Source organism: Engystomops pustulosus, chromosome 7, assembly GCF_040894005.1.
Source record: "Engystomops pustulosus chromosome 7, aEngPut4.maternal, whole genome shotgun sequence".
NCBI classification, from domain to species: Eukaryota; Metazoa; Chordata; class Amphibia; order Anura; family Leptodactylidae; genus Engystomops; species Engystomops pustulosus.
The window spans coordinates 65912210-66488925 of record NC_092417.1 but is presented as its reverse complement, the minus strand read 5'-3'; the positions used below and the strand labels follow the sequence as shown (position 1 = coordinate 66488925).

Sequence of the window (576716 nt, the reverse complement as noted above, 5' to 3'; positions counted from 1 at the left end):
CCTTTTGCTCCCTTTACCCGAGAAATTCTGTGAACATACACTATGATGAAGAGATAAAATGGGCAGGTGAATTTTTTTTAACTTTACTTGGTGGTGGATTAAAATGAGGTGTCTCATATTTGAAAAATACATCATAAACAGGTAATTCATGGTATTGCAGCTCAGCACTCCATCGCTTTTTATGGAAGAAAGAAGCTATGCCAAATGCCAGACAAAACCTGGAAAGGAGAACATGTTTTACATGGGACTGTTTGTTGGAGGGAAGAGATGTTTTTGCGTTGAGGGCACTAGATGATGATGTACATGGAGGCAATCAGCATATGGCAGGTCACACTGATATGGGGGGGGGGATTTTTCATGGGCTGGTGCATGGTATAATTTGTGACATATCCAGTATGGACAATGTTTTGGTGAGGCACTATCTCGGTGTTGTTGAGGTAATGTGCAGTGATGGCAGTTACACACATCATTAATATGGTAGCAAAGCAAGACTGTCTGTGAGATCATGACTGGGAGATGAGCATGGGGGGGGGGGGTTAACTGAGAATTGAGGGTTCATTGCAGTTGTAGTATCCTGTAGCAGCCATCTTAATGATAACTCCACCTACTTTAGAAAGCCCATACAATTTTGTGAATTATAAAAATAAACTTTTTAAGCTCCATTTTGAGAGAAATAATATTGAGTTTTGTTTTGATTCCTTTATTTATAGGTTTTTGTATCAGACGTTCATATTCCCAGAATAACCCTTTAACCTGCTGTAAACACTTGTGAAAAATTTAAGATTAAAATTATAGAAGGCATAAAAATGAGCATATACCAAGTGTGCAGAGATAATACCAGGGTATCACTAGTATAATAGATGGGAATTTCAAAAATAGATATATAACGGACCAGTATGGAGCCAGGGCAAGTCTAAATGAAGGCTATATTTATACTCAATTCAAAAATGTCAAAAAACATTTCCCTAAAATAGAACATATCTCATGCATATAAGACCATAAATGTTCACCTTTGTATATACAAATACAATTAAAAAAATGTATATATGTCCAAAGATTTATGCATGCAATGGGGCATATTTATCAGGACCTCTGCGCACCGCCACTGGCGCAGAGGCCCTGAAATAATCGCAAATGCTAGCTTATTGCTAGCTTTTGCGATTATTTTCCCCAATCCGCCACCTTCACGCCAGTGGGGCGTGAAGGGGGGGTGCGGCCGGCCGAGCGGGGGGCGCGGCCAGCCGGGAGTGGGCCGGCGCGGGGCGTTACTGTCCCCGCGCCTGCGCACTCGCTGCTGCCGGCGACTTTTCATACGCGAAAAGTCGCCGGTTGCGTTTTTTTCTACGCCAGGCAGGGCGAATTTGCAGCGGCACGAGCGCCAGCGTATGATAAATATCCCCCAATATGTCTATTAGGTTGGAATGTCCAAACTATGATTTCCGGCACGTTTGATACATTCAAATGTACGCCCAGGTTTGTAAATCCAACCAACTATGCAACTATGATGCTTGTAATTGTGTCCAGATAAATATGTATTTACTCCCCACGTCTCTCCAGCAACTCCTCGTGAGTCTCCGGCATACCAAAGTTTGAGTAAGGAGTTCTGGCAATGGAGTTCAAAGCGCTGTTGGATCATGCGCAGTTTGACATATCCGGCGCACTACAAGAGCTACAATGGTTTGTTACGCTGGATGGATTTTATGTGTTAGCAGTTTAGATAGTATTCCATCAACCACGACAAGATTTCTATCCTTTAGTTTCTTGTGTCAAAATGTGATTTGACTGGCTGGTCTTAAAGTTGTAATATAAGCAATAATTGGTAATCAGTCAGTCATCAAACGCGTTTCAGAAGTATCTCACTTCCTTCCTCAGTGATAATGCTTATATGTCTGGATTTGGCTTCCTTTTATAGTGCAGTTACAAAGTCTCAAGAAATGAACTGGATGATATATTTCTACTTCATTTTACGTTTTGGTGGAGATGCAAAGTCTCAAAAACCAGACTGGATGATACTCATGTATCGTAATTCAACTTCCTCTTTATCCAAGGGGATATAGGATCTCTAAGGCGCTTAAAAAACATAAAATACAAATTGTAAGAAACATAAAATACAAAAATATACACAAATTAAAATAATAAACTAAAATTTTAAATTAATATAAAAAGGGTATATTTAATTTCAATATAAATATATATAGTACCTTGTTGAGTTCTCAATTTAGTGAGTGTGTGGCTGCAAATATCAATGGGTGCTGGATACAGCCTGACACCATTGTAGTCACAAACACACAAGACCAGATGGAGAAACTAATTCATTAAAAAATGTTCATACTTTATAAAAAAAAACAAATATTTCTAATTCATCATTTAGTTTCGTACCAAGGATTCGAATTTGTTTATTTTTTTAGATTCAGCCCTCTGAGACATCTGAGCTATAAATTCACCCCTCTCTTATTTTGTACTGTGGTCTGAATTGCGGTAAATATTAGCTGTTTAGGGTTCTAATTATGAGCTATTTTAGAATGATTTGACTAGTTTGGAGTAGTAAGCCCTTTTTTATATTACAAATGTGCTCACCCATATGAATTTTTAATGGTCTATTGGTTCGGCCAATGTGCTGTTTTTGGTATGGACACTGTATAATATAAATCACTCCTTTACTCTCTACTTTGTAGTGAAACCTGCACAATGGCCACATCTAAAAAAAACCTCTGAGACTTAACCATGTTTCACCCACTTTTCTGTTTTTTAATGTGTTTTTACTGTAGGAACAATTTTTAATCTCAATTCGGATCCTTAGGATAGACAATTGGTGGTCATGTTTGAATGATAGAATTTTATCCTCTTTCAAAAAATCCCAATATTTATAAATAATTTTCTTCACTTTCTTTGCTCTACTAGCTAACTAAAATATCTGACATCATTCCAACACAACCACCCATCGTGTATACCAAGATTAAGTAACCTAAAAAAACCTTCAGGTGATGAGCCACAACTACAAATTAGTAAAGAAGTTGGTGAGGTCAAAGAAACTGCCCAAGGAGCTCAGAGACAGAATTGTTTCAAGGCGCAGATCTGGCCAAGGTTACAAAAGAGTTTCTGAAGTACTCAAGGTTCCGAAGATCCCTGAGTCCTTAAATGCAAAACGTTTAAGAAGACCACAACCCTTTTTCGACCTTGCCATCCTGCCAAACCAAGAAATCATGGGAGAAGAGACATGGTGAGAGAGGAAGAAGAAGACAGTAAAGATGATCACTGTGGCTGAGCTCCCGAGATGCAGTAGAGAGATGGGAAAAAGTTGTACAAAAGTCAACCATCACTGCAGCCCTCTACCAGTCAGGGCTTTATGGCAGATTGTACGGGAGCCTTTCCCTAGTGCAAGACATATGAGTGCCCGCACAAAGTTTGCAAAAACACACGAAAGGACTCCCAGACTATGAGAAATAAGATTTTCTGGTCTGATAAGACAAAGATTGTACTGCTTGGTGTTAATTCTAAGCAGTATGTGCGGAGATAACTAGGCACTGCTCCAGCACCTGCCAAATACAATCCCGACAGTGAAACATGGTGGTGGCAGTATGATGCTCTGGGGGTGTTTTTTAGTTGCAGAGTATTACTGGTTGCAATTGAAGGAAAGATGAATGCGGCCAAGTCCAAATATATCCTGAATTAAAACTTCTTCCAGAGTGCTCTGGACCTCAAGCTAGGCAGAAGGTTCACCTTTCAACAAGACAATGACCTCAAGCACACAGTTAAAATAAGAGGCTTCAGAACAACTTGGTGACCATTCTTGACTGGCAAGTCAGAGCCCTGACCTAAACCCAAATGAGCATCTCTAGAGAGGTTTCAAAATGTCTGTCTACCAATGTTCACCATTCAACCTGATGGAATGAAAGAGAATCAGCAAGGAAGAATGGTACAGGATCCCCAATTCCAGGTGTAAAAAACTTGTTTCATCATTCCCAAGAAGCTTCATGACTGTGCTAGCTCAAAAGCTGTTTCTACTTACTACTGAGCAAAGGGTCTGAATTAGAGATGAGCGAGCACTAAAATGCTCGGGTGCTCGTTATTCGAGACGAACTTTTCCCGATGCTCAAATGCTCTTCTCGAATAACGAGCCCCATTGAAGTCAATGGGAGACTCAAGCATTTTTCAAGTGGACCAAGGCTCTGCACAGGGAAGCTTGGCCAAACACCTGGGAACCTCAGAAAAGGATGGAAACACCACAGAAATGGACAGAAAACAGCAGGGGCAGCATGCATGGATGCCTCTGAGGCTGCTTAATCGTACCATTATGCCAAAATTATGGGCAACAGCATGGCCATGACCGAATGAGGCTAGATAGCATCTAAAACATGCAATAATTGACCCTGACACTATAGGGGACGGCATGCAGAGGCAGCAGCGGCAGGCTAGAGAGTGTCATGGCGACATACCCTAAATGAGTGGCAGAGAGGAACCAAAGGAGGTGAGCAAGAAGCACTGAAATGATTTCCTATGTGAATAAAAGGTTGACGGTATATTTAGTCGATAACACAGCATGGTGGCGACATAGTGACCAAGTTCCATAACGTATCTGGTGAAACACCGAAAAATGAGTCTGACACAGCTCGTTTGATAAGGGGACGACATGTGGAGGCAGCCATGGAGACGACTTCCATGATTAAGAGCGACAGCATGGGGCAGGGCCGCATCTGCCATGAGGCGAGATGAAAATCTCGCCTCGGGCGGCAGAATGCGTACCTCTTCAAAAGCGGCATTTTGCCGCTCCAATGCGGACGATTCGGGCGCCCAATCAATTAAATGTGGCCATATATATATTAGGGGGCGATTACTCCTGTAACGGGGGGGGGGGGGGGGGAGGGTTGTAGTGGTACTAGTAGATCTTCTAGTAGATATGCTTATATGAGGCCAGATTCCTTTTTTTTTTTTTACTGGGGAGTCTGTGTACATTTATAAAGGGCCAGATCCAATTTTTCCTGGGGGGGGGGGGTGTATATATTTATATGGGGGGCCAGATTCTGTTTATTGTGGGGGGGGGCTGTATATATTTATATGAGGGGTCAGATTCCGTTTATTCTGGGGGGGCTGTATATATTTATATGGGGGGCCAGATTCCGTTTATTCTAGGGGGCTGTATATATTTATATGGGAGGCCAGATTCCGTTTGTTTTGGGGGGTCTGTATATATTTATATGAGGGGCCAAATTCTTATTACACTGGGGGGGCTGTATATATTTATATTGGGGGCCAGATGCTGTTTATTCTGGGGGGGGGGCTGTATATATTTATATGGGGGGCCGTATTCTGTTTATTCTGGGGGGGGGGCTGTATATATTTATATGGGGGGGCCATATTCTATTTATTCTGGGGGAGGGCTGCATATATTTATATGGGGGACCGTATTCTGTTTATTCTGGGGGGCTGTATATATTTATATGGGGGACCATACTCTGTTTATTCTGGGGGGGCTATATATATATTTATATGGGGCCGGATACTGTTTATACTGGAGGAGGGCCTATAAAAATAAAATATATATATATTCATTAGGGGGTGCTATATATTTACATTAATCAGGGTAGCACTCTATATAAATTCACATGTAACATAATATCAGGGTGGGATATATTAGTTAGGATACCATACTTAAGATTACTTTGCATCATGTAAACCAAATGTTAGGGGTCTGTATTAATAAATTGGGGGTGTTGTATATTGATTGGTGCTGTGCATGCTATAATTCCAGTAGACTAATATATATATAATAAGGAAGGGATGTTTTATATGTGGGGAGAGTGCGGTCAGTTGTGTTGTGAGGGGTATATACTTCATACTGTAAGTGACTGTGGTATTTTTAGGGACCCCGGGTGGAGATGCTGCACGGAGCTGAAGATATCCGGCTGTGAATTCACCTGTGATACGTCATGGATTGGAGAACCCGGAATAAAGTCCTCCTGATGGAAGAGATTGTCATCTATAAGGTACTAGATGTCACTAATGCCTCCCAGATCCTGTAGTCAGTCAGAGTGTCAGTGGGCTGCCTGTGGGGATGCTACTTGTTAGTAAAGTTTTCAGCATTTACTGAACAAGGAGCCGGGGGGGGGGGGGGGCAGCATTTTAATATTCGCCTCAGGCAGCAAATATGCTAGAATCGGCCCTGGTATGGGGCATCCATATTGCGCTGCTATGATTGTAACTTCAGGTCTCCAGCATGGCGGCGACAGATGGGCCGAGTTCCACTATGTATCTGGTGATACGGGGATGATGTGCTGCATATCCTCTCGTGCTCCAGCGTCTGGGGTATAGAGAGTTGAAAGTTGAGCATGGAGACATTGGTGGATGCTGTGGAGGATCGTGGAGGCAAAATGGACAGGAAACAGCAGGGGCAGCATGTATGGATGCCTCTGAGGCTGCCTAATCTTGGGATGGAGCTGGCGGTCCGCTGCCAGGCGAGCTTTTGCCTGTCCAAGCCCCTGTCTCTTTGCTCCTCCCCACCCAAAATGGGCCTGGGGGCCAGAAGCGTTTACTTTGAAAAAATTATAATTTTCAAAGCAGGCGGGGTCGTTTGAATATTTCACCTAGGAATAATGGAATAGCATAGTGGTTCTATTTTTAATTGTTTTTTCGGAAATGGTTCCATGATTAAGAGCGACAGTATGGGGCATCCATATTGCGCTGCTATGATTGCAACTTCAGGTCTCCAGCATGGCGGTGACAGATGGGCCAAGTTCCACTATGTATCTGGTGAAACACCTGAAAATTCTGCCTGACACAGCTCGTTTGATAAGGGGACGATGTATGGAGGCAGTGAAGTAGTAGTAGATTAAAGGTGCTGCAGTTAAAACTATGTTAGTTGGATCTTGGGATGGAGCTGGCGGTCCGCTGCCAGGCGAGCTTTCGCCTGTCCAAGCAGCACTTCTAAGAACCTTTTGTATAAAATCAAGTGTAGTAGTGTTCTTATAAGTTTGGCGGGTGAGGGGAATGTAAACAGATGCGCAAGAAGCGCTGAAATAATATCGGTAAATGATAAAAGTTTGCCAGTATATCTTGTGGATAACACAGCAGGGTGGCGACAAAGTTAACAAGTTTGATGTGGAAGCCATGAAAACAACCCAAAATTCTGCCTGACACAGCTCGTTTGCTAAGGGTACGATGTATGGAGAACGTGTGGAGGCAGCTAAAAAGACGACGTGTGGAGGCTGCTATGGAGACAATTTAATTTGGATAGTGCCTGTATGTGGCAGTCCAAAAAAGTTTTCCAACCAGAGGAGCAGGTAGGTGGTCCTCCAAAAAAATTAAATAGATTGAGTGCCTATATGTGGCACTCCCAAAAATTGTTTAAAACAGAGGACCGGGTAGGTGGCCCTCCAGAAAAATTAAATACATAGAGTACTATAGCTAGAGCCAGTTGGCCCTGGCAAAAAATAGCCAGTTTCCTCTGCTTTAGTGTACAAAGAGGAGGAGAAGGAGGACAATAAGGAGGAGGAGTGCATACATTATTTAGGTTGAGCTTCCTTCACCTGGTGGAGAATGGAAATCCTGGCTTTATTCATCTTGATAAGCGTCAGCCTGTCAGCGCTGTCAGTCGACAGGTGTGTATGCTTATCGGTGATGATGCCACCAGCTGCACTGAAAACCCGCTTGGACAACACACTAGCGGCAGGGAAGGCAAGAACCTCCGAGGCGTACAGCGCCAGTTCGTGCCACATGTCCAGCTTTGAAACCCAGTAGTTGTAGGGAGCTGTGTGATCATTTAGGACGATGGTATGGTCAGCTACGTACTCCCTCACCATCTTTCTGTAAAGATCAGCCCTACTCTGCCGAGACTGGGGACAGGTGACAGTGTCTTGCTGGGGTGACATAAAACTGGCAAAGGCCTTGTAAAGCGAACCCCTGCCAGTGCTGGACAAGCTGCCTGCTCGCCTACTCTCCCTCGCTACTTGTCCCGCAGAAGTACGCCCTCTGCCGCTAGCGCTGTCAGAAGGGAAATACTGTTTCAGCTTGTGCAACAGGGCCTGCTGGTATTCATGCATTCTCACACTCCTTTCATCTCCAGTGATGAGAGTGGAAAGATTTTGCTTGTACCGTGGGTCCAGGAGAGTGAATACCCAGTAATCGGTGCTGGAATAAATTCTTTGAACGCGAGGGTCACGGGATAGGCAGCCTAGCATGAAATCTGCTATATGCTCCAGAGTACCAACGCGCAAGAATTCACTCCCCTCACTGGCCTGACTCTCCATTTCCTCCTCCTCCAACTCCTCTTCTTCTGCCCATACACGCTGAACAGTGAAGGACTGAACAATGGTCCCCTCTTCTGTCTCGCCAACATTCTCCTCCTCTTCCTCCTCATCCTCCTCCACCTCCTCCGATATGCGCTGAGAAACAGACCTGAGGGTGCTTTGGCTATCATCAAGGGAATCTTTTTCCCCCGTCTCTTGTGACGAGCGCAAAGCTTCCGACTTCATGCTGACCAGAGAGTTTTTCAACAGGCCAAGCAGCAGGATGTTGAGGCTGATGATGGCGGCATCGCCACTGACCATCTGTGTTGACTCCTCAAAGTTACTCAGCACCTGACAGATATCAGACATCCACGTCCACTCCTCATTGTAGACTTGAGGAAGCTGACTGACCTGACTACCAGTTCTGGTGGAAGTTGACATTTGGCAGTCTACAATCGCTCTGCGCTGCTGGTAAACTCTGGATAAAATGGTTAATGTTGAATTCCACCTTGTGGGCACATCGCACAACAGTCGGTGAGCGGGCAGTTGGAGGCGGCGCTGCGCTGCCCTGAGAGTGGCAGCATCTGTGCTGGACTTCCTGAAATGCGCACAGATGCGGCGCACCTTCGTGAGCAAATCAGACAGATTGGGGTATGTCTTGAGGAACCGCTGAACTATGAGATTTAACACATGGGCCAGGCATGGCTCATGTGTCAGTCTGATACATCAAACAGTATGTGGGGGTGGCCGTAGGGCAAAACACACCACCTCCCTTCCTTGAGATATACACCCCTATCAGATGTGATTAAATAATCAAATACCAATAGATGGTTATCAAAATTCAATAAACTTTATTAGTATGTCAAAAAAGCTTCCCGTAGGGATAAAATATGGGAACACAAAGACAACAAACAGATTAACATACAATGCACAAAACCCGGATAATGGTAAGTTAAGAACTAAGTTAAGGCACTCCCCCAGAAGAAGCCTTGAAGGCGAAACACGTGTCGGGGTCCCTGCACATCACTGCGGTCTGTATACACTTTACATTAGTGGTTTATCCATTGATTCCCATATCCTTTTGTTCCCTGGTGGCTCCTCAGACCAATGAGGTATATAGGTATGCAATTGTATTAGGAGATTTTGCACTGTATGCAATTTGTTAGGACGGATAAGGTCCTTGCTAACAGTAGCTATGTATCATGAGCGATAATACCACTTCTTAACTTACCATTATCCGGGTTTTGTGCATTGTATGTTAATCTGTTTGTTGTCTTTGTGTTCCCATATTTTTGACATACTAATAAAGTTTATTGAATTTTGACAACCATCTATTGGTATCTCATGTGTCAGTCTGCCAAGTTGCAGAGCCGCCACCAGGTTATGGCCGTTGTCACACACAACCATGCCTGGCTTCAGGTTCAGCGGAGCCAGCCACAGATCAGTCTGCGCCGTGATGCCTTGTAATAGCTCTTGGGCGGTGTTCCTTTTATCGCCTAGGCTCAGCAGTTTGAGCACCACCTGCTGTCGCTTAGCAATGGCACTGCTGCTGTGCCTAGAGCTACCGACTGATGGCGCCATGCCCACGGATGGTAATTCGGAGGAGGAGGTGGAGGAGGAGGTGGAGGAGGGGTGGGAGGAGGAAGAGGCATAGTAGGCCTGAGAGACCTGGACCGAGGTAGGCCCCGCAATCCTCGGCATCGGCAGTATATGACCAGCCGCAGGGTCAGACTCGGTCCCAGCCTCCACCAAGTTAAGCCAATGTGCCGTCAGCGATATATAGTGGCCCTGCCCCGCAGCACTCATCCACGTGTCCGTGGTCAGGTGGACCTTGTCAGAAACGGCGTTGGTCAGGGCACGGATGATGTTGTCTGACACGTGCTTGTGCAGGGCTGGGACGGCACATCGGGAAAAGTAGTGGCGGCTGGGGACCGAATACCGAGGAGCGGCCGCCGCCATGAGGTTGCGAAAGGCCTCGGTTTCTACCAGCCTATAGGGCAGCATCTCCAGGCTTAGTAATCTCGAGATGTGGATGTTGACGGCTTGGGCGTGTGGGTGGGTTGCACTATACTTCCTTTTGTGCTCCAGCGTCTGGGGTATGGAGAGCTGAACGCTGGTGGATGCTGTGGAGGATCGTGGAGGCGAAGATGGGGTTTTTGCATGGGAGGTGTTTGGGCCGGGGTCCTGGGCAGGGGGCTGACACAGGGGAAGGAGCAGTGGTGTGCCCGGCCGGAGGTGAACGGGCTTGGTGCCATTGAGTGGGGTGTTTAGCATTCATATGCCTGCGCATACTGGTGGTAGTTAAGCTAGTAGTGATGGAAAACCTGCTGATACTGGTTTGGCACAGGTTGCACACCACAGTCCGTCAGTCATCCGGTGTTTCTTTAAAGAACCTCTAGACTTCTGAAAATCTAGCCCTCGCCACGGGAGCTTGACTACGTGAAACATTTGGCGCTGATGCACCAGCTCTGGCCCTGCCTCTCCGTCTGGCCCCACCACTGCCTCTTCCAACCTGTTCTCCTCGAGGACTCGCCTCCATCTCAGAAGCACTGTGTTCACCTGGCCTATCAACCCAGCTTGGGTCTGTCACCTCATCATCCTCCGATCCCTCAGTCTGCTCCCCCCTCGGACTTCCTGCCCTGACAACAACTTCACCACTGTCTGACAACCGTGTCTCCTCGTCGTCCGACACCTCTTTACACACTTCTTCCACTACGTCAATAATGTCATCATCACCCACAGACTGCGACCGGTGGAAAACCTTGGCATCGGAAAAGAGCTCAGCAGCAACCGGACAAGTGGTTTGTGATTCTGGGAAGGGTCCAGAAAACAGTTCCTCAAAGTATGCCGGTTCAAATGCCAAATTTTGGTGGGAGGGGGCAGACTGGGGGGAAGGAGGCTGAGGTGGAGGAGCTGGAGGAGGAGCTGGAGGAGTGCTGATTTCGGTTACATGGGTGGACTGCATGGAAGACTGACTGGTAAACAAATGGCTAGAAGCATTGTCCGCAATCCACGGCATCACCTCTTCGCACTGTTCTGGCCTCAACAGTGTTCTACCACGAGTCGCAGTAACTTGAGACATGAACCTAGGGAGTGTAGCTTTGCGGCGTTCCCCTGCTCCCATATCAGCAGGTGGTGTCTCACCCCGCCCAGGACCACGGCCTCTGACCCCTGCAGTAGTTGGACGCCCACGTCCACGCCCTCATCCTCTACCCCTAGCCCTCGGGTTAAACATTTTCAAAAGTAAAGTGTAAACTGTAAATTTTTTTAGTTTTTTTGTGCTTTTTTTTTTTTAAACAAAACAATGCTATCCTATTGCTATGGCTAGTTTCTAACCTAAACTGACAGCACACAACTGGATTTTGTGCTGTGCCTGGTGACTTTGAGTTATAAAAAAAAATAAACGTAAAAAAAAATAAATCAGCAGACTGTGCCTAATTCAAATCAAACCCCTAATAAATTGTCCCACTTCAGTGTTTGAGGTAGTGTGTGTTTCACTAAGAGCTAAACACAACGGTTGCAAGTCTCCCTGCAAATTCCTCACAATATGGTACTAGCTGCACTACTAGTGCCAGCAAGCCCAGCCACAAGCAAACAAAAAAAAATAAAATATAACGCTATTGTAGGCCTAAGTAAGCCGTTTGGGTTCTCCTATGGCTATTTTCTAGCCTACACTGAAAGCACACTGCTATGCTAGATGACTTTGAGTTATAAAAGTAAATAAACGTAAAAAAAAAAAAAAAATCAGCAGACTGTGCCTAATTCAAATCAAACCCCTAATAAATTGTCCCACTTCGGTGTTTGAGGTGGCTAGGTGTGTCACTAAGAGCTAAACACAACGGTCGCAAGTCTCCCTGCAAATTCCTCACAATATGGTACTAGCTGCACTACTAGTGCCAGCAAGCCCAGCCACAAGCAAACAAAAAAAAAATACAACGCTATTGTAGCCCTAACAAGGGCTGTTGGGTTCTTGTAGACTCACTACTGTCTAGCAGTAAGCTAATAGAACACCCTAACGCTATCCCTGCAGCAGCAGCAGCTCTCTCCCTAACAGCATCCAGACAGAGAATGATCCGAGCAGCGCAGGCAGGGGCTAGTCTATTCCAGGGTCACCTGATCAGGCCAGCCAACCACTGCTATCGACGTGTAAGGGTACCACGTCATGCTGGGTGGAGCGCAGAGTCTCCTGGCTTGTGATTGGCTCTGTTTCTGGCCGCCAAAAATCAAAACGGGGGGAGATGCCATTTTCTCGAGCTGGCGAAATACTCGTCCGAGCAACGAGCAGTTTCGAGTACGCTAATGCTCGAACGAGCATCAAGCTCGGACGAGTGTGTTCGCTCATCTCTAGTCTGAATACTTATCGCCATGTGATATTTCAGTTTTTTCTTGTTTGATAAATGAGCATAAATATCAGCATTTTTTTCTGTCAAGATGGGTGGAGAGTGTATATTAATGAGCAAAAAATTTTTTGACCTTGCCAATTGGCTGCAATGATGAAAAATGAGAAGGGGTCTGAATACTTCTGAAATCTAAGTTTGCTGTTGAGCTACATTTATGGGAAGCTCTGACACAGAATGTGAATCCCCCCTCATATGAGGGATGTGGCCTGGCTGGCATTTCATGGGAAAATGTTTGTTAGAGCAAACCTCAAGGGCAGAAATGTGCCAGATAGATCCTGTCCTAGGGAAGAGTGCCTGCATACCCTGGAGACCATGCAAAACCATCTGCTGGGGTGTCATTTCATTGTATCAGTGCGGGAGGCTGTGTCCCAGTCCTTACATCTACCACATCTAGTGGGGCGCACAATGGCTATATGGACATTTCCAACCAAAATTTAAAAGATACAGCAAGAGATACAGCATCTACCATCTGTGGTATACCCACTGCTGCCTGGTCAGAAGTCCTGACCCTGAATAAAGTAACATGTAACATCATCGATAATCTGAGGAGCCTCTATAGAGAAGACATGAAATCCAACCACAGTAATATCAATATGTCAGCAATTGTGAGATATCTGTTATATTATTTTTGTAAAATTCATTTCTGCTTGAATTCTTTATTTTATGATTTTATAGTGAATATATTGTAATATTTTTTAAATAAAAGATCATTATAGTAGTTACATTTTTATACACAAGGGGCACTGTTATAGTAGATATAGTCTTATACATAGGGGGCTTTAGTATAGTAATGATATTCTTTTAGATAATATTATAGTTGTTATATTCTTGTACAAAGGGGGCAGTATTATAGTAGTTATATTTTTGAACATAGGGAGCAGTAGTATAATAATTATATTCTTGTACATATGAAGCACTATTATAGTAGTTATATTCTTGTACATATGAGATAGTATTATAGTAGTTATAAACTTGGACATGGGGGCAGTATTATAGTAGTTATAGTCTTGTACATAGGGGGCAGTATTAAAGTAGTTATAATCTTGTACATAGGGGGCAGTATTATAGTAGTTATATTCTTGTACATAGGGGCAGTATCATAGTAGTTATAAACTTGGACATGGGGACAGTATTATAGTAGTTATATTATTGAACATAGGAGGCAGCATTATACTAGTTATATTCTTGTACATAGGAGGAAGTATTATAGTAGTTATATTCTTGTACATAGGGGGCAGTGTTATAGTAGTTATATTCTTGTACCTAGGGGGCAGTATGATAGTAGATATATTCTTGTACATAGGGGGCAGTGTTATAGTAGTTATATACTTGAACATATGGGCAGTATTATAGTAGTTATATTCTTGTACATAGGAGGAAGTAGTATTATAGTAGTTATATTCTTGTACATATGGGGCTGTATTACAATAGTTATATTTTTATACATAGGAGGAAGTATATATTCTTGTCTGGACAAAGGGGGAGCTACAGTAATAATGGAAAAAAAAGGTTCTATGAGTAAGAGTTGTACTGTATTCAGGGTAGGGAATCCACATACATAAAATGTAAAGAGGACCCCGTAGATTTGTTTTTTGATCATTTAGGGAAATTATCCAAAGATGGTGTTGACTTCAAATCAGATTACACCATTTTTTTATTCATAAGTCGGTCTTTCCACCACCCTTTCAAGTCAAATTTATATATGTCATAGTGGGAGGAGGTTGTGGTCTCTGCCAACCCCTTCATGTCTGTCCTGTTGTGGTATGGCAGATTCATAGATGACATCCTCATAATATGGAAAGAACCCAAGGAAAGAAGAGATTTGTTCAGAAAATATATTACTATCAATTATTGTACCGTATATACTCGTGTATAAGCCGAGTTTTTCAGCACAAAAATGTGCTGAAAAACGTCCCCTTGGCTTATACACGAGTAAAAAATAATTAAAAATAGACTAAAATAATAATAAACTTATATACTCAACCTCCGGTGGCCCTGATGTGCAGCGCTGCTCCCTCGATGTCATCGCGGCTCCTCTTCTGGCTTCAGCGCCTGTCTTCTGCCTTCTTTAACATCGTGCTGGGCGCCGCCATGTTCTTCTCCCGGGCGGCGCCTAGTATGACGTCAGCAGCGGCGCGTCATACTAGGCATCGCCCGGGAGAGAACAATGGCGGCGCGATGACATAGGGGGAGCAGCGCTGCGCATTGGGGCCACCGGAGGGTGAGTATATAAGTTTTTTTTTAAATTATTCTGGGCTGACTGTATACTACTGGGGGCACGCTGTATACTACTGGGGGCACGCTGTATACTACTGGGGGCACGCTGTATACCACTGGGGGCAGGCTGTATACTACTGGGGGCAGGCTGGGGCAGGCTGTATACTACTGGGGGCAGGCTGTATATTATAGGGGGCTGGCTGTATACTGGGGGGGTCTGTGACCAATGCATTTCCCACCCTCGGCTTATAGTCGAGTCAATATGTTTTCCCAGTTTTTGGTGGTAAAATTAGGGGTCTGGTGGTAAAATTAGGGCTATAGAGGGCTTATACTCGGGACGGCTTATACTCGAGTATATACAGTAATTTACTGGAGAATCTGCCAAATATAAGATTTCAATTTTGTACCTGTTATTAACAGGTGTTCCTCATTCAGGTTCTGTACACACTGAGACTTACATTAAACCTCAGGCAGTGAATTTGGTTTTGTAGGCCACTAGTTGCCATCCAAAACACACAAATCATTCTAGTCCTATAGGAGAAATGTGAAGCAGGATTCAATTTACAATATGATAAACCTACTAAGGATGTACAACAACATGGCTATAAAAATTGGTGCATAAAATAGAAAGAAAGCATATTGGTAATGCAACTAGCGATACACTTATGTCCGTCTGCGAACATCAGACAGAGGAGTTCTACTGTTATTAAGCAATATTCTCTATGAGTTACAATAGCTATATATAATATATATATTCTCACATATACTGTAGGGCACAGCATTGTAAATGTAATATCCTTTGACAAGAGTTGTACATTGCTGTACATTATTTGAGCCCAAAATGAGGGCAAGATCTTATAGCGGATCAAAAAGATTTTAGTACTATGTTTTCTCTAATTCCTTATGGTGCTTCCTGTAGTGCCAATATTTTGGTAAGACAAGAAACATACAGTGAGGCACATAATAATTGTGTTCATTTGCATCGAATGTATTCAGTTATTTTGCTCCATTTACATGAAATTCCCAGTTTGCCTTTAGTTAGAAATCTGCAGGATGCAAGTTGTATTTTTTCTCTTTTCGGAGCTGCAGCTGCAGAAAATGTCATCAGCACATTAGAGATCCTCTCGCTTCTTCACATGATATGAATTTGGCAAGCAGTTCCTCTCAGTTAATGAAAGGCTTAGAAATTTGGACGAAATGGCAGAACAATTGGTCTCTAAAAAAATACAATTAGAAAAAGCTCCTCTTTATAAATGCTGTGGCTGAGCCATTGTGTGAAAGATTTCAGGCCAAATAAACAGTCATTAACTTCTTAACATTTCAGCTTGTGGTGAAACTTAGTGATAACATAAAAGCATCAGAGTAGAAAAACAAGGGAAATGGGTAGCTGTAGTTATTCTGTTGTCACTATTACTTTCATTGTATTTTATGGAATAGGCATTTTCATGTCTGAGCTGATCACCACCCATGGGCCATCATCTGGGTTGCCATGACAGGCAAGAACCTCTCCGTGGTTTTCAGGCCTGGTATGTTAAGACCCTTATAACACATATATACCATGACTGATCATTTCACTTTTTCTACTAGGGTGTTTATGCAAGAAACTAATAAAACAGTTAAAAAACAACAACTAAAATGTCAACTCAACTCAACCTTCATTATGCATATAATAAATTAATTCATAAACATCCCTGCATCTTACAATGCCCAGTCTATTAAATTATACAAACAATTATGGTATCCCATTATGGCAAACATGGCAATGGAAAAACATATATTTTTTGCCAAATTGAATAAATATGAATCATAAGGATTAGCAGATCACAGATATGCTATCACAAGCTCGTCCTGCCAAATATGACACCTAATAAAGAATATAAAAATGTAAAAAATTTTATTTTAAAAAATATTCAATATATATATATATCTAAGATCACACTGACCAAAACGGTAAAAAAACATATGAAAATGATTTTTTGTCAATTTTATTGAATTTTTTTGTAAGAAACAAACAAAATAAACTATTTTTGGCTTTTGGAAGGCGGGGAGTATAACATGGAAATGCAGAAACAGGAAAAGGGATGCAGCGTTACAGGGTTAACCCCTACCCGTCGATGCCCTTTTTAGTTTTAGCATTTTCATTTTTCTTTCCCCTCCTTCAAAAATCTATTTTACCTTTTTTATTTTTCCATGTACAGAGCTGTGTTATGGCTTATTTTCTGCGTAACAAATTACATTTCAAAATGGTGGTATTTAATATTCCATGCCGTGTACTGGGAAGCAGGAAAAAAATTTAAAATACAGTGAAATTGGTGTAAAAACGCATTTCACTGTACACCGCAAATAACAGGTCTTCTTTATTCTTTGGGTCGGTAGGTGATGGGGATACCAAATTTAAAACTTGACATCTTCTGATTTTGACATCTTCTGGTACTAATAACTTTCTTATACTTTGGTATACAGAGCTTTTGGAGGTTTCATTTTATCAACTTTTGATGACGTTTACAATGTTAGCATTTTTACGACTGTATGACCTTTTGATCACTTTTTATAGAATTTTTAATATTTTTTAAAATGGCAAAAAAAGTGCGTTATTTTTCTGTTACGGGGTTAAACGGAGTGAAAAACGGTTATTATATTTTGATAGATCGGGCATTTTTGGACGTGTCGATACCTAATGTGTTTATGATTTTTACTGTTTATTTATATTTATATCAGTTCTAGGGAAAGGGGGGTGATTTGAATTTTTTTCTTCGGTGTTTTTTTATTTTTGAAACTTATTTTTTATTTTTATGTTTAGTTTTTTTCAGACACCCTAGGGTACCTTAACCCTAGGTTGTCTGGTCGATCCTATCATATACTGCCATATTATAGTACAGCAGTATATTGGGATTTTCCACCTCATTTATTACAATGTGCTGATAGACCAGAGGGGTTTTGTCGCCCCCCCAGATCAAGATCAGACCAGTCAATAGCATCGATTTTACTTACAACATCAGTAATACCGATCACCATGTCTGTAGACACGGTGATCGGGCAAGGTGGCGGCTTTCCAGCTTCCCCAATCAGGTCTGCCAGAGTTCACCATTTTCTGCCTGGTGCATGTAAGTGCATGTCTTGCAACACAATTTAAATGTTAAATCCCACGCTCAGTCCGGATCAGTCAGATCGTCCGACGGCACGCCCCCCAATTTCTGTCGCATGAAAGCCGGTGCCGATGCACCAAAATCCGATCGCGTGCAACACAATGCCCTTCTAAATCCCAGTCCCGGCGGTGTGATCCCCGAAAAGATCACTTGCGACACAATTTTAAAAGTAAAATCCCACGCGTTGTCAGAATCCGTGGGATCGTTCATCGGCCCGCTCCCAGAATTTATGTCACGTGAAAGCTAGCGTGATTGCAACACAATCCAATCGTGTGCAACGCAATCTCCATCGCGATCTCTGTAAATGCGAGTGACCTTAGAAAAAGCCCCAATGTCCACACTGTTTTTTGTAGAAGAGTTTACCTTTGTTTTTTATGCCTCTCAATTATTTCTAAACTTTTAACTGACTAAAAACCAAATGGTGACTATGTGGCATCATGCAGTATGCATGGTTCATGAAGTATTGCAGGGCTACTGAAAGAGCAATAAATGCGGTACCAGTGAAAAGGGTTGTAGCTAGAGATGAGCGAACATACTCGTCCGAGCTTGATGCTCGTTCGAGCATTAGCGTACTCGAAACTGCTCGTTGCTCGGACGAATACTTCGCCCGCTCGAGAAAATGGCAGCTCCCGCCGTTTTGCTTTTTGGCGGCCAGAAACAGAGCCAATCACAAGCCAGGAGACTCTGCACTCCACCCAGCATGACGTGGTACCCTTACACGTCGATAGCAGTGGTTGGCTGGCCAGATCAGGTGACCCTGGGATAGACTAGCCGCTGCCCGCGCTGCTCGGATCATTCTGTGTCTGGATGCCGCTAGGGAGAGAGCTGCTGCTGGTCAGGGAAAGCGTTAGGGTGTTCTATTAGAATAGTGTTAGGCAGGAGTGATTCAACAAGAACCCAACAGCCCTTCTTAGGGCTACAATAACGTTATACTTTTTTTTTTTTTGTTTGCTTGTGGCTGGGCTTGCTGGCACTAGTAGTGCAGCTAGTACCATATTGTGAGGAATTTGCAGGGGGACTTGCTACCGTTGTGTTTAGCTCTTAGTGACAAACATATCCACCTCAAACACCAAAGTGGGAAAATTTATTAGGGGTTTGATTTCAATTAGGCACAGTCTGCCATTTCCTTTTTATTTTACGTTTATTTTTTCATAACTCAGCGTCATCTCATCAGTGTGCTTTCATACTTGGTTAGAAAATAGCCAAAGGAGAATCCAAACGGCTTACTTACGCCTACAATAGCGTTATATATATTTTATTTCTGGTTGATCTGCTGGTGGCTGTCCTTGCTGCAGTGCATATACTAGCCAATTGTGAGGAATTTGGAGTGAGACTTGCGACCGCTGTGTTTAGCGCTTAGTGACGCACATATCCATCGCAAAGACCGAAGTGGGATAATTTATTAGGGGTTGGATTTCAATTAGGCACAGTCTGCCATTTCCTTTTTATTTTACGTTTATTTTTTCATAACTCAGCGTCATCTCATCAGTGTGCTTTCATACTTGGTTAGAAAATAGCCAAAGGAGAATCCAAATGGCTTACTTACGCCTACAATAGCGTTATATATATTTAATTTCTGGTTGATCTGCTGGTGGCTGTCCTTGCTGCAGTGCATATACTAGCCAATTGTGAGGAATTTGGAGTGAGACTTGCGACCGCTGTGTTTAGCGCTTATTGACGCACATATCCATCGCAAAGACCGAAGTGGGATAATTTATTAGGGGTTGGATTTCAATTAGGCACAGTCTGCCATTTCCTTTTTATTTTACGTTTATTTTTTCATATCTCAGCGTCATCTCATCAGTGTGCTTTTATACTTGGTTAGAAAATAGCCAAAGGAGAATCCAAACGGCTTACTTACGCCTACAATAGTGTTATATATATTTTATTTCTGGTTGATCTGCTGGTGGCTGTCCTTGCTGCAGTGCATATACTAGCCAATTGTGAGGAATTTGGAGTGAGACTTGCGACCGCTGTGTTTAGCGCTTAGTGACGCACATATCCATCGCAAAGACCGAAGTGGGATAATTTATTAGGGGTTGGATTTCAATTAGGCACAGTCTGCCATTTCCTTTTTATTTTACGTTTATTTTTTCATAACTCAGCGTCATCTCATCAGTGTGCTTTCATACTTGGTTAGAAAATAGCCAAAGGAGAATCCAAATGGCTTACTTACGCCTACAATAGCGTTATATATATTTAATTTCTGGTTGATCTGCTGGTGGCTGTCCTTGCTGCAGTGCATATACTAGCCAATTGTGAGGAATTTGGAGTGAGACTTGCGACCGCTGTGTTTAGCGCTTATTGACGCACATATCCATCGCAAAGACCGAAGTGGGATAATTTATTAGGGGTTGGATTTCAATTAGGCACAGTCTGCCATTTCCTTTTTATTTTACGTTTATTTTTTCATATCTCAGCGTCATCTCATCAGTGTGCTTTTATACTTGGTTAGAAAATAGCCAAAGGAGAATCCAAACGGCTTACTTACGCCTACAATAGTGTTATATATATTTTATTTCTGGTTGATCTGCTGGTGGCTGTCCTTGCTGCAGTGCATATACTAGCCAATTGTGAGGAATTTGGAGTGAGACTTGCGACCGCTGTGTTTAGCGCTTAGTGACGCACATATCCATTGCAAAGACCGAAGTGGGAAAATTTATTAGGGGTTGGATTTCAATTAGGCACAGTCTGCCATTTCCTTTTTATTTTACGTTTATTTTTTCATAACTCAGCATCATCTCATCTGGCATAGCATTGTGCTTTCAAATAGCCATAGCAATAGGATAGCATTGTTTGGTTTTAAAAACTAAAAAACACAAAAAAAAACTAAAAAACACAAAAAAACACAAAAAAAAGTTAAAAAAAAGTTAAAAAAAAAATGAAAGTTATATAACTTTCATTTTCAAAATGTTTAACCCGAGGGCTAGGGGTAGAGGATGAGGAAGAGGGCGGGGAAGTGGGCGTCCATCTACTGCAGGGGTCAGAGGCCGTGGTCCTGGGTGGGGTGAGACACCACCTGCTGATGAGGGAGCAGGGGAACGCCGCAGAGCTACACTCCCTAGGTTCATCATGTCTCAAGTTACTGGGACTCGTGGTAGAGCACTGTTGAGGCCAGAACAGTGCGAACAGGTGATGTCGTGGATTGCCGACAATGCTTCGAGCAATTTGTCCACCAGTCAGTCTTCCACGCAGTCCACCCATGTCACCGAAATCGGCACTCCTCCAGCTCCTGCACCTCAGCCTCCTCCCCCCCAGTCTGCCCCCTCCCAGGAAAATTTGGCATTTGAACCGGCATACTCTGAGGAACTGTTTTCTGGACCCTTCCACAGTCACAAACCACTTGTCCGGTTGCTGCTGAGCAATTTTCCGATGCCCAGGTTTTCCACCAGTCGCAGTCTGTGGGTGATGATGACCTTCTTGACGTAGTGGAAGAAGTGTGTAAAGAGGTGTCCGACGATGAGGAGACACGGTTGTCAGACAGTGGTGAAGTTGTTGTCAGGGCAGGAAGTCCGAGGGGGGAGCAGACTGGAGGCTGGGACCGAGTCTGACCCTGGGGCTGGTCATATACTGCCGACGCCGAGGATTGCGGGGCCTACCTCGGTCCAGGTCTCAAAGGCCTACTATGCCTCCTCCTCCTCCCACCCCTCCTCCACCTCCTCCTCCGAACTACCATCCGTGGGCATGGCGCCATCAGTCGCTAGCTCTAGGCACAGCAGCAGTGCCGTCGCTAAGCGACAGCAGGCGGTGCTCAAACTGCTGAGCCTAGCCGATAAAAGGCACACCGCCCAAGAGCTATTACAGGGCATTCCACATCAAACTTGTTAACTTTGTCGCCACTCTGCTGTGTAATCCCCAAAATATACTGGCAAACTTTTATCATTTACCGATATTATTTCAGCACTTCTTGCGCATCTGTTTACATTCCCCTCACCCGCCATATCCCAAACTTATAAGAACGCTACTACACTTGATCTTATACAAAAGGTTCTTAGAAGTGCTGTTTGGGGAGTAGCCTAGAGACAGGGGCTTGGATTGGCGAAAGCTCGCCTGGCAGCGGAGTGCCAGCTCCATGCCAAGATCCAACTAACATAGTTTTAACTGCAGCACCTTTAATCTACTACTAGTTCACTGCCTCCATACATGGTCCCCTTATCAAACGAGCTGTGTCAGGCAGAATTTTGGGTTGTTTTCATGGCTTCCACATCAAACTTGTTAACTTTGTCGCCACCCTGCTGTGTAATCCCCAAAATATACTGGCAAACTTTTATCATGTACCGATATTATTTGAGCGCTTCTTGCTCACCTCCTTTGGTTCCTCTCTGCCACCCATTGGTTTGAAGCCTGAGTCCATTTAGGGTATGTCGCCATGACACTCTCTAGCCTGCTGCCGCTGCCTCTGCATGCCGTCCCCTATAGTGTCAGGGTCAATTATTGGATGTTTTAGATGCTATCAAGCTTCATTCTGTCACTCTGTCATGGCCATGCTGTTGCCCATAATTTTGGCATAATGGTGCGATTAACCCCTTAAGGACGGAGGGTTTTTCGCCTGATTTCTCGCTCTCCAATTTCAAAAATCCATAACTTTTTCATTTTTCCGTGTACAGACCTGCGTGAGGGCTTATTTTGTGCGTAACAAATTTTACTTTCCCGTAATGTTATTTATTTTAACATTTCGTGTACTGCGAAGCTGAAAAAAAATTCCAAACGTGGAAAAATTGAAAAAAACCGCACGTGCGTCATGTTCTTGTGGGCTCAGTTTTTACGACTTTCACTCTTCGCTTCAAATTACACCTCTACTTTATTCTTTGGTTTGGTGCGATCGCGGTGATACCAAATTTATACAGGCTTTATTGTGTTTTAATACATTTTCAAAAATAAAACGAATGTGTACAAAAAAGAAAAAAAAATTTTTGCCATCTTCTGACGCTAATAACTTTTTCATACTTTGGCGCACGGAGATGTGTGAGGGGTCATTTTTTGCGAAATGAAGCGAAGTTTTCATTGCTCCAATTTTGAGGTCTGTGCGACATTTTGATCATTTTTTATTTCATTTTTTATGTTATGTAAAAAGGTGTAAAAGTCGCATTTCGGACATTTGGGCGCCATTTCCCGCCTCGGAGGTCACCGCCGCCCATAACCGTTTTTATATTTTGATAGATCGGACATTTTGGGACGCGGCGTCACCTAATATGTTTGTGATTTTTACAGTTTATTATGTTTTATATCAGTTCTAGGGAAAGGGGGGTGATTTGAATTTTTAATATTTTATTAATTTTTTTTATTTTTTAAACTTTTTTTTTCTTTTTTTTTTCACTATCTTTTAGACCATATAGGCTACATTAACCCTAGATGGTCAGATCGCTGCTACCATATACTGCAATACTTCTGTATTGCAATATATGGCATTTTTGCAGCACATTCATTACAATGAGCCACTGGCCTTTTCGCCTGGCTTTTAAACGCCGCAGGCGACTTTGCCGGCGGCAAAGAAGGTGTTAATAGCCGCGATCGGTGCAAGCACCGACCGCGGTTATTAGCGGTGGGGGTTTTGTGCAAAATGCAAAAACCCCCACCTTTGTATGAAGAGGACTCAGCCCGTGAGCCCTCTTCATACACCCCTTATACCTCTGCGCCGTAGAGCTACGGCGCAGAGCGTTAAGGGGTTAAGCAGCCTCAGAGGCATCCATGCATGCTGCCCCTGCTGTTTCCTGTCCATTTCCGTGGTGTTTCCATCCTTTTCTGAGGTTCCCAGGTGTTTGGCCAAGCTTCCCTGTGCAGAGCCTTGGTCCCCTTGAAAAATGCTCGAGTCTCCCATTGACTTCAATGGGGCTCGTTATTCGAGACGAGCACTCGAGCATCGGGAAAAGTTCGTCTCGAATAACGAGTACCCGAGCATTTTAGTGCTCGCTCATCTCTAGTTGTAGCCAAAAATTAGGCTACATGCACTATGGTGCCCTGGTGGGTGAGATCTCTTCAATGAACACATCACATCCCATCCAAGTGAATATCTCCCATAGCATTTTATTGCAGTGACTCATAGCAGAGGTAAGGAATTGTGCTATAAGATGTCACACAACAGCATACATGAAGTAAGTCAAAACGAATGTTGCTATATAACACTACTAGTCTTTTAAAACACATTATAATGAGAATGCTTAATCAATTTTTACATATATTTTCACTTTTTCTATGCCTGCACCCCACACACACCTAGGGGCTTATTTACTAAGGGTACTGGGGCAGCCTTTTCATCGGGTTTTCCAACGTTTTCGGGGATCCACCACTGGAATAGGCATTTAGAAGGGGATTGTGTTGCAAGAGATCGGATTTTGGCGCATCAGCATTGGCTTTCATGCGACAGAAATCGGGGGCGGGCCGTGGATGATCCGACTGATTCGGACAGAGCACAGGTAATTGTAAATTACACAATTTACAGGTAAGAGTAAATTGTGCTGCAAGCCATGCACTTACATACACCGGGAAGAAGAAGGTGAACTCTGGCGGACCTGAGCGGGGAAGCGACACATGGAGGATATCGGGCGCACAATCTTCTTGAATCGCGGCAGAGTTCATTGGACGTTGGACACTCCGAACGTGCAGGGACGGGTAAATGTGCCCCATAATGTATGACTCAGGGAACAATAACAGCAGCTACCTGCCATTTTAAAAGATTTATCCGAAGTGAATCAGAAAGGATTGGGATATCGAATCTATGAATATACGAATAGATTCCCTTATCACTGTAGGGAACCCTCAGGTAATTTAGCTTATTGCTTGGAGCAACATGTACCGGCACCATTGTTTTATTTTGCAAAAAGGAGCAGATTTATAAAACTGTCAAAGAGAATAACTAGTGACAGTAGGGAAAGTGACAGAGTTTATGGTTGAAATCAATGCCTTTAAAGGAAAGCTGTCAGGAATCTAATTTTTAGTTGGTGACAGGTTCCAATTGCCTATGTATCATAGTATCATAGTATCATAGTATATAATGAGGAAAAAAAGGATAGATCGGCACTCACTGGGTCCGTTAAAATTCTTCAGCAATGTTATTCATCCGTGATAAGGACAAAACACATGACGGCAGATACAAAGATAAGGTGCTGTACACAGATTACATCTTACGCGTTTCAGACCATTAGGTCCTTAGTCATAGAATTGATGCATTTCAAAAAGCAATGCAAATGTATTGCTAAAAATTACAATTATTGATTTTTTTTACTTTTGCCCTATAGAGTAGTATGGTACTGTACTGTAATATAGAACAGGCACTAGCTGGCAGCAGTAAGACAATATTTTTGGGATAAAGTAGCAAGGTTTCAGTCAAATGTATATGACAGCAGTGAATTTCAGTCAGACATTACTACAGAAAGTTTTGTACTACAATGTCTCTTGATGTTGGCCGACTGTTCCTGTCCATATCATGAAGTGAACTTGCATTGCTGAGCAGCCTCCAATATTTCCTCATGGTAACCCTCCCCCTTCTAAAAAACGATCAATATTCTAAATGGACTATCCTATTGTAGGGCTGCCTCCTAAATTTCTTCCCTCTCCCTCTATTAACACTTAGATTTGTTAAGAGCAGTTTAAGGAGATACACATACTTCTTAAAAGGAACGTATATAGACTTATGGAGTCTTATTCATCTGTAAACTTACAATATTTGATATTGGGCCGAAACAGCCCATTGATTATTACACTTTTAAACCTTTACTTACCATGCCATTGCTTTAGCTAAAAAATATTTTTGGGAATGATATATATTTTGGATTGTGTAGAGTACATTTGTTTCCACTGAGGATCAGCTCTCACTGTTGGGAGGGGATGGGGAATTATCATAGTTGCCAATTAAGCTACTTGTTTACAGTAAATGACTCCAATTTGCTTCATGATTTGAGTGATCAGGATGTACTTTAGCCAATTTTCAAATCTGAAATGTTTCCTTATTTTACATCAACATTCTCTAGGATAAAAAGCTATGAGTGGGAAGAGAATAAACAGAGGGATATGTGTTCCTATAGGTGTCTCAATGCGTGAGTGACGGCCATAATAAATGATGACACATGTTATATCTGGTTGTAGCGTAGGAAGGAGTTTCATCTGAATCAGTCAACACCTTCCTTAATTATTATGACAAATCTTAGTAATTACTAGGCAGGAATGTGTCATGATTCTGGGTAGAGGCCTCAGAGGTAAAAGCGATTTTATATCACATTTATTGTGATTGAAAAAAAAACACAATTTAGACCCATCGGTATTAGTAATTAGTAATTGGCTGAGATCATTGCTCCCTGCGACGTCTTAGTGAGTGACAAGATTGCTGCAAAAATGGCAGTGCGCATGCGCCGACGGCAATAACATGTTGCTTTACCAATGGATGTTACAGGTGGGTGCTACCAGTGGGTTGTGAACCGAACCTGGACTTATGACTGAAGTGCATTAGAGTTTGGGTCCGCTCATCACTAATTAGAAGTCTAAAGGTTACATTTCTAGCTTAACATGTTACGTGTGGACTTCAACATACAAATCAATTTATCAGCTCATCTCCACGGTGCTCAAATTAAAAACAAGAAGTCTTTTGGTTCCAATGAGAGTGCTAATAAAATCCGGAAATCCTTCCGAGAAAATAAAGTTTTAACTTTATTATATCAGCAAATAGTGGTTTTTAAATAAAAACAAGTTTTGCTTGATGATCATCAATGTCCTTAGTCATAGCTAAGTCTGCTATTTGCTGATTCTTATATGTGAATCACAGAAAAAAGCTACAACTAACAACTACAAGAAGATGCACATATTTCACTGGTTTCGGGCCACCCACTGTAAGGGTCCCTAGCATATTTAAGGCCAGGACCATAGGAGGCTGCCCAAGCGATCAGGCAGCCGAGTTTAGGGTCCCCCGCTGCAGGAAGGTGTAGGCAGCTGCAGTATTTATAGCTTCTTCTTATCTCATACACAATGATCGAGTGCTGTGCAGAGAAAAGATGCAATGGCTGGCCCACTGCCTCCATGCATCGTGATTAAACGATTACGTGATTAAACATGGGATTGCCTGAATGAGAGGCTGGCTATGTCTGGACCCAGCAATGCCAAGTATTAATGTCATTGTAGAGCCACATCTTTTCCATGTAACTGGGAATGCAACGCAACCCCAGTTACAGTTGAAAAATAAATAGTAAAAATAAAGTAAGAATAGAATAAATTACGAAAAATTACATAAAAAATGTATCCCCAAAATTTCACCTATGTCACAAATGCCCCCCAAAGAGCTACCCAAAAAGACAGGATACTGGTGGAACATTGTAAAATATTATGTACAAAATCCCTAATACTACTACTGTAGACTGGCAGTATAAAATGGAGACTAGGGCCTTAAAATGGTAAAAAAGTAGCCTTTTAAAAAAGAATATGTAAAAGACCTAAATGTTTAAATCACCCCCCTTTATCTAGAACTGATCAAAAAACAAACAGTAAATAAAATAAACATATTAGGTATCAACATAACTCTAAATTGCTGAACCAACAATATAGAAAACTATTATAGCATCCCATTTTCATTTTGAAATAAAGCATGATCAAAAGGTCACACAGTCAATGTTAAAGTCATCAGATCCCCCATAAAGTTACATCTCACACAGCTCCTTCACTACTGCCATTCTCAAACCAAGATTGCCCATCATTGTCAGATCTCTATTTGTATAGGGGCCAATGGTGCCATCCTAATCACACCTGCATAGTTCATCCCTTCCTTCACTAGGCTGTGACCTCTGTAAAAGCACAAAGTTGGGGCCTAAGATGTGAGGAGTGAGTAACACAGACAAGTGACATGTTGTGACATTACACTTATATTGTAATGCAAATGCTTAGAAAAGGCAAAGAGACATTTTTGCACTGCATATGTGATGGGCTTCTGCAACCTGTCTTTATTGAAAATGAGGTCCCTGGTGACATGTTCCCTTTAAGGTAATACAAATGTTACATTTTCATGTATAAAAGCTTGTTTCCATATATATGTAAAAAATGGCTCTTTCTTGACCCACATTTTATATCTGGTATAAGAGGTGCTGTGTCTCTGTGTGTAAAGTTATAAGCCCCTCCACATATTATTAACAGGAAATAACCAAATATGTGAAATAATCAAAATAGCTAGATAGAAGTAGCTCTCCAGTTCTTCAAAAACACATGGATTCTGGTGCAAGGAAGAAAACCGGGTGTGGCAAACAAGTGTAGATTCTCCAGCATCTACAAATCCACTTAAAAAAGAAACAAAAAATTTGTCACTCTATACATAAAATCTTCAGCTAATGAAAAACAACAAATCAGACATGAAACACAAGGTATGTGTTTCAGGCCCCTCCCACATTAGTCATGTGACTGATAGTCAGCGGAGTAGATAACATATACAGTGATACAAGGACAAATGAAACATACAATAGAAAGCAAACATATATAAAATATATGAATATCCACGGGATAGGGCCTAACTTGCTGATCAGTGGGGGTCTCAGTGCTGAGACCCCCACAGATCATGAAAACGAGTGACGGAGCATGACGGTTGTGCTACATTGATCTCAATGGAGCTGAGGGCAATCTCCATCAGCTCCATAGAGGTTATTCGAGCAGAACGGTCATGCGCGGCCATCTGCTCCATTAGTCTGACGGAGCAACAAGAGGTCTGACGGAGATACGTGGGACCCTATCGGACCCCTCCTTTTCATGATCTGTGGGGGTCTCAGCAATGAAATCCTCACTGATCAGCAAGTTCGGCCCTATCCTGGGATAGGCCCTAACTTTTGTTCATGGGAAAACCCCTTTAAGACAATTTAGAATCTTCTAGAGCAGGCTTTTCCAGTGTTCAGGACACATACACAATCTTAATTGAGATGTTATCATTGAATAGCTTAACCAGATCATTTTAGTTGTTCTACCAAATGAAACAAACACAGAACATTCGCCATTGTTTACTTCCAGTGTGAAAGCATCAAATATTTATGACATATTAGCAGCAAAACCAGCCAGTTGTATATTGAAGGTTAAAAGCCTGAGCTGTTGCCAATAATTTATACATGATGTGGCTTGGTTTCAACTTACTGTGCTGCTTAAATTAGCATAGTGTATTAGCATTAGCTGCCTCTGGTTGTAAGTCGCTGTATAATCTTGTGGTCTTGTTTTAGCCATTGTGGTTTAGATGTGATAAGTGATACATATTGGAAGTCTAAATGCTACATTATATCATGTAAATAGTCAGCCAAATTAACCCTTAAAAACTAAATATATTTTAATAAACTGTCATTAAAAAGCACTGCCCCTATCTGTCCTCTACATGCCTGTAAACTTAAATAATCAGGTCCTAAATCTGTATGCAAATGAACTGAGAGAGGTTCAATGAGAATTTTTCTTATTTAGCAGTCCAGCTTATTTATGAGTGTCAGGCATATAAACACCTTCCAGTACTTGACTGACAATGATGTCACACTCCTGGTGCTGCTGTCTCTATGTGCTTCCTTGTTCTGGATGCCATGCCCCTCCACCCTGTGTGTGTGAGAGAGTCAACTGTTCCAGGATGCAGCCATGTGTATGGGAGGAGAGAATATGTCAGGTACATTTGTAGCTGGTGTCAGGTACTTGTGCAACTGTGTCTCTCACATGTGTATAGGAGAAGAAAACATGTCAGGTACTTGTGTAGCTGATGTCTGTGTCTCTTACATGTGTATAGGAAAAGAGAGCATGTCAGGTACATGTGTAGCTGATTTCTGTGTATCTTACATGTTTATAGGAGAACATGTCAGGTACTTTTGTAGCTGATTTCTGTGTCTCTCACATGTGTATAGCAGAACATGTCAGGTACTTGTGTAGCTGATGTCTGTGTCTCTCACATGTGTATAGGAGAACATGTCAGGAACTTGTGTAGCTGATGTCTGTGTCTCTTACATGTGTATAGGAGAACATGTCAGGTACTTGTCTAGCTCATGTCTATGTCTCACATGTGTATAGCAGAACATGTCAGGTACTTGTGTAGCTGATGTCTGTGTCTCTCACATGTGTATAGCAGAGCATGTCAGGTACCATTGTAGCTGATGTCTGTGTCTCTTACATGTGTATAGGAGAACATGTCAGGTACTTGTCTAGCTCATGTCTGTGTCTCACATGTGTATAGCAGAACATGTCAGGTACTTGTGCAGCTGATGTCTGTGTCTCTCACATGTGTATAGCAGAGCATGTCAGGTACCTGTGTAGCTGATGTCTGTGTCTCTTACATGTGTATAGGAGAACATGTCAGGTACTTGTCTAGCTTATGTCTGTGTCTCACATGTGTATAGCAGAACATGTCAGGCACTTGTGTAGCTGATGTCTGTGTCTCTCACATGTGTATAGCAGAGCATGTCAGGTACTTGTGTAGCTGATGTCTGTGTATCGCACATGTGTATAACAGAACTTGTCAGGTACATGTGTCACTGATGTGTGTGTATCACACATGTGTATAGCCAAACATGTCAGGTAGTTTATGTGTGATACACAGACATCAGCTGCACGTGTATAGCAGAACATGTCAGGTACATGTGTAGCTGATGTCTGTGAATCACCAGTATGTGTAGTGTGGGAGGAAACCGGAGGAAAACCCATGCAAAGACAGAGAGAACATACTCTGCAGATGTTGACTTGTACCCAGGACCCCATGGCTTCAAGGCTGTAGTGCTAACCACTGATCCATTGTTTATGCTAGTATGTTTATTTTAATAGCTTGCAATTAAAGAAATGCATGTAAATGGCAGATTAATTAAATTAATTACAAATACACAGGTGGGAATACACCTTTACACTTTTTCTGATATGTTAAGTGCTGTCAACTAATGCATTGTCTAAGAAAACCCCACACATAGAAGCCATAGGAAAAAACTACAAGTTGCCGCACGTCAAGAATATTTGATTAGGGTGTCAATGAGAACATTACAAAAGAAGCATTAAAAATAAGAAATATAACTAATTTAAAGGAAATCTACCATCAAAATCAAGCAGGCATGATGAACTAGGGACACTTACTCATAGATCCAGGTATCGTGACTCTGGCAACCCAATAGTATTTGTTATCCATGGTCTTCTTACTTCTAAAATCAACTTTTAAAATGATTCTAGTAATAATAAGGAGCGTGTTACCAGAGTCCCTCTGTGCTGTAGCTCCACAGGCTGCAGCACTTCTCTCTGCCACTGTATGACATTACAACAGGTGGAGAAGGGAAGTGCTATGGGAGCAGGGGGAGCAGAGACATGCTCCTGCTCAGTGTAACAGCCTGTTAAACCACAGCACAGGGAGGCTCTGGTAAGGTCCCCAGAGCCATTTTGGCACATTAGCATAATCTGGGTTAAAGTTGAAGCTGATGTTAAGTTGAATTTAGAAGGAAGTAGGTCATGTATAACAAGAATAAGAATATTAACATTAAAAGATTACGGTGCCTGCATTTATGATGATGGTAGATTTCCTTTAGACACTGCTATGCCTCTCCATGAGGTGAGTCGGGTATTGCATGTCAGACTAATTCCCTTTATTTCAAAATAAGCTGCTATCCAAATGAAATGCCATGGGTCGAGCTGTCGCTGTAATATATATATAGCATAAATTCTAGGCAAAATTAGACTGCTACTAAAAAACTCACATTTGATTAAAGCAACTTAGAGATATTGTGCCATAATAGATACATATGCTGTGGATAGGGGAATGCAACTGATGGATCTGGGTGCGCAGGATATCAGGAAACTCTTAGAATTCCCATACACTGAATAGAGAATAGTGCATGCGCATGCTCAACCACTTATGCTAATGGAACAGATTATAGGACTTGTCTTGGAGTTCTCATAGAAGAAGAGGAGCTCGGGCTGAGCATGTGCACATGTGCTCCATGTGGTAAATGGGAATTAGGGGGAATTTTAACTTTCAGTTTCTCATTCTTTCGATCCCAGGACGCCACAGCTTTTGGACACCCTTTGATTAATCACTCCCAATCCTGTGGAAAAGTAAATGTCTATTCCAGAACAACCCCTTTAAGATGATAGGTTAGCAATTTTCCTCTTTCGCATATATTCGTAATTCAAGATATTATACATGCTTTATACATGCTATCTTATTTGACTTGCACTCCATAAGGAACATTGGGGCACATTTACCTAGAAAGTCGGAAACTGCAATGAAAGTGCTATTTCCGTGTATAATGATGTGTACAGCGATTCACTAAGATCGTGCGCCAGAAATCATGAATCTGTCGCTTCTCCGCCCTGGTCTGTCAGAGTTCACCATCTTTTCTGTGGTGCATCTTTAACATAGGGCGTGCGACACAATTTGCTAGTTAAATACAGCGCTCAGTCTGAATCAGTCGGACCGCCTGATGGAACCACCCTAATTTGTGTCACGTGGAGGCTACCGTCTGTGCCACAAAAAAGTTGCTTGCAATGCATAGCGGCGCAGACATTTCTTGAATACCTGTGCAAAACGTTTTAGCCTAGAAGAAGGTGCACTGTCTGATATAAGTGCGCAGCGCAAGCCTTAGTAAATGTGCCCCATTGTCTCTTTTATGACCAATCTGTTATTGTTCCCCCTCTGAGCTATTTGATGAGCACAATAGCACCCAATAATTTAGTAAATTTAGTAAAATAAAAAGCTTAAGTTAAGGAGATGTATTGTCTTTACAATGCTTTCTGTACTTCTAGACAGTATTTCAGTTATATACAATGGCGATTTACAAACTGAAGAGTATTAAATCATGGGGATGACTCCACTTTAAAATTCATAGGTAAAATTCTTTTTAGTTTCCCATAGTTTCCTAAATCAGAGACTTTGTTTTTTCACAGTAAAATGGCTTCTAAACAAATGCCTTGACTATAAACCTGTCAGGAATTTTTCTATCTTTAGTTTTAGAAGTAAATATAAGTCTGTATCAGTCTCCATTTCTCACTGGTTGGAGATGTCTGGATATATTTTGATATATTGTGACAATGCTGACAATAAACCATAAGGGACGTCAGATGCCGTTAGTTGTACAATCTGTAGGGGCGGGGTTAATGGCAAGCACTATATCCTTCTTTTTTTTAACAAATTGATGTACCGTATATACTCGTGTATAAGCCGAGTTTTTCAGCACAAAAAATGTGCTGAAAAACGTCCCCTCGGCTTATACACGAGTGTATTACCCAAAAAAATTACCCACTTAAAAAAATAAAATTAAATACTCACCCTCTGATGTCAGCGCGGCTCCCCGATGTCGGCGCGACTTACCGATGTCCCCGATGTCAGCGCGTCCCGTCTTCTTTCTTCTCCGCGGCTCCTCTTCTTTCTTCTTTCTTCTATCATCGACGCGGCCATGTTTTCTTCATGGCCGCGCATACTATGACGTCAGCAGCGGCCGCGTCATAGTATGCGCCTGCTAGAAGAAAGCATGGGCGCGAGAAGAGTGAAGAGGAGCCGCGGAGAAGAAAGAAGACGGGAAGCGCTGACATCGGGGACATCGGTAAGCCGCGCCGACATCGGGGAGCCGCGCTGACATCGGAGGGTGAGTATTTAAGTTTATTTTTTTAAGGGCCGTGGGGGCAGGCTGTATACTACTAGGGGCAGGCTGTATACTACTAGGGACAGGCTGTATACTACTAGGGACAGGCTGTATACTACTAGGGGCAGGCTGTATACCACTGGGGGCTGCTGTATACCACTGGGGGCTGCTGTATACCACTGGGGGCTGCTGTATACTACTGGGGGCTGCTGTATACTACTGGGGGGCTGCTGTATACTACTGGAGGGCTGCTGTATATTACTAGGGGCTGCTGTATACTACTGGGGGGCTGCTGTATACTACTAAGGGCTTGCTGTATACTACTAAGGGCTTGCTGTATACTACAGGGGGGCTGCTGTATACTACAGGGGGGCTGCTGTATACTACTAGGGGCTGCTGTATACTACTAGGGGCTGCTGTATACTACTAGGGGCTGCTGTATACTACTAGGGGCTTGCTGTATACTACTAGGGGCTGCTGTATACTACTAGGGGCTTGCTGTATACTACTAGGGGCTTGCTGTATACTACTAGGGGCTTGCTGTATACCACTAGGGGCTTGCTGTATACTACTAGGGGCTGCTGTATACTACTAGGGGCTTGCTGTATACTACTAGGGGCTTGCTGTATACTACAGGGGGGCTGCTGTATACTACTGGGGGCTGCTGTATACTACTGGGGGCTGCTGTATACTACTAGGGGCTGCTGTATACTACTAGGGGCTGCTGTATTCTTCTGGGGGCTGGCAGGCTGTATACTACTGGGGGGGTTTGACCAATGCATTTCCCACCCTCGGCTTATACTCGAGTCAGTAGTTTTTCCCAGTTTTTGGTGGTAAAATTAGGGGTCTCGGCTTATACTCGGGTCGGCTTATACTCGAGTATATACGGTAATTATTTTCTGTCCCCCTCCCCCCTCTGTTATTTTGTTTTTATGTATATTTTGTAAACACGGGTATTTTTTTTTAAATTTTATTTCTTGAAAGTATCACATAACGTAATCCTGTACATGCATTGAGGAGGTTGAGAGTTAATTAACATAAAACAAAATGCTTTCAGCAAAAGTAAAAATATATATTATTCCACAATAAAAAACTGAAATTGATCTCAATGGACTAAACAGGTTCAATATTACACAAGATTCCTGAGTCACCAAATTGACCAATAATGAAAAAAAAAATCTAAAAAACTTTATCTCACAACATCTGACAATCACTTATCTAATGTATCTTAACTTATTTATTATTATTTATCTGACAATCGATTATGGACCTAGTCTGCTTATCTATTTCATCCAGTCCTGAGTGACCAAGCTGCAGGTGCTTTTGTAGAACATTCTTTCTCTCTACAATCCCTTAAATAAAGTTTACTGTTGTTTAAAAAAAATAATTCTTAACAAATCTACCTACTTATAGGGTAATATGAATAAATAGCAGGTAAAATAGAAATTGTTTGCCTTTAAATCTAGAGCTTCTGCTCTGGCGCATTATGAAAGCCTTAATCCTTAATCCTCTTGATGTTTCGTGTGCCTTGCTGTATCGGCAACCAAATTTACTCCAGCTGCTATCTGGCCTAATTTTCCGCCAAAAGAAACATGCGGACATGAGCATTCGCATGGTCTAAGTAGTCCACAAGCGCTCGGTAGAAATGCTCTGTGCTGGGCCATTCTGCCGATGACCATGCCCCAGACAGGCCCCCGCTATGTCCACTTGGCGTGAAGGGTAAAGAAATCACAATAACTGGTGTTTTGCAAGTGATTGCAATTGTTTTAGGGGTCCTAAAAATGTCCCCCAATGACTTATGTTGCATGTCCTATGTTAAGGGGTCACCAAAAAAAAGTGGAACGCTCTGTGGGGCAGTCAGTGGTTGCCAGATTCATGAAGAACATGAGCTACAAATCTTGAATCTGGAGCCCTCTGCAATATACACAGGCAAACAGCACGTCATTTTTTTAGTAAATTGCCCCAATATCTTCCAGGATTAGTACACAGTGGCCCACATTATCAATAATAGTGCAAACTGACTATATCCAGTTTGCCTGTGAAGTGCGCAGGGTGTGCCACATTCCATGAAATTAATCTGTCACTTCTCCGACAGAGTGCACCAAATTTTTTTGGTGCACCTTTAACATAGGGGGTGCAACACACTTTCTAACACTTCTGTCAGAAATTTGTGTTTGCGCCACAAATGAGTCACGTGGGACACATATGTGGGCTGGACACTTCTTAAATACCTGTTCAAGCAGTTTGCACATAAAAGAGCATGCAAGCTCTGACAGAAAACTGGCGCAGGAGCTTTATTAAATATGGCTCAGTGATTCCACCAACAGAATAGTGAGTTAAGCTCTGGAGTATAACTAGCAATGTTACTCAAGATCAGCAAAAAGTAAAATATAAGTGAAAAACGACATTTTGAAGAACCGTATTAAATATTTCTAGGTCATCAGTTAGCCAGAAACCTATGATCTATTTTTACAATCCTTTTTGTCTTCTACAAAACAACTTCTTTTTAGTATAACATTTTCTTCTACAGTGACAGTTTTGACCTACAATTTGCTCCACTAAGTATATAGAGATCAATTTGACAAGATGAAATCTGGGAGATTTGAGATTGAAAACTTGACGTGAACATCAATGCAATGAAAATATTGTTGTGTTCACATTAGAATCCAGTACAAAGTGTTCTTTTCACAAACCATGTGTAAAGGAATGTAGCCCAGTGTAAAGAACATAACAGAGCTAAATAAAGTAGATATTCAAAGAAGACCCACTCCTCCCTGTACTTGCACCCGAAATAAAGATACCGATTGCACAGTAATGGTGAGTGACGCTTATTTTTTCTTCTTTGAATATCTACTGGACTATTTACCACACTAGCTGAGCACCACCTATAGTGCTATTTGAAGAGGATTATATCAACGGAGTCTATCTGTAGTGAATACTATTGCCCCGCGATTGGCCTGTGATTGCCATCGCCATAATCTGGATTATGCCGAGCGCTATTTCTCTTTTTATGTTGGAGCTAAATAAAGTCGTGACAAATTTCTAATTTTCAATATATTTTTTATATTGGTCATTTTCTTGATGGGGCTGTTCTGTTATTATTAGTAAGTACTCTACAACTTCTACAATGAGTTGTAATTCACTATTCAGCCAATGTGAATTTCACAGATCAGAAGAGTAATACTTGTATAGTTAATTTCACAGTTTTTGATTGATTATTTTCTAAATATATAATGTACTTTATTTAAATAGAACCTGGTCATTCCTGCTGTCTTATCTGTATGCCATATCTGATGAAGCTGATTATGAAGACGTTGGATATCTGATTATAAAGCATGGTACATTTTGGCAGGGCAGCTATGGCAGACAATGGGGCACATTTACTTACCCGGTCCGGTCGCGATCCCCGAGATGCGTTGTCCGACCTGGATGAAGTCCTACGCTATTCACTAAGATTGTGTACCGGATATTCTGCATGTTTTGCTTCCCCGCTGAGGTCCACTGGAGTTCACCTTCTTCTTCCTGGTGTCTATCTTGCAACACAATTTGAATTTTAAATCCTGCGCTTAGTCCGAATCAGTTGGGTTGTCCAATGGCCACGCCCCCGATTTGTGTCGCATGAAAGTCGGCGCAATTGTGCCAAAATCCGATCTATATATTATAGAATATAAATTTTTTTAAGCCAGAAGAAATTAGACTGACAATGTGTAGCAGGAATGAGAAGGCAACCTCCCTCCCTAGGCCTGCTAAATAAATTTTGGCTGAATAAACTTTTATATCATTGATTACCTACTATTCGGAGCTAAAATTTTGGATATTTTTCCTGATCTAACATTACCATCCGCATGCCGGACCGACATTTATCTCCGTGACTCCGGAGGAAAATGTCCCATCCTCCCATCCACTGCATCTCAAGGTGAGCTGTGGTCTATTTTGTGAGTTTTTCTTACTTTTACTATATTTATTCTAGCTGCCATATTTAGAATTGGCAGCATATTTTCATTACTATTGAACAACTTTCAGCATTTGGATCACCATTAAACGCTAAATTGCAAATTATGGATCTGCATATGAGCTCAACTTTACCTTCCAAATGTCTTTAAATAAAAATAAAAATCAGTAACTTCTTAAAAGTGGAATAAATGAAAACTTAATCTCATCTCATAATGATATAATGAATATTTGCTATGCCTTCTGGTAAAAAAGGCTGGTAATTAAGTGGTTAAAGAAATATTTCGGGTGGGCTCTTTGCAATGTGACCTAAGTTGTACTGTGATCCCTAAAATCCTCATTTTAGAAAACAACTAAACAGCTTCAAGGTTTAATGTCCAGGTAACTTTTTCATCAATTGTGCAGCATCTTCTTCCATTTATGATGATTCTTATTTTAATTAAGAATGTTGATCCATTGTTTCTGTAATTTAGATCAATTTACTTATATTTCCAACCTGTCAAAAGAAATTAGTAATCCATTAATGAATTTTAAGCTGCTATTAGTTACTGTTAAAGAGATTTCAGAGCTGAAAATCTAGATAGAATAAATAGGTCCTAAATTTCGGACCAGCAAAGGCACAAAACCCAGAATCCTCACAATTCTACTGCTCTCAGCATAATAAAATAAAACAGGTAGTAGTCAGCTTGTCACCAGTGCAATGGTGAGACCAGATTATGACAAATCAACTCCCACTCACCCTAAGGTGCTAAGGAGCTAAGGTTTCATGGCTTGGTTCAGCTGATGGGGGTGCTGGTTATTGGATCTCTATCAATCTGATATAGAGGACTCACAGTATGCTTATGATAGGTCTCCAATATTTTTATCCTAAAAACCCCTTTAAGGCAATCTACCACCCGGATGAAGGATTGTAAACCAAGCATACTGACATACTGGTGTCCACTCTGGCAGGATGCGCTGTTCTTTTGGCTTCTCATGCCCTTATTTTATTTTAAAAAAGGGCTTTTAAAATTATGCAAATGAGCCTGAGGGGTTCCGTAGGTGGTAATGGAACCCGGAGTCCCACAGGCTTATTTGCATAATTTTTAAAGCCTTTTTTCTGAAAAATAATGGGATAGAAAGCTTAACCCCTTCTTGGCATGTGACGTAATAGTACGTCATTTGTCGGGTGCGGGTGCATGGAGAGGGCTCTTTGCTGCATATTGAAGCAAACACTGACCAGTAACACTTGCTAGCACTGGTCGGCTTAAAAAAAAATGACGGCGCATCATCGCCATGACATGACAGCCATGACAACCTCGGGTTTTCGGAAGAGCTGAGGCTGTCTCATTTTAACTCATTGATTACAATGTGCGATTAGTTGTAGTATGGCAGTATATGGTATGATCAAAATATAATAATGTTTTTTTACCCCTCTTACAGAAAATAGCACCCAAATAGCCTTTTTTGCCATTTTGAAAAATATAAAAAAGTCAATAAAAAGTGATCAAAATGTTGTACAGTCCTAATAATGGTAGCATTGAAAACACCATCAAAAGTCGCAAAAATTTACACCACCCTCCGTACACCAAAGTACCAGCCAGAAGATGGCAAAATAATATTTATTTTTTTTTTGTACAGGAGGTTTTAATTCTTGTAAATGCATGAAAAAATTATAAAACCTATACACATTTGGTATAACGTGATCATAACTTGATCATACCGACCCAAATAATAAAGTAGACATTTGGGAATCACACTGAAAACAGTAAAATCAAACCCCACTAGAAAATGGTGCAAATGCGTTTTTTTCCACCAATTTTACTGCATTTGGAATTTTATTCCATCACTACCATCATACCATCACTATGAGCCTTCACACAGCTCTGTACATGGAAAAATAAAAAAGTTATAGATATTTGAAGGTGGGGAGTGAAAAATTAAAATGCAAAAACGAAAAAGGGCGGGAAGGGGTTAAAGAAGAGCAGATCCTGCCAAAAGGAAGCACACATCATTATGCCAGTGTGCTTGATTTACAATCATTCTTCCTGGTGGTAAATGTCCTTTAAGGCTTTTTGTTTGACAGTTATAACAGATCTCAAAACTCTGATCCCGCTTACTGTGGGATCATTATTAGGTGGGATTTATATTAGGTTCATATAAATGTGCAATAACTAGGATTGAGCGCACCTGAATGTTTAGGTCTGTGCCAAACATTGTGGGTTCAGGTCCCTGAAACAGGACTTCAGCCAGATGTTCAGTTTCTGTTTTCAAACTAAACCATTGTTCAGAGATCAAATAAAATTGGCTAACCCTAACCTGACCAGGACTGCTCATCACTTACTGCAACCTCTAAAATACTTCAATGAAATATGTCATCTGACACATTCAATTCAAAAAATTAAAGATAATTATTTACCTTTTAGAAACATATACACCTGGTTTTGAGACTAACACAGCACAGTGTACAGAGCAGTGAAGGAGACATATTCTGTCTCAGAATCTCAACAGCCTTTAAGGGTCTTAAAAGAATTGTGAAAAGTACATCCTGTAATAGATCTTGTCAAATAAAGGCATAAAAATTTGAAACACAAAAAGCGTAAAATATTGCCTATAAGTTCATATTGATTCAATTTAAAAAGAGTTTTATGAGTTTGGACAGAAGTATATTGGAAGTATAGAGTGTAAAATTAAAGTCTATAAACCTGCTTTATTGAGCAGAGAAAGTTAACCTCAAGCCACCTCCAGGCAGGAGTTCTGAAGGTACATCCAACTGACTGATAAGCGCAATCTTAACACACTTTTACCAATTAGGTTACAAAAATGTTGTAAGATAATTCCTTTGTTGTCACATATCAGTAGAAGGTGACCTGGTAAGATATAAGAATTATAAATAGCCAAATGACAACAAGGTTTTGATGAGATTGCTTATCTTTTAGGGAATGTCCAAGACATGGCCAACATCTTGGAAGCCACCATATTGCATCAAGAACAATTATTCAACACAGTAATGTTTCCATAGATACTGATGTGGGTTCATAATGATTGGGTCCAGCACATTCAGCTTTGTGTTCAGCACCATGGACAACACATCAAATAACTGTGTATCACCATAACATTCCTGGTTATTGTTGTAACTTCATGCATTGATCATTTTTACACAGCAAAACATTGAAAATCAGATTGCTGCATTTGATATGTGAAACTATTCTGGTTGTCAATGATAGGCTACATGAACACCTTCCCATTTGAAATATATGTCTTTGATGCTTCTGTTATTTTTCATTTAATTTCTGAAATAAAATTGTTTCCTGCGACATTGTGAAACGAAGCAACTATATCTGTGGGACTGCACGTACCTATTAAAACATGACAATGGAGCTGCACAGTTTTCGAACTGTCAATCAAAAGTCCATTTAATCAAAATAAAAAAATTGGAGCTCAACATCAGATATTATAGGTATTTTTCAAGGGATGTTCAGATCCAAAATGAAGATATTAAATGTCCCAAAGAGAATATGGTTCATTTAGGCTTCAGAAAATGCTGGGCAGTTATTCCTTCTCCTTATTACCACACTCATAGCATCCAACATGTGCTCACTACAGGAATAATACAAGGACATAGCATAACCAGTCAAGATCTTAATCTTTTTTATTGTAGTGAATATAATCATACATGCGTCCTGATGGTCCCCACTAGAACAATGGACTCCATTGGTGTCAATTCTATGTAGTGAACATGCAGTATCTTGTATGCTATCCTTGCAAAACCAAGAACACTACTATGTAGGAAATGTGAACATTACATTTTCTAGAAGTCCAGATTCTGAATCTGAGTAATTTTCAAGACTGATGGGCAGCATGGTGGCTCAGTGGTTAGCACTACAGCCTTGAAGCAAGGGGGTTCTGGCTTCAAGCCCCATCCGGCTCAACACCTGCAAAGAGTTTGTATGTTCTCTCCGTGTTTGTTTGGGTTTCTTGGTAGGTTGATTAGATTGTGAGGGCCATTGGGGACAGGGACTTATTTGGCAAGCTCTGTGCAGAGCTGCGTAATCTGTGCACTATATCAATAAAGGAATTATTATCATCATCATCATTATTATTATTATTATTAATAAGACTGTACGCCATGATGGTATGGAGCAGAGTTGGCTGGTCCTTGAGATGGTTTTGGCAATAGAGGTTCAGAATGAGGGGGCAGCTGGTTGAATAATAGAGTGAATAATTGTAGAGAATAGGGTAGGGTAGAGTGAATAATTGTAGAGAATAGGGTAGGGTAGAGTGAATAATTGTAAAGAATAGTGCTACTGCAGTAAGACAATGGGGCTTATTTACTAAGGGCTCTGGATTGCACTTTTGTCGGACTGTGTGCCGTTTTCGGGATTTGCACAGCTTTGACAGGTATTTAACAGGTGTCTGCACTGGAATTGTGTCGCTGGCTTTCATGTGACAGAAATTGGGGACGGGCTGTCAGACAATCCTACTGATTCGGACTGAGCGGGGGATTTAAGTTTCAAATTGAGTTGCAAGACAATGCACTTACATGCACCAAGAAAAAGAAGGTGAACTCCGGTGGACCTGAGCGGGGAAGTAACACGGGAAGTAATGCAGGATATCGGGCGCACCATCTTAGTGAATCGCAGCACAGTGCATTCTGGTCGGACAATGCACTTTCGGTGAACTCCACGGACCGGGTAAGTAAATGTGCCTCAATTCCTCTAGCAATCAGGGGAATGTCTGCTCCAATAAGACGAGAAATGGAAGTATAGAAGGTCACACAGATAGTAGGAGATTTTATTATCAGAGGAATCGGTGGACAATCTGTTACAAAGAAATCAGATTGACCAATTACTGGGAGGGGCTGATGCGAATCTGGTAGTCATCATCCACATTGGCATCAATGACAGAATTTGGAATGTCTAGAATATTGATTTCATAGTAAGGACCTAGGAAATTTAATCTGACCTACTGCACGTAACATGTGCCACACCAAAAGGCAACATGAGATACAAGTGGAAAGTATACAAGTGGCTCAAATATTGGTACTGAAAGTAGGGGTCATCAATTACTGGCTCTACAGTAGGGATGACCTTTGGGGGCAGGGCAGCTGCACATGTACAAAGTGTAGATAGGGAACTTGGAACATTTATGGGAAAAAGGGAAGGAAGAGGGAGGTGGGATAAGATCAGCTGTTAAGAATCAAAGGAATAGGGGTACGGAAAACCGTATTAAAGTACTTTTATACTAATGCCAGAAGCCTCACTAAGAACATGGAGGAACTGAAACTCCTAATGTTGGAGGGAAATATGATATTTTGGGACAATAGGACATGTCTGGACAATAGCTATCACACAGAAAGAAAAAAGATAGTGGTCAACTGCTCACCTTCATCCCAACTCGTGCTCGAGGAGTACATCCGGACCCAGATGATTGCACATACGCAGAAGAAAAGAAGGAAGTTCACTCCGGCACCGAGGAATGTTGAATTCCAATTTCTTTTATTCACAAAATTCCAATATTACATGATAAAAACATCCATTGTAGCAACACCTTATATCTTTTGTGGGACAGGCCTACGCATTTCGGATGTGATGTACACCCTTAGTCATGGCACAAAATATAATGTCCATGAGTGCCCCCATTAATATAATGCCCAGCAGAGTGCCCCTATCAATATAATGCCCAGCAAAGTGCCCCCATTAATAGAATGTCCAGTAGAGTGGCACCATTAGTATAATGTCCAGCATAGTGCCCCCATTAATAAAACCTACAGTAGAGTGCCCCATTAATAAAATTTCTAGCAGAGAGCCCCCTTAAAAAAAACCGTAGTACTCACCCTACAAACCATCCAAACCATGACATCAGCAGGAGGCGACACTGCCTCTTCATATTTTTTGCATAAACTTGCATCTGCCTGCTCGGCCGGGAACCCAAAGAGGTTCTATAGGGAGAACAGGACTCTGAAGGTCAGCAATGGAGGATGAGTGCTAACTTTATTTTTTATATACCTTAATATAAGTGGCACTTTTTTGCCACAAAAATTGTGTTGAAAATCTCAGCTTTTTGCTGGTGGCTTGGATGTGGTTAGGGATGTAAGTGCTAGCACTCCACACCTACCTACCAATAAGAAAATGCTGAAAACCTTTACATGAACTGATGACAATAACCCCACACTCTGGGGTCCCGGCACCCCATAGACTAGTCACATTGGCTCACTAACCCTACGTCTCACATTAGAAGTTTAGTCATTGAATACAATAATTATCTGACACCAGCAGAAGTAGGATCTGATACCTCACAGGTGACATGTTTTCTCCTTCACGTTCAGAATCCTCATAAAATCTGGCTGCAGAATTTTCCAGCAGATGTGTTGAGCTCGGTGCAGGACATCCCCCTCACTGCACCACTATAGTTACAGTTACTTAGAGTATAATGTCACCTGTGTACACTGTGCCCCTAAAAAATATAAAAACATAAATGAGAAAACCACTCTGTGCCCCCCTTATATATCAAAAATTACATTGTAACCCCAAAATGAATTACTATACTCTACTACAATCCCTGAATAAATAATGCTTTACCGTTAAAAATTATATGTGGGGACCTCAATTAATCACATAACATATGATTTGCCTATAAACTATTTTACTCATGGTCCTCTTTAATGAATTAATTTACCTATTTAATACAGCTTTCAAGTATTTTTATACTTTTTTTTATTTTTATACACTGTTGGCTAATCAATTATTTTATACAAAATATAAAAATAACTTTTTATCCCATATCCTTATTATTATTATACTTATAATCCCCTCCAAATTATTAATGTGCATATAACACCCCTTCAGTTAAACATTTATACAAGTTGCCTCCTATTTATTAATTTACACATAGTTCCCTTATAAACAATGTTGCTGTGTGCTGTTCAAGCCAGGAGAGAACAAACCAGGAGCATAACATAGTCATGGAGGTGGGAGCTGAATGCCAAACTCAGGCTCAGCACCCACCCCCCATTGTGATCGACGTCTTGGACGCTAATTTTATTGCGCGATGGGAACAAATACATTTACAGCGAGCTTTGGATTTAATGCGCCTTATTTTGAAATGCAATAAACAGGAATAACAAAACCATCACTCGAGAACTATGCAAAACAAAAACCAAATTGCGCACTAGAAATTCAGACCAGCACAATCAGAATTTATTAAAGAAATTAGAAAAAAAGTTAGTTTACAAATTGAGATTAAAGAAAACAAACATGACAAATTCTTGAGAAACAAGATGGACTTTGAAACAAGTCATATTTTTAATTGGCATAATAATAAAAGAAACACACAAAGAAGGATAAGAAAGATAAAGAAAAGAATGTCCGATTTCCTCACAACAGAATCTGATTCCAGTGGTTCGGATGATACTGGAGCACATACAATTACTCCCGGTGATTCCCTTTCTTCTGTAAAGTGAGAAGTTCGCCCTTTAGGAAAAAAATCAGGAGAGGACGCGGGCAGAGAAAACCCAAGAAAGAACATGAAAAGAAAACAAGTTTCCTGGTGGAGATGAATCCTGATCTCCCTCCTATCTACAATTTGGTTAACCTTACCCCTTTGAACCTGGAAAATGACTGTATATCTCTACTATTGAAAGGACTTAACCCTTTCAGGACCTGGCCCTTTTTTGTTTTTTCATTTTCATTTTTTACTCCCCATGATCAAAAATCCATAACTTTTTTATTTTTCCATGTACAGAGCTGTGTGACGGCTTATTTTCTGCGTAACAAATTGCACTTCATAGAGATGGTATTGAATATTCCATGCCGTGTACTAGGAAGCGGGAAAAAAATTCCAAATGCAGTGAAATTGGTAAAAAAACGCATTTGTGCCGCCTTCTTGTGGGCTTGGATGTTACGGATTTCACTGTGCGCCCCAAATGACATGTCTACTTTATTCTTTGGGTCGGTACGATTACGGGGATACCAAATTTGTATAGGTTTTATAATGTTTTCATACATTTAAAAAAATTAAAACCTCCTGTACAAAAAATTTTTTGGGGATTTTGCCATCTTCTGGCGCTAATAACTTTTTTATACTTTGGTGTACTGAGCTGTGAGTGGTGTCGTTTTTTGCGGATTTTGATGACGTTTACAATGTTATCAATTTTAGGACTGTACGACCTTGTGATCACTTTTTATAGAATTTTTTAATTTTTTTAAATGACAAAAAAAGTGCCATTTTCGAATTTGGGCGCGATTTTCCGTTACGGGATTAAACACAGTGAAAAACCGTTATCATATTTTGATAGATCGGGCATTTTCGGACGCGGCGATACCTAATGTGTTTATGATTTTTACTGTTTATTTATATTTATATCAGTTCTAGGGAAAGGGGGGTGATTTGAGTTTTTAGGGTTTTTTATTATAATTTTTTTTCTTTTAACTTTTTTTTATTTTTATTTTTAGTACTTTTCAGACTCCCTAGGGTACTTTAACCCTAGGGGGTCTGCACGATCCTATCATATACTGCCATACTACAGTATGGCAGTATATGGGGATTTTACTCCTCATACATTACAATGTGCTGATAGCACATTGTAATGCATGGGTTAACCAGAAGTAGCCTCGGGTCTTCGCGAGACCCGAGGTTACCATGGCGACGGATCGCCGCTCCCCGATGACGTCACGGGGAGCGGCGATCCTCGAAAAGATGGCGGCGCCCACGCGCCGCCATGCTTTTGAAGCCGCCGGCAGCATTGCCGGCGGCGATCGAGGTGAAAACACCCGCGATCGGTGCTAGCACCGATCGCGGGTGTTACCGGTAAGCCTTTGCTGCAATATGCAGCAAAGACTTACCGGCTATGGAGAGGGCTCAGCGCGTGAGCCCTCTCCATGCACCCGCGGCCGACCCGTGACGTGCTATTACGTCACGGGTCGTGAAAGGGTTAAAGGAAAGCTACTACTTAAAAGTGGTAGTTCTAAGACACAGATACATGGCACATGCTCAGGGTGAGCTAGTGCCGTAGCATATTTTCATTAGTATAATAAATAGTGATGAGCGAGTATACTCGTCCGAGCTTGATGCTCGGTCGAGTATTAGCATACTCGGACCGGCTCGTTGCTCGGACGAGTATTTGCCCTGCTCGATAACGAGCATTTAATTAAAAAAAAAGAAGTGAAGAACAGTAAAAAAATACAATTAAAACATTTAATTTAATCGTTTAATTGAAGAAAACAGTGAAAGAACACAGTGCAGAATAGATTGCAGATGTTCGGGAACATCTGCGATCTGTTCCGGAGACACGCGTGCAGAACGGTGTTCTCCGCAATAGTACTTGAAGAACAATATGTGTGAGGAACACATTACAGATGTTTGGCAACATCTGCAAGTTGTTCTCTACACATATTGTTCTTCAAATACTATTGCGGAGAACACCGTTCTGCACGCGTGTCTCCGGAGCAGATCGCAGATGTCCCGGAGACACGCGTGCAGAACGGTGTTCTCCGCAATAGTATTTGAAGAACAATATGTGTGAAGAACAACTTGCAGATGTTTCCAAACATCTGCAAGTTGTTCTTCACACATATTGTTCTTCAAATACTATTGCGGAGAACACCGTTCTGCGCGCGTGTCTCCGGAACAGATCGCAGATGTTCCCGAACATCTGCAATCTGTTCTGCACTGTGTTATTTCACTATGCTCGTTTAGTTTGTAATTTTACTGAAAAATGCTCGGGTCTCCCATTGATTTCAATGGGGCTCGTTACTCGAAACGAGCACCCGAGCATCTGGAAATGTTCGGCTCGAGTAACGAGCACCCGAGCATTTTAGTGCTCGCTCATCTCTAATAATAAACCCCCTATCGCCGATTTATAAGTTATATTAAAATTTGTCTCCGCGCACCACAGTAGGGCACAGCGGCGGATTCTGAAGTGTCGGAGAGCCGTGCCCTACTGCGGTGCGCCGAGACAAATTTTAATATAACTTATACATTGCCGATATGGGGTTTATTGTACCTGTGTATTGTACATGTATCTGTGTCTTAGAACTAAGTGGTAGGTTTCCTTTAACTTTAGCATAACTGAACAATTTAATATAGTGGACCTTGAAGTACATGTGAGATTCCTAGTATCCTGGGACCTCTAGGGTTTAGCCCGTTATCTGGCTTGAACACTTTTTATCTAGATTGCATTAATTTGCTGAATGAATGTTCTAACTAGAGATGAGCGAGCACTAAAATGCTCGGGTACTCGTTATTCGAGACGAACTTTTCCCGATGCTCGAGCGCTCGTCTCGAATAACGAGCCCCATTGAAGTCAATGGGAGACTCGAGCATTTTTCAAGGGGACCAAGGCTCTGCACAGGGAAGCTTGGCCAAACACCTGGGAACCTCAGAAAAGGATGGAAACACCACGGAAATGGACAGGAAACAGCAGGGGCAGCATGCATGGATGCCTCTGAGGCTGCTTAATCGCACCATTATGCCAAAACTATGGGCAACAGCATGGCCATGACAGAGTGACAGAATGAAGCTAGATAGCATCTAAAACATCCAATAATTGACCCTGACACTATAGGGGACGGCATGCAGAGGCAGCGGCAGCAGGCTAGAGAGTGTCATGGCGACATACCCTAAAAAGGACTCAGGCTTCAAACCAATGGGTGGCAGAGAGGAACCAAAGGAGGTGAGCAAGAAGCGCTCAAATAATATCGGTACATGATAAAAGTTTGCCAGTATATTTTGTGGATTACACAGCAGGGTGGCGACAAAGTTAACATGGAAGCCATGAAAACAACCCAAAATTCTGCCTGACACAGCTCGTTTGATAAGGGGACCATGTATGGAGGCAGTGAACTAGTAGTAGATTAAAGGTGCTGCAGTTAAAACTATGTTAGTTGGATCTTGGCATGGAGCTGGCGCTCCGCTGCCAGGCGAGCTTTCGCCAATCCAAGCCCCTGTCTCTAGGCTACTCCCCAAACAGCACTTCTAAGAACCTTTTGTATAAGATCAAGTGTAGTAGCGTTCTTATAAGTTTAGGATATGGCGGGTGAGGGGAATGTAAACAGATGCGCAAGAAGCGCTGAAATAATATCGGTAAATGATAAAAGTTTGCCAGTATTTTTTGTGGATTACACAGCAGGGTGGCGACAAAGTTAACAAGTTTGTTGTGGAAGCCATGAAAACAACCCAAAATTCTGCCTGACACAGCTCGTTTGATAAGGGGACCATGTATGCTTACAGTTCATGCCAGTCGCTGCACTGGCTGCCAGTCTCCATTCGAATAGTTTAAAATAATAACCCTCATCCATAAAGCTCTGTATAATGCTGCACCCCCCTACCTCTCCTCTCTTATCTCAGTCTATCGCCCAACCCGTGCTCTTAGATCCGCCAGTGATCTTAGATTAACCTCTACCCTAGTGCGGACCTCCCACTCGCGTCTCCAAGACTTCTCTAGAGCTGCACCAATTCTATGGAATGCTCTGCCCTGGACTATCAGACTAATACCTAACCTCCAAAGTTTCAAACGTGCTCTTAAAACCCATTTCTTTAGGCAAGCCTATAACACTCATTAACTGCATGAAGTTTTAACTCTTCTACTAACCCGTCCTGTGTCGTCCTCCCATCTGTTATCCAGCAACCAACAGGCACCAGACTTCTCTACAGTCCCATTCACCCTGGACCTGGTATATAAGATGACGGCTGAGTGGTTCAAGCGACAGAAATTCCATTTTTTATATTTTGTTCTATTCCCTAAGAAGAATGGCTTGACCATTAAATATTCTTTTACCTCGTGTTACCCCATCATCTTCATAAACCGTAAGCTCTGGCGAGCAGGGACCTCACTCCTGTTGTTCCATACAAATGTTGTGCTCTGTTACATTACATTTGTATTTGTTTCCTATGATTTGTAAAGCGCTACGGAATATGATGGCGCTATATAAATAAAGATTATTATTATTATTATTATGGAGGCAGTGAACTAGTAGTAGATTAAAGGTGCTGCAGTTAAAACTATGTTAGTTGGATCTTGGGATGGAGCTGGCGCTCCGCAGCCAGGCGAGCTTTCGCCAATCCAAGCCCCTGTCTCTAGGCTACTCCCCAAACAGCACTTCTAAGAACCTTTTGTATAAGATCAAGTGTAGTAGCGTTCTTATAAGTTTGGGATATGGCGGGTGAGGGGAATGTAAACAGATGCGCAAGAAGCGCTGAAATAATATTGGTAAATGATAAAAGTTTATTAGTATATTTTGTGGATAACACAGCTGGGTGGCGACAAAGTTAACAACTTTGATGTGGAATCCATGAAAACAACCCAAATTTCTGCCTGACACACCTCGTTTGATAAAGGGACGATGTATGGAGGCAGCTATATGGACGACTTTTGGAGGTAGCAATGGAGACAACGTGTGGAGGCTGCTATGGAGACAATTTAAATTGGATAGTGCCTGTATGTGGCAGTCCCAAAAATTTTTCAAACCAGAGGAGCAGGTAGGTGGCCCTCCAGAAAAATTGAATAGATTGAGTGCCTGTATGTGGCAGTCCCAAAAAGTTTTCAAACCAGAGGAGCAGGTAGGTGGCCCTCCAGAAAAATAGAATAGATTGAGTGCCTGTATGTGGCAGTCCCAAAAAGTTTTCAAACCAGAGGAGCAGGTAGGTGGCCCTCCAGAAAAATGGAATCGATTGAGTGCCTGTATGTGGCAGTCCCAAAAAGTTTTCAAACCAGAGGAGCAGGTAGGTGGCCCTCCAGAAAAATAGAATAGATTGAGTGCCTGTATGTGGCACTCCCAAAAATTGTTTAAAACAGAGGACCGGGTCGGTGGCCCTCCAGAAAAATTGAATAGATTGAGTGCCTGTATGTGGCACTCCCAAAAATTGTTTAAAACAGAGGACCGGGTCGGTGGCCCTCCAGAAAAATTAAATGCATAAAGTACTATAGCAAGAGCCAGTGGGCCCTGTCAAAAAATAGAAAGCAAGAGAAAGGGGAGGGGAAATGAATAAGGATTCAAATACAATTAAATGATGAAAAAAAGTGCAAATGTTTATTGGTTACAATGTATTTGATAAAAACATATGTGGAACAATAAAAGGAACACTGGCTACAGGAGACAGAAGATCATATGGACCAGGCACTATGGAATACAGAAAGTAGATACTGCAGAGTAAGGGGCATGCAAAAGAACATACTGAATATAGAGCGTTATAGAAATAGGTATGCCTGACAAGTTAGCAGTGGTAGGGTGGAATTGGCATATGCATCATCAAATGGCTAAACTAGTCGTTAGTCCTTAGCAATTAGCATAGCTAGAAAGTGCCAAAATCTGTATCCATAATTACCTGGTCGCCTGTCAAAAAATAGCCAGTTTCCTCTGCTTTACTGTACAAAGAGGAGGAGAAGGAGGAAAATGAGGAGGAGTGGATCAATTATTCAGGTTGAGCTTCCTTCACCTGGTGGAGATTGGAAATTATGAGAAATCCAGGCTTTATTCATCTTAATAAGCGTCAGCCTGTCAGCGCTGTCAGTCGACAGGCGTGTACGCTTATCGGTGATGATGTCACCAGCTGCACTGAAAACCCGCTCGGACAAGACGCTAGCGGCAGGGCAGGCAAGAACCTCCAAGGCGTACAGCGCCAGTTCGTGCCACATGTCCAGCTTTGAAACCCAGTAGTTGTAGGGAGCTGTGTGATCATTTAGGACGATGGTATGGTCAGCTACGTACTCCCTCACCATCTTTCTGTAAAGATCAGCCCTACTCTGCCGAGACTGGGGACAGGTGACAGTGTCTTGCTGGGGTGACATAAAGCTGGCAAAAGCCTTGTAAAGCGTACCCTTGCCAGTGCTGGACAAGCTGCCTGCTCGCCTACTCTCCCTCGCTACTTGTCCCGCAGAACTACGCACTCTGCCGCTAGCGCTGTCAGAAGGGAAATACTGTTTCAGCTTGTGCACCAGGGCCTGCTGGTATTCATGCATTCTCACACTCCTTTCCTCTGCAGGGATGAGAGTGGAAAGATTTTGCTTGTACCGTGGGTCCAGGAGAGTGAACACCCAGTAATCGGTGCTGGAATAAATTCTTTGAACGCGAGGGTCACGGGATAGGCAGCCTAGCATGAAATCTGCCATATGCGCCAGAGTACCAACGCGTAAGAATTCACTCCCCTCACTGGCCTGACTGTCCATTTCCTCCTCCTCCAACTCCTCCAACTCCTCTTCTTCTGCCCATACACGCTGAACAGTAAAGGACTCAACAATGGTCCCCTCTTGTGTCTCGCCAACATTCTCCTCCTCTTCCTCCTCATCCTCCTCCACCTCCACCTCCTCCGATATGCGCTGAGAAACAGACCTAAGGGTGCTTTGGCTATCAACAAGGGAATCTTCTTCCCCCGTCTCTTGTGACGAGCGCAAAGCTTCCGACTTCATGCTGATCAGAGAGTTTTTCAACAGGCCAAGCAGCGGGATGGTGAGGCTGATGATGGCGGCATCGCCACTGACCATCTGTGTTGACTCCTCAAAGTTACTCAGCACCTGACAGATATCAGACATCCACGTCCACTCCTCATTGTAGACTTGAGGAAGCTAACTGACCTGACTACCAGTTCTGGTGGAAGTTGACATCTGGCAGTCCACAATGGCTCGGCGCTGCTGGTAAACTCTGGATAACATGGTCAGTGTTGAATTCCACCTCGTGGGCACGTCGCACAACAGTCGGTGAGCGGGCAGTTGGAGGCGGCGCTGCGCTGCCCTGAGAGTGGCAGCATCTGTGCTGGACTTCCTGAAATGCGCACAGATGCGGCGCACCTTCGTGAGCAAATCTGACAGATTGGGGTATGTCTTGAGGAAACGCTGAACTATCAGATTTAACACATGGGCCAGGCATGGCACATGTGTCAGTCTGCCGAGTTGCAGAGCCGCCACCAGGTTACGGCTGTTGTCACACACAACCATGCCTGGCTTCAGGTTCAGCGGTGCCAGCCACAGATCAGTCTGCGCCGTGATGCCCTGTAATAGCTCTTGGGCGGTGTGTCTTTTATCGCCTAGGCTCAGCAGTTTGAGCACCGCCTGCTGTCGCTTAGCGACGGCACTGCTGCTGTGCCTAGAGCTACCGACTGATGGCGCCGTGCCCACGGATGGTAGTTCGGAGGAGGAGGTGGAGGAGGGGTGGGAGGAGGAGGAGGCATAGTAGGCCTGAAACACCTGGACCGAGGTAGGCCCCGCAATCCTCGGCGTCGGCAGTATATGACCAGACCCAGGGTCAGACTCGGTCCCAGCCTCCCCCAAGTTAACCCAATGTGCCGTCAGCGATATATAGTGGCCCTGCCCGGCAGCACTCGTCCACGTGTCCGTGGTCAGGTGGACCTTGTCAGAAACGGCGTTGGTCAGGGCACGGGTGATGTTGTCTGACACGTGCTGGTGCAGGGCTTGGACGGCACACCGGGAAAAGTAGTGGCGGCTGGGGACCGAATACCGAGGGGCGGCCGCCGCCATGAGGTTGCGAAAGGCCTCGGTCTCTACTAGCCTATAGGGCAGCATCTCCAGGCTAAGCAATCTGGAGATGTGGACATTAAGGGCTTGGGCGTGCGGGTGGGTTGCACTATATTTGCGTTTCCGCTCCAGCGTCTGGGGTATGGAGAGCTGAACGCTGGTGGATGCTGTGGAGGATCGTGGAGGCGACGATGGGGTTTTTGTGGCAGGGTCCTGGGCAGGGGGCTGACTATCAGCTGACACAGGGGAAGGAGCAGTGGTGTGCACGGCCGGAGGTGAACGGGCTTGTTGCCACTGAGTGGGGTGTTTAGCATTCATATGCCTGCGCATACTGGTGGTAGTTAAGCTAGTAGTGGTGGAACCCCTGCTGATCCTGGTTTGGCAAATGTTGCACACCACAGTCCGTCGGTCATCCGGTGTTTCCTTAAAGAACCTCCAGACTTCTGAAAATCTACCCCTCGCCGCAAGAGCCCTCGCCACGGGAGCTTCACTAGTTGACACATTTGGCGCTGATGCACCAGCTCTGGCCCTGCCTCTCCGTCTGGCCCCACCACTGCCTCTTCCAACCTGTTCTGGTCGAGGACTCTCCTCCGTCTCAGAAGCACTGTGTTCACCCGGCCTATCAACCCAGCTTGGGTCTGTCACCTCATCATCCTCCGATCCCTCAGTCTGCTCCCCCCTCGGACTTCCTGCCCTGACAACAACTTCCCCACTGTCTGACAACCGTGTCTCCTCATCGTCGGACACCTCTTTACACACTTCCACTACGTCAAGAAGGTCATCATCACCCACAGACTGTGACTGGTGGAAAACCTGGGCATCGGAAAATTGCTCAGCAGCAACCGGACAAGTGGTTTGTGACTGTGGGAAGGGTCCAGAAAACAGTTCCTCAGAGTATGCCGGTTCAAATGCCAAATTTTCCTGGGAGGGGGCAGACTGGGGGGGAGGAGGCTGAGGTGCAGGAGCTGGAGGAGTGGCGATTTCGGTGACATGGGTGGACTGCGTGGAAGACTGACTGGTGGCGGACAAATTGCTCGAAGCATTGTCGGCAATCCACGACATCACCTGTTCGCACTGTTCTGGCCTCAACAGTGCTCTACCACGAGTCCCAGTAACTTCAGACATGAACCTAGGGAGTGTAGTTCTGCGGCGTTCCCCTGCTCCCTCATAAGCAGGTGGTGTCTCACCCCGGCCAGGACCACGGCCTCTGACCCCTTCAGTAGTTGGACGCCCACGTCCCCGCCCTCGTCCTCTACCCCTAGCCCTCGGGTTAAACATTTTTAAAATGAGAGTTATAACTTTAATTTTTTTTTAACTTTTTTTTGTGTTTTTTGTTTTTTTTTGTGTTTTTGAGTTTTTGAAACCAAACGATGCTATTCTATTGCTATGGCTATTTTCTAGCCAAGTATGAAAGCACACTACTATGCCAGATGAGATGACGCAGAGTTATGAAACAAAATAAACGTAAAATAAAAAAGGAAAAATGGCAGACTGTGCCTAATTGAAATCCAACCCCTACTAAATTTTCCCACTTCGGTCTTTGCAATGGATATGTGCGTCACTAAGCGCAAAACACACCGGTCGCAAGTCTCACTACAAATTGCTCACAATTTGCTAGTAGATGCACTGCAGCAAGTACAGCCACCAGCAGATCAACCAGAAATCAAATATATATAACGCTACTGTAGGCGTAAGTAAGCCGTTTAGATTCTCCTATGGCTATTTTCTAGCCAAGTATGAAAGCACACTACTATGCCAGATGAGATGACGCAGAGTTATGAAACAAAATAAACGTAAAATAAAAAAGGAAAAATGGCAGACTGTGCCTAATTGAAATCCAACCCCTACTAAATTTTCCCACTTCGGTCTTTGCAATGGATATGTGCGTCACTAAGCGCAAAATACAGCGGTCGCAAGTCTCACTACAAATTGCTCACAATTGGCTAGTAGATGCACTGCAGCAAGTACAGCCACCAGCAGATCAACCAGAAATCAAATATATATAACGCTACTGTAGGCGTAAGTAAGCTGTTTGGATTCTCCTATGGCTATTTTCTAGCCAAGTATGAAAGCACACTACTATGCCAGATGAGATGACACTGAGTTATTAAAAAAATAAACGTAAAATAAAAAGTAAATGGCAGACTGTGCCTAATTGAAATCAAACCCCTAATAAATTTTCCCACTTTGGTGTTTGAGGTGGATATGTGTGTCACTAAGAGCTAAACACAACGGTAGCAAGTCCCCCTGCAAATTCCTCACAATATGGTACTAGCTGCAAATAAAAAAAAAAAAGTAGAACGTTATTGTAGCCCTAAGAAGGGCTGTTGGGTTCTTGGAGAATCACTCCTGCCTAACAGTAATCTAATAGAACACCCTAACGCTTTCCCTGACCAGCAGCAGCTCTCTCCCTAGCGGCATCCAGACACAGAATGATCCGAGCAGCGCGGGCAGCGGCTAGTCTATCCCAGGGTCACCTGATCTGGCCAGCCAACCACTGCTATCGACGTGTAAGGGTACCACGTCATGCTGGGTGGAGTGCAGAGTCTCCTGGCTTGTGATTGGCTCTGTTTCTGGCCGCCAAAAAGCAAAACGGCGGGAGCTGCCATTTTCTCGAGCGGGCGAAGTATTCGTCCGAGCAACGAGCAGTTTCGAGTACGCTAATGCTCGACCGAGCATCAAGCTCGGACGAGCATGTTCGCTCATCTCTAGTTCTAACCCATTTTCTCAACAGGTACATCCAGTCCAAGGAGAGAGTAACCCTAAGGATATTGTGAAAATTGAGGTCTTAAAAAAAGGAGTGCCCTCCTCGTATTGTCCCCCCTTGTCGGCTGGCAGTCGCCTCAACATATTCTGGAAAAAAGTCTTGGATGACACAAAGGGGGTCATCTACTCCTTTGATCCGAGTAATCTCAGCAGAGGTGAGAAAAAAGCTTTAGAATAGTTTAAACTCCAGAGGGAGGGATGTCGTGGTGATGCCTGCCGACAAGGGGGGTAACATAGTTCTCCTCACACGTGATTATTATGTTATGGAGGTAGAATGACAGTTGCTAGACAGCAATACCTATGAGAAATTAAGTACTGATCCCACAATGGGGTACAGTACATGCTTCCATACTCTCCTGCGAAAATATGTGGAATTTGGGGTTTTTTCCTCTCAGTTGGCAGAAAAATTGTTTCCTCCTTCTCCTAAAAGATACCTAAGAAGTTGGAGAGCGCCCCCTGGACGCCCAATTGTGTCCGGAGTGGGCTCTCTAACAGAACCTGTTTCACAATATCTTGATTGTCTTCTGCACCCACTATTGTCTGATATACCTGTTTTTTTCCTTGGACCTTGAAGATAAAAGGATATTTCCGTTTTATAGATGACATGTTTAATGTATAGGCCGGAACAGAACCTGAGTTCAATTCTTTTGTCCCCTATCTAAATGAGAACAACGGAATGAATATGAGATTCACTTCTAGATATGGAGGGAAAGAATTAGAATTTTTAGATGTATTAGCAAAAGAAAGAGATGGGAAAATTATTACAGAGGGCTATAGGAAACCATCAGCCACTAATGCCCTATTGCATTACAATAGCTTTAATAATGATAGTGACCTGAGAAGTAGATTCACAAAACACAGCGACAATTAGTTGGGTAATAGCATCCCCAAAGGAAATTTCCATTGTGGACATTGCTCCTTTTGTCAATCAATTCTTTCCTGCAGGAATTTAAGAATAGGAGGGACAAGTCTAGTGGGGAATAATTTTATAAATTGTAAAACGAAATTTGTTGTGTACATTATCCTGTGCACGTGCGGGTGCTTTTATATCGGCAAAACAATACAACCCTTGTACATTGGTTTCAGGTAACATTGCAACTCCAAAAGAATGGGCAACGGCTCCGCGAGATTAATCCAGCATATGAGGGAGGTCTATGGTGTGGATACAAGTTACATGAAGTTTGCAGGAGTTGAAATAGTAAAATTCCCTAGTTCAGAGGGTGACTGCAAAAATTAAAATGTGAATCCAAATGGATACTAAAAACGGTTGCATTAGGTCCAGTGGGATTAAATGATAGAATTGAATTTAGCACATTCTTGTCGTGGTATACCTTTTTCTCTCCCTATTTTCCATAGTTTTGAAGTTTTAGAATAGTTTTTATCATTACATATGAATGAATAATGTACTTTACTAACATTGGTGTTCCTCTGTAGTTTCGCCATGTCTTGTAAACTTTATATCTAAACTTTACATGTGTTGTTGACCAGTCCTTGGTGCGTTCTAGGATACGGTCAATTAATTTTCTTACCTTTGTAGCCTACATCATGAAGACTGGGAGGAGTAAATGAGACTTACCCCCTCTCTGATGGTAGGCACGCTGAATCTGAAGAAGTGCAAGCTGCGCAAAAATGTCCATAGTTCACTGGTTTCTGTCATATTTTTGCTCCCTGTGTGGCATGAATAAAAGATATCCATAGTTACTGGTGAGTGCACAAGTCTTCTTTTCCTTGTAATAACATTTATATATTGTATTACCTCTTTGCATTTTACAAACCAGGCAACCTCAAGAATTTTCAGTACTGCCCCCCCCATGAATTTTACACACTGAGCACCATGTTAAATGTTATACACTGGTCCCCCTTATGAATTATATACATTGGGCCCCCCCATGAATTATATACATTGGGCTCCCTCTGTAATTATATACACTAAGGCCCCTTATGAATTATACACACTGGTCCCCCATATGCATTATATAAATTGAGCACCCTCATACATTATACACACCAAGCCGCATTATGAATTATATACAATAAGGTCCCTTATGAATTATACACACTGGTCCCTCATATGAGTTATATACACTGGCCCCCCTCATGAATTATACACACTGGGCCCTTTCATTGATTAGATGCACTGAGTCCCCTCATGAATTATATACACTGAGCCCGTAATGAATTCTATACACTAAACCCCCTTATGAATTTTATATCCTGAGTCCCCTCATTATATACCCTGCCTCTCCTCATGAATTTTACACAGGGTCCCCGTTATACCAATTGCCCACCATAAATTGTACATACTAGGCCCCCTCATTATCTACATTGCCCTCCCATGAATTGTACACACTGCCCACCATGAATTTTAGATAGGGCCCACTCATTATACACACTGCTCCCCCATGAATTTTACATTGGGCCCTATCATTATACACACTGCTCCCACATGAATTCTACATAGGACCTTCTAATTATACACACTGCCCCCCCCCTGGAATTGTACACACTAGCCCCCCTCATTATATACATTGCCCCACATGAATTGTACACACTGCCCTCCCCCTCCCCCCATGAATTTTACTTAGGGCCCTTCATTATACTCACTGCCCGCCATGAATTTTAGATAGGGCCCACTCATTATACACACTGCTCCCCCATGAATTTTACATTGGGCCCTATCATTATACCCACTGACCCCACTCCCCCATGATTTTTACATAGGTTCCTCCCTCTCTCTGTTGCTGAAAGACTTAAAGAATCATGTACATAGCTCATTTCGTTTCTGCTGCCCCTGGTGCTGCCGGATGGGAAGGGATGAGTAGCTGCTAGAGATGAGCGAGCACTAAAATGCTCGGGTACTCGTTATTCGAGACGAACTTTTCCCGATGCTTGAGTGCTCGTCTCGAATAACGAACCCCATTGAAGTCAATGGGAGACTCAAGCATTTTTCAAGGGGACCAAGGCTCTGCACAGGGAAGCTTGGTTAAACACCTGGGAACCTCAGAAAAGGATGGAAACACCACGGAAATGGACAGGAAACAGCAGGGGCAGCATGCATGGATGCCTCTGAGGCTGCTTAATCGCACCATTATGCCAAAATTATGGGCAACAGCATGGCATGACCGAGTGACCGAATGAGGCTAGATAGCATCTAAAACATCCAATAATTGACCCTGACACTATAGGGGACGGCATGCAGAGGCAGTGGCAGCAGTGGCAGGCTAGAGAGTGTCATGGTGACATACCCTAAATGGAATCAGGTTTCACCAAAGGAGGTGAAATGATTTCCTATGTGAACAAAAGGTTGACGGTATATTTAGTCGATAACACAGCATGGTGGCGACATAGTGACCAAGTTCCATAACGTATCTGGTGAAACACCCGAAAAATGAGCCTGACACAGCTCTTTTGATAAGGGGACGACATGTGGAGGCAGCCATGGAGACGACTTCCATAAGAGCGACAGTATGGGGCATTCATATTGCGCTGCTATGATTGCAACTTCAGGTCTCCAGCATGGCGGCGACAGATGGGCCGAGTTCCACTATGTATCTGGTGAAACACCTGAAAATTCTGCCTGACACAGCTCATTTGATAAGGGGATGATGTGCTGCATATCCTCTCGTGCTCCAGCGTCTGGGGTATAGAGAGTTGAAATGAGACATTGGTGGACGCTGTGGAGGATTGTGGAGGCAAAATGGACAGGAAACAGCAGGGGCAGCATGCATGGATGCCTCTGAGGCTGCCTAATCTTGGGATGGAGCTGGCAGTCCACTGCCAGGCGAGCTTTCGCCTGTCCAAGCCCCTGTCTCTCGGCTCCTCCCCACCCAAAATGGGCCTGGGGGCCAGAAGCGTTTACTTTGAAAAAATTATAATTTTCAAAGCAGGCGGGGTCGTTTGAATATTTCACCTAGGAATAATGGAATAGCATAGTGGTTCTATTTTTAATTGTTTTTACGGAAATGGTTCCATGATTAAGAGCGACAGTATGGGTCATCCATATTGCGCTGCTATGATTGCAACTTCAGGTCTCCAGCATGGCGGCGACAGATGGGCCGCGTTCCACTATGTATCTGGTGAAACACCTGAAAATTCTGCCTGACACAGCTCGTTTGATAAGGGGACGATGTATTGAGGCAGTGAACTAGTAGTAGATTAAAGGTGCTGCAGTTAAAACTATGTTAGTTGGATCTTGGGATGGAGCTGGCGCTCCGCTGCCAGGCGAGCTTTCACCTATCCAAGCCCCTGTCTCTCGGCTACTCCCCAAACAGCACTTCTAAGAACCTTTTGTATAAGATCAAGTGTAGTAGCGTTCTTATAAGTTTGGGATATGGCGGGTGAGGGGAATGTAAACAGATGCGCAAGAAGCGCTGAAATAATATTGGTAAATGATAAAAGTTTGCCATTTTATTTTGTGGATTACACAGCAGGGTGGCGACAAAGTTAACAAGTTTGATGTGGAATCCATGAAAACAACCCAAAATTCTGCCTGACACAGTTCTTTTGATAAGGAGACCATGTATGGAGGCAGCTATATGGACAACTTTTGGAGGCAGCTATGGCGATGATGTGTGGAGGTAGCAATGGAGACAACGTGTGGAGCCAGCTAAAAAGACGACATGTGGAGGCTGCTATGGAGACAATTTAATTTGGATAGTGCCTGTATGTGGCAGTCCAAAAAAGTTTTCAAACCAGAGGACCAGGTAGGTGGTCCTCCAGAAAAATTAAATAAATTGAGTGCCTGTATGTGGCAGTCCAAAAAAGTTTTCAAACCAGAGGAGCAGGTAGGTGGTCCTCCAGAAAAATCAAATAGATTGAGTGCCTGTATGTGGCACTCCCAAAAATTGCTTAAAACAGAGGACCGGGTAGGTGGCCCTCCAGAAAAATTAAATACATAGAGTACTATAGCTAGAGCCAGTTGGCCCTGGCAAAAAATAGCCAGTTTCCTCTGCTTTAGTGTACAAAGAGGAGGAGAAGGAGGACAATGAGGAGGAGGAGTGCATACATTATTCAGGTTGAGCTTCTTTCACCTGGTGGAGAATGAAAATCCGGAGAAATCCAGGCTTTATTCATCTTGATAAGCATCAGCCTGTCAGCGCTGTCAGTCGACAGGCGTGTACACTTATCGGTGATGATGCCACCAGCTGCACTGAAAACCCGCTCGGACAACACGCTAGCGGCAGGGCAGGCAAGAACCTCCAAGGCGTACAGCGCCAGTTCGTGCCACATGTCCAGCTTTGAAACCCAGTAGTTGTAGTTGCTGGACAAGCTGCTTGCTCGCCTACTCTCCCTCGCTACTTGTCCCGCAGAAGTACGCCCTCTGCCGCTAGCGCTGTCAGAAGGGAAATACTGTTTCGGCTTGTGCACCAGGGCCTGCTAGTATTCATGCATTCTCACACTCCTTTCCTCTCCAGGGATGAGAGTGGAAAGATTTTGCTTGTACAGTGGGTCCAGAAGAGTGAATACCCAGTAATCGGTGCTGGAATAAATTCTTTGAACGCGAGGGTCACGGGATAGGCAGCCTAGCATGAAATCTGCCATATGCGCCAGAGTCCCAACGCGCAAGAATTCACTTCCCTCACTGGCCTGACTGCCCATTTTCTCCTCCTCCAACTCCTCCAACTCCTCTTCTTCTGCCCATACACGCTGAACAGTGAAGGACTGAACAATGGTCCCCTCTTCTGTCTCGCAAACATTCTCCTCCTCTTCCTCCTCATCCTCCTCCACCTCCTCCGATATGAGCTGAGAAACAGACCTAAGGGTGCTTTGGCTATCAACAAGGGAATCTTCTTCCCCCGTCTCTTGTGACGAGCGCAAAGCTACCGACTTCATGCTGACCAGAGAGTTTTTCAACAGGCCAAGCAGCGGGATGGTGAGGCTGATGATGGCGGCATCGCCACTGACCATCTGTGTTGACTCCTCAAAGTTACTCAGCACCTGACAGATATCAGACATCCACGTCCACTCCTCATGAGATTTATGAGATTTAACACATGGGCCAGGCATGGCACATGTGTCAGTCTGCCGAGTTACAGAGCCGCCACCAGGTTACGGCCGTTGTCACACACAACCATGCCTGGCTTCAGGTTCAGCGGTGCCAGCCACAGATTGTTCTGCGCCGTGATGCCCTATAATAGCTCTTGGGCGGTGTGCCTTTTATCGCCTAGGCTCAGCAGTTTGAGCACCGCCTGCTGTCGCTTAGCGACGGCACTGCTGCTGTGCCTAGAGCTACCGACTGATGGCGCCATGCCCACGGATGGTAATTCGGAGGAGGAGGAGGTGGAGGAGAGGTGGGAGGAGGAGGAGGCATAGTAGGCCTTTGAGACCTGGACCGAGGTAGGCCCCGCAATCCTCGGCGTCGGCAGTATATGACCAGCCCCAGGGTCAGACTCGGTCCCAGCCTCCACCAAGTTAACCCAATGTGCCGTCAGCGATATATAGTGGCCCTGCCCGGCTGCACTCGTTCACGTGTCCGTGGTCAGGTGGACCTTGTCAAAAACAGCGTTAGTCAGGGCACGGATGATGTTCTCTGACACGTGCTTGTGCAGGGCTGGGACGGCACATCGGGAAAAGTAGTGGCGGATGGGGACCGAATACCGAGGGGCGGCCGCCGCCATGAGGTTTCGAATGGCCTCGGTCTCTACCAGCCTATAGGGCAGCATCTCCAGGCTAAGCAACTTGGAGATGTGGACGTTGAGGGCTTGGGCGTGCGGGTGGGTTGCACTATATTTGCGTTTCCGCTCCAGCGTCTGGGGTATGGAGAGCTGAACGCTGGTGGATGCTGTGGAGGATCGTGGAGGCGAAGATGGGGTTTTCGCACGGGAGGTGTTTGGCCCGTGGTCCTGGGCCGGGGGCTGACTAGCAGATGACACAGGGGAAGGAGCAGTGGTGTGCCCGGCCGGAGGTGAACGGGCTTGGTGCCATTGAGTGGGGTGTTTAGCATTCATATGCCTGCATAGTTAAGCTAGTAGTGGTGGAACCCCTGCTGATCCTGGTTTGGCAAAGGTTGCACACCACAGTCCGTCGGTCATCCGGTGTTTCTTTAAAGAACCTCCAGACTTCTGAAAATCTAGCCCTCGCCACGGGAGCTTGACTACGGGCAACATTTGGCGCTGATGCACCAGCTCTGGCCCTGCCTCTCCGTCTGGCCCCACCACTGCCTCTTCCAACCTGTTCTGCTATAGGACTCTCCTCCGTCTCAGAAGCACTGTGTTCACCCGGCCTATCAACCCAGCTTGGGTCTGTCATCTCATCATCCTCCGATCCCTCAGTCTGCTCCCCCCTCGGACTTCCTGCCCTGACAACAACTTCACCACTGTCTGACAACCGTGTCTCCTCATCTTCCGACACCTCTTTACACACTTCTTCCACTACGTCAATAATGTCATTATCACCCACAGACTGCGACTGGTGGAAAACCTGGGCATCGGAAAATTGCTCAGCAGCAACCGGACAAGTGGTTTGTGACTGTGGGAAGGGTTCAGAAAACAGTTCCTCAGAGTATGCCGGTTCAAATGCCAAATTTTGGTGGGAGGGGGCAGACTGGGGGGAAGGAGGCTGAGGTGGAGGAGCTGGAGGAGTGCTGATTTCGGTGACATGGGTGGACTGCGTGGCAGACTGACTGGTGGACAAATGGCAAGAAGCATTGTCCGCAATCCACAACATCCCCTCTTCGCACTGTTCTGGCCTCAACAGTGCTCTACCACGAGTCCCAGTAACTTGAGACATGATGAACCTAGGGAGTGTAGCTCTGCGGCGTTCCCCTGCTCCCTCATCAGCAGGTGGTGTCTCACCCCGCCCAGGACCACGGCCTCTGACCCCTGCAGTAGTTGGACGCCCACGTCCACGCCCTCGTCCTTTTCCCCGTAGCCCTCGGGTTAAACATTTTCAAAATTAAAGTGTAAACTTCAATTTTTTTTTTGTGTGTTTTTTGTGCTTTTTTTTTTAAACAAAATGATGCTATCCTATTGCTATGGCTAGTTTCTAACCTACACTGACAGCACACAACTGGATTTTGTGCTGTGCCAGATGACTTTGAGTTATAAAAGAAATAAACGTAAAAAATAAATAAATCAGCAGACTGTGCCTAATTCAAATCAAACCCCTAATAAATTGTCCCACTTCGGTGTTTGAGGTGGATATGTGTGTCACTAAGAGGTAAACACAACGGTCGCAAGTCTCCCAGCAAATTCCTCACAATATGGTCCTAACTGCACTACTAATGCCAGCAAGCCCAGCCACAAGCAAACCAAAAAAAAAGGAAAATATAAAGCTATTGTAGGCCTAAATAAGCCGTTGGGGTTCTCCTATGGCTATTTTCTAGCCCACACTCAAAGCACACTGCTTTGGCAGATTACTGTGAGTTCTAAAAAGAAATAAACGTAAAAAAAAATAAATCAGCAGACTCTGCCTAATTCAAATCAAACCCCTAATAAATTGTCCCACTTCGGTGTTTGAGGTGGATATGTGTGTCACTAAGAGCTAAACACAAGTCTCCCTGCAAATTACTCACAATATGGTACTAGCTGCACTACTAATGCCAGCAAGCCCAGCCACAAGCAAACCAAAAAAACAGGAAAATATAACTCTATTGTAGGCCTAAATAAGCCGTTGGGGTTCTCCTATGGCTATTTTCTAGCCCACACTCAAAGCACACTGCTTTGGCAGATTACTGTGAGTTCTAAAAAGAAATAAACGTAAAAAAAAATAAATCAGCAGACTCTGCCTAATTCAAATCAAACCCCTAATAAATTGTCCCACTTCGGTGTTTGAGGTGGATATGTGTGTCACTAAGAGCTAAACACAAGTCTCCCTGCAAATTACTTACAATATGGTACTAGCTGCACTACTAATAGCAGCAAACCCAGCCACAAGCAAACCAAAAAAAAAGGAAAATATAACGTTATTGTAGGCCTAAATAAGCCGTTGGGGTTCTCCTATGGCTATTTTCTAGCCCACACTCAAAGCACACTGCTTTGGCAGATTACTGTGAGTTCTAAAAAGAAATAAACGTAAAAAAAAATAAATCAGCAGACTCGGCGTAATTCAAATCAAACCCCTAATAAATTGTCCCACTTCGGTGTTTGAGGTGGATATGTGTGTCACTAAGAGCTAAACACAAGTCTCCCTGCAAATTACTCACAATATGGTACTAGCTGCACTACTAATGACAGCAAGCCCAGCCACAGGCAAACCAAAAAAAGTAAAATAAAACGTTATTGTAGCCCTAAGAAGGGCTGTTGGGTTCTTGTAGAATCACTCCTGCCTAACACTATTCTAATAGAACACCCTAACGCTTTCCCTGACCAGCAGCAGCTCTCTCCCTAGCGGCATCCAGACACAGAATGATCCGAGCAGCGCGGGCAGGGGCTAGTCTATTCCAGGGTCACCTGATCTGGCCAGCCAACCACTGCTATCGACGCGTAAGGGTACCACGTCATGCTGGGTGGAGTGCAGAGTCTCCTGGCTTGTGATTGGCTCTGTTTCTGGCCGCCAAAAAGCAAAACGGCGGGAGATGCCATTTTCTCGAGCTGGCGAAATACTTGTCCGAGCAACGAGCAGTTTCGAGTACGCTAAGGCTCGAACTAGCATCAAGCTCGGACGAGTATGTTCGCTCATCTCTAGTAGCTGCATATTGACGTCATGACACAGATGCGCATCTAGGGTTACGCTGCAAAGTGTGCTAAAGAGTCTCTCGGCCATGTCACACTCATAAAGTGATAGTAGTAGAGCATCCACTTCGGCCATAACAGTTACTACTGTAGCCATTGGCAGGGGCCTCCTATGGGTATGAACAGAGGCTCCTTCCACAGCACCCGGTGTTGAGGCCCAGCTTTAAATTCCCTGGTCTAGGATTATTTAGATCCTTTACAGTCTTTTTCTCTATTGTATTTTATCCCTCCAGTAGGTTCATCTAGAACAGTTCTGAAATGTAGATAATAGAAAAGCTTTATTGAGATTTATTTATAGTTATATGTTCTTCATTGTATATTATGCACATATTGGGGCATATTTATCCGTCCGTGGCGTTGAAGCCCTGAAATAATCGCAGATGCTTGCTTATTTCTGCGATTATTAAGCCCTCTCTGCCACCTTCACACCAGTGGGGCGTGAAGCTGTGAAGGAGGCGTGGCCAAATGAGCGGAGGGCGTGGCCAGCTGGGAGTGATCAATGTTACCCGCCAGATACATTAAGAGGCTTCATCAGCTTGTACGCCGGCATCTGGTAAATATCCCCCATTGTTCAATAATTGTGATGCCAGATTAAGAGCTGGGTCTTTTGGAACTCCATTTACCTAAAACAGAACAATGTCTTATTAATGTTTCATCTTTCTAGGTCATTGCTGATAAAAGGATCTAGGATCAATGGATTGCAGCCCAGGTATTGAATGTTGTCTGTGTGCAGTTATTATGTCACAGCATGTGCTAGTATAAAGCTCCTTTTACACATTTCTCATATGTCTTAAATAAAATGATACTTAACAAAGCGTAAAATGACTCGATTTCATTAAAAAGTGGTTACAATGAATTTCAGGACTCAACAAATCCACTTTGAGATTAACATCTGTTTGAAAGAGCAGGGACAGATTGAACTCTAGAGCGGAGCCTCTTTTGGCAGCTGGTGTGCATTTAAAAACTACTTATTTATGTTCATGAAGATCAGTAAAATGGATCAATGAATACGATGGGTTATGATGAATTACTGTTGCCAAAAAGAGTTAGAATTTAATTAATATATTTTGAGCAGAATCTCCATGATCATGTCAGGATTCACAATTGGAATAACTTTTCATTGCCATTTCCAATAGTCATTTCTTGAATTATTGTTTAATATGTCATGGTCTATCCTATACACTGTCTACAATGCAGCTAATTCAATGTAAAAAATACACAAGAAATATTTGACATACAATATTTCTGAGATCTTTAACCCCTAGAAAATCTGTATGATGCAATCTCTGTGAGTCAAATGTTTGGCCACTAGTAATACAACAATACATGTCAATCCTGACAATTTCGGTGCATGACTAGGGTACCATCCCATATGTTTGACCATTGACTGGCATATAAGGGCCTTTAAATAACTAGTGATGTAGTACATATAATACCATGTTATTCTAGTAATTTATTTATTCTGTCTTTTAGCAACAATCCTTTTGAGCCTTCTGTGTTGAGAGGAGCCAGCCAAAATGTTCAGGACCATGATGAACATTGCAGGTTTTGGACCCAAACCCCTCACTCCAACAGAAGTTCTGGTTTGGTATGTGGCTCAATGAGAGTGGATTGATTTAGCAGAGTTGTGTGTGAGTGAATGGATGGATGGATGGATGGATGCATCAGAGCTTTGTAATGGATGTAATGAATAGAGATGAAGTAGAGCTGTGTAAGTGCATGAATAGATGTAGCAGAGCTATGTGTAAGAATGAATGGATGTAGAAACGCCTTTGCTTGTGCGTGAACCTCAGGGAAATTTAAATTGATTATGTATATAGATAGATAGATAGATAGATACTGCTCAAAAAATAAGGGGACCACTTAAAGGGAACCTCATTTTCACTAGAGACAGGTTGTAGAAGCCCTTTAACAGCTGCATTGTAAATAAGCCTTTCTGTTTTGCATTACAATTTAATTGTGTGGTATAACCTTGCACCCTGACAGAATTGCTGTTCACTCCTCAGCTCTCAGCCCCCACCTTTGTACTCCTGTACAGGTCCTACCTCCCCCACTGGTGTCAGCTCACCAGGCTGTGAGCTCTCTTCCTGGGGACTGAGCTATAACACACAATTATATTGTAATGTGTATGCTTAGAGAATGCAGAAAGGCATATTTCCAATGCAGCTGTAATGGGCTTCTACAACCTGTCTTTAGGGAAAAGTACGTCCCTGGTGACAGGTTCCCTTTAAACTACACAATATTATTCAAGTAAATCAAACTTCTGTGAATTCAAACTTTCCACTTAGAAGACAACACTGATTGACAATCAATATCACATTCTGTTGTGAAAAAAGGAATAGACAACCAATGGAAATTATTGGCAATTAGCAAGACACACTAAGTAAAGGAGTGGTTCTGCATGTGGGGACCACAGACCACTTCTCAGTACTAGCATTTTCTGCTTGATGTTTTGGTCAATTGTGAATGTTGGTGGTTTACACTCGTGGTAGCATGGGACGGACTCTACAACCTACACAAGTGGCTCAGGTAATGCAGCTCATCCAGGATGGCACATCAATCCGAGCTGTGGCTAGAAGTTTCGGTGTGTCTGGCAGTGTAGTGTCCAGAGGCTGGAGGTGCTACCAGAAGATAGGTTATTACTAGAGATGAGCGAACATGCTCGTCCGAGCTTGATGCTCGGTCGAGCATTAGGGTACTCGAAACTGCTCGTTACTCGGACGAATACTTCGCCCGCTCGAGAAAATGGCAGCTCCCGCCGTTTTGCTTTTTGGCGGCCAGAAACAGAGCCAATCACAAGCCAGGAGACTCTGCACTCCACCCAGCATGACGTGGTACCCTTACACGTCGATAGCAGTGGTTGGCTGGCCAGATCAGGTGACCCTGGGATAGACTAGCCGCTGGCCGCGCTGCTCGGATCATTCTGTCTCTGGATGCCGCTAGGGAGAGAGCTGCTGCTGGTCAGGGAAAGCGTTAGGGTGTTCTATTAGCTTACTGTTAGGCAGGAGTGATTCTCAAAGAACCCAACAGCCCTTCTTAGGGCTACAATAACGTTCTACTTTATTTATTTTAATTTGCATCTATTACCATTTTGTGAGGAATTAGCAGGGGGACTTGCTACCGTTGTGTTTAGCTCTTAGTGGCACACATATCCATAGCAAAGACCGAAGTGGGAAAATTCAGTAGGGGTTGGATTTCTATTAGGCAATAACTCAGTGTCATCTCATCTGGCATAGTAGTGTGCTTCCTTTGATACTTGGCTAGAAAATAGCCATAGGAGAATACAAACAGCTTCTTGAAGCCTACAGTAGCGTTCTATATATTTGATTTCTGGTTGATCTGCTGGTGGCTGTAGTTTCTGCAGTGCATGTACTTGCCAATTCTGAGCAATTTGTAGTGAGACTTGCGACCGCTGTGTTCTGCGCTTAGTGGCGCACATATCCATAGCAAAGGCCGAAGTGGGAAAATTCAGTAGGGGTTGGATTTCTATTAGGCAATAACTCAGTGTCATCTCATCTGGCATAGTAGTGTGCTTCCTTTGATACTTGGCTAGAAAATAGCCATAGGAGAATACAAACAGCTTCTTGAAGCCTACAGTAGCGTTCTATATATTTGATTTCTGGTTGATCTGCTGGTGGCTGTAGTTTCTGCAGTGCATGTACTTGCCAATTCTGAGCAATTTGTAGTGAGACTTGCGACCGCTGTGTTCTGCGCTTAGTGGCGCACATATCCATAGCAAAGGCCGAAGTGGGAAAATTCAGTAGGGGTTGGATTTCTATTAGGCAATAACTCAGTGTCATCTCATCTGGCATAGTAGTGTGCTTCCTTTGATACTTGGCTAGAAAATAGCCATAGGAGAATACAAACAGCTTCTTGAAGCCTACAGTAGCGTTCTATATATTTGATTTCTGGTTGATCTGCTGGTGGCTGTAGTTTCTGCAGTGCATGTACTTGCCAATTCTGAGCAATTTGTAGTGAGACTTGCGACCGCTGTGTTCTGCGCTTAGTGGCGCACATATCCATAGCAAAGGCCGAAGTGGCAAAATTCAGTAGGGGTTGGATTTCTATTAGGCAATAACTCAGTGTCATCTCATCTGGCATAGTAGTGTGCTTCCTTTGATACTTGGCTAGAAAATAGCCATAGGAGAATACAAACAGCTTCTTGAAGCCTACAGTAGCGTTCTATATATTTGATTTCTGGTTGATCTGCTGGTGGCTGTAGTTTCTGCAGTGCATGTACTTGCCAATTCTGAGCAATTTGTAGTGAGACTTGCGACCGCTGTGTTCTGCGCTTAGTGGCGCACATATCCATAGCAAAGGCCGAAGTGGGAAAATTCAGTAGGGGTTGGATTTCTATTAGGCAATAACTCAGTGTCATCTCATCTGGCATAGTAGTGTGCTTCCTTTGATACTTGGCTAGAAAATAGCCATAGCAATAGGATAGGATTGTTTGGTTTTAAAAACTCAAAAAAAAAAAAAAAACACAAAAAAAAAAAAAAAAACACAAAAAAACACCAAAAAAAACAAAAAGAAGTAAAAAAAAAAAAAAAGTTATAACTCTCATTTTAAAAATGTTTAACCCGAGGGCTAGGGGTAGAGGACGAGGGCGGGGACGTGGGCGTCCAACTACTGCAGGGGTCAGAGGCCGTGGTCCTGGGCGGGGTGAGACACCACCTGCTGATGAGGGAGCAGGGGAACGCCGCAGAGCTACACTCCCTAGGTTCATGTCTGAAGTTACTGGGACTCGTGGTAGAGCACTGTTGAGGCCAGAACAGTGCGAACAGGTGATGTCGTGGATTGCTGACAATGCTTCGAGCAATTTGTCCACCACCAGTCAGTCTTCCACGCAGTCCACCCATGTCACCGAAATCCCCACTCCTCCAGCTCCTGCACCTCAGCCTCCTCCCCCCCAGTCTGCCCCCTCCCAGGAAAATTTGCCATTTGAACCGGCATACTCTGAGGAACTGTTTTCTGGACCCTTCCCACAGTCACAAACCACTTGTCCGGTTGCTGCTGACCAATTTTCCGATGCCCAGGTTTTCCACCAGTCACAGTCTGTGGGTGATGATGACCTTCTTGACGTAGTGAAAGTGTGTAAAGAGGTGTCCGACGATGAGGAGACACGGTTGTCAGACAGTGGGGAAGTTGTTGTCAGGGCAGGAAGTCCGAGGGGGGAGCAGACTGAGGGATCGGAGGATGATGAGGTGACAGACCCAAGCTGGGTTGAGAGGCCGGGTGAACACAGTGCTTCTGAGACGGAGGAGAGTCCTCGACCTGAACAGGTTGGAAGAGGCAGTGGTGGGGCCAGACGGAGAGGCAGGGCCAGAGCTGGTGCATCAGCGCCACTGTCAACTAGTGAAGCTCCCGTGGTGAGGGCTCTTGCGGCGAGGGCTAGATCTTCAGAAGTGTGGAGGTTCTTTAAGGAAACACCGGATGACCGACGGATTGTGGTGTGCAACATTTGCCAAACCAGGCTCAGCAGGGGTTCCACCACTACTAGCTTAACTACCACCAGTATGCGCAGGCATATGAATGCTAAGCACCCCACTCAGTGGCAACAAGCCCGTTCACCTCCGGCCGTGCACACCACTGCTCCTTCCCCTGTGTCAGCTGCTAGTCAGCCCCCTGCCCAGGACCCTGGCACAAAAACCCCATCGTCGCCTCCACGATCCTCCACAGCATCCACCAGCGTTCAGCTCTCCATACCCCAGACGCTGGAGCGGAAACGCAAATATAGTGCAACCCACCCGCACGCCCAAGCCCTTAATGTGCACATCTCCAGATTGCTTAGCCTGGAGATGCTGCCCTATAGGCTAGTAGAGACCGAGGCCTTTCGCAACCTCATGGCGGCGGCCGCCCCTCGGTATTCGGTCCCCAGCCGCCACTACTTTTCCCGATGTGCCGTCCCAGCCCTGCACCAGCACGTGTCAGACAACATCATCCGTGCCCTGACCAACGCCGTTTCTGACAAGGTCCACCTGACCACGGACACGTGGACGAGTGCTGCCGGGCAGGGCCACTATATATCGCTGACGGCACATTGGGTTAACTTGGTGGAGGCTGGGACCGAGTCTGACCCTGGGGCTGCTCATATACTGCCGACGCCGAGGATTGCGGGGCCTACCTCGGTCCAGGTGTTTCAGGCCTACTATGCCTCCTCCTCCTCCCACCCCTCCTCCACCTCCTCCTCCCAACTACCATCCGTGGGCACGGCGCCATCAGTCGGTAGCTCTAGGCACAGCAGCAGTGCCGTCGCTAAGCGACAGCAGGCGGTGCTCAAACTGCTGAGCCTAGGCGACAAAAGGCACACCGCCCAAGAGCTATTACAGGGCATCACGGCGCAGACTGATCTGTGGCTGGCACCGCTGAACCTCAAGCCGGGAATGGTTGTGTGTGACAACGGCCGTAACCTGGTGGCGGCTCTGCAACTCGGCAGACTGACACATGTGCCATGCCTGGCCCATGTGTTAAATCTGATAGTGCAGCGTTTCCTCAAGACATACCCCAATCTGTCTGATTTGCTCACGAAGGTGCGCCGCATCTGTGCGCATTTCAGGAAGTCCAGCCCAGATGCTGCCACTCTCAGGGCAGCGCAGCGCCGCCTCCAACTGCCCGCTCACCGACTGTTGTGCGACGTGCCCACGAGGTGGAATTCAACACTGACCATGTTATCCAGAGTTTACCAGCAGCGCAGAGCGATTGTAGACTGCCAGATGTCAACTTCCACCAGAACTGGTAGTCAGGTCAGTCAGCTTCCTCAAGTCTACAATGAGGAGTGGACGTGGATGTCTGATATCTGTCAGGTGCTGAGTAACTTTGAGGAGTCAACACAGATGGTCAGTGGCGATGCCGCCATCATCAGCCTCACCATCCCGCTGCTTGGCCTGTTGAAAAACTCTCTGGTCAGCATGAAGTCGGAAGCTTTGCGCTCGTCACAAGAGACGGGGGAAGAATATTCCCTTGTTGATAGCCAAAGCACCCTGAGGTCTGTTTCTCAGCGCATATCGGAGGAGGTGGAGGTGGAGGAGGATGAGGAGGAAGAGGAGGAGAATGTTGGCGAGACACAAGAGGGGACCATTGTTGAGTCCTTCACTGTTCAGCGTGTATGGGCAGAAGAAGAGGAGTTGGAGGAGTTGGAGGAGGAGGAAATGGACAGTCAGGCCAGTGAGGGGAGTGAATTCTTACGCGTTGGTACTCTGGCGCATATGGCAGATTTCATGCTAGGCTGCCTATCCCGTGACCCTCGCGTTCAAAGAATTTATTCCAGCACCGATTACTGGGTGTTCACTCTCCTGGACCCACGGTACAAGCAAAATCTTTCCACTCTCATCCCTGCAGAGGAAAGGAGTGTGAGAATGCATGAATACCAGCAGGCCCTGGTGCACAAGCTGAAACAGTATTTCCCTTCTGACAGCGCTAGCGGCAGAGTGCGTAGTTCTGCGGGACAAGTAGCGAGGGAGAGTAGGCGAGCAGGCAGCTTGTCCAGCACTGGCAAGGGTACGCTTTACAAGGCTTTTGCCAGCTTTATGTCACCCCAGCAAGACACTGTCACCTGTCCCCAGTCTCGGCAGAGTAGGGCTGATCTTTACAGAAAGATGGTGAGGGAGTACGTAGCTGACCATACCATCGTCCTAAATGATCACACAGCTCCCTACAACTACTGGGTTTCAAAGCTGGACATGTGGCACGAACTGGCGCTGTACGCCTTGGAGGTTCTTGCCTGCCCTGCCGCTAGCGTCTTGTCCGAGCGGGTTTTCAGTGCAGCTGGTGGCATCATCACCGATAAGCGTACACGCCTGTCGACTGACAGCGCTGACAGGCTGACGCTTATTAAAATGAATAAAGGCTGGATTTCTCAGAATTTCCAATCTCCACCAGGTGAAGGAAGCTCAACCTGAATAATTGATCCACTCCTCCTCCTCCTCCTCATTTTCCTCCTTCTCCTCCTCTTTGTACAGTAAAGCAGAGGAAAATGGCTATTTTTTGACAGGGCCCACTGGCTCTTGCTATAGTACTTCATGCATTTAATTTTTCTGGAGGGCCACCTACCCGGTCCTCTGTTTGAAACAATTTTTGTGAGTGCCACATACAGGCACTCAATCTATTCCATTTTTCTGGAGGGCCACCTACCCGGTCCTCTGTTTTAAAAAATTTTTGGGACTGCCACATACAGGCACTCAATCTATTCCATTTTACTGGAGGGCCACCTACCTGCTCCTCTGGTTTGAAACATTTTTGGGACTGCCACATACAGGCACTCAATCTATTCCATTTTACTGCAGGGCCACCTACCTGCTCCTCTGGTTTGAACAATTTTTGGGACTGCCACATACAGGCACTCAATCTATTCCATTTTACTGGAGGGCCACCTACCTGCTCCTCTGGTTTGAAACATTTTTGGGACTGCCACATACAGGCACTCAATCTATTCCATTTTACTGCAGGGCCACCTACCTGCTCCTCTGGTTTGAACAATTTTTGGGACTGCCACATACAGGCACTCAATCTATTCCATTTTACTGGAGGGCCACCTACCTGCTCCTCTGGTTTGAAACATTTTTGGGACTGCCACATACAGGCACTCAATCTATTCCATTTTACTGCAGGGCCACCTACCTGCTCCTCTGGTTTGAAGAATTTTTGGGACTGCCACATACAGGCACTCAATCTATTCCATTTTACTGGAGGGCCACCTACCTGCTCCTCTGGTTTGAAGAATTTTTGGGACTGCCACATACAGGCACTCAATCTATTCCATTTTACTGGAGGGCCACCTACCTGCTCCTCTGGTTTGAAACATTTTTGGGACTGCCACATACAGGCACTCAATCTATTCCATTTTACTGGAGGGCCACCTACCTGCTCCTCTGGTTTGAAAAATGTTTGGGACTGCCACATACAGGCACTATCCAAATTAAATTGTCTCCATAGCAGCCTCCACACGTTGTCTCCATTGCTACCTCCAAAAGTCGTCCATATAGCTGCCTCCATACATCGTCCCTTTATCAAACGAGGTGTGTCAGGCAGAAATTTGGGTTGTTTTCATGGATTCCACATCAAAGTTGTTAACTTTGTCGCCACCCTGCTGTGTTATCCACAAAATATACTGGCAAACTTTTACCATTTAGGGATATTATTTCAGCGCTTCTTGCGCATCTGTTTACATTCCCCTCACCCGGCATATCCTAAACTTATAAGAACGCTACTACACTTGATCTTATACAAAAGGTTCTTAGAAGTGCTGTTTGGGGAGTAGCCTAGAGACAGGGGCTTGGATTGGCGAAAGCTCGCCTGGCAGCGGAGCGCCAGCTCCATGCGCATCATGCGCTTCTTGCGCATCTGTTTACATTCCCCTCACCCGCCATATCCCAAACTTATAAGAACGCTACTACACTTAACTTGGTGCAGGCTGGGACCGAGTCTGACCCTGGGGCTGCTCATATACTGGCGACGCAGAGAATTGCGGGGCCTACCTCGGTCCAGGTCTCAAAGGCCTACTATACCTCCTCCCACCCCTCCTCCACCTCCTCCTCCTCCGAATTACCATCCGTGGGCATGGCGCCATCAGTCGGTAGCTCTAGGCACAGCAGCAGTGCCGTCGCTAAGCGACAGCAGGCGGTGCTGAAACTGCTGAGCCTAGGCGATAAAAGGCACACCGCCCAAGAGCTATTACAGGGCATTCCACATCAAAGTTGTTAACTTTGTCGCCACCCTGCTGTGTAATCCACAAAATATACTGGCAAACTTTTACCATTTAGGGATATTATTTCAGCGCTTCTTGCGCATCTGTTTACATTCCCCTCACCCGGCATATCCTAAACTTATAAGAACGCTACTACACTTGATCTTATACAAAAGGTTCTTAGAAGTGCTGTTTGGGGAGTAGCCTAGAAACAGGGGCTTGGATTGGCGAAAGCTCGCCTGGCTGCAGAGCGCCAGCTCCATCACAAGATCCAACTAACATAGTTGCAGCACCTTTAATCTACTACTAGTTCACTGCCTCCATAATAATAATAATCTTTATTTATATAGCGTCATCATATTCTGCAGCGCTTTACAAATCATAGGAAACAAATACAAATGTAATGTAACAGAGCACAACATTTGTATGGAACAACAGGAGTGAGGTCCCTGCTCGCCAGAGCTTACGGTTTATGAAGATGATGGGGTAACACGAGGTAAAAGAATATTTAATGGTCAAGCCATTCTTCTTAGGGAATAGAAAAAAATATAATAAATGGAATTGCTGTCGCTTGAAACACTCAGCCGTCATCTTATATACCAGGTCCAGGGTGAATGGGACTGCAGAGAAGTCTGGTGCCTGTTGGTTGCTGGATAACAGATGGGAGGACGACACAGGACGGGTTAGTAGAAGAGTTAAAACTTCATGCAGTTAATGAGTGTTATAGGCTTGCCTAAAGAAATGGGTTTTAAGAGCACGTTTGAAACTTTGGAGGTTAGGTATTAGTCTGATAGTCCGGGGCAGAGCATTCCATAGAATTGGTGCAGCTCTAGAGAAGTCTTGGAGACGCGAGTGGGAGGTCCGCACTAGGGTAGAGGTTAATCTAAGATCACTGGCGGATCTAAGAGCACGGGTTGGGCGATAGACTGAGATAAGAGAGGAGAGGTAGGGGGGTGCAGCATTATACAGAGCTTTATGGATGAGGGTTATTATTATTTTAAACTATTCGAAAGGAGACTGGCAGCAAGTGCAGCGACTGGCATGAACTGTAAGCATACATGGTCCCCTTATCAAACGAGCTGTGTCAGGCAGAATTTGGGGTTGTTTTCATGGCTTCCATGTTAACTTTGTCGCCACCCTGCTGTGTAATCCACAAAATATACTGGCAAACTTTTATCATGTAGCGATATTATTTGAGTGCTTCTTGCTCACCTCCTTTGGTTCCTCTCTGCCACCCATTGGTTTGAAGCCTGAGTCCATTTAGGGTATGTCGCCATGCCACTCTCTAGCCTGCCGCTGCTGCCGCTGCCTCTGCATGCCGTCCCCTATAGTGTCAGGGTCAATTATTGGATGTTTTAGATGCTATCTAGCTTCATTCTGTCACTCTGTCATGGCCATGCTGTTGCCCATAATTTTGGCATAATGGTGCGATTAGGCAGCCTCAGAGGCATCCATGCATGCTGCCCCTGCTGTTTCCTGTCCATTTCCGTGGTGTTTCCATCCTTTTCTGAGGTTCCCAGGTGTTTGGCCAAGCTTCCCTGTGCAGAGCCTTGGTCCCCTTGAAAAATGCTCGAGTCTCCCATTGACTTCAATGGGGTTCGTTATTCGAGACGAGCACTCGAGCATCGGGAAAAGTTCGTCTCGAATAACGAGTACCCGAGCATTTTAGTGTTCGCTCATCTCTAGTTATTACACCAGGAGATGTGCTGGCGGCCGTAGAAGGGTAACAACCCAGCAGCAAGGCTGCTACCTCCCCTTTTGCGTAAGGAGGAACAGGAAGATCACTGCCAGAGTCCTGTGAAATAACCTCCAGCAGGCCACAAATGTTCATGTATCTGCAGAAACGGTTATAAACCAATTCCATGAAGGATGGAATGAGGGCCCGGCATCCACAGATGGGGGTTGGGCTTACAGCCCAACAACAGGCAGGACGTTTGACATTTGCCTGAGAACACCAAGATTGCCAAATTCGCCACTGGTGCCCTGTGCTCTTCACAGATGAAAACAGGTTCACACTGAGCACATGAGACAGATGTCACAGTGTCTAGAGATGCTGTGGCGAGTGATCTGCTGGCTGTAGCATCCTTCAGCATGACTGTCTTTGCAATGCGTCAGTAATGGTGTGAGATGGGACTTCTCCATGTGCTTGCCAAAGGTAACCTGACTGTCATTAGGTACCAAGATGAGATTCTTATACCACTTGCGAGACAATATGCTGGTGCAGTTGGCCCTGGGTTCCTCCAAATGCAGGACAATGCTCGAACTCATGTGGCTGGAATATTTCAGCAGTTCCTGCAGGATTGAATGCATTGAAGCTATGAACTGGCCTGCTTGTTCCCTAGATCAGAATACAGTTGAGCACATCTGGGGCATCACATCTCACTCCATCCACCACAGACTGTCCAGGAATTTGTGGATGCTTTAGTCCAGGTCTGGGAGAAGATCGATCATACCATCCATAACGTTGAGGTAATAAAGGGAGGTCATACAGGCAAGTGGAGGCCATACAAAATGCTGAGCCTCATTTGACTTGTTTTAAGGACATTTCATCAAAGTTGGATCAACCTGTAGTGTGTTTTTCCACTTTCATTTTGTGTGTGATTCCAAACCTAGGCCTCCGTTGGTTAATAAATTTGATTGCCTTTGATGATTTTTTTGTGATTTTGTTGTCAGCACATTCAACTTTGTACAGAATAAAGCATTGAATGAGAATATTTCATTTATTCAGATTCAGCATTCTCCTTATTTTTTCAAATATATATAATGACTAAATCTGGGGTGTGTTATAGTAAAGAGGATGTTACTCTCTTTACTCATTATAATATCTATTTCAGGCCTACACACTTGTAACTCAAAATTCAAAGGGATCAGGAAAATAGGATCATCTATATGACGAGAAAAGTTTACTTTTCTATATTATGCCCACAAAACATGGGAATTCAATGGAAAACTGCCAATGGAATCGATTTAAGGTTTAGTGGAACCTATTTGAAAATGGACAATGAAGGAAAAAACATGCATATTGAATGATTGCAATGTATCAAAAAGCTGTATACAGCTTAAAAGCAGTGACAGGTCAGGTAAACAATATCCACTTGAAAAAGTAAATAGAATGAGTAGCAGAATATACTGACACAGATCAGATTAAGGAATTATTGAGCTTTTTACTACAATAAATAGCTATGGGAGTGAAAGGAAGATATCACATATCATTTTGAAAATAGACAATTGTGTAAACATTCATTTTTGGGTTAAGTGATTCTTTAAAGGGTCACCCTACATGCCTGGTCCCTCTAACTTAATGCTGGATTGCTGCCGTCCTGTAATGTTTCTCCAGGAGCCTGGTAAAATGTTTAATCTAATAATACGCCAAGGTTAAGTGAAGCATACGTGTGTTAAGTGTTTAACAAATATTCCATGCAAGAGTACTTTATAATTACAGCTGTCAAATAGTTGCATTTTGTAACAGAGAGAGCAGCTGTCACCACCTATTATTCATACATTAGAGCTGTCCATCGGCTGGGTGCTGAAGTCACAAGCAACTGGTTTCTTTTTACTATGGATAATGCACTGGTGTAAAATGTGCATTTAACTGCAAACGCTTTCCTTTCTAACATAAAACAATAAGTTAAAATAATAAAGAAGTAAAGTATTTAATTTAAATAATACAGTAAAACCTTTGTAAAAGAGAAACTTTTGATAAGATAAAATTTTGCCGCCACTTAATAAATAAATACACAAATAATGTATTCCTCCTCTTCCACAATATAGTTGTAAGGATAAAGACAACATTTTTTCTAGTGATATAAACAGTCTACATTTTATGGTGCCTCATTAAAAAATATATTATGTAAATCAAAAAGAAAAAAGATGATCAGTGCTCACACTTTTTAGTCTAAACATGTTGTAGCTTTGATGGAGCTTTATTTTGTCTGTTCCCAAGTACAGCATAACCAAACTCTACCATATCATCTGGCATCTCTGGTCAGGGGCATAACTACAAGGGCAGCAGCCATAGCAGCTATTATGGGACCAACAGTGTCAGGGGTCCCCAGCATTTGCAGTATTGGGTGTCTATTAGGTGTGTATATGCTTTAGCTGTGTGGTGTGTATATACTGTATGTATGATATATGGTATATGTCTGTATATATAGTGTTGTATGTGTGTATGCTATATGCATGGATATGTGGTGTTTGTATACTGTATGTATGTTTATGCTGTGTGTGTGGCTCAGCCTCTCCTAGTTGCGACCCTGCCTCTTGTGTAGGTGCTATACAAATCCTATTTCACCTACAACCTAGGCCAAAGGTAACAGATGGGGTATGCTGTTTTCACGACAAGAAGGATTTGCTGGACAAAAGACGCATGGTGGGGTTTTACTCTCACTCCATGAGTGGTGAGATGGATCCATATAAGCTATAAACTGGTATAAAGAGGATTGGTTGCTCCTTGATTTAGATTCCCAAAGGGATTCATATTTATGCATCCAGGATACACCGGATACAATTTTTTTTTTCTTAGACCTAATCTAGATCACATTCGCCACCTACTGCCCTCTGTATGTAAATTTTACATTTTTTATTCTATTTATAAATCAGGATGTTCATGATCAACACTTATATAAGACAATCTATTTAGGTTGCACATTGTATTAAATCATCTTTAATTTGCTCTATTTTTCACAGCATGGAGCGTTCTTCTTACCAAGCTTTATACCAATCGGAGAAACAATATTATGGGATAATTGTATGTTGCCATAAAAAAATCTGATTTCCTTTTCCCAAATATTAATAAAAGATTTCATGGCCTTTAAGATCAACTTCACCGTTTAACAACTTTTTTAAAGCATAAATTCCATTATTAGTATTCCCACAAACATAATCATAATGCAACAGTATTGAATATCATACATGGATTCCAAATTCATGTTATGCAGGTACTAACTGGTGATGATTGTATATTTTACACCACAGAGGAAAATGTATGCAGTGAACAAAAATGTATATAATAATATAATAAAACAGTAATAAAAGTTGTTCATATTCAGATGAATTTAAAAAACACACCAATTCAATGTCAGCATTGGGGCACATGTATCATAAGCCTAGCTTTGCCTGTCTAGTTTTTGGGACTTTTCTTGGCTTTTCAGATGTATCTCAGCGTTTTATCCTCATACATGAGGCGTTTGGTCTTTAGTGAATTTTTGACTAAGCTAATTTCTACACCTGGTCAGGGGCAGCCTGATGCAGGTGAAAACTCAAGGAACATTGCAGAAAACTAGACAATGGTAAACTTTTAAGGGAGAATGTCTTAGGCATAAAAAAGTCACAAATGAGCACAAGCACCAGAAAAGGTGAGTGTGGTGAAAGGAGCAGAGTTCCCCCTTCATGAAAATGCTTGTCTTCCTCGATATTCAAATCCTCCCTTCCATTCCCTCTCCCTCAATGTATTTTTGCGAATTTCACACTTGCTCGTTCAGCACCTAGTAAAGGCAGTCTCTGGGTTACATACAAGATTTTATGGTTGTAGCTGCATACAAAATTCTTTTTTTGTCCCTGTAAGATTGGATTTTTTAAATTTTTTGCTGTCGTGGGATCAATAATTATTAATAAAACTTAATTACAGAGATTGCAGTCTTGGACTAAAGTAAAGCATCCAGAGAGCTTCTCCAGAGACCACAGTGAGCAGAGAGGTCTGTCTGTAACTATGGTTCTTCTGTAATTCGGGTGTCCTTAAGTTGGGGACCGCCTGTACTTGCCATGCTCAGATAACAGTGACAATGGGCCACTTGTCTACACTATATCTAAGCATGCGCTGCAGCAGGTTGCTAGGCGATGAGCTGAGTACACATCTCACTACATAGGCTCTCTGGTGACAGGTTCCCTATAAGGCCACAAGGACATATATATATAGTATATATGGTTCCTGTGGAATCACATGTATAATGACAAAATACATTTATTCTTCCCACAGTGTGGGTAAATTACACTGCATTGTGGGGACAATTTATCAGAAGTGCCTGAGGTAAAATTGTTTTTATTGCCCATGGAAACCAATCAGAGCTCAACTTTCATTTTATGAACAGTTGTGGGAAAAAGAAAACTAAGCTCTGATTGGCTGCCAAGAGTAACTAGAACAGTTCTGCTCTCAGACACTTCTGATAAATCTCCCCCGGTATCTCTAATCCTCTATATGTGGTTATGACCAGGTACTTGTTCATCTTTGACACCTCTATTCTTTTTCTGTATATAATTAATTCTATCAGGTAACAATTCTCCTATAGCGGGATTATATTTTAACAGGTGCCAATGTTTTTGTACGATCTGCCATATTTTGAAAGCCTCTTTAGTATGTTTAGTTATAAAAGAAATCTCAATTACCGTAGTTAACATAATAAAATACATTCTCTACTTAAGTGCCAGCAGAAGACCCAAGAAGAAGAAGACACATATATGGAGAACTTGGTGATGAAGAAATCTTCTGGATGAAGTGACTATTGTGAAGTGATCCCAAGTTACCTTCTTGGTGACTGGTTTCTGTCTGTAGCCTGGAATATGAAGGATAATCCAGGCACAAGTAATACATGATTGATAGCCATTTCTGTAATTTACTATCAAGTGCGGCGAAAACCATGGGAGGTACCACCCCACACTGCTAGTCCTTGTAAATATATCAGCTTGCGCTACAATGTAGCACCCACATCTAATTATTAGGTGTGGTGTATTCTCATAAATTATAGTTTGCATAGAGAGGAAGTAATAATTTCACTCTATAGAAAAAGATTTCCAGGTAATTAAACATTTAGTCCGACTATTTCAGAGTAAAGGTTTCACCAGACTTAAATATACACACTTCAAATTAGGATGTAATGCAGAGACGGTTGTGATTAGTAATGAGGAAGACAAGCTTCAGCTGAAAGAGGGATTTCAGCAAGCGTTAATCCAGCTCGGAGGAAGTGTCACATGATCAATTGAAAAGGGTCAGGAAGTGCAAGGTCAGCAATGATAAACCCATAGGCCAAGGCCCATAAAATATGAGTTTATGTTGTCACTTTCTAATGATGGAGATATGTGTAAATACTAGAGATGAGCGAGCACTAAAATGCTCGGGTACTCGTTATTCGAGACAAACTTTTCCCGATGCTCGAGTGCTCGTCTCGAATAACGAGCCCCATTGAAGTCAATGGGAGACTCGAGCATTTTTCAAGGGGACCAAGGCTCTGCACAGGGAAGCTTGGCCAAACACCTGGGAACCTCAGAAAAGGATGGAAACACCACGGAAATGGACAGGAAACAGCAGGGGCAGCATGCATGGATGCCTCTGAGGCTGCTTAATCGCACCATTATGCCAAAATTATGGGCAACAGCATGGCCATGACAGAGTGACAGAATGAAGCTAGATAGCATCTAAAACATCCAATAATTGACCCTGACACTATAGGGGACGGCATGCAGAGGCAGCGGCAGCAGGCTAGAGAGTGTCATGGCGACATACCCTAAATGGACTCAGGCTTCAAACCAATGGGTGGCAGAGAGGAACCAAAGGAGGTGAGCAAGAAGCGCTCAAATAATATCGGTACATGATAAAAGTTTGCCAGTATATTTTGTGGATTACACAGCAGGGTGGCGACAAAGTTAACATGGAAGCCATGAAAACAACCCAAAATTCTGCCTGACACAGCTCGTTTGATAAGGGGACCATGTATGGAGGCAGTGAACTAGTAGTAGATTAAAGGTGCTGCAGTTAAAACTATGTTAGTTGGATCTTGGGATGGAGCTGGCGCTCCGCAGCCAGGCGAGCTTTCGCCAATCCAAGCCCCTGTCTCTAGGCTACTCCCCAAACAGCACTTCTAAGAACCTTTTGTATAAGATCAAGTGTAGTAGCGTTCTTATAAGTTTGGGATATGGTGGGTGAGGGGAATGTAAACAGATGCGCAAGAAGCGCTGAAATAATATTGGTGAATGATAAAAGTTTATTAGTATATTTTGTGGATAACACAGCTGGGTGGCGACAAAGTTAACAACTTTGATGTGGAATCCATGAAAACAACCCAAATTTCTGCCTGACACACCTCGTTTGATAAAGGGACGATGTATGGAGGCAGCTATATGGACGACTTTTGGAGGTAGCAATGGAGACAACGTGTGGAGGCTGCTATGGAGACAATTTAATTTGGATAGTGCCTGTATGTGGCAGTCCCAAAAATTTTTCAAACCAGAGGAGCAGGTAGGTGGCCCTCCAGAAAAATTGAATAGATTGAGTGCCTGTATGTGGCAGTCCCAAAAATTGTTTAAAACAGAGGACGGGGTCGGCGGCCCTCCAGAAAAATTAAATGCATAAAGTACTATAGCTAGAGCCAGTGGGCCCTGTCAAAAAATAGCCAGTTTCCTCTGCTTTACTGTACAAAGAGGAGGAGAAGGAGGAAAATGAGGAGGAGGAGGAGTGGATCAATTATTCAGGTTGAGCTTCCTTCACCTGGTGGAGATTGGAAATTATGAGAAATCCAGGCTTTATTCATCTTAATAAGCGTCAGCCTGTCAGCGCTGTCAGTCGACAGGCGTGTACGCTTATCGGTGATGATGCCACCAGCTGCACTGAAAACCCGCTCGGACAACACGCTAGCGGCAGGACAGGCAAGAACCTCCAAGGCGTACAGCGCCAGTTCGTGCCACATGTCCAGCTTTGAAACCCAGTAGTTGTAGGGAGCTGTGTGATCATTTAGGACGATGGTATGGTCAGCTACGTACTCCCTCACCATCTTTCTGTAAAGATCAGCCCTACTCTGCCGAGACTGGGGACAGGTGACAGTGTCTTGCTGGGGTGACATAAAGCTGGCAAAAGCCTTGTAAAGCGTACCCTTGCCAGTGCTGGACAAGCTGCCTGCTCGCCTACTCTCCCTCGCTACTTGTCCCGCAGAACTACGCACTCTGCCGCTAGCGCTGTCAGAAGGGAAATACTGTTTCAGCTTGTGCACCAGGGCCTGCTGGTATTCATGCATTCTCACACTCCTTTCCTCTGCAGGGATGAGAGTGGAAAGATTTTGCTTGTACCGTGGGTCCAGGAGAGTGAACACCCAGTAATCGGTGCTGGAATAAATTCTTTGAACGCGAGGGTCACGGGATAGGCAGCCTAGCATGAAATCTGCCATATGCGCCAGAGTACCAACGTGTAAGAATTCACTCCCCTCACTGGCCTGACTGTCCATTTCCTCCTCCTCCAACTCCTCTAACTCCTCTTCTTCTGCCCATACACGCTGAACAGTGAAGGACTCAACAATGGTCCCCTCTTGTGTCTCGCCAACATTCTCCTCCTCTTCCTCCTCATCCTCCTCCACCTCCACCTCCTCCGATATGCGCTGAGAAACAGACCTAAGGGTGCTTTGGCTATCAACAAGGGAATCTTCTTCCCCCGTCTCTTGTGACGAGCGCAAAGCTTCCGACTTCATGCTGACCAGAGAGTTTTTCAACAGGCCAAGCAGCGGGATGGTGAGGCTGATGATGGCGGCATCGCCACTGACCATCTGTGTTGACTCCTCAAAGTTACTCAGCACCTGACAGATATCAGACATCCACGTCCACTCCTCATTGTAGACTTGAGGAAGCTGACTGACCTGACTACCAGTTCTGGTGGAAGTTGACATCTGGCAGTCTACAATGGCTCGGCGCTGCTGGTAAACTCTGGATAACATGGTCAGTGTTGAATTCCACCTCGTGGGCACGTCGCACAACAGTCGGTGAGCGGGCAGTTGGAGGCGGCGCTGCGCTGCCCTGAGAGTGGCAGCATCTGTGCTGGACTTCCTGAAATGCGCACAGATGCGGCGCACCTTCGTGAGCAAATCTGACAGATTGGGGTATGTCTTGAGGAAACGCTGAACTATCAGATTTAACACATGGGCCAGGCATGGCACATGTGTCAGTCTGCCGAGTTGCAGAGCCGCCACCAGGTTACGGCCGTTGTCACACACAACCATGCCTGGCTTCAGGTTCAGCAGTGCCAGCCACAGATCAGTCTGCGCCGTGATGCCCTGTAATAGCTCTTGGGCGGTGTGCCTTTTATCGCCTAGGCTCAGCAGTTTGAGCACCGCCTGCTGTCGCTTAGCGACGGCACTGCTGCTGTGCCTAGAGCTACCGACTGATGGCGTCGTGCCCACGGATGGTAGTTCGGAGGAGGAGGTGGAGGAGGGGTGGGAGGAGGAGGAGGCATAGTAGGCCTGAAACACCTTGACAGAGGTAGGCCCCGCAATCCTCGGCGTCGGCAGTATATGACCAGCCCCAGGGTCAGACTCGGTCCCAGCCTCCACCAAGTTAACCCAATGTGCCATCAGCGATATATAGTGGCCCTGCCCGGCAGCACTCGTCCACGTGTCCGTGGTCAGGTGGACCTTGTCAGAAACGGCGTTGGTCAGGGCACGGGTGATGTTGTCTGACACGTGCTGGTGCAGGGCTGGGACGGCACACCGGGAAAAGTAGTGGCGGCTGGGGACCGAATACCGAGGGGCGGCCGCCGCCATGAGGTTGCGAAAGGCCTCGGTCTCTACTAGCCTATAGGGCAGCATCTCCAGGCTAAGCAATCTGGAGATGTGGACATTAAGGGCTTGGGCGTGCGGGTGGGTTGCACTATATTTGCGTTTCCGCTCCAGCGTCTGGGGTATGGAGAGCTGAACGCTGGTGGATGCTGTGGAGGATCGTGGAGGCGACGATGGGGTTTTTGTGGCAGGGTCCTGGGCAGGGGGCTGACTATCAGCTGAAACAGGGGAAGGAGCAGTGGTGTGCACGGCCGGAGGTGAACGGGCTTGTTGCCACTGAGTGGGGTGTTTAGCATTCATATGCCTGCGCATACTGGTGGTAGTTAAGCTAGTAGTGGTGGAACCCCTGCTGATCCTGGTTTGGCAAATGTTGCACACCACAGTCCGTCGGTCATCCGGTGTTTCCTTAAAGAACCTCCAGACTTCTGAAAATCTAGCCCTCGCCGCAAGAGCCCTCGCCACGGGAGCTTCACTAGTTGACACATTTGGCGCTGATGCACCAGCTCTGGCCCTGCCTCTCCATCTGGCCCCACCACTGCCTCTTCCAACCTGTTCTGGTCGAGGACTCTCCTCTGTCTCAGAAGCACTGTGTTCACCCGGCCTATCAACCCAGCTTGGGTCTGTCACCTCATCATCCTCCGATCCCTCAGTCTGCTCCCCCCTCGGACTTCCTGCCCTGACAACAACTTCACCACTGTCTGACAACCGTGTCTCCTCATCGTCGGACACCTCTTTACACACTTCCACTACGTCAAGAAGGTCATCATCACCCACAGACTGTGACTGGTGGAAAACCTGGGCATCGGAAAATTGCTCAGCAGCAACCGGACAAGTGGTTTGTGACTGTGGGAAGGGTCCAGAAAACAGTTCCTCAGAGTATGCCGGTTCAAATGCCAAATTTTCCTGGGAGGGGGCAGACTGGGGGGGAGGAGGCTGAGGTGCAGGAGCTGGAGGAGTGGCGATTTCGGTGACATGGGTGGACTGCGTGGAAGACTGACTGGTGGACAAATTGCTCGAAGCATTGTCGGCAATCCACGACATCACCTGTTCGCACTGTTCTGGCCTCAACAGTGCTCTACCACGAGTCCCAGTAACTTCAGACATGAACCTAGGGAGTGTAGCTCTGCGGCGTTCCCCTGCTCCCTCATAAGCAGGTGGTGTCTCACCCCGGCCAGGACCACGGCCTCTGACCCCTGCAGTAGTTGGACGCCCACGTCCCCGCCCTCGTCCTCTACCCCTAGCCCTCGGGTTAAACATTTTTAAAATGAGAGTTATAACTTTAATTTTTTTTAACTTTTTTTTGTGTTTTTTGTTTTTTTTTGTGTTTTTGAGTTTTTAAAACCAAACGATGCTATCCTATTGCTATGGCTATTTTCTAGCCAAGTATGAAAGCACACTACTATGCCAGATGAGATGACGCAGAGTTATGAAACAAAATAAACGTAAAATAAAAAAGGAAAAATGGCAGACTGTGCCTAATTGAAATCCAACCCCTACTAAATTTTCCCACTTCGGTCTTTGCAATGGATATGTGCGTCACTAAGCGCAAAACACACCGGTCGCAAGTCTCACTACAAATTGCTCACAATTTGCTAGTAGATGCACTGCAGCAAGTACAGCCACCAGCAGATCAACCAGAAATCAAATATATATAACGCTACTGTAGGCGTAAGTAAGCCGTTTAGATTCTCCTATGGCTATTTTCTAGCCAAGTATGAAAGCACACTACTATGCCAGATGAGATGACACTGAGTTATGAAACAAAATAAACGTAAAATAAAAAAGGAAAAATGGCAGACTGTGCCTAATTGAAATCCAACCCCTACTAAATTTTCCCACTTCGGTCTTTGCAATGGATATGTGCGTCACTAAGCGCAAAACACAGCGGTCGCAAGTCTCACTACAAATTGCTCACAATTTGCTAGTAGATGCACTGCAGCAAGTACAGCCACCAGCAGATCAACCAGAAATCAAATATATATAACGCTACTGTAGGCGTAAGTAAGCCGTTTAGATTCTCCTATGGCTATTTTCTAGCCAAGTATGAAAGCACACTATTATGCCAGATGACATGACGCAGAGTTATGAAACAAAATAAACGTAAAATAAAAAAGGAAAAATGGCAGACTGTGCCTAATTGAAATCCAACCCCTACTAAATTTTCCCACTTCGGTCTTTGCAATGGATATGTGCGTCACTAAGCGCAAAACACACCGGTCGCAAGTCTCACTACAAATTGCTCACAATTTGCTAGTAGATGCACTGCAGCAAGTACAGCCACCAGCAGATCAACCAGAAATCAAATATATATAACGCTACTGTAGGCGTAAGTAAGCCGTTTAGATTCTCCTATGGCTATTTTCTAGCCAAGTATGAAAGCACACTACTATGCCAGATGAGATGACGCAGAGTTATGAAACAAAATAAACGTAAAATAAAAAAGGAAAAATGGCAGACTGTGCCTAATTGAAATCCAACCCCTACTAAATTTTCCCACTTCAGTCTTTGCAATGGATATGTGCGTCACTAAGCGCAAAACACACCGGTCGCAAGTCTCACTACAAATTGCTCACAATTTGCTAGTAGATGCACTGCAGCAAGTACAGCCACCAGCAGATCAACCAGAAATCAAATATATATAACGCTACTGTAGGCGTAAGTAAGCCGTTTAGATTCTCCTATGGCTATTTTCTAGCCAAGTATGAAAGCACACTACTATGCCAGATAAGATGACGCAGAGTTATGAAACAAAATAAACGTAAAATAAAAAAGGAAAAATGGCAGACTGTGCCTAATTGAAATCCAACCCCTACTAAATTTTCCCACTTCGGTCGTTGCAATGGATATGTGCGTCACTAAGCGCAAAACACAGCGGTCGCAAGTCTCACTACAAATTGCTCGCAATTTGCTAGTAGATGCACTGCAGCAAGTACAGCCACCAGCAGATCAACCAGAAATCAAATATATATAACGCTACTGTAGGCGTAAGTAAGCCGTTTAGATTCTCCTATGGCTATTTTCTAGCCAAGTATGAAAGCACATTACTATGCCAGATGAGATGACGCAGAGTTATGAAACAAAATAAACGTAAAATAAAAAAGGAAAAATGGCAGACTGTGCCTAATTGAAATCCAACCCCTACTAAATTTTCCCACTTCGGTCTTTGCAATGGATATGTGCGTCACTAAGCGCAAAACACAGCGGTCGCAAGTCTCACTACAAATTGCTCACAATTTGCTAGTAGATGCACTGCAGCAAGTACAGTCACCAGCAGATCAACCAGAAATCAAATATATATAACGCTACTGTAGGCGTAAGTAAGCCGTTTAGATTCTCCTATGGCTATTTTCTAGCCAAGTATGAAAGCACACTACTATGCCAGATGAGATGACACTGAGTTATTAAAAAAATAAACGTAAAATAAAAAGTAAATGGCAGACTGTGCCTAATTGAAATCAAACCCCTAATAAATTTTCCCACTTTGGTGTTTGAGGTGGATATGTGTGTCACTAAGAGCTAAACACAACGGTAGCAAGTCCCCCTGCAAATTCCTCACAATATGGTACTAGCTGCAAATAAAAAAAAAAAGTAGAACGTTATTGTAGCCCTAAGAAGGGCTGTTGGGTTCTTGGAGAATCACTCCTGCCTAACAGTAAGCTAATAGAACACCCTAACGCTTTCCCTGACCAGCAGCAGCTCTCTCCCTAGCGGCATCCAGACACAGAATGATCCGAGCAGCGCGGGCAGCGGCTAGTCTATCCCAGGGTCACCTGATCTGGCCAGCCAACCACTGCTATCGACGTGTAAGGGTCATGCTGGGTGGAGTGCAGAGTCTCCTGGCTTGTGATTGGCTCTGTTTCTGGCCGCCAAAAAGCAAAACGGCGGGAGCTGCCATTTTCTCGAGCGGGCGAAGTATTCGTCCGAGCAACGAGCAGTTTCGAGTACGCTAATGCTCGACCGAGCATCAAGCTCGGACGAGCATGTTCGCTCATCTCTAGTAAATACCTTTTATAATGGAAATATCTAAAAGTAATGGAAATGCTACATCTCATTATAAAAGCTCATACTCTTCTACATTGTGTACAGGGCTAGAGAAAACGGTATTTCTGATTATCAACTAAAAACCTTGAAAACCTTCCCAACATGTGTCTAATACTATGAACTATTTATAGATACGGTTTTATTCATATATTTTTTTCATGATCAGCACTCTGTGTTACAATGAATTACTCTGCCTCTGTTACACGTTCATCTTTCACTCTCCTATAGCAAGGTTACCCACTGTTAAAGCTAGAGGACTAGGACTAGAGGGATAATGGACAGAATGCCATCACTATTTCTAAAGTCTAATAAAACCACCTCCATTTTTTATTTATATGTATGACATATCTGGACAAAAAAATCTGTTTCATATCTAACTGTTTCATATCTATCTTTTCCATATCTAATACATAAATATTAGAGATGAGCGAACATGCTCGTCCGAGCTTGATGCTCGGTCGAGCATTAGGGTACTCGAAACTGCTCGTTACTCGGACGAATACTTCGCCCGCTCGAGAAAATGGCAGCTCCCGCCGTTTTGCTTTTTGGCGGCCAGAAACAGAGCCAATCACAAGCCAGGAGACTCTGCACTCCACCCAGCATGACGTGGTACCCTTACACGTCGATAGCAGTGGTTGGCTGGCCAGATCAGGTGACCCTGGGATAGACTAGCCGCTGGCCGCGCTGCTCGGATCATTCTGTCTCTGGATGCCGCTAGGGAGAGAGCTGCTGCTGGTCAGGGAAAGCGTTAGGGTGTTCTATTAGCTTACTGTTAGGCAGGAGTGATTCTCAAAGAACCCAACAGCCCTTCTTAGGGCTACAATAACGTTCTACTTTTTTTATTTTAATTTGCATCTATTACCATTTTGTGAGGAATTAGCAGGGGGACTTGCTACCGTTGTGTTTAGCTCTTAGTGGCACACATATCCATAGCAAAGACCGAAGTGGGAAAATTCAGTAGGGGTTGGATTTCTATTAGGCAATAACTCAGTGTCATCTCATCTGGCATAGTAGTGTGCTTCCTTTGATACTTGGCTAGAAAATAGCCATAGGAGAATACAAACAGCTTCTTGAAGCCTACAGTAGCGTTCTATATATTTGATTTCTGGTTGATCTGCTGGTGGCTGTAGTTTCTGCAGTGCATGTACTTGCCAATTCTGAGCAATTTGTAGTGAGACTTGCGACCGCTGTGTTCTGCGCTTAGTGGCGCACATATCCATAGCAAAGGCCGAAGTGGCAAAATTCAGTAGGGGTTGGATTTCTATTAGGCAATAACTCAGTGTCATCTCATCTGGCATAGTAGTGTGCTTCCTTTGATACTTGGCAAGAAAATAGCCATAGGAGAATACAAACAGCTTCTTGAAGCCTACAGTAGCGTTCTATATATTTGATTTCTGGTTGATCTGCTGGTGGCTGTAGTTTCTGCAGTGCATGTACTTGCCAATTCTGAGCAATTTGTAGTGAGACTTGCGACCGCTGTGTTCTGCGCTTAGTGGCGCACATATCCATAGCAAAGGCCGAAGTGGCAAAATTCAGTAGGGGTTGGATTTCTATTAGGCAATAACTCAGTGTCATCTCATCTGGCATAGTAGTGTGCTTCCTTTGATACTTGGCTAGAAAATAGCCATAGGAGAATACAAACAGCTTCTTGAAGCCTACAGTAGCGTTCTATATATTTGATTTCTGGTTGATCTGCTGGTGGCTGTAGTTTCTGCAGTGCATGTACTTGCCAATTCTGAGCAATTTGTAGTGAGACTTGCGACCGCTGTGTTCTGCGCTTAGTGGCGCACATATCCATAGCAAAGGCCGAAGTGGGAAAATTCAGTAGGGGTTGGATTTCTATTAGGCAATAACTCAGTGTCATCTCATCTGGCATAGTAGTGTGCTTCCTTTGATACTTGGCTAGAAAATAGCCATAGGAGAATACAAACAGCTTCTTGAAGCCTACAGTAGCGTTCTATATATTTGATTTCTGGTTGATCTGCTGGTGGCTGTAGTTTCTGCAGTGCATGTACTTGCCAATTCTGAGCAATTTGTAGTGAGACTTGCGACCGCTGTGTTCTGCGCTTAGTGGCGCACATATCCATAGCAAAGGCCGAAGTGGCAAAATTCAGTAGGGGTTGGATTTCTATTAGGCAATAACTCAGTGTCATCTCATCTGGCATAGTAGTGTGCTTCCTTTGATACTTGGCTAGAAAATAGCCATAGGAGAATACAAACAGCTTCTTGAAGCCTACAGTAGCGTTCTATATATTTGATTTCTGGTTGATCTGCTGGTGGCTGTAGTTTCTGCAGTGCATGTACTTGCCAATTCTGAGCAATTTGTAGTGAGACTTGCGACCGCTGTGTTCTGCGCTTAGTGGCGCACATATCCATAGCAAAGGCCGAAGTGGCAAAATTCAGTAGGGGTTGGATTTCTATTAGGCAATAACTCAGTGTCATCTCATCTGGCATAGTAGTGTGCTTCCTTTGATACTTGGCTAGAAAATAGCCATAGGAGAATACAAACAGCTTCTTGAAGCCTACAGTAGCGTTCTATATATTTGATTTCTGGTTGATCTGCTGGTGGCTGTAGTTTCTGCAGTGCATGTACTTGCCAATTCTGAGCAATTTGTAGTGAGACTTGCGACCGCTGTGTTCTGCGCTTAGTGGCGCACATATCCATAGCAAAGGCCGAAGTGGCAAAATTCAGTAGGGGTTGGATTTCTATTAGGCAATAACTCAGTGTCATCTCATCTGGCATAGTAGTGTGCTTCCTTTGATACTTGGCTAGAAAATAGCCATAGGAGAATACAAACAGCTTCTTGAAGCCTACAGTAGCGTTCTATATATTTGATTTCTGGTTGATCTGCTGGTGGCTGTAGTTTCTGCAGTGCATGTACTTGCCAATTCTGAGCAATTTGTAGTGAGACCTGCGACCGCTGTGTTCTGCGCTTAGTGGCGCACATATCCATAGCAAAGGCCGAAGTGGGAAAATTCAGTAGGGGTTGGATTTCTATTAGGCAATAACTCAGTGTCATCTCATCTGGCATAGTAGTGTGCTTCCTTTGATACTTGGCTAGAAAATAGCCATAGGAGAATACAAACAGCTTCTTGAAGCCTACAGTAGCGTTCTATATATTTGATTTCTGGTTGATCTGCTGGTGGCTGTAGTTTCTGCAGTGCATGTACTTGCCAATTCTGAGCAATTTGTAGTGAGACTTGCGACCGCTGTGTTCTGCGCTTAGTGGCGCACATATCCATAGCAAAGGCCGAAGTGGGAAAATTCAGTAGGGGTTGGATTTCTATTAGGCAATAACTCAGTGTCATCTCATCTGGCATAGTAGTGTGCTTCCTTTGATACTTGGCTAGAAAATAGCCATAGGAGAATACAAACAGCTTCTTGAAGCCTACAGTAGCGTTCTATATATTTGATTTCTGGTTGATCTGCTGGTGGCTGTAGTTTCTGCAGTGCATGTACTTGCCAATTCTGAGCAATTTGTAGTGAGACTTGCGACCGCTGTGTTCTGCGCTTAGTGGCGCACATATCCATAGCAAAGGCCGAAGTGGGAAAATTCAGTAGGGGTTGGATTTCTATTAGGCAATAACTCAGTGTCATCTCATCTGGCATAGTAGTGTGCTTCCTTTGATACTTGGCTAGAAAATAGCCATAGGAGAATACAAACAGCTTCTTGAAGCCTACAGTAGCGTTCTATATATTTGATTTCTGGTTGATCTGCTGGTGGCTGTAGTTTCTGCAGTGCATGTACTTGCCAATTCTGAGCAATTTGTAGTGAGACTTGCGACCGCTGTGTTCTGCGCTTAGTGGCGCACATATCCATAGCAAAGGCCGAAGTGGGAAAATTCAGTAGGGGTTGGATTTCTATTAGGCAATAACTCAGTGTCATCTCATCTGGCATAGTAGTGTGCTTCCTTTGATACTTGGCTAGAAAATAGCCATAGGAGAATACAAACAGCTTCTTGAAGCCTACAGTAGCGTTCTATATATTTGATTTCTGGTTGATCTGCTGGTGGCTGTAGTTTCTGCAGTGCATGTACTTGCCAATTCTGAGCAATTTGTAGTGAGACTTGCGACCGCTGTGTTCTGCGCTTAGTGGCGCACATATCCATAGCAAAGGCCGAAGTGGCAAAATTCAGTAGGGGTTGGATTTCTATTAGGCAATAACTCAGTGTCATCTCATCTGGCATAGTAGTGTGCTTCCTTTGATACTTGGCTAGAAAATAGCCATAGGAGAATACAAACAGCTTCTTGAAGCCTACAGTAGCGTTCTATATATTTGATTTCTGGTTGATCTGCTGGTGGCTGTAGTTTCTGCAGTGCATGTACTTGCCAATTCTGAGCAATTTGTAGTGAGACTTGCGACCGCTCTGTTCTGCGCTTAGTGGCGCACATATCCATAGCAAAGGCCGAAGTGGCAAAATTCAGTAGGGGTTGGATTTCTATTAGGCAATAACTCAGTGTCATCTCATCTGGCATAGTAGTGTGCTTCCTTTGATACTTGGCTAGAAAATAGCCATAGGAGAATACAAACAGCTTCTTGAAGCCTACAGTAGCGTTCTATATATTTGATTTCTGGTTGATCTGCTGGTGGCTGTAGTTTCTGCAGTGCATGTACTTGCCAATTCTGAGCAATTTGTAGTGAGACTTGCGACCGCTGTGTTCTGCGCTTAGTGGCGCACATATCCATAGCAAAGACCGAAGTGGCAAAATTCAGTAGGGGTTGGATTTCTATTAGGCAATAACTCAGTGTCATCTCATCTGGCATAGTAGTGTGCTTCCTTTGATACTTGGCTAGAAAATAGCCATAGGAGAATACAAACAGCTTCTTGAAGCCTACAGTAGCGTTCTATATATTTGATTTCTGGTTGATCTGCTGGTGGCTGTAGTTTCTGCAGTGCATGTACTTGCCAATTCTGAGCAATTTGTAGTGAGACTTGCGACCGCTGTGTTCTGCGCTTAGTGGCGCACATATCCATAGCAAAGGCCGAAGTGGGAAAATTCAGTAGGGGTTGGATTTCTATTAGGCAATAACTCAGTGTCATCTCATCTGGCATAGTAGTGTGCTTCCTTTGATACTTGGCTAGAAAATAGCCATAGGAGAATACAAACAGCTTCTTGAAGCCTACAGTAGCGTTCTATATATTTGATTTCTGGTTGATCTGCTGGTGGCTGTAGTTTCTGCAGTGCATGTACTTGCCAATTCTGAGCAATTTGTAGTGAGACTTGCGACTGCTGTGTTCTGCGCTTAGTGGCGCACATATCCATAGCAAAGGCCGAAGTGGGAAAATTCAGTAGGGGTTGGATTTCTATTAGGCAATAACTCAGTGTCATCTCATCTGGCATAGTAGTGTGCTTCCTTTGATACTTGGCTAGAAAATAGCCATAGGAGAATACAAACAGCTTCTTGAAGCCTACAGTAGCGTTCTATATATTTGATTTCTGGTTGATCTGCTGGTGGCTGTAGTTTCTGCAGTGCATGTACTTGCCAATTCTGAGCAATTTGTAGTGAGACTTGCGACCGCTGTGTTCTGCGCTTAGTGGCGCACATATCCATAGCAAAGGCCGAAGTGGCAAAATTCAGTAGGGGTTGGATTTCTATTAGGCAATAACTCAGTGTCATCTCATCTGGCATAGTAGTGTGCTTCCTTTGATACTTGGCAAGAAAATAGCCATAGGAGAATACAAACAGCTTCTTGAAGCCTACAGTAGCGTTCTATATATTTGATTTCTGGTTGATCTGCTGGTGGCTGTAGTTTCTGCAGTGCATGTACTTGCCAATTCTGAGCAATTTGTAGTGAGACTTGCGACCGCTGTGTTCTGCGCTTAGTGGCGCACATATCCATAGCAAAGGCCGAAGTGGCAAAATTCAGTAGGGGTTGGATTTCTATTAGGCAATAACTCAGTGTCATCTCATCTGGCATAGTAGTGTGCTTCCTTTGATACTTGGCTAGAAAATAGCCATAGGAGAATACAAACAGCTTCTTGAAGCCTACAGTAGCGTTCTATATATTTGATTTCTGGTTGATCTGCTGGTGGCTGTAGTTTCTGCAGTGCATGTACTTGCCAATTCTGAGCAATTTGTAGTGAGACTTGCGACCGCTGTGTTCTGCGCTTAGTGGCGCACATATCCATAGCAAAGGCCGAAGTGGGAAAATTCAGTAGGGGTTGGATTTCTATTAGGCAATAACTCAGTGTCATCTCATCTGGCATAGTAGTGTGCTTCCTTTGATACTTGGCTAGAAAATAGCCATAGGAGAATACAAACAGCTTCTTGAAGCCTACAGTAGCGTTCTATATATTTGATTTCTGGTTGATCTGCTGGTGGCTGTAGTTTCTGCAGTGCATGTACTTGCCAATTCTGAGCAATTTGTAGTGAGACTTGCGACCGCTGTGTTCTGCGCTTAGTGGCGCACATATCCATAGCAAAGGCCGAAGTGGCAAAATTCAGTAGGGGTTGGATTTCTATTAGGCAATAACTCAGTGTCATCTCATCTGGCATAGTAGTGTGCTTCCTTTGATACTTGGCTAGAAAATAGCCATAGGAGAATACAAACAGCTTCTTGAAGCCTACAGTAGCGTTCTATATATTTGATTTCTGGTTGATCTGCTGGTGGCTGTAGTTTCTGCAGTGCATGTACTTGCCAATTCTGAGCAATTTGTAGTGAGACTTGCGACCGCTGTGTTCTGCGCTTAGTGGCGCACATATCCATAGCAAAGGCCGAAGTGGCAAAATTCAGTAGGGGTTGGATTTCTATTAGGCAATAACTCAGTGTCATCTCATCTGGCATAGTAGTGTGCTTCCTTTGATACTTGGCTAGAAAATAGCCATAGGAGAATACAAACAGCTTCTTGAAGCCTACAGTAGCGTTCTATATATTTGATTTCTGGTTGATCTGCTGGTGGCTGTAGTTTCTGCAGTGCATGTACTTGCCAATTCTGAGCAATTTGTAGTGAGACTTGCGACCGCTGTGTTCTGCGCTTAGTGGCGCACATATCCATAGCAAAGGCCGAAGTGGCAAAATTCAGTAGGGGTTGGATTTCTATTAGGCAATAACTCAGTGTCATCTCATCTGGCATAGTAGTGTGCTTCCTTTGATACTTGGCTAGAAAATAGCCATAGGAGAATACAAACAGCTTCTTGAAGCCTACAGTAGCGTTCTATATATTTGATTTCTGGTTGATCTGCTGGTGGCTGTAGTTTCTGCAGTGCATGTACTTGCCAATTCTGAGCAATTTGTAGTGAGACCTGCGACCGCTGTGTTCTGCGCTTAGTGGCGCACATATCCATAGCAAAGGCCGAAGTGGGAAAATTCAGTAGGGGTTGGATTTCTATTAGGCAATAACTCAGTGTCATCTCATCTGGCATAGTAGTGTGCTTCCTTTGATACTTGGCTAGAAAATAGCCATAGGAGAATACAAACAGCTTCTTGAAGCCTACAGTAGCGTTCTATATATTTGATTTCTGGTTGATCTGCTGGTGGCTGTAGTTTCTGCAGTGCATGTACTTGCCAATTCTGAGCAATTTGTAGTGAGACTTGCGACCGCTGTGTTCTGCGCTTAGTGGCGCACATATCCATAGCAAAGGCCGAAGTGGGAAAATTCAGTAGGGGTTGGATTTCTATTAGGCAATAACTCAGTGTCATCTCATCTGGCATAGTAGTGTGCTTCCTTTGATACTTGGCTAGAAAATAGCCATAGGAGAATACAAACAGCTTCTTGAAGCCTACAGTAGCGTTCTATATATTTGATTTCTGGTTGATCTGCTGGTGGCTGTAGTTTCTGCAGTGCATGTACTTGCCAATTCTGAGCAATTTGTAGTGAGACTTGCGACCGCTGTGTTCTGCGCTTAGTGGCGCACATATCCATAGCAAAGGCCGAAGTGGGAAAATTCAGTAGGGGTTGGATTTCTATTAGGCAATAACTCAGTGTCATCTCATCTGGCATAGTAGTGTGCTTCCTTTGATACTTGGCTAGAAAATAGCCATAGGAGAATACAAACAGCTTCTTGAAGCCTACAGTAGCGTTCTATATATTTGATTTCTGGTTGATCTGCTGGTGGCTGTAGTTTCTGCAGTGCATGTACTTGCCAATTCTGAGCAATTTGTAGTGAGACTTGCGACCGCTGTGTTCTGCGCTTAGTGGCGCACATATCCATAGCAAAGGCCGAAGTGGGAAAATTCAGTAGGGGTTGGATTTCTATTAGGCAATAACTCAGTGTCATCTCATCTGGCATAGTAGTGTGCTTCCTTTGATACTTGGCTAGAAAATAGCCATAGGAGAATACAAACAGCTTCTTGAAGCCTACAGTAGCGTTCTATATATTTGATTTCTGGTTGATCTGCTGGTGGCTGTAGTTTCTGCAGTGCATGTACTTGCCAATTCTGAGCAATTTGTAGTGAGACTTGCGACCGCTGTGTTCTGCGCTTAGTGGCGCACATATCCATAGCAAAGGCCGAAGTGGCAAAATTCAGTAGGGGTTGGATTTCTATTAGGCAATAACTCAGTGTCATCTCATCTGGCATAGTAGTGTGCTTCCTTTGATACTTGGCTAGAAAATAGCCATAGGAGAATACAAACAGCTTCTTGAAGCCTACAGTAGCGTTCTATATATTTGATTTCTGGTTGATCTGCTGGTGGCTGTAGTTTCTGCAGTGCATGTACTTGCCAATTCTGAGCAATTTGTAGTGAGACTTGCGACCGCTGTGTTCTGCGCTTAGTGGCGCACATATCCATAGCAAAGGCCGAAGTGGCAAAATTCAGTAGGGGTTGGATTTCTATTAGGCAATAACTCAGTGTCATCTCATCTGGCATAGTAGTGTGCTTCCTTTGATACTTGGCTAGAAAATAGCCATAGGAGAATACAAACAGCTTCTTGAAGCCTACAGTAGCGTTCTATATATTTGATTTCTGGTTGATCTGCTGGTGGCTGTAGTTTCTGCAGTGCATGTACTTGCCAATTCTGAGCAATTTGTAGTGAGACTTGCGACCGCTGTGTTCTGCGCTTAGTGGCGCACATATCCATAGCAAAGGCCGAAGTGGGAAAATTCAGTAGGGGTTGGATTTCTATTAGGCAATAACTCAGTGTCATCTCATCTGGCATAGTAGTGTGCTTCCTTTGATACTTGGCTAGAAAATAGCCATAGGAGAATACAAACAGCTTCTTGAAGCCTACAGTAGCGTTCTATATATTTGATTTCTGGTTGATCTGCTGGTGGCTGTAGTTTCTGCAGTGCATGTACTTGCCAATTCTGAGCAATTTGTAGTGAGACTTGCGACTGCTGTGTTCTGCGCTTAGTGGCGCACATATCCATAGCAAAGGCCGAAGTGGGAAAATTCAGTAGGGGTTGGATTTCTATTAGGCAATAACTCAGTGTCATCTCATCTGGCATAGTAGTGTGCTTCCTTTGATACTTGGCTAGAAAATAGCCATAGGAGAATACAAACAGCTTCTTGAAGCCTACAGTAGCGTTCTATATATTTGATTTCTGGTTGATCTGCTGGTGGCTGTAGTTTCTGCAGTGCATGTACTTGCCAATTCTGAGCAATTTGTAGTGAGACTTGCGACCGCTGTGTTCTGCGCTTAGTGGCGCACATATCCATAGCAAAGGCCGAAGTGGCAAAATTCAGTAGGGGTTGGATTTCTATTAGGCAATAACTCAGTGTCATCTCATCTGGCATAGTAGTGTGCTTCCTTTGATACTTGGCTAGAAAATAGCCATAGGAGAATACAAACAGCTTCTTGAAGCCTACAGTAGCGTTCTATATATTTGATTTCTGGTTGATCTGCTGGTGGCTGTAGTTTCTGCAGTGCATGTACTTGCCAATTCTGAGCAATTTGTAGTGAGACTTGCGACCGCTGTGTTCTGCGCTTAGTGGCGCACATATCCATAGCAAAGGCCGAAGTGGCAAAATTCAGTAGGGGTTGGATTTCTATTAGGCAATAACTCAGTGTCATCTCATCTGGCATAGTAGTGTGCTTCCTTTGATACTTGGCTAGAAAATAGCCATAGGAGAATACAAACAGCTTCTTGAAGCCTACAGTAGCGTTCTATATATTTGATTTCTGGTTGATCTGCTGGTGGCTGTAGTTTCTGCAGTGCATGTACTTGCCAATTCTGAGCAATTTGTAGTGAGACTTGCGACCGCTGTGTTCTGCGCTTAGTGGCGCACATATCCATAGCAAAGGCCGAAGTGGCAAAATTCAGTAGGGGTTGGATTTCTATTAGGCAATAACTCAGTGTCATCTCATCTGGCATAGTAGTGTGCTTCCTTTGATACTTGGCTAGAAAATAGCCATAGGAGAATACAAACAGCTTCTTGAAGCCTACAGTAGCGTTCTATATATTTGATTTCTGGTTGATCTGCTGGTGGCTGTAGTTTCTGCAGTGCATGTACTTGCCAATTCTGAGCAATTTGTAGTGAGACTTGCGACCGCTGTGTTCTGCGCTTAGTGGCGCACATATCCATAGCAAAGGCCGAAGTGGCAAAATTCAGTAGGGGTTGGATTTCTATTAGGCAATAACTCAGTGTCATCTCATCTGGCATAGTAGTGTGCTTCCTTTGATACTTGGCTAGAAAATAGCCATAGGAGAATACAAACAGCTTCTTGAAGCCTACAGTAGCGTTCTATATATTTGATTTCTGGTTGATCTGCTGGTGGCTGTAGTTTCTGCAGTGCATGTACTTGCCAATTCTGAGCAATTTGTAGTGAGACTTGCGACTGCTGTGTTCTGCGCTTAGTGGCGCACATATCCATAGCAAAGGCCGAAGTGGGAAAATTCAGTAGGGGTTGGATTTCTATTAGGCAATAACTCAGTGTCATCTCATCTGGCATAGTAGTGTGCTTCCTTTGATACTTGGCTAGAAAATAGCCATAGGAGAATACAAACAGCTTCTTGAAGCCTACAGTAGCGTTCTATATATTTGATTTCTGGTTGATCTGCTGGTGGCTGTAGTTTCTGCAGTGCATGTACTTGCCAATTCTGAGCAATTTGTAGTGAGACTTGCGACCGCTGTGTTCTGCGCTTAGTGGCGCACATATCCATAGCAAAGGCCGAAGTGGCAAAATTCAGTAGGGGTTGGATTTCTATTAGGCACTAACTCAGTGTCATCTCATCTGGCATAGTAGTGTGCTTCCTTTGATACTTGGCTAGAAAATAGCCATAGCAATAGGATAGGATTGTTTGGTTTTAAAAACTCAAAAAAAAACAAAAAACACAAAAAAAAAAAAAAAAACACAAAAAAACACAAAAAAAAACAAAAAGAAGTAAAAAAAAAAAAAAAGTTATAACTCTCATTTTAAAAATGTTTAACCCGAGGGCTAGGGGTAGAGGACGAGGGCGGGGACGTGGGCGTCCAACTACTGCAGGGGTCAGAGGCCGTGGTCCTGGGCGGGGTGAGACACCACCTGCTGATGAGGGAGCAGGGGAACGCCGCAGAGCTACACTCCCTAGGTTCATGTCTGAAGTTACTGGGACTCGTGGTAGAGCACTGTTGAGGCCAGAACAGTGCGAACAGGTGATGTCGTGGATTGCTGACAATGCTTCGAGCAATTTGTCCACCACCAGTCAGTCTTCCACGCAGTCCACCCATGTCACCGAAATCCCCACTCCTCCAGCTCCTGCACCTCAGCCTCCTCCCCCCCAGTCTGCCCCCTCCCAGGAAAATTTGGCATTTGAACCGGCATACTCTGAGGAACTGTTTTCTGGACCCTTCCCACAGTCACAAACCACTTGTCCGGTTGCTGCTGAGCAATTTTCCGATGCCCAGGTTTTCCACCAGTCACAGTCTGTGGGTGATGATGACCTTCTTGATGTAGTGGAAGTGTGTAAAGAGGTGTCCGACGATGAGGAGACACGGTTGTCAGACAGTGGGGAAGTTGTTGTCAGGGCAGGAAGTCCGAGGGGGGAGCAGACTGAGGGATCGGAGGATGATGAGGTGAAAGACCCAAGCTGGGTTGAGAGGCCGGGTGAACACAGTGCTTCTGAGACGGAGGAGAGTCCTCGACCTGAACAGGTTGGAAGAGGCAGTGGTGGGGCCAGACGGAGAGGCAGGGCCAGAGCTGGTGCATCAGCGCCACTGTCAACTAGTGAAGCTCCCGTGGTGAGGGCTCTTGCGGCGAGGGCTAGATCTTCAGAAGTGTGGAGGTTCTTTAAGGAAACACCGGATGACCGACGGACTGTGGTGTGCAACATTTGCCAAACCAGGCTCAGCAGGGGTTCCACCACTACTAGCTTAACTACCACCAGTATGCGCAGGCATATGAATGCTAAGCACCCCACTCAGTGGCAACAAGCCCGTTCACCTCCGGCCGTGCACACCACTGCTCCTTCCCCTGTGTCAGCTGCTAGTCAGCCCCCTGCCCAGGACCCTGGCACAAAAACCCCATCGTCGCCTCCACGATCCTCCACAGCATCCACCAGCGTTCAGCTCTCCATACCCCAGACGCTGGAGCGGAAACGCAAATATAGTGCAACCCACCCGCACGCCCAAGCCCTTAATGTGCACATCTCCAGATTGCTTAGCCTGGAGATGCTGCCCTATAGGCTAGTAGAGACCGAGGCCTTTCGCAACCTCATGGCGGCGGCCGCCCCTCGGTATTCGGTCCCCAGCCGCCACTACTTTTCCCGATGTGCCGTCCCAGCCCTGCACCAGCACGTGTCAGACAACATCATCCGTGCCCTGACCAACGCCGTTTCTGACAAGGTCCACCTGACCACGGACACGTGGACGAGTGCTGCCGGGCAGGGCCACTATATATCGCTGACGGCACATTGGGTTAACTTGGTGGAGGCTGGGACCGAGTCTGACCCTGGGGCTGCTCATATACTGCCGACGCCGAGGATTGCGGGGCCTACCTCGGTCCAGGTGTTTCAGGCCTACTATGCCTCCTCCTCCTCCCACCCCTCCTCCACCTCCTCCTCCCAACTACCATCCGTGGGCACGGCGCCATCAGTCGGTAGCTCTAGGCACAGCAGCAGTGCCGTCGCTAAGCGACAGCAGGCGGTGCTCAAACTGCTGAGCCTAGGCGACAAAAGGCACACCGCCCAAGAGCTATTACAGGGCATCACGGCGCAGACTGATCTGTGGCTGGCACCGCTGAACCTCAAGCCGGGAATGGTTGTGTGTGACAACGGCCGTAACCTGGTGGCGGCTCTGCAACTCGGCAGACTGACACATGTGCCATGCCTGGCCCATGTGTTAAATCTGATAGTGCAGCGTTTCCTCAAGACATACCCCAATCTGTCTGATTTGCTCACGAAGGTGCGCCGCATCTGTGCGCATTTCAGGAAGTCCAGCCCAGATGCTGCCACTCTCAGGGCAGCGCAGCGCCGCCTCCAACTGCCCGCTCACCGACTGTTGTGCGACGTGCCCACGAGGTGGAATTCAACACTGACCATGTTATCCAGAGTTTACCAGCAGCGCAGAGCGATTGTAGACTGCCAGATGTCAACTTCCACCAGAACTGGTAGTCAGGTCAGTCAGCTTCCTCAAGTCTACAATGAGGAGTGGACGTGGATGTCTGATATCTGTCAGGTGCTGAGTAACTTTGAGGAGTCAACACAGATGGTAAGTGGCGATGCCGCCATCATCAGCCTCACCATCCCGCTGCTTGGCCTGTTGAAAAACTCTCTGGTCAGCATGAAGTCGGAAGCTTTGCGCTCGTCACAAGAGACGGGGGAAGAATATTCCCTTGTTGATAGCCAAAGCACCCTGAGGTCTGTTTCTCAGCGCATATCGGAGGAGGTGGAGGTGGAGGAGGATGAGGAGGAAGAGGAGGAGAATGTTGGCGAGACACAAGAGGGGACCATTGTTGAGTCCTTCACTGTTCAGCGTGTATGGGCAGAAGAAGAGGAGTTGGAGGAGTTGGAGGAGGAGGAAATGGACAGTCAGGCCAGTGAGGGGAGTGAATTCTTACGCGTTGGTACTCTGGCGCATATGGCAGATTTCATGCTAGGCTGCCTATCCCGTGACCCTCGCGTTCAAAGAATTTATTCCAGCACCGATTACTGGGTGTTCACTCTCCTGGACCCACGGTACAAGCAAAATCTTTCCACTCTCATCCCTGCAGAGGAAAGGAGTGTGAGAATGCATGAATACCAGCAGGCCCTGGTGCACAAGCTGAAACAGTATTTCCCTTCTGACAGCGCTAGCGGCAGAGTGCGTAGTTCTGCGGGACAAGTAGCGAGGGAGAGTAGGCGAGCAGGCAGCTTGTCCAGCACTGGCAAGGGTACGCTTTACAAGGCTTTTGCCAGCTTTATGTCACCCCAGCAAGACACTGTCACCTGTCCCCAGTCTCGGCAGAGTAGGGCTGATCTTTACAGAAAGATGGTGAGGGAGTACGTAGCTGACCATACCATCGTCCTAAATGATCACACAGCTCCCTACAACTACTGGGTTTCAAAGCTGGACATGTGGCACGAACTGGCGCTGTACGCCTTGGAGGTTCTTGCCTGCCCTGCCGCTAGCGTCTTGTCCGAGCGGGTTTTCAGTGCAGCTGGTGGCATCATCACCGATAAGCGTACACGCCTGTCGACTGACAGCGCTGACAGGCTGACGCTTATTAAAATGAATAAAGGCTGGATTTCTCAGAATTTCCAATCTCCACCAGGTGAAGGAAGCTCAACCTGAATAATTGATCCACTCCTCCTCCTCCTCCTCATTTTCCTCCTTCTCCTCCTCTTTGTACAGTAAAGCAGAGGAAAATGGCTATTTTTTGACAGGGCCCACTGGCTCTTGCTATAGTACTTCATGCATTTAATTTTTCTGGAGGGCCACCTACCCGGTCCTCTGTTTGAAACAATTTTTGTGAGTGCCACATACAGGCACTCAATCTATTCCATTTTTCTGGAGGGCCACCTACCCGGTCCTCTGTTTTAAAAAATTTTTGGGACTGCCACATACAGGCACTCAATCTATTCCATTTTACTGGAGGGCCACCTACCTGCTCCTCTGGTTTGAAACATTTTTGGGACTGCCACATACAGGCACTCAATCTATTCCATTTTACTGCAGGGCCACCTACCTGCTCCTCTGGTTTGAACAATTTTTGGGACTGCCACATACAGGCACTCAATCTATTCCATTTTACTGGAGGGCCACCTACCTGCTCCTCTGGTTTGAAACATTTTTGGGACTGCCACATACAGGCACTCAATCTATTCCATTTTACTGCAGGGCCACCTACCTGCTCCTCTGGTTTGAACAATTTTTGGGACTGCCACATACAGGCACTCAATCTATTCCATTTTACTGGAGGGCCACCTACCTGCTCCTCTGGTTTGAAACATTTTTGGGACTGCCACATACAGGCACTCAATCTATTCCATTTTACTGCAGGGCCACCTACCTGCTCCTCTGGTTTGAAGAATTTTTGGGACTGCCACATACAGGCACTCAATCTATTCCATTTTACTGGAGGGCCACCTACCTGCTCCTCTGGTTTGAAGAATTTTTGGGACTGCCACATACAGGCACTCAATCTATTCCATTTTACTGGAGGGCCACCTACCTGCTCCTCTGGTTTGAAACATTTTTGGGACTGCCACATACAGGCACTCAATCTATTCCATTTTACTGGAGGGCCACCTACCTGCTCCTCTGGTTTGAAAAATGTTTGGGACTGCCACATACAGGCACTATCCAAATTAAATTGTCTCCATAGCAGCCTCCACACGTTGTCTCCATTGCTACCTCCAAAAGTCGTCCATATAGCTGCCTCCATACATCGTCCCTTTATCAAACGAGGTGTGTCAGGCAGAAATTTGGGTTGTTTTCATGGATTCCACATCAAAGTTGTTAACTTTGTCGCCACCCTGCTGTGTTATCCACAAAATATACTGGCAAACTTTTACCATTTAGGGATATTATTTCAGCGCTTCTTGCGCATCTGTTTACATTCCCCTCACCCGGCATATCCTAAACTTATAAGAACGCTACTACACTTGATCTTATACAAAAGGTTCTTAGAAGTGCTGTTTGGGGAGTAGCCTAGAAACAGGGGCTTGGATTGGCGAAAGCTCGCCTGGCTGCAGAGCGCCAGCTCCATCACAAGATCCAACTAACATAGTTGCAGCACCTTTAATCTACTACTAGTTCACTGCCTCCATAATAATAATAATCTTTATTTATATAGCGTCATCATATTCTGCAGCGCTTTACAAATCATAGGAAACAAATACAAATGTAATGTAACAGAGCACAACATTTGTATGGAACAACAGGAGTGAGGTCCCTGCTCGCCAGAGCTTACGGTTTATGAAGATGATGGGGTAACACGAGGTAAAAGAATATTTAATGGTCAAGCCATTCTTCTTAGGGAATAGAAAAAAATATAATAAATGGAATTGCTGTCGCTTGAAACACTCAGCCGTCATCTTATATACCAGGTCCAGGGTGAATGGGACTGCAGAGAAGTCTGGTGCCTGTTGGTTGCTGGATAACAGATGGGAGGACGACACAGGACGGGTTAGTAGAAGAGTTAAAACTTCATGCAGTTAATGAGTGTTATAGGCTTGCCTAAAGAAATGGGTTTTAAGAGCACGTTTGAAACTTTGGAGGTTAGGTATTAGTCTGATAGTCCGGGGCAGAGCATTCCATAGAATTGGTGCAGCTCTAGAGAAGTCTTGGAGACGCGAGTGGGAGGTCCGCACTAGGGTAGAGGTTAATCTAAGATCACTGGCGGATCTAAGAGCACGGGTTGGGCGATAGACTGAGATAAGAGAGGAGAGGTAGGGGGGTGCAGCATTATACAGAGCTTTATGGATGAGGGTTATTATTATTTTAAACTATTCGAAAGGAGACTGGCAGCAAGTGCAGCGACTGGCATGAACTGTAAGCATACATGGTCCCCTTATCAAACGAGCTGTGTCAGGCAGAATTTGGGGTTGTTTTCATGGCTTCCATGTTAACTTTGTCGCCACCCTGCTGTGTAATCCACAAAATATACTGGCAAACTTTTATCATGTAGCGATATTATTTGAGCGCTTCTTGCTCACCTCCTTTGGTTCCTCTCTGCCACCCATTGGTTTGAAGCCTGAGTCCATTTAGGGTATGTCGCCATGCCACTCTCTAGCCTGCCGCTGCTGCCGCTGCCTCTGCATGCCGTCCCCTATAGTGTCAGGGTCAATTATTGGATGTTTTAGATGCTATCTAGCTTCATTCTGTCACTCTGTCATGGCCATGCTGTTGCCCATAATTTTGGCATAATGGTGCGATTAGGCAGCCTCAGAGGCATCCATGCATGCTGCCCCTGCTGTTTCCTGTCCATTTCCGTGGTGTTTCCATCCTTTTCTGAGGTTCCCAGGTGTTTGGCCAAGCTTCCCTGTGCAGAGCCTTGGTCCCCTTGAAAAATGCTCGAGTCTCCCATTGACTTCAATGGGGTTCGTTATTCGAGACGAGCACTCGAGCATCGGGAAAAGTTCGTCTCGAATAACGAGTACCCGAGCATTTTAGTGTTCGCTCATCTCTAATAAATATCTATTCTTTATTTCACTTCTCATGCCATATAACAAAGTCATTGACAGAGAAAAACAAAGGCCGTTCTGTGGATAAACACCGGAGATATCTGTAGGTCATCAATAGCACATTTCATAAAAAGTGATCAAAATGTCAAACAGTGAAGAAATTTCTTTTGTACAGAAGGTTTTAACTTTTTTAATGTGTTAAAAAACAATAAAACCTGTATAAATTGCATATTACCTAGATCGCACTCACCCAAAGGCTAAAGGACTTTCATTTTGGAGGTCACAGTGAAAACCATAAAAACTAAGCCAACAGGAAAATGGCGCGAATGCGTTTTTCACCAATTTTACCTGTCCTGTACAAATACAAAGTGCAATAAACCCTCACACAGCTCTGTACATGTCAAAATAAATAGCTATTGATTTTTGAAGGTGAGGAGTGAAAAAAGGAAATGCAAAAACAAAAAAGGGGTTAATGGGAGAAAGCCAACAATCTCTTGGTGGTAGAGGTTCTATAGCGATATCCCCCATTTGTCCTCTTTGTAATCTGTATATACAAACTGGTGTATGTGTGCTCTGTAGTGATTATGGTCATGAGGTTTATCAATACATGATTGATATACACTCACCGGCCACTTTATTAGGTACACCTGTCCAACTGCTCGTTAACACTTAATTTCTAATCAGCCAATCACATGACGGCAACACAGTGCATTTAGGCATGCAGACATGGTCAAGACAATCTCCTGCAGTTCAAACTGAGCATCAGTATGGGGAAGAAAGGTGATTTGAGTGCCTTTGAACGTGGCATGGTTGTTGGTGCCAGAAGGGCTGGTCTGAGTATTTCAGAAACTGCTGATCTACTGGGATTTTCACGCACAACCATCTCTAGGGTTTACAGAGAATGGTCCGAAAAAGAAAAAACGTCCAGTGAGCGGCAGTTCCGTGGGCGGAAATGCCTTGTTGATGCCAGAGGTCAGAGGAGAATGGGTAGACTGGTTCGAGCTGATAGAAAGACAACAGTGACTCAAATCGCCCCACGCATTACAACCAAGGTAGGCAGAAGAGCATCTCTGAACGCACAGTACGTCGAACTTTGAGGCAGATGGGCTACAGCAGCAGAAAACCACACCGGGTGCCACTCCTTTCAGCTAAGAACAGGAAACAGTAGAAGATTGGAAAAACGTTGCCTGGTCTGATGAGTCTCGATTTCTGCTGCGACATTCGGATGGTAGGATCAGAATTTGGCATCAACAACATGAAAGCATGGATCCATCCTGCCTTGTATCAACGGTCCAGGCTGGTGGTGGTGGTGTCATGGTGTGGGGAATATTTTCTTGGCACTCTTTGGGCCCCTTGGTACCAATTGAGCATCGTTGCAATGCCACAGCCTACCTAAGTATTGTTGCTGACCATGTCCATCCCTTTATGACCACAATGTACCCAATATCTGATGGCTACTTTCAGCAGGATAATGCGCCATGTCATAAAGCTGACTGGTTTCTTGAACATGACAATGAGTTCACTGTACTCAAATGGCCTCCACAGTCACCAGATCTCAATCCAATAGAGCATCATTGGGATGTGGTGGAACGGGAGATTTGCATCATGGATGTGCAGCCGACAAATCTGCGGCAACTGTGTGATGCCATCATGTCAATATGGACCAAAATCCAAAAGGAATGCTTCCAGCACCCTGTTGAATCTATGCCACGAAGAATTAAGGTAGTTCTGAAGGCAAAAGGGGGTCCAACCCGTTACTAGCATGGTGTACCTAATAAAGTGGCCGGTGAGTGTATATATATATATATATATATATATATATATATATATATATATATATATTCTTCTCAATCTTACATTTCACTTATATTATATTATTTAAACACAGCTGTTATGTATCTTACTGCCTTCAACTGACTGAAAGAAGCTCTCCTATATTTTATGATGAGTTTTGTGTATTACTGACCTTTAATCTCTTTTATATAACACTTCCTGAATTTCTCATACTTAATAAGAACCATGTGAGGTGCAATCTCATTTCTACTATACTTCTCTTAGAGCTTGTACTTCTGTGATGGAACAATCCCATCTCTACTATCAGCATGTACTATGTACAAATCATATCTTTTCCTTAAAGTATTATACTGTACACCGCAAGTGTATTCCAAGCAGATGTCAAATCAAGCTGGTTCCATAAATATGAAAAATAAATTCAATCTATTCTCTTGGCTGTGAAGTCTTCAGATACCAACTGAGGAGAGCCCCTTTGGGATTTAGTGGCAGGCGATGACTTCAGCTTGACAGTAATAGAGTGATGCTATCTGGTTGACATAAACCAGAGTCTGAATAAATGCACCTTGAATTAAGGCTGTTATAAAGGCAATTAAGGCTACCATGGATATGTTCTGTCCTCTAGCTCGGACACATCTACATTTCCCAAAATGACAAGCCTTGATTTTGTAGAATTCAATATGTTTATTGTATAGTACATGTGTCATTGTGCAGCCACCTAATTGTTGAGTTGTGAGTTAAAGCCTCCCAAGAGTTTTCCTACCTTGTCAATATATTGTATTGCCTTCATAATTTGAGCTAAGATAAGAGTAGGGTAAGGATCTTTAGAAAAAAGTAACAAATAATATCTGCTTAGTTCCAGTTGGATGGTATGTGTGAGGAGCAGAGCTGCAGCATTAAAAACGTCAAGTTTTCTTGACATCATCATTAGTTGACCCAAGTGACAATATATCTGAGTAAAGAAAAAATTCTAATGCCTCATAAAGCTAAGAGCACTGTGTAGGTGGAAATCCAGGCGTTCAAATTAAAGGGAAAACTGGAAAAAAAATGTTTACCCACTTCAGCATTCTCTTCATACGACAAGTTCTTGAAGCTGAACAACAGAACAAAGACAGCACAAAAGTGTGAAAGTGCAAATCTTCTTTAAAAGACCTCAATTAACTCTGCAGACATTTCTATATAATAATAGTAAACATATATTAGGCAATACCAGACTCTTTAATACACATTGAAACAATGTATACACTCATTATGTGGGATTCCTGTGCATTACAAGAGCTCCATAAATTACTATGTTCCATATTTGCTTAGCATAACTGAGCTATTATCAAAGATGCAATACCTGAAGCCTCTGCCATTTATCAGAAGTGTTGTCTTTAAAACAAACACATTGCATTTTAATCTTTCCCGGAGCATTGAAATCAAAATTAGCATTTGTGGAAAAGCTCAAAAGTCAAACAATGAGTTGAACCCCCGGGCTATGGAGGCAAAAAGACTCTTATTTTTATTATCCAAATGAAATTGACTGCTAGAGATTTCAGGACTTTGTTATCGCCTCTGTGCTGTTCCTCTGGTAAGAAGATAAAATTAAACATTAGTCGCGTTAGGAGTTAGTCACATCATGAACATATGCTAGGAATGTGGCAGACTGAGAAGACACCTCTTTATGACATTAACCAGTATTACGCTAGATGACCTGGTCTTCACAGTCACCAGACCTGAACCCAATCGAGATGGTCTGGGGTCAGCTGGGTCAGCAGAGTGAAGGCAAAAGATCCAACAAGTGCTAAGAATCTCTGGGAATTCCTTCAAGGCTGTTGGAAGACGATTTCAGGTGACTATCTCTTGAAGCTCAACAATACAATGCCAGTGCAATGTTCAGAGCAATAATCAAAGCAAAAGGTGGCTACTTTATATATAACTTTATATATACTTTATATATATAAGTATATAATTCCTTGTTTTATTGTCTTCAGTGTGGCTTTAATAGTCTTTAATAGTCATGAAAATACAGAAAACTCTTTGAATGAGAAGGCATGTCCAAACTTTTGCTCTATGCTGTACATACAGTACATATGAACAGTTATGGAATAAAGAAAACAAAATACCCTTACTATGAGATAGAGAGAGATATCTTGGCTGGGAAACACAGAATGGAGAATGTTGGGCTGGGACTGACAAGGCCTTCTTCCAGTTTCACTAAGTTTTTGACCCCCACCCCCTGTGATGCCACTCAGAGGGGGTGGGCTATATTTCTTCCTCCCTCCAGAGAGGTACCTTCTATGTCTGTTTTTTATTGAAATACCATCACTTTTGATTGGAAGATTGCACAACAGTGCAATTGCTTCAAATCATCAGGGTACTAAACTCGGAATGTCTAGGCCTAACATTAGGGGTGTTCTGCAATTAGATTGGGTGTACATGCAGCTGGATCATGATGGTATCTCAGCCCCTCAACTCTCTCCTTTGTCTTAGGACTCATAGTTATGGACACATATGATATGTCTTTGTCTGTTTTGGTTAGAAAGCATTCTCTTTCTTTGATCTCTTCTTCTCATGAGAATGCTCACACTTCTTGTACATACAGGCTTTCTGCCAATCCGTGGCCACAAAGAGACCTTCTGGGGTGGTCAGGCACCAGCTAACACATCTCTTCCTGTATTACCTGTGTGCTCTATAAGGTTAATTACCATTTTCACTACAAATGGGGCCTCATGCCTATAATGTACTTTAATGGGGGATTTTAGCATCTCTTTGTTCCATAAGATCAAAGTAGATGTCCACTCACACATAAGTTGTTTTAGTGTCCATGCACCCTATCCTGATATCAAAACAATGTTTCATATATATTGCCACTTGCAATTTGCAATGGTCATTTTACCTGTGATGAATCGCACCCATACCTAGATCCCTGTGGCCATTCTTTTCCCTGATCTTAGCCTGTTTCTGGTTTACATTATATCTGTATGATGTAGCCAGTATGTTCCCTGAACTCTAGATGTAAGCTATAACTGTGCCCTTGGTGCCATGTGATGAAGTCTTCTTTCCCTGTCAGGTCAGCTGTGTACAACACTCACTAGGACGACGATACGCGTGAGGAGCCCGTTACTCCTGCTTTCCTCCCGCCTATTTGCCAGCCTATTAGGAGTACTTTAGATGCCGTTATTTAGGTAACACCTTCACATCTCATGCACTTGCACTTTCAGGCTTATCACTTATTTGGGCTATTGCTGATATGGTGTCTGGCAGCTATCAGGACTTACCAAGTTTTTAGGGATGGACCATTAGGACTTATTTGTGATCTGACCTTTTGACATTTGGTCATCCCCTATACCCCTTTTTGGGGAGGATTTGTGTTCACCACAGGGTGAACTAGCAGGGGTCTTTACTGTGCAGACCTGGACCCTGGTCGCCAGTGGATATATATGTATATTACATTTTTTAGATGTTTTTAGATGTGTTGCTCAGTTGATTATATTGTGCACCAGCTCATTTATATACCCTTTGGTTGTGCTAGCCCCTTCATATGGTACTGTGTACAACACTCGGTCACTCCAGTATGAAGCAGCTAAGTGCCCCCCTGCCACAAAGTCAAGATCCTGCAAAAGCAAAGGCAAAAAACATGGAATCCCCTGGTTAATGCCTCAGAAATAACCCAACTAAACCTTTTTTTTGATACAGTGAGTGGTTCGATGCCACTTGTTTGTTTCAACAACTAACAGTAAACAGATTGATAAAATTATGTAAAAATCTGAAGTGTCTTCATCGTCTCCATGCTAAAAGAGGAATGGTGGGGGTTGTAAAAAGTTCGGAACCCTACTAGTCTGATTTTGAAGGGTATCTGTGAACCCAACACGATTCTTTCCTGAGATGTCTCTTCATAAAAATATTAGTTCAGTATAAAAGTCATAAAACTATTTTACATCATTTCATTGTGTATAGATCCAATTACGATGGTTACTATTTCTATGGGCTTTTTAATGCTTAGCTCTGCATTGTCTATAATAATTTTAATTGCTATATAAAATATTACCTTGAAAAGTACACGATATTTTGCTAAAATGTTAATTAACATGGCCTATTTTATTAGGTTAGTCTATTCTAGCATTATATGCATGGTTTGCACTTTAGAATGTAAAGAGACTAAATGGGTTATGTCATACTGAAATGTGTATTATTAAGTAATGCAATTGTTTGGTAGCACTTTGGTACTTTTTGAATTGTCATTAAAGGCAGAATGATAATTGTAATGAACATTGCAGCAAAAAGTATGTCCATCACCAAAGTAATGAATGTATAAAACCTTTAAAATAAGATTTAAAAATCTAACCTACGCATTTCAGGAGTGATCCTTTAGTAATGGCTAAATCTTGAATGAACAGTATGGGTACAGCACGTGCTGGATATATTGGCAGTGAGAAATTTTACAACTCCTATTGTGCAAATATTTGTAAAACACAGTGCTACTACTCTGTCAGGCTCACATACTTAAGTTCAGGATTTGAGCCTGCCAGGTCACACTGTACCATCCTCCAAGAGCTCTCTGTTAGAGTTGAGATAACTTGTCGAAATTCGGATTACGACTTTGTTCGGCGAACATCAAACGAAAGCTCCCAAAAAGTTCATAAAGGAGTATACACACACATTTATTGTCACTGCGCTGGATGACGGAATGGGTATACACCCAAAGTTACTGTCACTGCTGTAAGATGGCATGGGTATACACACACTTACTATAACTCAACTATAACTAGAGATGGGTGAATTTGTTGAGATTCGATTTGACCCGATTTGCAGAACTTTTTTAAAGAATTTGATTTGACCCGAATCAAATCATGATGAATCACATTAAAAAACAGGTATTTCCTGGCTGCAGAGAGCCTGTAGGGTGTTGAAAAATGTTGTGCCCTGCTCAAATATGCATAGAGAGCATGGTTTTAGTATAACACGCACATGACAGCCGCCGCTCTTCAATTCCATGGGCACTTACAGGGGCTAACTTGACCAAATAAGTGAAGTCTGTGCCAGCTCATTTCACTGATCATTTTGCCTTTCTTTTCATCCATCAGTGTCTGCTTTCAATCGGTCAATAATCCATCATCAGTATTGCTAAAGCCAAAAACAAACAGGAGTTGATCCAAAACAGAGATGACCAGTAAATAAGATATTTGCATGTCCTCTGTGTTCTGTATCCACTCATGCTCTTGGCTATCAATCCTGAAGCTTTTCGTTCCTTCTGACAGATGGAATAAAGGGGAAAACCAAACATAGTGGCAACGTCATAGAGTGGTGGAGGGTGAAAACATCATTTTAGAAATCACAGGGTGTTCGAGGGAGAAAGCGGTCAGTTGGCATGAGTAGGCCGCAGATTGGCACAATGACAAATTATGGAGGTGGCAGCTACATGGTAGGCCACATTGTGGCACAATGATAGAGCGTGGAGGTGGCAGCAGAAGCAGGAGGTCGGAGAGTGGCACCAGGACAAATTCTGGAGGTGGCAGCAACATGGTAGGTCAAAGTGTGGCACAATGATAGAGCGTGGAGGTGGCAGCAGCAGCAGGAGGTCAGAGAGTGGCACGGTGAGAAATACTTTAGGTGGCAGCAACATGACGTAGTTTGAAATTAATTTGAAGTTTGAAATAAATTTGAAGTTTGAAATGAATCTCAAGTTGAAATTTTTATTTTAAATTTGATTTTGAAGATTAGAGACACCACCTGCATCATTCATTACAATTTCCCTGAAAATATTATGTCTTTGCCAAAAAAGAACTGCAAAAGTGGCATCAGCAGCAGCAGCCTGAGGTCAGAGAAGGCACGCTGATAAATTATTAAGGTCTCAGCAACATGGTAGGCAACAGTGTGGCACAATGACGAAGTTTGAAATGAATTTGAATTTTGAAATGAATTCGAAGTTTGAAATTAGAATTCGAATTTGAAGATTAGAGACGCCACATGCATCATTCATTACAATTTCCCTGAAAAGTGGTGCCTACCTCCAAAGAGTGTCAGCAAGAGCTCCCAGGAAGCCTAGCTGGGCTCATGGAAGTGGTCCCCGGCCACACTTGGAGGTAAGTCCCGGTAAGGGACATGGCCCTGGAAGTGGCCCAGTGGCTTGCATTGGATCCTTAGGACCAGCTATGCCCTGAGAGCCTTCTGGATGTTGGTTATTTACTGTACTTTAGCCCGAGGCTACAATTATCAGCTATAACAGTTATCACAGGTTTCTGCAATGAAGCTTTATTGTTAATTCTGTTTTTCATGACAATCCAACATTTTTTAAATCCAATTGTCACACAGACCCAAAAGAATTTGGCTGGGGCTACAATTATAAAATATATAGTTCTGACTTACGTACACATTCAGCATAAGAACAAATCTACAGAACCTATTTTGTATGCAACCCCCGGACTGCCTGTACTGTTACTGCGCTATGACATGCCATGGGTATACAGAGGCAGCTACTGTTACTGCGCTAGAAAACTATGGGTCTCATTTACTAAGGGCTCCGCGGCCGCACTTTCATCGGGTTTACTGACTTTTTCCGTTTTGCGACGAATTCCGTCGGGATTTTGGCGCACGCGATCGGATTTTGGCACAATCGCGCCGGCGTTAACGCGACAGAAATCGGGGATGTGGCCGGCGGAAAACCTGACTGATTCAAAAAAACCACAGAATTTAAAAAACAAAGTGTGTCGCAAAATCAAGCACTTACATGCACTAGGAAGAATCAGGTGAACTACGGCAGACCTCGGCACAGCAGCGACACCTGGTAGACATCGGGCGCGCGACCTTAGCGAATCGCCGGAAGACCCGAATCCTCGTCTGAGAACACGGTGCTGGATCACGACAGGACCGGGTAAGTAAATCTTCCCCTTATGTGTATACAAGTACTAATAAATAAATGTTCCTCCCCTACTACAAATTTCTCCTCCTCAAATAATCATGTGGTACCTCCTCCCACACAGTCCTATTTGTAGTAGACAAATAACCTTTAATAAAGTCCACTTCTTTCGAACCCCGCCATACTCCACTGAAACTGAGTGTCTCAACAGACAGCCAGTCCATTCTGTGGGGACTGTAGGGAGAAGGTTCAACTTTGTGTATATGATTAGTTGAGGAGGAGAAAGTTGCAGTAGTGAATACGGAAATCCGGATTTGAGTTTGGGGACCCGAACCACCAATTTTTGGCCTGAACTGTGCAGTTTGGGTTTGCTCATTACTACTGAATATCTGGCTGGAACCATAATACAATTGAACTACTCTGTGAATATATCAATGCCAATCTAACATTAAGTAGTGACAACCTTGCCACAAGTCTGAATGATGCACAATGAAACGAAGGTATTCCAGCACTCAGAATCTTCTTTTAAAAAAATATTTGAATTTTATTTAGTAAATATTAAAATTGCAAGGTCACATCCTGGCATATCATCCAAAAAAGAAAAGACCTACGCGTTTCGGACTAGTGTGCTTGCGTCCTTATTCATGATCTAAATTTTAATTTTAGATCATGAATAAGGACGCAAGCACACTAGTCCGAAACGCGTAGATCTTTTCTTTTTTGGATGATATGCCAGGATGTGACCTTGCAATTTTAATATTTACTAAATAAAATTCAAATATTTTTTTAAAAGAAGATTCTGAGTGCTGGAATACCTTCGTTTCATTGTGCATCATTCAGTGAACCGGCAGGACTGCCTTTCCGTGCACCGAGAGCTAAGGAGGAATAGGACCTCGTCTATATTGAGGATGCAGCTTATGTGAGTGAGCGGTGGCTTTTTTTCTATTGTTGCCACAAGTCTGCCTCTTATTTATATATTATTTGTAGACGATGCCTCAATCAGTTCATGCCCTATTGGAGGTCGCTAGAGATGAGCTAGCACTAAAATGCTCGAGTGCTCGTTACTCAAGTCGAACTTTTCCCGATGCTCAAGTGCTCATATCGAATAACGAACCAAATTGAAGTCAATGGGAGAATCGAGCATTTTTCACTGAAAGAACACATTGAAAGGACACTGAAGAACATTGCAGATGTTTGCAGATGTTTTAACTGAAAGAACACATTGAAGGAACACTGAAGAACACATTGCAGATATTCCGTACATCTGCCAACTTATCCGAAGACACGCGTGCCGAACGGTGTTCTTCCCAAAAGTATGTGAAGAACAATATGTGTGAAGTACACATTGCAGAAGTTTCCATACATCTGCAATGTGTTCTTCATACAGATTGTTCTTCACTAGAGATGAGCGAACATACTCGTCCGAGCTTGATGCTCGTTCGAGCATTAGCGTACTCGAAACTGCTCGTTGCTCGGACGAATACTTCGCCCGCTCGAGAAAATGGCAGCTCCCGCCGTTTTGCTTTTTGGCGGCCAGAAACAGAGCCAATCACAAGCCAGGAGACTCTGCACTCCACCCAGCATGACGTGGTACCCTTACACGTCGATAGCAGTGGTTGGCTGGCCAGATCAGGTGACCCTGGGATAGACTAGCCGCTGCCCGCGCTGCTCGGATCATTCTGTGTCTGGATGCCGCTAGGGAGAGAGCTGCTGCTGGTCAGGGTTAGCGTTAGTGTGCAGGTAGATTACTGTTAGGCAGGAGTGATTCTCCAAGAACCCAACAGCCCTTCTTAGGGCTACAATAGCGTTATACTTTTTTTTTTTTGTTTGCTTGTGGCTGGGCTTGCTGGCACTAGTAGTGCAGCTAGTACCATATTGTGAGGAATTTGCAGGGGGACTTGCTACCGTTGTGTTTAGCTCTTAGTGACACACATATCCACCTCAAACACCAAAGTGGGAAAATTTATTAGGGGTTTGATTTCAATTAGGCACAGTCTGCCAGTTTCTTTTTATTTTACGTTTATTTTTTCATAACTCAGCGTCATCAGTGTGCTTTCATACTTGGCTAGAAAATAGCCAAAGGAGAATCCAAACGGCTTACTTACGCCTACAATAGCGTTATATATATTTTATTTCTGGTTGATCTGCTGGTGGCTGTCCTTGCTGCAGTGCATATACTAGCCAATTGTGAGGAATTTGGAGTGAGACTTGCGACCGCTGTGTTTAGCGCTTAGTGACGCACATATCCATCGCAAAGACCGAAGTGGGATAATTTATTAGGGGTTGGATTTCAATTAGGCACAGTCTGCCATTTCCTTTTTATTTTACGTTTATTTTTTCATAACTCAGCGTCATCTCATCAGTGTGCTTTTATACTTGGCTAGAAAATAGCCAAAGGAGAATCCAAACGGCTTACTTACGCCTACAATAGCGTTATATATATTTTATTTCTGGTTGATCTGCTGGTGGCTGTCCTTGCTGCAGTGCATATACTAGCCAATTGTGAGGAATTTGGAGTGAGACTTGCGACCGCTGTGTTTAGCGCTTAGTGACGCACATATCCATCGCAAAGACCGAAGTGGGAAAATTTATTAGGGGTTGGATTTCAATTAGGCACAGTCTGCCATTTCCTTTTTATTTTCCTTTTATTTTTTCATAAATCAGCGTCATCTCATCAGTGTGCTTTCATACTTGGCTAGAAAATAGCCAAAGGAGAATCCAAACGGCTTACTTACGCCTACAATAGCGTTATATATATTTTATTTCAATTAGGCACAGTCTGCCATTTCCTTTTTATTTTACGTTTATTTTTTCATAACTCAGCGTCATCTCATCTGGCATAGCAGTGTGCTTTCATAGTTGGTTAGAAAATAGCCATAGCAATAGGATAGCATCGTTTGGTTTTAAAAACTAAAAAACACAAAAAAAAAAAAAAAACACAAAAAAAAAGTAAAAAAAAAATTAAAGTTATAACTTTCATTTTCAAAATGTTTAACCCAAGGGCTAGGGGTAGAGGACGAGGGCGGGGACGTGGGCGTCCAACTACTGCAGGGGTCAGAGGCCGTGGTCCTGGGCGGGGTGAGACACCACCTGCTGATGAGGGAGCAGGGGAACGCCGCAGAGCTACACTCCCTAGGTTCATGTTTGAAGTTACTGGGACTCGTGGTAGAGCACTGTTGAGGCCAGAACAGTGCGAACAGGTGATGTCGTGGATTGCCGACGATGCTTCGAGCAATTTGTCCACCAGTCAGTCTTCCACGCAGTCCACCCATGTCACCGAAATCGGCACTCCTCCAGCTCCTGCACCTCAGCCTCCTCCCCCCCAGTCTGCCCCCTCCCAGGAAAATTTGGCATTTGAACCGGCATACTCTGAGGAACTGTTTTCTGGACCCTTCCCACAGTCACAAACCACTTGTCCGGTTGCTGCTGAGCAATTTTCCGATGCCCAGGTTTTCCACCAGTCGCAGTCTGTGGGTGATGATGACCTTCTTGGCGTAGTGGCAGAAGTGTGTAAAGAGGTGTCCGACGATGAGGAGACACGGTTGTCAGACAGTGGTGAAGTTGTTGTCAGGGCAGGAAGTCCGAGGGGGGAGCAGACTGAGGGATCGGAGGATGATGAGGTGACAGACCCAAGCTGGGTTGAGAGGCCGGGTGAACACAGTGCTTCTGAGACGGAGGAGAGTCCTATAGCAGAACAGGTTGGAAGAGGCAGTGGTGGGGCCAGACAGAGAGGCAGGGCCAGAGCAGGTGCATCAGCGCCAAATGTGTCACGTAGTGAAGCTCCCGTGGCGAGGGCTCCCGCGGCGAGGGCTAGATTTTCAGAAGTCTGGAGGTTCTTTAAGGAAACACCGGATGACCGACGGACTGTGGTGTGCAACCTTTGCCAAACCAGGATCAGCAGGGGTTCCACCACTACTAGCTTAACTACCACCAGTATGCGCAGGCATATGAATGCTAAACACCCGAATCAGTGGCACCAAGCCCGTTCACCTCCGGCCGTGCACACCACTGCTCCTTCCCCTGTGTCAGCTGATAGTCAGCCCCCTGCCCAGGACCCTGGCACAAAAACCCCATCGTTGCCTCCACGATCCTCCACAGCATCCACCAGCGTTCAGCTCTCCATACCCCAGACGCTAGAGCGGAAAAGAAAATATAGTGCAACCCACCCGCACGCCCAAGCCCTTAATGTCCACATCTCCAGATTGCTTAGCCTGGAGATGCTGCCCTATAGGCTAGTAGAGACCGAGGCCTTTCGCAACCTCATGGCGGCGGCCGCCCCTCGGTATTCGGTCCCCAGCCGCCACTACTTTTCCCGATGTGCCGTCCCAGCCCTGCACCAGCACGTGTCAGACAACATCATCCGTGCCCTGACCAACGCCGTTTCTGACAAGGTCCACCTGACCACAGACACGTGGACGAGTGCTGCCGAGCAGGGCCACTATATATCGCTGACGGCACATTGGGTTAACTTGGTGGAGGCTGGGACCGAGTCTGACCCTGGGGCTGGTCATATACTGCCGACGCCGAGGATTGCGGGGCCTACCTCGGTCCAGGTCTCAAAGACCTACTATGCTTCCTCCTCCTCCCACCCCTCCTCCACCTCCTCCTCCGAACTACCATCCGTGGGCATGGCGCCATCAGTCGCTAGCTCTAGGCACAGCAGCAGTGCCGTCGCTAAGCGACAGCAGGCGGTGCTCAAACTGCTGAGCCTAGGCGATAAAAGGCACACCGCCCAAGAACTATTACAGGGCATCAGGGAGCAGACTGATTTGTGGCTGGCACCGCTGAACCTGAAGCCAGGCATGGTTGTGTGTGACAACGGCCGTAACCTGGTGGCGGCTCTGCAACTCGGCAGACTGACACATGTGCCATGCCTGGCCCACGTGTTAAATCTGATAGTTCAGCGTTTCCTCAAGACATACCCCAATCTGTCAGATTTGCTCACGAAGGTGCGCCGCATCTGTGCGCATTTCAGGAAGTCCAGCACAGATGCTGCCACTCTCAGGGCAGCGCAGCGCCGCCTCCAACTGCCCGCTCACCGACTGTTGTGCGACGTGCCCACGAGGTGGAATTCAACATTAACCATGTTATCCAGAGTTTACCAGCAGCGCAGAGCGATTGTAGACTGCCAGATGTCAACTTCCACCAGAACTGGTAGTCAGGTCAGTCAGCTTCCTCAAGTCTACAATGAGGAGTGGACGTGGATGTCTGATATCTGTCAGGTGCTGAGTAACTTTGAGGAGCCAACACAGATGGTCAGTGGTGATGCCGCCATCATCAGCCTCACCATCCCGCTGCTTGGCCTGTTGAAAAACTCTCTGGTCAGCATGAAGTCGGAGGCTTTGCGCTCGTCACAAGAGACGGGGGAAGAAGATTCCCTTGTTGATAGCCAACGCACCCTTAGGTCTGTTTCTCAACACATATCGGAGGAGGTGGAGGAGGATGAGGAGGAAGAGGAGGAGAATGTTGGCGAGACAGAAGATGGGACCATTGTTCAGTCCTTCACTGTTCAGCGTGTATGGGCAGAAGAAGAGGAGTTGGAGGAGTAGGAAATGGACAGTCAGGCCAGTGAGGGGAGTGAATTCTTGCGCGTTGGGACTCTGGCGCATATGGCAGATTTCATGCTAGGCTGCCTATCCCGTGACCCTCGCGTTCAAAGAATTTATTCCAGCACCGATTACTGGGTATTCACTCTCCTGGACCCACGGTACAAGCTAAATCTTTCCACTCTCATCCCTCAAGAGGAAAGGAGTGTGAGAATGCATGAATACCAGCAGGCCCTGGTGCACAAGCTGAAACAGTATTTCCCTTCTGACAGCGCTAGCGGCAGAGTGCGTAGTTCTGCGCGACAAGTAGCGAGGGAGAGTAGGCGAGCAGGCAGCTTGTCCAGCACTGGCAAGGGTACGCTTTACAAGGCTTTTGCCAGCTTTATGTCACCCCAGCAAGACACTGTCACCTGTCCCCAGTCTCGGCAGAGTAGGGCTGATCTTTACAGAAAGATGGTGAGGGAGTACGTAGCTGACCATACCATCGTCCTAAATGATCACACAGCTCCCTACAACTACTGGGTTTCAAAGCTGGACATGTGGCACGAACTGGCGCTGTACGCCTTGGAGGTTCTTGCCTGTCCTGCCGCTAGCGTGTTGTCCGAGCGGGTTTTCAGTGCAGCTGGTGGCATCATCACCGATAAGCGTACACGCCTGTCGACTGACAGCGCTGACAGGCTGACGCTTATCAAGATGAATAAAGCCTGGATTTCTCCGCATTTCCATTCTCCACCAGGTGAAAGAAGCTGAACCTGAATAATGTATGCACTCCTCCTCCTCATTGTCCTCCTTCTCCAACTGGCTCTGGCTATAGTACTCTATGTATTTAATTTTTCTGGAGGGCCAACTACCCTGTCCTCTGTTTTAAACAATTTTTGAGAATGAATAAAGCCTGGATTTCTCATAATTTCCAATCTCCACCAGGTGAAGGAAGCTCAACCTGAATAATTTATGCACTCCTCCTCCTCCTCATTTTCCTCCTTCTCCTCCTCTTTGTACACTAAAGCAGAGGAAACTGGCTATTTTTTGACAGGGCCCACTGGCTCTAGCTATAGTACTTTATGCATTTAATTTTTCTGGAGGGCCACCTACCCGGTCCTCTGTTTTAAACAATTTTTGGGAGTGCCACATACAGGCACTCAATCTATTCAATTTTTCTGGAGGGCCACCTACCTGCTCCTCTGTTTTAAACAATTTTTGGGAGTGCCACATACAGGCACTCAATCTATTCCATTTTTCTGGAGGGCCACCTACCTGCTCCTCTGGTTTGAAAACTTTTTTGGACTGCCACATACAGGCACTCAATCTATTTCATTTTTCTGGAGGGCCACCTACCTGCTCCTCTGGTTTGAAAACTTTTTTGGACTGCCACATACAGGCACTCAATCTATTCCATTTTTCTGGAGGGCCACCTACCTGCTCCTCTGATTTGAAAACTTTTTTGGACTGCCACATACAAGCACTCAATCTATTCCATTTTCTGGAGGGCCACCTACCTGCTCCTCTGTATTTGAAAACTTTTTTGGACTGCCACATACAGGCACTCAATCTATTCCATTTTTCTGGAGGGCCACCTACCTGCTCCTCTGGTTTGAAAACTTTTTTGGACTGCCACATACAGGCACTCAATCTATTTCATTTTTCTGGAGGGCCACTTACCTGCTCCTCTGGTTTGAAAACTTTTTTGGACTGCCACATACAGGCACTCAATCTATTCCATTTTTCTGGAGGGCCACCTACCTGCTCCTCTGGTTTGAAAACTTTTTTGGACTGCCACATACAGGCACTATCCAAATTAAATTGTCTCCATAGCAGCCTCCACACGTTGTCTCCATTGCTACCTCCAAAAGTCGTCCATATAGCTGCCTCCATACATCGTCCCCTTATCAAACGAGGTGTGTCAGGCACAAATTTGGGTTGTTTTCATGGATTCCACATCAAAGTTGTTAACTTTGTCGCCACCCTGCTGTGTAATCCACAAAATATACTGGCAAACTTTTATCATGTACCGATATTATTTGAGCGCTTCTTGCTCACCTCCTTTGGTTCCTCTCTGCCACCCATTGGTTTGAAGCCTGAGTCCATTTAGGGTATGTCGCCATTACACTCTCTAGCCTGCCGCTGCTGCCGCTGCCTCTGCATGCCGTCCCCTATAGTGTCAGGGTCAATTATTGGATGTTTTAGATGCTATCTAGCTTCATTCTGTCACTCTGTCATGGCCATGCTTTTGCCCATAATTTTGGCATAATGGTGCGATTAAGCAGCCTCAGAGGCATCCATGCATGCTGCCCCTGCTGTTTCCTGTCCATTTCCGTGGTGTTTCCATCCTTTTCTGAGGTTCCCAGGTGTTTGGCCAAGCTTCCCTGTGCAGAGCCTTGGTCCCCTTGAAAAATGCTCGAGTCTCCCATTGACTTCAATAGGGCTCGTTATTCGAGACGAGCACTCGAGCATCGGGAAAAGTTCGTCTCGAATAACGAGTACCCGAGCATTTTAGTGCTCGCGCATCTCTAGCTGACACCCGCCTCTAACACCCGCGATCGGAGATTTGACCGCGGCGTGTTAGAGGCATTTAAATTCAATTAAATGTCAATCGGACCCCCCCGCGGCGCTTACCGGGGGGGTCCGCAGCTCCGATCGCAGCCCCGGGACTGCCGGTGCCTGGGGCTGCGCGATCTTGATCCGGAAGCCGGGTCCGTGCCTTCTGGCAGGACCCCGCTGTAAGACACTGGGCATGCGCAGCATGCTCAGTGTCTTACATTACACAGTGCAATACATCTGTATTGCACTGTGTAACCTGTAAAAGAGCTTGAACAAGTGATCAGAAGATCACTTGTTCAAGCTAAGATGTTAGTAACTGTAAAAAAAGTTAAAAAAAAAAATAAAGCTTTTTTTTAAATAAAAATAAATAATAAAAGAAAGTGAAAATCCCCCCAAACACCACATTTCCCTGTACACAAGCAATAAACTATAAAAACACTAAATCACAAAAAAAAACCACTTATTTGGTATCGCTGCGTCCGTAACAATCTGTACAATAAATGTTAATCATAATTGGACCCGCTCGGTGAACGTGGTAAAAAAAAACAACCCAAAAACTTGCCAAAAATTAAAACTTTTTATCAAATTGCTTTACAAAAAATGTTCTAAAAAGTGATCCGAAAAAGTTACAATCACAAATATGATACCAATGAAAAGAACATCTTGTCACGCAAAAAATAAGCTTACAACCAGCTCCGTCAACCAAAAAATACTATAGTTATGCCGTTATATAAATGGCAATACTAAAACAAATGCAATTTTTTCTATTCTAGTTTTCCTTCAATAAAATTGGACAAATATAAAATAAACTATATAAATGAGGTATCACCGTAATCGTAGTGATCCGTAGAATAAAGATAATATATTATTGTTATGCTACAGTGAACACCCCGCAAAAAAAATGCTAAAAATCCAAAACAAGAATTGATGATTTTATTTTCCTCCACACGTAAAAAGTTAATAAAATTGCTTCAATAAGCTAAATACCCACTAAAATGAAGTTTTTTTTACAGTGCATCTCATCTCGCAAAAAATAAGCCCTTATTTGTCTAAATTGCTTAAAAAATAAAGATTGTATAGCCTATTCCCAATGCGCGTTGTTATAGAACGGTGCGGCGGGTAGTGACTTGCCAACACGGTTCAGACACAGTGATCGGGGCAAGATGGTGGCTGTTCCTGACGGCCATCCATCCTGCCCCATGGAACAGAAGGGTTACGTCCCACCCACATGATCGCTGCTATTGGCTCATCAATTCAGACCAGCCAATAGCAGCGAATTTACTTATGACGTCAGTAATACCGATCACCATGTCTGTAGACACGGTGATCGGGGCAGGGTGTCGGCTGTTCCTGACAGCCACCAATTGTGCTTTGCGGTCCAGAGGGGTTTTGTTTCCCCCCTCTGTCCATGTTTGCCGCTATTGGCTGGTCGATTTGGTCCAGCCAAAAGCAACAGTATTCGTCACAATGGGCATCGCTAGGGTGAATAAGAGCAACACTTGGCAATAATTTCCCTACGAAAAACGAAGATTTGGTACAAAAGCGCTGGCCGTGCACATTGTACAGATTATGCTGTACAACTCTTACGTGCTGTTCCAATGTGCACGTCCTGCCGTATGATTTCTCCGTTTTCAAGAGGAAGATATTAGGAAACTAATATTGGGACAAGAAGGACGGGCCCCAGTACCTCTGGTTTAGATGTTCCCGTGTTTTGCCAGGACAGCATTTTCCCGGTGAATTCTGCTGCTTCTAATGGTAGGACTCAATAAAGAGTCTGTTCCAAAAGAGGAGTTAGGATGGACACTACATACTACTAAGAGACCTGCGACAACTCCAGAGTGACAAAAGTTTAGTTGGTCCCTTGATATATACTACCTCCTTATACGCAACACATTCATAATTCACGCCCAACCTGTTGTGAATTAATTTTCGGTAAAATTAATAATTGTAACAACTGTTAGGTCCCATTGCTCCCTATACCCCTCCATTATTTCATAAGGGGCGCCACATAATGGGCACTGAACTCTCCAGAAATAATTGCATTTTCCATCTTGGACTGCATTGCACATCATATTTGGAAACCACCTATATGTTCAAAATGCTCATTTCACCAAGTGTATTACCCTACACCACATATTACACCATGCTAAATTCCCCAAGGGGTGTACATTCAACAATTAGGGTCACTTTTGGGATTTTCCTCTCTTTTGGTACCACTATGGCTCTCCAAATGTATCCTGACACATGTGAAGGATTTCTGTCAAATTTGGCCTCTAAAAGACAAACATCCCTCTTTTCCTCTACTGTGCACCCATAAAGCATTTTATATACACATGTGGGGTACTTATGCACTCGGGAGAAATAGTTTTACACCTTTTTTGGGGTTATTTAATATATTATCCCTTGTGGCTTACAAAAATTAGGGGTAAAGTGACATTTATAGGAAAATTTTCACCTTTTTAATGTTTAGGGCCTAATTGGATCATTTACCTGTACGGGCAAATACATATATAACACATTGCAAAATTCTCTAAGGGGTGTACATTCAAAAATTAGGGACACTTTTTAGGATTCTTATCCGTTTTATACCACTAGGGTTCTCCAAATGCATGTCAAACATTTGTCAAATTTGGCTTCTAAAAGGCAAACATCCCCCTTTCCTTTTACTGTGCGCCCATACAACATTTTATATACACATGTGGGGTACTTCTACACTCGAGAGAAATAGGTTTACACATTTTGGGGGGTTATTATATTTTTTTATCCCTTGTGGCTTACAAAAATTAGGGGTAAAACGACCTTTATAGGAAAATTTTTAACTTTTTCCTATTTAAGTCCTAATGAAATCAAACACCTTTACGGACAAATACACATATTACACCTTGCTAAATTCTCTAAGGGGTGTGCCTTCCAAAATGGTGACACTTGTTGGGGTTCCCCTCTGTCTTGGTACCACTACGGCTCTCTAAATGCATCCTGACACATGTAAAGGATGTATGTCAAATTTGGCTTCTAAAAGGCCAACGCCCCTCTTTCCCTTCTGAGCTTCACTGCGTACCCATACAACATTTTATTTGCATGTGTGGGGCAATTTTATACTCGGGAGAAATGCTAGTACACATTTTTGGGGGTTGTTTCATCTTTAATGCCTTATGGGATACAAAAATTAGCCGTAAAAGTGACTTTTTGGGGAAAATGTTCATCTTTTTCCTTTTAGGGACCTAATTGAAACAAATACCTGTGGGGGAAAATACACATATTACACCTTGCTAAATTCTCCAAAGGGTGCACTTTCCAAAATGGTGACACTTATTGGGGTTCCCCTCTGTTTTGGTACCACTAGGGCTTTCCAAATGCATCCTGACACATGTAAAGGATGATTGTCAAATCTGGCTTCTAAAAGGCCAAAGCCCCTCTTTCCCTTCTGAGCTTCACTGCGTACCCATACAACACTTTACATGCAAAAGTGGTGCAGTTCTGTGCTTAGGAGAAATAGTTTTACACATTTATGGGGGTTGTTTCATCTTTTATCCCTTGTGGCTTACAAAAATTTGGGGTAAAAGTGACTTTTTTGAGAAAATTTTCACCTTTTTTCCCTTTTGGGGCCTAATTGAATCAAACACCTGTTAGGGGAAATACACAAATTACACCTTGCTAAACTCTCCAAGGGGTGTACTTTCCAAAATGGTGTCTCATGTTGGGGCTTTCCTCTGTTTTGGTACCATTATGGCTCTCCAAATGCATCCTGTCATATGAAAACTTTTTCAGCCATATTTGCCCTCCAAAAACGAAACAACACTCTTTCCATTCCAAGTGCCCCCCTGTGTCCGTACAGCAGGGTACAGTGACAAAATGGGTATTGGCATGCTTAGGAGGAATTGCCCTAAACATTGTAAAATGCATTTTCCTTTTTAACCCATTGTGAAGGTGCAAATTTTAGTGTTCAATGAATCTATAGTAAGATAAAATTACATTTCTGTAATTTCACTTTCATTTATCTTTCACCCTCATGAAACGCTCATAGGGTTAACAAAATTCCCAAAGGTTGTTTTGAATATTTTGAGGGGTGTAGTTTCTAAAATGGTGTCATTTGTGGGGGTTTCTTGTCATGTGGGCCTTATAAAGTCACTTCTAACTAAATTGACCCCTCAAAAGTAGGTTTTGATGATTTTCATGAAAATCTGAAAAATTGCACCTAAAGTTATAAGCCTCCTAACATCCTAAAAAAAGGAAAAGATTTTTGAAAAATGATGGCAAGTTAAAGCAGACATATGGAGAATGTTAGTTATCAAGTTATTTTAGTGATATGACCAACTTTCCAAAAAGTAGAAAATTTTGAATTTGGAAAACATTGTTTTTTTCAAAATTTTTGCCAAATTTCCATTTATTTCATAAATAAATACTAAACATATTGATTAAATTTCTCAACCAACATGAAGTACAATGTGTCACAGAAAAACAATCTCAAAATCAACTGGACATGTTAAAGTGTTCCAAAGTTATAACCACTTAAATAGACACATGTCAGATTTTAAAAAATGGGCCGTGTCAGGAAGGTGAAAAGTGGCTTCAGCGTTAAGGGGTTAAGAGAAATGTTTTAACTAAAGCTTGCCTTTATAGCTTTTGGGTCTCCCTGACGAAATATATTTATACTGTACTGTATGTATATGGGAGCCTACCTTGGTGCTTCCACTTCCTATGAAACCCTATCTACATTTACATTGCTAAGGCAATGGCTGGTATGTGCCCTTGAACATTATGCAAATCTTTGAAACAATGGCTAAAGTGCCTTTAAGCTTCACTCTAAACAATCACAATAATAATGCGCTTCTTTCACATTCTCTAGGCCGAGCCCTACTGTGAATGGCCCCTTTAGTTTCAAGACGTATGCTTGTGACTATTGAGGTGTTATAGCAGCTTAATAAAATAGACATAACATTAGCAAGGATACCGAGTATACATGAACTGCAGTCACCTTCACTGCATGCCTATTACAGCTGGGAGGCCATTATCCTTAGTAGTGCGATTCTGCCAGTGAAACATGACTCTTTAGACTAATGATGCAGCAATGGCTTCTCTGAAGAAGCTGCTGCTCCAGCAATACTTGTCAGCCACTATTGACAGCTATAAATCCCATCTACCTATTATCTCCATCCTCGGACTGCAAAATCCTCGCTCAAGAGTGATCACAGCAGCTATAAAGAAGAGAGTGCAACATAGTGTGGAACAAGGATTAGTGAATGAGACCAGCCAGTAAATGGTGTTATAGATATACGATGGAGTGGTGTAATGAAAACAAGAGGAAACAATCTCAGTTACTGGATGTAGAATTGAACCTATTTGGATTACTGTAAAATAAAGGTTACTCAATGGATATTTTTTATTTATTGATACTTGTAATGGTGAACAAGTGGCAGATTAATGGGTGTCTCAAAGGTGACAATTAAGGATGGGTGAATCAATTCTAACTAAGTGGAATTTGTTTAGAATTTCAGGAAAGCTTCGGTTCGGGACGAATCTGAAGTTTAGGGTGATTCGTGGGAACAAATTTTTCCCCCCCCTTTATTAGAAAAATGGCCACAAGCACAACGTGTTACATGGGCAGAGAACTCTGGGAAGAAGAAAGGAACACCCTCGATCACATGTGCAGACATGTAAGCCAATCATCGACCGGCAGGATTATGTGATGTCACACAGCCAAATAAAAACAGGCAGCCATTTGCAATCCCGTCATTTCACACTGCATGTGCTGTCTCTAGAGGCTAGCTGCTTGTACTCAGTAGCTGATGGAGTGATTTTTGCTCAAAGTCCAGGGTATCCCTTTTGGGGATCTGTATACCCCAAATTTCAATTATTTTTTGTTGCTAAAGTTGCCACCACCAGAATTTGTCATTCTGCCACTCTCTAACCTCATGCTGCTGCCTCCACACTCTGTCATTGTGCCACACTGTTGTCTACCATGTTGCTGCTAGCTCCAGAATTTGTCATTGTGCCACTCTCTGACCTCATGCTGCTGCTGCCACCCCCACACTTTGTCATTGTGGCACTCTGTTGTTTACCACGTTGCTGCTACCTCCAGATTTTGTATTGTGCCACTCTCTGACCTTATGCTGTTACCGCCACCTCCACACTTTGTCATTGTGGCACCCTGTGGTTTACCATGTTGCTGCCACCACCAGAATTTGTCATTGTGCCACTCTCTGGCCTCATGCTGCTGCTACTTCTGCCGCCCACCTACACACACTGTGATTGTGCCACTCTCTGACCTCCTGCTTCTGCTGCCACCTCCACACTTTGTAATTTTGCCACACTGTGGCCTACCATGTTGCTACCAGCTCCATAATTTGTCATTGTGCCAAATGCAGCCAACTGACCGCTGTCTCCCTGGAACACCCTGTTATTTCCTTAATGCTGTTTTCACCTTCCACTATGCCACTATGTTTGGTTTTCCTCTTCATGTCATCTGTCAAAAGGACTGGAAAGCTTCAGGATTGATAGCCAAAAGCAGGAGTGGATACAGAAAACAGAGGACATGCAGTATCCCATTTACTGGTCATCTCTGTTTTGGATCCACTGCTGTTTGTTTTTGGCTTTAGCAATACTGATGGAATAATGACTGATTGAAAGCAAACACTGACGGATGAAAAGAAGGGCAAAATGATCAGTGACGTCAATGCAAAATTACTGCCGACACCCTCTCCTCTCTTTTCGGGGCTTTCTACATGTATCAGCATGGAGCTAGTGTTATCAGATCATGGAAATAACTGTAATAGTGGAGTTGACAGAAAGTTTCCCATCGTCAGGGTCCAGGTCAGTCCTGTGGGGAAGTTAGCTGAACTTACTAGTGTGTTCCTGTCTTTAAAGACATGGTTAGTTCTACAAAGAGTATTGAAGTTTGGCAAGGCTGCAGTATTTTGGATGTTGTAAAAGTAATAGCGTATATGAGGGACATTTATCATATGCTTGTGCAGCACACCCTGCAAACTTTTAAGCTGCATAAGTACTGGGGCAAGAACATGCCACGCTGGGCCTCTCCATAGCCAGGCACGCTCCTATTCAATCCCCTATCAGCCTATGAATCTTAATAATGTACTGTGTAACAGGGGAACATCTTAATTGTAGTATACAGACATTGTACACACATATACACACACTGTGGTAAATATGGCCAGGTGGCCCTTATACTACTAAAATCCCTCACTTCCCCCCAGCTTCAGTTTAATAAGCCTAATGGAGCTAGCTAGAGTGTTACCTAAAACAGCAGGGGGCCGTGCTTCAAAAGATCTCTGTAGCTGCATTGTCTCCAAAAGCTTCAGCTGATTTTCCTTCCATTTTCAAACAGGAAACAAAGAGTCTTAAAAACTCTTAAACCAATACATTGATTAGGGACAGTTATGGTCCATCACAGCCCAAGGACAACTACATTTATGGAAAGTTATCTTCAGGAGATCACAGTTGCCCAGTTCCCGAGGCTCTAGTACCCTTGGGTCCAGAGACATAAATATCTCTGGATAGGTACATAGCAAATGGGTCATGTTTTCACCAGGATTCACCCGATCCAATGATAAAGAAACCTGACCCTATGACTTCCCCTTTGAAGCTATGACTTCTCCAAGGCTCTGGATGTAATACCAGGTAAGGACCGATGACCCCTCCTGGGGATTGACAGAGGTCTGTCTTATGCTTTTTGTCTTTTGTCTGGGAACCAATTTACCATCAAATGCAGAGGAAGATCTTAAGGTGTGGACTATCAGGTTCCATTAGGCCCTCACACAAGGTAACTAATTTACTTTACTGCTGATACTTGTAGTGCTAGCTTTGTATTTTGTACTATGTTTATTATGTATATATCTCTATTGTATATATTGTTTTGTCTAGTGTGCGCTGAAGGCAATTAAATATAAAACTTAACCTGTGTTGCTCTTTTATCTCGATCCACAAATCCCACGTCCGTGTTTCTCAGTTATATACATGCTACCAGGTTGGTTCCTCACCCTATATAGTCCTATATAAGACCTGGCTTATATTAAAGGAGAAGTGGTGGCAGCTTAAATTGGGTTTATAAGGTTCTGTTTCACTGAGGCTAGTGAAAGGAGTCTTATAGCCATTCAGAGTTGTGATTTATTGTTGTGCCATACCCGGAAGTTGTGTGGACAACTTTACAACACTTCCTGTTCATTCTGGGAGTGTCCATAAAAGGTTAATTAAGTGACCTTGTGTACCCTTCAGGGGTCCACAACATTGCAGTTTCCTTCACACACACATTATATACACCATACATCATATACACTCATACGGCACATACATACACACACAGCACAACATAAACACACATATAGCATATACATATATAAACATAAGATACATGTAAATATACATAGGTACATATATTATTTCACTTACCTCCTGCAGCTCCATCTCGTCATGTCGGGACCTCATGTGACCTGCCACATGATCTCAGACAACGTCACATGACTTCAGAAGAGGAAAACCGTGATGGGTGGGCCAGGCAAATATGTTGCAGCTGCTCATCAGGGACATAGTGGGTCGGGACCAGGGTTTTTTCTGCCATGTCCCTTTATGTCTGTGCTGCTGAGCATAGCCGCCAACAGGGCCTCACACCCGGCACTAGTGAGGGCCATAAACACTGAGCAGAGACAAAGAGGGGTGGGCCCGGGAGTATGGCATGAATTCACTATAACCTGTCAGTGCTTCCGGGCCCATTAACATTGCGGCATTAGTAACGCCACTGATCATCCCTGATACTTGCATTAGTGCTTTCTGTAAACTCTTTGTGGATCTTTGTATATCTGTCTGTGCACTGATAAATAGGAGGGACTCATCCTGCACCCCCCTCCTCTGTCCCTGTGTGTGTCAGTGAGACAGACTGGAGGAGTGAGAAAAATGAAGTGGTGTATATATGCAGAGGGCAGCATGGGGAGAACAAGGAAAGGCTAAAGGTCTCACAGGAGGCAAAGACAAAAGTACATTTACATGCAGAGACCTGTCTAATGGAACAGATTCATTTGACATTGGCCAACCCCTTTAAGAATTCTGTGCCTCGCTATATACCACACTGCCTACTCGATTGACCTTTTCAACTATTGTTATTTCAGCTCTATCACACGACAATGGAATAGGGAACCATAATAGTTAATCTGACGGTTAGAAATAGCCACCAATGGACTCATGGATGTTTTTTCATGTTGGACGGGTCACTGTTAGAGGTATAACTAGAAGAATAATTGCACAGGTTAAAAACTGGCTTTGGTGGAAACAGTGCAATGGTGAGACTGCCAAGGTGGTGGGGCACAGGGTTAAATTTACTGTACGATTCACTAGTCTTAATAAATTTCGCCCCTTTATTGTAATTCAAGTGGAACATCCGTAGACTCATAGGGTGACAGAGACACCAGGGAATGAATATCTTCTCTACAACCCAGTCTCGTCTACATTCAACCTGCTCTTCTTTCTATATTTTGTTCAATATTTGGGCCAACATCATAGCTTGCCTTTACATGATGATCAAGAAAAGTCATAACTTTCTTAAACTGAATAGAAAATAAAGTAAAAAAAATCCTCCATATTTATAAGGCAGATTTAATAAGAAATAACCATACAAGGAACTAGATTATTCAGCTCATACATTAAATTTTTAGCCTCAGTCCCTTCAGGTAATACACAAAGTAGGTTGCTCTTCAAAGGCAATTTGCATTATTTTTTGTGCTTTTCGAACCTGCTCTCAAAGTTTTCTTCAGGGCATTTGAGCTACTAATGTACATAATAAATCCAGTGCTGTTGTTCAGAAGACACTTCTGCTGTTTGTAAATTATATCACAGAAATGCTAAGCAGCTAAGAAAATGCACTTTATCCAATTATATGTTCTAGTAATTAAAGGGTTTTTTGTGACTTCCCCTATGGGAGTCATTAACATGTGTAATTAGATCAGTGTAGCATTTATTATGTAGCCGTTGATCATATTCTTTCCATACAATGTCCTGTAGGTAGTCACTTGGTATATGAAAATTGTGCACTAAAGTGTCAACACAAGAGAGAATATGGTCATGAATCACATGGATTGTCACTCTCCACTCCGTAATATATATTATTCAGAACTAAAGCAATCATTGCCAACATTACTACATACTAGATGCTTATCATTCAAGATGTCCAGGTTATAGCAGCATATTCCTTATTACCATATAAAATATTTATACAAAGAGATTTAAAATTTATACAAGCTGTAAATATAAAATTCTGTACCATATGACCAAGTTATATCAACACAGATCCATTTCACGATACACAAGAAGATGTATAACCTATTCCAGCTGTACATATAATTGTATGCACCACGAAATACCAAGGGTATACCACGTAAGCAGTCCATATCACTTTATACAACAAGATGTTTAATTGTTACCAACTGTATAGATATAATTATAAACCAGTAAAGACTCTGCATAACCTACACCAACTGTAAATATACAGAATAGTTATATACCAGAAGATACCGGCACTGCTCATAGCATTGCATACAAGTAGATATATAACTTACGGCAGATAAACATATATCAATATATACCAGAAAATATCCAGTTTATACCAGCATGGCCCATATTACTATATAGAAAAAGATTTATAGCGTACAACAGCTGTATACATATACAGTACATACACTGGGTTGTAAAAGTATTCATACACCTTTATCTATTCAATCAACAGACACAGTTACAGACACAAACGTAAGTCTTTTTTTTTATGTTATGGAGAAACACAAAGTATCAAGTGTAACAAAAATGAGATGTGCTTTTGCAAAAATATTGCAAATGAAAATAAAATTGAAAAATGTGGCAAGCATTTATATTTTCAGCTCCCTTTATTCTTATACACTTAGATAAAACCCAGTGCGGGGAATTCATTTAGCACCTGCTCAATATTTCTGGAGGACATCAGAAAACTTCCAAAAATCAGTCTAAAACGCCTTCAGACACATTTAGAACATTTTTTGACACTTTTCTGGCTGATCCAAGAAAAGGGCGCATGGGGTGAAAAATACTCCATGTGCCAAAATAATTTGGAGGGTTTGCCACATTGTGGTGCAAAGTTAAAAGCAGGTCTAAAAGTAGAACTCAACCGTCTCAGGGCTCTTTCACATTGGAGTTGGTGCTCAGCTTCAGTTGCTCCAAATGCATTGCATTTTGTCCCCCTTTTTTTTTTCATTTTGTCTCTATAATTCATCCATTTTGTGTTCGGGTCCGCTTAAAAAAATGAAGGTTTAACATTGCTTTGAAAACATCACACCTGCCTTTGTGAGGCATCCGTGGAAATCACTGACCAAACAACACTATTGTGAAAGAGCCCTTAAACTGCCACAGATTAATCATCACAATGATCTGAATCTGTTGGAGCCAGCAACACATTCGTGAATTTGCCCCAAGCCTTTATAAAATACCTTTATAGTAAATAGAGTCAATCTGTATGTAATGTATTATGGTTGTTTTGTTAAGGCCTCAGAACATATGTGAATAAACAACATCATGAAAACCAATCAACATACCTAAGGGACTAAGGGATACAGTTCTGGCAAAGTGTATCAAAGGTTTATGTTTTTACAAAAATAGCCCAAGCACTATATATCTTATTGAATACAGTTAAATCCATCATCCATAAATTAAGTGGTTATGGCACAACTGGTAACCTGCAAAGACATGGCCATCGACCTAAACTGCCTCTCCCAACAAGCCAAGCTGCCCTGGGTCACACTGAGGGAGCAGAGATCCACAACTCAGATTGGAAAACCTGTTGACAAGGAATGCCAAATGCGATGCGGGGAGAAAAAAATAACACTGCACATCACACATGGCACATTGTGGCACACGGCTTTAAGTAATTAATATGCAGACGGAACTAATCAATCAATCGAACACCATAAAATTGCCGACACAAAAGAGATGTGCGCCAAAATCTTACAAGCCCCGGAAGAAGCCATCTTAGGCGAAACTCGGAGTCGGGCATGCATTACCGAGCGTGTATTTGTACTTAAGGCCTTTTTATATTTCAACGTTTGTCAGTATTTTTTATTAAAAATCTTTTTAACAACTGTGAACTTGCTGCACCATCGTGTATCCTTTTCTCATTTGAGTAACGAACAGGAGGGAGGACAGGGTAGGTGGAACGACTGCGAAAGAGACGGAGTTCCCCGGTGGGAGGAATTTGCAGCAGCACAGGAACTACCGCTTACCTTGGAGAAGCTGGGAAGACAGCTCGCGTTGAATTGAAAATACCAAGGGAAGACGTACATACCTCTCTGTTTCTGTGCGGGTCTCGAGCCAATGACCTGATAGGACAACATTCAGACTTGTGAGTACCGGGACTCCCCTATTGGAAAAAGACACTGCAGTGCGGTATGCTTATTTTATTCTATCATCTGTAACGATAACAGGAGAACGTAGAGGCGGAGGTTAATTTTATATTTGCTATGTTGGAAACTAAGGGGTCAGCTTTGGATCTTTTCTGACTTTTTCCTCCTTGCGCCGTTCTTTTCCTGTCAACCATTACTTGCGCCAAAATTGCGCCTAAAAAGCCGACTAACTCAACATAAATGTGGCGGATGCTGGGGAAAATATAGGCCATGCTCACTTGCGGCAAAAAAAGACAGACGAGTCGGGATAGTAGGAAACATCTGTTCTTTGTGGCGCAAATGCATTATAAATGATCCACAAAATTTCTACACTTTCCGACATTTTTTGGCGCATATACAATTCATACTTCTGCCCCATTGTGTTGATGTGTGTTTCTTATTCTGGTGGTTGCTTGGTCATGGACTGCTAAAATTAGCTGCCTTAAAGGAGACCAGGATACAATCCATCATATAGCAGCTTATTGTAGTCCTGATGTGTTTGTCTCCACTTCTTGTAGATTGATGTCTGGCCTTTCTGAATTTCAATGTATATATCTATCTGTTTGCTTAAAGTGTGTATGGAGAATTGTATAATTACCAATGCCAAATCTATCACATTGCGTCAAGACAGAGAAAAATGATGGGTACATACCGGCTTAATGATATGAGGTCTACAAACAAAAGCCATCATACCACGATTTGGGCAGCTGAGATTCGGAGCCTGCAGACACCATTGTCATAGCAAATTAAACCTTTTAATAAGCCGTCTTGGTTTCAACTGTTTTCTGTCTTTCGCAGAGGCACAAAAAGTGTTTAATTCACTATGGGGATCCAGATAACTCTACGGCAGATTTCACGATTTATGTTCATGTGTTTTTCTATTTAATTAACTGTAACAAATTGAAATTATTTGTTTGCTTTATAAAGTTGGTTTAATTAGAATTTCATTAAGCTTAACATATTTAGTGAATCTGCTGCTTTTATTTTATAATTATTATGTTATTAATTGTGTAAGTAATCAGAAATAATAAGATTAGAATAATTGTGGACAGACAGGACTCACTCATCTGTGAAATGCCTGGACAACGGACTCCATTAGAATCACATAAGACTTTTTTAAATGGCCTTTGTAACTAAAATTCTTATCTTATCTTATTGTTTATATCGTTTTCTTCTGACACTACCCTTTACATTAGTGACTTTGTACTTGCTTTTCGCTTTTCATCCAATTACCAAAGCTTTCTATATGACCTTTTATCACATTCGCCCACTTAAGTACCAATCCCTGCATAATCCCGCTGCAATAACTCCAAATCCACGGCAGCTCAGGTAAATCTCAGATTTTCAAAGTCCTTCTAAGCTTTAGGTTTCTTAAGACGTCAGTCACGTGACAATCTAAAATTTGATTGCTGATATAAGCTTTTCTTGCTGGTTTGATGGGGTCATGAGTACGTGTAATGTGCAGACACGACATGAACTTATACAACAAATAGAGCACACAGGCATAATACAACTCAATGCCACGGTCTAATCAATGTCACTGCAGCAGTAATACATTGGGATGCGAGTATATTTTATGATGTCATTATGGATATAATCATCATTCTTATTGGATAAGTTGCAGCTTCTAAAATAAATATTATTATTTTAAAAGAAAAAGTGAAGTCAATAGTCAGTCACTTCGAAACTGAGTGTTAAGGGGCACTAAGTAAAAACAGCGCATGTGATGATCTCTATTACTATTTCATGTATGGCGCATGTATATCACAACATTATAAAATAAGTATATATAATATAAATATAAGTTCCCCCATTATTTCTAAGTATTCCGTTTCTGTAGTAAAGGGGGCCATGCTGCAGTTAGCTGCATAACCTAAAGTAAGGAATGTTATAAAGAAAACTAAAAGAAATAATAGTAGTTAGACCCCTGCCTAAGTCCAAGAGAGCGATTGGATCCGTACCTACACAAAGTGATAAAATATCCTACCTAAATGCCATAACATTCTGTGATGGTAAGTGAATTTTTGCACCCTACTCACCAACCTAATGTACCATACGGTAGATGCCTTGTAAATTTTTGTTTGCTACTACAAGAACAGAGCTTAGGACCCTTTCTCTTAATGTCTCTGTGAATTTAAATTAAATTGATTGTTGGTCATCTTGTTTTATTCATTTATAAAGATAAAATCAGATGTAAAGCTTGTTATCCTCCAAACAGATACAAGGAAACAACAAATGTAAATGTTATCATAACTCATATGTTATTATTTCCATATGATAATTATTTATTTTACTTTATGCTAAACTAAAATTGAATATCTCTTTTCATTACAGTAACACATAATCCTTATACATGATGGGTCCAGGGGTGTAGCTACAGAGGTAGCAGCCATAGCAGCTGCTATGGGGCCCAAAAGTGGCACCTGGCCGGGCACACAGAAGAATGGAGGATGTGCACCATTATATTCTGTACATTTTGGGGCACTTTTACCAAGAACAGTGCAAGCTACACTATGTGTGCAGAGGGCCCCAGATTCATGATTTCTGGCGCTCGTTCCTCATGAATCTGGCACTCCCTGCAATGCTCCGACACAGTGCACCAACTTTTATATTCATATACACCATAAACATAGGGTGTGCAAAACAATTCTATTGGACTTTGCATGTTAAATCTGCCACATTGTCCAACTAAGCACCGGAACGCCCCCTTCAGTGCAGAAATTAGTGTCGCTTAAAGCATAGTGCAGCCATGCCACAAAACGGTCGCATGCAACACATATACCGTTTTGACACTTCTTAAATACCTGTTCAAGCACTTTGCAACTAAAATAATGTGTGAAGTCATTGTAGATCCTAACATTTATATAGCAGTGCACATCTTCCACAGCACACAGCTGAGCCACAAACACAGATAAGACCTGTCAGGGGACAGCAGAATGGCAGGACTTCCCCCATGTGGTCTGCAGCTTGTGGGTCCCAGTATAAGAAGACTGCCTGACTGAGAATATACATATGTGTGTATCAGTGTATAAAATGTTGTATGTGTGTATATATGTGATTTGTTTATTCTATATATGCTGTATGTGTGGTTTGTATATTCTGTGTATGCTGTATGTATGTGTATAAGATCTACATGCTGTATGTGTGTGCATTCTAAATGTGTGTATGTGTATATACTGTTTGTTTAAGTGTATAAATGTGTGTGTATGTATAAATATGTGTGCAAATATGTATATTTTTTTTTAAGAGTTAGGGGTGCCTTATGCAAAAGTCTGTTATGGAGCCCAGCCTCTACTAGTTACGCTAGTGGGGCTTATTTTTCTTAATCGGGAAATTAAAGAGAAAGCTAAAAATTTGTTTTCCGGATTAATCTACTTCCTAGTGGTCTTCCTGACGTCTCTCACTAACAGGCATGAAGCCTGGGAATGCTGATTGCAATCCCAGAACAATATGCTAACAAATCAATGACAGCCCCATGGCCTAAGCACATAACGCTGAATTGATCTCTTTGCTCATTTACTTATACAGAGAACGTTTCCTATACCACAGTTTATAAAATCGTATGTCAACACTAAGCAATATTGATGAAATTAACCATCCATTGACAAGCTCCCTTCATCATCAGCTTGTACTCTTACCCCCTTTATAGTCATCTTGAGAAATATTTATATAATACATCCAGAGGAGAACTGACCATTCAGACTTCACACATGAGAACATTAGAGGCAAATTGTCAAACCATAAATCTTTAGAAAAGGTCAGATCTCCAAACTCTATGCTTCAGGACATAAAGATTTCTTTTCATATTGTAACTACCTGCAGCTTTCACTAGGGGGAGCATGCTGCATACAGATCTTCTAAACCACAGTCATTTTCTCATCATGAACCTTTTTCTTGAAATAGATCTGCTGTTACACAGTGCGGTACCAGACTAGAGAAATTAACAGATAAAGGATTCCGAAATACAGACAGCTGATCACAAAACAAAATAGGGACCTGTATAGAGCCCAAAATGACCAAGATAATACTTGTGTGTAAAATGCTCATTACATGTTACTTTTCTCCTCTATCCTTTGTTATTATTACCATAATGTTTCAGCACAACATCACATGGGCAGTTAATACCATACCAGTTTGATGGGAGGACAGTAACCTTCTATATTTTCCTTTATATGTATTAGACCATAAGTATACAATCAAGGAGGCCATGTTCTTCTATACAACCATTTGACAGTTATCCATTCATCACTAGGAACAGAGAAAAGAGATAATTGAAATGTAGTCTCATGGCTTCTATTAAAATATACAAGGTGCTATTTCTGAAACTACATAATCTCTGCCAGCAACGTCCAAGTCTGTAAAATTACTGTCAAAACAATCACTCAATGGACTCCCAGTACAACAATTAAACCAACCCAGTCTCATGGTCTATATATTTACAATAATAGTTTTTTTTCACGCTTGTGAATGTGTATATGTGGCCTTCAAGCAGGGAAAAGACATGGTATGTCCAGAAGCAAAGTACAGAGATTGTCACCAAGTCAGGCAGCCATTAGCACCAATTACACAATCTTCAAGAGCCTATGAAGAAACAGGGCAACATCCATTGGCAGAATATACAACCACTTGGTTCTCCCCAGCACTTGATAATACTATATAGAAAGAATGAAGATATAAGTAAATACTCAGTTTATTACTATTTTTAGGGTCCAATAATTATCAAGAATATGAAAAGGTGGAGATTCTGGTCACATAATAAAATTGTTAGTGGGATTTTCTATCCGCCAACTCTTATCTGTGGTGCTCTGTTCCTAAGGATTATTCTGTGTCAGAATTTAGATACATTGCCTCCTCTTTCTTTTACATTTGAAACTTCACAATAGGTTTTGTTATTGTATGGCACAGCAGGGGAAGGAATCTTGGCACACATGGTTGGCGGTTTTATTTGTCTGAGATAGTGAAGCTCACTTCATGGAATATATCATTTAGCTGATCCCTGCAGCCAGGATAATGCAGTAAATAAACTTCTTAATTGTAGCCCTAGGCTTTTTTTTCAGAATATTCATTGATGCACACTACATCACAAGATCAAAATGTCAGATTTTATTTTGCATTTTCTATCCAAGTTACCTATTTCAGGCACGACAGCTCTTGGCATAGTTTATTTGGAGGACTAAAAAGAAAAAAAAAAATAAAGAAGGGATAACCTGTCACATTCACTGTAGGATTCAGACATGTGTGCAATCTGATTAGGCTTTTATGCATGAAGGTACTATTTCTGTCCCCATGCAACTGCCAGAGTAGTGCTCCCTTTAACAATGGATTGAAATTTTTAAAAAGACTGTACTTTATTATTCTTACTGCTTTATATTACATTTTTCTAGAGTAACACTCCTTCAGGCTGGGCCGCAAAGTAGACTTCTGAATGGGGTCACCCACCAATGTAAAAAAATGGCAGGAGTGGCATCTTGGTGCTCACAAGTGTCATGTCTGCTCCAATGGTTCAATAACTGTATGACTACTTCTCCTGGGCATTTTTTGAATTATGCATGCAAAATTTGCAGACAGGTCTCCCCACTGTGCTCCTAATGATACTACAGTCACTTACATGATGTCATCTGGATAACAGCACTGCACACATAGACGAATTATACCGCTCACAACATAAGTGACCATGTTGTGTCCCATATGTATTATTCAGCCCTTTCAGACACATGTCAACTATCCTTGCCTGCCTGTATAAAAATTAGTGTTCTTCTGTACATAAATTATACTCTGTTAACCATCAATATTTAAATATATTCTATTAATAGAATAGATTTAATTTAATTAAAATATAATCTCCCATACATGAATTACTTATAAATTACCCCAATTAAAGTGTCTTCAATTAACAATATATACGCCCCCAGAATAAATATATTTGCCCCCTCCCCAAACTCACTTTTAAATAATGTACATAACTCCCAGTTAATTATGTATTGCGTCCTCCACAATATATATCACCCCTCTTATTAAATACAGAAACTCCCCCTACAAATGTATTTATAGACTGTGATCACTAATATTGCTCTATCTGCCTCCCCATAGTAATAAATTATACAACTCCCCCCCAAAAAAAGATATATAGGACCCTCACTTACTACTAAATAACCCCCATCCCACTGAGATTTAACATGATCAATGAACAATAGCCAGTCATAAAATAAAAATGCAACTTATCTGCATGGGTCTTCTTACCATCAGCCCCAGCTCTGGCTGGACTACACAGAAAACACAATGATGACATTGTGCTGCCAGTGTAAAGGAAGCTGGCTCTTCACGCTGGCTATTCACGTGAAATCCATGGCATCCTTGTCTTAAAGACACAGATACCTATGATTGTTTTTCTCATGGTTTTAAGAGTACTTTAGCTGCTACCGCTTCTCTGTGGTATCTGAAGGCCTATTTGGTGTAAGGCGGATTTTCATAATTGAAGCTTCTCAGAAATGACTTCCTCTTCTTTTGGGCTGAGGTGCTGAACTGTCAGGGCTGTCTCTGGGCCTCTGCCATGTGCAGAATAATCCCTACTCTTCCATTTACTCTCAGTCTCTCTGTCTTTTGGACACGTGGCTCCCTGTCTCCTTCCTGAGCCTTGACCCACAATCCATTTCTCTTCCAATTAGTATTTTCAGGTTTTATTCACTTCAAGAGCCCACCCTACACAATAGGCAGTTCTGTTTGCTTTTACCTCTGTCCTGTTTGCTGCAAAGCAGCCTGAGATGGTTCTCACTGAGGTGGGAAAACATTACTCCAAATGTATTTGAAGGTTTTGGAGCAACGTCAAGTATAAGGGGACTAGAAAACTAGTACTCAGCAGGTACCCCAGTAGCAAACTTCAGAAGTACTCTATGTGTCGCAGCCTCTTCCAGTTATACCTCTGCTATCATGGTATAAAATACTTGCACTTATTAGAGTATATGAAATGATAAATGCACCCTCGACAGTAAATATATATATTCAGTAGATCAGAACACATTGCTGTATCTCCAGCTGCAGTCTATGGGAAATTCTTTGAATAGCTCCTTAAATACCTAATGAAAACATTAAGAACATGAATCTGCTGCAAGATTATCGATCCCTGCACTCTGAACACATACCCTCATTTAAAATAGAGAAGGAACAACAAAGCCTCTGCTTATCATTTCTATCTACTGCTTCCACTATAGTCGTCTTCCTAATTGCTTTTCTTTTAATAATTGGTTCCAGTTTCTTAATGAGTTACTAGCCCCGTGACCATTTCCTTTTAAAGGGAGTTTAGCAGCAGTTTGGACCAAATAAAACTGAAACCAGTGTTAGCTATTAGCCCTGAGATCTGTATAATCATAACTTTGTGTGTGTGTGTTTTATTAGTCACTGGACTCGGAGCACTGTAGATCTCCTCAAAATGCTATATACTTAGCTCTCTGCTTTCAAACTTCTCCCAAGCCTGAAGGGAGAGGCTGTGCAGTAGTTGGTGAAGAGATCTCACACAGGACTGCACCCAAGTGCTCCAAGTACAGCTACAACTCTGGAATATAATTGCATATTTCACAATCCAGCTGCTGCAAACAGCATACACAAAAATATTGTTACGCAGACCTCATGGGCTGCTACCTCACATTCCTGCAACTTTGTATGGTCAAAACTGCAGTTATATTCCCTTTAATTCTCTTTGGTTTGTTATAGCATGAATAAAATCTGGTCTAGCTGGTCACCAACATGATAAAATCTGCTTCCCAACTAAAGTTGATTTACTTTATTACATTAAATATGTACATTTTCTTCAAATAGTTATTAAACTTCTAGTAAATGAAAAGCAAATAAATGCATTAACGATAATTATGATGATGCATTGAGATTTTGTAACATAAATATATCGCCTTACTTGCTGTTATTCCTGTCCTGCAAGGGGGTCGGGGGTCACAACTCCTGGCCTGAGATACAAACCTTGATAAATTAGCCCCTAGCCCTCCAATGACTAGTTTTTAGAATAGTAACATCAATATGTACTCTGTGACCTTTTGAAGTGTGTCCTCGGTTGCAGTATTATCACATATAAAATGAAGTAAATAGTAAATTAACAGGTGGGCATTGTTAATGTGTCCAACCTTAACTAAGGTTTAGTTAAATACTGCCCAATTTCTCATAAATCCAATTGGATATCATTATTGTAAAAATGATTTTACAAAGTGATTGATTTCTTTTCAGTCCACCAAAGAAAAAAAAAACAGATAAGTCCCGTAATGTCCACAAAATAAAGCAAAAACATTAAAGGGAACTTACCAAATAAATATTTTATTAAAAAAATCTATGATTAAAAAGAATTGCCCTTATCCCTCAATGGTTCCTTTCCATGTCCTAAAATGTTAAAAAATATTCCTCACATCTAGGAAATGCTTCTGTATGGAACTAGTACTTTGTGGTTGTCAGCAAAAATTCAGCTACAGACATATACAGCTCTGTTTACTTATCATCTGGGGGGGGGGGTGGTTAAAATGTTTTACACAGTGCCTTACTAGAATGATGAGAGAGAGCTCTGCTACATAATTGAGCACTCCATGTCATGTGATCAGGGTGATCTAAGGTTCTTTACCCAGTAACATTTGCTTTACCCACTAACATTAACATCTACCTCATGTATGTATTTGATCACATGAAATCACAGCATGCCACCGTGAAGGATGGGGAGGAGTAGGAGTTCATGGAGGCATACTCTGATTTCATGTGATCAGATACATATATGAAGTAGATGTAAATGTTATGGGGTAAAGGACCTTAGATGACATCACCCTCATGAAGTGCTGAATGGTGAGGAGGCATATGAAATTTGGAGAAGTAAATGGTAGTGTTAAGATTGGTACACAAAAGACAGGGGATAGTGAGCCCTGAGCTTGCCCCAACCTCTGTCCCTTCCTATAGCCCCCCCACGCTAAACCGTGGGGCGACTACTTGAAGACTTCGAGATACGCTGGAATAAGTGTGGGAAGGAAAACACAAACAGACTGACAACATAAAACACAAAAGAATGGTAAACAAGCCGGAATCACAACGAGAGGGTACGTCAATAGCAAAATCAGTAAGCAAAGAGTCAAAGTCAAAAACTAGCCGAGGTAACAACAATACAGATAAAGATACTGAGCAATACAACCTAGAGCAGCGAGTGGAGAAAGGGATTTTCAAACACTGGCACTGGTGACTAGTGAAGCTGCAATTTATGCAGCCAGAACTCCACCTCCAGAACCTGATAGGTGCTGGACAGCATCTGGGAATTAACCCCTCATGGTGCAGAAACAACCAGGCACCAAGCAGAGGTTCAAAGTCCCAGCAACTCCTAGACAGCGCGAGATCTTAGCAGCCGCTGCCCAGGACGAGAGGTGGAGTTTGCGCGGATACGCGCCGGGGTTCGGAGAACGCTGCTGGTACCACCAGAAGAACCAGAAGTCCCAGCAATCTCCCTAGCGAACCTGACAGTACCCCCCCCCTGACGGGGGGCCTTCGGACCCCTAGATCTTAAAGATGGCTTCTGAGGGTAGGTCTGATGAAATAACCTGAGTAACCGTGGAACATGAACATCTCTAGCCGGAACCCAAGACCTATCCTCAGGACCAAAACCTTTCCAATGGACCAGGTACTGCAGGGAGTTACCTACCCATCTGGAATTCACCACCTTTTCCACCTCAAATTCCAGATTCCCCTCCACAATAGATGGAGAAGGAGGGTCAGAAAGAGGCAAAACAGGCTCAACATAGCGCTTCAGAAGACTCTTATGGAAGGTGTTATGGACCCGCCACCCTGCTGGAAGTGTAATCTTGAAGGAAACCGGGTTAACAATATGAGTAACAACAAACGGACCCACAAACCTGGGCGCAAACTTCAAAGAGGGGACCTTCAATTTAAGGTTTTTTGTTGATAACCACACTTTATCCCCCACCACAAACGTATCAGATTTAGTGCGCCTTCTTTCAGTTTGTTGGACCATAGAATTTTGTGCCCTCTGAATATTCTCCCGAACTTGTGACCAGAGCGAGCGCAACTTGGATGTAATAGCTTCCGCTCGAGGAATATTAGAGACAGGCACAGATGAAAAAGAGAAACGTGGATGAAAACCATAATTGCAGAAAAACGGAGATACCTGTGTGGACGAACTACAGTGGTTATTAATAGCAAATTCTGCCAACGGAAGGAATTTCACCCACTGGTCCTGACTGTCCGAGACAAAGAGTCGCAGATATTGAATCATCTCCTGATTCATTCTCTCAGACTGACCATTAGACTCAGGGTGAAACGCCGACGAGAACGACAAATTAACTTCCAGTCTAGAACAAAATGCTCGCCAAAATTTGGAAACAAATTGTACGCCCCTATCTGACACAATATCATCTGGTATACCATGGAGGCGTACAATATTCTGTATAAACAATTCAGCCAATTCTTCAGCTGAAGGCAACTTTTTTAATGGAACAAAGTGTCCCATTTTAGAGAAACGGTCCACTACCACCCAAACCACTGAACAGCCTTGAGATGCTGGCAGATCAGTGACGAAGTCCATAGACACGTTAGACCATGGCCTGGTGGGAACTGGAAGCGGAAGAAGAGGCCCCTCAGGACGTCTCCTGGGAGTCTTTCCTCGCGCACAGACCTGACAGGCTTGGACAAATGCGTGCACATCCTTAGTCATGTGAGGCCACCAGTAACTTCTTTTTAAGAGATCCAAGGTACTCCGCATTCCCGGATGACCAGCCAATACCGAGCAATGCGTCTCCTCCAACACTCTCAAACGACAAGAAGGAGGAACAAATAATTTGCCTTCCGGAAGGTCTTTAGGTGCAGATCTTTGTCCTGCTAAAATTTGAGAGGAGAGGTGGGAGGAGACAGCTGCCAGCACAACCCCTGGAGACAAAATATTACTGTCAGCAGCCTCTGGAAGCTCAGGAGTCCCGAAGCTACGGGACAAGGCATCAGCCTTCACATTTTTTGACCCAGGTCGGTAGGTGACCACAAAATTAAAGCGAGAGAAAAACAAGGCCCACCTAGCCTGACGTGAGTTCAAGCGCTTAGCAGTATCCAAATATACTAAGTTCTTATGATCCGTGAGCACAGTTATCGGATGAAGAGCTCCCTCCAAAAAGTGTCGCCAGACTTCAAATGCCCACTTAATGGCAAGGAGCTCTCGATTACCAATATCATAATTCCTCTCACAAGAAGAAAATTTTCTAGAGAAATATGCACAGGGCCTAAGTCTGGTGAGAGTGGAAGACCCCTGAGACAACACTGCACCTGCTCCTACCTCAGAGGCATCAACCTCCACAACAAACGGTAGAGAGAGGTCAGGTTGAACCAAAACCGGGGCTGCCGAGAATGCCGCTTTTAGAGTTTCAAACGCTGAGTAAGCGGCAGGGGACCAATTGTTCGGATCAGCACCCTTACGGGTCAGATCCGTGAGGGGTTTGGCGATCATGGAAAAGCTCTTTATAAAGTTCCGATAATAGTTAGCGAAACCTAAAAAACGTTGTAGGGCCTTAAGATTGGTAGGCCGAACCCAGTCCGTGAGCGCCTGAACCTTACTCGGATCCATCTGTACATCAGAGGGAGTCACAACATAACCTAAGAAGGAAACCTTCTGGACGCAAAAAACACACTTTTCCAGCTTAGCGAAGAGGTGGTTTTTGCGCAACCTGGTAAGTACTTGGCGGAGATGTTGCTGGTGAGAAACCATATCAGGAGAGAAAATCAAAATATCGTCTAGATATACCACCATAAACACACCGATGTAATCATGAAAGATGGAGTTCATAAACCCTTGAAACACCGCTGGGGCATTACTCAAACCAAAGGGCATAACCAGGTATTCAAAGTGCCCCAAAGGTGTATTAAATGCGGTTTTCCACTCATCCCCTTCTCGGATCCGAATCAGGTTATAAGCCCCTCTGAGATCTAATTTAGAGAAAACTTGGGCCCCAGAAACCTGATTTAAGAGATCCGGGATCAAGGGGAGAGGACCTGAGTTTTTTACCGTTATCTTATTTAATTCTCGATAATCAATACACGGCCGTAGACCACCATCTTTTTTCTCAACAAAAAAGAACCCGGCCCCAGTGGGCGACTCAGAGGGACGGATATGTCCAATTGCCAAACTCTCATCAATATAACTCTTCAGTGACTCCCGTTCTGGTACTGACAGGTTATATATACGACCCTTTGGCAATCTAGCATCAGGAAGAAGGTCAATTTTACAATCAAACTCCCTGTGAGGAGGAAGGACTTGGGACAAGGGTTTTGAAAACACATCTGAGTAATCAGAGAGAAAACCTGGAAGACTCTGATCTTCCGCTACTACTGTACATAATGAAACTTTGGACAGGTGATCCTTACAGTGAGGACCCCAATGAACCAGCTCCAGAGTTTCCCAATTAATTACCGGATTATGGATCCGGAGCCAGGGTAGACCAAGAATGACATTTTCAGACAAGTTTTCCATAACTAGGAAAGAACACCATTCTTCATGCATAGCTCCTACCATAAGTTTTATCTGCGGGGTTCTGAATTTGATCAACCCTGCCTGTAGAGGGGTCAAATCCGCACCCGACATCTGGATAGGAGTGGATAATGGAATCAATGACATGCAAAACTGAGAGACAAACTTATAATCGATTAAATTAGACGCAGCACCTGAATCCAAAAAGGCGCGACCAGTGCAGGAAACAGACTGAAACTTAACTGTACAAGGTAAATACATTCTAGACACAATTGGGAGTACCTGAGCTCCTAAGCAGTCCCCCCGACTACTGCTTAGGAGCGGAAGTTTTCCTGCTGCTGCCTCTTGGAACAGCTGTTGACCAGATGATCAGGACTTCCACAGTAGAAACAAAGATGACGTCTCAGTCGATGTTGCTTCCGCTGTGCAGGAGAGATGCTATCCAGCTCCATGGATTCCAATTCTGGACTACCTGGAGACAGACTGTCCGCTGGCTGACAGTCAGAGGACACCCGAGGTGATCGCCTGGATCTTAGGCGACGATCAACTCGGATGACCAGAGTCATAGCATCATCTAATGTCTGAGGCTCGGCATAAGCTAAGACTAAGTCCTGTACTCGGTCTGACAGTCCGGACATAAATTGGTCTTTTAGGGCGCAGTCATTCCATTGCGAGTCAGTCACATACTGTCTGAACTGGGCACAATAATCTTCTGCTGTCCGTTTTCCCTGACACAGAGATCTAAGGTGGGAAACTGCAAGTGCTCGGCGGTCAGGTTCGTCATAAATCTGGCCTAAAGCAGAAAAAAAAGCGTCAAGAGAAGAACGGGATGGAGAGTCAGGTGGGAGAGAAAAGGCCCAATTTTGCGGATCCCCACGCAGCAGGGAAATTACCACGCCCACCCTTTGAATCTCTGTGCCCGATGAACGAGGACGTAAGGAAAAATAAAGTTTACAGCCCTCCCGAAATGAAAAAAATTTCTTAAGGTCACCAAAAAACACGTCAGGGAGAGGAACCTTAGGTTCAGGTGTGGGTGGCAGTGGATCCTGCGGTGATGTCTGCCGCGGAACCTGCATAGATTCCTGAATTTGGAGACGGGAGGCTAGATCCTGAACAAACTGAGTTAGGGTCTGGACCTGAGTGACCACAGCTGACAAAGGCTCCATTAGAGGAGAGAATGTAGCAGGTCGGATACAGGATGCAGACCTATGTGTGGCCAGTGTTTCTGTTAAGATTGGTACACAAAAGACAGGGGATAGTGAGCCCTGAGCTTGCCCCAACCTCTGTCCCTTCCTATAGCCCCCCCACGCTAAACCGTGGGGCGACTACTTGAAGACTTCGAGATACGCTGGAATAAGTGTGGGAAGGAAAACACAAACAGACTGACAACATAAAACACAAAAGAATGGTAAACAAGCCGGAATCACAACGAGAGGGTACGTCAATAGCAAAATCAGTAAGCAAAGAGTCAAAGTCAAAAACTAGCCGAGGTAACAACAATACAGATAAAGATACTGAGCAATACAACCTAGAGCAGCGAGTGGAGAAAGGGATTTTCAAACACTGGCACTGGTGACTAGTGAAGCTGCAATTTATGCAGCCAGAACTCCACCTCCAGAACCTGATAGGTGCTGGACAGCATCTGGGAATTAACCCCTCATGGTGCAGAAACAACCAGGCACCAAGCAGAGGTTCAAAGTCCCAGCAACTCCTAGACAGCGCGAGATCTTAGCAGCCGCTGCCCAGGACGAGAGGTGGAGTTTGCGCGGATACGCGCCGGGGTTCGGAGAACGCTGCTGGTACCACCAGAAGAACCAGAAGTCCCAGCAATCTCCCTAGCGAACCTGACAGGTAGGGGCTGGCCAAGCAGGATATCCCCCCCCCCCCCCCGCAATGATCTCAGGTTCCCTGTAACAACCACTACATCTTCAAGGAAATGGAACCATATACACACTGGTCCATCTACATCCACCTGATTTCCCTGTGTCATTCTGACTTCAGTTTAATCTAAAATCCTGAAAGTAAGCTGATCTACAGATAATGAACACAGCATCTAGTGCAGACCAGTCTGCATTAAAAGCTTCTTTGTCTTTGTGAGATCATGAAACTAAAATCAGTAAGGTAAAATCTGTCCAAACAAGTGGTACAGCATCTTCCAACCAATGATGGTGCATTATGGTGTAGAATGCCACATGATGGTAAATTTTTCCCAGAATACCATAATTATTAGATTTTAATAGTGCGGCATAGTGGAAATAGCACAGTTTGTGAACAGACCAGCCTGTATGTCACATCATTTCCTTGAAGGTGACAATTAAAATAAATATTTAGGATATTTTATCCTTGTTCAGAGAGCAGGATTGGAAACATTGATATGGGACCATGTCCATCCATGAGGGAGGAATGACATGTCTGTAATTATCCTAAATATAACTTGTGAAAAAAACCTAAGAAAACAAGAGCAAACAGAACTATAGTAAACACTGACAAACATAACAGTACAAATGATAGTAATTAATTTTATTATTTACTACTGTAGCAAAACAAAATAGCTAAATTGAAAAAAGAAGACGCAGAAGAGGATGCTATTCAATAGAGACTTCCCTTTTTGGGATTAAAAAAAAAATTGTAAGTGTTTTTGATTTTGTTTATTGAACATCCGTATCTCGGCTTATTTATTTCTACAAATTGTTCTTTTCCCATACTAACATTGCAATTAAATTACATCTAAGAAGCCGCTGTCACAAATAGTCTTTTGAGAGCCTACCTTGAGCATTTTCCTTACCGGCAATTAGAATGATATCTGTATGCTCCGGCTCTGTTTATTGGCAGGTCAGACTCAGCCAAAGTGCAAAGCTCATAGAGATTGTAAAGAGTGTGCGGTGCTATTAATTACATAAATAGCAATCTGAATTTAGGACTTTACAATTCTCTTTCATCTTCTCTGTGTTTGCGTACAGGATGACCTCCACAATGCAGTTTATTGCACGGACCAGAACAAAGTCGCTCATCATTCATCATTATTTCTTTGATTTAGCCAGTAGAGAAGATAAGAGAATCGGGGTGTATATTAATTCAAAGACAACCTATGGTTCCTTAGTTTTAGATTAGCTTCATGCAGCAACCAGTGTCCCTTTCATATAGACAGCTGGGAGCAAAGGTTGGAGAAAGCCATTGTTAAGAGGGTGGCATTGTAATGAGATTGCCAGAGCTCTGAATGTGTCTTGAGCGGAGAGAAGTTGGAAGCTTAAATTGAAGATGTTGTAATTAAGGAAAGATTCCGATACTTGTTAAACTGCTTTAAATAATGGCATGATCTCCAGACAAGTCCAATATATAAGATAACTTCCTCATAGAAAGGCGGAGTTCAATTCCATTTCGCAAGATCAGAGATGAACATATTTACGATTTGTTCTTCTAGTGCCATACATCTAGAATTATATCACTGTAAGATTTGGTGTCAAAGAATGACCACAATCTTCCACTCCCCAAACATTGGGGCTCATTTACTAAGGGTCCGCGGACCGCACTATCGTCGGAATATCCAACTATTTCTGATGTCCGCCGCATTTAGAAGGGCTTTTTGCTGCACATGTTCGGATTTTGGCGCATCGGCGCTGGCTTTCACGCAACACAAATCGGGGGTCGGGTCGTCAGAAGATGTGAAGGATTCGGACAATGCGTGGGATTTAACATTCAAAATTGCACTTACATGCACCGGGAAGAAGAAGGTGAACTCCGGCGGACCTCAGCGGGGAAGCGACACATGCAGGAAATTGGACGCACAATCCTAGTGAATTGCGGCAGCTTCGAATCCTTGGCAGACAACACACCTCGGGGATCGAGATGGGTAAGTAAATGTGCCCCATTGTGTTCTGCTGGAAAAATGGGAGAATTTCCTTTGGTCTCTTCGTATTGACAGTCTAAGGACTTGTATCACAGGATTATTTCCCTAATGAAACCATACTGTGAACAATAAAAATACAATTTTATATGTATGGATAATAGAATTTCAGAATGTTTAGACTATTCCACATAAAAAATGAGTGTGGGGAGGGTATGAAACCAGATAGAAGGAAACTATCATTTTGGAAGAGCCAAGCAGAAATGAAAACCATGATGTGACTGGTTGTTATGTACCATGTTCTTCTTTTTCCGAGTTATATAAATCCACCCCATAGCTTTATTTCTCTGCAGTACCCATTCATTTCCATTACAGTCACTCTCCTGTCACAGTATGTACAGGGTGAACACTTTCAGAGACATCCAGATCTTAGCCAATCAGATAAATCTGAATTACTAGTGTCCCTGAATCACTGAATCAGATACCAATCAGATATTCGCAAGGATAGAGTCTACACCAATATCCCTATCATCTCTTTCCTTGCCTCCTGGTACTTATTATAATATAACATATGCATTGATTTGTAATTTAACCCCTTAAGAACACAGCCTTTTTCATTAATTTTTGGTTCTCCACCTTCAAAGATCTATAACTTATTGTCTGTGTAATAAATTGTAATTCTTAGTGATGGTATTTGTTATTTTATGCCTTGTACTGGAAATGCAAACAAATGAAATTGTTGAAAAAACGCACATGCACCATTTTCTTGAGGGCTTTGTTATTTTACGGATTTCAGTGTGCGCTCTGAATAACACCTCAACTTCATTCTTTGGTTTGCTTGAATCACGGGGGATAACAAATTTATACAGGATTTATTGTGTTTTAATACATTTTAAATAATTAAAACCTTGGGGCACATTTACTAAGGTGCTTTTGCCAGTTTTCTGTCAATTTCACATTCTTTCTAGCACAAAGTGCTCGCACAGGTATTTAAGAAGTGTCTGCTCTGCATATGTGCTGCACGCAGCCCTTTTGTATTGCAGCTGCACTTTTCTTTACACAACACAAATTTCACTACTGTAAGGGGCGTTCTGTTGGACCTTGCGCCACCCTTATAAAGCAGAGTCCGACAGAAAATTGTCGCACACCCTATGTTAAGGTGCACGAAAAGAAATTGGTGCACTCTGTTGGAGCAGTGCAGGAAGGGACAGATTTATGAAGAACCTGTGCCACAATTCATGAATCTGGTGCCCTCTGCAGTATACACAGGAAAACTGCACTACGTGCAGTTTGCACTGTGCTTGAAAAATGAGGGCCCTTATGTTTTTGCAAGATAAGGCTACATTCACACGACCATATGATCGTACATTCACACGACCGTATTTACAGCCTTTATGAGCCCGTATATATGTGACGTTTTTCATCCGTATGCAGCACATATGTGACCCGTATTTTATACATCCCCATAGACTTCTAGGGCATACAGAACTGAAATACGGGAGAAAATAGGACATGCTCTTTATTTTTATACAGCTAGTATACGGTACAGTACACAACAGTGTCAAAAACAGCAATATAAATGGTTAGGCGTATTGTCCATTGAAATGAATGTGGCCGCATGTAACCGGTAAAAAAACGGTACGGATACGGACGTTTTCATTTCAAGGCGGTGGGGACGTGCACGCTGAAGCGAGGATACCATCGTTGGAGCTCGGCTAAGTAAGTGAAGCTTCCAGGGAGAGGGGCCACGTGGAGGCACACAGGTCGCAGGAATACCCGTGACATTAATGAAAACACTAATTCATTACCATCTTTTCAAGTGGAGAATATCACAATACCTTCCTTTTTCAGAAAAAATGTTTATGGGATTCCAAGTTAGCTCAAGAAGTCGGATGTTTCTATTAACGGACTTCTACTACTAGCATAGTAAACAAGCAGATCTGCTCTTCTTTTAGTTTGTTTATGCCCTGGTTTAAAAAAAAAAATATATGCAAATAAGCATAAGGGGTTCCGTGCTCCATAGGTGTTAACAGAGCCTGGAGCCCCTTAATTGCATAATTTTTAAAGCATTTCTTTCTTACAACAGCATAGGACGCTTAAAGAACAGCAGAACTTATCAGAGGGGTTGCACACCAGTATGTCAGGTTTACAATCCTTCATCCTGGTTATAGACTTCCTTTAAGTGTTTGAGCAATTGTAAAGCCTGATAAATGAAAAGGAAAGAAAGTGTCTGATTGGAGGAATTAAGTTTATTTGTTGTACCATAAAATAGCCTTAATAAATCCTAGAAAAATTCAATAATCTACTAATGGTCTCAGAATAGCACTTTATGAATGAAGATTTATGTTATACTTATGTTTTACTGGTGGTATTGTGTTATTTGCAGCATTTAAAAGTTAATACATTTTCTAAAAGGGTTCAACAATTGCCAAGGTCCTCGAAAGTAAACAGCATGGAATCTCCAAAGACTAGAATTCATAACCTTGAGTATAGAAATTACAGGTTCTATAGACTATTATAACTAATATAATACTTATATAAAAATAAATACTGAAATACCACAGTATAAGTACAGAATTATAACAGCTATGGTGTTATCTATGTACAAAAAAAATAACTATTTATAATAATACACCAAGATATATAGATAAGATAACAATTCCTATGTACAAAAATATAACTACTATTTTATTGCCCAAGTGTCAAAAACATATAACAACTAATATAACACTCCACATGCTGCTATGAATACATCGTGAGGCGTTGGGGGCTTGGTGCACCAGCATATAATGTTAACCCCTCCTGGGATATATCTAGAGGCTCTGGCCTCCTGACATGGATAATTGTCAGCTGCAATGCTGAGCAGTTCCACACCAGGTCCTTCCTGCCTAGAGTGGTCCTAAAACCTGCAGCAGTTCCTGACAGAGGGGGATATTTATCATACGTGCGCCAGCGTATGATCGCCCCGCCGCGGCAAATTCACAACGCGATACATCAAGAGGCTTCTGCCTTTTGATGTATCGGGCTGCCAGCAGCGCAGCGTTTATCCTACGCCAGGCAGTGCCTGGCGTAGAAAGAAGGGCAGCCGGCGACTTTTCAGGTATGAAAAGTCGCCGGCAGCAGCGAGTGAGCAGGCGCGGAGACAGTAACGCCCCACGCCGGTCCACTCTTGTCCGGCCGCGCCCCCCGCTCGGACGGCCGCGCCCCCCCCCTTCACGCCCCTTCGCGCCCCACTGGCGTGAAGGGGGCGGATTGGGGAAAATAATCGCAAAAGCTAGCAATAAGCTAGCATTTGCGATTATTTCAGGACCTCTGCGCCACTGGCGGTGCGCAGAGGTCCTGATAAATATGCCCCACAGGGTCTATCTTGCATGCAGACACAAGCATGAACACCCCCATCACACGATTCCAAGGCCACTTGACGTGGAGGTGACGTAAGACACAATTCCTATTGGTATGAAATAATCAGAGTTGCAATATTTCAGGTATACAGAGGGCCTGGCTTAAAAAGCACCCAGCTGGAATTTTTACTCTTGGACCAGACTAGATGGAGACAAGTCTCCTGAAGACATGGCTAATACTTCAAAGGAAATCTATGGGACATAATGTATAATGGAATTATGAAGTTATGATGTGTCCTAGCCAGATATCTGGGTTATTTTCTGAATCTGGGGAGGACAATTACTCACCTGGAACAGTAACTGCACAGTAATGTATTAATCTAATTAAATGTATTAAAGGCACATCCAAATCTAATGGCACAAGAACCATTGCTGTGTTCTAACCCATCTTGGATTCTGAATTCAAAGTGATTGGACCCAGGTGGGAGGATCCCTAGCAACTTTTCAGGGGCAGGAAGGTTAGCTTTCAAGACACAAGTGTTCTGGGGAAACATTCATGCTAAACATCGCAAGCATGGACAAAACCTGTAACTGCTAACCTCCCCTAATGGTGCAACAACATAATATAATGCAGCAACACAGTACACTCACTAACTTTCACACTAACGTAGTGGCCAGGTGAGCATATGGCGGCGTAATGAAGAAGAGAAGGGGGTGGGGGCACTGCTCACCCCTCTCCTTTCCACAGCAAACAGCTCCTGATGGCCGTATGGCTGTAAACATGGGGAAAGATAAGTGTGGCAACCTACCGTCCCCAACTCCATTACGGTCATGTAAATGTGGCCTTAACCTGATTGTCCAATACCTTGTTTCTTGAAAACCTGGCTGCTGTATGCATGTATATACATATGTATATATGTATGCATAAATATGATTGTGTATCATGTTTGTTTAGTGTGCCCTAATTTAACCTGGGTTGTTCTTTTTAATCTGGATCCAAAAATCCACACATTCATCTGTTCATATACAGTACTTGGCCAAGTTTCTGCTTCGATATAACCCTGTCATAGACTGGGCTTAGATCTCATGGGAGTCCTTCCAGCTGACAGAGCTCTGTTTTACTGGGGTTGTTGAAGGGGTCTCTCAGCTTTTCAGTGTTGTGAGCAAGTGATGTGCCACACTGGTGGACGCACTCTTCCAGGGTCTCTTGAGCTCGTTCAGGGGTGTCAGTGAAAGGAATAATGACCTGCCCTTAGGTACAAGGCCAATTTTGGCATTTTTGCAGCTTGAGGCGAAAATTGAAATGATGCCTCCCCACCACAAGCAGCCAACCCCTAATTGTACCTCTAGGTGGTAAAGAACATCAACTAATAACTACTATAAATCTGCCTCCTATATATGCGCAGTATGGGAAAATAAATACTATCATACTGCTTGAGTTGTAGTTTCATAATACAAGTTTCTATATATACAATTTAACTACTATAGTACTGCCCCTATGTATGAGATATAACTTCTCTAATACTGCTCCTTATGTACAAGAATATAACTACTGTAATACTGCCCCCTATGTACAAGAATATAACTACTATAATACTGCTCCCTATGTACAAGAATATAACTACTGTAATACGGCCCCACTATGTACAAGAATATAACTACTATAATACTGCCCCCTATGTACAAGTACATAACTACTACAATATTGCCCCTATGTACGAGAATATAACTACCATAATACTGCCCCTATATACAAGAATATAGCAACTATAATATGTAATAACCTTATGTACAAGAATAAAACTACAATGATACTGATCCCTTTGCACAAGAATATAACTATTATAATAGTGCCCCCTATGTACAAGAATATAACTACTGTAACACTGCCCCCTGTGTATAGGAATATAACTACTATAATACTGCCCACTATGTACAAGAATATAACTACTACAATACGGCCCCCTATGTACAATTATATAACTACTATAATACTGCCTCCTATGTCCAAGAATATAACTACTATAATACTGCCCCCTATGTACAAGAATATAACTACTATAATACTGTTCCTATGTACAAGAATATAACTACTATAACACTGCTCCTATGTACAAGAATATAACTACTATAATACTGCCCCCTAAAGACAGGAATATAACTACTATAACACTGCTCCTATGTACAAGAATATAACTACTATAATACTGCCCCCCTATGTACAAGAATATACCTACTATAATACTGCCCCCTATGTACAAGAATATAACTACTATAATACTGCTCCTATGTACAATAATATAACTACTTTAATACTGCCCCCTATGTACAATAATATACCTAATACAATATGGACCCCTCTATACAATTATATAACTACTATAATACTGCCCCCTATGTACAATAATATACCTAATACAATATGGACCCCTCTACACAATTATATAACTACTATAATACTACCACACGTGATACAAATATAGAATTCAGTACTGCACTGCCCCCTATTTATAACACCATAAATTCTTGAAAAATGTTCCCCATGGACAAAGTTAATAATTTCAGATAAGCTTTATTTTCACTAGCTAGAAAGTTCTGTGCTCTGCATTTCATGTCTTCAGATCGCTTTCTTCATATAGATGGAACTTATTGTATACATGATTTTCTTATCAGACATCCTTTACTGATGTGCACATATTAGCTTCACAATATTTCACATAAAAAGTAAAGTAACTTCCTGGGAGAATACTAAACCTTGAGATTACTTTTGTGATATGTCACAAACCCAACCTGTGACAAGACTGTTTGCCAAGATAAGCAGAAATGGAACTTGTTCTTGTGGATATTAAATGAGATGAGGGATTTTGGTAATTATGTCTCTGATGATCAAGACACAGACGGATGAAATATTTCAATATAAAGGCAGTCATCACATTTGACAATGTTGAAGTAGAGAAAGAAGGATGAAATCCCATGGCTGAGCAGGAGACTGGATAGAGTGAGAGTGCATATTCATGTAGCATCTCCCATCAGAATGTTGTTCACTATCTCTCTGATAGATGTCAGAATTCTTGTGTCAAGGCAGCATTGTGTAAGTAATACAGTGCGTTGAGCCAGCAAAAAAGCAGTGTCGAAATGAAAATATAGACTGACAAACACATTTTCTGTGGCTAATTTAATAAATTGAAGTCCTGAGAGAGCAGGGAAAACAGTCCATATGACCAAAAGAAAGCAACATAGCAGTGAAGAATAGACCATTCTTAAAATTGGGACGCAAATATAGAAAAAAATTATGTATAATAATAGGATTTTCAAAAACATTAAAGGACATCTATCACCAGATCAAGGATTGTAAACCAAACACGCCGACATACCCCTCTGTCAGGATCTCTTGTTCTTTTAGCTTCTTCAGCCCTTGTTTTTAAGAAAAAAGGGTTTTAAAAATTATGCAAATGAGTCTAAGGGGCTCCATGCTCCATTAACTCCTATGCATTTAAAAAAAACCAGGGCATAAAAAGCTAAAAGAAGAGCAGATCCTGCCAGAGGGGGCGCACACCAGTATGTCAGTGTGCTTGGTTTACAGTCCTTGATCTGGTGATAGATTTGAAGTAAACCTACTATAACGGATCTACCTTAGTACGTGGCTTGTTACCTGATTCTGCTGCGAGCTACGCTCTGAAGACTAGGGAAGATGGGGTTGAAAGAGGCTACTGGGGCATGAAGTAGTCATAACTCCCTCTCCATGCCCCAGTAGCCTCTTAAGAAAATTTACATATATATCAGATTCAAGTTTTATGAAGCTCTGGGGCCCAAAAAAGTTTTATTTCAAAAATCATTAGGCTACGCTTCATTGCAGTAACCTGACAACAGGTCTACCTTAGTAAGTAGATCTATGATGGTAGGTTTCCATTAATGTTTTTGAATATCTTATTATTATTCATTATACATTTTCTATATTTGGGTCCCAATCCTTCGAATGACCAATTATTCACTTCTATGTTGTTTTTTTTTTTGGTCATTTGGACTGTTATCCCAGCTCTCCCAGGACTTCTGTCTACACCTGCTTCTTTGTCATGAGTAAGGGCGGTTGTACCGCTTGAAACGCGCTGACTACCTAAGATTGTTTCATGGAGTGGTTATAATATAACCGAATAAAAGCTACTTGTTGTCAGAAATCTGTTTGGACCGTGATTACATTTTGGATTGCTACGTGCCCTGGCAGGAGGGTGGACCGTGCGGGATCCGTGCCACATAAAAGGTTGGTATATAAAATGAGACTGCTGGGAATAGGAGAAAATCTGTGTATTTGGGTAAGTAATTGGCTTAGTGATAGAAAACAGAGGGTGGTCATTAATGGCACATTCTCAGATTGGGTTGATGTTACCAGTGGAGTGCCACAGGGGTCAGTATTGGGGCCACTTCTTTTTAATATTTTTATTAATGACCTTGTAGTGGGTTTACACAGTCAAGTTTCAATATTTGCAGATGATACTAAGCTGTGTAAAGTAATAAATACTGAGGTCGATAGTTTAGCATTACAGAGGGATTTGTGGAAGCTTGAGGGATGGGCAGAGAAATGGTTGATGAGGTTTAATGTAGATAAATGTAAAGTTATGCACTTGGGCCATGGAAACAAAAAGTATAATTATGTTCTAAACGGTCAATTACTTAGTAAAACTGAAGCTGAAAAGGACTTGGGGGTATTGGTGGATGGTAAACTTAATTTTAGTGACCAGAGCCAGGCGGCTGCTGCTAAAGCAAATAAAATAATGGGATGTATCAAGAGAGGAATAGATTCTCATGATAAAGACATAGTTTTGCCCTTATACAAATCCCTGGTCAGACCACACATGGAATATTGTGTACAGTTTTGGGCACCAGTGTATAAAAAGGATATAGTAGAGCTGGAACGGGTGCAGAGGAGAGCAACCAGGATTATTAGGGGAATGGGGGAACTAGAATACACTGACAGATTAAAAAATTTGGGATTATTCGGTTTAGAAAAAAGACGACTGAGGGGAGACCTCATTACAATGTACAAATACCTGAACGGACAGTACAAGGATCTCTCCAAAGATCTTTTTATACCTAGGCCTGTGACCAGGACAAGGGGGCATCCTCTACGCTTAGAGGAGAGGCGATTTTACCATCAACATAGACAAAGGTTCTTTATTGTAAGAGCAGTGAGACTGTGGAACTCTCTGCCGCAGGAGGTTGTTATGGCGGACTCTATGTACATGTTCAAGAGAGGCCTGGATACCTTTCTGGAGAGAAAAAATATCACGGGTTACGGGGATAAAACATTTATTTAATTCTTAAAGGTTGGACTTGATGGACTTGCGTCTCCTTCCAGCCTTATATACTATGATACTATGATACAGGAGGCACTTCACGGGGAGGTGCGCTGGTCTCTTTTTCTTCATTACACCAGCTTCTTCACTTAAACCTCCTAGTAGGTCTAAATCTCCATTTTCTTGTGTCTGTGCTATCTGAGTAGCTTGCTGGATGCTTGGACTCTACTCAGTAAGGACTCTGAAACAAAGGGATCTTAAGATCCCTTTTAATATTGAGACAGTGTCTATTATTTATGAAGTACCATTAATTACAGGGTGCTGTACAATCAATAGGGGGTTCACATGCATTAAGGCAAGAACAATTAAGTTCAAAAATCACAAAACTACATTAAATTGGTACATTTGGAAGGAAGATCCTATATGTGAAGTCTCACATTCTTAATGGGAGGGAAGATGGAGACACTAGTTGAGGAAGCAGAGCAGTTGGGTTATTGTGTATTGAAGACAATCCTAAACAGATGGGTTTTCAGTTATATTTGGAAGGTGGAGAAAGGCTAAAATATTTTGGTAGTGAGTTTTATAGTATGGGGGAATGCATGAAAGAGGTCTTGGAGACATTTGTGAGAAGAGCAGATAGTAGGAAAGCAAAGCAGAAGGTCTTGTGAAGACAGGAGATTACATGTGGGATGGTATTGGCTAATTAATACATAAATATAAAGAGGAATAATATGTAAATTATGAATTATATGTTAAATTGAATTTGTTGTGCAATGAGTAACCACCAGAGAGACTGGCAGAGAGGAGAGGCAGAGGAGAAGTGAGGAGACAGATGCCGGGCGGCAGGCCTAAGGATAGATTGGAGGGGAATTAGAGAGTTAGCTGGGAGACCACAGAGAAGAATATTGCTGCTTTCTATATCTGTGTATGTATCATGCATAATCTTACAGATACATCATTAAAATATATACTGTGCCAAATCATATCAGTACCCAATCAGTGGTAATGGTTACATAAGTATACCACTCTTAAACCCAATTGATCTTTTCTATGCGTTTATGTGAGATAGAGGGAGGTAAATGCCTACAGTATATAGCATCCTGCACTTTAATGTCTCTGTATAGTAATATTTAGAGAATATACTATTATTAAGCTACCTGGAGATTGCAGAGATTGGATCACTCAGTTTTGGACTTGGTTATGAAATGGTTCTACCAGAGTATCACCCATCCAATCATGAAATCCATATGTAGGATGTCTTATAATATCTTATAATCCTTCATATTTGTAAATCACTCTTAGAAACAGACAATAGTGTCTAGTGATTGCTTTTTTTCACTTCCAACTTCTTCAACTGTTTAGGCTCCATTTAAAATTGCTGGAGCCTTGGCCCAATGGAGGATTTTCTGGCACCTTGATGGGCCAGTCATACCTTGGGCGTACAGATACGGGTCTATATTTAAAATATGGTGTCCGTGAAGTGCTTTGGATGCTGCTTATTGCTCTGTGAATATTTTTAACCTGTTTTTGACCAATAATTTTATTTGCAGGTCTTTTTAAAACTGATCCCACTCTTAACCCTTGCTTAGTTATGCAGCTTAGACTTGGACTATCTAGCTATAACAAATATTGCATAGTTTTGCGCCAACGATAAAGACATCAATTGGGTCCGGAATTTCGAAACAATAAATCTTATTCTAAATCTTAGGGCTTGTTCACACTGCCATCTGCGGGGGCCGCATGTATGTCCCCATAGACGGCAATAGCGGCACGGCGGGGATACGGTGCCAGACATGTGTGGCACCGATCCGGGCCACACACCGCAAAAAGATAGAGCATGCTCTATCTTTTGGCGTGTGTGCGGCCGTGAGACGCTGTTTTCTATGGAGAGGCCACCTCCTCCTCCTATCCAGCACACGGCGGTATGCCCGCACGGCGGGCATAACGCGTGTAAATTTACCCTTACTGTAGCAGATTCTCTTGGTGAGTCCAGCCCTGGGCACACTTATACAAGTTTCCACTTAAATCATGGTGGCAGCAGCCGTCCAATTGCAAAATGGTGATTACCTTCTATCATATCTATCTATGCCATATGCCATATCTCTCTATCTATCTGTCTTTCAATAATATCACAAATAAACCATACTCAAATAAAGACATCCCTTGGGCCCAGAATTTCTGAATCATTATTCTTACTGTAGCAGATTGCATTTGCTATCTCAGATAGAAATGCCATCAGTGAAAATGTTCACCCAATTAACCTGAAAACTGATTATTGGAAATATGGATTTTCTCGTTTCTTGCAGATTGGTTTGGCGCTGCTTCAAATATCTCTGTTATCACCTTAATTCTCACCTTGTGCAGTTTCACTTTTCATCCTCTCATGCAAAGAAGGTTACCGGGAAGAGGCCTTGGCTTCTAAGAGGGCAACGCTTGAGAACTATCGTGCTGTGAACAGAATACAGCATGACGTGACCGGACTATTCAAGAGTCAGAAATTAAGGTCCTGTAAGAAATGGCATTAACTGTATCAGGGGTGCACAGGTGCAGGGTGTTTAATGCTCCCTACAGGTTGTATTATTAGAGCAAGCAGATTTATAGTCAAAAGAGAAAGTTTTTGCTAGCGCTGCAGTTCGTGGCTGGCTGGAGCTAGGGGAAAAATGATCAAGAATTTTATGTATAAAATCACAGGTGAAGGTTTACGTTGCAAAATTCGGTTCACTTGCATGAAAGCAGATTCATAGAAAACTAATGAAAGACTTTATCTGCCAATCCAGGCGGACTCCTATCTCCGGCATTACGATAGATTTCAGTCTCAAGCCTCGGACACATAGGCTCTTACTGATGTCTGAGTACAGCCATTCAGAACCGTGTGCACTGTGGCTCGTACTGCAGTCAGAATGGACAATATTGATTTCTATAGTGAACATTCATGTCAGTTTACACTAACAATCTCTCAGGATGCTTGACAGACCATGAACATGGCTTGTTGGCTTCATGGTACATCAAGCCCACTGGTGATTTCAGTGTGGACAGGCTGTATGTTTGTTTTACATGTCAGTGACCTTCTGTTAAATAATTGGACTCATGGTGATGATTATTTTGGTTTCAAAAAGGGCTTTTTTAGCAACTAATTTAACTTTTTAACTACCATCAGTGATAAAAGCCAATAGGAAAATCCCACAATTTGCCCACAAAAATGTCATGTCTTAGTCTACACGTATACAGTGTTCAAGACCCATATTTTACCTTTATGCAGCACTTTACCTGATTTCTATCACAGCAATCAGGTAAGTGCTGGTCCTCTTAATTTTGGACTTTATGATTCGGGCACTTTTTAGCAAGACTTTTCCTTTCTAAAAAGTGTGTCTTAGAGACGAAAAATAGGGTACCAATTGCCAAAAGTCTGGTGCAGCATTTTGGATTAAAGTAAGCCATCCAATAGGTTATGTGAAGTTAGACACATGTTTCTAATGGCTTACCATATTTAGAATCCAGCTTGATTCTGTAATTTATTTTTACATTGCTTGGTTTTATATTCATGTCTCTGAATTGGAGGAGTATTTTAATGTACATGTTTCCCCGTATTCTGCCTGTTAGCAGGTATTCTGCCCACATATACAATACTGTACAGTTTTTACTTTTATGTTATTCATTTCATTATTATTTATCATAAAATATTTTTAAATATATGATTTGTTTTACATCCCATTCTCATTGATGGCCTCCATCTGACATCATTGGAGGCTAGATAACTCAAGCCACTTAGAAACTCATGTCAAATCAACCTGCAGCAAAGAGTTGTCGTCTTGTAAAAGGAAACAATGAAGGGAGAGTTACAGCAATGGATTGCTTTTTGTCTATTGATGGAAAAGTCTTCTAGCTCCAGTGTCATTGTTACAGCTCGAAAGTGGTTTCTGTGACGGGAATACAGAACTTTCTATCTGTCATATCTTGCACCTTTTATGTCATATTAACATTCTCTTTCTTTCTGAAGGTGAAACATTGGAACAGCTTCACATGGAGGACAGGGAAAGCTGCCAAGCAAATTGTATTTTCAAAGGTAGAGAAGTGTAAAAAATATCAGCATCCATAGGCTCTATAGAGATTAATATGACCTGATAGAGCACATAGGGCGTAATGCTTACAATGTAAATGCAGTTTACTTCCTGTTCTGCCTCATTTGATAGAATTCAAAGCAGAGAAATCTTAGTTGTTCTGGGGACCCTGGTCTATTTGATCTCTGTCTGTGATTCCCAGCTCATGGTTCACATCAGTCCTCTATTACCATGCACAGTCATGGCTCTGATAAAATCAATGCTTGTTCATGATCAGCCATCCAAAGCTCAAAAAATATATTGGTTAGGGTAAGAGTTAGGGTTGAATCAGTAGCTGTTCTTTTTACTATTGGGGTCCCTGTTTCCAGACTGTAACATATCTTGGAACAGAATTGTTCAAAGTAAAGTTTGAAACAAAGACACAAAATAGAAAGAAAACTTCTAGTCTGGGGCTCGATCATAGTACAAAAGGGGCTTGCAAGAAAGGTTGGGCTTTAGGGGAAAAGGGAACACCATTTTATGTATTTAGATGTAGAACTAAGGCAATACATTTTGTTCTTTATTACAGACTGGAAAGAAGCAATGTTGCAAGACCTGGTTGTAACCATATAAAGAGGGTAAATATGCAAAGAGCAGAGGTAAATTTAAATTCCCAACCCTTCTGGTTCCATCACATTTCATCATGCAGAGAAAACAACATGTTTGTTACTGTCCTACTTTTTGCCCAAATGTAGTCAAGTTAGGGTGTCATGGTTAATAAACTCAAAGGTCGGCCTGTAGTAAAGAGTAGAGATGAGCGAGCACTAAAATGCTCGAGTGCTCGTTATTCGAGACAAACTTTTCCAGATGCTCGAGTGCTCGTCTCGAATAACGAGCCCCATTGAAGTCAATGGGAGACTCGAGCATTTTTCAAAGGGACCATGGTTCGGGAATAAAATGTGTTAATTAATTGAAAAAGAATGTCTTCTGATAAGTTAGCAGATGTATGCAAACATCTGCAATCTATTCTTCACTGTTCCGCGCGTATATTATCTCCCGACAAGTTAGCAGATGTGAAGAACAGTGAAGAATAGGATCATTTAAGTGAAAAACACAGTGAAGAATAGATTGCAGATGTTCGGCACATCTGCTTACTTGTCGGGAGATACTCTGTCTCCGTGCCCCGCTGTCTCCGTGCCCCGCTGTCTCCGTGCCCCGCTGTCTCCGTGCCCCGCTGTCTCCGTGCCCCGCTGTCTCCGTGCCCCGATGTCTCCGTGCCCCGATGTCTCCGTGCCGCTCCGTGCCGCTCCCCGATGTCTCCGTGCAACGATGTCTCCGTGCGGCTCCCCGCCGCTCCCCGATGTCTCCGTGCCGCGCTGTCTCCGTGCCCCGCTGTCTCCGTGCCCCGCTGTCTCTGTGCCCCGCTGTCTCCGTGCCCCGCTCTCTCCGTGCCCCGATGTCTCCGTGCCCAGCTGTCTCCGTGCCCCGCTGTCTCCGTGCCCCGATGTCTCCGTGCCCCGCTGTCTCCGTGCCCCGATGTCTCCGTGCCCCGATGTCTCCGTGCCGCTCCGTGCCGCTGCCTGATGTCTCCGTGCTGCCGCTGCCCCATGTCTCCGTGCTGCTCCCCGGTGTCTCTGTGCTGCTCCCCGGTGTCTCTGTGCTGCTCCTCGTTGTCTCTGTCCTGCTCACCGTGTTCTGCAATGTGTTCTTCACACATATATATTGTTCTTCACATACTATTTTGTTCGCACCGTTCCGCGCGTATCTCCCGACAAGTAAGCAGATGTGCCGAACATCTGTAATCTATTCTTCACTGTGTTTTTCACTGTGTTTTTCACTGTGTTTTTCACTTAAATGATCCTGTGTTCACTGTGTTCACTGTTTTTATTCTATTCTTCATTGTTCTTCACTGTGTTTTTTTAATTAAATGCTCGATCTCGAGCAGGGGAAATACTCGTCCGAGCAACGAGCCGTTTCGAGTACCTTAATACTCGAACGAGCATCAAGCTCGGACGAGTATACTCGCTCATCTCTAGTAAAGAGGTTTAAAGGTGGGAGGGGGGAATTGTTTGTGACAGCTTGTGAATCTAAGACACAGAGGGGACCTTATAAAACACACCCAAAACCTTTCTGACTCATGAATAACATTTTAAAAGCAGAAATTAGAAGGAAGGAGGTCATGGATAACACAGATTACAGTGCCTGGATCTATGTGTACTTGTCTGTGGTTTATTATGCTTGATTTCAATTTTCTTTAAAGCTAACAAAAAAATCTATGTCAAATCTCTATGTCAACATATCCTTTGTTGTCAGCAGCCGATCAAGCAAGAAGTAAGGTATTCTATTTTCTGTGTAGTGGTCAAACTAGGTTACTACAGATCAGCTTCTATTCATTTGAATATGAGATAAGCTGCAGGAACTTGGTTCAGCCACTATACTGAGAATAGTGAAGAATTACTGAAAATACAACAAAATTACTTTTGTCCTGCACATGGAAAGAACTACAGGAGTGGAGTACCTGGTAGGCTACATTCATACCTTGTTTTTGGTATGTTCAGCGTAAATGCTACAAAAGCTTCTGGCGTATATGCTGAACAAATCCATAGACTATACCGGCATATGGAGGAATCCTTTTTGCCTCTGTCTGCTCAGTTAACATGGTGTCTAGCAGGAGACACTGGATGTAAAAATGCATTAGGTTAAACTTTATCATCCTGATTCCTGCTTGGGAGCACAGAATATGCTTAGCGGAGGTCATAATAGCCTTTGGGGCACAGCTGCTACTGTATTGCATCCATTCACAGCCTCCGCTGACCATATACTCTGGGAGGTCCCCAGTAAGGACTTCACTTTGGAAACACCTGAACATTTTTAGCAGCCAAACACTGGCTGCTGTCAATGTTCATTCCCCACCCACCTTCAGGAGGAGGGGCTTAACCAGATGATACCTCCCACTATATGTAGTGCGCTCCATTGTAGGAACACATAAGGAACCCACCTAATACAACTAAGGGCTAAAAGAAGATGTGGATGTAGCCTTACAGTACATGTTCCAATGAACTCATAGCGGTTGACCCCATTTTGTTCTTAATTTTCAGAGACCTTTCCTCTATGCACACACTGCAGTTGAGATCCAGCCAGACAATACTCAATAACAAATTGCTTTGCTGACTGTATTCAGTCTTTGTGTAATAGGCACAGCAGTCCCCTGCGCTATAACTCTAAAACTAAATTTCCAGGGTTGACTAAACCAAGCATGCAATGTTTGTAGTGATAACAGGTACAGCACATCTGAATAAGTAATTGTATGGAAGTTGGAGTAAAACTGTATTGTCAGGCTTCCTCTCCGCTCGGCTGTCCTTTGTAACACTAACTCAGTTTTGTGTTTTCATTGTATTCCCTACATTTCTATGTAAATCAAATGAGGCAAATCAGCATAATTTCATCCCACTACTAGTCATGAGACAAAAGTGTTATAGTTACACAGCGCAAAGGGAAAGATTGGCGATCAGATTCAATTTTAATAATGCATTGAGGCAAGAACAGCGTGTCTTCTTTTCATTTCCACATCCACAGCGCTCTAGTTTTCTCATATACCTGTGCTGCAAGAGAAAAGTGCTGATCTTAGAAATCATGTACAATTCAAGACACTATATAGCAGAATATGCAGAAATCTCTCCACACTCACGGTTGATGCCTTGTGCATTGTGCCAAATTAGACATCTTTTTCCCAGAAAGATTTCTTCCTGTTCTTTCATATTCCATGCAGGTCAGATGCAGGTCCTAACACTCACTTCTACAAAATCATAGAACACATTCACAACATTGACACACGGCCCTGCTACATATATATTTTCCTGTAACAAGGACATTAAGTAAAAGTATAGTTTTCATGAAATATGTTTCTGTATGTGCTTCTCGTTGTGCTAGATGGCTAAAAGGTGCCCATTCTTTAGTAACTTCATCATGATCCACCTGGTTTGTCCATGGATGGCCTGAACTGCACAGAAATCTTAAGGGAAACCTACCATTTGTTTTTATGCATTGCGAATCAAACATACCTTTAGAATGCTGTAGCTACACTGATGCAGAAATATATCTTGTTAAATCCCTAAACTGAGTGCTTTTGCTCAAAAAGCAATTATAAAATTCAGGACCTTGGAAAAAATGGTTTCTCTGGGTGGCAGCAGTACATAAACACATTACTTCCACATACACAGGAGCTGGAGCTGATTAGTCAACCTGAGATATCACACCTTAGGTGAATCCACTCTATGCCATCCAGAGCTATATTTGCCATTAGACACTGGAGGGTCTTTGTCAAAATCATTTAGTTAAGAAAATTGCATCCTTAGTAGCTGACAAAATGTTTTCTGAGTTTTTATATGAGTGTGGACACACAAGTTCTATGGAATTGGGGGTAAAGGGATTTAAAATATATAGGTGTCAGTATGTAGGAATGAAGATAAAAGGAATACAGTACTAGCCGTTAGGAGTGCGAGTAATGCTGATCATATTACATACCATAGGGAATAGTGGAATAGAGATGAAAGTGGAGAATACAGCGGGTTGGGCAGCATAAACTGTAAATATACCCCCAATTATCAGATTCTCAGACAAGAAATGTCTTTACTGTTCTCTTAACAAAGTGCCATAGCATGACTGAGTACTGCTACTTTGGAAATGCAATCGGTGGGGCTACCGGATCTTGGATTTTGACCAATGTTATAACAATGATCAATGTTTTAATCCGCTTAAATTTTATCGCCATGCAGGTTTGCTATGATATGCTCCTTTTCACTTGTTAGTCTTGCAAAAGCTTACCCATGCATTACGCATTATGCATTACCATAAAATTACCATTATAAAGCACTACAAAAGAAAGCTTGATAATAGGCCAGCACCCTGTCTGTGTCCTAAGCCCTATAAAATACTATTGGACAATTGACCAATTAATTAAAATTAAAATCTTCTTCATTAATTATTGTTGCTAAAGCCGTAGCGCAGCGACGGTGCCTCCAATGTAGACTCTGGAGCTATTAAGTTAAATTAAAAACCTTCAGATGGAGTCCCTGAAGAATTCTGACATTGAAATTTTAATTTAAAAGCAATAAAATGTTAACGTTTATTGACACGCTGACACCAAGAAAGCATTCCATGGATCTCACTCATACTTCTGATACATTGTACTTCTCACTGGTGTCGAACTATATACATTTATTCCTGTTATTAAATCAAGTTATTGTATATGGAGGAAACATAAATGATAAGGTATGGAGTGTAATGGCCTTAATTGCAATACAGTTTGATTAGGTGAACACATATAATGTCCTGTGACTTTAACATAGTCAGAAGGAAATAAATATCTATGAACACAGACATTGCAGATTGAAAATTATTTTGTAAAGTAAATGGAAGCTCCATTTTCTTGTGGTTATTTCCAGGGATGGAGTTGAATTGCTAAAAAGATCTAAAATAAAACTAAATTATTAATTTTACAAGCACAAATATTTGAAATAGAATTGCGTGCCAGATATCTAAAACAAAACTGTCACCAAAAATGTCATTTTTAGCTGGAAATAATGTCCCAATAGCTCTTGTTATGCTAATTTTAAAAATGCATTTGTCAGCATTCTGAATCATTTCAGTACTTTAGAAAACATTATTTTACATTACCTGGCTCCCAGCAGTGTGTAGTAAATCATAATCATAATGTTTCCATCACCTCATGCATTCTTCCTCTACTGTACACCATCCCCTCCCTCCCCTGTCTGCACATTGCACATGACAGGAAGTGGGAGCTGGATGAGAAAAGACAACAGAAATTAAATGAAAATGAAGGGAATCTCCACTTATAAGGCTCCATAGGGACATTTCACTCATGAATCATGGGGGAAATTACAACATTACTTTGACTCAAAGTAAATATATTGACACCCCCTTTAAGTGTGTATTCCCATGGCAGTCATGAATCCAAGAACTGAGTAGAAGTTCATACTAACTATGAAAATGGTAATAGTTCTCCCAATAAAGAATTATAACATAGAGCTTAATCTGAATGGATGGATACTTGAGTCCTATCAGGTACCTGTGCATTAGCAGCTGCAATCATATCAATTACATCTGTTTTATGATTAATTGCTCTATTCAAGTGATTGACTGGAAAACGGTTTCACTTGCACAAACATCTGGAGCATGTGTCAATGCCATCAAACTGACTTTCATCAATTTTAACTGCTTTAGGCAAGAATTTAATCAAAGCCAATCTCCTGAGCCTGTTAACTCTATGAAAATTAGTAAGAAAGGAAGCCAAGAGAAAATACTAAATGTAAAACTACAAATAAATCCTGTAGAGGCCGATCTAAATAACTACTAACAATCATGAAGTAGCCACTTTGTTTGATATGAACATAATGATTGTTCTTAGTATTATCATGCACTGGAGAGGATGGACAATGTAGAAGGAGATGGGTCGACTAGATTCAACGGGCGCTGACCACTGGTATGGAGTGTCAATGACAACATTCACTGACTGAACTCCAAAATAGTTTTTTAAAAAAATTATATTTATTGGTAAAAGATGAGATTGTAAAACAACAAAGGTCAAGTTATGAAAAAATAAAATAATATATCCTCCTATATACCCTAGGAGGATATATTATTTTATTATTTTATATCTTGACCTTTGTGGTTTTACAATCTGATCTTTTACCAATGAATGTAAATTTTTTTTAAACTAATTTGGAGTTCAGTCAGTGAATATTGTCGCTGACACTCCATACCGGAGGTCGGCGCCCATTGAATCTAGCTGACCCATCTCTATATACAGTATACCGCCAACTATCCTTTTTGGAATTGGCGTTCTTCGTTTTTGGTCTAGTGGAGCAGCAGACCATGACCGTGTTTGACTCTTCGTTACCCTGGAATAGGGTTGGATGCATACTAGCCAAGGTGGCTGATGGTGAGCACCCCAATTGGGATTGTATTTACCCTTATCTATTGCCTTACGTTACCACCCGAGGCGCCGCCCTCCGTTGTTTTGTTTTTTGTTTTAATCTTTCTATATAATGTAGAAGGATTACGCTGAATATTAGGTAAATAAGCAATCAATTATTTGACCACAAATTTTCCCTACCATGACATATACATTCAAATGTTTTTACCAGTTGGACAATCCCTCTTTATAAATATTATTATGGTTTTATATGGCTTCTACTGTCTAAGTCATAGGTACTTGACTTATATGATGTTGAGGTGTGCAAGAATATAAAATGAAATAAAGTTTTTCAAATGCAGCTTTAAAACATACCTAACCTTTCAAGAAGCTTTCCAGAGATGAGTCCAGTCAGTGTACATGGAGGGTAACAAATCTTCTGGTTATTATGTAACTTGTAATCTTCATTCTCTTGCAGTTGTGATTCCTGGAGCCTGCGAGGCAGAGTTATCATTAGTGTCTCAGCTTTATTACAAAGCATGATGGACAGTCTTATACTGCACCAGATTTTTCACAGTGTCTGATGCTGGATGATAAATCTGTTGTGGTTCAAGACTGTCTACTCTAACCTTTTCACCCTCCCATTTTTTGTTACAACTCAAGCCATGCCCCTTTAATGGGGGAGAGTGGAATGAGGGATCTGATGGAGTCATTGGCTGTGTGTGACTGGCAGAAGAGAAAATAGCTACCCCATTTCTCTCTTCCTCAGAAATTATTTTCAGTGTATCACACACAGCCAACATCTCTCTAAGGTTCGCATTAGCATCAGTAAGGTGGCTGGATACCTTGACTGTATGCTGTAGCTCCCCCACCTCCATGACTGGATCTTTAGTAACAAAGGGCATCAATAAAGCTCTGTTTTAGAATAATGGTGGCTCCAATCCCATGGATGTATAACAACATCTAAAAGGTACTGTGTGTGATAAAAAGTACTGTGTGTGCTGAAAGCTCATTAGAAAACTCCAGTTATGACCTTGTTCTTTGTAACTTTTTATTTCTGCAGATGATGAGACCTTATATGAGCATACTGTACATAAGCATTAGAACAGAAAGCTGCATTGACAAAAATAACTATTCTTGTTTTCAACATAATGGATCCCTGTCATGGAGACACGATGAGAACGTATTAATCAATTAAATACTAAATTATAGATTCTAAAAACATCCTGTATTGCTTGTTTATGTAAGAATAGCAATGATATTAGCTGTGCTAGGAGCAACCCTTTACCTCCAAGGTAACATGTAAGAACTAATTAAAATGGTTGATGTGTTGTTTTCTCCGATACAAGTAATTATCCTGTCATTCAAAGAAATTAGGATGGAACTCCGCTGTAAAAAAAGGGAGGTTTGATAAATAATGCAAATGTTCTGCTATTACTTCTGGACATCTACATTTAGATGTATAATTAACATGTCGAAGATGGAAAGTTGAAAAGCTATTCTAGAAGCTGGTGAGATAGATACTATGAATGTAAATTCATTGTAGTGTCAAATATTTCTCTGGTTATTAGGGTTGTAGGAGTCATGGATGACATCTATATGTAAATCCATGCTGGAAATATAGATAGATGTGAACCCGCTTTGGCGGTAAGGTAGAAAGACCTTTTTTTGGACAGTTTGGACATTTGGACAAAGAGGTTCATAGAAGAATCTTTGTTTTTTTATTGAAAAACTTTTTATTGATACATTTTTGAAACAATAAACATTCCAGTCCCAGAAAGCATCCAATGATTTGAGCTCCCAAATCACCCAATTAATAAATATCATTACACTATATTGTTTTTAATCAGCTTTTCTGGTTCCCAGCGATACATAATTTTATTGAAAAAGGTGTTTTTATCTTTACGTACATAAGCCTATCTGTGCCCATAGCTGGAGCTCTGTCTGCTGTTACAGGCGGTCCCCTACTTAAAGGAAACCTACCACTGCTCGCATGATAAAATCATGCGAGCAGACCACCTGGTAGGCTATTTAATACTGATGCCGGCACATACTTTAGTTAGGCACGGCGATCGTTAGTTTAGATAAAAAAATGTTTTACTTACATATGAAAATATTCCTCCGGTGCTACCCCTACGTCATCTTCGGAAGGGAGATGCCTTCCGATCTTTAATTATTCACGCCTCCTTCATTGTAGCCGTTTCCTTCGGGTGCCGAGAAGATGTTTAAATACATCTGCAATGTGTTCTTCACACATATATATATATTGTTCTTCACATGCTATTTTGGGCGCACTGTTCCGTGCGCATCTCCCGACAAGTAAGCAGATGTGCCGAACATCTGTAATCTATTCTGCACTGTGTTCTGCACTGTGTTTTTATCTTAAATGATCCTGTGTTCACTGTGTTCACTGTGTACAATGTTTTTATTCTATTCTTCACTGTTCTTCATTGTGTTTTTTTAATTAAATGCTCGATCGCGAGCAGGGGAAATAATGTTATTCTGGTCACCTAGCAACCCTTACGTTTAAAACGCATTGCACTTGCAATGATTGCGAGTGCAATGCGTTCTTGATGCATCTCCATAGACTTGAATGGGGCGTGAAAAACGCGCGTGACCCGCAAAAATAGAGCATGCTGCGATTTTGACGCGCGTGTAAACGAACGCAAGCACGCGCGTTAAAAACAACGCTAATGGAGAAAGACCCATTGAATACAATGGGACAGAGTGCAATGCGAGTTCTGCGCGTCAAATGCACGCGCAGAACTCGCGCGTGAAAAACGCCAGTGTAGAAGGGGCTTTAGAGTAATGCCCTATATTATTCCAAACTTGACTTCTACTGACAATTTTAACAGAGAAGCATTTCTGCCAGTGTCTATTTCTCACCTTCTGAATGAGATGAAGCACTTCACTCGACAAGAGCCTTGACTATTTATCTGTGTAGTACAAAAGACCTCTGTCTTGCTGAGAATTTTTTCTTGGTATTTTCTCCACCCAAGAAAGATGCAGCATCCAAGGATCCACTTAGCAGATGTCTCCAAAAGACTTTCACAGCTAGATGAACTTCTAGCTCCTAGGTGGAAAAAGTTCAAGTGCCTCTTCAATACATCTGCAATGCAGCTTCATGGTCATCCTCTAATACTTTTGTTAGACACTACAAACTGAATGTTTGAGCTTCCAGGGGTTTAGCTTATGGCAGGGAATTCCGGGAGTTATTACTTAATGAATCATTCTTCCATTTTGTTCTGCTATTAGGATACCTGCGGTGCTGCTGGAGGATGGAGAGGAAAGTTGAAATCATTTTGCTTTCCTTTGGTCCATAGGTAGCACATACTTTTCTCCCTTTTTGTTGCATCGATTTTCATCTTTAACACAATAAATTCTAAGTGGATCTACCTTCCACTTCCTGTTATGCTGATTAACCAAACTGTTGCTTTTCAGATATTGTATTGCTAGGTAGGCAGTCCTGACATGGCAAAGGAAGAACAATATATCCCTGCCGAGCTGCCTACATACTCTAGGAAAGTAAAATTACAGGTAAGACTATTTTCACTGTCATACTGCTTACTATGATCAAGAATACATTTACTATATTGCCTCCTACGTACAAGATTTTTTCTACTATAATGCTGCCTCCAATGATGTTACTATAACATTGTTCTCATTGTACAATAATAATATTACTCACTATGTACAAGAGTATAACTACTGAAATATTATCCCTATTTACAAAAATATAGCTACCATAATACTGTCCCATATGTACTATAATATAACTACCACAATACTGCTCCTATGTACAAGAATACAACTACTATAATACTGCCCCCTATGTACTATAATACTTTCCTTATGTACAAGAATATAACTACTATAATACTGCCCCCTATGTACAAGAATATAACTACTATAATACTGATCCTATGTACAAGAATATAACTACTATAATACTGCCCCCTTGCTGGGAGGTTGTGTGTGAGCAGAGCTCCTGAAGTCTCCTAATGCCTGGAGATAGCCCAGGGCGGGGCCACCCTGGGTGGGGAACTTCCCCAAGCAAGGCCCAGGCTCCAAGGCCTTCTCTGGGAGGAAACTCTCAGACACCAAAAACTGAGGATGCAAATCCTAAAGTGAAGTCTGTGAGTAAGGTGCAGAATGTCAGTGGCTTCAGTACAGCTGGAGTTTGTGAGAGAAAGAAGGTGAATGTATTGGAAAAGCAAGAAGCAGCAGTGAGTTCCAGTCTGGTGAAACCATCTCCCAGTGTTAATGTGCAGCAAAAAGCAGTGAGTGAGACCAGAGCGCTGGGTCAGGCAGCAGGGAAAGGTGTGCAGGAGCAGAGGCAGCCTCCATTACAGGCCTCAGCTGTGCCCTCTACACCTCCATCCAGGCACAGGAGGACATCTCTAGAGCGCCAGACTATCTTGGAGAACCTGCAACAGTCTGTATTCATCCGGCCTGAGAGAACCAGGTCTGGGAGTGGAGGAAACAGGACTGTAAGATCTGTGGAGGCCGAGGTGAGACCAGCAGGGAGGCCTCAAGCTGCTACCAGCGCTGTCACTGGCAGGAAAGTGGGACCCAGTCCCCATCATGGACAATGTCATCCCCCAGTAGTGACAGCCGCAGCGCGCCAGAGCCCACCAGCGGCACAGAGGCCCGGACCCAGCAGCAAGTCATTACCCTCAGCATGTAACCAACCTGCAGCCTCTCCCAGTCCTGTGGCTGAGCGTGCACCTGTAGCCTCTCCCAGTCCTGTGGCTGAGCGTGCACCTGAGCTCCACCTCGCTGATCAGATCCCAGCGCTCGTGAAAAGACTGGAGAAGCTGAAGGAGCAAAAACTGCTGCTGCAGAAAAACATCGACTGCGCTTACAAGCTGAAGGCAGCGAATCCTGAGAGACACGAGCTCCTGGACAAGAAACTGGCCACACTGGCCAAGCAGCTCGCAGACAACATTACCCAAACTGAGGCAGTCCTGGAGCAGATGGGACCCCTGGCAGAGACCTTCAGGAATCAGGAGCGCTTCCAGGCACAGACACATGGAGGACCATCATATCCTGCACCCGTGACCTGCCCTGATGTCGTCCAGCAGACCCAACTAAAGCCAATACTGCAGCCGGCAACATTCCCCTACCACAGAGCCAGTGATCAGCCACTTACAGCGGAGGCACTACAAGTCCCAGCAGCCTGCAATCTGCAGCAAGAACAGAGACACCTGACTGATGGTGATGGTGCAGTTGGTGATGGTGCACCACAAGACTCAGATGACGTTCCTGAAGGTAACACTGCAGCAGCGCAGCAGAGCTCCCAGGTGACACCAGAGCAGGACAATCAGGACTCTGCTGTGCCTGTTACTGACTCTGCTGATCCTAATGTTACAGACTCTGCTGGTCCTAATGTGTCTGATACTGCTGATATGTCTGTGGTTATTGCTGCCAATGTCTGTGATATAACTAATCCCTGTATTGATACCTCCGTATTTGATAATATTCCAACGGAAGGGGCTTCACCATCTGTCTGGGATGTTGTTATAGAGCAGTCAGAGCAGTGTATGGAGGCTGGGGACATGGAGGCTGATGGTGGGGAGGTGGTAGAGCAGTCCAGTGCTCAGGACTTTCCTCCATTAGTTCCTGATGGTGGCGCAGACCCCCCTGTTTCAGGTGCTCAGCAGCGCCCCCAGTCACAGCGTGGTACCGGTCCTGACCAGACCTCCTCTGGCAATGCCTGGAGCCGGGGTGCACCATCCTTTACGTCCGGCTCACATTACACCGGTCAGGCTTTTAAGAGGAGGAACGTGGTTAGGTTTAAGCACAAAGGGGCCAAGGAAGACCTACCTGACCGGAGGTTTGTTGTGAGATCTCTGCTATGTGACCAGATGGGTTTCTCGCCAAGTGACATCCTGGCAGTTATAAACCTCCCAGACCGCCAGGGATATGATGTGAGCTTTAAGTTAATGTGTAACTTGGACCGGTTTTGGGCCATCTTCCCCAGGTATAGGGATGCTGAGGGGTGGAATAATTTCAGCTTCATCCCCATCTCTAAACTTGGCCAGGTTACTGTCACCATTATCTTCTGGAATGAAGCTGTGCCCCCGCAGGATATTGTCATCTGGCTCAGGAGACACTGTGACCTTATGTCAGAGCTCACCAAGACCCGGGATGAGGACGGGATCTGGACAGGAGGGTGGAAGGTCCTGGTAAAATTAAGACAATATAATAACATAACCCAGCACCTGCCCAACTCCTTCTTCATTGGCCGGGAGAAGGGGGTATGCTTCTATCCAGGTCAGCCCCGCAGATGCTTCAAGTGTGGTAGGGTCGGTCACATCGCCAGTAATTGCTCTGTGGTCAAGTGCAGCCTGTGTGGGAATATCGGCCATGTGAGTGCGGACTGCCAAAACATCAGGTGTAACCTGTGCGGTGAGATCGGGCATGCCCACAGGGATTGTCCCAATGCCTGGCACAACATATGTAAGACCTTCCCTGATGAAGATATACTGGCAGGGGCAGATGACCTGGGGGAGGCTGTGGTGTCAGGGTCAGCTCAGGTTGGGCCAGAACCTCAGTGCGTTGAAAATTATATCATACCAGACCAGCCTCAAATAAACACCATGCCAGAACCAGACCAGCCTCAGATTAAAACCACACCAGTACCAGACCAGTCCCAAACAAAAATCATTGAGGGGAACAAGCAGGTTGTCCCTCAGGTTGTACCACCCTCAGTGCCCATTCCTTCTCCAGCACCAACTTCTACAAAGAGAAGGAAGAAAGATACATCCACCCGTAAGCCAGAGGGTGAGTGGACCACTGTCCAAAAATCATCTAGGATGAGGGTGGATAGAACGGCAGATGTGACAATGACCGTAAACAGGTTTAGTGTGCTGTCAGAGTCAGATGCGGAGGAAGAACTAGAACGTGAATTGCAGAGAATGGTAGCAGAATATGAGGATGAGCCAGATATAGATCCCCCATCCAAACGGAGACCTCAGGCAGTAGGGCCAGAATCTGAATCGGATATGGAGACGGGTGGTCAGCAGGAGGGCTCGGACTCAGACTTATGATGATGGGGTTACTCTCTCTGCTTCTTCTTATGGCTCTAATGGCGGATTTTCACCTTAAAGTCATCTCGACTAATGTAAACAGCATTAGGGCAAGGAAGAAAAGACATGCGGTGTATGAACATCTCCAATATCTGGACGCCGATGTCTTTTTCTTACAGGAGACTCATCTCAATAGTCTTAGTCTCTTACGAGAAGCAGAGAGGGAATGGCGCTCAGGTCCATCCTTCTGGTCGCTGTCTGTGGAGCCATGTGCCGGGGTCTCCATACTGTTTAATACACACGATGTTACCCTACATAGACTTACCGAGGTATTGATGGGAAGGTGTCTGGTGCTGGAGGTTACTATCCGAGGTAGGAGGCTCCGATTTATTAATATCTATGGTCCACAGACAGTGACTGAAAGGGTAAATCTGTTTAATGAGGTAAAACCCTATCTCTTTACATCTGTGCCTGTAATCATGACGGGTGACTTTAATGCCACCAGAGCATCTAGTGATCGATCCAGTGGTAGACCTCTCACCAGGGACTCCAAGGTCTTGAATGCTATAATCTCGCAGTCAGGTTTATCGGATGTGTTTGTGCAGGGTGGTAGGAAACCCAAATTTACCTACTCCTGTGCTGGAAGATCTAGCCGGATAGACTTGGCGCTGGTGAGTCCTATGGAGGTCATAGGTGAGAGAAGCGAAAAGTGTGTTCCCTATTCAGATCACCTTGCCTTATATTTTTGCTTGGGTGCTAGTGAGCGGCCTGATATGGGAAGAGGGTTATGGAGACTTAACTCTAGTCTCTTGGAAGAAGGTTTTGTCCAGGAACATGTCCATTCTCTTCTACAGGGTGAAATGGAGAGAGTGGATTTCTATAACCACATATCTGACTGGTGGGAGGACGTCAAGGAGGAGATCCGGTCCCTCTTAAAGAGACTGTTAGTGAAGAAGGGTAAGAGTAAGTACAGCCAGTATCTCAAGCTGCGTAGAGAATTGGAGTCACTCTATTCGGCGGGTGGGGATGAAAAACAAAAGATTGACCGACTGAAATCTGAAATAAAGCAGTATCAGTACAGCCGCTACACGTCCCTGGTTGTGGAGCGTGACTATGGAAACTTAGTCACGCCTGATCCATATGAGAGTTGCCGGGAACGTGTGGCTAAGAAAACGATCACAGGTCTCACTGACTCCCAGGGAGTTTTGCAGGAATCTCGGGAGGGTATCCTGGGGGTGGTGAGATCCTACTATGCTGAGTTATTTCAGAAGAAGGTTTTGGATAAGGATAAAATGGCTCAATTCTTGGAGGCAACTCCAGGTCCTGACACTAGAGATTTGGACTTTACTCCTTTGACAGCAGGAATAACAGAGGAGGAGGTTAAAGAGGCCATTGATAAGTTACATCTGAAGAAGGCACCAGGTCCTGATGGTATTACAGCAGAATTTTATAAGAAGTTTAGAGACCTCTTAGCCCCGATCCTTGTGGATGTTTATACAAACTGTCTAGAAAATCACCTGATGCCTCCATCCATGAGAGTGTCCTCCCTTATTCTGCTGTCCAAAGGTAAGGAGCCTAGTGACATCAAGAACTGGAGGCCGATCGCCCTCTTGAATGTCGACAGGAAGATTCTGGCAAAAATTCTATTTTCTAGGTTAGTCTGTTTGTCCCCGGCACTGTTGGCAGGCTCTCAGTACGGCACAGTAAGAGGGCGGAACATCTCTGGAGCAGTCATCTCGATAAGGGAGATGTTTGAGAGATGTAAAGCTCTGAGGTGTGGGAGATATGTTGTAGGTCTGGACCAGGCTAAAGCCTTTGACAGGGTTGATCACGATTATCTATGGGCCACTTTGTCAAAGTACGGTATTCCGGGACAATTTATAGATTGGCTGAGAACTTTATACAGAGAGGCGAAGAGCTTTCCTCTGATCAATGGTTGGCAGGGGGACACTTTTGAAGTAGAGGCCGGGGTGCGACAAGGCTGCCCCCTGAGTCCACTGCTGTATGTGTTTGCCATAGACTTGTTTCTGCGATCACTGCAGCGGTGTGATTTTCGGGGGGTGCCGGTCCCCCATTGCCTGCCTTTGAAGGTAGTCGCCTACGCGGATGATGTGACTGTGGTGATATCGGAGCCTCGTGAGGTGGAGATGTTATCTGCAGCCATCAGAAGTTACTCAGAGGCCTCCGGGTCTCTTGTCAACCTTGAGAAGAGTCAGGCTTTCTGGACATTGGATACTGCTCCTGGCTTTGATCTGCCACAGTTCGCCAAGGCCTCCACCCATATCAAGATCCTTGGGGTGAAATTCGGGAGGGAAGATAATGCCAAACTAAATTGGGAAGAGAAGTTGGATACCGGAAATGTAAAGGTTCAGCGATGGAAGAACTGGAGGCTGACCTATAGAGAAAGGGTTACTCTGATGAAGACTTACCTGGTCCCTGTCTTCCTCTACGTCTCTGTCGTCTTTCCTTTGCCAGAATCTTTCTCCGCTAGGCTCTTTAGCCTGTTCTTCCAGCTTTTATGGGGGAACAGGTTGAACCCAGTAAAAAGAGGGATAACCTACCTACGGAGGAGAGAGGGTGGGCTGGATATGTTAAATCCAAGGGTTTTCTTTGACTCCATGTTTCTGAAAGTTAATTTTGGTTTCCTGGACTCAAACAATGATCTCCTGTGGGTAAGTAGTGTCAGGGACTGGATATTGCCTTTTGCAGAGTCTTGGGTGCGAGGCGGCAGTCTCAAGAGGGGCCGATGGACTCCTGGCTTCCTCCCCCAGTATCTGGTATATGGTCTGAAGTGTGTCAGGATGTGGAAGCTGGAGAAGTCCTACATTGTCAGTAACACCAGGAGAGATCTCTATACTAGGATATGTCGGGCTTTCTACCACTCACCACTTGCTCTCAGAGACTGTGTGACCACCACCTTACAGAAGAGTCTCAGGTTCCTCAATGCGAAGCGACTTCCCCCCAAGTTGTTTGATATCTCTTGGTTGTCACTACATGGGAAGTTATTTGTGAGAGGGAACCTAAAGTTTGTGAGTGTGGCAGATAGGAAGTGTCCCCTGGGGTGTCAGCAGGAGGAGACGATGGAGCATTTCATCTCTGAGTGCTGGGGAGGGAGGAAGATCTGGAAGGAAGTATCTGACCTGCTGAACATCCCGAGGCTGCAATTCCTCCAGTACCCGGACATCATCTATGGCGTCCCATCTCCAGATGGTATTATAGATCCGGGAACCATGTATCTCATAATAACAGTGATAAAGTATTACCAATGGCATGCCAGAACCCGGGTGTCCCTGCACAGAGAGGACTATAACTACACGGCTGTGGTATCCCAGATATTATCAGAGATAAGGTGGATAAAATCACTGGAAGTCAGGAAAGACCAAAGAAATAGGAAATTATGGATGAATGTATCTAGTGCTTAATTTCTATATATATTGAATTTACATTTAACTTTTTCCTTTCCAGCAGCAGCAGCTATGGACACTATAAGTTAAATTTACTTTGAGTTAATATTTTGAATACTAATTGTACATACAGAAGAATGTATTTATGATTTTGTATTTTGTTTAATTGTATTTTTGTTGGTTTTCACAATAAAAATTGCCCCTTATGTACAAGAATATAACTACTATAATACTGCCCCATATGTACAAGAATATAACTACTATAATACTACCCCCAATGTACAAGAATATAACTACTATAATACTGCTCCTATGTACAAGAATATAACTACTATAATACTGCCCCATATGTACAAGAATATAACTGCTATAATACTGCTCCTGTGTACAAGAATATAACTACTATAATACTGCCCCCTATGTACAAGAATATAACTACTATAATACTGCTCCCTATATACAAGAATATAACTACTATATTACTGCTCCCTATGTACAAGAATATAACTACTATAATACTGCCCGTATGTACAAGAATATAACTACTATAATACTGCCACCTATGTACAAGATTATAACTACTATAATACTGCCACCTATGTACAAGAATATAACTACTATAATACTGCCCCCTATGTACAAGAATATAACTACTATAATACTGCTCCTATGTACAAGAATATAACTACTATAATACTGCCCCATATGTACAAGAACATAACTACTATAATACTGCCCCCTATGTATAAAAATATAACTTCTATATTTCTGCCCCATGTGTACAGGCAGTCCCCGGGTTACGTACAAGATAGGGTCCATAGGTCTGTTCTTAAGTGGAATTTGTATGTAAGTCGAAACTGTATACTTTATAATTGTAGTTCCAGGCAAAATTTGTTTTTGACATAGTGACTATTCAAATTTCTGGGACCAAGAATTATCAATAAAGCTTCAGTACAGACACCTTACAGCTGATCACTGCAGTCTGGGACTTTACACAGACTTGAATGGAACTGCCTGGGGTGTATACCATTGCATTCAGGGTCCTTGTCCCGAAGGAGCCTGTACAGCTATCTTGTCTTTACAGGGGTAATAGCTGAGGCTGTGGTGTGCATCGGCCACCATGTACCTGGCACATGAGATTGCTTCTGCATCTCCTACCTGCTCGGCCTTGTGGTTCATCACCCTGCGTGCCTCACCATCAGACACCTGAAGCGCCTCCTGCATAGGCCGCAGCCTAGGCTCTATACCATGCTCCTGCTGGTACCTGGTCCAGAAAAGCTGGTATAGCTATCCTGTCTTTACAGGGGTGAATAGCATAGGCTATGTTACATAATATTTATATGATATATTGTATATTACTGTATATAATTTTTGTATGAAAAAACCCCCATCTTATTCATGTCACAGTTCTGGGAGAATATGGTAAAAGTTGGGGGTCAAGTTTTCTTTCCCATCTAATCACATTAACAAGTGAATTTTGTGTCCTATTTGACAATGTGACTTAACATAAACACTTTGTTCTCACAGACTTGGAATGATGTGATTAAACATAGGTTAATGTAATGTGTTGCTACATTTGGCCCATTAATCTCGTCAACTAGACTGAGACGTTAAATCCTTTTTTGAACACTGTCCAAATGTGAAGCTTACGAGACTTTCTTTGAATAAAGATTTGTCTTAACGTCCATATAGGGTTGCATTATTACAGGATAAGCAGTAAAATGTGCCGTGTGCCTTGGATAGCTCTGGGGACTTTCGGATCTCAATATTCTTTTCACACTTAAAAAAAATTGCTATACTGTAGAAGTCAAAACTATTTTAAATAGCACATGGTATAACTAAGCAATTGCAGTACCCCCATGGTCTTCTGAATTTGGCATACTGTACCTTTGGGGGTGAACTGTGCAGTCGCTATGGGCCTGCTGCTGCCATTTATCCGCCCTGATGTGCTGGTCCTTCCCTCCATAAGACCAACATTGCAATGATTTAACAATAGGCTGGAAGCCGTATAACATTGACAATGGTCACTTTAGCCTACATTACCCAACTTTAACTGGTCTTTAGATGTGGAAGGGCAAGACGAGGGATGAACTGCTCATGCTAGTGCACGAGCTAGGACAGAAGCAGAGCACTGTATGATAAAAGTAAGTAGTCTCATTATGTGCATAAGCAAAGCGGGAAATAAATATTGCGTGATTGGATCATGGAAACAAATATAGAAAGATTATTATATATTATTATGTAGAAAAATGCAGGAATCTCCCACTTCCCATCAGTTTTCAGGCCTCTCTGACCCACATGCCACTTTGAGTGTGTCGAGGAGGAGAGCAGGCGGAGAACGGGACAGGCGGAGAACGGGGAAGGCAGAGAGTGGGCATGGTCATGAATGGAAAACAAGATCTGGCCTACAAGTCCAAATTGGCAAAGTTTTCACCTATATCCACTAAGAGTCCAGGGCCTCAAAACAATCAAAACACCAGTCTTAACAAATTCCCCTCAATGTTTGTGGAGCACAGTTTCATCATAGGTCAGTGCCCACCCTTGCTTGCACATTGTATTGGCCCTGAGCTGAGCTATGTACTATTCAAGACACAACTCCTGGACACATGTGGTGCTGTTTCTGGAAGGCAGCGGGCATGATTTGTAATCATGGATAAGCCCTTAAGGGTATATCAACACAAGGTTTCTGTTGCTAACACTTTATCGCTGAAATGCATTGCAACGTCTGAAAACTACAGTAAAAAACCTTAGGCACACATTGACATGATGCAGATAAAACAACCGCACAGAACAAGTCAGTTTGCACTGCAGGTATTTTTCTCAGCATGTCTATAAAATACTTGAAAATCTCATAAACTTGTCTGAGACTGTAAAATGTGGTAGATTTCCATGACATAAAACAGCAATGAAAAATCTGTAGTCCCATGAGAATAAAAACCCTCAAAAGACTTTTCCAGTTTGGGGCTCTTCTACTTTGGTGTTGGTGCTCAGCTTCGGTTGCGCATCCATTGCGTTTTGTCTCCGTTGTGTATCCGTTTTTCTAATTTTTTGTCTCTAAAATGAAGGCTTAACATTGCTTTGAAAACATCACACCTGGTTTATCAGGTTTCATCAGATTTTTTGGGACCCATTGGGTGACATGTATCATTATTTCTGCTAAATTGTCTCATATTTGCGACTTTTCACTGCAAGTTTTTCAAGTACGCCTTGGCTATGTATCTTTGTTTCCCAGATGTTCTGTGTGACTTTTCACTTATGTATCACTTTTTTTTGCTTATTTTTGCAACTTTTTAGGTGCAAATCTGCAGGTGCAAGGTAAGGATTTTTTTCATGGACCCTATTTAACATGTAAATTGGAATTATTTCATATGCTTGAAATGTTTACACTTTTGCACAGTAATCTGTTTTTTGAACATTCAGAAATTTTTGCATTTACATTTTTTTGGTAGTTTATTGGTTACTTCTTAGGCTACATTCCCACTGCCGTGAGCCCTCCGCACCATAGCACGGCGGGCACACGGCAGCGCGGGGAGAGGAGGAGGAGGTGAGAGCAGCTCACCCCCGCCCATCTCCATAGGAAGTTATGGCGCATGGCGCCGTAATACGGGGAAAGATAGGATATGTCCTATCTTTCCCCGGGTTATGGAGCGGTACGGTGCCGCACGTGTGCTGCACCATACCGCTCCCGTACAGGGCCATGAGCCCATAGAAGTGTATGGGGGACGTATATTGGCCGCATATACGTCGGCCGTATATACGTCCCCCGTACTGTAGTGTGAATGTAGCCTAAGGGTGAGGTTATATGTAGCGTTTAGAGATGAGCGAGCACTAAAATGCTCGGGTGCTCGTTATTCGAGACGAGCTTTTCCAGATGCTCGAGTGCTCGTCTCGAATAACGAGCCCCATTGAAGTCAATGGGAGACCCGAGCATTTTTCAAAGGGACCATGGTTCAGGAATAAAATGTGTTATTTAATTGAAAAATAATGTCTTCTGATAAGTTAGCAGATGTATGCAAACATCTGCAATCTATTCTTCACTGTTCCGCGTGTATATTATCTCCCGACAAGTTAACAGATGTGAAGAACAGTGAAGAATAGAATAAAAACAGTGAACACAGGATTATTTAAGTGAAAAACGCAGTGAAAAACACAGTGAAGAATAGATTACAGATGTTCGGCACATCTGCTTACTTGTCAGGGTAATACGCTGTCCCGGGATCGCTCCTCTTCTTCCACTGAAGTCTCCCCGTGCTGCCCGATGTCTCCCCCGTGCTGGCCGATGTCTCCCCCGTGCTGGCCGATGTCTCCCCCGTGCTGCCCGATGTCTCCCCCGTGCTGCCCGATGTCTCCCCGTGCTGCCCGATGTCTTCCCCGTGCTGCCCGATGTCTCCCCCGTGCTGGCCGATGTCTCCCCCGTGCTGGCCGATGTCTCCCCCGTGCTGGCCGATGTCTCCCCCGTGCTGGCCGATGTCTCCCCCGTGCTGGCCGATGTCTCCCCCGTGCTGGCCGATGTCTCCCCCGTGCTGGCCGATGTCTTCCCCGTGCTGCCCGATGTCTCCCCCGTGCTGGCCGATGTCTCCCCCGTGCTGGCCGATGTCTCCCCCGTGCTGGCCGATGTCTCCCCCGTGCTGGCCGATGTCTCCCCCGTGCTGGCCGATGTCTCCCCCGTGCTGGCCGATGTCTCCCCCGTGCTGGCCGATGTCTCCCCCGTGCTGGCCGATGTCTCCCCCGTGCTGGCCGATGTCTCCCCCGTGCTGGCCGATGTCTCCCCCGTGCTGGCCGATGTCTCCCCCGTGCTGGCCGATGTCTCCCCCGTGCTGCCCGATGTCTCCCCCGTGCTGCCCGATGTCTCCCCCGTGCTGCCCGATGTCTCCCCCGTGCTGCCCGATGTCTCCCCCGTGCTGCCCGATGTCTCCCCCGTGCTGCCCGATGTCTGCCCCGTGCTGCCCGATGTCTCCCCCGTGCTGCCCGATGTCTCCCCCGTGCTGCCCGATGTCTCCCCCGTGCTGCCCGATGTCTCCCCCGTGCTGCCCGATGTCTCCCCCGTGCTGCCCGATGTCTCCCCCGTGCTGCCCGATGTCTCCCCCGTGCTGCCCGATGTCTCCCCCGTGCTGCCCGATGTCTCCCCCGTGCTGCCCGATGTCTCCCCCGTGCTGCCCGATGTCTCCCCCGTGCTGCCCGATGTCTCCCCGTGCTGCTTGATGTCTCCCTGCTGCTTGATGTCTCCCTGCTGCCGTTCCGCGCGTATCTTCCGACAAGTAAGCAGATGTGCCGAACATCTGTAATCTATTCTGCACTGTGTTCTGCACTGTCTTTTTCACTTAAATGATCCTGTGTTCACTGTGTTCACTGTTTTTATTCTATTCTTCATTGTTCTTCACTGTGTTTTTTTAATTAAATGCTCGATCTCGAGCAGGGGAAATACTCGCCCGAGCAACGAGCCGTTTCGAGTACCTTAATACTCGAACGAGCATCAAGCTCGGACGAGTATACTCGCTCATCTCTAGTAGCGTTTTAATTTTGCTTTAATTTCATTTTAAAACATATTACAATAGCTGAGGAGAGGTGATTTGCCTAATTACATTACTGTTAACACTTGCGTTTACAAAAGGCAATATAAACTTGATATTTACGCATGTGTTAACATTGCGTTTTCTATGCATTTTGTAAATGCAAATGGTAACAGTAGTGTAATTAGGCAAATCACATCTCCTCAGCTGTTGTAATATGTTTCAAAACGCAATCAAAACGCAACGTGTGACCGCACCCTCAACATCACATGTGACCGCAGCCTCATATGTCATCATCTCCCTGGGGTATGACTATATTGCTTAAAAATGCAGGACACAGCCTCAAATCCTAAATTAACAGTAGTGTCCGCTCCTGCATATAACCCCCTCACATGACTTGTGTCCATGTGGATTTGAGACATTTGCAACAAAAAGTCTCAAAGAGAAGCCAAAATTTGCACCTGCCAGGATAGGAAAAACTAAACATGCATCACAAATAAAAAAAAACATGATCATACATAAGCCGCAAAATAGAGCTGCCAAATGTCTCAAAAATTCACCACAGAGAGACAGAACTATAATAGATTTCCCCTATAGACTTGTATGGGCTTCCGTGATCCGCATCCGTGAAAAAAGTATGGCATTGTTTTTTCCAGCAGATCAGTAGAAATACAAACCAATGTGAAAACACACATAGAAATCAATGGGTTTGTGAGGCATCCATGGAAATAAACACCAATGTGAAAGAGCCCTTAGGCGTATTAACTAATTCCTGGAATTTGATCATTAACATGAGATTGATGGAGGCACGACAGATTGATGGCCACTATGCAGTGGACAGTGCTGTCTGCTTTCAGATGAAGCCGTTTGGGTATCACTCCACCTTCCCAAATCTCAGATTAATGATATATGACATGGGTTAATTTACACAGACTGTAGAAAAGCCCTTTCATAATCTTCACACCCATAGAGAACATCTCTTTATCCTCAGTCACATCTTCTTGTCTGAAGACCTTCTCCTTCTTCTTTTAGCTGTTAGTCTTTATCCTATTCCTAAGTTACTCAAAGTGAAGACATAAAGTGATCTTTTATTGTTAACAATTATTACAGTCTGACATAATCTCTATTTTACCGTTCCTCTTGCATCACCTGTGACTGTGTTCCTTGTTGATTGATCTCATAGAACATTCCCACCACATTGACAATTAGGACTAGAGAATCAGTTGCTCCTGCGCTCTGCATCCACACATCTTCTGTACATCTTAGAGGCTGATGTAGAATTCAGTTCCAAATGACGGATCCTGCAGGGGCTAATCAGGACAACTGCTGTGACTAAAACTGAAAAGGAAATTACTAATGCTAGGAAAGGAGTTTTATTAAAGGTTTCTGCCAGAAGCAATGTACAATTTAGACCAAATCCAAGAAACATATTCTGACGTTTGCTAGCGACTAATGTGAATATTTGATTCTTGTAATTTTGCACTATTGTCACTGAATTTTAATCTCTCCGAGCATTAACATGACAGAAAGCTGCCTTGTCACTTCACATTTCCTCCCTGATGAATTGTTTTTGACCAAATTGAAATAAGGCTTTTGTTGTGGGGGATTTATTGTATTGTATGTGATTGCAACAAGGGATCTTCAAGCTCTGAAAATATTCTTAATAATTTTAGATGTCAATTCAATATTCTGAATTACCATATTTTTCAGACTATAAGGCACACCGGATTATAAAACGCATTATCAATACAGGCCTTCTAAGATGTCTAGGTTCATATATAAGGCACACCGGATTATAAGGTGCAGACGGTTGCTTCATGGCTGTTTGGGTTAGAAGGTCTGCGTGGGTGGCTGATGAGGAAGCCAGCCACGTGGTCCGCACTATGGCAGCTGTGGTTTGCGCCTTGCCTGGTCTCCAGGTCCCACTGGAGATTTGCTGTGAAGGGGCCGTCTCTGGTTTCGTGGGGATGCTCTCCTCCGATTTGCCTCCTCCCATCACTGCCGAGTTCCCTGCTGGTGGTTCTGCTGGCCCTGCAGGGTCGCAGACCGGTCTCCAGTCTCTTTGTGCTACTGCCCTGCTCCGATGCACAGAGGGGAACAATGTTGGTATTCCGGTACCAGGGCACTTCAGGAGCTGGTGTGGGGTATTGTGCCCGGTCTACAGCTCTTGATAAACACGACCATCCATTTGTCGGTTCATATATAAGGCACACCGGACTGTAAGGCGCAAATCATAGGAGTTTTTGTGCGTTTGTAGTCTGAAAAATATGGTGGGATTTTAGTGGGGAAAAAAATAAATATCATATATATAGTGATATAGTGAGGAATTGCTCTGGCAGATGCTAGGAATTAAATTCAGCCTCAGCGTAGGCATAAACATAAACTACAAACTACTGTCTACAATTACATATACAATTCATACAATTATAGGACCCTGTCAGGCTGCCAATCTTGGATTGCTAGCACTCAGTTACCTTTAGGGCGCTGTCCCACGTTACGTTCGCAAACGCAGACGCAGACAAAACCGCGCCCACCGGGGCGGTCCGCGGTCCGATCGCATCAGCGTTTCTATGGAAACGCCTGCGATCAGGAACGAGCCACCGGTGTTTTGCATTAATTTACCGCAAAACACCGGCGGCTCGTACCCGATCGCAGGCGTTTCCATAGAAACGCCAATGTGATCGGACCGCGGACCGCCCCGGTGGGCGCGGTTTTGTTTGCGTCTGCGTTTGCAACCGCAACGTGGGACAGCGCCCTTACTGTATGAACATGGTCCAACATTCAGCTCTCCAGGTAGTGCCTCACCTATTGCTTCTGGCCTGGAGTCTATAGGCTCTAACAAGTCCTGTAACCTGGACCTGTGGGCTATACAAAAACCCAGGACCTAAGCCTGGATGGAGTAGATGTCCCACTACCAACCTACCCCTACTCCATAATAAACAGGCCCAGTACTGACTATACTGACTACAGTACTGACTACATGTCTGTAGATCTTTTATTTTATATAAAAGTAAAAAACATAACAATACATAACATAGAAACGCTGATGCGATGGGGCCACGGCCCGCCCCGGTGGGTGCGGCTTTGTCTGCGTTTGCGGTTTCAAACGCAGACAAAGCGGTACGTGTGGCACCTGCCTAAGAAAGTGAGAGGTGTTTTTCATATAGCCTTGGGAAAGTATTTGTCCGCCTTGAACTTTTCTACCTTTTGCCACACACAGATATAAAATTGGAATTTTTGTTGAAGAATAAACAGCGAGTGGGAGACAATTGTGAAGTGGAGCAAAATTTATTGGATATTTTAAACTGTTGTTGAACACTTGTGTGTAATCAAGTCTCCTTTATGAATAAACCTGCTCTGTCTGATAGTGTCGGGGGTGCGGTCACATGTCACGTTTAACACATGCGTTTAAAAACGCATTGCAACAGCTGAAGAGCGATTTGCCATTTAAACAGCTGTTAACGCTTGTGTTTACAAAACACAATTATTAACACTTATGTTAACAGATGTGTGAACATTGTGTTAACAATCACATGCGTTAACGCAATGTTAGCACCTGTCAGCACTTTCGTTGCCATCTCATGATGTAGTCTTGCAGGAAGGACAGCCAGGGGCCTAATAAAGTCTCAAGGTCTGTCTTTAGCATATAAGATAAAAGTATATAAAAAAAAACCCTTAGCGCTGTACTGCGCAGCTTCCGACGATTAGCGCTCAGCGCAGTACAGCTACGGCGCGAGCGCATAGGATTTTAGAATTGTCACCACGTCTCTGGGTGACAGATGCAGGAGGAGTTCCTGTCTCCGTCACCCGACCAATCAAATCGGTCCCGCCCGCCGATCGCCGTGATTGGCCAGTCAAACCTGACTGGCCAATTACAGCGATTTTGGGCTAAAAAACGTGGTTTTAGCCCCTTCCTCTTCCTCCAGCGGCACCATTTTGGTTTGGTATCGCTGGAGAGAGGAGAGAGCGTTACTGTGTGCACCAAAATACACTTTTACACTATAAATAGTGTTCTGATCCTTATCTGATCCCTATTGTTCCCTACAAATTCCCGTCCCTGTCTGTTTTTTCCTGTGTCCTGTGTGATCGCCTTGTGTGATCCCACGTGTCTTCCGTTTTTCCCTGTCTGTCCCTTCTGAACCCAAACGCACTTTTCAGTGCGCTGTGTTAGCGTTGTTCTGCACTGGACGCACTTTTCAGTGCGCCGTGTGAATAGCGCTGCACAGAATCTTTAGCAGTCTTAGCGGTAGTTAGTTTGTCTTAGGGCAAGCTAGGTGCATTTGTAGCGCCTTTTTGCGCGGTGCACATAGGTTTTTTTTCGGTGCCTGGTAATATTTTTTTCCAGAGCGCCGTAGGTGTACCCGTACGTAGCTACTTTTTGTGTGTGCCATCTGTGCGGCTGGTCCGTGTGGTTTGGTGTGCATTATCTTTTTTTTGTGTGCTATCTGTGCGGCTTGTCCGTGTAGTTTAGTGCGCATTATTTTTTGTGTGCCATCTGTGCGGCTGGTCCGTGTGGTTTGGTGTGCATTATCTTTTTTTTTTGTGTGCTATATGTGCGGCTTGTCCGTGTAGTTTAGTGCGCAATATTTTTTTTGTGTGCTATCTGTGCGGCTTGTCCGTGTAGTATAGTGCGCATTATTTTTTTTGTGTGCTATCTGTGCGGCTTGTCCGTGTAGTTTAGTGCGCATTATTTTTGGTGTGTGCCATCTGTGCGGCTTGTCCGTGTAGTTTGGTGCGCATTATTTTTTGTGTGTGCTATATGTGCGGCTTGTCCATGTTGTTTAGTGCACATTATTTTTTGTGTGTGCCATCTGTGCGGCTTGTCCGTGTAGTTTGGTGTGCATTATATTTTTTTTTTTGTGTGCCTGCTAGGCGGTTTATCCGTGTAGTTTGGTGCACATTATCTAATTTTTCTAGTTCTCTATTTTTTTTGTGTGCAATGTCTCAGAAGACATACACCGTGTTGGAGGCATATAACATGCTTGCCTCTGACACCGAGTCAGCTAGTGGGGATGATGGTCCCTTTTACCTATCATCATCCTCCTGCTCATCTTCCAGTGACCTGGAAGGACCCCCAAGAAGGCGCCGTAGGGTTCCAGGGACTTCTGCAGGAGAAGTTTCTGGGACTTCTGCAGGAGAAGCGTCTGGGGCTTCCACTGACCCCACATGGGTAGCCCCAGATAATTATACCCCTAAGGTCCCTGACTTTTTGGGCAATCCTGGAATTAACTTTGACACGACAGGGCTCAGAGCTGTGGACGTTTTTAAGGTTTTTTTTGATGAGGCGCTGCTGAATATTATTATATTTCAGACAAATCTCTACGCTGCACAACATATTGCCCAAAACCCCACATCCTTTTATGCACAACCCTACAGGTGGACCCCTGTCACTGCAGCAGAGATGCACAAGTATTGGGGCATAATACTCCTTATGGGAATAGTAAAGAAGCCTTCAATCAGGGACTACTGGAGCACAGATATACTGTACCACACCCCCATGTTCCGCATGGCAATGAGCAGGATGCACTTTGAAGCCATCCATAAGTTTTTGCACTACACTGACAACACACAGTGCCCACCCAGAGGTGACCCCAGTTATGATCGGTTATTTAAGGTCAGGCCCATATTAGATCATTTTAGTGCCAAGTTTGCCCAGGCATATACCCCCGCCAAACATGTGAGCATAGACGAGTCTCTAGTACAATTCAAAGGGAGACTTCACTTCCGCCAGTACCTGCCCAATAAGAGGGCAAGGTATGGTGTGAAGATGTATAAGCTGTGCGAAAGTTCATCAGGGTACACATACAAGTTCAGGATATATGAAGGGAAGGACTCCACTATAGTGCCCCCAGAATGCCCCCCCTTCCTGGGTGTTACAGGGAAGATAGTGTGGGATTTAGTGCACCCACTGCTGGACCAGGGCTACCACATCTACCTGGACAATTTCTACACCAGCACCACCCTGTTCAAGTGCCTCACTTCCAGAAATACTGCGGCATGCGACACTGTACGCAGAAATCAAGTCGATGCTTGGGCAAAAACTTAAAAGGCACGAAAGCAGGGCACTATGCAGCGACTCTGTATTGCGTGTTAAGTACAAGGACAAGAGATAGGTCCTTGTATTAACCACAATACATGAGCACACCACCACCCCTGTCCCAGTACGAGGTGCCAGTACAGAAAGCCCCAAGCCAGACTGTATTTTAGATTATAACAAATACATGGGAGGGGTGGACTTGTCTGACCAGGTGCTTCAGCCGTACAATGCCATGCGGAAGTCGAGGGTGTGGTACAAGAAGCTGGCCGTGCACATCATGCAGATGGCATTGTATAATGCTTATGTGCTGCATCGATATGCCGGACAGAGGGGAACTTTCCTGGAATTTCAAGAGGTGGTAATAAAGTACTTTCTTTTTGGAGACCAGGAAGGGGGGAGTGCTAGCACATCTGAAAGTGAGGCCACATAACGTATTGTACCAGGGCAGCACTTTCCAGGAGTAGTTCCCCAAACAGCCAGCAAGGGAAGGTCACAAAAGAGGTGCAGGGTGTGCTCCAAAAATGGCATTCGGAAGGACACCATTCATCACTGTGAGACATGCCCAGAAAAACCAGGGTTATGTATGAAAGATTGCTTCCGAATTTATCATACATCCCTGGATTTTTAGAGTACCCTGTTGTTACCCTGACGCACAGCTTATACATCATGCCGCATGCCGCACCTTCCCTTCTAAGCCCTGCCATGTGCCCAGCCTGTAGATTACTGTCCCGTATGCTTTACCCGGGAAAACATGCATCATGATTTTTAGGGTGTTTGTCTCCCATGGCAGCAGCTGGGCACAAAATGACATAATGGATATTTTTTACTATGCACTATCCATTATGCACTTTTTCAGGGGTCCACCTGTGGGGTTAAAATGCTAACTATACCCCTAGATTAATTCATGGAGGGGTGTAGTTTCCAAAATAGGGTCAGTTCTTAGGGGTTTCTACTGTACTGGCCCCTATTGGCATCTACAAATCTTTCATGATGCCAAAAAGAAAAAAAAAATGTACAATGTCTGTGCTCCAGCAAGTTATTACCTTTTGAGCCCTGCCGTGTCTCCATCCTACAGATTATTGCCTCCTATGGGGTATTGCCCTAACCGGGGTAACCCGCAGAATGATTTTTGATGTGTTTTTCCCCAGTGGCATGAGTTGGGCAAAATACTTTTGTCACTTCAATGGCATATTTGATAAATTGCAATACAATTGTTTCTCTGCACTACTCACTTTGTATTACATTTGAGCCAGTACCTTAGGGGTTAAAATGCTCATACAAGCCTACATACATTCTTTGAGGGGTGCCCTTTCCAAAATGGGTTCAATACTTGGGGGTTTCTATTGTAATGGTACCTCGGGGGTACCCCCCCATTACCAATCTAGTGAAAACGAAGCTTGAAAACCTAAATTGTGCTTCTTTCTTCCTGACCCCTGCCGTGTGCCCAGCCTGTAAATTATTGGCACATGTGTGGTATTGCTGTACTCGGGACAACCCGCAGAATGATTTTTGGGGTGTTTGTCTAAAGTGGCATGGGTTGGGCACAGTACGTGAGGCACTAAAATGACATTTTTGAGATAAAAACACAATTTTTACTCTGCACCATTTACTTTGCATTCAATTTTGGCCATGGTGTTGGGGGTTAAAATGCTCATACAAGCCTACATACATTCTTTGAGGGGTGCCCTTTCCAAAATGGGTTCACTACTTGGGGGTTTCTATTGTACTGGTACCTCGGGGGTACCCCCCATTACCAATCTAGTGAAAACGAAGCTTGAAAACCTAAATTGTGCTTCTTTCTTCCTGACCCCTGCCGTGTGCCCAGTCTGTAAATTATTGGCACATGCAGGGCCGCATCTGCCATGAGGCGAGATGAAAATCTCGCTTCAGGCGGCAGAATGCGGGTCCCTGTAAAGGGCGGCGAAATTCGCCGCTCTAAAGTGGGCGATTCGGGCGTCCATTAACGCCCGAATCGCCCACCAGCTAAATAAATCGCGCCTGTCTCTTTAAGACACAGGCGCGATTTATATGCGGAGCGACGCAGCGCCTTTCCGGCAGCTGCGTCGCTCCGTTCTAAGCAGTGACACAGGCGCCATGACGTCATGGCGCGGCGCCTGTGTCACTGTGCGGAGCCGCGTCTCACAGGAGAGCCGCGTGAACACCGGAGCCGCGCCGAGGGAGCAGCTGCCTGCAGGTGAGTAGGATTTTATTATTTTTCATGTATTTAATTAATTGTGGCTAATAATTAATACTGCGGGGGGGGGGGGGGGTGCGCTATATACATCATATGGGGCCAGAATTATTTTAACCTGGGGGGGGGGGGGATCATGGAATGCTATTTTATTTGGGGCTATAATTATTTCTTTATTACTGGGGGGGATGCAATATATATTTATATTATTTGGGGCAATACTGTAATTATTTTATACTGGGGGGAATGCTATATATATATTATTTGGGGCTATGATTGTTTAATACTAGGGGGATGCTATAGATATTATATGGGGCCAGAATTATTTTATACTAGGGGTGGGGGTGGGGGTTCTGTATATTTTATTTGGGGATTTGGAGCTATAATTATTTTATACTGGGGGGGGGGACACGCTATAGATATTATTTGGGGCCATAATTATTTTATACTGGGGGGGATGCTATAGATATTATTTGGGGCCATAATTATTTTATACTGGGGGGGATGCTATAGATATTATTTGGGGCTATACTTATTTTATACTGGGGGGGATGCTATAGATATTATTTGGGGCTATACTTATTTTATACTGGGGGGATGCTATAGATATTATTTGGGGCTATAATTATTTTATACTGGGGGGGATGCTATAGATATTATTTGGGGCTATACTTATTTTATACTGGGGGGGATTCAGTATATATTATATGGGGCCAGAATCATTTTATACTGGGGGGTGCTGTATATATTATATATCACTAAGCTGGGGGGATGTATATGGGATACAGTATATTACTAAGCTGGGAGGCTGTATATGGGATACAGTATATTACTAAGCTGGGGGGATGTATATGGGATACAGTATATTACTAAGCTGGGGGGATGTATATGGGATACAGTATATTACTAAGCTGGGGGGATGTATATGGGATACAGTATATTACTATGCTGGGGGGGGCTGTATATCGGGTACAGTATATTACTAAGCTGGGGGGATGTATATGGGGTACAGTATATTACTAAGCTGGGGGGCTGTATATGGGATACAGTATATTACTAAGCTGGGGGGATGTATATGGGATACAGTATATTACTAAGCTGGGGGGATGTATATGGGATACAGTATATTACTAAGCTGGGGGGCTGTATATGGGATACAGTATATTACTAAGCTGGGGGGATGTATATGGGATACAGTATATTACTATGCTGGGGGGGGCAGTATATGGGATACAGTATATTACTAAGCTGGGGGGATGTATATGGGGTACAGTATATTACTAAGCTGGGGGGCTGTATATGGGATACAGTATATTACTAAGCTGGGGGGCTGTATATGGGATACAGTATATTACTAAGCTGGGGGGCTGTATATCGGGTACAGTATATTACTTAGCTGCAGGGGCTGTATATGGGATACCGTATGTTACTAAGCTGGGAGGGGACTGTACATGTGGGGCAAGATTTTATCCCTATATAATGAAGGGATGTGTTATATGTGGGGTAGCGTGCGGTCAGTTGTGTTGTGAGGGGTATATATTATTTAGGAGCGCAGTGTTGTTTTCCAGGAGACTTCATACTGTAAGTGACTGTGGTATTTTTAGGGACGCCGGGTGGAGATGCTGCACGGAGCTGAAGATATCTGCCCGTGAATTCACCAGTGATACGTCATGGATTGGAGAACCCGGAATAAAGTCCTCCTGATGGAAGAGATTGTCATCTATAAGGTACTAAATGCCACTAATGTCTCTCAGATCCTGTAGTCAGTCACACAGTGTCAGGGAGCTGCCTGTAGGGTTGTTAATTGTTAGTAAAGTTTTCAGCATTTACTTAACAGGGAGCGTGGGGGGGGGGGGCAGCATTTTAATATTCGCCTCAGGCAGCAAATATGCTAGAATCGGCCCTGGGCACATGTGTGGTATTGCCGTACTCGGGACAACCCGCAGAATGATTTTTGGGGTGTTTGACTAAAGTGGCATGAGTTGGGCAAAATACTTTTGTCACTTCAATGGCATATTTGATAAATTGCAATACAATTGTTTCTCTGCACTACTCATTTGAGCCAGCACCTTAGGGGTTAAAATGCTCATACAAGCCTACATACATTCTTTGAGGGGTGCCCTTTCCAAAATGGGTTCACTACTTGGAGTTTCTATTGTACTGGTACCTCGGGGGTACCCCCCATTACCAATCTAATGAAAACGAAGCTTGAAAACCTAAATTGGGCTTCTTTCTTCCTGACCCCTGCCGTGTGCCCAGTCTGCAAATTATTAGCACATGTGTGGTATTGCTGTACTCGGGACAACCCGCAGAATGATTTTTGGGGTATTTGTCTAAAGTGGCACGGGTTGGGCACAGTACATGAGGCACTAAAATTACATTTTTCAGATAAAAATGCAATTTTTACTCTGCACCATTTACTTTGCATTCAATTTTGACCAGCGCGTCAGGGTTTAAAATGCTCATCACAACCACCGATAAATTCTCTGAGGGGTCTAGTTTCCGTAATGGTATCATTTATTGGGGGTTTCTATTGCACTGGCACCTCACGGGCCCTGCCAACATGACATGGCACTCCAAATCCAAACATGTGAAAACAGAGCTGGAAAATCAAAATTTCACTCCTTCCGTTCTCATCCCTTCTGTGTGCCCAGTCTGTAAATTATTGGCACATGTGTGGTATTGCTGTACTCGGGACAACCCGCAGAATGACTTTTGGGGTGTTTGTCTAAAGTGGCATGGGTTGGGCACAGTATATGAGGCACTAAAATGACATTTTTCAGATAAAAACGCAATTTTTACTCTGCACCATTTACTTTGCATTCAATTTTGACCAGCATGTCGGGGGTTAAAATTCTCACCACAACCACCGATAAATTCTTTGAGGGGTCTAGTTTCCGTAATGGTAGCATTTATTGGGGGTTTCTATTGCACTGGCACCTCACGGGCCCTGCCAACATGACATGGCACTCCAAATCCAAACGTGTGAAAACGGAGCTGGAAAATCAAAATTTCACTCCTTCCGTTCTCATCCCTTCTGTGTGCCCAGTCTGTAAATTATTGGCACATGTGTGGTATTGCTGTACTCGGGACAACCCGCAGAATGATTTTTGGGGTGTTTGTCTAAAGTGGCACGGGTTGGGCACAGTACATGAGGCACTAAAATGACATTTTTCAGATAAAAATGCAATTTTTACTCTGCACCATTTACTTTGCATTCAATTTTGACCAGCGCTTCAGATGTTAAAATGCTCACCACAACCACTGATAAATTCTTTGAGGGGTCTAGTTTCCATAATGGTATCATTTATTGGGGGTTTCTATTGCACTGGCACCTCACGGGCCCTGCCAACATGACATGGCACTCCAAATCCAAACGTGTGAAAACGGAGCTGGAAAATCAAAATTTCACACCTTCCGTTCTCATCCCTTCTGTGTGCCCAGTCTGTAAATTATTGGCACATGTGTGGTATTGCTGTACTCGGGACAACCCGCAGAATGATTTTTGGGGTGTTTGTCTAAAGTGCCACGGGTTGGGCACAGTACATGAGGCACTAAAATGACATTTTTCAGATAAAAATGCAATTTTTACTCTGCACCATTTACTTTGCATTCAATTTTGACCAGCGTGTCGGGGGTTAAAATGCTCACCACAACCACCGATAAATTCTCTGAGGGGTCTAGTTTCCGTATTAGTATCAATTATTGGGGGTTTCTATTGCACTGGCACCTCACGGGCCCTGCCAACATGACATGGCACTCCAAATCCAAACATGTGAAAACGGAGCTGGAAAATCAAAATTTCACTCCTTCCGTTCTCATCCCTTCTGTGTGCCCAGTCTGTAAATTATTGGCACATGTGTGGTATTGCTGTACTCGGGACAACCCGCAGAATGATTTTTGGGGTGTTTGTCTAAAGTGGCACGGGTTGGGCACAGTACATGAGGCACTAAAATGACATTTTTCAGATAAAAACGCAATTTTTACTCTGCACCATTTACTTTGCATTCAATTTTGACCAGCGTGTCAGGGGTTAAAATGCTCACCACAACCACCGATAAATTCTTTGAGGGGTCTAGTTTCCGTAATGGTATCATTTATTGGGGGTTTCTATTGCACTGGCACCTCACGGGCCCTGCCAACATGACATGGCACTCCAAATCCAAACGTGTGAAAACGGAGCTGGAAAATCAAAATTTCACTCCTTCCATTCTCATCCCTTCTGTGTGCCCAGTCTGTAAATTATTGGCACATGTGTGGCAATTTAGGGGGGGTTCTATTGTACTTTTACTTCAGGGGCTCTTCAATTACACTGTGGCACCACAAAATATTTGCAGCCAAATTGGCCTTCCAAATTCCCAGTATCGCTAACTCTGTTCTGGACATCACTGTGCGGGGAAACAGCAGCTGACATCCACATGTCTGGTATTGCCGTACTCGGAAGAAGCAGGGCAAGAAATTAGGAATATATATTTACCTCAAATTCCTTCTGAATGTATCCATTTTAGGGCTAAATTGGAAAGATTGAAATCAAAAATTGAAATTTCTAAATTTCCACTCCATTTTCATATGCTTCCAGAAAAATAATTAAAGGGTTAACAGACTTCTTAAATGCTGATTTGAATAGGTTGAGATGTTGTGGGGGGTGGGGAAGGGGGGAGGGGGCGCGTGGGGGGTAATGAGGATGATTATCCCGGTTATTTGTGGGCTTGGAGCACTTAATTCTGTGGTAATAGTATGTCAAAAAGTTTTATAATACCTGTAAGCTCCGCTGTTAATGTAAAATGTATTTTTCTCATAATAAAAATTAAAAAAAAAAAAAAAGAAAAAAAAAAGAATAGGTTGAGATGTTAGGTTCATAAAATGGTGTTACTTGTGGGGGTATATAGTACACAAGTCTTTATAGGGCACTCCCAAACTGAATTGATCACCAAAAAGTTCGCATTTTTCAAATTTCAAGAAAATCTGAGAAGTTGCTACTAAAACTTCAAACCTTCTCACATCCATAAAAAAAAATGGAAACTTAAAACAAATAATGGATATAAAAAGAAGACCAATGGCAAAAGGTTTCTATCAAAAAAAATTTGTGGTATCACTTTTTGTCTAAAAATTATAACATTTGAAACTTTGAAAATAGTCATTTTTTTCAAATTTTTCCTAAATTTTTGAATTTTTACCCCCCCCAAAAAAGGAACGGATCACCGAAATGACACTACTAACATAAACTACAATGTCTCACGAGAAAACAATCTCAAAATCACAGAGATATCTTAAAGCGTTGAAAAGTTATTACCACAGGAAGAGACACTGGTCAAATTTCAAAAAAAAGTTGCGAGCCTTAACCTGCAAACAGGCTGCGTCCTTAAGGGGTTAAACAATGAAGAGCTATTTTTAACTTAATTCCTCTTTCAGTTGAAAATAGCTCTTCATAGTTCAGTTGAAGCACTAAAGTCACAATAAACCCTTCTGATAGTGACCGTGTGTACCATGCTTGGTTTTAGTACTATAGCTATCAACTGAGCTTGGTTATATCTTGGCTTAGTTTCTCCATGCTACCCCAAAAAATACACCTGCTATTACCACAGTAATGGAACCTATAATAGTGTTATATATATATATAAATATAAAAAAAAAAGACAGTGCATTTATTTTCAAGTTTAGAAAATAAGGCCTCCCCTGAAAATGATACCTAGCGGCAGTCAGCCATGTCACACTTACATAGTATAATAATAAGTATAAGGCACCTAAATAGCACCTTTAAAAAAAGGCCACTGTAGAGCCCCAATTACAGAAATGTCCACAGGAGAGTCCCCCTTTGCAGAAATATTCACAGCAGAGACCCCCTTTACAGAAATTGCCTCCGCAGAGCCACCTTTAATGAAATGTCCACTGCAGAGTCCCTATGTAAAAGTGCCCACAGCAGAGCCTCCCTTCAATGAAACATGCACAGCAGATTCCCCCTTTAATGAAATGTCCACAGCAGATGCACCCTTTTAATGAAATATTCACAGCAGATGCCCCCTTTAGTGAAATGGCCAAAGTAGATTCCCCCTTTAATTAAATGGACATCGCAGAGGTCCCTTTAATGAAATGGCCACAGCAGAAACAGCCCCCCATAAATTAAAATGTCAACAGCAGACCCCCACTCCTTCCCTTTACAGTAATGTCCACATATGCTCTGCTCACCTTCGGCTTATTCACCTTTGGCTTATTCTTCTTGCGGCTACATCTTCTCTTCTTCTGCCGCGGGAGTATAGAGATATTTTTTTAACATGAAGCAGAGGCAATCTTCATATAGGGCCAAGGAATGGGCCCCTCGGAAGCCGAAGGCCCCAGGCTCCCACCCAATCTGCCTATATGAAGATCTGCCATTGGTGGCCAGCCCATTTACCAGATCTCAACCCCATTGAGCTGTTGTAGGAATAGCTTAACCGTATGGTATGCACAAAGTGCCCACCAAGCTAATCCAACTGTAAGATGGGCTTTTGGAAGCATGGGGTGAAATTTCTCCAAGTTACCTCTGGAGAAAATTATTATAAGTAAAAAAAATATTTCAAACCTTGTCAATGTCTGGTCTATATTTTCAATTAATTTTTTTTTAATCTCATTTGAAATATAAAAGTATGTGTTTTTAAGGAAAACACAAAAATCTGTAGTTTATCCATAACGCAAAAAGATGTTACTGTACGTCCTGTTGTGTATGGGAGGGTATGAAGCGGGCTCACAGGCTGAGCCCTCTTTATACTCACCGGGTGTTTGCTTCACAATGGAGCAAACACCCGTCGCTAACACACCCTCGCTACATGGCTACTAAACTGCTAATTGTGTTGGGTAACACTAGAGCCAATCCATTTTCAGCTAAAATATTACTGACTTTGTTATATAGGAATATGCTACATGGATACTAGATCTTAGCAGTTGGTTTCTAAGACTAAATTGCCTAGAAACCATAGCTGTGTATATTCCTAGCAACTAATTTCCCTTTAACTGCTTGGGTTGAACTCATTGCAAAATTAATACTAACTAATAGTAAACAAAAGCTCAAACCTTTGTTCTCATTCTCCTACCAATCAATGAGGCCATTAATGGTTGGTGATGTTCATGCCTCATGCATAACAGTATACAACATGACTAATATACATTCTGGAATAACATGTGATGGTTGTGGATCATCTCTATATTTGCAATGACCTTTCTTAGGTCGGAGAGTTTTAATATCTTACATATGTTTCCGAGGTGCAACGCTTGAAGTTAATTCCAACTCAGAGAAATCTTATTCTTTATGTCAGTAGACAATTTCATATTGCCTGAAATGAATCCTGCTGTGCTTCCCCCCCAAAGCCATCAGTTCACAGGGCCTAAATGAGGCAAGTTCTATACTTTGGAAAATATCAATAAGGCAAGGAGAAGCAGAAGAACCATATTTAATAATGTTACCGATTACGCTCAATCTTCAGCTGTGAAATTAAGGGATATTTCCTATTTTACCGCCAGGCAGAATTGAAACGTTTGCAGAAATTAAATCTCAGCTGCTTATTCTGATAATCCATAGGGAATTTTATGTGCTAATTAAGATTGTTGTCATATTGATACCTTCCAAAATCAATCTAACATGGATGTGGAAGAGGATTAGGTGGAAGGTATATAACACTGGATGGAAGATAAACAGCTTCTCAGTATCTTTGATTTTAGGAACTTGCAGTGTGATTCACTATCACGTGATGCAAATAGAAATTCACTAACTCATAAAACCTAGTTTTTGATTTTGTAATTTGTCTGATTTTCTTCATTTTATTCTTGGGTATATTTTTCATATACTGCTAGAGGCACTGGCACAACAATAAAACATGAGTAAATCTATAGCACTTAAATTCTAGTAGTTTTTTATTTACTCATAATACTTATCAATAAAGCTGAAATACCAACTTTCCCAATAAAATCTTCTGTTAATTTATTACCGTATTCAGTATCCAGCTCGTGTTTAGATCTATCTGTACTTATGGTTTCTGAATACATACTGTTAAAAACAAAATGATGAAGAAGATAAAGTATAGTGATCTACTCTCCCACTTCAAAGTCTTATAGATTTTTATCTGGGGCTCAAACCCCTAATCATTGTAAAGGTGACTTTCAAATTATTGAGTCTTTATTCCAGCTTGGAATGGAGTAAACCAGGAAAGACACGCTGTGCTTTCTGAAGATTAGCTCTAGACTGCTACTTTATTGTGGGACTGACACATTTATAGAAAACCATAAGGCATGTAAGTAGGAAAGCAGCAACTATAATTGGGTGTTCTCACCCAGGAAATGTAACACTATTGGATGTAAGCACACAAAGGAATGTAGAACCATTGGCTGTCTTCACATAAACAAAATGCCCAGATGTTCACCTGGATACCTTCCTCTAGGTGGTGCTAGCAAGCACTAAGTCTTTGTGTGCTGAGGGGCACACCCAAACTTTAGTTTTTATTACACAAAGTTATGTGAAATGAATGCTGAATCTTTAAAATGTCCGACAATACGTAAAATGGCGTCTGAGTCCAGTGTAATATCTTTAACAAAAGCAAATTCACTGGAAGTGACGTATCATTGGCTTTTGGCTAATGTGTGCTGTTGTCTTGGCGCAGTTGTGATGCAAATGAAAATGCTGTCTAACCATTTTCCATTGCGTCAAATGAACATGAAATAATGCAAATTGACTTAGACCCTTTTGCAGCAAATTGTAAACATTTCTTCAATTGGATGTTATTAAAAAAATGTTACTGTGTTAAGATAATTTCTCATAAATGTAGCCATGTTTTCCCTTGGAAACCAATTAGCTTCCTCGGATTCGACCACCCCAAACTCTTGCAGCGGTAGCCAGATATGTACTATTCAGTACTGCCTTACAACCTGGCTTCAATAATCATTATCACAGGATTGCTGCAGGACATGTAGTAACTCCTGGACATTTCATATACAATAAACTTTTGTTTATTTGGGAAATCCCTCCAGCAGTGGTGGTCGTATCCGAGGACACAGTCTTGTTTCTAAGGGACCATATCACTACATTAATGATAAATTATCTTCACCCAGGTAATTTTTTTATAATATCTAATTGAAGAAATGTATATATATGTCAGATTAATGAAACGGAATGGGAATGCTCAGATGAGAATACCCCTTTAACTCATCCTGCCGTACATGTAGATCAGGAAATGCAGTCTGTTGCTGTATCCAGATGTACATGTACACATGGGCCTCTGCAATAATAGCCGGGATCACAATAGTCGAAATTCCAGCTGTTTAACCCTTTAGGTGCCACAGTTTAACATGAACACAGCATTTACAGGGCTTGTTCACCTCTCCCAGTCACAATCAATACCCTCCCTGAATGATCTCCATAGCTACCTGGTGTCCTGCACTGTCTCCCTGTGGTACTGTGTTCCTGTTTGTTTACAAGAGCATGGCACCTCTGCTCTGACTACTTCCGCTGGCCTGGCATGCCACCACTCCCCTGCACCAGTGCCAGTCACACCATTGAGTATCCCTTTAAATATTCACACTGTCTGATTCATGCAAACAGGAGCTGAAAAAAACTGCTGCATTTTAACATTTTGTCTGTTTGCCTCAGGATCCTATATCTGAGTTTAGAGTAAATATCTGAGATTTTGCCCTGAGACCCATTTATGAAACTTAAATGTCACCAAGTACATAAATATTCCATGTAATAATATTTTTAAGACAGGATGATGCAGGGCTGCTCATGATGACTTTCACGGTTTGTCTAGCAACTTTTTAAAGGTAATGTAGAGTAGGACTATTAATGGACATAAAATAAACCTTTTACAGCCCAACATTGGTCATTAGAAAATAGATTAATAAATATAAAATCTTAAAGACTTTACTAATAAGGTCAATTCTGCTTCTGACTTGGACTTTGATTTATTCGAGCAGTATTTTCCTAAAAATCCTTACCAAAAACGTACAACCTTATTAGTGTGGAAGAACCCAAATAGTTTGACTGTCCAGTTTAAACCCTACCATTGATACATATTATCAAATTTTGAGTAAGTACAGGTCATTTTCTCCTATAATGGCCAAAAATGTGTAGGTTTTGCTGAGCCCATCGTTAAACAGGTAAAAAATTTTAAAAAAAATTATTACCCTGCAATAAAAGTAAGAAGTTCCAAATGACTTGACCAAAATCATATGAACAACTTGGATCTTTACTGCCATAAGACTCCAGTTTGAGAAAAGTTAAGCTCAATATTTAATTCTAACCTCACGTCATAGTTATCTGGACTGCTCTACTTTTGGACTGTGGAGCCTAGGACCCAGCATTAAAATTGATTATTGGGACCCAACTACTGCTATGTAAAAAAATTAGCTGTAATTTAATTTTTTATTTCTACCACTGGAACCCCCAAATGAACAAAGCAGCTGCAATTTTCATCTCTATGGTGCTGTTGGAGCCAGGCAAGCGCTGTACTTGGCAATCTCTGTCAGTGCCATAGACAATGAATGAATTCAGCAATATGCAAGTGTGACCTGCCTTTCCATTTGTGGTACAATGGACCCCCATCCCCATGATACATGGGAATCCCACCACTGGGAGTTTCCACAGATCTGTAGTTTATCCAAGTGGACAAGGGGCAACCTGTTGTGACTGGACAAACACTTTAAGGTCCAACATTAAATAATCTGTTCCTCCCCTTGTTCCACCTTTTTTTCTCCCCACTCATATTGTAGCCTCCTTATCTACCTCTCACATTGTTAACCTTTTAATATTGTTGCCCCCACATAGCAGCAGAAGCCACAAAAAATGATGATGTGGTGAGCTTACTGCTTTGTGCATCATTTTACTCCACTCTTTGTGCCTCTGGAGGACACAGATAGAATATGAGTCAGTTGGTGTTGAGATGGGGATGGAGTCAGTTATATTGAGGATGGATGCCACAGTATCGGGGGCAGAGCCAGCAGATTCAAGGCCCACTGGGGAGCCAGTCTGAGCCTGATAGCACCTCCTGAATAACCTCTGGTCATAGTCCCTATTAGGTCTTGTAAAATGACTTCTTTATTGACTTATGTTAAAACTTCAGTAGGTCCATGAAGCATATAAAGAATTTCTATAAAATGTAGTTTGTCATTTTTTTTTTGTAGCCAACTACAGAACATTATTCAAACTGCAAACTCGTCAGAAAGCTCAAATTCTAAGACCAAACAAAAGAAAGAAAAAAAATTGCATTCTACTCTTCAGCTTTTATCCCATAGATTTCTTCTTTTACATAACGTAACAATATGTTTTTATATAAAATGTGTTATTTTACTTTCTCCATTTATATTGTACTGTATTACATAGTATGATAAAATGTCGCTCTTGTCCTGTCATCACACCTGGCACTGACTTGCTCAAGCACAGGAATACTTTACAATTCTCATACTTTTCCAGTCAGCCTTCAATATCTAAAGATATAAAAGTAAAGAATTGAGAGGAAATAAGACTCAGGGAGAAAGTCAGTGAGGAGGATGCAGGAGATTGTTAAACACTTGTGAAGGATCTCTCACATTCAGTATTCTTTATGTTACTTAATGTCAGACATCTCCAATTTAACAAGGATATGGACAGGTGGGGTGCGGAATGAATCAAGTAAATGGCTGAGAGTTGAGTTTACCACATATGTCTTTTTAAGGTAGGATATAAACAACAGGCGATATCTCTTACTGCTGCGTTATACTAACAGAATTGCAACAAAAATATATTACGCTGAAAGATACTCGTAAGACATGACCACCGGCATTATAAAGGAAAAATTCTGCAAGTTATTTTAAACTAAGATTCGGGTTGTGTTGTGAGACTTGTTGGCCCCACCCCTTCCATGATAATAATTCTTTATTTATATAGCACACAGATTATGCAGCGCTGCACAAAGTATGTCAAATCAGTCCCTGTCATCATGGAGCTTACAATCTAAACAACCTAACAGTATGTTTTGGAGTTTGGGAGGAAACCCACGCATACACGGAGAGAACATACAAACTCTTTACAGATGTTGACCTGGGTGGGATTTGAACCCAGGACCCCAGCACTGCAAGGCAGAAGTGCTACCCACTCAGCCACTGTGCCGCCCATGATAAAATAAAGGGAACATTTGGAACATGCACAGGGCTCAAAATATACCTGTGGTGACACCCTACAGACAACGGGGGATTTATCATGTAATCCCTGCCCTTCCAATCACGCTGGGTATGTCTAGAGGCTCCGGCCCCCAGGGCGGCCCCCTATTCCAAGGTTTATACACCAGAAAACTGTCATTCAAGCATGGGCAAATCCCCCCTATGCTCAATGCAGAGTCATAAGGGGCAAAACATTCAATAGAGAATCCCTCTGTTAAGCATCTGCCCCTAGGACACATACCACAATATTGTACTTTACATTTAGTCTAGTGCTCATAGTCCTATTACAGCTCAATACAAGCTCCAAATTTTACAAAGCTAAAGATAGTGCCCATGGCAGTCCATAGAAGTAAATGTCTCTGATTTCATGTGACATTGGCGGTGGCATGTTTGATAGGGTACAGTTTGCCTCTACAAGGGAATTCCTTTGTATATATTGCTGTAAGGTGTTTGTGATGCTTCTGGCTATAAAGTAATACTAGGCTGTAGGGACTTCATGCATGGCCTGAATTAGCACTTAGAAAGGTGAGAAGAGCCTGGGGTCCTTGACAAATGTGTTTGGTCTGTACTGTGTTATTTCTATTACAGATAAAAGCAGGGTGAACTACACAGGTCCTGTGTATTTTCTCCTCCTTGGAGACATTGGGGAGGGGACCACCTGGTAACGGCCCACAAAACGCCTCAATTGAATTCATTATATTTTAATCTCTGACCTACTGTATATGAATTGGCTCTTAAACTCAGGATTTGTGTGGCAAAACCACTGAATGTGAGGCGAACCTGCAATGCTATTTATGAGAAGCTAAAATTTTATTAGGTTTCTTCTTTGCAGGAATAATATGATGTAATATACAAAAATATGCCAGTGCACTAAACTGTTATTGAGGAAAAAGGTGAAAAGCAAAACTCAATAGCTTTTAAGATATAGTTAGTAAATATACAAGTAAAAACACATTTAAATTTTAAGTCACATTTTTGGCATGTAATATACTTTTGAAAAGAAATTTGCAGACCAGTAAAGAACATGGACATATCTAATATCCCTGTACAGTGTATGGATTGATCAACCAGAATAGGATTGGGTCATGTCCTGATTCGGTATAAAATAAGATGCCCTAAAAATTCAACAGAGGAGAATCCTGCTTACCTTTGAACCCAATAAACAAGCAATAACCAATTTTGAAATGGATTCATTATAAAATCACAGAAGAATATGGCCTGATCTGTACATTGATGGTGGCCCTGGTGAGACAAGAATGCTCAGGTCAAGACTGCCTGGGACAGCAATAAGATGACACATTATCAATGTTTTCAGTGAATGCTAGGGTTATGCATACTAATGGCAGGGGCTAATAAAGGGTTAACAAGGAAACTACCTCGGAAGTGATAACACAGGTAAGTTAAAGTGTGTTTGCACGCAGCAGCCTCAACTATAACATTAAAATAATTTATCCCAAAAATGCCTTCTCCTACTATTACCTGACTTAAAGATATACCCTTTAACTTGTAAGCCACTCGCCTTTTGAATAAAAAATGTCAAAAATATAAACTTTATGTAGGAGATGTGGTGCATCTCTCCCACTGTCCGGAAAGTTTGAGGGGTTGGTGCATGAATGGCAGAATTTATGTTTATCCTCCTAACATTTAGAATGAACAATATTTAAGGTATGCCTGAAATTGTCCAGACACTGTAACTGTGGTAATCTACTTAAAGAGAACCTACCACCACGAATCTACCTATAAAGGTAGATCGGGTGGTAGGTGGATGTAAGGGACGTGAGGATAGCTCTTTTTAGAGCTAATCCTCACGTCCCCGCTAACTTTTGGGAAACTTTATTGACCGAATATGTAAATTTAGTTATGCGGCTACTGGGGCGTGGAGTAGCCGGCACGAGGCTACACAGCGCGGCTACTCCACGCCCCAGTAGCCACATTACTCCTCCTACCCTGTTGTGTGCGGCCCTCGTCTGACAAGCCGGCTACTGCGCATGCGCAGTAGCTCCGGCCTCGGAGCTGGGACTGCTCAGCCGGCGTTTTGCGCATGCGCAGAACGCCATCATGACGGACGAGGGCGCGCAGCTACGAGGAGCTGCGCGCTGCACACAACAGGGTAGGAGGAGTAATGTGGCTACTGGGGCGTGGAGTAGCCGCGCTGTGTAGCCTCGTGCCGGCTACTCCACGCCCCAGTAGCCGCATAACTAAATTTACATATTCGGTCAATAAAGTTTCCCAAAAGTTAGCGGGGACGTGAGGATTAGCTCTAAAAAGAGCTATCCTCACGTCCCTTACATCCACCTACCACCCGATCTACCTTTATAGGTAGATTCATGGTGGAAGGTTCCCTTTAAATGTGTTATCCATGGCCTCCTTCCTTCTAAACTTAATTTTTAAAATTTAGCCTAATGAGCTTGAACTGCTATAGGGTAGGGTTGTTACCAGCCCCTTTGTGCTCTGGCTTCACAGGCTGTTACACTGTGCATAAATACTTACCCTCTCCCACTGTGTGAGATTACAACAGGCAGAGTGACAGGGGTAGTGTAGACAGAGCTGGAAAGGTAGACAAAATAAAAGCACTCAGGGGCTCTAGTAACATCCCCCCCAGAAACCTTTCTGGCTCATTAGCATAATTTAACAAGTTGATTTGAGAAGGAAGGAGATTACCACAGTCACGGTAACTGGGTCTAAGTACCCCTAGTTTATCCATGCTTGATTTTCATGGATAACTTTATTTAACCCAAAATAAGTTGTTTTCAGTTCCTGACAATGTGACACTAACAAATATGTTTAAATATACAATGTTACAGGCTAGTTAATGTAAGATAAAGCTGGAGAACTGTACGATGAGCCAGCAGAGCATTCATGGTTACAGGTCAACAGACTCTTATTAAATATCCAATTTCAGACAATTTTAATCCCAGGTTGAAGAGGTCTGGCAAATGTCTAGACAGGATTTGGATGACCTAATTGGAGCACCTTGAATAAAGTCACACAAACAATGAAGAAATGAAAGTAATTCATTTGATGGAACATTTTTTTAATTTGCCTTTTTGTTAATGATGTTTAGTGCGTACAATTTAATGGAAGAGCCATACAAAAGAAAATATACTGGCAGGATATGAAAATCGACATTGAAATGCATTTACTGAATCAACATGAACAAACAAAAATAAATGAAGGCAACTTTTTTTATGAATTTGCTTATAATAATATGAAACACTGAAGTCTCTTATCAAGGGACGGGCTGGTCCACTGGAGCATGAAAGGATCTTCCACAGGTAAAAACTTAGTAATGATGTATAGTAAGAAAAAATAGTCAGCGGCTCACCTGCATCCCCTCCGTGCTCAGGAGTACGTCCGGACCCAGACGATGATGCACATACGCATGAAAAAATGGTTCACTCCAGCACTGAAGATCTGTTAGACGCTTTAGATCCTTTATTTTTTCTTTGTCATTCAAAAAGGCATAAAATCATTTCACATGCATAGCTTTCACCAGGTATTCCCTCATGGGATATAAGGCTACGCGTTTCAGGTGTAACCAACACCCTTAATCATGGCATGAGGGCAAAGTGTGTGGTCCGGATTAATATGCCGGCCGTCTAGTGACATAGGCTGCATACTTCCGGAAATAGCGTTTCATAGTCCGTCCTCAAAAACACTTTCAAATTTAGTTATTTTCTCGCCAGCTCGAGAAAATGGCATCTCCCGCCGTTTTGATTTTTGGCGGCCAGAAACAGAGCCAATCACAAGCCAGGAGACTCTGCACTCCACCCAGCATCACGTGGTAAACTTACATGTCGATAGCAGTGGTTGGCTGGCCTGATCAGGTGACCCTGGAATAGACTAGCCCCTGCCAGCGCTGCTCGGATCATTCTGTGTCTGGATGCCGTTAGGGAAAGAGCTGCTGCTGCTGCAGGGATAGCGTTAGGGTGTTATATTAGCTTACTGTTAGGCAGGAGTGAGTCTACAAGAACCTAACAGCCCATGTTAGGGCTAGAATATTTTTTTTCTTTGCTTGTGGCTGGCCTTGCTGGCACTAGTAGTGCAGCTAGTACCATATTGTGAGGAATTTGCAGGGAGACTTGCGAACCTTCTATTTAGCTCTTAGTGAAACACATATCCATCTCAAACACCTAAGTGGGACAATTTATTAGGGGTTTGATTGAATTAGGCAAAGTCTGCCAATTTTTTTTTTTTTTTTCAAAACTTAAAGTCACAGAAACAGCACAAAATCCTGTTGTGTGCTGTCACTGTAGGTTAGAAACTAGCCATACAAGAACCCAACAGGCCTTCTTAGGGCTACAATAGCGTTATATATTTTATTTTTTTTTATTTGCTTGTGGCTGGCCTTGCTGGCACTAGTAGTGCAGCTAGTACCATATTGTGACGAATTTGCAGGGAGACATGCGAACATTCTATTTAGCTCTTAGTGACACACATATCCATCTCAAAAACCTAAGTGGGACAATTTATTAGGGGTTTGATTGAAATAGGCACAGACTGCCGCGTTTTTTCAGTTTTTTTTTCAAAACTAAAAGTCACAGGCACAGCACAAAATCCTGTTGTGTGCTGTCAGTGTAGGCTAGAAACTAGCCATAGCAATAATCATCATCTTCTGTGGTTGCTGTGTGATTTCTTCTGATCGTTTTGTTAAAAAAAAACACACACAAAAAAAAAAAAAATTACAGTTTACACTTTAATTTTGAAAATGTTGAACCCTAGGGGTAGGGGTAGAGGACGAGGGAGTGGACGTGGGCATCCAACTACTGCAGGGGTCAGAGGCCGTGGTCTTGGGTGGGGTGAGACAGCACCTGCTGATGAGGGAGCAGGGGAACGCCGCAGAGCTACACTCCCTAGGTTCATGTCTCAAGTTACTGGGACTCGTGGTAGAGCACTGTTGAGGCCAGAACTGTGCGAACAGGTGATGTCATGGATTGCGGACAATGTTTCTAGCCATTTGTCCACCAGTCAGTCTTCCACGCAGTCCACTCATGTCACCAAAATCAGCACTCCTCCAGCTCCTCCACCTCAGCCTCCTTCCCCCCAGTTTGCCACCTCCTAGGAAAATTTGGCATTTGAACCGGCATACTCTGAGGAACTGTTTTCTGGACCCTTCCCAGAGTCAAAAACCACTTGTCCGGTTGCTGCTGAGCTCTTTCCCGATGCCCAGGTTTTCCACCGGTCGCAGTCTGTGGGTGATGATGACATTGTTGACGTAGTGGAAGAAGTGTGTAAAGAGGTGTCGGACGATGAGGAGAGACGGTTGTCAGACAGTGATGAAGTTGTTGTCAGGGCAGGAAGTCCGAGGGGGGAGCAGACTGAGGGATCGGAGGATGAAAAGGTGACAGACCCAAGCTGGGTTCATAGGCCGGGTGAACACAGTGCTTCTGAGACGGAGGCGAGTCCTTGAGGAGAACAGGTTGGAAGAGGCAGTGGTGGGGCCAGATGGAGAGGCAGGGCCAGAGCTGGTGCATCAGCACCAAATGTTTCACGTAGTGAAGCTCCCGTGGCGAGGGCTAGATTTTCAGAAGTTTGGAGGTTCTTTAAAGAAACACCGGATGACCGACGGACTGTGGTGTGCAACCTGTGCCACACCAGGATCAGCAGGGGTTCCACCACTACCAGCTTAACTACCACCAGCATGCGCAGGCATATGAATGTTAAAAACCCCACTCAATGGAACCAAGGCCGTTCACCTCCGGCCGGGCACACCACTGCTCCTTCCCCTGTGTCATCTGCTGCCTCTGCTAGTCAGCACCCTGCCCAGGACCCCAGCCCAAACACCTCCCGTTCGAAAATCACACCTTTGCCTCCACGATCCTCCACAGCATCCACCAATGTCTCCATGCGCAGCGTTCAGCTCTCTATACCTCAGACGGTAGAGCGCAAGAGGAAATACAGCGCAACCCACCCACACGCCAAGCCCTCAACGTCCACATCTCCAAATTACTCAGCTGGGAGATGCTGCCTATAGGCTGGTAGAAACCAAGGCCTTTCGTATTTGTGCTCCAGCCGCCACTACTTTTCCCAATGTGCCGTCCCAGCCCAGCACGTGTCAGACAACATCGCCCGTGCCCTGACCAACGCCATTTCTGACAAGGTCCACCTGACCATGGACACGGGCAGGGCCACTATATATCACTGACGGCACATTGGGTTAACTTGGTGGAGGCTGGGACCGAGTCTGACCCTGGGTCTGGTCATATACTGCCGACGCTGAGGATTGCGGGGCCTACCTCAGTCCAGGTCTCTCAGGCCTACTATGCCTCCTCCGACCCCTCTTCCACCTCCTCCTCCGAATTACCATCCTTGGGCATGGCGCCATCAGTTGGTAGCTCTAGGCACAGCAGCAGTGCCGTCGCTAAGCGACAGCAGGCGGTGCTCAAACTGCTGAGCCTAGGCGATAAAAGGCACACCGCCCAAGAGCTATTACAGGGCATCATGGTGCAGACTGATCTGTGGCTGGCACCGCTGAACCTGAAGCCAGGCATGGTTGTGTGTGACAACGGCCGTAACCTGGTGGCGGCTCTGCAACTCAGCAGACTGACACATATGCCATGCCTGGCCCATGTGTTAAATCTCATAGTTCAGCGTTTCCTCAAGACATACCCCAATCTGTCTGATTTGCTCACGAAGGTGCGCCGCACCTGTGCGCATTTCAGGAAGTCCAGCACAGATGCTGCCACTCTCAGGGCAGCGCAGCGCCACCTCAAACTGCCCGCTCAACGACTGTAGTGCGACGTGCCCACGAGGTGGAATTCAACATTAACCATGTTATCCAGAGTTTACCAGAAGCGCAGAGCGATTGTAGACTGCCAGATGTCAACTTCCACCAGAACTGGTAGTCAGGTCAGTCAGCTTCCTCAAGTCTACAATGAGGAGTGGATGTGGATGTCTAATATCTGTCAGGTGCTGAGTAACTTTGAGGAGTCAACACAGATGGTCAGTGACGATGCCGCCATCATCAGCCTCACCATCCCACTGCTTGGCCTGTTGAAAAACTCTCTGGTCAGCATGAAGTCGGAAGCTTTGCGCTCGTCACAAGAGATGGGGGAAGAAGATTCCCTTGTTGATAGCCAAAGCACCCTCAGGTCTGTTTCTCAGCGCATATCGGAGGAGGTGGAGGAGGATGAGGAGGAAGAGGAGGAGGATGTTGGCGAGACAGAAGAGGGGAGCATTGCTCAGTCCTTCACTGTTCAGTGTGTATGGGCAGAAGAAGAGGAGTTGGAGGAGGAGGAAATGGACAGTCAGGCCAGTGAGGGGAGTGAATTCTTGCGCGTTGGGACTCTGGCGGATATGGCAGATTTCATGCTAGGCTGCCTATCCTGTGACCCTTGCGTTCAAAGAATTTATTCCAGCACCGATTACTGGGTATTCACTCTCCTGGACCTACGGTACAAGCAAAATTTTTCCACTCTCATCCCTGGAGAGGAAAGGAGTGTGAGAATGCATGAATATCAGCAGGCCCTGGTGCACAAGCTGAAACAGTATTTCCCTTCTGACAGCGCTAGCGGCAGAGGGCGTACTTCTGCGGGACAAGTAGCGAGGGAAAGTAGGCGAGAAGGCAGCTTGTCCAGCACTGGCAGGGGTACGCTTTACAAGGCCTTTGCCACTTTTATGTCACCCCTGTCCCCAGTCTCGGCAGAGTAGGGCTGAGCTTTACGGAAAGATGGTGAGGGAGTACGTAGCTGACCATACCATCGTCCTAAATGATCACACAGCTCCCTTTAACTACTGGGTTTTTAAAAGCTGGACATGTGGCACGAACTGGCGCTGTACGCCTTGGACGTTCTTGCCTGCCCTGCCGCTAGCGTGTTGTCTGAGTGGGTTTTCAGTGCAGCTGGTGGCATTATCACCGATAAGCGTACACGCCTGTCGACTGACAGGCTGACATTTATCAAGATGAATAAAGCCTGGATTTCTCAGGATTTCCATTCTCCACCAGGTGAAAGAAGCTCAACCTGAATATCCGCCATAACCAAGCCAATTACTTATAAGAGCAGTACTACACTTGATCTTATACAAAAGTTTCTTAGAAGTGCTGTTTGTAGCCCCCGCCTGCTTTGAAAATTATAATTCTTTCAAAGTAAACGCTTCTGGCCCCCAGGCCCAGAACAGGTGAAAGCTTGCCTTGCAGCGGACCGCCAGCTCCATCCCAAGATTCAACTAACATTGTTTGAACTGCAGCAACCTTCAACCCACAACCTATAACCTTTTACCTCGAAAATCTATCTTTTCACTCCTCTTTTCTCACCTCCTTACGTTCACCTCGTACACATTGCCTCCACACGTCGTCTCCATAGCAGCCTCCAGATGCCATCTCTACAGCTGCCTCCAGACGCCGTCTCCATAGCTGCCTTCGCACATTGGGGGTCATTTACTAAGGGCCCGATTCGCGTTTTCCCGACGTGTTACCCGAATATTTCCGATTTGCGCCGCTTGTACATGAATTGCCCCGGGTTTTTGGCGCACGCGATCGGATTGTGGCGCATCGGGGCCGGCATGCGCGCGACAGAAATCGGGGGGGGGGGCGTGGCCGAACGAAAACCTGACGTATTCGGAAAAACTGCCGCATTTAAAAACCGAAAATGTGTCGCTTGGGGAGCGCTCACCTTCACCTTCTATGGGATGGTGCATTCCGGGGCGTTAAGATTATTCTCGGCGCTGCAGCGCCACCTGGTGGACGGCGGAGGAGCTACCATCTTAAATCCCAGCCGGACCCGAATCCTGTGCAGAGTACGCGCCGCTGGATCGCGAATGGGCTGGGTAAGTAAATGTGCCCCATTGTCTCCATAGCAGCCTCCAGACGTCGTCTCCATAGCTGCCTCCAAAAGTTGTCTCCATAGCTGCCTCCACATGTCGTCCCCTTAGCAAATGAGCTGTGTCAGGCTCATTTTTCGGGTGTTTCACCAGATATATACCGTCAACCTTTTGTTCACATAGGGAATCATTTCAGCTCTTCTTGCTCACCTCCTTTGGTTCCTCTCTGCCGCTATAACCAGGCCAAATACTGATACGTACAGTACTACACGTTATCCTCACCAAAAGGAATTTTTTATATTGGTTTGAAGCCTGAGTCAATTTGTGGCATGTCGCCATGACACTCTCTGACTCACTCTGTCATCACCATGCTGTTGCCCTATAATGGTGCGATTAGGCAGCCTCAGAGGCATCCATGCATGCTGCTCCTGCTGTTTCCTGTCCATTTTTGTGGTGTTTCCATCATTTTCTGAGGTTTCCAGGTGTTTGGCCAAGCTTCCCTGTGCAGAGCCTTGGTCCCCCTGAAAAATGCTCGAGTCTCCCATTGACTTCAATGGGGTTCGTTATTCGAAACAAGCACTTGAGCATCAGGAAAAGTTTGTCTCGAGTAACGAGCACTCGAGAATTTTAGTGCTCGCTCATCTCTAGAGAGGATCTAACACCAGAACCCACATTGATCAGCTTATACAGGAAGGCTCTGGGAGCATGCACAATAGATAGAGCCAGAAGGAGATGGCTACAACCAACAGCTCTGCCCCTGTCCTTGCAAACTAATCTGCAGCAACCCAGCATGGCCACTATAAATTTGGCTGAGGATGCAGTTTTTCATACTTGCATAAGAAATTGTGTTTCTCCCAAAGAGGTCTAGTGCAACATCCCCACAGAAGGCTGACAGCATATGGGGCAGATGTACACCAGAAACTGAGTGGCTGGCTTCGTTACATTTTAGCCATAGATGTCACAGTGACACAGTTCTGGTGTAGGCCTCTTACAAACACCTCAGGACCAAAAGGTTGAAGCAAGAATAGATTAGAGGGTACAAGTGAGGCCCGTGATGTTTGTGGCTTTAGCCAGGGACTCACACTTAGAAACTGAGATTATGCAAAAACTTACAGTTCCTTTATTAGGGGATCTGGCAAACAGGTCAGCAGCAATAAAAGGTTGTGGAACTTTCCACTCTAATAGTATGTAATGCTGTATTCAAACTGGTTATCTGTAGTGCAGATAACCTTTCTTGTTGCAGGGGGTAGAAACTAGTAGCTCAGCCCTAAAGTAATGTTCTACAGGGTTGGATACATCTCCTGGGAGCTATGTGGCACTATGATAGCCCCGCTGTGCATCTGTCACATTCTGATACATCAATGACCCCGTGGGGTCCTGCGCAGCGTTTCTATTTATGCTAAGCCCTGTCTGGCATAGAAATCAACACAGCCAGTGAAGTCACAGTGAGATATATAAATTCGCCGGCTGCAGTGATTGCGCAGTGGCAGGTGTGGCACAGAAGCCCTTATAAATAACCTCTAGGACTCTTGAAGTGTTTAAGTCTCTTAAAGGCACTGTAGGCATGAAGGTGGCATGGAGAGGTGTGTAGACCCTCTCCAGCCAACCATAGGAGGTCAATTTAGTGCAGAATTTGGTAAAGGCCCGACCTGTAGAACATTAAATTAGCAACAGCACATTATCTACAACTTTGTTACTAACTAACTTGAAGTAGATTGGCTAAGCTTTATCAATGTATGATCTGAAGGTTAGAAAAAGTTGTATTAATGGAACATTAGTATTGGGGTTAGGTAAAGATTGATGAAGAGAATTTATAGAACCTTAGGGTAAGTTGGTGGTATTTTTTTTAGAGAGGATCTTCAAGATTGATGATATTGATTACCCATCTATAGGATAGATCATCAATATCAGATTAATGGAGTCTGACTGGAGTCTAAAGTAGAGCTTTAACAGAAGCTTTAATGCTAGAGTAGCAAAACACAGCAAAATCAAGTTTTATTCAGTGGATGGTCATTGAAACCATAACTGGGCTCCTAATCTGCATATGAGTCTACTGAACAAACCTACAACATGTAGAATTCATGTCATCAATGCCGGCGTGTGTATGCATTACAGGAGGAGGCATGTCCTGTATATTAGAATAGCTAGCATTTTGGAAATAAATCCCTAGAAGAGTAGCGAGGGACGATAGATCGGTGATGCTATAGGGTGATCCATTATCTAAGCTGGCTATATATACTAACCAAGAGAGGCAGTAACAGCCTACAGAGTATAGACCTCCGATGTGAGTCAGTGTACACCATACCATTGAGGTGAACCTATACTGGGTTGAAGTTGCAAACAACCGTGGTAGCTCATCTCTGGTACGTGTAGTCAAAATAAAACCTCTGATGAACCACTGGTTATACCCCAGTGGGGAAACGCGTCAGGCATGTATTTGACTAATTGGCATCAGACTAGTGATTATTTCTCCAGCAAATAATAAATGGAGTAGTCACTGGTGTGCATTCTTGTGGGTCTAATGGAAAATATCTGAAAAGTATATAGCATCAGAAGAACAATGTGGAGTATATGAATGTACAACTAGTGACAATACAGTCATAACGATTGAGATACGTTGTGCACATATACTCCTCTTCTGATCTTAAGAGGTTTTCCTACCCAGCCTGTATTTGAGTCTGACTATCTCTTATAGACAGCTCTTGAATCCCCGTTGTGTGTTTTTTCTTTTTAATGAAATACAAATAAAGTTATTTTATTTTAAATGTCCCTACTTACAGGCAGTATTCTATATAATATTACGAGGACATAAACACGAGCATTGTATGTTATATTATTCTTTTGAAACATGTAGAATTCAGCCTCAAAAGTTTACTCCATTTCCCCTACTTTCTACTGCTTATGGACTGCAGTATGGTTAAAAATTTCTAGAGGCCTGAATTTGGTGAGTGCATCTACTGCTAGTTTAAGGATTAGGGTGAGTAGTGGTTAGTCTTGGTAAAAGTTTATTGGAGGCTTAAAAGAAGAATAGGTTCATGAAGGGTTAGACGAACATCAAAACAGAACAGAAGGGTTTGAAAGGATAAGTGAAGTAGTATATCTTAAGGTTAAGTAGAACGTTGGGACCACTGGAGAGATATAAAAGGGCTTAGTGGTGAATATTTTAAAATTTATTTTAAGCATCTTCAAGTTAGACTCCTTCTTGGTTGTTCATTCTTGTTTTGGAAGCTCATTTATGTATGCGTCTATGAGAGTTTGCTTTTTATTTGCAGCACTGATGAAACAAATCTTCATGTAATTAATACAAGTGATAGGAGAAGCTTCTCCCTTGTTTTGGTGCTCACCATTTATCTGTGTCAAGATGTTTTTATTTTATGCAGTGCCTGAGGAAACGGCTTTGTTTAAACAAACTCAAGTGCTGCCGATAGTGCGGTTCTGCCGAGTGATTAATATAATTGTTCTACGGTTCACATATCTCAGGACTCATTAGTGATCACAGTCAAAAAGTCACGCTAGGAAAGCAAAATCTAATGAATGTAAGAAGATCACAGAAAACGATGAATTAGAGAAAAAATAATAACATGAAAAGAAATGCAGATTTGAGAAAATAATGAACATTTTGACCTTATACACAAAAAAATTAAAAAATGAGCAGACAAAAATGTAGTTCTACACTGAAAGAAGGATGTAATAATAGTAAGTTTGTTATTTTCCATACAATAGCCCATACTTATCAAAACTATGTGCAGTTTGCTTCACTAATGAGCAGGGTGCGCCAGATTATTGAATACTGGCACGTGGTCTTCATTAATCTGGTGCACCCTGCACTTCTCGGGAAGTGTGCACCAACTTTTTTTTGTTGTACCTTTAACATAGAGCGGGCGAAACAATTCTGTCAAGTGACTATAATAAATGTTCAAACAACAGTCCGAATCGGCACTGAAACGCCCCTCTAGGTGAAGAATTTTGTGGTGTGGCAATCATAGTGCAACCAAAACACATTACTGGCGCAAACACTTTATAAATACTTGTGCAAGCAGTTTGCACATTCTTGTCAGTAAAGATTGGCCCTTTCTCTTTAATCAGTGGGTCTCATTCTAGTTATCAATGGGGGGTCTAAGCAGTTATCTGCTAAGACCCCCATTGATCACAAGAATGGGACCAACTGATCCCGAAAAATTGACAATCTTTAATGATAGACACCAGCAATGTTCTTTTAAGTGCATAGTCAGACAGAATACTGGCAAAAAAACTTAAATAAATGTGTCCCAATATGTCCATAATGGGGGTCATTTACTTACCTGGTCCTGTCGCGATCCAGGGGCGTGTTCTCTGACGCTGATTCGGGTTCTAGGTCCACTAGGTGTCGCTGCTGCGCTGAAGTCCGCTGGAATTCACCTCCTCCGTCTCGGTGTATGTGAGTGCTATTTTTGCGACACAATTTTTTAAAAAAATTCCGCTGTTTTTCCAAATCCGTCGGGTTTTCCAATGGCCACGCCCCCCAAATTATGTCAAGTGAAAGCCGATGCGGATGGGCCACAATCCAATCGCGTGCGCCAAAATCCCGGGGCAATTCGGTGCACATCCGAAAAATTCGGGAAACCCGGCGGAAAAACGTGATTCGGACCCTTAGTAAATGTGCCCCATTGACTATATTTGCCAATATGATTGACCTGGATTTTCTTGTTATCTTATGCGTCTGTCTATTCAAAATTCTACTTTTTCACTATTACTGTAGTTTCCATCTCAATGCTACTTCTTTATACTGATACTAACCTCTACTCTTACTTCTATTCCAAAAAAAGAAATAAACTGCAAACCTTACATATCTAGGTTCATCCTGCAGTCAGGTGTTCACTACCTTTGCTCCATCAACTTGAGTAAAAAGAGCTAATCTAACCATTGCTTCATGGATTAAGTACAAATTTGGAAATTTCAAGTGTCCAAATAGAATCTCAATCTTTTATAATTCGCTCAAACACAATTTCATAATGGCAGCTAGCTAATACTGCAGTTTATCCTGGAACTTAGTGTGGGGGAAAATTAAACATTCATAAAAATTAGGAGAAATTAGTCCATAAGAAAATATGTGCCTTAGATGACTACAGGTGGTTATTTACCAGAACAGTAAAGTGTCATTTCAAATCTTGGATAATTCACTCACCTGCAATCTTGATCACCTGCCAGCAGTATAGAAGGGGGTTGGTGTAAGATTCCATTCACACCACATTTTCTTCATATGTTCAGTGTATACACCAGAAAATTTGTCAGTGTGTACGCTGAGTATATACATAGACATATACAGGCAGGTGGTGGCAACCTTTGTTTAGTATACGTTATTTACTAAGGAAAGCACAAGACGTAGGAAGCTGCGTCTACCCGTCCTCCTCTCTCCTACTGATCAATATATACAGTGTTGTAGGTAAATGGTCAGCACTTCTTGCTGTTAAGTGTGCAAAAGTCTCAGGATCCACCCCCTGAGGGCGCGTTCAAACATTGCGTTTTGGTCGCGTTTTCATTGCGTTTGAAGCGCATTACAACCACTGATTACAAACGGTGCGTTTTGTAATCAGAAATGTTAACACTAATGTAATTAGACAAATCACCTCTCCTCAGCTGTTGTAATGCGTTTCAAACGCCATGAAAACGTGGGCCAAAATGCAACGTGAACGCGCCCTAGACTGAGATGAAAAATAAAGGCTGTGCACCACTTGTTTTCAAATGCACTTAAGAGTTTATTGTATTACTAACACAATAAACTCTTCATTGCATTTGAAAGTGGAAAGTGAAAACAAGTAATGCATAGCCTTTATTTTTCAATTCTATACACTCAGCAGAGGCCATTGGAGAATATGGGGGATGAATGCAACGTATTGCATTCATCCTGGACCTCCGCTGAGCATATGCTCTGGGATGTCTCCAGTGATGTAACTGTAACCAGTGATTTCACTGGAAGAAACACCCTGAACATTGGCAGCAGCCAATGGCTGCCATTCAGGCACCATTCCTCCTTCCACTTTCATGGGGAAGAAGAAGAACTGCATGATCTATCCCACTGTATGTACCCGATGTATCGTTACTTTGGACGGCTATGATGTGATGTGAACCTAGGCAAAGAGAGGAACATATGACTTTAGAATCAGTTTCCATACCCTTTGACACATAAAAGACATGTCTCAAAAAGGACACATAAGGCTGCACAGGAGCTGTGAAGACAAAATCATAATAGATTTTTAATCAAAACGACATATTTACACAGTTATTAACTTTCATTTTTTATATCCATTGGAGCAATTTAAACCTTTCTTTAAGAATTAATGGGAGATATTAATAACTAATAATAGTTATTCCTATTATTTTATTTTAGGTTTTACTTCCACTTATCCTTAGATGAACAGAAATAATTTCTCCTGTGTTCCGCAGATGAATGAAGAGTGGTTTTCTAAGCACAACACAGAGGGGTGGTGTTTCCAAATTTTGCTAGCAGTCGGCAAAAAAACACAAGGGATTTCATAGGCAAGCATCCAGACTAAAATTGATTAGTCTCTGCAGCAGGAAAGACAGCCCGCATGAATTCTGCTTTTTTCACAAGCAGAACAATCTTAAACCTGCACAAACAGCACAGACGTCAACTATTAAATGATTTGCATTTGCGTTTTTTTTAGAATATACCTATGTTTCCTAGCAATAATTCAGTAGCAACAAAAATGTAAATAATGTTTACCGATCTACCAAGCTTTATAAGTTACTCCCATAGAGACAACTGCAAACCTTGTAACTATTCAGATTACTTAAAGAGAACAGCAGTGCAACAATTAAATGATTACATGACGGCCAACATGCACCTTGGGTGCAGGGAAGAAACTTCTAATGGTTCAGATTTAAGGTCACAAGTCAGATATTAAATAGCTATGGATAGGAAAAATCTATCTATCACTAAATCTCAAAAACGTATTATATATATACACTCACCGGCCACTTTATTAGGTACACCATGCTAGTAATGGGTTGGACCCCCTTTTGCCTTCAGAACTGCCTCAATTCTTCATGGCATAGATTCAACAAGGTGCTGGAAGCATTCCTCAGAGATTTTGGTCCAAATTGACATGATGGCATCACACAGTTGTCGCAGATTTGTCGGCTGCACATCCATGATGCGAATCTCCCGTTCCACCACATCCCAAAGATGCTCTATTGGATTGAGATCTGGTGACTGTGGAGGCCATTTGAGTACAGTGAACTCATTGTCATGTTCAAGAAACCAGTCTGAGATGATTCCAGCTTTATGACATGGCGCATTATCCTGCTGAAAGTAGCCATCAGATGTTGGGTACATTGTGGTCATAAAGGGATGGACATGGTCAGCAACAATACTCAGGTAGGCTGTGGCGTTGCAACGATACTCAATTGGTACCAAGGGGCCCAAAGAGTGCCAAGAAAATATTCCCCACACCATGACACCACCACCACCAGCCTGAACCGTTGATACAAGGCAGGATGGATCCATGCTTTCATGTTGTTGACGCCAAATTCTGACCCTACCATCCAAATGTCGCAGCAGAAATCGAGACTCATCAGACCAGGCAACATTTTTCTAATCTTCTACTGTCCAATTTCGATGGGCTTGTGCAAATTGTAGCCTCAGTTTCCTGTTCTTAGCTGAAAGGAGTGGCACCCGGTGTGGTCTTCTGCTGCTGTAGCCCATCTGCCTCAAAGTTCGACATACTGTGCATTCAGAGATGCTCTTCTGCCTACCTTGGTTGTAACGGGTGGCGATTTGAGTCACTGTTGCCTTTCTAACAGCTCGAACCAGTCTGCCCATACTCCTCTGACCTCTGGAATCAACAAGGCATTTCCGCCCACAGAACTGCCGCTCACTGGATGTTTTTTCTTTTTCGGACCATTCTCTGTAAACCCTAGAGATGGTTGTGCATGAAAATCCCAGTAGATCAGCAGTTTATGAAATACTCAGACCATGGCACCAACAACCATGCCACGTTCAAAGGCACTCAAATCACCTTTCTTCCCCATACTGATGCTCGGTTTGAACTGCAGGAAATTGTCTTGACCATGTCTACATGCCTAAATGCACCGAGTTGCTGCCATGTTATTGGCTGATTAGAAATTAAGTGTTAACGAGCAGTTGGACAGGTGTACCTAATAAAGTGGCTGGTGAGTGTATATATATATATATATATATATACATTTTTGGGATTTTAAATGTAATAATACATATCTATCTATAGATAGATAGATAGATAGATAAAAAAGAAAGGTAAATAGTTTCATTTTCCATGTCACGTAATCTGAGGATCTTGGTGAGGTGTAGATTTTAAGCTAAGAGACCATAATCAGTAGTGGTGTCACCACGCCCTAGACTGTATTACAAATTCATCAGATTTGATGTGGTTCAGGTTTACTAAAATTGTTTTGGAAAATTGTATGTAACTGCATCTTCTCTCCTCTAAAACACTGATTTCTTATAAATTGAACCTATCTCATTCAGTTAATTTTCCCCGAATCCTTATGCTAACCTTAGCCAAAATCCCCCCAAAAACATTAAGGATAAGGATTCATTCACACATGGTATGCCCGCTGTGTGCTGGAGAGGAGGAGGAGGTGATTCCTCCTCCCTCCATAGGAAATAGCTGGCACATCGCCACACACTAGGGAAAAGATAGAGCATGCTCTATCTTTTCCCCATGTATGGCGCTGAACGGTGCCACACATGTACCATGCGGCCACCGGGCTGTGTGAATGAACCCTAAAATGAACGAAGCCATATACAGCCTTTTAAAAGAATCAATACTCTAGAGATCTCACATCTCTGAACTCTGCATTATGACATAAATATGACATAAATATTGTTCTAACCCAAATGTTGGTTCCCAGTGAGGATGAAGTATAGGACTACCCCTGCCGAAGATATCTCTTACTCCAAACTCCAGCGGCTGAATGACACTCTTTACTCTATTGCACTCTATTGTCTTCCTTCTCTTGACAATAAAGTTGGAGATAATATTTGTGCGTCAGTAAAACGTCAAACAATGCAAATATTTGTATTTGTTTACTAAATGGCTAAGACTGGAATCACTTGTTCGCTCATTATACAACATTGCTTGACATTTTTTCCTTATTTCTGCTCCTCTGAGCGTGCTGAGGGTGTTTTGCGCTGCTTCCACATTGTCTCCATTGCTATTACTCTGCATTGATTTGGTCACCTTTCTACTGCTCTGCCTGATTCTCTTACATGAAATCCTGTTGTATCGTTTATCTCCCACTGCACATCTTAGCTCAGGGCAGAGGTTCCGTCTCACAACGTTTCCATTAGCATCTAAGTATTGATCTTTTTATCCCATGTTCATGCATTGCTATCTGTGTACTACTAACTATGCTTCCAATGCCATATAAAAATAACCAGAAGCAAATTTATCGCAACAATGATGTAGTAGGGATAATTTATCTCATATCAGGTATCACATTGATGAATGGCTTTATAATGAATGTGTTACTTGCCAAATGTCACCAGCATTAAAGATTATGTACATGTCGGACTGCTCAATAATTCATTCTGCTGCAGAATGGGCCCTTTCCTTCTATTCATTATGTTACTGGATGCTGTGAGTTGGTATTAAAAAAGAATAACAGAATTATAAATTGTTGAGTTTTTTTTGAAACGTCTGGGGAATTCTTTTTTTTTGTAACTTAATTTGATGAATGTATGCAATGGTATAGACTTTATTTTTCAAGTGATTTTCCGGGGCCAGTGCCAAAATAAAGATTTATTGTTGATCCTCATAGGGACTTTAAGAAGTTAAGATTAGAGATCTCATAAGATGATTCATTCTCAATCTAACACTGTTTCCTATATCTACACTGGTCCAAGGAGGCATGAACCAGTAGGCCATAGTATTGATCCCTGCATGAAATCCTCTAAACCTGACTTAACAGGGTTAGTTCTAGCATTACAAGGTTGGACTACTTACCTCCCTGACTTGTCAGCCACTAGTCTGAGCTGGATGTTCTTGACCATGTACTTATTGAAGCAATGGATAATTGAAAACCACAGAGGTGAAGTTTTAGTAATGTATATGATGAATAAGATTGAATCAATACATCACTGCAAACCACATCCACAAAATGACAACAAACACCACGTGGATGGGAGTCCAAAAATTGCTACCCATTGAGCTAGACAGTAAAATTGATTAGAACTGATTTTTCTTATGGCTGTCTAAACAAAGACATTTTTAATGCGTTAAGTTATTGGGTAAGATTTGGATACAATAAATCAGGGCCATTGGTACTCAATCTATCCTTCTCATTCTTTTTTTTTTCAACTGACAACCGAGATCATATTCAATCACCAACCCTCCTTTTTGAGAAAAAGCTACATGGGCATTAATATTTATACAGAATATTTTTCCAACATGAGACACAGGTCTTTAACATCATCAATCACCAATTTATCTTAGGAAAGAAACAATTAGTGAAGTCAAAGAGTGGGGTCTTTAGAAGGACACCACTTCTTTACTACCCATATGCCTAAATAGGGAATAGAGAAAGTAGCTGCTTTTTTGGGATAACCTATTTAAATGGATAATTTCATTGCAAAATATACTTAACACATTAGAAAATGTTACCACAGGGCATCTGCTCTGGTCTGTATTTGTCTATGTTTTTGGGCTTCTGCAATACTTTTTGAAAGCATTAAAGGGGACCTACCACCACGATTCTACCTATAAAGGTAGAACGGGTGGTAGGTGGATGAATGGGACGTAAGGATAGCCCTTTTTGGGCTAATCCTTACGCCCCAGTAGCCTCATTCCTCCGCCTACCATGTAATCTTCGTCCGAGTACCTGGCGTTCTGCGCATGCGCAGTAGCGCCGGCCTCGGAGCTACGGATGCGCACCCGTAGGCCTGCATTCTGCGCATGCACAGAACGCAGGATATTCGCACGAGGGTGCGCAGCTACGAGGAGCTGCGCGCTGAAGATTACCTGGTAGACGGAGGAACGAGGCTACTGGGGCGTGGAGCAGCCGCGACTAGTAGCCTCATGTCCGGCTACTCCACGCCCCAGTAGCCGCTTAAATAAATTAGCATATAAACTCATTAAAGTTTACAAAAGGATACCCGGGACGTAAGGATTAGCCCATTCATCCACCTACCACCCGTTCTACCTTTATAGGTAGAATCGTGGTGGCAGGTGCCCTTTAATACGTTTTCTGAGAGTTAGGCTACATTCACATGATGTGTGACAGCCATACCACCTGCTTACATATGTCCACCTGCCTGCATACGTCAGTGTCGGGGAGAGAAGGGTGAGCGCTGCTCGGCCCCGTCCCTCTCTATAGCGATATATGGCGCACGGCGCCGTATTTCAGGGGAAAGGTAGGATATGTCCTATCTTTCTCCCGGCTATGGAATGGTACAGTGCTGCACATGTGCGGCACCGTACAGCTCCCTTACGGCGCTGTGTACCCATTGTCATCTATGGGGGGCGTATATACGCTGTATATATACGGTGGCCATATACACAGCCCCCATATGTTCGTGTGTAGCCTTATACTGTACTTCTATGACTTCTACACAACTTTTATATGCGTTTGTATGTCACCACAATATGCACAGTATGAGATATTAATTCTGTGGGTAGACTTGGCTCTGTATATGTTGTACCTTTTAAAATTAAGACCTGATTTTATATTTTAATTGTACATACATTTTTTTATCATTGTTCGCTGTTTCTGGTGATATTTGATTGTTGGATCCATGCACTTTACTACCAGGGATACTTGTTCCATTTCCCATGTGGTAATATATAGGTGTATAATAACATTTTTAACTGGCGGGTGACATGGGGTTGAGACCCACATATGTCACTAGAACAAAGAGCAGTTCCTTTCTGCCTTCTCTGCACCACTGACCTCTATACTAAAACTAGCATTTTCTACAATGGGTGACAATACATGGTGCAGTCGGGATACAGCCAGTCGCAGTTATGATGTCAAAGAAGTATAATGTGTCTCATATTTCATAACATGTGTCATATCTTATAACATCTCTCTACTAGTATATTCAATGTAGATGATATTTTGCTTGTTCTGGAGCCACCTCAGCTGTCAAACCCTCTGGCATTGCCCAATTGTCTGATCCTTCACCCCCCCCCCCCCCTCCCGATGCAAAAATGTGTGCTTTTGTGTGTGTGAAAGATATCTACATGACACAGACACATTTACAAAAGGCTTTATCTGCACTCGGTATCTGTAATGTATTAATGAATGTAAGTATGTAATGTGACCACCAGATATCCAAAACCAAGATCTGCACTGTTCAAATTCTACAACAATGTGCACATTGACTTCACATTGTATGAGTTGCATATTTGCTTGTCATCTACTGATATATCCTGAACCAGGATTAAGGATTTATTTGAGCTTTGCAGCTCTTTAAATCCCATGTCAATATAGTAGACAAACATTTATCCTTATTGTGCAGATAAGAACCTGAAACATAGTAAATACCTGAATTTTAGAATGGAAATTAAGCTGATCCTAAACCTTAGTTGCTTCTACACCTTGCAAATGTTACGACCTCACTGAATGCAAATATGCACAACTGAAATGGAGCAGAAAACAAAGATAAAACATTTACAAACCCATATGAAGGTCATTTTTAAAATTAGACATAATCCTAACAAATGGAACATAAGAGGAGACATGATATGAGTGAAGCTGCTGACTCTGGCATCAGCGATAGAGGGGCTGCTGCACTTAGCAGCCTGTAAGAAACAGAATACGAGGGTTTAATGGATTTATCAGTTGGCTAAATGTCATCTATATCTAAAATGTTGAACAATGCTGAATACTGAGGACACATACGCCTCTATAAAAAGGTATAAAGAACATTTCTTAAATAAAAATCTTACCAGGATGTGTATACAGATCATACACAGAATTGTGTATCTCCATGGTTACAGACTACAAACATAGAAGTGTTATCATGCAGCCAAACTGGCTTTTACAGGCGGTCCCCTACTTAAGAACACTCGACTTACATATGACCCCTAGTTACAAAAGGACCACTGGATATTGGTAATTTACTGTACTTTAGTCCTAGGCTACAATAAACAACTGCAACAGTTATCAAAGGCCTCTGTAATGAAGCTTTATTGTCAATCTTGATTCTTATGACAACCCAAAATTTTGAAAATCCAATTATCATAGAGACCAAAAAAGTTCTGTCTGGGATTACAATGATAAAATATACAGTTCCGACTTACATACAAATTCAACTTCAGAACAATCCTACAGACCCTATCTTGCATGTAACCCGGGGACTGCCTGTATATGTATCTTACCAGAAATTGTATACAGATCATACACATAGCTATTTATCTCCATGGTTACAGACTACAAACATAAAAGTGTTACCTTGCAGCCAGACGGCATTTGATCAGTATCCACTCCAGGAAAGAATGATAAATATACAGTATGACTGCAGCAGAGATATAAATAAGAGGGGCAGGGCCCCATAGCAGACTTCTGAATGAGACCCCTTCCCGCTTAAAAATATACAAATTACACCAAATATACATAAACATGCAGTTCTTCACTCTACAGACACATTACAATACTCTTACACACATACATATAGAGCATATACACATCACATATACATACATACAGTGCCATATACAGACATACAGCATATATACACAGTATATATACAGCATACACCATCTACCCATACAGCATATACACATAACAGATAGACACATATACAGCATGTATACATCACATATATATTATATATCTTTAGTGTCAGGTAGGATGATGGGACCCCCTGGCATTGCGCGTCCCATTGTTGTTTTTATGGCTGCTACCGCTGTAAATATGCCCCTGGACTGCAGGATTAAATGACATACTCCATTATAATTTGCTTCATGTTGACAGCCAAGTGCCCCCACCCACATTTTTCCTTTGCCATAATTCTTCAATGTTGTTACGTCATTGTAGAAAAAATACCACAACATTATTTGATGGCCTTTCCTAACATAATTTCTAGCTGCATGGCTGGGATGTGAAATAATTATACCTTTGTGCAGGTGTTCAATGATAAAACCGAGCATCAAGTCTTACTATAATTCAATTTCCATTTTAATTCTATAAAGTTCACACTGCAGAGAAATTATTTTAATAGAAAAAAAAATCACAATGTTAAGATTTGTTTTACATGCTGCATTAAAGGCCTAAAGGAAAATCTGCTCTATAATGAAATGTTTAAGAAATTGCAATGATTCAGTGGAGTATAATGTAAGTAAATACAAATAGTTATAATGTATGCTTGTAGTCATACACAAATGAATACTGAATTAAGTCAAATATGTTGTTTATTGAGGACCTTCCACTACCTCCATAGTTGTGGAGATATCAGTCCCAGTCTCTGACCACTGTAATCCTCCCCACTGTTAGAGAGAAAGGTGCTGGAGGAGAGGAGGGGTTTTGTGTCAGGAAAATCTTCTCAGTGTCTCAGCTTAGGAGAAAATTAGCATAACACACACACACACCCTCCTCCTCTGATCCAGCACCTCCTCTCTAAGTCATCCTTTGTCATATTCCCTCATACCTCCTCCCTTCTGCTCCTTACTTCCCCTCCCTCCTGCCAGTGGGAGATTAGCTTGTGTCAGTCAGCTCAGGTAGGCATGAGGAAGAGAGAGGAAGGAGCAGTTGTGAGGAGGGATGATGGAGTATCACGAAGGATAACTCAGAGAGGAGGTGCTGGATCAGAAGAGGAGGAGGTGTATGTTATGCTAATGGACTCTAATGTGCACTAATAAAAAAAAAACCTGATGGTGCTTAGTGGCAAGGAGCCAGGTATTCTTTTAAATATTAAGGTACACTTTTGATTATAAAAGCAGTATTGCACTTATGATAGAAAGGCAATTGGAACCTGTCATCAGGTAGAAATGTCAAATCCTGATGGCATGCTCTTTTAAAGGGGATAATTATGTAATCAGTCGCTAAAAATGTTGCTTCCAAGGTCTAGATGCTCTTAAAGGGGTTTTCTGGATTAATTAATTTTTTACTATGGGTATACTCATCTCCCTCTCACACTTGGGTGAAAGGTGTCACCTTCCATCACAGCCGGTAGTGTGCACCCACATTGCAGCCTACGGGATGTAGTCACTGAACGTCTGTATACAAACAGCGGCTGTCGTGATGAGAGGTTCCGCAATGCACTAAAGTATACCCTGTTTTTGTTTTCCATACCCAAAAAAAACTATTAATCCCAGACAACCCTTTTAACTTCATGTTTGATCTCTCCTCCGAACGAAAATGTATTGAATCTACAGTTAAAATTAATGATTAATGGTATTCAACGACATGGGGGAGATTCAAGCTCACATACACACCAATGTCATTGTAAGACACATGTCCATTATAATATGTGACAAGTTTCAAAAAGTTTCCTGAGCAAATAAGTCATCTCTTCCATCTTTGACCCATATGATGTTGTTTCCTTCCCAGAAATGTAGTCATCATTTCTTCATGTATCAGCTTTGTTAGACCTGTAAAAGAAGATCATCTGAACACTATGATGAATAATTCTCTTCTCTCACAAGATTTATCATGGCAAAACTTTAGAAATAAATTTCAATATAAGATGGATATTAACGGTCTGGAGAGGTACACATCTTTCATTATGTCACACGGTGATGACCTCATTTGTGCTACATAATACGGTTAACGTGACCCATGCTGCTGTACAGTGCTAGCTGACACCAATTCAGTAAGCTAATCACATTGCTGACTCTTGCGTTTCTCAGGGCATGAGTTAATAGGAGACATCAGTAATGATAAAACACTCTACTTTGCAGCAATCTCCAGTGAAACCTCTCCCCCCAGGAGACCTCCATCACTGCATAAACATAGAAAGATGAAATATGCAGCAAGTACAGAGAGCAATGTTATTTATACAGGGGTGACCCAATACTGTACAGAGAATATAGTCACATACGATATAACCACTGCCCAGTGGAGATTACAAACGTATCCACACGCCTCACATGAAGATCTTTTATTATATGGAATGGATCTGTGGCTAGAATGTGCCTTGTGGGGACAGCCCTTTCTTATTACCTTATTAGTCAGATAATTAAAATGTAGATTAAGAGTTTGGAACATGATCAGTTGAGACTTCCAGTTAAATACACACCAAAAGATTAGACTTGACTACACTGTTAGGGCTTTGTGGACCCTATATGGCAGGAAAATGCTTATAATGACATATGAAGACCAACATTTGAGGACCTTCAATGTATAGTCAAGCTTTTAGTTCTTTGTGGAGGTCATCACCAGCCAAACAATGATACACATACATATATGCAGATCTGAAAGGTTTATTACACTGTGGAACCAATTTTATTCTAACATTCAGACTGATCCACATTACAGTCCTTCTGTACAATGTGGATTTACCTCAGAGAAACATAAATCTCAAAATGTAACTTCTACAGTATGCGGGAAATACTGTGTAATATCTAGTCAGCATATCTAATATCTAGTCAGCATATCTACAAACATATACACAGTAAGATTTAGGTACGGTGGAAGCGCCATATGAAAAAAAATGCCTCAGGGTTTTACTTTAATATAGAAGAGTTGTCAACAACCACACGGAGAACTTTACACTGGGTTTTAGCTCCATCTGGAATCTACACCACAGAAATACACTCATAAAGCGCAGTGTTTTCTACCTCCATGTGGGGGTTACTACCTATACAAGACCTTAAAGATGTATTCCCATTCCAGCAAATTAATATTAATGTTTTTATGATAAAAAGTTATTCAATTTAACAGGTTTCCTACTAATCGCAGCACGGTCACTAATCCCGAGACTGTGGAAATCCACTCGAGTACCGTCCATGTCTGAATGGTTCCCAGAAATCCTCTACCTTCAGAGAATGGAGGAACTATCTGCGGAACTACACCGATCGGGAGAAATTCATATTCAGACATGGGGGCCCTGGATGGACTTTATGCGTTCTCCGACCTATACCACACTTGCAGATTAAGACCCTTTTGCCCAAACCTTCCCTCCCCTTCTTCCCTACCCCTCTTACCCTCCCCTTACCCTAATTTGAGTTTGATTCTGTTTCATTCATATTTGTTTTGTTATATGATTGAAGATACTGTTATGACGACACCTGCTAAAATGTACCCTTTCACACCTTTACAGCTGTTGTGTCTTCAACTTCTGTAGTTACAAGCTACTTTCGCATAAAGCGAATACTTTGCAACTGTGTGCTAACTATGCTTTGATCTCATGTATGTACATTATTTAGCTTTCAATAAAGGAATTTGAAAAATAAAAAGTTATACAATTTTTATGAATTTTTATTAGTTTCTGCATCGATTCCTCTTTGTTTCTAGATTTTCTTTTTGTTGTCCTTTTTTAGAAAGCTGCATTGTTTACTTCCTGTGGATAAAAAAAGCCCCTAGTAATGTGTTGTCACAAAGGTGCACAGCTCGTAAGCAGAGTTGTGTGTTGTAATAAGCTGTGTGACATTTTATGACTATAAATCGTTTGTTATCCACAGGAAGTAAACAATAAAACTTCCTGTTGAATGTAGAGAAGCAGACTTCTAAGAAACTGTGACAATGTGTAGTGTTACACACTTACAGTATTTTTCGGACTATAAGGCGCACCGGAGTATAAGGTGCACCATCAATAAATGCCTGCTAAAACGTCTAGGTTCATATATAAGGCGCACTGGAGTATAAGGCGCACCTGATTATAAGGATGAATGACCAGCAGGTGGCAGACCTGTGCACAGTTCAAGGCAGCTGTTGTCTGTAAGTACGGTTCATATATAAGGCGCACCAGACTACAAGGCGCACCTTTGATTTCTGAGAAAATCAAAGGATTTTTAGTGCGCCTTATAGTCCGAAAAATACGGTAATTACTATCATGTGAATGATAACTGATAACAAATGATCACAGATAAAATGGAAAACATGAAAAACTTAAAGTAATGGTAACATTAAAGAGGACCTTACTAAAGTAAGCAGCTCCTAGTTCTTGAACAAACGCCGCAGTGTTAGAAGGATAGCGTTACCGGAAACCTCAGGTAACGCTATCTAACACTGCGGCAAAGTACAATTCAAACGTCGGACCGCTCAACAAGCGGTCCAATGTATTCTTGAGGGGGCGGGGTTAGGCCATGGTTAGGGGTGGTGGCATGACATGCGGCAGTCACTGCCGGCCTACGGAGCGAGCGGGGTGGTCCGGGGAAGAGGCAGCACCTCAGACCGCCCCCTCATGAATACGTCAGACAGCTTTGCTAGGGGTCTGATGATTACATTGTACTTCGCCGCAGTGTTTTTTTAAAAAAAAATTTATTGAAAGTTTTAATAATACATTAACATACATTAATAATAATACATCAATAATACATTATAAGACATTATATAAATATTTATCAAAAACACACAAGAAAAAAACACATTGTAACCCAAGTAAGTTCCATAAATAAACCCGTCTCTAATTTTCTTATGAGCAATCCAACTCTTATCCATCAACACCCCCATGTGAATACTTCTATATTTATCATGCCCGAGTTCCCCACTTTCCAAAAGAGAAAAAATAGAATCCCTGGTGACCTCACTTATTTGCAGTAACTTCACCACAGTGTTAGATAGCGTTACCCAAGGTTTCCGGTAACGCTATCCTTCTAACACTGCGGCGTTTGTTCAAGCACTAGGAGCTGCTTACTTTAACCACCTTAAACACTTTAGTAAGCAGCTCCTAGTGCCTGATTTATGGGTGACAGGTCCTCTTTAAGAAGAAAATAGTGGGAATAGAAAAGAAGGGTATTGTTAAGAAATATTCAAGGTTATATTTTCCAATGTAGTTGGTATATAGATAATTATGGATGGATAGTAATTCATGTCAGTCATGTGACCTTTACCTGCCATCACTTGTTCCTAAGGAAATGAACAACTGATTTCAGGATTTGAAGCTGTATTTAGTTTCTTACCATATATAAAATCTATCTATCTATCTATCTATCTATCTATCTATCTATCTATCTATCTATCTATCTATCATGGCAAAGCCCCATACTAGATGTATCCGTGTAAGAAAATGGAATTGCAAGTAAAACTAAACATTCAATGAAACGTCCTGATGTTTGTTGCAGGGTGAGAATTATGAGCGGACAGCTCGGCAGCGAGTTGAGTTCAATACCTGACAGCATTGTTTTATGCTGTGTATGCAGGGTTTGACAGATAGGCCTAGAATCACACTAAAAGCCTGCATAGCCTATTATCAGCAAAGCATTGTGTACACAGCGACCATTTCACAGGAGCAGCTTCAAACAGATGGGCCCATACAATTCAATTAGGGAAAAAGTGGAGAAAATAAAATAGGCTGAATATAGAAAGAAAAAGCCAGTATAGTTGCACAGTTTGGGATTTAGACAGCTAGGATGTAAATATTAATGCTATGCTTATGTGGAACTGCACATCGCTCCATCTGACAGAAAATTATATACTGTCATAAGAACACCATAATCATTTTATAGGGGTCATTTTTAGAATTTTTTTTTCATTTTATAGTAATCTAAAGTTGCTTTTTATCTATCTATCTATCTATAATCTATCTATCTATCTATCTATCTATCTATCTATCTATCTATCTATAATCTATCTATCTATCTATCTATCTATCTATCTATCTACTGTATACACTCTCTTTTTGGCAAAGGAATAATGTGAATCTGCTGGGCCTCTTTACCAGGCCCCTTTTGAATCAAAATATTGATCTCTTTGTATAGGAAAGTGCTTTTTGGGCAACCTTTGCACCTCCTTGAGTTGTGTTTCTACACCACAGATAGATTTCCCCCCTGCTGCAGATAGCTTTCCGGCTATTGTGTGTTTCACGGGGAACAATAGCTTCTATCTTTTAGATTCTTGGTTGGGTTTGTCAATATGTGCACCTGTAAGGGGAGAGTGGAATAAAAGAAGAAGCCTATAATGCTACTTTATTTTCATTTAGAACAAATAACTGGTAGTGTTGAAGTCTAGTTTGCCCCACCTATATTGCCCTTAACATCTACTTTTGGGGTAGAGAAGTGGCTTCCCACATGCAATAGGAAACTGTCCAGTTCCAACAAAGCTACTTCATTTAGTTGACACCCATCCATGTATGGAGAACCAACAGGGACCACTTCATTTCAATGTGGACAATCTGTAACTACAGAAATCTGTCAATAAAAGACCCATCATAGTATAATAGTAGATAAGGTGGAGAAAGATGCAGGTCCATCAAGTCTAATTATAATTCTACAGTTTTGACCCATATGAAGAGAAAAAAAAACCTATAAAGCTGACACCAATTGCCCTTCAGTAGGAGGTTATGTGTCAGAACTATAATTTGAAGCTCCGGGCCGTAAAGAAAATGTGTAATGTTCACCAAGGCTACCTAAGGTCCACCATTCTCTAGTTTCCAAGAGTGACGTCTGCCTCTTCATCAATTTCCTCCACATCAATGTAAAAGTAGCCGCAACTTCTGATGATATCTACAGGAGTCCAGCATCTTGAGTTTCTGATTGTTAGGGGTATGAAGATGAAGAATAAGCCAGGAATTCATGTCATTTAAGCTTCAAGGCATGTTTATTTTCCTCCCCATGGACAGGATCTTCTCACAGTATTGTAAGCTTTAGTTTATTAAAAGACAAGGGCATTTCGAGAAAGTATTACAACAAAGAAAATCCATTCCCATGACATACCTATTAAAATAAGGACATCAGTACAATCCTCTAATAATAACTATGAAAATTGGCTTCTGTACTCTGTATGTCTGTTGCCTAAGAGTGAAGGAGTATTTGTCACTATACAGAACACTTGAAGGACAGTTATATAAAAGCAGAGTCCTTTATTCACCTTCTATGTGGTACTTTAGTGGCTCTTCAATGACTGTCACAGAAAAATCTGTTTTATGCAAAGAAGGACTGAAAACCACATTTAACATACATACCCAAACCAGTACAAAGTTCTACATACAATCTCATTTTTTGTTTCACAGTTGGATGGATAATTGCATTTACATCAGTTTCCTGTCTGGCTTAAGACACTGCTATACTAGAGAATGCACCCTTAAAGGGAACCTGCCACCAGAAGACCCATTTTTAGAAGTTTCCACAGAGCATAGTACATACACTGCCAAAGAGTTTTTGTATAAAAAATAGGTTTTACATAAAAAAGATATGCCATATTGTACATTTCACTACCATGTGCTCTGTGACTAGGCACTTGTCCCCTGGGATTGGCTATAGAGGAGCAGAGAGCGTCGGTAAGCCAGGTGATGGGCCTTTTCATATATTCGAGAAGGGCACATTGAGATGCGGTTTCCCAAGGGTGAGGGGAAAACTGCTCCTCTACAGCCACTCCCAAGGCAACAAGTGCCTAGTCATGGCACTGAAATGTAAAACATAACATATCTTTTTTTTCTGTAAAACCTATTTTTTATACAAAACTCTTTTGCAGTGTATGTACTATGTACTGGGGGGTGTGCTTAAATGGGTCTCCTGGTGACAGGTTCCCTTTAAAAGTGTTGTCCACTTTCAGCAAATAATTGTGCTATTGTTTGTGTGAGTAAAAGTATCAACTCCTCACCGTTCTCTAGATCTCTGCTTGCTTTCCTGCTATATAGAAAGCTTCTATTTTTTCTTCCAGTGGATAGAAATCTGTCCATGGTCATGTGATGTACAGGGAGGTGCAGGAGTTGTTATTATCACACGGCTCTAATTACTGTCTGTGATATAATGCCTCGTGCACCCTTGTGACATCACATGGCCATGGACAGATTTTTATCCACTGGAAGTAAACAAAGAAGCTTTCTCTGGTAGAATTGATAAGGAAACTATATTGGAAAATTGTATAACTTTTCCTTTTACAAACCATATTACTTATTTGATGAAAGTGGAAAACCCCTTTCCGTCATGTGACACAACTGTAGGTCACATGTTGATTAAGGATATAAGGAGCAGGTTCACATACTCCACATACTCTGTGTACTCCATAAACAGCTGGATTATGCAGCTGACACCCACAGCTGACACCCATGATCAGGTGTTAACTTCCATTAAATGGAATGGCAGCACTTAAAATGCATGGGTGCTGCCATCTTGCATCCTTCCAGTGCCCCCTGTGATGTCTTTGGCGGGTATTGGACTATAAAATTGGGCCACTCCTGCATATAACCCACTCACTTGGCTGTGTCCATGTGAATTTGAGACATTTGTAACAAAAAGTCCCAAAAGAAGCCAAAATTTTCTGCCTGCCGGGATAGGAAAAACTGAACATGTATCACAGGTAAAAAAACATGATCATACATCATTCCAAATGTCTCAATTATACACCAAAGGGAAAAAAAAACTATGATACATGTCCCCCAATGTCATCATGTCCCACAAAAAAATGACATGTCACACAGCTCCATACTCCATACCTATACTGAGGGGAACGGTATTCTTAATGGAAAAAACCTCAGCTACAAAGCAGCTGTGAATGTGCGGCACTATACTGCTTCGTATCCGCGGAAATTATAGGATATGTCCTATCTCTGGCCGTATTACAGCACCGTGCGCCAAGTATCTCAATGGAGAAGGGCGGGGTGAACAGCGCCCCTCCTCTCCAGCGCCTGCCGTGCTACATGTGAATGTAGCCTTATACAGTATAGTAATAATGTATATGTACATTATAGAATGGAATAGTGATGTACACCAATTAAACATCCATCTAGAGGCAATTGATACATTTACTGCAGCCCCAAAAAGTTAATAGACAACAAACCTGAAAAGAAAAAAGAAAAAAACAGAACTAATCCAATGGCACATCCTTCTAGCTGTGGGATGCACGGTGGTCCACAGCAGATGCACTCAGCCTGATGGAGTAAGTACACAGAGCTGTGTTTGTATCTTGATGCTGCCTTTTCCAGCATGCACCAATGAAAGCTATTTTTGATGATAGGCTCCCTACCTGTGCATTAGCCCTGCCTCAACAACTCCTTCAAATGCACTGACTGAAACCTCTGAAGGTTCTGCAACCTGCAAACTCAGTGACAGAAGCAATGTGAAGCACTCAGCAAGAACTTATGGCAATGTGCACCCTTTATATGCCCATTAGGCTTGTTTGGCATCAGCCTCCTATTATATGGTTCAATGAACAGTTTACAATTTAGTCCAACCAGGTGTTCTATTCAGCAGTCCAATACCACCTCCTGGTCTGTTACAGCTTACTTGCAATTGAGTAAAACTCTGGAAATATATTGTGAAGTTTACAGTAAATTCTCTGCTGTTAAAAGGCAACTTGTGACCTTTTGGAAATATGGCAGATGACCAAAGGCTTGAAATGGAAAAGCAGAGTCCAGCAGGACCAATAGGTTATTACTAAGATGACTGAGTGTTTTAGGCTTTTTGTGGCAATGCTCCTAGTCCTGAAGAAGCAAAATGGATCAATATATAGTTGTGATGTAGCAGAGCTGAATTGCTAATGTGCCCAGTTTTCTATGTTTGTAGTACATTAACTGTGAAGCTGAATAAGGATGCAGAAAGAAGTTTGACACTTACCCGCAAGAACTCACAGCGAATGATCAATGCAAATATTATCCAATAATCCACTTAAGTACAAACATACATGCTCAGTGGGTGTGCATGGAGAATGGAGATGGATCTGCCCATTACATAGCACTCAAAACATAAATACATTCAGTTTATATTGTAATGATCCAATCTAGAAGACACAACACTACTAGAAAAACAGTTCAGGTTAATGGACCACACAATAGAAAAGAATGAAAGTTACTCTCTGCGCATAAAATACCAATACACTATACAGCAACCAGATGACTATATCTATATAACATGACACTAATACACATCAAATCAATATTATTATTCAGCCAAATCACAAGCATCTATGTAACATTTGATATGAATTAGCATAGTAAAGTATTTTCTGGGTAAATACTTTGGATTTGATGACAAACTCAGCACTACTACCCCATCTCACAGTAGAACAAACATCCCAGAGAGAGTTCAAATCAGCATTACCATCTGAATAAGACCTGCCAAGAGCCCAACAGCAAGGGAAGAGTTAATGCAGTTCAAAGGAGCAGGTAACAAAGTTCTTGGAAGTGAAATGAGTAGAGTGAAATAAAGCCTCCATAATGCACAGCAGTGTTAATGAAGCCTCTTCTGTAGTTAATATATTTCCACTCTGGATGGAGAGCAGAGTCTCCTCACTCCAAGTCCAAGCAGCTCCTACCACATCCTATAGGAGGAGGGGTGCGAGGCAAAGCCTGATCTCTATGCAGATAACACATGGAGGACTCTTCCAGGCAGGGCTCATGCACAGGTAAGGATCCAATCAGAAAAAGTCCTGCATATTACTCCTGAATAGGTTGGACTTGATGGACTGATGTCTTTTTCTAACCTTATTTACTATGATGCTATAGAATAGGAGCAGCCTGGAGAAAGGCAACATCCAGATCTATAGAATTACAGAGCATTGTCAGCCCCATTAACCCTGGCTGTGCATGTTTATGGACATTTGCCGGGTCAGCTCATAGATTGTTTTTTCTAGTAAAATGACACGTTTAGCTCTTCTACATATTGACTCGCCTATTTAGATGGATTGCTTTATTGTTCTAGATGGTATCAGTGCTATTACTATATAATCCACTTAGACTCCTAAAGAGGCAAAGAAGCATCTGAAGACGGTCCCCCCTTTTTCCTCCCGGGGACTGGAGACACGTTTGTGGCCTTCAATCACTCTTAGGATTAACTCAGCGTGGAGGCTGTACTGGGGGAAGTGCTAGGTGCAGCTGTGCAGTCCTGCCTGCTGAGATCTCATCTGACTTCCCTATCTCAGCCACTTGATCGCTCTCACTGCAGAGACGTTGGCTCAGCTTGCAGAGGAGGCTTGTCTAATGCAGAGTGAAGCGCTCCCTCAATGCGCAGGAATGGCTTTGTCACTGCTGGATGAGAGGGAGCCACAGACCTGTATCCTACACCAGAGGCTGCCGTGTGTGTAACACTGACTTCCCTGTCCACAGCATGTGTGAGCGATTTCACCGAGGAAGGGGGTGGAGGGAGCTGCCTATTGCAGAGGGGCTTCTTCATGACAAGTGGATCCCTATCTTTGTCTAAATCCGGGAGGAAAATCAGTATCTAGAGTCTGATGCTTATATATTTAACCCTAAATTCTGCTTCCAAGCCCTCGAAGGAGAGTACAGCTGAAAAAGCAGGCTGGAGGAGGAGGAATTGAACCTGCTGGTGACCTTCAGCACCATGGACAGCGACCCAAATCAGCAGCTTGTATAGCTCTCTTTCAGCACCATGGACAACCAGCCAGGTCAGCACCTTGTGTAGTTCTCTTTCAGAACCATGGACAGTGACCCCGATCATTATCTTGTATAGATCTCTTTCACCATCATGCACAGTGCCCCATATCAATACCTTGTGTAGATCTCTACCAGCACCATGGACAGTGACCCAGAACAGAACCATATCTAGATCTCCTCGGACAGCGTACCGAGCACATTGTGAGCAGCTTGTGCAGTGATCTGGATCAGCTCCCTGAGCAAGGATCTACCGTGACACACTAAACAGCAATTTGGAGTGCCCCCACCCTTTTGGATCCGAACCTGGGATTAGACTTGAGGTTCTGATTCAGCAACCTGAACCTCTTATTGCATCCTGGTGCTGTTAATTAGAAGAAGCCTTTGGATTACAAGTGCACAAACCCAATGGCTGCTAGTATCAGTGGGTGCTGTCCGGGTACGGGCATTATGTTGTTTGGCAAGGATGCTTGCGTTAGGTTTTAAGGAATAACCTGGATCAGGTACATTGCAAGGTCAAAGCTCCAACCTTTTACCTGTTTACCGTCTACAAGAGGCACTACTAAAAGTTAATTGTCTCTTTTGGATTTACTTCTGGAAGGTGATCCCTTGGAGCCTTTCTAAACTGTTATCGGGGCTTTAAAGGGCATTATAATGTGTCATCCAGAGCAATTTGTGGGATTTTAGGATGAAGGTGTCTTGCTATGTGTGAACAGGCTGCATACTATTCACATGGTGGTCTCAGCCTGCCTGCCTGTGTCGGGGATGTTTGTACCCACACAATCTCCTTGCTACTGCTCTGATTCCCACACCTTCTCCTGCTGTCATCTATTTTAATGGAGCATTCTATTTGGATTACCTCTAGTGAAAATCAAGTGTAGAATTCTAGAATGCCAATGCTGGGGAATGGCAAAGGGCACACAAGTTACCGGGAAACAATTTGCCAGCCTGTGAGATTCTCCCTGAGGCACCCTGTTATCATTTTATCTGCAGGTAAAAAGTCTGACTGCAATCGTCTTTACTCCAGAGGCGACAGGTAAACACAAAGCTTAATCCTTCTATAAAATTGTGTTGTGATCTGGTGTCTTATGGCTCAGCTGCATTGCAGACTGCTTTACTTATTAATGCTTTTTCGCATTTGTTAGAGTGAGCTGAAATACCCAGGGGTTGCTGTGTATGATGTTCTAGCAGAATCATTTCTATTAAATGGAAAATAAATCTATACAGGGGCACTTAATCTATCCCTGGAATGGGAGATCAGTTACATAGCTTCCTGGACTTCAGCTGGAAACCAAGTGTCTCCATCCAACCTTCAAATCTTCTCTGTGGAAATTTGCTCGTCTTTTTACTGATATATGAAGACAAGCTAGACAGCCATATAGATGGGGTGCATTGGCTTATGGTAGGATTTGGGTGGTGGTGTGCTGTAGACTACTAAAGACTCATCGTATCAGAACATAGGGATCATTGAAGACTATCGTATTTCTCCATAAACTAGCACTTACTGAGACTTTTAATGGAATTCATATGTGATTGTTCTCGTTATGTAATACAAGCAGATGGCTTAGTGGGGGCTGCATAGTACTAGTGCATATCTCTGGAACCAGGTTTGGAATCAGTTGATTGGACTCATCAAATAATCCATTTTATGACTCCGAGATATGAAATGGAGGATCAGAGGTTTCTTCTTCTTTTTGGAGGGGGATAAAGTGAAGACGATAATGCACTATCCTTACAAGATGCTCTCTCATCAATGTTTCATGTTTATGGAGAAGAACAGGTTAATAATTCAGATGCATTATGCTTTATTTGTCTGGGTGTTTTACAGCAGTCACATATTTACCATAGGCTCCTCAGCTACCTTGGCCTTGTACCATTTTACATTTGGATTGGGGGGAGTGGGCAATGTCCCATCCTTTGTTGGTAGTGAGGTCCGTTATTAAATTTTCTATTAGTGATTTGTTCATATCGCATATTTCTATATGAAGGTATGTGTTGGCAGCTAGATAAGAATGGAACAAGGAGGTGCTGTTTCCAAGGCTGGCAGGCTGGGGGTGCCAGTGGGCCACTTTTAAGGTTCTCTTCAACGGCTCCGCTTTAACCTCTTATCTGCCTGTTTACAAAACAATAAACTATGCTTAGGGAGAAAGTATACTTTTGATTACTACCTTAAAATACTTACATTGCAATCCATCCATTTCCCTTAAATAAAGTACCATTTTTGATGTAGTTTTGTTACTAGTGTTGTTTATTCCAATCTTTTCTGAAACATAATGTATTTTATATATCTATTTATGTTTTCAATTAATGGAAGCTCCTTAAAACCTGAGAGTCCTTGCTCGGATTATAGTGTATAAGTAACTTCTATATAGGAGTGTACCGGCTGCAGTTGTCAGAATGTGACTTGTAGTGTTATATTGTAATAAGCACACAATAAATATTATTAATTTATGAGTAAATATTAAGTAGCCTGTGTATTATATCTATGTCATATGGTTCTTGCATGAATAATCTATATTGCTCAGTTGAGTCAATTCTAGCATTCTGCAAATAACGGTCACATAATGTGGAATATTACAGAATATATTTCATTCTGAATAGAGTTGAGGATAAACATCTATTAGGACAGAGCGACTCCCTCAAATAACTAAGTAGAATATTAAAGAATATATTTCATTCTGAATAGAGTTGAGGATAGATATCTATTAGGACAGAGTGACTCCCTCAAATAACTAAATAGAATATTATAGAATATATTTAATTCTGAATAGTGTTGAGGATAGATATCTATTGGGACAGAGTGACTCCCTCATGTAACTAAATAGGATGTGTTCTTTCCATTCTCAGTAGATAAGCAATCTGGATCACTCACAGATGCCAATTAAATGGCATCTTTATGACATGTACAAGGCTGTTGAGTTTTAGTCCTACAACCCCCCTCTCTCAATAATCTGGCTTTTTTTCCACTGTGATCCCTTAGATTTGTTACAAAATGAGCTCACGCCATTTTGGGTGCCCTGTAGCTGCATTCAAAGCAGGGATTTACATGGAATCAGAGCGGCCTGACATTATTTTTCTCATCCCCCGCCTCTGAAAGGATTCCTGTACATGCAGTTTATTCAGATTGCTGAATTCTCATCATACAACTGCAGGGAGGCGGGAGAGAAAGTGAGAGAAGGAGAGAAGGGAATACAGAAAAGAGAGAAGCAGAAGGGAGGACCTGGGAGAGAGAATGGGATAGAGAAGAGGACAGATGGAGACAGAGATAAAAGGATAAAGCAAAGGGAGTAGGGAAAAAGAAGTGAAAAGGAAATCGCATAGAAAGAAATGAGATGAGAAAAAAGATAAAATGCTGTATAGAACAAGACAGGTAATAGATAGATAGATAGATAGATAGATAGATAGATAGACAGATAGATAGTGGAGAGAGATTAGAGATGGATTGCTAGGTGTTATAATCATCACATTTAGTAAAATATTGGTTTGTAGAAGTTTCCTTTACATCCATCTTGATTTCCATATAAACCCTGCCCACTGTCACCATCCTTCTTTGTGATAAAAATGAAATAATAAAACACAATCATGAAATCTTCTTATCTTACATTGTAGGTCTGATGACCATTGGTCTTGTAAAAAAGAATAATTTGGTCCCATTATCCCTACTAGTATGAGTGGATTCCACATGGTTTACAGAGCCTCCTACTCACAATGCTATATCTATACACAATTCTAAATCGGAAGATTTTTAAACTAGAAACTTATCATTAAAACCTAACCTTACAATAACATGAAAAGGAAAAGGCAATTCCATAAAGTCTGCAGTATTTCTTGTAGTATTTCTGTGTGCTGCAGGTAAGGAAGGTTAACTCTATAAGGTCGTATCATGGTGTTTAAATTTATTATTGCAATACCATACAGATGCCCCTATGGTAAAACTGTAGCTCATTGGTAGCCACACAAACACTTTGATTCGGTTTTAACTCAAGGACATAGAACAGCCTCTCCAATATCAGCTTTCTGTTCCAATCTCCGATACAGTATCAAGGAGGCTCATGAGAACAGTCTGTGAAAATCCAATCAATGATGAAAAAACACAGCAATGAGGGAACAGATAGGCCATTGGGTAGATAGGATTATTGCACTAAACCATCCCAAAGCAGCTGGTACATATTCAGAATTATATTGAAAAAATCCTAATAATAGAAATCATTACTTCTCCTGAAGACTTGAATTGGTGGCATAACAGTGGTTGTCCCATTAGGATGGTTTGGCTGAAAAAGACCATTATAGCCTGAAAAGACAGTGAATAAATTGCTTTTTTTTCTATTCCTTCAAGAAAAAAATGTATAATATATTCAATGAGATGTATCTACCCCAAATAACAAACCTGCACCACAAAAAAACCTGTAACATTAATGAATCAACAAAATAAACCTGTAACATTAATGAATGAACAAAAAAACTGTTGCCCTGCTGTACCACAATTAAAAAGGTATTTAAGGGCTACATTAAGATTGTTGTTGAGAAGTAATAGATGGGGGTCTCCACGTATTGTATATAGCAGCTCTCACTCTGGGGTACTTAATATTACTACAAATAACATGCTCAACATTCATTTGTAAGGGCAGCATTCAATATTACTTTCCGGGCACCAAAATGTACTCCTCCCACTAAATACAGCTGATAACTAGTTGTGGGGGCTTATTTATTAAAGGGGATGACAGGATAAGACAACTCTTTTTATTTTCTGCACATGATGTCCTGTAAGTTTAGGTTTATCTTGTAGCTTCATTAGTTAACAATAATAATCTTGTAGATTCATTAGTTGCAATGGACTTTTTGGGGGAGATTTATCAAGTTTCTGAGGTAAAATTTTTCTAGTTGCCCATGGAAACCAATCACAGCTCAGCTTATATTTTATAAACATCAGTGGGAAAATGAAAGATGAGCTCTGATTGGTTTCCATGGGAAAATAGAACAGTTTTACCTCAGAAACATGATGATAAATCTCCCCCTTTATCTTTATTCTAAGTGCTGTCCTTAGAGTAAAGCTTTGCCCCTGCCCTACTACTTACACTCTGCACAGTGGTTTCCTAATCTTTTGCATTTCCCTCAAAGATACAACAGAGGCTTTCCGGACACTATTTCAGGAATAACTTTATAGACATTATGCAAATATGACTTCATTTGTGTTGGGTAACATTACCTTTGAGCAATAATTAAGCTGAAGACACAATTGGCAATTTGGGAAGTTTTGCATTGCCCGTTGGCAATAGAGAAAGAATGGAGAGAAAATGAGATCTTTAGGTTTTAATTTAGCTTGTTAATTAACATGATCCCTTCATGTGAACTCTCCGCTCTAAACTGGAACATGTCGGAGTAGGCTGAGGATGTTTTACAAGGCTGTGCTGGGCCCCTAACTCCATACGACGGGATTATGAGTCATGTCATGTGTTGATTTGTTCAGTCAATTATTATAGGCAGCTCTGTGCTCCAGGCAATCTTATACTGTAACATTAAATTGTAAGGCATACTATATTAATAATTACTGAGCTTCCCTTCCTGCCAATGCACATGGGTATATTTGTCAAGCTGGAAGCAGAGACATAAATGCTAAGTTGATACAATTTGCTTTTGTTTTATGCTGCTCACATGATATATTAGTACCCAGCTTCAATTACACGAACCTAATGTTCCAGGCAGGAGATATGCAACTGATAAGTGTATGTAATACATGTTATCGGGAAGGGTGGAGGTGGGTGATGCCACGAGCCTTTAAGATGTATGCAATCAGTTAAGATGACACAAATCCATTAAGGTGTAATCTACTATAGTATTACAACTTGTAAATAGCAAGCACATTCAGCAAATAACCTGGGATAGGCTTACAACCATTGGTTTTATCGCCTAGCAATCCATTACATTTTGGCTATCTTGTCAATGTAGGTGATACTAATAGTATTAGCTCCAATTCAGTAATTGGAATATAAAGTTAGGAAAAATAAATTCACTCTGGTTTCCATAATCAATAGAAGTTCCCCAGCAGACATTAATCGTAAGCCTAAAAATGTTATTGAAGGAGCGAGATTTTATCCCTTTAAACAGATAGATCCTCAGGTAAGCTATGGAATGTCCTTTCTAGAATTCCCTCTTGGATGTGAAGTCTCACCTGTTTACCTATAAAAAAAATAATCCAAATTCATGTGAAAATCATATTTGCCTGAGATGAGTTAACTTTAGAAACTATGGAACGGAATATAGGAACGGCTGAAGTGACACTCTCCCTGAAAACTCCAAACTTGACTCATCTCAGGCAAAATATCCTCTCTGCTCAGTTTTCTGCTCTTTTTGTGTGTGTTTTTAGAAGATTTTTTATAGATAAATGGAGATTTCACAAAAACGAGGGAATTGTAGAAATGAGAGATTGCTACCCTTCCTGGGAGTGCTAATGTTTCTTTATGCTTTGCCATCCGAGACATAAGTGTTTGGTTTTGTTTCAGCTTCTACATTCCTTAAACCTAAGGATTCTTATCCTTAAAGCTAGCTAATGTTAACGCTTTATTGCTTAAAATCATTAAATAAACACATAGATAAAATATATAGGACCAAGGGTATAGCTATATTTTGCCCCTGTACAGCTCTTCACCTTTCTATATACAATCCAGTAGATTACGGGAATTTGGGGCCAACTTCACTGATTGAGTGGGTTATTTAGGGGCGTAACTTGAGGGGGTGCAGAGGATGCGGTCGCAACTGGGCCCTAGAGGCTTTGGGGGCCCATAAGGTCTGACTTTCCCATATGAGAAGACTAGTACTATGAACCATACATTATAGCCGGGGAGGGGGGGGGGCTGGCACAGACTTTGCACTGGGGCCCACCTGCGTCAAGTTGCGCCACTGGGGTTATTTGCAATATAATCGACTGGTTTCCAGATGAGCATCCTATTTAGGGGATATTTTGCCTAAATTTTCTTGTACCAGACGTTATAACCTGAGGCCCCATCCTTGTTTTGTTTTTTTGGTTTTCATTATTCAGTTGACTGTGTGTACTCTCCACTGGTCAATAGATCTAGAACAAGACTTTGAATCTTGATTCTTTGAAGGTTATTTGAACACAGTGTCCAACGTAAATTTTTGGCATAATGGCGAATCTTCCTGAATATAGACGTATTTCTAGTTCCTCTTGACGTGTTCCCTTTAAGGTACCCCATACACATTGAAGAAACGTTGTCCAGATCTTTACTCTATACAGACATGATCCCAATGCTGATAAGCAGTGATGCAGTATGCCACCAATCGTGGAAATAGAGATGGTTGGGACAACGTTACCTGCTTAGACATTTCACAATATTTATAGATAATAATTAGAGATGAGCGAACATGCTCGTCCGAGCTTGATGCTCGGTCGAGCATTAGCGTACTCGAAACTGCTCGTTGCTCGGACGAATACTTCGCCCGCTCGAGAAAATGGCAGCTCCCGCCGTTTTGCTTTTTGGCGGCCAGAAACAGAGCCAATCACAAGCCAGAAGACTCTGCACTCCACCCAGCATGACGTGGTACCCTTACACGTCGATAGCAGTGGTTGGCTGGCCAGATCAGGTGACCCTGGGATAGACTAGCCGCTGCCCGCGCTGCTCGGATCATTCTGTGTCTGGATGCCGCTAGGGAGAGAGCTGCTGCTGGTCAGGGAAAGCGTTAGGGTGTTCTATTAGCTTACTGTTAGGCAGGAGTGATTCTCCAAGAACCCAACAGCCCTTCTTAGGGCTACAATAACGTTCTACTTTTTTTTTTTTATTTGCATCTAGTACCATTTTGTGAGGAATTAGCAGGGGGACTTGCTACCGTTGTGTTTAGCTCTTAGTGGCACACATATCCACCTCAAACACCAAAGTGGGAAAATTTAGTAGGGGTTTGATTTCAATTAGGCACAGTCTGCCATTAACTTTTTTTTTTACGTTTATTTTGTTTAATAACTCAGTGTCATCTCATCTGGCATAGTAGTGTGCTTTGATACTTGGCTAGAAAATAGCCATAGGAGAATCCAAACAGCTTACTTACGCCTACAGTAGCGTTCTATATATTTGATTTCTGGTTGATCTGCTGGTGGCTGTACTTGCTGCAGTGCATGTACTAGGCAATTCTGAGCAATTTGTAGTGAGACTTGCGACCGCTGTGTTCTGCGCTTAGTGACGCACATATCCATAGCAAAGACCGAAGTGGGAAAATTTAGTAGGGGTTGGATTTCAATTAGGCACTAACTCAGTGTCATCTCATCTGGCATAGTAGTGTGCTTTGATACTTGGCTAGAAAATAGCCATAGGAGAATCCAAACAGCTTACTTACGCCTACAGTAGCGTTCTATATATTTGATTTCTGGTTGATCTGCTGGTGGCTGTACTTGCTGCAGTGCATGTACTAGCCAATTCTGAGCAATTTGTAGTGAGACTTGCGACCGCTGTGTTTTGCGCTTAGTGACGCACATATCCATAGCAAAGACCGAAGTGGGAAAATTTAGTAGGGGTTGGATTTCAATTAGGCACTAACTCAGTGTCATCTCATCTGGCATAGTAGTGTGCTTTGATACTTGGCTAGAAAATAGCCATAGGAGAATCCAAACAGCTTACTTACGCCTACAGTAGCGTTCTATATATTTGATTTCTGGTTGATCTGCTGGTGGCTGTACTTGCTGCAGTGCATGTACTAGCCAATTCTGAGCAATTTGTAGTGAGACTTGCGACCGCTGTGTTTTGCGCTTAGTGACGCACATATCCATAGCAAAGACCGAAGTGGGAAAATTTAGTAGGGGTTGGATTTCAATTAGGCACAGTCTGCCATTTGTCCTTTTTTATTTTACGTTTATTTTGTTTAATAACTCAGTGTCATCTCATCTGGCATAGTAGTGTGCTTTCATACTTGGCTAGAAAATAGCCATAGCAATAGGATAGCATCGTTTGGTTTTAAAAACTCAAAAACACAAAAAAAAAACAAAAAAAACAAAAAAAAACAAAAAACACAAAAAAAAACAAAAAACACAAAAAAAAAACAAAAAACACAAAAAAAAGTTAAAAAAAAATTAAAGTTATAACTCTCATTTTAAAAATGTTTAACCCGAGGGCTAGGGGTAGAGGACGAGGGCGGGGACGTGGGCGTCCAACTACTGCAGGGGTCAGAGGCCGTGGTCCTGGGCGGGGTGAGACACCACCTGCTTATGAGGGAGCAGGGGAACGCCGCAGAGCTACACTCCCTAGGTTCATGTCTGAAGTTACTGGGACTCGTGGTAGAGCACTGTTGAGGCCAGAACAGTGCGAACAGGTGATGTCGTGGATTGCTGACAATGCTTCGAGCAATTTGTCCACCAGTCAGTCTTCCACGCAGTCCACCCATGTCACCGAAATCGCCACTCCTCCAGCTCCTGCACCTCAGCCTCCTCCCCCCCAGTCTGCCCCCTCCCAGGAAAATTTGGCATTTGAACCGGCATACTCTGAGGAACTGTTTTCTGGACCCTTCCCACAGTCACAAACCACTTGTCCGGTTGCTGCTGAGCAATTTTCCGATGCCCAGGTTTTCCACCAGTCACAGTCTGTGGGTGATGATGACCTTCTTGACGTAGTGGAAGTGTGTAAAGAGGTGTCCGACGATGAGGAGACACGGTTGTCAGACAGTGGGGAAGTTGTTGTCAGGGCAGGAAGTCCGAGGGGGGAGCAGACTGAGGGATCGGAGGATGATGAGGTGACAGACCCAAGCTGGGTTGAGAGGCCGGGTGAACACAGTGCTTCTGAGACGGAGGAGAGTCCTATAGCAGAACAGGTTGGAAGAGGCAGTGGTGGGGCCAGACGGAGAGGCAGGGCCAGAGCTGGTGCATCAGCGCCAAATGTGTCAACTAGTGAAGCTCCCGTGGTGAGGGCTCTTGCGGCGAGGGCTAGATCTTCAGAAGTCTGGAGGTTCTTTAAGGAAACACCGGATGACCGACGGACTGTGGTGTGCAACATTTGCCAAACCAGGCTCAGCAGGGGTTCCACCACTACTAGCTTAACTACCACCAGTATGCGCAGGCATATGAATGCTAAACACCCCACTCAGTGGCAACAAGCCCGTTCACCTCCGGCCGTGCACACCACTGCTCCTTCCCCTGTGTCAGCTGATAGTCAGCCCCCTGCCCAGGACCCTGCCACAAAACCCCATCGTCGCCTCCACGATCCTCCACAGCATCCACCAGCGTTCAGCTCTCCATACCCCAGACGCTGGAGCGGAAACGCAAATATAGTGCAACCCACCCGCACGCCCAAGCCCTTAATGTGCACATCTCCAGATTGCTTAGCCTGGAGATGCTGCCCTATAGGCTAGTAGAGACCGAGGCCTTTCGCAACCTCATGGCGGCGGCCGCCCCTCGGTATTCGGTCCCCAGCCGCCACTACTTTTCCCGATGTGCCGTCCCAGCCCTGCACCAGCATGTGTCAGACAACATCACCCGTGCCCTGACCAACGCCGTTTCTGACAAGGTCCACCTGACCACGGACACGTGGACGAGTGCTGCCGGGCAGGGCCACTATATATCGCTGACGGCACATTGGGTTAACTTGGTGGAGGCTGGGACCGAGTCTGACCCTGGGGCTGGTCATATACTGCCGACGCCGAGGATTGCGGGGCCTACCTCGGTCCAGGTGTTTCAGGCCTACTATGCCTCCTCCTCCTCCCACCCCTCCTCCACCTCCTCCTCCGAACTACCATCCGTGGGCACGGCGCCATCAGTCGGTAGCTCTAGGCACAGCAGCAGTGCCGTCGCTAAGCGACAGCAGGCGGTGCTCAAACTGCTGAGCCTAGGCGACAAAAGGCACACCGCCCAAGAGCTATTACAGGGCATCATGGCGCAGACTGATCTGTGGCTGGCACCGCTGAACCTGAAGCCAGGCATGGTTGTGTGTGACAACGGCCGTAACCTGGTGGCGGCTCTGCAACTCGGCAGACTGACACATGTGCCATGCCTGGCCCATGTGTTAAATCTGATAGTTCAGCGTTTCCTCAAGACATACCCCAATCTGTCTGATTTGCTCACGAAGGTGCGCCGCATCTGTGCGCATTTCAGGAAGTCCAGCCCAGATGCTGCCACTCTCAGGGCAGCGCAGCGCCGCCTCCAACTGCCCGCTCACCGACTGTTGTGCGACGTGCCCACGAGGTGGAATTCAACACTGACCATGTTATCCAGAGTTTACCAGCAGCGCAGAGCGATTGTAGACTGCCAGATGTCAACTTCCACCAGAACTGGTAGTCAGGTCAGTCAGCTTCCTCAAGTCTACAATGAGGAGTGGACGTGGATGTCTGATATCTGTCAGGTGCTGAGTAACTTTGAGGAGTCAACACAGATGGTCAGTGGCGATGCCGCCATCATCAGCCTCACCATCCCGCTGCTTGGCCTGTTGAAAAACTCTCTGATCAGCATGAAGTCGGAAGCTTTGCGCTCGTCACAAGAGACGGGGGAAGAAGATTCCCTTGTTGATAGCCAAAGCACCCTCAGGTCTGTTTCTCAGCGCATATCGGAGGAGGTGGAGGTGGAGGAGGATGAGGAGGAAGAGGAGGAGAATGTTGGCGAGACACAAGAGGGGACCATTGTTGAGTCCTTCACTGTTCAGCGTGTATGGGCAGAAGAAGAGGAGTTGGAGGAGTTGGAGGAGGAGGAAATGGACAGTCAGGCCAGTGAGGGGAGTGAATTCTTACGCGTTGGTACTCTGGCGCATATGGCAGATTTCATGCTAGGCTGCCTATCCCGTGACCCTCGCGTTCAAAGAATTTATTCCAGCACCGATTACTGGGTGTTCACTCTCCTGGACCCATGGTACAAGCAAAATCTTTCCACTCTCATCCCTGCAGAGGAAAGGAGTGTGAGAATGCATGAATACCAGCAGGCCCTGGTGCACAAGCTGAAACAGTATTTCCCTTCTGACAGCGCTAGCGGCAGAGTGCGTAGTTCTGCGGGACAAGTAGCGAGGGAGAGTAGGCGAGCAGGCAGCTTGTCCAGCACTGGCAAGGGTACGCTTTACAAGGCTTTTGCCAGCTTTATGTCACCCCAGCAAGACACTGTCACCTGTCCCCAGTCTCGGCAGAGTAGGGCTGATCTTTACAGAAAGATGGTGAGGGAGTACGTAGCTGACCATACCATCGTCCTAAATGATCACACAGCTCCCTACAACTACTGGGTTTCAAAGCTGGACATGTGGCACGAACTGGCGCTGTACGCCTTGGAGGTTCTTGCCTGCCCTGCCGCTAGCGTCTTGTCCGAGCGGGTTTTCAGTGCAGCTGGTGGCATCATCACAGATAAGCGTACACGCCTGTCGACTGACAGCGCTGACAGGCTGACGCTTATTAAAATGAATAAAGGCTGGATTTCTCAGAATTTCCAATCTCCACCAGGTGAAGGAAGCTCAACCTGAATAATTGATCCACTCCTCCTCCTCCTCATTTTCCTCCTTCTCCTCCTCTTTGTACAGTAAAGCAGAGGAAACTGGCTATTTTTTGACAGGGCCCACTGGCTCTTGCTATAGTACTTTATGCATTTAATTTTTCTGGAGGGCCACCTACCCGGTCCTCTGTTTGAAACAATTTTTGTGAGTGCCACATACAGGCACTCAATCTATTCCATTTTTCTGGAGGGCCACCTACCCGGTCCTCTGTTTTAAAAAATTTTTGGGACTGCCACATACAGGCACTCAATCTATTCCATTTTACTGGAGGGCCACCTACCTGCTCCTCTGGTTTGAAAAATTTTTGGGACTGCCACATACAGGCACTCAATCTATTCCATTTTACTGGAGGGCCACCTACCTGCTCCTCTGGTTTGAAACATTTTTGGGACTGCCACATACAGGCACTCAATCTATTCCATTTTTCTGGAGGGACACCTACCTGCTCCTCTGGTTTGAAAACTTTTTGGGACTGCCACATACAGGCACTCAATCTATTCCATTTTACTGGAGGGCCACCTACCTGCTCCTCTGGTTTGAAACATTTTTGGGACTGCCACATACAGGCACTCAATCTATTCCATTTTTCTGGAGGGACACCTACCTGCTCCTCTGGTTTGAAAACTTTTTGGGACTGCCACATACAGGCACTATCCAAATTAAATTGTCTCCATAGCAGCCTCCACACGTTGTCTCCATTGCTACCTCCAAAAGTCGTCCATATAGCTGCCTCCATACATCCTCCCCTTATCAAACGAGGTGTGTCAGGCAGAAATTTGGGTTGTTTTCATGGATTCCACATCAAAGTTGTTAACTTTGTCGCCACCCTGCTGTGTTATCCACAAAATATACTGGCAAACATTTATGATTAACCGATATTATTTCAGCGCTTCTTGCGCAGCTGTTTACATTCCCCTCACCCGCCATATCCTAAACTTATAAGAACGCTACTACACTTGATCTTATACAAAAGGTTCTTAGAAGTGCTGTTTGGGGAGTAGCCTATAGACAGGGGCTTGGATTGGCGAAAGCTCGCCTGGCAGCGGAGCGCCAGCTCCATGCCAAGATCCAACTAACATAGTTTTAACTGCAGCACCTTTAATCTACTACTAGTTCACTGCCTCCATACATGGTCCCCTTATCAAACGAGCTGTGTCAGGCAGAATTTTGGGTTGTTTTCATGGCTTCCATGTTAACTTTGTCGCCACCCTGCTGTGTAATCCACAAAATATACTGGCAAACTTTTATCATGTACCAATATTATTTGAGCGCTTCTTGCTCACCTCCTTTGGTTCCTCTCTGCCACCCATTGGTTTGAAGCCTGAGTCCATTTAGGGTATGTCGCCATGACACTCTCTAGCCTGCTGCCGCTGCCTCTGCATGCCGTCCCCTATAGTGTCAGTGTCAATTATTGGATGTTTTAGATGCTATCTAGCTTCATTCTGTCACTCTGTCATGGCCATGCTGTTGCCCATAATTTTGGCATAATGTTGCGATTATGCAGCCTCAGAGGCATCCATGCATGCTGCCCCTGCTGTTTCCTGTCCATTTCCGTGGTGTTTCCATCCTTTTCTGAGGTTCCCAGGTGTTTGGCCAAGCTTCCCTGTGCAGAGCCTTGGTCCCCTTGAAAAATGCTCGAGTCTCCCATTGACTTCAATGGGGTTCGTTATTCGAGACGAGCACTCGAGCATCGGGAAAAGTTCGTCTCGAATAACGAGTACCCGAGCATTTTAGTGTTCGCTCATCTCTAATAATAATCCAATGCGCAATGTGATGAATAAGGAAGTGGATAAAAAAGTCCACATTGAAGGAGAAATAACAGTGGCCCCCTCTACATATGAAAAGTATAATAGTGATGAAAATGATGGTAGCAGCGATAATTATGACAACGATATGTCGATGATGATAATGAGCAAATTTAGCAAAATTATCCCAATGATAATAATTACAAAGATAACAAAAGTGAGGATGATGGAAAAGTTGACCATGGTGGCCAATGATTGTAAAGATAACCATTGCCAGGGACGGTTTTCAGGATGATATAGATGATGACAATAATTACCATCAAGGTATGATGATCATTATAACTTTGTAGATTATAACAGTGTTTGGAATAGCAATGATGACACAGACAAAGTTTACTATAAAAAGAATGATGACTATAATTCAGCCAGGGAGAACTGATAAGACCTAATTTTGGTGGCTGTGAGGCTCAGCATACCCCAATGACGAAGGCAGGAAGGTCCAGCTTAATATTGGCATCTACAGATGTGTCCACACTTCACTTTGAGAATAAGAAAACTCTTAAAGATCTGCAATTGTCGACACATATGAGCATGTCAGCCAAGAGAAAAGGTAAGAAAGGACATCTATCCCTCTAAAAGCATAATGGAGCTATATGACCCTGTGCTATAGTACATATTGTATGTCATTGCTAGCACTCATATAATGAAGACTTGCCATATCATCCTAGTATATTCTGTATTCTGTGTTTTGTGCTTATTTGAAGAAACTCCACCCTCCTGCCAATTTATCCTTTAACCTACAATGTACATGCAGGGGACTGTAATGCTCCATTATTATGTATATGATGTCTGGTAATGGGTCATTGAGGTTTTTGGTTGGTCTATATAAGTAAATAATTGTATTCTTGATGATAATTCTGCCTTCCTTTAAATCTAAATTCTAGTTGTCACTTTGTTTACTGGAAAAACTTCAATGAGGAATAAAAGAGGAACATGACAACAGAGAGTTATATGAAAATTCTCTAGAATGAATGTTTCATAGTAGTTACTAAAGCTGACATATCAGTAGGGATGACAGGTGTTCTTTAACTAAAGACATGTAAATTCCACTTTAACAAGACATGTTCTCCATTTGATGTGTGTTGTGAATGAATCTCTTGTTTGTGGTGTGAATGGTAATCTCAGTATTAAGGGTTAAGGTCTTGGACCTCTCCCCAGGCCGGAGCTGAGTGAGTGTTGTATAAACAGATTATTTATTGATTTATTTGTTCACTTTGAATCCTCTCTATAAATTCTGTGTCTTAGTACATCACATTACGGGATGATCTGCACCGGTCATGACCCTGGCAAATAATGGCTTTGAGAGTACTGACCTCTTCTTCTATGTTCTAGATACAAGTCAGAAAATATATTTAAAAATAAAAAAAAGCTGTCACTGAGTGAAAAATGGTGCACCATCCCCGCTATATACGACAATAAGCACATCCTATAGGGTTATTTCAAAGCTGAAAAATGAAAATGTTCCTCTCATGTGCCCCACTTATTATTCTCCAAGACAAGTGAGGAAGGAAAGAAGATCCACTTTGAGCTGATTGATGAAAGGTCTTCTTTAGAGGACTATGAGATGTCTTATGATATAGTAAGTAGGTTGTTTATAAAGAAGATGTTAGTGGTAGATGGAATCTCTAATGACAATGATGATCATGGGAACATGGGAGCAAGGATTAACAATAAAGCGTCATTGCAGACTCCTTTTAAAATCTTAATGAAGCATTAAGACCTGAGGCTGAAGAAGAGTGATTTACTGTCACCCCAAGAACATTACCAGAGGTCCCAGGGGGGCAGAAAGGTCAATCTGTAGCTAGGAGCCTCCTGTAAGTCAGATGAATAATAATAATAATAATTCTTTATTTATATAGCGCACACAGATTACACAGCTCTGCACAAAGCATGACAAACTGCCTCAATGGGGCTCACAATCTAAAAAACCTACCAGTATGTTTTGGAGTGTGGGAGGAAGCCAGAGGACCCAGAGGAAACCCATGCAAACATGGAGAGAACATACAAACTCTTTTCAGGTGTTGACCTGGGTGGGACTAGAACCCAGGACTCCAGCGCTGCACGGCAGAAGTGCTACCCACTCAGCCACTGTGCTGCCCTAATGCCTACATAATAATTGTACAGGCAGAGATCTTTCTTATTATCTTTTTACACCCAGGTCTGTAACAAGTACCAGGGAGCATCATCTACACCTAGAGGAAGGCAGTTCTAGCATCGCCATAGGCAGGGATTCTTTACTGTAAGAGCAGTGAGACTATGGAACTCTCTGCCGCAGGAGGTTGTTATGGTGAGTACAGTACTTGGTACATGTTCCAGTGGGACCTGGATGCCTTTCTTGAAAGCTAAATTATCATATTTTCTGAGAATTAGAAACTTGAGATGAGATATTGATCCACGGATCTATTCTGATGGACATGTCAGGGAGGTATTTTTTTATAAATTTTCCAATAATGATGAAACTATGGATAGAGATGGGGGAAAGGTTGATGGTAAATATTAGAATGGTGAGGATTATTATTGTTAGGATGTGGTAACAGTGATGGTATCATTAATAATGATTGACAGACATGACATTATGACTTTATTAATAACGAGGATGATGATAACTTGGATGATCACAGTATTGGCAGTAAAAATGGTAATATGGAAAATGACTTTTGGTATGGCATGGATGATGAATATATATATATATATATATATATATATATACAGGCAGTCCCCAGGTTACATACAAGATAGGTTCTGTAGGTTTGTTCTTAAGTTGAGTTTGTATGTAAGTCGGAACCGTATACTTTATTATTATAACCCCAGTCAAAAATTTTTGGGTGTCTGTGACAATTGGATTTTATAAATGTTGGATTGTCATAAGAACCAGGATTAACAATAAATCTTAATTACAGGCACCATTGCTAACTGTTATAGCTGTTTATTGTAGCCTAGGACTAAAGTACAGTAAATTACCAAAATCAAGCGGTCTGTTTGTAACTAGGGGTCATATGTAAGTCAGGTGTTCTTAAGTAGGGGACCGCCTGTATATATATATATATATATATAAAGACAATGAAGATGATAAAGATATAGATGACAGTCAGAATGACAATGATGACTATTGTAATATATGGTGACTGAGCTGATGATGAGAAAGCTGACCAGAATTACTGTAATTTTTATGAGAACCCTGATGATAATGATGATGCAGACAGAGGGAAGTATTATGATGATGTACAATATATAGTGACCGTGATACAACCATAGTCTTTCATATAAAAAAAACTGCAGTTGTGAATCTAATGCTCAACATTATGGTTATGCCTAATAATGAGCTAATGGAAAAACATGCAGGATACAAATACCGTACATATACAGGCAGTCTCCGGGATATGCACAAGATAGGGTCCCTAGGTTTGTTCTTAAGTTGAATTTGTTTGTAAGTTAAAACTGTATATTTTATCATTGTAGTTCTAGACAATTTTCACTTTTGTTTTTTTTTGCCCCGGTGGTTATCAATAAAGCTTCATTACAGAAACCTTACAACTCATCATTGCAGTCTGGGACTATAGCAACATCCAGAGAGCTTCACCAGAGGTCATAGTGGGCATTGGGGTCCGTCTGTAACTAGGGGTCGTCTGTAAGTTGGGTGTCCTTAAGTAGGGGACCACCTGTATAATCAAAAAGAAACAAGCAACACACAATAATAGCATTTCCCAGGTGCCAATCCAGGACCTGGACACAGTTCATGAATTTAAAAAAGCACAAAAAAAGCAGCACTCCAGGGTTAAAGGGAAAAAATTACAGTGGTCAGAGCCTTTCTCAAGCTGGAGTGCTACCTTTTTGAAGCTTAACACTTTTGAAGACAATGGGACTGAACTTGAATACCACACAACCCATAGGCGGACGTAGTTTTAAGAAGACATTAGCAGTATGTATCTTGTATCTTGTATCCTGGACAATCCCTTTAATTCTTATCAGTGACTTCCCTAGTCCCAGTAAAATATCTCAGGGCAGTTTCGGTTTATCTATGTTACATGTCTTTTGCTGTAAATTATTACAAGGTATTAATCATAGACAACCCAATTAACAGAGTATTTGTGTTAAGTTTCTGTCAGAATACAAACATTAATTTGGATTAATTGTCAGCTTTTGAGTTCCATTTTCAGTTTTTTCATACTTTAATTGGCAGTTTGGATCTCATATAAAATACGGCCCTACAGTACACAGTACAAGTAATTGGCCCAGGGAAACAAGGCACTGTACAGTACATCAGATGTAGTCCATTTCTTCATCTCTTCAACATTCTGAATGTTTGATTATCTACTTAATGAGTGAACAAATTATAATGGCTGCGAATATAATCAAGTCTCCGCACTGCTGTCATGTAAGAGCTGATTTGCCTTATTGTGAATTTACTGTTTGTATCAATTATAAACAATAATGGTATAGAAACTGAAAATATATATCAAATGTCATGTAAAACATGAAAACAAATAATTATAACGCTAGAAAACTAAGACTGACACAATGTCTGCCTTTTGTAACCCTGGCAAAGTCTATTAGAGCTGCGCTAGGGAGAGATATGTTAAAGTGGTACTCCGTCAACATGAATTATTATTAAAATATTGTAATAGTGGTGGTAGTAGTAGTGGTAGTAGTAGTGGTGTTCGTAGTAGTGGTGGTACTAGTAGTAATAGTGGTGGTAGTAGTATTAGTAGTGGTGTTAGTAGTAGTAATTGTGGTGTTAGTAGTAGTAGTAGTGGTGGTAGTAGTAGTAATAGTGGTGGTAGTAGTAATAGTGGTGGTAGTAGTATTAGTAGTGGTGTTAGTAGTGGTAATAGTGGTGTTAGTAGTGGTAATAGTGGTGGTAGTAGTAGTAATAGTGGTGGTAGTAGTAGTAATAGTGGTTGTAGTAGTAGTAATAGTATAGTATAGTATAGTAATAGCACTGACTTGACATCCCCGGTTTACAACAAAAATACTGATTTATCTAGTGAGCCCTTATTAGTAAAATATATTATAAAGATGGTGAGACTATTTTTGTACCCACACTATAGCACCCCACAGAAATCATAGCCAGCACCCATTGGAGCTTTATACTTTCATCTGCCTCCTACAATAGACATTTTTTGAACATTAAAGAATAAAAATACTATTTCCAATTTTTTTCCCAAGCCAAGTTATACTAAGAACAGTGGTCACTCCTGGGTTCTAATGCCAGAGGGGATGCATTGGCTCCTTTTTACTGTTATGGCAGGTGCGCTGTTAAGACTTTTTTTACAGGGACCCAGGCACATCCTGTTATGTCTATATTAGGCTCAGTTCACCAAGTTCCACTCCCCTTCCGTTATGAAATAGCAGAATAAATAATAAATAAATAATGGGAGGTACCCTTCTCTACATGGAATTCTATAGGGGACGGAATTAGAAAGGAGACTTTCTGTTCACCATTCCTCCTTAGGTGGGTTCATTCGTAGGAATATATACACCTTTGTATTTCAGTAGCAGTTTAAAGGTTTGTCTCATCAAAGACATCCCCATGTGTATAATATACATCTGTCTCAATAGCTTTTTTTGGACTTGATGTTTTCCCTGTAGCACCATTTCAGGGAAAATATAGTATTACACAGCCATTCGGTTGGTCATCCATGGTCATCCATGCAATACATAAATCACGTTGCCATAATGGGAGCTGCTTGTACGAGGGGACCCGCAATCCTGGCTCAAAGATGGTCTTAAAGGAAATCTACCATTTGTTTTCATGCATTGCAAACCAAGCATACCTTGAGAATGCTGTAGTGAAACTGATGCAGAAACATTTCTTTATAAATCCCTAATCCGTGTGGTTTTGCTCAAAAAACAATTATAAAATTCAGAACCTTGGGAAAGCTGTGTTACATGCTGGCTGACATTCATAAACACATTACATGAAGATTCCTGAACTGTCCAGACAGGACTAATCAACATGAGCTGGATGACTCATACACAGCAGCTGGGGGATGGTGCTGCGATTGATTACTTCTGCCTTTCAGGGACAACACAGCGATCACCTCATTCTCTGAAGCAATGCATAACTAATGTACGAGGAAAAGCGTGGAGCCCCAGCACAGAAGCAACAGAGCCTCATTATCACAATAATAAATGTTTTTTCAGCAAAGCTACTCAGCTCAGGGATTAAACAAGATAAGTTTCTGCATCAGTGTAGCTACAGCATTCTCAAGGTATGTTTGGTTCACAATGCATTAAAACAAATGGTGGATTACCTTTAATCGAAAAATGGGATTTGTGCATTGTGGTAATGACAATGTTAAATGTATGGTATATACAGTACATGTACATTGAATCATTCTAGCAGCCAGACTTTTTCCAAGCCTACATCATATCATCTCAGCAAAAAGATATTTGTCAGAGACATTGAGGCAGGTTCCTAGGGAAATAGGAAAATATTACCCAGCACACCATGAAAGCATTGTCAAATCACTGTAATTATTTCGTACTGTGTCTGCTCCTAACCCCTAATATAGCACCTTTGTTTTCAGAGCCTATAATAGTTAATTATTGTTACAGTAATTTCGTCGGCACTGACTCATATTCACAGAAGTGTCATTGGCCTAGACTGATTTTCCACTAAACACAAACAAACCTGTCTGGTTTGTGACTCCGGTTACAATAAATGTCCCTTATAACACACAAGTGACATCAGCGAAGCAAAACAGGAGTTTATCTGTCACGTGGATTTATGTAGGATTATATCTCCGACTGGAAGAAGCTTGCGGGGTCATCACCTCCCAACTAAATCCCAATTAAATGGCAATAAAATTCTACACTGCTTATCCAGGAGAACATCCTTTTCTTTGCTTTGACCCACAGTTTGAATTTTGTGGTTTGGCATTTACGACCTGACATGACCCTTCATGCATTGTGTAGGAGATATATGTATGTACAAGGATTCCTAGAGAAGAATACATTGCACAAGAGTCTTAAATTATGTGTTACGGGATCATATAATCATCATTGTAAAGTACTTGATGCTGTTGTGGGATGTGTTTATCCCTAAGAAGTGCTCCTTGAAGCTCTTGGACCATGATGCCTGACCCCAGCTACCGTATGTTTTCACAATATATACATCTATGAGGCAGGCAACCTATGCAATTGCTGTGTGGCGCCAGACAGTGGTGGATGTAGCTGAATCTCTCTGTTGTGGAGGATAACAAGCAGAGAGAATAATGCTGTCCATCAGGATGCCCATACACTTTGAAGCATTGGTATAGCACAGAACTCCTCTATCAGCCATTTGTGGTTATGTTGTGTTTTTTACATTGTCTGCATGGGGCCCCAGAAGGTTAAAACCCAGTGGCGTAACTAGAAGCTGATGGGCCCCAGTGCAAAGTCTGTGCCAGGCCCCGACTATAATTTATGGTTTATAGTAATAGTCTTCTCATTTGGGGAAAGTGACACTATAAGGGCCCTCTTAACCTCTTGGGCCCTGGTGCAATTGCAACCTCTGCACCCCCTCAAGTTACGCCACTGGTAAAACCTGCCCCTGTTCTTATGTAACAGAGAGATCCTCAAGACCCATCAGACACCCGGATCAAGTGCATCTTTTCATCATTTCAATGTACAATGTCATATGTCACAGGCACATGTATTTTTAGAATTACACATAGCTAAGTAGTGGGCCTGTGTGCAGGTCTTCCCAGTCTGCATACACACGCGATGGAAGTGCAGTATTGCTGCTGATCTCCTAACATGATCTATATGTACACATCAGCTGCCTTCCAAGATCACATCAACCTGATTTTACACACTGTTGACTGCAACAGAAAAAGAAGAATACAGAAAAAAGCAAAAAATAAATAAAAATGTCCTTTAAGGCATTGTTAGTTTTCATATACGACACAAAGTGACATTAAAAGGCCTGCGCAGACAAAGAACATGTGTCAGTCTGATGCTGCTGTTAATATGATGAGATATCCAGTGCGCACTCAACACGGTATGAAGACAGCTGCTGGGATGGCGTCATTTAGGGAATATGATGCATGTGACATTTCAGACTCAGCACAGGCCTCAGAGATCATTTCAGACTCTTCTCATCTTTTACGTATTTCATCAGATTACAGTCATCCAATTGAATGGAGGCAACCAGCAATTTTAATCTTACAAAGCCACAGACAGTATTAGTCCTGGAGATTTGTGTTACTGTATGTGTGTTGTTAGTAGCAGCAGGACTGTGAATAATAGCTTTATATTCCATATTTGTAGCTGGGTCTGACATACTGGGGCACATTTACTAAGGGTCCGCAGCCGCGAATTCGTCGGGTTTTTCCCGAATATTTCCGGTTTGCGCTGTATTTCACGGGATTGTGGCGCATGCAATCGATTTTTGGCGCAATCGCGCCGACTTCCGCGCGACAGAAATCGGGGGCGTGGCCACCAGACAACCCGAAGGATTCGGAAAAACCGCAGAATTTAAAAAGCCATTTGTGTCGCAAGATCAAGCACTCACATACACCAGAAAAAAGCAGGTGAACTCCGGCGGACCTCGGCGCAGCAGCAACACCTGGTGAATATCGGCGCACGGACCTTATTGAATCCCGGCAGAACCCGAATCAGCGTCGGAGAACCCGCCGCTGGATCGCGACTGGACCGGGTAAGTAAATGTGCCCCACTATGTGCAGTTTGCCTGTAAAGTGTGCAGGGAGCGCCAGATTTATAAAATGTGGTGCATGTTTTTCATAAATCTGGCACCCCCTGCACTGCTCCAGCAGAGTAAACCAGCTTTTTTTGATGCATCTTATACGTAGAGTGTGCATCACGATTATATCAGGTACTGCATGATAAATGTGTTTTCACAGTTCGACTAAGCACCAGATTGGCCCCTTATGTGCAGCCCCATCACAAATGTGTCATAGACACTTCTTAAAAAGATGTACAAGCAGTCTTCACATTCTTTCTAGTGCAAAGTCCTACAGAAAACTGGTGCAAACGCTTTAATAAATGTGGGCCAACATATTGAACTCCTGGATACAATCTCTTCACTGAACAAGGCTCTGCCCTCTGTTCTGAATAAGAGCAGCAGCAGGCTTCTGGTTAAATATTACAGTGGAGGGGTTGAACTTGGGAGCACAACAGTTTTAGGAGAATCCCCAACTGCTGGAAGTCCAGGTGCAATGAAAGTTTGATTAATTAATTTATAATTGTAATAAACATATTTGAACACAGTTATTGCCACGCGTTAGTAGTAGGCCATTGACCTTTATGAACAATAAGAGTTACAGATTATTCTACATACTATCTTCAACTTGCTTAAAGGGAATCTGCCACCAGGAATGTCATTTTTAGCTGGTGACAGGTTACAATAGCCTATGCTATGCTGAGTATTTTATAGTTTAAGGCCCATTTTAAACTGCTGTTTTGGGTATGTATAACTGGCGGCACAATTGAGTCCCCATGTAGCAGTAAAGTGCGCACACACATGTTCCACCATGCAGTACTATGTATGGGAAAAAGAGCATGGTCCATCTGTTCCTGTGTTTACTGTCGGGCGCCATGACTCACTACAGAGATGGGAGGGGTAAGCAGTGTCAACCCTCCTCCTCTCCAGCACGTAGCTGTGTGCTTGTTCGTGCAACGGCCGGAAAGCATATGGCTGTGTAATGCCGCCTCATTCAGGAAATGGGGGGAGAAGATGGAGCTCGATGAGTGTGGAAAGAGGAGACTGACACAAGCTGCAGCTGTATAAAAATACAATATTAAAAAATCCTGATGCAGGGCTCCATTTGCACCACTTTTTCAGAAGATCCCTACAGCGGGGTGAAGAACAAGGCGGGTCAGGGCAGGGATGTCTTGGCCAGGAAAACTTATATAACTTATGCCAAAAAATGATGCACGTTATAGCTGAAATCTACACCAGGACTGACCTGGCATAGATTTCAATACCAGCGCAACACTCCAGTCTTAATACATAAACCCAATTGTGTCTATTGACAATGCATGTTTAAGACCATTGCACTAGAAAAAAATAGTCCAATCAGAACTTAAAAGCCCACAGATCCAGTGTCCTTCTTCTCCACAAATACCATATATACTCCTGTATAAGCCGAGTTTTTCAGCACAAAAAATGTGCTGAAAAACGTCCCCTTGGCTTATACACGAGTCAATACGAGTAAAAAATAATAAAAATGGACTTAAAAAATAATAAACTTATATACTGACCCTCAGGTGGCCCCGATGCGCAGCCCTGCTACCCCGATGTCATCGCGGCTCCTCTTCTGGCTACCCGGCTCCTCTTCTTGCTTCAGTGCCGTCTTCTGTCTTCTTTAACATCGTGCTGGGCGCCGCCATTGTTCTCTCCCGGGTGGCCCCTAGTATGACGTCAGCAGCGACGCGTCATACTACGCGCCTGTAATACCCGAGTATATACGGTAGTTCTTCCATCAGATGCGGGCTAATTTAGACCGGCGTATCCACTGAGTGTCCATAAAAATTGTAGATGTGTCATGTCCTTGTGGATTATGTATTTTTACCACATACCACACTTTTTTTTCATATCCATATGTTGTGAATTTTTTCATGTCCATAAAAAAAGGCAGTGTTCCTAATATACTTCCTGCCCTGCCCAGTTGGTTGCCTTGCAACATTTGAGAAAAAGCAGCCCGCATATGGATGTCATCCATGTGCCGTTTATTTTTTTCGGATCTATTGACTCCTATGGAGGTCCATGGTCTGGATGTGAGAAAATAGTTTATGTTTTCTTTTTTCTCACTGTCCGTACACCTGTCACAAAAAAAATGGACGTGTGAACAGCCCAATAGGAATCAAAGGGTCCATATTCTATCCGCAAAAATAAAAAAGAAATCATAAGGACGTCACTTGTCTGCATGAGTTCTAAAGAAAAGAAAATTCTAAAGAATTTTTATCTTTTTTTAGCTCTTGCATGAGTAGAAAATGCATTGTCCAGCCCTTCATCATCAGAATGGATAAAGCATTTCTCTTCCCAATGCATAACAATCTCATAAGTAGCACTAGCATTTTCCCAGTTTCCTCCACAGACCCAACACTTCGCCTGATGTTATCTCAGTATCATCTCATATTCTGTTTTAGATGCCAAAATAACTGATATATTCATTTATTCCGACCCTGGGGTTAGAAATTAAAGCAGCTGTCACCGGAGACATGAACTGAAGAGGAGAGGAATGTACTGAATGTATTTACAAAATTCCAGAAGTCCTGATTTATGTTTACTGCCTACTTTCTGCTACTTTTTGGATAAACAAAATAATTATTAAAATGTCAATCGCTGCTTATTTGCTTATTTTATTTTTTAGGCAAATAAAAAACATATTATTAATCGTAATTCTGCAGTATTTGTATAAGGTATGTTTAAATACCAATGTAACACAACTGAAATGACAGTTGTCTTAGTAGATTGCTAGTAAAACATGTACATGATGAAGGTATCCCACTGGTAATATTATCCAGGGAACCTTAAAACATATGAAAACATAAGACAGATTGTATTGAATTGACCCTCTACCACATAAGATGCAAGATCGTTCTTGGGGCTTGTCTTGTGGCATCATGTAAATACACTTACCATATGCTCTCCGTTTTTTCTCTTTACCATATATTGTTAGCCCAGGTATATGAATAGAGAGTACCAGCCGGAAATATAGAACTAAGTGATTGTTCTTCTATCCAGTTTCATTCCCCTAATTTAAGATTGTTCATAAAGAGGACATTGTTAACGGAAATCTAGCACTTATTTAGTGGTGGATTTACCTTTAAAGCTGCTAGGATTATAAATATATGTTTATAAGGATCTGTGCTCAGGTATTTTACTTATAATTATAAGTAATAAATATATTTATAAATATTAATAATAATTTTATGCATATTAACTGCATGAGCTCCTAGGGACGTCACCACTGTCCCTCTGAGCTCCAGAGCTTTGGCTCTAACATGCCCCCAGAGACTTTCTTACCTGCCTTTCTGCTCATTCACTCGGACCCCCTACTGCCTGAAAGGAGTATTGCAGCAGAACAATGAAGATACTTGCCTCTGTCGCTAAATATTTGTTACACAGCAGAAGGGGAGAGCAGAGGGAGAGGTTAGTAGGAAGAGAAGGACTTTGTGGTTCTAATAGTCAAAACCCCAGAGCTCAAATGGGTTCTGGTAATACCCATGTGGTTAATTTTCATCAAAATAATGATTATTTTTAAAAAAAAAGATCTACCCAGTAGCAATAAAGGTTTGTCTACTACTAATTAAGTGGTTTAAAATGCTATATGAATGGTTGTGAATTACTTCAAGATAATCCTCCAAAGATGAGAAACCAAGAAATAAGCATAGATGCCTGTTAGCTCAATCAGTTGGGGACACCAAAATTGTTTTACTTAGATTCTATCAAACCAGGTTGAAGGCGTCTCATGAGCCCTCTTGGATTTTCGAACTAACTGAGGTTGATCACAGCCAATAAGACAGACAGACCTGATTCTTGCAGGTCCAAATAAACATGAAACAATAAGAATTCATCTTTTATTTTTAGATGACCAATTCAATCGATAAGGACAACTATTTCATTTTAGCCTTCCACAGGTTCTGATCCACCCTATGACACTAGTAGGATGTGTACAATTATGAAGAGTCTTAGGTGTAGGGTGTTAGGGAGAGATGACAGAGGATGGATTGATTCCTATTTAACCCATTAACAGCCATGTGTAACTTCCAAAATCATTTTATTTTACACCGATTTCATGATGATGGAAATTTCAGTGTTTATGAAACCATTTCCAAATAAATGACAAATAGAGGCAAACCCTTGACAATAATAATGGACATAGTTCTAAAAATAGTTCTTAATGATTTACTCCTAGTCCACCCTGGTACAATTTATTTTATTCCACTTGGACCCACTACGGCCAACTAGTGGCTTTACAATTTACTGAATTACAATGATAACCTAATATATGTAAATCAGCCTCTAAACCACATCTCCCTTTTATGTTATTATTTGTATTCTATTTTATATACTTAATCATTTCTACAGTCAGTTGTTTTGTGCTTAATGTTTACTGTTAGAGAGTTGAGCTCATTACACATTATTGTAATCATTTAGGTGGAGTGAAGCATGATCGCTTAGTATCACTATAGAAGGAGACATGTCTGGGGAGGTAGCAGAAGGTAGGCCAGGCACACAGAGTCTAATCTACATTAAAAGCTACTTTATGGTGATAAAAGCTACATTTTAATGGGGCTGCAGGCGGGATTCAGGATGGCAGGGAGAATACATAATACTTCTGTCACATAATTCTATCTCTGTGCACTGTAATTCTTCCAAGGACTTGTCAGCATGAAATACGCAGACAATTTTTGCATTTTCTTACTGGAATGACAGGCAATAGATTGAAGTTCTCAGAATAGTTGCTACGAGGCTTTTCTACACTCCTAAAAGGTAAATCTGTCCGGTTATATACTAATAAAGTAGCAGGGGATGTTTCACTGTATTAGTATACACAATTGTCTTTCAGGGTGCATTCACACGCTGCATTTTCATTGCGTTTTGAGAGGCATAACACTTACAGGGGCTTATTTATAAAGGGTTGTGGATTGTAATTGTTGGACTGTTCATGGTTTTTGGGATTTGTGCAGCTTTGACAGGTATTTAGCAGGGGATTGTGTCGCATTCGTGCTTTCATGCAACACAAATCCGGGGTTGTGCCTTCAGACAATCCGACGGATTCAGACTGAGTGCAGGATGTAACTTTCAATTTGTGTCGCAAGACAATGCACTAACATGCACCAGGAAGAAGAACTCCGGTGTATCTGAGCAGGGAAGCGACACTTTCAGCATATCGGGCGGCAGAGTGCATGATTGTCGGACAATGCACTTACATGCATCAGGAAGAAGAAGGTGAACTCCGGCGGACCTGAGCGGGGAAGCGACACTTTCAGCATATCGGGCGGCAGAGTGCATGATGGGAGGACAATGCACTTTGGATGAACTCCAGCGGCCGGGTAAGTAAACGTGCCCCACAGTGTGCAAAATGCATGCAAATTGGTGAAAACACACGTTTTCATAGGATGCATTTTGTCTGATGTATTTAGAACACATTTTAAAACTGCAATGAAAACACAACGTGTGAATGCAACCTTAGGGTATAGAAAGTTGGTATTGAACTCTTTGAATAGGTTTTGGTTGCAGGCTCCTGCCTTGCAGTATCACTGGGAAGTGGTGTGCTTTATCGTAGAGATCAGTGTTAGGCTGTGGGTTAAGTGATGCAGGTTGTAGACAGTTAGCTGCTTGGGTGTTGTACAGGAAGTGGATAAATGGCTAATGCCTTAAGTTTACTCAGGGCCAGTTATACTTTCTCCTGTGAATTGCAGGACTTCTGTCTGTTTGTATTTTGCTGAACGTTCACTTAAGGTTGTAAGCAGCTTAAGCAGAGACCCTGAACCTGAACCCTGAGCCTGTATCCAGCCTGAGCCCATACCCTGGACCCCAGCCTGATCAGGAACCCTGTACCTGAGCCTGAATCCAGCCTATTCAGGAACCCGAAAACATGTATCCTGTCCGATCCAAAACCACAAACCTTTATCCTGCCGGATCCAGAAACCTGTGACTCAGCTGATAAGTAGGACAGAGGACAGTGCTGATAGAGCACTTGCTGTAGCCACTTACCCAACAGCCATGGACAAGATTGTCAGAAGTATGTTAATAAAGATAGTTTTTTAAAATAAAAATCTACCCAACAGCAATAAAGGTTCATCTACTACTAATTAAGTGGTAGATTTCCTTTAAAGGGGTATGTTAATGGTTGTGAATTACTTCAAGAAAATCCTCCAAAGATGGGAAATCAAGAACTAACCATAAATGTAGTAGAAGGCCTGTTACCTCAATCAGTTGGGGACACCAAAATGATTTTACTTACCGTAGATTCTATCAAACTAGGTTGAAGGCGTCTCATCAGCCTTCTTGGATCATCGAAGTAGCTGAGGTTGATCACAGCCTTTTCAAAGGAAACCAATAAGACAAACTGACCTGATTCTAGCGGGTCCAAATGAACATGAAACAATAACAGTCCATCTTCACATTTGGTTTTGAAGGAGCAACAACCAATGTTGTAGAAATCTTTAATTAATTTTCTTTGCACCCAATCCATTCTGACAGCTGAAACTTGTGGCTTAGCTGATAAGTAGCGTTTTTTTTTTTTTTTTATGCCGCCGAACAGTGGGGAGGACACTTGCTGTGGCCACTTACCTTACAGCAATACACAAGATTGTCAGAGGTATGACTAATCTAGAACTCTCATAGAAGACTAACTTTACACAATCTGAGATGCAGGATTATTAGTAATACTATAAGGAAATAGAAATAGTGGGGGAGGATCTATCAAGTGCTGTAACATTGTACACCACTGCTTGATGTTAACCCCTTCTCGTACATAGTGCTGAATATACTAAGAGGCTTCCGTCTCTTAGTAAATATGGTGCACAATTGTTCATGAGGATAATTCTAAGCCAGGCCACCTAACAAGGTTTGATAAAGGCTTGTATGGCAGTACAAGTGATGATAAATCCTCCACTCCCTCAGTGTTTCTATTTACTTTGTAACAGAAGTGGTAAGAGAAGGTGATTTTCCTTTATTATGAACTACACAACAAGTGGAGCTAATATTGTGGAAGTGTGAGTATATTAACCACACACATACATAGCAAAGTCATAACATCCCTTGTTAAATGATCGATGATTAGTCCCATCAGTAACAAAATTATAACTCAGGAGTGGAAGTAATACAAATGTTGTTATTATTTTTTGTTATTATAATTATTATTGTTGTGGTAATAATATTGTATTAATGCACTAGTGACATTAAAGCATTCCTCTAGTTATAAACACACAGGTTGCATTACAGCAGAAATATCATTTCATCCAAGTTGTAAATTTGTCATGTAGGGAGAAAACATAACATCAGCACAAGCACACAATGGTTTTTATTTATAATACAGGGGTGTAACTAGGAGATGTAGGGCCCAATAGCAAATTTCTGAATGGGGCTTCCCTTCCCCCTTACAAAATATACATATTTGTATACAATCACACACAGTATATATATACCACATATACATACATACAGCATATACACACATACATACAGTACCATATACACCCATGCATAATATATACAGATGTACAACATATGCACACACATAGAGAGCATATACACACAAATCTGCACACATACAGTATATACACAGATACATACAATTCCATATACATACAATCAAGCATATACACAGTCAATACCATAGATGGTGGGCCCCCCTGACACTGTGAGCCCCATAGCAGCTGCTATGGCACCTACCCCACTAGGTACAACCCTGCTATAATACATAATAATGGACACAAGGCTCTTACAATTATTGAGATATAACCCGAAGGGTAAGAGAAATGGTGACCCAAATACAAAATACGTAAGAAGACCTCTATCTGCCATGTGCCAGGTATTTTGTTTCTACCTATTGAGTAGGGATATGCATTGTTGGGTCCTCAGGCACACAGGCCACTGTAACTGGTAGTACTGTAGGAGACATAGTGGTAGTAGTGGCAATTGTATAATATATTTTAACAATAAGCTTCTGGAGTTAATGTATTAATATTATCATCAAAAATAATAATATTGTTATTAATAATACACTTTTATTTTCTCCCCATGACTTAATTATAAAGGCTATCTCGGTTTCTATACATCCATGACTGTCTACCCCTGAACGCTTAATGATTCCCTTGTAATAAACACCTTTCCATCCCCCCTTAAAGTCGTAACCCAGTTTTATTACATATGCAATCAATTCATGAACAAGGACACTGACACGAGATGCTGCCTGCATCCGGCTTGTCCTGCCTCCTCTCTTACCAAGGCAAACACTGTGCATAGACACACAACAGCTGTCACATCCATCACTTTCTCTGCTACAATGGATTTTACAACTGCTTATGAAATAAAAGGAAGCAATTGCGGAGGGTCCCTATCACAGGCTGTAACTTTAAATAGGAGAAGATAGCGACAGGAGCACATAAATAAGCGTCGGCCCTTCTGGAGAAGTCAAGAGGTTCCTATGATGGGGCCTACAACCTAGAGATGTTGTAATACAGAGAGGCAATGTTTCACTAATATCCCATTGTTATGTAGTCAGTAATAATCTCCTATACAGTAACACATAGCAATGTCATATTCATGACGTCACAGTACACTGGAATATTAGTAAATGCTGTCAGTCAGTAGAGGCACTTTATATAATATGTTGCAGAAATAGACTTTCATTATTAATGCAGAACAATCCAGTCATCCTTATGTCAAGGTCATACAAAATAGTTCCAACAGTATATAATGTATTATTCATAAAGAAGAATGTATTATTATTCCATATACTTCCAGATACAGTGGGGGTGATGTACTATTGTTTTTTTAATGTTTGGCGTTGTTTTAGTGCAGTTGTGGTACAAATGTGATTTTCCATTGCGCAAAATGAACATAGGACACAGCAAAGTCACTCTGACATAGACCCTGCTCACAGCCTTGACCCCTGCTTCACTATTTGCATAGACTTGTTTTCACAATAGGACTGAATTCATGTATCGTGACTTTCCGTTTAGGCGCCAATTGGCTCCTGTCCCCACTCTGGTCCATGTGCTGTGCTTTTGATATTTTTCAACTTTTTATGCAGCTTTTGCAAACAACCCCGTAGCATTAGAACACTGCCAGAAGATTTATCTAGGGTCAAAGCCACTTTAATGAATCTGATGGCAGCAGATCTCCAAAGACAGACATGGGGGCTTATTTATCAGGGCTCCTGCGCCAGAACACTGTTGTAGAAGCCCTGAAATAATCACAAATGCTGGAATATCACTAGAATTTGTGCCTGCACACTTGCTGCAGCTGGCGACTTTTCACACCTAAGAGGCCTTTGCCTCTTGATGTATCCGGCTGCATCAGTGCGGCGGTGGGGCTGTCATATGATGGGGCATGAGCGGTGGCGTATGATACATAATCCCCATAGAACTGTAACAGGATCCTGTCTAATAATAAATTACAACACCAAACAGTGCCATACATAATGGTGCCAACTAGGCCCAAATCCCATCTCTGTACAGATGACTTGGGGTATTCAGTTCTGCCACCATCATACACTACTGGCTAATACACATATACTGAACATTAAAGAGAACCCGTCATGCAAAATAACCCCCCTAAACTAAATATATTTTCATAAACTGCCATTGGAGAGCATTGCCTCTATCCCTTCATTGTCCCTCTACATGCCTGTAAACCTAAGCAATGAGGTCCTAAAGCTGTATGCAAATGACCTGTGAAATGTCCAATGAAGCATTAGCATATTCAAGCTGTCCACTCTATTCATGAGTGGGAGGCACAGCCACACCCCCCAGTGCTTGACTGACAGCCTGTATAATGGTGTGAGGCTGTATAATGATGTGCTTCCTGATGCTGGTGGCCACGCCCCCTGCAGCCTGTGTGTGCATGTGTGTGTGTTTAGGGGAGATACAGCAGCTCCAGGCAGCCATGTTACAGCAGAACATGTCAGATTCATGTGTAGCTGATGTCTGTGTCTCTCACCTGTATATTAGGAGGATGCAGCATGTCAGCAGATGCAGCACACACACTAGCAATGCTTTACTATACATTACACACAGACATGAGCAGGGGGAGGAGAGGGGAGGGGGAAAAGGGGTGACATCACTGCCTCTGACCATGGGACCAGCCTCATTTACATGATAAAGAATAGATGATTTTACAATGAATAATGTATGAAATAACTAGATAAAGGTTGGGATGGGATCCTTGTGAGCTGCTCCAACAGGTAGAGGTGACAGGACAAGTGACACAGACCTGATGACAGGTGTCCTTTAAGGTCTGATAAGCAGAACTATAACTAAACTACAATAAAATCTGTGTTATACAATTATAAATTATAATTACAGATGAGCGGGTCTATTCAGATTTAGGTTCATCAAGTTCTCAGCAAAAGGTTCCCGAACCCATCAGTAAAACCCTTGGTTAACCCTTTAAATGTCGACATTATGTAGTTATTAAGTTATCAAAGACCTGAATCCACAAAATACTGGATGGACCTAAACTTTGTACTTCGGCTCTGCTCAACACTTATGATAATACTACATATGAATTCTCAGGTCTGAAAACTCAGGCGGTAAACGATTGATGATCCCCAGTATAGTGGACATGTGTAAGTTACAGTATTACTTTAAGTTTAGAAAATACTGTTCCACAACATTCCTAAGAACTCCAGCATGGTCACAATTTTTGCAGTCTTTTGCTATTTGACCATCTCACTGCTGAATAAATATTGCTCTGGAGCCCCGGGTCTGCTATGCTTCACTAGAGGGGATGTTGTAATTGAGATCCCTGCAGGATACATTGCTGCTTTATGATAATGTGTGTGTGTGTTAGAACGATCCAGCACAATGCAGCATTCAGAATTCCCATCTAGTGTACGAGGCAGCTTGTTCTGATAAGGTATTTGTTATTTCCTTGGACATTATTGCCATTTATAGCATAGTGGGTTGAATTAATGTCCTTGTAAAGTTGCTTCAATGCATTTAGTATGGAGTATTGAGAAACCTCTTATGTTCATTACTACTCAAGGTCATTGGATCGTCCTTGAATTAGTGATTCATAAACTAAACAAGCAGTTCACCTTTACAAAAACCAATGCTTAAAAGCAACAATAAGCAGTTTAAGTGGTTTTATGGACAATGATATGTAGTCCTGGAAAAACCCTTAAACCTCTCTGTAAAACCACATGTATTTATTTTCTAGACTTGTTGTACTGATTTTCCTATGAGATGGATCATGTTTGAATTTACAAAAACAATGAATGCACTGGGGGTCATGCACCATGGTTTGTACTTTAGACAAGGCATGAAAATGTCCCAATTTCTGGATCCTTGATCCCAGATTTTTACCTCCCCCTCATGGCACCCTCACGATATGGGGCAGGCCAGGGCTTTCTTGGTGCAGGTTATAATCCAGTCCTATGTCAGACAAGACCTGTGTAGAATTCATAGAGGGGAGCCTCTTAGTTTATCCAGTGCTTGCGGGTGGATATCATCATGCGGCAAGTCATGATGAATCCCAATGCATTCTGTTTATCCCACTGTTCTCTAGTTTTTGGGGACGGCGTAAAGTGTAAATTTAATCAAAATGTAATTTGAAGCTGCTAAGGACTAATACAAAATTTATACAAGGTCCCCTTAGTATAAAATAAAGTTTCTCAATGACATATTTGTATGAAGAAGAGATATCATTTAGCAGTGATGGTGAATCTTTTGGGGAGTGTGTGACAAAACTACAACCAAAACCCATTTCATCTTTGGAACATACCAACATAGCAATTTAAGCAGTAAATGATTAAAATAACCCATATAATGTACCATAGCTACATAGAATAAAGTGCAACAAGTGCATTAAATATAATATATGTCATTGAATTCATAAATTTAAAATGCACTGCAAAATAACATATAAAAAAGAACCACCAATTTGCAGTGGCACCTGCCTAATAACTCACGGCGTGCTGGACATTATTAAGTCCGATATCTACCACAACGGGTAATGCAATAGGTGTGCATTAAAAAATAAGAAAATCATGCACAAACACTGTTTGGGGGAGGCCCCACCCTAGTTGTGCATTATCTATCAGTCTAGAGCAGCACTATCTCGAGATAATCCTGACAAACCTCAATGAGCCGGATCCCGGCTAGCATTTCAGTCTCATTAGTAAAGCGCATGCACATTAGGAGTTATAGTTCTAGTTCGGCCATTTTGTTTAAGGGAAACTATCCATCATTACAATTAAAAAACATTCATTTTACTGAAATAACATTTCTCATTCCATTTTGGACAAAGGGTTAGAACAGGTGATCAATCGTAGGATATGGAGGGCAAGTGCTCAATGGTCCTGCCCTTCGGCCATGTGCCGTTCATGTAGGTAACCTGGATTAAAATTCAATAACACCAAGTGTCATAAAGACCTCTTGTACCAGGTCTCCTCTGGGATTGCTACTTCCTATTAGGGTATAATCGGCGCCTCATCTCTATAATTATTCTGTCGCCATATGTTCAATCCCCAAAATTGCATCCATTCCAAAAGAATTCAATATTTACTGTAATAAAAAAGAAAAGAATGGCAATATTAGTGATACAGTCCCAAAATACACAAAATGGCAATAGATAACAACTCCTTCACAAGTGAATTTTCTGTACATAGATAAAAAAAAACTTAATCCACAAACCCAGATTATGTGGATAAAAAAATCCAAGCTTATATTTATGCTTAAATGGGTATAGCACTTATTATGGACAAAGTAGACTTAACTGACTTAAATTAGAACACATCATGTAGGAACATTGAAAAGATACTATAAGGATATTTCTTCAGACAAAAACATTTAAAGGAAAATGCTTATTGAGGTCATGTGTGTGCAGCATTTTGAGTTTATGAGGGACATATATCATAGTTTTTTGGTGAAGTTTTGAGACCTGCATTTTTAAGTGCTCTAGTCACACCCCGGGGAGATGATGACATATGAGGCTGCGATCACAAGTTGCATTACTGTTAACATTTGCATTTACACAATGCATAGTAAAATTGATGTTAACACATGCGTTAATGTCACATTTATTTTGCTGCTTTGGGGGAGCGTGGAAAGGTGAATATCGACAAGTGCAGCATAGGGGCAGGGCGCCAGAGTTGGGCCAAATAACATAAGGATGCAGGCCTTGTGTTTGACACCTTTGCCATAGAAAGTAGTTCAGAATCTTGTTTAGAATTGACATCCACTATTCTTTTTAATCTCAGTAATTGGCTGTTAGGTAAGGAATAAATCATACCTTTTGGGTGTTGACTCTCAAATCTAAGTAAAGTGTTACAGTCAGTAGGTTTAACAAATAATTCAGCTCTCAATCTATTTTCCTCAACATAAACAGTTGTATCAAGAAACTGTAAAGACAAAGTAACCATCATAAATTTAATGTTGGGGTTCATGTTGTTCAGAAAGCCCAGTAATAAGTCCAGAGAGGGATGGTCACCAACCCAAATGGAGAACATGTGGTCGATGTATCACCACCATCTCAATACCGATGTGAAGTGCTAAGGAAACCAGCCAAGCTCCTGTGGCGAAATAAATTGTTGCAATTTTGTTAGAAAATCAGTGGTATCTTTGAAAAAAGAACTTAACACTAATGGAAAAACCTCTAAGGATTTTGTCCAAAAAAATGGCTGATGGACTAAACAGAGAATTGTGGTAGAAACAATTGATCTACCCATAGGAGAATTTATGCAATTATGAATTTTGGGTAAACAATATAGAGAAGGAGTCTTGGGAATATTTGGCAACAAAATCCTCATCAATAACCACTGAAACATCTTTTACTCTTTTCATCTCTGACCATTTTCAACCATTTAAATCAATACAAATGAATCCAAATGCCATTAAATTCACAATAACCCTATCACTTTAGAGAAACAACCATACTTGACAGCAATTTCCAGCCCCCATAATAGTGATGGGTATAGACCTCCTATAATAGAGAAACTAAAATAGTCTCCACCTCCTCATATTAGTGACAGCTGATGCTGCAATGGCTATGACCAGTATTTCTTTGGGTGTGAGAATTATATAAACAGACAGGGAGAATAGAACCCCCCTTAGGGAGATGGGGGGGGGGGTAGAGACAGACACAATTGACACATGTTGCCTTTGTGCTTAATCTCATTCCCCTGAGAACTCCAATGCCTCTTATTTATAATAATAATACTGGGACTGCCCCTCACAAAAATACATGACAGATGACATAAAAATAGACATGTTGCTATATAAGTCCTTTATGTAAGGTTGATGATTAAGCTAGAATAAGCACCTAATTATAAGTTATAAATATAGAAAAGGCAGTGTCTTGTCTAAGAGACCAAACTACATTCATAGAGTTGTACAATGTTTATACTTGGGCAAAGGTCATTGACCTAGAAGAGACACATGGCAATAACTGTGTTCTGGAGGAAAAGTGGGCCATTGTGGGACAGTCATTTCATTCAGTCCTGGTATAGAATAGTATTCCAGCACAACCGGGCAACAAATATCTAGAGAGGCAATTAATTTATCATATGCTGGTACATATGCTGGCATATGAAAAGTATCCCCAATAGGTCCCTCCCAAGGAACTGGTCTACTAATAAATGTCCACCTGTAAGTTATCATCTTGTAGTTTGAATAACAATGTTTTATCATAACAGATAAAGCATGTTTGACTTGCCTATTTTCATGAAAACCATATTTTGTTTCCTACTAAGCCACATCCCTTTGTCAAAAAAGCTAAGCAGCTGTTAATATTACTAAAGAAATGTTGTGCAAGGTATATATGCAAGAAAGTGCAAATCAAGACTCAAATCTGACCCAGTTTATATAGGAAAACTTCATTATTTTAAGATTGAAAAAATCATAGAAGCATCAGTGCGAAACGCGCGTCGGGGTGTTCCTGTTGGCCCTCCCTCTGACTGCCTCTGTGCCATTTGTACAATGCCTTTAGGTAAGTGTGGCCTGCCTTTTGATTTTGTCTTCTGACTTTGTTTATTAATACCGGATGGTACCTCCGGTTGATTGTACTGTCATTATAGCATATAGGTCCACTGCCTCCCAATACTAGTCCTACATTTGGGCATAATACCTCTTCTGAAATACCCTTTGCGGCACAATTTCTGAGGCATTAACAGGGTAGGGGGGCCATAGGTTCTTTGTGTCAGTCCCATATCCATCTGGGACATTGTTTTGTTCCCCCTATATTTCCGACTTTCAGGAATCCCTTCTGAAAGTGGTGTACATATACTGTATGTGTTATTTTGAATAAAGTGGAGATTTTTTACATTTGCAAGCTCTTTTGTTCTTTGGTCTAAATTAAATGTAAGCCCTATTTTTATTTTTTTCTAAGTAGGTGCTCTTGCACTGAATAGCAGAATCTGCTGCTTCTGGCAGTTGGCAGCAGGGACAGATTCAGATTCATGGGTTATATGAAGATTATATCTCCTACAAGTCCACAATTCACTTCCTACATATGGTACTAGAACCAAGCTTCTTGTGGAATGGAGGATGCATCTTTTCTGTCTGTGGTTTCAGGACCTTTGGAGGACCTTCTAAGGTCCTGAAATGGCTCTTGTTTACATGTATTTTGAGAGCAGGAATAGATGTATTAGCATTTCATAGGTGAAGGTCCTTCTAAGTATAAAAGTTGGTGGGTGGTTTGGGTGGTCCAGGGTCCTGTAGAAGCCTTGGCCCCATGCTACCACCAAAACCGCCTATATTATAATCTACTACTGGTTGGCAGGGGTCTTCAAAGTAACAGAAAATTAAAAAAAAAAAAGTAAAATAAAATAAAAAAAATTAAATCATCTCCCTTTCATTAGAACACAGAAAAAGATAAAACAAAAAATCAAACATATAAAGTATCCCCACATGTAAAAATGTGATCAAATAAAAAAAAAATTACTAAAAAGCCGTTATAATGTCATACATTTATCCAAATGGCATCACTGAAAACAACAGCTTGCCCAACAAAAAGATTTCCACTATGTGAAACTGATCAACCCCAAAGACAGTGCCTTGGTACCCCAGAGGGAAAACATGAAACAACACAAACTACACAAAACAAGAAAAAAGTCAAAAATCCAGGTCACAACAGGGATATCCATGCAGTACAGATTTGGAAATACAAATGGATAGTCACAAAAATGAAAGCCAAGACTGGATACCGAAATACGGACACTCTTACAGCATATAAAACAACTAAAGAAGTCTTTAACCGACGGAGCAAACTGGACACAGGATTTTTAAGAGCGGTTTTATGAGCAGTCAGAGCTCTTCCCCAGGTGATAAGATCAGACTTCCCTTAGTCACAGGGTATTAATCATTGCTGATCCAGAGCAAAGCAGTAGAGAGATGGGTAAGGTGAATTCAGTTATCAGCCCAACAACTAAACCACTGTTCACACTGACACAATGAAATACAGAGATTGCTCAGTCTTACAGGAAGTATTGGAAAAGAAGACTGCACAGATGTGACACCTATTAAAAATTTGATGCCTCCTACCTATTAAAATCTTATATTATCATTCCAGCCCTGCCCATCCAAAGCCTCCCGCAGCCCCCTCCACCACATATACACCAGCCTGGATATTTATTGGTCGAGTTGCCTTAAATTACTAAACGGGAGATATAAATGTACCATGTTATCTGCTCAGAAAATCACTATCTGTTTTAGTCTGTCAATCGATGTAGAGAAGCATGGACACCTACTTTAATTCAAATGCCCTACCTGCATGATTTTCTACATCCAGCGTCATTGTGTCTTTGCAAAATAAACCTGTTTAATGGAAGAGATACAGGCAGCCATTACTTGTCTTATCTTCGGAGGATTGTTAAACATTTGGAAAATGCAGAATAGTCTTCTAATGAGCCATCTGTCAGCACAGTACCTACTATTGATCAGCTTCTAAATGAAGAGCAATGATCAATATGGAGGCATTAAGAGGAGATAAAAACATACAAAAGACATTATCATACAGCAAACTGAAAGAAATTCTTAGCTAAATTGTACATTTCATCCATCTGTCCATCTACAGTATCTATCTATCTATCTATCTATCTACCTATCAAATGTTCAACGAAGCACAGTTTGATAATGGCTAGATACAAGAAATGGACAACTCCTCCACTCTGCTGGGGGGCTGTGTCCCTGAGTTCCTTTATATACCCAGCCCAGTCCCATCAGACCTTGCTGATTGTAGGTTATACCTCAGCTCTGTATCTCTCTGTGTGTGCTATTGCTATTGTTACTCTATTGTTTATTCTGGTTTTTGATCTCAGCTATTGTCCTCTGGACTATCCCTTTTGACTCATATTTTGTTCTGTGCCTGCTATCTTGTTGTGACTCAGACTGCTTGTGATTTTGGTATGTTGTTTGTTTGTTTGTCGTGTTCTGTGTCTGCACAGTGGCCTAGACCATACTCAAGGTTGTCCCATGGCACATTTAGGGCATGGGAGGTAAGTAGGCAGGTGACAGCTTAGGGCAGTGATGGCAAACCTTTTAGAGACCGAGTGCCCAAACTACAACAAAGACCCACTTATTTATCGCAAAGTGCCAACCCAGAAATTAAATTTGTGATTTATACTCCCTTCTCCGTCACAGTTTTCATTGATACTAGCACCCTGAGGCACCAATAAAGCAGAAAATAGTCCCAGGTACAGCTGTCACAATACCTCTTCGCACAGCAAGTCCTGGGCTGTCTGAGACTGCAGGAAGATACCTGGAGTCATCTCTGGTGATGGCCTGAGTGCCCGCAGAAAGGGCTCCGAGTGCCATCTCTGGCACCAGTGCCATAGGTTAGCCATCACTGGCTTAGGGGGTCTCAGCTTAGGGCTCACTGTCTGTCATACTCCGCCCTCTTGCCACCCTCACTTACAACAAGTCAATTTCATACATGATCTCAGTGTATATATATTTTAAATGGTGTACTTATAGTATCATTTTTCCATTGTGTTTCTCCTAGTGTAATATACATAGTACAGCAAAAGGTTAAGAATCCTACAGAAGATCCTGTATTAAGAATACCAAATTATTGTCTCTAATGTGTGAGTACTCATGTCGGTAAATCAAGATCTATACCACAATCCTTGACAAGAAGCACTATACACTAGAGATGAGCGAGCACTAAAATGCTCGGGTGCTCGTTATTCGAGACGAACTTTTCCTGATGCTCGAGTGCTCGTCTCGAATAACGAGCCCCATTGAAGTCAATGGGAGACTCGAGCATTTTTCAAAGGGACCATGGTTCGGGAATAAAATGTGTTATTTAATTGAAAAAGAATGTCTTCTGATAAGTTAGCAGATGTATGCAAACATCTGCAATCTATTCTTCACTGTTCCGCGCGTATATTATCTCCCGACAAGTTAGCAGATGTGAAGAACAGTGAAGAATAGAATAAAAACAGTGAACACAGGATCATTTAAGTGAAAAACACAGTGAAGAATAGATTGCAGATGTTCGGCACATCTGCTTACTTGTCGGGAGATACGCTGTCCCGGGATCCGCTGCTCTTCTTCCACTGAAGTCTCCCCGATGTCACCGATGTCTCCGTGCCCCTATGTCTCCGTGCCCCGATGTCTCCGTGCCCCGATGTCTCCGTGCCCCTATGTCTCCGTGCCCCGATGTCTCCGTGCCCCGACGTCTCCGTGCCCCGACGTCTCCGTGCCCCGACGTCTCCGTGCCCCGATGTCTCCGTGCCGCTGCCTGATGTCTCCGTGCCAATGCCCGATGTCACCGCGCCCCGATGTCTCGGTGCCCCGATGTCTCGGTGCCCCGATGTCTCGGTGCCCCGATGTCTCCGTGCCCCTATGTCTCCGTGCCCCGATGTCTCCGTGCCCCGATGTCTCCGTGCCCCTATGTCTCCGTGCCCCGATGTCTCCGTGCCCCTATGTCTCCGTGCCCCGATGTCTCCGTGCCCCGATGTCTCCGTGCCCCGATGTCTCCGTGCCCCGATGTCTCCGTGCCCCTTTATCTCCGTGCCCCTATGTCTCCGTGCCCCTATGTCTCCGTGCCGCTCCGTGTCGCTGCCCGATGTCTCCGTGCCACTGCCCGATGTCTCCGTGCTGCTCCCCGGTGTCTCTGTGCTGCTCCCCGGTGTCTCTGTCCTGTTCCCCGGTGTCTCTGTCCTGCTCACCGTGTTCTTCAATGTGTTCTTCACACATATATATTGTTCTTCACATGCTATTTTGTTCGCACCGTTCCGCGCGTATCTTCCGACAAGTAAGCAGATGTGCCGAACATCTGTAATCTATTCTGCACTGTGTTCTTTACTGTGTTTTTCACTTAAATGATCCTGTGTTCACAGTGTTCACTGTTTTTATTCTATTCTTCATTGTTCTTCACTGTGTTTTTTTAATTAAATGCTCGATCTCGAGCAGGGGAAATACTCGTCCGAGCAACGAGCCGTTTCGAGTACCTTAATACTCGAACGAGCATCAAGCTCGGACGAGTATACTCGCTCATCTCTACTATACACGCATGCGCCCTGAACCATTTTATTTAGCCAGTAGTAACATAAGATCTTGGGTATCTACCTGCCAATCTATAATCTAATATGTTCTTCTCAACCCTGAATGAAGCCTTTGTGACTTAATTTATTGAATTTCCCCAGTTGTATTATCTACAATTATGACATAAAAAGTTGAACTATTTTTAGTGAAATCTAATAAAACAGAGTTTGAAATGACTCAACTAAAATAGTTCGACATTAATAAATAATTCATATTCATTTGAAATCTGCCAAATGATATTCTAACGGCTTCCCAGAGCTCAGAGCAAAATGAATGGATCAATTAAATAGCGAATTGCAGCAGAAATAGTTTTGCAGTTGTGAAACTTCTCTCGTTCTGCGCATTGTGCCTGATGACTAAATAATAAGGCTTTAAAGATCGACTTTTTATAACAAAAACTTGGGCTTTGTGTTTGTTCATAAAGGAATCTAATTGACTGTCAGTGGGCGGAATTAATGAGCGATATAATACATAGGTAGTGAGACATGAGGTAGAGCCCTCATCTGAAGTTAAATGAGAAGATTGTGCTAGAATCATTTATCTTAGCAGTATTATAGACGGAAATAGATAATTCTCCTTTGATCTGATGCATTGTATCATGTACAAATGATACAGAGAAATTCTGTAGTAGAGACATCACATATTGAAACTTATCTTACAAGATATCATTCAAGATGAGGCACAATGACTTGGAAATGGAATTTTCAGTACAGAACCTATGTTCTTAAAAATAACTACTATAATACTAACTACTAAAAACCCAGATCTCTTTGTATAATAAAGTTACTATAATACTGACCCTATGTACAAGAATATAACTATTATAATATGGGAGAATAATTAATATATTACTGACCATTTGTCCAAGAACAAACTTACTATTATAATATAGTTCCTTTTTATAAGAATATAACTACAATAATACTAGCTGTTATGTACAAATCCATAATACTGCCCTCTATGTACAATACAATACAACTACTATAATATTACCCCCTATATACAAGAATACTGCCCCTTATGTACAACACTATAACTACTATAATACTACCCCTTATGTACAATAATATAACTACCATAATACTACCCCCTATGTACAAGAATAAAACTACTACAATAATGCCCCCCCTACGTACAAGTATATAACTACTATAATACTGCCCCCTATGTACAAGAATATAACTACTATAATACTGCTCCCTATGTACAAGTATATAACTACTATAATACTGCCCCTATAATAATAATAATTCTTTATTTATGCAGATTATGCAGTGCTGCACAAAGCATGTCAGATTGTCCCCATGGGGCTCACAATCTAAGCAACCTAACAGTATGTTTTGGAGTGTACAAGAATATAACTACTATATTACTGCCCCTATGTACAAGAATATAACTACTATAAGACTGCCCCCTATGCACAAGAATATAACTACTATATTACTGCTCCCTATTTACAATGATATAACTACTATAATACTGCCCTTATGTACAAGAAGATAACTACTATAATACTTTGCACTATGTACAAGAATATAACTACTATAATACTACCCTTATGTACAAGACTATAACTACTATAATACTGCTCCCTATGTACAAGACTATAACTACTATAATACTGACCCCTATGTACAAGAATATAACTACTATAATACTGCCCCCTATGTACAAGAATATAACTACTTTAATACTGTCGCCTATGTACAAGATTATAACTATTATAATACTGCCCCAATGTACAAGAATATAACTACTATAATACTGCCCCCTATGTACAAGAATATAACTACTATAATACTGCCCCCTATGTACAAGAATATAACTACTATAATACTGCCCCCTATGTACAAGAATATAGCTACTATAATACTGCCCATATGTACAAGAATATAACTACCATAATACTACCCCCTGTGTACAAGTGTATAAGTATTATAACACTGCTCCCATATACAAGAATATAACTACTATAATATGGCTCCTATGCACATGAATAAAACTCCTATATTCCTTACTCATATGTACAAATACTAGTAGAATATTTACACAATATGTACACAATTGTAAAGAACGTATTACTGCAAAAATGTAATATAATATTTGTACTTCTTCAGGTTACCAAATAAAAACATTATCCATATTTGGAGTCGGCAATACATTTTCGCTTATGTGCCAAGGACCTGGAAGAAAGGAGAGTGAACCAATTAGCAGATCTAGGATAAAAAGCAAGATTTCCAGGAAATTCTCACTGGGTATTAACCTCTGGCTCCCAGTACTTTCCCTTCTAATTTCTGAGTTGTTGTGTTATAACTGTCTATCCACTCTTTAATTTTGGGCCGCTTCCCATTAATAAATGACTTTTCATAATAATAATTTATTGTTATAGGTTATAGTCACGTCTATATTCCTATTTAAATTTTAAGTTTTGTCTAGTGGGTATTAAAACTGCCCAGGATTCAATGAATGTAACTAATTCAAGGCTCCTTGTATACGTCCGTCTGCTTCAAATCTAATGCATTGTGGGGCAGTCTCATGAATCAGACACGATGCTCACCACACCTTGCATAATTCACCTCTATAGTAGCCTTGAACTGGCTCCTGTTTTTGTGGCTAGCTCACGGCCACCCTCTATGGAGGTGTGCATGGAGCCTAAAGCTCAGTTTCCAACACCTAGAACTTTAGTGGCCTCAGTACATTGTCTTCATTGCTTCTTCTTAAAGCCAGTTATCATTGGTAATGAAAATCAAAATTATTCAGTCATGAATTTCAATTTAACTAGTAAGTAAAATTACATATTGTGCCATTTAAATATATCTTCCGATACATTCTTTTTAAATTGGCAATTCCTGTGAAGTCCATCATAGCAAAAGTTAATGGAATTTTATCATCAAAATCCAGCATGATAAACCAGGGACACTTTATCCATGGCCTCCTTACTGCTATAATCAACTTTTAGAATTATGCTAATGAGAAGTGCTATAGGGGTAGTCACAATTATTCAGACAATTATATGCTTTGATATCCTTAACTGCATTAGTCATTAAGAATATATTGTAGTAGCTTAATCGCCTGCGTAAACTTCTTCACACTATGCAGCTATGACGGTTGTATCACCCAGAGAAGAGGGATTAGTCATTCTATTCTCAGGTACACAACTCCTATAGCAGGATCGACTACACCTACATCCAACACCACCTACTCTCGTCTGCAATGATTCGGAGGTCGGCTTGATCATTATCTCAGACCATGCCCCCTTAACATGCACCCTCTCCCTATTACCAGGAAGGCGCTCACCTTTTAATTGGAGACTAAACAAATGCCTTCTACAAGACCAGCTTTGCCTTTGGGAACTAAAAGAGGTCACCAATAAATTCTATCTGGACGACCAACACGACACCACACCTCCCGCTTTTAAAAGGGAAATTCTAAAGCGCAACCTAAGAGGCATTCCTATTAACCATGGGTCCCGTTCGAAAAGGGCTGCCAGCACCAAACTTACATCCCTCATGACCACTCTTCACAACCTTGAGGCTAAATATAAACAAAGCCTACTACTTGCGACCCTGCGGGAACTCATTGTGGTCCGGCACGAAGTTAACACCCTCCTTAATGAACAACAGAAACGGTTAAAACATTTGTGTTCTCGTTCCTTCTAAGAGTGGGGGAAGAAGCCAAGATGGTTATTAGCCAAGGCACTCCGCGTCAAGAGAGCATCGATCAGGACTGGTGCCGGTGCACCTGTTAACACCACCGAAGATATAGCGGAAGCCTTCTCTTCCTACTACCACTACATCCTCCCACCACCTTCAACCTCATTTGCCCCACCACACCCCCCGCTGTCACTGACACAATACATTCAGAACACAGCCCTCTGTAGGAACGTCAAACGGTAATTAAATCCCACCCAGCTAGTATGCTTTCTATAAAACTAGGATCCAAGAAATCTCCCCAAGACTACTGACCTCTTTCAATGCAGTCTCCCCCTGCAACCCTCTCCTGCCCACATTTCTTCATGCGCATATCACAGTCATCCCTCGAGAAGGGAAGGACCCCCAGCTTTGCTCTATCTACAGGTCTATCTCCCTCATCAACACAGACACCAAAATATATGCCAAGATGATCGCCTGATCAAGTAGGGGTTCATATCCACAAGAAAAGCTCGGGACAACACCCTGAAATCCTTTTCCCTGATACATCAAATGGCACAAACAAGAGTCCCCACTCTCATTCTCTTGCTCAACGCCGAAAAGGCGTTTGATCGGGTGGACTGGGTCTTCCTGGAAGAAACCCTATCCCAAATAGAACTGAACCTGGTAATACAAGCAAAGATTAAAACCTTATATAGTGTCCCGCATGCGCAAATCAAAATCAATGGTTCACTACCACCTCCCTTCTTCATCAAAAACGGCACCAGACAGGGATGCCCCCTTCCCCTCTTTTGTACGCCCTGGTAATAGAACACCTTCTTAATGCCATTCGGTCACCCCCGGACATCATGGGAATTAGGATCGGAGCTTGTGAATACAAATGCTCCACTTTCGCGGATGATGTCCTCCTATACCTAACAAATCTGGGCGATGGTCAAGTGATGCATAAGAGTGGGACCAGGGCAGGGTGGTTAAAGTAGCAGGTGAAAGACTATGCTCAAGTTGTACCCACAACTTATTCTTCCTACCATGGAACCAGTCTAGTATCCTCGTGTATAAGGCAGCGAGGAAGTAGCTTCTACCAACCCTGACTTTCCCCCAAGAACTCATTCAGAATTTTTAGCCCCCTCAGATCCAAATCTCTGCTTGTATTCAAAGACCTATTAGAGGACTCCTCTCGCCTCCAATCCTTGTACCCCATGTACACCATGGGAATACACTCAGCTGCTACATTTCTACAACACACACAAGGGACACTTCAACCTCCATCGAGAACTCCAACCTTTTAAGTGTATATGCACAATCAATCTCAATGCTATACACTCTCTTCAAAGATGAGTGGGCGAAAGTGACCTCCTCCTATGTAAGGGCATGGTAAGGAGAACTGGGGATAACATATATATCGGACGACTGGCCAGAAGCCTACAAACTTTGTCACAAAGTGTCCATTCCAGGCAATGCTCAGGAAACTAACTTTAAAATCATATCTAGGTGGTACTGGACCCCTGCCAAGCTAAACTCTATCTACCGTTCCTGCCCTGATGAGTGTTGGAGATGTCAATAGAATGTAGGCAGCATACTATACATACGGTGGGAATGTAAATAGGATAAACAAACTGACTGACCATACACTGAGCAATGACCCGCCACTTCTCTTGCTGTCCATGCTCCCAATGTCCTCCTCCAAGGCAAAAAGGTATCTGACAGGCTTCATATTGATCGCAGCACGATCATTGATCCCGAGGCTGTGGAAGTCCCCCTGGGTGCCGTCCATGTCTGATTGGTTTGCAGAGATCCTATTACTACAGAGAATGGAGGAGCTTTCTGTGGAACTACACTGCTAAAAGCCATGCTCAGACATGGGGCCCCTGGATGGACTTTATGGGGCACATTTACTTACCCGGTCCAGTCGCGATCGGGTTCTGCCGGGATTCACTAAGGTCCGTGCGCCGATATTCACCAGGTTTCGCTGCTGCGCCGAGGTCCGCCGAAGTTCACCTGCTTTTTTCTGGTGTATGTGAGTGCTTGATCTTGCGACACAAATGGCTTTTTAAATTCCGCGGTTTTTCCGAATCCTTCGGGTTGTCCGGTGGCCACGCCCCTGATTTCTGTCGCACGAAAGTCGGCGCGATTGCGCCAAAAATCGATTGCGTGCGCCACAATCCCGTGAAATACAGCGCAAAGCAGAAATATTCGGGAAAAACCTGAAGGATTCGTGGCTGCGGACCCTTAGTAAATGTGCCCCTATGTGTTCTCCTACCTTTACCACACTGACAGATTAGGAACCTCCACCCCCCCAATCTCCTCCCCCCCTCTTTCCTTCCCTGTTCCCCAGTTTGATTTTGTTTGGTTTAAATTAGTTTTGGTATACAGATAAAGATATTGATGTGATGTAACCTGCTACGGAATATTCAATGTACAATTGTTTTGTCTTGTAAACACATCTGTTGCGACTACTAAGATACACAGTTAAATGATATGCAAATGTGTGCCTATGATGCTTTGATCCCTGAATGTACATCATTCAGCTCTCAATAAAGGAATTTGGAAAAAAAAAATTCTGTATTGGAAATGGTAGAAATGACCCATCATAAACTCGAACTCATTATAACTTGTAGATCTAGGGGTAAGGCTCAAAGTATCTGACATTTGTACCCAAACTCATATTTTGGATTTGATATTTATTAAGAAAAGGCACGGAGATTTATCATATGATGAAACCCCTCCCCCAGAACTGCTGCATATTTCAAGAGTAAATAATTAAAGTAAATATATACAAATATAATACAAAACTATTGCATCATGGTCTAAGTAACATAATAGAATACACTGCAGTGCTGGCGAACAGAGCTAGACGTAAGTTAAGAAAAGGTATATCAACAGAGACAGCTTTTCAAAGACCTACACATAGTCTTCCCAATGTACCCTTAGGATTTTCTGTATGATACCATATTGGGTTGCAAAACTTTAGCATGAAGCTTCGCATTTCTGATGGGTTACTATAAAACGCCTCCATTTTCAGAAAAAAGCCTTGGTCGCCACATTGCCTCTACTCTCCACCTCCAATCTGTCAATTTTCTAAGTACCTTATATACTCGAGTATAAGCCTAGTTTTTCAACACGAAATTTGTGCTCAAAAACCCTAACTCGGCTTATACTCGAGTCAACTAAAAAAATAAAGTCAAAACTCACCTTTCTGACATCATCTGACATCATAGGTCCTCTTGAGTCTGAGACAGAAAAGGACCTATGGGGGACGTCGGAAAGATGAGTACAGTGTTATTTTTTTTCCTACTACAGGGGCTGGGCAGGCTGTATGCTACAGGGGCTAGGCAGGCTGTATGCTACAGGGGCTGGCAGACTATATACTGGGAGGCTGTAACCAATGCATTTCCCACCCTCGGCTTATACTCGAGTCAAATTTTTTGACTCGTTTTCCCAGTTTTTTGTGTTGAAATTAGGGGTTTCGGCTTATACTCGGGTCGGCTTATACTCGAGTATATACGGTACATCTTATTATTATTATTATTATTATTATCACATTAGTCTGAGCTAAGACCTCCTGAATGGTGGGGAGTGTGGAGTCCAAGCAATGGTTCAAGAGGCATCGTTTTGCCAACACTTTCTTTCTTATAATATACCTAGCCCTCAGGGGTTTTCTTAACCCCTTAACGACTTGGCCTTTTTTTAGTTTTTTCACTTCCATTTTTCACTCACCAACTTCAAAAATCTATAATTTTTTATTTTTCCACATAAAGAGCTGTGTTATGGCTTATTTTCTGCGTAACAAATTGCACTTCATAGTGACGGTATTTAATATTCCATGGCGTGTACGGGGAAGCGGGATTTGTGGGCTTGGATTTTACAGCTTTCACTCTGCGTCCCAAATGACATGTCTACTTTATTCTTTGGGTCGGTATGATCACGTGGATACCAAATATGTATAGGTTTTATAATGTTTTCAGACATTTAAAAAAATTAAGACCTCCTGTACAAAATATTTTTTTTTTATTTTGCCATCTTCTGGCGCCAATAACTTTTTCATACTTGTACTGAGCTGTGGGTAGTGTCATGTTTTGCGAATTTTGATGGCATTTTCATTGCTATAATTTTTGGGACTGTGCAACCTTTTGATCACTTTTTATAAATTTTTTTATATTTTTCAAAATGGCAAAAAATGCCATTTTCGACTTTGGACGCTATTTTCCTTTACGGGGTTAAATGCAGTGAAAAAACGTTATTATATTTTGATAGATCGGGCATTTTCGGACGCGGCAATACCTAATGTGTTTATGATTTTTACTGTTTATTTATATTTATATCCAGGGGCGGTCTGGGAAATTAATATGGCCCTGGAAAAAGTTTTAAAAGTGGCCCCATGTTGTGGGTTGGTCCAAATTCTCAGAAGGTGGAGTCAACAAAAGGGGTGGGTTCAGAATACGAACCACAGCCATGTTTGTAGAAGGTTTGCTTATGCAAAAAAGCAATTCTAACATTCCTTTGATATAAATAATATATTCTGCAGCAGCTGAGGTGTGTATTATGAGGTTCTCCAGCAGCTGAGGTGTCTTATATGATGATCTACAGCAGCTGCTGTGTGTATTATGAGGTTCTGCAGTAGCTGAGGTGCGTATTATGAGGTTCTGCAGCAGCTGAGAGTATTATGAAGTTCTGCAGCATCTGAGTGTATTATGAAGTTCTGTAGCATCTGAGGTGAGTATTATGAGGTTCTGCAGCAGCTGAGGTGTGTTATATGATGATCTACAGCAGCTGAGGTGTGTATTATGAGGTTCTGCAGCAGCTGAGATGTGTATTATGAGGTTCTAAAGCAGCTTAGGTGAGTATTATGAGGTTCTGCAGCAGCTGAGATGTGTGATTTGATTATCTACAGCAGCTGAGATATGTATAATGAGGTTCTTCAGCATCTGAGGTGATTATTATGATGTTCTAAATAAGCATGCGTTTTTGGCAGGTTTTACCAATTATCTTTATTAAAACTGGTCAAAAACGGATGCGTTTTCAAAAAACACATGCGTTTTTGGATGGACTGATTTAAAAACGGACCAAAAACAGGTTCAAAACTCCATGTGTGGCATCACCCTAAGCCACACGACACGTTTTTGGACCGTTTTAACATGGTTTTAGCACTTTTTGTGAACTCCAAGGCACAGGTAAGTAATTGTGCCCCAATATTTTTACAGTCCATCTCTGGAGTGCTGCAAGCTTTTTGGTTAAGATTGAAAGATAGAGAGAAAGATATAGGAAAGATAGATTATAGATAAATAGAAAGCTAGGAAGAAAGAAGATAGAAGTTATACAAGTAGACAGAGTTACAATAGCTAGATATGTACCAGACTTTCTCAGCTTTATTATGGCACTCACAGACAGGAACTATTCAGCAGCTGCACACTGTGCTCGGATCTTCTGTTCCTGCTGCTTTTGTGTTCCCCTCTCCTCAGCCAAATCCCGACTGGCCAGGACTAAGGTATTTCTACTTTGCTCTCACAAAGCAGAGCAGCTTCTCCCTCACAGAGCTGCTGGATGCCCCCTCAAAGTTACTGCAGTATTTGTTTGGTCTATGGGGGAGAGCAGCAGCAAGAACACAGACCCCTGCTGCTGCTCTACCACCAATGAGCGAGGGCTCTGCACAGGGGGCGGGGCTCTTCTCCCTCTTCCATGCTGCCGGCCTGATGTGGGTGATTCGGCCCCAGAGGGGACTGGCCCACCGGGAACTTTTCCGGTAGACTGTATGGCCAGTCCACCCCTATTTATATCAGTTCTAGGGAAAGGGGAGTGATTAGAATTTTTAGATTTTTTTATATTATTTTTTTTTTAAACTTTTTTTTATTTTTACTTTTACTATTTTTCAGACTCCCTAGGGTACTCTAACCCTAGGTAGTTTGATTCATCCTATCATATACTGCCATACTACTGTATGGCAGTATATGTGGATTTTACTCCCCATTCATTACAATGTGCAATTAGCACATTGTAATGCATGTGTTAAAACGAAGTAGCCTCGGGTATTCGGAACACCCGAGGCTACCATGGCGACGGATCGCCGCTCCCTGTGACGTCATCGGGGACAAGATGGCCCATGCGGCGCCATCATTTTGAAGTGTCATTTTGCAATGTGCAGCAAAGACTTACCGGCTATGGAGAGGGCTCGGCCCGCGAGCCCTCTCCATGCACCGGGACCCGGCGCGCACCGTACTAGTCGGGAAGGGGTTAAAATTCTTGTAAAACCCCTTCAACCTAACTGTCACTAATTCCCCCACCCACTTTCACACATTACATAAAATTGACCTCAACTGGTATCTTGCACAAATATGGAACCTTGCAAATGAGTCTTCCCAAATGAAACGGTGCCAAATGGGGAAAGACTTGAACTTGTCCTTTTCATGCCACATGATATACTAGCTACTCAAAAAAAACACTGCCACTTCGGGAAGATAATATTTTTTTTTCTGCAACAAAGGGCCATGCCCCTGCTTTGCAAGCTGCCCACGTCTGTGCTTCTAGCTAACATCTGTTTGCTTCATGCAGTTTTAATCAGAAAATAGTTTGCCAGCCCAGCTCCATGTCATCCTGAGATTTAGAGTCACCGGATTCCTTTTTGCATACAGCACTTTTTTCCCTTTGTACTGGAAGAAAAGCGAGCAGAGCCAGGACGATGGTGACAGGAGAGCAGCTCACAAAATGCAGTGTGTGCTAATTGGTACAGTCGCTGGTGTGCAGCTGCCGCAGGAGGAAAGTCACTATTCTCTATGATATCCCATGCTACATACTAATGAGGTTTCATTTCTCGCTTGTTTTTTTCAACATGAGACATAAAATATCACTGCCGTCGTGAAATGAAGAATATGAAGGTAGGGGAGATCTGCATCCTGTAGCACCCTGAATGGTTCAAAGCACAGATTGATTGAGGAGTTAGATTCTGATCACATGCAGGTGCTTTGATCGGAGCAGATCTTACCTGCCGTTGCCATGGAAACATGATGTCAGGTTGAGTGTTGACCCATTCAAGGTTGATAAACACAAGTTGAATGGTTACATTTTTGCAGGCAATGAATCATATAGCAAAATGTGAGGATTCACAATGTGGTTCCTCACTGTTTGACTAGTGTCATCAAGAGTTTACAGAAAATGTAGGCTTCCAAGGTATGTTAAACAAGGATCTTCTAATATGAAGTAGGTTCCATAAACATGATAAACTAGTTAAGGCTCTTCTTCTTCGCAGGCAGGTTAGCAAACAGGGACATGTTTATCATGTCTAATAGCGCCATCTTTATTCCCATAAAGAGAGAGGACTAAGTGTTGTCTATGTCACTGAATGTATTTTTACATCGGCTACTCCTAAGGTATTGACTATGTGCCCCCATTTCATAATCCCAATATAACCAGAGTCTGGACATCACCCCATCACCTCTTTTTTAAATTAATAAATGTTATAGTTTTTTCAAAAAAGATTAAACGAACATACAATATGTATAAGTAAAGACCTTTGCGGCTTACACAGGTTCAAGAGCCAACATATCAAACAATCCTAGACAACTTAATCTAGACTACCACCAATGCTCTTAGAATTTACATCTTAACACGTATACCGATGCATCCATATATCTACTATCCCTTCAATAACCACTGGCATGATTATGTCACCTCAGTACATGTAGTCCCCAGGTTATATACAAGATCGGTTCTGTAGGTTTGTTCTTAAGTTGAATTTGTATGTAAGTCGGAACTGTATATTTTATAACTGTAATTCCAGACAAATCTTTTTTTGGTCTCTGTGACAATTGGATTTTAAAAAAGTTGGATTGTCATAAGAACCAGGATTATCAATAAAGCTTCATTGCAGACACCTCTGATAACTGTTACAGCTGATCATTGTATCCTGGGACTAATTTACAGTAAATTACCAACATCTAAAGGTCCGTTTATAACGAGGGGTCGTCCGTAAGTCGGGTGTTCTTAAGTAGTAGATTGTCTGTACTCATTCTAGCTCCCTTATTCCCAATCCCCTGGCAAAAGGGAGAAGAAAAAAATACCTTACAAATTTTGGAGGAGGAAAGATGGCGGTACTCACTGGTCTTCAAGCAGAATTCTTTATTTAATGATGATGATACACACAAGGGGATTCATTTATCTTTATTTTTCTTCCTGTTTTTTCTGTCTTTTTTGAGACTTTTTTTGGCGCATTGCAATTTTTCCACCTTTTTGTGGGCATTTTGAAATGTCCGCTGGACATTTGTTTTCCAACACATTTATCTTCTATTCCACAATTTATCTTCTATTCCTTCTATGTCACAAATGAAATTTATCATTTCAAATTGTCTCAAATTTGCATGATTTTTTGGTGTTAAAAACTCCAGACAAAACCATTCTAAAGGAAAATGGAAAGAATTGAGACATTGCTGTGACATTTTTGAGACATTTGTAACAAATGTCTCAAAAAGAGATCTGAAAAAAACATCATTTAACACAAGAAAAAAGTGAACTTGATAAATTACCAAAGAAGCAGAAACAAAAAAAGACAGACAAAAACTAGCCAAAACAGAGATAAGATAAATTACCCCCAAGGAGCTGCATACTGTGGCAACAGGCCATTGCACGCCTGGCGTTTTCTCAAGTTTGATGACCGGTGAGTGATGCCATCTTCCTCCTTTCCTGTTGCTCCCTCTAATAGAGGCTACTACTAGGAAATACACTTTGCAAAAGCAATTCTACCCAATCTGTAAGGTTATTACAAACTGCTGTCAATATTTAATTGAAATTGCCTCAGGGGCCTCTACCCATGTCTTTAAATAAAATAAACTAACCTGGACAAAGACATTATTGGCTGCATCTGGTGTGAACAATGGCAGAGAGGGAATATTCAGTTGTATAAATGAGGGATGGTGAAGTCTCAGGGGTAATGTGTTCACATTTACCTCTCTATAGTGTATCTCAGGGGAACCCCAGCAGTCCTTAAACATGAGAGATTTCAACATCAACCAAAAATGATTCTTACTTTGTGTCCACACAACTCTCATGTGATTTAATGTATAGCAAGCTGCCGCTGTAATTGATGGGGCTAAAACCATCATATTCCTGAGAACATTGACGCGCCATAAGAGACTAATTTGTAAAGTCCATGTATAGGGTCTGTCAAGGAAGAGAAAACTGGCTTTTTTCTTCCTTAAATAGTACAGTGTGGTGCTGTTTCTGAAAGATGTAGCCATATTCTTCCAATTCTGTACGACCTTTCTGACATTTAAGCCATAGATGCAGAAACCACAAAGAAACCTGAAATAATATTCCCGCAGTTTACATTCTAATTTAGTCCATCGTCAGCCTGAATAGGGAAACATATTTAATATTTATTTCCAGCTTTGGGTTTCATCAGGACAGTCAGCACTCCATGAAAAAGCTTTTTACAATCGTGCTTGATGGAGTAAAACCGAGCAGAGAAAAAATATACTCAGCATTCACTGAACCTGTTTCCGTCCTCGTGCTGTATCTTCTATGCATTAAAAAAGAAGAAAATATTGCTTATATGGTAGAAAGAGCAAGTGATTTGCATCCCACTCGTCCTTTGTGTTATATTGTGTTCTATAGATCACTTGTGCAAATATTCTTTATCGCATTGTTGTGTCTGTTGGCATTTTTTTTTTAATTCATTATAATTTATATAATTTATTTCCCTTCAGTGTTTTCTTTAACAGTGTGAAAACTAGTGTAGAATAAAAATAAGATACAAAAAAGTGGTAATATATTTCCTGCTGTCACTGCCCCATCCAGACCCCCAAATAACATTGTGATAAAATACAAGCTATGATGATGATAATAATAAAAATAATAGTATGGGAAAAAGCTAAAAACACAGAACTGATGATACCCCTCTTTATCCTTCTTCCTACTTCTGAAGACAGTCTACCAGCACCCAAAACATCCCACATTATTTGGGGTACTTTATAAGACTAGCTGACATGCCTTTCCTTCTTGTTGCTTTTGGGGGGAGAATTCCTTCTTTCTATTGGAGATGTTGCTCGTTGTGTCAGAAGCAATGCAAGATAAAAGATAAAACTTCCCATAGTATTTTGCACGGGAACTTCCACTGACCTTGATCGAGGTCACAGATACCTGATCATTACTATTTAGGGCTTATTCACATGGCCGTCTGCGGGGACGTACATGCGGCCGCAAATTTGCGGCCGCATGTACTTCCCCATAGACGGCAATAGTGGCACGGCGCAGATACGGGCCGCGCAACGCGAAAAGATAGAGCATGCTCTTTCTCTCGGTGTGTGTGCGGCCGTGAGTTCGGCCAAACTCTAATTTTAAATCTGTTCGGTGCTTGCCAAACCAAAACACCAATGATCAATGCTGGCTAAGTCTAGCATAAATTATAAATTACTGCGCCCCCATTTTGGGGAGGGTCATCATTGATAGGGATTTTTATGCAGGGCCCCAACAGCCCTCTTGACTTTTGTAAGGTGAGTCCTAATTAACCCTTTCATAAAACTTTAACATAAAATCAAGACACGTCAATCTCTTAGTGTATGTAAAGATCTTCTCCTGTTTAATATCTCCAATGCATAATATTACAGACAGAAGAGTCACCAAAGAGGCGTGAATAGTATATTGCAAAGTTATTGGTCATCAGCACATTCTTGGAAAAAACATTTAATTAATTGTGCTCAGTTCTCAGAGACCTTGTACACAGATATTGTTTATAGTATCAAAAGCTACAAAAGTACTGAGAATGTCTCTAGAAGATAAACAATGCTAGACAACAAGATAAGAAGGAGAGCAATTATGTATAACAAGTGTCAAGGAGAAATACTCACAGGCAGACTTTAAATAAAAAAGAACTGAAGTTTGAATTATGAATTTAACTGGACAGTGGTCAGCGAACATGGCCGCTGTATCTAAGATGGCGGACAGTAGTCAAGATGGGATCCGAAACCAGTGCGATCTCCTTGACATCATCATGATGTCATCGGAGAGCGATGAGCCTCCAAAAAATCCCTAACTTTGTGGTTCCGGTCTGCTTAACATTGTAATTGATCTTTAATAATAAAGAGCCAAAATATACGACAGTGCTAAATCATACAATTAGAGTTCCTCTGTAAAATAAACATGATAATAAGGGACGGATTATTAGTCACTTTTGAAAGGAAGAACTGCCTGAAAACTCTTTTGAAGAACGGCAAAGTGTCGTTATTTATCTATTTTTCCATCATCTTTAGAATTATTAGAATTAGCAACAGGGATTAATTACTCAGTGGATCATATTGTAAAATGAAGTTTTTAGTTCTCCAGACAAGCATTATCTTCAGATCGGAGAAATGTGACATCTACATCACTTTTAATCATTGCCTAGTCAATCTGCAAATCGTGTTCTCTCCGGGAAAGGAACTGGGATGAAAGTCACAGATGCCACCAACTCCTACATAGCTCTTCAAAAATAATCATGTTTATCTATGACCCATTATTCCTACTGTTTCCCCTTCCTGGATTGGCATCAGAACAATTCATCATTGGAACATAAAAAGTAATGAAGTAGATCTTTAATTGAGTCTTACAATAGGTTCATCTTGGCACAGCTTGATCATTTATTTGTGAACAGGAGAACTATTTGGTCTTTTCAAAGTTATGTGAAAGACATTGTGAAGTACTTAAAAGAAACAAAAATCTACAATTCATCTCAGATTACTCAACATCTCCTAGTCATTGTTTAATGCGTATATCCCTGAAAAGGTCTATTTTTTAAGATTATGCTTTATACAGTAATACACCTGTTGAAATGGTTTGCTGCCTATAAATCAGTGAGATAAGCCAGTTTGTCAAGTGAATTCTGCTTTGCAAACTCTAAGGGGGAGATTTAGCAGAACTTTTCTAGTTTTCCATGACAACCAGTCAGAGCTCAGCTTTCATTTTCACACTGCTGTTTATAAAATTAAAGCTGACCTCTGATTGGTTGTCAAGGGCAACTAGAAAGGTTCTACTCTCAGACACTTCTGATAAATCGCCCCTAACTCTCCATGCTTGAATTCTACAAGTGAATCCTTTGTATTCAGATCCTTTGGTCACTCCCTTCCATTTACAGTGCCTCTTCTCCCACTATCCACTTCCACAGTTTCGGGTTCACATAGCGACTTTGCTTGGATCTGCCAAACATAGTTAAAATCACCGGAAGAAGCAGAGAACTGGCTGGATGTGAACCGCTACAAACCCCTCCATGCCCACTTGACGTGAAGGTAGCATAAGGGGGTAAAATTAGTAAACAACTACTAATTGAATGAAGGGGAATTGAATGAATATTTTGGGGGTTAGCATATTAGGTCACCTGTGGTTTCTAAATATTCTTTACATGGAGCAGCCACTGAGATTTCTCTCTGTTATATCAATCACTCCCGGACATACCTTTCAATCTCTGCATAAACTATTGTGAATCACAAATTAAATATTTTTTTTTTATTTATATAGAAATAGAGTATAAACAGAACAAAAATAATTCCTCTGTAATATCGATGCCTCCTTTGTGCCAGGTTTCTGCGCTGGGCTCCTTTATGCCTGAACATTACATTTAAAAACATATGAATTTGACTATTCATAGAGTTTCTATACAGTTTTGTGACCTAAGACCCAATGTACTTGTTGTTTTTCAGTTATTTCAAAAGTTGTGTTCTTCTTTCTGTAAGGATTCGCCACATTGCAGTTCACTCCTTTGAAAAGTATCTTTTAAAATAGTAAACAAAATGCATAATATGAAGAAATGTTGACAACCATAATGTTACATATTGTAAGGCCATATCTGAATACTACTCTACCCAAGGTTACATCTTATAATCAATTTTCAAGGTAAAAAAAAATATAATAATAGAGCTGTGATAATAACTACAATTCAAGGTTCTGTTTATGGAAGGAGTGTCTGTTCCATGTGCAAAGCTAAATAGAGAACATCAGAACTATGCAGCAATGTTTAGGGGGTTTTGGTACCACCAGTATATGGTTTCCAAATAGAAATTGTATCCCCCACTATTCCCAAGATGATTGTCCTACCCCAATCACTAAATAAGATCTCTTTCAAATTGTTCTTTCAGTGAGGGTCCCTCACAACTCTATAGATGAATCATATTCTTTTTCATACTATACATAATTCATATTTATGACGCCATCTCCTATAAGGCATGAGGCCCAGTAGGGTATATGTTACCAAAGGAGGCCCAAAACAAAATTTATTTTAGCTTTTTATCGAATATTTACAATACATTAGTGGAGATGGATAATAATAGAGTTGGATAAAACAAGTGAAATGACAGTAATCTTATGTTACAAAAGTCTGTTATCCAAACCTTCTGTTAGAGTGAGTTACAGAGAGACACACAGAGAGACTGGGAGTGGCAGGCAGGGAGAGTGAGAGACAGAGAGACGGGCCGGGAGAATGAGTGAGAGGCAGGCAGACAGGCAAGGCAAGTGAATGAGTGACATAGAGACAGGCAGGGAGAGTGAGTGAGAGACACACAGAGAGGCAAGCAGGGAGAGTAAGTCAGAGACAGGCAGGGAGAGTGAGAGACAGACAGGAAGGAAGAATGAATGAATGAGAGACAGACAGGAAAGGCAAGTGAATGAGTGACAGAGAGACAGGCAGGGAGAGCGAGTGACAGAAAGACAGACAAGAAGACTGAGTGAGAGACAAAGAGACAGGGAGATATAGATACATAGATGGATACAATATATTTTTTTGTTAACCGGTTCTATTTTGTTAAAGCTAAGAGCAGTTATTTACTATCATGATATACATAATTCATGTTGATAGAAAGTATTACTGAGCTACTCCCTACTTTAGAAGACAAGCTGTTTGATGCTCTAAAACACTTTAAGGACCAGGCCATATAGGATTTTTGCTTTCAATTTTTTCTTCTCATCTTTAAACATCCATAACTGTTATATAATTTTTCTGTTGACAAAGCTATATGAGGGCTTACTTTCTGCCTAACAAATTGTACTTAAAAAGTCTTTTTTATGCCATCTTATTAGAAGCTGGAAAAAAATTCCAAATGTTATGAAACTGTAGAAAAAACTAATTTGTGCCATATTCTTGTTGACACAGTTATTACAGCTTTCACTGTGCACTCCAAATTACACCTCTACTTATTTTTTGGGTCAGTACTATTAAGAAAATATCAAATTCATATAGGATTTATTACGTTTTTATAGATTTTAGAAAATTAAAACCTTTTGTACAAAAATGTTTCCTTCTTTGTGCCATATTCTCCCACCAATAACTTTTACATAATTTGGCTTACAGAGCTCTAAAAGGTGTCAATTTTTGTGTGACGTGATGATGTTTTCATTGGTTCCATTTTGGGGACTTGTTGATAACTTTACCTAACAATTTTAATGTTTTGCAAAATGGTGAAAATGTCTTTTGGGCATAATTTTCCGTTACTGGGTTCCCTGCCCGTAATAATTGATTTCATATCTTGATGGATCTGGACTATTGAGATGCGGCAATAACTAGCATGATATTCCTTATAACCCTCCTTATAGATCCTTAATGGCATTATAACATACATGTACATCACTATGGGTTAATGGGTCTATGAAGTTTGGGCTTATATACCGCATCTATAATGGATTCTGGGTGGATAATAGGAGTGTTTATTTAGTGTACTTTAAGTCCACTCTACTCAGCTTGTAAGTTTATCAGGGTCTGTTCATTGAGAAGGTCCATGTGCCTATGTGAATATTTTGTAGATATTTTATGGTAAAAAAAAAAATAAAAATAAAAAAAATATTTCCAGTGGATTGTTTTAGTTATAATTTATGGGTAAGAAGTAGAGATGAGCGAACATGCTCGTCCGAGCTTGATGCTCGGTCGAGCATTAGGGTACTCGAGACGGCTCGTTGCTCGGACGAGTATTTCCCCTGCTCGAGATCGAGCATTTAATTAAAAAAAACACAGTGAAGAACAATGAAGAATAGAATAAAAACAGTGAACACAGGATCATTTAAGATAAAAACACAGTGCAGAACACAGTGCAGAATAGATTACAGATGTTCGGCACATCTGCTTACTTGTCGGGAGATACGCGCGGAACGGCGCGAACAAAATAGCATGTGAAGAACAATATATATGTGTGAAGAACACATTGCAGATGTATTTAAACATCTGCAATGTGTTCTTCACACACATATATATTGTTCTTCACATGCTATTTTGTTCGCGCCGTTCCGCGCGTATCTACCGACAAGTAAGCAGATGTGCCGAACATCTGTAATCTATTCTGCACTGTGTTCTGCACTGTGTTTTTATCTTAAATGATCCTGTGTTCACTGTGTTCACTGTGTTCACTGTTTTTATTCTATTCTTCACTGTTCTTTACATCTGCTAACTTGTCGGGAGATAATATACGCGCGGAACAGTGAAGAATAGATCGCAGATGTTTGCAAATTATCAGAAGACATTATTTTTCAATTAAATAACACATTTTATTCCTGAACCATGGTCCCTTTGAAAAATGCTCGGGTCTCCCATTGACTTCAATGGGGCTCGTTACTCGAAACGAGCACTCGAGCATCTGGAAATGTTCGGCTCGAGTAACGAGCACCCGAGCATTTTAGTGCTCGCTCATCTCTAGTAAGAAGCACTAATTTTTTTATAGTGATGCCATGATATACAGTAGCAATACTTTATGGTTGTTGGGGGCCCTACTTCAGGAACCAGGCTCTACTGGGTACACTTCTTCTTCTACTTCTGGAACCAGGCTCTGTTGGGTACACTTCTTCTTCTACTTCTGGAACCAGGCTTTGTTGAGTACACACCCAACAACTATATGCAGGGGAATCCTCTTTGAGGAGATGTCGGGCAGAAATGAGGGTACCTTTTTAATCGAAGTGTTGGCTGTTTGACGAGCAGGATCCACATCATAAGGAAATGCTATCAGCTGTCCATATATGGTGTTTTTACATCTCTAACAGCTTCCCCTTGCACAAGGAGGTGTATTAATGTGTGGGTCTCAAGACCAGTGCAGAGTAAAACTAGTCAATCTAGTTTACTGTACCACAAATTTGAATTTTCTAGCACACAGGCTATTTTATGTCAGGCCAAGCCCCCTGCTTACCGGGGACATGCCCCTGTTTCAGAGGAGTTGGAAAACAGCTTTAAAATGGTCTAAAACTTTCAGTAAACATGGCTTAGGACATTTCAGGTGTAAATTACTCCAATATTCAGGTGGAAACAGATTATTACATTTCCAATAAGGTCCTTAAATTATTTAATGTTATCCATTTAATTATTTTTTGGTCAGACTTATTTTGTACTAACAATCTCTACTCTTTAACCATGCCATAGAGATATAGCTGTTTTCTCCACATAGCTATGAACTTACTGGTTGTCAATAAAAGGATTTTATCAAACCAAGAGCTTCACTAGAGTTACACTGTTATACAAGCTTAACCCCTTAACGCTGAATCCACTTTTCACCTTCCTGACACGGCCCATTTTTTAAAATCTGACATGTGTCTATTTAAGTGGTTATAACTTTGTAACGCTTTAACATATCCAGTTGATTTTGAGATTGTTTTTTCGTGACATATTGTACTTCATGCTGGTTGAGAAATTTAATCAATATATTTAGTATTTATTTATGAAATAAATGGAAATTTGGCAAAAATTTTGAAAAAAACTATGTTTTCCAAATTCCAAATTTTCTACTTTTTGGAAAGTTGGTCATATTACTAAAATAACTTGATAACTAACATTTTCCATATGTCTGCTTTAACTTGGCATCATTTTTCAAACCTCTTTTCCTTTATTTAGGATGTTAGGAGGCTTATAACTTTAGGTGCAATTTTTCAGATTTTCACGAAAATCATCAAAACCTACTTTTGGAGGGTCAATTTAGTTAGAAGTGACTTTATAAGGCCCACATGACAGAAACCCCCCACAAATGACACCATTTTAGAAACTACACCCCTCAAAATATTCAAAACAACCTTTGGGAATTTTGTTAACCCTATGAGCGTTTCATGAGGGTGAAAGATAAATGAAAGTGAAATTAGAGAAATGTAATTTTATCTTACTATAGATTCATTGAACACTAAAATTTGCACCTTCACAATGGGTTAAAAAGGAAAATGCATTTTACAATGTTGAGGGCAATTCCTCCTGAGTATGCCAATACCCATTTTGTCACTGTACCCTGCTATACGGGCACATGGGGGCACTTGGAATGGAAAGAGCGTTGTTTTGTTTTTGCAGGGCAAATATGGCTGAAAAAGTTTTCATGTGTCAGGATGCATTTGGAGAGCCATAATGGTACCAAAACAGAGGAAAGCCCCAACATGAGACACCATTTTGGAAAGCACACCCCTTGGAGAGTTTAGCAACGTGTAATTTGTGTATTTTCCCCAACAGGTGTTTGATTCAATTAGGCCCCAAAAGGGAAAAAAGGTGAAAATTTTCTCAAAAAAGTCACTTTTACCCCAAATTTTTGTAAGCCACAAGGGATAAAAGATGAAACAACCCCATAAATGTGTAAAACTATTTCTCCTAAGCACAGAACTGCACCACTTTTGCATATAAAGTGTTGTATGGGTACACAGAAGGGCTCAGAAGGGAAAGAGGGGCTTTGGCCTTTTAGAAGCCAGATTTGACAATCATCCTTTACATGTGTCAGGATACATTTGGAGAGCCCTAGTGGTACCAAAACAGAGGGGAACCCCAACAAGTGTCACCATTTTGGAAAGTGAACCCTTTGGAGAATTCAGCAAGGTGTAATATGTGTATTTCCCCCTACAGGTGTTTGCTTCAATTAGGTCCCTAAAAGGAAAAAGGTGAACATTTTCCCCAAAAAGTCACTTTTACGGCTAATTTTTGTATCCCATAAGGCATTAAAGATGAAACAACCCAAAAAAATGTGTACTAGCATTTCTCCCGAGTATAAAATTGCCCCACACATGCAAATAAAATGTTGTATGAGTACGCAGTGAAGCTCAGAAGGGAAAGAGGGGCGTTGGCCTTTTAGAAGCCAAATTTGACAGACATCCTTTACATATGTCAGGATGCATTTAGAGAGCCGTAGTGGTACCAAAACAGAGCGGAACCCCAACAAGTATCACCATTTTGGAAAGCACACCCCTTAGAGAATTTAGCACGGTGTAGTATGTGTATTTGTCCGTAAAGGTGTTTGATTTAATTAGGACTTAAATAGATAAAAGGTGAACATTTTCTTATAAAGGTCATTTTACTCCTAATTTTATATAGCCACAAGGGATAAAAAAATGTAATAACCCCCCAAAATGTGTAAACCTATTTCTCTCAAGTGTAGAAGTACCCCACATGTGTATATAAAATGTTGTATGGGCGCACAGTAAAAGGAAAGGGGAATGTTTGCCTTTTAGAAGCCAAATTTGACAGAAATGTTTGACATGCATTTGGAGAACCCTAGTGGTATAAAACAGAGAAGAATTTTTGAATGTACACCCCTTAGAGAATTTTGCAATGTGTAATATATGTATTTGCCCCTACAGGTGAATGATCCAATTAGGCCCTAATCAAAAAAAGGTGAAAATTTTCCTATAAATGTCACTTTACCCCTAATTTATGTAAGCCACAAGGGATAATATATTAAATAACCCTGAAAAAGGTGTAAACCTATTTCTCCCGAGTGTAGAAGTACCCCACATGTGCATATAAAATGCTTTATGGGCGCACAGTAGAGGAAAAGAGGGATGTTTGTCTTTTAGAGGCCAAATTTGCAAGAAATCCTTCACATGTGTCAGGATACATTTGGAGAGCCGTAGTGGTACCAAAACAGAGGAAAACCCGAAAAGTGACCCTAATTGTTGAATGTACACCCCTTGGGGAATATAGCAAGGTGTAATATGTGGTGTAGTGTAATACACGTGGTGAAATGAGCATTTTGAACATACAGGTGGTTTCCAAATATGATGTGCAATGGAGTCCAAGATGGAAATTTCAATTATTTCTGGAAAGTTCAGAGCCCGTTATGTGGCGCCCCTTATGAAATAATGGAGGGGTATAGGGAGCAACGGGGCATAACAGTTGTTATTATTCATTTTACCTAAATTAATTCACAATAGGTTGGGCGTGAATTGTGAATGTCTAGTGTATAAGGAGATAGTATATTTCAAGGGACCAACTAAACTTTTGCCACTCTGGAGTTGTCGCAGGTCTCTTAGTAGTATGTAGTGTCCATCCTAACTCCTCTTTTGGAACAGACTCTTTATTGAGTCCTACCATTAGAAGCAGCAGAATTCACCGGGAAAATGCTGTCCTGGCAAAACACAGGAACATCTAAACCAGATGTACTGGGGCCCCGTCCTTCTTGTCCCAATATTAGTTTCCTAATATCTTCCTCTTGAAAACAGAGAAATGATACGGCAGGACATGCACATTGGAACAGCTCGTAAGAGTTGTACAGCATCATCTGTACAATGTGCACGGCCAGCGCTTTTGTACCATATCTTCGTTTTTCGTAGGGAAATTATCGCCAAGTGTTGCTTTTATTCACCCTAGCGATGCCCATTGTGACGAATATTGCTGCTTTTGGCTGGACCAAATCGACCAGCCAATAGCGGCAAACATGGACAGAGGGGGGCAACAAAACCCCTCTGGACCGCAAGGCAAAATTGGTGGCTGTCAGGAACAGCCGCCACCCTGCCCCGATCACCGTATCTACAGACATGGTGACCGGTATTACTGACGTCATAAGTAAATTCGCTGCTATTGGCTCGTCTGAATTGATGAGCCAATAGCAGCGATAATAAACTGGGGGTGTGTGGGGGGGACGTAACCCTTCTGGTCCATGGGGCAGGATGGATGGCTGTGAGGAACAGCCGCCGTCTTACCCCGATCAGTGAACAGCCGCCGTCTTACCCTGACCGGTGTTGGCAAGTCACTACCCGCCGCACCGTTCTATAACAACGCTCGTTGGGAATAGGCTATACAATCTTTATTTATTTTTTAAGCAATTTAGACAAATAAGGGCTTATTTTTTGCGAGACGAGATGCACTGTAAAAAAAACTTAATTTTAGTGGGTTTTTAGCTTACTGAAGCAATTTTATTAACTTTTTACGTGTGGAGGAAAATAAAATCATCAATTCTTGTTTTGGATTTTTAGCATTTTTTTGGGGGGGGTGTTCACTGTAGCATAACAATAATATATTATCTTTATTCTACGGATCACTACGATTATGGTGATACCTCATTTATATAGTTTTATTTTTATTTGTCCAATTTTATTGAAGGAAAACTAGAATAGAAAAAATTGCATTTGTTTTAGTATTGCCATTTTTATAGCGGCATAATTATAGTATTTTTTGGTTTACGGAGCTGGTTGTAAGCTTATTTTTTGCGTGACAAGTTGCTCTTTTTATTGGTATCATTTTGGTGCTTGTAACTTTTTCAGATCACTTTTTAGAACATTTTTTGTAAAGCAATTTGATAAAAAGTTTTAATTTTTGGCAAGTTTTTTTTTTTTTTTTTTTTTACCACGTTCACCGAGCGGGTCCATTTATGATTAGGATTTATTGTACAGATTGTTATGGACGCGGCGATACCAAATAAGTGGTTTTTTTTTGTGATTTAGTGTTTTTTATACTTTATTACTTGTGTAAAGGGAAATGTGGTGTTTGGGGGGGACTTTCACTTTCTTTTATTATTTATTTTTATTGTAAAAAACCTTTATTTATTTATTTTTACTTTTTTTTACTGTTACTGACATCTAAGCTTGAACAAGTGATCTTCTGATCACTTGTTCAAGCTTTTTTACAGGTTACACAGTGCAATACAGATGTATTGCACTGTGTAATGTAAGACACTGGGCATGCCTCTAACACGCCGCGGTCAGCGCGACCGCGGTGTGTTAGGGGTTAACACCCGCGATCGGAGAAATCTCCGATCGCGGGTGTTAGAGGCGGGTGTCAGCTATAACATATAGCCGACACCCGCAGCTTCTGGCACCGGCTCCGTTCAGGAGCCGGCGCCAGAAGCTTGACGTAATAGTACTGCATTTTGCGGGAACGCACCTCCCGCGATGCAGTACTATTACGTCAAATGTCGGGAAGGGGTTAATACACTGGTATATAGAGTTGTATCTTCTCACAAATGTCTAGATAGCACTACATTATGTTTTTTTAATTAAAAAAATATAATGTAGTTATATACAGAGAGAAACCTTCAGGTAAGGTGGTGCACAGCATTTCACATGCAAATTACTCCAGTTTTCGAATTTACAGCGGCGGGGCTATCATACGCTGGCGCACGAGCACCAGCATATGATAAATATCCCCCTGTATCTCTAAGCTATGGTAGAAAGTGGAGATTGTAGGTTTAAATCCAGACTGACCAAAAAATAAGCAATTGGAGAACAGCAAATAATTTAGAAACCTTGTGTCAGGGAAGTAACCAGAACTGCCAGCAGCACCCATACCTCATCCATACAAATGGAGTAAAGGGAACGCTATAAAATAAATTGATAAAGTATATCATATTTTTATTATTAGGACTCATACTTTTAAAAAATAAAAATTAGTTTCAAAGTTTAATTCCTCTTTTAATGGCACCTTCCGAATTATATGTTTGCAGAAAAAAAACAACTCTAAAGATAACAAACAGAAGTTTTGGTCTTATCTGTGCTTTGTAACATCCATGCATACTGTTTACTGATATGCATGATTTTTTCTAAGCATCACATAATAAATCAGACAAGGAATTTGATTATTAATAGAATTTCTAGACAGTTTTATGACCTGAGACCCAATGTTATTCATTCTCTAAGGATTTGCTGGGATCTTTTTAATCCCTTTCAATTGTACCTTTTATTATGGTAAACTCCCCTCTTATATCAGTTCCCCATTAAATAAAATTTTGACACTGCTGATGGTTCCATGACCACCTTATGGTTACAAGGAAATGACAGGGATGTGACACAGAAGTCATCAAGCAAAGAATTCCATTAATTCCAATCATAGGTTTCCATTTTGGGAGACTGCCAATAGCACAACTCTTGGAAAGGTCAAAGGTGCAGCATAAAAACCATATTTATTCTCATCTTTGAAATAATCTAAAACATAAAATAAAACAACTAACTTAATAAAATGAATTTTTATTAAAATTGCTTTTTGCTTTGTTAATATAGCTCTCATGTAGCCAAAAATATTTCCAGACAGCAAAACAAACTCTGCATGGTCAGATAATCCAGGCTAATTCCTTTCCATCTGTCCTATAATTCTTACAAATGTACATTGGTTGTTAAGCAAGAAGTATAGGACAGATGGATAGCAATGTGACCAGGGCCAGGCTACACAGGGTTTATTTGCAGTCTGTTACCATAGTGATACTTAGTTGTCTATTGGAGCTGTAAACATAATATAAGATGTAATTAGGTCTATTTATAACAATGTAGTTGTTCCTGAAGCCTAATGGCAATGAATTTCTGAGAAATGCTGGGAATCTAACCTCCACTGCATGAATGGGGTGGACATTATTATAAAGACAATTGCAAAAAAAGAATAAATCTGAAAAAGTCAAATATTCAAATGGGAATGGAGTTCTAAAAAGCAGAAGGGAGGTCACATTGTGCAGATCTGAATACTGTACAGATCTCAGTGCCTTGGAACACAGCCTAGGCCGCCTACACTGTTACTGCTGGGAGCATGAGATGGGAGTGTGGGCTGCAGAGTGATCTGCATTGCCATGTATAACAGCTTAGGTACTTATATACCAAGGGTTATACTTTATGGCAAAAGGCTGAGTCATGATCATTTTGTACATTCTGATAGCTAAAGAATAATTCCATGTAAAATATCAAGTTTACAACAGTGTTGGAGAATAACAGGAGCATCTCATATCAATAACATGTGCTATATACTGTAATGTGCTATATACTGTATGGATGTAAATGTCATAAGAGGCTCTCAACACTGCAGGTTTATGACATCAATGACAAATGACATGAGCCATAGGTCTCTACTTGTATTATTACTCATCCTCCTAAAAAATACTAGACTTGCCCTCATTTGAAAAGTCTGATAAAGGATAGTAATAGATGCCGTTTATAGTCCCTGTTGTCTCCAAATTTCTTATAACTCTTATACATATTAACTTCCTAACAACATACCAACTAGTATCAGAGTAATTGGTGGGGTGTGCGAACACATAAAACATGAAACTGCATATAAAAACTTTGTCGGTTTTTGGGTCTCTTGGGCCAGTTTATGTAGGAGGTTGTATACTAAGTTTGTTATTTGTAGGCTTTGTAAAAAAAGGTTGAGAGTAGTTTTCCTTAGAACAGATAAGAAGCCCTTCAAACTATTTGAGAGATGAAATAAAAATATGGGGGCACATTTAATTACCCGGTCCAGTCGCGATTCCGTTGCGTGTTGTCCAACGAGGATTCGGGTCTGCCAGGATTCACTAAGGTCATGCGCCTGATATCCTGCAGGTGTCGCTGCTGCGCCGAGGTCCGCTGGAGTTCACCTTTTTCTTCCTGGTGCATGTAAGTGTGTGATCTTGAGACACAAATCTTTTTTTAAATTCTGCGGTTTTTCCGAATCCCTCAGGTTGTCCGACGCCTACGCCCCCCCCCATTTCTGACGCATGAAAGCCAGCACCAATGCACCACAATACGATCGCGTGCGACAAAATCCCAGGGCAATTTGGCGCAAATCGGAAACATTCGGGAAACCCGACGAAAGTGCGGCGTTCGGACCCTTAGTAAATGAGACTGGAATTATTTTCCCTTCTGGATATAAAGTATAAAAAGACAACCCCATTTTCAGTAAGAGGACCAGTGGAAAAATTCTCATTCACATGGAGCTTGTCTCTCATTATGTATCAACATCCGGGACATTTCTAAAATTATATGGGCTATTACTTTAGCATATATTTTTGTGTCGCAATTCCGGAGCAAGATAGGATGAAAATTAAAGAATGTATTGGTTTCTTTGTCATGTTTTGGAATAGCTACCACAGCAGCTTGAAGCATTTCTGTGGGTAAGGTCCCCATTGAGATGGCTTGGTTGAACGCTTGTGACATCTGAGAGAGAAAATTATTATTAAAATAGTGGACATATTCATTAGGCTGTCCATAGGGACTTGGTTGAGGTTTTTGTTTTTTTTGTGTTTGGAGGTAGACTTTATGGAGGAATTCATTAATGAATGAAGGTTCACATATTGCCGTGTTAGGATCCTTCCTTAAGGTTATTTCATTTAGCATAAAGTTTTCTGAAAGCATTGGCAATATGTGCAGTGTGTGAATCTTCTCAAGACCTTTAAATCTCTAGTTTTGGGATTATATAGGGAATAAGTGATTTCAGAGTTTGTTTATTTTACTCTTTTAGTCATCTACTTACTTGATTTATCATGTGAAGCATAACGGGGCACATTTAGTAAGAGTAGTGCACAGTAGTAAACAGTAGTGCCTGTGTATAGTGAAGAGGGCACCAGATCAGGATTTCTGGTGCCCGTTCTTCATGAATCTGGCGTCCTCTGCACTGCCCCGTCAGAGTGCAACAATTTCTTTGTGGTGCACCTTTAACATGGGCATGCAACGCACTTCTGTTGGACTTTGCATGATAATTTTGGCGCACAGTCCAATTGAGCGCCGGAACGCCCCCTAATTTCTGTCGCATGATGCCTAGTGCAGCTGCGCTACAAAACGGTTGCGTGCGTCACAGCTGTGGTGCAGGTGCAGACACTTCTTAAATACCTGTGCAAGCCGTTTGTACCTTAAAGTCTGAAAGAAAACTGGTGCACGCCCCTTAATAAATGTGCCCAATGTGTCACAGTTTATCATAGTTTTGTGAATGTCATTTATGTAAATTAAGGGAGAACAGTTGATCATGTAGAGCGGTTGTAGGTGAGGTCTGCAATAGACGTTCGGCAACTGACCATACCTGGAGGTCAATCCTATCATAATGCCTCTTATGTACACTTTGTGGCCAGTCCAGAGTAGAAGGTGGGTCAATATCATTAGTATCGTAATGTGTAAAATATTCAGTTATGGCCTTCTTGACAGATTCTTGGTAAGTAGGTAATCCCAATAGAAATGTATTGCATTTCACAATCTTTAGGTGTGTGCAACCGGAAAAATGTTTAAAGGGGTTTTCCTACAAATCAAAGTTAGGCCCAATACATAGGATAGGACCTTACTTGCTGATCAGTGGGGGCCCAATGGGGTCCCAGTTATCTCAGAGTAATGGAGCAGACGGCTGAGCATGACCGTTCAGATGGAGATCACGAGTGTGGGCCAGCGTATAATACACACAGTGATGTCATAGTACTAACGCAATACACACAGTGATGTCACAGTGCAGGAGTAATACACACACAGTGTACACAGTACAGGAGACAATACACACAGTGATGTCACAGTTCAGGAGTAATACACAAAGTGTACACAGTACAGGGGACAATGCACATGATGATATCACAGTGCATGGTTAATATACAAATGGTACAGGGATATTACTCACAGTATGATGTCACAGTACAGGGATATTACACACAGTATGATGTCACAGTACAGGGATACTCACAGTATGATGTCACAGTACAGGGATATTACACACAGTATGATGTCACAGTACAGGGATAATACACACAATTATGTCACAGTGCAGGAATAATGCACATAGGGATGTCACAGTACAAAGGATCAAACACATTGTGAAGTTACAATACAGGGATAATGTGCTATTCACAAGAAAGATGTGCCATAACAATCCCAGAAGTGCTTATAAAATATTCTTTATTATTACATCTACACAAACACCGGACATAAAATATAAAAACACTTAAAAAGTGTATCAATCTACACTAGAAACTCTAGTGTGGTGAATAAAATATGCTCACCAGCACTCAAACCCTGATTGCACAAATCTGAAAGGTGTGAGCTCACCAATAAATACAACGCATAATTAAATAATCTGAATGCATCATGTGTAGAAGCCAATACAATATGTGCTACAAAAACACAATGGTTCAAATACAATAAAGTATGTGCAAACACCACCATGATAAAATACCTCTGATATAAATACCAGAATAAAGATCTAAAGGGAGCATGGCTATGGAGAGGAGAGCTAACACCAAAGCAATCAGGGAATGTGCATCTCCACCCAATACAGGGATAATGCACACACTTATGCAAGGAACAGAGGATACTGCACACAGTGATGTCACAGTGTAGGGATAATACACATAGTGATGTCACAGTACAGTGATACTACACACAAGGTGATGACATAGTGCAGGGATAATACACACAGTGTGATGTCACAATGCAGGGATAATATACAAAATTATGTCAAGGCACATGAATGATTCATACATTGATGTCACAGTACAGGGGATAATGCACACAGTGATGTTACAATACTGGGATAATGTACACAGTGATGTCACAATACTGGGATAATGTACACAGTGATGTCACAGTACAGGGGATAATGCACACAGTGATGTTACAATACTGGGATAATGTACACAGTGATGTCACAATACTGGGATAATGTACACAGTGATGTCACAATACTGGGATAATGTACACAGTGATGTCACAATACTGGGATAATGTACACAGTGATGTCACAATACTGGGATAATGCACACAGTGATGTCACAGTACAGGGGATAATGCACACAGTGATGTTACAATACTGGGATAATGCACACAGTGATGTCACAATACTGGGATAATGTACACAGTGATGTCACAATACTGGGATAATGTACACAGTGATGTCACAATACTGGGATAATGCACACAGTGATGTCACAATACTGGGATAATGCACACAGTGATGTCACAATACTGGGATAATGCACACAGTGATGTTACAATACTGGGATAATGTACACAGTGATGTCACAATACTGGGATAATGTACACAGTGATGTCACAATACTGGGATAATGCACACAGTGATGTCACAATACTGGGATAATGCACACAGTGATGTTACAATACTGGGATAATGTACACAGTGATGTCACAATACTGGGATAATGTACACAGTGATGTCACAATACTGGGATAATGCACACAGTGATGTCACAATACTGGGATAATGCACACAGTGATGTCACAATACTGGGATAATGCACACAGTGATGTCACAATACTGGGATAATGCACACAGTGATGTCACAATACTGGGATAATGCACACAGTGATGTTACAATACTGGGATAATGTACACAGTGATGTCCCAATACTGGGATAATGCACACAGCGATGTCACAATACTGGGATAATGCACACAGTGATGTCACAATACTGGGATAATGTACACAGTGATGTCACAATACTGGGATAATGTACACAGTGATGTTACAATACTGGGATAATGTACACAGTGATGTCACAATACTGGGATAATGCACACAGTGATGTCACAATACTGGGATAATGTACACAGTGATGTCACAATACTGGGATAATGCACACAGTGATGTCACAATACTGGGATAATGCACACAGTGATGTCACAATACTGGGATAATGTACACAGTGATGTTACAATACTGGGATAATGCACACAGTGATGTCACAATACTGGGATAATGCACATAGTGATACCACAGTACAGGGATATTACACACGGTGATGTCACAATACTGGGATAATAAACGAATTGATGTAATATTACAAAATATATCTGAATGATACTAATAATAACAGCAGATGTCACACCTGCTGTTGTGCCTCGGATACTCCACTCCATTATATAATGAGAGAAAAAATGTCTATTACTGCTTTCTATGTCTGAATGGATATTATCCCTGCTGGTTGATGGGCCCCGTTGTGTTTCTATGCCTGCCTACCCTATAGGGATGTCTGCCATTGTCTGATGTTTGAGCTCTGGCGCTCAATGTGGTGTCAAAACCTTCACCAACTTTTCTTCTTATCTGATGAGCTCATAGAAACCAACATAGGACATCACTTTAGAGAAATAATTTTTTTCCTCCAAAATGTAATCCCACTATACTCCATGGGCTGTGTCTGATTTTAACATTGATTTAAATAAAAGAAGGGTAGTAATCCACCACATGCCCCAATGGGAAGACAATGGAGTTTCCTATAGATAATACCGCCCCATGGCTCAGTAGCTCTGGAGTCCCTTTCCCGGCATTCAGCACCAGGCACCATCCATACAAAAGTGTCACATAACACAATCCTCCTCTCAGATACAAAACTGTGAATTAATCCTGTAAGTGTAAAGTGTTCAGACACAACTGGGTCAGCACTGGAGTTGTCATTGAATAATTGAAATATTATATTCTAACATACAATGTAAAGTCTCCATGTCCAGGGATGACACCAGGTATAGGATGCGTTCTGCCTATGAGAGTCTCTCTATAGTGTTTGCAGCCTCTTGTACTGTAGCAGGGCTAGATTTCTTATTTAGTTGCTTGTTATGAGTTACTGCATCCGTACTGTGATCACTTACAGAGGTGACCCAAATTCCTGCAGGGAGACATTGTTTCTACTATGGTCGGATACCCCCCTTCACTATTCTCCTGCAAACTGCTAGGGGCGGCAATAATGTTCCATTCCAAACGAGCCTTGGGAATCAGACACAGTCTCCTCTGATGGAGGCTTGTTGCTAGGCAGATACGCTGACATCCAGTATTCAGCTACTACTGACAGATATCAGCTCGATACATAGACGGATAGATAGATATGGAGAGTTGGGTTATTAAACAATAGGCAAGTGATGGATATATAACACATTTAGATGATAGATGTGAGATAAATAGATATATTTCACATATAAAATGTAAAGGTAGAAATATATACATTGATATGAGATGGATAGATAGACAGATAGATAGATAGATAGATAGATAGATAGATAGATAATTGATGAATAAATTAGATACACAGATAGGCCCCTTACACACAAACATGAGGGGGGCCGATATCCTGCTGGATAATTTGCGGACAGATCTCGGTCCCCATAGACAACTGTGGCACCCAGTCACGGTGAGGTGAGCACATGCTGTCTCACCACATCCCAACGGAGCACAGAAAAATATAGGACATGGCTTTGGCTGCTCGTCTTTCAATGGACACCACTCTCCTGCATGTGGCCTGCATACATTCCCTGCAAGGGTTCATATACAGACATGATAGACAGATCATAGATAGACAGATAGATGGATAGATGGATGGATAGATAGATAGACGGATAGATAGATAAAATTAAGAAAATGGCAGCACTCCATTCAAGTTAAAAAAAACGGTGTTTATTCCATCCTTTGTTAGCATAGGATGGAATAAACACAGTTTTTTCACTTGAATGGGGTGCTGCTGTTTTCTTCATTTTACCCTAATCTTGTGCAGCTGTTTTTTTTATTTTTCTTTGCTAGATAGATAGATGGATAGATAGATAGATAGATAGATAGATAGATAGATAGATAGATAGATAGAAAAAAAGAAAAATCAGCCATGGAATAAAGCTTCACCCTCACGTTTTTGACTACAACCTTGGAGTGCTGCCTATTTTTTTGGATAGATAGATAGATAGATGGATGGATAGATAGCTACATGGATGGATTTATAATGTAACAGTAAGATATTTGCAATGTATATTGTATGACTTGATTTAAAAATAGAAAAAGGGAAATTACGCAATTTGTTAAAAACATGCAAAGAAAAGGTAATTAAACCCAAACACACAGATTGCAATCCTGAGCTTCCACTATGATCCAGCTCTGAGGACATTTGCCCCTGTCCTGTGTGAAGATTGCAATCACAGCTTCCTGGGGAGCTCTGATGAACCCAGTGTGAGGTTTGATGAAGGAGCCACCACAATAGACATTTATTTTTGTTCCTTGTAGAAAATGCAGTGTTTACTCTTTCCTTATGTTGGGAATATAAATAAAATATTAATACAAATGTAGAGGAATGAGCTTACAAACAGAGGAAAATGCAAGATACAGTAACAGTTTTATTTTGGCTTAGAAGTGTTTAATAATTGAAATACAACAGTTGGAGAAGGAGAGAAACATCTAAAATAATAAAAAAAGATAAAGAAAAAGATTGACGCTTCCTCCTGGTAAGCAACTTACTGTTTCCTTATTCATGTTCTTGTATGAGGCAGTATTATAGTGGTAGCATACTTACACATAGGGTGCAGCATTGTAGTATGTAGTAAGCATTATTGTAGTAGCAATTTATAGTGCTTAAGAGCAGTATTATAGCAGTAAAATTCTTGTACATAGGGGTCAGTATTATAGTAGTTATATTCTTGTACATAGTGGGCAGTATTATAGTAGTTGTATTCTTGTACATAGGGGACAGTATTATAGTAGTTATATTCTTGTACATAGGGGGCAGTATTATAGTTGTTATATTCCTGTACATAGGGAGCAGTATTATAGTAGTTATATTCTTGTACATATGGGGCAGTATTATAGTAGTTATATTCTTGTACATATGGGACAGTATTATAGTAGTTCTATTCCTGTACATAGGGAGCAGTATTATAGTAATTATTTTTGTGTACATAGGGGACAGTATTATAGTAGTTATATTCTTGTACATAGAAGCAGTATTATAGTAGTGATATTTTTGTACATAGGGGACAGTATTATAATAGTTATTTTCTTGTACATAGGGGGCAGTATTATAGTAGTTATATTCTTGTACATAGGGAGCAGAATTATAGTAGTTATATTCTTGTACATATGGGGCAGTATTATAGTAGTTATATTCTTGTACATATGGGACAGTATTATAGTAGTTATATTCTTGTACATAGGGAGCAGTATTATAGTAGTTATATTCTTGTACATAGGGAGCAGGATTATAGTAGTTATATTCTTGTACATAGGGGGCAGTATTATAGAAGTTATATTCTTGTACATAGAAGCAGTATTATAGTAGTGATATTTTTGTACACAGGGAGCAGTATTATAGTAGTTATATTCTTGTATATAGGAGGCAGTATTATAGTAGTTGTATTCTTTTACATAGGGAGCAGTATTATAGTAGTTATATTCTTGTACATAGGGGGCAGTATCATAGTAGTTATATTCTTGTACATAGGGGGCAGTATTATAGTAGTTATATTCTTGTACATAGGAGCAGTATTATAGTAGTTATATTCTTGTACATAGGGGCAGTATTATAGTAGTTATATTCTTGTACATAGGGGGCAGTAATATAGTAGTTATATTCTTGTACATAGGAGCAGTATTATAGTAGTTATATTCGTGTACATAGGGGGCAGTATTATAGTAGTTATATTCTGTACATAGGGGGCAGTATTATAGTAGTTATATTCTTGTACATAGGGGGCAGTATTATAGTAGTTATATTCTTGTACATAGAGGGTAGTATTACTGTAGTTATATTCCTGTACATAGGGGGCAGTATTATAGTAGCTATATTCTTGTACATAGGGGGCAGTATTATAGTAGCTATATCCTTATACATAGGGGGCAGTATTATAGTAGTTATATTCTTGTGCATAAAGAAACCCATACACCTTTGTATGATACCAAGCAGTAAATAATGTTTACTAGGGTGGGAAGTCGGGCTGCCTCACGGACTCAAGGAAAAGGAAATTTCGAGTAAGCAAATTTCCACTTTCCTTTTCGTCCGTTCAGAAGCACATAATGGGACTTACAAAGCAGTACCCATTGGGTGGGATCTTGTGTCGCCTTGCTTAATATCGCTTTACCAAAGGCCAAACCATCTGAGGCTTGGATGTCCAACCTGTAGTGTTTTATAAATGTAGATGATGATGCCCACATAGCCGCTTTACAAACTTGTTGCAATGCAATTTTCCCAAATTCTGCCCAGGACACTGAGGTGGATCTGGTGGAATGTGCTCTAACTTTTGATGCAGCTTCTTTGCCTGCTTGAGAAACGTGCCCAGCACCGAAACGTTGTCACTTATTCAATAAAGATCACCAACCTTTGATTTTGAACCTTGGAGTGCTGCCCACTATTTACAATTTCGACAGATAGATAGATAGATCGGGTAGCTACATCAGGCAGATGTGTACATGTTCTCAGCAGTCTCATCTAATGGCTTCTGCAGTGTTTCCAGCTCTGAATGCCTCAATGACTTTTTTGTCCTGTTTTGTTATTCACTTTTCATTTTTTATGTGTTGCAGACACAGTATGAATAACATTTTCCATAAAACAGAGGAGAAATTATCTGGCAGGATTAAAGCAGAATCACAGTCATAAAAAGTGTATGTGCAAGCTTTGTACTCCGAGTATGGAATATTATTATATAAAGCAGGGGAGCTGAGTGTGAGGAAACCATATGGCAGAAAGAGGAAAGTAGCATCCAGAGGGCACCTTGAGGAGCTGGATTTCCTCCATTAACTGTTACTTATCAAGAGAAAAGGTTTACTCCAAGGTCCTGTGTAATCATAGGCAATTCAGAGCTATGACATTTAGGAGCCACATTACCAGCATCATTCTGTTATTCTGTACTCTACCTTTCCCTCTCATATTGATGGCCACACAAGGTCATTGAAGGTCACAGAAAAAGCACAAACCTGCAGGTGCACATCACATCTTAATTACTGCTATTTGCTCCCATTCATTGGTCTGCATCAAACGATCCTACATTCACTTGATCATATTGTGACTTTCTCCAAAGGCTTTGGACAATCGAGGTTGAATGCCTGTCTGACTTTTACCCCGGTTGTTTAGTTTCATTTAATTTATAATTTTCTTGTCACCTCAGTAGAAACCAGTTGTGGTGTTTATATGAAGCAGCCAATGTGAACAAGCAGAGCTACAGTATAAGCCACGATGGGGGAGCAAGTTATAGGTATGATGATCTTCAATTTGTAGGTTACATTTTTTTAAAATTTCATAGAGGTTCATTGTTAATGAAGGGATAGTAGGTTTCAACATATCAAGCTGATCTGCCCCTTAATCAGAACTATACAGTCAGGCAGGACAGACTCTTCTCATATCTGACGCTGCAGTGAGCTGCTCTCTCGGAATCGGCCCGCCCCCTTGCATTTCAAGACGATACGGCAAACAACAGTGTACAAACTACAGACAGATAAGGTCTTTATCCAGGGGACTGGGAGAGAGGAACAGCAGAGCTGACAATTTATGTAATGATAGCAGAGCTGAGAATGTCACTGTTTGTTATATGCATCCCCTCATTTCATCAAAGACCTATCTCATCTCTTGCTTTCTAAGTGCCAGATGCTAGTGAATGAGTCCCCGCCCACACTCTGGAATCTTACACTGACCCGCCTAGGGAGTGATAGGAGCTAAACAGCAATAAAACTCAGTAAAATTGTTAAGTAAGGGGTCAAAAATTATCTTTATTGTGTAAACATCACTAGGGGGTTATAATTTGAGAACTTTCTTTCATGGGCAAACCCCTTTAAGTATTAATTCCTGAGCCTACACTGTCCCTATCATGTAAAAGAATGACAATTTTCTTATACATGTCCATTGAGATGTACAGAAGATGCATCATTTACCACAACCAATATCAATGTTAATTCCAATTATAAAATGTGATATTTTCACATTCTTAAATGTCAAGCATAAGACCTTTGTGGTTACAGACCATATGTCTGAGAGCAGGAGGTCATACAAGGAGCCAGCGTGGTGCACGAGTTTATCATTTAATTAATTTATGCACAAAAAGTTACAAGTTACATTGTGTGTATTTTCATTTTTACTTTATTTCATTTATTTACATTTATTGTATAAACTGGAATGAGGTTGTACAACATTATAGCTGAAAGTATAAGGGGACCCTTACCAAAAAGTCAATGTCCAAAGCTACTATTACAGTAGAGAGCCCTCCTTATAGCTATTCTTATCTCCTATTATCCAAGTACACCAAAGTCTCTCCCATAAAACATGGTTTTTTGAGGTGAGTATGTATTTTCTTGCTTCGTATATGCCATTATATGGATTTACATAGTATGAAGGGACCTCTGTATGGAACCCCAATGCAGATGAATTATTTGCACAACACAACATTCACTACATGACATTATTATGTTGATACAAAGTTACATGGCACAATATCAAACATTTTCTTTATATAGTTTATGCTTGTCTTGGCCCCCACAGCGTTTGCACTTGTCCTATAACTTTCAGGGTGCAGTCACACATGGTGTTTGCAATGCCTTTTTGCTTTGTGTTTTCAGGTCTAGGCGCAGAAGGTGCTAAACCCATGTTTTCCTATGTTTCATAGGGGTATTGTCGTCTGGTATACATATACATTCAATTTAATTCATCTGAGATACATAAACATTTCTTCAATTAGATATTATTAAAAGAACTGTATCTGTGTGAAGATAATTTCTCATAAATGTAGTTCTATGTTCTCTTAGAAGCAAGACTTTGTCCTTGGATACGACCACCTCTGCTGGAGGGATTGTACAAAGAAACAAAAGGTTTTTGTATGTGAAATGTCCGGGAGTTACTGTACTCAGTTGTTCTGTAGTAATGATTGCTGAATCCAGGTGGTCAGGCAGGACTCAATAGCGCATGTCTGGCCACCACTGCTAGAGTGTGGGGTGGTCGTATCCGAGGAAGCTATCTTGGTTCTGAAGAACAACATGGCTACATTTATGAGAAATTATCTTCACAAAGGAACAGGAACACAGTGATCAAGTAAGCAGGTTGAAAAATTAATGTGGTGTAAAGTTCATGCGTTTCTGTACGGCACCTCTCTGTTTATCACTGGCATGTGTGTCTTAAAGACCCATATACCATTGAAAAGGCTTTTATAGGTTTGCCAGCAGCCGGCACATAGTTTTGGGGATGATTCAGAATCAGGAAGTAGCTGGACCCTTTTCCCAGTAGGCCTTATACTAACCACATGGTCTAACAAACAGAATTCTGCCTCTCCCTTCAGGGCTCATTTTTTATCCTGCCTCCAGACAGATGTGGTCCCATCTATAGAGTAGCCAGGACCATGGAACATTTAGTGATATATCTAATAGCTTAGATCATGTAGAAATATCAATATTGTGATAAACCGGATTCTAAATTGGAAGAACAGAGCAATGAGCACAAAGTAAAGACAGAGAAACATATGTTTTAGTTTGTAAAGTGTGACCATGAAAATGGTTGAAGACATTACAAGTTACTTGAAATTTTCTCTAATTTAAAAGTTTATTTGTCTTCCTGTACCATGTTGGTGAAGCGTTGGAGCAGTGTGACAGTGGAGCGCACGGTGGGTTGTACAGTGATTAGTTCAGCAGATGCACTCCCGACGTTTTACGTGGACTGATTTCCTCGGTGACAGACAAGACTCATCACTTGCAGTCCCCATTGTCATTTTGCTATACACTGACCCAGTTTCTTTAATTTTCTTTTTCATCTACTTGTTAATTGAGTTTCTATATGGTTCATCTTTCCTGTAATGAGTGTAATGTGCAATGAATTTGCTTCTTGCAGCTGTTGCAGTCTTCATTTCTACTGTTCTAGGGCTCACGACGTAGCAGCAATTTTTAATGAACATTTTTGTGCTTTTTGAATAAGAACAAGACCATGGTCCTGCTAAAGAAGCAGTTTATCTGTAGTGGGGTCATTTAGTAGTTTTCCAGAGGCAGTAGCAAAGAAAATGGGACCTTTCTCAAGATAGGCCTAAAAGGGGTTGTCCGAGACATATAAAAAACATGAGGGGGGGACTGCTTAAAAAGATAAACATGTACTCCACGGTCAATCCCAGTGTCCAAAGCCGTGGTCTCTCTATGCCTTGCCCTTATTTGTTTACAGGGGCACAGAAGCACCATTCAGACCAAGGTGACCGATTACGGCCCTCCATTAGCCAGTGCTGTATCAGGGGCACAGCACAGAGAGACAGCGGAGTGGGATACTAGGAGGGACTGTGGAGGTAAGTACAAGTATATTTTATTAAACAGCCCCTAACCCCCATCCCCTGCCACATGGCTGTTTTTTATATGTCTCGGAAAACCCTTTAAACTAACCACATGGTCAAATTCCTGTGATGTGTATGGCTTTGAATCTACATGCTATAGTTAGGTGTCATTATTTATCTCTATATACTATGTATATGGCACACTGTGTAGTCACGTACAGACTTTTATTGCTTTGGCTGCATGTAAATGAATACCTTGGCATCGCTAGAAGACAGTGCCGTGTTGTCCCTTTGCTGTGTGACATGTCATTTTATTTTTGACTCTGCTGGTAGTTTCATGCTCAGTGATCCTTGTCATTACCTCTCCAGCTGTTTTCTGTCCACAAATCATGTTGAGCGGACATCCCAAATAAATTGAAATAAATTTCCTGGCAGTTATACCATTATTGACAAAAACTGAAGAGGAGGAAGTGGAGCCGTAATCATTTAACAGTGAATTCTCTGTATACAGACACAGTACTCAGATGATTTATAGATTTTACATAGACACAAAGCCATGCTACATATGAAAAAAATATTTAGTTATGTGTCACAGACCCTATCGGTCGGATAGCTCTGTTCAGTGTATTGTACAGGACCTAGGGCTGCCATCAATGCAGTATTACAGAGAATCTGTTATAAAGACAGTTTCTCATTGTCATAATATTTGTATATTATAATATTCTCATAATACTAATTCGCAATCTGTTTTTATTAGTGGTTCTGCTCACTTTTAAGAGTTGATAATACTATACCTGGCTCCCACCAGCAAACTGAATTGAGTCATCATTATTATCTGCACACTTCTCTTGCAACTCTACTTTCTGCTCCCTCCTCCCCCTCCCCTCAAGTTTGCATAGGAGAGGAAACAGGAAGTAGAGTTGTGAGCAGATAATGATAATGAACTTTTAAAAGTAAGTGGAACCACTAATGTTAATTGTAAAAACAGATTGGGAATTAATATTAAACAGACTATGGAACCTGTCATTAGGTGCAAATGTGAATTACTGTTTCACAATACAGTTTCCCTTTAACGAGGGGTTAAAGCAAAATTTTTATGCAGTAATATTTGATATATGGGGGGCAAAACATGGCAAGTTGTATTGTGAAGGGTAAATATTAGAGATGAGCGAACACTAAAATGCTCGGGTACTCGTTATTCGAGACGAAATTTTCCCGATGCTCGAGTGCTCGTCTCGAATAACGAACCCCATTGAAGTCAATGGGAGACTCGAGCATTTTTCAAGGGGACCAAGGCTCTGCACAGGGAAGCTTGGCCAAACACCTGGAAACCTCAGAAAAGGATGGAAACACCACGGAAATGGACAGGAAACAGCAGGGGCAGCATGCATGGATGCCTCTGAGGCTGCATAATCGCACCATTATGCCAAAATTATGGGCAACAGCATGGCCATGACAGAGTGACAGAATGAAGCTAGATAGCATCTAAAACATGCAATAATTGACCCTGACACTATAGGGGACGGCATGCAGAGGCAGCGGCAGCAGGCTAGAGAGTGGCATGGCGACATACCCTAAATGGACTCAGGCTTCAAACCAATGGGTGGCAGAGAGGAACCAAAGGAGGTGAGCAAGAAGCGCTCAAATAATATCGGTACATGATAAAAGTTTGCCAGTATATTTTGTGGATTACACAGCAGGGTGGCGACAAAGTTAACAACTTTGATGTGGAATCCATGAAAACAACCCAAATTTGTGCCTGACACACCTCGTTTGATAAAGGGACGATGTATGGAGGCAGCTATATGGACGACTTTTGGAGGTAGCAATGGAGACAACGTGTGGAGGCTGCTATGGAGACAATTTAATTTGGATAGTGCCTGTATGTGGCAGTCCCAAAAATTTTTCAAACCAGAGGAGCAGGTAGGTGGCCCTCCAGAAAAATGGAATAGATTGAGTGCCTGTATGTGGCAGTCCCAAAAAGTTTTCAAACCAGAGGAGCAGGTAGGTGGCCCTCCAGAAAAATGGAATAGATTGAGTGCCTGTATGTGGCAGTCCCAAAAAGTTTTCAAACCAGAGGAGCAGGTAGGTGGCCCTCCAGTAAAATGGAATAGATTGAGTGCCTGTATGTGGCAGTCCCAAAATTTTTTCAAACCAGAGGAGCAGGTAGGTGGCCCTCCAGTAAAATGGAATAGATTGAGTGCCTGTATGTGGCAGTCCCAAAAAGTTTTCAAACCAGAGGAGCAGGTAGGTGGCCCTCCAGTAAAATGGAATAGATTGAGTGCCTGTATGTGGCAGTCCCAAAAAGTTTTCAAACCAGAGGAGCAGGTAGGTGGCCCTCCAGTAAAATGGAATAGATTGAGTGCCTGTATGTGGCAGTCCCAAAAATTTTTCAAACCAGAGGAGCAGGTAGGTGGCCCTCCAGTAAAATGGAATAGATTGAGTGCCTGTATGTGGCACTCCCAAAAATTGTTTAAAACAGAGGACCGGGTAGGTGGCCCTCCAGAAAAATGGAATACATTGAGTCCCTGTATGTGGCACTCCCAAAAATTGTTTAAAACAGAGGACCGGGTAGGTGGCCCTCCAGAAAAATTAAATGCATAAAGTACTATAGCAAGAGCCAGTGGGCCCTGTCAAAAAATAGCCAGTTTCCTCTGCTTTACTGTACAAAGAGGAGGAGAAGGAGGAAAATGAGGAGGAGGAGGAGTGGATCAATTATTCAGGTTGAGCTTCCTTTACCTGGTGGAGATTGGAAATTCTGAGAAATCCAGCCTTTATTCATTTTAATAAGCGTCAGCCTGTCAGCGCTGTCAGTCGACAGGCGTGTACGCTTATCGGTGATGATGCCACCAGCTGCACTGAAAACCCGCTCGGACAAGACGCTAGCGGCAGGGCAGGCAAGAACCTCCAAGGCGTACAGCGCCAGTTCGTGCCACATGTCCAGCTTTGAAACCCAGTAGTTGTAGGGAGCTGTGTGATCATTTAGGACGATGGTATGGTCAGCTACGTACTCCCTCACCATCTTTCTGTAAAGATCAGCCCTACTCTGCCGAGACTGGGGACAGGTGACAGTGTCTTGCTGGGGTGACATAAAGCTGGCAAAAGCCTTGTAAAGCGTACCCTTGCCAGTGCTGGACAAGCTGCCTGCTCGCCTACTCTCCCTCGCTACTTGTCCCGCAGAACTACGCACTCTGCCGCTAGCGCTGTCAGAAGGGAAATACTGTTTCAGCTTGTGCACCAGGGCCTGCTGGTATTCATGCATTCTCACACTCCTTTCCTCTGCAGGGATGAGAGTGGAAAGATTTTGCTTGTACCGTGGGTCCAGGAGAGTGAACACCCAGTAATCGGTGCTGGAATAAATTCTTTGAACGCGAGGGTCACGGGATAGGCAGCCTAGCATGAAATCTGCCATATGCGCCAGAGTACCAACGCGTAAGAATTCACTCCCCTCACTGGCCTGACTGTCCATTTCCTCCTCCTCCAACTCCTCCAACTCCTCTTCTTCTGCCCATACACGCTGAACAGTGAAGGACTCAACAATGGTCCCCTCTTGTGTCTCGCCAACATTCTCCTCCTCTTCCTCCTCATCCTCCTCCACCTCCACCTCCTCCGATATGCGCTGAGAAACAGACCTGAGGGTGCTTTGGCTATCAACAAGGGAATCTTCTTCCCCCGTCTCTTGTGACGAGCGCAAAGCTTCCGACTTCATGCTGACCAGAGAGTTTTTCAACAGGCCAAGCAGCGGGATGGTGAGGCTGATGATGGCGGCATCGCCACTGACCATCTGTGTTGACTCCTCAAAGTTACTCAGCACCTGACAGATATCAGACATCCACGTCCACTCCTCATTGTAGACTCGAGGAAGCTGACTGACCTGACTACCAGTTCTGGTGGAAGTTGACATCTGGCAGTCTACAATCGCTCGGCGCTGCTGGTAAACTCTGGATAACATGGTCAGTGTTGAATTCCACCTCGTGGGCACGTCGCACAACAGTCGGTGAGCGGGCAGTTGGAGGCGGCGCTGCGCTGCCCTGAGAGTGGCAGCATCTGTGCTGGACTTCCTAAAATGCGCACAGATGCGGCGCACCTTCGTGAGCAAATCTGACAGATTGGGGTATGTCTTGAGGAAACGCTGAACTATCAGATTTAACACATGGGCCAGGCATGGCACATGTGTCAGTCTGCCGGGTTGCAGAGCCGCCACCAGGTTACGGCCGATGTCACACACAACCATGCCTGGCTTCAGGTTCAGCGGTGCCAGCCACAGATCAGTCTGCGCCGTGATGCCCTGTAATAGCTCTTGGGCGGTGTGCCTTTTGTCGCCTAGGCTCAGCAGTTTGAGCACCGCCTGCTGTCGCTTAGCGACGGCACTGCTGCTGTGCCTAGAGCTACCGACTGATGGCGCCGTGCCCACGGATGGTAGTTCGGAGGAGGAGGTGGAGGAGGGGTGGGAGGAGGAGGAGGCATAGTAGGCCTGAAACACCTGGACCGAGGTAGGCCCCGCAATCCTCGGCGTCGGCAGTATATGACCAGCCCAAGGGTCAGACTCGGTCCCAGCCTCCACCAAGTTAACCCAATGTGCCGTCAGCGATATATAGTGGCCCTGCCCGGCAGCACTCGTCCACGTGTCCGTGGTCAGGTGGACCTTGTCAGAAACGGCGTTGGTCAGGGCACGGGTGATGTTGTCTGACACATGCTGGTGCAGGGCTGGGACGGCACATCGGGAAAAGTAGTGGCGGCTGGGGACCGAATACCGAGGGGCGGTCGCCGCCATGAGGTTGCGAAAGGCCTCGGTCTCTACTAGCCTATAGGGCAGCATCTCCAGGCTAAGCAATCTGGAGATGTGCACATTAAGGGCTTGGGCGTGCGGGTGGGTTGCACTATATTTGCGTTTCCGCTCCAGCGTCTGGGGTATGGAGAGCTGAACGCTGGTGGATGCTGTGGAGGATCGTGGAGGCGACGATGGGGTTTTTGTGGCAGGGTCCTGGGCAGGGGGCTGACTATCAGCTGACACAGGGGAAGGAGCAGTGGTGTGCACGGCCGGAGGTGAACGGGCTTGTTGCCACTGAGTGGGGTGTTTAGCATTCATATGCCTGCGCATACTGGTGGTAGTTAAGCTAGTAGTGGTGGAACCCCTGCTGAGCCTGGTTTGGCAAATGTTGCACACCACAGTCCGTCGGTCATCCGGTGTTTCCTTAAAGAACCTCCAGACTTCTGAAGATCTAGCCCTCGCCGCAAGAGCCCTCACCACGGGAGCTTCACTAGTTGACACATTTGGCGCTGATGCACCAGCTCTGGCCCTGCCTCTCCGTCTGGCCCCACCACTGCCTCTTCCAACCTGTTCTGGTCGAGGACTCTCCTCCGTCTCAGAAGCACTGTGTTCACCCGGCCTCTCAACCCAGCTTGGGTCTGTCACCTCATCATCCTCCGATCCCTCAGTCTGCTCCCCCCTCGGACTTCCTGCCCTGACAACAACTTCCCCACTGTCTGACAACCGTGTCTCCTCATCGTCGGACACCTCTTTACACACTTCCACTACGTCAAGAAGGTCATCATCACCCACAGACTGTGACTGGTGGAAAACCTGGGCATCGGAAAATTGCTCAGCAGCAACCGGACAAGTGGTTTGTGACTGTGGGAAGGGTCCAGAAAACAGTTCCTCAGAGTATGCCGGTTCAAATGCCAAATTTTCCTGGGAGGGGGCAGACTGGGGGGGAGGAGGCTGAGGTGCAGGAGCTGGAGGAGTGGCGATTTCGGTGACATGGGTGGACTGCGTGGAAGACTGACTGGTGGACAAATTGCTCGAAGCATTGTCAGCAATCCACGACATCACCTGTTCGCACTGTTCTGGCCTCAACAGTGCTCTACCACGAGTCCCAGTAACTTCAGACATGAACCTAGGGAGTGTAGCTCTGCGGCGTTCCCCTGCTCCCTCATAAGCAGGTGGTGTCTCACCCCGCCCAGGACCACGGCCTCTGACCCCTGCAGTAGTTGGACGCCCACGTCCCCGCCCTCGTCCTCTACCCCTAGCCCTCGGGTTAAACATTTTTAAAATGAGAGTTATAACTTTAATTTTTTTGTAACTTTTTTTTGTGTTTTTTGTTTTTTTTTGTGTTTTTTGTTTTTTTTTGTTTTTTTTGTTTTTTTTTGTGTTTTTGAGTTTTTAAAACCAAACGATGCTATCCTATTGCTATGGCTATTTTCTAGCCAAGTATGAAAGCACACTACTATGCCAGATGAGATGACACTGAGTTATTAAACAAAATAAACGTAAAATAAAAAAGGACAAATGGCAGACTGTGCCTAATTGAAATCCAACCCCTACTAAATTTTCCCACTTCGGTCTTTGCTATGGATATGTGCGTCACTAAGCGCAAAACACAGCGGTCGCAAGTCTCACTACAAATTGCTCAGAATTGGCTAGTACATGCACTGCAGCAAGTACAGCCACCAGCAGATCAACCAGAAATCAAATATATAGAACGCTACTGTAGGCGTAAGTAAGCTGTTTGGATTCTCCTATGGCTATTTTCTAGCCAAGTATCAAAGCACACTACTATGCCAGATGAGATGACACTGAGTTAGTGCCTAATTGAAATCCAACCCCTACTAAATTTTCCCACTTCGGTCTTTGCTATGGATATGTGCGTCACTAAGCGCAAAACACAGCGGTCGCAAGTCTCACTACAAATTGCTCAGAATTGGCTAGTACATGCACTGCAGCAAGTACAGCCACCAGCAGATCAACCAGAAATCAAATATATAGAACGCTACTGTAGGCGTAAGTAAGCTGTTTGGATTCTCCTATGGCTATTTTCTAGCCAAGTATCAAAGCACACTACTATGCCAGATGAGATGACACTGAGTTAGTTCCTAATTGAAATCCAACCCCTACTAAATTTTCCCACTTCGGTCTTTGCTATGGATATGTGCGTCACTAAGCGCAAAACACAGCGGTCGCAAGTCTCACTACAAATTGCTCAGAATTGGCTAGTACATGCACTGCAGCAAGTACAGCCACCAGCAGATCAACCAGAAATCAAATATATAGAACGCTACTGTAGGCGTAAGTAAGCTGTTTGGATTCTCCTATGGCTATTTTCTAGCCAAGTATCAAAGCACACTACTATGCCAGATGAGATGACACTGAGTTAGTGCCTAATTGAAATCCAACCCCTACTAAATTTTCCCACTTCGGTCTTTGCTATGGATATGTGCGTCACTAAGCGCAAAACACAGCGGTCGCAAGTCTCACTACAAATTGCTCAGAATTGGCTAGTACATGCACTGCAGAAAGTACAGCCACCAGCAGATCAACCAGAAATCAAATATATAGAACGCTACTGTAAGGGTAAGTAAGCTGTTTGGATTCTCCTATGGCTATTTTCTAGCCAAGTATCAAAGCACACTACTATGCCAGATGAGATGACACTGAGTTAGTGCCTAATTGAAATCCAACCCCTACTAAATTTTCCCACTTCGGTCTTTGAGGTGGATATGTGTGCCACTAAGAGCTAAACACAACGGTAGCAAGTCCCCCTGCTAATTCCTCACAAAATGGTACTAGATGCAAATAAAAAAAAAAAGTAGAACGTTATTGTAGCCCTAAGAAGGGCTGTTGGGTTCTTGGAGAATCACTCCTGCCTAACAGTAAGCTAATAGAACACCCTAACGCTTTCCCTGACCAGCAGCAGCTCTCTCCCTAGCGGCATCCAGACACAGAATGATCCGAGCAGCGCGGGCAGCAGCTAGTCTATCCCAGGGTCACCTGATATTGCCAGCCAACCACTGCTATCGACGTGTAAGGGTACCACGTCATGCTGGGTGGAGTGCAGAGTCTCCTGGCTTGTGATTGGCTCTGTTTCTGGCCGCCAAAAAGCAAAACGGCGGGAGCTGCCATTTTCTCGAGCGGGCGAAGTATTCGTCCGAGCAACGAGCAGTTTCGAGTACGCTAATGCTCGACCGAGCATCAAGCTCGGACGAGCATGTTCGCTCATCTCTAGTAAATATATATAATGACTATAAGACATATTCTCTTGTGAGATGCTAGATGCAATTTTTTCCTGTTTCTGATCAGTTCTGATAAACTTTCTAGTGTGTGATGCAAAGATAGGCATGCGATTCAGCGTAGGATGATAAGGTGTGATCTGTAATGGTTTGTGAGGGGATTATAAATGTGCTGGGGAAGATGCACAAATTTGTCTGCATGGGACTCAACAAGAAGCTACGGAATTTGATGGCGCTATATAAATAAAGATTATTATATTATCATTATTAAGAAGATGGGGAGAGAAAAAGAACTGGACCGCACATCCACACATCACACAATGATCTACTGCCGCTAGGCTACATTATATAACGAACTCGAGGTTCTTAGTTAGATTCTGATCATATTGTATAAGCCCACCAACCACTTCACGGTGACCTCTTTATGGTGGGTCCCTACGCTATTATGTGCGGCATCACATGGCGTCCACCACCGCTGCAGCACAGCGCCGGCAGGAACCAAGACCCGGTTGCCCCCAGTACCCATACTGGCAGGTATAGCCCCCATGGCTCCGGGCCCCGGGCCCCCACCGGCACCGCACCACAGAAGCGGCGGACGCCATGCAATACCGCACCATGTGAACAGGAAAAAGGCTCACCATGTGTGAACAGGTGTTGAATACTCACTGTTCCATGTGGTCTCAGACACTAGCTGAGAGGAGGTAGGCAGCCCCTATATGCAGTCTCCTGCTAATTTAAAAACACCTGGTTCGAATGGGGTGGAGTGCTGGTGCCAGGAAAAACTAAATAAATGAAGGGATAGAATATACTAAACCAACATGGGGAGAGAAAAAGAACTGGACCGCACATCCACACATCACACAATGATCTACTGCCGCTAGGCTACATTATATAACGAACTCGAGGTTCTTAGTTACATTTTGATCAAATTGTATAAGCCCACCTACCACTTCACGGTGACCTCTTTATGGTGGGTCCCTACGCTATTATGTGCGGCATCACATGGCGTCCACCACAGCACCAGCAGGGACCAAGCCCCGGTTGCCCCCCAATACCCATACTGGCAGGCATAGCCCCCATGGCTCTGGGCCCCCACCGGCACCGCACCACAGAAGCGGCGGACGCCATGCAATACCACACCATGTGAACAGGAAAAAGGCTCACCTTGTGTGAACAGGTGTTATTAAGAAGACCAATCAGGTTTCCTTCTAGAGAAGTAGTGTTTAAGAAATGTGTTATCTCCCCTTGTAGATCTGTCAGCTCTCCTGTGTGGTGTAGTATATAGAGGATCTGTCAGCTCTCCTGTGTGGCGTAGTAAATAGAGAATCTGTCAGCTCTCCATTGTGGTGCAGTAAATAGAGGATGTGTCAGCTCTCCCGTGTGGTGTATTATTTAGAGGATTTTTACGCTGTCAGCTTTCCTGTATGGTGCAGTATATAGAGCAGTGATGGCGAACCTTTTAGAGGCCGAGTGCCCAAACTACAACCCAAAACCTGCTTTTTTATCGCGAGGTGCCAATCAAAAAATAAAACAGTAACTTATTGCTCCCTGTTCAACAACTTTCAATCATATTTGCCTCCTGAGGACAGCAACACAGTAGAAAGATGGAATATATTTCCAGTGTCCCTCTGTACACAGAGAATCTTGGGGCCAGCAGGAGGTCCTCCAAAAATAATTCGACCCTGTCTAATTCTCCCTCTTCCTACAATCCCAAGTAGCGAAGTAACTATCAAAATACAACTGAAAGCAGCATCTATTAAGTTGCTTGGAACTGCAGGAAGATTCTTTGAGTCCTGTCTGGTATGTTGGGGCGATGGCCCGGGTGCCCACACAAAGGCCTCTGAGTGCCGCCTCTGGCACCAGTGCCATAGGTTCGCCACCACTGATATAGAGGATGTGTCAGATATCATGTGTGGTGCAGTACAGAGGATCTGTCAGCTATCCTGTGTGGTGTAATACAGTATATAGAGGATCTGTCAGCTTTCTTGTGTTATGTAGTATATAGAGGATCTGTCATATTGGCATATTATAGAGTTTCCGTCAACTATCCTGTGGTGTAGTATATAGATGATCTCCCAGCTGTACTGTGTGGTGTAGTATATAGAGGATCTTTCAGCTCCCCTGTGTGGTATAGTATAGAAGATCTGTTGACTTTCCTGTGTGGTGTATCATAAAGGATGCATCAGCACTCCTGCCCTTTAAAGCCGTAAAGATTTATAGGAACTTTTAAACCCCAAATCTTTGAGTAAATTGAAAACTTTAAACACTATCAATACTAGAGTATAAGCTGTCTCAAGTATTAGGCGAGGCACCTAATTTTACCACAAAAAAACTGGGAAAAATAATTGATTTAAGTATAAGACTTGGGTGGAAAATCGGCCACTACTCTTTAATAAAATGCCCAATAGCCTCCCCTCATTAAAAAAAAAGTCCAGCAGTCTCCCCTCACTAATAAGTCCATCAGCAGCCTCCCTTTTATTGAAACAATGTTTGTCAGCCTCCCCTCATTAATACAATGTTACACAGCCTCCCCTCATTAATTAAATGCCAAACCGCCCCATCTAATTAATGAAATGTCAAAACCAACCCCCACAATAATGAAATGTCCAGCAGACCCCTCTCATTATTTAAATGTCCAGCCCAGCCCCTTCATTAATAATATGTCTAGCCTAGCCCCCTAATTAATAAAATGTCCAGCCCATAGCCCTCATTAATAAAATGTCCAGCTGAGCTCCCTCATTAATGAAATGTCCAACCGTGCCCCTTCATTGATAAAATGTCCAGCCCAGCTCCCTCACTGATGAAATGTCCAGCCGAGCCACATCATTAATCAAATGTCCAGCCGAGTCCCCTTAAAAAAATCAACAAAGTTCTTAACCTCAGGCGCTCACCTCCAGTGTCCTCTTCTACTTGCATCTTATCTTCTGGCCTTCATGTTCCTGGCAGCATAGGCAGATGCACATCTATGACATCAGTAGTCCGCTGCAGCATGGTGAGTGTGCACAAGCTGCGCTGTTGGGAACCTGAAAAGGAGCTAACGGGGAGAGATCAAGCCAAAGGTGAGCGATGGAGGGTCAATACTAAATATAGTTTTGTTATATATTTGCATACTGTAAAAGCCGAGCGGGCCTATTGCAGTAAAACAATTGTGCTGAAAAACTATACTTATACTCAAGTATAAAAGGTACCCGTTAAAGAAAGCTGAAACATGGAATAGAATTCATTATCACTAGTGAAATCGAGGGCCTTCTTTCTTCTTTGAAGCCTTCTTGGAGAAAAATTTGTTTCCTTTTGCATCTGCATCTTAAAGTCCCAAATGCAATATCTGTGAGAGGGCCCCTCACAACTAATACAAGTCATTTATTGTTTTGTTCTACTCAAATAGAGCAGATAGATCATATGGGTCCTCTTAGGCTCTAGTGGCACCTTCGGCTTCTAGCCACCTATATCTACAATACATATGTCCCTTGTGAACTCTGTTATCAAATATACAGTAGCTAGATATCTTTTATTCTGACAGCAAAAGAATAATGGAAATTTAAGGATGAATTTCAACTGAGTAAAAAAAAATTCCTGCTTAGCTATTCCTGTGCGAGTCTCTTTATCGGGTTCTCCTGGGATCTGGCCCAATTTTTGCTATCGTCTTCATACTTACATTAGCTGAGAGGTAAGACAGAATCTGTTCCACCTGCTGAAATCCACAAGTGGGTCACACTCCTACTCATCCACTCTAGAAACACTTTCTTGTTTCAATTCTCAGCTCTGAAATATTAATAAACACTTATGAAAGTGCTACATGGAGGAGATAATTACCTGCAATATGAAATATTCTTATATTTTTAGGGATTTAAAGGAACAATCTTTAATGGACTGTCCACTGTCAAACATTATTTTCCAGGATAATCTTCACAAAAATGTATTGTTCACCTCACAAAAACCATAGTAGGTTCATCTTGTATATACAATCTACACACAATATACACATAATACTACACAAGAACCACATTCTTGCCTCAACAACGTAAAGCAATAAAGCCCATTCACTTAGCATTTATGTCAAAATAATTACAAAGTCGGGAAATAGGCAGAGGAAAAGGTTGGGAAAAAGCGCTTATAGGGTGATATTGAAACGTGACTGATGTACAAGTCGATATAAAAATTGTAGTCACTCATCTGGTGTAGTTGTGCTCAACTTTAGGCACATCTCTAGTATGCGTTTAGAACAGGGAGATTCCAAGGGTGCAGCCTGCGTCTTGGACTTAAAGAGGACCTGTCACCCATTTTATCGGCACTAGGAGCTGCTTACTAAAGTAAGCAGCTCCTAGTGCTTGATCAAACGCCTCCAGTAACGCTATCAAACACTGCGGCGGGGTACAATGTAATTGTCGGACAGCTCGCAAAGCTGACAGACGTATTCATGAGGGGGCGGGGTTGGGGCGTGGCTAGGGGCGGTGACTGCCGCCTAGCGCGCGGCAGTCACTGCCGGCCTATAGAGCAAGCGGGGCGGTCCGGGAAAGAGGCAGCGCCTCGGACCACCCCCTCATGAATACATTAGACAGCTTTGCAAGCTGTTCCATGATTACACTGTACCCCGCCGCAGTGTTTCCGGTAACGCTATCACTCTAACACTGCAGCGTTTGATCAAGCACTAGGAGCTGCTTACTTTAGTAAGCAGCTCCTAGTGCCGAAAATTTAGGTGACAGGTCCTCTTTAAGTTGAATTGGCAGTTTAGAGGGACAGATGGGCGCACACAAATGAATAGGGTTCCACATGGTAGGTGAAAATGATTAGCCAAAGACAATTTATTAGACATAGAAGAAGGGACCACAACGCATTTCGGGGATTGGAAAATACCCCTTTCTCTTGTGGAAATTCCTGCTTTTGTCCTGCGTGTCTCCTTCTTCTATGTCTTTGCCTTTGGCTAATCATTTTCACCTACCATACGGAACCCTATTAATTCTGTCCCTCTAATCTGCCAAAATAATTACAAAAATAGTGCTAAACTTGGAACAGGGTATAAATTCCCACAACTGGTGTAGGGCCTGCATTCATAGGGGGACATGTAACAAGTCTGGCCTTGTCTGTTTGTTTTCTGGGACTTTTCTTGGCGTTTCTGGTAGTCAGATATATCTTAATGTTTTTTCCTTATTGATACATGTGGGGTTTGGTCTATAGGGAATTTGCAACTTTTTAGAACAAAAGTCGCAAATGAGCACGAGCACCATGAAAAGTCTCAAAAAATTAAAGAAAAAGGCAAGCCAAAAGTTTGATACATGTACCCCGTAGATTGTCACATAACTTAAGTTAATATTGTGCATCTACTATTACAGGGACACCATGAGGTTATATCAGATGTGAGTATAAATAAGATGAAACAATTACATTTTGCATCTTATGTATATTATAGCATCTCTATGTGGAGGAACATGCATTGTGTGGGGCATTCATTACTGGCTATATGCCATTTATTTGTCGGCGCCACAATTAAGATTCTTTTCCTACACTCACGCTTCTAGTTTTCCAAAACATTTTTGTGCAATCTTTGGTGCATAATTAGACCAACAAAAATCGAGTATACCAACTTCTAAACCCCCATCATGAATGTGGGGACACATTTCTGATGCCCATTGTTCTTCTTATGGTGCACCAAATACATGAAGGCCGTGCACCGCAATATAGCATCACAGTTTACCGCTAAAATAGGGAAAATAAAGAACGACTAACTCCACATTTACGGCAAGGATATGGGGCCTACTGGACATATTTATCAGGACCTCTGCGCCACGTCAGTTATTGCTAGCACTTGCGATTATTTGCCCCAATCCGCCACCTTCACGCCATTGGGGTGTGAAGGGGCGTGGCCAGCTGAGCGGAGGGTGTGGCCGGGAGTGGTCTGGCGCGGGGCGTTACCGCCCCCGCTTCTGTGCACTTGCTGCCGCCAGCGACTTTTCATATGTGAGAAGTCGCCAGCTGCGATTTTTTCTACACTAGGCCCTGTCTGGCGTAGGATACATCAAGAGGTGGGATACATCCCGCTGTGAACATGCAGTGGAGGGGCTTTCATACTCACACGAGCGCCAGCGTATGATAAATATGCCCCTATGTGTATAATGCTAGTCTCCTTTGTAAATGTAAGAGAATCCTGGGATACTGAAATACATGCCATTTTCTCAGAACCAACCTGAAATGTCCTAGGCTGTCTATTCTGAAATTTTCAGTTGGCAAAATTCATGTAGTTTAGGTAGTTCCGATGTTGGGAAACGTAACAATAATTTCCTATAGTGTATTATATAGTTTTTAGTTAATCTTCTGTAATGGGTTTTGCTCACTGCTCATATACGCTTGAAATGCAACATGCACTGAAGGTAGATTGCATTATTACGTTTTGTTACCATCAAAATCAAGCATTATAAACCAGGGACACTTACGTATAGATCCAAGCACCGTGACTGTGGTAATCTTTTTATATTTATTATCCATTAAGCCTTCTTCTTTTTAAAATCAACTTTTTAAATTATGCTAATTAGCCAGAAGGGACCAGATTACCTCTGTGCTGCAGCTTGACAGGAGGTGCAGTGTTTCTGTACAGTGTAACAGCCTGTGAAGCTACACAGGTTATGGTAACACCCCCATTGCACTTCTGGATCATTATCATCATTTTAAAAGTTGATTTTAGAAGGAAGGCGGCAATGTATAAGAAATATAAGAAGATTACCACAGTCTCAGCTCCTGGATCTATGAATAAGTGTCCCTAATTTATAATTATGGATTTTGATGGTAGATTTATTTTAAGCTGTCAGCTTAGCTAACAAAAATCTAAGCAATAAGTGCAGAGAGGGTTAGTCGCTCTGTGTGTGACGTGATGTGACAATCCTGCGCTCATTATTAGGCTTAATTACTCTTAGCTAATGTGCTGCACCTTCTGTCATTAGTGTTCTTCTGCGACCAGCTTCAGTTATCTCAGTCTCATAACTAATTATAGAATACATTTTTACCTGACCCCAAGGAAAGGGTTAATAAACATCTCCTGATCCTTCCCACTGCTTGTAGTCTGTTTTAAAGATGCTATTTGTGAAATATAGATTGTAATAAATATGTGATTTCCTTTGTTATGTACCATGTGAGAAATTTATTTTAAAAATTGTCTTTTTTGCCAGTAGCAACCAATCACAGCACAACTTTTATTTCATATTCTGCTCTTTAAAAAGGAAAGTTTCACTATGTTTGGTTGTCATTGGTGACACTAGACACTTTTTTTCAAAAATAATTCCTAATCCCTGATAATATTGGGGGTATTCATCATACGCTAGTGCTTGTGTGCCAGCATATGATAGTCCTGCTATCCCCCCGCCTCCTGATGTATTTGGGGGGTGGCTGTGCAGCATTCTTTTTCTACACCAGGTCCTATCTGGTGGAGAAATAGGCATAGCCAGTGAGTTCTCATGTTTGAGAAGACTGGATGCAGCGAGTGTGCAGACATGGGGACTGTTACGCCTCGCGCTGGTCCACAACCTGCCGACTGCGGCCCCCTTCATGCCCCTCCTGGCCTCCCTGGAGTGAAGGTGGCAAAAAGGGAAAAATAATTGCAAGTTTAGCAATATACTAGCACTTGCAATCATTTCAGGGCTGATAAATACCCCCCTATTTACATTTAAAGAGGTTGTCCCAAATTATGAAGTTATCTCCAATCCAGAGGATAGGGGTTAACTTTCTAATGGTAAGGGTCCGATAGAGGGGACACCCATCAATTATGAGAATGAGAATTAGGAGGAAGAGAACTGTTCTCACTAATGAGTGAAGTGCCAGGCTGAGCATGCGCCCTGCGGCTCCATTCACTTACTATGGGATTGTGGGAGATGTGTGCTGCGCTTGTCTATCTCCAACTGCTCCCATAGTAAGTGAATGGAGCGTCAGAGCACAAGCTCAGCCTGTGGCTCTACCCGTTAGTGAGAGCGGCTATCATTCCCGGCTCGTTGTTTAATTGATTAGGGGTCTGATACTCACTTACTTGGAAGTTATCCGTTATTATTTTTGATCTAAATAAATAGCTTGACAAAACTATTCTGCCTTAAGTCGTGGGAGACAGAGGACCCACTGCCACTCTACAAACTGACACATTTATTCACAGAAATTTGTATTCTGTCCTTAAAAAATGAAAGCAGAATCATGTTGCTATGGGCAGCATGGACAGTTTTCTTCAACCTACTCCTTAGTATTCCATGAGAGTAGTAACATCTGTCATTTGTATTCTCGTGTTGTATTTTAGTTGGTTATAATTGTAAAATATTTTGGTACTATTAAAAGAAAAAAAAATTCTGGATATGTCCCTTCATAAAATATAGCTAATCACATTCAACCGTAATATGTATTAAAGTGCAGTAGTCATTCATAGGATTTTATATGGTTTTTGTTCTTCATTCTAGGCTTCACTATGTGTGAGCCCTGATCAGCCACAGTGGTCCAGTTTATGTGCCTCCTGGGCTGTCTGCCAACTGCTGGCTACGATTCAAATAACCGCTAGGTTTTTAGTTTTTTGGCTGCCATTGCCTTAAACTAATATGGATGTCAATGTTGTGTTTATGCTGTAAATTATATTGTGCTTGTTAAAACATATTTATAAATTACTGTACTATGGACAACCAGTATATCTGGTCGTATATACCATAAAAAAAGAACAGATGATTAGATCGGTATTTTATGGTAGTATTTGCTGTACGCATTTTATACTGGGACAAGCTAAACTTTATGAAGACTGTGTTCTTAATAGTTCTTGCAACTGCAAATGTTGAATAGTCAATACTTATATCTATTTATCAGTATAGTGGTAATGTAATAATTCTCCTTATCATCAGCATCAGCGATATTTTATGATTATTTGATTATAATAAAACATTTTGTGAGAAGGAATGCACATCATGCCGCGCTATAGCCCAGAGCCTAGGTGTGTGTTCTCTCACATTTGAAATCATAGTCCCCCCCCCTCCCCCATTGCAAGAACTGCTGATTGACATTGTATGAAAAATAACATCTATGTATATTTGTGTAAAGGTGGTTACAGATGTGGGATCCATTTACACCACATTTTATGTATACATTCAGCATATATGCCAGAAAAAGTTCTGTTATATAAATCAAACAGATCCATAGACAGATACTGGCAGGCAAAGTATGTTTTTGCATATTGCATATGGTGGAAAACCCCCAATATGCAACCCTACTCCCTTCTGCTGAGTGACGTATATGATCAGCAAAAACCATTGGATCTTATGGAGAGGAGGGTGCAATGAAACGTTGCATTAATATGGTGGAATAAAAATACCTTTATCCTAAATGGAGTGCTGCTTCACTGTCGATTGATACTGGATCTTGGGGTCGGTGTCGGACCCTTTGAGAAGACCTGCACCCACATTTTCTACATACTCGGTGCTGCCCCACATCTATTCCTTTTACCCTCTTATAAACAATATCTGCTCATTGTGTGTTTCTTGTGTCTCCCAGTGATCAGTATAAGAATTAGATAAAACAAACATCTGCAACACCTTTTAAATATATTGATTCTAATAGACTGATCTACTAAGGCATTACCTTTAAAATACCCTTATGTGTATGTGCTTTATGAGATAGCAGACCAAACCATGATCTCACATTTATTACATATCCTGTGGGTAATTGATAAATGTTGATGTTGGGAAAACCTTTAATGTTTTAGTGTGAAAAACAACAGCAATCTCGACTGTAACCCAGATCTTGAGCAATATTCTTACGCTTAGAACTGCATTTTTTTTATTCTGCAGTGTATATATTTGGGACTCAACATATCAGCTTCTAACTAGCATATTTCTAATTAGAAGTTTTATGATTTGAATGGAAATGCCCTTTGAGAAAAAGTTTAGATTTCTATGATTAAATCTTGGTGGGCATTAGAAGTATGTTATCAGAAATGCAGATGATGTAGTGGTGGTAGCGGTGGTCGTTTTAGTGGTGGAGGTGGGGCTATTTAGTATCCTCATCATTCAACCACATGGGAAAATGACTACAAATAGCAGCTTTTGTTCTATAGGAACCAGTTAGTTCACACCTAAATGGGCAGCCCAATGAAAAGGATTTTGTTTCTTTTGTGGTATCACTGCAATGAATATTTGTATCTAGATGCATCAACAGGATGTAGCTTATTACTAGAGCTAATAAGAAATGAGACAACTTAATCCACTTGAAGTCAGGGGAAACCTAATAAAATGTTGTAGATTTTTTTAAATTGTACCTTCTTGTTACGCTAATGGTTCTTCTACTAAGATGAAAGGACAAGCCCTGCGCTTCCTGCAGTCTCTGTCCCTGCCTTGTTCCCGGCCCTGCCAAAAATTGCATGGGACAACTAGTTCATGTTTGCTACTTTGGGTACATGCACAGACCAGTAGACAGACAAACACAGAGCCACAGACAACTAAGTAAAGTCAGACAAACCAGGTTAAAAATAAGATGGCATGGAGGCAAAGAATTATGATGCAGAAGAATTGTCTATGTCAGGGTTTTAACTAGCAGACCCCCTTCCCACTTAAAATTACTTATTTGTAAGACTCACACATGCGAGTTATAATTACACATTTATACACTCATGCCCACACATATGGAGCATACACACATCCATACAATGCCATATACAAACATACAGCACATGTACACACATACAGTATATACACATACCATGCACCATATACAAAAACAGCATAAACACATCGCAGTTACAGCATATTTAAATAACATATATTATATATGTTATATACATATTATGCTGTACAACGTGCAGCATATTATGTATATAGTGGTGCACATCCTTCACTCTTTAGTGTGTCAGGTCTGATGACAGGGCCCCCTGACATTGTGGGCCTCATAGCAGCTGCTATGGCTGCTACCACTGCAGTTTCACACCTGGTCTAGGTACAATAAAGACCAGTACAACAGCAAAACACAAAAGAAAGTTTTAGTATTACAATTAGCAAGAAGTCACAGGTGAATTTAATCGGAGTGTCTACCATCCTAGAAGAAGATTGGTTTGGCTCCTGTGAAACACCCACAGCTCTGAGAGGTAGCAAGTTGTTATTCTGCCCTCTTCAGAGTTATGACACGAACTTTGCATAAATCAATAGAATGGGCACATATAAGAAACTTTGTAATATATTTTATCAGAGGAAAGTAATATTTTTCCACTTTTCTGTCATTTTGATGTTCCCTCCCGTTCTGAGAAATTGCATTGGAACTCTAAACTTTGTTTTAGAAGAAGAACTGCCAAACTTAGGAACAATGAGATGTCACTTTGCATAGAAATTCGAGAGAGGAGAGGGAACACGATCTGAGTCAAAGTTGCTTGTTCTCAAACTCCCAGTTCAGGGAGAACTGAAATTTAGAGGTAGAGCCTTCAGATGGGAAGACTACTAAATAGTGTTTTATACAAGTCATATAATAACCAGAACGAATGTAACTCTGTGTGGCTTAAAATATTTATTAAAAAGCCCTTTGATTTCCTCCAATTCTGTAAAAGTGCCTATTCATTATGACTAATGAAATTCTATTTATATCCTTGTCCTTTAATTTCTGAAACTGACTCCAATGAAATGATTTTTATAGCATAGAACAAAAACACATTTTATACAAGATCTGCATAAAAATACAAAAGAGAAAAACTTTATTTGGTATTCTGATTCATAATTTATAATAGAAGATAAATTTGCTTGGAGCTTCAATATATATTAAAACAAATGTTCATGAATCATTTACTAGCCCCGAAATCAGTAATAAGTGTTTCCTATTTGAAGACCTATTGATTAGATCTTCTAAGATGCTTCGTTTTGGAATTTTTTTTTTATTTTTAAAAAAATCTTAGGAAATTATTATTAATTCATGTGTACTAGGATTCATGTATAAACAGACAACATGTTTTGTACTTAATGGGGTATCCTATTTTCAGAAATAATTAGAATATAGATAATTTGGTGGAGGGGGTTAATAATAATATGTATATAATAACCTCATCTACACAGCATGTATCACTGGTGGTCTATTATTATTGAAAAGTTAACACTGATATTCTATAGTTGATCATATGATTTTGAATGGTAAAGCAGTAATGAAGGATTCTAGGTAAATGTATTGTACATTGTGACGAAAAAACACTTTCTGTTTACGTCACGGGGTGCACTTGCACTAGAGAGGCTCACAATGCAGCAAATAGGCGCCTCTCTACATAAATCCCTCAACAATTTAGAAAATCGAAATACCGACAACCCAATTAGCTATAAGATTACTTAACAGTAAAACAAAAATACTAATAGTGTATTTCCTTCAGGAAGTTATTTTAAGGCTACAAGTAGAAACTTATTAAGGCTTAAAGATTTAATACACAGATGTGCAGTGCGGACAAAAAATGCAATTGTCAGATAAAAATATAAAATAATTATATAGAGTATACAATTCAGCTTAGGGGACACAGTGGAAAGGTAATCTGAGCAGCATCTTCATGCAATAATAAATTCCCCAAAATAATTTGTATTTGTATAGCCTAAACATTTAAGCTTCATGGAATTTTCTCCTGACCCTGACTTGTAATGTCACTGAGAAGGGGATATTAACATGCTAATGTGGCCTGTCCCTCAGTGAGGTACATTTTGAAAGTGGATTGTTATTAAATCTGATAACTCTCTTCCAAAAATTGCTAAAATGGTGCAACGGCCTCCAATCAACTGGGTACCACATTCTCTATCACCCCATACCAAACCTTGGGCATGTTACACCTAGAATCAGGGTTGCTATGTGATTCAATGTGGTTCCCGTAGAGAAACAGTACCAAAATTTGTAAGAGGTTTGCAGAAATCCTGTCCTTTGAGTTATGTCCATGTTATTTGGATTTTTTTTAAAATTTACCTCCTAAACAAATGACATAACCCTCCCTGCATACTAATGAACCTTCTCTTTTTGTCCAGCCTGAGGGTTAAGCCATCTTCCGTGGAAGTGAGTACATCCATGCTTACAATGTTTATGGGGTCTCCCATGACTCTGGCTGATTCCAGCCTTTGGTTAACATAGCTAGAGAAGGTTTTATGACAGGTCGTAAAATCTAAACTGGATATGTAAGAGAAAAGGTGGACTACAACAATAAAAGACTATACAACGTCTGTAATTTTACCACATGATACCACTGTGATAAACTGACCACTTGCTGACCAGATTTCATGGAGGGAGCAAAGTGCCAGGGACAAGAGTGTTTGTATCATAATGAAATTTAATGCAAGGTGTCCCCGATTGCTAGCAGAATAACATCACTAAACTGTTAATATCACAGCAGTTCGGCACTGCTGATTTGAGAGGACGCAGGGAGTCCATGTATATATCGCTATAATGTAAGGTGTTTCATTCAAGGCACATGGTCATTTTTGAATGTTTCCTCCCTTCATTGGTAGACTAGGTGGCTCTCGGATCTACCATTCTAGTCCTCTTAATGAGACAACCCCTTTAATATCAATTATTAGCATTTAAATGAAAAAATGGATGAACACAACTCACCTCCCCCAACCCGCCTATAATGTAGAGATTGCTAAATATTATCAGACTAAAACATTCTCTAATTACGCTATTCAATTATATTAATACATCTGAAAAGCGTTCTCGCTTCCTAAATGCTGCATTAAAATAAAAAGTTAATTTTGCAAATCTACTTTCTCATTTCTACAGACCATTAACACTGAAATAACTCGTCAGAAAGATATCATTTTCTGCCTTTCTTGATAGGTTCTGAGGAATAATGTTATTTTCTGTGTAAATTAAAACCACTAGAAAAAATATGATTTTAATTATGTATTTGTTTGTTTAGTATTTATTATTTTTTACAGCATACGTTTCTGTTTTCTTATTATAAAATGAAAAAGGATAAGAATCTGAGGCACATTAGAAGATTGTTATAAGAACAGTAGATGAAAAAACAAGATATAAAGAAATGGTATTCTGCACTTGAAATGCATTAGGTACATGCAAAATATTGATTTGCCACTGGATCAAATTTTTGTTTTACTACTATGTCATTGTGGTTCAAATAAGATTAAAGTGTATTCTGTAATGCAGGGTATGGTTCCAAATCTCAGTAGTAGAACTGTATAGAATGTAAAGGAGAAGGCAGGAGATACTACTCTATAGTGTTTGTGTCAGTGACAGTTGTGGTTTCATTAGCAACAAAAAAGGTTGCAATAAGGTTGCAATAAAATAACACTGCTAAGACATACGTCAGGGCTGTCCGTTATCTCCGCTGCTCTCTGACTTAGCACGGGAGCCACTGGCTAGAGTCTAAGAGAAATCAGAGCTATTCAAAGGCATTAAGGTTGGAGATGGGGAATTTAAACTAGAAATGTTTGCAGATAACATCATTTTTTTTCTCTCCAACCCTTCCCAAAAGCTTCAATCAGCGCTTGGCCACATAGAGGAGTTTGAAAGTTTGTGGGCTTTCACATTAATGTTTCAGAGAGCAAAGCCCTAGACCAGACCCACAGAGAACCTGACTGGCCCCTGCCTAACCTAGGAATCGAGTGAGTGGGTACACATTTAACATACCTAGGTATCCAAATTGGGAGATCACCAAGCCCGATTTATGCACTCAATTAACCACCACTCATAAATTAGATTTTAGCAGAACTTACATCCTGGCAACTGCTTCCCCTCACAATGCTAGGCATTGCTAGACCTAATGAAAATGATCCTATATCCATTAAAGACCATCCCAATATTACTAAAACATATTGATGTACACAAACGTAGGGGGAAGAAACCATGGATAACAGCTCGGAAACTAATGCTGAGCTAATTTGAGGGCGGACTCAATCTACCAAACATCTGTGGATATAACCTAGTGAGTCTTTTCCGAAATAGACTGGAATCATACCACTGACAAATACTCCAACACGGAGCTAGAATCGGCGCTCGCAGCACCTTATGACCTAGTGCCACTCTTAAACACAAAATAGACTAGATGGTCCACGATAGCAAAGACATTGATTGCACTGAGAGAAGGAGGAAAGAAAGTATAAACATTACCCTTCCTACTCTCTAAGCATATGCCCTCCAGTGTCATAGAGAATTTACTCCAAGTACTGAAAGCGTCCTCTATAGACCTTGGAAGGAGATGGGATTTAAGACAATAGGTGATCTATTCCACTAGACAAATTACAGCAATAATACTCGCTAACTGGGTGTGTCTCATTTATGTACCACCAATTGCTTCACTTTCTTAGACAAAGGGTAGCTGATGAGACAAAAGAAGCTTCTGAAACATCCTTCACAACATTATTGGGGACTCCGTAGAGTGTATGATCCTTCTCCTCTCTATATACAGACATTAGGTCACAGTTGTTCAAAGGGATTCAATTAAAGGTGGGAAAATACTGGGCTCGAAAGTTCCCGGACAGAGATATTTACAAGGGAAGCTTAAAGGGATGGGCCAGGGTCAGGAAATGTGTAGTGAGGGAGCAATGGAGGGAAACCTTCTTTAGAATCTTACACCACGCCTATTATGACTTTAATATCCCCAGGACACCCTCTAAGCCATATAGACTGATCAAATGCCTGAAATACTCTGAACCAAGCACAAACCTGTGGATTAGATTAGATTGGCTAGAAACCCTGAGACATAAAGAAAAACAGGTAAAAGGTTTTTTTGTGAAAATGGAAAAAATGTATTACATCAGACATGACTAGGGCAGAAATTGTATAGTTAGTCACTCCATTCTGTCTCAATGTGGTATTACATAAAATCCCTTGAAGGGTCAACGGGCACCCTGTGAAAACATAACAGCATTACGGAAAAAGGGTGAATTCCAAAGAGTAATGTCCTTTTAACAATGAAACAAGTAGTGGGCTGGCCCTGAGCATGAACTTAATGGCAGTCTCTCCCCCGGGCATTCTCATATTATACTATGTACATGTTCCTTGTATATTATCTCTGAAACTCTGAAACTGCATAGTGATTTGTAACAATCAAATTTTGATACGTGACTAGCAAAATATATATGTTGTTTTTCCTTTTGTCTGTTGAAACAATGTTTTTTTTTTTTTTTACAATTATGACTTGCCAAATTTAACCTGCAAACAGAGGTTTTAACTAATCTTTTGTGGAACCTCTTCTTCTTTTGGTTTGAGTGCTTTCTATATGTTCCATGGTATTTATGTGTTTTTTTGAACCTAGCGACTCTATAGCAAAAACTCTCGTTTGGTTTGGCTGTAAACAGAGGAGGGAGTAAGGTGTTGGCATTATACCTGAATAACATTGGAGGTTTCACTTCAGTGCATTATCAACGCTGCAATGCAGAACATTGACCTTAGTGACGTGTGAAAAACATGCACTGTCCCAGGCAATATTTGTCCCTGACGATAGTGAAATGCCCATGTCACACTGTGATAATTCCAAAAAGCCCATATCCTCTGCTGTGTAACAAGTACTGTACAAGAAAGGGACAGCTTTTCGTGAGAAATAGATATAAATATTCTCTGCCGATAGTGAGCACACTCCAAAGGTTGCCATACGCCTGTGAGATCCACTAAAGCAACTTCACCACCAACATCATTGTGGTAAATAATTGTCTTGTACCTGTTTCTTCACCACAAGACATAAATGTAACTTTATATAGTAAAATTCACAGACTGACCACAGCACTGACACTTTAATGGCTGCTGGTACTACAGAAAATATATTAAATGTTGGAGAAATTTCCCAGAAATGTAGATAATGACAGTGAATAAGTATTTGGGGTCTGCAGCTTTGACACAGAAAATACATTACACATTGAATATTCCCGGTAAATGTATATTACGGAAATGGATAAGTATGAGGCGCCTGCTACACTGAAAGGAATATACATCAAAATGATCTATTTTGTAAATTGCCTGATACTGTTAGTACCTGTGGTAAATAATGGTCTGGTGTCTACTCCTTTGCCCAATATTTATCTCCTCTAATCTGGTATTAGGAAGAAGTGGGGGTGGGGGAATTAGAGTCCGCAAACACACTAGGTTATCATCGGTACCTGGTGAATCCTAACATGGTGGATTCAGACGATTTATATTGAATATGGTAATACTATTTAAAAAACTAAGATAACGTGCTGTATCAGAAGAATGAAGGTAAGCATACATTGCTAAATATACTGTAAAATAAATTGTGGTACAAAAGCTGTGCGGTACAAAAGCTGACAGTATAATAATGTATGCATTGTTAAAGATTGTTTTTATTATATGGGGGATCAACATATCACACTCTGTCAATACAGCTGAATATTTCCTTATTTTTGGCTGGAGGTATCTGTATATTATATCAGAGTCTTAAATACGCTGAAACAATTGAATACTGTAGATCCTATAGTAACAGGAATTGATTGCTCCTTTTGACTAGTGCAGGATCCCTCATGGTTAATGGAGCCCTACCCATAATAAAGTTGTTGAAAAGAGCACTTGGGCCCACTGGCTTAGGGGCCTGGTTTCATCTGTAAGTACTCCAACCCTGTAAAACCCTGAACCCCGTGGACTTTCTCTTGAGCTTTCCCCAGAGGAGGGGAGTATGAGGCAAGAGCCCCTATATCGATGCATGGTATTGAATGCTGCGTGCTATGGTATATACTGTGACTGTACTATACAGTCCTGAACTAGGCAAAATGGCAGCTGTCATCTTCTTATAAATGAGTCATTACGCCTTATTCAAGCCTGTTGACTAATTGGGAACATGGGAACAGCCAAACAGAAAATTTTGGGGCTGACAAAGTCCTACACTTATTCTCTGTCTAAGCCTTTGAACTACAATCACCGACAAAGCAGAACTTACTTATTTCAAAATCTCATGGTCGGAAAGAGGACTGCTTACTAAGAAGGAGGAGGGGCGGCCATTCTCCCACCCTCACTTCTCTAGCACAAAAGTAATAAATTACTATTCAGGATGTCAACTCCAGTAGGATAAGTAAAACATTCATGCCAATTTTCCTGGCTCTTCCTCACTCCACCTGCTTCACTTATCTAAATAATGGGTGGTCTTAGTGAGAAGGTGTATGTGTGGAGGTGGTCCTAGACTTAGAATCCTATGAGCCAGTTTAACACTGCCACATTATGAATTGAAGCAGCACAGATGACCAGTTTCCTGTATTATTTCCTAACATTTCTCTGCCATTCAAATTATTTTATTTTCTCGTTGTTTACTATCCATTCCTGACCCTGGACTTAGCAGCATGGCATTAGATTCTAATAGACAGTCCCTTCCCTTCTATAACAATCACCAGAAATTGTTCTTCTCACTGATGCTGCGCTGGATTGGTTGAGAAATTTAATATAGAGAAACCTGTGTGCACCCTGCCTGAGGTCATGTGATGCTTCTTTTCCAGTTACAAATGGCATAATTTTGGGTGATTTGTTGGAAACAATTTCCAAAAGCTTTGCATACACTAAACCCCAAATTTACTGGAAACGTTGACCTGAAATCAGTTTTATAACATTATATAACATTTTGCTGATCTCAACATAATTTGTTAATACCTGAACGACCCCTGTACTAGATTTTATGGCTACCTTTTAAGGTACATCTTCTGATGTGGCTGCTGCCGCGGCTGAGCTGTAATCAGCACTGAAGCCTTTGGGTTTGAAAAATCTCCAATCCCAGTTTTTTAACCCATCCATATTTGACCATGATGTCTAAGCCAATGGAGAGGGAGTGGGCTTCTTCTGCATCCATCAATTCCCCACAGCAGTGACTACGGGGTGCCGAGGTATGGCCTAAAAGAAAGCCTGTCAGTGTCATTTATATTCCACAATAAAGGCAGAAAATTTTTATTAGAAAAATAAAAAGTCAGATTTGCTTTCTTTTTTAAATATGCAGCACAGAAAGGGTTAATAAGAGTTGAACAGTAGTACATATGAAATTCAAAAATGTGCTAATAAAAACTGAATTTTGTCCCAAACACACCAAGGCCACATACAGCTATATGGACCGGAAAATATGAAAGCTATAGCTGCTTATAGAAAGTAATAATGAAAACAAAAAGGAAAAATCGCCTGGGCATTAACATGGGAAGCATGGGGGGGGGGGGGGGTTAAAAGAAACAAGAAATACAATTATATAAAGAATGTGGAAGGGAAGCAGTTGTAGCCAGACCTCAGCACCAGACCCTTGTTGCTCATATTTCCTTCTGTAAGTCTTGGATGAGGTGATGTTGCTTAATAAACATGGTCACAGGATTCAGTAACTGATTATTTAGGAAGCAATTACTGGCTGGATAGTTTAGAGCAAAGCTTTACAGATAGTCAATCTGCACTTAGATGGCTTTGTGAAAGCTCTGAGAAACCACAGATGATAAGGCAGTCAGAGTAAAGATCTTGTAATGTGATCTTAGAAACATTGAGATATTATGAGAATAGCAGAACAAGCCACATCAGGGTTAATGGTGTGAAATAATGCAAACATTACTATATACAGGCGGTCCCCTAGTTAAGGACACCCAACTTACAGACAACCCATACTTAAAGACGGACCCTCTGCCCACTGTGACCTCTTATGAAGCTCTCTGAATGCTTTACTATAGTCCCAGACTGCAATGATCAGCTGTAAAGTGTCTTTAATGAAGCTTTATTGATAGTCCTTGGTTCAATTACAACAAAACAATTTGAAACTCCTATTGTCACTGGTCCAATTTTTTTTTGTCTGGATTCACAATTATAAAATATACAGTTTCGACTTACATACAAATTTAACCTTAGAACAAACCTATCTTGTACGTAACCCGGGGTATATATACTGTATACAGTACACAGGCTTATACTCACCCACATGGGAGCAGATGAAAGCCATGGTGGCCTCTTATGTCAGAATGGACTTTTGTGGCAGAAAGGGCTCCCAGATTCCATCCCCTACATGATGTTGCAATATAGCACGCAACTTAATTGTATATAGTACATTGGTAGTGAACAGTATCACAACCAACCTACATATCCATGTAATGAAAGACATAGTCACCCATAACAGAACCAATCAGAAATTAGACAAAGGCGAGACCGCAGGCTACTAACAGGGACCAACCACAGAAATTGAGACAAAGGCAAGGCCGCAGGCTACTGACAAGGACCCATCACAGAAACTGAGACAAAGGCTAGGCCACAGGCTAGTGACAGTATCCCATAACTGAAACAGAGATAAAGACTAAGCCACAGACTCCTGACAGGGACCCATCTCAGAAAGAGCCAGAGTTAAGGGCTAGGCTGCAGGCTACTGACAGGGGCCCACCACAGAAATGGAAACAAAGGCTAGGCCACAGGTTACTGACAAGGGCCCACAACAGAAATAGAGACAAAGACAAGGCCAAAGGCTCCTGATAGGGACCCATCTCAGAAACAGCCAGAGACAAGGGCTAGGCTGCAGGCTACTGACAGGGGCCAAAAACAGAAATAGCCAGAGACAGGCTAGGTAAAAGGTTTTTGTCAGGGAACCATCATAGAAACAAGCGCTAGGCAACAGGTTACTGACAGTGTCCTGTCAAAAGCTGGGTGATAGGCTACTGACAAGGGGCCCTATAACAGAAACAATCAGAGTCGAGTGCTAGGCAACAAGTCACTGACAGTGTCCCATAACTGAAACAGTCAGAGACAAAAGCTGGGTCACAGGCTACTGACAAGGGGGCCTATAACAGAAACAATCAGAGTCGAAACAGCCAGATACCAGGGCTAAGAAGCAGGCTACTGACAGAGACCCATAACTGAAACAATCAGAGACAATGGCTGTTGTGCTGGCTCTTGTAAACCAGACTAGTGACGCCCTGAGTGGAGGAAGATCAAGCAGGCAAAGGGTGCACTAACCTGCAAAGAGGTGCTGGAACCAGAACCAAGAGGATAATACCCTCCAAAGAACTTTATACTAATTAGCATATTTATTGATAAACTTTTTGGGGGGGAATAAAGCATTGAGATATTGAATATTGAAAATGTTTTTCAGATTTAAAGATCTACAAAACCCTTATTTTGCAATCAAGATTGCTTGATTGATTTCCTATAAGAGAACTATACTACATAAAGATATGTATATATATATATATATATATATATATATATATATATATATATATATATACATAACTACTGCCTGGGAGGGAAACAGTTAATATATCCATTGTCTCTAACCAATGATATATTGTGTTGTAATGGTAAAATAAGCTGGAAGCTGATTGGAGAATGCTGCCACCTAACTAGGGGAGTATAAAACCCCTTGTGGACTGCAGCACATGGTCTGAGGGTTTAGTCAGCATTCTAGTAGCAAGTCCAGTGTGCATCTTCTGCAGAGCTGCCATCCAGATACACCACCAGGAAGCAGAGGTGACCCCTGTAGCCAGTCAGTAGACTAGGCTAAAGCAGAGTTTCACTGTCTGGACTCGACTCCATCTCCACCAGCCCAGCCTGAAGCTACTCCTTCCTGCGGACCAGCTATCTCATTCCAGTTTCCCAGCCTGATTAGCCTACTGTTCATGTAAGGCCATTGCCTGCTGTTCCAGTTCAAATAAAGAACCGTGAGTTGATCTGCACAAGGTGTCTCCATATGATCCCTGGATCAGGCTGTTCACCATCATGGCCTCCAAATCCTTCATCACCCAGGGATTCATATATACACCTCAGGGGTTGCCACAGGGGGCAAATCTATTTCATCAGTCTCTCCCTCCATTATTCTTGCACACACCTCCTGCTGGAGACCTGACAGTCTGTAGGCCCATCCTCCGGTCCCAATACCAAGCCATGACCATAGTAATAATAATAATCACCAACATCATCATCACCATAACCATCTATGTCTCTTTCTATCTATCTTCCATCAATTCACATTTTATGTTAATGAGAAAGCAAAGAATTTTGAGATTTCACAACATCTTCTCATTATGTTCCATTTTATCTATTTAAGGACTCTTCTGATCGCTTCCCATACTACATAATTCAGATAAAATGTAAATGTTTTTGCTATAGATCTCTAGGATCATAGAAGGGCACTGCAGTAGAATTGTTAAATCCTCCATTACATTTACACATGCTTTCATCTATGGCATAAATGTAAGACCTCGGGAAAATGGCTGCTGATAACAGTAAATGGCTTCCATTATCAAAAGAGATCATAAAGGAAAAACTTCCCTCTGAATTGTATGGTCATGGTAAACATCCAAGACTATAATTTTCTAGAAGTTGCTTTCAAGTAAAACTAAGCTAGGTTGAAAAGTAATATGTGTACATTCAATATACATAAAACATGTTAAAGGGGTTGTCCAGTGGTATACAGGCAGTCCTATTTTATCATTGTAGCACCAGTCAAATTTGTTTTGGTCTATGTGACAATTGGATTTTAAAAATGTTGTATTGTCATAAGAACCAAGATTAATACTAAAGCTTTATTACAGACACCAGTGATAACTGTTATAGCTGTTTATTATATCCTGGGACCAGAGTACAGTAAATTACGGACATCTAGAGGTCCATTTGTAACTAGGAGTTGTTTGTAAGTCAGGTGCTCTTAAGTAGGGGACTGCCTGTACATGTAGCAAACAGACAACCCCTTTAAAGCCTGAATTCAAATATAAAACTGCAGTGGGGTATGTACAAAGAAAAAAAGTATATTGATGATGCCGATGTACATTATTACTAGAGATGAGCGAACATGCTCGTCCGAGCTTGATGCTCGGTCGAGCATTAGGGTACTCGAAACTGCTCGTTGCTCGGACGAATACTTCGCCCGCTCGAGAAAATGGCAGCTCCCGCCGTTTTGCTTTTTGGCGGCCAGAAACAGAGCCAATCACAAGCCAGGAGACTCTGCACTCCACCCAGCATGACGTGGTACCCTTACACGTCGATAGCAGTGGTTGGCTGGCCAGATCAGGTGACCCTGGGATAGACTAGCCGCTGGCCGCGCTGCTCGGATCATTCTGTCTCTGGATGCCGCTAGGGAGAGAGCTGCTGCTGGTCAGGGAAAGCGTTAGGGTGTTCTATTAGCTTACTGTTAGGCAGGAGTGATTCTCAAAGAACCCAACAGCCCTTCTTAGGGCTACAATAACGTTCTACTTTTTTTATTTTAATTTGCATCTTTTACCATTTTGTGAGGAATTAGCAGGGGGACTTGCTACCGTTGTGTTTAGCTCTTAGTGGCACACATATCCATAGCAAAGACCGAAGTGGGAAAATTCAGTAGGGGTTGGATTTCTATTAGGCAATAACTCAGTGTCATCTCATCTGGCATAGTAGTGTGCTTCCTTTGATACTTGGCTAGAAAATAGCCATAGGAGAATACAAACAGCTTCTTGAAGCCTACAGTAGCGTTCTATATATTTGATTTCTGGTTGATCTGCTGGTGGCTTTAGTTTCTGCAGTGCATGTACTTGCCAATTCTGAGCAATTTGTAGTGAGACTTGCGACCGCTGTGTTCTGCGCTTAGTGGCGCACATATCCATAGCAAAGGCTGAAGTGGCAAAATTCAGTAGGGGTTGGATTTCTATTAGGCACTAACTCAGTGTCATCTCATCTGGCATAGTAGTGTGCTTCCTTTGATACTTGGCTAGAAAATAGCCATAGGAGAATACAAATAGCTTCTTGAAGCCTACAGTAGCGTTCTATATATTTGATTTCTGGTTGATCTGCTGGTGGCTGTAGTTTCTGCAGTGCATGTACTTGCCAATTCTGAGCAATTTGTAGTGAGACTTGCGACCGCTGTGTTCTGCGCTTAGTGGCGCACATATCCATAGCAAAGGCTGAAGTGGCAAAATTCAGTAGGGGTTGGATTTCTATTAGGCAATAACTCAGTGTCATCTCATCTGGCATAGTAGTGTGCTTCCTTTGATACTTGGCTAGAAAATAGCCATAGGAGAATACAAACAGCTTCTTGAAGCCTACAGTAGCGTTCTATATATTTGATTTCTGGTTGATCTGCTGGTGGCTTTAGTTTCTGCAGTGCATGTACTTGCCAATTCTGAGCAATTTGTAGTGAGACTTGCGACCGCTGTGTTCTGCGCTTAGTGGCGCACATATCCATAGCAAAGGCTGAAGTGGGAAAATTCAGTAGGGGTTGGATTTCTATTAGGCACTAACTCAGTGTCATCTCATCTGGCATAGTAGTGTGCTTCCTTTGATACTTGGCTAGAAAATAGCCATAGCAATAGGATAGGATTGTTTGGTTCTAAAAACTCAAAAAAAAACAAAAAACACAAAAAAAAACAAAAAACACAAAAAAACACAAAAAAAAACAAAAAAAAGTAAAAAAAAAAAAAAAGTTATAACTCTCATTTTAAAAATGTTTAACCCCAGGGCTAGGGGTAGAGGACGAGGGCGGGGACGTGGGCGTCCAACTACTGCAGGGGTCAGAGGCCGTGGTCCTGGGCGGGGTGAGACACCACCTGCTGATGAGGGAGCAGGGGAACGCCGCAGAGCTACACTCCCTAGGTTCATGTCTGAAGTTACTGGGACTCGTGGTAGAGCACTGTTGAGGCCAGAACAGTGCGAACAGGTGATGTCGTGGATTGCTGACAATGCTTCAAGCAATTTGTCCACCACCAGTCAGTCTTCCACGCAGTCCACCCATGTCACCGAAATCCCCACTCCTCCAGCTCCTGCACCTCAGCCTCCTCCCCCCCAGTCTGCCCCCTCCCAGGAAAATTTGCCATTTGAACCGGCATACTCTGAGGAACTGTTTTCTGGACCCTTCCCACAGTCACAAACCACTTGTCCGGTTGCTGCTGAGCAATTTTCCGATGCCCAGGTTTTCCACCAGTCACAGTCTGTGGGTGATGATGACCTTCTTGACGTAGTGGAAGTGTGTAAAGAGGTGTCCGACGATGAGGAGACACGGTTGTCAGACAGTGGGGAAGTTGTTGTCAGGGCAGGAAGTCCGAGGGGGGAGCAGACTGAGGGATCGGAGGATGATGAGGTGACAGACCCAAGCTGGGTTGAGAGGCCGGGTGAACACAGTGCTTCTGAGACGGAGGAGAGTCCTCGACCTGAACAGGTTGGAAGAGGCAGTGGTGGGGCCAGACGGAGAGGCAGGGCCAGAGCTGGTGCATCAGCGCCACTGTCAACTAGTGAAGCTCCCGTGGTGAGGGCTCTTGCGGCGAGGGCTAGATCTTCAGAAGTGTGGAGGTTCTTTAAGGAAACACCGGATGACCGACGGACTGTGGTGTGCAACATTTGCCAAACCAGGCTCAGCAGGGGTTCCACCACTACTAGCTTAACTACCACCAGTATGCGCAGGCATATGAATGCTAAGCACCCCACTCAGTGGCAACAAGCCCGTTCACCTCCGGCCGTGCACACCACTGCTCCTTCCCCTGTGTCAGCTGCTAGTCAGCCCCCTGCCCAGGACCCTGGCACAAAAACCCCATCGTCGCCTCCACGATCCTCCACAGCATCCACCAGCGTTCAGCTCTCCATACCCCAGACGCTGGAGCGGAAACGCAAATATAGTGCAACCCACCCGCACGCCCAAGCCCTTAATGTGCACATCTCCAGATTGCTTAGCCTGGAGATGCTGCCCTATAGGCTAGTAGAGACCGAGGCCTTTCGCAACCTCATGGCGGCGGCCGCCCCTCGGTATTCGGTCCCCAGCCGCCACTACTTTTCCCGATGTGCCGTCCCAGCCCTGCACCAGCACGTGTCAGACAACATCATCCGTGCCCTGACCAACGCCGTTTCTGACAAGGTCCACCTGACCACGGACACGTGGACGAGTGCTGCCGGGCAGGGCCACTATATATCGCTGACGGCACATTGGGTTAACTTGGTGGAGGCTGGGACCGAGTCTGACCCTGGGGCTGCTCATATACTGCCGACGCCGAGGATTGCGGGGCCTACCTCGGTCCAGGTGTTTCAGGCCTACTATGCCTCCTCCTCCTCCCACCCCTCCTCCACCTCCTCCTCCGAACTACCATCCGTGGGCACGGCGCCATCAGTCGGTAGCTCTAGGCACAGCAGCAGTGCCGTCGCTAAGCGACAGCAGGCGGTGCTCAAACTGCTGAGCCTAGGCGACAAAAGGCACACCGCCCAAGAGCTATTACAGGGCATCACGGCGCAGACTGATCTGTGGCTGGCACCGCTGAACCTCAAGCCGGGAATGGTTGTGTGTGACAACGGCCGTAACCTGGTGGCGGCTCTGCAACTCGGCAGACTGACACATGTGCCATGCCTGGCCCATGTGTTAAATCTGATAGTGCAGCGTTTCCTCAAGACATACCCCAATCTGTCTGATTTGCTCACGAAGGTGCGCCGCATCTGTGCGCATTTCAGGAAGTCCAGCCCAGATGCTGCCACTCTCAGGGCAGCGCAGCGCCGCCTCCAACTGCCCGCTCACCGACTGTTGTGCGACGTGCCCACGAGGTGGAATTCAACACTGACCATGTTATCCAGAGTTTACCAGCAGCGCAGAGCGATTGTAGACTGCCAGATGTCAACTTCCACCAGAACTGGTAGTCAGGTCAGTCAGCTTCCTCAAGTCTACAATGAGGAGTGGACGTGGATGTCTGATATCTGTCAGGTGCTGAGTAACTTTGAGGAGTCAACACAGATGGTCAGTGGCGATGCCGCCATCATCAGCCTCACCATCCCGCTGCTTGGCCTGTTGAAAAACTCTCTGGTCAGCATGAAGTCGGAAGCTTTGCGCTCGTCACAAGAGACGGGGGAAGAATATTCCCTTGTTGATAGCCAAAGCACCCTGAGGTCTGTTTCTCAGCGCATATCGGAGGAGGTGGAGGTGGAGGAGGATGAGGAGGAAGAGGAGGAGAATGTTGGCGAGACACAAGAGGGGACCATTGTTGAGTCCTTCACTGTTCAGCGTGTATGGGCAGAAGAAGAGGAGTTGGAGGAGTTGGAGGAGGAGGAAATGGACAGTCAGGCCAGTGAGGGGAGTGAATTCTTACGCGTTGGTACTCTGGCGCATATGGCAGATTTCATGCTAGGCTGCCTATCCCGTGACCCTCGCGTTCAAAGAATTTATTCCAGCACCGATTACTGGGTGTTCACTCTCCTGGACCCACGGTACAAGCAAAATCTTGCCACTCTCATCCCTGCAGAGGAAAGGAGTGTGAGAATGCATGAATACCAGCAGGCCCTGGTGCACAAGCTGAAACAGTATTTCCCTTCTGACAGCGCTAGCGGCAGAGTGCGTAGTTCTGCGGGACAAGTAGCGAGGGAGAGTAGGCGAGCAGGCAGCTTGTCCAGCACTGGCAAGGGTACGCTTTACAAGGCTTTTGCCAGCTTTATGTCACCCCAGCAAGACACTGTCACCTGTCCCCAGTCTCGGCAGAGTAGGGCTGATCTTTACAGAAAGATGGTGAGGGAGTACGTAGCTGACCATACCATCGTCCTAAATGATCACACAGCTCCCTACAACTACTGGGTTTCAAAGCTGGACATGTGGCACGAACTGGCGCTGTACGCCTTGGAGGTTCTTGCCTGCCCTGCCGCTAGCGTCTTGTCCGAGCGGGTTTTCAGTGCAGCTGGTGGCATCATCACCGATAAGCGTACACGCCTGTCGACTGACAGCGCTGACAGGCTGACGCTTATTAAAATGAATAAAGGCTGGATTTCTCAGAATTTCCAATCTCCACCAGGTGAAGGAAGCTCAACCTGAATAATTGATCCACTCCTCCTCCTCCTCCTCATTTTCCTCCTTCTCCTCCTCTTTGTACAGTAAAGCAGAGGAAAATGGCTATTTTTTGACAGGGCCCACTGGCTCTTGCTATACTTCATGCATTTAATTTTTCTGGAGGGCCACCTACCCGGTCCTCTGTTTGAAACAATTTTTGTGAGTGCCACATACAGGCACTCAATCTATTCCATTTTTCTGGAGGGCCACCTACCCGGTCCTCTGGTTTGAACAATTTTTGGGACTGCCACATACAGGCACTCAATCTATTCCATTTTACTGGAGGGCCACCTACCTGCTCCTCTGGTTTGAAGAATTTTTGGGACTGCCACATACAGGCACTCAATCTATTCCATTTTACTGGAGGGCCACCTACCTGCTCCTCTGGTTTGAAGAATTTTTGGGACTGCCACATACAGGCACTCAATCTATTCCATTTTACTGGAGGGCCACCTACCTGCTCCTCTGGTTTGAAAAATGTTTGGGACTGCCACATACAGGCACTATCCAAATTAAATTGTCTCCATAGCAGCCTCCACACGTTGTCTCCATTGCTACCTCCAAAAGTCGTCCATATAGCTGCCTCCATACATCGTCCCTTTATCAAACGAGGTGTGTCAGGCAGAAATTTGGGTTGTTTTCATGGATTCCACATCAAAGTTGTTAACTTTGTCGCCACCCTGCTGTGTTATCCACAAAATATACTGGCAAACTTTTACCATTTAGGGATATTATTTCAGCGCTTCTTGCGCATCTGTTTACTTTCCCCTCACCCGGCATATCCTAAACTTATAAGAACGCTACTACACTTGATCTTATACAAAAGGTTCTTAGAAGTGCTGTTTGGGGAGTAGCCTAGAGACAGGGGCTTGGATTGGCGAAAGCTCGCCTGGCAGCGGAACGCCAGCTCCATGCGCATCATGCGCTTCTTGCGCATCTGTTTACATTCCCCTAACCCGCCATATCCCAAACTTATAAGAACGCTACTACACTTAACTTGGTGCAGGCTGGGACCGAGTCTGACCCTGGGGCTGGTCATATACTGCCGACGCAGAGAATTGCGGGGCCTACCTCGGTCCAGGTCTCAAAGGCCTACTATACCTCCTCCCACCCCTCCTCCACCTCCTCCTCCTCCGAATTACCATCCGTGGGCATGGCGCCATCAGTCGGTAGCTCTAGGCACAGCAGCAGTGCCGTCGCTAAGCGACAGCAGGCGGTGCTGAAACTGCTGAGCCTAGGCGATAAAAGGCACACCGCCCAAGAGCTATTACAGGGCATTCCACATCAAAGTTGTTAACTTTGTCGCCACCCTGCTGTGTAATCCACAAAATATACTTGCAAACTTTTACCATTTAGGGATATTATTTCAGCGCTTCTTGCGCATCTGTTTACATTCCCCTCACCCGCCATATCCTAAACTTATAAGAACGCTACTACACTTGATCTTATACAAAAGTGCTGTTTGGGGAGTAGCCTAGAGACAGGGGCTTGGATTTGCGAAAGCTCGCCTGGCAGCGGAGCGCCAGCTCCATGCGCATCATGCGCTTCTTGCGCATCTGTTTACATTCCCCTCACCCGGCATATCCTAAACTTATAAGAACGCTACTACACTTGATCTTATACAAAAGTGCTGTTTGGGGAGTAGCCTAGAGACAGGGGCTTGGATTGGCGAAAGCTCGCCTGGCAGCGGAGCGCCAGCTCCATGCGCATCATGCGCTTCTTGCGTATCTGTTTACATTCCCCTCACCCGGCATATCCTAAACTTATAAGAACGCTACTACACTTGATCTTATACAAAAGTGCTGTTTGGGGAGTAGCCTAGAGACAGGGGCTTGGATTGGCGAAAGCTCGTCTGGCAGCGGAGCGCCAGCTCCATGCCAAGATCCAACTAACATAGTTTTAACTGCAGCACCTTTAATCTACTACTAGTTCACTGCCTCCATACATGGTCCCCTTATCAAACGAGCTGTGTCAGGCAGAATTTTGGGTTGTTTTCATGGCTTCCATGTTAACTTTGTCGCCACCCTGCTGTGTAATCCACAAAATATACTGGCAAACTTTTATCATGTACCGATATTATTTGAGCACTTCTTGCTCACCTCCTTTGGTTCCTCTCTGCCACCCATTGGTTTGAAGCCTGAGTCCATTTAGGGTATGTCGCCATGACACTCTCTAGCCTGCTGCCGCTGCCTCTGCATGCCGTCCCCTATAGTGTCAGGGTCAATTATTGCATGTTTTAGATACTATCTAGCTTCATTCTGTCACTCTGTCATGGCCATGCTGTTGCCCATAATTTTGGCATAATGGTGCGTTTAAGCAGCCTCAGAGGCATCCATGCATGCTGCCCCTGCTGTTTCCTGTCCATTTCCGTGGTGTTTCCATCCTTTTCTGAGGTTCCCAGGTGTTTGGCCAAGCTTCCCTGTGCAGAGCCTTGGTCCCCTTGAAAAATGCTCGAGTCTCCCATTGACTTCAATGGGGTTCGTTATTCGAGACGAGCACTCGAGCATCGGGAAAAGTTCGTCTCGAATAACGAGTACCCGAGCATTTTAGTGTTCGCTCATCTCTAATTATTACCTTACATTATGCTGATGTACCATTATTAATGCCTTGCTTATTCTCTTTCCCAGATGACTTGCATTTCCCTGTTATGCTGTTACCTGTTATCAGAGGTTTGGACAGACTGATGTATTCAGATGACCAGGTGAACACCAAAGAGATGGTTTCCTAAGCAAGGTATCCATTAAAATCACTTTTCAAATTATTTGATATTCAGTTACTTTTTTCTGTAGGACTGCAGCAAAAAAAATCAAGAATGCAGCAAACAATCAAATCACAGCTGTTATTTTGTAACCTCTATTAGAATAATGAAAGGTGGAATCTGTTTGGATGTGAGAAGCATAAACGTCAGAAAGTTTTTCTACTAAACAGAAGCAATAGCGTGAAAATTTCAATGGGGGCCTCCCAATTTACAACATAAATCCCACCCAACTATCCTAAATGCTGTGTTTACACTAAATTTACTCCATAGAGCGCTCATCATCCACAGAAGAAGCTGCCACCACCCACAGTTTATTCTACTAAGAAGGCACCACATTCACACCAACCACTCACAGTGGTAAATCACACAAAACATGTAATCACTGCATATGCTATAAGAAACCTGGTAACATAAATCTCTTCAGACATTTAGATTCTCTAAGGCTTCAAGCAGAGAGTTATTAAAGTTAAGATTTAATATAAAAAAGTACAGTGCTGACATAAAATATACATACAATACATACAAACAGTTATAAAAACAAAAAAGGGAATAAAAACAAATAACCTTACTAATGAAATAGCTCCATTTATACGAGACATTGGGGTTTCACCAGAAGTTCTGGACAGCCTTTTCATGTGACATGAACTCCCCAAAATAATGATAAAGTGGTTCCAGGGACTCACTGATTTAAATCCAGTGGATTTTTGCTCCCACCCCCTGACTGTGATTTAACTGAGAGGGGGAGATTTGCGTTACCCTTCCCTTTAGTGAGGTACACTTTTGTAGCTAATTTTGATGAAAACCCCATAACTTTTGATCGAAATATGTCATAACCGTGACGTTGCCTCCGATCATCTAGGTATTTCACCAACTCTCATAACAAACTTGGAGTGGCTTGACTTAAAATCAGAGGTGTTCCGTGATTTGACCATGTTCCCACCTAGTTATATTCTTAAAATGTATTCAACAGATGCAACAAAACCCCTTTACCCTCATCCCCCCTGGAATCATTCCCATGAGATATTGGGCAAATATGATTTTTCTTTGTGTGGTTAAGTCAGAAAATCCGCCACATACACACTCCTCAGGGTCCCTCTTAAAGGTATGCATAGCAATGACGCCTGAATTAAAATAATGTAGAACTTGTGTAATACTTCCACAATCCCTCTACTGGATAGGGTATAAATGCTAATTGGTGGGGTTCTGACCACTTGGGCCCTTTGATCAAGAAAGTGAGGAGCCCTTGTATCTTCTAATGACTGGAGAGGCTGGTCAAATATGCGGCGTTGCTCCAATTATTTATCATGGGTCTGTCAGAGATACATAAGCAGAGCACTTGGCTATCTTTGGCATTTCCATAGAGGTTTATTGAGCTTCTGTAAATGTGCATCCAGTTACTCTACTCCCTGATCAGACCACAATACCCTTTCAACAATAAAATTCTGCTTTCAGTCTGCACCAGAAGGAATTTAAAATATTTCTGCTTCTGTTATAATGTTTTGTAGCTAAATAGCATGCAGAATACTCTAGAGCTCCCACTAGTGGTGACTTTAACCAACCATAAAACTTTTTATTAAATCAACTTTTTTCAGAACAGAATGTTGGACATTAAAATGAGTGTTTTAAAAGGTGGACATTTCCTTTAAGGCCTTTATTTCCTGGGATTATGTAGGATCTCAGACCCTTACATAAAAAATATGGAGTTCCTTTTAGCTTTAACCTATTAAATGCAGGGTCCCTTCCTCAGTTCGACTGCATTCAAGATCTATATCCAGTGTCTGTCTAGAAGAGTCTGCGGCTTCTTTGTATAAGCTTCTTCTGACCTATTTCAGTGTAGGAGTGTGCATTATCTCTGAGAGGGGAAAGAGGCAGCGCTGCTCTGTAGATTCTAGGCGATCCCATCTTAAATGCATCACGACATGCAACGCACATTTGTAAGATGCCTGATAGTTTAATTTGACTCTTGTATATAATTTCTTTATATTTAAATTAACCCTGAAAACTCTTCTCAGTGAAGAAACCTTTCCAATCCTGCACTAATTATCTGTCTACGTTGTCAAAAGAATATCTGAAAGCCACATCCCTGTAATTACTGGTAATTTCTAAGTGTTAAGAGAAAAACGGATCATCATAGGTTTTAATTCTGCCTTTGCTGCTGGTCACAAATAAGATTTCTCTTGTTGCAGTTTCTGTATGGGTTTGCACTAGGTTTTCCCATATTCATCAGTAGCATTCCGGCCTAAAAAGAAAGCTTATTGATAATGATGAGCAAATCATTCAAGATATGTTTTATTAAAGCAGCAGATCATTTTCTGTAAGGTCCGATTTGGGTGTGAATCTTTTTGGTCTCAACTGAAGTAGCTTTAATTGTCCAACCCCTCTAGTCCCATAAAACAGGTGTTTTTTTTGTTTTTTTTTAGTTGTATTTTGTTTTGTAAATTTTTGGCAAATTTTCAGTTTTCTCTAAAATGATAATTATTGAGTTGGTACTGTCAGAGAAACCATCAAAGCTAATCAGCAGCTGGAAAGGGCTCTGGTGACACACCCAGTAGCCCTTTAGGCTCCTAAGAATAATTTCAAAAGTTTATTTAGAAAGAAGGATTCCATTGATAGCAAATATAAGAAGTTTACCACAGTCACGCTGCCTGGATCTATGAGTAAGTGTCCTTGGTTTATCATGATGGATTTTGATGCTAGATTTCCTAGCACCTGTTCTTTGGGACTGGATCCAACAACACAGCCCTGTGAATCAATGCATTACTCCGACATGTCTAATCATATGTGCTATTCACATGTAAATCTATGTATATGGAATTTAATAACCACACACTATTGTTTCATGTCTGCTTTCTAATATTCAGTAACCACCCTGACGGGTAAGCTGATAAAGACAAGGATTACTGGAAAGGGAGCACATGCCACACAGGCTGTCAGCAACTGGGTCAATGTAGCACAAAATGATGCTAGTGCTATATTTTACCTCCTGTACAATGGCCTGGATTCCCCTAAGTGCAGTGTAATGCAGACTATGGGATCCGCTGCCTCTGGCCTTATTACATTGTAAATAACAGCTGGGACAATGAGCCACCAATGAAATACATATGGCAAGATATAACTGACATGCCTAATGCAGAAAGAAACAGCTAATCCAGTTTCTAGATCATATAAGCCCATGGGTGAAGCAGAAAAATGAGCTAATAAATCGAATATTTCTTAAATTAACTCTTTGTTTTCTATATGTTGCAGTAGGTAGTGTAAGTTGCTCTGGAGGAGCACAGTTGTCTCAATGATATTACTGGGTGTCACAAAATATTTTGTTTAACCTATAATTCAAAAACTTGAGGCTTTCAAACATAGTATGACCTCAGAGGTTTAGGAAAAAAATGGTTGTTTCCAAGAAACTGAATGAGCATTCATACAAATTGTGAGTTTCTTGATCCTAACAAAATACTGTCCGTATAAAGCTCCTCACTTCATCATGTAGTTCTGTTAAGGAGAACATATACACAGACCTTTATACTGTCTTAGAAAACAATATCTCCGAAGCAATGGTGCCAATATAAGGTCTTCAACCCCATTGTAGCTATAAACAAGAGTATGACACTTGACCAAATGTATTTTTCATAATGTTTTATTTTAATTACAATCTAAATAATTTCTCATGACATTTTGGTCTGGATTGAGCTTCATCAGGTCCGGATTGTGGGTGAATATAGCTCAAGGAGGAGAGGAACTCAGTTCAGGATGGTTCCTCAGAGTTATGGTTGCAGCACGGTGGCTCAGTGCAGCACTGCAGCCTTGCAGTGCTGGGTCTTGGGTTCAAGTCCCATCCATGTCAACATGCAAAGAGTTAGTATGTTCTCTCTGTGTTTACGTGGATGCCCTCTGGTTTCCTCCCACACTCTAAAACATACTGGTAGGTTTATTAGATTGTGAGCCCCATTGGGGGCAGGAACGGTGTTGGCAAGCTCTGTGGAATCTGTAGGTGTTATATAAATGAAAGAAATATTATTATTATGGTGACGTGACAAAGTTGCTTACAGGTGTGAATCTACAGGTAGGAAAGGTATCCCCCGTATTTTGGCATCTGGTATAGTGATGTAGCTTAGCTGCCTGACCCAGCTACATTACTATACCTGGTGCTACATAAGGGGGATACTAATAGCTATTATGAGCTATTTACCCAAAAGGCTACAGTGAGAAAAAAAATTGCATGGTTCCTCTGCTATCGATGGTTCTTCGATGACTGGAGGTCATCTGCAGAAAATTAGTCATAGAAACAGCCTGGATGTTTAATGTATACAATGTGATGTGATAAATTGTATCAATCCCTGTTATTGAAGACTATTGGTGGCCTGAGTTATTCTTCATGTGAAATTTACAAACATATGACAAACAAATCCATTGCCATCTGCATCTTATAAGGTGCTTAGACAAAACAGAGCTTTAGTTAAGTATTGACTGCACTCTTAATCCTATCTCTCTGAAAGGGGCCACCTTAAATCTATGTAAATAAGGTTTCACAATAGTGGTGCTTACAATAGAAGGAGACAACAGTATTTTAGTTCCTAGTGTAATATAATTTCTTTCTTACATAAGAATACCCCGTGATTGTCACCTGCTTGCCAGACGTACCAACACAACAGCCTCATTTAGCTACAATATAACATAGCAGATGTTCACAAAAATATTAGTTATCTCATTGTCATTATTTATCTCTTCGCCATTTGGACAAAGGAATAAATAGCTTTAAGTAGTTTGCCTTGAATTTTTTTTAATTGGTGTGTTTCTTAGAGTCAGTTTTCACTCATTGTCATGAGATCTGCATAGCATTCATATATATATATATATATATATATATATATATATATATATATATATATTAGCTGTACAAAAGGGAGCAGGAACTGGCTATATACAAGAAGGCTACTGACAATATACTAGGGGGTTGCTGGCTATATACAATGGGGCAGGGAGCTTCTGGCTATATACTAAGGGGTTGCTGGCTATATACTTGGGGGCAGGGAGCTGCTGGCTATATAATGGGGTAGGGCACTGGCTATGTACTAGGGGTCAGGGAGCTGCTGGCTTTATACTACAGGGCAGGGAGCTGCTGGCTATATACTATGGGGTAGGCGACTGGCTATAAAATAGGGGTCAGGGAGCTTCTGGCTATATACAAGGGGGCAGGGGTCTGCTGGCTATATATTAGGGGCAGGGGGTTGCTGTCTATATATAGGGGTCAAGGGGTTGCTGGCTGCTACACACTAGAGGGCAGGGGGCTGCCTATATACTAGGGGGCTGCTAGCTATATACTAGGGGACATGGGATAGTGATATACCGGGGGGGGGTGCTGCTGGCTATATACTGGGGGAAGGGAACAGCTGGCTATATAAATGTGGGGTAGGGGGCTGGCTATATACTAGGGGTCAGGGAGGTGCTGGCTATATACTAGGGTCAGGGGGCTGCTAGCTATATATTAGGGGGTAGTGGCCAGCTGGCTATAAACTAGGAGGGAGGGGTCTGGATATATACTAGGGGTAGAGGGCTGGCTATATATTAGGGGGCAGGGAACTGCTGGCTATATATTAGGGGACAGGAAGATGCTGGCTGTATACAAGGGGGTAGGGGGCTGGCTATATAATAGGGTTCAGGGAGCTGCTGGCTATATACTGGGGGGCAGGGGGCTAATGGCTATATACTAGGGGACAGGGGATGGCGATATACTGGGGGGCTGCTGGCTATATACTGGGGGGCATGTGCTAGCTGGCTTAATACTGGGGAGACTGTGACAAATGCATTTCCCATCCTAGGCTATTACTCGAGTCAATAGTTTTTTGTGGTAAAATTCGGTGCCTCGGCTTACACTCAGGTCAGCTGATACTCGAGTATATATACAGTAAATTAAAACACCAGCACATACCACAAAAAATGATGCCCTAAATAGTTCTGTATATAAATAATGAAAAAGTTATTGGCCTCAGAATTTGCCAAAATTGCATTTTTCTTTGTACAAAAGATTTACATTTCTTTAAATCTACTGAAACCTAATAAAACCTCTAAACATATGATATCCCTATTATCATAACTACTCTATATACTTGTGTATAAGCCAAGTTTTTCATCAAAAAAAATGTACTGAAAAACCTCACCTTGGCTTATACACAAATCAGTAAAAAAAATAAACTTACATACTCACTTTCCGGCACCCCCTGATGCTCAGCCCAGCTCCTCTTCTGTCTTCTGTCTGCTGTAACGGCTAGTGCATACTATGACATCATCGGCGGCCGCTTCACAGTGTATGCCGGCTGGCATGGCACATGGCCACGTCTCTGCCAGCTTTTACAGCAGACAGAAGTGGAACTGCGGGGACCAGAGCATTGCAGTGAAGACATAAGAGGAGCTGCTATGAGCATCGGAGAGTCGCGTCTAACATCAGGACCACCCGAAGGTGAGTATGTAAGTTTATTATTTTTAATTTCTGGGCAAGCTGGGGGCTGGCTACTAAAGGGGGTTGGCTGGTAAAGAGGGCTGGCTGGATAATAAAGGGGTCTGGCTGGCTAATAAAGGGGGCTGGCTGGCTGTATACTACAGGAGGATATATGTATACTAAAGGGGGCTGACTGGCTATATACTAAAGGGGGCTGGCTGGCTATATACTAAAGGGGGCTGGCTGTATACTACAGGGGGTGGCTGGCTATATACTAAAGGGGGCTGTCTGTATACTACAGGGGGCTGGCTATATACTAAAGGGGGATGGCTGTATACTACTGGCAGTTGGCTGTATACTACAGGGGGCTGGCTATATACTAAAGGGGCCTCGCTGTATACTACTGGGGGCTTGCAGGCTATATACTGGGAGGCTGTGACCAATGCATTTCCCACCCTCAATTTATACTCGAGTGAACAGGTTTTCCCAGTTTTGGTGGTAAAATTAGGGGCCTCGGCTTATACTCAGATAGGCTAATAAAGAAAAAGAAAAATTGTTTATATTGTAACGAACGTAATGAAAATGTAAACAAGATAATTGTAAAAGAATGCTGATCAATATTACAGAACACTTTCAGATAGCTGCAAGGTATTTGTGTTAATCTGTAATTTTGTAAAACACTGTTCTAGAGGCAGGGTGTATCCCTTACAAAAACAATCTAGCAAATCAATGGACATTATTTACATTATTTCTAAAAGAAAAAGTGATCATGCATGTTATCTAATTTTAATTTTTTTTTTTTTCTAATAGTGGATTTTTTTTTCCTTAAAGCAAACCTGTCACCAGGTAAAATGCTCAGCTTTCATTTTACCAGTGCCCCTGAATATTTTAAAGGGGAGCTGTGATTGGTTTCCAGAATAGAAATATTCTGACTTTCACACAGCTTGATAAATCTGCCCCAATATATCACAGTGCGTGATAAATGACATGCAAAGGTATGTGCATCATGAGATGACCAGGAGGGAGTGATGTAAATAACTGCATGTCTAGGTTTTGCTAACTTGTCCCAACATGTTATTGTTTTGAATTGAATTCATAGGGGATCATTCATCTTTATCTTTCTTCCTGTTTTTTCTGTCTTTTTTGGCACATTGCAATTTTTTTGCCTGTTCACTGGACATTTGTTTTTCATCAGTAAGACACATTCATTTTCTATTCCAGACGGGATAAATGTCGCAAATGACATCTATCATTTCAAATTGTCTAATATTTGCAATATTTTTTGGCACAAAAACTCCAGACGACACTTAGAAAATGGAAATACGTAACTTCAGACATTTGTGAAACATTTTTGCGACTTTTGTAACAAATGTCTCAAAAAGAGATCTGAAAAGAAAACCTCATTCAACACAGGGAAAAGTGAGATTGATAAATTACCAAGGAAGCAGATGGAAAAACGACATCTTATCGAGATAAGATAAATGATCCCCCCTAGAGTTCTTAGCCAAATCTATGGTAGGTAATAGTAAAGTATCTTTATGGATGTTGTTGCAAAGTTTCAATCTGCATACCTAAGGCCCCTTCCACACTAGCGTTGCGTTTCACGTCAGGGTGCAATGCGTGAAAAACTGACGTTTTTGCCTGCGTTTTTGTTCCATTTTTCCTTGGAGTAATTAGCGTTTTTGCATTTTTCACGCGCGATTCAATGGGAGACTCGAGCATTTTTCAAAGGGACCATGGTTTGGGATTAAACCGACAAGTAAGCAGATGTGCCGAACATCTGTAATCTATTCTGCACTGTGTTCTGCACTGTGTTTTTCACTTAAATGATCCTGTGGTCACTGTGTTCACTGTGTTCACTGTTTTTATTCTATTCTTCACTGTTCTTCATTGTGTTTTTTTAATTAAATGCTCAATCGCGAGCAGGGGAAATAATGTTATTCTGGTCACCTAGCAACCCTTACGTTTAAAACGCATTGCACTCGCATTGCACTTGCAATGATTGCGAGTGCAATGCGTTCTTGATGCATCTCCGTAGACTTGAATGGGGCGTGAAAAACGCGCGTGACCCGCAAAAGTAGAGCATGCTGCGATTTTGACGCGCGTGAAAATGAACGCAAGCACGCGCGTTAAAACCAACGCTAATGAAGAAAGACCCATTGAATACAATGGGACAAAGTGCAATGCAAGTTCTGCGCGTCAAATGCACGCGCAGAACTCGCGCGTGAAAAACGCCAGTGTGGAAGGGGCTTAAAACTCCTAGAGCTTGATTTACTGATTCCTATACAGAAAATATTGCATACCCCTGTTGTTTTAAGAAAAGTATCCTGATGGTAAAATATACCGGTAGATGTTCTATTGAATTTTGTGTAGAACTCTTGCTTCTGAAAGATAAGAGAACAGTACCATTCACAGAACATGGCCTTTGCTCAACCCCTAAGCTCCATCTTGCTTCCTCTCAATTATATATGCATTAAAACAGTTACTGAAATCTATCATGGAAAATCCTTCTAATCCTGGTCTATTGGGTGCTTGCATTCTAAGTGTAAGATACAGATGGGCAAAGAACGGGGAAGACCTAAGCGAAAAACAAGACATGTGATATGCATAATCCTACCCTGAAATAAGGGTCAAGCTGGCAAATTCTTTTTATAAAAAAAATCATTAAGTAATTTACATTACCTTGAAAATACAAGTAAAATTGAAGGATTATTCAGCTGTTCTGCCTTATGTAAATGACTGCAGAGAGTGGAGGGTGCGTAAGAAAAAAAACACTTTGTTGGAGAACCCAATATCTGGATGAAATGGATGGACAACTCCATGGACCACAATTATCAGAACTGGTGTACAAGCCCTGAAATCGGTGTAATTCTTAGTGCATAACAAGGAATTGCACCGATCTACCCCATTACACACCTCCATGCCAAGTGGATGTAGAAGGGCATAACGAATGGGGGAATGTCGAGATGTGGCTATGACACAATTCTTTGCCAGGCTGGACCTGGCGTATAACTACCCCATCCAACTGATTTATCAGGAGGTTCCACAAGTGTTGGTGTGTTGGGACAACATCATACGCTTTTGCATTTAGCACAAGTATATGATAAATTTGCCCCATTGATTTCAAGGGGCATATGTAATGCTTCCCATTTCCAGTGGTGGTGCTGTAGGGCAGAACAATTGTTGCTTGGTTCTGTCACAGATGACAACCATGGGACTTCAAAAATCATACCAGTTAACAAAAATTATTAATTGACATAATATTATAGCACTTTATATCCCGCAAAATACATACCGCGACTGAATTCATGCTGTTAATATCAAACAGTGGAAATAATTAAATGATCTATCCACAGGATAGGACCTAACATGCTGATCAGTGGAGGTCTCAGTGATGAGACCACCACAGATCACTAGAAAGGGGGAGTCTGACGAGGTCCGAGGTACCTCCGTCAGACCCCACGCCGCTTTCGGAGACTAATGGAGCAGGCGCCAACGCATGTCCGTTCTGCTCCATTCATTTCTATAGAGGGCCTAACTTGATTGGTGGGAAAAATCTTTTATTAATAATAATAATATAAATTATGCAAAAATAATTAATTATGGAACTTAATATTACGTTATTTTAAATATTATTTTTAAATGATTGTTGTCTGCAGCCCTAAAATATGGGTTGCGGACAAGCAGATATCAAGTTATGATCCAGGGTTTTTTTTTATTTTTGACCTCATCCAGTCATCATTTCCTGCCTGATTCAGTCCATCGCATTCCAGTGAGTTTCAATGTATAATTCATAGGATACTACACATTGGTTGGCCCTTTCCTATATAAACCTTCCCTTGGTTTGGACTAGTTTACTTATGCTAACAAAGCTATAGGTGAAACGTGTGGACATACATAAATGGCAGGAGCTTTGTTATGTGGGATTTATTCTTACAGTGACCCACTTTCCCTAGCAGTTTAGATATAGAATAGGATGTTGCTGCTGTTTAATTTAGTTGGAGTATTATGTACAGTATTCAGTGTAAATTCAATATTGGATTTACATAAGTGATGATTTCTTTTCTGCTGTTTTAATACATTATATGAATAAATTATATGAATAATGCTTATACCATTATTTCCTCTACACAACCTGTTAATAGTGGTTTTATTGTGGAGTAATGGATATAATGGGGCACATTTACTTACCCGGTCCTGTCGCGATCCAGCGGCGCATTCTCAGTCAAGGATTCGGGTCTTCCGGCAATTCACTAAGGTCGTGTGCCTGATGTCCACCAGGTGTTGCTGCTGCGCCGAGGTCTGCCGGAATTCGCCGGAGTTCACCATCCTATCTTGGGTGCAGGTAAGCGCGTGTCAAGCAACACTTTTTTAAAAAAAAAACAGCGTTTTTTCCGAATCTGTCGGGTTTTTCCAATGGCCACGCCCCCCGATTTCCGCCGCTTGCATGCCGGTGCCGTTGCGCCACAATCCGATCACGTGCTATCACGTGCGGTAATATTTGGGAAACCCGACGAAAAATAGCGATTCGGGCCATTAGTAAATGACCCCCATTGTATCTCAAAACACCCATCCATCCATTAGATACTTACTTACATTTTGCTTTTGTAGGTTATATCAGTTATAAAATCATAGCGTATTCTACAGCAAGTGTTGAGTTTCCTCACAGCAACCCTACAGGAGAAATTAAGCATTACACACATTTCTCCCTGAAATCGTTGGCAGACTAGATCCTCCATGGTGTGATGTACTCTAAGCACAGTAGATGCTATCAATTCTTTAAGATACACAATCCCTCTAATTTTGTAATATGACACGTGAACATGTTTTTGAGCCTCTTTAAATTGAACCTTTTCCAATTTAAATTGCCTTTGTCAGCATTTTGAATCATTGTAGTACTCTATAAAAGTTTAATTCATATCACCAGCTCCCTGCCAGCAGTGTGTGGTGAGTCCCAGGGGAGGGGCATGCATTCTTCCTCTCCTCCACACCACCCACCACTTTCCCCTGTCTGCTCAATGCACATGACAGTAGCATAGCATATGCTATTGGAACCTGTCACCAGCTACAAATGACATTCCTTGTGACAGGTTCGCTTTAAAGTAGATTAAAAACATTTTCAAATGTCATATTTGAGAATTAGAGGGATTATGTATAACAACTACTGGATTTAGAGTTCTTACACTATGGAGGATCTAGCCTGCCAATAATTTCAGTGAGAAACATGTAAGTATCAATTTCAGCAGCACTACAGTATGGAAATTGTCTGATACCTTCACATAAACCTTGCAGCCATCTGGTGATGAATACATTTTTCACTGTGAATTATCCCACACATCTACATTTGTTTATTACAAGTGATTGTATTATTCCTTATCTCCTCTGCTCCAGCTGCTGAATCATTTCATCTGTAATGCTGTCAAATGATGGATAAGTGTTCCGGTAATGACCTTTCCAATTCTTACAGAACTTTCAAATGTCATCATGGCCGATGAGACGCGATCTGACATAAAATATCTTTTATTAAATAAAGAATGCATGAGACACTTAAGACAAGAATAAGAGGATAAAAGATGATATTCAAAGGTATTTCTGATATAAATAAAAAAACCCTTTAAAATGTATGTACAATACATATCGAAAAAGTTGGTGCCATGGAAGTGTGTGACTGGTGTGTATCCGATGTGTGATGTGTAAATATGTCTTATGTGTGTTTTATGTTTTTCAGTTATATGTCCAAGTGTTTGTACTCACCTGAGTGTGCCCCACTGTCTGAAATGTAAACTTGGTATACATGAGGTCTATATAATATTTGGCATAATGGGTGATTAATACAGATTTCTTGAACAGGGTCCATTTCTTTTATATCTGAGGCTGCACCAATACCCATCTCCCAACCTCACGGTAATGGTGACAAATCAGCACTCAGGATTAGAGATGAGAAAATCATTCAGGATTTGCTGTGATGAAGATTCAACACATTTTTCATAATATTTGATTTTTGCCCAAATCTATTCGGTCCAAACCAATTTTAGCTTAAATTGTACTTGAAAAAAACTTCCTTCTAAATATTGATATTAAAGGATCTGATTTAATGCATAGTGTTATAGATTTATCACTTATTATTTTATTTTTTTATTATTATTTTTCACTAAAATTATAACAGAAGCCTAACAGACATGGTACAAATGGACAATAATGGAAACCATCAAAAGTTTAAAATCAAGATGGCAAGATGTGCTTGAAGCTCATCAGAAAATATTTTGATTTTATTTGGTGCCTGAAAATCTCCATATTCATGTCAGTTCGATGACTCAACAAAAAGATTTACTCATTTTTACTGTTGATTAAAACTGAGATCCAAACCGATGCAACATCTTTATTGTGCTTGCATGTGCTCTATTAAGACAGGTAAGAAATGTGAACTCCATTCTTCCCACAACTCCTACCTACTTACAGGCCCTATACTAAACTGCAGATGACAACTGGGTGATGGTCCCAACCCTGAATAAGAGCACAGTACAGTAGGACAAACAAACAGACTCAAAACACATAACAAGGCGCAGTCAGACAAATGGGTAAAAACCAAGAAGGTAGTGATGTAAAAAATGGTGAGAAAGAAGACTAGATACGTTTCAAGAAAAAGGTCAGGAATGGATCACAGCACAGTGAACAAAATCTTAAGGAGACAGGAAGACAATCACCTCTATATGAGTTAAGAAACAATATATGGAGTGATTGGTACAGTGATCCTGCATTCTCATAGGACCATGTGCACACACGCTACCAGCTGATAATGTCAGCTGACTAGTCATTCACCCAGCCCTCCGCAGAGCATTACACCCAGTGCTCAGTGCAAGGGAACTTAATCTACAGAGCAAGTTCTTGCAGGAGTTCTGATATTCTCTTTTCTTTTGATTCTTCCCAATCACAGTTAGAAAGTACACAGTACACAGTAAAATTTGTTTGCAATGTTACTTTCTAGATGCTGGAACAAAGCAGCTCTTGAGGTACAGTGGGCTATTCCAAAGATTCACAATTCTCACCCAACTATTTTTAGAGGATAGCCACCTGTTTCTGGTACTAAAGAAATAAATTGGGTTGAGTTTGAGGGGGGAGGGATATAGAAAGGGGGCAATTGTGGTTAATGGGTATGATTAAGGGAAAGGAAGGATTGGGAAGGTATCCCTACCTCATTACCACTTTAGGAGGCTAGCTGAGAAAACTCCTTGATTTAAGGATAACTCTTCCTACATCTATTGATGTTAATAGTCTCAAAATACATCTTCCTTTTGTCAAATTACAAGGTGGAGGTGGAGGGTGTGGGAAATTCTTGCCAGCTCCAGGCTACATTACTAAAGTACTAAACTAAAATAAATATTAAGGGAGAAAAGGATAAGGAAGTTTCATCACTACCGGTGTATTATACCATGGTGTCACCTTTTAAACCTGTGCAGATTTTTATGTATTGAAGCTATCTGTGCTTCCAAATACATGGTGTGAAGGTATTTCTTAACTCCTTAATTCTTGCACAGTAAATGATTATAAAAGATCAAAATGGCACTGCTAGGCATTTTATTCTTTTCAGCCATAATTCTAGCCAAGTAGGGTCTTTTAGCTGGGGATTGATCTTAAGGAGAGCAGCTTGTCTTCATTTCTTCTTAGTGTAGAAGGTTTATCACACCGGTTTGGTCCTTTACTTTACTATCTAACTCGCTGCACGTACTTACATAAAACTGCTTAAGTGTACTTCCAGACCATTAGTTCCATATTTCTGATACAGCTGCTCCGGTTTTGGAAGAAAATGTATTAAGAGATTTCTCTCTAACACTAATGACTGAATAGTTTTGATTGTACTTACCTTTCGTGATGGGGTAAGGGCATTTGCAATAGGTACAGATGTTCCATAATTTATCTAGTTGATCTTGATTCAATAAGAATCAATCTACCGTGTGCCACTCCTGCCTTGTCCCTCCACAAGAAATGAATGAAGATAGACCTGAGTTTGGTAAAGAAGACTCATGTTACATTTTTTAAGAGGTACTTCCTTCCCATCCGATGTACATTCCATGCGATGTATTGAAGTGCGTAAGAGGCGAGAAAGAATTCCATTTGAGTTACAAGAGGTGTTCTCTTTGTATAGAGAAGATAGAATTTTAGTGAGCTGTATCCCTAAATATGCTAGTTTTGTTGCTCGCCACTGAAAATAGGTATTGCTCTTAAGACTAGTTATGGTCGTCGTTGTGACTGAAATATTCAGCACTTCTGATTTCCCAAAATTTACTTTAAAATTAGAGATAGCGCCTGTGAGCATTACCTGCGGTAAGGATTGGGCCGGGTTTGTGAGCATTCATAATAAATCATTGTGTTTAGGTGTACTGTTTTGCCTAATTTTATTCTGGTTATAAGTGGGTGTCTGCAAAAGGCTTGCAATAGTGTTTGCATAACCATAATGAAAATTGACAATGGACAGTCTTGCCTGGTCCCATCCCTGATGTTCCGTAAAACCCTAGTGAACTTGTGGTTACCTTCCGTACCAGGCACAAATCCAGTTTGTATTAGACTTGGGAGAAAAGGACTCATTCTCATTGCCAAAATTTAGCCCATAGCTTGATGTCCACATTCAGTAAAGAAATAGGATGGTAGCTGCCTACGCTTTCTGGATTCGTCCATAGTTTGTAGAGGATGGTTACAGTAGCTGAACGGGCATGTTTGGGCAGAGGGAGACTCTGAAACAATGTGTTTCACCAGTCTGAAAGATAAGGTACTAATACAGCAACGTGGATGAATCGGCGGCAGCTGGCAATTCCTCCTGCTCTGCTAAACTGCCCTGGGCTGAGCCATCCGGGACATCCGATTCTTGCAGGTTACTCAGCGCCATCTTGGGACCTTGGTCCTGTGGAGACAAAATTCTATTCCTTAGGTCTCCTTGTCCTATTCTCAAAGTCAATGTTGCTAGGCAATCAGTTATTTTTACCCATACCAGAAGAATATAGCCACAAAATAGCCATGAAATAGGTTGGGGTTGCAGGAGCTCGGCAAAGAATGTCCATCCTGGAGTTCAGTTAGGCTCTGCCCCTGCATTTTCACCAATTTCTTTAACTGGCTTTGGGATTCTTCTGCAACCTCTAAACATGACTCCTTTCCAGCTAATATGACTCTTTACTGCTTTTATCACATGACCTTGAAGGAGATTTTTTTTTTAGGTAATCGGGTGAGATTTAACATAAAACAGGGAATTCTACCCTACCTGAGAGGGTTCATAGTGAATTAGGATAAAATCTAGTGACAGGTTCCCTTTAAGAGATCAGGCATGTCACAAACTGCACCAGCTTAACATCTTCTCCCAAGGAATCAATGCTATTCTGAGCTGTGGTTTGTACTGTAACTCTTGAAATTTCACTCAGAATTTTTTTAGATGATTTCCCTTTAATAAAAATGCACTTGATTTTCCACTTACTATTCAGGGAAACATACGGGAGTTTGTCCTTCTGAGCAGGAGTCTTAGTTATTTACATATTTGCATTTATTATTACAATTGGCAACTAACAAGCTACTTGGAAGACTGTGAATTTGGCATCGATGAGCTGTAAACTTATGAACAAAACATATTCTCAAATATGAGGACATTCTTGGTTCACTCCACGGAAAAAGCTTGTAAAAAGCAGAAGAGCAGCAGGGTAACAGATAAACCAGCATGAAGCCTCCCGGGTGCAATGGTATGATATCAATGTACAGGACCGGCAAAGGGCAGGGGTCAATTCAAAGGATTTTTACTTTCAACTGCAAAATGTGTGCCTTTGTATGTGTTTGGTTACTCTTAGGCTTGTTAATACTAACTCCAAATGGACCTTGTTGTTGTGTCCTGAGTGGTGAGATTCCGACTTTCCCATACACAGAGTTCAGAGTATTTAGACACTTTAGTAATACTTTAGTATTAACATTCAAGATCATTATTTTCTTATTCCTCATTTGTCAATCTGTGAAAGAAATCTATATGTTGTACTTATATGACTTATAAGGACTCATTTCTAAGTGCCCTTAGGATGCCTAAGTGAATGTCAGTGCTGTGATCTGCAACCTCTAATGCTAATAGTAACATAACTTATATACTGACAACACAAGAATAATGGTTTATAGGCTAAGATATAGTGAAAAGCAAACCCGATACGGATAAGGGACCCAAAGCCCCACTGGTGCAGGCACTGATCGTGAGTGTTAACCTATTAAATGCTGATGGCAGCCTTTAAATCCAAGTGGTGTGTGGGTGCCATTGATTTGGGAAGGGGATTGCTTCTCCCTGTGACGTCCTCACCCAAATGGCGACCAACTTACATACCAGTGGAGCGCATGCACCATATTGTTTTCAATAGTTAACACTCACAAACAGTACCAACACCAATGATAAGTGTTACAGATGTGGAAGGGGGTATAACGAGACAAACCCAGACCCAACTTCTCACTGAAGTTTGGATTCGAGTCCCTGAACCATAATTCAACGTGGACCTGAAAATTGTGGTTAGGGTCCGCTGAAAACTGCTAAGGAACCATTTACATTGGTAACTTAGTAACAATGTAAATAGGGGGTTATTATAATGAGGTTCTGCAGAGTCTGTCATTACAAGGGTTATGATTAGATATCCTGTATGATAAACAGCAGATTATTGGTACTACCTGGATTCACACCAGTTACCCATGATGCTTCATTTACTTTGAAAATTATTGACCTGTCCTGCTCCAATTTGTTTTGCTCTCAGTTATCTTCATGGTTGGGTGAATGTTGAGTTCTGAACCGTGATATGCTCCACAAATACAGCTGAGACATACTTTGTGTGTGCAGAGTAGATGTTAAACATATAGTTGTAGCATATGTGCAAATACATTGACAATGAGATTGCTATCACCATTCAATATTTAAGGGAACCTGTCACCAGGAGACCCATTTTTAGCAGCCCCCCCCCCCCCAGTTCCTACAGGGCAAAGTACAAGCATTTCCAAAGAGTTTTCATATAAAAAAATGGTTTTACAGAAAAAAAGATATGTTATATAGTACCTTGCAATGCCATGTGCTCTGTGACTAGGCACTTGTCACCTGGGAGTAGCTGTAGAGCAGCACCCTCGGGGAAACCACACCTCCAACTGTTGTTTTCAACTATATGAATAACAGGGGGAGTTGCTAAGCCAAGTGGTGGACATTTTCATATATTTGAAAAGGACTTATTGAGGAGCAGTTTCCCAAGGATGGGGGGGGGGGGGGGCTGCTCCCCTGTAACGACTCCCAAGGGACGAGTGCTTAGTTACAGAGCAGATGGCATTGAAAGGTACTATATAACAGGGGCGTCGTTAGGTCACGAGCCCCGGATCTTTTGACTAGTGCCCCGAATGTTGTCACCTGGCTCCCTCTACTTTCATCTCTATTTGCATCCTCTGGATGCAGATAGAGATGATTACTGTAGTGGAGCAGGGTGCCGTCAGCATCCTGCTCCACTACAGAGCACATACAGCAGTTCTGTGCTGTAGTGAGAGCTGCAGGAGGCGATTGCATTGCATCTCCTGCTTCAAGCAGCTCCCTCTAGCAGCCTGGAGCAGGAGGCGCTGTGTAGTGACGTCACCACATCCCGTCCAGCAGGTGGAGGGGAAGAGGAAATCATGAGTGAAGAGAGGTAAGTGTAACTCTTCTTTTTTTAATAATACAGTGTGCATATGGAGTTTTGGGGTCATTACTTTATGTAGAGGCTATTCCTGAGTAGTGGGAGGCTATAATATTACTAATAATATTGCTGAGTGTGTTTGTGGCTATTAGTGTGAGGGGGATATGTGGTGTATTTCAGTGAGTGTAAGGGGACTATTACTGAGTATGGGAGTTATAAGTAAGTGTGGGGAACTATTAGGGAGTGTGGGGGCTATTTTCTGTGTGTATAGAAGCAATTAGCAAGTGGAGAGCTATTACTGAATGTGGGGGCTATTAGTGTGACGGGGCTATGAGGGTTTTTTTAGTTAGTGTAAGGGGACTATCACTAAATGTGGGGCCTATAAGTGAGTGTAGGGGGGCTATTAGAAAGTGGAGAGCTATGTTACTGAATTTGGGGGTTATTAGTGTGTGTGGGGCTATTAGTGTGTATGGATGCTATTTTTGAGTGTAGGGGGTTATTAGCAAGTGGAGGGCTACTACTAAGTGTGGGGAGTATTACTAAATATGGGGGCTTTTAGTAGTGGGGTTATAAGTGGCTGTTTGGCTATTAGTGGGGGGGGGCTAATAGTGAGGGGGCTGTTACTGGATGTGAGGGCTATTTGTTAGCATAGAAGGGCTATTGCTAAGTGTGGGGGGCTACTAGTGAGTTTGTGAGGTTATTACAAAGTGTATAGGGGGTTATGAGTGAGTATTTGGGGCACTTACTATGTGGCGGTCTATTACTGAGTGTAGGCATTGTTACATAACAGGCCACATTTAGGGATCATTATTAGGTGGGTGGCACAATGTGGGGGCTTTAGTAAGTGTAAGGGCCACAAGATAGGGGTGTGGTGGCATATACAGTGGGGCCATAATTGTGGCTTAATTGTAAAATGTGCGGCATAGAAAGGTGGATTTCAAAATGTGTTACACCTGGGGGGCATTACTAGTATTTTTAGGACTTTGTGTGTGGCTGTATTACATTATTTGGTTGAAGAGTTTTAGGGGTAGAAGAATGATAACACTGTTAGGGGACAAAAATTTAGGGACGATAGAAAAGGGTAGAGCATAAGATGTGGTAATCTCCATAGGCACAGCGCATGGCTGCCTAAAGAGAAATGATGATGGCGGCTTAATGGAGAACATGAAGAACAACTACTGCTCTGGATATAATAGGTAGCATTTCTACTGTGTTTTCTGTAAGTGCAGTTTTTTCAGGTGGAAGCATATAGGGGGGGGGGGGGTGTACAAAAGGGGACGCAAATGAGAATTTGGTACGAATGCATTGGGGCCAGTGCCCCAGATCTTTTGTGACCTTAGCAACGCCACTGCTATATAACATATATTTTTTCTGTAAAACCTACTTTTTTTATACAAAAACTCTTTGGCAGTGTATGTACTATGCTCTGTGGGGACTGAGGGTTGCTAAAAATGGGTCTCCTGGTGACAGGTTCCTTCTAAGTGTTACTCAGCAGCTTGGCTCTTTTTCCAAGAACAGTGACACACATATACATAGGTTGTGTTTGAGATGGTGATTGGGTTTCATTCTCTTCAGTAAGGCTCAACAGTAATAGCAGATAAAATAGACCATTCTCATCTCTTTCAATAAAAAGCTGATTTCTACAACCTAATAGTGAAATGCTTAATGTTTCTTTGTAATGTTTATAAAAATCATGTTACATGCAGAAAACATTATGCAAATAATAATTTATTATAATACTATTATAATTGAATATTATAACAGCACAATATACAATATTTCAATTCTACTTTCATTATTCTAGAAATTCTGATGATCTACTGTACTTTCCCAATAAAAATCTGGCATTTGATCATTTGATCCTCCCAATAATTCGGCATATCTGATCATCCAGAAATTGTCATCACCTATGTTCTTAGCGTAGAACATAACTAAACCTTTATCCAAACAGTATAAATCAATAGTGCAGATGATAATAATAAACTATGTAATATACTTTTTGAAAGAAAAAGGTTTCTGTGTCCCTTACCCTGCCTTTCTTCCTGCTTTAAATCAGCTGTCCCTCCCATAATCACATTGACAACTGAGAGATGAGAATCAATAAAATATTCCCTAAAAAAAGTTAATTTATAACCTCTTGTTCTTATTTCACTCCTGCGTAAAGGACCAGAGAAGGCTTTTAGACACACTGCTCACTGCAGGAGAAGAAAGGGGCATAAAGAGTAGGAATGAGAAGCTTTTTACCTTAATTATGTATTTTGTAAAGTTTACTATTATCACGTGCTTTATTGATCAGCTCCTCCTTCTCTGTAATCTGGTGCTTGCAAATACCAAAGTGAGGGAGAATTATCAATTCACTTGCACCAGATAATTTCATCAATCAAATTATTATTATTATCAAAAAAATTATCAACAATTTAAGACAGTGTTTAGACACTGTTCTGACTAGAAATATAGATGGTTCCAGGTATGAGTAGACACCCAGAACTCCAGATTAAACATCAAGAATCCAACACAATGATAGATCTGGTGCAGCATAAGACTGTCTAGTCATACTCTGTCTAGTCATACTCTGCACTTGTCTAATAGCCAACACATTAATATATCTCCCCCACAATGTACTATTTACTTAACTCCTCCTATTCTCCTATATATATATATATATATATATATATATATATATATTGCTGCATATTGTATCGTGTATCATCCACACAGTACACACCTGGGCCAGTAGCTCAGATGAGAAATGTTAGGGAAGAGGATGGCAGGACTAGGAATCTCTACTTTCTGTTATCTACTTCCCACATGTGGCCAGAAGCTACTGGGTTCTGTGAAATCATATCTGTGGCCTCTCACACTCCCTAGGTTATAAAAACTGCCTGACAGTAAGTATAAACGTGTGTACAATCCTATAACATGTATAACATATACAACAAATATAACATATACAGACATATAACACATACACTACATACATAAACGTATGCACATTTATGTGTGTATATGTTATATGTCTGTATATGCTATATTTGTTTATGTGTGTACATGGTGTACACACACATAGATGAGGGCCCCATTCAAAAGTCTGCTATAGGGCCCAGCCTCACCTAGTTTTGCACCTGTAAAGCCAACTTTTTTTTTTTAACTAGACCATTTAAAACCTTTCCAGAACTCATCCTGCTCATATATTTGAGATTGTGATTGAGAGAGCTATCAATATAGAATCTAGACAAGAATAATTGATTCTTCTGTTGTTTCTCTGTATTGATACATTGTATCAAACTCTTTCAAGTGTAATAAAAGCTTAACAGAAGCACTGTGAAATGACAAGCACAAAGCCACAATACACGAATACGTGGAGGTTCTCTTATGGCAACAAGTTCATTAAGTGACTTCAATAATTTGCTCAAAGAACATTGTGTAAGGTGATAATTACATCCGAGCATAAGATCTCCTATAGGATCCTCAGACTTATAATTACATGCTTCATGTATAATTAACTGTTATAATGTCACATATAATCTTGTGGAGTTCTCTTTGTTAATTATATTTGTAAATTATAAAGATAATATTTCATAAAAACAGATTTTTCCAGCTGAAGTCTAGTTGTTAAGCACATTGTAAAGAACAAAAAAAATCAAATTAATCGCTTATTCACTGTTCTGCTGCTGGTGGTCTTGTCCTCATTAGACTGGGTAACAAACCGTGGGTGTTTAAAGCCACCAACACCATTTAAATTAATGAGGGGTGTGGCGCCTGCTCTTACAGTTGGAAAGAAAGATCATAGATGTTACTGTTTGGGCTTTTAGTCCAGTACCCAGACCAGGATTTTTCACTTTAAATTTAATAGGGTCTGATCAACATTATTCGAGTCCATGAACCTTTGGATGCAGTAATACAGCTATGGATTTGATGTCATAATTTCTACCCTGGGTGAACCATGGATCTGTTGGTTGCTGGTGGCATACATTTGTGTGTAGGTTACCTCACTCTGACGACAAGATGGATAACCTAGTGGTGATTTTTTAAAATATTAGGTTGTACATCATGGCAGGTCAATGAAGATTAGTTGGAGCCGGCAGGCCTAGAAAGTTCTATGGTAGTAGTCTATTTTGGATGCTGTACTCCAAAGGTTATTTTACTACTGTGTACATTCTGCTGCAGAAACTGCTACCACTAAAAACACTCAAAATGGGCTGATTTTTGCATAGGAAAGCCTCTTCCAAAACCCTACCACATTTGACCCGGCATATACTGCAGTCCACGACAATAATTGAAATGTTTGTGGATTTAACATAACTGATGTAAGTCTTAGCAGCTTAGTGATTCCACCCACTGTGACCTGTCCTTGTGTGACCTGCCCATAGTTTTCTAGTTCAGATGCATAGCTTTTATATCAGAGGATATCTACTGACAAGATTTGGAGATTTTTATTCAAGGTCATTTTCAAAATTGCTTTATTTTAGATTTGAAACAGTAAATAGACATAAATGTGAATGGAGCCGTGATGTGACCACATTCTGTGCAGCACAACCACTATCATGATGATCCTCGTCTGGTTCTTGTAAAACCATCTGTTTATGCATATTCTAACCCCAATCACACTGATCTTCTGTGCAAGGAGCAGCTTGGTGACATTATTCTATCCTGCTGATCTGTGTGGGTAGATCTCCTCTGCAGGGAAGGAGATGGATGGGTAGCAGTTGCCGTACACAAACTACAGGGGGCATCAAGCAGCCTGAAGAATCCCTCCATCTCAATGACAGATCGTTGAGGATGACGGAGTTCTGCTGCTGTCACCCGTTGCATATATGTCCTATTAGTAGGCAACAATAGAGGAAATTTTAAATGGATGTCTTATAATGCAAAACGCCAGAGTGAAAAAAACCCATCTCATTCAAACAAGAAGATTTTCAGATAATAACTTTCATAAAAAACGCATTGGCAAATCACCATTGCTACATCTACAAAATGTATCATAGAAAACAATGTAATGTAGGTTGTCATTAAAGATCGCTGACTGCAGAGGACAAGGCAGTTCCTGCTCCATCTGTGCCTCAGTCTTCAGTTCTGTAACATGTCTCCAGGCATTTTAGGCTTCACTTAGGTTGGCATATGGGAGTCTAGGCCTTCCAGGTAGCACACGCTGAGATACAGGACAGCTCTGTATAGTTTGCAGGAACCTTTGCCATTTCCTGGCAGTGCATGCTGGGGCCATTTATTCAGTGGCAGCTTGAGACCCTCAGGATTCTTATCCTTTACATGCAATATTCAACATATACTGACAAGACCAATCTCAATTATGCACAATGCCTTTCAAGGCCAGCAGTGTTTTATGGCAACAGCATACAATATTAATACAAGAGCTCAAATTGGACATTTATCCCTTCATATCCTATGTTTATGGATAAATCAATTACAGTCCACAATCTATCAAAGACTAGCAATGGCTGACTTTATATTGTAGCAGTAACATTTTACCATTCATTTCTTGTGCTTCAAAATTAATGTTATATCTTATTTTGCTCTATGCAAATATCAGGTATGTTACATTTAACAATGCATTGTAACATAGCCATTTAATTTATGGGAACCTTTTGTATATCGCAACTGGCCCCACCATAAAATGATTCCCCTTCCAAGGGTTCATTATAAGCTTTTCTTCATAAAAACAGATTTTCCAGCGGAAGTCTAGTTGTTAAGCTCATTGTAAAAGAACAAAAATTTGAATTAATCGCTTATTCACCCTTCCAATGGTTCATTATAAGCTTTTCTTCAGATTGCTGAAGATTGTGATTATTAAGATTTTAAGACCTTAAAGTCACCAGCCGCAAAATACCTTATAGGGTGTAGTAAATGTTGTCCAGGCATGTCCTTGTAATGAATGTGTGCCGGCCTCACACTAAAATATGAACTTATATTCACAGCTAGCAGTCAGGTGTTGGGGTTTGGGGTAGAGCAGTCAAGCGTTCACGAATCCTCCAGGCAGCTTTGTCATGAAATCTCCTCCTACAACTCTCCGTTGAGCCGATTCCTGCCTTGCCTCCCACTCCTCGAAGTCCTCTGCGATGTTGTTTGAAATCTTGGACATTTGCAGTGAGTTTATTATCTCCTCTCTGGCCCTGCATGTAGAGGGAGAAATGCTCACTGCGAATGTGATGCCGTGGTGCACAGTCTGCGGCGCATGCGCAGTGCACATTTCTCCCTCCGGATACACGCAGAGTCAGAAAGGAGATGATAAACACACCGCGCATGTCTGAGATTTTAAACGAGAGCACAGAGGACAGGGAGGAGAACTGCTATTTCTGCCTAAACCGCTTACTTGTTCCTCCATTTTCACACCAATGCTTCTCATTAGATAAATCTCCTGCTAATTAACTGGTAAGAGGAGTGGCCCTCCTCTTACAGGAATAGCAATGTTCCAGGACATGACCTTGGTGCACCAACTGCATCATTAGCATACTGATTAAAGTGGCAATTTTTCAGGATCGGCATAAAGGACAGAAATAATAAATGTATAGTAGAATAGAATGGGTTGGTGGTATATTCCCTTTTGAAGTGTATTTGCATATGTTGATCTAAGGTTGTAAAACTAAATAATATGACTTTTCAGCAAAAGTAATCTTAGTGACATAGGAAAGGTTATCTCTCATGTTACAAACGCTTGAGCGAATACAGGATGGGGAAAAAAAATACATTACATTTCTTTTAAGAGGTACAAGTACAGTATGTCTACCTATTACTGAAGGCCACAGAACTTCAAATGCTACCATGACAAATATTTGCCGAGATAAAATGCAGAACTTGGAACATATAGGATTCTCTGAAATGACTTGAGGCTACAGTACCTAATACCTGTTCCTCTGATGTGACCATAGGCTATAGAACCTAATACACAGAAGTTTCTCTGCTATGACTATAGGCTATAGTATCTAATATACAGCCTTTTATCACGATGACTATAGTGTTATGCTGCTGTAAAATAAGAGCCTGGATGGACCAAAAGAGGGTCAGTGATTCCTAAGACTGAAACCCCTGTTCCCAACTGTCCTTACTAAATAACCCAGTCTACCCACCAGGAGTAGGTGTAGTATGGTTGTACTTCCCTTCTTGCGACAAAGTGCAAATGCAAAGAAAGGAAAAAACAAACACCGAAGAGAAATAAACAGATTAGGAGAACAATTGCAGTACAGAATCAATAGAAAAACTGATAGTCAGAAAACAAGCAAACTTTTATGAGATGACAGAGCCTCTGTCCTGAAGATGATGGGGCAAGTTTTCTAACATGCAGACATAGCAGACAAATAGGTAAATATTGTAAGGAGAGGAAGATTCTGTCCATCTCATCTAGCTAAAGCAAATCTAAGACATAAATATAGTGCTTCTAAACCAACAACACTTACATGAAGGGCTGTACCTCCTGAAACTGGCTCCATTCTTTTTCTTACAGTAGTTTCATTTTGAAAAATTTCAAATGAGCATTAGGGGCTCCTTGCTATGTCGCAGAAGTCCATTTTGGCTGTCAGGGTGAGAAAAAGATTGAAAGACAAATAATAAGGGCAATATAGAGTAGTATTGTCTTTTGCATGGAAAAGATTGTTAGTTATTTAGGGTGTATGCTCACCTCCTTGTTACAACCAAACAGTGCACATGTAGACAAAGGTGGACAGTATTGTACTCTATGGGGCAGATTTACTTACCCGGTCCTGTCGCGATCCCGCGGTGCGTTGTCTGACGAGGATTCGGGTCTGCCGGGATTCACTAAGTTCGTGCGCCCGAGTTCCTGCATCCGTTGCTTCTGCGCTCAGGTCCGCCGGAGTTCACCTTCTTATTCTCGGTGCTTGTAAGTGCGTGTATTAGCAAATGTTAAATCCGGTGCATTGTCCGAATCCGGGATGTCTGGCGGCCTGTCCCTCCCCCCCATTTCTGTCGCATGCAAGCCGGTGCCAATGCGACAAAATCCGATCGCGTGTGCCAAAATCCTGGGGCAATTCGCCGCAAAATGGAAATCGTCGGGAAACCCGGCGAAAATGAGCTCCGCGGACCCTTAGTAAATGAGCCCCTATATTTTAAACCCAGATTTTTGATACAGATAGCACTAGTCCAAGGGACTGTGAGGAAAAAAAGTCCACTGCGGCGCTCCTTAGTTGAAAAATGGATTATTTATTTCACACAGAAAAAAAATCTGAGCTTATTCACTGTGCATATCACGGATGTTTAACTCATATATAATAAAGGTTTAAAATAGTGGAGACACGTTTCAGATCTGTCATCAGCCATCAGATACAGTCATGCAAGATATTAAGTAAGAATGTGTTTAAATGACAATAAAGGCCCTATACAATGCTAAACATGATCACCTAGCAGATGTCCTAGTCTGAGACTGTACATGTCCTACCACTGCACCAGTCACGTGACATCACAAAGTCTTTACCGTAATGATTATCAATGCTTTACTGTTACTTATGTCCTTCGATATTGAGAAATATTTGTTTATCTTCTCCTTTGCTATATTTTGTTGTGCGCCAGGACATTGCTGATGTTATTAATAATTAATCAGGAAGCCTAAATTAAGCCGTGAGTTATAAATTTATATCTTGAGTAAAGCACATCTCCATGAATAATTGATCGTTCACATTGTGTTGATTCTGTCTGAGAGACACATATGGAGAGAAGCTTCACAATTCAGTGCTCAGAGTCAGGGACAGTATGAACAAGTATGAACAGCAGAGGGCGCTAGGCTGTAATCTACAATATGAGTATTGCCAATCCCTGTCTGATCATAAGACGTTATACTAAACAATCATGTGGTGAACTAAATTCTGGGAATTGTCATCATTATAATATTATACGAACAAATTCTCTTTCTGTATTAGGAGCTTAACAACAAACAGAATGCCGAATGCAGCTTTGGAGTATAATACACATGTAACTCAGGATTCGTACACAATATCTAATGTTTTACTTAATGCAGAAACAAAAACAGCCATTGTGAAATCTTATTTGTTGTCTGGTTATTAAGGTTATTAAGGACTGTGAAAAACAGTGGCGTAACTTGATGTTGATGGGCCCCAGTGCAAAGTCTGTGCCAGGGCCCTGACTATAATGTATGGTTTTTAGTACTAATCTTCTCGTATGGGAAAGTGAGACCTTATGGGCCCCCAAAGCATCTTGGGCCCGGTTGTGATCACACCCTCTGCACCCCCTCAAGTTATACCCCTGATGAAAAACTGTATTTTTATCTCAGGGCTGTAGCTGAATTTAGAACTCTGGGGGAGTCCCCTAAAACCACTTTGTTCTTTGATCTCACCATTGTGCTCTACTGCTCACCAATTCCTCCTACAGCTGTAATACCTAAACAGAAGCCTGACACTCCTCTCAAATAAAAATGTGGGGAGAAGCTGTGTTGTGAGATCTCACATAGGAAAGTACACAATCCAATAAGTACAGCAGGGTCAACATTGTCTGCAGCTTTGTACAGTTAAAACTATGTGTCACAAGTAATCTAAGTATAATCTAATATACTATACTCATAAATATATACCAGCTGTGTATATAGAGCACACATAAAGATACACGGCAGCACTGCATATAACATTCTCATGGGAATAAAGCATACCTGAAAATACATAACAGCAGTGAAAATATTGTGTATATACATTTATAGAGCATGAGTAGCCACAGACAGTCCTCCTCCTCTAATTCAATATGCTATACGCTCCAGTGCCAGTGGGCATCCTTATGAGTGTTCCCTCACTATATTTGGTCCTTGCTCTCATGTTGTCATGGTCATCCCTCCACATATGCTTCTTGGTCAGCCCTATCTGTGCAGCTAGGCCCCATGTCATATATATGTCACCCTCTCTCCAGATTCTCCCACAATTTATGCCCTATGAGAGCCCCTGGTAGGATCTCAGAAGTCTGTCACCGAAGACGGAGAAGGATATATATATATATATATATATATATATATATATATATATATATATATACACAAGGCTTTATTTGCCGGTTCTCTGTTACTCTCTGGTCTCTATAGAAAAGATTGTTCTCCATCTCCGTCTTCTACTAAGGACTGTACTGTCTAAAGACACTTTTCTGGGCACCCTTTCAGTGCAGCTGCCATTAAGCAGACATGCCCTGTTCCATTGTCTATACACACAATGCAGAATAGCAAGTATGGGTCTCCAATTATGAGAAAGCTATCATGAAATCCCTGATAAATCCCTTTCAGTCCCTTACATTTTCTATCTGTTCACACAACAACTGATGCTCCTTGTCCCAGATTCCTAAAGCATTTCGTTTTCTACGACCTGGTACTAGGCAGTCGTTTCTGTGCCTTTCATTTGATTCATGGATGTGTTTGCAGGAACAGATTCCCTTACACCTCTCACACCCACTTATTCATCTCACACCATTTTCCTTTCCTTTTTTTTTAATAACATGAAACAGACGTTCCTTTGCAACATACTTGGCTCTTAAAGACTTGGAAGATTCTCTGATAACTTGTCACGGTAACATACAAACTGTGAAAGATACCGCTGCTGAGATGCACAGTGATATTTTTTATCTTGTGAATAAGACATGAAGTGCGGTGAGAGTGACGCAGTCTATTACAGGCACAAGTATTAGGAGGAACGTGTCTTCATCCTCCCACCTCAATGTCTTGTAATTGTCATTCTGTAAATATTAAGGAGGGTGAAATAACAAGCTACAATTGTCCCTACACTTTTCTCTGTTGCTAAAAGAAGTGACATTTATGATTGTGATTTGTTAAAGGGGAGGAACACATCAAACCAAATTCACAGATCAGAACATAGCTGAGGGTGTGCTACATTTCTTACATTATCAGCATTGATACACGATAACTAACAGGAGAGAGGAGACACATTGTTGTGTTTTTTTCATCTAATAATAATTAATTTATATAGCACACACAGATTACGCAGCACTGCACAAAGCTATCCAAATTGGTCCCTGTCCCCATGGGGGTCACAATCTAATCAACCTAACAGTATGTTTTGAAGTGTGGGAGGAAACTGGAGGTAACCCATGCAAACACGGAGAGAATATACAAACTCTTTGCAGATGTTGACCTGGGTGGGACTTGAACCCAGGACCCAGCGCTGCAAGACAGAAGTGCTACCCACTCAGCCACAGTGCTGCCCTATATAACTCTGTTTGACCTTAGCTCTCAGGACCTATGGAGCTAGCTGTAGTTTGGTCATATTTCTTTGATGCATGTTGTGCTGTTGGATCAGACATGGCAAACTTCTTCTGACAACTAGGCCATCTGCAGCTGAAAGGTTTCTAACCTGTATGAGTCCTGGTGTGCGTCTTCAGGTGGTCAGACCGAGAGCGCTTTCTCTCACATGTTTCACACTGGAAGGGTTTGACACCTGTATGTAGCCTCTGGTGCCTTTTAAGCTGAGCGGAACGAGAGAAACTTCTTCCGCAGTCTTTGTAGTCACATTGGTAAGGTTTCTCACCTGTGCGCTTTCTACTGTGCATCTGCAGATGGGACAACTTGAAGTATCTCTTGTTGCATCCCGGATACGTGCACATGAATGGTCGCTTTTCATTTGCTTCTGATGTGGACTATGGTTAGGGTCACTCCCGGAACACATCTTACATCTTGTATGCCTCTGAACACTCCATGCGTGTGTATCTGGTACTGTCCCCCACAGCTGTATAACATTGGTGCGCTGTGGCTGTCATTTTTATAGGTCGTTCCATGGCTCTTAAGTGATGTTCATCTGATTCCATGTCATACATCTAAAAGGTGCAAAGGAGTTTTCTACCCTATAGGGTGTCTGCCAGCAGTTTTGACAACAGTAAGATGCAGACAGGATAAGGTATCAACCTAAAATATCTGAATATCTAAATCTTAGATTTGTGTACGTAGATATAGCATAATGAAAAATATGGACTTATACTTATCCCCAGGGCTCTGAATATTGGACCCCAAAAATCTAATGTAATTTATTGGGACTGTACAGTTTCAACTACTCACTGAAAAGCGAAAAAAAGTAAAAAAAAGTAAATTTTCTGTGATTAAAAACAGAGCACAGTACAAGGTGGAAACATCCATACAGAATAGCAGATGTTAAATTAAAATGTGATTTTTAGGTTTTCTCACATGAATTGTCAGTAATCTAGCATATTGAATATTAACATTTTTCGTACTCTCCAATATCAAGTGTAATGTGATTTTACTGTGGAAATCATTGCAACTTTTTGGGCTAAACTGGAGAAAGAAAATAATTGTATAATTGGCCCTGGCAGTTTTTTTGCATGTAACAAACTAATAGGTCACCATCTCCAACCAATTTTCTGTTGCCCTAATTTTGATTACTACCCCTTTGAATCCCATTATGGGACCTGCCAATACCTGTCACCATATTTTGTTCCATTTAGAATTCTATTCTATTTCTAGTTGTACAGTATGAAGTGAACAGCAGCACTGTATAAAATTCCAGCTGCGCAGGGGACACATTCATGGCTATGTTTATGCTGCTCAGATAGACGTCGGATGGTAGATATTATTGTAAAATCCACCATTTATTTGTTTTATCACTTTAAGTTTCCTTCGATTATTTTTATTTGCACACATAGCGTCGCCAACCATGCTTGATATTCAATTTTTTCTGAGCTTTAATATACAATGTAACTGATCTTCAATGCCCAGTGTTAAGTGCTCGGAGCATTTCACCAGGGGAAAGCTCTGTAGCCATAACAGATCAGACTGAAAATCAGCTTTATTACTGCAGCAAACTGGAAACCGGCTTTCTTGGAGAAGACGTCAATAAAGCAGATTGTCAATTTAAGCTCCAAGATAAGATGAAAAGCTTTTTGTCCATTTCTCAGATTCTGCGGGTTGTTTACAAATTCTCATCAGGAACTGTACAATGTTACTTTTCTGGATGTGAGGTCTGTGCAGGGTTGGCTGTGTTGGTTTAAAGGGAAAGTTTGTACATTGAGAATTTTGTAATTGCTATGGCTAAAGGCGTGAGCACTTGATTTCCTGGGATGCCGGGTTTTTATAGAAACCTACTTTTTATTCTTTATGTTATAAGTGTTGTCATTGAAACATGCAATAAATATGTATTAACATGAAAATATGCAATCAATATCTAAAGATATTGTAAACTATCAAGTTCTAAAAATCATAAAACAATAAAAATATAGACAATAATCTGTTGAAATATACAATAACATTTTATGAATTCATGTCCTCATACTTTTATGCAAAATTGTACTATACCATTCTAATAATGAAAACATATGAGGCTCAGTTGACACTTGAGTTTGTCAGGTTCCTTCCCCCTTTTGTAATGAAAAGTAGTTTTTTCCACTATTTTAACAGATGGCAACCTTTTTGTACATTAAAGTCAATAGGGAATGGAAAGTGAATAGAGACTTTCCATTCCCCTTCCATTATTAGTTTCCATTACACTCTACTAATATGGAGAGTGCAGAGGAAACCTCTGCCACCTGGGTGTGAAATGAGCCAAACATGTAAAAACACAGTATACCTTAGAAGTCTAATTATTTAACAATATTAGAAATAATCTGCAGCTGTATATATCAATATTCTACTAATAAATGTAATTAAATAGTATGCAACAATTTAATAGTACAATAAATAGGGTGGATGGGTGGAGTCAAACCCCCAACCCTGTTACACCACAAAATTCGAAACCAAAGTACAATCGGTGATTCAAATAAAGTCAAATTTACATAAGTCACCTTACAGGAAATAAAGTAATGCAACAAAGAAGGATAACAGAAAATATATAGCGTGATAATAGGTGATTATAGCATCACTGAATAAGCCCATGATGATTGGTCATAAGGGCGATCGAAGAGCGGCACAAATGCTACGTGTGCTTTGCCTGCAGGGTACAATAAAATGGCATCCGTGTGCGCAGGTGAAGACGCCAGTCCGGCTCTGGCATAGGCGAGCTCGACACACATTATGCTAACAAGCATCGCGTGCAGGGCCCGTACCGAACTGGGCACCCATAAAAGCATCCATGCAAGGCAATGGCCAGGAATTGGGCAATCCAATCCCCATTTGTGGGAGGAAGCCCAAAACGCGCCCATGGGGCTTAGGTCGAGTGGGAAGGAAAGGGCAACCATTCAGGATCGAGGTTAACCCTGTATATGTCCATATGGGGAAAACAGAATGCCAATATTATTTGGGTGTCCTTTTTATATTAATAAGGATACTTATACTTTTTTATACTTGTGCAAAATATGTAATATGCTGGTAATAATTCTTTATAATCCATGGCTATGCTAAAGCTTTTTAAAATCCTTTCTTTACAATGTCTTTGGGTCTCACCATAATAATATTCATTCAGCCCAGGGTCCATGTTTGCAGCCACTCCCACTCCAAATGTTTAGCAAAGGTACAGACATCATTTGCCAGTGGTGATTAGTAGACCCATTCAGGTTCGTGTTCACTGTGTTTGGCCACCGGAAAAGACATTTTCTATAGGATCGTCACTCAGTCCTAGGGAAAATGGGGGAATGCATGCCACTTTCTTAAAGAGGACTTTTAAAGTCCTTCTGAAGAAACACTGAGCACAAAGGTGGACAGACAAGACCTCCTTGGTTTGTGGGCAGAGGGAAAAAATGTTCATGTACATAAAGACTTTGTCTCACAAATCTGCCAATCCAAAGAAACAGTTTTAATGTAATTGGCGCTGCCATTATTCTGAGGTTGTCGTCTGACAAATAGGAACGTGTGTGGATTTGATTTTAAGCTCAGATGCAATTTCACAGTCTTGTTCTTAGTATTTGCTGCATCAGTGAGAATAGGCACAAAAACAGTGCGTGAACGGGCTCCTGGTACTAGTTTTAAATTGCGTTATGTATCAGACCTTGAAATGATACTTGACATCAACAAACTGGAAAAATACATGCATCTGTTCAGAGCGATTAACCATATGGTGATTTTTATATATTAGGGGATTGCATTATAAGCAATTCTCTGATATATTGCTATTAATAAAATAGGGAAATAAATAAGAGCATCAGTGATTTCCTAGCGCCGTGAATTATAACAGCTACTTACAGATCCTGTATCATTTCATGGAGTTGCATTCTAAGCAATTATCTACTGATGCACTGCTATTAATACAATTGCCTAGTCTTATTGAGAAAGATTTCTATTATAGATGGCAACATTTTATATAAACAGAATTCTTATCCAACCATTCCTAAGTTTAGTCCACATTCCCTCTCAGCTTGAAGGGGTATTCCCACAAAGACAACATTCTTAATTATACTCAGGATAACAAAATAACACATTCTCTAATTCAATTTTATTAACAAAATTACAGAATTTCACAAACAATCCTGGTGTTTACAATTTTGGTGTCCCTGGATACCAATGTAAATCTTCTGACTATGGTCTGATTTTTCTCATGAATAACTTATTTTGTCTGCACACTGCACTGTTCTCCGCCTCCTGCCCCTCCCTTTGTTTATTTTCCCAGAATCCCCCTAGTGGAGCATCCATGTCTATAAGACTCCACATGCCTACATGGTGGGCTTAATTGGCAGTCACCATAAGGAGAACTCTTTCTTCCCGACCCTAGTCACAAGCCTATCACTCAGCCAAACCAGATCCCTACGCAGATCCCTACAGTTGGGAGTCTGTTCTTTTGGAATAGATATACTGGTTTGGTTTTAATCCGGCATCATGTCTTGTAGGTCATGCTTTATTGTCAAAGGAGCTGCCTTACAAGGTAAAAAAAGGGCATGGTTTTCTTTATCCCTTCTTGGAAAACTTAGCATATTTTCTACAGGCTACAGACAGATAAGGTCTTTATAGCAGAGCTGCCTTTGTATTTTTATTAATTAGCTGAGGGAGCAGAGCAAAGAGTTTCAATGTGTTTTTTATCCATCTCATGAATCTCATCACCTCTCATCTCTAATGTGTCTTATCTATCTTCTTTATGTGTCAGATACTAGTAGAATGTTCAGAAGCTAAATAAAAGTGTAGATAAACCCTGTAACCTGATAATATAAGCACATTGTAAGCATGCAGCATCTCATAGCACAGAGGAATCATGAAGTGTCTATTTAGAGAGTCCCCGCCCACACTATGGATTCTTATACTGACCAGTCTAGGAAGTGATAGGATCAAAAACAGCATTAAAATGAGAAGTAATGAGAATTTCTTTTAGATCTCTACTAGAGATGATTGAATCTAATGGTAGATTAGACACCATATAAAATCAGATTTTTTTCATTATTCGCTGCTAGAGAATCTTGTACACTGTACACCATAATAACAAAAAGTTTATGTTAAAATGTTCATTGAAATTTAGATTGTTTTTCTGTTTTCTTGTTTTTGTGATTGCCCACTTGCACTATGTTGATTATGCTTCTGCTATTAGCATTTTAATGAGGACTGAAAATGAAAGAATTCAAAATACTCAAAAAAAAACAAGACAGTCTTAATTTTTTTTACTAAAAAGAACACAAAAAATTCCCCTGGCTGCTATATACTAATATACAGGAAATTTATCGAAACATTTGTTTGGAGTGAATGGATTCTGACCTGAATTAAATTTTACAAAATATTCTGTGAAGCTTCAGCGCAGAAAATCTGGTTTGTACATCTCTGATCTGTTTGTAGTGACACTTCTCTGTTTGCTTTTTGCAAATTTCTGATTAAATTGACAGTTGGGTTTAAACTTTTCCCTTGTCTAAAATGTGCATTAAAGGGACCTGTCATGACCTGTCATCAGAAATTGGCCTAATAAACCACTAGCAGTATGTGGTGGCGTCATCCAGAAAATCAACTTTGAAGTGAGAAGTAAATTGGTTTTATGAAGTCAAGGAGGAGGAGAGTTTAACACTGAAGTCAAGCTTCCCTGCCTTGAAATGCCCCCTTGACTGTAATTGAAAGCTCATGGCCAGCATTGATCAGATCTTCTAAATTATGGCGCATAATGTCAAATCACCTGGGAGGAGGTGTTCAGAGGCAGGGAGAGCTTGACTTCAATGTTAAACTCCTCTCCTCCCTGACTTTATACATCTAAATGAGTGATAACGTCATACTGGGTCATAAAAGAAACTATAAGATGTTTAATTGCTGCTTTACAATATACTGCTAGTGGTTTATTACACCAATTTCTGATGACAGGTACCCTTTAATATTGAATCAGCACTGATTAGACAATGTACTACAGTGAAGTGACACAGCTGCATAAAGGGTCAGCTCCAGGTTTCAGTAGACCCTGGGCAACAGAACCTCAGTGGGCCCCTTTTGCAGTAGTGAAATTAAAAATACAGAAACTAAAACAGTCCCCTGTTCCCTAAAATATTGCTAGTTTATGATCCCAAACAGCCTCGTCATGGTTATTTTATATACAGTCCCTCATAGTTATATTAAATACAACCCCCCATGGTTATATCTTACACAGACCCCTCATGGCAATATTATATACAGCCCCCATGGATTCATTATATACAACCCTACATGGTTATATCATACATAGATCCCTCATGCTTATATTATATTCAGCACCACATGGTTATATTATACACAGAACCCTCATGGCAATATTATATACAGCCCCCATTGATTCATTATATAAAGCCCTACATGGTTATATCATACATAGATCCCTCATGCTTATATTATATTCAGCCCCACAAGGTTATATTATATACAATCCCCTCATACTGTAGGTTATACTATATACAGTAAAGCCCTCCATAGGTTATAATACATACAGGCATGAGGGAATGATCATATTATATACAGCTATCTCATGGTTCTATTATATACCCTTGTCTGGGTATGCCTGGTGCTGGCTCCACATCTGTCTGCTTGTGTGATAACACTATTTCCTCATAATTTTATAAAACCTATGCTATCCACTGGGACCAGCAAATTCCAGGACTATGTAAGACTTCTGTAGCCGTCCAGTATGTAGTCCTGGAAGGTATGTGAGCTGTCACAATTCAGTTGTAAATTGTTTTCAAACACAATGCAAATATATCATGTGAACCCGAGCCTAAGAGAACACTATGTAAATGTGAATAATCAGAGATCTTGAGGTTTGATTTTGATAAATGGCAGCGAGGATAGATTCAGCGTCATCTATATATACATGTCCTCGGTGCTGAGGCTGCATTACATTGGCTATATGACAAATGGGTCTCAAAGGATTCTCGTTGACTCTTGAGCGAGGTAAAGTATATCTTATTAAATTGCAGCACTGTAATTTGCTAGGGTTGTTACAAGCCGGAGAAAGCGAGTTATTGATGGCTGAGCTAATATTCTCCCTGTTGCAGTGCGATATGGGAAATCTGGATTGCGATGGTTAATTTGTCATTCTCATTAAATGGTTAAATATGAAGCATATTTGTCACTTTTATAGGTTTCTGACATTCTGGGCACTCTCTGAATAATGTTTTTTAGGGACTATTGGATGTTATTTATGAACAGAATTTTTTTTTAATCCAAACTTATTTCACCAGTGTCTTTTAGATGCGTCAGAACTGTAAAAACATTGATCTACAACATAAAATAAAGGGAAGGACGCTCACATTGCCATTTATTTTCTATATAATTGCCCAGATGCATCTAAGATGTGGTACCGGCACAGATAATAACCGGCATAAATACTATCATGTTACAACAGGAAGCAGAGTAATGCGTGTCCGCAGGCAGTGATTCCAAAGAGACCTAATAAAGCTGTTACAATGATTTCATGTGCTCACTGCTACACGTTAAACACTTTATTAAAAAGCTTCTATGTATGTGGCGGGAATTCCAATGGGCGCCATTTTCTATAAATTCATTATTTGTAAACTGCTTGGATTAATAGCGTTGGCGCTTTCTGGTGATCAGGGTAGGTTAGGTGGGATACCATTTTGATGCTCGGCAGTAGTAGCAGCCTGCTTAGCATTCTAGCATAGTAACCGTCCTTTTCTGCCTGGAGTCATAAATCAGCATTGCCTATCAAAGACGTGTTGGAGAAGAAAGATAAGACTGACTGTAATAATCTCAAGAAAAAAATGACCCACTCACTGGCAACATCAATAATTGTGTCGCTATAAGAAGCAAATTTTCTTATGATTTTTCATTTAGAACAGACATTAATATAATTGGATATTTTTCTGTCTATTTCCTATTACACTGGTTCTGTAGTAAGTGCAGATTGGTTCCAAGCAGTGTATCAGTATTCAAAATCTATTAGCCGCACCCAAATACATTCAATCTAAGTATTCCTAAGATCATCCTCAATGGCATACAGTAACTTAAAGGAATTTTCTGGGTTAAAAAACATTATCACAACTAAGAAATTACTAAAGGAAATTTATCAGGGAAATCAAACATGATAACCAGGGACAGTAATTCATAGATCCATAGATCATAGATCCAGGGACTGTGACTGTGGTCATCTTCTTATATTTATTATCATGGCCTCCTTCTTGGAAAATGGGCCAGAAGGGCTTCCATAACCCCTCCATGCTGCAGATTCAGATGCAGGAGAACTTTCCTCCTGACAATGTGTGCTGAAACTTCCTTTTCTACGGTGAGATTACATCAGGCAGAGGGAGAAAGAAGTGATGAGGAAGCGGGGTGAGACAGCGTCATGTGAAGCAGGGTAAGGAGGGGCTCTGGTAACACTCCCTGGATCCCTTCAGGTTCATTATTATAATTGTAAAAGTTGATTTTAGAAGGATAACAAATATGAGAAATATACCCCAGTAACGAACTCTGGATCTATGAGTAAGTGTCCCTAGTTTATCATGATGACAGATTTACTTACCCGGTCCCGTCGTGATCCCCCGGTGCGTTGTCGGACGAGGATTCGGGTCCGTCACGATCCACTAAGATCGTGCGCCCGAGTTCCTGCATGTGTCGCTTCTGCGCCAAGGTCCGCTGGAGTTCACCTTCTTCTTCCCGGTGCATGTGAGTGCTTGATCTTGCAACACAAATCCTTTTTTAAATTCCCCGGTTTTCCGAATCAGTCGGGTTGTCCGATGGCTACTCCCCCCCCATTTCTGTCGCGTGCAAGCCGGCGCCGATGCGCCAAAATATGATCACGTGCGCCAAAATCCCAGGGGCAATTCGGCGCAAAACGGAAATATATTCGGGAAACCAGACGAAAGTGCAGCAGTCTGACCCTTAGTAAATGAGCCCCATTATGCCTTGAATTCCTAGCAAACTTTTTATACAGTGACAGTTCCATATACTATAAATAAAGAATTATCATCAAAATGTGTTGTCTGTCGTTGTCTGCATCTCAACTGCATCTAAGCCGCATCATAACCGACTGTCTAGTCTAAGGCTAACATGAGGCCAGGCCAGAAGTGCTTCCATTGCATTCTCATGAAATGAAAAACCATGGAAAACTGTCTGGCTCTGCCGGGGCAGGTGTCATATGGGCAGGTGTGATCCAACAAACTAGGTTCATGTATCAGCCAGATTAATGGGCCTAATCCCGGTACAGATAAAAAAAATGCACATAGAAATAATAATAGTGATGTTATTATTTTATAAATTAATACATTTATAATGATTAATAATTAAAAATAATAAGAAGAATTTTTGATTTGTCAGATATCACCAGCTTGTACATTAGTTACTTTACTACTAGGACATTCTGAAATCTGTTTGATGGTAATTATTCATTACAGATTTATAATAATTGGCTACAATTAAAAATTCTGAGTGAAATGTAGACAGACTGTAAAGGGAGCGTTGCCTATGAATGCATGGTGTTGCCATGGTGAGAAGTTTTCTATAGTTAATAGTTCAAAATTTTGAAATATAAAAGAAAACAGAAATGGTGAGGCGTAGAGATGAGTGGACCCGTGTTCAGCCACCTGACCCAGACAATTGACGTCCCTAGCAACTAGCCATGGCTATGATTGGCCAGGGGACAAATTATTTCAACATATATATATAAAATCCCTCCCAAATAAAAATGAAGCAGCACTCCAAATCTAAATGGTTGGGATAAAGTTTATTCCCAAACAGGCAACGTTTTGGTGCAGTCAGCACCTTTCTCATGTAATGTGCCCAAAATGTGAGTGGTTCAACATTCATGGTAATTAAGAGTCACTATAGAATCTCATAATAATCCAGAATCTGGTGATTTCATAAAATCACATGTAGTAATAATCGTAATAAAATGCATGTCCATCACTAATTATAAACTGAATCTTGGTAGAAAAGTCACTGTGGGTCACTAAATGCAGTTTACCTGTGTAGTGTGCAGAGGGCGCTAGATTCATGATTTGTGGCACACATTCTTCATGAATCTGGCACCTTTTGCACTTCTGCAACAGAGTTCACCAACTTTTTTTGGTGCCCCTTTAATATAGGGCGTGCAACACACTTCTGCCAGACTCTGTATGATAAATGTGGCACACGGTCTTACAGTGCATTAGAATGCCCTCTTCAGAGACAAAATTTGTGTCACATGAAGTGGTCATGGACCCTTCTTAAATACATGTGCAAGCAGTTTGCACATGAAAGAATGTGCAAAGTCCGCCATTAAACTGGCGCAAGGACCTTATTAAATGTGCCCAAATGGGTACACACAATAACATGCACTTTAATAGCTGTAATTTGTATCATGTCTTTTCATGTAGTCAAATACAATTCCAGACACTTTTTAATTTCATGATTCTGTAGCTCAGAAAACCACAAGCTTGATGAGATTCTTATCTTTAATATGAGACTAATGTTTCTAGGAACCATAGAAATGAAGATTCGCGCATCTGCAGTGATACTCCTTCTGCAGTCTCTAAACTTGACTCATCTTATACAAACTATGACTCCTCTATGCTCATTTTCACATGAATCTGGAGGAGGATTTTTATAAATGGAGAGATTTTACATATAAGAGGGAATTCTAGAAAAGATATTTACATGAGGGGTCTGATAGTTTTACCTTTTCCCTGCCCGGAACGCATATGTCCTCACTGGCTGGAACCTCTATGGCCAAGGTCACATTAAATACGTCCTCGATTCTAGGAGCCACAACTTAGGGTTTTTTTGTGAAGGAAGAGAATCTCCTTTTTCATATGAATCAAGTATTAGTATATGTTTCTACGTGCCAGGGATCCAAAGATATTAACATTTAAAGTGACAACTTTAGGTGTGATTTTTATATATAAAAATTAATTCCAACTGTACTATAACAGTTAATATCTCTAGTACCATGGTATCTGGAAACAAAATCCTAGATTCATATGAAAGAGGCGATTCTCCTCTTCCATAGGAAAATCATTCTTGGTGCCAGGGATCCAAAGCTATAGCCCTCTGGAGTGTGCCTCCCTTCCAGCTTCTTAGTCAGCAGGCTGAAGGGAGAAGCTTGGAGGAGGGTGCACAAAGCAGCTTCTCACAGATAAAGTAAATATTGAATTTATCTTTTTTGCTAAATTTTGATAAAACGTAATATTAGTAAATCTCTCCTACCCAGAACAATCTGAGTTCACATTTGCACACATTGGGGCACATTTACTAACAGCAGTGCAAACTGCACTAACTGCAGTTTGCCTGTGTAGTGTGCAGATGGCCCCAGATTCAGGATTTCTGGTGCATGTTCTTTATGAATTTTGCACTCCCTGCACAGCCCCGATAGAGTGTACCAATTTTTTTAGGTATACCATCTAACATGGGGCGTGCAACACACTTCTGTTGGACTTTGCATGTTAAATGTGGTTCGCAGTCCGACTGAGCACCAGAATGCCCCCTAATTTGTGTTGCATAATGCCTAGTGCAGCTGCGCCACAAAAGGGCCGGGTGTGACACATTTGTGGTGCAGACACTTTTTAAATACATGTACAAGCAGTTTACACTAGAAAGAATGTGCAAAGTCCGACAGAGAACTGGCGCAAATTTTGTGATAATTTCTTTACATACATTGAGTGAGAGGATGAACATTTGATCGACTTTTCCTAATGTGACTACATATATAAACACCATAACCCAGAACTTGTCCAAAAAGTAATATGTAACATGAAAAACACGTATATTCCTGAATAAAGTTTTTACTTCACACCCTCCTCAAATTCTTATGAACCGTTGAAGGTTCCCTCATTGCTCTGCTAGTATAATAGATCACATCTAAAAGTGACTTTTGTTATCTCACCAGTTTGATTTATGGAAATATAGTTTTATATTTGGGATATCGATGTGTAAGGGAGTGACCAATAATATATTTGCTTGAAGCTGCAAATTTTCTGCAAAAATAGTTTGGCATCCCTGGTGGATTTAACTTTCCCTTTGCTGCATATTTTGGTGAATATAAACATATGGGGTATGTATGATCTCCTCACACCTTACTATTTTTAGGAACGTATATTATATATAAGTACAGGCAGTCCCCTACTTAAGGATACCCGACTTACAGACAACCCATAGTTACAGACAGACCCCTCTGACCTCTGGTGAAGCTTTCTGAATGCTTTAATATAGTTCCCAGATTGCAATAATCAGCTGTAAGGTGTCTATAATGAAGCTTTATTGATAATCCTTGGTCCCATTACAGCAAAAAATGTTTAAACTCCAATTGTCACTGGGGCCAAAATTCTTTTTGTCTGGATCTACAATGATAAAATATACAGTTTCGACTTAGCAAAAGCACATTGAGAAAACAAAAGAAATCCAGCTCACCAGTCGTATGGTCTGCTTCCAGCGCACGGACACATGGAAATCCCCCACAGACTCAGGGCAACGGCAAATTTGAAGAAAGACCAGAGCTTCAGGAAACAGTTGTGGTGTAAAAATACGAAATGTTCTTTATTTGATCCTCTCTAGTTTCGACTTACATACAAATTCAACTTAAGAACAAACCTCCGGACCCTATCTTGTACGTAACCTGGGGACTGCCTGTAGTGTGGATTTGTCCAAACAGTTTTGTAGTAGTTATTTTTGGAATTCTTGTTGATGTCTGTAGCGGTATATGTAAATCTGCTCACTTTGACATATTGGGGGTCATTTACTAAGGGCCCGATTCGCGTTTTCCCGACGTGTTACCCAAATATTTCCGATTTGTGCCGATTTCCCCTGAATTGCCCCGGGATTTTATCGCACACGATCGGATTGTGGCGCATCGGCGCTGGCATGCATGCGACGGAAATCGGGGGCGTGGCCGAATGACAACCCGACGGATTCGGAAAAACCGCCGCATTTAAAACAAAAAATCTGTCGCAGAGCTTGCACTTACCTTCACTCAGCCCGGCTCGGTGAACTCCAGTGCGTTCCGATGCTTTTCAGCGCAGCAGCGCCACCTTGTGACTACCTTAACTACCTTAATGAATCCCGGCCGGACCCGAATCCAGCGCAGAGAACGCGCCGCTGGATCGCGAATGAACCGGGTAAGTAAATCTGCCCCATTATTTTTTCATCCCTAATTGTGCATAAACCTCTGCTTTGATGTGAGATTTATATAAAAATGTATGTTTTCATAGCATTTTCAATGCATTTATTTGGAATAATTTGTGTTTGTCACAAAGTTGCATGATGGTATTCCAGGCTGTCAACTGTTGATCAAGACAAATGGAATCGTCTGGTTGTCTGCTATCAATAAATTTTTTATGTTTTAGTGGTGCCTTTACTTTTTAAAATGTTTAATCACTATATTTTACAGGTTGTGACTGTCCTTTAATTTCTATCTTTAGCAGATTTTTGGTTATTTCAGTTTTAGTGATTTTATGCTAAGTATTTCATATGAATATATGACTATGAGGTATCTATGAACGCTACCCATGTTCATCTATTACTTTTAGGAGATGTGAAACATCTGTTTCACTTCTGTTTCAGGCACATATTTTGCCATCAAAGTAATTTTTTATGCATTTTCTATAAAATGTTACACTTTGAATCAAAATTACATAAAGGCACCCATGTCTATAAACTCCTTAATGTAATTTTAAAAAGTCGGCAAGTGTCTGCTTTCACAAAATTTAGTTTCCTTCAGTTCTCTATACTGTAATTTCAGATGGGTATTAAAATACATTTTAATTTACACTGGCCTTATTGTAAGTGACAGCAATCTCATACAAAGACACATCTATTTCAACTTTCTTAACTCATAGCTTGTGAGCCTGACAGTAAGAACTGTGAATCTGGCACCAAGTGTGAAGGATGTAAAAATTCTGATGCTACAATTCCAAGTATAAACACCTACCTGTAAATGTAGGTGTTGAGACACGGCACCCAGCATAATGGAGTAGCTATTGGAGGATCTGTGCTGTTATATTCCTTGATAGGCTGTGAGAACAAAATAAAATTTATGCTCGGTGATAAAGCATGAACAGCACAGGAAACAAAGAAGAAGTCTCAAGAACGAACAAAGAGAAATAATAAATCATTTTTACAGGTGAAAGGGTTGGTTTATAGGCTGATTCCTACACAGAATAAAATCCAGGAACCTCCATCATTTTGCCATGTATATGCATAGATATTGTATACCAGCACCACCAGATTTCATTTACTACATTTATGTAGACGGTTGTGGTTCAATAAAGTTCAATACACATTCTGTAGACAATCAGTATAGAGCATGTAACAAATAATGTGCTACAGGACCACAACTTACCATCTGGCATAAAGGGGTTGTCCACTTTCAGCAAATAATTGATATGGTTTGTGTAAGGAAAAGTTCTACAATTTTCCAGTATACTTTCTATATAAATACCTCACTATTTTCTAGATCTCTGCTTGCTTTCCTGCTATGGAAAGCTTCTATGTTTATTTCCAGTCAATGGAAATCTGTCCATGGTCACACAGGTGCACGGCTCGTTATGTCACACAGCTGTGATTACTCTCTGTGATACTAATAAGCCATGCACCTGTGTGACCATGGTCAGATTTCCATTGACTGGAAATAAACATAGAAGCTTTCTATAGGATGAGAGAAAGCAGTGATCTAGAAAACTGCAAGGAATTGAGAGAGAAAGTATATTGGAAGGTTGTAGAACTTTTCCTTACACAAACCATATCAATTGTTTGCTGAAAGTGGACAACTCTTTTAAGATGCCACCTGTAGTGAGGAGCTTAATGTAAAGGGGTTTATTTATTAGGGTTTCTACGTTACAAAGCTGGCATAGAAGCCCAGGAATACTCCCCAAATGCCTGGCCAACCATTCCTGCACACAGGTTCAAAAGTAAAAGTATAGAAATAAACCCTTAGCATCTGGCTACCGGATACATCAACAGACCTTAGATTTTTCATGCATTGGACTGTTCCGGAGGGGCCGTGACATATAAATGCACAAATGGTGCACAACCAGTGTAAAATGCCAACACACTAACTATGAATGTCCGTAACACGAGAAAAAGATGTGTTAATAGGGCAACAAATAAATGAAAAATTACTTTAATAAAGAAACAATTGAACAAACCTGACACAAAGTACATGGACATATAAAATCACTTAAAAATAGTACACCAGTACCATGGTTGTCATTTGTACTGGTATACTATTTTTAAGTGATTTTATATGTCCATGTACTTTGTGTCAGGTTTGTTCAATTGTTTCTTTAATAAAGTCATTTTTCATTTATTTGTTGCCCTATTGACACATCTTTTTTCTCGTGTTACGGACATTAACATCTGCTGGTGCATGAGCACAGGCACATGATAAAAAACACCCAATGTGTCTAATTTACAGTGGTTGAACCTATAGGACTCCATCTACTACTGTAGGCTGTGACTTCAATATCATTGAACAGAGAACTGATCAGGAGGTTGTACCTGTGTTACATGCATATGGACCAAAAAATGCCCAAAGGGCTGTACTACACCTTTATTCACTAAATCTTCACTTTTATTATTCACAGTATAATAAAATCAGGTGCTCTAATTCCATAGAAAAAACTTATAGCTGATACCCCTGAGGTAATGGTGAAACATGTTGGAGTTGTTTAATTTTTAGTATAGTTTGGATATAGTACAGGAAAAGAGGTGTTCACCCCGCAAGGAGTTTCTCCTAATATTTCCTTACCCTCCCTCCTTTCCCTGAGCTTAGCATGTAGGGAAATGAGGGCATGATATTGGTTGTGATTAGAGATGGGCAAATTTGTTAAAATTAGTTTCATCCCGATTCACCAAATTTTTCAAAATTAAAAAACAGGCATTTCCTGGCTGCAGAGAGCTTGTAGGGTGTTGTAGAACGTTGTGCCATGCTTGTGACAGTGTTGTGACAGTGTAATTTCAGCGAAAATCACTGTATAAACTATGTGGATTTCACACGTAAATCTGGCTGTAAACTAGAGCCCCCAAAAGGTATTGCAATGTGCGTTATATAGATACCCCACAACTGACAGTGTAATATCAGTGAAAATCACTGTATAAACTACGTGGATTTGAAACGTAAATCTGGCTGTAAACTAGAGCCCCCAAAAGGTATTGCAATGTGCGTTATACAGATAACCCACAACTGACAGTGTAATTTCAGCGAAAATCACTGTATAAACTATGTGGATTTCACACGTAAATCTGGCTTTAAACTAGAGCCCCCAAAAAGGTATGGCAATGTGCGTTATACAGATACCCCACAACTGACAGCTCACTACTGCATGAAAGTCAAACAGATTTCTTCCTATTTGATTTTGTCACTAAATAGAACTGCTATTTGGGGTATACAGATCCCCCTTAGAGAACAGCGAGGGATTGCAGCAAGAATCGCACAGTACAATAGCAGCAGCTGGACGCTACAACATGAAGTGTGAAGTGCTGAGATAGAAAATGACTGGTTTTATAGGGCTGTGTGACATCACATAAGCCTGCCGGTCGCTGATTGGCTTACAGGTCTGCAGATGTCATCGGGGGTGTTCCTTTCTCCTTCTCTGCCCCATGTAACACGTTGTTCTTGTGCCCATTTAGCAGAAACATGAGGGGAAAAAAAACAACTTCGTTCCCACGAATCAGCATAAACTTCGACTTCGTGACAAATCGAATTTTTCCTGAAATTCTAACCGAAGTTAGAATCATTAGAATCGATGGATCTATCCACACACATTACTACTGTTACTAAGTGACAGAATCACTGAATCACCGACACCTACGCTTGGCCTACTACCTCTACTCTCTAACTGATATATAGTTTTATAGTTTTTTTCTATGGTATCTGAGCACCTGATTAAATTTAATTATGAATAATAAAAGTGAAGTTTTAGTGAATAAAGGGGTAGTATACTCTGTATAAAATAACTACCCTGTCACAATTCTGGGTCCTGTTTTCATAATCTTCCCCTTGCTCTCCTTTTTCCCTAATCAGTAGAAAAGGAATTAGTATACAGAGTGGTGAAAACTCCTTTGTGCTCGCTGTATAAATAGTGACATCCTTAAAGTTAATCTACCATCAATTTCAAGCATGATAAACCAGGGCCCCTTACTTATAGATTCATAGATCTTCTTATATGTGTCATCCATGACCTCTTTCCTTCTAAAATCAACTTTCAAAATTATTATAATGCGCCAGATGGGCTCTGGGGGCATTAATATAGATTCACAGCCTGTTCCACTGTCTCATCTTTCCATGCTTTCCAAACACTTCCTCCCTCCCTCTGATTGCTGTAAACTCATAGAAGCAGAGGATGTTTCAGCACAAGATGAGGATGGGGGGAGTGTTCCTGCACAGTGTAATAGACTGTGAATCTGTAATACCTGGTAACAACATAACTGTTCTGACTTATTAGCATAATTTTAAAAGTTGATTTTAGAAGGAGGCCATGGATAACAAATATAAGAAGGTTACCACTGTCACGTTGCCAGGATATATGAGTAAGTGTCCTTGGTTTATCATGATGGATTTTGATGGTAGATTTCCTCTAACATGCCCTACTGCAGACTTTCGGGAACTGCAAGGAATATATGTCAATAAATGGGATTTCAATCTTTCTACAGATTCTTTGAGAAATAAGGTTTTTTTAGACTTGAGATTTTTTTTTAGACTTTTCCTTGACAAAGGACAATCATTTTAAATTTTGTGGTTCCCGCTAGAAAAAGTCCAAATGTAAAATATCAAGCTTTTAAAGTTTTTTTTTTATTATTTATAGATTACGTGTATATTAATTCTATTCTGACTTTTGCTTTACTTTTCGACAAATGCTTCATTAAAAAAATCTGTAATATTTTCTCTAAAAACTACTGCACAATGTGTCTTTATCATTAAAATATATTCCAATTCCTGTGAATGTAACATTATTTTCTTGCAAGTATTTGTAGTGGACGCCTCCCAATATAATTGTACCCCATTATGAATAATGACTTAATTGACTCATGCAGCTTCTCTGCGGGCCAGGCTTTCACACTTCACTCATGTTAATTTCTATCTAAGTTTCTAACCCACAATTTATTGGTCTGTGATGTCGCGTTGTGACACAATACAGTGAGACATTGTTTTGCGCAGAAAGGTTTTCAATACTTGCCCTGTCAAGTTTTGTTCATATATATGTTTAAAAAATGTAAAAGGGATTGCAAAATTCAGCATAGTCATTCTCTCGGTATTGAGATTCGGAACAGTAGGAAATATCCAATTAAGTATAATTAGAGGGGTCAACGGCAGAGACATAACAACTCATCAAGGGACCTGCAGCAAGAATTGAAGAGAAAATCTACCTCCAGACTTTTGTCCTAGCAGTAAATGTTCAGCTTTTCTAGACAGTAAATGAAGAATTACACATTTCCAGTTCCCATTATAGGACTGTCTACATGATGTAGAACTGGACACGTCCTCCAGAGGGACAGAACCTCTAACCAGCTCTCTATACTGTGGTCACGAAATGAGGATCGGGAATAGAGTCCACTATATATTAACATGAGTAATAATGCTGAATGCTAAATATCTATATCATTGTCCATAGCTTTTGGTAGGTTCCATTATACATTACTTCATTAATAGAAACAAAAAATAGTGGAGCAGCTCATGTCCTTTTTTTCACAAAAGAAGGTAATGGAAGGCCAATTAAAGTCCCAATTGAAAGAAACGGAAGGTGAAATGATTTTTTTAGTTTCTGTCAGGCTCTCCTAAAACAGAGAAAGTAATGAAAATCTCTCAGGCAATCTAATGGCTCAATTTTGAACTGGACTTAAGCCTTAAGATTTTCTGGGAAAATTCCCACTTCCAATCTTTTAGTCTCTCACAATCTTACATAGAGGACCTGATCAGCTGTCATGACATCATGTAGCATTAAAACTTCACAGGCTAGCCACCACTGGAATGCATACTTAGAATTGGAATGGGGCCAAGGGACCTAGGCCCACCAGTAAAATGCATTCTAAGTGCCACTGTAAAACCTGATCTTATTTAACAAATTGCTTTAAACAGCACAAATCCTTCTCAGTAGGAGCGTCTTCCTACTTGCTATTGACTATTTTATTAGGGAGCCCTGATAGTTATCTGCTTACCAGCTCTTCTGTTTTGAACTGGAGCAGAATTATATACTCACACATCAATAGATACTCCAAGATTTTGGGCAGTCATAAAATAATACAACAGGAAATGATGATCTCATCTTAGAGATCCAATGTGTGTATAAAATATATCGTAAACTGTATATGTGGGATGATATTGTATATATGGGATGATACTGTTAACAATCTATCTTCGTAGAGAGAGAGAAATCCAGAGTAAAAAGTTGCCATTTATCTCCCATTAGATATAGCGGAAAGGAGATCATTCTAGACTTTAAGATGAGCATTTTCAGTCAAGTGCTGATTGCGGGAACAGCATGTGAGGGTACAAGAAGAGATCAGACAAGAATAAACTGAGCATTAACAATCCAGGATGGGTCAAGGGAAGGATTTTTTAAAATGTATTTTTATTTCGTAATGGAGTTATGGCAGAACTTTTTAAATCAAAAATAAAGACACCAGAAGAAAGAAAGAGGTTAAATATGTTAGTGAATATTTTAGGTGAGTAGTGACAGAGAGGGTGACTGATGCAGAACAATTTGTGAGGATATAAGGTCAGTGATTTAGGAAGCAGAATGAAAGAGAGAAAGGAGCCTGGAGACTAATTGGCTCAAGGATGTGAGTAAACAGGGTGCAGTACATGAGAGGAAGGGATCAATGGTGCTTAGGGGATGGCCAATTATTTTCAACCTCAGCACTGAGGACTACGAAAGGAACCTGCACTTTGGGAGTCAAAAAGTCATTCTAATACAAAGGGAAACCTAATAGAAAAATAAAAAAGTTATAGCTCCGGGAACAGAAAAAGGAAACATTTCAATTTTGTCTCTGAGGGGTTTCTTTACGGGAATAAGGGCTTATCTAACTGTAAGATATTCCTGCGTGACTGAAGCATTGTATTTGAGAAATGAAAAATAAATAGCTCCCCTATCCATTACCCCAAAGGCCACTAGTAATCCCCACTGCAGCCCTGGTTATACTGTTGTGGAGCCCTCCACATTCAAGGGCAGGTCACCTCTGGAGGAAGCACTGCCCGCAGCTGTGACTTCCACATAAATTTGTATGTCTGTATTGACTTCAGTCCGTTCCATGCTGCTTGTAATTGCTCCAACAGAGACCTACCCTGGAAGAGCACTCACTTCACAACAAAAGCAGCAGGGGTGTCGTGGGAGGGGACCTGTGATGATAAGTTGATTAATGAGTTCAGGTCTTGAGTAGTGTAAGAAATTGAAGGGGAAATACATTTTCCTTAATATACTCTCTTTATATCAATCCGTCTGGCTACCTTGTGCTCCATAGACAATTTCTTTGCCCTAGTTTGGCCATTCTTGATCATTTAAACCAAATAAGTAACCTATATAATGTGTTGATGCCTGTTATCAACTTATGTGGTCAACTTGTGTTTTTATATTGTTTTTCCTTTACACAAAACCAATAATCTAAAATGGCATTGTAAACAATCAAGCAAATAACCATTTCTAATTCTTTGGTGCGTAAAGCATCTATGGTAAAGTCACTTTTAGCAACATAGAAACACTAATACCTAGTACCATTAAGTATTATTTGTATAATGAAAAAATAAAAACAAAAAAATTAAATACACCAGCGCTGGCTTTACTATCAGTAAAGTATCAATAGGAGGAAGAGAAAGGGAACTAACACGTAACTGTAGAATCAGACTACCCAAGGTCTGCTTGTAATCTGTAACCATGGAGACAAATAGCTCTGTGTAGAAGCTGTATACATAAAAAAGAAAGAAAGTTTGCTTTCATTCAAGATTTACTGGAACAATGAAAATAATAGTTACAAATGTGTATATACCCTTCAATCTTGGAAACGAGTTTCAATAGATGGTTTCCAGGTTTCCATTTATATGATTTTATTATGTTTATATAAATCAGACTAACAGAGTAATATTGTAAAAAAAGCTTTCACAAAGAGGGTTATGCCATTTTCCCAAAACAAAACCTAAAAAATATTTAGAAATGTGATTTCAAACATCAATTGTACTGAAGAAAATCTTCAGTCTCTTATATATTGTATTATATAGTAGAAAAAAGCATAAAACATACAAAACATTTTATTCCATATTTTATTTTAACCACTCAAAGACCAGCCCTTTTTTTTACTTTTTTTGAGTGGTACCTTTTTTTTCTGTGACTTGGTGAGTTAGTTTATTAAAGATAAAAAGAGAAAACTCATTTGTTATGCAATTTCTCCCAAATACAGAGGCACCACACATATTGATTGTGTGCACAGCAAGGCACAGAGGGGAAGAAGGGCCATGCATTAGCCAGTGTTGCCCTATAGAATTTAGTGATTTTTAGTTGGTTCTTGGTGCATGGTGCTTTTGTAAGCTATAAAATATTTGTTTTTCCGTTAGTGTTGCCATGTGAGGTCTTATTTTTTCCAGGATGAGATGTTTTTTTTTTCAGTGATACCATTTTGGGGTGGCTATGCCCTAATGCTGAAAATGTATAAAAATTTTTGTGAGAGTTGGTAGAAAAAAAACATCAGTTCCATAATTGATTTTTACCTTTTTTTTGGCGTTCAACAAATAACATGCAATAATTATTTTATGGGTCAATACTGCACTAGGTGCCTGTGCCTCTGAAGTCTGCAGCATGTGCCAGAGCCATGTATCTGGCGCCCCCTGAACTGATCCAACAGAGTGCATTAACTTTTTTTGATGCACCTTTTACATAGAACGTACAACATAATTCTGTCGGACTCTGCATGTTAAATGTGGTGCTTGGAGCACCAGAACGCCCCTTTCAGTGCAGAATTTTGTGTTGCGTTGGAATAGTGCAGCCGTGACACTTTATAAAAACATGTGCAAGCAATTTGCACTGAAAAGAACATGCAAAGTCAGACAAAAAAACTGGCGCAGGGGCTTTAATAAATGTGTCTTTTTAATGTCCTGCCAAATCTAAATTTAGAAGATTTGGTTATGTTATACATAATACTGAGCGAAATTTGAGACAGGCATCAGAAGAAAGTTACTAGTTTTGATAAGTTAACACAATCATCCAAAGTCAAACATTTGACTTTGAAACAAGCATTACACCCCTTAGACATCGATTGCAAGCTTTCAAATAAATGCAGAAAGAAAAATTGTAAAATGTATATATATTAAGTACACACATTAATGGGTCTTTCTGTTTCTTGCAGGCTTTTTAACCTGATCTACAATGGAAAAACTGTTCGGCTATCTGTTGTTCATTGGCATGGCGGTGAGAGCTGAGATCTGTCCTAAGCGCTGTGCCTGTCAGAATCTTTCTCCAAATCTTGCAACCTTGTGTGACAAGAAAGGCTTGCTCTTCATCCCACCGAATATCAACCGAAAGACTGTAGAATTAAGGCTAGCGGATAATTTTGTTACTAATATAAAACGGAAAGATTTTGCAAATATGACAAGTCTGGTGGAACTGACTCTGTCCAGGAATACAATAAGTTATATCACACCTCAAGCATTTGCAGACTTGCGTAACTTAAGAGCATTGCATTTAAACAGCAATCGATTGACTAAAGTCACAAATGACATCTTTACCGGGCTTTCCAATCTTCACCATTTGATACTCAACAACAACCAACTGACATTAATTTCACCTACCGCCTTTGATGAAGTTTTAGCCCTGGAGGAACTTGATCTGTCTTACAATAACCTGGAAACCATACCTTGGGAGGCAGTAGAAAAAATGGTCAGCTTGCACACCCTTAGTCTAGATCACAATATGATTGAGCACATCCCAAAGGGAACTTTTTCCAATCTGCACAAACTAAATAGATTAGATGTCACATCCAATAAACTGCAAAAATTACCACCGGACCCTCTGTTTCAGAGAGCTCAGGTGCTAGCAACCTCAGGGATGATGAGCCCCTCCACATTTGCATTAAGTTTTGGTGGAAACCCCCTGCATTGCAATTGTGAATTACTATGGCTGAGGCGCCTTTTGAGAGAAGATGACCTGGAGACATGTGCATCCCCACCCCTACTTTCGGGACGTTATTTCTGGTCCATCACAGAAGAAGACTTCTTATGTGAGCCACCACTTATCACAAGGTATACACCGGATGTGGAAGTTTTGGAAGGTCAAAGAGCAGTATTAAAATGCAAAGCTCTTGGAGACCCTGAACCTGCAGTGCACTGGATATCCCCAGAAGGAAAGTTAATATCCAACGGAACACGGATTTTGGTTTATGAGAATGGAACACTAGACATTCTCATAACTACAGTCAAAGATGGAGGTCCATTTGCATGTATTGCTTCTAATCCTGCTGGAGAGACAACAAAAACAATCAATCTTCACATAATCAAACTTCCCCACTTAGTGAACAATACAAACCACATTAACGAGCAAGATCCTGGGTCATCAGACATTTCAACATCCACAAAATCTGGTTCCAATGCTAGTAGCAGCAATGGAGATACAAAACTGAGCCAAGATAAGAAGGTGGTAGTTGCAGAAGCAACATCATCTACTGCACTCATTAAATTCAATTTTCAAAGAAATATTCCTGGAATACGAATGTTCCAAATACAATATAATGGCACATATGATGATTCCCTCGTCTACAGGTACAGTACATGCAATTCTTCTTTCAAAGATTTAAAAATTATCAAATCAACAATAAAGGTCAATGCCAAACCTCTATTGAATTACTGTTGTAGAAAGTAGAACAACCTTTAGAATTATAGGTCATTAAATATTTAATATTATCAGGGTCATATGTAAATTGGATTCTTGATTAGATTTGGGTGATTTTTAATAGCAGCAAGTCTCTCAAGCCCTAGACAACTACATGCCTGTTCTCCAGAAGCTTATCATCTCAAGTCAAATGTGAGAAAAGACAATCGAAAGATATATATAGCCATCACAAATATGTGTAGAATTGTGATATATAGATAGATAATGTACACAAGCATTTTTTTTTTGGAAATTTAACGGCAGAGATTAAAAATGTAGAGATGTGTATTTCCCCTGCCATTCCTCGTGGTTGGATATGATCCGATCTGTGTAACACAAGATAGTAAGACCATCTCATTGCTCTGTAAAGCCTTATTTTATGTGTATATGTTCCTCATGATGTGTAATGTGATGGTGCTATATAAATAAATATTTAGAATTTTTATTATAATCTTCTCAAAACAATATGGTTTACAATTGTGTTTGGTCACACAGTGGTTGTCTAGTGAATTACAATTGTACTACAAAGGGAGAAATTTATCATACAAAATGGAGTAACTATATTACTCTGAGCCCCAGAGGCAAATTCCTTATGGGGTCTCTTTCATTATACCCAAAATATCTTCCTTTCATCAGGTGACCATGGGACATTCCAAGGGAACAATACACTTCTATTGCCAAGTGCCCCCACTTTATTTGCTAAGTGCCCCCGTTTTCCACTATACCCCATCTATTATTTTGCCATGTGCACCCCTATTTTTTGCCAAGTGACCCCTTTTTATGACAAGTGCCCCCCTTCTTTACCAAGTGCCCTCAGCCTTTTTGAAAATTCCCAGAACAGGTTATAAAAAAAATCTACTTGCATATAAGTATAATACAGACATATATACATACACACACACACATATGTATAAGACAGGCATACACACAAATGTATATTACAGGCATATATTCACATACACAGTACAGACCAAATGTTTGGACACCTTCTCATTCAAAGAGTTTTCTGTATTTTCATGACTATAAAAATTGTAGATTCACACATAAGCCATCAAAACTATGAATTAACATATGTGGATTTATATACTTAATAAAAAAACATGTAAAACAACTGAGAATATGTCTTATATTCTGGGTTCTTCAAAGTAGCTACCTTTTGCTTTGATTACTGCTTTGCACATTTACGGCATTCTCTTGATGAGCTTCAAGAGGTAGTGACCTGAAATTGTCTTCCAACAGTCTTGAAGGAGTCCCCAGAGATGCTTAGCACGTAGCATGCTTAGCACAGAGATGCTTGCCTTCACTCTGCAGTCCAGCTCACCCCAAACCATCTCAAGTGGGTTTAAGTCTGGTGACTGTGGAGGCCAGGTCATCTGGCGTATCACCATATCACTCTCTTTCTTGGTCAAATAGCCCTTGCACAGCCTGGAGGTGTGTTTGGGGTAGTTGTCCTGTTGAAAAATAAATGATGGTCCAACTAAACACAATGGATGCAAGATGCTGTGGTGACCACGCTGGTTCAGTATACCTTAAATTTTGAATAGATACCCAACAGTCTCACCAGCAAAGCACCCCCACACCATCACACCTCCTCCTCCATGCTGGGTGGGAACCATCATGTAGAGTCCATTTGTTCACCTTTTCTGTGTCGCACAAAGACATGAGGATTGGAACCAAAGATCTCAATGTTGCACTCATCAGACCAAAGCACAGATTTCCACTGGTCTAATATCCATTCCTTGTGTTCTTTATCCCAAACCAGTCTCTTCTGCTTGTTGCCTGTCCTTAGCAGCGGTTTCCTAGCAGCTATTTTACCATGAAGGCTGCTGCACATAGTCTCCTCTTAACAGTTGTTGTAGAGATGTGTCTGCTGCTAGAACTCTGTGTGGCATTGACCTGGTCTCTAATCTGAGCTGCTTTTAGCCTGAGATTTCTGAGGCTGGTGACTAGGATGAACTTATCTTCCACTGCAGAGGTGACTCTCGGTCTTCCTTTCCTGGGGCACTCCTGATGGGAGCCAGTTTTTTTGTAGTGCTTGATCGTTTTTGCGTTTGATGGTTTTTGCAAAAGCACTTTCAGAGTCTACCCAAATTTTTCGGACTTGCATTATTTAAAGTAATGATGGCCACTAGTTTTTCTTTTCTTAGCTGCTTTTTTCTAGCCATAATACTAACAGTCTGCACAACACAACTGATGGTCCCAACCCCATTTATAAGGCAACCTCTTGAAGCTCATCAAGAGAATGCCACGAGTGTGCAAAGCAGTAATGAAAGCAAAAGGTGGCTACTATGAGGAACTATAATATAAGACATATTTGCAGTTGTTTCACACTTTTTTTTGTTGAGTATATAATTCCATAAATGCTAATTCATAGTTTTGATTCTTTCAGTGTGAATCTACAATTTTTATAGTCATGAAAATACAGAAAACTCTTTTAATGAAAAGGTGTGTCCAAACTTTTGGTCTGCACTATACGAATATGCATAAGACAGACATATACACGCATACATGTATAAGACAGGCTTACACAAACACACAGATAAATAAATAGATAGTTTTGTATTAAAACAAAATGTAGATATATATTACTTAAATAATTATGTTTGTCTTTGGTTAAAAATTGCTTTGCTACTTTATAACTTAAAGAATATCCTGCTCGAATCATAATGAAGGTGTTTTCACTGTTTGCTCGTTTCTGCAGATAATTTGACACAATGTAATATGAGACAATGGAATCTAATTGTGAGAACGCTGAATTCTCTCAGCCCTCCATCACATGTAGAGCGCTGTTTACTATTCTGAGGGCAAATAACCGAGCCCAGGAGCTCTGCAGATAGGGCGATAATTGCTAGGCTTACGGGTAAACACATTTATAGAATGGATTACATAGGGCTTCTGCTTATTCCCAATGATCCAAAGTGCATCAGTTTTTATACCAGGTTATTCCAATTAAAAGGGATCTCCACTTAAATGTATTCTCCACTGTAACCTATTTTTAGAGTGTTATGTGTGACATCTTGAAGATAGCTCCCTCTGAGTTACATGCTGGCTATATGGGAAGGTGGGATGTTGTTATAAATTAAATGTGATAGGAATAAACTATAGTGCTTTCTCTTCTTTTCATAAAATTGAATGTAGCAAGTTCTTTTTGGGGGAGGAGGCTACTTGTACAATACACAGGCTTATATTGCTCCCTTTGAAACCAATAGAGTACAAGTCGTATAGTTGTATATAGCCATATAATTGTCTCTCCTTAAAGTGGCTGCACACAGGCAGCATTTTAACATTTACCAAGGTATAATGAAGTGATCAACTATAGATTGAAGTGTATTGCATTAGGTTGTGATTTCAATGGGTAGCAGAGACCAATCTGAACTTTATGTGGATTCTTTAAAGGGAACCTGACACCATGGACCTCATGTTCACTAAAGACAGGTTGCAAAAGCCTATTACAGCTGCATTGCAAATATGCCTTTCTACTTTTTTAAGCATTTGCACTCCAATATAATTGTGTGCTATAACTTATCTTGACATAATCCTCTGTGTAGCCCCAGGGGTTTGCTTTTGGTTTGGAAGAATTTCAAAAAACAAAATGTTGGTACTGCAGACTGCTCAGCTCTCAGTCCCCACCTTTGTGCTCCTGTCAGCTCACCAGGCTGTTAGCTCTGTAAAGGAGCAGGAGGGAGGAGCTGTACAGGAGTACAAAGGTGGGTGCGGAGGGCCGAGGAGTTTGCAGCACAAAAGTCACATGTTGTTTTTTGAAATGTATCCAAACCAAAACCCAATCCCTGGGACTACACAGAGTATTTTGTAAGGGTGCAAGGTAAGCTATAACACTAATTATATTTTAATGCAAATGCTTACAGAAAGCAGAGAGGCATTTTTGCACTGCAGGTGTGATGGGCTTCTGTAACCTGTCTTTAGTGAAAATAAGGTCCCTGGTGACAGGTTCCCTTTAAACTATGTACACATCTTAATAATAATAATCATAATATAATAATAATAATTCTTTATTTATGTAGCACATACAGATTACGCAGCACTGCACAGAGCTTGCCAAATTGGTCTTTAGCATAGATGAGTGGACGAGTTTCAACCCATCCGGACTGCTCACGCCCACCATTAACATTAATTGTTGGTGTTACCGTCTGTCGTCGGCAAAGCTGGTGGCGGCACATGCGTGCAGGCATTTTCCCAAATATCATAGCCCCCGTGGGATGACATTAGGGAGCAAGGATCCTAGAATAAATGGCAACATTTAAAGAGTTAACAGCTGCTATCAGTCTTACAGGCAGGGCAATGAGCTGACCGCCAAACCCAAACTTCTTGCGAACGTCAGGGCTTGGGGACCCAAACATTGTGTTTTGGGTCCACTCATCACTAGTCTTTATTAAAAAATGTCTAACAGTGGACCTCCTGTCCAGCGCTGCACTTTCTGTCTAATTTACAGAGGCTTGGCGGTGACAGTGTCATCAGTGTCCACTAACTTCAGCCTGGGTCTGTGGCCTGTATTAGCCTGTAGTGGGTGTACAGTGTCATCATGACCTTCATAGACCAGCAGTGATTTCAGGTGCTGAAATGAACTGGAGGTTCGGAGTGAGTAGTATTACTTCTCTCGTTTTTTCTTCACAGCAATAAAAAAATTGATCTTGGACAATCGATTTAACTTTGATCCATAGTGTGGGTGATAAAATGCACAGTAGTTGTTTTCATGGTAACACGTAGGTTGGACACAGTCATAACTGAACAACCTTCCACTATTTGACATCCACAAGCAATCAACTAGTTGATCGGTTTCAAAAGATTACTGATATTGGATCAGATTCAAAATGAATACCAAGACCCCTAAAAATGTAACAGTAAGGGGCCCAAGAATTTTGAAAAGATCAGAGATTTGTGGATGATGTGTAATTATACTGTCTGAGGATTGAATATGTATTAAGGAATTACATCATGTAAGGAAAATATGCATTAATTTGTGCACACATATTTCTAGAACAGTAAACATTGTCCTGCCAGAGGGCATTTTACTACAGTTGTAAAACATGTGTCATAGCCTCCCACCTCTGCGTGCAGTCAATCTGTCTTCTTTTCCTTCAGATGTCCAGCCTGTTTGAGTGCAAATTAGACTTGACCCATCATCCAGTGTTTCACATATCCTGCTAAACTCTACAGTGTCTATCCCAGTCTCCATGTTCTAGTCATGGTTGTATTACTCTTATGGTGGCCGTTCCAGGGATACATAGGCTATGGTATGACTTGAAGCGATGCAAAGGGTGTGGTTGCATCCTAACCCAGAAGCCATAGGGGATCCATATGGTGTCCTTTTCTTAGACAAATCCCCTACTAAATTATATAGGGGGTCCTGAATTTGATTTTGTAGTGTGGCTCAGAACCTTGAACTTTATTTTCTTTAAAACACAGTTCATAGAAAGTTACCTGCATATGTATGCTTGGCATTTTTTCTTACAAGAGGATATATAGTATCCTTAGATGTAGGTCATCATATAAAAAACAGAGATCACTTAACAGACTCACTGACCGTAAATTTCCCAGGTGCTCACTTTGTAGAGCAATACAGGCATTACTCATTCATAGAAAAATGTCCATATACTGTAACTTTCAAGGTCAGCTGTTTATAGCTCCATGTACTGGGTGTTTATTTACTTATAAACCAAAATATATATAATATATGATATATCATTTTATCCACTGCATAAATAATAAAAGCCCCCGCACTCCATGTAATAGTCTCTTCTTCTTTCTAGTTGTATTTTTATAGTGGATGTTAAACGTTATGTAAAGGATCAGTGGTTTTTAAAGGAAGTGTAGACAGCATACCCCAAACGACGAAATGGTGTGGAGGGTGCCTGCAGTATGCTAACCTTGGGTAACCTTGACAAAGACTAAAATTTAGTCAAAATATTGCGTTGTGGGAAATAATAACGCTTCCAGGATCCTCACCTCTGTGCAGTGCTGCGGTTTTCCTTCTGCTCAAAGAATCCATGCTCGGGGCAGCCTGGAACTAAGAACACAGGTTTAACAGCAGGTACATCTCTGCCCCCAGTGCATCTAAAAGCTCTTCAGGATAAAGTTTCAAAATTATTTCTAAGTCGACAAACTGCTATAAAACAGGGAATTTATGTCTGTGAAGATCGTGAAGTGCCCTACAAATGCTGTAAAAATGTTTTTCTTTTGCATGAAAATGTCCTTTGTCCGATGAATTGTCTACACCCTATTTTTGAATAATTCTCTGACTGATTTGTTATTTAAAGGGATATAAATATATATTATGTGGTAAACAAATTTTGCAGGGAAGGTGTGAAGTGGATTTATTTAGAAGCAGAGTTATATAACAGTCACACCTTTCAAAATCAATTTCTCACGAAAGGATTTTGCCAGAGTCTCAAGTGAGGATTTATTTGTAAGGTTTGGATCAATTGTCTGTAGTCTGTGGCTCTTCATTTATTATTGCATCTGCAAATTGGCAGAATTTTGATTTAAAGTGAAACCCTGATATTTTTCTTTTCACAAATCAATAACTCTTATGAGGTAGGACAACTTTGGCAAATATATATGAAACAAAGAAAGTTCTGTAGAATCATAGACTGGGGTTGAGGGACTGAAGAGCCACAGACTGGAAGTCAAGTGTTCAGAGCTGTGGATACAGAAGTCTGTAACGGAGAATATCAGTCCCTCAACCCCAGTCTATGATTCTACAGAACTTTCTTTGTTTCACTTCCAGCCCCTTTCACTATCTTCAACTTTTGGACACTTCCTGCGGAGAGATGTTAACCTATAGTGCTCATACAGTACAGATGATAAACTTCATGTAACTGTGTACTGCTTTACTATGTATTACATACTAATTGCTCCCCCATGTGATGAAATATGCCAGACTAGACTCTATATGGATCCTGTATGAACAATACACAATCTACAGTGGATTTACTTGTAGAAATCTAACTGGTGTTACTGCTAAATTACCTAATGACAGAACACAAGGCATCATGGGAACTGTGGGTAACTTGAATTTTATTCAGCTTCTTGAACTTCCTTCCTTCTCTGCTACTAGGGAATATTTTTGACACACAGAAAACACCATAACTCTGGAAAGAGTAGGATAAACAGAACAATATGGGCATTTGTTTTAAAAAGGAGAAACATGTATCTAATTTGGTGAAAATCATTTTGACAATAGACTTATGCTTTGAATGGGGAGACACTGACAACCACCGCCACATATCTACTTTTTCTAAAAGAAATTCAATAAATTATGGGCTTAGCCCTGCAAGTTGGAGACTACCTTTTTGTACTTAAAAATCAGCATGTATATTTTTGCCAAAACTACAAGAGTGGGCCCCCTGACAATATCAGTATTTTGCATTTTTAGTCAATATTTACGCTTATGGGCTCAATATTTTGTAGACAATTCTTTTGTTTGGGAAAATGTTGCCAGAGCTAATAGGCTGATTCAACATCACAAATATCCCAAACAATAATGACAAGAGAAATGCATGACAAATCATGACCTGAATGCTGTATTAGGAATTCTGATTTATACATGATTTTTCTTCATGGTCTCATGTCCATTTAGTACACATTCTGAAAATGTTTTTGAATCTTCTGTTCGGTTTCAGTCAATAATTGTCAAATATTTTTGTGTTTGTTCTCCAGAATGATACCTCCAACAAGCAAGACATTCCGTGTTAACAACTTGGCTGCAGGAACCGTCTATGACCTGTGTGTTTTAGCAATTTATGATGATGGAATTACATCCCTTACGGCTACAAGGGTTGTTGGTTGCATCCAGTTCACGACTGAGCAAGATTACGTTCGTTGTCATTTCATGCAGTCACAGTTTTTGGGTGGTACCATGATTATTATAATAGGTGGAATCATTGTGGCCTCTGTCCTGGTTTTTATAATTATTCTGATGATAAGGTATAAAGTTTGCAATGGCAATGGACAGCATAAAGCAACAAAAGTCAGCAATGTGTATTCTCAAACAAATGGATCTCAGAATCAAAGTTGCAGTGCATCAATGCCGCCATCAGCTTCCAAACAAGTGGTTGGACATGATGAGAGTCCGCAATGCTGTAAGTCAACAGACAGCGGAGCACCATCTTCTGACACCTGCTCAAGCCAAGGTGCAGCCGCTACTACCTCTGTTTCACCCCATACATGGACTTCAAATGCTTCTGCTTCACTTAAGCAGAAAAGAAAAACTCAATTAAAGCCCATGGACTCACAGACTGAAACTGTTTTAAATATGGAGTCCCAAAACACAAATAGAAATAATTCAACTGCCCTTCGGTTAAGTAGTCGCCCAACTGGGTCACCAACCTATAAAAGAGCACAATCAAGGCCAAGTAAGTTCCTTACGTTACCTGCAGATACTTCTAGAGCTAAGAGGAGGTACTCTCTAAATGGTGAAATCATGGAGTACCATTGTTATGTAAACTCTCGTAACACAGGTGGACTGTGGTCAAAGAGGAGCATGTCCATGAATGGGATCTTGGTGCAGTCAGATAATTCAGACATGGACAGTGGAAAAGCAACTTTTTCGAGTTCTGAGTGGATATTGGAAAGCACTGTGTGATTAGTTCCTTTAAAAAAAAGTAAATAAATTCAAGAATTTCGAGCACAATACTAAAATTCATTCAAAAATTAAAGCTAATAAAAGGGATTCTAATTGGTGTCTCCATGTTGGTTTCTACAGGATTGTGTCAAGGCCACCTTCACATTCTGTTCACTTTTTTTCTGGTGATACAATTACAAGATAAAATAGCGATTTGTGAAATTTATGAATCAGCACCAGTGCCTTCCCTTCCTGTAGGACTGGCTCCCTGGTTCTGCCACAGCAGAAAAAGAAGTAAAGACTGAATTCACGATAAAAGCCTTTCATATGGGAAAATTCCTTCAAGCTTTCAACATATTAAAATATATTAAAAAAGACCAATTATGGAAGAATTAGTTAAAAAATATTTTTTAAAAGACCAGACTGCATTTATTTTTGAGTGACAATGGTGTTGCCTTTATTTTTAGGCAATTGATGTACAGAACAACAACTTCTGTGTTGTTATGTTGTGTAAAATAAAATATTCAATATCTATATGGAGACATTGTTGAAATAATTCCTAATGGTTACTATGGGTATTCTACTATGGTAGACTACTTAGGTACTAAATGTTTTGTGGGTCATTTTGGTAAGAAATGGTTACAATCAAATATTGGATATGATCTCCATAACATTATATTTTTACTTTCTTTTTAAAAATGCTCATTTTTATTACTTTTACTTTTAATTTCGATGCTATAATTTTTATAATCTAGAGGTAGAAAGCCATTACCACCTCTTTCAAAACACCCCCCCTATGGATAGTGTAAGGTGTTGCAGCTCAGCTCAATTTTTATCAATATCCTATTTTTTTATATGAAGCTTTAATGTCAAACACATTTATTAAGAATTGTGATTTTTCGCAGACATTGTCAATGAGGTTGCTGTAAAGTATAACAAATGCACAGTAGAAACTCGATCAAGATAGCGAACCCCATGATGTAAACCCCATAAAATAAAATACTTAAAAAAATCTATGATCAGAAAAAACTGATGAGAAAAGAGTTATATTTTAATATCAGGTTTTAAATGGGAAAAAAAAATTGATACAGTCTCTTTACGGGAATAAGGCTGAGCTGCAATACTACAACACGGTTTGTGTAAGCACGCAGCAAAGTTTTTTTTAGAATATTGTAAATTGAATTAAAGGTTATGATATCTAAACCAAAACAAAGAAAAATGAAACAAATTCTTTAAATCCTATACAAAATTTAATGATCCAAATAAATCTAAAGGATAATTTTACATGATAGAGTTAACATTTAGAAGTTATGTAATACTCCTGTCAAGAAAACAGTTCTTTGTGTTTGAAATATATTTTTATATTTTTATTTTTGTGCATAGATTTCTATGCATACTTATAATATTATTTCATTTTTACGTCTATTTTTATATTTTATTTCCAATATATACTGTATCTTTATTAAAATGTTAGTTTACACATTGAGTAAATTTGCAAAAGAGAATATTTGCCATCTCTGTACAAATGTTTATTTACATTTTCAATGGACCGAAGACTTCATTTCCCCAAATGTCATCTGATGAAAATGTTTTCATTCAGGGCTCATGGTACATGGCAGAGCTGTGTCATGGAGGCACATGGAGTCTCCTACTACATAGCCTTAGGGTTTGTGATTCAGCCAATAGTCCTACAGGTAACACAGACCTGGTCATTTCAACATTTGCAGACAGCAAAATAAGGAATCGCTTCAAAAACATGTTGTGCCTGTTCAAGGAAATAAGGTGAATACAAATAAAATTATTTTTTATTAAATGTCTTATGTACTGTATGCAGAAATCTTCAAACTGATGCACTTACACAGTTGTTCTCCTTCATATTAGATAAAACATGGACATATATTGCAACATGTTAGCAAAACTTCTGCCAGGCTGCAATGTATAGAACAGCTTTTGGGTGGGTACAAATAGACAAAAATATTAAAGACATCTTGTGATAGGATGTTGAAAAGTCATGTTATTTTAACACACATATCTATGTTCAGCCAAGATGAAAGATAAGGATGGATCTGTACCTCAAGGTAAAAATTTCAAATCAGTATTTTATTTATAGTTTTTGATGGATTTAAAAAACATTTATTTATAGTTTAACTTAGGTGCCATGCACATGACTGTTTCGGGAAAACTTGCAGTCAGATCACGGCCCCCATAGGGGTCTATGATGCCCAGTCACAGTGACATCAAGTGCCGGAGTAATTCAAATTGTGACAAAGCCTGGAGGTTGTGCCACAAATTACAGAGCAGGTCCTATCTGCAGCAGTTTTGCTTCTCGTGCAGAGGGAATGGGTGTGGAGTGCTTACTCATCCTCTCTTCACCACCCAGTCATGTGCTTCACCGGGTTATGGCCTGGTGATGCATGCTCTTGTGTGCATGAAGCCTTAGCTGTACATTGCATTGTTGTTGTATCCATTCCCTGTATCTACAAATTTACATGCAACCAACAATCTCTATTTAAGTTGCTTTTGAGTTATTTTAAATTAATTAGATTTAAATCACTGGAAAACTGTTAGAAAATTTTTATGAAGGCTTTATACAAACACAATGGGTTTCAAGTGAATTGTAGCATCCAATCAGTTTCCACCTTTCATTTTGATAAAGTGATCTGAAGATGAAACCGCTATGGATATTTATATAAAGGAACATGCCCATCTTATAACGTTTTTTATATTATCACATCATGCCATACATTGTGATCTGACTTCTAAACCTAAGGACAAAGGGACCACAGCCTCTTTACAGCTACCAGTACATACCCTACAGCACAGCACAGAGTCAGGGCACTGCACCTCCCAAAACCCTATACCCACTAGTCACAAATTTGGATTTATCACATGGATATAACAGTGTGCAGGAAGATCTCAAAAAGGCTATGGAAGTCCTATTAAGAGTTCTCACTTGTACTAGCTTCTTTTCTTCTGCTTACATGGCAGCAATGACACCTAATTATGTCAGCCAACAGCTGACGTCAACAGTGATGTGCCATTTGTGCAGGCGTTGCCATTGAGGCCTGTAATCTGACACAAATCAAGGCATACCCTTCCATCTGATCCTGAATCAGTTGAGATGTTACTCTACACAGGATGGTAAACTTTCTTAAACAACTTATAATATTTTATTTAATAAAACACATTTATTAGCTTTCTAGACATTCTTTTCATGTTTCCTGTCAATGTGTCATTTTAGGGAAAGTTCAATTTTTCTCTTTCTGCAAATTAGTTTCTTGAGGCAATACTCTAAATCATCTTTTCACACAATGGTTAACATTCCTTGCAGAAAGAAGGTGAAGAAAGTAGAACCCTGGTCCTGCCTCTGACGCACCAAGAAGCGTATTTTCATAGAGATAAGAATGTAAATTTCAATCAATTTCAATTTTCTTAATTGATCTCTGAAAATAAATGTTGGTTTTACTTGTTGAGTGAGTTGGGAGCTGGAAGACTTCCTTACAGGGGTATTCCCATGAAGACAAGATTTTTTAATATACTCATGATAACAAAATAACACATTCTTTAATTCACTGTTATTAACAAAAATGTAGCATTTCACAGATATAATTCCAACCTGTCTCTATCAATGCTGGTGTATGCAATTTTAGTTGTCCCTGGATACGACCATAAATCTTCTGACTAGAGTCTGGCAGAAATAGTTTGTTCTGCCTGCTCCCTGCAGTGTGCTCTCTGCTGTGGATCCTTCCTTCTGCATTCTGAAATTAGTTCACAAGAACATTTCCTGCTGGCAAGCACCATCATAAGGAGACCTAAATCTACATGCTAGAGACTGATAAAATCTATATAGCAGGGGAGGGATGCATATAGCAGAGATTACTGTGTTTGTTATAGCTCAGAAGTAGCAGAGCTGAAGTATGTCATTGGGTGTTATATGCATCTCATGGATCTCATCATCTCTCATCTCTGATCTGTCATCTCTCTTGTTCTGTGTGTCAGATACTAGTGAATGTTCAGAAGATAAATAAAAGTGTAGATAAACCCTGTACCCTGATAATCTAAACAGACTGTCGGCACACAGCATCTCACAGCACTAGAGGGATCATAATGGGGCACATTTACTAAGAATGTAGGAAACTGCACTTAAAGTGCTCTGCCCATGTATAATGCTCGGTGCACTAGATTCATTATGAATGTGTGCCAGAAATCATGAATCTGTCACTTCCCTGCACTGGCCTTACAGAGTTCACCAACTGTTTTGTGGTGCACCTTTAACATAGGGTGTGCGACAGACTTTGCATCTTAAATTTAGTCCAAGAGCCAGAACAGCCCTAATTTGTGTTGCATTATGACTAGTGCAGCTGTGGCACAAAGTGGTCGCCTGCTACACAATAGTGACGCAGACACTTCTTAAAGGAAACCTACCACTTGTAGTGGCAGGTTTCCAATGGCAATATCGGCGCTTACCGTGCACGCGGCTCTCATTCACTTCCTATGTAGCCGCGTGCACGGTAAGCGCCGAGTGCGTACCTGCCTGCGCCGGCTACAGCGTTTAAAAAGTGTTTTAAACCGCGATACAGCGGTTTAAAACACTAACTAAAATAAGCTCCGGCACCAGCTCACCCTGAGCTGGTGCCCGGTATTTCCATCGGAAACCTGCCACTACAAGTGGTAGGTTTCCTTTAAATACCAGTGGAATTTTGCACTGACCAGCCTAGGAAGTCATAGGAGCTAAGAGAGTAATACAACTCAGTAAAATTGTAAGGGGTTAAAAATTATCTTTATTGTGTAAACATCACAAGGGGATTCAAATTTGAGGACTTTCTTTCATGGGAAACCCCTTTAAAAACAATGAATGTTATACAATTTTAGAAAAATAATGGTGTTTATGATCAAAGCGGTTTATTGATTAAACGAATATCGTTAAATGATATTCATTGTTCAAAGTTAAACATGATAATGGAATATTTCCTATTCAATCTCTATTGAGGAAATTTATATTCTTTATTTCTCCCAGATTTACTTCTCAGACAATTAATATAACAATATTCCATTATATTTTCTACTACTTGTCACTATGTTCATCATTAAAATGTCTTCATAGAAAAAATCATAAAAATGTTTCCAATATATCTTAGCTTTATCTCCTGTCTACCAGCTAGATAAATGTGGTAGAAAGGAAATTAACATATCCGCTGCCAGCTCATTGGGAATAAAAATGGGAAATAAATTACATTAAATAAAGAACATTATCTATATATTGTTGCAACCATAGATTTATTGCAGTATTTTTTCATTGGTTTCTAATGACTCATTAAAAAGGATGTGCAAACAATAGAAGCAGGAAACTGGACGGTTGCCCTGATCATGTTGCATAAGAATAGGAACCCAAGGAAAAAAAATGATGATTTGTTCAAATCCCTTCCATCAGAAGTAGTTTCCCTATGTTGTAATAACAGTACACATTTTTGCTACATGTCTCCTCCGCTGCATAATATAGTTTTCTATTCTTTTGTAAACAACAGTTAAAATTCTATATCAAAGTATACTAGGCCTCAACGATAATCCTGTGACATCTGTTGGGTGATTAAACCATATCCATATGGCAGGAGATTTCCTGGCATTTACAGTACGATAAACAAAGCGTGGACAGAGCATTAAACCAGCCAATATTATTGAGTGTAGGAGAAGAGGTAGGTTGCACACTAATTATGAATGATCCACAAGTATTTGTGTAAAATGGAATTCTTTTGTTTTTAAATCGTAAGCACAACACAACATCAGGGATTGCAATGACCCCTTTATCAAATGGGATTTCAATGGGATCTCAGCTGGCTCCTAAGCTTGTGCAGCCTAGCGCTTGTGGTGCTTTTATGATTTAAAAAAAATTAAAGAATTACATATTGAATGAATACTTCCAGATGATTCATACTTGGTGTGCGCCTGATGGGGCAACCCAAGCTTAAGATGCAAGGCAGCACCCTCCGTAAAATGAGACCCCATCTATAACAGAGTTGTGCCCAAGGATGAGCACAACAATATCTGGAGAGCATCTTTAAAGCAAACCGTTACCAGGAATAACAAATTCGAATATCCTATGCAATGCTGGCAAAATATCTTTGTCAGTATTCTGAATCATTTCATTAGTTTCTAAAAGTCTAATTCACATTACCTGGCTCCCTGCCAGCAGCATGGGGTGAGTCCCAAAGGAGGGTGGAGAGATAGCTGCAGCCTGAGTGTGCGTAATTCTCGTCTCATTCAGCTCCCTCACCCTTTCCCCCTTCCAGTCATGTGCATTGAGGAGGGGAGGGAAGGGATAGTGTGAAGGAGAGGGAATATGCATGAAAAGATATAGACACACACAGACTGGGACTCACCACATGCTGCTGGCAGGAAGCCAGTTAATGTATAATAAAGTTTTGCAAAGTACTGAAATGATTCAGAATGCTAACAAAGGCATTTTTAAAAATCAGCACAGCATAAGCTACTGAAACCTGTCACAAGCTAAACATGACATTCCAGGTGACAGGTTTCCTTTAAACACAATCACCAGAAAATGTAAATTTGACCCTATGAGTGTTTTTTTTTGCCTTCTCCTATACATTACTCAGACATATACCATAGGATGGTATACCTTTTAAAATTAATTGCACTATAATATTTGAATTACAGTCGATTTTTCAAACGATTCTTATTTGATATTTTACATGACCATCTTTCATTAGAAAAGCTTGCCTTTGATCTATTATGGCGACTCCCAAAATAGTGGCCATGTTCTGAGTATAACCTATAAGATAGACCCCTCACCCATCAGTATGCCTTCAAATGGCAAGTTGTTGATTCAGATAGATAGATAGATAGATAGATAGATAGATAGCAACTGTAACCTATTGTATGAATTCAGACACACTGAGGGAATTGAGCACATCAAATCCCAACATTTCCCCTAGAAATAGCTAAAACAATGGAGCAGAAATAATGTGTTTTATTAGTAATTAGAGCAGAGACCATGACACCTCATCCTCAGCGTCCTGACAATTCCCAATAACACTGAACTCATATCTCAGTGCACTGAAGCTAAACATAACTAAATACCCACGAGCCTTGTCCTAATGGTACAACCGCCTGATTTATAATGGGAATATGCCAAAGAGGAGAATCCCTTTCATTTAGCGTTCATGCCTTTTAGTGATTACTGTAGGAAAATAGATAATATAATCCCTGCTCACCCTGGAATTATCCTGTATACAGTACAAGTTGCTTCTTCTGGGATCTCTGCTACTGTACATTAGAGCAGCACAGGATAGTGAATACACAGTACTATGTGATTCTGGTTCACCATGACCACCATTGTCTTTTGCCTGAGATTAGAAAAACATCTCTGCGTTGTTTCTAGTAAGGTTGTTTCTTTCCCTTGTCTGTTTCTATCAGGAATCTGATGGTAGATCCTTATGGTAGATTTCCCAAATCTAACTCATCCCTAATCACCTTTTACTAAGTTCTAAAATCTTACCTACTTAAAGGGCACCTACCACCACGATTCTACCTATAAAGGTAGATCGGGTGGTAGGTGGATGTAAGGGACGTGAGGAGAGCTCTTTTTAGAGCTTATCCTCACGTCCCCGCTAACTTTTAATAAACTTTATTCCCCTAACATGTAAATTTAGTTATGCGGCTACTGGGGCGCGGAGTAGCCGGGCACGAGGCTACACAGCGCGGCTACTCCACGCCCCAGTAGCCACGTTACTCCTCCTACCCTGTGTGTTTGGCGCGCAGCTACGACATGCTGAACGCAGCTGAGCAGCCACAGCTCCGAGGCCGGAGCTACTGCGCATGCGCAGAACTCCGGCTTGTCGGATGCCGCGCGCTGAACACACAGGGTAGGAGGAGTAACGTGGCTACTGGGGCGTGGAGTAGCCGCGCTGTGTAGCCTCGTGCCCGGCTACTCCACGCCCCAGTAGCCGCATAACTAAATTTACATGTTAGGGGAATAAAGTTTATTAAAAGTTAGCGGGGACGTGAGGACTAGCTCTAAAAAGAGCTCTCCTCACGTCCCTTACATCCACCTACCACCCGATCTACCTTTATAGGTAGAATCGTGGTGGTAGGTTCCCTTTAACTATTTTTAAAACTGTATTTTATTTGCATGCTAATGCAGAGACTACTGGGTATGGAGTAGCCACCCGGAACTCCAGGGTCTAAGGCTACTCCACACCCAAAGTAACCTCTGGAGAGCCGTCCCCCACGTGTTCATGCAGCCTGTGAACCCAGCAACCCAACTCATGCAGGCACAGTGGCTTCTGGGGTGTTGTCGGCCAGAGGGGAGCTCCATAGAGGCCCTAACCACAGGATAGGGCCTTACCTGCTGATCGTGGGGGTCTCAGTGATGAGAACTCCACAGATAACAAGAACAAGGGGTCTTACGGGGTCCAAAGTACCTCCATTAGACCCCTTGTCGCTCCCAAATATGATCGGAACAGACAGCCACACAAGTCCGTTCTGCTCCATTCATCTCTATGGAGGTGACAGAGTTTGCAGATTGCAGATTGCACTTGGATGATAGTTACACAATTAGAATTAGGCTCATAGGTCACGTCTGACAACAGGATGTGGCAAATCTACTGTGTACAAATTGAACATGACTTGACTAGACCAGTTATGGATAAAGGTGTCTGGGCGGAGCATGACACAATTACCTTTGATCTTTCTGAAGCATTGGTTGGGTCACATCAAGAAGGAAAAACTATTCTTACAAATTAAATCAAAATACTGAAACATATGTTTTGTTCTCATTTTGTGTTTTCGCTTTGTACACAATTTGTAGGTTAGTACCCTTCCTGAATATTGGCAGCATCCAGAGCTATGCTTTACAAAAGTCATAAATCATATCAATTACATCATGCAATGTCAATCAGCTTCCTCTAAAGCCAGCAAGATCTTGTCATGTATCAGAAAAGGTCTGGACTCTCGTGATAGGGATGTAATATTACCACTCTACAAGGTATTGGTTCAGTCTCACCTGGAATATAAAGCTCAGTTATGTGCTCCAGTCCATAAAAAAGATGCCCTGGAGAGGGTAAGAGACGCAAAAATGATAAGAGGTAAGGAGAGTCTCAGTTATGAGGAAAGATTAAAAAAACTAAAATGTATTTAGTCTTGAAAAGAGACAACTTGAAAATTGGGACATGATTCATTTCTATAAATATATGAATGGTGCATAATATGGTTGAAAGTTGTTCCAGGTTACATGATATTCTTTTTTCTTCAACCATACTAACTGTAACTGTATGTAACAATGTAACTATCTAGTCTGTTATATCGATGGCATATTTTAGGCTTGCCATAATAATAAAGAGATTACTATTGAAGATTGATCTCTACAGAACCTAAAAAGACAATAGATTATGAGGCTGCCAATGTGAAAATAAAAAAAAAATCAAGATTTTCACCAGAAACCTCCATAATTCTCAAAAATATTTTTTATATTAAAAGCTAAAATGAATGGTAACTTTTTGATTACACATTCTCCTTAAAGGACACATTGTAAGAAAGCTGGGGTGATGGATCACCATGTCTGTCAACAAAATTTCAAAACACTATTTTGTTCAAGAGGAAATGAATCTTTATATACACTAACCTAGCTCTTTGACATACTACTTTTCCATTTTTATTACTGGACATAAATTCATAAGCTAATTTAGTACAATCTACCTATAGTGGCAATTGTAAAATAAAGAGATACATGGTATATATTGCATAGACAGGCCATATCTTCCAATATAATAGCTGGTACAGGAGGACTTGTCACCCGAATATTGGCTTACAGCTGTCCGGCGTATTCATGAGGGAGTGGTCCAAGATGCTCCCTTCTCCTTAACTTTTCCCCGAACTGCCCCTCCCATATCATAGGCCGACGGTGACTCCCAGGCTTCATGCGGCAGTCTCCGTCTCCTCATGAATACACCGGACCCCTGTAAGCTTGGTCCAGCGTCCTGAGGACTATGTAGAACAGTATTTGCTACAAGGGTATGACTAGGAGCTGCTTACTTTGGTAAGCAGCTCCCTGAGCCAATATTCTGGTGATAGGTGCTCTCAACCTTTCACGACCCGTGATGTTATAGCACATCACAGGTCAGCTGCAGGTGCATGGAGAGGGCTCACGGGTAAGTGTTAACCCGGACAACGCAAAGCTTCCAGTGGCTTCCGAAAACCTAGAGTTAAAGTACCCAAGGGAGTCTGAAAAATAGTAAAAGTAAAATAAAAAAAAAAAGTTTAAATAAAATTCATAATAAAAAACCCTAAAAATTCAAATTACTCCCTTTCCCTAGAAATAATATAAATATAAACAGTAAAACTCACAAACCCATTAGGTATCAACGTATCTGAAAATTCCCGTTCTATCAAAATATAATAACAGTTTTTCACTGAATTTAATAAACAGCGCCCAAAGTCGAAAATGGCACTTTTTTGCCTTTTTAAAAAAATATTTAAAAATCTATAAAAAATTATCTAAAGGCCGTGTAATCCTATAAATGGCAGCATTGAAAACTTCATCAAAAGTTGCAAAAAAATGACACTACCCACAGCTCGTACACCAAAGTATAAAAAAAGTTATTAGCGCCAGAAGATGGCAAAATAAAAAATACTATTTTCTACATGAGTGTTTAATTTTTGTAAATGCATGAAAACATTTAAAAACTATACAAATTTGGTATCCCTATGATCGCACCGACCCAAAGACTAAGGTAGACATGTAATTTGTGGTGCACTGTGAAAGCTGTAAATTCCAAGCCCACAAGAAAATGCTGCAAATGCGTTTTTTTCACCAATTTCACTGCACATGGCATGGAAGAATAAATACCATCACTATGAATTGCAATTTGTTACACAGAAAACTAGCCATCACAGAGCTCTTTACGTGTAAAAAAAAGTTATAGATTCTTAATTGTAGGGAGTGAAAAATAAAAATGAAAAAACAAAAAAGGGCGAGGTCCTTAAAGGGTTAAGAAGAACCAAACTGAGCTATCAGTGCTTATCCATTTAATCAACACTGAACTAATATGCTAATTGGTTGTATAATTCATGAAGGCAGAGAGCTTAGCACTGAAGTCAAGCTCTCCCCAACTAAGAACATCCCCTCTGCTGTGATTCATATAATTTAGGACAAATGGTTATCATGTTTCTGAATGCAGGAGTGTCGATTACAGTGAAGAAGGCATTATGAGGGAAGGCTTAACTCTCCTCCTCCTCCATGACTTTATACAACCATATTACATCTTAGTTAAAAGTTGATTTTCTGGATGCCAGAAAGAAACATGATCTGTTTTACTGCTAATAACACACAGGTAGTGGTTTAATAGGTGAACTTCTGCTGGCAGATTTCCATTAAGTGACTCTCAATTCTAGTTCATAAAGTTTTGGAGGTGAACCCCTGAGAGACCCAGTGATCAGAAAAATGAATGACTGATAGTCTACTTTTGTGCCCTATACAGAATAGAGCACAGGGACTTGTGCTCAACCGGCACTCTATTCACTTTTCCCCCTTTTTTATGTGACTATAGCTGTGTGTGGTCTTGTTTTTTTGGGGACAAAATGTATTTTTAACAGCACAACTTTGGGTTTTATATGTCCTGCCATTCAACTTTTATGAATCCTTTCTACACAGTTTACGTTAAAGAGAATGCAAATCTGACATTCTGTTTTATAAAAAGATTTTTAAATAACATAACCCTTTTCTATGGATCAATACACATGCAAAGATATTGAATACATTTTTTTTTAAATCTTCATTTGTATAATTAAATCTGTTTGGGAGAAAAACTTCATCACTTTCTAGGAGCCACAACTTTGTATTTGTATAAGGACCCCATGGCTGCCTATAGTAGCAGCCTGTTAGGATAGTGCTGTAAGCATGATCAGCCTATGCAGAATATATAGGCTGACTATGTAATATGCTGCAATACATTAGTATTGCAGTATATTACAATGAACAAGTGATCAGATGATCACTTGTTCATGTCCTACCCTGGGACAAAATAAAACAGTAAAAATAAAGTAAAAATAAAGTGTAATTAAAAAAACTATTAAAAAAGAATAAAATTCGCCTGAAGTCCCACCCCATGCAATAATCAAAAAGTGAAAATCACATTGTCTGTAACAACCTGTACATTAAAATAAAATTGTCACTGAACCTGTATGGTGAAGGCCGTAAAAAGGCTCATAAAAAGTGATCAAAAAGTAACATTTTCCCCGACATGATACCAAGAAAAAGCTTGTCCCGCAAAAAATAAGCTCTAAACCAGCTCTGTAAACAAAAAAATATAAATGTTATGCCCATTGTTACATGGCAATGCTAATTTCTCAAAAAATGAGTTCTATACTCTACAAGTTAACCATAAAAAGCTATATAAAAGGTGCATCACCGTAATCGTGATGACCCATAGAATAACGAAAACACATTATTTTTATGGTACGGTGACGTCCGTGAAGAAAAATGCTAAAACTATAAGCAAGAATGAATGAATGATTTTTTTAACCACCACCAAGAAAGAGTTGATAATTCTTATAATTAGCTATTGAACCCCCCGGAAATGATATACCTGAAAAGTGTATCTCATCCCCCAAAAAATAATCCCCCATATGTCCAAATTACAAAAAAGATAAACATTTTGTAGCCTGTAAAATGTGACTATGCAGATCTGCTCTGAATGGCGCTTCTTCCCTTCTATGCCCGGTTGTGTGCCAAAACAGCAGTTTACCACCACACATGGGGCACCCCCATACTCAGGAGAAATTGGTTATCAAACTTTGTGGAGGTTTTCGTCATTAAATACTTTGTGACAGTTTAATTTTGAGCCAAAATGAATACATTGGGGGTCATTTACTAAGGGCCCGATTAGCGTTTTCCCGACGTGTTATCTGAATATTTCCGATTTGCGCCGATTTTCCCTGTATTGCCCCGGGATTTTGGCGCACACGCTCGAATTTTGGCGCATCAGCCCCTGCATGCACGCGACGGAAATCGGGGGCTGTGGCTGAACGAAAACCCGACGGATTTGGATTAAACCCGACGGATTAAAAAAAAATGTGTTGCGAAACTTGCACTTACCTTCACCAGGTATAGGCAGGTGAATTTCAGGGCATTGCGGCGGGCCTCGACGGACATCAGTGCAGCAGCGACACCTGGTGGACGGCGGAGGAACTACCTTAGTGAATCGCCGGAAGACCCGAATCCACCGCAGAGAACGCGCTGCTGGATCGCGAATGGACCGGGTAAGTAAATCTGCCCCATTGTCTAAAAGAAATTACAGCTTGTAAATCAAACCTCTATTTTGTTTTAACCCCTGTGAAACATCTAAAGGGTTAACACACTTCTTAAAGTTGATTTTTCACACAATGGGGGAGGGGGGTGCAGTTTCTAAAATGACATAATTTACACAGTTTTACTGCTTTTTCAGTCTCTTAACGTCACTTAACACTGAGCAGGTGCGTCTAAATAAGGTTTTTGTCGATTTTCATAAAAATTTGAAAAATTGCATCAGCAATTCTAAACATCTTAACAACTAGAGATGAGCGAGCATTAAAATGCTCGGGTACTCGTTACTCGAGCCGAACATTTCCTGATGTTCGAGTGCTCGTTTCGAGTAACGAGCCCCATTGAAATCAATGGGAGACCCGAGCATTTTTTAGTAAAATTAAAAACTGAACGAGCACTGTTCAGTGCAGATGTTTTCACTAAAAGAACAGTGAAAGAACACTGCAGAACAGATTGCAGATGTTCGCAAACATCTGCGATCTGTTCCGGAGACACGCGTGCAGAACGATGTTCTCTGCAATAGTATTTGAAGAACAATATGTGTAGAGAACAACTTGCAGATGTTGTCAAACATCTGCAAGTTGTTCTTCACACATATTGTTCTTCAAATACTATTGCACCGTGCAAGCGTGTCTCCGGAACATCTGTGATCTGCTCCGGAGACACGCGTGCAGAACGGTGTTCTCCGCAATAGTATTTGAAGAACAATATGTGTGAAGAACAACTTGCAGATGTTTGACAACATCTGCAAGTTGTTCTCTACACATATTGTTCTTCGAATACTATTGCGGAGAACACCGTTCTGCACGCGTGTCTCCGGAGCAGATTGCAGATGTTCGCGAACATCTGCAATCTATTCTGCACAGTGTTCTTTCACTGTTTTCTTCAATTAAATGATTAAATTAAATGTTTTAATTGTATTTTTTTACTGTTCTTTACTTTTTTTTTTTTAAATTAAATGCTCGTTATCGAGCAGGGCAAATACTCGTCCGAGCAACGAGCCGGTCCGAGTATGCTAATACTCGACCGAGCATCAAGCTCGGACGAGTATACTCGCTCATCACTATTAACAACCTAAAAAAGAGAGAGAGGATGCCAATAAAAAGCAGACATTTGGGAAATGTTAGTTATAAATTTACTTGGGTGCTATGACTGTGCTATCTGCCTGAAAAGAAGTAAACTTTGAAAATGAATAATTTTTAGACATTTTTGCCAAATTTACATTTTTTTCATAACTAAACACAAAAGATCCAAAATTTTTCTATTACTTTGAAGTACAATGTATGACAAGAAAACAATCTCCAAATCCCCTGGATATGTTAAAGCGTTACAAAGGTATAACCTCCAATAATGACACAGGGCAAATTTTAAAAATTCGCCTGGTCCTAAAGCCCTAAAATGGCTTAGACCAGAAGGGGTTAATGGATGATTACAAAATTTCAATTTGGGTATTGTTTTTCCTTTATATTTTTTAAAAGCTTTTTGTCATATGGGAAAAATACTATTGTAATTTTTTACATTATAAATTGTATTTAAAGGGTGGGTGATTTTTGTTTTTTAGACTATTGTTTTTACATAAGACTTGATTTTTTTCATTTTTATACATGAGATTCCCATATTTTTACAATCAAAGAAGAATATAATCATCAAACCCTGATAATCAGTCACACCATTTTTCCTGTGCATGAGAGATACCATGCACACCTTTCCCATTTGTGGCACAATGCCTTCAAAGGAAATCTACCCTCAAAATCAATGGATGAACCAGGGGCACTTACTCATAGATCCAGGCACCGTGACTGTGGTGATTTAGCCCAAAGACTAAATATATATTAAGATTTCCCTTAAACAAAAAATTCAAGAAGAAATTCCTAAATTACCGTATAAAAGAAAAAAAAGCTAACCTTAAAAATATACTGCTGAACTTTTTTTAAAAAAAGATAATTTGAGACGTCTCTAATTGTCAGGATCAGTTGATCCTCTTGACCACCGCTGGAGATGGCACTAGCCGACACCTGGGACCAGAGCCCAAGCGCCACCTGGTTTTCACCAGAGCCCGCCGCAAAGCGGGGTGGACTTGCTGCGGCAGGATACCATCAGGTTGTTCCACAGGTGCGACTAGCCCGCGGTGGCAACTGAGGTCGAGGTATCAGGTCCAGGCACAGGGTCAGGGCAGGCGGCAGAGATGCAACGTCAAGTCCAAGTCGGGGGTCAGCAACGGGAGGTCCAGGCAGGTGGGAACGGGAACACAGGCACATGGAACACAGCAACACAGAGGAACTCGAGTAACACGGCAACACAGTACTCAGGAGCGGGAACACACAGGAATACACGGGAACGCAGGAACACACAGGAACGCAGGAATACACAGGAATACTCGCTTGGAAGCTTTCTCTTAGACTATGAGGCACAAAGATCCGGCAAGGCCTACAGGAAGAGGCAGGCTTATGTAGAGTTGGGCAATATGGCCAGCGCCAATTAATGGCGCGATGGCCCTTTAAATTTGGAGAAGGTGTCGCGCGCGCGCCCTAGCAGTCGGGGACGCGCGCGCACAACGGAGGGGAGCGAGCCAGGAGCCGGGACGGGTGAGATGCGCTGGCGGCGCGCTAGTGGGGGCAGGGCAGCACGGGTGGGTCGCGGGAGCACCTGTGACACTAATTATAAGTTGTGTAGATTTGCCCTTCAGGTTTGCAGAGTAAAGAAGAAATTGAAAAACATTTATATGGGTCATTATCTTGGAATAAGCCTTTTAGATGTTTATGGCTGAAACCTATTTGAATATTTTTTTTTTTTTTTAGATGTAACAGAAGTAAATGTTTAAACCCAAAGGGAGGCTGATTTTCTCAATTTCTTCGCAAATTTACAACGAAATGAAGAATAATGAAAGTCTCCTGAAGGGACGCTTTGAGGATCAGTGCTGATCTTAGTTTTTTACTGTTTTTAATAGTAGAACTGAGACAACTCATTATCATTTTTAAAAGAAAAGCCTGCAGGCTCAATCATAGCTAAGAGTGTTCTCTTTAACCTCTGAAACATATTAAAATACTGTATACACACATATACCCCATGGTAGATACTAATCAAAAAAATAGAGTAAATATTTCTTAATGGTAGCTACTAGAGATGAGCGAACACTAAAATGCTCGGGTACTCGTTATTCGAGACGAACTTTTCCCGATGCTCGAGTGCTCGTCTCGAATAACGAACCCCATTGAAGTCAATGGGAGACTCGAGCATTTTTCAAGGGGACCAAGGCTCTGCACAGGGAAGCTTGGCCAAACACCTGGGAACCTCAGAAAAGGATGGAAACACCACGGAAATGGACAGGAAACAGCAGGGGCAGCATGCATGGATGCCTCTGAGGCTGCCTAATCGCACCATTATGCCAAAATTATGGGCAACAGCATGGCCATGACAGAGTGACAGAATGAAGCTAGATAGCATCTAAAACATCCAATAATTGACCCTGACACTATAGGGGACGGCATGCAGAGGCAGCGGCAGCAGCGGCAGGCTAGAGAGTGGCATGGCGACATACCCTAAATGGACTCAGGCTTCAAACCAATGGGTGGCAGAGAGGAACCAAAGGAGGTGAGCAAGAAGCGCTCAAATAATATCGCTACATGATAAAAGTTTGCCAGTATATTTTGTGGATTACACAGCAGGGTGGCGACAAAGTTAACATGGAAGCCATGAAAACAACCCCAAATTCTGCCTGACACAGCTCGTTTGATAAGGGGACCATGTATGCTTACAGTTCATGCCAGTCGCTGCACTTGCTGCCAGTCTCCTTTCGAATAGTTTAAAATAATAATAACCCTCATCCATAAAGCTCTGTATAATGCTGCACCCCCCTACCTCTCCTCTCTTATCTCAGTCTATCGCCCAACCCGTGCTCTTAGATCCGCCAGTGATCTTAGATTAACCTCTACCCTAGTGCGGACCTCCCACTCGCGTCTCCAAGACTTCTCTAGAGCTGCACCAATTCTATGGAATGCTCTGCCCCGGACTATCAGACTAATACCTAACCTCCAAAGTTTCAAACGTGCTCTTAAAACCCATTTCTTTAGGCAAGCCTATAACACTCATTAACTGCATGAAGTTTTAACTCTTCTACTAACCCGTCCTGTGTCGTCCTCCCATCTGTTATCCAGCAACCAACAGGCACCAGACTTCTCTGCAGTCCCATTCACCCTGGACCTGGTATATAAGATGACGGCTGAGTGTTTCAAGCGACAGCAATTCCATTTATTATATTTTTTTCTATTCCCTAAGAAGAATGGCTTGACCATTAAATATTCTTTTACCTCGTGTTACCCCATCATCTTCATAAACCGTAAGCTCTGGCGAGCAGGGACCTCACTCCTGTTGTTCCATACAAATGTTGTGCTCTGTTACATTACATTTGTATTTGTTTCCTATGATTTGTAAAGCGCTGCAGAATATGATGACGCTATATAAATAAAGATTATTATTATTATGGAGGCAGTGAACTAGTAGTAGATTAAAGGTGCTGCAACTATGTTAGTTGGATCTTGTGATGGAGCTGGCGCTCTGCAGCCAGGCGAGCTTTCGCCAATCCAAGCCCCTGTTTCTAGGCTACTCCCCAAACAGCACTTCTAAGAACCTTTTGTATAAGATCAAGTGTAGTAGCGTTCTTATAAGTTTAGGATATGCCGGGTGAGGGGAATGTAAACAGATGCGCAAGAAGCGCTGAAATAATATCCCTAAATGGTAAAAGTTTGCCAGTATATTTTGTGGATTACACAGCAGGGTGGCGACAAAGTTAACAACTTTGATGTGGAATGCCCTGTAATAGCTCTTGGGCGGTGTGCCTTTTATCGCCTAGGCTCAGCAGTTTCAGCACCGCCTGCTGTCGCTTAGCGACGGCACTGCTGCTGTGCCTAGAGCTACCGACTGATGGCGCCATGCCCACGGATGGTAATTCGGAGGAGGAGGAGGTGGAGGAGGGGTGGGAGGAGGTATAGTAGGCCTTTGAGACCTGGACCGAGGTAGGCCCCGCAATTCTCTGCGTCGCCAGTATATGAGCAGCCCCAGGGTCAGACTCGGTCCCAGCCTGCACCAAGTTAAGTGTAGTAGCGTTCTTATAAGTTTGGGATATGGCGGGTGAGGGGAATGTAAACAGATGCGCAAGAAGCGCATGATGCGCATGGAGCTGGCGCTCCGCTGCCAGGCGAGCTTTCGCCAATCCAAGCCCCTGTCTCTAGGCTACTCCCCAAACAGCACTTCTAAGAACCTTTTGTATAAGATCAAGTGTAGTAGCGTTCTTATAAGTTTAGGATATGCCGGGTGAGGGGAATGTAAACAGATGCGCAAGAAGCGCTGAAATAATATCCCTAAATGGTAAAAGTTTGCCAGTATATTTTGTGGATAACACAGCAGGGTGGCGATAAAGTTAACAACTTTGATGTGGAATCCATGAAAACAACCCAAATTTCTGCCTGACACACCTCGTTTGATAAAGGGACGATGTATGGAGGCAGCTATATGGACGACTTTTGGAGGTAGCAATGGAGACAACGTGTGGAGGCTGCTATGGAGACAATTTAATTTGGATAGTGCCTGTATGTGGCAGTCCCAAACATTTTTCAAACCAGAGGAGCAGGTAGGTGGCCCTGCAGTAAAATGGAATAGATTGAGTGCCTGTATGTGGCAGTCCCAAAAATTCTTCAAACCAGAGGAGCAGGTAGGTGGCCCTGCAGTAAAATGGAATAGATTGAGTGCCTGTATGTGGCAGTCCCAAAAATGTTTCAAACCAGAGGAGCAGGTAGGTGGCCCTCCAGTAAAATGGAATAGATTGAGTGCCTGTATGTGGCAGTCCCAAAAATTCTTCAAACCAGAGGAGCAGGTAGGTGGCCCTGCAGTAAAATGGAATAGATTGAGTGCCTGTATGTGGCAGTCCCAAAAATGTTTCAAACCAGAGGAGCAGGTAGGTGGCCCTCCAGTAAAATGGAATAGATTGAGTGCCTGTATGTGTCAGTCCCAAAAATTGTTCAAACCAGAGGAGCAGGTAGGTGGCCCTGCAGTAAAATGGAATAGATTGAGTGCCTGTATGTGGCAGTCCCAAAAATGTTTCAAACCAGAGGAGCAGGTAGGTGGCCCTCCAGTAAAATGGAATAGATTGAGTGCCTGTATGTGGCAGTCCCAAAAATTGTTCAAACCAGAGGAGCAGGTAGGTGGCCCTGCAGTAAAATGGAATAGATTGAGTGCCTGTATGTGGCAGTCCCAAAAATGTTTCAAACCAGAGGAGCAGGTAGGTGGCCCTCCAGTAAAATGGAATAGATTGAGTGCCTGTATGTGGCAGTCCCAAAAATTTTTTAAAACAGAGGACCGGGTAGGTGGCCCTCCAGAAAAATGGAATAGATTGAGTGCCTGTATGTGGCACTCACAAAAATTGTTTCAAACAGAGGACCGGGTAGGTGGCCCTCCAGAAAAATTAAATGCATGAAGTACTATAGCAAGAGCCAGTGGGCCCTGTCAAAAAATAGCCATTTTCCTCTGCTTTACTGTACAAAGAGGAGGAGAAGGAGGAAAATGAGGAGGAGGAGGAGGAGTGGATCAATTATTCAGGTTGAGCTTCCTTCACCTGGTGGAGATTGGAAATTCTGAGAAATCCAGCCTTTATTCATTTTAATAAGCGTCAGCCTGTCAGCGCTGTCAGTCGACAGGCGTGTACGCTTATCGGTGATGATGCCACCAGCTGCACTGAAAACCCGCTCGGACAAGACGCTAGCGGCAGGGCAGGCAAGAACCTCCAAGGCGTACAGCGCCAGTTCGTGCCACATGTCCAGCTTTGAAACCCAGTAGTTGTAGGGAGCTGTGTGATCATTTAGGACGATGGTATGGTCAGCTACGTACTCCCTCACCATCTTTCTGTAAAGATCAGCCCTACTCTGCCGAGACTGGGGACAGGTGACAGTGTCTTGCTGGGGTGACATAAAGCTGGCAAAAGCCTTGTAAAGCGTACCCTTGCCAGTGCTGGACAAGCTGCCTGCTCGCCTACTCTCCCTCGCTACTTGTCCCGCAGAACTACGCACTCTGCCGCTAGCGCTGTCAGAAGGGAAATACTGTTTCAGCTTGTGCACCAGGGCCTGCTGGTATTCATGCATTCTCACACTCCTTTCCTCTGCAGGGATGAGAGTGGAAAGATTTTGCTTGTACCGTGGGTCCAGGAGAGTGAACACCCAGTAATCGGTGCTGGAATAAATTCTTTGAACGCGAGGGTCACGGGATAGGCAGCCTAGCATGAAATCTGCCATATGCGCCAGAGTACCAACGCGTAAGAATTCACTCCCCTCACTGGCCTGACTGTCCATTTCCTCCTCCTCCAACTCCTCCAACTCCTCTTCTTCTGCCCATACACGCTGAACAGTGAAGGACTCAACAATGGTCCCCTCTTGTGTCTCGCCAACATTCTCCTCCTCTTCCTCCTCATCCTCCTCCACCTCCACCTCCTCCGATATGCGCTGAGAAACAGACCTCAGGGTGCTTTGGCTATCAACAAGGGAATATTCTTCCCCCGTCTCTTGTGACGAGCGCAAAGCTTCCGACTTCATGCTGACCAGAGAGTTTTTCAACAGGCCAAGCAGCGGGATGGTGAGGCTGATGATGGCGGCATCGCCACTGACCATCTGTGTTGACTCCTCAAAGTTACTCAGCACCTGACAGATATCAGACATCCACGTCCACTCCTCATTGTAGACTTGAGGAAGCTGACTGACCTGACTACCAGTTCTGGTGGAAGTTGACATCTGGCAGTCTACAATCGCTCTGCGCTGCTGGTAAACTCTGGATAACATGGTCAGTGTTGAATTCCACCTCGTGGGCACGTCGCACAACAGTCGGTGAGCGGGCAGTTGGAGGCGGCGCTGCGCTGCCCTGAGAGTGGCAGCATCTGGGCTGGACTTCCTGAAATGCGCACAGATGCGGCGCACCTTCGTGAGCAAATCAGACAGATTGGGGTATGTCTTGAGGAAACGCTGCACTATCAGATTTAACACATGGGCACATGTGTCAGTCTGCCGAGTTGCAGAGCCGCCACCAGGTTACGGCCGTTGTCACACACAACCATTCCCGGCTTGAGGTTCAGCGGTGCCAGCCACAGATCAGTCTGCGCCGTGATGCCCTGTAATAGCTCTTGGGCGGTGTGCCTTTTGTCGCCTAGGCTCAGCAGTTTGAGCACCGCCTGCTGTCGCTTAGCGACGGCACTGCTGCTGTGCCTAGAGCTACCGACTGATGGCGCCGTGCCCACGGATGGTAGTTCGGAGGAGGAGGTGGAGGAGGGGTGGGAGGAGGAGGAGGCATAGTAGGCCTGAAACACCTGGACCGAGGTAGGCCCCGCAATCCTCGGCGTCGGCAGTATATGAGCAGCCCCAGGGTCAGACTCGGTCCCAGCCTCCACCAAGTTAACCCAATGTGCCGTCAGCGATATATAGTGGCCCTGCCCGGCAGCACTCGTCCACGTGTCCGTGGTCAGGTGGACCTTGTCAGAAACGGCGTTGGTCAGGGCACGGATGATGTTGTCTGACACGTGCTGGTGCAGGGCTGGGACGGCACATCGGGAAAAGTAGTGGCGGCTGGGGACCGAATACCGAGGGGCGGCCGCCGCCATGAGGTTGCGAAAGGCCTCGGTCTCTACTAGCCTATAGGGCAGCATCTCCAGGCTAAGCAATCTGGAGATGTGCACATTAAGGGCTTGGGCGTGCGGGTGGGTTGCACTATATTTGCGTTTCCGCTCCAGCGTCTGGGGTATGGAGAGCTGAACGCTGGTGGATGCTGTGGAGGATCGTGGAGGCGACGATGGGGTTTTTGTGCCAGGGTCCTGGGCAGGGGGCTGACTAGCAGCTGACACAGGGGAAGGAGCAGTGGTGTGCACGGCCGGAGGTGAACGGGCTTGTTGCCACTGAGTGGGGTGCTTAGCATTCATATGCCTGCGCATACTGGTGGTAGTTAAGCTAGTAGTGGTGGAACCCCTGCTGAGCCTGGTTTGGCAAATGTTGCACACCACAGTCCGTCGGTCATCCGGTGTTTCCTTAAAGAACCTCCACACTTCTGAAGATCTAGCCCTCGCCGCAAGAGCCCTCACCACGGGAGCTTCACTAGTTGACAGTGGCGCTGATGCACCAGCTCTGGCCCTGCCTCTCCGTCTGGCCCCACCACTGCCTCTGCCAACCTGTTCAGGTCGAGGACTCTCCTCCGTCTCAGAAGCACTGTGTTCACCCGGCCTCTCAACCCAGCTTGGGTCTGTCACCTCATCATCCTCCGATCCCTCAGTCTGCTCCCCCCTCGGACTTCCTGCCCTGACAACAACTTCCCCAGTGTCTGACAACCGTGTCTCCTCATCGTCGGACACCTCTTTACACACTTCCACTACGTCAAGAAGGTCATCATCACCCACAGACTGTGACTGGTGGAAAACCTGGGCATCGGAAAATTGCTCAGCAGCAACCGGACAAGTGGTTTGTGACTGTGGGAAGGGTCCAGAAAACAGTTCCTCAGAGTATGCCTGACGTGGAAGACTGACTGGTGGTGGACAAATTGCTCGAAGCATTGTCAGCAATCCACGACATCACCTGTTCGCACTGTTCTGGCCTCAACAGTGCTCTACGACGAGTCCCAGTAACTTCAGACATGAACCTAGGGAGTGTAGCTCTGCGGCGTTCCCCTGCTCCCTCATCAGCAGGTGGTGTCTCACCCCGCCCAGGACCACGGCCTCTGACCCCTGCAGTAGTTGGACGCCCACGTCCCCGCCCTCGTCCTCTACCCCTAGCCCTCGGGTTAAACATTTTTAAAATGAGAGTTATAACTTTTTTTTTTTTTTTTACTTCTTTTTGTTTTTTTTTGTGTTTTTTGTGTTTTTTTTTTTTTTGTGTTTTTTGTTTTTTTTTTGAGTTTTTAAAACCAAACAATCCTATCCTATTGCTATGGCTATTTTCTAGCCAAGTATCAAAGGAAGCACACTACTATGCCAGATGAGATGACACTGAGTTAGTGCCTAATAGAAATCCAACCCCTACTGAATTTTGCCACTTCAGCCTTTGCTATGGATATGTGCGCCACTAAGCGCAGAACACAGCGGTCGCAAGTCTCACTACAAATTGCTCAGAATTGGCAAGTACATGCACTGCAGAAACTACAGCCACCAGCAGATCAACCAGAAATCAAATATATAGAACGCTACTGTAGGCTTCAAGAAGCTGTTTGTATTCTCCTATGGCTATTTTCTAGCCAAGTATCAAAGGAAGCACACTACTATGCCAGATGAGATGACACTGAGTTATTGCCTAATAGAAATCCAACCCCTACTGAATTTTGCCACTTCGGCCTTTGCTATGGATATGTGCGCCACTAAGCGCAGAACACAGCGGTCGCAAGTCTCACTACAAATTGCTCAGAATTGGCAAGTACATGCACTGCAGAAACTACAGCCACCAGCAGATCAACCAGAAATCAAATATATAGAACGCTACTGTAGGCTTCAAGAAGCTGTTTGTATTCTCCTATGGCTATTTTCTAGCCAAGTATCAAAGGAAGCACACTACTATGCCAGATGAGATGACACTGAGTTATTGCCTAATAGAAATCCAACCCCTACTGAATTTTGCCACTTCGGCCTTTGCTATGGATATGTGCGCCACTAAGCGCAGAACACAGCGGTCGCAAGTCTCACTACAAATTGCTCAGAATTGGCAAGTACATGCACTGCAGAAACTACAGCCACCAGCAGATCAACCAGAAATCAAATATATAGAACGCTACTGTAGGCTTCAAGAAGCTGTTTGTATTCTCCTATGGCTATTTTCTAGCCAAGTATCAAAGGAAGCACACTACTATGCCAGATGAGATGACACTGAGTTATTGCCTAATAGAAATCCAACCCCTACTGAATTTTCCCACTTCGGCCTTTGCTATGGATATGTGCGCCACTAAGCGCAGAACACAGCGGTCGCAAGTCTCACTACAAATTGCTCAGAATTGGCAAGTACATGCACTGCAGAAACTACAGCCACCAGCAGATCAACCAGAAATCAAATATATAGAACGCTACTGTAGGCTTCAAGAAGCTGTTTGTATTCTCCTATGGCTATTTTCTAGCCAAGTATCAAAGGAAGCACACTACTATGCCAGATGAGATGACACTGAGTTAGTGCCTAATAGAAATCCAACCCCTACTGAATTTTCCCACTTCGGTCTTTGCTATGGATATGTGTGCCACTAAGAGCTAAACACAACGGTAGCAAGTCCCCCTGCTAATTCCTCACAAAATGGTAATAGATGCAAATTAAAATAAAAAAAGTAGAACGTTATTGTAGCCCTAAGAAGGGCTGTTGGGTTCTTTGAGAATCACTCCTGCCTAACAGTAAGCTAATAGAACACCCTAACGCTTTCCCTGACCAGCAGCAGCTCTCTCCCTAGCGGCATCCAGAGACAGAATGATCCGAGCAGCGCGGCCAGCGGCTAGTCTATCCCAGGGTCACCTGATCTGGCCAGCCAACCACTGCTATCGACGTGTAAGGGTACCACGTCATGCTGGGTGGAGTGCAGAGTCTCCTGGCTTGTGATTGGCTCTGTTTCTGGCCGCCAAAAAGCAAAACGGCGGGAGCTGCCATTTTCTCGAGCGGGCGAAGTATTCGTCCGAGTAACGAGCAGTTTCGAGTACCCTAATGCTCGACCGAGCATCAAGCTCGGACGAGCATGTTCGCTCATCTCTAGTAGCTACCTGAATATGAGTTGTAATATTGCAGTAGTTCTTTTCTCTTACATGTAGAGCAGTATAATGCAAGTTATATATTTCTATATACAAGTGGCAAAAAATGGTAGTTATATTTGTTTACAAAGGGGCACTATTACACTAATTACTTTTTGTATCATTCCGCCAAACTTGATCTGGTAGTTTGGTTCAGGATTGGCTACCCGAACACTGACCAAAACCAGTACACACACAATCTGTCCTCTTGCCACAGACAGCTTGCCTTTAGCAGGGGGGGAGATTGAATGCCGATTCCGAACATTGCTGTTCGGCAGTGGAATCACTAGGTAAAAAGATCCAGGCTCCTTCCCCAGATCTTGAGACCTGAAGGGAGTGTGGAGGACATTACTGGGACCTGTGGGGACTTTACTGGGGGCTGTGGACAGATTACTGGGGGCTATGGTCACATTACTTAGTGCTGTGGGCTGACCACAGGGGCTGTGTGGGGGACATTACTTGGGGCACATTACTGGAGGCTGTAGAGAACATTATAGGGGGCTGTGGGGAACATTACTCTGGGGTATGTGGGGGACATTACTAGGGACTGTAGGGACATTAATGGGATCTCTGTGGGACATTACTGGAAGCTGTGGGCACCTTACTGTAGGTTGTGTGGGGGGCATTACTGGTGGCTGTGGGCAGATTATTGGTAGCTGTGGTCACATTACTGGGGCTGTGGGCAGATTACAGGGGCTGTGTGAGGTACATTACTGGTGGTACATTACTGGGGTAGGGTGTAGGACACTACTGGGGGCTGCTGAGAACATTGCAGGGGGTTGTGGGCAAATTACTGGAGACTGTGTGGAAGACATTACTGGGGAAGTGGAGGACATTACTGTGGGGGTGGAATCCTTACTGGAGCTGTGTGGTGGACATTACTGGGGAATGTAGAGGGGGACATTACAAGGGGCTGTGTGAGGACATTACTGGGGGACAGTGGGCAGATCACTGGGGGCTGTGCGGGATACATTACTTTGGGCTACCTTTAAGGCAAACCCCTGTGAGTGGTGCTTGGCCCAATCGCATATGCGTTTCCATAGAAATGCATGTCATTGGTTACGAGCATGTGCTGTTTTGCATTGTTTAAATGCAGAGCAAACACCACGTTTGAACACAGTACAGGCGGTCCCCTACTTAAGGACACCCGACTTACAGACAACCCATAGTTACAGACAGACCCCTCTGACCTCTGGTGAAGCTATCTGAATGCTTTAATATAGTCCCAGGCTGCAATAATCAGCTGTAAGGTGTCTGTAATGAAGCTTTATTGATAATCCTTGGTCCCATTACAGCAAAAACTGTTTAAACTCCAATTGCCACTGGGGCCAAAATTTTTTTTGTCTGGATCTACAATGATAAAATATACAGTTTCGACTTACATACAAATTCAACTTAAGAACAAACCTCCAGACCCTATCTTGTATGTAACCCGGGGACTGCCTGTATTACAGTATTTTGGGGAGCGTGTTAGGGGTAGCAGCAGGATAACAATGTCAGGAGATCAAGATGTAAGGACAATGAAGAACATAAGATGTCTGTGTAGTGAACTCCACTGGGAGGACACGTGGCTGAAGAGGAGATGTGGTGATGCTGAGCCTAATGGAGAAGATATAGAACAACTGCAGTATGAGGACACGCCATCTGCAGGCACTGAATGTGAAAAGTAGGGATTTCTCCTATGTTTTCTGTAGCTGTATGTAAGTACAGTTGTTATTGGCACAACCAAATGTGAGCGGGTTATGTGCAGGAGTGGGCATTACTGAAAGTGCGATACAAATGTATTGGGGCCCATGCCCCGGATCTTTTAACACCCTAGCAACCCTCTGGTGTTTGTATCCACTCCTCCCCATTAGTATTATAGTCATATTCATGTGTATATGAAGTAGTAATATAGTAGTCATATTATTATACATTGGAGGTACACTATGTTATGGTGTACAGCATGTCCCTGTGCTCAATGCTGCTACCAGGGCATGACAGGTTAACTAATAACAATTTTTTATATTTGTAGAAAATGGAAGTATAATACTATATATAGGTATTATAGGTAGCTCTGTCCAAGGACCTCCCAAGCAACTGTTTCTGACATAATCTCCTTGGCTTGATCGTCAACTACATGGTAGGGGAAACCTCCAGGATAAAAAGACCACCGTTGGGTCTAAAAGTACGAAATGACATGGATATACATAGACTGGAGTGCTCAAGTCCTGGAGTGATCCCGCTATTCAAATCACAAAGTTCGCTGGGTAATTAGCAAAACACTCAGTCTAAACCCAGCTCGTTGATATTCAATTTCTTCCCCTCCCACATCCGCCCTGTGACTAACCTTCGCTTTCCTCCAGGTACTCCAGTTTTCCCCCACAGTCCAAAACATACTGGTAGGTTAATTATATTGTGAGGCCATAGGGACAGAGACTGGTTTTGCAAGCTCTGTGCAGTGCAGCGTAATCTGTAGGCACTATATAAAGATATTTTTATATGTGTTATGAGCAAGATAATCATGTTATTTTACAATTGTGGAGTTGATTATGTGATTAAATTGACTAAGGCTTCCCTCTGATTTACCTTGTATACACACTATGGGCCACATTTACTTACCTGTCCCGACATGATCCCCGAAAGTGCATTGTCTGACCGGAATGCACTCTGCCACGATTCACTAAGATCATGCGCCCAATATACTGCCTGTGCCGCTTCCCCACTCAGGTCCGCCGGAATTCACCTTCTGACACAATTTGAAAGTTAAATCCCGCGCTCAGTATGAATCAGTCCGACGGCCCGCCCCCTGATTTCTGTCGCATTAAAGCCAGCGCAGCTGCGCCACAATCCAATCGCATGCGACACAACCCCTTACTAAATACCTGTCACAGCGCCGCAAATCCAGAAAACTTTGAAAATCCAACGAAAATGCTATCCCCAGGCCCTTAGTAAATAAGCCCCTATATTGTTGTCTGCTTCTTTGGTAATTTATCAATCTCACTTTTTCCTTGTGTTAAATGGGGGATTTTTTTCAGATCTCATTTTTAGACATTTGTTGAAAATGTTACAAAAATTGTCACACAAATGTCTCAAGTCATTTCTTTCCATTTTCTAAGTTTTCCTTAAGTATGGTATGATGTGTTTACTTTTGGAATAAATCCACTTGTTTTGCTCATTCACCACATGGAGTGCTGCGCAATTCTTTGAATACATATATAAAAATATATATATAAGCAAAGTCCAAAGCAGCACAGCTGAAGATGGGTGCGAATCTGTACAGCTGTGGCATGTGACTCAAATAAAATCCAAAAAATGCAGCAGCACTCCAATATTCCAATTTATTCCAAGATGCATCATCATTGAGTAAAGAACACCCTGTTTTCTACCCTATTTAGAGTGCTGCCTTTCTTGGATTATATTTATAAAGTGTCTGCGGCACTTTTGTGTCGCGGATGCACTGTGTTCAACAAGAGAGGAAAAATGTGCACCTAAAGGGGCGAGTTACTGCTTATTCAGAGTTTGTGCCACAATTATTACAGACATGCACCACAATACTGAAGCATGAACAAAGTGCACCAAAAAAAAAATGGGTTACCCTTCCCGAGCAGGGCAGGGGGCGCCAGATTCATGAAGGCTGTACGCCAGTTTTGATCTGCCGCACTCTGCACAAAGTTCAGTTTGCCTGTGGAGTGCAGTTTGCACTACTTTTGATAAATGTGGGCCACAGTATTCAAAACATTTCTCCTTTTGTCTTCTATATAACATACGTTGGGTGATACAACCATGAATGAGACTATAGGCCTCTTTGTAGTCTATTTAGCACACTATTAGCTTCTACAGTCCTGTCCACACACTGCTCATTTAAGTCTGGCTGCTTCCCTGAAGCTATTTGCTTCCTTGTGCTGTGTCGACATTTGCAGCCAATTTTGTATCATCAGCAAATGTAATAAGATTTCCAGTTACAGTGGATTTAACATCATTAATGCACAGTATTGAAAAAGTGCAGACCTCTGGGGGATGCCACTAATGACCTTGCTTTACTTGGAGCTTGGAGGACTTTTTCTTAAACATATAACTACCTGACTTTCTTGTACTTATCAATCTCCCACGGCATACATCAATAGTATAGATAGAACTTTTATGAGTCTTCCGCAGGGATCATAAAGGAAGAGAAATAAAATGTCCACTATGTATTTTTCACCACTAAGTTATGACTAAATTGTATTACACGTGTATATTCCTCTGAGTACTAACATTAAGATGTGGTTCTATGATTATTCTCAATAATAATAATAATAACAATTATTATTATTATAATTAATAAATACAACATCTAGTAGGAGGTTATTAACTGTGAAATCCATGCAAAATTGGGGTTTATCTCCATCTATATTAACTATTGTTAAATCTATTTGTGTAAATAGATTTTTGGCACAATATTTTGGCTAGAAGATCAGGTGTATGATAAAAAACAAAGGTATTCGTGGCATGTGTGGACAGAAAACTGGCAGAGAAGGGATCATGAATTCCCCCTTTGAATTTAATACAAATGTTTTGGACAAATTTTTCAAAATGGCGGCTGTCATCCTTCCTTTATATGAGGGTGGCCAGATGGGTAAAAATTTTTTAAAAACAAACAAACACAAATATGTGTTTTAGAGATAGTTATATACCAATTTATAGGACAAATCTGTTTATACAGATTCCATTGGGACCTGAATCAAATCTTCTCAAACATTTCTTGTAAGATTATCTTATGTCTAATATCCTGAAATTTTTATTCGGGCCACTAAGCCTTATATAAGACTGACTCTTGTTAATTATGTAGGGATTATGTAAGTCATCTCAATGAGTCAGTTATTAGGAGACGTTTATCAGGGCTTTTGTGCCATGCCAGTGCTTATTGCTAGCACTTGAAATAATTTTCCACTGACTCCACGCAAAGGGGAGCATGTTATATATGTTTTGTCATATCTACAAAACAAAGTTGCTGATAATAGCCCTTTAAAGAATTCCATATTCTTATTATTTCATATATTTATTAATATTTAATTAACTTTAACCCCTAAAACCACCATGACATTCCCTAATATCATGGTGTGGCAGGGGGTGTATGAAGAGGGCTCATGGTCTGAGCCCTCTTCATGCATGTGGGGTGTTTGCTGCATAATGCACCAATCGCAGGTCTTAACCCTTTAAATGCTGCTGCGAAAGCTGCCATCGACATGTAACAGAGGGCGGCAGTATAGCAGTATATGATAGAATCCATTAGACAACCTAGAGTTAAAGTACACTGGGGGGGGGGGGGGGAGAGGTCTTAAACATAGTAAAAGAATTTGTTTTTTTTTTACTTAAAAGTTGACATCACCCCCCCTTTCCCTAGAAATAAACTATAAAAATTACAAACATTCTAGGTATCGTCGTGTTCCAAAAGTCCCAATCTATCAAAAATTTAAAATGTCATTCCTGTTGATGAACCCTGTAATGGAAAATAACGCCCAAATATCAGAAACTCCCCTTTTTAGCCAATTTACAATTTTAATAAAAAGCAATCAAAAGGTTCTACAGTCCCTATAATGGTAGCAATGGAAACATCATATCATCCCCCAAAAAGTGATGCCTTACACAGCTCCATACATCAGAGTATGAAAAAGTTTAATATGGTTTTATAAAGTTTTTAATATGGAAAAATTCATATTTAATTTTTTGTACATAAGATTAACATTTTTTAAATCTATTAAAGCATAATACAACCTACAGTGGTGGCCAAAAGTATTGGCACCCCTGCAATTCTGCAATTCTGTCAGCCTATACTTTTCCAAAAAATTATTGCAATCAGAAATTCTTTGGCATTATCTTAATTTAATTTATCTTCAATGGGAAACCACAAAAAGAATTGTCAAAAAGCCAAATTGGATATAATTTCACACCAAACATAAAAAAGGAGGTGGACAAAAGTATTGGCACTGTTTAAATCATTTGATGCTTCTCTAATTTGTGTAATTAACAACACCTGTAACTTACCTGTGGAACCTAACAGGTGGTGCAATAACTTAATCACACTTGATGCCAGTTGAAATGGATCAAAGTTAACCCAACCTCTGCCCTGTGTCCTTGTGTGTACCACATTGAGCATGGAGAAAAGGAAGGAGACCAAAGAACTGTCTGAGGACTTGAGAATCAAAATTGTGAGGAAGCATGAGCATTATCAAGGCTACAAGTCCATTCTCAAAGACCTAAATGTTCCTGTGTCTACCGTGCGTAGTGTCATCAAGAAGTTTAAAGTCCATGGCACTGTCGCTAACCTCCCTGGATGTGGATAGAAAAGAAAAATTGACAAGAGATTTCAACGCAAGATTGTGCGGATGGTGGATAAAGAACCTCGTCTAACATCCAAACAAGTTCAAGCTGCCCTGCAGTCCCAGGGTACTACGGTGTCAGCCTGTACTATCCGTCGGCGTCTGAATGAAAAGGGACTGTATGGTAGGATATCCAGGAAGACCCCACTTCTTACATAGAAACATAAAAAAGCCAAGCTGGAGTTTATTGGGAAAAGGCATCAACATACAGTTTACAGGGAAAAAAAGGGGCCTTCAAAGAAAAAAACACGGTCCCTATAGTCAAACATGGTGGAGGTTCCCTGATGTTTTGGGATTGCTTTGGTGCCTCTGGCACTGGACTACTTGACCGTGTGCATGGCATTATGAAGTCTGAAGACAACCAACAAATTTTGCAGCATAATGCATGGCCCAGTGTGAGGAAGCTGGGGCTCCCTCAGAGGTCATGGGTCTTCCAGCAGGAAAATGACCCAAAACACACTTCAAAAAGCACCAGAATATGGTTTGAGAGAAAGCACTGGAGACTTGTAAAGTGGCCAGCAAGCAATGAGACCAGACCTGAATCCCATAGAACACCTGTGGAGAGATCTCACAATGGCAGTTTGAAGAAGGTACCTTCAAATCTCAGGGACCTGGAGCAGTTTGCCAAAGAAGAATGGTCTAAAATTGCAGCAGTGCTTTGTAAGAAACTCATTGATGGTTACCGGAAGCGTTTGTTCGCAGTTATTTTGTCTAACGGTTGTGCTACCAAGTATTAGGCTGAGAGTGCCAATACTTTTGTCCGGCCCATTTTTGGAGTTTTGTGTAAAATGATCAATGATTTGACTTTTTTTTCATTCTCTTTTGTTTTTTCATTGCAAGCAAAATAAATGGAAGAAAACAAGTATTATCCGACAGAATTGCAGGGGTGCCAATACTTTTGGCCAGCACTGTAGATAAATTTCATGTCTCCGTGATAGTACCGAACCAAAGAATAAAGGGGAGGTGTCATTTGGAGAGCACAGTGAAAGCCGTAAAAAGAGGGTGCAAAAGAAAATGGCACAGATGCGTTTTGTTGTCAATTTAATAACATTTGGATTTTTTTTTCCAGCTTCCCAGTACATGGTATGGAATATTAAATACAGTCATTAGGAAGTTGTTACACAAAAAAACTGGTCTTTATAAAGCTCTAGAAAAGTTATGGAATTTTGAAAGTGGGAGTAAAAAATGGAAACGCAAAAACCAAAGAAGGACTGAGTCCTTAATGGGTTATGGTTGTAACCAAATTTATAAATTGTCTGCAACTCAACAGGAATGGGTAGTATGATTGGGGTTGACATTAAATGTACACCTTAGCTGTAATGAAAAAACTGCCATCGAGCCACATTTTAAGCAAAAGCCACACCTCCCTATTGAAAGGACTGATCAAGCAGCTAGCGTCATGCTGATCATATAGCTTTCTCCCAGTTTATTTAAAAACAAGATACCAATTCCTCTGACTGCACCACATAAATCCCCTTTATATTTGACACTTTAAAGACATATGATTTACTTTTAAAAGGTGCCTATTCTTTATTCTTTAATAGCTGACATTTGTACATAATGCTACAGAATAATTCCATTAGTTCAGTAAATTGAATAATGTTATATATAGGTAATAAAGGAGCATATGATTATTAGGAGCACCATCCAGATATTTATACATATTTTAAGGGAACTCTATTACAATTCAGCAGGCTACGCAGAGAATAATGGTGCCCTATACATAATTCAGAGCAAAGGACAGAAAGCAATTATTACTATACATTCTTAAAATTTTTAGGAATAAAAATCATATTCAAGAGCTTATACAACTCAAATACTGTACAGTGGTATAGCTATTACAGAAAAATTCTAGATGGCAGATTTTTAACTAGATATTGGGTCCGCTCGCAAACTTTTGCAAACGTCTGGGCCACCATAACTGTATGTTTTGATGGGAATGGCCACTTACACCTCCAGGAACTGCAAGATGTTCAGGGTGTCCACCATTTGTTTTTTAATGCTCCTCCACTGTGTTACTACACAGGGATGACACCCCCTTGGTTCCAACTGAGACCCCTCTCACACCACATTATATGACCCGTCACTGCCTTCCCACAACAAATGTCCCCTTAGAACCCCCTTATATCATGTTTCCTTTTTATGATATGCCATTCAATGCACTCTCCCTGATATAACCCCTTAACCCCCTCATACCATATGCACCCTTGGTTCTTCCTCACATGATAAATTCCCCCAAAAGCCCCTTCATACTACATGGCCCTTTAGTTTCTCCTTGCATAAAATTTTTCCTTATAAAATTGCCCCCTTATTGCATTCTCACACAATTTGCCCCTTTGATGGCCTCTTAAGCTTTATGCCTCCCTTAGTTTCCCTTTAAGCAAAATGCTCCCATAGTTCCCCACACACCAAATGTCTCCTTGAGGCCTCCTCATACCAAATGCCCCTTTTGTTTCTTCTCTCATGATGTCCTCCCTTAGTGGCTCCTTTCATGATATAATCCTTAGTGTCCTTTCACTCCATGTACCCTTAACACCATATGACTATACTCCAAAATTGTACCTAGTGTTACTTATACCAGAAGTACCTTTCACTCCATATACACCGCACACAAAATTCCACCAAAGTCCTCTTCAAATCCATAGTTCCCCTTAGTGCCACGCACACCAAATCCCTCCTTGGTGCCATATTATACTATATATCCTATTAATACCTCATCAGATGAGATGCCCCTTTGTATCCCATTGGAGCCTCCTCACATCAAATTCGCTCTTAGTGCTCTTTCCTACCATACACTCCTACGCTCCTTTTGTCCCCCCTTGAACCATATTGCTTTTTATCTATCCCTTTAGAGTTCCTCCTACTAAATACTAAAAAAAAATGCTTAAACATTAAATTAATTTATTACATTTCATAGTGTTCCTGGGTTCATATATCAGGCGAATGTAAATATGATGCCCAGGTTGTAGCAGCTTGGTCCTTAAATAACAGAATAAAACTGATATTTCTACCCATGTGATAACTTTCCATCGACCATCTGTGTAATAGACTAATCAATCATTTGTTAATAACCTCTCCTGCCTTCACTTGATCAGTTGGCTCAGGATACTTGCACTCGTAGCAGTTTAACTCAGCAGCGCCTGTGACATTACGGCTTTTAGCATCCATCATATTGCGAACAATGCAGAAAAGGTTTTCACATAGTTTGGCCATTTCCTGATCTGACTCCGCCGTCCGGCGTGCCTCTTACAATTCATTACTTGGGTGGCAGCCTAAAAGCTTTGGTCTGGTCCCAGAATGTTATTTCTGTTTTATTTTGTTGCTTTTGGTTTAACCACAATCATTGAATTTCACAGCGTTGGAAAGTGAGATCCAATTTCACCATCAGACATCTCTGACATTCAAACATTCTCTCAAATAACTTTTTTAACCTTTAGAGCAAATCCCTTAAAAATAAATCATCCATAGTCATAGTAAATGCTCATTATAGAAATCAGACTGCCTTCTGAAACTTGGTGACAACCTATTTCACCACATGGATATCAATAGTATAGGGCTGCACAGAGCTTGCCAAATCAGTCCCTGTCCCCATGGGACTCACAATCTAACCTACCAGGATGTAAAGTGTGGGAGGAAACTGGAGGATCTGGAGGAAACCCATGCAAACACAGAGAGAACATACAAACTCTTTGCAGATGTTGACCTGGATGGGATTCAAGCCCAGGACCCCAGCGCTGCAAGGCTGTAGTGCTATCAAGACTTTGAATTACATTTTACTATAAGCAAACAGACAAAGATGGGGGGCATGTTTCTTAGTTCATTTTTTTGTGTGGTATAATTTAGGTTTTTGGTAGCTCTTTTTTCTGCCTCATGTATGAGCGTGTCTTTTCTCTTCTGATGCATGTTTATTTAGGTGCAACTAACTACTATAGGTGCAACTTTTGGCGTTTTTTTTATACTTTTTTTTGAAAATGTCTCAAATCCACATGACACAAGTGAAAATTTATCACAGCTGGTTACATTTTCAGCAACAAAGAAAAATGTGCCCACACAGCCCCCCCGTAAGTAATGGGCCCACACAGCCCCCCAGTATGTAATGTGCCCACACAGCCCCCCAGTAAGTAATGTGCCCACACAGCCCCCCAGTAAGTAATGTGTCAACACAGACCCCCAGTAATTAATGTGCCCACACAGCCCCCCAGGGAATAATGTTCCCACAGCCCCCCCAGTAATGTCTCAGACACAGCCCCCAGTAAGTAATGTGCCCACATGGCCCCAGTAAGTAATGTCCCCAACATAGACCTTCAGTAAGTAATGTCCCCACACCGTTACCCCCATGTTCTCCCCCTTCCCTTAGCTACTATTATGTTTCCTCCTCACCTCACGGATTCAGCTCTGTGCATTACCACAGATATCCTGTTGTCACGGGGAGATCCAGGGCTCGAGCCAAAAGAGCCACAGTTCTGTCATAAGCAGGGAAATGAACCTGTAGTTTTGTCTGAAGAAAAGTACATATTTGGGTTTCAATAGGAGAATACCCCAAAGCTTCCTGAGTTTTGTAATAAGTCCTGAGTACTGATCGTAAGAAGAAATGAACATATTCAAGTTTGTATTTTCTTTTCTTTCTCATCTCCTATTGGAGCTTACCCTCATTTCTCCACAGCCCTTTTTATCTATTTAATCCCAGATCTTTTCCATTTATTTCCTATAGAATCCCATTTCCACAAACTTTTCTACCATTTTAGAGTTATTTATTTTATACTCTGCATCAGTGTGACAGATGCATCATACTCTAGTCAATTGGCTGCTTAGGTAACTGTCTCTATCCAATAAATTATTATGAGCTGTAGGTTTTGAAAACAGCGTAGTAGTCATTGGGGCAGATTTATCAAGTGTCTGAAAGTCAGAATATTTCCAGTTGCCCATGGCAACCAATCACAGCTCAGCTTTCATTTTACCAGTGGTCATGAATATTTTAAAGGGGAGCTGTGATTGGTTGCCATGGGCAACTGGAAATATTCTGACTTTCAGACTGCTTGATAAATCTGCCCCATTGTGTTTTTCATGGACCTCTTTATAATATCATCTCTGATTTGTTCTATTCAACAGTATATCATATCCTCGGAATTTAAAAATCAAATTGTGTCACAAGATCAGCAATCACATACACCGGGAAGAAGAAGGTGAACTTTGGCGGACCTGAGCAGGGAAGCGACACATTCAGGAAATTGGACGCACTTAGTGAATCGCAGCAACTCCGAACCCAGGTCGACAACGCACAGGGACGGGTAAGTAAATGTGCCCCAATAGGTCAACAAATCAAAATACAGAAGTCCAGAACATGCTAGCAGGCTCCAAGGAAAACTTATAGCAAGCAGAGGGATGTGTGCAGAAAATCTCTTATGAGGTATCAGAGTCCAGGTTTAGAAAGTGATTGGATGAGGCATCCACTTGCAGATTAATTGTCTTCAGCCCAATCAACAGGAGACATTAGAGTATGGTGGAAATCAATTCAGACAGCTAGGAGTGGAATAAGGCAGAGCTCAGACTAGTGCAGGGCAGAATGCCAAGTACAAAATTACAGTCCACATTGCGTCTTCTTCCATACTGTACTGGCAGAGGATGATGCTGAAGTCCAAACAGGCACAGATATTATATTGTTACCATATTTTCTTTTAAATATGTGTTTGCACTTTTGCACATTCTTACTTTTTAACCTCATGGGAAAAATAAAGGTGACACATTTTATCTACTTATCAAATTTGAAATTTTGTTGCAGGATTTAACAAAATCAGCAGCTAAAAATTGATTTATATAACACAAGTGGTATCATCCAGCTAACAGGTAAGCAAAATCCTGCCGTCTCCTGGTGATGATAGAAGCTGAGTCTTCAGCAGACTTTCTTCAAAATCATAAATGTGACACATTATAAAGAATTATATTCTGCGACACCTGATGTGATTGGAGCCACTACGATGTAAATGAGGCCGAGTGGGAAAAGCTGTTATCTCATTCTCCATCTGTGCAGCATAAAATGTCACAATTTTCCCGGCTTAATAATGTGTTGTCATGTTATTACAGCCGGTCTACACAGGGGCAGCATTCATGACCTCTGCTCAAGTTAGATTTAGTGATAATTTCTTGCCATTTGAGTAGTCACAACAGAAATACTTATGTCAAAATGTCTGTATTATTAGGTTTGATACTGGTAGATTATAGTGGGGCTGAAAAAAGTGGGATCTATCTAAACGATCAGTATTGGCACAGACCTTGCATTGGTTATAAAACTACACAGTAATCTAATGTTGATGAAACTATGTGCCCCTCCTCACAATTTGTATAAGTTCAGAGTGACCAGAAAATGAGTGATGTTGTAAACCAAGTTTTAATGTCAAACATTTTACTTAAACATTTTTTTTTCCTTTTTTTTTTCTGCAAAGAAAAATACTATTTCCTATCATTTTTACCTTGGCCACTAGGCCTTCCAATAGGCCAACATTTGCAAATTCTGTAGAGGTTATCTTTGCAGCAGTCAAACTATTTGACTAATATCACATCACAGACATGCCAAAAGGCACAGATCCTGTCTAAAGAACTCTCCTTAAACCACACTGACTTAGTTCATGGCATATAGCCACTAGACTGCTGTGTAGCATTTCGGTAAAAACTGTTAACAGAGCTCAGGCAAGTTAGAAGTCCCTCTAGCAGAAAAAAAAAATCATACAATTCCAAAAATAAAAATGTAAATTTTTACTCTTTGGTTTTTTTGAGTATATTAGTTATACGTCCCCTTTGAGGTGTTATGGAGATTTCTGGTGACAAGCTTCTTGACAGATTCTATTAGCAGATTAGTGAGTTCAGGATCAGTACAGGATAAGCTATGTAATGGATTGTAACTCAGAATAAGAAAAGTATACGTAATGTAAGTATACAGTGACCCCATCAGCAGAATAGTGAGTCCTGCTCTTGATTAAAATACAGGATGTAACTCAGGATCTGTACAGGATAATTAGCGTCTTAGAGCTAACACAAATTGCAGCAAACATACATCGCTAACATCATTTCTGGCTGGTGACAAGTTCCAATGGCCTGTGCTATGCTGATTTAAAAAATGCCTTGGTCTGCATTCTAAATCATTTCAGTAGTTTATAATAACTGAATTTACATTACTGGGCTCCTTGCCAGCAGCATGTGGTGAGTCCCAGGGGAGGGGGGAACAGCTGCATCCTGTGTGTTCCTGTGTCACGCTCCTCTCCTCCACACTCCTCAACTCATACACTCCCCACTCATGTTCATTGAGCAGGCAGAGGATGGAGGGGGGTGGTGTGGAGTCGAGGAAGAATTCATAATAAGATACAGGCACACCAGGCTGGAGCTGCAACTCCCCAGGGCTCATTACAAGGTGCTGGTAGGGAGCCAGGTAATGTAAATCAAAGTATTATAAACTACTGAAATGATTCAGAATGCTGACAAAGGAATTTTTTAAATCAGCATAGTTTAGGTTATTACAACCTGTACTCCTCCAAGATGCTATAAGAAATAGTCACCACCCAAAATACATTTCTGGTGACAGATTCCCTTGAAGCCCACATTGTGCTGGCATGGTGCCACCCCCACACCAAAGAATGTAATAGATGAAGGCCCTAGCAGTGCACTGCATCGTTATTCATGGTATTATTTTCAGAATTGCTTTTAAAAATTGTTATTATAGTATAGTATAGTATTATATTATTATATATTTAGCACCCAAACACTCATGTCCACTTTATCTTTAGTCTGGAGTTGTGTTAAAATATCTGCAAAGACTTCCCTATAGTTCTGTACAAAATAATATGAACTTAACATGGACATTACAAAAAACAGTGAAATATGCAGCGCTCACAGCCTCTGTTTTTAATATGAAACACCATATTTTACGTGTGAGTAATTTATCTTGGAGGAAGTTCAATCACTGCTCAGGTCAGGAGGGATTTCTTCAGGCTTTGTAGCAAAATGTACTGGTAGGAAATACTAAGGTTGACTGCCTTTTAGTTCTGTGTTATTGTCACCTGTCACCCTTTGTCTTTCAGGGAGAAATAAATGCAGCAAAATATATTGTTATTAAGAGTTGACTAATAAAAGCACATTTGGCTCTTGCATTTGATTATAACTAGAGATGAGCGAACATGCTCGTCCGAGCTTGATGCTCGGTCGAGCATTAGCGTACTCGAAACTGCTCGTTGCTCGGACGAATACTTCGCCCGCTTGAGAAAATGGCAGCTCCCGCCGTTTTGCTTTTTGGCGGCCAGAAACAGAGCCAATCACAAGCCAGGAGACTCTGCACTCCACCCAGCATGACGTGGTACCCTTACACGTCGATAGCAGTGGTTGGCTGGCCAGATCAGGTGACCCTGGGATAGACTAGCCGCTGCCCGCGCTGCTCGGATCATTCTGTGTCTGGATGCCGCTAGGGAGAGAGCTGCTGCTGGTCAGGGAAAGCGTTAGGGTGTTCTATTAGCTTACTGTTAGGCAGGAGTGATTCTCCAAGAACCCAACAGCCCTTCTTAGGGCTACAATAACGTTCTACTTTTTTTTATTTTATTTGCATCTAGTACCATTTTGTGAGGAATTAGCAGGGGGACTTGCTACCGTTGTGTTTAGCTCTTAGTGGCACACATATCCACCTCAAAGACCGAAGTGGGAAAATTTAGTAGGGGTTGGATTTCAATTAGGCACTAACTCAGTGTCATCTCATCTGGCATAGTAGTGTGCTTTGATACTTGGCTAGAAAATAGCCATAGGAGAATCCAAACAGCTTACTTACCCTTACAGTAGCGTTCTATATATTTGATTTCTGGTTGATCTGCTGGTGGCTGTACTTGCTGCAGTGCATGTACTAGCCAATTCTGAGCAATTTGTAGTGAGACTTGCGACCGCTGTGTTTTGCGCTTAGTGACGCACATATCCATAGCAAAGACCGAAGTGGAAAAATTTAGTAGGGGTTGGATTTCAATTAGGCACTAACTCAGTGTCATCTCATCTGGCATAGTAGTGTGCTTTGATACTTGGCTAGAAAATAGCCATAGGAGAATCCAAACAGCTTACTTACGCCTACAGTAGCGTTCTATATATTTGATTTCTGGTTGATCTGCTGGTGGCTGTACTTGCTGCAGTGCATGTACTAGCCAATTCTGAGCAATTTGTAGTGAGACTTGCGACCGCTGTGTTTTGCGCTTAGTGACGCACATATCCATAGCAAAGACCGAAGTGGGAAAATTTAGTAGGGGTTGGATTTCAATTAGGCACAGTCTGCCATTTGTCCTTTTTTATTTTACGTTTATTTTGTTTAATAACTCAGTGTCATCTCATCTGGCATAGTAGTGTGCTTTCATACTTGGCTAGAAAATAGCCATAGCAATAGGATAGCATCGTTTGTTTTTAAAAACTCAAAAACACAAAAAAAAACAAAAAAAAACAAAAAACACAAAAAAAAACAAAAAACACAAAAAAAAAGTTAAAAAAAATTAAAGTTATAACTCTCATTTTAAAAATGTTTAACCCGAGGGCTAGGGGTAGAGGACGAGGGCGGGGACGTGGGCGTCCAACTACTGCAGGGGTCAGAGGCCGTGGTCCTGGGCGGGGTGAGACACCACCTGCTTATGAGGGAGCAGGGGAACGCCGCAGAGCTACACTCCCTAGGTTCATGTCTGAAGTTACTGGGACTCGTGGTAGAGCACTGTTGAGGCCAGAACAGTGCGAACAGGTGATGTCGTGGATTGCTGACAATGCTTCGAGCAATTTGTCCACCAGTCAGTCTTCCACGCAGTCCACCCATGTCACCGAAATCGCCACTCCTCCAGCTCCTGCACCTCAGCCTCCTCCCCCCCAGTCTGCCCCCTCCCAGGAAAATTTGGCATTTGAACCGGCATACTCTGAGGAACTGTTTTCTGGACCCTTCCCACAGTCACAAACCACTTGTCCGGTTGCTGCTGAGCAATTTTCCGATGCCCAGGTTTTCCACCAGTCACAGTCTGTGGGTGATGATGACCTTCTTGACGTAGTGGAAGTGTGTAAAGAGGTGTCCGACGATGAGGAGACACGGTTGTCAGACAGTGGGGAAGTTGTTGTCAGGGCAGGAAGTCCGAGGGGGGAGCAGACTGAGGGATCGGAGGATGATGAGGTGACAGACCCAAGCTGGGTTGAGAGGCCGGGTGAACACAGTGCTTCTGAGACGGAGGAGAGTCCTCGACCAGAACAGGTTGGAAGAGGCAGTGGTGGGGCCAGACGGAGAGGCAGGGCCAGAGCTGGTGCATCAGCGCCAAATGTGTCAACTAGTGAAGCTCCCGTGGTGAGGGCTCTTGCGGCGAGGGCTAGATCTTCAGAAGTCTGGAGGTTCTTTAAGGAAACACCGGATGACCGACGGACTGTGGTGTGCAACATTTGCCAAACCAGGCTCAGCAGGGGTTCCACCACTACTAGCTTAACTACCACCAGTATGCGCAGGCATATGAATGCTAAACACCCCACTCAGTGGCAACAAGCCCGTTCACCTCCGGCCATGCACACCACTGCTCCTTCCCCTGTGTCAGCTGATAGTCAGCCCCCTGCCCAGGACCCTGCCACAAAAACCCCATCGTCGCCTCCACAATCCTCCACAGCATCCACCAGCATTCAGCTCTCCATACCCCAGACGCTGGAGCGGAAACGCAAATATAGTGCAACCCACCCGCACGCCCAAGCCCTTAATGTGCACATCTCCAGATTGCTTAGCCTGGAGATGCTGCCCTATAGGCTAGTAGAGACCGAGGCCTTTCGCAACCTCATGGCGGCGGCCGCCCCTCGGTATTCGGTCCCCAGCCGCCACTACTTTTCCCGATGTGCCGTCCCAGCCCTGCACCAGCATGTGTCAGACAACATCACCCGTGCCCTGACCAACGCCGTTTCTGACAAGGTCCACCTGACCACGGACACGTGGACGAGTGCTGCCGGGCAGGGCCACTATATATCGCTGACGGCACATTGGGTTAACTTGGTGGAGGCTGGGACCGAGTCTGACCCTGGGGCTGGTCATATACTGCCGACGCCGAGGATTGCGGGGCCTACCTCGGTCCAGGTGTTTCAGGCCTACTATGCCTCCTCCTCCTCCCACCCCTCCTCCACCTCCTCCTCCGAACTACCATCCGTGGGCACGGCGCCATCAGTCGGTAGCTCTAGGCACAGCAGCAGTGCCGTCGCTAAGCGACAGCAGGCGGTGCTCAAACTGCTGAGCCTAGGCGACAAAAGGCACACCGCCCAAGAGCTATTACAGGGCATCACGGCGCAGACTGATCTGTGGCTGGCACCGCTGAACCTGAAGCCAGGCATGGTTGTGTGTGACAACGGCCGTAACCTGGTGGCGGCTCTGCAACTCGGCAGACTGACACATGTGCCATGCCTGGCCCATGTGTTAAATCTGATAGTTCAGCGTTTCCTCAAGACATACCCCAATCTGTCAGATTTGCTCACGAAGGTGCGCCGCATCTGTGCGCATTTCAGGAAGTCCAGCACAGATGCTGCCACTCTCAGGGCAGCGCAGCGCCGCCTCCAACTGCCCGCTCACCGACTGTTGTGCGACGTGCCCACGAGGTGGAATTCAACACTGACCATGTTATCCAGAGTTTACCAGCAGCGCCGAGCGATTGTAGACTGCCAGATGTCAACTTCCACCAGAACTGGTAGTCAGGTCAGTCAGCTTCCTCAAGTCTACAATGAGGAGTGGACGTGGATGTCTGATATCTGTCAGGTGCTGAGTAACTTTGAGGAGTCAACACAGATGGTCAGTGGCGATGCCGCCATCATCAGCCTCACCATCCCGCTGCTTGGCCTGTTGAAAAACTCTCTGGTCAGCATGAAGTCGGAAGCTTTGCGCTCGTCACAAGAGACGGGGGAAGAAGATTCCCTTGTTGATAGCCAAAGCACCCTCAGGTCTGTTTCTCAGCGCATATCGGAGGAGGTGGAGGTGGAGGAGGATGAGGAGGAAGAGGAGGAGAATGTTGGCGAGACACAAGAGGGGACCATTGTTGAGTCCTTCACTGTTCAGCGTGTATGGGCAGAAGAAGAGGAGTTGGAGGAGTTGGAGGAGGAGGAAATGGACAGTCAGGCCAGTGAGGGGAGTGAATTCTTACGCGTTGGTACTCTGGCGCATATGGCAGATTTCATGCTAGGCTGCCTATCCCGTGACCCTCGCGTTCAAAGAATTTATTCCAGCACCGATTACTGGGTGTTCACTCTCCTGGACCCACGGTACAAGCAAAATCTTTCCACTCTCATCCCTGCAGAGGAAAGGAGTGTGAGAATGCATGAATACCAGCAGGCCCTGGTGCACAAGCTGAAACAGTATTTCCCTTCTGACAGCGCTAGCGGCAGAGTGCGTAGTTCTGCGGGACAAGTAGCGAGGGAGAGTAGGCGAGCAGGCAGCTTGTCCAGCACTGGCAAGGGTACGCTTTACAAGGCTTTTGCCAGCTTTATGTCACCCCAGCAAGACACTGTCACCTGTCCCCAGTCTCGGCAGAGTAGGGCTGATCTTTACAGAAAGATGGTGAGGGAGTACGTAGCTGACCATACCATCGTCCTAAATGATCACATAGCTCCCTACAACTACTGGGTTTCAAAGCTGGACATGTGGCACGAACTGGCGCTGTACGCCTTGGAGGTTCTTGCCTGCCCTGCCGCTAGCGTCTTGTCCGAGCGGGTTTTCAGTGCAGCTGGTGGCATCATCACCGATAAGTGTACACGCCTGTCGACTGACAGCGCTGACAGGCTGACGCTTATTAAAATGAATAAAGGCTGGATTTCTCAGAATTTCCAATCTCCACCAGGTGAAGGAAGCTCAACCTGAATAATTGATCCACTCCTCCTCCTCCTCATTTTCCTCCTTCTCCTCCTCTTTGTACAGTAAAGCAGAGGAAACTGGCTATTTTTTGACAGGGCCCACTGGCTCTTGCTATAGTACTTTATGCATTTAATTTTTCTGGAGGGCCACCTACCCGGTCCTCTGTTTTAAACAATTTTTGGGAGTGCCACATACAGGCACTCAATGTATTCCATTTTTCTGGAGGGCCACCTACCCGGTCCTCTGTTTTAAACAATTTTTGGGAGTGCCACATACAGGCACTCAATCTATTCCATTTTACTGGAGGGCCACCTACCTGCTCCTCTGGTTTGAAAAATTTTTCGGACTGCCACATACAGGCACTCAATCTATTCCATTTTACTGGAGGGCCACCTACCTGCTCCTCTGGTTTGAAAACTTTTTGGGACTGCCACATACAGGCACTCAATCTATTCCATTTTTCTGGAGGGCCACCTACCTGCTCCTCTGGTTTGAAAAATTTTTGGGACTGCCACATACAGGCACTATCCAAATTAAATTGTCTCCATAGCAGCCTCCACACGTTGTCTCCATTGCTACCTCCAAAAGTCGTCCATATAGCTGCCTCCATACATCGTCCCTTTATCAAACGAGGTGTGTCAGGCACAAATTTGGGTTGTTTTCATGGATTCCACATCAAAGTTGTTAACTTTGTCGCCACCCTGCTGTGTAATCCACAAAATAATGGCAAACTTTTATCATGTACCGATATTATTTGAGCGCTTCTTGCTCACCTCCTTTGGTTCCTCTCTGCCACCCATTGGTTTGAAGCCTGAGTCCATTTAGGGTATGTCGCCATGCCACTCTCTAGCCTGCTGCCGCTGCCTCTGCATGCCGTCCCCTATAGTGTCAGGGTCAATTATTGCATGTTTTAGATGCTATCTAGCTTCATTCTGTCACTCTGTCATGGCCATGCTGTTGCCCATAATTTTGGCATAATGGTGCGATTATGCAGCCTCAGAGGCATCCATGCATGCTGCCCCTGCTGTTTCCTGTCCATTTCCGTGGTGTTTCCATCCTTTTCTGAGGTTTCCAGGTGTTTGGCCAAGCTTCCCTGTGCAGAGCCTTGGTCCCCTTGAAAAATGCTCGAGTCTCCCATTGACTTCAATGGGGTTCGTTATTCGAGACGAGCACTCGAGCATCGGGAAAAGTTCGTCTCGAATAACGAGTACCCGAGCATTTTAGTGTTCGCTCATCTCTAATTATAACACATTCAGATGAGGGCAATACTAGGGGTAGAGGTGCAATGCCTTGTACTGAAATTCAGCCACTACAATTGTCATAAAGGGGATCAGATTTACATGTTGCTGGGTAGCTTACAGCAAAGAAAAAACATAATTCATGGCAAAGCATCTGATGTTGTAGCAAGGGATGAAGTAAAGGTCACATTGTTGCAGCTGCAAACCCTAACAATATGGACCCAGTCAGACCCCCAACAGCCCCTCATCGTTTTATATAAGTCCCCCCCCCCCTTCACCCCCATGGATTTATTATGTACAGCCTTATGTGGGACCCCTTAGCAGCTCTGGGCACACATCTTTTAGATTAAAAAGTACATTTTTAGCTATTTTTTTAAATCATATTTTCTTTAGTAAAGGATATGCATAGTTGGTTGTCTCCATTTAGCTCTAGAGTTCGAGGGTGCAAAAAAAAGGGTTAACAAAGTTCTTATTGGGGGAAAAGGAAATACTTCACATAATGAAATAGTTAGGACTTTTAAAGTTTAATGTCCTTCATTACATCTATCATGTGCAGGCATTGCCGCTCACCTAAAACTGTTATACATCTGACATGCCTCTTGCATGGCCATGCTATGGCAAGAAATTCCCATATTTTTCGTTCTCTCTGCCACTGTATTCTCTCTCTGCCACTGTATTCTCCCTCTGTCGAAATTCCTCAATGCCTGTAGAGTGCATCTATATACAGGCCATTGGTGCTCTACACTTATTTGGCTTTGGAGGGGGGAAGTGCTTCTTTAAAGACTAACAGCCTATGAAGCTGCAGCACTAGTGCTCTAGTAACACCCCCCAGAACCCTTCTGACCATTAGCATAATTTTAAAAGTTGATTTTAGAAGGAGGTATATCATGGATAAAAATATAAAAAGATTACCACAGTTACCATACCTGGATCTATGAGCAAGTGCCCCTGGTTTATCATAAATGATTTTTATGGTAGATTTCCTTTAATATTTTATACTAGATAATGCCCAGAACACTATTTAATTGAAATATAACTGTATGTCGCCTAAGTCACAAGATCAGTTCTGCGACTCAATTCTCCTTTTGCCAAATAAGTAATGCTGAGTAAATTATCTATCCTCAAGGAGCCTGGTGGTGCCAAGTCTCAGCTACATCTGTGCTCGGAGTAATCTGTCGTAGCCAGGACTCCTGTCATTTACAAATCAGATACAGATGTAAATATAGCAATAACAAGGGTAAATAGAGATGAAATATGTAAATGGAGAATTAAAAGCACAGTCAATTAACACGTTACAGAGCACAATTACTGACATATTCCAGCATTGTTAAAAGTATCCTCATAAGTACCGTGTACAACAAATTAATTAACAAACAAATTAATTTCCATGAGATTCTTGACATAGTTACAGGATACCTATGCGCTCAGGCTTTACCCAAACAAATTAAATGCAGTCACGACTCTGCTAAATCTTTTTTTTATTGTTCATGATACATCAAAAAGGAGCAGGAGATCTGTACCAAAGGAGGCAAGGTGCAAGCGCTCATAGCTGGGGAAGAGGGACCATTTAGAAGTATTCGATGGAAGATAATGGACTCCGATCTAATAAGCTCAACCAAAATCAATTGTGGTCAGGTCCATGTGAGGTCTCTCCACAGATAAAGCTAAGGGGTATTGAAGTTATAATGTGCAACAGAGTTTGATTTCCTAATATTTCTTTTAAAATTCTCCACATCTCACAGTGGCTGATGCTGGATAATAAACCAGGCACATTGTACAATGTTCTACTATAACTTTATACCATCTATTACTTGGGTTAATTTCTGGGAGAAAATATGGGAATAGTTGGTGTGCTTGTGTTCTAAAGGAAATTTATCATCAAAATTAAACTGATTAACCACAGACACTGACTCATAGATCCAGATGTGACTGTGATAATCTTCTTATATACCACCATGCTATAGATTCACAGACTGTCACACTGTCTCTCCCTCCCCCAGCTGACACTAGGCAATGGTATAACTTTAACTATGCTCTTCTTCTGACATCTACTGTATCTCTGATAGGATTAAGATCAGGAACGTTCCATAAATATCCTGGAAGAGAAATTTGTTTAACCCCTTAAGGACGGAGGGTTTTTCGGCTCATTTCTCGCTCTCCAACTTCAAAAATCCATAACTTTTTCATTTTTCCGTGTACAGACCTGTGTGAGGGCTTATTTTGTGCGTAGCAAATTTTGCTTTCCCGTAATGTTATTTATTTTAACATGCCGCGTACTGCGAAGCTGAAAAAAAATTCCAAATGTGGAAAAATTTTTTAAAAACCGCACGTTCTTGTGGGCTCAGTTTTTACGACTTTCACTCTTCGCTCCAAATAACACGCCTACTTTATTCTTTGGTTCGGTGCGATCGCGGTGATACCCAATTTATCCGGGTTTTATTGTGTTTTAATACATTTTCAAAAATTAAACGAATGTGTACAAAAAAGAAAAAAAAATTTTTGCCATCTTCTGACGCTAATAACTTTTTCATACTTTGGCGCACGGAAATGTGTGAGGTATCATTTTTTGAGGTCTGTGCGACATTTTGATCATTTTTTATTTCTTTTTTTATGTTATGTAAAAAGGTGTAAAAGTCGCATTTCGGACATTTGGGCGCCATTTCCCGCCTCGGAGGTCACCGCTGGCCGTAACCGTTTTTATATTTTGATAGATCGGGCATTTTGGAATGCGGCGATACCTAATATGTTTGTGATTTTTACTGTTTATTATGTTTTATATCAGTTCTAGGGAAAGGGGGGTGATTTGAATTTTTAATATTTTATTAATTTTTTTTATTTTTTAAACTTTTTTTTTTCTTTTTTTTTTCACTATCCTTTAGACCATCTAGGGTACATTAACCCTAGATGGTCAGATCGCTGCTACCATATACTGCAATACTTCTGTATTGCAATATATGGCATTTTTGCAGCACATTCATTACAATGAGCCACTGGCTCATTGTAACGAACCTGCAGCTGCCAGATAGCCTCGTGTCAAAAGAAGACACGAGGCTACCATGGCAACCGATCGCCGCCCCCCGATGATGTTCGGGGGCGTGGCGATCGAAAAAAAGATGGCGGCGCCCGTGCGCCGCCGTCTTTTAAATGTCGCCGGCGACTTTGCCGGCGGCAACGGGGGGGGGGGGGTTAATTGCCGCGATCGGTGCTAGCACCGACCTCGGTTATTAGCGGTGGGGGTTTTATGCATTATGCAAAAACCCCCACCTTTGTATGAAGAGGACTCAGCCCGTGAGCCCTCTTCATACATCCCTTATACCTCTGCGCCGTAGAGCCGTAAGAGTGTTAAGGGGTTAAAATTCTTTTACACAACTGCTCCTCCCTCCCTTCAAAAAACTCTGTAAATCTGAATAATTTAAATACACTCAAGAGAGGACCAGTGAAAACCTGACACTCTGCTTTACAAATGAATAAACTCTGGGCACACCCCTCACCAATTACAAAACAAGGTGACCTTTTAGGTCTGCTATCCCCTCCATTCTCTTCTTGGTCTCCTCAACAAGCTAATCTCAACTAAAAGAATTTAGGTGATGTACTAACTAGAGGATGGTTTGTTCCCATCACTGTCCCAGATAAAGGAATGGTTTCCGTCTTCACAGGTTAACTCCCTTACACGGCCTGACTTTTAATTAACTAAAAAGCTTTCCCACAAAGAGGGGACTGCCTCCGAGAGCTCACATGGTTTGGAAAAATAAGGCTCAAACTTGTGTCTACCCTATAAAAATTTTTAGGAGCTGAAAATTCTGTAACTTCTCACAACTTTATCAAAGCTTTGTAATAAGATTTCAACACTACTTTCTCTGAGACTCAGATTAATCAGATGCTGCATGATTGCCCTGGACCTTCTAGATGTATAATCTTGCAGGAGATCGGTTACATGTTGGTCAGTAGGTGGTACAGAACACACAAAGTACTTTCACAATATGATACTACCATTTCAAATCAATGCTGGAAATGCCTGAAGGTTCGAGGCTCATAATTATTAAGTACCACAAAAAATGGTCGACCTGGCTTAGCATACTGCCTTTTTATTTTTCTAGACATCAACCTCAGATGAACATATTAGAAGATATCAAAATGTTCCTGAATTTCTCTCTAAGTTTTGACGTGCTGTTTTGACACATGTATGTGCAACACCCTCGCCGATGCAAGGCAGAGGAGTGGTTGCGAATACGTCCCACCATGTAGCTTGCAGCCTGTGTAGGGTCTAGTCAGCCCCACAGCATGTCACTACATCACACTACATAGTCCTTATAGGACACAGGGGAACATTGCAGTGGTAGATCCTGCCTGGTAAGGCAGGAGTTAAGTGTTTTGTGTGATGTCATATGTGTCATCCAATCACATGTATTACACTCTGTTTTCTGTAAGCTGAGATGTAATTGGAGGAGCAGCCACCACCTGACCAGGGGAGTAACAAGACCCTGTCAGGAAACTTCCAGAAGAAGTGAGTTCTCTCAGAAGAGAGTAGAGAGCAGTCAGACCTAGGAGTCTGCAGTAGCAGACTGGAGTTACTCCAGTACAGACTCTGTACAGCTAGCATACCAGACCAGAGCAGGAAGAGCCTAGCCCCTGCCTGAAGAGTGGAACTAATAGCTAGTTTAGTGAGGAAAGGGGTATCATCCTACCTTCAAGGGTGATACCTGAAGCAACCCAGGACAAGCTGAAGCATCCTTTAAGGACACAGCTACCTCCCAGCCTGCCCTCTGCATCCAGGCTGGCGCTCTACATCCTGTGGCTCCCTCCAACTGCATCTCAGCACTCCACTACTCTGTTGCTGCGGTTCCTGTCGGTTCCAATAAAGAACTGTAAGTTGTTTTTGTTCAACCTCTGCCTCCGTCTGGTCCCTGCTACTACGGCTGCCATCATCACAGGCACCCTGTCCACCACACAGAGGCTCATACTCTAGACACCAAAGGGTTGCCCCAGGGAGATCCGCTATAGCAGCCTCTCCCTCATCATTTCTTGCCAACACCACCCTGCTGGACACCTGCCAGGCTGTAGGACAGCCCTCCCGTTCCCCATACCAAGCACCGTGACACTAGCGTGCCTAGGCCGCAACCGCCAGCCACTCAGGTACTGCGGGCCCCGGCTGACTCCAGGCCCCGAGAAAAGGCTAGGCCCCCGGTGGGGGATGTTGCATATGTAAATAACTTGAAAATCGCATTGTTATATAATTATATTGTCTACTATTTGTTTATACATTTTACTATGAAACTGAGGGTCCATAAAGGACTTGAGATTTTGTAGGAATAACTCTACCTATCAGCCTATAAGCTCCAGGGTTTTTGATATATGTTAATAAATGAAAATTTCATAAAAAATGTTTTATTAAATACACATGTAGTTAATTATCAATGATCCTGACTGAACTTAGCATCAGTAGCATCCTCTCCATAGCTCTCTCCTGACCATATTACTGGCACTGCAATTAAGAAATAAAAAATCCAGTGAACACAGACACTGCATTTAAGAAACACTAACATTGGTACTATATGGTATCACTGTATGGTGCAATTCCTACTAAGATTGATCCTGTAAGATATTGCTGAATGATGCTAGAACTGCAAAGTATACTGACACCATCTTTAAAATATACATATCACTACAAAGTATTCACTGAAAAAAGCTTTAAAATAAAGGTAGAACAGCAAAATATTCACTGACATTGCCTTTTAGACATAGTATTCACTGATAGCAGCACCTTTAAATACTGCATCAGTGTAGCCACAGCATTCTCAAGGTATGTTTGGTTCATAATGCATCAATTCAAATGGTAGGTTTCCTTTATGTTAATCCTCCTTGGTAGTTAAATAACCAATATCTCCTTTATTTCTGATGGATGTTCTCGATATTTTTGGTCTGGTGTCTGGACATGCATTCATACATAAGCCTGCGCTTCCTATTGACACAGCCTGGCAGTCACAAGAGGCACGGCGGTCTGTTCTGTCTGATCACATGTACTTTGGTCTGATAGACACAGTAAGTAAATTAGACAGGCTCTACTTTCAGCTGCACACAGACAGATAGCTCCTTGGTGACCCCTCAAACAAGTCATATTTTCTGTTATACACTGGAGATGGGAAAAACGCTTCGGATTGAATGCTCGAAAGAATCCTAACTGGATAAAAACTAAATGCTTTGGTGAAACTAATGTTATTGCTACTGGTTTTAAAAGGCCCAAAACTTGTAGCTGTAACACAGATGATAAATAGATGATAGAAGCAAGAAATTTCCACTTTATTAAAAACTATAAGCTAAAATGCAAGTTTCAGATACTGGGAACTCCTGCTTACATATCATGGGTAATGTTTTTTTTGTAAATGGGGAACAATAAAATCCATATACTCAGTATTTGCAGTTCATATAATACTTCAAGGTTTGCTTCTTCTTAGCATTGTCAAGACTGATCCTGATGCTGCTGTCTCCCGAGTATCCTATGACAACACTTCTTGTTGTGTGCTCTGGGCACTTTCACTTCACTATAATGAACATAAATTCCCTTAAGACACTTATTATTTTCAGTAAATGAAAAGGATTATTGTAATTGTTGTATTTTTTTAGAATCCTGAATACTGTCATCTTATTATTATGCCTGTTGTTCTTCCATCATATTTTGTACATTCATATTATTTCACCTATAAATGAAAACATGATGTCTAGGTCCACAGACTCCACTCTTGATCTATTCACAATTATTATTTCACTTGATGGAAACAGCATTGCCAGCGACCGCATTGCCATCTGTCTGCTGTATCTTTTTCTCTAAGTCACTGAGCCAACCAGGCTGAATTGGGTCCATTTTGCAGGATTTAGTAATCAGCACCAGATGTAACAAACAGTTGGTGAAAAAAAATAGTGCAATGTCTGGAACACAGAACCCAAATCCCTCTCAGTGTATGTTTCCTACTTCACATTTTGAAGTATTTTTGGAAATTCTACAGTCTCAATATGAGGTGGCTTACACCCAGTCCAGGCAATTATAAAACATCTTATGCAGAGCTTCTAAAACTGTGTGGAAATGCTCAGCTGTGTATAATCTATGTTACAGTGTTAATATTTTTTTAAATTAAATATGAATTTATTTATATTTTGCCGACAGATGGTACTTTTTTCAAGTATTTTCTTTGAAATATGCAACTAGAAATAAATGTTAATATTGCTGTTATTGTTTTTAAAATATTCTTTTTTCCTTTAACATTTTATCTAGCATTTTATATGCTGAGAAATTGTAAACCAAGCACACTTACATACTGGTGTGTGCCCCCTCTGGCGGGTGGGGAGGGGGAGTGGCTTTTCTTTAGCTTCTTTCTCCCATGTTATTATGAAAAAACAATTTAATTGTTAAATCATTAACAATTATGTAAATGAGCCCGTGGGGCTCCTTGCTCAATTAACAGCTATGCAGCCTGGAGATTCTCAGGCTCGTTTGCATAAAAACAAAGGCAAAAGAAGCCAAAAAGGGGGATCCTGCCATAGGGGGCACACACGTGCATGTAAGTGTGCTCGGTTTACAAATCTTCATCCTGGTGGTAAATTTCCTTTAAAGGCAATCTGTCAGTAGTTTAGACCAAGCAAAAATATTTTTACAGGTTGAAACTCTGAAGAGCTGTTTCATCATGCCATCTATATATAGTCACAGAAGGAAAATATATGGATTCAATTCGGAGTTGTAGCTATAGAGCTGCTACACATCAGTGTGAGGACAACCACCCCCACCGCATGTTTATGACCAAAAAGTTTGTGCTCTAATGTAACCCTTACACAACGGGCAAAAGATGAGTATTATACTCCGCTACCTTTCCTCCCACATCTAGCTCAAGCTCTTCGATCTGCCAGAGATTTAAGATTATTCACTTCTTTCATTCACAGCTCCCACCAACATCTCTAGAATAATGTCAAGAAGAAAAGAAAGTAACGTGCAGCTCACCCCTTCCAAGGTCTTTATTGTTCAGATACTTTGTGGAGGCACAGGATGAAATCCTCTTGAATCCGGTACGGTGAGGGTGCAATCGCATTGCCTGCCAGGATTGCAGGTGTGGTTTGTGAAAATTCAAAGACTTGTAAAACGCGGCACATCCATAAAAACTTGAAGCTTTATTGAAGATAGTTTAAAAGAATAGCAATATGAGACGTGTTACCGCCTACGCGTTTCGAGCAGTCTCCTACTCTTAGTCATGGCATATTTACAATGAATCAAAGTAAAACTTTAAAAGAAACGTCTACCAATGCGCTTTCAAAGGGGCGTGTGCCGGCGTCATGTGATACAGCGTGTCACCATGGAGAGGCGTCCTGAAACCGGAAATGGCGTGAATAAGCCAAACGCTCCGGAAATGAAGAAAAAAATGTGTACGGGACAAACCGCATCCAAGGAGGCACGCAAGACACACGAAACCGGTAAATAAATATGATATCTTGAAAAATCATTCCCCATATCTTTACATCAAAATAATTCTTGGTTTACAAAATACGTAAAAGGTTGCAGATAGATGTTACACATACGGAACAGCCTAAGCTACTAAACGGACATACTGAGATTACTTCTTGATCAAAAAGTATAAGCTGATGGCAAAAAATATATACAGTACTCATAATAATTATTAATGTGACACATACATAAAAGATAATGTACAACATAATATACAGGGTAAGTATACTGCACAAGATGATATGATAGAAACTATATATTATAGACTATTCCTCAAAAGAAGTAAGAGAGATCAGTTCCAGAATTTAGACCTACCGGTAAACGTGTGCCTAAACGGAAAATCGAAAGCCTCCCTTTGTAAGAGGATTTTTCTTTTGTCTCCACCCCTTTTTGGTGAATAGATTCTTTTGAATCATTTTTATGGCAAGATCATTACATGTGGATCACGTGTGATGTCAATGCCCTTTATAGCTCCATCCCCCATGACCTAGCCATAATAGCCTTAGCACATCATCTGTATAAATCCAGCACTTACTCAGAAGAATTGTGTGAATTTATCATTGATACAGTCAAATTTTTGCTCTCACATAATTATTTTTCATTTGACCATGTGTTCTTTTTGCAAACCAAAGGTTCGCCGATGGGGGCTCGTTTTTCACCCTCATTGGTGAACCTTTTCATGTCTTGGTGGGAAGAAGAGTATATTTACTCAGATCGGAACTGTTTTAGGGACGACATCGTCTGGTACGGGCGGTACATCGACGACATACTAATTGTATGGTCGGGTGATGAGCCGTCCGTGCCAGACTTTGTTACTTACCTCAATAACAACAATTTTATCCTTGGCTTTACTTATAATGTATATACACATATACACAGTTTATACACATATACACAGTATATACACAGTAAATGCATATATAAACAGTATATAAATATATAGACAGTAGATGCATGTATACACACAGTATATACACTGTACATACACTGTATATACATTGAATATACATCATATATGCACACAGATAAATACATATGTAGTGTATACTTACCCTTTTTGGATGACCAACAGTCGTGTCAGGCGGGTGTTCGGGGTGGATCTTGTTCGGCGTGGGGTCGGTTGCTGGTTTGGACGGGAGGGGGGGAGGCCGGGGAGAGCAGGGGGGACGGAGGACGGCGCTTGTTCCGGCGGGGGGGGGGGTAAGGAGCGGAGGACGGCCGCTTGTTTCAGGGGGGGTGGGCAGAGGACGGCGGTTGTTCCAGCGTGGGGTGGGGTGTTAGGAGCGGAGGACGGCCGCTTGTTCCGCCGGGGGGGGGGGCGGGAGGAGCAGAGGATTGACGCTTCTTTCTGCGGCGGCGGCGGGGTGGGCGCTGTGCTGAGCGGAGGACGGACACATGTTCCGGCGGGGAGGACGAGCGTAGGACGCCCGCTAGTTCCGAGGGGGGGGTTGGAGCGGAGGAGAGCCGCTTGTTCCGCCAGTGTGGGGAGGGGGGGGGGGAGCAGCGGAGGACGGCCGCTTTTCGGTGGGGGTTGGGGAGCGGAGCACGGCCGCTTGTTCGGGCGGGGGAGGAGGGGGTTGAGCGGAGGACGGGCGATTGTTCCGCCGGTGGGGGGTTGGGGAGCGGAGAACGGCCGCTTTTCAGGCGGGGTTGTGGAGCGGAGGACGGCCGTTTGTTCGGGCGGGGGGTGGGGTGGTGGAGAGAGCGGAGGACGGCCGCTTGTTCGGGCAGGGGAGGAGGTAGCGCGAGCGGGGTTACGAGCGGGCGGGGAAGTTTAGCCATGCAGCGGAATGGGCGGGCAGGGAGGCGGGAACCTTTGCCGGGGGGCGGACGACTCGGCCATGCAGGGGGATATGCGGGGAGGCGGTCACCTGTGCCGGGTCCGGCGGACGGCTCAGGAAGGTGGCGGCTCAGGAGTCAGGGCCCGGGGGCGCGATCTGGTGGGGGCCCCCTGGGGGGGCAAGATGGTGGGGGCCCCGGGGCTCGAGCCCCGGGAGCCCCGCCTATAATCCGGCCCTGTTTATATCAGTTCTAGGGAAAGGGGGGTGATTTGAGTTTTTAGGGTTTTTTATTATAATTTTTTTTTTTTTAACTTTTTTTTATTTTTAGTACTTTTCAGACTCCCTAGGGTACTTTAACCCTAGGGGGTCTGCACAATCCTATCATATACTGCCATACTACAGTATGGCAGTATATGGGGATTTTACTACTCATACATTACAATGTGCTGATAGCACATTGTAATGCATGGGTTAACCTGAAGTAGCCTCGGGTCTTCGCGAGACCCGAGGTTACCATGGCGACGGATCGCCGCCATCCTTTTGAAGCCGCCGGCAGCATTGCCGGCGGCGATCGAGGTGAAAACACCCGCGATCGGTGCTAGCACCGATCGCGGGTGTTACCGGTAAGCCTTTGCTGCAATATGCAGCAAAGACTTACCGGCTATGGAGAGGGCTCAGCGCGTGAGCCCTCTCCATGCACCCGCGGCCGACCCGTGACGTGCTATTACGTCACGGGTCGTGAAAGGGTTAAACTATCTTCAATAAAGCTTCAAGTTTTTATGGATGTGCCGCGTTTTACAAGTCTTTGAATTTTCACATCTCTAGAATAATACCTGTGCTGCAGCAATTCCTTGTAATGCCCTACCCCAAACTATCAGATTATTATAAAACATTCCCTAGAAGACCCATCACTTCATGCAGGCCTAATACACTCCCTAACTGAATGCAACTTTGACTCTATTTTCACTAACTGTCATTGTTTGCTCCCCTCTTTATAATCTCTCAGCACTTGATTAAACAGATTACTCTGTAGGCACTGTTAGGCACCAGGGTTAGTAGACCCACTGGACCACTGTGGACAATGACGTAAGCCAACACCTGGGAGCGGAGTCTAAGTGGTACCCGGTTTTCACCAGAGCCCGCCACAAAACAGGTTGGACTTGCTGCAGCGTGGTACCCCCAGTTTGTTCCACAGGTGCAACCTAGTCCATGTTGGCGGCCAAGGCAAAGTACAGAATCATAAGGCAAGTTCGTGGTTAGGTATAGCCAGGATCTGAGTTGGGGACATAGCGGTAGGTCAGGGCAGGCAGCACGGGATCAGAGTCAATAACGAAACCAGTGTCACAACCGGAAATTGCAGAGGAAACACAGGGCATCAGGGACAAGCTTTCTCAATGACTATATGGCACAAAGCCGGGTGTGCAGGGAGAGGCTGGATTATGAGGGATTCTGGGAATGGCCAGTGCCAATTAATAGTCCGCTGGCCCTTTAAATCTTTGGGAGCCAGGCACTCAAGCCTGGAGATGAGGACTTGCACGCACGATCGCTGGGACAGGTAAGTAAGTGCAGCCGCGCTGGAGCATGGAAAGGGGCATGGGTGAGCCCGCAACCCAAGACATGGGTCGTTGGTGCATTCTGCTGGAGCAGTGTACCAGATGTACCAGATTCATGAAGAACATGCACCACAATTCATGAATCAGGCACACTCTCCCACTACACAGGTAAACGACATCTAGTGGACCCATATTTCACTTTGGGAAACTGCTTTTTCAAACATGTTTTGGCAGCATATCTGAAGCCTAATATCTCCGTCTTATGGTACCACAAGGCCCCGGGAACAATACTTTTTTATCATGAACCACCTACTAATGGAATACTGACCTTGTATAGCTATAATTCTCTGCACCAAATACCATACCTAGCAGGGAAAACAAACCATGCTACCAGAAAATATACTGTATAAATAGCAGTCAAACATTATTCAGTAAAAACCAAAACTTAGGTATTTATACATACATACATACCCTGTTTCCCCGAAAATAAGACAGTGTCTTATATTAATTTTGCTCCTAAAGATGCGCTAGGTCTTATTTTCAGGGGACATCTTATTTTTCCATGAACAAGAATTTACATTTATCGTTGAACAAAAAAATCTACTTTTCTACCATCCTTGTAACTCTCCAAACTCTGAATTTAATGCTGTAATACTTGTGACTCCATTTCTATTAGAATCATTGGCCACAATCTCTCATGTTTAGTAAAAGCACTTTCCATAGATAACCCCTTCTTATCCTGGAAGCAGCTGGTATCACATTTGCAGCACAACATTCAGTGATTTACTTCCAGGAATTCTTCCCCATGTCTCAAGCTTCTGCAGCATCTAAAAGATTTACTAATACTAATGTATGGCGTGGGGGAAGCTGCCGCAATACTAGGTCTTATTTTCAGGGGAGGCCTTATATTTCTAAGCCTGAACAAAATTGTACTAGGTCTTATTTTCGGGGGATGTCTTATTTTAGGGGAAACAGGGTACATAGCTTGAGGAACTATTTCTTCAATAGCTATGATATGATTTGTCACCAGTAGGTAGTAAAGTACTGGAGATAGAACAGCCATTCCTGATTATATAGGAATTGACAACAATAATATGGCAAAATATCATTTACACTGTACATCAGTTCTAGATCAATCAGATGGGGTTCAATACAATGAAATATTTCATATTTCATAATTCTTTGATCATTTCATAATTATTTCTTCTGGTTTCTGTTTTGTACAAAAAGATAAGTCCATGCTCCACAATAAGTGGACTTGCTCCTCAGTTAATTGCTGATTCAGTTTAGCAATTTTCCACACTATACTTTTATCTTATAAATTGATAGGTAAGTTCAAGAACCTTTAATATGATTAGAGATGAGCGAGTATACTCGTCCGAGCTTGATGCTCGTTCGAGTATTAAGGTACTCGAAACGGCTCGTTGCTCGGACGAGTATTTCCCCTGCTCGAGATCGAGCATTTAATTAAAAAAACACAGTGAAGAACAATGAAGAATAGAATAAAAACAGTGAACACAGGATCATTTAAAGGAAACCTACCACTTGTAGTGGCAGGTTTCAGATGGAAATACCAGGCACCAGCTCAGGGTGAGCTGGTGCCGGAGCTTATTTTTGTTAGTGTTTTAAACCGCGGTATCGCGGTTTAAAACACTTTTTAAACTTTATAGCAGGCGCAGGGAGGTACGCGGTCAGCGCTTACCATGCGCGCGGCTCTCCTTCACTTCCTATGTAGCCGCGCGCACGGTTGCGCGCATGGTAAGCGCCGAGCGCGTACCTCCCTGCGCCGGCTATAAAGTTTAAAAAGTGTTTTAAACCGCGATACCGCGGTTTAAAACACTAACAAAAATAAGCTCCGGCACCAGCTCACCCTGAGCTGGTGCCCGGTATTTCCATCAGAAACCTGCCATTTCAAGTGGTAGGTTTCCTTTAAGTGAAAAACACAGTGAAAAACACAGTGAAGAATAGATTACAGATGTTCGGCACATCTGCTTACTTGTCGGAAGATACGCGCGGAACGGTGCAAACAAAATAGTATGTGAAGAACAATATATATGTGTGAAGAACACATTGAAGAACACGGGGAGTAGCACAGAGACACCGGGGAGCAGCAGCACAGAGACACCGGGGAGCAGCAGCACAGAGACACACCGGGGCGCAGCAGCACGGAGACACACCGGGGCGGCAGCACGGAGACACACCGGGGCGGCAGCACGGAGACACACCGGGGCGGCAGCACGGAGACACACCGGGGCGGCAGCACGGAGACACACCAGGGCGGCAGCACGGAGACACACCGGGGCGGCAGCACGGAGAGACATCGGGGCGGCAGCACGTAGAGACATCGGGGCGGCAGCACGGAGAGACATCGGGGCGGCAGCATGGAGAGACATCGGGGCGGCAGCACGGAGAGACATCGGGGCGGCAGCACGGAGAGACATCGGGGAGCAGCGCAGAGAGATCGGGGACACTTCAGTGGAAGAAAGCGGATCCCCGACAAGTAAGCAGATGTGCCGAACATCTGCAATCTATTCTTCACTGTGTTTTTCACTGCGTTTTTCACTTAAATGATCCTGTGTTCACTGTGTTCACTGTTTTTATTCTATTCTTCACATCTGCTAACTTGTCGGGAGGTAATATACACACGGAACAGTGAAGAATAGATTGCAGATGTTTACATACATCTGCTAACTTATCAGAAGACATGCTTTTTCAATTAAATAACACATTTTATTCCCGAACCATGGGTCCCTTTGAAAAATGCTCGAGTCTCCCATTGACTTCAATGGGGCTCGTTATTCGAGACGAGCAGTCGAGCATCAGGAAAAGTTCATCTCGAATAACGAGCACTCGAGCATTTTAGTGCTCGCTCATCTCTAAATATGATGTGTATTTTGTAGTCGTGTTTCACTTTACCCTTTACCCCCTCCCAATGCAAAGACAGGGGGGATGGTGCAGATATAACCATCATGCATCACTTGTACAGACATCAAGGGGAATTTATCATCAGGATTTGCTCCTCATAGGAGATGACGTTTTTACTTAACATAGAGTTTTCCTGTTTTACATTGCATTTTCACATTTGGAATTCTTTTGAGGCGTAAAGTAGAATTGGCCTTTCTGTCTTCTGTGCCAATGTTTAAGCACTCGAGTTGCCAAGAAACCTTTCACAAAAAAAGATTTAGCAGAACAGCTTTGTTACTGTAAACCAGAAAAATGCAAGAAAAATATTGATGCAACACAAAATACTAGAATCTATTTATGACTGATGAATAGATGGAACATTTTAATTTGCATTGTTCTTGAAGAAACTTGTCTGGAACATGGAAAATGTGTTCTAATTCAATGCAAACCACCACTGGTGATAAAATACACCTTCTCACATAGAAAGGTGCCTGAGCAATAAGGTTCTTTGTTTGCTAGTGCCATGTAAAGGTAATCTTATTTCTGACTGACTCCAATGTCTTGACATGTTTTTTAACTGTGTTCCTAAATCCTTTTTCAGACTGCTTGGCTTCTCTTGACTATGAATCTGTACTGTCCCTCCTGCCCTATGACCTGATCCTGATATCCACCAGATCTACGTATAGGCTCATACAAATTAAACTTATGTTTCTTTTTTTGTTTCCTGTTGGGAATTGAGTTCCCTTTTGGGGTTCCTGTTAATACAGACTGAAGCCAAATCCCAGCTGAGGTAACATACCACCAGTGAGACAATTGTAATTCATCTCTCTTCTAATGTCTAAAAAACACACATGACCTATCAAGTAGTGTACACCCATGTCACCCTCTTTGTTCTTTGTTAGTTTATTTGTAAAAACAAAACAAAAATTGCATTTGATAAAACTGGACAGTGTCACTCTTCTGTGACAGAGAGGTGGGAGACAGCAGGTGGGCCTAAATTCCAGTGACCGATCCCTTAAAAGACATCTACTGTGAGATATACTAATGGTAGACTCTGGATTAGGGGGATTTAGCCAAAAGAGACTTTTATAAAATATACTAATTAGCCAGAGACACTCAGTCTTACATTACCTGAGCCCCTCATTGCTCCAGGGCCTGATAATTTATGCACACCCCCACACTATTTTTTGTACAGCCGGGTCTCCCCTACTAATCATCTATACTGGCGCTGATGTCAGCTGGCAGTCTGAAAATCTTGTGCATGCACTTAGAGAGTTTACTTGTGTAAGCCTCTGCAAGATATTTAGACTGCCAGCTGACATCATGAGACGTTCAGGTGATGTAAGTCTGAGTGCCTCTGACTCATTAGCATTTCAGAATGACAACACCTCCATGAGTAAGTAGATTATAGGAGTCTACCATCAGTATATCTGAAGGTAAATGTCCTATTTAAACATCTATCACGGGACACACAAATCTTGGGTATATGCAACCAAAAGGAAAGTTAAAGGGAAACTATCACCAAGGACCCCATTTTCACTAATGACAAGTTGCAGAAGCCCATTACAGCTGCATTGCAACTATGCCACTCTGCTTTCTCTAAGCATTTGCATTACAATATAATTGTGTGTTATAACTTACCTTGCACCCTGACAGAATCATCTGTGTAGTCCTAGGGGTTGGGCTTTGGTTTGGATGCATTTAAAAAAAAAACAACACATGACTTGTCTGTGCTGCAGACTGCTCAGTTCTTGGCCCCTGCCTCCTGTATAGCTCCTCCCTCCACCAATTATGTCAGTTCTCCTGGCTGTGAGCTCTGTGAATGAGCAGGAGGGAGGAGCTGCAAGGAGCACAAAGGTGGGTGCTAAGAGCTGAGCAGTACAGCAGCACAGACAAGTCATGTGTTGTTTTTTTTAAAATGCATCCAAAATAAAGCCCAACCCCTAGGACTACACAGATGATTCTGTCAGGGTGCAAGGTAAGTTATAACACACAATTTAAAAACACAATTAAAAAACACAATATTGTAATGCAAATGCATACAGAAGGCAGAAAGGCAAATTTGCAATGCAGGTGTGATGGGCTTCTACAACCTGTCTTTAGTGAAAATGAGGTTCCTGGTGATAGGTTCCCTTTAAAGGAGGATACAATTGTAGCAGTTATTTCTGCGTATTGGCATCTTGGGATGTTCATAACTTCTTCATTGGTGGAGATTAGATGAGGAGCCCTTTTAGAGATTTGAAGAGGGAATCAGAAATTCTTAGTATTCAAACTACGTGTAGAGCCTGGATGCATTCACAATCTAGGATCCTATTATTCTCCCAGAGCTAAATATTCTGGTTGAAAAATAATTCATAAATTCCTGCTCATAGTTATTTCTTTTTTTTAAGAAATTAGCATTTTGATATATTGACATAATGGGCACTCATCTCTTAACAAACGTTACATTCTCTGAGGTTCAATGAGGTCACCCAGAATAATTACAATTACTGCTCAACAATTTTCCTGAAATATCCTCTCAAAAAAGGAGTATTAATGTCTAGATTTTGCAATAATGAAAAGATTCAGGCAATATAGCTATTTTAACAGCTCATCAACTTTTAGATATTAGTTGAGTAGAATTAAACTTTAAAATTGTCATTGAATTTAAAATATTCTTGGTTTGGAAAGATCAATAAAGAATGAAGTAAAATGTTTGGAATTCATCTTATAACCCTCTATTTCAATTGTTTGCATGAAAACAGTACCTTAAAAAATGGCACCACCTCCTAGTTCTGGCGTCATATATACCTTTACCCCCATCCAGGGGCGTTGCTAGGGTGGAAAAACATCCGGGGCACGGGCCCCAATGCATGTGTATCAGACTTTTAGGAATGCCCCCCCTGTACATAACCCCTCACATGTGCTTGTGCCAATAACAACCTGACAGTGTATACAGCTACAGAAACACCAGAGAAACCCCTACTTTTTCCCTCCAGTGACTGCAGGTGACGTCTCCTCCATCTTCTCCATTAGGCATCACCACATCTTATGTTCCCCATTGTCCCTACATCTTGGACAGTGTTATCCTGCTGCTGCCCCCAACAATCTCCCCCAAATACTGTAAAGCTTGCATTTAAACACCAGGAGCTTGTTACCCATCACACTGGTCTAACTAGAAACGCAAATGAGATCAAACTGAGGCCTGTTCTAGTGCCACGTGTGAACACGCCCCAAGAAATGTCCCCCACACAGCCCCCCAGTAACATGCCCCACACAGATACCCCCAGTAACGTGCTACACACAGCCCCCCCAGTAACGTGCCCCACACAGCCACAAATCAATGACCCCCATACATCTACCACCCCCAAAATGTTCCCCACACAGCTACCCTCAGTAGCTAATGTACCCCCACACAGCTACCCTCAGTAGCTAATGTGCCCCCACACAGCTACCCTCAGTAGCTAATGTGCCCCCACACAGCTACCCTCAGTAGCTAATGTGCCCCCACACAGCTACCCTCAGTAGCTAATGTGCCCCCACACAGCTACCCTCAGTAGCTAATGTGCCCCCACACAGCTACCCTCAGTAGCTAATGTGCCCCCACACAGCCCCCCCAGTAGCTAATGTCCCCCACACAGCTACCCCCAGTAGCTAATGTCCCCCACACAGCCCCCCCAGTAGCTAATGTCCCCCACACAGCTACCCCCAGTAGCTAATGTGCCCCCACATAGCCCCCCAGTAGCTAATGTCCCCCCACACAGCCCCCCCAGTAGCTAATGTCCCCCACACAGCTACCCCCAGTAGCTAATGCCCCCCACACAGCCCCCCCAGTAGCTAATGTCCCCCACACAGCTACCCTCAGTAGCTAATGTGCCCCCACACAGCCACCCTCAGTAGCTGTGCCCCCACACAGCCCCCCCCCAGTAAGTAATGTCTCCCACACAGGACCCACAGTAAGTAATGTCCCACACAGCCCCCCCCAGTAAGTAATGTCTCCCACACAGCCCCCACAGTAGCTAATGTCCCCCACACAGCTACCCCCAGTAGCTAATGTGCCCCCACACAGCCCCCCAGTAGCTAATGTCCCCCCACACAGCCCCCCCAGTAGCTAATGTCCCCCACACAGCTACCCCCAGTAGCTAATGCCCCCCACACAGCCCCCCCAGTAGCTAATGTCCCCCACACAGCTACCCTCAGTAGCTAATGTGCCCCCACACAGCCACCTTCAGTAGCTGTGCCCCCACACAGCCCCCCCCCCCAGTAAGTAATGTCTCCCACACAGGACCCACAGTAAGTAATGTCCCACACAGCCCCCCCCCCCAGTAGCTAATGTGCCCCCACACAGCCCCCCCTGTAGGTAATGTCTCCCACACAGCCCCACTTACCTCAATGATGCAGGTCTATGTGTTCACTATGTGTTTCCCCGCAAGGTCATGTGACCATCCATGACATCATCACAGGTCCTTCAGAGTATTATTCCTCCAGAGGCTGCAGCCCCTGCTGGGGAAAACAGTGACTGCACTCCTGTGGAGATCGTGATGAGAGAGAGGAGAATGCGCAGGGGAGATCTGGGGCTCCAGCCAAAAGATCCGGGGCACGAGCCCCGGATCTTTTGCCCTAGCGACGCCCCTGCCCCCATCCAAAATTAGACAGAAAGGCCAGCATTTTGAATCGGAAAAGGAATAACACGATTTAGTCTTGCTGCAAACACTGGTCCAAGGATTACTATTGAATGCTGTAACTTGAATACAATAAAGGACTAGTTTTTGCAGCAAGTGGAAGGAGTTTGTCCAATTTTGAAGGAGTTTGTCCAACGCGCCGAAGCAGCTTCTGCTATAAAGTTTAAAAAGTGTTAAAACCGCGATACCGCGGTTTTAACACTAACGAAACTAAGCACCGGCACCAGCTCACCCTGAGCTGGTGCTCGGTGTTTACAGCTTACAGCTACCATTTGAAATGGTAGGTTTCCTTTAACCTTTGCAGCGAGGTGACTTGTACCTGTCTGGACCCCTGAGTTGGAAGTGAGTAGGTGTTTTTCTGACAACTGGAAACTTTATAATCTCCTGTCAGTAAGGCCTCATGCAAATGACCGTCGGTGGTGACTGTGAACTGGAAGCAAGAACTGTGTGTATCTCAAGGCGCCATTGACTTGCATTATGCTTGGTGCTGTGAGCAATCACCCATCCTATCTCCAAAGAGCCCCAAACTTCCATGTGTTTGCAGCACGTAAGAAGTACACGGTTGTCTGCACTTAGCCTATACCTCACTTATCAGTGAAAAATTTGTAAAAATGGGGGACATATAAATTAAAACACACACAAAAAACATATTGATAAATATTCATAAAAATACATTTGTATTTCCCAATATAAAAAAAAAAAATCCTTACTACACTGCAAAAAACTCAAACCAAAACATAATAGGGAATAAATTAATAATGTTCATTTTGAGATAATTTGAAAATTAAAATATATACAGGCATTCCCCTACTTAAGAACACCCGACTTACAGACGACCCCTAGTTACAAACAGACCTCTGGTTATTAGTAATTTACTGTACTTTAGCCTTAGGCTACAATAAAACAGGTATAACAGTTAATACAGGTGTCTGCAATTAAAATTTATTGTTAATCCTGGTTCTTATGACTATCCGACATTTTTGTCACAAAGCCCAAAAATTTTTTTGCTGGGGTTACAGTTATAAAATATACAGTTCCGACTTGCATACAAATTCAACTTAAGAACAAACCAACAGAACGTATCTTGTACATAACCCGGGGACCACAAATATATATATATATATATATATATATATATATATATGTGTGTGTATATAGTGTAAATTACAAAAAAAAGATGGTTTTAAACTTTTAAATCTTAATAAAACTAAAAACTAAAAAAAAACCCTATATCTAGGCCTACATGTCATGCTAACAATTCCCCGGTCATTAAAGAGAACCCGTCATGCAAAATAACCCCCCTAATCTAAATATATTTTCATAAACTGCCATTAGGGAGCATTGTCTCTATCCCTACATTGTCCCTCTACATGCCTGTAAACCTAAGCAATGAGGTCCCAAAGCTGTATGCAAATAACCTGTGAAATGTCCAATGATCCATTAGCATATTCAAGCTGTCCAGCTTATTCATGAGTGGGAGGCACAGCCACACCCCCAGTGCATGACTGACAGCCTGTATAATGGTGTGAGGCTGTATAATGATGTGATGGCTGCTCAATGTGCTTGCTGATGGCCACGCCCCCTGCAGCCTGTGTGTGCATGTGTGTATGTATAGGAGAGATACAACAGCACCAGGCAGCCATGTTATAGCACAACATGTCAGGTACTTGTGTAGCTGATGTCTGTCTCTGTGTATTAGGAGGATGCAGCATGTCAGCAGATGCAGCACACATACCAGCAATGCTTTACTATACATTACACACAGACATGAGCAGGGGGAGGAGAGGGGAGGGGGAACAGGGGTGACATCACTGCCTCTGACCATGTGACCAGCCTAATTTACATACTAAAGAAAAGATCATTTTACAATGATTAATGTATGAAATAACTAGATAAAGGCTGGGATGGGATCCTTGTGAGCTGCTCCAACAGGTAGAGATGACAGGACTAGTAGCAGAGACCTGATGACAGGTGTCCTTTAAAGTCCTTTGAGGTCACGTCATTAAGGGTTTACCAACACCTCTGCAGTATGTCAAGGATCTATCCACTATGGTCAAGATCTGTTGCCTGTAGTATAAAAGTTGTTTTTTAAATATTTTTGCACACAGACTATGGATCTATGCTGTTCTCTAAGCTGCAGCAATAACAACCATTGTTTTACATTACACAATTAGCTTGAGATGAGATGTATTGATCCATGTACAGTTCAAGGTATTTTGCCGGCAGCACACTCAGGGAAAAATGAAATCACAAAATACTACATCAATCAGCTAGAATTTCTTTAGACATAACGGATGGATTCCTGTATGTCATTTCAAAGGCATTATGTATAGCTTGTTACATTTTAGAAAGAATAAGGTTCCTTATAATAATGTGTACCTTATATGTGCTTGAAAAATCCTTAATTTTAAATCAGTTATAGCATTAAAAAATAACAGATGATACTATTAAACTGGTGTTCCAGGAATCAGCATAAATCATATACAAATGGGTCCTTAAAATATAAGCTTATATGTAATAAGTTGTTGTTTAAAATGTTGCTCCCCTTAGCAGAAATATACAGTGGCCATACAATGTAATGAAGAATTAAAATGCTACTGGCCCTTTAATCAGTCCGTTGATTTCCTCCGCGTGGAGCAGACACAGGACAGTAGATGGCTGCTGGTCACATGTCCACATCACATTTCCCGTACCTGCCTGGGCCGGTCATGTGACCACCACAAGGTTTGGCTGTAGTCGGTTGGTTGCAGGGCATCCAGTATAGTCAATATTGTGGTGATATGTAGTAATGGCAGTTACACATCATTACTATGGTAACAGAGCATGAATGTTAGTTAGATTATCTCTGGGAGCAGAGCATAAGAGGGAGGAGGAGTTACTGAAAACTAAAGGATCATGGAACTTGTAGGTTCCAGTGGCAGCCATATTTGTGATAACTCAGCATACATTAGAGAGGCCATAAATTTTGTAAATCAAAAAATCAAACAATTTAAGCTCCTTTTTGTGATTAATGACATTGAGTTTTGTCTTATTCATTTATTGTCATCATGGTTTTTTTTCAGATGTTCATATTCCCAGAAAACCACTTTAACTACAATTTGTCATTTGATTTTCACTTTTATACTATACTTATTATTACTATGATTTAAGGACGCAGCCATTTTGTAGCTTAAAGGGAACCCGTCACCACTATTTTCACAAATACAGGCAGTCCCCGGGTTACATACAAGATAGGTTCTGTAGGTTTGTTCTTAAGTTGAGTTTGTATGTAAGTCGGAACCGTATACTTTATTATTGTAACCCCAGCCAAAAAATTTTTGGCCTCTGTGACAATTGGATTTTAAAAATGTTGGATTGTCATAAGAACCAGGATAAACAATAAATCTTAGTTACAGACACCTGTGATAACTGTTATAGCTGTTTATTGTAGCCTAGGACTAAAGTACAGTCAATTACCAAAATCCCGAGGTCCGTTTGTAACTAGGGGTCGTATGTAAGTCAGGTGTTCTTAAGTAGGGGACCGCCTGTACAGGTAGTGACAGGTTCCTATAGAGATCTAGTAACTATCTGACACCCTGCTTGTAGCTAAAAATTATGCCCCTGAGATTCCCATATATTCAACTTTATAGTTTTATCTAGTAACTAAGCATGGCTACAGCGAGTCCAGGTGGGCGTGGCCTCCTCAGGCTGAATCCAGCAGCTCCTCCCCATCCCTATCTCTGTATGCTGCTATAATGTCATGTGACCAGGGTGACATCATCACAGGTCCTATAGCTTTTGTAGCATTAGGAACTGTACACTAAGCATATATGTCATGAAATCACAGCATATTTTATCACATGAAATCATAGCAGGCTGCATGGAGAGGAGTAGAAGTCCATGGAGGCTGCTGTGATTGTTTTATGTGGTCAGATATGTACATGGGGTACATTTTTCATATTAAGTAGCTCAAGGACCTTTAATGATGTCACCCTGGTCACATGACATTAGGCCACGCCCCCCCCTCCCGTGGACTCGCTCCAAAGCTGCATAGATACCAGGCAAGATTATAACTCTGATTTTATGGGGATCTGAGGGGAACAATTTTTAGCTAAAAGCAGGGTGTCAGATAGTTACTAGAACTCTATAGGAACCTGCCACTACCTGTATTTGTGAAAATAGTGGTGACGGGTTCCCTTTAAGGCTCAGTCCCATTTTTTGGATTCTGACCTGCGTCTCTTTATATGGTTATAACTTTTGAACACTGTTACTTATCAAAGCGATTCTGAGATTGTTTTTTCCCCACATGTTGTACTTCAGTTTAGTGGTAAATTTTGGCTGATAAGTTTTGCGTTTATTTACAAAAAAAAAAGAAAAAAAATGATGAATTTTTAGAAAAAATTGCCATTTTCGAAATTTGAAATCACCGCATTTTCAGGCAAATAGATTTACCACCTAAATAACTTGCTGAATAACATTTCCCATTTGTCTACTTTACATTTTCATAATTTGTGAAATGTCTGGATAATTTATTTTGATGTCACGCGTCTTACAAATCAAATATCACTTTTCCAGATTTTCAGAATTGACTATTTTGGGGATAATACTGTTTGAAATTAAATTTTACATATTTAGCATTAAACCCCCCTATATAACCAACCCATTTTCAAATCTGCACCCCTCAAGCTATCAGAAACAGCTTTTACAAAGATTGTTAACCCCTTCAGATCTTCATAGTAATTGAATCAAAATGACGGTGAAATTTAGAATGGTCAAATTTTATCGGTTATATGTTTATTTAGCCCTAAAATTTACACATTTCCAAAAGATAAAAAGAGAAAACCACCATAAAATTTGTTCTACAATTTCTCCTGAGTGCAGAGACCCCCTACATGTGGACATTACTTGTTTTATGGGCACACAGCAAGGTGCAGACGGGAAGGAGCCCTGCAGCTGCCAGGATTTTAGTTTTCTTGTTGCCCCCTTTTGAAGGCTATAACATTTTCGCTTTTCCATTATTTGGGTCATGTGATGGCATTTTTTTTCCGGGATGATATGCTTTTTACAGTGTTACCATTTTGGGGTTGGTATCACCTATTGTTGAAAATTTAGGAACTTTTTTTGAGGTCATGAGTAGAAAAGCATCAAATCTGTACTGGATTTTTTACTTTTTTTTTTGTGTTCACCGTATAGCCTAATAAACATGTTATCTTTATTCTATGGGTCAATACGATTACAGGGATACCAGATATGAATATTTTTTCTTATGTTTTACTAAATTTGCCAAATAAAACCCTAATGTGGGGAAAAATCTATCAGTTTTGCATCACCGTCTTCCATGTGGCATGACAGTGTTCTGTTTTTGGCTACAGAGCTGGTTGATGGCTTGTTTTTTGCGGGACATGTTGTACTTTGCAACCGTATCATTTTGGAGTACATATGTTTTGTTGATCACTTTTTATTGCATTTTTAGTGGGATATAATAGGTAAAAACCATAATTTCTGGCAGGTTATTGAAGTGTTGTTTTTTACAGCATTCATCATATGGGTTCAATAGTTATTTAGTTTTATTCTATGGATTGTTACGGACGTGGTGATACTATATATGTGGGGTTTGTGTTATGATTTAGACTTTTTTGAGCGTTATATGTCTCTTTATTTGTTTTGGGGCTTATGGGCTTTTTTATTGATTTATAAAGTTATTTTCTATTGAAAAACCTTTTTTTTTTTTACATTTTTTACTTGATCCACCATGGGACATGAACAAGCAATCATCTGATTGCTTGTTCATGATAATACTCTGCAATACTCATGTATTGCAGGGTATTAGCAGTGTCAGCCTATGCAGATGCATAGACTGACACTTTGCCTTTAAGATGACGTCACAGACGCCATCTTAAAGGCACTGCCTTCAGGCTTCTCTGGGGTCCCGATCGGACTCCAGAGGTGCCATAGCAGCGATCGGTGCCCCCGAAGGGGGGGGGCGCCGATCATGGGGTAAAGACCACCGGAAGGCATGTTAAATGCCATGATTGGAGCCCACTCCGACCGCGGGTGTTAGCCGGGAATGTCAGTGGTAGATTACCGCAGACATCCCGCGACTCCCGATGCCGGTTCGGCTCCTGTGCAGAGCTGAACCGGCATCGTCTCTGAGCAGTAGCTGTACTGCGCAGAGCGCTATTCGTGGGACTCAGTGCAATACAGCTACAGCGCAGAGCGCTAAGGGGTTAAAAGGGTTCTCCCACAATAGAAAATTCTCACATTTCAAGCCCCTAGTGAAGTTAACACAATAAAGATCATTTTAACCCCTTACTTTAAAATTTTACTCAGTTTTGTTGCTGTTTTAACACAGAAATCCAAGATGGCAGCCACCCGACCTCAAGTCAGAAGTTTCAGGGTTGAGTCTAGAGGCAACTGAAATTGTGTACACCAGGACTGATAGAGACAGGTTGGAATTATACTTGTGAAATGCTGCATTTTTTGGTAATAACAGTGAATTAGAGAATGTGTTATTTTGTTATCTTGAGTTCATATAAGAAACTTGTCTTTGTGGGACTATCCCTTTTAAGTAATTCTTCTGTACCTGTTTAGTTTTTGCATTGTTTTAAGTAATTTAAGTTATAAGTGTATTACATTTATAATTTGCATATTGTTACTGTTATATATATTGTTACTATATATTTATGTCTCAGTATCTGTACTTTTTTTTGCAGACAGGTCCTCTTTAAAGTCATTTTACAGTATACTGTTGAAAGCTCCCCTACCTTCCACATCATACATCAGGTTTTTAGAGTTTGAGTAATAGGAGAAACCATATTTCAATGTCACTCATGGATCGGGCACATCCTAAAGACTGCTCATTCAACTAAACCCGTGCACATCCAATAAGATTGTTATTAGAGATGAGCGAACATGCTCGTCCGAGCTTGATGCTCGGTCGAGCATTAGCGTACTCGAAACTGCTCGTTGCTCGGACTAATACTTCGCCCGCTCGAGAAAATGGCAGCTCCCGCCGTTTTGCTTTTTGGCGGCCAGAAACAGAGCCAATCACAAGCCAGGAGACTCTGCACTCCACCCAGCATGACGTGGTACCCTTACACGTCGATAGCAGTGGTTGGCTGGCCAGATCAGGTGACCCTGGGATAGACTAGCCGCTGCCCGCGCTGCTCGGATCATTCTGTGTCTGGATGCCGCTAGGGAGAGAGCTGCTGCTGGTCAGGGAAAGCGTTAGGGTGTTCTATTAGCTTACTGTTAGGCAGGAGTGATTCTCCAAGAACCCAACAGCCCTTCTTAGGGCTACAATAACATTATACTTTTTTTTTTTTATTTGCAGCTAGTACCATATTGTGAGGAATTTGCAGGGGGACTTGCTACCGTTGTGTTTAGCTCTTAGTGACACACATATCCACCTCAAACACCAAAGTGGGAAAATTTATTAGGGGTTTGATTTCAATTAGGCACAGTCTGCCATTTACTTTTTATTTTACGTTTATTTTTTTAATAACTCAGTGTCATCTCATCTTGCATAGTAGTGTGCTTTCATACTTGGCTAGAAAATAGCCATAGGAGAATCCAAACGGCTTACTTACGCCTACAGTAGCGTTATATATATTTGATTTCTGGTTGATCTGCTGGTGGCTGTACTTGCTGCAGTGCATCTACTAGCAAATTGTGAGCAATTTGTAGTGAGACTTGCGACCGCTGTGTTTTGCGCTTAGTGACGCACATATCCATTGCAAAGACCGAAGTGGGAAATTTTATTAGGGGTTGGATTTCAATTAGGCACAGTCTGCCATTTCCTTTTTTATTTTACGTTTATTTTGTTTAATAACTCAGCGTCATCTCATCTTGCATAGTAGTGTGCTTTCATACTTGGCTAGAAAATAGCCATAGGAGAATCCAAACGGCTTACTTACGCCTACAGTAGCGTTATATATATTTGATTTCTGGTTGATCTGCTGGTGGCTGTACTTGCTGCAGTGCATCTACTAGCAAATTGTGAGCAATTTGTAGTGAGACTTGCGACCGCTGTGTTTTGCGCTTAGTGACGCACATATCCATTGCAAAGACCGAAGTGGGAAAATTTATTAGGGGTTGGATTTCAATTAGGCACAGTCTGCCATTTCCTTTTTTATTTTACGTTTATTTTGTTTAATAACTCAGCGTCATCTCATCTTGCATAGTAGTGTGCTTTCATACTTGGCTAGAAAATAGCCATAGGAGAATCCAAACGGCTTACTTACGCCTACAGTAGCGTTATATATATTTGATTTCTGGTTGATCTGCTGGTGGCTGTACTTGCTGCAGTGCATCTACTAGCCAATTGTGAGCAATTTGTAGTGAGACTTGCGACCGCTGTGTTTTGCGCTTAGTGACGCACATATCCATTGCAAAGACCGAAGTGGGAAAATTTATTAGGGGTTGGATTTCAATTAGGCACAGTCTGCCATTTCCTTTTTTATTTTACGTTTATTTTGTTTAATAACTCAGCGTCATCTCATCTGGCATAGTAGTGTGCTTTCATACTTGGCTAGAAAATAGCCATAGCAATAGGATAGCATCGTTTGGTTTTAAAAACTAAAAAACACAAAAAAAAGTTAAAAAAAAATTAAAGTTATAACTCTCATTTTAAAAATGTTTAACCCGAGGGCTAGGGGTAGAGGACGAGGGCGGGGACGTGGGCGTCCAACTACTGCAGGGGTCAGAGGCCGTGGTCCTGGGCAGGGTGAGACACCACCTGCTTATGAGGGAGCAGGGGAACGCCGCAGAGCTACACTCCCTAGGTTCATGTCTGAAGTTACTGGGACTCGTGGTAGAGCACTGTTGAGGCCAGAACAGTGCGAACAGGTGATGTCGTGGATTGCCGACAATGCTTCGAGCAATTTGTCCACCAGTCAGTCTTCCACGCAGTCCACCCATGTCACCGAAATCGGCACTCCTCCAGCTTCTGCACCTCAGCCTCCTCCCCCCCAGTCTGCCCCCTCCCAGGAAAATTTGGCATTTGAACCGGCATACTCTGAGGAACTGTTTTCTGGACCCTTCCCACAGTCACAAACCACTTGTCCGGTTGCTGCTGAGCAATTTTCCGATGCCCAGGTTTTCCACCAGTCGCAGTCTGTGGGTGATGATGACCTTCTTGACGTAGTGGAAGAAGTGTCTAAAGAGGTGTCCGACGATGAGGAGACACGGTTGTCAGACAGTGGGGAAGTTGTTGTCAGGGCAGGAAGTCCGAGGGGGGAGCAGACTGAGGGATCGGAGGATGATGAGGTGACAGACCCAAGCTGGGTTGATAGGCCGGGTGAACACAGTGCTTCTGAGACAGAGGAGAGTCCTCGACCAGAACAGGTTGGAAGAGGCAGTGGTGGGGCCAGACGGAGAGGCAGGGCCAGAGCTAGTGCATCAGCGCCAAATGTGTCAACTAGTGAAGCTCCCGTGGCGAGGGCTCTTGCGGCGAGGGCTAGATTTTCAGAAGTCTGGAGGTTCTTTAAGGAAACACCGGATGACCGACGGACTGTGGTGTGCAACATTTGCCAAACCAGGCTCAGCAGGGGTTCCACCACTACTAGCTTAACTACCACCAGTATGCGCAGGCATATGAATGCTAAACACCCCACTCAGTGGCAACAAGCCCGTTCACCTCCGGCCGTGCACACCACTGCTCCTTCCCCTGTGTCAGCTGATAGTCAGCCCCCTGCCCAGGACCCTGCCACAAAAACCCCATCGTCGCCTCCACGATCCTCCACAGCATCCACCAGCGTTCAGCTCTCCATACCCCAGACGCTGGAGCGGAGACGCAAATATAGTGCAACCCACCCGCACGCCCAAGCCCTTAATGTCCACATCTCCAGATTGCTTAGCCTGGAGATGCTGCCCTATAGGCTAGTAGAGACCGAGGCCTTTCGCAACCTCATGGCGGCGGCCGCCCCTCGGTATTCGGTCCCCAGCCGCCACTACTTTTCCCGATGTGCCGTCCCAGCCCTGCACCAGCACGTGTCAGACAACATCATCCGTGCCCTGACCAACGCCGTTTCTGACAAGGTCCACCTGACCACGGACACGTGGACGAGTGCTGCCGGGCAGGGCCACTATATATCGCTGATGGCACATTGGGTTAACTTGGTGGAGGCTGGGACCGAGTCTGACCCTGCGGCTGGTCATATACTGCCGACGCCGAGGATTGCGGGGCCTACCTCGGTCCAGGTGTTTCAGGCCTACTATGCCTCCTCCTCCTCCCACCCCTCCTCCTCCTCCTCCGAATTACCATCCGTGGGCATGGCGCCATCAGTCGCTAGCTCTAGGCACAGCAGCAGTGCCGTCGCTAAGCGACAGCAGGCGGTGCTCAAACTGCTGAGCCTAGGCGATAAAAGGCACACCGCCCAAGAGCTATTACAGGGCATCACAGCGCAGACTGATCTGTGGCTGGCACCGCTGAACCTGAAGCCAGGCATGGTTGTGTGTGACAACGGCCGTAACCTGGTGGCGGCTCTGCAACTCGGCAGACTGACACATGTGCCATGCCTGGCCCATGTGTTAAATCTGATAGTTCAGCGTTTCCTCAAGACATACCCCAATCTGTCTGATTTGCTCACGAAGGTGCGCCGCATCTGTGCGCATTTCAGGAAGTCCAGCACAGATGCTGCCACTCTCAGGGCAGCGCAGCGCCGCCTCCAACTGCCCGCTCACCGACTGTTGTGCGACATGCCCACGAGGTGGAATTCAACACTGACCATGTTATCCAGAGTTTACCAGCAGCGCCGAGCCATTGTAGACTGCCAGATGTCAACTTCCACCAGAACTGGTAGTCAGGTCAGTCAGCTTCCTCAAGTCTACAATGAGGAGTGGACGTGGATGTCTGATATCTGTCAGGTGCTGAGTAACTTTGAGGAGTCAACACAGATGGTCAGTGGCGATGCCGCCATCATCAGCCTCACTATCCCGCTGCTTGGCCTGTTGAAAAACTCTCTGATCAGCATGAAGTCGGAAGCTTTGCGCTCGTCACAAGAGACGGGGGAAGAAGATTCCCTTGTTGATAGCCAAAGCACCCTTAGGTCTGTTTATCAGCGCATATCGGAGGAGGTGGAGGTGGAGGAGGATGAGGAGGAAGAGGAGGAGAATGTTGGCGAGACACAAGAGGGGACCATTGTTACGTCCTTCAGCGTGTATGGGCAGAAGAAGAGGAGTTGGAGGAGTTGGAGGAGGAGGAAATGGACAGTCAGGCCAGTGAGGGGAGTGAATTCTTACGCGTTGGTACTCTGGCGCATATGGCAGATTTCATGCTAGGCTGCCTATCCCGTGACCCTCGCGTTCAAAGAATTTATTCCAGCACCGATTACTGGGTGTTCACTCTCCTGGACCCACGGTACAAGCAAAATCTTTCCACTCTCATCCCTGGAGAGGAAAGGAGTGTGAGAATGCATGAATACCAGCAGGCCCTGGTTCACAAGCTGAAACAGTATTTCCCTTCTGACAGCGCTAGCGGCAGAGTGCGTAGTTCTGCGGGACAAGTAGCGAGGGAGAGTAGGCGAGCAGGCAGCTTGTCCAGCACTGGCAAGGGTACGCTTTACAAGGCTTTTGCCAGCTTTATGTCACCCCAGCAAGACACTGTCACCTGTCCCCAGTCTCGGCAGAGTAGGGCTGATCTTTACAGAAAGATGGTGAGGGAGTACGTAGCTGACCATACCATCGTCCTAAATGATCACACAGCTCCCTACAACTACTGGGTTTCAAAGCTGGACATGTGGCACGAACTGGCGCTGTACGCCTTGGAGGTTCTTGCCTGCCCTGCCGCTAGCGTCTTGTCCGAGCAGGTTTTCAGTGCAGCTGGTGGCATCATCACCGATAAGCGTACACGCCTGTCGACTGACAGCGCTGACAGGCTGACGCTTATTAAGATGAATAAAGCCTGGATTTCTCATAATTTCCAATCTCCACCAGGTGAAGGAAGCTCAACCTGAATAATTTATCCACTCCTCCTCCTCCTCATTTTCCTCCTTCTCCTCCTCTTTGTACAGTAAAGCAGAGGAAACTGGCTATTTTTTGACAGGGCCCACTGGCTCTAGCTATAGTACTTTATGCATTTAATTTTTCTGGAGGGCCACCTACCCGGTCCTCTGTTTTAAACAATTTTTGGGAGTGCCACATACAGGCACTCAATCTATTCAATTTTTCTGGAGGGCCACCTACCTGCTCCTCTGGTTTGAAAACTTTTTTGGACTGCCACATACAGGCACTCAATCTATTCCATTTTACTGGAGGGCCACCTACCTGCTCCTCTGGTTTGAAAAGTTTTTTGGACTGCCACATACAGGCACTCAATCTATTCAATTTTTCTGGAGGGCCACCTACCCGCTCCTCTGGTTTGAAAACTTTTTTGGACTGCCACATACAGGCACTCAATATATTTCATTTTTCTGGAGGGCCACCTACCTGCTCCTCTGGTTTGAAAACTTTTTTGGACTGCCACATACAGGCACTATCCAAATTAAATTGTCTCCATAGCAGCCTCCACACGTTGTCTCCATTGCTACCTCCAAAAGTCGTCCATATAGCTGCCTCCATACATCGTCCCCTTATCAAACGAGGTGTGTCAGGCAGAAATTTGGGTTGTTTTCATGGATTCCACATCAAAGTTGTTAACTTTGTCGCCACCCTGCTGTGTTATCCACAAAATATACTGGCAAACTTTTATCATTTACCAATATTATTTCAGCGCTTCTTGCGCATCTGTTTACATTCCCCTCACCCGGCATATCCTAAACTTATAAGAACGCTACTACACTTGATCTTATACAAAAGGTTCTTAGAAGTGCTGTTTGGGGAGTAGCCTAGAGACAGGGGCTTGGATTGGCGAAAGCTCGCCTGGCAGCGGAGCGCCAGCTCCATGCGCATCATGCGCTTCTTGCGCATCTGTTTACATTCCCCTCACCCGCCATATCCCAAACTTATAAGAACGCTACTACACTTAACTTGGTGCAGGCTGGGACCGAGTCTGACCCTGGGGCTGGTCATATACTGCCGACGCAGAGAATTGCGGGGCCTACCTCGGTCCAGGTCTCAAAGGTCTAGTATACCTCCTCCTCCTCCCACCCCTCCTCCACCTCCTCCTCCTCCAAATTACCATCCGTGGCCATGGCGCCATCAGTCGGTAGCTCTAGGCACAGCAGCAGTGCCGTCGCTAAGCGACAGCAGGCGGTGCTCAAACTGCTGAGCCTAGGCGATAAAAGGCACACCGCCCAAGAGCTATTACAGGGCATTCCACATCAAACTTGTTAACTTTGTCGCCACCCTGCTGTGTAATCCACAAAATATACTTGCAAACTTTTATCATTTACCGATATTATTTCAGCGCTTCTTGCGCATCTGTTTACATTCCCCTCACCCGCCATATCCTAAACTTATAAGAACGCTACTACACTTGATCTTATACAAAAGGTTCTTAGAAGTGCTGTTTGGGGAGTAGCCTAGAGACAGGGGCTTGGATTGGCGAAAGCTCACCTGGCAGCGGAGCGCCAGCTCCATGCGCATCATGCGCTTCTTGCGCATCTGTTTACATTCCCCTCACCCGCCATATCCCAAACTTATAAGAACGCTACTACACTTGATCTTATACAAAAGGTTCTTAGAAGTGCTGTTTGGGGAGTAGCCTAGAGACAGGGGCTTGGATTGGCGAAAGCTCGCCTGGCAGCGGAGCGCCAGCTCCATGCCAAGATCCAACTAACATAGTTTTAACTGCAGCACCTTTAATCTACTACTAGTTCACTGCCTCCATACATGGTCCCCTTATCAAACGAGCTGTGTCAGGCAGAATTTTGGGTTGTTTTCATGGCTTCCATGTTAACTTTGTCGCCACCCTGCTGTGTAATCCACAAAATATACTGGCAAACTTTTATCATGTACCGATATTATTTGAGCACTTCTTGCTCACCTCCTTTGGTTCCTCTCTGCCACCCATTGGTTTGAAGCCTGAGTCCATTTAGGGTATGTCGCCATGCCACTCTCTAGCCTGCCGCTGCTGCCGCTGCCTCTGCATGCCGTCCCCTATAGTGTCAGGGTCAATTATTGGATGTTTTACATGCTATCTAGCTTCATTCTGTCACTCTGTCATGGCCATGCTGTTGCCCATAGTTTTGGCATAATGGTGCGATTAAGCAGCCTCAGAGGCATCCATGCATGCTGCCCCTGCTGTTTCCTGTCCATTTCCGTGGTGTTTCCATCCTTTTCTGAGGTTCCCAGGTGTTTGGCGAAGCTTCCCTGTGCAGAGCCTTGGTCCCCTTGAAAAATGCTCGAGTCTCCCATTGACTTCAATGGGGCTCGTTATTCGAGACGAGCACTCGAGCATCGGGAAAAGTTCGTCTCGAATAACGAGTACCCGAGCATTTTAGTGCTCGCTCATCTCTAATTGTTATTCCTTCTAAAATCAAATAAAAGAAAAAAAGTGTCAATGACACAGAAAATGACGCAGCTATTGGGACGCAGCTTTAGAAGACCAAATAACCTGTTCTCGCCTGTGTCATATGCTAGTTTACCGGACCAGTACACTTGCCGACATTCAATGCAGTCCTCTGTTCCCACCGCAATAACTGGGGTTGTGCAGGTCAATTAGAATTCATGACATCCTCCTCCTTTTACATCAGAAATAAAGGGAAAAGCTGTTGTTTCTTGAAAAATGCAGGTAGATGTATTCCCTGTGTGTCTGTCTCTCTGACTCTACACAGTTTTAGGTCACCCTGTCTAGAAGCCAATATCCACTTGAGTGTTCACAGGCATTTAATAAAAAAGGCTCTGGTGAATCTCCGTCAAGGAAAATACAATAAGGCAATAAGTGAGAAACAGCTGGCAATATTTGAAGATCATGCATGGCATGGGCTTTAGCAAATATTCAATATTCCACATGTCTATGGAGGTTTTATGATGCACTAATCTCCTTTGCAAAAGTAATAGGGCCATAATAATGACACTACTATGGTCATATGAAGTTACAGCAAAATGTTCATCATTGGTCAGTACATATAAATGGACATTGGGGTTTTCTGCACCTCAAATCACATATATCACATATACTAGATTGTCTGGTAGCATATGTAACAGCAAAATATTAAATATATAGTAGGTGTCAGGATCAGTGGTAATGGATCCTCTGGACCACCGCGGACAATGACGTAAGCTGACACCTGGGACCGGAGTCTAAGTGGCATCCGCTTTTCACCAGAGTCTGCTGCAAAGCGGGTTGGACTTGCTGCGTGGTACCACTAGGTCGTTCCACAGGTGCGACTTTGTCGGCTGTGGCGGTCAAGGCAAAGTACAGAATCGTGAGGCAGAACCATGGTCGGGGACAGGCAGGAGGTCGAGGCAGCACAGGATCAAAGTTGGGGATGTAGCAGAAATTCAAGACAGGCCGCACGGAAGCGAGGTCAGGAACAGGAAATCAGAATAATCGCACAGGGCATCAGGAATGAGGTGTATCTAAGGCTATGAGGCACAAAGATCCGGCAGGGTGTGTGGGGAGAGGCTGGGTTAAATAAAAGTCTGCGTAAGGCCAGTGCCAAATAACTGCGCGCTGGCCCTTTAAATCTTGCGTGCTGGCCCTTTAAATCCTGGGACGCATCCACACACTTGAGGACCCAGAAGCAGGAGCCGGTACGGGTAAGTGAATGTGCAGCAGAGTTTATCCCCCACCTCCTAAAACCATATATAAATCATCAGCTTTAACCTTGTATACTTTATAAATCCACTCACCCCCATCTTCTTCTAATTCTCTATGCAAACCTGCTCTCTCCTTCTCCTCCAAGTCCCTAGCTACTTACAGTCTGTAGCACAGCAAGCTAATCACAACTATGGTCCAGGGTCTTGTGACTTGATCCAATTACATCAGCGCATGACCTAATTATATCATCGCAGGTCCTGGTGCCTTACAAGTCAGGACGGCAGGGAGAGAGGGTTCAGAGGAATTTCTCTCATGGAGATTGTGTGAAGCACTATGTCAGCATGTCACCCAATCTCCATTACAGTGGTCAGCAGGGGCGGACTGGGAATTTAAAGTGGCCCTGGAAAAAATCTAGAAGTGACCCCATGATATAGGCAGGACCAATTTTCTGTAGGCGTGGCCATTGTGTGTCAACTAACCATAAGCGACAATAACATCTCGTTTTTTGCCTACTGCTAATGGACACATTTTTCAAAATGTGGGCTGCTGCGTTTTTCATGTCCTTTTGGAAAACATATGCAAAATGTATACTTTTAACATTGGCATCTATAGACGCCATGTATGCATGAAGTGTTACAGCATGTGCATCCATCCGTTTTTATGCCCAAAAATGGATCTTAAAATTAAATTTTTAAATAAAAGTATTGTTTGTAAACGCAACAAAAAACGGGATGCAACACATCGTGTGAACGCAGCCTTGGTGCGTCACACACGTTCAGTTTTTCAGATGCAGCTTTTGTTGCCCAAACTATAAGTGGAGTAAAAGTAGGAGGTAGAGCAGCACTTTTCAATTATTTGTCTCATCCCTTACAATCCACACCTGCTTTGGCTCCAAAAACTGCATCCGAAAAACTGAACCAGTGGACTGGTTGCGCAACCTCTGGGTTGCGTTCACACATTGCAGTTAAAACTGCATCATTATCAGTTTTGAAATCAAAACCAAATTCACCTGTTCATGTAATATCTTTCTGTTAAACAAACCCATTCCTAAAATCACCTCAATACCGACTATAATGCAGCTTCAGGCCGCGTTCACACAAAGCGTAAGTTGTACATAAGGCAAATTACCTCTCCTCAGCTGTTGAAATGTGCTTCAAAATGTAACATGTGAATGCGCCCTGAGGGTGCAGTCACATATGGTGCTAGCGTTGCATTTATGCAGCGGTAGCGCCTGGGTGCCATGGAAACACATGTGATTGGCAACCAGCACCCAGCCTTGTATTGTTTAAGTGCAAGACACTGGGTGCTGTTAATCGACCACATGTATTTCCATGGAAACATTATGCCGAGGCCTGCCTCAGGGCGCTAGCATTGGATTTGTAAATGCAGCGCCAGAAGAATGTGTGCACCTGAAAGCGTCTTTCTTCATTGCTGGAAGTGTAAGCAGCTGTGTGAACATTTTCACAGCTAGGGTGCGGTCACACGTTCAGTTTTTCAGACGCAGTTTGTGGAGCCAAAAGCAGGTGTTGAGACAATAATTAAAAGAGGGATGCACATATATGGCAAAAAAAAGTAACAATCTTTATTAAACATAGTCCAATATATCATAACAAAAAGTGTATATATAGAGAGACACAGACCAATAAAAACAATTAAAAGTGTGCTACACAGAGCACAAACACCCCCCTTTTTTAAGGGTGTGGGATAGAAATCCCAAACCCCGGGGTAACCCACAGCTGTCCACAAAGTCCCCCCTGGAAGTAAGCCCCAAATTTAAACCATCAAAAAACAATTTATGTGTGATCAGGAAGACCTGATAGTGACCATATACAATACCTCCTACCAGCAGGTGAGCATGGAACGGAGTAGGCAGATGCGACAGGGGAGGGAGGGGTGGATCAGCTGTGGGGAAGGAGACCCCACAGCTGATCCCCCCCTCCCTCCCCTGTCGCATGGGGGGGACTTTGTGGACAGCTGTGGGTTACCCCGGGGTTTTGGATTTCTATCCCATACCCTTAAAAAATGGGGGTGTTTGTGCTCTGTGTAGCACACTTTTAATTGTTTTTATTGGTCTGTGTCTCTCTATATATACACTATGTTGGACTATGTTCAATAAAGATTGTTACTTTTTTGCCATATATGTGCATCCCTCTTTCTTCTCTGTTTATTGACAATAATTAAAAGGTGTTGCTCCTCCTCCTGTTTTCACTCCATTCCACGTTGGGCCATCAAAAACTGCATCTGAAAAACGGAACGTGTGGATACAGTCTAATGGAAATGAAGAAAAAAGCTCTAAGAAAGAAGAAAATGCTTGGTAATATGTAAAACACATTGCAAACAACACGTGGGTGCATTCACACCAGTTTTTCAGATGCAGCGTGGATCAGCATGGGTGAGTACATATCATTAAGTGATGCTGCTCCTTTTTTTCACTCCACTGCTGGTTTGGACATCGGAAACTGTATCTGAAAAACTGAACGTGTGGACACCCATGTACGCTGCCAAATCAGAAAAATAATAAGAATTTTAAAAAAGTGGGGGCATTATCACACATCCGCATCCGGAATACATGGACCAATTCAGCCATCAAATAGAGAAAGGTCCATGTAAATAAAAGAGATCAGCCAATGGGACAAAATCAGCGACACATGTATCCATGTGGACCTACACATATAACACAAAGCATATGAATGTACATGTATGGATATCACATTGTAACCCCTCCCTCCCCGAGCCACGAGCCCCACAACTCACATCCCCCGCTGACAACACAAACAAGCCCCATCCCCTGCTCAAAATAGAAACAAGCCCCCTCCCTGCTCACAAATCTTATCACAGCATGCACCAGCCCCATTCCCCGCTTGCAACACGCACCAGCCCCCCTCTCCTGCTCACAACATGCACCAGCTCTCCCCCACACACTCAACATGCACTAGCCCCCCTCCCCCGCTGACAGCATGCACCACCTTTCCCCCACACACACACAACGTGTAGAACACGTTCCTGCACTGCCTCCCCCTGCTGTGCATCCATATAATGAGGTTAGTTCATCATATGGATGAATCAGGGAGGGAGGACAGTGTAGGCAGCCTGTATATAGGAAGTGATCTGCCCGACATCCAGGCACATGTGTAGTGAGGGAGAGAAGGAGGGGCCCGGGCACACATGTACTGAGGAAGGACCGGCCCCATCAATTGTTTAGGGGCTGTGGCCCACCGGGAAGTCTCTCGGTAAAGTCTATGGCCAGTCCGCCCCTGGTGGTAAGGAGGGTCTGGCAGTGCTGGATCCTCCTGACCTGCGGACAATAAGATGCACACAGACCGAAAAATATGGAGGGGCTCTAGTAAGGCACCTCATTAGCATTTGAAAAGTTGATTTCAGGAGGAAGGAGGCCATGGTTAACAAACAGTCATGGTGACTGGATCTATGAGTAAGTGCTGCTGGTTTCATATGCTTGATTTAAGAGGTAGGTTTCCTATAAAATAAATGTTTCCACTTACTGACAGTTAGTAGTGATATTATGGTCAAGAACTGGACCAGAAGTCCAGAACTATACTGTAGATAGTATACAGAAATGGATGTTATAATTCTATACCTAATTACTTTTTATGTACATATGATTGTAAGAGCTAGGTTTCTAGGTCACAAAGTGTAAGCATATGAAGTATCCAGATTGGATAGTCCTACAGTACTCAAATACTAAGATTAATGGAAATCTGATATGCAGTAATCGTGTGGTAGATGCAAATGCATTTTGTCAGTCTATGGCAGTCTTTAGGCCTTGCTAATGACCGGTTGGAGAAGGCTGTGGAGGCATGTCTATAGTCATACAATTTCAAATCAATTCATAGGAGGTTTTCCAAAAGTGGTCAAATAATTCTTGCAACTTCTCCTGCCTTCAGCGGAGCACCACCATTGAGGCTGATTTAAGAATGGCTCAGTGTTCTGGACTTAATGTCTGTTTGGTTTGACCACCAGTGCCTCAGATAAAGTGGATGGTACCGAGTGTCTTTTGTTCACTCTAGTTTTGCAACTTCCCCTGCTCCTTATATTCCACCTGTAAAACAGCAAACAATTGGTAAGTCAAGCACACTGATATGCTGGTGTGTGCCACCTCTGACAGGATAAACTCTTTTTTTAAGCATCTTATGTAGAGATGAGCGAACATGCTCGTCCGAGCTTGATGCTCGGTCGAGCATTAACGTACTCGAAACTGCTCGTTGCTCGGACGAATACTTCGCCCGCTCGAGAAAATGGCAGCTCCCGCCGTTTTGCTTTTTGGCGGCCAGAAACAGAGCCAATCACAAGCCAGGAGACTCTGCACTCCACCCAGCATGACGTGGTACCCTTACACGTCGATAGCAGTGGTTGGCTGGCCAGATCAGGTGACCCTGGGATAGACTAGCCGCTGCCCGCGCTGCTCGGATCATTCTGTGTCTGGATGCCGCTAGGGAGAGAGCTGCTGCTGGTCAGGGAAAGCGTTAGGGTGTTCTATTAGCTTACTGTTAGGCAGGAGTGATTCTCCAAGAACCCAACAGCCCTTCTTAGGGCTACAATAACGTTCTACTTTTTTTTTTTTTTAATTTGCATCTAGTACCATTTTGTGAGGAATTAGCAGGGGGACTTGCTACCGTTGTGTTTAGCTCTTAGTGGCACACATATCCACCTCAAACACCAAAGTGGGAAAATTTAGTAGGGGTTGGATTTCAATTAGGCACAGTCTGCCATTTGTCCTTTTTTATTTTACGTTTATTTTGTTTAATAACTCAGTGTCATCTCATCTGGCATATTAGTGTGCTTTCATACTTGGCTAGAAAATAGCCATAGGAGAATCCAAACGGCTTACTTGCGCCTACAGTAGCGTTATATATTTGATTTCTGGTTGATCTGCTGGTGGCTGTACTTGCTGCAGTGCATCTACTAGCCAATTGTGAGCAATTTGTAGTGAGACTTGAGACCGCTGTGTTTTGCGCTTAGTGACGCACATATCCATTGCAAAGACCGAAGTGGGAAAATTTAGTAGGGGTTGGATTTCAATTAGGCACAGTCTGCCATTTGTCCTTTTTTATTTTACGTTTATTTTGTTTAATAACTCAGTGTCATCTCATCTGGCATATTAGTGTGCTTTCATACTTGGCTAGAAAATAGCCATAGGAGAATCCAAACGGCTTACTTGCGCCTACAGTAGCGTTATATATTTGATTTCTGGTTGATCTGCTGGTGGCTGTACTTGCTGCAGTGCATCTACTAGCCAATTGTGAGCAATTTGTAGTGAGACTTGCGACCGCTGTGTTTTGCGCTTAGTGACGCACATATCCATTTCAAAGACCGAAGTGGGAAAATTTAGTAGGGGTTGGATTTCAATTAGGCACAGTCTGCCATTTGTCCTTTTTTATTTTACGTTTATTTTGTTTAATAACTCAGTGTCATCTCATCTGGCATATTAGTGTGCTTTCATACTTGGCTAGAAAATAGCCATAGGAGAATCCAAACGGCTTACTTGCGCCTACAGTAGCGTTATATATTTGATTTCTGGTTGATCTGCTGGTGGCTGTACTTGCTGCAGTGCATCTACTAGCCAATTGTGAGCAATTTGTAGTGAGACTTGCGACCGCTGTGTTTTGCGCTTAGTGACGCACATATCCATTGCAAAGACCGAAGTGGGAAAATTTAGTAGGGGTTGGATTTCAATTAGGCACAGTCTGCCATTTGTCCTTTTTTATTTTACGTTTATTTTGTTTAATAACTCAGTGTCATCTCATCTGGCATATTAGTGTGCTTTCATACTTGGCTAGAAAATAGCCATAGGAGAATCCAAACGGCTTACTTGCGCCTACAGTAGCGTTATATATTTGATTTCTGGTTGATCTGCTGGTGGCTGTACTTGCTGCAGTGCATCTACTAGCCAATTGTGAGCAATTTGTAGTGAGACTTGAGACCGCTGTGTTTTGCGCTTAGTGACGCACATATCCATTGCAAAGACCGAAGTGGGAAAATTTAGTAGGGGTTGGATTTCAATTAGGCACAGTCTGCCATTTGTCCTTTTTTATTTTACGTTTATTTTGTTTAATAACTCAGTGTCATCTCATCTGGCATATTAGTGTGCTTTCATACTTGGCTAGAAAATAGCCATAGGAGAATCCAAACGGCTTACTTGCGCCTACAGTAGCGTTATATATTTGATTTCTGGTTGATCTGCTGGTGGCTGTACATGCTGCAGTGCATCTACTAGCCAATTGTGAGCAATTTGTAGTGAGACTTGCGACCGCTGTGTTTTGCGCTTAGTGACGCACATATCCATTGCAAAGACCGAAGTGGGAAAATTTAGTAGGGGTTGGATTTCAATTAGGCACAGTCTGCCATTTGTCCTTTTTTATTTTACGTTTATTTTGTTTAATAACTCAGTGTCATCTCATCTGGCATATTAGTGTGCTTTCATACTTGGCTAGAAAATAGCCATAGGAGAATCCAAACGGCTTACTTGCGCCTACAGTAGCGTTATATATTTGATTTCTGGTTGATCTGCTGGTGGCTGTACTTGCTGCAGTGCATCTACTAGCCAATTGTGAGCAATTTGTAGTGAGACTTGCGACCGCTGTGTTTTGCGCTTAGTGACGCACATATCCATTGCAAAGACCGAAGTGGGAAAATTTAGTAGGGGTTGGATTTCAATTAGGCACAGTCTGCCATTTGTCCTTTTTTATTTTACGTTTATTTTGTTTAATAACTCAGTGTCATCTCATCTGGCATAGTAGTGTGCTTTCATACTTGGCTAGAAAATAGCCATAGCTATAGGATAGCATCGTTTCTTTTTAAAAACTCAAAAACACAAAAAAAACCAAAAAACACAAAAAAAGTTAAAAAAAAATTAAAGTTATAACTCTCATTTTAAAAATGTTTAACCCGAGGGCTAGGGGTAGAGGACGAGGGCGGGGACGTGGGCGTCCAACTACTGCAGGGGTCAGAGGCCGTGGTCCTGGGCAGGGTGAGACACCACCTGCTTATGAGGGAGCAGGGGAACGCCGCAGAGCTACACTCCCTAGGTTCATGTCTGAAGTTACTGGGACTCGTGGTAGAGCACTGTTGAGGCCAGAACAGTGCGAACAGGTGATGTCGTGGATTGCTGACAATGCTTCGAGCAATTTGTCCACCAGTCAGTCTTCCACGCAGTCCACCCATGGCACCGAAATCGCCACTCCTCCAGCTCCTGCACCTCAGCCTCCTCCCCCCCAGTCTGCCCCCTCCCAGGAAAATTTGGCATTTGAACCGGCATACTCTGAGGAACTGTTTTCTGGACCCTTCCCACAGTCACAAACCACTTGTCCGGTTGCTGCTGAGCAATTTTCCGATGCCCAGGTTTTCCACCAGTCACAGTCTGTGGGTGATGATGACCTTCTTGACGTAGTGGAAGTGTGTAAAGAGGTGTCCGACGATGAGGAGACACGGTTGTCAGACAGTGGGGAAGTTGTTGTCAGGGCAGGAAGTCCGAGGGGGGAGCAGACTGAGGGATCGGAGGATGATGAGGTGACAGACCCAAGCTGGGTTGAGAGGCCGGGTGAACACAGTGCTTCTGAGACGGAGGAGAGTCCTCGACCAGAACAGGTTGGAAGAGGCAGTGGTGGGGCCAGACGGAGAGGCAGGGCCAGAGCTGGTGCATCAGCGCCAAATGTGTCAACTAGTGAAGCTCCCGTGGCGAGGGCTCTTGCGGCGAGGGCTAGATCTTCAGAAGTCTGGAGGTTCTTTAAGGAAACACCGGATGACCGACGGACTGTGGTGTGCAACATTTGCCAAACCAGGCTCAGCAGGGGTTCCACCACTACTAGCTTAACTACCACCAGTATGCGCAGGCATATGAATGCTAAACACCCCACTCAGTGGCAACAAGCCCGTTCACCTCCGGCCGTGCACACCACTGCTCCTTCCCCTGTGTCAGCTGATAGTCAGCCCCCTGCCCAGGACCCTGCCACAAAAACCCCATCGTCGCCTCCACGATCCTCCACAGCATCCACCAGCGTTCAGCTCTCCATACCCCAGACGCTGGAGCGGAAACGCAAATATAGTGCAACCCACCCGCACGCCCAAGCCCTTAATGTGCACATCTCCAGATTGCTTAGCCTGGAGATGCTGCCCTATAGGCTAGTAGAGACCGAGGCCTTTCGCAACCTCATGGCGGCGGCCGCCCCTCGGTATTCGGTCCCCAGCCGCCACTACTTTTCCCGATGTGCCGTCCCAGCCCTGCACCAGCACGTGTCAGACAACATCATCCGTACCCTGACCAACGCCGTTTCTGACAAGGTCCACCTAACCACGGACACGTGGACGAGTGCTGCCGGGCAGGGCCACTATATCTCGCTGACGGCACATTGGGTTAACTTGGTGGAGGCTGGGAGCGAGTCTGACCCTGCGGCTGGTCATATACTGCCGACGCCGAGGATTGCGGGGCCTACCTCGGTCCAGGTGTTTCAGGCCTACTATGCCTCCTCCTCCTCCCACCCCTCCTCCACCTCCTCCTCCGAACTACCATCCGTGGGCACGGCGCCATCAGTCGGTAGCTCTAGGCACAGCAGCAGTGCCGTCGCTAAGCGACAGCAGGCGGTGCTCAAACTGCTGAGCCTAGGCGATAAAAGGCACACCGCCCAAGAGCTATTACAGGGCATCACGGCGCAGACTGATCTGTGGCTGGCACCGCTGAACCTGAAGCCAGGCATGGTTGTGTGTGACAACGGCCGTAACCTGGTGGCGGCTCTGCAACTCGGCAGACTGACACATGTGCCATGCCTGGCCCATGTGTTAAATCTGATAGTTCAGCGTTTCCTCAAGACATACCCCAATCTGTCTGATTTGCTCACGAAGGTGCGCCGCATCTGTGCGCATTTCAGGAAGTCCAGCACAGATGCTGCCACTCTCAGGGCAGCGCAGCGCCGCCTCCAACTGCCCGCTCACCGACTGTTGTGCGACGTGCCCACGAGGTGGAATTCAACACTGACCATGTTATCCAGAGTTTACCAGCAGCGCCGAGCCATTGTAGACTGCCAGATGTCAACTTCCACCAGAACTGGTAGTCAGGTCAGTCAGCTTCCTCAAGTCTACAATGAGGAGTGGACGTGGATGTCTGATATCTGTCAGGTGCTGAGTAACTTTGAGGAGTCAACACAGATGGTCAGTGGCGATGCCGCCATCATCAGCCTCACCATCCCGCTGCTTGGCCTGTTGAAAAACTCTCTGATCAGCATGAAGTCGGAAGCTTTGCGCTCGTCACAAGAGACGGGGGAAGAAGATTCCCTTGTTGATAGCCAAAGCACCCTCAGGTCTGTTTCTCAGCGCATATCGGAGGAGGTGGAGGTGGAGGAGGATGAGGAGGAAGAAGAGGAGAATGTTGGCGAGACACAAGAGGGGACCATTGTTGAGTCCTTCACTGTTCAGCGTGTATGGGCAGAAGAAGAGGAGTTGGAGGAGTTGGAGGAGGAGGAAATGGACAGTCAGGCCAGTGAGGGGAGTGAATTCTTACGCGTTGGTACTCTGGCGCATATGGCAGATTTCATGCTAGGCTGCCTATCCCGTGACCCTCGCGTTCAAAGAATTTATTCCAGCACCGATTACTGGGTGTTCACTCTCCTGGACCCACGGTACAAGCAAAATCTTGCCACTCTCATCCCTGCAGAGGAAAGGAGTGTGAGAATGCATGAATACCAGCAGGCCCTGGTGCACAAGCTGAAACAGTATTTCCCTTCTGACAGCGCTAGCGGCAGAGTGCGTAGTTCTGCGGGACAAGTAGCGAGGGAGAGTAGGCGAGCAGGCAGCTTGTCCAGCACTGGCAAGGGTACGCTTTACAAGGCTTTTGCCAGCTTTATGTCACCCCAGCAAGACACTGTCACCTGTCCCCAGTCTCGGCAGAGTAGGGCTGATCTTTACAGAAAGATGGCGAGGGAGTACGTAGCTGACCATACCATCGTCCTAAATGATCACACAGCTCCCTACAACTACTGGGTTTCAAAGCTGGACATGTGGCACGAACTGGCGCTGTACGCCTTGGAGGTTCTTGCCTGCCCTGCCGCTAGCGTCTTGTCCGAGCGGGTTTTCAGTGCAGCTGGTGGCATCATCACCGATAAGCGTACACGCCTGTCGACTGACAGCGCTGACAGGCTGACGCTTATTAAGATGAATAAAGCCTGGATTTCTCATAATTTCCAATCTCCACCGGGTGAAGGAAGCTCAACCTGAATAATTGATCCACTCCTCCTCCTCCTCATTTTCCTCCTTCTCCTCCACTTTGTACAGTAAAGCAGAGGAAACTGGCTATTTTTTGACAGGGCCCACTGGCTCTAGCTATAGTACTTTATGCATTTAATTTTTCTGGAGGGCCACCGACCTGGTCCTCTGTTTTAAACAATTTTTGGGAGTGCCACATACAGGCACTCAATCTATTCAGTTTTTCTGGAGGGCCACCGACCCGGTCCTCTGTTTTAAACAATTTTTGGGAGTGCCACATACAGGCACTCAATCTATTCCATTTTTCTGGAGGGCCACCTACCTGCTCCTCTGGTTTGAAAACTTTTTGGGACTGCCACATACAGGCACTCAATCTATTCCATTTTTCTGGAGGGCCACCTACCCGCTCCTCTGGTTTGAAAACTTTTTGGGACTGCCACATACAGGCACTCAATCTATTCCATTTTTCTGGAGTGCCACCTACCTGCTCCTCTGGTTTGAAAACTTTTTGGGACTGCCACATACAGGCACTCAATCTATTCCATTTTTCTGGAGGGCCACCTACCTGCTCCTTTGGTTTGAAAACTTTTTGGGACTGCCACATACAGGCACTCAATCTATTCCATTTTTCTGGAGGGCCACCTACCTGCTCCTCTGGTTTGAAAACTTTTTGGGACTGCCACATTCAGGCACTCAATCTATTCCATTTTTCTGGAGGGCCACCTACCTGCTCCTCTGGTTTGAAAACTTTTTGGGACTGCCACATACAGGCACTCAATCTATTCCATTTTTCTGGAGGGCCACCTACCTGCTCCTCTGGTTTGAAAACTTTTTGGGACTGCCACATACAGGCACTCAATCTATTCCATTTTTCTGGAGGGCCACCTACCTGCTCCTCTGGTTTGAAAAATTTTTGGGACTGCCACATACAGGCACTATCCAAATTAAATTGTCTCCATAGCAGCCTCCACACGTTGTCTCCATTGCTACCTCCAAAAGTCGTCCATATAGCTGCCTCCATACATCGTCCCTTTATCAAACGAGGTGTGTCAGGCAGAAATTTGGGTTGTTTTCATGGATTCCACATCAAACTTGTTAACTTTGTCGCCACCCTGCTGTGTTATCCACAAAATATACTGGCAAACTTTTATCATTTACCGATATTATTTCAGCGCTTCTTGCGCATCTGTTTACATTCCCCTCACCCGGCATATCCTAAACTTATAAGAACGCTACTACACTTGATCTTATACAAAAGGTTCTTAGAAGTGCTGTTTGGGGAGTAGCCTAGAGACAGGGGCTTGGATTGGCGAAAGCTCGCCTGGCAGCGGAGCGCCAGCTCCATGCCAAGATCCAACTAACATAGTTTTAACTGCAGCACCTTTAATCTACTACTAGTTCACTGCCTCCATACATGGTCCCCTTATCAAACGAGCTGTGTCAGGCAGAATTTTGGGTTGTTTTCATGGATTCCATGTTAACTTTGTCGCCACCCTGCTGTGTAATCCACAAAATATACTGGGAAACTTTTATCATGTAGCGATATTATTTGAGCGCTTCTTGCTCACCTCCTTTGGTTCCTCTCTGCCACCCATTGGTTTGAAGCCTGAGTCCATTTAGGGTATGTCGCCATGCCACTCCCTAGCCTGCCGCTGCTGCCGCTGCCTCTGCATGCCGTCCCCTATAGTGTCAGGGTCAATTATTGGATGTTTTAGATGCTATCTAGCTTCATTCTGTCACTCTGTCATGGCCATGCTGTTGCCCATAATTTTGGCATAATGGTGCGATTAGGCAGCCTCAGAGGCATCCATGCATGCTGCCCCTGCTGTTTCCTGTCCATTTCCGTGGTGTTTCCATCCTTTTCTGAGGTTCCCAGGTGTTTGGCCAAGCTTCCCTATGCAGAGCCTTGGTCCCCTTGAAAAATGCTCGAGTCTCCCATTGACTTCAATGGGGTTCGTTATTCGAGACGAGCACTCGAGCATCGGGAAAAGTTCGTCTCGAATAACGAGTACCCGAGCATTTTAGTGTTCGCTCATCTCTAATCTTATGCCCTGTTTTTTCACCAAAAAAGCTTTTAAAATGATGCAAATGAGCCTGAGGGGCTCCGGGTTCCATAGGTGTTAATGGAGCATGAAGCCCATCAGGGTCTATTGCATCATTTTTAAAGCCTTTTTTTATCTCGATACTGGTGGTAGATGTCCTTTAAAACAAGTAAACCCATTTAAACTCGAACCATCTCCTCTCCTACCAAGTTCAGCTCCACTCATATACAGAACATTGGGGCACATTTACTTACCTGGTCCAGTCGCGATCCTGCGGCGTGTTGTCCGACGCTGATTCGGGTCTGCCGGGATTCATTGAGGTCCGTGCGCCCAATTTCCAGCAGGTGTCGCTGCTGCACCGAGGTCCGTCGGAGTTCACCTTCTTCTTCCTGGTGTATGTGAGTGCTTGATCTTGCGACACAAATTCTTTTTTAAATTCCGCTGTTTTTCCGAATCCGTTGAGTTGTCCTACGGCGATGTCCCCCGATTTCTTTTGAGTGAAAGCCAGAGCTGGTGCGGCAAAATCCCAGGGCAATTCGCTGCAATTCAAAAATCGTCAGGAAACCCGCCGAAAGTGCATGATTCGGACCCTTAGTAAATGAGCCCCATTGTCTACTGATGCCAAAGAAATTGGCAGGTTTAGCTATTTTTGTGTAGGCACCTTTACATTGGGATTCCCTTGCTTCAGGACATTGTCAGAGATCGACTCATCAGAGATCAGATACACAAAGCTGTATTCGGACCCCTGTACCGATGCTATGAGCCTCAGCCTTCACTATTATGTTCTTTATACCAAACTGCCTTCAACCTAAACTTTGTACAGTTGTGTAATATCTTTGCTGTTCTTCTTTTGTGTCAAAGAAAAGACACAGACTTCCTCGGTGATAAACAATTTTCGAGTTTTGTAAAGGTCACCTGTGCCTCCCGACACAATTGAAACTGAGCAGCAGACAGTGCAGGAGGAGAATGTGTGAACCAGCTGTCTCTGTGCCATCGCTATGTTGTCTCTTCGTTGCTGAAAGAAACTTTGCTCTAAATGCCTGCTTCTAAGGTTATTGAGCCTCGTCTTTGTTTGCCACAAGTGAAATTGTTCTGTGAAAGTCAGTATACCATCAAAGTAACATCATACACAGCAATGCCACCCTATCATGCTGACATCAACCTCATAGGCACAACACCAAACTACCAAAAATACCAAAATAGACAACATTACAGAGTGTAATAACTACACGTGCACAAGACAAGCATAAAGGATAAAACATTGATTATTTAATATAATAACTGTTGGCCACCATTGGCCTTTCGGAAGTACCATTAAAAAATTCCAGTTCCTGGTTTACTGTGAGTAAACAAGACTGAGATAGGAACGTGCAGCTGTATAGGGATGACTATTAACATTCTCTAAGTTTTTGCAAAAGTGAAACTCAAAAATATTTGGGATGCAACTCTGTGCTGCAAAATATATGAATCAACTATTCGATTCACTCATCTCGAATTGTCATCCAATAGAAGGTGGCCACCGAGTTGGAATCCATAGGGTAGAACCCAACTCAGCAACAAATATGGTCAGGGCCAGATTATAGAGAAGGTTCCTGGAGCACACGCCCTGGGGCCTCCACCACTTTGGAGATGGGATGGGGGGCCCAGCAGAAGTGAAGGTTTAGAATATTCCTGCCAAGCTGCAGCTGACGGACATACCAATTATGATAAGAGATCATTTTTATGTCCAGTAGGTGGCATTATCACTCAGTAATGCTAATTTCTGCTTGGACTGGAGAGTGTAAACGACGGTACTCCCCCCCCCATTTCGGTTGAATGTAAGCCAGTGCAGTTGTGTCGCAATTCGGTCGCGCGCAACACAATCCCAGTGCAAACCCTTGTTAAGCTGTGCAAATACTGAAAACCGTGAACAGTCTGACAAAAGTGTGATCCACAACCCTTAATAAATAAGCCCCATTCTGTTCTACTACTGCAATAAGAAAGAGATACATGTTCTTACAATATCTCAGGGAGAGTCATACAAATATTCTACTTTTGCCAAAGGAATTTCAAGACTTCTAACCCCTTTGGGTTGGTCTTTTCGGCACCTGTGTTGTCACTTGAATTTTTAAAGAGGAGAAAAAAAAAACTTGCAGAAAAACATTAAGAAATCCTTGTGGTAAAGCAAGAATATTTAATTCCTCATTCTTCTAACCTTTAATAAATAACTTTTCTTGTAAATTACCGTTCCGCCATTAATCGCTTGCACTTCATTAAATGTTTGTTTGTTAATCAGACTGTTTGTATTCATAATGTAGCCAGATTATGCAAACAAGGTGCTTTGCTGACAGACCTGAGCGCTGATAAGAGCTATTGACATTCAGGAAGACATTATTTACACTGGGAGGATTGTGCCTTGTACTAAGAAAGAACAGAAATATTCATGTACCTAACCGTATAGGAACAAGTTCATTAAGCTGACTGTAGTCATTAGATGGCAGATCTCACCGATTTCAGGATCTATCAATAATCTAATGTTCATGTGGACTGTCAGGGGAACAAAGGAATTTGTTACCTACAGCTGCTAACTCTGAATTTGAGATGCTTTGTCAGAGATTTAATTGTAATGGAAGAATAAAGGATAATAAGGATAAGGATAATAAGGATAATAAGTTCGGAACATCTGGAATGTGAAAAATATTGTTCTTTCAATGTGTTCTGCACTTAAATGGTCCTGTATTCACTGTTTTTAATGTTTTTAATGTTTTAATTATATTCTTCACATTGCAGCTATGCGCGCGTATCTCCGAACCTATCGGGAGACACGCGCGCACACCTGCAATGTGAAGAATAGAATTAAAACATTAAAAACAGTGAACACAGGAGCATTTAAGTGCAGAACACATTGAAAGAACAATATTCTTCACATTCCAGATGTTCGTGCACATCTCCTAACTTAGCGGGAGACACGCGCGAACACCTGCAAAGTGAAGAATAGTGTTATTTCAATGTGTTCTTACAAGTAAAACATCTGCAAACATCTGGAATTTTTTTTTTGCACTGTTCTTTTACTGTTCAGTTTTATAAAAAAAATGCTCGGGTCTCCCATTGACGTCAATGGGGCTCGTTATTCGAGACGAGCACTCGAGCATCTGGAAAAGTTCATCTCGAATAACGAGCATTTTAGTGCTCGCTCATCTCTAATAATAACTAATAGGTTAAATATAAATGTATACTGGTATAGGGATTGAACAAAGCTAAAAAAAACTTTTGAACAAACAGTGAATCCGTCTCTCTCCCTGTCTGTCTGTCTCTCTCTGTGTTTTCTTTGTTTTAATTATTTTAGTCTTGGGCATATCATGAATGTGTTGTTCTGTATGGTTAGGTTTTACATCTGTGGTCTACATAACTTAAAGGTTCTCCAGTGGTTTTACAACATAGAAAACACTCCCCCGTGTACAAAACATAAACTAAATTTTGTATACACTAAGGCCTCTTTCACATGAACATATGCTCGCCTGGGCTTCAGCATACAGCAACACACTGGAGAGAGGAGGGGGGAACGCTACTCACCCCTCCCCTCTCCATACAGAGAAGTGCTGCATGGCCATACATACAAAGAAAGATAGAGCAAGCTTCAATCAGGATGGACATATTGCTTCAGGTGGATGGACATATTGCCAATTAAAAATGCAAGTGGCTGTATGCTACCTATACCGAATTAGTACAGTATGAGTAGCATGCAACCAAAAAAAAATGTCTGTGTGAAAGGGACCTAACACTAAGATGAATTCTTAGATCAATATCTGCCTGCACCATTTGGCCTATAGTCCAGTGGCCTTGACCTAAAGAGTAGCTGTCATTTCAGATCATTTTTAATATTGTGTTTGTGTGTGGAGGGGGGGGGTTGACATTCATATAGAAATTATACTTAGTTGCTAAATAAGCATGCAGTAAAATGTCTCTTTTTAAATGTTTTAGCTCTCCATTGGACTCTTGCTTCTCTCCTCATAAATCTGAGCAGTGAGTGTTAACCCTTTCTGCTTTCTCCCTTGCACAAATACTATATGAGCATTATTTTCAAACATCAAGCTAAAAGTGCAGAAGTTAGGGTACATTCACACACACACGTAGCCAGGAGGACATATTGTGGCAAGCTGGAAAGGAGGAGAGGTGAGCGATGTGCCTCACGCCCCCACACACGAGCAAAGATAGGTGCCACCCATGTGTAGCACTGTACCGCTGTTGGGCCACCATTGCCATCTATGGGGATGTATATGTGGCTTCAAATTTGCTGCCGCATATATATCTCCCAGACGGCCATGTAAATAAGGCCTTAATCCTCACTGCTCAGAGCTGTGTAAACAAACACTGGGAAATTAGATGTAAGCTCATAGGCAACCTCTGTATAAACACACTATACAGGCTGGAATATGATCTCTACAAGATGGAACTTTTCAACCTGTTTCTTTACACATTAAGCATAATTTCTAAATAAAGTATATAAGAAAAATGTCCCCCACACAACATTTAAAATTATATGAAATGACTGAATGAATGTTTATCTACAACATTGCTCCCCCCGCCCAAGTCTATCACCACTGCCCAACAGTCCGCTCTGATTCCCTACTGAGAAAATATTGAAAAGTCAAGAATTTTAAATGTGGAATTTGAGAAGCTGGTTACATAAAGATGATTGTATGGTATAAAGGTGCTCAGTGATTTCCAGGCACATAATAGAAATCTGAAGGCTTTTCTGTGTTTTCAAACCATCTGAGGCATTCAATAATATAATCCCTTTTTGTTATTCTTCATGCAATTGCTCCTCGCATTTGGAGATTTCTGGAATTTAGGTTTTTTTGAAACCCACTTGAGTGTGGTGTTCCTGCCGTCGTTCCATCAAGCACAATGCAGTGGGCTGAACAGTACTTGATAGATGTACAATGCTGGGGAGCTTTATCACAGATAAATAGAAGCCAGGAGATTTATTTTTCATGATTGTTTGTCAGGCATTTCTCATCAGCTTCCAGGAATAAAACCAGACAACATGTCAATAGCTTTCCCACTAAAAAGAGACAGACACACAGAGCATTCATGTATCTGTATGAAGTAATGTGATAAAAATCAGTTCATTTGGAAAGAAATATTGCAGCTACTTTCTATCACATAAGTAAGTTACTGTACAGACGGCCCCCTACTTAAGAACACCCGACTTACAGACTATCTATAGTTACAAACGGACCTCTGGATATTGATAATTTACTGTACTTTAGCCTTAGACTACAATCAACAGATACAAAGGTGTTGCAATTAAGCTTTATTGTTAATCTTGGTTCTTATGACAATCCAACATTTTTAAAATCCAATTTTCCAAAATCAAATTTTGAGACCAAAAAAAATTTGTGTGGAGTTACAATGATAAAATATATAGTTCTGACTTACATTCAAATTCAACTTAAGAACAAACCTACAGAACCTATCTTGTACGTAAACTGTAACTGCTGTGTATTCCACATGCAAGGGGGTAGCATTAGGGAATGTTCACATGTAATCAGTAGTAGGAAAAAATAATCCACAAAAAAACTACCATATATACTCGAGTAAAAGCCTAGTTTTTCAGCACAAAAAAAATAGCTGAAAACCCAAACTCGGCTTATACTCGAGTAAAAAAAATATCAAAACTCACCTTTCCAGCTTCCCCCGCTGTTGGCTATATACTGGCTCAGGGGGCTGGCTATATACTTGGGGATATGGGCTAGCAGGCTATATACTGGGGGACAGGTGCTGGCTATATACTATGGGGCAGGGTCCAGCAGGCTATATACTGGGGAGGAAGAAAGCGGAAAGGGAACACAACAGCGCTAATAGGGTCATATTGTCTGGTTCAAGGTATCGGACGTGAATAGACAGTCGCTTACCTGGGTTAGTTGTGCTTAAATATAAGGCACAACTCTCGTGATGGCATATATGGTTTAGGTCGGGGTGCAGCCGGCGTCTTAAGGTAATCCAGGCACGAGATGCTAAGTCGGCTGGAGTCAAAGTATCGGTACAGTGGAATCAAGAGCGAATGGCGCACATCAAGACCGGGTATTGGTTTCAAAGATAATTTTGCTTTATTATTCTGATATTACACGGAAAAGACACAACGCGTTTCGGGGATCTAGGTCCCCTTTTTCAAGTGGATGAGTAATCAAATGCTGGAGGGCCGTGTGGATCGCTCCAGTGTGTCACCTTGGAGCGATCCACACGGCCCTCCAGCATTTGATTACTCATCCACTTGAAAAAGGGGACCTAGATCCCCGAAACGCGTTGTGTCTTTTCCATCTATATACTGGGGAGGCTATGACCAATGCATTTCCCACCCTTGGCTTATACTCGAGTCAATAGGTTTTCCCAAGTTTTTGTGTTAAAATTAGGGGCCTCGGCTTATACTTGGGTCGGCTTATACTTGAGTATATATGGTAATTAAAAAATACAATTGGATTCCGCCAATCAGAACTTTTTTGCAATGGTAGGACAATTACTGCCTCTATTTTCTGCCAGAACAAGATCAGTTTGTATCAGTCCGTCGCCGCTTTCATTGTCTGTTATTATGAATCAGATTAAAACAATGGACCTAAAAAGCAGTGTGGAAATGGACCAGGAGAAATGATACTGTGCAGTGCCCATATGTAGGCTAAGCGATCAATTATGTAGGCAAGTGAACAGAATTGTTCCAGCTGCTTTTTAAGGACCCTTGGAGGATCATTCAAAGGTCCTTGAAGTTCTCTTATTTACATGTATGCCCTGTGATGTATAAATGAGGAGTACAGAGATGGAGGGTTTAACGTGAGAGATAACAAAGGTGTGCAATTGAACTCTGCACTTTTTCCACTTATGTTTCTTTGAGGAACATCATGAGGAGACTTGTACTGTAAATATTGCCCCGATGAGCCGCAATGGCACAGATTCTGCATAGGAGCCCAGCAGGTACAAGTTACTGTACTGAATAGCAAACATGGCTGTTTATTTGGCTGTGGGCCCCATGGTGACCTGAGAAACTAACTGCAAGTCAAGCACCCATTTTATAATCCACTACTGGGCCCCTTGCAGGTGGCTGAACAACCATAAGCACAAACATCATATTGGGCTAATCCACATACACAGCCATGGCACAGGCATAGGTACAAGAGGTGTAGTGTTCTTTGAGTGTTTTTCATTGCTTTTATTTTCCCATCTCAGAAACGGAGATGATAGATCAGGGTAATGGCTCAGCATTTTGCATTTCTGCTGGAGGACCCAGGTAAATAAATAGCAAAGGTCTGGTCTTTATATGTAAAATCAAAGGCACGCTGATATACCACCTCACAGGTACATTATATTACATCTCAGTATGGCCAAGGGGTACATCACCTACACTCCCTGTATGCCACCAACCACAATCTGCGGTAAAGATCTAAGGTCTGCCTACTATACACAATGACACAAGGTAGCGCAACCAACACTACTTAAAGGAAATCAACCTCCTAAAAAAAGGCTACAAATACTCACCTGAGCTCCTATTCATCTTGATCCCGACACTATCTGTAGCTAGTCTTGACACACCAGGATCTCCTAGAAAAGAAAGTTAGAATTAGCAGCATGGAGCACGGGGCCAAGATCCAGAGAGGGAGGTCTGGCATAATAAGCAGCTCAATTAGTAGTTTATTTTGCCATCCCATCACCCATGGGATTTGTTGTTATGGCTTATCACACACAGCTGCAGTATTTTAGTATGCCCGAAAGTATGCTGCACTAAGAATCTGGCAGGTAAGTTAAAAGAAATGTTCCTTTCTCCATTATGTCAATGTCATGTAGTAACAGGGTCGGCCACTTTACCTCCTGTTTTTGTAATGCATGTGTAGGTGTGGGGGGGGAGGGGGGGGCAGGATATTAGGTAATTTACCAATATTCATCTATTAATAGTTCTGCTCCGCTTTCTTTATATGTAAATAGAAGCCTCCTGTCCTTTACCTCATCAGCCAGACATTCCTGTCCATAAATTTGCTGCAGATGAAGGGTCATGTGATCTCTAACTGTCCATGCACATTCACCGGGCAGGGAGATTGTTCATGGACAGAAAACATCACATGACCCTTCATATCCAGTTATTTTATGATCAGTAATGTCTGGCTGTAAAATACAGGAGGCTTCACTTATCATATCAAGAAAGCAGAACAGAACTTTTTATTTATGTTTATTTGTAAATTACCTAATATTCTGTCCCCCACACATTACAAAAATCATGAGGTAAATTGGCCAACACCTTTAATACTGGCCAACACTTCTTTTTAACCAAATTCCAACATTGGTGGCAGTATTAATAGACATAATTTTGAGGAGAAAGTAAAGTAATTACATTGTTACACAGAAGGCAGTGAAATAGATTGTAGCTATATACTTGGAGATAGATATGGCAGCATAATTCTACATATAGCCTTGTACATACCGTGTTTCCCCGAAATAGGACATGTCCCGAAAATAAGACCTACTGCCATTTTTAGTAGGTTTGCAAATATAAGGCTTCCCTTGAAAGTAAGACCTTGTGGAAGTCAGATACTGATCTGCCTCCCCCCCCAAACTCCGTTCCCCATCAATCCCCGGTTTCCCTCCTCGTCCCCGCATGTCTGGTACCATTTGTTGAAGGTAGTTGCCGCCGAAGTGACTCGCCGCAGGAGATGCTTGGGCAGCTGCCGGATCTCCCATAAAGTTCCCCGGTGTGTGTGTGCCTGCTACTGTAAGGGGGAGCTGACACTGCGTAGCGATAGCTGCCGATGACTGCCGGCACTATGAGTGACACGGCAGGGCTATGCAGTGTAATGACAGCTCCCCCTTCCTCCCCTCAGAGTAACCTGCCCAGGAAAATTGAACTGCTGGCAGTCCTACTGTCGGCAGCTGTTGCGGGCAGACGCTGTGTGGGAGCAGCTCCCGTTACAGAGTGACACTGCATAGGGGAAAAGCACTGCCAGCAGTCCTCCATGACAACCGCACCAGTGAAATGTGCAGCAGCTCCAGCCACCAAGTTCAGCGCCGGGGCAGCGGGAGGTGACACAGTACATCTGTGCTGCAGCGGCACCACAGATACGGTACCAGATTTATCGTTTATAAATGTTAAATTTTGTTCATGGAAAAATAAGATATCCCCTGAAAATAAGAACAAGTCCCTCTTTAGGAGCAAAAATTAAAATAAGACACTGTCTTTTTTTCGGGGAAACACAGTAGCAAGCAGTATTGTAGTAATTACATCATTGTTTTCAGGTACAGCATTATAGTAGTTATATTCTTATATATATGGGCAGTATTCCAGTAGTTATATTCTTTTACATTGGGAGCAGTATTATAGTAGTTATATTCCTGTACATAGGGGCAGTATTATAGTAGTTATATTCTTTTACATAGGGAGCAGTATTATAGTAGTTATATTCTTGTACATAGGGGGCAGTATTATAGTAGTTATATTCTTTTACATAGGGAGCAGTATTATAGTAGTTATATTCTTGTACATAGGTGCAGTAATATAGTAGTTATATTCTTGTACATAGGGGGCATTATTATAGTAGTTATATTCTTGTACATAGGGAGCAGTATTATAGTAGTTATATTCTTGTACATAGGGGGCAGTATTATAGTAGTTATATTCTTGTACATAGGACCAGTATTATAGTAGTTATATTCATGTACATAGGGGGCAGTATTATAGTAGTTATATTCTATACATAGGGGGCAGTATTATAGTAGTTATATTCTTGTACATAGGTGCAGTATTATAGTAGTTATATTCTTGTACATAGGAAGCAGTATTATAGTGATTGCAACATTCTTTTACATAGAAGGGAAGGGTTATAGTAGTTCTATTATTGTATAATGGTGGCAGTATTATAGTAGTCATATTCTTGTACATAGATGGCACTGTTTTAGTTGTTTTTTTTGTTGATAGGGTAAATATTTAATATATAAACTGCAGTTATATACTTGGAGTTACAGTAGGTGGCAGCATAATAGTAGATACCATCTTCTACATAGGGTACAATCAGCAATAATCATACCTCAAATAAACCTCATGGGCTATGATACTGCCACTGTGCAATGTGAGCATCATTATAGTAGTGTGATTCTTGTACATAGAGGCAGCATAAGGGTAGTTTTAGTTTTTTCATGTATGGCAGTAGTATAGATGTCTATTGTCAATATAGGGCCCGAAGTTCTTTGCTAGGTGATTTAGTAGTTAAAAGAGTTTTCCTATAAAAGAATGTTCACAAATGTTAATCCCTTAGTGATGTTTACATAATAAAGTAGCAAAATAGACAGCAATGCACCGGTATACCGTACTACCGTATAGTGAAGGTTTAAATGCTGGTGCTCGCAGTTGATGGATCAGGTGAACAAACCCAGTAGCAATTCATATAGTCGAAGAAGCCAAAGCACTCTAGATGTGACAAATAATCATGTTAATTGAATAAAGACTACAAGATTATTTGTCACATCTACGGGTGCTGTGGCTTCCTAGTTTAAACAATAAAGATCATTTTTAACCCCTTACTTTGCAATTTTACTCAGTTTAATTACTTATCACTTAGTGAAGGTCAGTGTACAATTTAGCAGCGTGGAAGCGCACTTCTTGAGCAGATACTTCATGTTACCTTTGTACTATTAGATGCTGTGTGCTAATATTATCAGGGTGCAGGGTTTATCTACACTTTCATTTAGCTTCTGAACATTCTACTATCTGACACACAGAAAAAGACAGATGAGAGATCAGAGTCATGAGATGGATACAAGACACAATGGGGCATATGTATCATAATTCTGCTGGTCTGATATATCTCACAGTTTTTTCCTTATTGATACACATGCAGTTTAACCTTTAGTGAATTTACGACTTTTTAAAACAAAAATCGTAAAAAGACAAAATGTTGAGACTTTCACATCTGGATTCAGGTGATAACTTAGGGAACACTGAAAATAACTAGACACTGGCAAAAGAAGACTGCTTTAGGTGCAAAAACACGCATATGAATACAAGCAACGTTAAAAGTCTCAAATAAAGGATAACGGAAAAGAAAAATAAATAGATAAAGCCAAAAGTTTGATACATGTGCCCCATTAACACACTGAACTCTACTACATCACCTAATCAGCACTGCCATCGCCCACTCTTCTCACAATAAGACCTTATCTTGTCTGTAGAGTTTGTAGCCCTTCTGCACACTGCTACTGGACAGGAAGTGCCTCTATCTGTAGCCTGTAGCTCCCGCCTCCTTATCTTGTCTATAGAGTTTGTAGCCCTTCTGCACACTGCTACTGGACAGGAAGTGCCTCTATCTGTAGCCTGTAGCTCCCGCCTCCTTATCTTGTCTATAGAGTTTGTAGCCCTTCTGCACACTGCTACTGGACAGGAAGTGCCTCTATCTGTAGCCTGTAGCTCCCGCCTCCTTCCCATCCCCCTGCAGTATGTGAGAAGGTTTTCAAGCGAGCAGAATCTGCCCAACCATAATTGGAGTATATGGTCATATCTAAGGACAACCAAAAGTTAAACAACAGGACTGATAGGGACATGTTAAAATGATGTGTTTTTGTTAATAACATTGAATTAGAGAATGTGTTATTTTGATATCCTGAGTATATTTAAGAATTTTGTCCAGAAATGTGTCTGACAACAAATTGGCTTACTGTCGACAACCAGACAAATAGTAAATGCCAGTCTAGACACACTAAAAAAAAGACACAGACATCTAGGAGGATACAGACTGTAACATTAGTATTTTTATATTAGGGATATTATGTTATTGGGCAAAGACGTAAGATTTTCTCAGCAGGTCTATCAGAGTGCACAGCAGGATCCAGTAACATTACAATCTCGTTCACCTTTATGGCTTTTTCCTCACTAACCGCAATACTTTCCAGATGGTTCTTTACTTGATAACTGCACATGTCACAAATGTTAAAGTAAAAATCCATTAAAAGTAAAAATCCGTGGCTAGGTTATAATTAGAATGATTGAAGAGTTTGCTGTGGGATGTGAATAAGTGATCCAATTTGGCATAGACTACATAAAGATATCAAGTGTTTCAAAAGATATGATTGACAGGCAGAATAGAATGAGAGCAGATTCTGGTCCCCAAAGAATGGATTAATTTGGAGTTTGCAAGTCTTGGCTGTGATGAAACTTATATTTTGAATTAAATTGACACCACATTTAATTAAGCAAGCAGCAAGGAAGCATGTGGACATCAGGACTGAAATGTAACCAGTCACACGGGGAAATTAGATTTCTCATCAATAGATTCTTTCAATAGATAAAGAAAAATATACTGACTAAAATAATATTCTATGTAAATATGCTGTACTGTAGGTTAGAAAAAGCAAGACTCAAGAGAAATGTTTTTTAACATTCTTCCATTGTATTTTTTTTAAGATAAGTATGATCAGATCAAAAGTATATAAAAGTATTCCAGAATCTGTTTGTTGGGTATTTTATGAATGGTCCAAAAATGTGATGTGTTTTATCACTTACACTTTTTTATGCCAAGTGCCAAGATCAGGGCAAGGGTTTCAGAGTTTGGGTCAACCAGCTCACCTCTCTTCCCCTTCCTTGTACTAGAAAAGGTTGATTCAAAAGACCCCTTAGTTTAAAAGAACTGCAAAAGCTGTACCACACTGGTTCCATGACATCTTGACCCTCCTGGTCCAAAGGGTTTCTCCATGAAAAAGTAATTGACAAATGTTCCTATGAGTGGAACTGCAAAAGAGCCCTGCTCTGTACTATTAACTAACCTGTTTATTTTGTTTACCTCTTCCCTTAAAAATGTACTATAAAAAATCGTATATCTCATTATATTAGTGAACTTTACCAGTCATTTGAGCAACTGTTTCAAGAGGATGGTAAAGGCAAGTAGGCTAGTATGATAAAGATAGCGGAGCAAAAACTAGGCATTATTGTGTTGTGGATATTCCAAAGTGGATTGAAGGCTTGGCTTAAAATTGCATTGTGAAAGGCGATGCATGCGTTGTACATTTAGATCCACCATTGGATGAAGGTGGGAAAACAGTAAACCTTTCGGTCCAGTGTCAGCTGAAACAATATATCTTTTGCCTTGTTGTCACAAACCTGTCCAACAAGTAGAGCAACCAAAACCAGGCTTGATGAAAGCCATCAGACTGGGTAAGTGGTGGCAAACTAACCCTGCAATGTCCCTGCAGGCTATAGCACTGCCTACAGCAGGTTATAACACCCTGATAAGGGGGAACCAGCTCACACGATCCTGCTAACAAACCTTGTGAGTCCCTGGAAGGTGACTTGGGGTAACACTGGGAGAGAACAAAACACAGAGGAACAAACAACAGATAATATTGAAGTCAGACAAAACTAGGTCAAATCCGAGATGGTGGTTAGGCACTGAATTATATAGTGATAAAATGATCGATAAAACGTAGCTGAGGTCAGATACCCAGAATAGGAAACAAAGCAATAGAACAAGATATAAACAAAGAGAAGACTGAAACCTGGTATCATACAGGGAAATTCATAATGTTCTGACACTGATGATTTATTTATTTTTTGATGCATTCATTTTTGTCTTATGTTAACTGAAAAAAAAATTTGATAAGTTATATGGGCTGTACTAACCAGTGGATAGGGTACAACAAATTGATCAACGAGGTTCTGACTGCTTGGACCCCCATGACCATGAGAACAGGACACCGATCCAAAGAAAACACGAGACTCCGCAACAGTGATTGTTAAAAATGCTTGTCTTCCATCGAAGAGCTCTTTATTTCGGGTAAGTCCATTAAAAAGTGGCAAGCATAATCCCCGCAAGTGTGAGTAAGGTTACATAAGCCTACGCGTTTCTGGTGCACAATGCACCCTTAGTCATGGCTGAACAGGACACCGACCAATCTGAAAAATTGGGGGTCCTGTTTTAACTAATTGCTTGTATCCTGATGCTCCATTCAATATTATGAGAGTTTCAGAAATTGCCAAACACAGTTCTCCTCTATCACTGCCAGTTCCATTCACTACCTATGTGAGTGATGAAAAAGAACTGCTCCCATACTTTTGAATGGAGCAGCAGGATGGATGCTCATTTTCCAGATTAATAGGGGTGCCTCTCTAGTGATTCATGGGGATCTCAGCAGTTGGACCTCATCAAAAAGCTTGTTATCCCATGTCCTGTTGAACAAAGTTGAACAAAGTTGGTACAATCTATTTAAAAAACAGCTCAGTTAAATCCTGAAACATGCGAGAAATGTGAACAGAGCCTAAAGTGTTCTGCAGTAGCATATGCACCCATAGTCAAAAATGGTGCTGCATCTTCAAAATACAACTCTACAATGTTACATTTCCTGCATTTCAATTTATTTAAATAGTTAACATTAAAGCCAATATTTGATTATTATATTGTAATATTAAAAATCTATTCTGAAATCCAAGCTCAAGACAAAGTTCTACTCCTTTATATTCATCTTACTGACACTTTGTAAGGTTTTTTTCATCCCCAAATAAGAAAAGACAAACCGTGGGTGTTTATTACCGCAGATAAGTGCAAAAATCAGCCATCTGAATAATGGCTCCATAGAAATTCATATTACATGTTTAAGAGCTTCTGCCTCAGCAGTGACAATAACAGACCAAAGATTTCATTGCTCTGTCTCAAAATGTACTTCTGGAGTAAAAGTATTTTATTGTGTCTACAGAAGATGAGTTCTACTTAACTTTATTTTATCTATTTTTTCCCAATTCATAGTTGCAATAATACGTTTTCATGTCTTTGAAGCAGAAATTACCATGAGATACAGTGGTTAATTTTATGGAATCCACACACCCCCAACCCCGAATTGGGGACTAGAGAGAGAAAGCAATAACTAGCAAGTGCCAACTTGTCACTGGTGAGACCCAAATTAGATGGTCTTGCCATCTCTATGCGTATTCACATAGGGATAAGATGAGAGTTGTCTTTAATCTTACAGATAATTCCAGCGGCGGTTTTTCCGAATCCGTCGGGTTTTCGTTCGGCCACGCCCCCCGATTTCCGTCGCGTGCATGCCAGCACTGATGCGCCACAAACCCGGGCAATTCATGGAAAATCGGCTCAAATCGGAAATATTTGGGTAACACGTCGGGAAAACGCGAATCGGGCCCTTAGTAAATGACCCCCATTATGCATATACCCCACCTGGGATGGTAATGGATGGATGGGATGGTTTCAGTGATTTCAATATAATTAGTATACACACCCTGATGTCTGTATATTGTTATATAGAAAGATAATGCAAGAATGTTCCTTCTGCCGGCCAAATAACCATATCAGAACTGTACTAACTATAAGAGTTAGGGCGTAACATGGACATAAAGATGGACCGCGCATTTTCGTGTATAACAGGCCTGAGAGTTAGGCCTCATGCACACGAATGTATGAAAATGGCCGTATATACAGATTATTTCATCGTAGCCACATTCTTTGCAATGGCAATATGGTCATCCACTTACATGGCCGTATTGTCCACAGTAGCGTACTACATCGCAAGCCAGACGTAAAAACATGTCCTATTTTATCAATTTTTTTCCATTTCATATGCCTTATAGAAGTCTATGGGAATGTTTAAAATATGTGTTGCATATGTTCTGCATATGGTTCTGCACCGAATGATGACATATATACATGCAGTATCCAGGGAGACCAAAATCAGTGGGAGGAGCATTCGATGGAAAAACATCACGTACATATGGATTCATACAGCACAGAAATACAGGACTGGAAAAATCAAACATTTGTGTGAAAGAAGCCTTAGTTGAGGTGGGGCACACATCACAAGTAAAAATAGGGCCCAAATGTTAAAATATTATTCTTGCAACAAATTCCCATACCATCAATGCAGCTTAATCAATGTACAGTATATGGACAGATGTGTTACTTTTATACTTTTCCTCTTGGCTGGAAAAGTAAAAATATATGTTTCATAAGACAGTTAAAGATAGTTAGACAATAACATTTCATTATAGTGTATGGCCATACAAAAGGGGAAAGATAGGACTTATTTTATCTTTTCCCCGTGCGTTGAGTGGTACAGTGCCACATGTGTGCGGCACCGTATCTGTGTTCCTATTCTATGGGGACGTATAGACGTCCGCAAGCTTGCTACTGTATATACATCCCATGTATGGTCGTATGAATGACTGTTAACTAGAGATTGGTGAATTTTTCAAAAAATTCAAATCGACCTAAATGGAATCATGGCAAATAACACTAAAAAACAGGTATTTCATAGCTGCAGAGAGCCTGTAGGGTGTTGTAGAATGTTGTGCCGTGCTCAAATGTGCATAGGGAGCGTGGCTTGGTGTTCAAACAATGCTGTGTTTTAGCATGACACGCACATGACAGCCGCCGCTCTTAGGCCCCTTCCACACTCGCGTTGCATTTCACGTCAAAGTTTGCTCAGGGTGCGATCAGGGTTTGGTCAGTGAAAAACGCGCATTTTGCATCAGAGTGCAATCAGTTTTCAGTCAGAGTTTGTTCAGTGTCTCAGTTTTTCACGTGAAATGGACTCAGGACTGATCTCTATCTTTTCTGGCAGTTGATGCGTGAAAAATGCATTGCACTTGCATTGCACTTGCAAGTGTCTCAGAGTGCAATGCGTTTTTGATGCATCTCCATAGACTTGTATGGTGCGTTTTTCACGCGCGTGACTTGCAAAAGTAGAGCATGTCGAGATTTAAACGTGCGTTAAAAAAAACGCGCGTGTGTGCGTGAAAAAAAATGCAAGTCTGAAAAGACCCATTGGTTACAATGGGTCAGAGTGCAATGCAAGTTCTGCACGTCAAAAGCACGCGCAGAAAACGGGCGTGAAAAACGCAAGTGTGAAAGGGGCCTTAGAATCGCTTCACTCTTCAATTCCATGAGCACTTACAGAGGACAACTTCACCAAAAAAGCAAAGCGGAAACACAGCTTGACAAGGTAACGTCTGTGCCAGCTCAAAAGGACCGAGCTGAGGGCCAAAATCCCACTATAACATAGTGCACTCTTTTTACACTGACATCAGATGATTCCATAGATGACGACATAACCTGTTCTGTTAAACGCAGAGAGAGAGTGTCGGCAGAAATTTTGCATTGACATCACTGATCATTTTGCCCTTCTTTTCATCTGTCAGTGTCTGCTTTCAATCAGTCAATCATTCATCATCAGTATTACTAAAGCCAAAAACAAACAGGAGTTGATCCAAAACAGAGATGACCTGTAAATGGGATATTTGCATGTCCTGTGTGTTCTGTATCCACTCCTGCTTTTGGCTATCAATCCTGAGGCTTTTCATTCCTTCTGACAGATGAAATGAACGGGAAAACCAAACAAAGTAGCAACGTCAAAGAGTGATGGAGGGTGAAAACAGCTTTATGGAAATCACAGGGTTATCCAGGGAGACAGCGGTCAGTTAGCAGCAGCATGAGTAGGCCGCAGAGTGGCACAATGACAAACTATTGAGGTGGCAGGAATATCGTGGGCCACAGAGTGACAGAATGATAGAGTGTGGAGGTATCGGCAGCAGCAGAAGCATGAGGTCAGAGAGTGGCACATCGACAAACTCTGGAGCTGGCAGCAACATGGTAGGCCACAGAGTGGCACAATGACAGAGTGCGGAGGTGGCAGCAGCAGCAGGAAGTCAGAGAGTGTTACAATGACAGTGTGTTTAGAGGGGTGGCAGCAGCAGCAGCATGAGGCCAGAGAGTGGCACAATGACAAATTCTGAAGGTGGCAGCAACATGGGAGGCCACAGTGTGGCAGAATGACAGAATGTGGAGGTGGCGGCAGCAGCATCAGCAGGAGGTCAGAGAGGGGCACAATGACAAATTCTGGAGGTGGCAGCAACATGGTAGGCCACAGAGTGGCACAATGTGCAGCAACTATGTGGATTTGACACAGATTTCTTGATATCTACTTAAGCAACAAGAAAGAATTGAAATTTGGGGAATACTGAACCCCAAAAACTGACACCCTGGACTTTGGGAAAAAATCACTCCAGCAACTATGTTGATTTGACACAGATTTCTTGATATCAACTTTAGCAACAAAAAAGAATTGAAATTTGGGGTATACATATCCCCCGAAACGGACTTACTGGACTTTAAGCAAAAATCCCTCCATCAGCTACTGAGTACAAGCAGCTAGACCCTAGAGACAGCACATGCAGTGTGAAATGACGGGATTGCCGCTGGCCGTCTGTTTTTATCGGGCCGTGAAATTACATAAGCCTACCAGTCGCTGATTGTATTACATGTCTGCCCATGTGATCGAGGGTGTTCCTTTCTTCTTCCCAGAGTTCTCTGTCCCATTTAACACGTTGTGCTTATGGCCATTTTGCTAAAAAAGGGGAAAAAATTATTTGTTCCCACGAATTACTGTAAATTTCGAATTTGTGCTGAACCGAAGTTTTCCTGAAATTATAAATGAATTCCACTTTGTTAGAATCGATTTGCCCATCTCTACTGTTATCCCTTATAGTATGTCTATGTGCAGCCATCCATTTGTGTTTTGTGACTAACTTTTCAAGGTGTTTGCTGTCTTATTATATCATTGTGTTGTAATGGTTTCATTTAAGTCCTTAGCCGTATCTGAAATCAAACTGTAGCTTAACCTTTTAAGATTTTTTTTTTTTTAATGAAATTATTTTTTTTAATATGAAATTAATAATGCAGGAGATAATAGTAAACTTTGTAGATTATTTCAATAAACATAGAGCATAGAGATTAGCAAAGAAGGCCAAATGATTAACTCTTTCCATACTTAAAGCACATTTCACTTCCTGATTCTCTGAGAAGATTAGACTATCCAGGGACTGTCTATAATGAGTTAAGTTATTGTACACTCTATCTCTCAGCTGTCAGAAAGCTGATTTACACAGGTTACTTAAAGGGGTTTGTCCATGAAAGAAAATTCTCAAATTTCAATCCTCCAGTGATGTTTACACAGTAAAGAACCTCTTTAAACCCTTACTTTACAATTTTACTCAGTTTTATTGCTGTTTTAGCTCCTATCACTCACTAGGATGGCCAGTGTAAGTGAGTGGGGGCTCTCTTAGCAAACACTTCATGATTCCTATAATGCTATTTTGATGCTATCTATCTATCTATCTATCTATCTATCTATCTATCTATCTATCTAATAAAACTGGGTCCTCTAGGGCTCAATACCATTTTTTTTTACATTTTAACAGGTTTTTAACTCTTACAATGTTGTTATGTTTTTTGATTAGTTGATTGATTATTTGATTATTTGATTGATTAGCACTCGTGCACATATTTCATTATAGAAGCTAAAAGGTTTCAAAGCAACAATCCCCTGCCTAAGCTTCACTATTGGTCTCATTAACTTATGCCCCTCCAAAACATATCAAACAGGCTGAATATAATAATACTATTGAGCAACTTTTTTTTAGAAAGTATTTGCTATTTTTTAGAAAAGTGTGAGAATCAATAATAATGAATCTATTATGATGTCTCGTAACAATGTTTTTCCACATTATCTCCATAACATTTGCTGATGCAATACAGTGCTACATAGACAAGAGAAAATCTACGATTCCCATGCTATTTTTTGCTGAATGTTCACCAATGCTTGTACAAATCTCCCACTACATGAAAATAATTCTCTTAAGAGAGCTGGAAAGCTTTCGGCCCTGGGGCAATGAGCATGAACTGCCACGATACAGCTTGCATTCTCTCGGTGAGAAATGCCCACTGGGCATTAGTGATACATCGCTATAGCTATGTTGCCCCTTGCGATTCTGTGGTAGGAAAAAAACAAGAAAGCTATGACCCTTATTTAATCTAGTATCATCCTATCATCCAATAATCTAGAATTTTCAAGATGCGGAAGAGAAAATCAAAGAAGCAGAAACATGATATGAGCATCATTGAAAAACATGTGCACCTCTCCTGACTGGTGCAAGCAGACGGTCATCCAGATTGTGCTGATGTCAATGGAAACTCTGCTAGCCCTGCTCAGGAAAGTGGAAGTCATCGACTGAAGATAAAGGGCTATGCTACTCTATGATTTCAGTGATCTTTTCAATGAAGTTAGTTTCCTTAACTTTTGTTCTTTTTTTGCCTTATCTTTTGTGCTTCGATTTTACACTTCATCATGTCACATGTAAAGCTCTGGTCACAATATTTTAAAATCAGATATTTCTTTATTGTTTCTACACAATCCAAAACAAATAAACTCATCCCCCCCTACACAACCCTTCCCAGTCAAGGCTACAAGCATTTCACAATATATTCAATAAATTGTCAATTTTGACAGAAAATTCACCACGCAGGGCAGAAGAGGTCCATTCAGAAAAGATCACAGAAACAACAAAATAGTTAAAGAAAATATTCCCCTTAAAGCAGTACATCCCCTACCTAGAGACAAGCTTGCAAGAGTATTTTCCTTAGTAACCCTGTTGACTCCATACCAGAGTCATCAATCAATATTAATAGAAGCTTTTACCTGCACACTGCTATTACCCTATCTATTGTTACAGGTGCTCCTGCAACCCATGTTCCGCATCGCAGATGTACCCGTGTGCCTCCGTGTAACCCCTCATGCCAGCAGCCTCACTTACCTAGCTGCACATCAGCGACGGTCTCCTCGCTTCAGTGCACACATCCTTGTCTCCTAGGGTGCACGCGCCGGCCACCTGAAATGTTAAGGGCCATCGCACTGCTAATTGGAGCTGGCCACCAGACAACTGATAAATGCTCAACCTCTTCCTGTGACTCCAGCCGGATCTTTGTGCTACTAGGCCTAACAAAGCTTTGTTCCGTGCCTTTTGTGATTTTCCTAAATTCCCGTTGTGACCTTAATTCGGTTCCTGACTCTGATCTCGTGCGTCCTGTCCTGACCTACCGCTACGTCCCCAACTCTGATCCTGTGCTGCCTGTCTCAACCTCCTGCCTGTCCCTGACCACGAGTTTGCCTTACGACTCTTTTTAGCATGCAGACCTGGAACGACCTGGTGGTAGCACGCCTCATCAAGTCCAACCTTCTTTGCGGTGCGTTCTGGTGAAAACCGTTTACCACTTAGACTCCGGTCCCAGGCGTCGGCTTACATCATCGTCCACGGTGGGGGAGTGGGTCTACTATCCCTGGTTCCTGACATCTATACGTCATTGCTATGCTAGTGATCTAGAGTAAATTGTTGTCTGGTCCCCAATTATCCAACCAACCCTATTGACATAAAATAAAGCTGAAAATAGTTTTGGTTGGAAAAGGAGTATAAGACTTGGAATTAAAGTAAGGCAAAGTAGATGTAAGATTGCTGGTGAGCCATGCAGCACTGCCCTAGTGGGCAGGGGCCTAATCTTTAAACAGTCACCATTACATGTGCGGCGCTTACAGACGCCACAGTGCTGGAATGGCAGACACGGATAGACTGGTTTACCAATGTAATAGACCAGCTGTCTGTGTCTGCATTTATGTTTAAGCCTTATAAGATCTCTGATAGCCTCTGATGATGCATGAGCCAACAATAGTCCTCGTAGAAACACGTCTGGCAGGGAGGATAGGCATTTGTGTGACTGACATGGGGGGAATTCTTTTCAGCCAGCGACAAAGTTATGTGTTCAGGCGGTGTGATTGTAGTGTGTTTAGGAGTCAATATTGGATCGGCAAAACCCTTACACTTATCTGGCTAGTATGCATGAAAGCCTGATTAATGATTTATGATTAATATATTTGGGTATGTTAGGCCCAGTTTTAATATGAATAATAACATGTGTTTTTAAACGTTCTTCTCTAAAAGAAGATGTAAGATTGCACTGAATCATATATTTAAAGAATTTAATCAGGTAGGTGAATAGCTAGGCAATAGCAAATCTCTTAGTAATAAATATAGTTACAATAGTTTTAGAATGACAACAATACAAAAGAGTTTTTACTGGAGCTTATGGTGATGATTTCAGCTGCCATTAAACTTGTCACTTAATGCTGCCATTAAAATGTCACATATGATGTATGCCATTAGAAAGATATTATAATGGGAAAAAGTGATGAGAGATAAATAAATATTTCTTCTGCAAGATCAGATAAATTTGTTGACATGAATATCAAAGTATGGCTTACAAGCAATGAACTCAGCAGCCATAGTAGGCAAAGAGAACTCTGACACCTAACTTTTAAAACATAACTTAACTTTTCACAAGATTGCATAAATGAATAGTGCAGATGATAATAGTAAATTTTGTAGTATACTTTATTGAAGATATGTCTCCTTCTTGTTCCCTGGCCTTTCTTCCTAATTTAATCAGTTTGTATTAATCTGCTTTGTTTCCTGTTTTTCACCGAAAAAAAAAACTGTAAATTGTTTAATGATTTAACTTTTTGCAGACAATCTCTGGACAGTCTAATCTCATTAGAGAGCCAATTCAAGTAAAATATTCTCTAGGTATCTTTGCTGTTTACAGGACCTCAGATACACTGCTCACTGCAGGAGATGGAAGAAGCTTAAAAAGGAAACAGAGAAGCTGATTTACATACTGGATTTTACAAAGTTTAGTACTATCACCTGCTCTTTTAATTTCTGCTGTAAAAATGCTCCCAAGTTTTAATCACGTTTTGATATATAATTTATTTACAATTCAAATTCTTACAATGAATAAAGCTAGAAACAAATCGATTCTGAAGAAGTGGAATTTGGTCCGAATTTAAGGGGAAATTCGATTCGTCACGAATCCGAAGTTTACAGTGATTCGTGGGAACAAAGTTTTTTTGTCCTCCTTTATTACCAAAATGGCTGCGAGCACAACGTGTTACATGGGACAGAGAACTCTGGGAAGGAGAAAGGAAAACCCTTGTACTTTGCTGTAGTGATTTTGGGGATCTGTATACCCCAAATAGCAGTTCTTTTTTTGTTGCTGAAATGAATAGGAAGCAATCTGTGTAAATTTCACAAAGTGAGGCTCATTTACTAAGGGTCCGAGGATCGCACAAACGTTGGATACTCTGACGATTGCCGATTTGCGGCAGATTTAAAAGGGGATTGTAGCGCACGCAATTGGATTTTGGCACAATCGTGCCAGGTTTCATGCAACACATATCAGGGGGCAGGCCGTCGGACAATCCTACTGATTCGGCCTAAGTGCAGTATTTAACATTTAAATTGTGTCGCAGGCCAAGCACTTATATGCACCGGGAAGAAGATGGTAAACTCCAGTGGACCTGAATGGCGAATTGGACACTCGATCTATGTGAATTATGGCAGAGTTCATCCTCGTCGGACATTCTGGATCGGGGATCGCCCAGGGACCGGGTAAGTAAATGTGCCCCATTGTCTGTAGTGATTTTTGCTCACAGGGTATCCATTTTAGGGGATCTGTATACCCCAAATAGCAGTTCTATTTTGTTGCTGAAGTTACTAGCAAGAACTCTGTGTCAAATTCACAAAGTTGCTGGTGTGATTTTTGCTGTAATTCCAGGGTGTCCGTTTTGGGGTATCTGTATACCGCAAATTTCAATAGAGTTTTGTTGCTAAAGTTGAGAGGAAGAAATACGTGTCAAATTCACATAGTTAATTAACCACTATGTCAGACAGAAAGGTGGCAGGTGGAGCAGACAGAGATTGCAGCACATATAGCCGTTGTCATATGGCGGCAGTGTGTTGATCAACAACCCAAAGGTTGTTGATTGGTTGACGAGGTCATCCATTTTCTCACAAATAGCATCTGACAACCCCAGCCTGGAGTCCGTGGGTTCTTCAGATACAACCCCTAGTTGGCATGGCCCTGGAGCAGGTCAGCGGCCCTCATCTGTCCCCTCCAGCCTCTGTCCTGTTCATTTCCCTCAGCCAGAGATCTACTAGGTGGTCTGGTCTCAGTGCCACTATACAGCGAGCACGAAGTGTTTGAGGACAGTCAGCAGCTGCTTGGCAGTGAAGAGGTTGAGCAGACATCTGCTGATTCATGCAGTAGGTGGAAAATTAGAGATGTGCACTGCCGTGCACCTTGGCCTACGTGGACAGCACTCAACCACCCCAGGTAGAGGATTCCCTGGACTACTGGGCAGCCAAACTTAATGTGTGGCCACAACTTGCGGAGTTTGCAGTAGAGAAGCTGTCCTTTCCAGCCAGTAGTGTGGCATCAGAGCGGGTGTTCAATGCAGCGGGGGCCATGGTTACCCCAAGGAGAACCCACTTGTCCACCCATAATGTGGAGAGACTGACCTTTGTCATGATGAATCTGATGTGGATCAGTCAGGATTTGAACACAGCAATGCATTATGCATCAGATTAGATCAGCCATGATGCCTCTCCCAAACTTTGAGAAATGAGTCTGGATTCTAACTACTTGCCTCAGCCACTATTCTTATGCTGCCACCCGCCTGATGCCTTACATCTGCTGCCAGTTGCTCCATCTGCCATCTTTACCAGGGACTGGAATTGTCACCCACCTCCACACTCTGTCATTTTGCCACTTTCTGTCCTCCTGCTACTGCCACTGGAACCTCCACACTTTGTCATTTTGCCACTTTCTGTCCTCCTGCTACTGCCACTGGAACCTCCACACTTTGTCATTGTGCCACTCTGTGGCCTACCATGTTGCTGCCAGCTCCAGAATTTGGGATTTTGCCACTCTCTGACCTCATGCTGCTGCTGCTGCCACCCCCACACTTTGTCCTTGTGCCACAATGTGGTCTACCATGTTGCTGCCAGTTCCAGAATTTGTTATTGTGCCACTCTCTGACCTCCTGGTGCTGCTGCCACCTCCAGAATTTGTTGTTGTGCCACACTGTGGCCTACCATGTGCTGCCATCTTCAGAATTTGTCATTGTTCCACTCTATGACCTCATGCTGTTGCTGCCACCTCCAGAATTTGTCATAGTGCCACTCTCTGACCTCATGCTGCTGCTGCTGCCACCTGTACACTTTGTCATTGTTTCACTCTGTGGCCTATCATGTTGCTGACAGCTCCAGAATCTGGCTACTCTGTGGCCACAATGTTGCTGCCACCTCCATCATTTGTCATTATGCCACTCTGCGGCCTACTCATGCTGCTGCCAACGGACCACTGTCTCCCTGGAACACTTGGTTTTTTCCCCTTCATTTCAGCTGTCAGAAGGAATGAAAAGTTTCAGGATTGATAGCCAAAAGCAGGAGTGGATACAGAACACAGATGACATGCAAATATCCCATTTACTGGTCATCTCTGTTCTGGATCAACTCATGTTTGCTTTTGGCATTAGCAATACTGATGGATTATTCACGGATTGAAAGCGGACACTGGCGGATGAAAGGAAGGGCAAAATGATCAGTGACGTCAGTGCAAAATTACTGCCGACACACTCTCCACTCTTTTAAGGGGTTTCTACATGTATCCGCATTTTACAGAACAGATTCTGTAGTAATCTATGGAATCATCTGATGTCACGTCAATTTATGGAAATGAAGAGTGAAGCGATTTTAAGAGCGGCGGCTGTCATGCACATATCCTACTAAAATACAACATTGTTTGAAGATCAAACCATGCTCCCTATGCATATTTAAGCATGGCACAACATTTTACAACACCCTACAGGCTCTCTGCAGCAGAAAATACCTGTTTTTTTAATGTTAATTATCATGTATAATGTAATCAATTATATTGTAATTCACTCTTGTTAGTGGCAGGAATGCAGACAAAGGCATTAATGCAGTCCACAACAAAAGTATGCAGCAGAAACAGTATGAAGCATTGATAATGTCATGCATCTGCTACAATCAGGTCAATCACAAAGTTGAAAGATCCACACCCATGTCTCATCTTCCCTTCAACCCATTTTTAAATTTAAAGAGGATAGAATAATAGAGGAGCCCATTGGTCCAAAGGGGTCTAAAAATGGGCCCTTTCAAGAAATAGAGAAAGGGAATGGAAGGGAAAGCAAAAAGTAAAATGAAGAAAATAAAATTAGAAAAGAGATGGGAGAAGATAGGGATAGAGAAGAAAGCAGCAGTGGGGGAGAGGGGGTGATGAAGAGAGATAAAAAGGGGGGGGGTGTTCAGACTGGGAGGGAATTGACTGGAAAGGGGGAAAGGCCCCTCTGCCTCTCAAAGAACTTGCCTATACTCAGCAGAAAGCTTGAAGAAAAGGTTTTGTGAAACTTGCCATATGGAGGGAGGATGTGAGGCCCTCCATGTGCATAATATCATTTACTTTATTGATGCACGTGGCTGTCGTCAAAGGAGAAGTCTTTTTCCACAGTATTGGGATACAAGATCGGGCAGCAATAATTAAGAATCGCAACAGAGAACATTTGTACGTTGATGCTGAGATATCACGATGGTGGAGAATAATCAAGGGAGAGTCCACTCTTAATGAGATCATGTGAAGGAATGTCCCCTCATCTGTAATATAATTTTGTGTGTGACATATTCACCGTTGGTATACATTTACACCATATTCACTGCAGATACATATTTAGGTGTATGGTATATCTTAAGGTGCTGAAAATCTTGGTGCACCACTGGGAATGTACTGCTGTCAGGACTAGGAGCGGCATTATTGTGAGCTGATGTAGTGCTCTTTAGTATTGATATGAATGGGGAGGACGGGGGGGTCAAGATATATGAGGCCTTAATTCAAAGACTACTTCTGAGCCATTGGAGTGTGATTGGAATTCCTTCCTAAGCTTTCTCTATAGGTGTGATTTACCTTCATCCCATGTCCTGATGCATAGTCCACCTCCATGGTTTTAGATTTTTCTAGAATAGAAATACAAGCTGACAGTATAATAATACAGTCCATTGTTGCATAGCTATGAACATGTGAATGATTGGGGACAGTGTACAGGATCCTTTTAATTTGTCTTCCAGCTTTGCTTTTTATTTTCGAATAACTAGCTAGATAACAAATAGTATCATAGTATCATAGTATATAAGGCTGGAAGGAGACGCAAGTCCATCAAGTCCAACCTTTAAGAATTAAATAAATGTTTTATCCCCGTAACCCGTGATATTTTTTCTCTCCAGAAAGGCATCCAGGCCTCTCTTGAACATGTACATAGAGTCCGCCATAACAACCTCCTGCGGCAGAGAGTTCCATAGTCTCACTGCTCTTACAGTAAAGAACCTTTGTCTATGTTGATGGTAAAATCGCCTCTCCTCTAAGCGTAGAGGATGCCCCCTTGTCCTGGTCACAGGCCAAGGTATAAAAAGATCTTTGGAGAGATCCTTGTACTGTCCGTTCAGGTATTTGTACATTGTAATGAGGTCTCCCCTCAGTCGTCTTTTTTCTAAACTGAATAATCCCAAATTTTTTAATCTGTCAGTGTATTCTAGTTCCCCCATTCCCCTAATAATCCTGGTTGCTCTCCTCTGCACCCGTTCCAGCTCTACTATATCCTTTTTATACACTGGTGCCCAAAACTGTACACAATATTCCATGTGTGGTCTGACCAGGGATTTGTATAAGGGCAAAACTATGTCTTTATCATGAGAATCTATTCCTCTCTTGATACATCCCATTATTTTATTTGCTTTAGCAGCAGCCGCCTGGCTCTGGTCACTAAAATTAAGTTTACCATCCACCAATACCCCCAAGTCCTTTTCAGCTTCAGTTTTACTAAGTAATTGACCGTTTAGAACATAATTATACTTTTTGTTTCCATGGCCCAAGTGCATAACTTTACATTTATCTACATTAAACCTCATCAACCATTTCTCTGCCCATCCCTCAAGCTTCCACAAATCCCTCTGTAATGCTAAACTATCGACCTCAGTATTTATTACTTTACACAGCTTAGTATCATCTGCAAATATTGAAACTTGACTGTGTAAACCCACTACAAGGTCATTAATAAAAATATTAAAAAGAAGTGGCCCCAATACTGACCCCTGTGGCACTCCACTGGTAACATCAACCCAATCTGAGAATGTGCCATCAATGACCACCCTCTGTTTTCTATCACTAAGCCAATTACTTACCCAAATACACAGATTTTCTCCTATTCCCAGCAGTCTCATTTTATATACCAACCTTTTATGTGGCACGGTGTCAAATGCCTTTGAAAAGTCCAGATATACAACATCCACAGCGTCCCCCAGATCCAGTCTTGAACTTACCTCCTCGTAGAAACCAATCAGATTAGTCTGACAGGAGCGATCTCTCATAAACCCATGCTGACGCTGGGTTATAAGGTTGTGCACAGTGAGATACTCCAGGATAGCATCTCTAATAAACCCCTCAAATATTTTCCCCACCACAGCAGTTAGACTCACGGGTCTGTAGTTTCCAGGATCGCTATTTGATCCTTTTTTGTATATTGGTACCACATTTGCTATGCGCCAGTCCTGTGGAACATAACCAGTCCTCAGTGAATCTTCAAATATTAAAAATAACGGTTTGTCTATCACCGTACATAATTCATGCAGAACCCGGGGGTGTATGCCATCTGGCCCAGGTGATTTATCTATCTTAGTGGTTGCGAGGCGGCGCCGTACCTCTTCCTGGGTTAAACTGTTGACATTATAAAAAGAATTTACATTATTCCTCATTGTGTCTTCCACCAGGGGATTTTCCTGGGTAAAGACAGTTGAGAAGGCGACATTCAGTAGATTGGCCCTTTCCTCATCTCCTTCCACCATGACCCCCATGTTATTTCTAAGGGGACCCACACTCTCTGTTTTTAGTTTCTTATCATTTATATACTTGAAAAATAATTTGGGATTATTTTTGCTCTCCCTGGCAATATTTCTCTCAGTCTCTATTTTTGCAGCCTTTATCTGCTTTTTACAGGATTTATTTTTTTCTTTATAATCCTCTAATGCCTCATCGCTACCTTCACGTTTTAGCACCTTAAACGCTTTATCTTTCTCGCTTATTGCTTTCCTTACAAGACTAGTTAGCCACATAGGGTTTTTCTTGTTCCTTTTATGCTTTTTCCCATAAGGTATGTGTTTCTCACAGGACTTTTTCAGAATATATAAGAAAAAGTCCCATTTTTGGGGTGTACTTTTGTCTTTGAGAACATTATCCCAGTCTATGCCTTTAAGGTCTTCCCTTAGTTGCTGAAAATTTGCCCTCCTGAAGTTTAGAGTGTTGGTTGCCCCTTCACTAACGCTCTTAGTAAAGCGTAATACAAAATCAATAATATTATGATCACTATTCCCCAGGTTCCCCCCAACCTGTAGTTTTGATACCCTATCAGGTCTGTTGGTAAGGATAAGGTCCAGCAGTGCCCCCCCTCTTGTTGGCTCCAGGACTAGTTGCGACAGGTAATTGTCTTTTGTTGTTGACAAGAACCTGCTGCCTTTGAAGGACCTGCATGTTTCTGCCCCCCAGTCAATATCTGGGTAATTGAAGTCCCCCATGATAAATACTTCACCATGCTTTGAAGCCGCATCCATTTCACTTATCAGCATTTCCTCTGCTGCCTCCATTATATTTGGAGCCTTATAACAGACCCCTAGTAATATTTTATTATTTTTTTTCCCTCCCCTTATCTCCACCCATAGGGACTCCACATTTGCATTTGTGTTACTGATGTCATCTCGCAGGACGGGCTTGAGGCGAGAATTCACATATAAACAAACCCCTCCCCCTTTTTCATTTATACGATCCTTTCTAAAAAGACTATAACCATCTATAGCAACAGCCCAGTCATAGCTACTGTCCAGCCATGTCTCGCTGATACCCACTATATCATATTTCCGCTCCAACATCAAGAGTTCCAGTTCCTCCATTTTGTTTGTGAGGCTTCTGGCATTTGTGTACATGCACTTTATATGGTTATCCCTGTCCGTATTCCTTTTGTCCTTATTCCCCAATCTCATTCCAGCCCCCCTTCCTCCCCCATGGACTATGACTCTTCCCAGCTCTCTATGTACACTGTCTATTTGCCCTGCACAAGTGTAGTTGCCCTCCCCCCAGGTCTCTAGTTTAAACACTCCTCCAACCTTCTTGCCATTTTTTCCCCTAAAACAGCGGCCCCCTCCCCATTGAGGTGCAGCCCATCCCTACTGTAAAGCCTGTAGCCGACAGAAAAGTCAGTCCAGTTCTCCATGAACCCAAAACCCTCCTTCCTACACCAACTTTTGAGCCACTTATTTACCTCCTTGATCTCCCGCTGCCTTTCTGGTGTGGCACGTGGTACAGGCAGTATTTCGGAGAAAATTACCTTTGAGGTCCTTGCCCTGAGCTTATGGCCTAAATCTCTGAAATCATTTTTAAGGACCTTCCACCTACCTGTTACTTTGTCATTAGTGCCAATGTGGACCATGACCGCTGGTTCCTCACCAGCCCCTCCCAGTAATCCGTCAACCCGATCCGCAACATGCCGAACCCGAGCACCCGGCAAACAACACACTGTTCGGTAAGCACGGTCTTTGTGACAGATTGCCCTGTGTGTTCCCCTAATAATCGAATCTCCCACTACCAGCACCTGTCTGACCTTGCCTGTGCTTCCATTTCCCTTCTTACCGGAGCAGACATTCCCCTGGTTGCTAGAGGCCACGTCTTTCTGCAGCATTGCTACCCCAGAGCTGATATCCCCCTCATCTGCCAGCCTGGCAAACTTATTGGGGTGCACCAGATCAGGACTAGACTCCCTACAACTCTTCCCTCTACCCCGCCTTCTACATGTTACCCAACTAGGTGCCCCCTCACTCTGCACCTCCATACTTCCCTCCCCACACCCATCTTCCCCAGAGAGTTTGTGCTCCAGGAGCAGCAAACTTCGTTCCATATTATCAATTGCCCGCAGCCTTGAAACTTGCTCATTTAGATCCAGAATTTGGGCTTCCAGATGAGCAATTTTCACACACCCCACACAGCAGTATTCCCCCTCGAACGGCTGTTCAAGGAAAGCATACATGGCACAGGATGTACACCGTGTAGCAATGCCACTTATGGAGTCCATTATTCTAATGGGGATTACAATAGAAATATGCACAGAAAGAAGAATCTACAGTCAGAGTAACACAAAACACAGCAGTTACCTGTTAAAGCCCCTCAAACTTAAGTCCCTTAAACCTAAGTCACACTTAAGACACTGCACACACTTCAGATCAATGCACACTCGCCGCCAAGCTCACACACTCGCTTTTGTGATGCTTCTTTTAAAGGTTATCTGCCACAAAAATCTGCAGAGCTCACTGCAACAGGATCTGACTGCAAAAAACACAATAATATACACCATAGTCCTGTGCTACATTAGAGGGAAGGAATATTTTTGTGATCCCAGGAATCAAAAAAGAGAAGTCTATAAATATATACATTGTCACGGGTGCTCCCGCGATCCATGTCGCGGATCGCGGGTACACCCGTGCTCCGCTGCCTGCCGGTCCCCGTCTCCCTGCCCTCACTTACCTCTCCTGGCTCCTGTCTGTGCTCCGGCTCCCGGCGTGTAGGCCGCACGCCTCCTTGCCTGCAGTCGCACGCTCTCACCACTAGAGGGTGCGCGCGCGGACTTCTCTAGCCTTAAAGGGCCAGCGTCCTCCTGATTGGCTCCTGCTAATCCGGCTCGCCCTTATAATCCGGCACCTCCCTTCTCTCCCTGCCGGATCTTCTCCTAGGATCTCCTATGGTTTCCATGCCAGGCTTCCCTAAGCCGTTCCTGTGGAAGAGAAAGCCCACTAGCGTTCCCAGACGCTTTCCTGTGTTCTCCAGCGTTTCCAGACGCCTCTGTGTCTCCTGTCTCCAGCGTTCCCATACGCTCCTGGTGTGTCCTGTCTTCCAGCGTTTCCAGACGCCTCCGTGTCTCCCGTCTCCAGCGTTTCCATACGCTTTCTGCTGTGCCTCCCAGGGTTCCAGTCCAGCGGTGTCTGCAGTCCGTGCCAGTGTCACCAGTGTTCCTCTGTGTTGCTGCTGTCATCCCAGGCTTGGACTGTTTCCTGCACATCCCTGTACCTTGGCTGCCACCGCAGGCCTCATACCATCTCCTGCGGTGGTCCAGAGGGTCCACTGAGTCTTCCAAGAGACTTTTACACACTTTCCCTCCTCAAGTGTGACATACGTTGTATATAGAGCACAGTAGGATTGATGGTAGAGCACTCACACACTAAAGGGAAATAGCATAGCTGACTGACTATAAGAGGCTGTATCGCTTTAAGAGCAAACATTTAACAAAGAATTATGATAATTACTTTGGATGTAGAGTATTGCGAGGTCTTGTTTCCCCAGTCACCACTTTGAGACCCGTCCGCCCTTACATGCTCTGAATATTTATTTTATTTATAGAGAAACTTGTCTTATAATATGGCAGCATGGAGACTCAAGGAAGACAATGGTGTTCTCAAAGGAAACAACTTTTATTCGGCAGATCCATCTTCCTGACAGGCTTTAAAAGGTTGTCTTTAAGATGAAAATTCAAGATCACAAGCCTGATGTCATCCTATTCCTGACAGAGTAACGGCAAGGAAGAAAGAAACAAGCTTTAAGTTAAATCTGCATGTAGCGGATAACACAGTGTAGCGTAGCGCTTACTTCTTACATATAAGTTTTAGTCCAGCTCTCCAGGGGAAGGTTTCAAAGCCATAGAAGGAAAAAAAAAGGATAATATTGTCACAGACTGTGCAGGCAGAATGCAAGAGCCAGCTAATTAGCCGAACATTAATGCAAATGGAACAAGAAAGAAAATATGTTATTCATTGATACATTTCATTCTGCAATTCCTTTGTGTTCTATCACTGGGTACTCGCAATAAAGTTGCAATAAAAATCTTCCTCTTATGTAGATTAATAGAAATAATCACAAAATGTTGCTTTGTAGGTTGGTATATTGCATTCATTATCATGTACTGATTCTGATTTACAATCTACGTATATCTATATTCCAGAGCTGCACTTACTATTCTGCTAAAGGAGATACTGCATACATACATTACTTATGTAGTACTGATCTTGAATGACATCTTGTATTTTACTCCAGAGCCGCACTCACTATTCTGCTGGTGGAGTCACTATAATCATACATTACATCTGTTATTCTATTCTGATCCTGGGTTATATCCTTTGTTATAATCCACTCTAACTATTCTGATTGTAGAGTCATTAGGGGGAATATATTAAAGGAAATCAACCAGCCAAAAATGTTTAAAAAACCCTATAAATACTCACCTCCACTCCTCTTCATCTTCCTACACTCCGTGATACTAATTATAACTTTCTTTTTTAGGTAATCCCAGCGTGTGAAGATTAGCAACAAACAGCGCCAGGATCAAAATGAAGAGAAGCAGAGGTTTTTTATGTTTTTGGCTGGTGTCTCACCGGACTGTGACCAAGACGGGCGTCTCTTCGGCTTTTAATGGAGAGGAGAGAGGTGAGGAGGGGGCTCAATCCACCCCCTTCTCCAGTGCATGACTGCATCAGTGAGGCCTTACTAAGAGACTCCGGCTTTTAGTAAATCAAAAAGCCATCAACACTAGGATGATGATCTGGTCCCAGGTGTCGGCTAGTACCATCTCCTGCGGTGGTCCAGGGGGTTCAATGACCCTGAGTACTGACAATAAGCAAGTGAGTAGGTGGGTGGGTCTAGCATTATGGTTCGCTGCCCATTTCTCTCTTGTCCTTTTCTATCTTATTGACCATTCCCCAACAGCAGCATTGAAGTAATATGCAGTACAGGGGTAGAAGACTGGTAGACTTGTTTAAGTGATTTTACTGACAAGAATTGATTTACTAAAGTTCTCATCACTTTTAAAGAGTTGAGGTCCTAGAAAAGTCTAATATCCAGGAGAACATGTGGATGGCAACTACTCTATGTAACAATGTAGAAACTGATTACTTTTTAGTTGTTCTTTGTCTGTTCTGATGTTCTATAGGAGTCATCTTCTTTGAAAAAAAAATGGAACCCCAGGGGTCTAACAGCTGCGGTACAGAGACACAGATAATGCAAATCTCTGCCTCCCACACAAGCCGTGTTTATTATGTTCATTAAATGGAAATTAGTTAAACTTGTTACCTTTATTGTTTGGTGTGCTTTACTTTTGCAGCTGGTAAAAAAAATCTGCAGATATTCTGTCTATAGAACATGCATACGTTTTAGATAATTTGTTTCTTTAATTTTTAAAATCAAGAACTAAATAATATTTTGCTAAAAGTTTTAGTCACTAGTTTAAACTGTAGATTAAAAGAAGAGAAAGGGACTTGTCAAGCCTCTACTTGTAGTGAACCTTTCTTTGTAGACTTTCACTAGATAACCATTAATGGTTTATGTCTATCGAAAAGTCACGTGCACAGACCATGTGTATCAGCATAAGGAGGTCGTGTGCTTCACTCCTTCAAAACCCTTGGTGCTGATGAAAAGACAAGTAAACTTCTTTTGAGATAAAGTACTACTAATAAGTAATATTATTTAACTGTACTTCACCTATTAAACCAAATTCTATTACTTTTTTAATAGTTAAGATCAGACCTAATAAAGTTCTTGAAAGCTCCCAAATAATAACACATAATAAAGGACCATCAACCCCGCCCAAAATGGCCATGTAAGTGGTAGTGCACAGGTGTCACCTTTATTTTAATGCTGCATCCTGGCTGGATGAGCCAAACCTAAATTTCTAACTGAAGTTCAGGTTCAGGTATGGGAACTTCAACCACTTTCTACAGTTTCCAATCAGAACTAACCTTTAGACTTTTCAGTTAAATGGGGGGTTTTGATATATTTTTGTAGTTCTAGTACTAGAGAGTGCACTGTAATGGAATCATGTAGACTCTCACTAACAGGGTATTTTGGAGACCTAGTCATTGTTTTCATTGAAAGGACACGGTGGAGCACTGTTAAAAAGTAGATAATAGATATTAAATGTAATGATTTTGAAATCAAATTTGAATGTGGTTGTCTCAAACTAGCAAAAACAGGTTGGCTACTTTCATTGACACATGAGTATACATATATACTTCAATCTCATCGGAAAGCGTGACAAAGGACTACATATTTTCTGCAACTACTATCATGAGAAAGAGATACAGTATACTTTTGGTGTTTTCAAAAACATATTCATTTAAATTGTGTAGATGCAAAATGTGACAAACAACAACACAAGACAAGTTTCACAAAGTTTCATTATTTCTTTCACCAACACACAGGCAAAGTTCAAAAATAGTATTTTTGTAATACTTTTGTAATACTAATGTAATAGTAATTTAATGAAATGATTAACTGATCATTAGAAAGTGTGAGTCTACACAATGTCATTCTTTATTGAGAAACATTAGTAATTAGTAGAAAACATTCTACAGGTGGTCCCTACTTAAGAACACCCGACTTACATATGACCCCTAGTTACTAATGGACCTTTGGATGTTGGTAATTTACTATACTTTAGTACCAGGCTGTAATAGTTATCAAAGGTGTCTTCAATTAAGCTTTTCTGTTAATTCTTGTTCTTATGACAACCCAACATTTTTAAAATCTAGTTGTCAGAGACCAAAAAAATTTTGCTGGGGCTACAATTATTAAATATACAATTCTGACCTACATAAAAATTCAACTTAAGACTAAACCTAGCCATGTTGTACGTAACCCGGGGACTTCCTACATACAGTTTGCCATGAGTGGATTCCTCCCAATGCAAGACCATGCAATGCCTCAAGGATTTGTAGAATAAAGTCATTCTAGGCACTCTTTAATTGAAAAATTGCTTGTTTATTTGTGTGGCCAGAAAAACTTGTAATGTTTTGGTAATATTCTTTGCCAAACAAAAGCCACTGAAGAGAAAAAAAGAGGAGCTGGATCTTAATTGTGTTGTGTAGCGCTATATGAAAGCATGTCTATGCTGCTAGAATGAGTGCAGATTCTGCAGCTAGTCTGCACCGGAGCTAAGCTGGCATCAGGAATTGCTGGATGTTAGTGGTAAACTACTGCTGATATCTCAGTGTAACCCACGGTTGCCCCTATACTTAAAAATCCAGGCACTGTGACTCGTAATCTTCTTCTATTTGTTACCCATGTTCCTTTTAAAATGAACTTTTAAAATTACCCTAGCCTCTCAGCTTTAGCTATACAGACTGTTACACCATTCCAACTGCACCAATGCTGACAAAGTGGAAGGAGGGTAGGATAGTGTAACAGCCTGTAAAGCCAAATCACAGAGGGGCTAGGGTAGCCCATCGGTCTCTTTAGCATAATTTAAAAAGTAGATTATGGGACATTGTTCTATAATATTTTCAGAAGATTAAGTGAGGTGTCAGAATTTGATGCATATCCCATGTCCAGAGTACACAAACTTATTGAGAAGCTTGGAAGGGAAAGGTACATCACAACACGGGCCTTACCATAAACCTTGAGAAATGTGCAGTGGGTGTAGAGGAAATAAAATACACGGGCTACATTACAGGCGGTCCCCTACTTAAGAACACTCGACTTACATACGACCCATAGTTACAAACGGACCTCTGGACATTGGCAATTTATTGTACTTTTGTCCTAGGCTACAATAAACAGCTATAACAGTTATCACAGGTGTGTGTAATGAAGCTTTAGTGTTAATATTGATTCTTATGACAACCCAACATTTTTAAAATCCAATTGTCACAGAGACCAAAAAAGTTCTGGCTGGGATTACAGTGTTAAAATATACAGTTCCGACTTACATACAAACTCAACTTAAGAACAAACCTACAGACCCTATCTTGTATGTAACCCGGGGACTGCCTGTATTGGTAAAGGTTTAGTTAAATGCCAAATCAATAAGGTTGAAGAAATTCCGAAATGGACTAGGCCGTTGATGAAGAGACAGGGCAAGGCCTTCCTTAGTATAACCAGATGCTTCAGTCGGTTTCTATTAAACTTTGTCTCAGTTGCAGCACCATGTGTGAACAACCAGTGCTCATTATCCCACATTTAAGTAAAGCGTTTCCGGTCAAGATTGATGCCTCCGATACAGGTAGATAACTGATCCCAGCAGAGAAAAATGATGCCATTGTAGAAAGAGAGTGAATGGCTAACAAGTAGGCACTTGAGGCTAGGTCTATCTACTAGGTAGAAAGTTTGTGTTGGTGACAGACCATGCTCCACTAGCCTAATTGAACTAATTGGTGTGTATATCTCTCCTGGTTTCCTCAGCCAGGAAAGGTAACAAAAATCCAGATGGATACATAACGCTTTAGCAGAACATAGTCTGCTGAGGCTCCTTCAAGTTCCATGGGCTGAATTTCTTGGACTGGAGGGCAGGCTGTTGGTAGGAGTCTTCTAGTCCACACCCCTAGTCCAGGGTGTTCTCAGGTGAGCCTGAGATCATCAGTAGGGAATAAATGCACTGCACAGAATGTTAGTCTGGGGGAGTGAAAACTGAAAATGGTCATTGTAAACCTGTAAGAGTGCAAAATGATAGGTGGACTTGTGTTTGAGATTTTATTTGGTGCCATGTATTATGGTCTGCATTAAGATGAGAGGTGTCCAGCTGTATAGTTAGAGCTGGACATGCATAGGATATTGTTTTATTCCTTTTGTTGCTAGAACCCTGAAATAAAAGCACAGTTTCAATTGTAATACGGCTACCTACACAACCTTTGTTCCGGCCCTTCCATTTGAGCTGAATCTCTACACCGGATAGTGCTGAGAATCTCCATGGGTACTTTGGTAATCTATCAATTTCACTTTTTACGGCATTTGTTACAAATGTCTCAAAACTGTTCCACAAATGTCTCACGTCACTTCTTTCCATTTTCTACGTTTTCCTTAAAGAGGACCTGTCACCTAAATTTAAGTAACTTAACTAAAGTAAGCAGCTCCTAGTGCTTAATCAAACGCCGCAATGTTAGAGTGATAGTGTTACCGGAAACCTGCGGCAGGGTATAATGTAATCATCGGACCGCTTGCAAGCGATGTATTCATGAGGGGGCGTCCCGCTCTCTCCATAGGCCGGCAGTGACTGCCGCGCGTCAGACACCGCCCCTAGCCACACCCCAACCCCGCCCCTCATGAATACGTTGGACAGCTTTGCGAGCTGTCCAACAATTACACTGTACCCCGCCGCAGTGTTTGATAGCGTTACCGGAGGTTTCTGGTAACGCTATCACTCCAACACTGCGGAGTTTGATCAAGCTGTTTACGTTAGTAAGCAGCTCCTAGTGCCGATAAATTGGGTGACAGGTCCTCTTTAAGTATGTTTTCATCTGTAGTTTTTTACGCTAAAAAAAATGTTTGCAATGCGCCAAAAACGTTGCAAAAAAGACAGAGTTAGGGAAGAAAAATAAAGATAAATGACCCCCATAGTATTTCAACGTTTAAGAACATTTGGACTAAAAGCCGTTTGGACTGAAAACTCACTCTGCAGTGACCAAACCTCTCAGTTCATCCATAGTTCATTTTAGTAATGCAAGCAAGTTACATTTATTTAGGTCTGATGGGAAACACTTGGGCTCATTTACTAAGGGTCCCGCGGCCGCATTTTTGTCGGTTTTGCCGATTTTTCGGGGATCACGCCGGGGATTGTGTCGCAATCGCGCCGGCTTTCACGCGCCACAAATCGGGGGGCGGGCTATCGGACGATCCGACAGATTCGGACTATGCGCGGGATTTAACATTTAAATTTGTGTCATACCCAATGCACTTACATATACTGGGAAGAAGATGGTGAACCTGATCGTGAAAGTGACACATGCAGGAAATCGGGCGCACGATCTTCATGAATCGCGGCAGAGTTTTATCCACATCGGACAGTCCGGATCGGGGATAGCACAGGGACCGGGTAAGTAAGTGGTGTGCCCCATTATGTTCATCGACAAATTTGGGAAAGAGAAGTCAAATTGTGTATAAAAGTCAGTGAAAGGTTGTGGAGGATGTGTCATAGTTTGGGGATTGTTTTCTGCAGAGACAGAGAGAATGGAAGTGTGTATCAGAAATCATGGTTTCTTCCTTGTGGAAGGAATTTCATCACTCAATCAGCTAGCAATTTCCATGCAGGACAATGCCCCCTGTCACACATAAACATGCTAAAGTTACTTGAGAAAGAAAATATTGAAACAATTAAATGGTCTGCACTGATCTAAACCCAATAGAGGAGTGAACCATAATCCCACCAGAGAAGTATGAGAGACTAGTGGCCGCACATGTCCTGAAGTCATTCACAGCAAAGGCCTGAGCACTTCCTACTGATTAGCGACTGTTGTAACCTTCAGAAAATGTAATTATAATCTTTCTCTGCACTCCAGTCATTGCTGTTCCGTAATTATGATCATCATGTTTTTTTTCAAAGTAAAGGTTTTAAGTTGATATAGTGTAATCATTTTATAAAACTCTTTTCTATTGGCATAGTGCACCCATTACAAAATATCCATTAAATGATGATCAGTGGAGGTTATATTCATTGTTCTCTAATTTTGATCGCCATTGCATACACTGTACATCTTTGGGTTGTGAAATTAATATAGAGATTGTCTTTCGACAAACTCGACTTCTTCAAAAGGCTGTTGTTAGGCACAGTATACATAGCAATCACTCTGTCTAGTGGACTTTTGAACTATGTAATAATTTTACTCTCCAGTGGAGAATTAAACCTAACATGGTATACAACATTAAGTCAAGATCTTGTATGTTGCAGTCTTATGTACAGTATGTCCCATGTGGTAAGCTACTGATTGCTATCTGCTGTCCCAAACGTTGTTCCCTGTGTTTGGAGACACATCAACCCAAACCTCAGTGGTGTCCATGCTTTCCATAGTTATGCTTGGATGTTGCTTTATTCTTTTAGGTAAAGTAGAACCTGAAATGACCCCTCCACAGACATTTGTTGTTTTCATGAACGCTTATCTGAAGTGAATGCAACTATCTGTTATTTTCTCGAGAGAGAATGTGATGTCTCATGAAGCGATAAGTAAAATCACAGCTATAACTCACTACAAATGAGAAGAACAAGAATAATCAATAAGGTTATGATAGATAACCTATTTCCTTTCTCACGTCTATTTATCTATATTGTTAGCTCATGAGCTCAAATTAGGGGCTGAGATGCCATTGAGCAAATTAAAGAGGACATGAGTCAGATAAAAGGGAAATCACTAGTTAGAGCACACTCCCACAGGCTCAGAGGATGCAGATTAAAGGGTTAAAATATTAATTATTATTTAGTTATATTGAAATATATACATAGCACATTGTCCAGAAGGTTTAGTTTGAAGAAGGTGGTTGATTGAGATATGCCATGCATGAATAGATCCCTGTTTCTTCCCACCATTATTGTCGACCACATCTTAGTGTCAACCACTGTGCTCAAGTTATAGCTAATTCCCAAGCATACATAGAGTGCCTGTATATAGATCAATATATGACTCTCACTGTTTCCCTTCTTCTTACGAACACTGGAATAGATGGAAATGCAAGCCAAGAGCATATGCTTTCATACATTAGGGTCAAAAAGTACGGAGACTCTGCCAATTAGGGCCACCTTGAAGGCCTGTGGAGACTTATAGCCATTGATGCTCCACTGGCGGATTCTGAGAAATATAGCTTTACATCTCATAACCTGCCTTGTAAGGCAGCCCCCTTAACATCAAGCATGACTTTCAAGAAACCTAATGACATGATGTGGGATTTAAACCAAAACAGTATAACTTTTCCAGAAGGAACAGATTCTCAACTGTAGACAGCACTGTTTCATCATGGTTGCATCTCTTCAGTACAGCATAGGGAACTAGTTTAGCTAAGTAAGAAGCTTTTGACTAGGGACAGAAAGAAAGAGTTTCATTTGTGTACGTTTTTTTATACGTCTCTATTCCATGAGTCTCAATCTCTACGCATTTCACCCTCTGTAATTTCACCTACAGTTTCATTAGGAGACAAGGTAGTTATGTCAATAATCTGGTTAACTTCTAACCTATCCTTAACTCTTTACCTGCAGTGATCAACTTGATGCTGCAATGGCTATAACCATTTATCTGTGGGTGTGAGATGGAGACAAACAGACAGACTGACCGAGAGCTGTACAATGTCTATTCTTAGCAGAGGTCAATGACCTAAGACAGCACATGGCAATAACTGTGTTCAAATGCACTCATTACGATTATTAATTAATTTGCATTCACAAACTGTAGCAAAATCTCTAATATATTTAATAATGAACAGGAATGTTTCCAGTAACATATACCTATGTGACCATCTCAAAAAAACATGGTCTGTTGGGTATTACCTTATTACTTATCTTTAGAGATGGGTGAATCGAATGGAACAAAGTGGAATTCTTTCCGAATTTCAGGAAAACTTTGGAATCTGAAGTGTATGGTGATTCGTGGGAACACATTTTTTTCCAGTTATTAGAAAAATGGCTGTGAGCACAACATGTTACATGGGGCAGAGAACTCTGGGAAGTAGAAAGGAACACCCTCAATCACATGTGCAAACATGTAAGCGAATGTCACAGCTCTATAAAAACAGACTTCCATTTGCCATCCCATCATTTCACACTGCATGTGCTGTCACTAGCGTCTATCTGCTTGTACTCAGTAGCTGATGGAGTGATTTTTGCTTAAAGTCCAGGGTGTCTGTTCTGTGGGATCTGTATACACCAAATTTCAATTCTTTTTTGTTGCTAAAGAAGATATCAAGAAATCTGTGTCAAATCCACATAGATGGATTAACCAATACGTCAGACAGAGAGGTGGCAGGTGGGAAGGCACAGGTCCCAGCACGGTAAGGGGACATCACAGCAGGGGTGACTCTGTGAGGCCAGAACTGCCGGTGTCATCTAGCCGGCATTGTGTTGATGAACAACCCAAAGGTCCTCGATCGGTTGACTTCCTCCCAAATGACATCTGACAACCCCAGCCAATAATCCGTGGGTTCGTTAGATACAACCATTAGTTGGCATGGCACAGGAGCAGGTCAGCCACTCTCACCTGTCCTCAACCAACCTCTACCCTGTTCATATCCCGCAGCCAGAGATCTACTAGGTAGTGGTTGTGGCTCAGCGCCACCATACAACGAGGACGAACTCTTTGAGGACAGTCAGCAGCTGCATGGCAGTGAAGAGGTGGGGCGGACATCCGCTGCTTCGTGCAGTAGGTGGGAAACTAGAAATGTGGAGAGTGGCACAGGAGGTTATGTTGCACTTACAAGTAGTCAGGCTATGCATAATGAGACCATATTAGGAGAATAGCAGTAACAGTGAAACAGAAATATATGATGATGCACTTGGGAGCTGGGTAAAGCAAGGGCTTCATTTTCATCGTCGGGAGAAGAGGGTGTCAGCTTACACATCAGGCAGTGAAGCAGGCAGCAAGTCGCTATTGTGGCCGTGAGTCAACAGGGTGGCAGCAGTGTGAGCACGTGAGCCAAACTGCCTCGGGGAGCAAAACTCGCTTCACAGGCAGCGAAATTAGTAGTCACTCCGTGCAGAGTGTTGGTGGTAAAATCACCAACTCGACGGTGTGGCAGATTTTGATAAGACACCAGAGGAGTCCATCGTGTGTTTATGTAGAAATCTGCATGGCCAGGCAGCTAACGTTGGCACCACAGCCCTGCATCAACACATGCAGCATCACCATCCAATGGCCTGGGAGAAACGTGGCTCAGCTGTGGTGGTCCATCCTGCCGCTGCAGCAACAGCAGCAGCACCTAATGGCACATATGCCATTTCAGCCAGTCAAGGATCAAGCACCTCTACCTAAGGGAGCTGTTTGTCTTTGACATCCTGTACCAATCCAGATGCTCCTGCTCCTTGCTACGCATGGCGCCAGCAGTCGTTGAAAGAGGTGATTACAAAGAGATAACTGTATTCATCCAGCCATCCCAAAGTTCAGAAGCTGACTGTGCTCCTGTTCAAGTTGTTGGTACTGCAGTCCCTCTGTTTCCAAGTCGTTGACTCTGCACCCTTCAGAGAATTAATGGCTTGTGCCGAACTGAGGTGGAGAGTTACAAGCTGAAATTTGTTTTCCAAAACGGCAGTATCAGCAATTCACAAATATAGCAGTTGGGCCAGTCCTTGAGCTTATCAGTTTCTTTCAAGGTGCACAGCGGCGCAGACGTTTGGAGCTGTAACTACGGTCAGGGCCAATACATGTGCTTTAAAGGAAACCTACCACTTGTAGTGGCAGGTTTCCGATGGAAATACCGGGCACCAGCTCAGGGTGAGCTGGTGCCGGAGCTTATTTTAGTTAGTGTTTTAAACCACGGTATCGCGGTTTAAAACACTTTTTAAACGCTATAGCCGGCGCAGGCAGGTACGCGCTCGGCGCTTACCGTGCGCGCGGCTACATAGGAAGTGAATGAGAGCCGCGCGCTCGGTAAGCGCCGAGCGCGTACCTGCCTGCGCCGGCTATAGCGTTTAAAAAGTGTTTTAAACCGCGATACCGCGGTTTAAAACACTAACTAAAATAAGCTCCGGCACCAGCTCACCCTGAGCTGGTGCCCGGTATTGCCATCGGAAACCTGCCACTACAAGTGGTAGGTTTCCTTTAAGGCCCACTGGGTGAATGTGCTTCCCGCCCAGCCACAACAAAAACTTGAACAGGAGGCTCCGCTTTCTCCTCCACGTTGTCAAACTGCTGATTATGCGCTAATGTCTGCCTCCTCCTTTTCCTTCTCTACTACCACTTCAGCCTCCACAAGTCCAAGTGCTGCTCCATCATACCACATGTGCAGGGCACAGCAGTGTCATGCAGTTCTATACCTGTTTTGCCTGGGCGAACAAAGCCACACAGGGGAGGAACTGCTCCACTTCATGCAAGAAGATATCAATGGAGCTCATTTACTGTCCGCTGACCGCACCAATGCCGGATATTCTGACGATTACTGATTTGCACCACATTTAAAGGATATTGTGGGAGGAACATGGTGTCCGAGGAGGGAGGAGGGACTGAGGAGGGATGTTCCATGCGCCCTGCATGGCGTACGTGTTCCATCTGGTTGTCAAAAGTTTCCTGAAGTCTTCCACCCATCTGCAAGACATTCTAAAACCAAGCACACCCTCTTCGAGTTGCAGCTGCATAACGGCCTCCCCAAACGTAGGCTAATATGCAATGTTTCCACCCATTGGAATTCCAGCCTCCATATGTTGGACCACCTGTATGAACAGAGGAAAAATTATTTTTTGATGATGCAAGCGGACAGGAGTACTCCCATATGTAACTTTGATTTCAGCCACTGGCAGCTCATGTGTGACATCTGCTGTTTGCTCAGGCCCTTTGAAGAGGTCCCGTTAAGGACTAAAGGGTGAAAAACGTTCTACTGCTTCATGTCCTGGAATAGATGCTGCAAAATCTGTCTGGTAATGGCACTGGAGAAGTGGAGACTACATCTCATGGCCACATGTGTCCAGTAGGGGCTGAACTGGTGGAGGAAGAGGACATTGGAGCACAAGGAGAATCTGATGAAATTAGTGGTTTTTCTATTTAGGAGACAGCAGAGATGGAGGCCAAGAGTCCCTCAGTATCACTTGCACAGATGTCCCACAGCATGCTGCTTTGCGTAAGTAGTGACAGCAGAATAGTCAACATCCGGCATTGGGATGACTTTTGGCCCTCACTACCAGTCCAAAATGGATGACTTTTTTCCAGCTGCCGAGAGGGAGGAACAACTGGTGTACTATAGACAAATACTGAGCAGACAGTTGGCGGCTGCCTATGTGCACCATTGTCCATCCTCTCTCAGGTCTGACTAGGAGATTCCTGGCAGTCGTCGCTCACGTACTACTGGAACAGCTGCTGTGGGGGATGGGGGGGTTAGGAGCAATAGCAGCTCCATCAGCAGCAGCTTAAGTCTGGAGTCCTTATTGAGCAGCTTCCTTTAGCAGCAGGACATGGAGCAAACCCTGCACCTGCAGGTGGTGGCCTAATTGGACACTACTCTACCACCCCAGGTAGAGGATCCCCTGGACTACTGGGCAGCCAAACTTGATGCATGGCTGCAGTTTGCAGAATTTGCAGTAGAGAATCTATCCTGCCTGGCCAGTAGTGTTGCATCACAGCGGGTGTTCAGTGTGGCGGGGGCCATCATTAATCCAAGTAGAAGCCGCTTGTGCACCCGTAATGTGGAGAGACTTTGTCAAGACGAATCAGGGGTGGTTCAGCAAGGATTTCAACACTAATGCCTTATGCGTCAGATTATATCAGCCATGACACCTCCGCCAAACTTTACGAAATGAGTCTGGATTCTGCGTCACCCACAATTTTGTGCTGCCACCCGCCTGATGCCACACATTTGCTGCCAGTTGCACCATCTGCTTCCCACAATCTTTACCAGGGATGAGAATTGTCACCCACCTCCACACTTTGTCATTGTGCCACTTTCTGACCTCCTGCTGCTCCTGTCTGCACCTCCATACTCTGTCATTGTGCCACACTGTGGCCTACCATGTTGCCACCACCACAATTTGTCATTATGCCACTCTCTGGGGTCATGCTGCTGCTACTGCTGCCGCCCACCTACACACACTGTGATTGTGCCACTCTCTGACCTCCTGCTGCTGCTGCTGCCACCTCCAAACTTTGTCATTGTGCCACTCTGTGGTCTACCATGTTTCTACCACCTCCAGAGTTTGTCATTGTGCCACTGTCTGACCTCCTGCTGCTGCTGCCACCTCCACACTCTGTAATTGTGCCGCACTGTGGCCTATCATGTTCCTGCCACCAAAACAATTTGTCCTTGTGCCACTTTCTGGCCTCATGCTGCTGCTACTGCTCCTGCCCACCTACACACACTGTGATTGTGCCACTCTCTGACCTCCTGCTGCTGCTGCTGCCACCACCTCCACACTTTGTCATTGTGCCACTCTCAAGCCTACCATGTTGCTTCCACCTCCAGAATTTGTCATTCTCCCTCTCTCTGACCTCTTGCTGCTGCTACCTCCACCTCCATACTCTGTCATTGTGCCACACTTTGGCCTACCATGTTGCTTTCACCACCATTATTTGTCATTGTGCCACTCTCTGTCCTTACGATGCTTCTGCCACCACCTTCACACATTTTGCCACTCTGCGGCCTACTCATGCTGCTGCCAACTGACCGCTATCTCCCTGGAACACCCTGTGATTTCCATAATGCTGTTTTCACCCTTCACCACTCTACGACGTTGCCACTTTGTTTGGTTTTCTCCTTCATTTCATCTGTCAGAAGGAATGAAAAGCTTTCAGGATTGATAGCCAAAAGAAGGAGTGGATACAGAACACATGCAAATATCCCTGGTCATTTACTGGTCATCTCTGTTTTGGATCCACTCCGTTTGTTTTTGGCTTTATCAATACTGATGGATTATTGACCGATTGAAAGCAGATACTGACGGATAAAAAGAAGGGCAAAATGATCAGTGATGCCAATGCAAAATTACTGCCGACACCCTCTCTACTCTTTTGCGGGGTTTCTACATGTATCATCGTTTAACAGAACAGGTTATGTCGTAATCTATGGAATCATCTGATGTCAGTGTCTTGGCCCTCAGCTCAGTCCTTTTAGGCTGGCAAAGACATTACCTTGTCAGGCTGCATTCCCGCTTCACTTATTTGGTAAAGTTGGCTCCCGTAAGTGCCCATGGAATTCAAGAGTGAAGCGATTCTAAAATCTGCGGCTGTCATGTGCTTGTCATACTAAAACACAGCATTGTTTGAACCACACTCCCTATATTTGAGCTTGACACAACGTTCTACAACACCCTACAGGCTCTCTGCAGCCCATCTCTACTTATCATATGTAGTTGTGTTTTTAAAAGGAGGAAAAGGGCTTTGGTAACTTCTCAGTAGCACTAGCATTTCCAAAAGGTTGTGATGGAGAGGTTTTTAATAAGTTTTTCACATAGTGGTTTTATGATATTTGATGATGAGACAGACAAAAAGAAAGTGTTGCAGTTAAGTAAGGGCCCACATCAAAAGGGGCTGCATTTGCATTTGTAATTATCCCTATTATACAAGGCAATTGACAAAACTTTTGTCTCTAAATGATTTGTTGTCATGTTATCTTTTGAGCTTTAAGGGCAATTCACTTATTGACTGCCAGACCTGTAAAGCCTCCTGTTTTATAAGCTGCTGACGCATCATTTGTTCTGAATTTCCACCTCATTCAACACAATAAAACTGTTATTGACGATGAGACGCACACGCTTCACTATTCATTACTTTGCAAGATCAGCTATTTTTTTTTTCAGCATCCACTAATTGAATTACATCAGAAAATTAAGCTTTGTCTGAAATGAGATATTAGATCTTATTGTGAGAGGAGAAATACAAAGATACAGCTGAAAATTGTCAAAAGAAATCTAATACACATGGTACAGACATGAGTAAATCAATGAGAGAGGACTCAGTGTCCAATCAGTGGACCATTAATTTTTATCAAGTTGTACTGAACTTCTGAACAGAGAAGAAAGGCAATTATGATCCAGGGACTGTGATCTATCCATAAACAATATATGCTGTAGTGCTATATTGTAATCAGGCTCAAAATCTCATTAACCCGTTTTAAACACAAAAGGAATTCTTATTTATCCCAAAATGTATTGTGGGAGAAAATTAAAACATGTCAGTTTCAGAATAATGCTATTTGCCTTTCCTGTCCCCCACAACTAGAGATGGGCGAGTCGATTTTAACGAAGTGGAATTCGATACGAATTTCATAAAAAATTTGATTTGTCACAAAGGCGAAGTTTACGCTGATTCGCGGGAACTACGTTTTTTTCCCCTCTTTTTTCAATGGGCGCGAGCACAACGTGTATCATGGGGCAGAGAACTGTGGGAAAGAGAAAGCAACACCCCAATGACATCTGCAGACCTGTAAGTTAATCAGCGACTGGCAGGCTTTTGTGATGTCACACAGACTCACAGCCCTATTAAACTGTCGGCCATTTGCATTCACGGCATTTTACACTGCATGTGCTGTCTGTAGCGTCTAGCTGCTGCTACTGTACTGTGAAGTAGCAATTCCTGCTTCAATCCCTGGATGTTCTTTAAGGGGGATCTGTATACACCAAATAGCAGTTATATTTAGTGACGAAATCGAATAGGAACAAATCTGTTTCACATTCATGCATCTGCAGTAGCAATTTGTGGACCAATCCCTGGTTGTTCTTTAAGGGGGATCTGTATACCCCAAATAGCAATTCTATTTAGTGACAAAATCTAATAGGAAGAAATCTGTTTCACATTTGTGCATCTGCAGTAGTGATTTGTGGTCCTCTCACTGGGTGTCAGTTGTGGGGTATCTGTTTAACGCAAATTCCCATACCTTTTTGGGGCTATAGTTTACAGCCAGATTTACGTTTCAAATCCATGTAGTTTGTACAGTGATTTTCGCTAAAATTACAGTGTCAGTTGTGGGGTATCTGTATAACGCAAATTGCCATAACTTTTTAGGGCTATAGTTTACAGCCAGATTTACGTGTCAAATCCACATAGTTCATACAGTGATTTTTGCTGAAATTACAGTGTCAATTGTGGGGAATCTGTATAACGCAAATTCCCATACCTTTTTGTGGCTATAGTTTACAGCCAGATTTACGTTTCAAATCCACGTAGTTTATACAGTGATTTTCGCAGAAATTACAGTGTCAGTTGTGGGGTATCTGTATAACGCACATTGCCATACCTTTTTGGGGCTATAGTTTACAGCCAGATTTACGTGTCAAATTCACATAGTTTATATAGGGATTTTCGCTGAAATTACAGTGTCAGTTGTGGGGTATCTGTATAACGCAAATTGCCATAACTTTTTGGGGCTATAGTTTACAGACAGATTTACGTGTCAAATCCACATAGTTCATACAGTGATTTTTGCTGAAATTACAGTGTCAATTGTGGGGAATCTGTATAACGCAAATTCCCATACCTTTTTGTGGCTATAGTTTACAGCCAGATTTACGTTTCAAATCCACGTAGTTTATACAGTGATTTTCGCAGAAATTACAGTGTCAGTTGTGGGGTATCTGTATAACGCACATTGCCATACCTTTTTGGGGCTATAGTTTACAGCCAGATTTACGTGTCAAATTCACATAGTTTATATAGGGATTTTCGCTGAAATTACAGTGTCAGTTGTGGGGTATCTGTATAACGCAAATTGCCATAACTTTTTGGGGCTATAGTTTACAGACAGATTTACGTGTCAAATCCACATAGTTCATACAGTGATTTTTGCTGAAATTACAGTGTCAATTGTGGGGAATCTGTATAACGCAAATTGCCATACCTTTTTGTGGCTATAGTTTACAGCCAGATATACGTGTCAAATCCATGTAGTTTATACAGTGATTTTCGATGAAATTACAGTGTCAGTTGTGGGGTATCTGTATAACGCACATTGCCATCCCTTTTTGGGGCTATAGTTTACAGCTAGATATACGTGTCAAATCCACATAGTTTATACAGGGATTTCCGCTGAAATTACAGTGTCAGTTGTGGGGTATCTGTATAATGCAAATTGCCATACCTTTTTAGGGCTATAGTTTAGAGCCAGATTTACGTGTCAAATCCACGTAGTTTATACAGTGATTTTCACTAAAATTACAGGTGGAGCAGGCAAAGTTGGCAGAACAGTAAGGGGACGTCGCAGCAGGGGTGACTATGTGAGGCCAGAACTGCCGTTTTCATCTAGCGGCAGTGTGTTGATCAACAACCCCAAGGTTGTTGAATGGTTGACTAGGTCATCCAATTTCCCAAATATAACATCTGACAACCCCAGCCAAGAGTCCGTGGGTGTCTCAGATATAACAATTAGTTGGCATGGCCCAGGAGCAGGTCAGCAGCCCTCCCCTGTCCTCAACCAGCCTCTGTCCTGTTCCTTTCCCGCAGCCAGAGAGCTACTAGGTGGTCTGGGCTCAGCGCCCCTATTGAGCGAGGACTAAGTGTTTGAGGACAGTCAGCAGCTGCTTGGCAGTGAAGAGGTGGGGCAGACTTCCGCTGATTCCTGCAGTAGGAAGTCTGCGCATACTGACACAGGTGAGGAGAGTAACAGTGACCAGGAAACACAAATTGACGATGAAGTAGCAGATTGCACTTGGGAGCTGGGTGTACCAGGGGATTCATTGTCGTCAGGCGAATAGAGTGTCAGCTTGCACGTCAGGCAGCGGAGCAGGCAGCAAGTCATACGTTCGCGGGGGAATAAATCCTGATTTGCAGGTCCAAGTAAGCAGTGGCAAGGGGCTCAGCGAGGCAGCAGCGGTAGTAGTCGCTCAGAGCAGAGTGTTGGCGGTAAAATTACCACCTTGGTGGTGTGGCAGTTTTTTGTAAAGACACCAGAGCCAACACGTGGATATATGTCGTATCTGCGGGCAGAAAGTGAAGTGTGGCCAGGGAGCTAACATTGACACCATGGCCCTGTGCCAACACATGCAGCGTCACCAGACACCACGGGTGTCAGATGTGGTCCATCTTTCAGGCGCAGCAACAGCAGAAGGACCTAGTGGCACACATGCTGTTTCAGCCAGTCAAGGCTCCAGCACCTCTGCCGAAGGGAGCTGTTTGTCTTTGACATCATCGCCCGGTCCAGAGGCTCCTGCTCCTCGCTACGCATGGCGCCAGCAGTCGTTGAGTGAGACGATTACAAAGAGACAACTGTCCAGCCATCCTAAGGTGCAGAAGCTGACCGTGCTCTTGTTGAAGTTGTTGGTACTGCAGTCTCTCCCTTTCCAAGTTGTGGACTCTGCACCCTTCAGAAAATGAATGGCTTGTGCTGAACCGAGGTGGAGAGTTCCAAGCCGCAATTTTTTTCCCAACAAGGCAGTGCCAGCCTGTCACCAATATGTACAACAGAAGGTGGGCCAGTCTTTGAGCTTATCAGTTTCTTCCAAGGTGCATGGCAGCATGGATGTGTGGAGCTGTAACTATGGTCAGGGCCAGTAAATATCCTTTACAGCCCACTGGGTGAATATGCTTCCCGCCCAGCCACACCAACAACTTCCACAAGAGACGGCGCTTTCTCCTCCACGTAGTCTAACTGCAGCTCCTGCACCAGTGTCCGCCTCCTCCTTCTCCACCACCAGCCTCCACAAGTGCTTCTCCATCATACCACATGTGCTGAGCACAGCGTTGTCACGCAGTTCTTCACCTGGTTTGCCTGGGCAAACGAAGTCACACAGGGGGGAACTTCTCCGCATCATGCAACAAGATATCAATGTGTGGCTTTCTCTGCGACAACTAAAAAATGGGACCATGGTGACAGAAAATGGAAGGAACATGGTGTCCCCGCTGCACTGAGGGGGTTGGCACATGTGTTCAATCTGGTTGTCAACAAGTTCGTGAAGTCTTCCACCCATCTGCAAGACATTCTAAAAATTGCCAGGAAACTGTGCACGTACTTCAGCCATTCTTACAAAGCCAAGCACACCCTCATCAAGTTGCAGCATCAGAACGGCCTACCCCAACATAGTCTGATATGCGATGTTTCCATCCATTGGAATTCCAACCTCCATTTGTTAGACCGTCTGTATTAACCATTAATGATTTTTTGATTATGCAAGCGGACCAGAATACTCCCCTGTGTAACTTTGATGTCAGCCACTGCAGGTCATGCGTGACACCTGCCGTTTGCTCAGGCCCTTTGAAGAGGCCATGTTATTTGTCAGTCGCCAGGACTGCGGGATGAATAATGTCATTTCACTGCTTCATGTCCTGGAACTCATGCTGCAAAATCTGTCTGGTCAGGGCACTGGAGAAGTGGAGACTACATCTCATGTTCACATGAGTCCGGTGGGGGCTGAACTGGAGGAGGAGGAGAAGGAGGAGGATATTGGAGCACCAGCAGAGTCTGGTGCAATTTGTAGTTTTTCTACTCAGGTGACAGGAGAGGAGGAGCAGGAGCATCTGGAGGAGATAGAAGACTAGGCAGGTGACCCATAAGCACCATGGCAGTATACATTGGAAATGGTGGCCGGGAGTCCCTCAGAGTCACTTGTGCAGATGACCCGCAGCATGCTGCTTTGCCTAAGTAGTGACAGCCGAATAGTCAACATCCGCCATAGGGATGACTTTTGGCTCTCCATCCTCTTGGACCCTCGCTACCAGTCAAAAATGGGTGACTTTTTTCCAGCTGCTGAGAGGGAGGAACAACTGATTCTTGGCAGTAATTGCTCACGTACTATTTCCACGGCTGCTGTGGGGAGCTGGGGGGGGGGGGGGGTGGGTGGGTAGGAACAGTAGCAGTTCCAGTCTGGATTCCTTAATGAGCAATTTCCTTCACCCGCCTATTGAGGAGGGTAGGCGCCACCAGCACAGCAGCAGGACATGAAGCAGACCCTGCACCAGCAGGTGGTTGTCTACTTGGATAGCACTTTACCACCCCAGGTAGAGGATCCCATGGACTACTGGGCAGCCAAACTTGATGTGTGGCCGCAATTTGCGGAGTTTGCAGTAGAGACGCTGTCCTGCCCGGCCAGTAGTGTGGCATCAGAGCAGGTGTTCAGTGTGGCGGGGGCCATCGTTACCCCAAGGAAAACCCACTTGTCCACCCGTACTTTTGAAAGACTGACCTTTGTCAAGATGAATCTGGCTTGGATCGGCCAGGATTTCAACTCACCAATGCCTAATGCATCAGATTAGATCAGTTATGACGCCTCCTCCAAACGTTGAGAAATGTTTCTGGATTCTAACTACCTGCCTCAGCCTCTATTCTGATGCTGCAACCCGCCTAATGCCAAACATCTTCTGCCAGTTGCTCCATCTGACTCCCACCCTCTTTACCAGGGACTGGACTTGTCACCCACCTCTACACTCTGTCATTGTGCCACTTTCTGACCTCCTGCTGCTGCCAGCACCTCCGAACTCTGTCATTGTGCCATACTGTGGCCTACCATGTTGCTGCCAGCTCCAGAATTTGTCATTGTGCCACTCTCTGACCACATGATGCTGCTGCCGCCACCTCCACACTCATTCTGTGACCTACGAAGTTGACCGATTGAAAGTGGACACTGAAGTATAAAAAGAAAGGCAAAATGATCAGTGATGTCAATGCAAAATTACTGCCAACACCCTCTCCACTCTTTTGGGGGATTTATATATGTATCAGCGTTTAACAGATGTCAGTGTAAAAAGAGTGCACTCTTTGATGTTATAGTGGGATCTTGGCCCTCAGCTCAGTCCTTTTGACGTTAACTTGTCAGGCTGTGTTCCCACTTTACTTATTTGGTAAGTTGGACCCTGTAAGTGTCCATGGAATTGAAGAGTAAATCGATTCTAAGAGCGACGGCTGTCATGTGCATGTCATGCTAAAACACAGCATTATTTGAAGACCAAACCATGTTCTCTATGCATATTTGACCATGTCACAATGTTCTACAACACCCTGTTTTTCTAACGTGATTCTCCATGATTCGATTCGGGTCGAAACAAACTTTGTCAGAAAATTCGGTGAACTAGGTGAATTGAATCTTTGAGAAATTCGCCCATCTCTATTTAAAAATACATTTTTAAATAGCCTGCCCTATCCCGGCCCTAAGTAGCTTCTTAAACCTGGAATACCCCATTTGAATAAAGTCAGTAGTATTGAACTGTACTTCCAGGCAAAAATCTGATTGTCTAATTTTTTTGTCTGTTTCAGTTTTGTAACTTTTTCACCACTTTCTGTGAGATCCCTCACAGTCCTCCAATTGCTGTGCATTGTATATATGGAATATTTTAAACTTATTAAAACTATTTTAAACTTATTAAACTATTTTAATGTTATGATTTTGCTGTTTCTCTTATTTCCAGGAAGCATCTGCCTGAATTAAAAATGCTCCTGAAATATGATACATGACCATGGCAATCCTTAAAACCATTTTCTGTAGGAATTACTCAAGAAGATACAAATTTTAATATAGTGGAACTGACTCCTGAAACTTTCTCTCCCCAGTCCCCTGAATGTAATCTTTGAAATGACTTTTTGATGTTATTAGTATTCATCATGAATGATGCCCAGAACTCAGAATCTGCATGAGAGCTACATAGACCCTTTACATTAATGCAGTGGAATATCTCTACCTGTCACACTGAATACTGATGGGATCTCATAGCAGCTTTTACTGGTAAAATTTTATTACCATTTTTGCATTTAAATGTATCTATTTTATAAATCAAATGCTGTGGTTTTAAAAATGAGAAGAGCTGCAGCCACGGTGGGTAAAAACAATAACAACAAAAAACTAAAAAAAAATAACAAAATAAAAACAATTACAACAATAATAATAATAATAATAATATATTTGCCAGGAGTGAAAATGAGTGCGGTCTCATTGGACTTGTGCTATGCTAAAAGTTAGTTATACACCAACTATAACTTTATAGCTTTAATGAAAATAAGAGACAACATATGGGTCACGCCAAGATTCAAAGAATACTACATACTGGGGCATTGTTATTAATGAAAGTCCACAAGAATTCTTGCACACATTGATGAAGGAGAAAACAATCTAAATATCATTGTACAAGCTGTGTATGACATTTAGCATCCATTTCAGTTGCATTTTAAAATTTGCCCTACAATCAAAGGTGAGACTTTTGAAAAGGAGAAGGGCACCTAAGTTTGACCAAAATAAACCAGGACAGAGTCCGACTGGGGTTCCTGGGGCCCACCAGAGAAATTAATTGTGGGGGCTCACCATACTGCTACCTAGAAATATTCCCTTTTTCACAGGAGGTCGCCATGGCTTCATAGTATCATAGTATCATAGTATCATAGCATATAAGGCTGGAAGGAGACGCAAGTCCATCAAGTCCAACCTTTAAGAATTAAATAAATGTTTTATCCCCGTAACCTGTGATATTTTTTCTCTCCAGAAAGGTATCCAGGCCTCTCTTGAACATGTACATAGAGTCCGCCATAACAACCTCCTGCGGCAGAGAGTTCCACAGTCTCACTGCTCTTACAGTAAAGAACCTTTGTCTATGTTGATGGTAAAATCGCCTCTCCTCTAAGCGTAGAGGATGCCCCCTTGTCCTGGTCACAGGCCGAGGTATAAAAAGATCTTTGGAGAGATCCTTGTACTGTCCGTTCAGGTATTTGTACATTGTAATGAGGTCTCCCCTCAGTCGTCTTTTTTCTAAACTGAATAATCCCAAATTTTTTAATCTGTCAGTGTATTCTAGTTCCCCCATTCCCCTAATAATCCTGGTTGCTCTCCTCTGCACCCGTTCCAGCTCTACTATATCCTTTTTATACACTGGTGCCCAAAACTGTACACAATATTCCATGTGTGGTCTGACCAAGGATTTGTATAAGGGCAAAACTGTGTCTTTATCATGAGAATCTATTCCTCTCTTGATACATCCCATTATTTTATTTGCTTTAGCAGCAGCTGCCTGGCTCTGGTCACTAAAATTAAGTTTACCATCCACCAATACCCCCAAGTCCTTTTCAGCTTCAGTTTTACTAAGTAATTGACCGTTTAGAACATAATTATACTTTTTGTTTCCATGGCCCAAGTGCATAACTTTACATTTATCTACATTAAACCTCATCAACCATTTCTCTGCCCATCCCTCAAGCTTCCACAAATCCCTCTGTAATGCTAAACTATCGACCTCAGTATTTATTACTTTACACAGCTTAGTATCATCTGCAAATATTGAAACTTGACTGTGTAAACCCACTACAAGGTCATTAATAAAAATATTAAAAAGAAGTGGCCCCAATACTGACCCCTGTGGCACTCCACTGGTAACATCAACCCAATCTGAGAATGTGCCATTAATGACCACCCTCTGTTTTCTATCACTAAGCCAATTACTTACCCAAATACACAGATTTTCTCCTATTCCCAGCAGTCTCATTTTATATACCAACCTTTTATGTGGCACGGTGTCAAATGCCTTTGAAAAGTCCAGATATACAACATCCACAGCGTCCCCCAGATCCAGTCTTGAACTTACCTCCTCGTAGAAACCAATCAGATTAGTCTGACAGGAGCGATCTCTCATAAACCCATGCTGACGCTGGGTTATAAGGTTGTGCACAGTGAGATACTCCAGGATAGCATCTCTGATAAACCCCTCAAATATTTTCCCCACCACAGCAGTTAGACTCACGGTTCTGTAGTTTCCAGGATCGCTATTTTATCCTTTTTTGTATATTGGTACCACATTTGCTATGCGCCAGTCCTGTGGAACATAACCAGTCCTCAGTGAATCTTCAAATATTAAAAATAACGGTTTGTCTATCACCGTACATAATTCATGCAGAACCCGGGGGTGTATGCCATCTGGCCCAGGTGATTTATCTATCTTAGTGGTTGCGAGGCGGCGCCGTACCTCTTCCTGGGTTAAACTGTTGACATTATAAAAAGAATTAACATTATTCCTCATGGTGTCTTCCACCAGGGGATTTTCCTGGGTAAAGACAGTTGAGAAGGCGACATTCAGTAGATTGGCCCTTTCCTCATCTCCTTCCACCATGACCCCCATGTTATTTCTAAGGGGACCCACACTCTCTGTTTTTAGTTTCTTATCATTTATATACTTGAAAAATAATTTGGGATTATTTTTGCTCTCCCTGGCAATATTTCTCTCAGTCTCTATTTTTGCGGCCTTTATCTGCTTTTTACAGGATTTATTTTTCTCTCTATAATCCTCTAATGCCTCATCGCTACCTTCACGTTTTAGCACCTTAAACGCTTTATCTTTCTCGCTTATTGCTTTCCTTACAAGACTAGTTAGCCACATAGGGTTTTTCTTGTTCCTTTTATGCTTTTTCCCATAAGGTATGTGTTTCTCTACTGTATTGCAGTATATGGCAGATTTACTACAGGTCTTTAACCCTTTCCCGCTCGTTGAGTGCAGTGTGCAGTGCAGTGTGCAGTGCAGTGATTATTGGGCTATACAGTGAACACCAAAAAGAAAAGTTAAAGATCCAGTACAGAATTGATGCTTCCTCAAAAAAAAGGTCAGAAATTTCCCCAACAGGTGATACCAACCCTAAAATGACACTGGAAAAAGCACCAACAATGAAAAAGCAAAGATTTTATAGCCTACAAAAGGGGCCAATGAGGAAACTAAAATCCTGGCAGCTGCAGGGCGCTCCTTCCCCTCTGTGCCTCGCTGTGCGCCCATAAAACAAATAACGTCCACATGTGGGGGGTCTCTGTATGCATTTTATCTTTTTATCTTTTGGAAATGTGTAAATTTTAGAGCTAAATAAACGAATAACCGACAAAATTTTACCCTTCTAAATTTCACCTGCATTTTGATTTAATTACTATGGAGATCTCAAAAATTGTTTCTGATAATTTAAGGGGCACAGATTTGAAAATGGGTTGATTATGTAGGGTTTTTTTTAATGCTAAATATATGAAATTTCATTCAAAACAGCAATTATCCACAAAATAGTAAATTCTGAAAATACGGAAAACCTATATTCGATTTGTAAGCCGTGTAACATCAAAATAAATTATCCAGACATTTCAAAAATTATGAAAATGTAAAGTAGACATATGGGAAACGTTATTTAACAACTTATTTTAGTGGTAAATCGATCTGCCTGAAAACGCAATGATTTAGAATTTTAAAAAAAATGGCACATTTTTCAAAAAAAAATAAATTTTTTTTCTTTCTTTTTGTATATAAACGCTAACCTTATCAGCCAAAATTTACTACTAAAATCAAGTACAACATGTGAGGAAAAAACAGTCTGATAATAGCTTTGATGAGTAACAGTGTTCAAAAGTTATAACCATATAGGGGGCGTGGCCTGGATGTGCACTGAGACGGACGTGTGAGGGAGAGCTCCGTCTCTAGGCCTGTTAGCGACTTCAAAACAGCGACTAAAAGCAACCCAGAAACCTTGGGAAAATCAGCAAGAAGCCGCCTGAAGAATGATGACTAGGAAAAGAATGGCTAAATCAGGTCCTAAAAGACTTACCGACTTCTTTTCGTCTAGACCGCATGGCGCCGGAAAGATCCAAGATGGCGCCGGATCCTCAGCATCGTCTTCTCCTGCATACTCCGGAGGGAGATCTCCGACAGCATCCACTGTGATATCCCCCGAGCAGACACCAACGAGAGAGGAGACGCCGTTAGACCCCCGAAAGGCGCAGGTAGAAAGAGGAGATCTGCCTGACGGAGGAGAAAGAGTAGAGTCGGCGTCTAAAATGGCGCCTAAACTCCCGAGACCTCCGCATACACCGGGCCAGAGTCCGGATAAGCAAAGACCGAGGCTAACGAAGTCACCAAAAGGTATGGACTCACAGTTCTCTGAATGGGGAGCAGAAGGGGAAGATCCCATAAACGATCTACCATCCTCTGACCAGCCAGCATCAGAGGCATTTATTAAATCAATGATCCTGGCACTCAAAGGGTCTCTCCAGAAAGACTTTTCTCAAATGTCTGCCACACTGAATGCCTCCATGGATGATTTAGGCTACAGAGTAGATCATCTAGAAACTAAAATGGCTGAAGTGACCAGCTCTCATAATGAGTTAATTGATGCTCACTACAATTTGGAAGATGAAGTGGAAAAAATTAAACTTAAAATGGCTGACATGGAAGACAGGGGAAGGAGGAATAATGTTAAATTTAGAGGGATCCCCGAGACAGTCTCTCCAGCAGATTTAAACGCATATCTTTCTCAACTAATCTCTACAGTCTTGCCAAATGTACCAAAACAAGAATGCCTGATAGATAGAGCACATAGACTGCCTAAACCTAAGTCCATACAGGAAAATCTCCCAAGAGACACAATAGCAAGGCTGCATTATTTCCATGTTAAGGAACAACTTATGTATGCTTCTCGCAAAATGTCATCTCTTCCAGAACCATTCTCTGATATCCGCTTGTTCATAGATCTTTCTCAAGCCACTCTACAGGCGCGGAAGAAATTTGGTCCAACAACAGCATTATTGAGGGAGAATAACATCCAATATAAGTGGGGATTCCCAACGAAGCTGGTGGTAAGGAAAGAGGGAATAACCCACATTTTGGCACAACCTGAAGAAGGTCCTCCACTTCTGAATGCGTGGGGAATCAGGATCAAGGACCCTCCACTTCATCAAGAGAAGGCACGACCGCAAGCAGTTTCCAAGGACTGGGAAGTCGCCTGAAAGGAACTATACAATCTGCAAACAGAACTTTTCTTCAGGCCGAAAAGGCCCCAGGTGAACTTTACCCATACGTGTGTAGGGAATGCTAAGACCTACATCTAAGTTGCTAACCAGTAAAGTTTGGTTTTGTTTACTTAATGTTTATGGAACCACCGTGTGGCGATGGCAGCAGGATTTACTTGTCCCCTCTGTCGCCAACAGGTTCAAAAGTTATTGTTACTGTTTTTGTTGGTTGTTGAAACAGGGTACACTACAAATTTATTCCTCAGAGGATGCTACAGTCTTAATGGGAAGATCCCAGCATAGTCAGTGGTTCATCAAACTCATTCTT

At 42.3% G+C, this 576716-nt stretch overlaps 1 protein-coding gene, 2 long non-coding RNA genes and 1 pseudogene across 6 annotated transcripts; 1 reads left to right on the top strand and 3 right to left on the bottom strand.

Annotated features, from left to right (window-relative positions):
* Positions 1-167425: 167425 nt before the first annotated feature.
* LOC140068801 (uncharacterized) lies at positions 167426-175395 on the bottom strand. Of its 3 annotated transcripts, none has more exons than XR_011848570.1 (4): positions 175016-175395; positions 172505-172623; positions 168884-168991; positions 167426-168797 (listed from the first exon to the last, which is right to left on the bottom strand). It is a non-coding gene; the product is annotated as an uncharacterized lncRNA (long non-coding RNA). The 3 variants fall into 3 exon arrangements; XR_011848568.1 differs by having other exon boundaries at positions 172510-172623; XR_011848569.1 differs by having other exon boundaries at positions 167426-168792; positions 172510-172623.
* Positions 175396-241619: 66224 nt separating this feature from the next.
* On the top strand, positions 241620-425288 carry LRFN5 (leucine rich repeat and fibronectin type III domain containing 5). 2 transcript variants are annotated; one of them, XM_072116246.1, is made up of 4 exons: positions 241620-241641; positions 362862-362967; positions 414657-416064; positions 423851-425288. In XM_072116246.1, the coding sequence occupies exons 3-4, from the start codon at positions 414677-414679 to the stop codon at positions 424773-424775; spliced, it is 2313 nt and encodes a 770-aa protein (XP_071972347.1). In that variant the 5' UTR covers positions 241620-241641; positions 362862-362967; positions 414657-414676; the 3' UTR covers positions 424776-425288. The 2 variants fall into 2 exon arrangements, with proteins under 2 accessions (XP_071972347.1, XP_071972346.1); XM_072116245.1 differs by lacking the exon at positions 241620-241641 and adding an exon at positions 241754-243662.
* LOC140069943 (uncharacterized) lies at positions 385616-489440 on the bottom strand. Its single transcript, XR_011848878.1, has 4 exons — positions 489356-489440; positions 406258-406340; positions 388480-388595; positions 385616-385892 (listed from the first exon to the last, which is right to left on the bottom strand). It is a non-coding gene; the product is annotated as an uncharacterized lncRNA (long non-coding RNA).
* LOC140068810 (Wilms tumor protein homolog B-like) lies at positions 392278-392847 on the bottom strand (annotated as a pseudogene).
* Positions 489441-576716: the final 87276 nt, after the last annotated feature.

Bases quoted from the DNA above. Each gene is read 5' to 3' on its own strand.
- LRFN5 (XM_072116246.1), top strand. From the start codon at position 414,677: ATGGAAAAACTGTTCGGCTATCTGTTGTTCATTGGCATGGCGGTGAGA. The intron at 416,065-423,850 runs GTACAGTACATG...TTTGTTCTCCAG, and splicing joins GATGATTCCCTCGTCTACAG to AATGATACCTCCAACAAGCA.